Below are 568,415 nucleotides of genomic sequence, written 5' to 3' on the forward strand. Positions count from 1 at the left end.
CAATGTGAATTTTGCCCATTGCGGATAGGATCACTTTTTGGCAAATCCGCATATTAAAGCGAGACGGCTAGTCTCACCTTAATATGCAGTTACACGAGGCACCCGAGGCATTGGGATCTATCCCCTTCACCTCAGAGACATTGGGTGAATGTCTTTCAGTACTGGTTTCCATACCCAGACGGAGCAGCACTTGTGGGGTCTCCCAGGGATTGGATGATGATACCTGGGCACCTTAGCACTGCCAGTCTGGCACACTGGAATGCCAGCTAGGTGCAGCCTGACACTGCCAAGGTTCCTAGGTAGCACTGCCAGCTGGCTGGGGCACTGCCAGGGTGTCAGACTAGTGGTGCCGTGCTGAAATTGGGTTGGGGTGTACTGTGTGAGTGTTGGGGGAGTGGGTGTTGCCAGGGACTTCCTCACCATGAGTTGGGGCTGGGAGGAGTTGGTGATTGCACCGGGGTCGGTGGTTGCACTGGGGGCGTCCTGATCTCTTGCTACACCAAGGTGTTCCGGCAAGCGGAGTACCTCAGTGCAGAAACTAGGGCTATGTGCTATCTCGGCTGCGCACTCCCTGCTGAGGCCTCCTATTTAACAGTTAAATCCCATTGAATTAAATCGCGCCCTATATGTTTGACTAAACACGCTCTGCAGAAGGAAAATAATGGCAAAGGCCAGTTGAGGCTTGGCCTTGAATCCATGCCTTTCAGTCAAGGATATTCTTATCTGATGCTACAACCACATAACAAGACACTGTACCTATTGAAATGTAACAAATTTTATTATAGTGTGCTGCTGATTAATTTGGTGTTGTCACTGAGTTAAGTGAAAGCTGCACATGAAAGGCAGTGCTGCTGTTATTTATTACATAACACACACAGCAGAGATAGTTGTAGATAACAATAAGTAATGAAAGCAAGTTCCTTGAAGCTTTCATGAAGAATGCATTGCTGAATATGCTCCTTCATTATTCTGTAAAATTTTTAACTGAGCAAAATAATTTGGTCAAATTAGATTTCAGACATTTAGGGCTGAATTTACCAGCCCTGGCAAAAGAGAAACCGCCACCTGAAAGCTAACGAGGAGAACAGATCGAGGCAGTGAAACAAATCACTGCTTTAAAGCTCACGTGGGCAATACGCCTGCTGACTCAGGCAGAGGATGCAACACCTGTCAATTCCTAAAAAGAGAAAATCAGTCAGCTGGGTTTAAACCCCAGCAGATCTTTGATCTGATTCATTTATCTTTGGTATTGATTTTACTTAGTTGGCAGGTTCGTGGCGGGCAGGAATGTAAAATACAAAAAAAAGCCAAAAATTTGAAATCCCTCTGGCAGGAAATCAATTTGTAATTTTCCCCACACCACTTTCGCGGTGGGCTGATTGCAGTTTGGGCTTCCCGCTGATCCATGATGGGAACCCCGGAAGGCAGTGGCGTAGTGGTATTGTCACTGGACGAGTAAACCGGAGCCCCAGAGTAATGCTTTGGGGACTAAGGTTCGAAACACGCCACTGCAGATTGTGAAATTTGAAATAAATAAAAAATTGAAATTAAAAGTCTATTGATGACCATTGTTGATTGTCATAAAAACCCATCTGATTCATTAATGTCCTTTCGGTTAGGAAATCTGCCATCCTTATCTGGTCTGGCCTACATGCAACTCCAGACCCACAGCAATGTAGTTGACTCTTAATTGCCTCCTCAAGGACAATTAGGGATGGGCAATAAATGCTGGCACAGCCTGCCCTGCAATGCCCACATCCCATGAACAAGTAAAATATTTTTAATGTATTACCATGCTCATTAATGCTCATTAAAATCACAACTCACCAAAACCACATTCCCCTCCCATTACCTGTCATGCTAGTGGGAAATTAGGCCAGGTCTAAATCACGATCGAATAAAAGTGATGTGTAGCTGTCCACCCTCACTTTGCTCATGACTTGGGGGTGAGCGCAACATTCAAAGCCAACCTGCAATAGCGCTGCACTGGGTTCTCAAAAAGCGAGTGTGCTGTCACACTGGTAGGAATGTGTGGTTGGTCTGCTCAGGGTGGTTGTCTCAGGTTTATGGTTGGTCTGCTCACGGTGCATGCCTCCGTACTCCAGGAGGTCAGCACTCAGTGTGTGCTGCGGGACTGGAGGATCTCTTATTTATCTTCCAAATAAGGGTAAACAGTCCGGCTGATTGGAGGTGTCCAAAATGCGATTTTATTGCTAAATATTAACTTTAGTACACTTGCATAAGACGTGAATCAAAACTTAAATCCAAATAATACACAAACTTGTCAAGACATAGCCAAAGCACTAAAACATAAACATAAGAAAAATATAAAGAAATTACTTTAAAACAAAAGTAATTTAACAAATGCTTCAAGAATTCCGCAAAGCAAGAATTCAGAACAGAACAATTGATCATATGATCTTACTCTTAAGGAAATCCTTATCTAAAGTCCCTTGTTTATTTTTCATTGGTTCTGATTCTCAGCTGAGGCTTCCTGATTTGTTCAAAGAGGTAACAATCACTTAAAAGGTGATTAGTTAATTGAATGTTAGTCATTTAGTCAAGTGTTCCCCAGGCATAATCTGATACCTTCATGCGCTTCCTCACAGCTAGAGTCTTTGCGTCATGGCGAGCCATTAATTTTGCTATAGTTACTTGTTTGCTGCAGTGCTGAGGGTTGATGGGGTATCGTGAAAATGGAGATGGAGGGGGCTGGGGTATGGGGTGTGGTAGGACGACAGAGACATGGGTAACAGTGGGGAGTGGTGGGGTGGGACACTGAAATGATGGCAGGCAGAGCGGCGACCGAGAATGGTGTAGCCACCTGAGTTGGCCAACTCCCGATGTAAAATGGAGAATAGCAAAGGCTGCAAGGAAATTCAGTCTACACTGGCAGAAACCAGCAGGTGCAAGTTTACTGTGTATTAAACTCTGCAAAGGCCCAGACAGCATCGATACTAGCAGCCATTTGCATAATAATGTAGCAACCATCTACATACTAATAAGCAATCCCCGGGAACAATAGCAACATTTGGGACAAACAAAACTAAGCCAGACTCCCCGGCGCCAGCAGGAGCCAACACAAAAGAGGTTATCAGACACCTCAAGACCGCCCATTGATCAGGGAACTGCTCCAGTATTGGAAAATCGAACCAAGCGATTAGAACGAAGTCCAATCACCTAGAACCAGGTACAGGGTCCGCACCGAAAGGCGGGAAGCCCCTGGGGACTATAAAGTTGAGCCTTCAAGTTCAAATCGTTCTTCTTGACCGGGTCACCCAGCAACGCGAACCAACATTGACCGTGACCGGTTCAACTGCTGCCGAGAGATCGTAAGCCTTAAGTCAATGCTCGCTACGAGATAGGTGCTCCTAGCTATCAATCCATACCAACTTCGAATCCCGCAGACTCAGAACCCGAACAAAAGGCCATTTGTTCCTCTGACCTGGTGGGCCAGTCCGAAGTTAAGTACAGGCCTGTTAGTTGTAGAAGTAGCTTAGACGTAGAATTTGTGCTTGAGTAGCGATTACTGTGTATAATAAATGTGCTTTGATTTAAATCTTACTAATCGGTGTATTGAGTTATTGGTCATTACTCGAACTTGAACCTCGTGGCGGTATCATAAAGATACCTGGTGACTCGAGAGCAAAGGTTATAAAACAGAGCCAAGTGAAACAACCAAACGCTAGCAACATATTACTGGCGACATCTGACGGGACCCGAACTAGAAGTGGCTTAACCACTCCGGGAGAACCCAAAAATTTGAATTAGAGATCCAATTGGGAACAGAAAACCAATTCTGACCAATCCTCATAATTCGGAAGTGTCTGTATGCATGTGTAACCAACAGGACTATAAGGTAAACTGATAGATTTTTTGTTGCGCCAAAACTGTCGGGAGCTTGTACTTCGGAGATGAGCGAAAACCGTAACCGAATTTACAGCACAGCCTTCGCTCCCCTGTTCCAAATTTAAAAGAAGCATTCGGACAAGAAAGATGGCAATGCAGGCAATGCAACGCCTCATGAACCCAGAGGAATTTGCAGTCGCAGCGACCAGCAGCAGTAGAGTAGGACAATGTCCCGTATGGGAGGAAGAAATCAGGAAGTACCTCAAAGGGAAAGGAAGGCCCCTTTCGAGCGAATTCTGTAACGACGAGGAAACAGGTCCCGGGAGTATAGGACATACTGGTGGGAGAACCTGAGCGAGATTCACAAGAAGAGCTTAAGGAAAGCTCGCAAGCCGATGGCAATCGTTAGGATGCTCCGGAAAGAGATAGAAGGCATACATCGAATGAGTAAGATCGATGTTAGTGAGGTAGAAAGAGAGAATGTAGAGTTAAGGAGTAAGTTGGCAGCAAAAGACGGAGAGGTGGATGATGCCAAGTGGGCACACCAGTCTTGTCTGGCGCACTTTAGCAGCTTCCAGTCCCAATATGAAAAGGCCTATCAGGACACGCAACGTGCAGTCCTGGTACGTGAAGAAACAGAGAAGCAGGTAGAAGCATTGCAGAGGCAGTGTAGTGACCTGAAGGCAGCGTTAAGAGCACTCCATGCCGCCACCACGGAGCAAAGACAAAGCTCACTAGACCACGCAAAGTGCCGGAAGCAGATTGCAGAGCTGCAATCGCTGCTTTCAGTCCAAAAAGGATTCCAGGAAACCTTTGGAGCAAATTTAGATGAGGAAGACGGTCCTGATTGGGAAGAGTTGAATGAGACAGCGCAGAGATATGTTCAGGGAACATGTGCGCAGGGAAAGCCCCAAAAGAGAAAAGCGCCCCAACCCCCCCACAGGGCAGATACTTCAGGCTGAAATGAACCCAGTCACCACCCACTACACAGCCATAATCGGACGATACGGAATTTCTGTACACCACCCCCTTAACAGTGTCCCAATTACAGGACGCATGCGAGAAAATCACACCGTTCCTCCCCACCTCAGACCCCCACCATTTATTTGCCAGAGTAAAGCAGCAGGCGACCATATACGGCCTGGATGAGCGAGAGCATGTAAAGCTCACAGTTTTAAGTTTAGACCCTTCAGTCGTAGCAGCCCTTCCCGACCCACAGAATATAGGAGGAGGCACCCTTGCAGAAATGCATACCGCGATCCTGGATGCGATCGGGTATAACCGGGGTGACCCCGTAGATGGCCTCAACAAATGCAGGCAAAAGAAAACCGAGGACCCCACAGCATTTGCTGGACGCCTGTGGATCCACTTTGCAGCAGTTTTTGGAGACATAGACCTCGCCCATTTGTCCCCAGACAACATGGCCAAATGGACCCGCACCCTTATCTCCCAGGCCACAGAAACAGGACAAAAAGCTTGCGCAAATTATGATCCCTCAGAAGAGGCTCATAATGAAAAATGGGTAGTAAAAAGATTGTCCCATGCCTGGGAGCAATCTGTACAAAACAAATCCGCAGTTAAAAATCCCGAAGAAAAGCAGGCCGACGCAGACATAAAGGCAGTCAAAACACACCTGAACCCTGCATGGGTAAATGAAAGAAAGAACAGCCCCCCCACAAAAGTCACAGGAGTGTTACAACTGTGGACAATTGGGACACTTTGCAAGGGAATGCAATGCCCCACGAAAGCCACAGAGAGCCCAGCAGACGGGCACTCTAAGTAAAAATAAGACAGAGCCCAGACATAATGTGAGCACCCGTTCAGATCAGGCGGACCTGAACGGAACGGACTGACGGTGTTCGGGCTCCCCCAGTTGGGTCTGCGACACCCTTTGGGATAGGTCCGGATGACCGGTAGTTGCAGCGAAAATTCGGGGACAGCCTATCGAGTTTCTCTGGGACACAGGAGGGTCCCGCACCACAATAAATTCCTCCACCATGTTCCAAAAGGACACGTGGTCCACTACAGCCACTATCACCCTCAGCGGCTTTACAGGCCACTCACAGCAGGGACACATCACAGCCCCTGTACCCATTCAAATCGGCCACATCACCACCAAGAACCCCGTAGTTTTAGTCGACCCCACACAGCAGCACACATTCTGGGAATAGACTTCATGAATTCCCACAATCTATCATTTGATCCAGTCAACCAGTGTGTCTGGAAAATGGCAAAATCTGCAAGAGCCCCCGCAACGCTCACAATAGGTGAATATGCCAACAAAATTAGCGCAGTAGGCGAGTTTTGGTTTAACCCGACCACGCTTAGCACGGACAAGCAGGTTAGGGCAGTTTTACAGAAAAACAGGACAGCATTCGTGACCCACATACACGACTGTGGCCGGATGACTGGTTCCGTACAAATAACAGGACCTGACCCTAGACCCCAAAAGCAATATGGATTTCCCCAAGAGGCAGAGGGAGAAATCGCAAAAGTTATCGACAGCTTATTAGAGCAGGGCGCACTCAGATCAGTAGCCTCCACTAATAATGCCCGATTTGGCCAGTGAGAAAGCCCGATGGATCATGGCGACTGAACATCGATTACCGGGAACTCAACAAAGTCCCCCCCGCAGCAGCCCCCACGTTAGCAACAAGTCCCGAGACCATGCTCAAGCAGGGACTCAATTCCTGATACTTTACTGTTTTGGACATCAGTAATAGATTCTGGTCCATTCCATTGGCAAAGGCGTGCCAGTACAAATTTGCCTTCACCTTTAAAAACCACGTGGACATGCCTTCCACAAGGATTCCACAACTCCCCCTCCATTTTCCACTGACAGCTGGCAAATGGTTTAGCCAAATTTTCTCGCCCCGAATGTCTGGTACAGTACGTAGATGACCTACTACTGCAGACAGACACCAAGGAAGAGCACAGTGAGCTTCTGTCCGAATTCCTGGAACTCTTACATTCAATTGGTTGTAAAGTTAACCCCAAAAAGGCCCAGAGTTTGGAAGATAAGGTGATATATTTGGGTACAATTATCACACATGGTAAACGCGAGATCGAGCATAAAAGGATTGACTCGATTGCTAAATTGCCCCTTCCCCAGAACGTTTCAGCCCTCCGGTCATTTTTAGGACTGGTTGGCTACTGCCGAAACCACATTGACGGTTTTGCCAGCAAGGCAGCACCCCTCTCAGACCTCCTAAAGAAAGGAGCCCCCTGGGAATGGCTTCCGCAGCATACGGATGCTGTGGATGCGTGGAAGCAAGCACTCATAGCAGCCCCCGCACTACATGTTCCAGCCCGCTTTCCCCTTACGCTATAGACGTAGCAAGCACAGACCGCACACTTTTGGCCGTGCTCCTCCAGGAACGGCACGAACAGTAGAGGCCCGGGGCTTAGGCCTCCAGAGTTTTAGATGCTGTGGAGCAGGGATTTTCAGCCTGTGAAAGGCACCTGCTCACAGTATTCTGGGCAGTACAGTATTTTTCGTACATTACCGGACTGAACCCCATCACCATCCTCATGGAACACACCCCCATCCAACTTTTACTGGATGGACGACTCAAGGAGGGTACAGTTAGTCAGATCAGAGCAGCCAGATGGACCCTTCTTTTGCAGGGACGGGACATCACTGTTAAAAGGACAAAGACCCACACTTTTTTAGCCGATAACCTTCATAAACCCCCCATGAATGTGAAATCATCTCTCCACACCACAACACAGGCCCCTTTATTGCTAAAACACCCCCCAGAAAGATAGGCAGTTCAACCCAGAGCCCCAAGTACACAGGCACATGCGAACCCATAAGATATATGTGGATGGATCTTCCACAATATTAGAAGGGAAGCGCATAACAGGTTGCGGTATCTATGTCGAGGACGTGCAGGGATGCGCCCTAGAAGAAATAGCAATACAACTTCCAGGACACTTAGGTGCGCAGGCGGCAGAACTTGCGGCCATCACATACATAGTGGAACACCCAGATTCCTTCCCCAGCCCAGCAGACATATACTCGGACAGCCTCTATGTCTGCAAACGCCTTACAGAAATCCTACCCCTGTGGAAAGCAAAAGGATTTGTTTCCGCAGACGGAAAACACCTCCCTTCTGCCCCATTGCTCCGTCACATCTGAGAGAGAGCACAGAACATGACTTTTGGTATAGTCAAAGTTCGAAGTCACCATCGTTCCTCCCCCCCTGGAAATGTAAAAGCCGACGCACTGGCTAAGGCAGGTTCCAGGCACAGATATTTTTGGACACCCCCTGAAAGCGCACCAGTGAGTGCAGTTCAGGTCTCGCAGACTACGATCGAGGATTTAGTGCAGGCCCAGAAGCAGGACAGCAATCTCAGGGAGATTTTGAAAGGAAACTATCCAGCCCCCTATGATAGGTTTAGAAATGCACTGACCACACATGACGGTGTGGTGTTAAAAGACACCCTTTATGTGGTTCCTGAACAGGACAGGAATTAACTGATTGTTTATTCCATGACAGTTATGGACATCAGGGAATCAATCCCACTGCAGCCCACCTCAGGCAGCTCTGCTGGTGGCCGAGTTTAAAAGACGATGTAAATCACTACATTGAGAATTGTCTGACCTGCGCCCAGAATAATCCAGACAGATACGTCACAAAAACTCAACTCAGTCACACCCGACCCGTTAATGGCCCCTGGACTAACCTCCAGATTGATTTTATAGGACCATTGCCCTCTTGTAGGAATGGTTATAAATATGTACTCGTGGTGGCAGACACGTTTACCAAATGGGTGGAAGCATTCCCATCCAGAACTAACACGGCAAAGACCACAGCCAAGATTTTAACCCACCACATCTTTACAAGATGGGGACTTCCCCGCAGCATTGAATCCGACCAAGGTTCCCATTTTACGGGACGTGTCATGAAGAACGTCCTCACGATATTTGGCATTACCCAAAAATTCCACATTGCATACCACCCCCAGTGAAGTGGTATCGTGGAGCGCATGAATCGGACTCTAAAATCCACCCTCAGAAAAATGGTCCAGCAAAACAACACCACTTGGGACTCAGTCCTCCCTTTTGCACTGATGTTTTTGTGAAATACAGTTCCAACTTCTACAGGTTACACCCCACACACTCTCATGACCGGACGCCCCATGAAAGGCACAGAATTTTTATTAGGCTTAGACTTGACCAGCCCTGAAGTGACGGCCCTCACACACAAGGAAGCAGTAGAACAATTGGTGGCGAATGTTAAAATGGCTCAGCTAGCAGCCGCAGTGAAATTGGGCACAATAAAGAAACAGAGCAAGGCTTGTTTTGATAAGACAGTGCATGCAAGTGAGTTCAGTGTAGGACAGCAAGTCATGCTCTCCGTATACAACCCCAGCACATTCCTGTCACCAAAGTACTCGGGTCCGTACTCCATTGCGGACAAAGTAAGCCCTTCCGTCTACAAAATAAAGTACCCCAATGGAAAGACTGTGTGGTTCCATATTAACCAGCTGAAGGCATATGGAACACAGTCTAACCACGCACAACACGTCATGCTCGACGCAGCACACCACACCCCGCCCACAGCCAACGTAACCCTACGATCCCCCAACACGTCCAGCCCAGCCACGGACTCAACCTTGACTCCACCCCCGAAATATACACTCCGCCCCAGAATGCCCACAGACTTCAGCAACAGCGACAGCGACTGTGACTCAGACAATAGCCACAGCACACCTCCCTACTATCCCCATGCAACAGGACCGACACCCAGCGACTCTGAGCACGATTCGAGTGATCCCTTCACGATCACTTTCCCAAACAAACCCCACCACCGACCACCGACCTACAATGACGACCCCGATTCCGTCCCCACAGAACTAGACACCACCTTTTGGCACCGAGATAATTCGTGCAGATTCGACCGGAACGATGAGAGCGATCCAAAATCACACCATGCAGCCCTATCAGCCCTGATACACTCGAGAGTTTGGCATCCGGGAGAAGATGACGACCTTGAGTCTGACTCCCAAAACGAGAACCCCTTTGCGACCCTGTTTGCAACCGATAACTGAGGTGTCCAGATGATGTTTTAAAAGGAACCGCTTGGGTGAAACGGTGTTATTTCGGATGGAACCTGCAGCATGTTTTATGTTGTTTGTAGTGTTTTGTTAAATGTATGTTCGACCGGAAAAAAAAATTTCCACAGCCCCACGCCACCACCCCTCTGACGCCCACTGGCAGTCAGAGAAACTAGTTTGGCTAGACGCTAGTTCAGAGGAACTAGTTTGTCCGCAGAGACTTGTTAAGGTCCCAGACGCCAGTTCAGCGGAACTCGTCTGTCGACGGAAACACAGACCCCCGTTCATAACTGCCCTTCTGGTTCGAGGGAAGAACCAATACGGCAGGCCCCACGATGACTACATTTCTTGCCCGTTCTTGTCGGTTGCTCAGGCAGTGGAGAAACGGCATTGGGACCTGCCCTGCCTGGGAACCCCCCCCTCTGGTCAGCTATGCTCAGGTAGGGCATACACGGCATTGGTCGCAATCCTACCCGGATACTCCATCCAACTCTTACCCGTCGTGGCCCATACGCACCTCATTTTGGAAAATCTGGTTCAAAAAATTTTGTTTTGTTTCAGGTAACCCTTAGGTTGCCAACCCTCTGCTATTTACATCCTGAAACATTGGGATGGTAAACCGCACAGACTGCGAGATGGCTCACACTGGTTCATTATCTGTATGTGTGTCTGGTCCTGAAATTCGTTTTTTGGGGAAAAAAATGAGGGAGTCACACATATTGACCAATTATAAAGGGAGTAATTGGCGCTAAAGGACAGACAGGCTATCGTACGAGATATTAACACAAGGTAGTAACAGACACTATGCTTGATCACACAGAACTCCAGAAGCTCCAGGACCAGAGAAGAGAAGAGAAGAGAAGTGAAAGAAGAAGAACCATGAGGACATCCTCCGCGTGGCTCATCGTTATAATGGACATTTGGTTGCGCGTGAACGCGAACCCCCTGACTTCAACCCCCCCCCCCCCCCCAGCCGTTACTGATTCACTTCCCCACAGTAGCCAGAGCCCAGTCACAAGCGACACCACACCATCTTGGTGTGACAGGTTTATAACCTGGTACTCCCTGTCCTACGTGATAGAATCCCTATTGGTATTGGGGATACTCTGCTGCATCGTGCAGACTATTCATCTGAGAAAATGGAGAAGGAGAGCCTACCGCACTCGCACCCCGATATATAGAATAAGATCCCCTATTTTTGGATATGACCAGACCCCCAACCCCCGCGATCTATAATAAAGAGCATTCGTTTGCATTTTGTTGTAAATAAAGAAATGTTCATGAGCAATTGTACAATCCTGAGCTTGACTGCCAAGCCAGGAAAATGTGTATAAAACTGCTATGATATTGTTTGCATGGTTTAAGAAGTTAGTGTGATGAAATATTTGAGTGAGTGTAGTATATTAACGATAGTTAGAGGTTCCCATTTTTTTTGTTTTGTAATGCATGTCCCTGTTTGACATAGCGCCCCTCAGAATTGTCAGTAAAAATTTTTTGCATATTTATGGTCAGTGTAGAGGCCATCGAAGAGTGCTCGCCGGGTCAGGGAATGGAAAGCAATGCAGTTATGTGATCCTTCACGCTTCGCGTTAGGATCACAAGGAGGGTGTGTAGCCATCTGAGTTGGCCAACTCCCGATGTAAAATGGAGAAGGGATGTAAAAGGCTGCAGGGAAATTCAGCCAACACAGGCAGAAACCAGCAGGTGCAAGTTTACTGTGTATTAAACTCTGCAAAGGCCCAGACAGCATCGATACAAGCAGCCATCTGCATAATAATGTAGCAACCATCTACAGACAAAAAGCAATTCCCGGGAACAATAGCAACATTTGGGACAAACACAACTAAGCCAGACTGCCCGACGCCAGCAGGAGCCAACACAAAAGAGGTTAACGGACACCTCAAGACCGCCCATCAATCAGGGAACCGCTCCAGTATTGGAGAAATCGAACTAAGCGATTGGAACGAAGTCCAATCACCTAGAACCAGGTACGGGGTCCGCACCGAAAGGCGGGAAGCCCCTGGGGACTATAAAGTTAAGCACCCAAGTTCAAATTGTTCTTCTTGACCGGGTCACCCAGCAAAGCGAACCAACATTGACCGTGACCGGTTCAACTGCCGCCGAGAGATCGTAAGTCTTAAGTCAACGCTCGCTATGAGATAGGCGCTCCTAGCTAACAGTCCGTACCAACTTCGAATCCCGCAGACTCAGAACCCGAACGAAAGGCCATTTGTTCCCCTGACCTGGTGGGCCAGTCCGAAGTTAAGTATAGGCCTGTTAGTCGTAGAAGTAGCTTAGACGTAGAATTTGTGCATGAGTAACGATTACTGCGTATAATAAATGTGCTTTGATTTAAATCTTACTAATCGGTGTATTGAGTTATTGGTCATTACTCGAACTTGAACCTCGTGGCGGTATCATAAAGATACCTGGTGACTCGAGAGCAAAGGTTAAAAAACAGAGCCAAGTGAAACAACCAAAAGTTAGCAACAATGGGGAAGCAGAAGCCTGACATGGAAGGCAAGAACACAGATAGAGTCGGGGATGGATGAGAATCAAATTATATGAGTGGGAGGCGGGGTGGGGTGGAATGAGGGGAGGTTGTGTTAGTGTGGCACAAGATGAGGCGGTGGCATAGTGGTGTTATCGTTGGACTTGTTACCCAGAGACTCAGTGTAATGATCTGAGGATATGGGTTTGAATCCCACCAGGGCAGATGGTGAAATTTAAATTCAAAAGAAATCTGGAATTAAACTTCTAATGATCGCCATGAAACCATTGTTAATTGTTCTAAAAACTCATCTGGTCCACAAATGCCCTTTTTGTTCAGAAATCTTGTGTCCTTATCTGATCCGGCCTACAGCAATGTGTTTGAATCTTAAAAGCCCTCTGAAATGGCCTAGCAAGCCATTCAATTGTATCTAACCACTACAAAACCAATAAAAAGGAATGAAACTGGATGTACCAGCCTCCCCGAACAGGCGCCAGAATGTGGCGACTAGGGGCTTTTCACAGTAACTTCATTGAAGCCTACTCGTGACAATAAGCGATTATTATTATTATTATGGTCCACCTGGCATCGACCTCAGCACTAGAAATGACAACAGCAAACTCAGCCCTGTCGACCTTGCATAATCCTCCTTACTCACACCTGGGAACTTGTGAGCTGTCTCACAGATAGGTCACGCAACAGCCTGACATAGTCAACCTCACGGAATCATACCTTAGACAAAATGCCATAGCCGTCACCATCTATCCCACAGGCAAGACAGACTCAGGAAGGTGGCAGCAAGGTGGTACACAGTCCGGAGGGAGTTGCCATGGGAGTACTCAATATCGACTCTGGGCCCCATGAAGTCTCAAAGCACCAGGTCAAACATGGGCAAGGAAATGTCCTCCTGATTACCACATACCATCACCCCTCAGCTGAAGAATCAGTACTCCTCATGTTGAACATCACTTGGAGGAAGCACTGAGGGTGGTGTTATCCGAGTGGTCAGATGAGAACGCAATGACGTGGCTAAAAAGGGCATGTGGCGGGAGCGCAGGAGCGTGGGCAGAGCACAAATGTTGAAGTGGCTGCTAAGATACTTGCTGTCAGTAATCGGGAACCCACAGCATTTACAGGATGCTAAGGCACAAAATGTACGCTGCATAAGGGACTTTAATGCCCATCACCAAGAGCAGCTTAGAGCATCACCACAGTAGGAAATGGGTGAGTCCTAAAGGACATAGCTGCCACACTGGCTCTGTAGCAGGTGGTGAGGGAACCAACAAGAGGGAAAAACATTCCTCACCAACATGCCTATTACAAATGCATCTGTCCATGATAGTATGTGTAGAAGTGATGACCGCACAGTCCTTGTGGAGACAAAGTCTCATCTTCATATTGAGGATACCCTCCATCATGTTGTGTGGTACTACCACTGTGCAAAATGGGATAGAGTTCAAACAGATCTAGCAACTCAAGATGAGGCATCAGCAGCAGCAGAATTAAACACAATCACATATTCATGATTCAGAAGTCATTTCAAAGTTCATATGGTGACTTTGGCAGGCTTCCTCCAGAAAACCAAGATCTGGAGGGCCTTTGGGTCTCGTGCTGTGGACGAGGCACTTCCTGCTCGGCCTGTGCAGATGGAAGTAATGGGGTCACAGGCTGATCACTGTCAGAATCATCTAGATAGAGTTTCCTGCTGCTGGTCTTCCTTCCTATAAGAGCCCACGCACCCCTGCCTGACTCCCTAAGGAGAAGGGAGTCCTGGAGGGAGGTTGAGGTGACCATTCTCCTGTCGTCTGGCACTGAAGGATCCTGCCAATGCTTTTAGCGATATGGGTCTCAGTGCAAATCCGGCAGTTTCTGATGGCTGCCACCCTTCCCATGAGGAGCTCGAGGCGCTCACTTTCCGGAGCCACAACATCGGACAGAACATGAACAGACATCAATAAGGAGTAGGATCAGCAGATTCACCCACCAGGGCCATTCACCCAGGTAACTCCTGGAGTGCCCATTCGATCCCAATCTGCTCTCCCGTTGCCCCCTACATCTCCAGCTCCACAGGCCAATGAGGGTGCATATGCCCCACAGCAGAACACCCAAAGCAGGTTGGGACCCCCTAGCTCTCGGCCCTCCAGAGACACCTCCCAAAGTTATCACAGACATCATTGTGCAACAGTCACCAGTAGGGTTAGGAAATCTAAGAACTATTCAGAGCACTATGGTAGCACTGTTGTTTGCCACATACTTATCACATTCGCCAATGTAAATATAATGCCACACATTTCACATTGGCTTTTGTGTATGCCACCTCTTAATGATGGGCTGTGTTGCTATCAAACAGATGTGCTACCATGGTCCCTCCACCCACAATGCAGATGATTGCTATCTGACACCTCTCATCTATGTGCTCTGCATACATCACACAACAGTTTGTGCCCATTCACAGCTCATTCCTGAACCAGTGATACATCATCCTTCATGTATGGTTTCCTCATGGGAAAACTTGCTTCACATGCTTTACATGGTCACGCATTGCTCATTCTCACCTGTGTAATATTGAGGCTGAAGCTTTCAGCAAGGTCAAGGCCTAGAGTAGAAGGAGAGATATTGGGCAGGATTCTGGAGCTGAATTGCACCTACTTTGTGCAAAAGTGTTCCAATCATCCCTTTGAAGTGTTAAGCTGTGAAACTAACAGCACTTAACTCTGTTTGAAGTGGTTCGGGAGCTGTCAATCAAAGTTTGATGTTTATAAACATTGCAGGTGGCGTCACAGCTGACCAACTTCATCATCATAGGATTTACAGTGCAGAAGGAGGCCATTCGGCCCATCGAGTCTCCACTGGCTCTTGGAAAGAGCCCCCTACCCAAGGTCAACACCTCCACCCTATCCCCATAACCAGTAACTCCACCCAACACTAAGGGCAATTTTGGACACTAAGGGCAATTTATCGTGGCCAATCCACCTAACCTGCACATCTTTGGACTTTGGGAGGAAACCGGAGCACCCGGAGGAAACCCACACACACACGGGGAGGATGTGCAGACTCCGCACAGACAGTGACCCAAGCCGGAATCGAACCTGGGATCCTGGAGCTGTGAAGCAATTGTGCTGTCCACAATGCTACCGTGCTGCCCTTCAAAGTTACTTAAACGTGAAGGAAGGTGAATGGAGCAATGCTGACAGCTGTGTGTGTGTAAGCTGTCAATCACAGCCTAGTAAAATCAATATCAAAGATAAATGAATGAATGTCCTGCAGATCACAGATCTGAGGGGGTTTAAACACAGCTGACTGGTTATCTCTTTCCAGAAATTGACAGGTGCTGTTTCCTCTTCCTGAGCCAGCAGGTGTATTGCACAGGTGAGTGTTAAAGTAATGATTTTTTTTACTGCCTCTGCCTGGCCTGTTGTCTAGCTTCCAGACAGGAGACTCTCTTCGGTGGGGGGTGGGGGGGCCTTCCTGACAAGGGTCTCTCTTGTCAGGGCCTTCCTGACAGGGGTCTCTCAGCTGGGGTCTATCTTTATTTAGGGATCACTGAGGGGTCTCTTTATTTAGAGCGTCTCCATTGGATATCTTTATTTAGGGGGTCTGTGGGGGGGGGGGGGGGTCTTTATTTAAGGGATCTCGAGGGGGAGTTTGTTTAATTGGGGGTCTCTGGTGGGGAGACAGTGGGCAGGTCTTGCTTTCTCGGGAGAAGGAGGTGGCTCTCTGATGGATGTGGGGGAAACTCACTTGAAGACTTACCCCCCTGGCCCACCATAAGGACCACAGCATCACTTACATACTTGTCAGGACCAGCACCAACGTTTGCCCACATGATCTGCAGCCCAGACGACCGGGAACCATGCGGGCCTGGAGAATATGGTGTCAGGCCTGGGGATTGGATGCAAATAGGCCGTAATGACCCATTTACAAACTTCCACTGACGCAGGGCGCAAACCTCAATCCTGACGTCAGTGAAGGATTGGAGCATCGGAAACGGGCTAGCGCCAGCCCTAGTCCCGTTTTCACCCCGACGCTGGATTTTCTGCCACAAGGAAGTGGGTCGGTGCAGACTCGATGGGCCGAATGGCCTCCTTCTGCACTATATGTTGTATGTTCTAAGGAACTCCGCTACCAGTAGCCTGAGGCAGAGAATCCAGCCCATTGAAACAGATAGAGAAGGGCCACGTATATTGGAACTCCACGTACTCTCTATAATGTGGGCAGTGTTTCCAAGCTATGAGTCCCTCCTCAGAGCTCATGTGCACTCCTGTGTGTCAATTGTGTTTCCAAGTTTATGAATGCACATGTGGCTAGCTCAGAAATAATTGTGAGGACCTTTCCACCTCATTGTGCCTAGACCATACCCTTCTCAGACAGCTTATGATCATGTTACTAATGCTTATGTCCTTAAGAGTGTATTACCTTTCAGTTGTTCGTCCAGTCTCCACAAAACTCAATGTGCAACGTAAGGATGCAGCACTGTGCATAGCCTGATCTCAACACTCGCGGAGGTCAGTGATGGAAATTGCAAATGGTGAGATATTGCGCTCAGTGGAGCCTTAGAGCAAGCTGGTGGATTGAACCCATGCTGAGGGAAACCATTGAATAGGAACGAGGATGGAGTGAGTCTGACATGTGCTCTTTATTGTTAAGTGAAGGCAACCTTGAGGGATTCATGATGCCTGAGCCTTCTGCAGATCTCTAGGGACAGCCATTGAAATCGCACTTTTAAAATGCCTCTGGTGTGTGCCACAAATATTCGGGTAGTGGTATGAGCATTGATGTGCCTGCTCCCAAAGATGGTTGGTGGTATTCAAAAGCATGTCATTAGTCATGCCCATTGCAGGTAATCCTTGTCTCTAAGGAGTCAACTCTGGATACTGTGTTGTCCCTTGAAGGTATCTATGATTGGTGCTCTGCTTCAGAAATGGGAATCGTGGTGCTGCCAGGAAACTTGGTACAAACCTGTAGGATTTGCTTGTTGTGGTTGGACACTAGCTGCACATCTGTCGAGTGGAAGCCCTTCCTATGGAGGTATTGGAATGTTTGCTGCCAGAGAGAATGCAAAATTACATGAGTGTATTTTATAGCACCCTGCACATGTAAGAAGCGGGAAATAGCTGCAAAGCCCAATTCTCTGTTGTCTTGGCTTGTGAAGTGCATATAATTGTGGGCCTTGGCAAAAAGAGAATTTGTTACCTCCTGCATGAACTTAATGCATGAAAGCCCGAGCGATCCCACAGAAGTCTCCAGTTGAGCTCTGGAAAGAGCCACTGTCATAGACGTTCTGAATATTAATGATTTTCACAGCCAGTCACAAACAATGTCCCATAGAACCCGCGGCACCAAGCCCTGGAGAAGGTGGCAGATGTGAACCACTGGATCTACAGAGTCAATGGTGACATTGTCTCTCGCTCATCTGCTGGAAAGGCATTGTTGTGACCAATCCCCAGCTGAGCTTCTCCAGATTTGTTAACCTGGACGAGATTCCTTAATTTATTACCCTCTGTGGGAACTATTCCATCGCAAGCACCAATTTGTAAAAAATTCCAGATGTCATCCCTCAGTTTTAATAATTTCCATGTGGGATAAACCCAAATTGTTATTTTCCCGAGTGAGGAGGGATCAACTGGCTCCTCTGCTTTATTCAACGCCATGGTTGGTCGCAACAAGATTAATGCAAAAAAAAGGATCCCTTCCTTCATGGATACCTTTTGCCAGCATCAACATTTATGACTTAAAGGGAGCCAATTTAATCAGGCTTTCTGAGTGAAAGAATGGGTAAGTTTATTCATTATTGAAAGGAAGAAGATGATAAAACACATGCATAGCCATTCACACAGATTAACAATGAGGATTGAGTCCAATGTAAGTAAGTTAAAGAAATGGATACAAAACAGTCCTTGGCTTGTCTGTGAGGAGTAGATGATGAAACATTACGACCATTGTAATTTGCGATTCAAGAATCACTGACTTCTTTTGGTGAATAGCTGATTCTGAGATTCCAATATACTGCAACTTGGCTGAGATGCGGCCCTGTGTCCATTTCAGCTATGGCTTGGTTGACTTAACTTGCATCAACAATCAGAGAGAGAGAAGGTTTTCTATTTTACCAGCCTTAGAACAAGGGTGACTGCTGCTGTCCTTTTGCTTCTGTGTCATACACATATATATGTCACATTAGTCCACACCTGACCAAGCTTTGCAGATAGCTTGTATCCCAGCCTTTGTATATTCCTCACAGGTGAAACCCACAAACCCACCTGGGACAGTGCTCCCAAGGTCATTCTTGCAGATTGATACTCATTTCTCATTAGCTCCCTTTATCTCCACAGGAGATTACAATTTATTTCTACATGGCTTTTGTGCTTTTAATGCATTCTTGTCTGGAAACAAGGTGCGCTTCCATGGTCTCTCCCTTAGTATCACCCACCAACAATTCAGCCAGTAACTGAATTTACATCCTCGTTCATCTTTGACTTGTATGCCTATTCTTTAAAATCTGCAGGCCTGATGTAAAGTTCAATATTTTGGACATAATGTGGTGTTTTTCTTCCATCATCATGGCAACATGCATGTCCTGTACACCCTGGATCTTTCAAGACATCTATGAACGATGTTTCTGAGAATGTTAACCATGGCGTGTGAATGCCCCTTGCTCCTGAGCATGAATGACCTGTCTTTGGCCTGCCTGGTGCTGCCTTTGTTGTCTTCTCCACCTTCTCTTCTGGCTGCAAGCAATAATGGCAGTTGCAAATACTGCAGCAACCATCTCCCTGATGGTCCTCTCTCTGCAGCATACATGAGAGAAACACATGAGTCAGCATGAAACTCCAAAGGTTCCATTTCTTACTGTGGTGGCTCTCAGCATTACCATATAGACGGTAGTAAGGAACAATGAAACAATTATTGGCAACTTCCAAAGTTAACTTATATACAAGAACAGAATCTCGATACGGGTGGTTACACTCTGGCTCCCAAGTTCGCTCTGACCAGAACCCTACTCCCCAGGCCTGTGCTTTTCCCTCATTGGTCGGGTTCACACTCTCCCAGACGAAAGGCCCCGAGCCAGTCACGTGGACCGCGAGGGCACACCTCTAAAGAGCCATGCTACAACACTGACCATGACCGCTAACAAGTCGTTGATGGGTAAAAGGCTTGGTCATAGTGCAGGCAAATAATCACCTCCGAAATCAGGTTGTGCGCAGGATGCATTTCAACATTACCCTTCCCTTTATCATTTAGATGAGGACACCAGGCTCTTTTGCATTCAATGTTTTGTCACGATATGAGATCAGCTGTGCATCATTTCTCATCTGAGAATATTCATATCCATTAGCTCACCCTTTACTCAGCCCCCCAGTCCAATGTACTCAGCCCCCCAGTTCAATTCACTCAGCCCCCCAGTTCAATGCATCACTGGTCCTAGAGGCCCTCCCAGAACAAACCAGCCTCATGTTGCAAGATGGCGGTGTTGAGGTCTCAGAGCCAGACCTGCTTGGCCCTTCCATGTGTGAGGACGTAAATCCCTCCCAAAGCCCTGGTGAACTGGATGTTGAGGTTACCTTCTCCCCATCACTTCAAAATAAAGTTTCAGAAATATGTTTAGAGAAACATTTGGCTAAAGATGAAAAAGGAAAAACCGTTAATGCTAGAAATCTGAAGTAAAATAGAAAATGCTTGAAATACACAGCAGATCAACTCCGCATTTGAAAGATAAATGAGCATGTGTAAGAGACTTTGGGCATGATTTAACGGAAATGAAACAGAGTCCCCTGTCGAGCGTGTTTAGCCGCATGTTTCCTGGCACTGGCAGCGCGAAGAACAACCCCGCTATTAAATGGGACGGCACTTCATTTCAGGGTCTCGGCGAGGAACGCCCCGACTTACCACTGCAGGGTTCCTCAAGCCTCCACATCCCACTTCAGTGCCAGGGTGCCCAGGTGACACTGCCAGGGTGGCACTGCCAAGGTGCCAGGCTGGCATCAGAGATTCAGGGGCACAACCCTGCCCAAAGCCCAACCACCCAGGAGCCCCGAATCACCTGGGATTCAATACAACCACTTATATCTGCCCAGTTTTCAAATACCTTAAAATAAACCTGGCTCCATTCACTTTTCCCTCCTATATATTTGCCCTACTTTGAAATTTCATGAGATATTTTGTGCATTAAAGGTGCCACATAAATACAAGTTGTTAATGTGTTAAAAAGTAATAGCGACATGGAATGTCCTCAGGTTCCAATCCATCAATGTAAGTGTGAGGGAACAGTGCCTACATCTGCCATGAGCAGAGAAGGTTGATTCATGTCAGCATAGAATAGAATCATAGAATCATAGAATTTACAGTGCAGAAGGAGGCCATTCAGCCCTTACAAAGAACACCTTACTGAAGCCCACGTATCTACCCTATCCCTGGAACCCAGTAACCCCCACTTAACATTTTTTGGATACTAAGAGCAATTTAGCATGGCCAATCCACCTAACCCGCACATCTTTGGGCTATGGGAGGAAACCGGAGCACCCGTAGGAAACCCATGCAGACACGGGGAGAACGTGCAGCCGCCACACAGACAGTGACCCAGCGGGGAATCGAACCTGGTACCCTGGAGCTGTGAAGCAACTGGGCTAGCCACTATGCTACCGTGCTGCCCCAACAGGTCTGGGGTCACCCATTTTCAATAATTCCATTGGAACAAGAGTCAAATTTCAGACAATCTGGCAAAGTGCCAGGCTGTACTGTCTTTATTTAAAAAGTTCCATGCAGCATGTTTTGCAATGATGGAGGTGACCTGCCATCTGCCAGCAGCAGGGTCTTCCTGTCCCACTGCTGTCAATGGCCTCTCGTCCTAGGATTGACTCCTCCTTCTGCAACTGGATCTTCGACTTCCTGACCCACAGACCACAATCAGTCAGAATAAAGAACACCTTCTCCATGATAATCCTCAATACCGGGACCCCGTAAGCCCCTACTATACTCCTTTTACACACATGACTGTGTGGTAAAATGTGTCTCCAACTCCATCTACAAGTTTGCTGATGAAATGACTGTAGTGGGTCGGTTCTCGAACAACAATGAGTCAGAGTATATGAGGGAGATAGAGAACCTAGTGGCACGATGCAACGACAACAACTTCTCCCTCAATGTCAGCAAACCTAAGGAGCTGGTCATTGACTTCAGGAAGTGAAGTATCTATACACCTGTCTGCATGAATGGTGCCGAGGTGGCGATGGTTGACAGCTTCAAATTCCTAGGTGTGCACATCACCAACAAACTGTCCTGGTCCACCAGGATCAAGGAAGTATAACAGCGTCAATATTTCCTCAGGAAACTAAGGAAATTCAGCATATCCACATTGACTCTTACCAATTTTGACAGATGCACCATAGAAAGCATCCTATCTGGCTGCATCACAGCTTGGTATGGCAACTGCTCGGGCAAGACTGTAAGAAATTTCAGAGAGTCGTGAACACAGCCCAGTCCAGCATGAACACCCCCCCCCCCCTCCCATCCATTGACTATGTCTACACCTTCTGCTGCCTTGGGAAAGCGGGCAGCATAATCAAAGACCCCTCCCACCCAGGTTATTCTCTCTTCCAACCTCTTCTTTTTTTAAAATAAATTTAGAGTACCCAATTCATTTTTTTCCAATTAAGGGGTAATTTAGCGTGGCCAATCCACCTAGCTTGCATATCTTTTTGGGTTGTGGGGGATGTTGCTAACTTTTGGTTGGTTCAATTGGCTCTGTTTTATAACCTTTGCTCCCGAGTCGCCAGGTATCTTTATACCGCCACGAGATTCAAGTTCCAGTAATGATCAATAACTCAACGCACCAGTTAGTAAGATTCAAATCAAAGCACATTTATTATACACAGTAAATCGATTCTCATGCACAAATTCTACTTCTAAGCTACTTCTACAACGAACAGGCCTATACTTAGCTTCGGACTGGCCCACCAGGTCAGGAGAACAAATGGCCTTTCGTTCGGATTCTGAAACTGCGGGATTCAAAGCCGGTATGGACTGGTAGCTAGGAGTGCCTATCTCGTAGCGAGCGTCGACTTGAGACTTACTACAGTGATGTGGCAGCTTTGACAGTTCACTCTCAAGGGTTGGTTCGGGTTGCTGAGTGATCCTGTCAAGAAGAAGAATTTGAACTTGGGGGCATAACTTTATAGTCCCCAGGGGCTTCCCGCCTTTCGGGGCGGACCCCGTACCTGGTTCTAGGTGATTGGACTTCGTTCCAATCGCTTGGTTCGATTCCTCCAATACTGGAGCGGTTCCCTGATCGCTGGGCGGTCTTGAGGTGTCCATTAACCTCTTTTGTGTTGGCTCCTGCTGGCGCCGGGGAGTCTGGCTTAGCTTTGTTTGTCCCAAATATTGCGATTGTTCCCGGGGATTGCTTATTAGTATGTAGATGGCTGCTACATTATTATGCAGATGGCTTCTTATATCGGTGCTGTCTGGGCTTTTGCAGAGTTTAATACACAGTAAACGTGCACCTGCTGGTTTCTGCCTGTGTTGGCTGAATTTCCCTTCAGCCTTTGCTGTTCTCCATTTTACATCGGGAGTTGGCCAACTCAGGTGGCTACAGGGCGAAACCCACGCAAACACGGGGAGAATGTGCAAAATCCACATGGACAGTGACCCAGAGCCGGGATCGAACCTGGGACCTCGGCGCCGTGAGGCTGCAGTGCTAACCCACTTCACCACCATGCTGCCCTCCTTCCAATCTCTTGTATCGGACAGGAGATACAAAAGTCTGAGAACACGCACTAACAGATTCAAAAACAGTTTCTTCCCTGCTGTTACCAGACTCCTGAACTGATCTCTCCGTGCATCTTCTCTACTGAGTAGCACTACACTCTGTATGCTTCACCCGATGTCTATGTATTTACATTGTGTATATCGTATGTCCTATGTATTTTTATGTATGGAACAATCTGTCTGGACTGTACGCAGAACAATACTTTTCCCTGTACCCAAGGGCCGGATGGGATCTATCCCAGGTTACTGTGGGAGGCAAAGGGAGAAATAGGTAGGGCCTGAACAGATATCTTCACATCCTCTTTGACCACAGGCGAGGTTTCAGAGGACTGTAGAATAGCCAATATTATTCCCTTATTTAAGAAAGGAAGTAGGGATAATCCAGCAAATAGGCAGGTGAGCCTGACATCAGTGGTGGGGAAGCTTTTGGAAAAGATACTGAGGAACAGGATGTATGCACATTTGGAGGAAAATGGACTAGCTAGTGATAGGCAGCATGGTTTTGTACAGGGAAGGTCATGTCTCACCAACTTGATTGAATTTCTTGAAGAGGTGGCAAAGAAAGTTGATGAGGCTGTGGATGTAGCGGTGGAAGAGTGTTTTTCAGAATGAAGATCTGTAGCTCGTGGTGTTCCGCAGGGATCAGTGCTGCGACCTCTGTTTGTAGTATATATAAATGATCTGGAGGAAAATGTGGGTGGTCTGATTAGTAAGTTTGCGGGTGACACGAAGATTGGCGGAGTTGCTGATAGTGCCGAGAATTGTCAGAGGATACAACAGGATATAAATAGATTGGAGACTTGGTCACTGAAATGGCAGATGGAGTTTAATCCAGACAAATGCGAGGTGATGCATTTTGGAGGATCAAATCTCGTATGAATTATACAGTAAATGGCAGAACCGTTAGGAACATTAACATACAGAGGGATCTGGGCCTCCACAGTTCCCTAAAAGTGGCAACACAGGTGGCCAAGGTGATTAAGAATGCATATGGCATGCTTGCCTTCATCAGCCGGGGAATTGAGTATAGGCGTTGGGGAATCATGTCGCAGCTGCATAAAACCTTGGTTAGGCCGCATTTGGACTATTGCTTGCAGTTCTGGTTACCACATTATCAGAAGCTTTGGAGAGAGTGCAAAGAAGGTTCACCAGGATGTTGCCTGATCTTGAGGGTGTTGGCTATAAGGAGAAGTTGACTAAACTAGGATTGTTTCCACTGGAAATACGGAGGCTGAACGGAGGAGACCTGATAGAAGTCTACAAAATTATGAGAGGCATAGACAGGGTGGATAGTCACAGGATTTTTCCAAGGGTGGAAGTATCAATTACAAGGTGGCACAGGTTCAAATTTAAGGCAGATGTGCAGGGTACATTTTCCAGACAGACAGTGGTGGGTGCCTGGAACGCGCTGCCAGAGGATGTGGTAGAAACAGGCACATTAGTAACATATAAGGGGCATCTAGATTGGTACATGAATAGGGAGGAAATAGAGGGTACGGACCAAGTAAGGGCAGAACATTTTGTTTTTAGTTAGGGCATCATGATTGGCACAGGCCTGGAGAGCCGAAGGGCCTGTTCCTGTGCTGTACTTTTCTTTGCTCTTTGTTCTTCAATAAGTTTCTTCAAAAAAAAAAACAATTGATTAAGTAAATTAATTAACTGGTTAAGGGAATTTGGTGCTCATCTCAAGGAGGTACAGAGCAGCAGACCTGTGAGGGAGTCTTGGGAGCAATTACATCACAGCCAGCAGGTAAGTGATTGGCTTGTGACTGGTAATTGATTTAAAAAAAAAAAAAATTCTCTCTTTGACTTTCTCTTAGCTGTGTAGTGTAGTTCAAATTTAAATTCAGGTTTAAGTCATGGCAGGAGAGCTCAGACCCGTGTCATGCTCCTCTTGTGAGATGTGGCAATTCAGGGACCCTTCTGGTGTCCCTGACTCCTTCATCTGCAAGAAGTGTGTCCAACTGCAGCTCCTGTTAGACCGCTTGACGGCTCTGGAGCTGCGGATGGACTCACTTTGGAGCATCCGCGAGGCTGAGGAAGTTGTGGATAGCACATTCAGTGAGTTGGTCACACCGCAGATTAAAATTACTGAGGCAGATAGGGAATGGGTGACCAACAGACAGAGGAAGAGTAGGAAGGCAGTGCAGGGATCCCCTGCGGTCATCTCCCTCCAAAACAGATTTACTGTTTTGGAAACTGTTGGGGGAGATGGCTCACCAGGGGAAGGTGGCAGCAGCCAGGTTCATGGCACCGTGGCTGGCTCTGCTGCACAGAAGGGCAGGAAAAAGAATGGCAGAGCTATAGTGATAGGGGATTCAATTGTAAGGGGAATAGACAGGCGTTTCTGCGGACGCAAACGAGAATCCAGGTTGGTATGTTGCCTCCCTGGTGCAAGGGTCAAGGATGTCTCGGAGCGGCTGCAGGGCATTCTGGAGGGAGAGGGTGAACAGCCAGCTGTCGTGGTGCATATAGGCACCAACGATATATGTAAAAAACGGGATGAGGTCCTACAAGCTGAATTTAGGGAGTTAGGAGTTAAACTAAAAAGTAGGACCTCAAAGGTAGTAATCTCAGGATTGCTACCAGTGCCACGCGATAGTCAGAGTAGGAATGACAGGATAGCTAGGATGAATACGTGGCTTGAGAGATGGTGCAAGAGGGAGGGTTTCAAATTCCTGGGACTTTGGGACCGGTTCTGGGGGAGGTGGGACCTGTACAAATCGGACGGTCTGCATCTGAGTGGGACCGGAACCAATGTTCTCGGGGGTGTGTTTGCTAGTGCAGTTGGGGAGGGTTTAAACTAATGTGGCAGGGGGTGGGAACCGATGTAGGAAGTCAGTGGGGACGGAAACAAAAGGCAGGAAGGGAGAGTGTGTAAAGCATGACCAGAGAAAGCAGGGCAGAGAGCAAGGAAAGTCTACATTAAACTGCATTTATTTCAATGCAAGGGGCCTGACGGGCAAAGCGGATGAACTCAGGGCATGGATGGGCACATAGGACTGGGATATTATAGCTATGACTGAAACATGGCTAAGGGAGGGGCAGGACTGGCAGCTCAATGTTCCGGGGTACAGATGCTATAGAAAGGATAGAACAGGAGGGAAGAGAGGAGGGGGAGTGGCGTTTTTGATTAGGGAGAACATCACGGCAGTACTTAGAGGGGATATATCCGAGGGTTCGCCCACTGAGTCTATATGGGTGGAACTGAAAAATAAGAAGGGAGAGATCACCTTGATAGGACTGTACTACTGGCCCCCAAATAGTCAGCGGGAAATTGAGGAGCAAATATGTCAGGAGATTACAGATAGCTGCAAGAAAAATAGGGTGGTAATAGTAGGGGACTTTAACTTTCCCAACATTGACTGGGACAGCCATAGCATTAGGGGCTTGGATGGAGGGAAATTTGTTGAGTGTATTCAGGAAGAATTTTTCATTCAGTATGTGGATGGACCGACTAGAGAGGGGGCAAAATTTGACCTCGTCTTGGGAAATAAGGAAGGGCAAGTGACAGAAGTGTTAGTGAGGGATCACTTTGGGACAAGTGACCATAACTCCATTAGTTTTAAGATAGCTATGGAGAATGATAGGTCTGGCCCAAAAGTTAAAATTCTTAATTGGGGCAAGGCCAATTTTGATGGTATCAGACAGGAACTTTCAGAGGTAGATTGGGGGAGACTGTTGGCAGGCAAAGGGACGGCTGGTAAATGGGAGGCTTTTAAAAATGTGTTAACCAGGGTTCAGGGTAAGCACATTCCCTTTAGAGTGAAGGGCAAGGCTGGTAGAAGTAGGGAACCCTGGATGACTCGAGATATTGAGACTCTGGTCAAAAAGAAGAAGGAGGCATATGACGTACATAAACAACTGGGATCAAGTGGATCCCTTAAAGAGTATAGAGATTGTCGAAATAGAGTTAAGAGGGAAATCAGGAGGGCAAAAAGGGGACATGAAATTGCTTTGGCAAATAATGCAAAGGAGAATCCAAAGAGCTTCTACAGATACATAAAGGGAAAAAGAGTAACTAGGGACAGAGTAGGGCCTCTTAAGGATCAACAAGGACATCTATGTGCAGAGCCACAAGAGTTGGGTGAGATCCTGAATGAATATTTCTCATCGGTATTCACGGTGGAGAAAGGCATGGATGTGAGGAAACTAAGGGAAATAAATAGTGATGTCTTGAGAAGTGTGCATATTACAGAGGAGGAGGTGCTGGAAGTCTTAAAGCGCATCAAGGTAGATAAATCCCCGAGACCTGATGAAATGTATCCCAGGATGTTGTGGGAGGCTAGGGAGGAAATTGCTGGTCCCCTAACAGAGATATTTGAATCATCGGCAGCCAAAGGTGAGGTGCCTGAAGATTGGAGAGTAGCGAATGTTGTGCCCTTGTTTAAGAAGGGCAGCAGGGAAAAGCCTGGGAACTACAGACCGGTGAGCCTAACGTCTGTAGTAGGTAAGTTTCTAGAAGGTATTCTGAGAGACAGGATCTACAAGCATTTAGAGAGGCAAGGACTGATTCGGGGCAGTCAGCATGGCTTTGTGCGTGGAAAATCATGTCTCACAAATTTGATTGAGTTTTTTGAGGGGTGACCAAGAAGGTAGATGAGGGCAGTGCAGTAGACGTTGTCTACATGGACTTTAGCAAAGCCTTTGACAAGGTACTGCATGGTAGGTTGTTGCAGAAGGTTAAAGCTCACGGGATCCAGGGTGAGGTTGCCAATTGGATTCAAAATTGGCTGGACGACAGAAGACAGAGGGTGGTTGTAGAGGGTTGTTTTTCAAACTGGAGGCCTGTGACCAGTGGTGTGCCTCAGGGATCGGTGCTGGGTCCACTGTTATTTGTGATTTATATTAATGATTTGGATGAGAATTTAGGAGGCATGGTTAGTAAGTTTGCAGATGACACCAAGATTGGTGGCACAGTGGATAGTGAAGAAGGTTATCTAGGATTGCAACGGGATCTTGATCAATTAGGCCAGTGGACCGACGAATGGCAGATGGAGTTTAATTTAGATAAATGTGAGGTGATGCATTTTGGCAGATCAAATCAGGCCAGGACCTACTCAGTTAATGGTATGGCGTTGGGGAGAGTTATAGAACAAAGAGATCTAGGAGTACAGGTTCATTGCTCCTTGAAGGTGGAGTCGCCGGGGGACAGGGTGGTGAAGAAGGCATTCGGCATGCTTGGTTTCATTGGTCAGAACATTGAATACAGGAGTTGGGACGTCTTGTTGAAGTTGTACAAGACATTGGTACGGCCACACTTGGAATACTGTGTGCAGTTCTGGTCACCCTATTATAGAAAGGATATTATTAAACTAGAAAGAGTGCAGAAAAGATTTACCAGGATGTTACTGGGACTTGATGGTTCGAGTTATAAGGAGAGGCTGGATAGACTCGGACTTTTTTCCCTGGAGCGTAGGAGGCTTAGGGGTGATCTTATAGAGGTCTATAAAATAATGAGGGGCATAGATAAGGTAGATAGTCAACATCTTTTCCCAAAGGTAGGGGAGTCTAAAACTAGAGGGCATAGGTTTAAGGTGAGAGGGGAGAGATTCAGAAGGGCCCAGAGGGGCAATTTCTTCACTCAGAGGGTAGTGAGTGTCTGGAATGTGCTGCCAGAGGTAGTAGTAGAGGCGGGTACAATTGTGTCTTTTAAAAAGCATTTAGATAGTTACATGGGTAAGATGGGTATAGAGGGTTATGGGCCAAGTGCAGGCAACTGGGACTAGCGTAATGGTAAAAACTGGGCGGCATGGACTGGTTGGGCCGAAGGGCCTGTTTCCATGCTGTAAACTTCTATGATTCTATGATTCTAAGGAGCATAGAGGAAAAAATGATAAACAACAATTGCCAGAAGACCTATGGGGAAAAAAAGCATTAAAAAATTACTGTTACTGCAATGACAACCTTTAATAAGTAATGAGGAAAACATTAGCAGGACTAGTTGCCGTACATGGCAAAAAAACATCTTGAGCCATCGCAAGACTGAAAGCTGAAGCAATTATTGTCACCTCCACAATTCCGGACCAGCAACTCAGTGCCAGATATGAGTGAATAATTTGATCTGAATGGGCAAGTTAATTGTTTACCTGCTCTACTACAGGGCTTCCAAGCAGCACCCTTGGCATAATTAAAACGCCTATATGGACATAGTGAAGCTCTAATGTTTTCAATCCTGCTGCCTGATCACTGGCTCAGCAGAAAATGCGCCAAGTACTTGGCAGGCACATCTTCATTAGATTTAGAATTGTCTCAGGCATAGACTAATGTTCACATCTCAGAACTCCCAAATTCATGAAACTGTTGGTTCACAGCAGCAGGATTAATCGTCTGCATTAGAGAAACAACATGTGGGCTGGTCCTACTCAGCAAATGACGACAGGAGACACAATTTTGCCAGCTCAGCACAAAACAGAATATTCTCCCCACCGCCATCTACTCAGCCATCCGCTGATTTCCTTTGACAGAATATTCGAAACCCATGACCTCACCACGTAGGAGGGCAAGGGTACCAGATACATGGAAACATCACCACCTGCAAGATGTCCTCCAAGTTACGCATCATCCTGGCTTGGAGCTATATCGCCATGCCTTGTCACAGGGTCAAACCCCTAGATGTTCCTTCCGAACACCCCCATGGGTGTACCCATGTTGCCTAGACTGCGGCGGTTCAAGAAGGCAGCTTACCGCCACCTTTTCAAGGGCAATTAGGGATGGGTAATAAATGCTTGCTAAACCAGTGATGCCACATCCCATGTAAACATTAATAAAACTGCTTGTAAGACTTCTTTACCAGCTAGGAAAACCTAATTCCCCAAAATTCCAAAGTAGAGCACCATGAAGGGCTGGATTCTTCCACCCCGCCCACCGCAAGATCACCATGAGCGAGACGTGGACCATGTAAAGGTCCAATGGGTCTCGGGCGGGAATTTCTGGTCGCCGGGCAGGTGGGCCGTAGAATCCCGCCCAAAATAAAATGTGATAAAAATATACTTTAAAAATATTTGTTCAGGGGATTAAAAGGTTTGGAATGATAGGGTAGATTAGTATCAATAAAAAGGTCAATAACATTTGAATAGGGTCAGACAATTGGAAATTAGGGTAAATGGAATAAGCAGATACGAGGAGTTCCAATTTATTTTGTTCAAGTTTCCGTTTTAATTGTAGTTTTATACGGTTAATGTTGCAGTAATTGTAATATTCTTGTAAATATGATCCAGCCACATTATCACTCCAATATTTATGTTGTTTCTCAGATCACAGTCATGAGAGCCAGAGAGAAAATCCGTTTTTGGATAGCGAAGAGAAACAAAAATTTCTCATGAATTGCAAGTGGTTCTGGAGTTGAAAGATAAAATAGCATCACTGATTACACAAAGTCAATGCAAAGGACACTTTGGCTATATTCAATTATTTAGAACAGATGGTTATTGGTTCCAGTGTGACTGCTTCCATCCCTCAGAGACGAAATCAGCATAACAATCTCTCTGACCTTGAAACCTGCAACCTTTGTCGATAGTGTGAATGTTAACCAGATATAAAAGCCCACTTTGATCAGGCCAACCGGCTGTCAGTTCAAAATAAGATGGTCTCAGTGTTAATAATTTTTTCAATGAACATATATGTGTAAATGCTGGTATGTTTAAATTAGGGTCTTGCCAAAAGTCAAAACCATGGCAAAGGGTTTCCCAAGTCATGCCAGGTGGAAAATGGCACACTTGGGCAAGCCCCATTTCTTTTCTATCAAGGCAGAGTTTTCTGACCTTCCTGTTCGCAGGACCTTCTGGTCCCTCTAAATCCCATGGATTTGTGAATGGCTCAATGCATTTTCCAGGGCCGTAAAATTCCACCAACAAATTTCAGCTGTTAGTCCATCTTGTATTGTGTTGGAGATAAATGGTCAGAACACCGGCAGATGTGTTTTTCCACAAATAAATATAGCATGGCCCGACTTCCGGTGGCAGCCATGGAGTGAGTGGTCGCACATAAGGTGGCTCTTGCCTGAGAACTGATTCTTTGGCCCTTTCTTTTTTTAAAAACTCTTTTTATTGGCTTTTCTCATATTTATAAACAGTTACTATGTATACACATTACATTTTTGTTGCCCGCGCTAATTTACTTTATTTTACAGATGTTTGTTTTGTCCTTCATTTAACTAACTCTATGTACATTTTGTTGCCCTCTGGATCGGTCTATGATTGCCCCTCCTTCATTCCCCCCCTTTTCCCCCCTTCCTCCCCCCCACTTCCTCCCTCCCCCCATTTCCTCCCCACCTATTGGTATCAGCACCCTTCCTGTTCTCTTGTGGTTTCCCCACCTTCCTTCCGCCCCCCTCCCTCCTCCCTCGGGTTGCGCAGTCCTTTCGTTCCCCATCTATCTTTTTTTTTCCCCTCAGCTTACTCCTCGCTGCTGGCCTCAAACAGGTTTTGGAACAGGCCGACAAACTGCCCCCAAGTATCCAGGAAGCCTTCCTCTGACCCTCGGATGGCGTACTTATTCTTCTCCAGGTGGAGAAATTCCGAGAGGTCAGCGAGCCAGTCTGCAGCTGTGGGTGGTGCTGCCAATCGCCAGCCGAGCAGGATTCTCCGGCGTGCGATTAGGGAAGCACAAGCAAGTGCGTGAGCCCCCTTCCCCATGTGTAGCTCTGGCTGCTCTGATACCCCGAAGATTGCCACTATTGGCATGGCTTCACCCTCACCCCCACAACCTTGGACATTGCCTCGGAGAAGGCTGTCCAGAACCGAGCAAGCTTGGGCAAGCCCAAAACATGTGGGTGTGGTTGGCCAGGCCCCTCTGGCACTGCTCACATTTGTCCTCCACTTTGTCTGTGCACCACTTTGAACTGCATTAGGCTTAGCCTTGCTCACTGCTACGCTCCAGAGTCCCCATCCCACCTCTGTCCTTTCTGCTTGTTTCACGAGGGTGATGCAGGTGGAAAAAGCGAATGTATGGAAGAGTATGGTATTCTCCTCCAGTGGGTGATGTCGACGAGTTACCAGATGAGGAGTACACCAGATAAGGGGCATTCTTCAGGCATGGAGACATGCTTGGAGCAGGAAGTATAAAAAAAGGTGGAGGGTTCTGTGGCTTTGTTGCCCGCACAGTGGTAACAGGACAGTTGGTCGAGTTCAGTTCGGCCAAATTTAAGAAACTGAGTGTGGCCATCTAAAATGGCCGCCCGCAAAGGTTACTGGGAATTGTGGTCAGGTTGGGACACAGATGATACACAGCCCCGGTGTATTGTGCAGAGGAAAACCAGACCTGTACAGAAACTCACACCTGCTAAAGGTCAATCACCAATTTCTCCAGGACAATAGGACTGATGTGACCATCAATTCACACGAGACGGAGAGTTGAAGTGAACAGTGGTTTTAATCAGCTAGAACTGTGCCTGCCTGCGACTGCTCTGTACTGAATGCCGCCTACAGGCAGCAGATCTACATACCTCCCGAGGGGGCGGAGCCATAGGCGGAGCCCACAAGGGCATCAACATAATACAATGTAATGTAATGTAATACAATGGTGAATGGTAGCCGTAATACATTCACCACATTCACCCCCTGTTAAAAATTGAAGTCCAGCGGGGGTGAAGTGGGCTCACAGATTGAGCCTGTCCGGCACCTTGATCGTTCGCTGCGACCGCCTGAGCTCTGATTTCGCTGCGGGCACGGGTGTCGAACTTGTTGCTGCGGGCACGGGTGTTGAACTCGTCACTGCGGGCACGGGTGTTGACTCCGGGAGCGTGACTTCTGGAGCTTCATCCCTGTAGGTCGGCGATGGGGGGAGGGGGTGTAGGAGGGGGGGGCTATAGGCCATGTAGGGGCGGGGGCGGTGGGGGGGGGGGGGGGGAGTAGGTGAAGGGCGCAGGTGCCTGGTCCCGGAGGGAGACTGTATCTTGTCGGCCGCCGTGGTGTGCCTCATAGGCATACTGGGGGTTGGTGTGAAGGAGCTGGACCCTCTCGACCAGGGGGTCGGACTTATGGCTCCTCACGTGTTTTCGGAGGAGGACAGGCCCCGGTGTTGTCAGCCAGGACGGAGGCGAGACCCCGGAGGTGGATCTCCTGGGGAAAACAAATAGGCGGTCATGAGAGGTCTCGTTCGTGGCTGTGCAAAGGAGTGACCTAATGGAGTGGAGCGCGTCGGGGAGGACCTCCTGCCAGTGGGAAACTGGGAGACCCCTAGACCGTAGGGCCAGAAGGACGGCCTTCCATACCGTCGCGTTCTCCCTCTCCACCTATCCGTTTCCCCGGGGGTTGTAACTGGTATTCCTGCTCGAGGCAATGCCCTTACCGAGCAGGTACTGGCGCAGTTCGTCACTCATAAACGAGGAGCCCCGGTCACTTTGGACATAAGTGGGGAAACCGAACAGGGTGAAGATGCTATGCAGGGCCTGAATGACAGTGGCCGCAGTCATGTCGGGGCATGGGATTGCAAAGGGCAAACGGGAGTACTCACCAACGACGTTAAGAATATACGCGTTGCGATCAGTGGAGGTGAGGGTCCCTTTGAAATCGATGTTGAGGCGTTCAAAGGGCCGGGATGCCTTCACCAGGTGGGCCTTAACTGGTCGATAGAAGTGCGGCTTACACTCCGCACAGATTTGGCAGTCCCTGGTCATAGCCCTGACCTCCTCGGTGGAGTAGGGCAGGTTGCGGGCCTTGATGAAGTGGAGAAGCCGGATGACCCCCAGGTGACAGAGGTCATTGTGGATGGCCCGGAGTCGGTCACCTTGCGCGCTGGTGCATCTGCCGCGGGACAGGGCATCTGGGGGCTCGTTGAGCTTCCCTGGATGATATACAATGTCGTAGTTATAGGTGGAGAGTTCGATCCTCCACCTCAAGATTTTATCGTTCTTGATCTTGACCCGCTGTGTAATGTTGAACATGAAGGCTACCGACCGTTGGTCGGTGATGAGGGTGACTCTCCTACCAGCGAGGTAGTGCCTCCAATGTCGCACAGCTTCCACAATGGCTTGAGCTTCTTTTTCGACTGAGGAGTGTCGAATCTCGGAGGCGTTGAGGGTACAAGAAAGAAGGGCTACGGGCCTGCCTGCCTGGTTAAGGGTAGCGGCAAGAGCGACCTCTGACACGTCGCTCTCCACCTGGAAGGGGATGGGCTCGACCACCGCACGCATCGCGGCTTTGGTAATATCTGCCTTGATGCGGCTGAAGGCCAGGCGGGCCTCAGTCGTCAGGGGGAAGATGGTGGCTTTGATAAGTGGGCGTGCTTTGTCCGCATAGTTGGAGACCGATTGGGCGTAATACGAAAAGAACCTGAGGCATCTTTTCAGGTCCTTCGGGCAGTGGGGGAGGGGGAGTTGCAGGAGGGGGCGCATGCAGTCGGGATCAGGCCCTAGGACTCCGTTTTCCACGACATAGCCGAGAATGGCCAGTCGGGTTGTGCGGAAAACGCATTTCTCCTTGTTATAGGCTTGGATTGAGGGCTTGGGCGGTTTGGATAAACTTCTGAAGGTTGGCGTTGTGGTCCTGCTGATCATGGCCGCAGATGGTGACGTTGTCCAAGTATGGAAATGTGGCCCGCAGCCCGTACTGGTCCACCATTCGGTCCATCGTTCTTTGGAAGAGCGAGAACCCGTTAATGATGCCGAAGGGGACCCGAAGGAAGTGGAAGAGGCGGCCGTCTGCCTTAAAGGCCGTGTAGTGGTGATCTTCCGGGCGGATTGGTATGCGGACTTCAGATCTACCGTGGAGAACACCCGGTAGTGTGCAATCTGATTCACCATGTCCGCTATCCGGGGAAGGGCGTGCGCATCGAGTTGTGTGTACCATCCGGTTCTTTTCCCGGGTCCTGACGACCACCACTTCAGCTCTCCAGGGGCTATTACTGGCCTCGATGACCCCCTCCCTCAAGAGCTGCTGAACCTCTGACTTGATAAAAGTCCTGTCCTGTGCACTGTACCACCTGCTCCTGGTGGTGACGGGTTCACAGTCGGCGGTGAGGTTCGCGACCTTAAGAGTCGGAGGAGCGACGTTAAGAGTTGCGAGGCTACATACGGTGAGAGGGGGTAGGGGCCCGCCGAACTTCAGGGTCAGGCTCCTGAGGTTCACTGGAAGTCCAGCCCCAACAGGAGAGGAATGCAGAGGTCAGGGAGGACATATAGTTTGAAATTGGCATTCTCGGCACCCTGTATCGCGAGGTTTGCGACACAGTACCCCCGGATCTGCACCGAATGTGATCCGGAAGCGAGGGAGATTGTTTGGAATGCGGGGGAAATTTGGAGGGAACAGCGTCTTACCGTGTCTGGATGTACAAAGCTCTCCGTGCTCCCAGAGACAAACAGGCAGGGCGTTTCTTGCCCATTGACCCGGACGGTCATCATCGAGTTCCTGAGGTGCTTGGGCCGTGACTGGTCGAGGGTGACAGCACCGGGCTGCGGGTAGCCGGTGTGGTCGGAGGTGGTGAGATGGTCCCAAGATGACTTCCCCCGTCGGTCGCACGTGTCAGGCGGCGTTGGAGATGGCGGCCCCCATGAGTCGCACGTGTTGGGTAGTGTTAAAGATGGCTGGCCCCACGGACAGCACGAGGTTAATGGCGCGTCCAAAGGGGGCGGTACCGGCAGGCACGCAGCCACGCTGCGGGGTCTGCGGGCCTGTGAGTCTGAAAGTCGGGCATGTGATTTAGAAGATTTGGATCTGGCCAGACAGACTTTGGCAAAGTGTCCTTTCTTGCCGCAGTCGCTACAGGTTGCGTTCCGAGCTGGGCAATGCTGCCTGAGGTGCTGGTTCTGGCCGCAGAAATAGCAGGGCAGCCCCTTGGCTTAGGCGGGCAGCCGCGTGGCACAGGCCTGGGGCACCCTCTGATCAGGTGTCCACGAGGGGATCGCGTGGACGGAGGGGAAAGCATTGAGGCTCTGAAACGCTACTTCTAAGGAGGTGGATAGTTTTACCGTCTCTTCTAGGTCGAGGGCGCCCTTTTCGAGCAAGCGCTGTCTAACGTAGTTGGACCGGACTCCAGCCAGATAGGTGTCCCGGATGGCGCGTTCCATGTGCTGCGAGGCCGTGACGTCCTTGTAGTTGCAGTTTCTTGCGAGTGCCTTCAGGTAGCGTAGGTATTCCTCCAGCAAGTCCCCGGGGCGTTGACGACGCATGGTGAGGAGATGCCGTGCGAACACTTCGTTCACCGGCCTCACGTACTGCCTTTTCAGGATCGCGACCGCGTCTGCATACGCGGTCGCTTCCGCGATCTGCACGAAGATTCTGTGGCTCACCCGGGCGTGGAGGAGACTCAGTTTCTGTTCCTCGGTGGCGGTGGGTGAGGAGGAGGTGGCGAGGTAGGCCTCAAAACAGCGGAGCCAGTGCAAAAAAATTCCTTTGGCTTCAGCTGCCTGTGGGTCGAGTTCCAGTTGATCAGGTTTGAGGGCTGCTTCCATAGCTATATTGTAGCTGATTAAATTGATGCGACCATCAATTCACACGAGATGGAGAGTTGAAGTGAACAGTGGTTTTAATCATCTAGAACTGTACCTGCCTGCGACTGCAGTGTACTGAGTGCCACCGACAGGCAGCAGATCTGTATACAGGGGCACCAACATAATACAATGTAATGTAATGTAATACAATGGTGGGCCATTGGTGGGGCCCACAAGTGCATCAACATAATACAATGTAATGTAATGTCATGTAATACAATGGTGAATAGTAGCCGTAATACATTCACCATAGGGACACAGATTGAAACATAGCAGCAGTAACAGACTTGGGGGCACCTATTTACTTTATTTGGGAGTGCATACGTGCCTTGGACAATAGCAGCTTTGACCCGCCAGCCATTGAGGTACCTGCCCCTAACTGGCCAGAATCGATTAGGGTGATCAAAACCCTATCAATCCATTGGATCCTGAGTTGGGACCGCCCAAAAGAGCGCGAAAGACCAGGGGATAAGAAGAACTGCGCAACCAGTATTCTGTCTCTTTTGGGACTGGCCTCTGCCTCACCAACTGCAGCATATCGACCAGCCAAGTTCAAGGACCAGCGATCGCTGCCTGAGGGAAGAGCCGCAGCCGAGACGAACCTGACGACTTCCAGCCGCCACATGTGGGGATTCAGATAAAGGCCTTATCTAACCTGCACAGAGCCGGAAAGTTAAGTGAAGGTCATTTAAGTTGTTATATATAGTTTAATGTGTAGCCGCGTGTAGATTATTACGCATAGAACCAAGCCTACGTTTAATAATAAACAATAATTGAACTAATATACTGGTTGTATACCCAATACATGGAACGTACTTGTGGTTCTTATTAATAAAGATAAAAGAGCAACAAGAGGTTGGTGGTCTGGGACAGAGCCAGGCTGCACTGGAGAGGATGGCACAGTGGCTGGAAGTGCAGAATGTGTTGATCCAGACGGTGGAGGAGATGGTTGCTGGTCATAAGGATCAGATTGCTTCTTTGGAGGCTGAAATGTTATTGATGTTGGAGGGGCAGAAAAAGTTGAAGGCACAATGGTTCGTGTCAATGTCTCACAGCGCCATGGACCAGGTTCAATTCCGGCCTCGGGTGACAGTGTGGAGTTTGCACTTTCTCCCCGTGTTTGCGTGAGCTTCCTCCCGGTTCTGCGATTTCCTCCCAAAGTCCAAAGATGTGCAGGTTAGGTGGATTGACCATGCTAAATTGTCCCTTAGTTTTCAAAAGGTTAGGTGTAGTTACGGGGATAGGATGGGGGGGGGGGTGCCAAGGTAGGGTGGTCTTTCAGGGGATCAGTACAGGCTCACTGCGTCGACTGGCCTCCTTCTGCACTGTGGGGATTCTATGATAAGGTCGACGACCTGGAGCACAGCTCAAGGAGGCAGAAATGAGGATTATGGAGCTGCCCAAAGGCATTGAGGGGATGAGAACCATAGAATACATGACCAAGATGTTTGGGAAGTTGATGGGGGAGGCGTCTTCGACCGCCCTCCTGAAGTGGACCAGGCCCATCAGTAGTTGAGGAGGAAGCCAAGAGCTGGGGAGCTGTCACGGGAAAACATTGTACAGTTCCATCCGTATCTAGACAAGGAAAGGATCCTGAGTTGGACAAAAGAGACCTGTGAACATAGCTGGGAAGGCCATACTGTCTGTATCCACCAAGATCTGGCCAGGAGAAGGACTGGGTTTAACAAGGCCAAGGCTGCTCTTTTCAGAAGCGAGGTGCAGTCTGGCATGATGTACCTGGCTCGCTTGTGGGTCACGCAGGGGGAAAAGGACATTATTTGAATACGTCAGAGAAGGCGAGTAATTTTTAAAGGACGGGGGAACATTTGAGCATTTTGGGTGGGTTCACCTGCGTGGCAGAGCTGTGGAATCGGACTCAGGGGGTGAGGGTTTGTTTGTTTCCATTTGCAGCTGTTATTTTTTTAGTACTCACTTTGTACTTTTAATGTATAGTTGTAGTGTTTTGTAATATCTGCTTGTGGGGTGTAGGAATTGGGGATATTGAACATGTGTTGAGTATGGTGGGGAGTGCAGGATGGGTGGAGGAGGGGATGTGGGGATGAAGGAGTTTGGTAGTACGAGTTTGAAGTAGGGTGGGGCAGGGGGGAACTATTGGGTCTTTTTATGAATAAAGTTTGTTTCGGCCTCAGGTGGGGGTCACCCTTCCTGGAGTGCTGGTTAACGGAAGTGAAATGGGGGTGTGGCCCACGGCTGGCTATTTGGGAGAGGGTTTTAAAAAATATTTTCTTTGATTTTGACTTGGGTTGGGATAGCGAGTCTGGGGTTGTGGGGCTTTATTTGTTTGGGATGGGAGATGGAGGGGGAGGGGTGGGTTACTGACATGGAAGTTTTGTTTATGGAGTCATTGGATGGAGGGGGTGGTGGTGGTGGCGGCCATCTTGGGTGGGCCCGAGAGGTGGGCGAGACAGGTGCTTGGAGGAGTCCATTAGAATTTGGATATGGCTGATCAGGGTGGGGCGGGGGATGAGGTTGGCTTTGCTGAATTTGATTAATTACTACTGGGCGACCAATGTGGAGAATGGGTCGCGGAGGAAGGATCGGTTTGGGGACAGATGGAGGAGGCTTCATGTAGGGGGGGCAAGTTTGAGGGCACTAGTGATGGCTCCAGTTCCATTCTCGCTGGCTAAATACACTACGAGCCTGGTGGCGGTTGTCTGGTTAAGAATCTGGAACCAGTTCAGGCAACATTTTAAGCTAGAGGGCATGTTGCTGTGGGTTCTGATGTGTGCTAATCATAGATTTATTCCAGCAGAGTTGGATTTAATGTACGGGGCATGGGGGTGGGAGGGGATAGAGAGGTTTAGGGACTTGTTCGCGGAAGGTAGATTTGTAGAGTTGGGGCAGCTGGTAGAGAAGTTTCAATTGCCTAGCGGGAATGGGTTCTGGTACCTGCAGATTAGGGAATTTGTGAGGAAGGAGCTGGCCACATTTCCGTGGTTGCCGCCCCCTTCATTGCTAGAAATGATTGATCTAAGGATGAGATAGGGAGGGCAAGTTCTCTGATATCTATGGATAGTGAATGGAGAGGGAGAGGGCATTGATGGAGGAGATAAAGAGGAAGTGGGAAGAGGTGCTGGATGGTGCATTTGTGCGGGGGAGGGGGCGAACGTCTGGACTGAGGCCCTGCGAAGGATAAATTCGACCTCCTCATGTGCGAGGTTGAGTTTAATTCAATATAAAGTGGTGCACAGAGCTCATATGACAAAGTTGAGTATGAGTCATTTTTTCCAGAGGCGGAGGACAGATCTGGGCATTGTTTAAGGGGGCCGGCGAACCACACACACACCTTTTGGTTCTGCCTGAAATTGGTGGAGTTTTGGGAGTCCTTTGTGGGGAATATGTCAGAGATCTTGGGGGTGAAGGTGGAGCCCGTGGGTGGCAATATTTGAGGTTTTGGAGGATCCGGGAGTGCAGGAGGGGAGAGAGGTAGACGTTGCCTCCCTGATAGCCCGGAGGATCTTGTTAGGGTTGCGGGCCCAGAGCCGCCAAGGGCAGTGGGGTAGGTGAGTGACCTGGCGGAATTCTTGCATCTGGAGAAGATAACATTTGTCATTTGGCAGTCGGAGCAGAGGTTTCATTCAAGGCGGAGGTTGTTCATCTCTTTCTTTCAGAGTTGATAACCATCAGTGGGGGGAAGGCAAAAGGGGGGGGGATCATTTTGTTTTATTCTAATTTTATCTTACATTATAGTAATAAAGTGGGACATGTGGGTTGGTATGGTGGAGGGGTGTTTTGTCAGTGATAATTGTGTGAAGATGGTTGTAATGTGTGTTTTGTATATAAAATGAAAATACCCTGAATAAAAATATTTTTAAAAATAGCATATCCCACATAGAAAGGAAATGTTGACAACATGTATTCTCCATGAAGTGTATTGAAATAGCTTAGAATAAAGATAAAATACCTAAAAGTCTTAGCTGACTGATGCTAGGCATACCCAATTACAGAGCAGCAATCAATAAGGCTAATTGGATACTGAATTGCATTGTCCAAACAATAGAAGTCAGATGTTCTAATGATCATACATTACAATGCTCTGATCACACTGTACTTTAAATATTGTATCTGATCATTATTACTGATGGGAAGAGGTGGTGCGATCACTTTTCCCTCATCTCTCAGTTGTTGCAACAAGATGTATGTTTTAGAGAGAGAGAGTTTTAGATCTTTTGACTGCTGTAACTTTAAAGAATATACATGAAACAGGCTTTCTGGTAATTTTCAATCAAAATAAAATAAAATAAAATAGTTTATTCACACAACGCCCCAAATGCAACCACAACAAAAACACTCACTCCCACACACATGCTCACACAAACGCAGAAAAGATGGATTCTGGAGATAAAGCATGCACTTAGGTTATTAACAGAATAACAAGAAACAAATCACAGGTTTTAAATGAGTAATTTAAGATAGGGGATGTTGTGCGTCTGATAAAGTTCTTTCCCTTGGTTCCCAGAAGATAAATGGATGTTAAAACGCTCTTAATTTTCATGCAAAGCTGTGGCTGAGCTTCTATAGAAAAGAGATACATTCTCAAAGATGGGATCAGCTTTACCCCTCTCTCATTGTCTGAGTCAACTGGTTGTTATGCATACTGCACTATTTTCTGGGTTGTAGTTCCCCTTTGGGTTGCCCCCAATTGGTCCTTGAAATAATTAGACGTGTTCTCTCATGGCAGTTTTGACTATGTGACCATGTGATCAACATTTTTATTATCCATACAGATAATATGTGTTAGAATCCATCGCTATACAACAGTTGTAATTGTGTACAACAATTGCTTGTGGTGAACTGATTCTCTTTGTCCGGTTTCAAGTTCGCAGACGCTGAGTTTGGGGGACAATTGCTTTTGAGATTCTGTAAATACACACTCCTCCACTCAAGGACATTTAAATTTAAATACTTTTCGGAGACATGATCATTCCTGTCTGTAGAGAAATTCTAAACAGTCAGCTGACCCCTTGGAAAATATCTTGGGTCAAGGCAACTTGGCCACATTTCATGCTGTTCTTTTTTTGAAAGTAAAAATGCCTATTGTCTTCATACATTCAACAGCATATGACACAAGTATCATATTACCAACAATTAAGATAGATTAAAGCACTGGAGAGTGTCTACAGAAGAGCCATGATCCCCATTGGGAGGTGTCTGACATTTTATGAAAGACTGAGTAAACCTGGAATTTTTAGTCAGGAAAGGAGGTAACAGAGAGGTGATCGTAGGTGAGGTGCCTAAGGTGATTAAGGATATGGAAAAAGTAAACACAGAATATTAATTTAAATATTACTACAGGGCTATAACAGGCGGCATGGTAGCACAGTGGTTAGCACTGTTGCTTCACAGCGCCAGGGTCCCAGGTTCGGTTCCCGGCTTGGGCACTGTCTGTGCAGAGTCTGCACATTTTCCCTGTGTCTGTGTGGGTTTCCTCCAGGTGCTCCAGTTTCCTCCCACAAGTCCCAAAAGACGTGCTTGTTAGGTGAATTGGACGTTCTCCATTCTCCCTCTGTGTACCCAAACAGGCGCCGGAGTGTGGCGACTGGGGGATTTTCACAGTAACTTCATTGCAGTGTTAATGGAAGCCTACTTGTGGCAATAAAAATTATTATTATTATTAACCAGGGGACACAGGTTTAAAATAGTCAATCAAATTTTAGGTGCCATGTGAGGGTACCTTTAAGAACTGGATGTTTATGCAATGTACCTTTAAGAAAACAGTGATGTGGGTGGACTTCAGCTCAGTTCAGCCATTTTGTAGGTATATAGTTTCAGTTTAAAAAGCAGTGTGTATGTCTGTGTGTTTCCAGAGAGCTGCAAGTTTTGAAAAGAGCTGGAGGTGGCTGTGTTTTGCAGTGAGCTGGATCTCTCCCATGAAAGACTATCTCTGGATCATTTGGGGTGATTTAAACTTATAATAGTGATTTAACCTGATGTGATACTGTTTAAAGGTGTTAAGTCTCTTGGAAGTTTGAAGGAACATTTTAAGGAATTATTTACTGTTGCAATATTTTCTGAGTTATCTTTGAAGTAAGGGGTGTTAAGAGATCCAATGTTTATTTAAGATGTTAAGTTAAGTTCGTGGAATAAACAGTGTTTTGTGTTTAAAACCCCCATGTGTCCATAATTGTAATCCCACACCTAGGGAAAAGCCGTGTGCTCGGAAAAGCAACAAATCCATTAAAGGGAGAGGTTGGTTGAACTCCATGATACATTTTGGGGTTCTGAAAAGCCTCGCCCATAACATAGGACTGTAATCAGGAGATTTTCCTTCACATTAAGAGTGATCAACATTTGGGGTAAACTTCCAGGCACAACAGCGGGACCAAAACCCTGGAATTAATCAAGAAGCAAGTGGACACTACAATGAGATAACCGCAAGTGCTTGCCAGATGGATGAATTGAGATGAACCAAATGGTCTTCCACATCCATAATTGTCTTGTGTCATTCTTTCTTTTCTTGCCAATACTGTAGTCATGTAACAGCACGGTAGCATAGTGGTTAGCACAATTGCTTCACAGCTCCAGGGTCCCAGGTTCGATTCCTGGCTGGGTCACTGTCTGTGCGAAGTCTGCATATTCTCCCCGTATGTGCGTTGGTTTCCTTCGGGTACTCCGGTTTCCTCCCACAGTCCAAAGATTTGCAGGTTAGGTGGATTGGCCTTGCTAAATTGCCCTTAGTGTCCAAAATTGCCTTTAGTGTTGGTTGAGTGGGGTTACTGGGTTATGGGGATAGGGTGATGTGGGCTTGGGTAGGGTGCTCTTTCCAAGAGCTGGTGCAGACTCGATGGGCCGAATGGCCTCCTTCTGCACTGTAAATTCTATGATTCTCATCTGTGTGGGAGAGAGGTTATTATCGATCTGTGTGATTCAGGTCAAATGAAATTGGGATCTTATTGGCATAATAGTACAATTTATATAATGGTCAGTTTGTCCAAATTTACAAGGCTCCTGCCTATTTTAGGTGGCCAATATATCTGCCTGCTGGCTAAGATCTCAGGCAAAAGAGAAAGAGGCACGTTCCATGCTCAATTTCAACTGCCTAGCCATTTGGTTTCTGCCAAATGGCCAAGGTTATCACTGACCCATTAATCCAATTGCATTGATGACTGACAACTTTTAGATAGCTTTGGTGGTACAATTTATTGAAGGCTACTGACCGATAATGAAAAAGGTTACAGACAGTACTGAACAATATAAATATTAATAATGATGACTATCAAGTGAAGATATTATTACATATACCTGCTCATAGGAATGGCGTTACTGAACCTAGATTAATCCTGCATAAGATCAACAACAAAATCAACAAAACTCTTAACCATTGAATCAAATACTTACCAAAATCTGTTAGAGAAATTGCTTGTAATTTTCCATTTCATTGCACTCTTCTGAGATCCAGGCCGTGACACCGTGACAGCACAATTTCCTGAGTGATGTATCCTATAGACTCCAGAAATGATGCAGAAACTGGTAGTGAATGTAGTTTAAAAGGAGGTTGATTGATTTTCGTATTTCTATTTCCTATCTCTTGGTCTTCTGACTTCAGGACTAATCTGGTAATTAACCCCTGTGCATCTGAAAGAAGCATTCCAAAATAAAGGTCAAAGCTGATCTAGCCTGGAGCTCTTTTTACTGGCTTAATTCCAAGAAACAAAGGGTGTTATGAAGACAGGCAGTGCTCCAGTCATTTTTGTAGAAACATTTTTGTGAACATTTGTGCCAACTGCTACTATGGTCATGGGAGTCATTTGCCAGGCTTCCCCAGCATACCTTATGCTAGGATCCACACCTACTCTATGCTGAGATTGTTAGGGCTTAAATGAACCCAGAATGATACAGGGAGCTGGCAACAAACCTAAAGGTAATTGATTACCTTGTAGGAATGGCCTGATGATTTTTTTTAGGAACTGTTGAGTTGAGGCCTCTTTGATCCTCTGAGATGCAATGAACGAGGCTTCAGTTAAGGGGGCATGCCACTAATGCACCTTAACTGTGCTAATAACTATATACCTACAATTTGAAAGAGTTGATTACTTTAGGCAATCATGTATTTTTTCTCCGCCATACGTTTGTCAGTGGAACAGGTCATTTGGAATTTTAGCCTGAGTCTATAATTGCACCTGGAAGTTGAATTATCATTATCGTGGATGGGGTACACATTATTAATCAAAAAAAGTTTGTATTATGAAAACAACAGTCATCTCATCACCTAGCAGTTTTGTTTACTTGCCTTCTTAAAATCATAAAACCTGTCTGCATGACTGCTCTTCCTAGTTGAGATCACATCCAACTGTCTTGTTATTTACTTCCAGATAAATGCAAATTACTGCGGATGCTGGAATCTGAATCAAAGCCTCTCAAGCCAGCTTTAAGAAAGAGCCACCCAGACTCAAAACATTAGCTCCCTTCTCTCTCCACAGATGCTGTCAGACCTGCTGAGATTGTCTGGTATTTTCTGTCTTTATTTATTTTTCAGACCTGCCGCCTGATGAGGAAAGAGTGCTCAGTGCTGTGCCAAAAATCCTTTTCAGTATCTTCTGTCTGGCGAAACCATCCCTCTCTTTAGTAAAGCTTGCTTTCGCTGTACTTAGACGATTAGATTTCCTAAACAGTGCTTCTCAATTACTACTTGTCTGGTGGGTCACAAAGGTGAAAGATTGTTAATATAAATCATGCTTGTGCTGGAGTTCAAATTGAGTTGTTTAGCTATTGACTACAAGGCATGCTACTGTTGATCAGAAAATTTTGTGTTTCTCTATGGATGATGGTTGAAGACATTTATTGACTAATATCTGGTTAAAGGAATATGACAAGCCGTGAATAATCTCAAAATCACCTCAAATGCAATCTGAACAACCCAAATGAGCATTTGTTTTTGAACATTTCATTCAGCATTTACTTCTATGTGTGGAGAAATTCACGTTGGCCCGCAACGAGGAGAGGACTTTTATGAATCCTGAACCTACTGCCCTAATTGTCCTTCCAGGTGGTGGTGATCAAAGGTTCAATAACATGGTCAGCTTGGCATGTATCTGTTGCATTACAGTTATAAGCATCTAACAACAATTGGCAACACAGTGTGTATAGTGGAAATGAGCTGTCAGGTAGTGACAGTCTCCTGTATCAGACACATGCAAATAAAGATGCATTTATCAGAGTATTTTGGTGCATGGGGTATTGGCAGATGAAAAGTGTCTCTGGTATTGCACCAGTCTGGCATTCCTTTGTTGTTCTCCCTCCTGTCCTTCTCAGAAGCAATGGAGCTTTCATATCCAGCTGAAGAAAACATGGCAGCCAGCTCTCAAATGATTTAATAGGGAACATAACCCTCCATTCCTTCTGGCAAACCGAGGACCCGGACATTTTTCCTCTGGCCTCGGTTCTCCAGATCATCCAGGGTTTCTGACATACCACATAGCTGGTTTTCCAAGGATATGCAATTGGGCCTCAACTGAGAAGTTATATTTTCAACAGTAAGGATTTCCTCCTTCGTTTCATCGAGCCTCTTACTAGTTCTGCAGTTGAACCTCATGAGCACTGATATTCTGTGCCAACAATAAATATCAATATTCAATAATCTTTATTGTCACAAGTAAGCTTACATTAACACTGCAATGAAGTTACTGTGAAAAGCCACTAGTCGCCACATTCTGGCGCCTGTTCGGGTACACAGGGAGAATTCAGAATATGAAATTCACCGAACAGGCACGACTTTTGGGAGGAAACCAGAGTTTTTTGGGCACCCGGAGGAAGCCCACGCAGACACGGGGAAAACGTGCAGACGCCGCACAGATACTGACCCAAGGCGAGAATCTAACCTGAGACCCTGGCGTTGTGAAGCAGCAATGCTAACCACTGTGCTACCGTGCTGCCCATTTATCATCAAGCCGAGTTTATCGTCAGTGACTTGAATAATATTAGCAGTCATCAGCTGTAATGCCTTTGAGTGTGCCGGATCAAGAGCCCGCTCGAGGATCAAGTCACTATGGGGCTCCACCCCAGTTGCTTCTGACTACTCTCTTTTGTCAATTATTTTCTTAGGATTCCTGAGCATTTTGTCACCAATACTTAGCCAAAATATTCTTTTTATTTTAAATTTAGAGTACCCAATTATTTTGTTTTCCAATCAAGGGGCAATTTAGTGTTGCCAATCCACCTAACCTGCACATCTTTGTGTTGGGGTGAAACCCACTCAGACGCGGGGATAATGTGCAATCACTCCTGGATTAGGTTAGTCTGGGCTATGTCAGCATGATAAATGATTGGATTAAAGGTTGAGTAGCGCCAGAGCCAACAAAATGCTGCTATTCCCATGCTTGCATCACGTGGCCACCAGACATATTGTTCACAGTACGATTGGGGTGGGAAGGGGCAGATGCTAGGCAGTTGTGGTGGGCCAGAGGGAAATCGTGAACACCCGAAGATCAGAGCCGGGAGTGAGGTCAGAGACTGGGGACAGTGTAATTCAGGGGAGTGCTGACTATTCTTTCATTCTGTGCTGCATAGCTTTGTTCTTTTCAGAGGCAATCAGCTCTGGTGCTGGTTACACTGGCTATAAACTAAAGCTGCAAGATGGAGAGGAAGCTGGTTTCAGGTCCCTTATTTGCTAATGTTAATGGGCTAATGCCCACTGACGCAGGGAAAGATCACCATTAAACCATAAGATATAGGAGTAGAATTAGGCCAATCAGCCCCTGAAATCTGCTCCGCCATTTGATCACGGCTGTTAGATTTCTCACCCTGCCTTCTCCCCATAACCCCTGATCTCCTTATTAATCAAGAATCTATCTATCTCTGCCTTAAAGACACTCAATGAATTGGCCTCCACAACCCTCTGCGGCAATGAATTCCACAGATTCACCACCCTCTGGCTGAAGAAATTCCTCCTCATCTCTGTTTTAAAGGATCGTCCCATCAGTCTGAGGCTGTGCCCTTGGGTTTTCTCCTACTGGTAGAAACATCTTCTCCACATCCACTTTATCTAGGCCTCTCAGTATTCTATAAGTTTCAATGAGATCCCCCCTCATCCTTCTAAACTCCATCGAGTACAGACCCAGTGTCCTCAACTGTTTGTCATACGACAAGCTTTTCATTCCTGGGATCATTCTTGTTAATCTCCTCTGGGCCCCTTTCAAGGTCAGCATGGCCTTCCTTAGATACAGGGTCTAAAACTGCTCCCAATATTCTAAATGGGGTCTGACCAGAGCCTTATTCAGCCTTAGCATTACATCCCTGCATTTGTATTCTAGCCCTCTCTAAATGACAGCTAATTTGCCTTTCTGACTGCCAACTGAACCTGTATGATAATCTTAAGTGTTGGGTGGGGCTACTGGGTTATGGGGACAGGGTGGAGGTGTTGACCTTGGATAGGGTGCTCTTTCCAAGAGCCGGTGCAGACTCGATGGGCTGAATGGCCTCCTTCTGCACTGTAAATTCTATGATAATCTATGATTAAGAGAATCCTGAACTAGGACTCCTAAGTCCATTTGGGCTTCAGATTTCCAAAGCCTTCCTCCCATTTAGAAAATAGTCTAGATCTCTGTTCTTCTTACCTGAGGAGAAAGGAGCAGTGCTCCAAAAGCTAGTGATTCGAAACAAACCTGTTGGACTTTAACCTAGTGTTGTAAGACTTCTTACTGTACCCACCCCCAGTCCCACGCCGACAACTCCACATAATATCAAGCGAGAACATTATCCAATACAAAAACGTGAAGAAATAACGAGCAAAATGTCAGGTACGACATGCTTCAATAAACTGGATGCATCGCAGGGTTTTTGGATGAAGAGAGTACAAAGTATTGTACGTTTAACACTCCATTTGGGTGCTTCTGTTTTCTTCAAATGCCTTTTGGGATAATATTCACATCTGAAACCTTTCACAGGGCAATGGTGCACATTGTGGAAGGAATTCCAGGAGTTTGTGTGTATGTTGATGATATAATAGTATGGGGTTCTACAAAGAAAGAACACAACGACCGTCTCATCAGAGTGTTAAGGAGTATGGGCTAAGGTTGAACAAAGCCAAGTGTAAATTTGGCGTTCAATAAATTGCATTTCTGGGGGACAAGTTGCCTGCTCAAGGCCTACAACCCGATCAAATGAAAATGTAGGCAATAATGAATATGCCACGACCGTCAGACAAGAAAGGAGTTCTGAGGATATTAGGAATGATCAATTTTATATGCAAATTTATTCCGAAATTGTCAGCCAAGACAACGTGTCTGAGAGAAGTTATCAAGACGATGAATACTTTTGAATGGACAAATAAGCATGAGCAAGAATGGCTTACTCTGAAGACAGCTTTGACAATAGCCCCAGTGCTAGCATTTTTCGACCCGACCAAGAAAATAAAAATCTCGACTGATGCATCGAAGGATGAGTTAGTTGCAGTTTTGTTACAGCAGGAAGATAGAGAGGATTGGAAGCCTGTGCATCTAGGTCCATGACAGACTCTGAGTGTCAATACGCTCAAATTGAGAAGGAATGCCTTGCACTAGTTAATGACTTGGAAAAGTTTCATAGGTATGTGTATGGCCTACCAACACTTTTGGTAGAAATGGATCACAGACAGAAATGATGGGCAGCACGGTAGCACAAGTGGGTAGCACTGTGGCTTCACAGCGCCAGGGTCCCAGGTTCGATTCCCTGCTGGGTCACTGTCTGTGCGGAGTCTGCACGTTCTCCCCGTGTCTGCGTGGGTTTCCTCCGGGTGCTCCTGTTTCCTCCCACAGTCCAAAGACGTGCAGGATAGAAGAATTGGCCATGATAAATTGCCCTTAGTGACCAAAAAGGTTAGGATGGGTTATTGAGTTATGGGGATAGGGTGGAAGTGAGGGCTTAAGTGGGTCGGTGCAGACTCGATGGGCCGAATGGCCTCCTTCTGCACTGTATGTTCTATGACTATTGGTAGCCATTGTCTAAAAAAACTTAATTGAAATGTCACCACGCATCCAGAGAATGATGATGAAGCTCCAGAGGTATGACATTGATCTAATTTACACTCCAGGCACGCACATTGTAGTGGCAGATGTGCTATCACGAGCTACAGCTGTGCTGGAAGATAATCACATTGAAGATCAAGTGCAAGTGCATGTCAATCTGATAACAGAGATACTGCCGGTATCTGCTGAAAAATCTAAACTAATAGTAGCAGAAACCAAAAAGGATGAAGTTCTGCAGATGGTAATCAATGAGGGATAGCCAAAAGGGTCATGTTCGAAGTACTACAGCATCAGAGCAGAACTTAGTGTAGCCAATGGATTCCGACAAAGGCAACAAAGAATAATAATACCACAGTCTATGCGAGACAACATTTTACAAAACATTCATGAGGGCCACCTCGGAATTGAAAAGTGTCAAAGGAGAGCACGAGACATGGTACATTGGCCAGGGATCAACAAGGATATTAAATGGATGGTAGAGGAATATGTGACATGTCAAAAATTCCGACATAGACAAATGAAAGAACCAATGCAGATGGACGACACAGTGACACTTCCATGACAGAAAGTAGGGATAGACTTGTTTTATCTCAAAGGGAAAGAGTATTTCCTGGTCGTAGATTACATTTCCAATTTTCCTGAAGTGGCACAATTATCCAGCTCATCAGCCAGGTGTGTTATAGTGCATGCTAAAGCTATCTTTGCTTGCCATGGCATTCCACAGGTTGTCGTGAGTGACAATGGACCATATTTCAGTTGTCAGGAATGGAGGGAATTTGCCCAGAAGTACAACTTCAAGCATGTCGCATCCAGTTCTTTATATCCACAGTCAAATGGAAAGGCAGAGAAGTGTGCAAATTGTAAAACAATCACTTCAAAAACGGATGGACAGCCAGGATGATCCATATCTGGCATTGTTCAGTTAACGAGCATCACCTTTGAGCAATGGTTTGTCGCCATCACAATTACTGATGAACAGGAAGATAAGAGCAATGTTGTCATGTCTTTCAAATCAAAGGCTGAATTCTCCATTCTGGAGACGCCGTCGTAAAAACGGTGGAGTTTCACGACGGCGTGATCGGGCCCACAGGTGAAGCTATTCAAACGCTCCAAAGGGGCTAGCACGGGTGCATTGGGAAACCCATCACGATATTAACGGGCCTGCAGCCGATTCGCCAGTTCCGTGATTGACGCGACGCTGCCGCTGCACATGATGGATTCTCCCCCACCCACACACAAGCGTCGCATGCAAGATGGCCGAAAGGAGTGCAGCGCCGCGATTCCAGGACATCGAACTGGAGACCTGATGTACGATCAATTGCACAAAGACTTGAGTTGGGTACAACTGAGGCTTTATTGCTCTAAGATGTGTGGCCTCCCACAGCAGCTCGCGAAATAGCTGCAGCATGGAGGACACACACATTTATACTTCGCCTACTGGGCGGAGCCAGCAGGCAGGGACCACCAAGGTACCTGTAGTACAGGTCCTACAATACATCACCCAATAGTGGTGCAATAGTGGTTTACCACATTCACCCCTGATAAAATTGAGTCCGGCGGGGGTGGTGGAGAACTATATACAACAAATGGTTCCCTTTTATACATTTACATTTACAATATTTGATAGAGAGAATAAAAATGTCTCTTGAAGTCCAGTGGACCAGTTAGAGGTTTAACCGGTCCGAGGCCTTAATGTGCCGCTGTAAGCGAAGTAGTGGTGGCAGCTATGCCGATGCTGGTCTGATGTCCCGTGCCTTCGGGAGCATGCACCCCTTCATCCTCGGGCGTGGGCAGGGGGAGGACGGATGGTCCTGGGGGGGGGTTGCTGCTGGGAGCGCCGGGGGAGGGGAGGGTGGTGCTGGGCCAGGGCGTGTGTGTGTGTGGAACCTGCTGGTGCCAGGTCCCCGACGGAGACAATATCCTGGCGGCAGTCGGGGTACGCCACATAGGCATACTGGAGTTTTGCATGGAGCAATTGCACCCTTTCCACCAAAGGGTCCGCCTTGTGGAGTTGGACATGCCTACGGAGTAGGACGGGTCCTGGAGCTGTGAGCCAAGTTTGGAGCGACACCCAGTATGTGGACTTCCTGGGGAAGGCAAAAAGACGTTCATGGGGTGTGTTGTTAGTGGCGGTGCACAGTAGTGATCGAATGGAGTGTAGTTCATCAGGGAGGACATCCTGCCAGCGGGAGGCCAGGAGGTTCCTGGACCGTAGGGCCAGTTGGACGGCCCTCCACACCGTCCTGTTCTCCCTCTCTACCTGTCCGTTTCCCCGGGGGTTGTAGCTTGTCGTTCTGCTGGAGGCAATACCCCTGCTGATCAGGAACTGACGCAGCTCATCACTCATGAAGGAGGATCTCCTGTCACTGTGGATGTAGGCAGGGAAACCGAACAGAGCGAAGATTGTGTTGAGGGCTTTGATGACGGTGGCAGACGTCATATCGGGGCATGGGATGGCAAAGGGGAATCTGGAGTACTCATCGACCACACTGAGAAAATACGTGTTACGGTCGGTGGAGGGGAGGGGCCCTTTGAAATCCACGCTGAGGCGCTCAAAGGGGCGGGAGGCCTTCACCAGGCGCGCACGGTCTGGCCGGTAGAAGGCTTGCACTCCGCACAGACCTGGCAGTCCCTGGTGACTGTCCGTACTTCCTCGACGGAGTAGGGCAGATTGCTGGCCTTTATGAAATGGCACAACCGTGTGACTCCCGGGTGACAGAGGTTGTCGTGCAGGGCCCATAGTCGGTCTACTTGTGCGCTGGCACATGTACCTCGGGATAGGGCATCTGGGGGCTCGTTGAGCTTACCGGGGTTATACAAGATCTCGTAATTGTAGGTGGAGAGCTCGATCCTCCACCTCAAGATCTTATCATTCTTGATCTTGCCCCGATGCGTGTTGTTGAACATGAAGGCTACCGACCGTTGGTCAGTGAGGAGAGTGAATCTCCTGCCGGCCAGGTAATGCCTCCAATGCAGCACGGCTTCAAGGATAGTTTGGGCCTCTTTTTCGACGGATGAGTGCCGAATTTCTGAGGCATGAAGGGTGCGGGAAAAGAATGCCACGGGTCTGCCTGCCTGGTTTAGAGTGGCGGCAAGGGCGACGTCTGGTGCGTCGCTCTCTACTTGAAAGGGTAGTGTCTCGTCTATTGCACGCATCCCGGCCTTGGCGATATCGGCTCTGATACGGGCGAAGGCCTGTTGTGCCTCGGCCGTCAGGGGAAAATGGGTGGACTGTATGAGTGGGCGGGCCTTGTCCGCATTGTTTGGGAGCCACTGAGCGTAGTATGAAAAGAACCCCAGGCAGCGTTTGAGGGCCTTGGGGCAGTGGGGGAGGGGGAGCTCCATGAGGGGGCGCATGCGGTCGGGATCGGGCCCCAGAACTCAGTTCTGGACCACATAGCCGAGGATGGCTAAGCGGGTCGTGCTAAAGACGCACTTCTCCTTGTTGTAGGTGATGTTTAGGAGAGTGGCGGTGTGGAGAAATTTGGCAAGGTTGGCGTCGTGGTCCTGCTGATCATGGTCGCAGATGGTGATGTTGTCTAGGTACGGAAAGGTGGCCCGCAAACTGTACCGGTCGACCATTCGGTTCATTTCCCTTTGGAAGACCGAGACCCCGCTGGTGACGCCGAAGGGAACCCTGAGGAAGTGATAGAGGCGGTCGTCTGCCTCGAAGGCAGTGTATGGACGGTCCGATTTACGCATGGGGAGCTGGTGGTAGGCGGATTTGAGGTCTACCGTTGAGAAAACCCGGTACCCTGTGCAATGTGATTGACCATATCAGATATGCGTGGGAGGGGGTACGCGTCGAACTACATGTACCGATTGATGGTCTGGCTGTAGTCCATGACCATTCTGGGCTCTCCAGGGGCTGTTGCTGGCCTCAATGATGCCATCCCGAAGAAGCCGCTGGACCTCGGACCTGATGAAGGGCCTGTCCTGGGTGCTGCACCATCTGCGGCGGGTTTGCAATCCGAGGTTAGATTTGTGAAGAGGGAAGGCGGATCGACCTTTAGGGTCGCGAGGCCGCACACAGTGAGGGGTGGTAGGGGCCCGCCGAAATTCAGGGTTAGGCTCTGGAGGTCGCACTGGAGGTCCAGGCCGAGCAGTAGGGCAGCGCAGAGGTTAGGGAGGACGTAGAGGCTGAAGCTGCTGAATTCTATGCCCTGGACCGTGAGTGTGACCGTACAGTACTCCCAGATCGCCACGGAATGGGATCCGGAGGCCAGGGAGATTCTATGGTTGGCGGGGTGTACCACGAGGGAGCAGCGCCTTACCGTATCTGGGTAGATGAAGCTTTCGGTGCTCCCGGAATCCAGCAGGCAAGAGGTAACGTGTCCATTGACTTTAACGCTGGTCGATGCGGTGGCCAGGTTGTGCGGACGGTAACTGAGACGAGTCGTGGTCGGTCGTCGCTGCTGTCGGATGATGGGGAGCCCGGGTGGCACAGGTCCTGGAACGCTAGCGGTGCCCATGTGATGTGGGGGTGACAAGATGGTGGCGCCTGAAGATCTTGAAGAGGACAAAATGGCGGCGCCCATGGGCCGCACGTAGCAGGGATTGAACTAGATGGCGGCGCCCATGGGCTGCACGTGTTGCTTGGAGGGGAAGATGGCAGCGCCCACTGCCCGCGCTTGGTCTGAGGGGGAGGAGATGGCGGCGCCCACTGGCCACGCGTGGTCTGAGGGGGAGAAGATGGCGGCGGCCACTGGTCGCGCGTGGTCCGGGGAGGTGAAGATGGCGGCGCCATTGTCTGTAAACGAGGGAGGTGGGGGCGATAGCGATGACTGCACAGGCCTGGCACACTGCGGCGAAGTGCCACTTTTTACCGCAAGCCTTACAAAGGACAGCGTTGGCGGGGGTGTTTCTGCTGGCCGCAAAAGTAACATCGGGGACCCCCGGGGTTCGCTGGCTGGTGCTTGGCACAGACATATTGGCTGGGTGAGGCCCCTGCTTGGGCGGCCGTCTGTGGGGTCCACGATGCATAGGAGGGATGGGCCGCGCGGCTGGGGGTGTAGGCCTGAATGTTGCGCGAGGCGACCGTCATAGAGAGAGCTAACTTCTTTGTCTCTGCTAGGTCGAGCCTGGCCCCTTCTAACAGTAGCTGGCGTATGAGGTCCGACCCAATCCCCGTAACAAACGCGTCCCGCATAAGGAGGTTTGAATGTTCAGTGGCCGTAACGGCCTGACAGTCACAGTCCCGGACGAGTGGGATTAGGGCCCGCCAGAAGTCTTCTATGGACTCACCAGGGAGTTTAGAGCGAGTGGCGAATAAGTGCCTGGCGAAGAGCGTGTTCGTCTTCTGAGCGTAATTTTCTTTGAGAAGCGTCATCGCTTCGGTGTAGTTTGGTGCGTCCTGGATCAGCGGAAAGACGTTGGAGCTCAACCTTGAGTACAGGATCTGTATTTTCTGAGCCTCCGAGACAGGGCTGGGCTCCGAGTTGATGTACGCCTCGAAACAAGCTAGCCAGTGCTGAAAGTCCTTTTTGGCGTCGCTTGAATGCGAATCCAACTGCAGGCGATCCGGCTTGAGCAGGGGTCCATCTTTTGCAAATCTTAGAGCAATAAATTGATGCACGATCAATTGCACAAAGGCTTGAGTTGGATACAACTGAGGCTTTATTGCACTAAGATGTGTGGCCTCCCACAGCAGCTGGCAAAATGGCTGCAGCATAGAGGACACACACATTTATACTCCGCCTACTGGGCGGAGCCAGCAGGCAGGGACTACCAACGTACCTGTAGTGCAGGTTCTACCTTACATCACCTAATAGAGGTGCAACAGTGGTTTACCACAAGACCCTCCTTGACTCTGTGGAGGAGTAGAGGCTGGTGCTGTACCCCGGGCCGGGACGGAGGTCAGCAGGCGTCATTATTCTCCGTGCCTGGGCAGAGGTGGCAGTCACTGTCAGCTCCGTCAACAAGGTGGCCAGTGGAGAAAGAAATGGCACGAGCTTCTCAGGGCAGCCAGGGTGAGTACCCAGCACTGTGCCCCTGGCACCAAGCACCCTACCCCCCCCCCCACACACATGTGACCCCCCCCAGTGGGGCGGTCGCACCCCCACCCTGACCCACATGGCTGCACCCACCCATGCCAGCCACAATGGCCGGGTGTCCTGGCCACTGATGCCATCAGATATCCAACCACTGGGCTGCATGCGTCTGGCCGTCTAACACTGTTGCTGTTTGTGTTTGACCCCCAGGACAAGTCCGCACATAACCGCTGGGAGCAGGAGAAAACCGGAGGGGGACCACCAGACCTTTTTTCCCATCACCGTGGCCGAGCAGAGAGCACTAGACATTGCCGGCGGGCTGGAGGAGAGGGAGGTCGCCGACATGGAGGTCGGCAGCATGCCACTAAGTGAGACCCCCACCCCCGGTTGCGGGTCCTCACAACAAATGTGTGCCCACCCCAAACTCCCTCACCACTCACCCCTCACCCCAACCCCCCTCACCTCACCCCCCAACCACCCCACACCCTCCACACTCCAACCCCCCACACCCCGCTCACCCCACACCCCTCACCTCCTCATGCCAGCCCTCACCACCTCACGTCTCACCCCCGTCCGACTGTCTAACCATACATGCTGTCTTGTGTCTTACAGGACCAGCCGGGGATGGTGCCGGCCCATCCGGAGCCCCCTGCCTCAAGCGACTGCCCCCCAGAAATCCGAGCATCGACGGGGAGAGCAGCCGGAACACCAGCCCTCTGCCCGAGACCACCCAGGACACCACAACCCAGGAGAACCCGGAGTTCGGATCGGCTGAGGTTACTTACATTCCGTCACAGCTAGCTCCAACACCCTCCACTATCTCAGAGACTATCACCTCTGTTGGGTACGTTAGTGAGGAGGCTTCTGGGACACTCACTGGTGTGCACCACACAGTCATTCTGGTATAGCAGGTGGAGCTAGGAGCAGCCGAGGGGCCGGACGGTCGGTGCGCAGCCCGGTTCCAGCAACCAGCTGCCGCCCAGACGGGTCCCGGGCTCCTGGAACATCCAGGCCTACCCATAATGCAGGTGCAGGCAGAGACCCAGGTACTAGAGGAAGAGATGACGGCCGCCTTACAGCACCTGCAGACACAGGTGGAGGAGTCCATCCGCATGCAGGAGCAGGAAGTGGTGCCGGTCATGCGTGCCACCCAGACCAAACCGCACGGGTGGCATCTGCGTGGAGGTAATGGGGGCAACGTTGTTGGACAGGGGTCAGAATATGCAAGGCTTGGGGTATTCTGTGCAGGCAGGGGCCCATGGCCCAGGACAGGGCTGTCCACTCACAGGCAACCATGTGCCAGAGCCACCTGGAGAATGCAGCGGCACCCCTCAGCGTGGCCCAGTCACAGCCGGCCATAGCTGAGAGCATCGGCGGCATTGCCCAGGTGATGGTCCAGTCACAGCCGGAGATGGCCCACTCTCTGTGCTCCATGGCCGCTAACATACAGAGCCTTGTCGATACCAGAGCAGGCATCCTGAACTGGCAGCGTCAGGTGGCGGGGGGGCCTCGGGGGTTGGCTCCATTCGCATCCCCCTCCCATGGAGAAGCCCAGGGACCATCGGGCACCCCGAGAGAGGAGGAGGTGCTGGGGCCCGGGTCGGTGAGTCCTGCAGGGGAGGTCCCGGAAAATCGCAGTACCTCGCACTCCCCCCACTCCTGTCCCTGGTGCATCTGTTGGGCAGCGGGCAGAACAGGGCAGCACCAGGTCACCTGGGACACCCGAGCAGCAGCCGGGCCCATCCAGGCCATGTCACCCCAGGAGACGTGCGCCAGCCGGGACCCTCGTTGCAGGGCGGGAGTCACAGCAGTCCACCTCCACTCCTGCTGCACTGTCTGGGAAATCACCTAGGCGTAGTGTTATAGCCTGTAAGGCCAGGAAGTTAGACATCATTAAGTTGGCATGGGTGCAGGGCACAGTTTAGTTATCGGGGCTAGGGTCCAGGCTGTATAGTATTGTTCAGAATAAACACCTGTTAACACCGTTGGAACCTGCCTCTGTTCCCTGGCTGATGTGTGTGGGGGTGGGGCGGTCAGTGCTGGTCACTGGGGGTGACGGTTGTGGATAAGTGAGGCCCAGTGGGTGGGCTGTGCAGCACAATCCCTCCTCCTCCCCCACTGAACTGTCCTCATCACCTCGTGCCCAGCGATTCAACAGGGCCGTGTGATGGACTGGCCAGCTCGCATGCAGTGCTCACCCAGGTGGAATGTGCTACTGTGGGCGTCATCCTCCTCCAGCCCATGGACCAGACCCGCTGTCACTAGCAAACCCAGTGCCCCCGGCTCGTAGTGCCACAGGTATATATAATGGAAGGGGGTGTGCATGCAGATGCTTTGGTGCTGTGGGAGGTGAAGGTGTACGGTGGTGTGGGAGGTGAGGGTGTTCAGTGGTGTGGGAGGTGAGGCGGTGTGATATTGTGGTGTCCGTGCCCCTGGCCAACGACCCCCCACTCTCCCTAGTCTGTGAAACGTGCATCGACCAAGGCGTCCCGTGCTCGTTGGCCCTGCCGATGGCGTTGTGCGGCCTCCCGTCCATGTCCAGCCCCCTCCTTCTCCTCATCTGACGAGGCCTACCCTTCCTTCTCCTCCTCCTCCAGCACATCACCCCTCTGCTGGGCTATATTGTGGAGGACGCAGCAGACCACAACGATGCAGGAGACCCTCCTGGCCTCATACTAGAGGGCCTCTTCAGAGCAGTCCAGGCACCTAAAGCGCATCTTCAGGACACCAAAGCACCTCTCGACCACACCCCTGGTCGCACAACCGCATCATTGTAGCGGGTCTCCACATCGCTCTGTGGCCTCCGTATAGGTATCATCAGCCACGACCGCAACGGTTAACCCCTGTCGCCCAACAACCAGCCCCGCAGCCGGCGGGGACACACACACACACACACACACGTCCCTTGAACATGACGGGGATCACAGATTGTGCCAATACGAACGAGCCATGCACACTGCCCGAGAATCAGGCGCAGACGTGCAGGATCTGCATCTGGTGGTCATAGACCACCTGAATGTTCATAGAGTGGTACCTCTTCCTGTTCGTGACCAGTGGATGTTATCTGCCAGTGGCCGCAGGGTGACATGCACCACATCGATTACACCCTGCACCCGGCGCATCCCGGTGATGGCAGCAAAGCCCACTGCCTGGGCGTACTGGAGGGTGTGGTCCATAGGGTACTGTATGTACCAGTCTGCAAGGGCAGACAGGGAGTCTGTAACGGCACGGATGCCCCTGTGCGAGATGCCTGTGAAATCCCGGACAGCTCCTCACTCGCCGACTGGAATGACCCCGTTGCATAAAAGTTCAGTGCCACCGTCACCTTGACGGCCACCGAGACCGGGTGTCCTCCCCCATTCTCCTGTGGTGCCAGTTGTGGCAGATATGTCAGACAGCCTCCCTGCTCATCCGTAAAGTTCCTCAAAGGACATGCGGTCGCGGGATACGCATGCCCTCTTCTGGCGCCTCCTTGGCACCACCTCCTCCTCTTCGTCCTATCAGGCCGCCGGTCCTCCTGCCTGAGCGGCTTCCAACTGCCCCTCTGCAGCTCGCTCCTCTGCTGCAGCCTCCGCCGCCTCTCTAAGCCGCCCCCACCACAGGGCTGCATGCAGGGCAGTGGCCATCGCCACGGCAGCCAGCATTGCTGGTTAGTGACCAAACATGATTACTGCAGGGTGTGAGGGGAAAACATGATACAATGGTGCATATACCCGTTCACAACCAGGTACCATGGGCTACATGGCGGCTGCGGTTGTCACCGCTCGCCCCAGCCATGCATGTCGCCCCACCCCCGCACACCGGCCCCGTCGCTGCCCCGGTCCTTGCGCCCGTCCCTGCTGCGTGGGCCACCGTTTGATGGCACTGCCCTCACTGGGAGCTGCCGTCAGTGTGGCCCTGAGTGGTCTCCCGGTGGGTGTCGCTGGTTGAGTGGGGTGGTCGGGTGTGGGGTGAACTACCATAGGGTCGTTTCCTCGGCGTCCACCCAAGGGCCTTGGTGGGTGGCCAACAAGGTGGCCGCCATAATGGCGCTCCTTGCGTGGGCACCGCCCTGTCATGTCAGGGGCTCCCCAGCTGCTGGGCCTGTCTCCCCCCACTTCCCCCCCCCCCCCCCAGAAGGAAGCACAGCAGGTGTCCGATACAGGAGCCCGCGGTCCCCCCACGCCACCTCCTACCTGCTCTCGCAGCCGCCTCAGCCAGCACGCCGGCTTCATGATTTTTCAAAGGCGGTTAGAAACACGCCGCTGGGAAATCGGCCCATCCGGAGCGCAGAATCACTGAGGCCCCGGAGAATCGGTCATCAGGATAGATAATGAGATGCGTATTGTATCTCCGGGCTGCGCGGCAGGCGCCACTGTCGGCAGATAATGCGTGTGAAAACTTCTGTATATCCAAACCAATCCAACCTGAACAAGAATCAAGTGTACAATCTGAAGATGCACAGAGTAATGCAATTCCAACAGATGCATCTTCAGAGCCACTAGAATGTCAAGCAGATTCAGCAGATTAACAAAAGCTTAGAAGGTCACCAAGACTTTGAAAGAAGCCTGACAGGCTGCATCTGTAGTGGATACTGTAATTGTAAACAATCTGAATTCTTATGCTATGCATATCATATGTATGATAATTGGTTGAAATGATGTACATGAAAAAAAAATTAAAATCTGAAGGAAAGTGGATGTAATGATATGCATGAGCAATTCCGTATGTTAATATGATGTGGAGATGCCGGCGTTGGACTGGGGTGAGCACAGTACGAAGTCTTACAACACCAGGTTAAAGTCCAACAGGTTTGTTTCGATGTCACTAGCTTTCGGAGCGCTGCTCCTTCCTCAGGTGAATGAAGAGGTCTGTTCCAGAAACACATATATAGGCAAATTCAAAGATGCCAAACAATGCTTGGAATGCGAGCATTAGCAGGTGATTAAATCTTTACAGATCCAGAGATGGGGTAACCCCAGGTTAAAGAGGTGTGAATTGTACCAAGCCAGGACAGTTGGTAGGATTTCGCAGGCCAGATGGTGGGGGATGAATGGAATGCGACATGAATCCCAGGTCCCGGTTGAGGCCGCACTCATGTGTGCGGAACTTGGCTATAAGTTTCTGCTCGGCGATTCTGCGTTGTCGCGGGTCCTGAAGGCCACCTTGGAGAATGCTTACCCGGAGATCAGAGGCTGAATACCCTTGACTGCTGAAGTGTTCCCCGACTGGAAGGGAACATTCCTGCCTGGTGATTGTTGCGCGATGTCCGTTCATTCGTTGTCGCAGCGTCTGCATGGTCTCGCCAATGTACCACGCTTCGGGACATCCTTTCCTGCAGCGTATGAGGTAGACAACGTTGGCCGAGGCCCACGAGTATGTACCGCGTACCTGGTGGGTGGTGTTCTCACGTGTAATAGTGGTATCCATGTTGATGATCTGGCACGTCTTGCAGAGATTGCCATGGCAGGGTTGTGTGGTGTCGTGGTCACTGTTCTGAAGACTGGGTAGTTTGCTGCAAACAATGGTTCGTTTGAGGTTGCGCGGTTGTTTGAAGGCAAGTAGTGGGTGTGTGGGGATGACCTTGGCAAGATGTTCATCGTCATCAATGACGTGTTGAAGGCTGTGAAGAAGATGACGTAGTTTCTCCGCTCCGGGGAAGTACTGGACGACGAAGGGTATTCTGTCGGTTATGTCCCATGTTTGTCTTCTGAGGAGGTCGGTCCGGTTTTTCGCTGTGGCGCGTTGGAACTGTCGATCGATGAGTCGAGTGCCATATCCCGTTCGTACGAGGGCATCTTTCAACGTCTGTAGATGTCTGTTACACTCCTCCTCGTCTGAGCAGATCCTGTGTATACGGAGCGCTTGTCCATAAGGGATGGCTTCTTCAATGTGTTTAGGGTGGAAGCTGGAGAAGTGGATCATCATGAGGTTATCCGTAGGTTTGCGGTAAAGCGAAGTGCTGAGGTGACCGTCCTTGATGGAGACGAGTGTGTCCAAGAATGCAACTGATTTTGGAGAGTAGTCCATGGTGAGTCTGATGGTTGGATGGAACTTATTAATGTCATCGTGTAGTCGTTTCAGTGATTCTTCGCCGTGGGTCCAAAGGAAAAAAATGTCATCGATGTATCTGGTGTATAACATCGGTTGAAGGTCCTGTGTGGTGAGTAGGTCCTGTTCAAACCTGTTCAAACACAAGTTTGAACAGGACCTACTCACCACACAGGACCTTCAACCGATGTTATACACCAGATACATCGATGACATTTTTTTCCTTTGGACCCACGGCGAAGAATCACTGAAACGACTACACGATGACATTAATAAGTTCCATCCAACCATCAGACTCACCATGGACTACTCTCCAAAATCAGTTGCATTCTTGGACACACTCGTCTCCATCAAGGACGGTCACCTCAGCACTTCGCTTTACCGCAAACCTACGGATAACCTCATGATGATCCACTTCTCCAGCTTCCACCCTAAACACATTGAAGAAGCCATCCCTTATGGACAAGCGCTCCGTATACACAGGATCTGCTCAGACGAGGAGGAGTGTAACAGACATCTACAGACGTTGAAAGATGCCCTCGTACGAACGGGATATGGCACTCGACTCATCGATCGACAGTTCCAACGCGCCACAGCGAAAAACCGGACCGACCTCCTCAGAAGACAAACATGGGACACAACCGACAGAATACCCTTCGTCGTCCAGTACTTCCCCGGAGCGGAGAAACTACATCATCTTCTTCACAGCCTTCAACACGTCATTGATGACAATGAACATCTTGCCAAGGTCATCCCCACACCCCCACTACTTGCCTTCAAACAACCGCGCAACCTCAAACGAACCATTGTTTGCAGCAAACTACCCAGTCTTCAGAACAGTGACCACGACACCACACAACCCTGTCATGGCAATCTCTGCAAGACGTGCCAGATCATCGACATGGATACCACTATTACACGTGAGAACACCACCCACCAGGTACGCGGTACATACTCGTGGGCCTCGGCCAACGTTGTCTACCTCATACGCTGCAGGAAAGGATGTCCCGAAGCGTGGTACATTGGCGAGACCATGCAGACGCTGCGACAACGAATGAACGGACATCGCGCAACAATCACCAGGCAGGAATGTTCCCTTCCAGTCGGGGAACACTTCAGCAGTCAAGGGCATTCAGCCTCTGATCTCCGGGTAAGCGTTCTCCAAGGCGGCCTTCAGGACCCGCGACAACGCAGAATCGCCGAGCAGAAACTTATAGCCAAGTTCCGCACACATGAGTGCGGCCTCAACCGGGACCTGGGATTCATGTCGCATTACATTCATCCCCCACCATCTGGCCTGCGAAATCCTACCAACTGTCCTGGCTTGGTGCAATTCACACCTCTTTAACCTGGGGTTACCCCATCTCTGGATCTGTAAAGATTTAATCACCTGCTAATTCTCGCATTCCAAGCATTGTTTGGCATCTTTGAATTTGTCTATATATGTGTTTCTGGAACAGACCTCTTCATTCACCTGAGGAAGGAGCAGCGCTCCGAAAGCTAGTGACATCGAAACAAACCTGTTGGACTTTAACCTGATGTTGTAAGACTTCGTATGTTAATATGTTAGCCCTCCAACCAGCAGGTGGCAGTGGAACTACACCACGTGACACTGCAACCTCAAGGAGTCTGGGTGAGGAATCTGGGTGAGGAGTTGTCGGGGAAAGTTGTGTTTTGTATTAGCTCTCATATTCTAGTTGTTAACAGTTTATAGTTCATTAGTAGTATTAGTATTGTTATCTACCCACGTTATTGTAATTTAATAAATCTCAACTCGTCATGAACTAGATGTTCTTTGGTGCATTGACTCAATCATTGGAATGCACCAGAAGGTAACAAGGACTGCAAATGTTCATCGCTGATCGAGGGTTTGAATGTTTGTGGTAGGGGGAGCAATCAAGCGGGCTGCTTTGTCCTGGATGGTGTTGAGCTTCTTGAGTATTGTTGGAGCTGCACTCATCCAGGCAAGTGGAGAGTATTCCGTTACACTCCTAACTTGTGCCTTGTAGATGGTGGACAGGCTTTGAAGGGTCAGAAGGTGAGTTACCTGCCATAGGCAGCCTTTGACCTGCCCTGCTAACCACAGTATTAATATGACTAGTCCAGTTCAGTTTCTGATCGATGGTAACCCCCAGGATGTTGATAGTGAGGGACTCAGCGATGGTAATGCCATTGAATGTAAAGGGGCAGTGGTTAGCTCCTCTTTTGTAGGAGATGGTCATTACCTGGCACTTGTGTGGCGCGAATGTAATTTGCCACTTGTCAGCCCAAGCCTGGATATTGTCTATGTCTTACTGCATTTGGACATGGACAACTTCATTATCTGAGGAGTTGCGAATGGTGCTGAACATTGTGCAGTTATCCGCAAACATCCCCACTTCTGACCTTATGATGGAAGGGAGGTCATTGATGAAGCAGCTGAGATGGTTGGGTCTAGAACGCTACCCTGTGGAACTGCAGTGATGTCTTGGAGTTGAGATGAATGACCTCCAACAACCACAACATCTTCCTTTGGGCCAGGTATGACTCCAACCAGTGGAGAGTTTTCTCCTTGATTCCCATTGACTCCAGTTTAGCTAGGGCTCCTTGGTGCCATACTCGGTCAACTGCTGCCTTGATGTCAAGGGCAGCTACTCTCACCTCACCTCTGGCATTCAGCTCTTTTTTCCATGTTTCAACTAAGACTGTAATGAGGTCAGGAGCTGAGTGACTCTGGCAGAACCCAAACTCTGTTACCGTGAGCAGGTTATTGATGAATAAGTGCCGCTTGATAGCACTGCTGATGACTCCTTCCATCACTTTGTTGATGATGGAGAGTGTACTAATAGGGCGGTAATTGGCTGGGTTGGATTTGTCCTGTTTCTTGTGTACAGGACACACCTGGGCAATTTTCCACATTGCCGGGTAGATGCCAGGGTTGTAGTTTTACTGGAACAGCTTGATGATGGTTGTGGCAGGTTCTGGAGCATACGTCTTCAGCACAATTGCCGAATATTGTCAGGGCCCTTAGCCTTTGCAGTATCCTGTGCCTTCAGCCGTTTCTTTCTTTTTAATATAGAGTACCCAATTCATTTTTTATTTCCAATTAAGGGCAATTTATCGAGGCCAATCCACCTACTCTGCACATCTTTGGGTTGTGGAGGCAAAACCCACGCAGACACGGGGAGAATGTGCAAACTCCACACGGACAGTGACCCAGAGCCGGGATCGAACCTGGGACCTCGGCGCCGTGAGGCAGCAGAGCTAACCCACTGCGCCACCGTGCTGCCTCTTCAGCCGTTTCTTGATATCACATGGAGTGAATCATATTGGCTGAAGACTGACATCTGTGATGCTGGAAGCCCCCAAAGGAGACCGAGGTGGGTCATCCACTCGCCACTTCTGGCTGAAGATTGTTGCAAATGCTTCAACCTTGTCTTTTTCACATAGGTGCAGGGCTCCTCCATCATTGAGGATGGGGATATTTGTGGAGCCTCCTCCTCCAGTGAGTTGTTTAATTGTCCATCACCGTTCATGGCTGGCTGTGGCAGAACTACAGAGCTTGGATCTGATGCATTCGTTGTGGAATCACTTAGCTCTGTCTATTATTTGCTTCTTTGGCTGTTTGGCACTCAAGTCGTCCTGCGTTGTAGCTTCACCAGTTGACACCTTATTTTTTGGTATATCTGATGTTGCTCATGGCATGCTCTCCAGCACCTTTCATTGAAGGGTGCAGGAGAGCATGCCAGTCTAACCCATTTAGCATAGTCGTAGTGCCACACAACATGATGGAGAGTATCCTCAATATGAAGGCGGTACTTTGTCTCCACAAGACCTGTATGGTGGTCACTGCTTCCAATACTGTCATGGACAGATGCATCTGCAGCAGGCAAATTGGTGAGGATGAGGTCAAGTATGCTTTTCCCTCTTGTTGGTTCCCTCACCACCTGCCGCAGTGCCATTCTAGCAGCTATGTCCTTTAGGACACGGCCAGCTCAGTCTGTGGTGGTACTACTGAGCCACTCTTGGTGATGGGCATTGCAGACCCCATGCAGAGCATATTCTGAGCTCTTGCCACCCTCAATGCTTTCTGCAAGTGGTGTTCAACATGGAGGAGTACTGATTCATCAGCTGATGGTGGACGCTATGTAGTAATCAACAGGCGGTTTCCTTACCAATGTTTAACCTGAAGCCATGAGACTTCATGGGGTCCAGAGTGCGACTCCCAGGGCAACTCCCTTCCGACTGTATACCACTGTGCCGCCACCTCTGCTGGATCTGTACTGCCGGTGAGACAGGACACAGCCAGGAATGGTGATTGTGGTGTCTGGGACATTGTTTGTAAAGTATGATTCTGTGAGTATGACTATGCCAGGTTGTTACTTAACTAGTCTGTGAGACAACTCTCCCAATTTTGACAAGAGCCCCCAGGTGTTAGTAAGGAGGACTGTGCAGGTTTGGCAGGGCTGGGTTTGACGTTGTCATTTCCGGTGCCTATTTTCATGCTGGGTGCTCCATCCAGTTTCATTCCTTTTTTGTGTTTTCGTAGTGGTTGAATACAACTGCGTGGCTTCCTCGGCCATTTCAGAGGGCATTTAAGTCTCAACCACACTGCTGTGGGTCTGGAGTCACATGTGGGCCAGATCAGGTAAGGATGGCAGATTTCCTTCTCTAAAGGACACTAGTGAACCAGATGGGTTTTTACAATAATCGACAATGGTTTCATGGTCATCATAAGACTTTTATTTCCAGGGGTGGGATTCTCCATCGGCGGGCTCCTCCGCTTCACCGGCAGCACATTCACACCTGCGGATTTCCCGAAACGTGAGGGTGGCCACAATGGGAAACCCCATTGGCCGGCTGCCGGGACGGAGGATCCCGCTGCCGGCAGGGACATGCCATGCCAGAAAATGGGTTTGGCGGGACGGAGAATACCGGCCCAGATATTTTATTAAGTTTAAATTCCCTCACCAGCTGAGTTGGGATTCAAACTTGGGTCCCCAGATCATTATCCTGGGTCTCTGGATTACAAGTCCAGCGACAATACCACTATGCCACTGCTTCCCCTGCTGCACCCCGTCTATCTGTGTGGGAGTCTGGAAAAGGGTGCTCTCTCGCTGACCCACCTTGCTCTGCATCAGTGTGCCTTTCCAGTATACTATTGCGTTATCCTCAAACAACTTTCCACTGATGCAATTTTGCTTGTGGGAGCTGCAGGAGGGCGATAGTGGCAGGTTGCTTCAGATGCTGGTAACTTCATTGTACTGTTGCCTTTTTTTGTTATTTAATGTCTGGAGGCTGTGTGTTTGTCTGCTGCAGCCCCATTTGTCAGTGGTGGGTGTCAGCAAGGGGGTGCTCTCTCGCTCTTCTGCCATGCTCTGAGTCAGTGTGACTTTCCAGTTAGTCTGCTGCTGGGAGATGCTGGAGGGGGAGGGAGTAGCAGATTGATTTGGATGCTGTTGACTGCTTCGTGTTTAATGTGTATTTGGTTCCTTGTATAGCTACACTGTTATGGGTTTTTATTTGCATTGATGTTTTGTAGTGAACATGTGCATTTGTGTATGGCATTGTGCCTCTTCCTTATTGGTTCATGTTTAGTGTGCTGTGTGGACTGTTCTGTTGTTTGTTTTTATTCTTTTGTATAAAGGCATTGTTAATAAATAAAATACTACCAACTGCATTCTCGTGGATACACGTGCCATATCTCAGACAAGTGTTATTGCCTAAGATTCCAATTAAACTGTGAGGCAAGGACACTTTGCCTGAACCCTGGAGGTATCAGCACCATAGAGATAGCAGCCAACAAACAAAAACTCTAGGGCTGGGCTTCAGCACTGAGGATATCCCTGTGACCAGAGGATGAGTGTGTGGATCATGGGATGAGCACGGTCTCCCTCATGTTCCCAGCAGGGGTCTGGGGTCGAGGGGTGTCATAACCCGCACGGGACTTATGGGGTGCGAATGATTATCTTAAACCCTAGGTGCCCATACTCCTTCAGCAAAACCTGTGTCCTTGTTCTACCTCTGTTCTTGGTACCTACGTGGACCACAACAAATGGATCTTTACCCTGCCACTCCACATTCCTCTGCAGCCCAGGTGAGATATCCCAAACCTGAGCATCAGACAGGCAACACAACCTTGGGGACTCGATCCTGGTCACAGAGAACAGTGTCTATGCCCCGAACTATACTATCCCCGATTGCGACTACATTTCTTTTCTCTACCCCAACTTGAATTGCTCCCTGTACCACGGTGCTGTGATCAGTTTGCTTATCCTCCCCACAGATCCCTCTCTCATCCACATAGGGAGAAAGAATTGCAAACCTGTTGGAAAGGGACAAGGGCTGAGGCTCCTGCAACCCTACCTCCTGGATCCCTCTAACTACCTCATTCATAGTCACACCCTCCTGCCCCTGATCACTGGCCAAATTCAAGGTAGTTAATCCAAGGGGTGTGACTGCCTCCTGAAACACAGCGTCCAGATAACTGTCCCCCTCCCTGAGGTGTCGCAGCGTCCACAGTTGAAACTCCAGCTTATCAACTCTGAGTCGAAGTTCCTCAAGCAACCAACACTTGCTACAGATGTGTTCACTAGGAGCCACAATGGGGACCACCATGCAGGCACAACACATCGCCTGGCCCTGAATCTCTATTTTAGCTTTTAATTTGTCTTTTTTAAATTTCTGTCTGGTTTTTAGTCTTTACAATCTGTAAAACATTTCTCTTTTCACCTTTAACCTGAAAGCAACTTAGAATAGGTCATGTAAATTCACAGTTACTTGGCAGCCAATGAACTTACCGTTTTCCTATGACATCTCTTCTGGATTGTCTTTCAAACTCAGCCCTCTGCCCAGAGGTGTCCCTGTCAGCTCCCAGTCTTTTTAAATCTCCGCGTGATAAGTGATGAAAGTAATAAAGACTTACTGACCATACCTACTACTTACCAATCAGCTCTCTCACTTGTCGCCTCAACCGCGGCAGCAGGACAAGACCACTCAATGAAGATTTAAAAAGTAACAAAGCAAGGAGAAAAAGCACCATTTCCCGCTGTGCACCGAATTCCCACTCTGTTTCATATTCCCGATAACCACACTCACTCTGACTGTGTATCACCTCTTAAAACTATAAGACCTAGGAGTAGAATTAGGCCACTCGTCCCATCGAGTCTGCTCTGCCATTCAGTCATGGCTGACATAGCTTGTTTAATCTTTACCAAGCACGATTAGGATCAACCTACATCTGAGTTGTGTGTGCAACGTGGACACCATCTTGGACAAAATAGCACCTATGACACTGAAAACTCAGGCGCTACAGGACCAAATTTCTAACCCTTTCACTTTTAAATTTTCTGAGCTAAAGAGTTTGAATGACATTCCAGGAGCATAAACATCATCGGGGCAGCACGGTAGCATTGTGGATAGCACAATTGCTTCACAGCTCCAGGGTCCCAGGTTCAATTCTGGCTTGGGTCACAGTCTGTGCAGAATCTGCACATCCTCCCCGTGTGTGCGTGGGTTTCCTCCGGGTGCTCCGGTTTCCTCCCACAGTCCAAAGATGTGCAGGTTAGGTGGATTGGCCATGCTAAATTGCCCTTAGTGTCCAAAATTGCCCATAGTGTTGGGTGGGGTTACTGGGTTATGGGGATAGGGTGGAGGTGTGGACCTTGAGTAGGTTGCTCTTTCCAAGAGCTGGTGCAGACTCGATGGGCCGAATGGCCTCCTTCTGCACTGTAAATTCTACAAAATGAAATTCTACGAAAGAAGGTACTTATGCTTTGAAGTACAAAATTCTAACTTTCTGTGACAAATTCAATCATCAAATAATATGCAAATACAGTAACCATGAAACCTATGGTTGAGATGGATGTACTGCCATCTCTCTAAAATTAACAACGGAAGGACAGCACGGTGGCGTAGTGGGTAGCACTGCTGCCTCACAGCGCCGAGGTCCCAGGTTTGATCCCGGCTCTGGGTCACTGTCCGTGTGGAGTTTGCACATTCTCCCCGTGTTGCGTGGGTTTTGCCCCCACAACCCAAAGATGTGCAGGGTAGGTGGATTGGCCACGCTAAATTGCCCCTTAACTGGAAGAAATGAACTGGGTACTCAATTTATTTATTTTTAAATGGGAACAAACCATCCAGAAACCTGTGGCGATTTGGAATTCATGCAGTAGCGCTTCCTCATCACAATTTGCTAAAAGATTTACAGATTAATAATGGAGAATGCCATGAAACACCTCATTATTTTGGCAACAAAGTCTTCGTCATTATATTTTCAAAATTACAATGGTGTTAATTGGACATCTTAACTCACACTGATAATAGCAGCCAATTTGTGAAAGTTGTATATAAAATGATAAATAGACAGCATTAATACCGGTTGACTGAGAAAATATCCTTACAGTCAGTGCCAGTGTTCATTTATAAAGCTATCGCACTGATGGTAATTTCCTGATATTGTGCTCTTGGCAAGAGGCTCATGTAGTGAGAGGATATATTGGAAGTGTTGGGGATTGTTGTGTACAATCTGTGATTATTGGAAAACTGTGCCTGTGCTGGACTTACCAAAGTGAGTTGAAGGCGAAGTGCCCTACCAGCAACACAAAGTAAGATAGTGACATTTCCTCTCCTCAACACTCAGTATTTACTGGAGAAAACTTTGTGGTGTTCATGATAAGAACGTTTGAACATATGAGCATGAGTAGACAATAGGTCCTGTCGAGCCTGTTCTGCCATTCAATACAATCATGGCTGACCATCAGCTTCAACTCCATTTTCTCATCCATCCACAATATCCCTTGATTCCCCGAGAGAACAACAATTGGTCTTAAGTTTTACTAAGCCTTAAGTGTGTTCAGCAATGGAACATCCACAACCCCCTGGAGCAAAGAATTCTTCAGGTTTATAGCCCTTTGAGTGAAGACGTTTCTTCTCATCTCAGTCAGAAATGATCATCCCCTTATTCTGATGCAGTGCCCAGTTCTAGCTTCCCCAGCCAAAAGAAACAGTGAGCTGCATTTTACAGGGTGGTGGATTGCTTGCCCTGACATGTGTGTTATATTGATATAAAGGCACCAATTGCTCATTCTGCAAACATCTTGTGGGTTAATTAATTAATTCTAGGCAGATGTGAACAGATATTAATGGACAGAAAGCATGAAAACGCCAGGGGCTGTGTCTACTGTGTTCTCCTCCAAGCTGAAGTGAAACTGAGGCTGGATCACATGACACATTTCCCTTCATGTGATGGCATTTATCTAACCCTTAAAGGCACAATACAACATGCCCCACAGCCATTACATGATGTGGGCAAGCTAACATAATTGAGAGCGGGACTTCCGCCCTTAGTGGGAGAATTGACATCCTGTTTTCAGGAACTGCTGGCCAACCTGATGATGGATGCCCCAGAAAAGTCCTGGATTTTAGGGGGGCCATTATAAAACTGCTTGCCTACTTCTGCCCCCCCGCCCACATTCACCATATTATGACCAAGGTTATGTATTATCCAGGTCAGTTGGCTTGCTAACTGTCCTAATGGACTGTTATTTATTTACATGCGATGGATAGACTGCCGATTTTGGCACCCGCTCACCTAACCTGTAATGGGGGTCAGCTTTGGGGTGAGCAGGAAAATGCAGTGGACTAGCCACCCTACATAATTTACATGTCCCCTCCCAGACCCCCAAAATACACCTGGCGGGGGGTGGGGGGATCAAAAATCGAGCTCAACCTCTCGGTCTCTACCCTAAAAGCCCCTTCAGAATCTTAAACGTTTCAATAAAATCATCTCTCATTCTTTTAAACACCAGAGAGCATGAACTCAATTTACTCAGCCTTTCATCATGGAACAACACTCTCAGAACTCAGTCACACATTTACATTCATTAAAAATCAGGATCATACAGCATGTGAGCAAGTAGGGAAATTTGAAGGTATTTTCATATGTTTAAATGTTTTCAATAAATAGAATTTGGGAATAAACTTTGCGAATTTATTTCCCTCATTCTACTTCTCTGAAATGAATTGAGCAGGTCACCTTAAGTGGTTGATTTCTCGCTTCTCTCAATTGACCTATTGCAAAGTTGTCATTCAGCCATCTCCTAATTCTTTGGCTTTTTCATTCCACTGAACACTGATTCTCTTTCAGAACAGGTCTAGTAACATGAACAATCAATATTATCTGTCTTATCTTCAAACCTTGTGCTGACTTCAAGACTGATACCTGATTGTTTATTAATTCAAGAAATGCTTGGAATGAAACTTTGAAAGCAGCCAGGTAATAAATTTGACACTTGACAGTGAACGTTAGGCTGAGCCATTTTTCATTTAAGTATTGGGTTACTGTTGTTGGTTTTCTATCAGCATTTATTGGCTTCAACACAAAATATGAACAGGGAAGATAGAGTATCTCAAAGCATGCTGTCATTTCTATGTACAACATGAAAAATTTATAGTAAGCACTTGGAACAGAAAACAGGAAGATAAACATTATTGATTGTCGCTGCTGGAAGTGAAAGGTAGACTGATCTGAAAAGTGATACATTTATGAAACGAAGGGCAGACGTTACGGGTCCCGGGTGGGTGCATAGCTAACCTGGAAGAGTGTAAAATATCATGTGATTACATCGGGCATATATCCCGACATCATCCCACAATTGTGCTGTATTTTGGTTGGCGGGCACAGGCATAGATTGGCAGCACAGCCACCAACAATTCTGGAGCCAATTGAAGGAATTATCCGCCTTATTGCCTGGAATATTACATTGACTGTGTGATTTTTAGGTAATCGCATGGACAGAAAGGGTAAGCGGGCAATCCGTTTTTCAACTTTTATCAATCATAAATGTGATTGTGGCAGGGGCGCCTCAATCTGAAGGCCCTTTCAGATTTAGGGCATCATTCCCTCCAGTACATGAGATCTCCAATTCTCCCTCCCCACCTGGCCTACCCCACAATGCCATAATCACCTCCCACCCCCAGGGCCTCCCCTACAATCCTGCCCCCCCCCCTCCATCCCCCCACCCTCCCCCCCCCCCCCCCCCCCCCCACTCCCAAGACACCCAGGACTTAGCTTGGGAATGGCCCTGGGACATAGTTCCAGGCAAAGCCTCATCTGGCGACTGCAGTGCTGTGCCTGCATGGATTGGACAGCCTTTGGCTATTCTGATTGGCAAACAGCTCTCCAAGGTGGGACTTACTTCCAAGAAAGCCCCGCCCACAGCCAATCAGTGCTCAACATCTTTTTAAGATTCTAGTGTACATCTCAAATCCTACTTTAGTTTATGCATTGATGCTCTAATTTCCTGAGCAGTCAATTGAAACCAGTTCCCGTACACATGGCTTAGCTTAGGTTGTGTGCTGTAACCTAATAGTCAATGTACTGTGTGCATTGTTTTGGAAAGGGTGACATATTTTATATTGTGTTTGCATATGCAAAGGGACTAAACTTAGGATGGGGTACCTCACCCCACTAGCTATGCATTTGGAAAATCGTGAGTGTGCACATTCTGTACTATATGTACACAATACAGAATATATCTAATATTATTCGTCAATGAAAGGGTTATGTTTTAGCTGCATGATTTTGATACTTGTATTTTATTTACAATTTTTAAATAAAATTGCTAAGAGCATCAGTAATATTACAGATGATGGCACTGTAAACGTTAAAAAATATGCTGCATTTGCTCATTTGTACTTGGCTGTTGCTGCACATAAACAGCTAATGAGATTGTAATTGTGACATTTTAATATGCTTTGAGACAAGTACATTTTTATTTAATGCCAGATGTTATTTTAATTACTTGTTTCACACACGAGAGAATCGAATTTCAGCAAAATGAAGGATTAGAAATTTTAGATCTATATTTTTTCGTAAAGTTAAATTAAACTGGTGGTTTGGATCGCACTGAAGCACATATTTCTAAAAACACTCCCTTTTTCTAAATCTATGTGGATTTGAGTTTGTAAAACATTTTTCCAGTGACACAGCTATGCCAATTTGAGAGTAGTGGTATTGTCACTGGACTAGTAATCAAGAGATCAGGTGTAGCGATCTACCATGCGGATCTAGTGGCACTTGTGAACACTAAAACTCAGTAGAAATTTGAGTTAACACTTCTCGGGTACAAATAAGAATTGTTTTATTTGTCTCTAGTTGATTACAATTGAGAATCACTTAAATCTTATTCTCTAATAAGTCCAGCTAGCAAAAGGACTCAAAGAGAAGCAATTTGTAGACAATATAACGTTCAAATAATACAGAAACGATTTTCTTGCTTACGGCAAAACAGCTTTCATTTACTTCAAGAGTCAGAGTTGGAAAGTGAAAGTATGAAAGATAGAGAGACAGCGAGTAAGTTAGATCAAAGTATAGATGATTCATGAATGAAAAATGGCCGTATGATCTATCATGGTTATACTAAATCATATCAGTTGTTAGCCATCTATCTACACCCCTATGTAATCCTAATTGGTTTGGGTTAGAATCAAATGAGTTTAATTTGATGGTTAGCTGTCTGTCTTTAATGTGCAACATTAACTTGGAATGTTTCATAAATGAATTCTATATGTGTTATGGAATGCGATTTGGTACTGTTATCGCAAGCAGCTTGAACTAGATTCTTGCTGACTTGACTGTTAGGACAATGGCTCCTTTAGGTTACTGTACCGTTGCTATGTTGTTGTCATGGAGCTGCCCTGTCCTTGGACTGCTTAGTTTCATATTATCTTGCAAATGTATTTGTTAGCCGAATAAGAATGCTGTTTTAATCTATAATGAATTATGCTGTTTCTGTGTTCTGTTGAAGCTATGTTTTGAAATGAATTATGCTGAATATGTGTTTTGAAATGACCTGAGGTTATGAGTGAGTTTTATAATGAGTATTTAATAGACTAGGGCCTTAATGCTAAATAGCTATCTTTTACCTATCATTTTTACCTATTTTACCTATCAGGTGTGTTAGAAAATAGCTGGCTTCTACAGTTGGCCCTTTTGGTAAATCGAAAGAATAAGTGAGCTATTATCACAATATGATAAAAGACACCATTAATGCGATAGGATAAGTAAAAGCGCAACAAATAACTCATTCCTATTGTCATTGCAATTTTAAACAAAAGAGTGGATAAGCATTGCATTACAAGCATTTCAGCAAAAATTATTATAATTCTTAAAGAATCATTATTATAAAATAACAATTAATAAATTAATTAAATTTAATTCTCCCGATTCAGTATTAATATATATTAACAATATGTTAATAATACAGTCAAATAATTGATTGATCAGTAACATTTCAACAATAATATTGCATTTCTATTTCATCTAATGGTGGTGCAGTTGGGTTAGTGTGAATCATTCTGACAGTTGGTCCCCTGCGTTTAGCGAATAGTTCTTTGATGCACTTGATGCATTGGCATGTTATGTAAATGATGAATCCAGCTACACAGGAGAATAAGATTATTCTTACTGTGGACATTCCAGTGTGTCCCTACCACCCGCAAAGTTTATCCCAGAGAGGGATAACTGGGGGTGGATCAAGTTTCTTGATTTCTTTTTGGATATGTGACACGAGGTCTTTAACTTCTTTTGAGTTATCTGGAATGAAAGTGCAACACCCCCCACCAATCAGGGCGCAGGTGCCACCTTTTTCGACTAGCACATAGTCAAGTACCATTCGATTTTGTAATGCCACGGTTCGAATTGCTTTCATTTCGTCAGTGATTTTACCAAGGGCAGTGGCGATGTAATCTGCTACGTTTTGTATGATGGACGTTAGTTTACTCAATTCATTGCCCATCCTTATTTCCCAATAGAAAGGAATAATTCTAGCATAAATTGTATCTCTTAAGGTAATGGAACGTTTATTTCTTTGAGTGGCTGGTTCTGAAACATAAGGGAGACGAGGAAGATGACGGATGGCAGGTGCTAAGTATCCTAAATAGCAAGATCCTGACCAGTGTTTTGGGAGCCAGGGATATGTTCTATCATCACAAACAAAATAAGTCCCATTATAAGCAGAGTATAAGTAAATATCTTCTAAGTACCGCTGATCTGAGAATGTTTTATTATTTGTAAGATTATGTATGCCTGTTATTTTAGAGGACCGGTTTGGTTCTTTGTAATACATTTTGTGTACATTTATAAGCGGTGTTAACATCTAAATAATTATTACAAACACTATTGCCTATTTTCATCCCTTCAGAGTGATTACTAATGAGGCATATTGATCGTTTTTGTTTAATATTAGTTGGTTGGCTAATATATTGAGGATTATTGTTAGGGTTATATTTAGGTTGGTGCCATCCTGAAAAGGTGTTTAGTGGATAGCCTGCAGATTTCCATAAGCTAATAAATTTCTGTAAATAAATCTTGTACCTTCCTTTTTCACATGAATATGCTCCAGAACAGACCACTGCAGAGCGAGGGATGCTTTGATAGATGTACCATTCTGCTGTTTCTGAAGCATTAAAGGGAATAGTTAGAAAGGGAATACCCTCTCCTGAGTTAGTAGGGGTTGCAATGCATACCCAACAATTGGAAATGTTGAAACTTTTAGCGTATATCTTAGATGTGTAAAGGAATGTGTTCTTATTCAGTTCTGGTACAACATTTACAAAGCCAATCAAATAACTGAAAATGAATATCACAGTAAACATTTTACAAGATCTTAATATTTATACGCGCGCTTCACGTGTGATGCGTGAATCCAACTTTTCTTTCCTTTTAACTGTACAGCGGATTGGGTGGTGAGAAGGATTATGAATGGTCCTTCCCACTTTGATCCTACGGATTCTTTATGCAGCTTTTTGACGTAAACATCTTCACCGGGCACCAGGTCGCGCCCACCTTCTGGAGGATCTCCCCACGCAGCTAACACCTGTTGAGAAGCAGAACTAACAGCATTTGTTAGATTTTGACAATAAGCCAGCAAAGCATCACTCATTAAATGACAGTCTGCTTTCCGCAAATCAATGATTCCTGGCAGAGACATTGGTCTGCCTGTGATGATTTCAAATGGACTCAGGCTTGTTTTTCTGTTTGGTGTAGCTCTAATACTGCATAATACTATTGGCAAAGCTTGGACCCAGTTCATGCCTTCCTGGTTGTATTTAGACAGTCTTTCTTTCAAAGTTCGATTCATTCGTTCCACTTCTCCTGATGATTGTGGATGATAAGGACAGTGTAAATTCCAGTCAATGTTTAATAGTCTACAGACTTCGTTACAGACAGCACCTGTGAAGTGGGATCCATTGTCTGAGTCAATGCTAGCTAGTACTCCCCATCTGGGGATAAAGTCTTTGCATAGCACTTTGGCTGTATGGGCAGCTGTCCCTCTTCTAGCTGGAGCAGCTTCCACCCATCTGGAGAATTTATCAACTATTACAAGGACGTCATTGTATTGTTGACATTTAGGAAGGGTGATGTAATCTACCTGTATGTCCTGGAATGGGCCTGTGGGAGCAGGAGCTCTTAATTGAGGCATTGATGTTATAGGACCCAAGTTATTCTTTTGGCAGGTTATACAATGGTTTAATACTAATTGTGCGTGTTTTTTGAATCCTTTACCACACCAGCTTTTATGGAATCGATCCATCATTTGTTGAGATGATATATGTCCCCATGAATGAATTTGTTGAGCTAAGAAGGGCATCAGTGATTGTGGTGCGACTGGTTTATAAGTTTGAACTTCACTCCAAATTTCATCATCATATGGCTGAATACCTGATTCTAACCATGTCCATTTTTCTCCCATTGTACAATCATTCTGCATTTCACGTAAATCATGTAATAAGGTGGTTACTCCCAATTTGTAAATGTGACTGAATTCCTGATGCCATTTGGAGGCACAAAGGGAGGCAGCTTCCCTTGCTGCTTGGTCCACAAGAGCATTTCCTCTTGCTTCCATAGTGTCCTCATGAGTGTGGGCTTTACATTTTAGAACAGATACTTCTTTTGGTAAGGCCATAGCTTCTAGAAGGTCTCGTACTTCCTTTCCATTTCAGATAGGTGCACCTGCTGTTGTGAAAAATCCTCTTTTTCTCCACAGACGGCCAAAATCATATGCTACACCAAAACCATATCTGGAGTCAGTGTAGATGTTAGCAGTTTTATCTCTTGCCACATGACATGCTTCTGTTAGTGCTTTTAATTCGGCCTGCTGAGCTGATGTACCTGGGGGCAAACTTCCTTCAGTCAATACTTCGTAAGGGCTTGTGACTGCCCACCCAGCTTTTTTGATAACCTTGTCAATAAAAGAGGAACCATCAGTGAATAGGACTAAATCTAGGTTCTGTAGTGGCTCTTCTTCTACCAAACGTACTACTTCCATTTCCTCTATTATTTTCTCCCTCTCCTCCCTTTTGTTCCTTGAGAAGCGGGAGCAAAGATGATGGGTTTACAGGACTGGCTTTGTGAAAATGCAGGTTGGGAGCTTCCAAAACTGCTGTCCATCTAGTCCAGCTAGCTGATGTAACTTGTGACACTCTGTTCATGGATAGAAGAGAATGGACTGAGCGTGGACATTTAATGGTTAACTTTTGGTCTAGGACAAGCCCTGATGTTACCATTACAGCTCGACATGTGGCTTCCATGGCTCGGAAATAGCTGCCAAATGCTAGTGCCACATTGTCAAGTTTAAGGGAATAGTATCCAACCGGTCTTAACAGATCACCATGTTCCTGAGCTAATACTGCAGTCATGTAAGCATCTCTTTCATGAACAAACATGGTAAAAGGTTTTCCGTTGTTTGGAATACCTAAGGCTGGTGCTGAACACAGGGCCTTTCTCAAATTTAGAAATGATTGCTTCTGTTCCGAATTGAGATTAACTGGATCCTTTGATTTTCTGTTTCCTTTTAAAAGATCATTCAATGGCTGAGCTAACTGAGTGTAAGAATCAATCCAATTTCTGTTAAAATTACAGAGTCCCAAAAAGGATCTTACTTCCTGTACAGTTGAGGGTTCTTTAGCTGCTTTGATGGCAGCCATTCTGTCCTGAGTAAGTTCCTTTTTTCCTTTGGATATTTTCTGACCTAAGTAGACAACTTCTTCTTGGGAAATCTGGGCTTTGGCAAAGCTAGCTTTGTGACTATTAGTACTGAGGTGGTTCAGGACCACTCGTAGGTCTTTCTCATGATCATCTTTATTGATGGAAGCTATCAGAACATCATCTACATACTGGATAATGATGGAAGGCAGATCAAGCAGTTGCCTGAGATGATTCTGTAGAGCCATGTAGTAAACAGTTGGGCTATTGTGAAAACCTTGCTGTAGTCTCGTCCATGTGTACTGTTGTTGATTAACTGTAAAAGCAAACCATGGTTGTACTTGCTTAGCTAGTAATACTGACCAGAAACCATTTGCCATGTCAATGACTGAAAACCATTGAAGGTCAGGAGTTAAAGAGTTAAAGATTGTAGATGGATCTGCTACTGAAGGAGCTTTTCTGACAATGAATTGATTTGCTCTTCTGTAGTCAATAGTAAGGTGCCATGTGTCATTAGCCTTTTTTACAGGCCATACAGGGCTGTTTGATGAGCTGTGAATACGCACTAAAATACCCCTTTCTTCAAGTTGTTTTATTATAGGTAGAATGCCTTGAATTGAAGTTTTATTAATAGGGTATTGTTTGGTACAAGGTGGAGCGGATCCCATAAAAGTGACTGGTTCCATTTTCAAAAGGCCACAATCATTTTTATCTTTTGGCCAAATTGGATGATTTTGTATTTCATCTTTTTTGATGGGTCTAATTGACCAGGTGATTTTTCCGTTATTGAAATTAAGTGAAGAATTTAGTTGTGATAAGATGTCCATACTTAGAAGTGCTTGTGTTACCGGACCTACCCATATTGATGCCATCAGTTGATGTGGTCCAAATTCTAAAGGCAGTGGCTTAGTTTGTCGAAGAGTAATAGGATCTCCTCCTACAGCAAAGGCGTTAATGTTTCCTGCAGTTAGGGGAAAGAAAGCAGCATTCTGTTCAGTAACACAGGTAAGTTCAGCACCAGTGTCAAATAAGAAATCAATATGAATACCTCCCACTTTTAGCGAAATATATAATCCATCAGTTTTCTGTTCCAAAAGTACATGTAGAGAAATATGGAACGAATCATCAAGAGTGGGGTTCAGTAGTTTTTTGAATGATCAAACATAGAACGTCTTTGAGCTGCAGTACAGCTGGTGAATATTTAGTTCATAGCATTGTCGTTAACGTGTGCGTCCCTACGTGGGTACGGCTCGTCCCTACGTGAGAACGGCTGGGAGGGTCTAGATTCTCTGTACGCAAGTCTGGGTGTGTCTTGTTGGAACATAACCCTTGGTGCTGCTTGTCTGTGCGTGTTATGTGACTGTCCACGAGGTGGATACGTATTGTAGTGATCACTGCCTACTTCATTGTCATCTCTTGACTCGATCCGTTGTTTACGATAGCATGTTGCCATCCAATGTCCTACTTTACCACAGAAAAGACATTATGGTATTTTCTTACGTGATTTTAATGGTGCAAGGGTACATGTTTGCCCTGATGCTTCCGGTGAAATTGTAGTAATGCTGATATTCCTGCAGGCGCTGCAACAGCTGCCGCTGGAGTAGCGGGTATTGCAACAGCTGCTGCTGGAGCAGCAGGTAACACAGGTTGAATTTGAGCAATGGGCAACATAGACAGCATTTGGGCAGGTAACATAGGCAGCATTTGGGCAGGTACCACACTCTGAATTTGGGCAGGTACCACAGGCTGCATTTGGGCAGCTGCAGTGTTATAGATTGCTTGGTTATGCATACCGCGATCTATCTGAATGCATCTGGCAACTATGTCGCGATAGGCACCAGCTGTGGTCCAAGTTGGTAAAATCAAATTCAAGGCATTAGAAACTTCAGGTTTAATACCGGCTATAAAAGCCGTTTTAATTGGACCTAAAGTGCTTGTGTCCCAAGCGTCAGTTTCATTTTCGAGTGTCATTCCTGAGTATTCTATCTGGATATGTAAAAATCTTTCTTCAAAATCCTGAATATCTTCAGTGTATTTTTGAATGCAAGATGTGATTTTAGACCAATCGGTTCTCGGAGGGCTAAATTCTAATAGCCAATTCTTGACTGCTAGCCAACCAGATTCTAAATTTTGCAAATCATCTCCAAGGGCAACTTCTACCTCTTTTCCAAGAGTTGCACTGGCACGAGTGCCTATCATAATAGTCAGAATTTGTACTCCATCAAATGGGTGGAGATGGTAAATGGATTGCAATCTGTGAAGTTGATCCCATGTGGTCATACCACCCCTTTTTGGGTGTTGAAGATCTTTAGACCATCTGTCAATTTTTTCAGGGTCTGCTATATCATGAACCCAATGGTGATCAAATATGGTTTTAGTGATAACCGCACCTTCATCATCTACTGCTTTGCTTCCAACTTTAACCCGTTTGCTTTTTAAAGGGGCTAATCAAATCAATTTAGTATTTTGCATTCTAGGAAAACTTGTTCATTAGATTTTGATTTAGTCCTGACACATGATCTCGGCTGTTGAATTGGAGCTGATTGTGCAACTGGAGCTGCTTGTTGAATTGGAGCTGATTGTGCAACTGGAGCTTCTTGTTGAATTGGAGCTGATTGTGCAACTGGAGCTGCTTGTTGAATTGGAGCTGTTTGTGCAACTGTTTGAGAAACAGGAATTGTTCGTGAAATTGAATTTGGAGGTGAAACTGGATTTGGAACTGTGTTGCTTAGAGTACTTACTTAAGCATCAGAACTAACATTCACGTTTGTGCTTTGGTTTAAATTATGAGCTGCAAGACTGTCTGTCAAGATTTTGCAGTGTCCTTTAAAATTGTTCATTTCACCTTCCAAAATATATCTTTCTTCGATTAACTTGCAATTTTCAATTTCCCCTCGCTCAGTTTTTGTTTGTAACTGATGGTATTTTGACACTGTTTCAATAACTTTATGTTGCAACTCTCCATTTTGAAATGATAGTTGTTGAACTTTAAAGGATTTGTTTTCCAATAATGTTCTAATCTCATCATAATGCTCAAGTTTAGATTTTGCATCTCGTAATTCCTCAACAACTGCAGCTAGTTGATCTTTAGTGGACTTAAGGTCATGATCACTTTTATTTTTAACAGTTACTTCTTGCTGTCTGCGAAGCTGTGCCATTATTGCAAGAGACCATTTTGCATGTTCTCCACCGTGCAAGCGTGTGATTTTTCCCCATGCCCTCTTGATATTATCTAGGGACCACTGTCCTCTGGGGATATCATATTTGATTCAATTTTTCTTGAACTTTCACATAGTCCAAATTGTCTACGAATCAAAGATCCAAAATCACCCAATATATCGTCAATAGAGACATCCGGTACAGCGCTACCTCTCTTGGAAGTTGTGGGAAGTAGTTCTCCACCAGTTAAAGGTTCTGAATCTATTTTAAGATTTGTTTCTGCCATAAATTCAACCTTACACCCAATTTTTTGGTCGCCAACTGTGTGTAATCTGTATACACTACCGTAACTATTTTATGAGCCCCGTTTTATTTTAGTTTCAACGACCGGCACCCGATTGAATTAACACAATCTATAAAAATGTCCTTTCTAGGGGTCGAAGCACTGCTTGATGCGGCTTTAAGGCTTTCAATGGGTGAAAAAGATTTTTCTCACCCGAGTCTAGCCGTTTTTCTTTGGATCTTCTGTCCTTCTGGGCTTCCGTTAGCGGTATGATCGTTCATCTTCCAAAGTCCTCAGATTCTCCCCGATCATCTTCGACTCGCTCCTAAGGTTTCAAAACCTCTCCGACTTCACCCGATTTCGTCCAATCTCGTCTCAGACTCTTTCCCTTTTGCCGAACTACGCCAGTTGTAGAGATCTACCATGTGGATCTAGTGGCACTTGCGACTAAAACACTAAAACTCAGTAGAAATTTGAGTTAACACTTCTCGGGTACAAATAAGAATTGTTTTATTGACTCTAGTTGATTACAATTGAGAATCACTTAAAGCTTATTCTCGAATAAGTCCAGCTAGCAAAAGGACTCAAAGAGAAGCAATTTGTGGTCAATATAACTTTCAAATAATACAGAAATGATTTTCTTGCTTACGGCAAAACAGCTTTCATCTACTTCAAGAGTCAGAGTTGGAAAGTGAAAGTATGAAAGATAGAGAGACAGCGAGTAAGTTAGATCAAAGTATAGATGACCCATGAATGAAAAATGGCCGTATTATCTATCATGGTTATACTAAATCATATCAGTCATTAGCCATCTATCTACACCCCTATGTAATCCTAATTGGTTTGGGTTAGAATCAAATAAGTTTGATTTGACGGTTAGCTGTCTGTCTTTAATGTGCAACATTAACTTGAAATGTTTCATAAATAAATTCTTATATGTGTTATGGAATGCGATTTGGTGCCGTTATCGGAAGCGGCTTGAACTGGATTCTTGCTGACTTGACTGTAAGGACAATGGCTCCTTTAGGTTACTGTATTATTGCCATGCTGTTGTCATGGAGCTGCCCTGTCCTTCGACTGCTTAGTTTCATATTATCTTGCAAATGTATTTGTTAGCCGAATAAGAATGCTGTTTTAATCTATCATGAATTATGCTGTTTCTGTGTTCTGTTGAAGCTATGTTTTGAAATGAATTATGCTGAATATGTGTTTTGAAATGACCTGAGGTTATGAGTGAGTTTTAAAATGGGTATTTAATAGACTAGGGGCTTAATACTAAATAGCTATCTTTTACCTACCATTTTTACCTATTTTACCTATCAGGTGTGTTAGAAAATAGCTGGCTTCTACATCAGTGTAATGCTCTGGGGACTTGGGTTCAAATCCCACCAGGACAGATGGTGGAATTTGAATTCAATAAAAGAAATCTGGAATTAGAAGTCTAATGATGATCATGAAATCATTGTCAATTGTCGTAAAAACCCATCTGGTTCACTAATGACCTTTATAGAAGGAAATATGTTGCCCTTACCTGGTCTGGCCTCCATGTGACTCCATATCCAATGTGACTGACTCTTAATTGCCCTCAAGCATAGCCAATAAATGCTTGCCCAGTGTCGCCCACATCCTATGGACGAATAAAAAGTAAATATTTGAGGGTTTTATAGTTGCATACAAATTGAGCATTTTGTATTTTGAAATGAGTTCAACTTTCAAAGGTTTAAATAAATAAATTTAGAGTACCCAATTATTTTTTATTAAATTCTAGGGCAATTTAGCGTTGCCAATCCACCTACCCTGTACATCATTGGGTTGTGGGGTGACACCACGCAGACATGGGGATAATGTGTAAACTCCACACAGACAGTAACCCAGGGTCGGGATCGAACCCGGATCCTTGGCGCTGTGAGGCAGCAGTGTTAACCACTGCACCACTGTGCCGCCCCAACTTTCAAAGATTTTTATACAAAAGAGACATCCCAAGACAACTTTAATATACATAGAACATTACAGCGCAGTACAGGCCCTTTGGCCCTCGATGTTGCGCCGACCTGTGAAACCACTCGAAAGCCCATCTACATTATTCCCTTATCGTCCATATGTCTATTCAATGACCATTTGAATGCCCTTAGTGTTGGCGAGTCCACTACTGTTGCAGGCAGGGCATTTCACGCCCTTACTACTCTCTGAGTAAAGAACCTATCTCTGACATCTGTCTTATATCTATCTCCCCTCAATTTAAAGCTATGTCCCCTCGTGCTAGACATCACCATCCGAGGAAAAAGGCTCTCACTGTCCACCCTATCCAATCCTCTGATCATCTTGTATGCCTCAATTAAATCACCTCTTAACCATCTTCTCTCCAACGAAAATAGCCTCAAGTCCCTCAGCCTTTCCTCATAAGATCTTCCCTCCATACCAGGCAACATTCTGGTAAATCTCCTCTGCACCCTTTCCAATGCTTCCACATCCTTCCTATAATGCGGCGACCAGAATTGCACGCAATACTCCAAATGCGGCCGCACCAGAGTTTTGTACAGCTGCAACATGACCTCATGGCTCCGAAACTCAATCCCTCTACCAATAAACGCTAACACACCGTACGCCTCCTTAACAACCCTCTCAACCTGGGTGGCAACTTTCAGGGATCTATGTACATGGACATCGAGATCTCTCTGCTCATCCACACTGCCAAGAATCTTACCATTAGCCCAGTACTCTGCCTTGCTGTTATTCCTTCCAAAATGAATCACCTCACACTTTTCTGCATTAAACTCCATTTGCCACCTCTCAGCCCAGCGCTGCAGTTTAGTGTCATCTGCAAATTTACTCACCCATCCTTCTACACCCTCCTCCAGGTCATTTATAAAAATGACGAACAGCAGTGGCCCCAAAACAGATCCTTGTGGTACACCACTAGTAACTGGACTCCAGTCTGAACATTTCCCATCAACCACCGCCCTTTGTCTTCATCCAGCTAGCCAATTTCTGATCCAAACTGCTAAATCACCCTGAATCCCATGCCTCCGTATTTTCTGTAGTAGCCTACCGTGGGGAACCTTATCAAACATTTTACTGAAATCCATATATAACACATTAACTGCTTTACCCTCATCCACCTGTTTGGTCACCTTCTCAAAGAACTCAATAAGGTTTGTGAGGCACGACCTACCCTTCACAAAACCGTGTTGACTATCTCTAATCAAATTATTCCTTTCCAGATGATTATACATCCTATCTCCGAGAAGCCTTTCCAAGATTTTGCCCACTACAGAAGTAAGGCTCACTGGTCTATAGTTACCTGGGTTGTCTCTACTTCCCTTCTTGAACAAGGGGACAACATTTGCTATCCTCCAGTCTTCTGGCACTATTCCTAGAGACATAGATGACTTAAAGATCAAAGCCAAAGGCTCAGCAATCTCCTCCCTAGCTTCCCAGAGAATCCTAGGACAAATCCCATCCGGCCCTGGGGACTTATCTATTTTTACACTTTCCAGAATTGCTATTACCTCCTCCTTATGAACCTCAAGCCCTTCTAGCCTAGTAGCCTAAATCTCAGTATTCTCCTCGACAACATTGTCTTTTTCCTGTGTGAATACTGACGAAAAATATTAATTTAGCACCCCTCCTATCTCCTCGGACTCCAAGCACAACTTCCAACAACTGTCCTTGACTGGCCCTACTCTTACCCTAGTCATTCGTTTATTCCTGACATATCTATAGAAAGCTTTAGGGTTATCCTTGATCTTACCTACCAAAGATTCTCATGTCCCCTCCTGGCTCTTCTGAGCTCTCTCTTTAGGTCCTTCCTTGTAACTCTCAAGCGCCCTAACTGAACCTTCATGTCCCATCTTTACATAAGCCTCCTTCTTCCTCTTGACAAGTGTTTCAACTGCTTTAGTAAACCACGGTTCCCTTACTCGACCACTTCCTCCCTGCCTGACAGGTACATACTTATCAAGGACACGCAGTAGCTGTTCCTTGAACAAGCTCCACATTTCCATTGTGCCCATCCCCTGCAGTTTTCCTCTCCATCTGATGCATCCTAAGTCTTGCCTCATCGCATCATAATTGCCTTTCCCCCAGATATAAATCTTGCCCTGCGGTATATACCTATCCCTTTCCATCACTAAAGAAAACGTAATCGAATTGTGGTCACTATCACCAAAGTGCTCACCTACCTCCAAATCTAACACCTGTCCTGGTTCATTACCCAGTACCAAATCCAATATGACCTCGCCTCTCGTTGGCCTATCTACATACTGTGTCAGGAAAGCCTCCTGCACACATTGGACAAAAACAGACCCATCTGTACTCGAACTATAGCATTTCCAGTCAATATTTGGAAAGTTAAAGTCCCCCTTAACAACTACCCTGTTGCTTTCGCTCCTATCCAGAATCATCTTTGCAATCCTTTCCTCTACATCTCTGGAACTTTTCGGAGGCCTATAGAAAACCCCTAACAGGGTGACCTCCCCTTTCCTGTTTCTATCCTCAGCCCATACTACCTCAGTAGACGAGTCCTCATTAAACGCCCTTTCTGCCACCGTAATACTGTCCCTGACTAACAATGCCACCCCTCCCCCTCTTTTACCATCTTCCCTGAGCTTACTGAAATATCTAAACCCCAGCACCTGCAACAACCATTCCTGTCCCTGCTCCATCCATGTCTCTGAAATGGCCACAACATCGAAGTCCCAGGTACCAACCCATGCCGCAAGTTCACCCACCTTATTCCGGATGCTCCTAGCATTGAAGAAGACACACTTTAAACCACCTCCCTGCCTGCCGGTACACTCCTGCAACTTTGAAACCTTACTCATGACCTCACTACTCTCAACCTCCTGTATATTGGAGCTACAATTCAGGTTCCCAAGCCCCTGCTGAACTAGATTAAACCCTCCTGAAGAGCATTAGCAAATTTCCCCCCCAGAATATTGGTACCCCTCTGGTCCAGGTGTAGACCATCCTTTTTGTAGAGGTCCCACCGACCCCAGAATGAGCCCCAATTATCCAGAAATCTGAAACCCTCCCTCCTGCACCATCCCTGTAGCCACATGTTCAACTCCTCTCTCTCCCTATTCCTCATCTCGCTATCATGTGGCACGGTTAACAACCCAGAGATAATAACTCTGTTTGTCCTAGATCTAAGTTTCCACCCTAGCTCCCTGAATTCCTGCCTTACATACCTATCCCTTTTCCTACCTATGTCATTGGTACCTATGTGGACCATGGCTTGGGGCTGCTCCCCCTCCCCCTGAAAGACCCCGAAAACATGATCTGAGACATTACGCACCCTGGCACCTGGGAGGCAACACACCAACCGCGAGTCTCTCTCGTTCCCACAGAATCTCCTATCTATCCCCCTAACTATGGAGTCTCCAATGACTAATGCTCTACTCCGCTCCCACCTTCCCTTCTGAACAACAGGGACAGACACTGTGCCAGAGACCTGTACCCGATGGCATACCCCTGGTAAGTCCCCCCCCCCCACCCAACAGTATCCAAAGCGGTATACTTGTTACTAAGGGGAACGGCCACAGGGGATCCCTGTACTGACTGCTTCCTCCCAGCCCCTCTCACCGTCACCCATCTATCTTTATTCGTCAGAGTAACTACATCCCTGAAGCTTCTATCTATGACCACCTCTGACTCCCGAATGATCCGAAGTTCATCCAGAACCAGCTCCAGTTCCCTAATGCGGTTTCTGAGGAGCTGGAGATGGGTGCACTTCCCACAGATGAAATCAGCAGGGACACTGACGGCGCCACTCGCCTCAAACTTTCTGCAGGAGGAACATTGCACTACCTTCCCTGCCATCCCCTCTAGATAAAAAAAGAAAAAGAAAGAAAGAGCTTACCTCTTATTCACTCCCCTTCTCAGCAAGCGCTCACTCAGCAACCTCTGCGCGCCGCACGATAACACCTGAGGGAAAATAAAATAAAAACTACTTACCAGTCACCAGCCAATCCCTTACCTGCAGGCTGTGACTTCACGGTTCAACTTCTTTCTACTTCTCCCTGCTCTCGAGCCTTCTCTTGATCTTTACAGCAGTTGTTTTTTTTTGGTTAGAGGAGGGGGTAGGGAGGGAAACACTGAAGAAGTGTTTCGAGTTTAAGTGTCACTTGACAACAGCTCCTCCACAAACCACCTTCAAGTTAGGGTGAGAACAACAGACGCATGCAAATTGCCCCCGCAGCAGCCAATCAGCAGCTCCGCTCTACTGCCCTCTGCTGGATGCTTGGCTTCACTTGAACAGCGAGAGTCTCTTGCACAGGTACTCCTTCAAGTTAGGGTGAGCACAACAGACGTATGCAAATTGCCCCCGCAACAGCCAATCAGCAGCTCCGCTCTACTGCCCTCTGCTGGATGCTTGTCTTCACTTGAACAGTTAGGGTCTCTTGCACAGGTACTCCTTCAAATTAGGGCGAGCACAACAGATGTATGCAAATTGCCCCCGCAACAGCCAATCAGCTGCTCTGGTCTACTGCCCTCTGCTGGATCTAATACAGGCTCAATAATTTGTTCAACTGTACATTCTTAAACATATGTTTTGTAATGTTATGATACTTTGGACCAGATTTTCAACTGGGCTTAAATCTGGCATTATTGTTGAATTTTACCGAAACAACTCAATTTTAATTTCCATCAAAATCAATGGGACTGAAAATAGGAAAGAGTCTATAACAACTCTGCAATCTTGAATGCATGACTGGAGAGCAAGTTAAAAACAAAACTCTTTTTGTTCATGCAACTGCCATTGATCTTTGGCATTCAGGAAGTATTGGCGATGCCAACAGATATTTCAAAACATCAGCCATTTTGTACCATTAATTTCTGCTTGTATAAAGCACAGCTTTAGAAAAACCTCAGACGGAGTATGCAGGATATTGCAAATAATTAATCTGTGGAAATGTGTATGCAGTTCACACCATCATTAGAGGAAGAGCAGTCAGATTTTAACATCTTGGCATTGAAGAGAGAGCCATCTGCAAATTAGGGACAGATTTTGCCTTTTGCCTAGACACGGTGGCATAGTGGTTAGCACTGCTACCTAACCTCTCCAGGGACCCGGGTTCAATTCCGGCCTCGGGTGACTGTGTGGAGTTTGCACTATCTCCACTAGGATGTGCTGTTTGGTCTGACATCAGTGATGCCATCTCTTGATGGGTTTGGCTGGTGGCCAATGAGCTGTTTTGGTCTAAGCTGATATTCGATGCTGATTGGTGCTGACCATTGTGGAATGTTCCTTCCTCTGTGTGGTGGTGTTTTGCTTATAGTTTTGTTTCGAACAGAAGCTGGAGGATCACAGCTCTGGTTTCTCTCTCTCTCACCTGATGGATTGTTTCTGAAGGTCCAGAATAAAGACCTTTCACTCTACACAGCCAGTTTGAGCTGCAAGGGGCTGTTTAGCACAGGGCTAAATCGCTGGCTTTGAAAGCAGACCAAGACAGGCGAGCAGCACCGTTCGATTCCCGTAACAGCCTCCCGAACAGGTGCCGGAATGTGGCAACTAGGGGCTTTTCACAGTAACTTCATTTGAAGCCTACTTGTGACAATAAGCAATTTTCTTTCATTTCAAAGAAAATCCAGTCCAATATGATTGTTGGGCAGTTCAGTAAATGTTGCCATGATAATTGTGACATTTTCTTCGCCGTGATGAACATCTGGGCTTAAGAATTTGATTTTTTTTAGTCTCAGTGATCTACATTACTTTGGGCAAAGTAATTCAAATCAAATTTGGCAGAGGGCTATGCAGGCAACAGAATCTGTCTGATTTCCTTTCCAGGAATAAATAATAGAAATAGGTTTAGGGAGAGTCTGATAGCTGGGATGGATGCATTTCTCCCTCCCTGATTTTCCTCTCTGTGTTCCACTCAAGTGATGCTATCGAATCATAGAATCCCTACAGTACAGAAGGAGGCCATTCGTCCCATTGAGTCTACTCTTGGAAAGAGCGCCACTCCAGCCCAATCCTCCACCCTATCCCCTTAACCCAATAACCCTACCTAACCTTTTCCATACTAACAGGCAATTTATCATGGCCAATCCAACTAACCTGCACATCTTTCGACTGTGGGAGGAAACCGGAGCACCAAAAGGAATTCCATGCAGACACAGGGAGATTTACACAATCACTAAAAAAAATTAAAGGTGAAGTCCATCTTAAAGGCACCCCATTAATTGTCAAGGTACAAAAATTGGAAATAACAGAATAACAGAAATTAAAAGGAAAAACAAGGGACAGACAGGGATTAACAGTAGGAACAATTGGCACAGAACAAATTCTAACAGTCTTACCTAAACGCCAGGCACGAGGAGAATGTGGCCTCTGATGTCACGGGGCAACTATTTTTGTCCCTACTGACTCGTGCACTGATCCCCTTGACACACTGCGGGGTCCACCGCATCGGGGCCATGCTTCGGAAAACTTGCACCTCGACCCACCTGGAGGATTTTCTACTGTGAGGGTTGGCGCACAACGAGTGAACGTCCGGACCATTTGCATCTTCCTGCTAATGTGCGGAGGGTTGCGCACTGAGACCGCTGGTGGGGGTTCAGAGCAACGCAATGGGTTTGGAGCCCCTCCCACCCCTCTATGCTCCATTTTCCACCCGAGCGGGAATCATGATACTGGTGTCAGGCAATGGAGAATCCACCCTCTACAATGCAAATGCAGCCAAAGTGGTGGACACAGCAGATGACCAATATTATCTACACAATAAGTGGCCTTTTGAGCTGTGATGCCTACATCTCGGTCAATGTGTAATGCTGCAGTGCAGATGAACGCCTCGCACCCAGCTTGAGATGTACCTGCTGCCCAGTACCTTCTCATGGAGTCTAATCATTGAGCCTCCCATAAAATCAAGTTTGGATGGACAATGAAAAATACAAAAAGCCTGTTAGTGCTTGAATCTTTGAACACTGGAATCTTACCTGATACAGCAGAGAAGGAAGCGCTTCAAAAAGTCAGCCGGCAACTTTAATGCTGTTGACATTGGTATTGAAATGAACCTTAGCATGCTGCCCTTTTTATTACTGGTCCATTATTTTTGAGCTCTCTAGAGCACACACACACACCTAACCATGTGCAATTGTAAGTCAATATATTCAAGATATGCTCAAATGGGAGGCACAGTAGCACAGTGGTTAGCACTGTTGCTTCACAGCACTAAGGTCCTTGGTTCGATTCCCGCTTGGATCACTGTCTGTGCAGAGTCTGCACGTTCTCCCCGTGTCTATGTGGGTTTTTTCCGGGTGCTCCGGTTTCCTCCCACAAATCCTGAAAGACGCGCTGTTAGATGAGTTGCACATTCTGAATTCTCCCTCTGTGTACCTGCACAGGCGCCTGAGTGTTGCGTCTAGGGGACTTTCACATAACTTCATTGCAGTGTTAATGTAAGCCTAGTTGTGACAATAATAAAGATTATTATAGATTATTATAAATGTGCTGTATACAATATGAAAAGTGTAACCTTAATCTGTGCTCCAAGTCAGGTTGTGCCCTTTGCTCTTGCACACTCCTCCCTAATGCTCCCTGTGTTGCCTCAGAGAATGTGGAGGCAGGATGGTTACTACTCTGTCTAAATTAAAGTGAGGGGCTTGATAGCCTGTCTCATCATGCAGGCAGCCATTAGAAACCTCCTGAATCCCAGCAAGGGCAGTCACGGTTACTGGCACATATGCAACAAATGAGGATACTTGTGGAGGGGCTGGGGAGTGGAGGAAGATAAAGGCGCTGATTGACCCCGCTCAGTGATCTACACAGCCTGTGTCTGGCCATCAGGTGGGGTTGATGGACTTGGCTGCTGATGGGTAGCAGTTGTCCATTCCAGCGACTGCTGGGCCAACAGTGTGCTTGTTTTGTTGATGTGTAAGCAGCTCCTCATACATTTCATGGGTGTCGATGCTCATTTTCTGAACGTATTGATTCAGGCTTCTGAGGGAGGCTTGCACCCTTTCTTGACTGAGATGCTGCTCTTGTATCCACTCTGAGTGCTGTTGCATGTGTCTTTCTGTGAGATTGTCCAGTTCCTCATGGCCTGACCATCATTTGTGACATGAAGCCCATGGGGTCTCATTAAGTGGTCCAATTAACATTTTATAGTGGAGACGGCCTCACCGGGCTGAGCATCGGGAAGCTCGAGGCAGTTCCCGCTTGCTACCACGCTTAGAAACCTTCCGGTTAAATCGCGCTCTTCATTGTTTATTGTTTAGTGTAATCAATTGGAACTTTCCACACCTCACCCATGGACAGAACAGTTGGTAATGGTGCTTTTTCATTCCAAGTGCCTGCTTTAATCCATATCTTTAAGGTGATTGCTTCAGAAAAAAGTTGTAGAAAAAAACAAGGATATACAGATGATAATGTGTCAACCCCAGTGCCTCAATAGAACTTAATGTTTCAACATGTTGTTTTTCTACCAGCCCGAGGTAGAATTTAAAATTTAAAAATATACTGAGAAGGTCGGGTAAGTTCAAGAATTGTCTCAAAAATGCTGGAAAATGGAACCTCGCGAGTTAGGGGGGGATTTTAACCCTCAAGAATGATTGAATTGGGAGAGGATAAGACATTAAAATAAGTGCCGTGGGATTCTCCGTCAGTGGGATCCTCCGCTTCACTGGCAGCGCACACACGCCCACGGGTTTCTGACGGTGTGGGGGTGCCCACAATGGGAAACCACATTGGCCGGCTGTGGGAATGGAGAGTCCCGCTGCCAGAGATGGGACACCATGCCGGAAAATGGGGCTGGCAGGACGGAGAACCTCGCCGGTGATTTTAAGAGCATGACTGCAGCTAATTTCCAATGTGTCCACTTCTAGATTTAAAGGAGGTGGTTTTGGATGCTCACAAGTAACCCACCTGCCATAGTCAGAACCTTAAGTAGTACAGGCAAACAGGTAGTCCAATGATGCAATTACTATCCTTATGAGACTTTATTGCGGTGTTTTTACATTGACTTACCTTTAAATGTAACATCTCTGGCAGGGATCTCCTAGGAATTATGACACTGTCCAATGTTGAGATTGAGACATGGTTTGGGTGGATATTTAAATTTGTGTTGTTCAATCTGAATAAAATCTTGCTTATTGCAAATAGTGCTTCAGTTCCCTTTGGCAAACATTTTGCCGAGAGTTCCTATTTTGATGTGGATTTATTAATACTTTGCATTCTTTCAAACTGACAGCAACAGGCTAGAAGGAACATTGGCAGTGGCCACATGCTGTGGTGGGATCAGCACATGTAGAGGAGGAATGTGCAGAGTAGGGAGGTGCTCAAGAGATAGTTTGCAGGAGGCACTATCGATGTAACATGAACACTTGACTTCTTACATCAGGTGTGGTCCCAGATATCTGCAACCTCACAAAAGGTCTGCTACCTGCTGGCTCAGTGGCAGTGAAAATCATCACCAACCTCCACACCTTTGCCTTTGGCTCCTTCCAGGGCACCACTGTTATGACCGGTTCCCAGGCGAGGTCCGCCAATTTGTTCCTCCAGTTTCCTCAGTGGGAACTATCTTAGCACCAGCCCCAAATGTTAAATTCTGGACGGAATACCAAAATTGCTATGTTGCCAGGTGAGTAGGGATGTACTGGCTCCGTTCCTTTATTCAATCCCCTAAATTGGTCGCAATATGATTCATTTAAGAAGGATCCCATCCCTTGTAATACCTTTTCCTAGTCCCAGTGTACTTATGTTTTAAAAGGAGCTAATTTAACCAGGCTTTCTTGAGTTAAAGAAAGAGTGAATTTATTAACTACTAACACACGGGAAAACAAATTTTCAGAAACGCAACACACACACATTCACACAAATTAGAAGTGAGACATGAGTCCAAAAAGTAACAAAAAGTGAATCAGTCTTTGACTTGTCCATGTGGAGTAGATGGGCAGCATGGTAGCACAGTGGTTAGCACAGTTACTCCACAGCTCCAGGGTCCCAGGTTCGATTCCTGGCTTGGGTCACTGTCTGTGTGGAGTCTGCATGTTCTCCCCGTGTGTGTGTGGGTTTTCTCCGGGTGCTCTGGTTTCCTCTCACAGTCCAAAGATGTGCAGGTTAGGTGGATTGGCCATGCTAAATTGTCCCTGGTGTCCAATAAAGGTTAGGTGGGTTTACGGGGATAGGGTGGAGGTGTAGGGACAGGGCGGAGGTGTGGGCTTAGGTAGGGTGCTCTTTCCAAGGACCGGTGCAGACTCTATGGGCCGAAAGGCCTCCTTCTACACTGTAAATCCTATGGTGGAACGTTGTGGGTGTTACAATTCGTGGACCTGGTATCACTGAATTCAGCAGTTGAGCAGCAGGTTTCGAGATTCCAAGGTTCTGCAGTTTAACTAAGAGGAGATGTCCTGCCTCTTCTTCAGCTCTGGCCTTGCTGACTTAATTTGCTTCCAGCATATCAAGGAGGGGGGTACATAGAACATAGAACATAGAACAAGACAGCGCAGTACAGGCCCTTTGGCCCACGATGTTGCACCGAAACAAAAGCCATCTAACCTACACTATGCCATTATCATCCATATGTTTGTCCAATAAACTTTTAAATGCCCTCAATGTTGGCGAGTTCACTACTGTAGCAGGTAGGGCATTCTACGGCCTCACTACTCTTTGCGTAAAGAACCTACCTCTGACCTCTGTCCTATATCTATTACCCCTCAGTTTAAAGTTATGTCCCCTCGTGCCAGCCACTTCCATCCGCGGGAGAAGGCTCTCACTGTCCACCCTATCCAACCCCCTGATCATTTTGTATGCCTCTATTAAGTCTCCTCTTAACCTTCTTCTCTCCAACGAAAACAACCTCAAGTCCATCAGCCTTGCCTCATAAGATTTTCCCTCCATACCAGGCAACATCCTGGTAAATCTCCTCTGCACCCGCTCCAAAGCCTCCACGTCCTTCCTATAATGCGGTGACCAGAACTGTACGCAATACTCCAAATGCGGCCGTATCAGAGTTATGTACAGCTGCAACATGACCTCCCGACTCCGGAACTCAATCCCTCTACCAATAAAGGCCAACACTCCATAGGCCTTCTTCACAACCCTATCAACCTGGGTGGCAACTTTCAGGGATCTATGTACATGGACACCTAGATCCCTCTGCTCATCCACACTTTCAAGAACTTTACCATTAGCCAAATATTCCGCATTCCTGTTATTCCTTCCAAAGTGAATCACCTCACACTTCTCTACATCAAACTCCATTTGCCACCTCTCAGCCCAGCTCTGCAGCTTATCTATATCCCTCTGTAACCTGCTACATCCTTCCACACTATCGACAACACCACCGACTTTAGTATCGTCTGCAAATTTACTCACCCACCCTTCTGCGCCTTCCTCTAGGTCATTGATTAAAATGACAAACAGCAACGGCCCCAGAACAGATCCTTGTGGTACTCCACTTGTGACTGTACTCCATTCTGAACATTTCCCATCAACCACCACCCTCTGTCTTCTTTCAGCTAGCCAATTTCTGATCCACATCTCTAAATCACCCTCAATCCCCAGCCTCCGTATTTTCTGCAATAGCCTACCGTGGGGAACCTTATCAAACGCTTTGCTGAAATCCATATACACCACATCAACTGCTCTACCCTCATCTACCTGTTCAGTCACCTTCTCAAAGAACTCAATAAGGTTTGTGAGGCATGACCTACCCTTCACAAAGCCATGCTGACTATCCCTGATCATATTATTCCTATCCAGATGATTATAAATCTTGTCTCTTATAATCCCCTCCAAGACTTTACCCACTACAGACGTGAGGCTCACCGGTCTATAATTGCCGGGGTTGTCTCTGCTCCCCTTTTTGAACAAAGGGACCACATTTGCTGTCCTCCAGTCCTCTGGCACTATTCCTGTAGCCAATGATGACATAAAAATCAAAGCCAAAGGTCCAGCAATCTCTTCCCTGGCCTCCCAGAGAATCCTAGGATAAATCCCATCAGGTCCCGGGGACTTATCTATTTTCAGCCTGTCCAGAATTGCCAACACCTCTTCCCTACGTACCTTAATGCCATCTATTCTATTAGCCTGGGGCTCAGCATTCTCCTCCACAACATTATCTTTTTCCTGAGTGAATACTGACGAAAAATATTCATTTAGTATCTCGCCTATCTCTTCAGACTCCACACACAATTTCCCATCCCTGTCCTTGACTGGTCCTACTCTTTCCCTAGTCATTCGCTTATTCCTGACATACCTATAGAAAGCTTTTGGGTTTTCCTTGATCCTTCCTGCCAAATACTTCTCATGTCCCCTCCTTGCTCGTACGTTTTTCTTTACCTGCCAGAGCAACAGGGATGACTCGATTATGTTTCTGTGTCACCTGCTTTGACACCTCAGAACTAGTTCACTGATCAGGTTTTTTATCCCAGTCCTCCAATGTCTTCCTGGGAGAGTAAAATGCACAAATAGGTCTGGAACAGAACTTACCGGATATGATTCCTGCTGAGATGATAGTCAGCTTCCATTGTCTCCACAGCAGATGACAGTTCATTTTGGATTACTTCTTCCTTTTATATGTCTGTTTAAAAATATGAGGGACGGCCCAGTGTCTCTCAGGACTTAGTATAATCCACACAGGAACAACTCAGACAGTTACTGAATTGACATTCTCAGAATTTACAACCTTAGCCACCTTTGGCTTGTTTGTCCATTTTCAAAAGCACATGTCATGTTGAAAAGTTCAGTATGTCCAGACATGATTCAAGGTTCTTTCATCCATCACTGTGACACCACTGGAGACATATTTATGTTCTCTCAGTTGGCTGCACACAAGTTCATAATGCAGCCTAGGATTATCTGCAAAAGCTGAGAGTTATGTACATTTATCCTGTGATGGTGATGGCCAGCAAACAGAATGTTTTATTAATCAAAGATCCCGGGAGAGCCCCAAATCGGGGTTTGCGCCAGGCGCTGGACTGATCATGAGACACCCAGAACTAGTCCACTGATCAGGTTTGCAGCTGACTTATTATCCGAGTCCCCTATGTCTCCCTCACTGGGCATGATCCAGATAATGATATTGGCTCATTTAAATATCCTGATGCCACATTCATCCGGTACCTGGGAGTTAACAGCCGCGCCTGCGAGGCCTCAACCAGGCGTCATTTCGCATTGGTTTCACAAACATAGATCAAACGTGATGACACCTCGGGCGGTCTCAGAGACTCCAGGTGGCCAGTGATAGGGCAGGGGAGTACCTTGGCACTCTGCCGGCACTCAGATACCCTAGCAGGGCCACACAGGTACCCTAGCAGTGCCACATGGACATCCTCGGCATTGCAGCCATCATGAAACACCCCGCCAAACACGGCAGAAACCGGACCTTGAAGTTTTTCCCGTGAATTTCAACCCTGGAGTCACTATTTAGTATCTGACACCGAGGGTTTTCAGAATGATAATTGGAGTTCTGCATCCTGCAGAAGATTGTGTAGCAGAGAGGATTTCAGGCAAAGGAAGACAAAGGCTCTCATTGTTCATCCGTGCATCCATTCTAAATATCTTCTCACACCTCCAGTTTCCATTTTGTTTTATTTCTTTGTTGCCGCAATGAGATAAAGTATGGAGGTGCCCACTCTGCTTATGTCACTGTACATCACATGATGCAGAACCAGCAAGAATGTATTCCCAGATACAATACACCCCTCCCTCTTTACTTCATTAGAGCAACAACAACAATTCACATTTATACAACAGATCCCCTGATATTTAATTTCTATTTTTCAGCACAATATGACAGTTTCCGTCGTGAACTATTCCTTTTTGGTAGAATTCAACGTTCTTGAACTTGGCCATTTGCAACCTCAGAAGTGTCCTTATTCCATTCAGTAGTTGTTTCAGTATCTGTCACTCTTGGCATTGAAAAATCCTCAGAAACAGAATCTGATCTCATTACTGTCTCCGGTCTCAATTCCAAAGTATAGCTCTCTGGATCTTTTAAAGGTAGAACCTCTTGAGACGTTTCTGCAAACTCACTGTCATGTTGTTCACCCTGGGGTAACATCAAGTATATACCAAACAAAGGCGTTGGTTCAATAAAAGATTTATTGAACTCTAGCAACAAAACACACAGCTGCCTGTGGGTTGACTCTCTACTACCCGAAGTAAACTAAAGCTAACTATCTAGACCAGGCTAGCTCTGATCCACGTGTTGGAGGTGTTGAATGATTTGTACATCCTGACTATCATGATAGCTATCACCAGTGGAAAGAGGCAGAGTGCTGATGCCTCATGTGTTTTATAGGTGTAAGTCCCCCTCTGGTGTCCTGTCTTGTGATTGATCGTGTTCTGTTCTGTACATTGATTGGCTCACCTGGGTGTCTGTCACTGCCTGCTTTTACCTCATGATGTGCATGGGTGCATATTATGACATCCCCCCTTTTAAAAAAAAAAATGTTGTCGGCTGCTTAGAGCAGAAACAACATATTTACAAGAGTAACTATATACAAAACCGGTGAGAGGATGGATATGTACATGTAAGGTGTCTAGCGTGCAGAAACATAACATTGTATATGCAGGGAATTATTTATAAGTCCAATCGTTGAGGCTGTTGACGGATTCTCATGGAGCGCCTGAGAGGTGGAGGCGGAGATGATGGTGTCTTGACCGGTTGGCATGCAGCCAGGCTGGTGGCATCATGGAGCGAGGTGTCCGGTCGGGCAAAGTGACATCTGGGAAAGTGAGATCTGATGGTGGGCATGCAAGTTTGCGTAGCGCCCTTCTGTTGCGCCTTACAATCGATCCATCCGCCATGCGAGCCATGAATGACCTGGGAGCTGCCTATCGAACCACAACAACAGGAGCTGACCAGCCGCCACCAGGCAACTAAATGCGAACAGTGTCCTTCGGAGAGAGGAGCGGCAGATCCGTAGCGTGAGCATCAAATGTGATCTTTTGCCCAGTTCTGATCTGCTGCATCTTTTGCAACACTGGAAGGTGATCCAGGTCAGGTACATGAATGGCCGGGACAGATGTCCGCAGGTTACGATTCATTAGGACCTGAGCCGGAGATAACCCATTGGACAAAGGGGTTGCCCTGTATGCCAGAAGAGCGAGATTGAAGTCCGAAGCTGAGTCCGCAGCCTTACAGAGCATTTGCTTCACGACGTGGACCCCTTTTTTGACCTACCCATTAGATTGTGGGTAATACCATTCTTGACTGAAGAAACAGGGACCGTTGTCGCTCATGACCGTGAGCGGAATTCCATGCCTGGCGAATGCCTCTTTGCAGACCCGTATTACGGTCCGGGATGTTAGGTCCGATAGTTTCACTACCTCAGGGTAACTGGAGAAGTAATCAATTATCAGGACGTAGTCACGCCCGTTGACGTGAAAGAGGTCCACACCACCTTTAGACCACGGAGAGGAGACGAGCTCATGCTGGTGGAGCGTCTCTTTGGGCTGAGCAGGCAGGAACCGCTGGCATGTCACGCAGTTGAGGACCATATTTGAGATGTCCTCATTGATGCCGAGCCAATAGACAGCTTGCCGGGCCCTGCGCTTACACTTTTCAATGCCGAGGTGTCCCTCGTGTATCTGCGTGAGCACCAACCTCTGGAGGCTGCGTGGGATGACGATGCGATCCAATTTCAGAAGGATCCATCGACAACAGTTAGGTCATCCTTTACATTATATTATTGGGGGCATTACCCTTTCTGCCAGCCATTCGTGAGGTGAAGTATGACCCGCTGCAGCAGAGGGTCCTTGGCAGTATCCTCCTAAATGATGCCGAGTTGGTCATCGGATGACGGGAGGGTGCTGGCACACAGTTTCACCTGCGCCTCGATGTCGTGCCTGAAGTCTACCTGCTCACATGGTGAGGTGATGGCACGGGATAGGGCTCCCGCGATGATTAGCACCTTCCCAGGTGTGTAAGCCAGTTCAAAATCATACCTGCGGAGCCGAAGGAGAATGCGTTGTGTCATAATATACATCAGTACATTATGGTGCAATCACATACACACACTGATGGACATGCAGTAGGACCAACCAGCATACATAACACGGCAGCCAATCACCAGTGAGAGCACAAGCACTATAAAGACAGGGGACAGGAGAGTTCCCGCTCATTCTAGCAGCAGCCAGCTCAGAGCACAGAGCTCACAGCCTGCAACACAGACATTCACCATGTGCTGAGTGCCTCACCATAGCTAGTGATAGGAAAGGGTCCACAGTTAAGCTGGTATTGCTTATACCCATGTTTACAGTATGTTAGCATAGTTGAACAGTTAATAAGGTTACACCACTTCCAGCATTGTTGGCTTGTTTGTGAACCAGAACACCCAACACGACATGGTACAAGGAGTGGCTGCAATCTAGCACTTGTGAGACCTACCTGCAACTTCTCAGCATTCCGGCATCCTACAGCATGGAGAACATCAACTCGCCGCCACCGCTCCGCATCGCTGACAATCTCGGGGTAAATTGGAAGATATTTAAACAGCGCTTCCAGCTCTTCCTCGAGGCCACGGACAGGGAGAATGCATCGGACACCAGGAAGATAGCCCTTCTTCTCTCCACGGCTGAGAAACATGCCATCCACATCTTTAACTCCTGACATTCGCGGACGACGAGGACAAGACCAAGTACAAGACGGTGCTCCTCAAATTCGACACACACTTCAGTGTTGAAGTCAACGAAAGCTTCAAAAGATACCTGTTCCAGCAGCGTTTGCAGGGTAAGGACGAGCCTTTCCAATCCTATTTAACACACCTCCGCATCCTCGCGCAATCCTGCGACTATGGGCCCACCTCCGACTCCATGATACGCGACCAGAATGTTTTTGGGGTCGTGTCGGACACCCTGCGTCAGCAGCTCCTTAAAGTTAAGCAACTAACCCTAGCGACTGCCATCGAGACCTGTGTCCTGCATGGGAATGCCACCAGCCAGTACTCCTACATACAGGCAGCTGAAACGGCGCGGCAAGGGCCCCATGAGGCGGAACGGGTCCAAACGATCGAACATGTCCCGGGCTGCAGTCTGGAGGAGGATGGCCATTTCGCGCGCTTTCCGAGGCCTCCCGCGCTTGTACGTGCCAAACGAGGGGACGGTAACGTGGAGGAATGCGATGCGCAGGCTCATACCACGCAAGACCGTACCGCGCATGCGCGGTGGCACAACGAACGCAGTGACGTCACGTCGTGCGGCAACTGTGGCTCCACCCACTTAAAGTGGCAATGCCCTGCAAAATCACGACAGTGCCTACGCTGTGGCAGGCTTGGCCACTACGCTGCCACCTTGCAATGATTTAACCAGCCTCGCAGGAATGTTCGGGCAATCCAACCCACCTTCACCGAGTCCAATCCTGACTTCATGCTGACCAGTGACACCGAGGACAGGGAGCCTTTTCGAGTCGCTGTCATAACCAAGAACAGGCTGTCCCCGAATCGAAAGCACCAGCCGCTGTTGGTACACAGCGTTGATCCGGACGACGAGTGGTGTGCCACCCTGACGGTCAACCAATCCCAGATCAGATTCTGTCTGGACACTGGTGCTTCCGCCAATCTCCTCGCATTGTCAGCATTTCAAACCCTGGGGGTCAAACCAACAATTCTTCCATCCAATTGTCAACTGGTCGACTATAATGGTAACGTCATCCCTGTCACGGGGTCGTGCCAACTCTAGGTGACACACAACTCGCGAAAAGTCAGCCTACCCTTCGAGATCGTGGGCTCCTCAAAGGACTCTCTGCTATGCGCACAGGCGTGCAAGCTCCTCAACCTCGTGCAGCGCGTACATTCCCTCTGTCCAGTGGACACGTCTGACTTCCAAGATGCGAACTTCAGGGTGCAACTAAGTGCCATCATCACTCAACACCGAGATGTCTTCGAAGGCATGGGCAAACTTCCCTACACATACAAAATCCTGCTCAAACAGGACGCCACGCCTGTGGTTCATGCACCTCGCAGAGTCCCAGCACCCCTCAAGGACCGCCTCAAGTAGCAGTTGCAGGACCTACAGGACCAAGGAGTGCTTTCCAGAGTGATGGAACCAACCGACTGGGTCAGTTCCATGGTGTGTGTCAAGAAGCCTTCCGGCGAGCTCCGGATATGTATTGACCCGAAGGATTTAAATCGTAACATCATGCGGGAGCATTACCCTATCCCCAAGCGTGAGGAGATCACGTGCGTGATGGCTCGAGCCAACATATTCACCAAGCTGGATGCATCAAAGGGCTTCTGGCAGATTCAATTGGACAAGTCCAGCAGAAAGCTGTGTACGTTCAACACCCCATTTGGCAGGTACTGCTACAATAGAATGCCATTTGGAATCATATCAACATTTGAAATGTTCCACCGCATCATGGAGCCGATGATGGAGGGCTTTGAGGGTGTGCGCATCTATGTGGACGACATCATCATCTGGTCCACCACCCCGCAGGAGCATATCAGTTGCCTCTGTTGTGTTGGGTGCTCTGCTACACAGACGAACGAACACGGTTGCGGATGGTACAACTCAGTTTTATTACTAACAATATTTACAATGATAACCTGGTTACTGTGGTTCGTTCATTACCCTCTAACCCGTGGACCCAGCCCTAACACTATCTTGGAGAGGCACTCAGCACATGGTGAATGTCTGAGTTGCTTGCTGCGAGCTCTGTGCCCTGAGCTGTCTCTTGCTGGAATAAACGGGAAGTGTCGTGTTCCCCGTTTTATAGTGTGTATGCTCTGCCTGTGATTGGCTGTGGTGTTGTGCGTGTATTGATTGGTCCGTTAATCTGTCCATCACTATGTATGTATGTTTGCACCATGATGTTTACCTGAATATCATGACAGCCTCCAATGCGTTTTTAAGCGAATACGGGACCAAGGCCTGCGCCTCAACAGAGCCAAATGTTCTTTCGGCCAGACCGAACTCAAGTTTTTAGGAGTCCACATCTCCTGGTTGGGTATGCGACCGGATGCGGACAGGGTGGCAGCCATCACGGCCATGCAGAAGCCGGCGGATAAGAAGGCGGTGCTCCGGTTCTTAGGAATGGTCAACTTCCTAGGAACGTTCATCCCTAACCTCGCTTCCCACACCACGGCTCTCCGCAACCGAGTTAGGAAGACAACGGACTTCCAGGGGCTTCCTGCCCACCAGCATGAATGGGAGGAGCTCATGGTCAAGCTGACCACCGCCCTGGTATTGGCGTTTTCCGATCCTGCAAGGGAGACGAAAATATCAACGGACGCTAGCCTCTCTGGCATGGGGCGGTGCTCCTGCTACGAGATGACGCCTCGTCATGGGCCCCTGTTGCCTATGCATCACGGGCCATGACCCCCACAGAGCAGCGCTATGCGCAAATCGAGAAGGAGTGTCTAGGCCTGTTGACCGGTGTCGACAAGTTCCATGACTGCGTGTATGGCCTTCCCCAGTTCACTGTGGAGACCGACCATCGCCCGCTGGTCGGCATCATCGAAAAAGACCTCAATGACATGACCTCTTGCCTACAACGCATTCTGCTCAAGCTCCGGAGATATGATTTCCAGCTCGTGTACACACCGGGTAAGGACCTGATCATAGCCGATGCTATGTTCAGGGCAGTCACCACTCCGTCCGACCCAGAGGGGTTCGTTTGCTAAGTCGACGCCCATGTGGCCTTCACGGCCGCCAATCTGCCGGCCACGGATGAACGCCTAACCCACATTCGCCATGAGACTGCGACTGACCCCCTGCTACAACGTGTGATGCGCCACATGACTGACGGATGGCTCAAGGGATAATGCCCGCAGTTCTATAATATTCAAGGCTATCTGGCAGTCGTTGATGGCATCCTCCTCAAGCTGGGCCGCATCGTGATCCCACACAGCATGCATCACCTGGTTTTAGAGCAGCTGCACGAGGGCCATCTCGGTGTAGCGAAGTGCCGACGAAGGGCCCGAGAGGCTGTCTACTGGCCTGGCATAAATGAGGACATTGCTAACACTGTGCTCAATTGCCCCACCTGTCAGCGGTTCCAGCCGGCCCAACCACGGGAGACCCTTCAACCCCATGAGTTGGCAATATCCCCTTGGTCTAAGGTAGGCGTAGACCTGTTCCATGCGCTTGGCAGGGACTATGTTCTCACAGTTGATTATTTTTCCAGCTATCCTGAGGTTGTCCGCCTGCATGACATCACGTCATCGGCTGTTATCCGTGCCTGTAAAGAGACCTTTGCTCGTCACGGCATCCCACTCACTGTGATGTCGGACAATGGCTCCTGCTTCACGAGCAAGAAATGGTCTAACTTTGCCAGCAGGTACAACTTTGTACACGTGACGTCCAGTCCCCTGCACCCCCAGTCAAATGGCAAAGCAGAAAAGGGCGTCCACATCATAAAGAGGCTCCTCTGCAAGGCTGCTGATGCAGGATCCGACTTCTGCCTCTCCTTGCTGGCCTATCGCTCGGCCCCACTGTCCTCAGGCCTGTCACCAGCCCAGCTGCTGATGAGTTGCACCCTCAGGACCACTGTGCCATCCATTCACGTCGCAGACCTCGACCGTGCTCCGGTCCTTCAGCGGATGCAACAGTCTCGCGCGCAGCACAAGGCAGCGCATGACGCTCGAGCGACTGATCTTCCTGCTCTGGCACCAGGTGACAACGTCCGAATCCATCTTCCGGAGGGTGGCTGGTCTGCGGCTGCTGTGGTTCTTCGGCTGGTGGTGCCCCGCTCATTCCTGGTTCGTCTGCCTGATGGCTCCATTCGCCGCCGCAATCGGCGTGCCCTTCGTCTGGTTCCACGCTCGCTACGCGATCCTCCACCGGTGCCACGCCCTCCTGTTGTCCCCGACCTAGACTATGTGGAGATTCCGAATACTCTGCATCCTCCTCACTCTGCCGTGGCCCGGCCCGATCCTCAGCCGGTGGCTCCTGACCCACCCTTGAGGCGGTCAACCGAATTGTCGCCCACCTCAGAGACTTGATTTATGAGCCTTACAATGTTGGACTCAATGCTTTGTTCTTTCATCCTGTTTCAGCATTTCACTAGTTTGTTTATAGCATTCGTTATTAGTTTTGTTGTTGGTGTAACACCTTGTTTTTCTTTTTTCTGCACCAGCCACCTTCGTGTATATAGACTAGCCTCATGTACATTGTTATGTAAATACTGCACTACTAAAAAAAGGGATGTCATAATATACATCAGTACATTATGGTGCAATCACATACACACACTGATGGACATGCAGTAGGACCAACCAGCATAGATAACACCGCATAAGCGGTGAGAGCACAAGCACTATACAGACAGGGGACAGGAGAGTTCCCGCTCATTCTAGCAGCAGCCAGCTCAGAGTACAGAGCTCACAGCCTGCATCACAAACATTCACCATGTGCTGAGTGCCTCACCATAGCTCGTGATAGGAAAGGGTCCACAGTTAAGCTGGTATTGCTTATATCCACGTTTACAGTATGTTAGCATAGTTGAACAGTTAATAATATAGCGAAACACCACTTCCAGCATTGTTGGCTTGTTTGTGAACCAGAACACCCAACACGACACGCTGGAGCCCGGGTGTCATGTCATTTAAGTCCTTGTGTATAATGTGCACCAGGGGTCTGTGTTCCGTCTCCATGGTAAAGGTCGGGAGACCATACACATAATCGTGGAATTTCACAATGCCAGTGAGCAGGCCCAGGCATTCTTTCTCAATTTGAGCATATCGTTGCTCAGTGGGCATCATGGCCCTGGACGCGTAGGCCACTGGAGTCCAGTACGAGGTGTTGTCCTTCTGCAGGATCACCGCCCCAATGCCATCCTGGCTGGCATCTGTGGAGATCTTGGTCTCCCTTGCTGGGTCAAAGAAGGCTAGAACAGGAGCGGTGGTTAGCTTCTCTTTCAACTCAAGCCACTCTTCTTGCTGTGCGGGCAGCCACTAGAAAGTGGTGGACTTTTTCACAAGGTGTCTGAGGGCCGTGGTGTGTGACGCGAGATTGGGAATGAACTTCCCCAGAAAGTTCACCATCCCCAAGAAGCGGAGGACTGACTTCTTGTCCTCTGGAGTCTTCATCGTGTTAATTGCCTGGACTTTGTCTGGACTTTGGCTGCACGCCCTGTTGTGAGATCTGATCGCCCAGAAATTTAATTGACGACCTGCCAAAGGAGCATTTAGTTTTGTTGAGCTTCAGGCCATTGGCATGTATGCGCCTGAAGACCTGCTGCAGACGGGCAACATGTTCCTCTGGGGTCGTGGACCAGGTGATGACATCGTCAACATAGACCCGTACGCCGTCAATGCCCTCGAGCATTTGCTCCATTATTCAATGAAAGATTTCGGAGGCCGACACAATGCCAAATGGCATTCGGTTCTAGCAATACCTCCCGAAGGGAGTGTTAAACGTGCTTAGCTTCCGGCTGGACTCGTCCAGCTGTATCTGCCAGAAGCCCTTCGATGCGTCCAGCTTTGTAAAATATTTGGTATGCGCCATTTCAGTTGTCAGCTCCTCCCGCTTCGGGATTGGGTAGTGTTCCCTCATAATGTTGAGGGTCAGATCCTTGGGATCGATGCAAATGCGCAGTTCTCCCGAGGGCTTCTTGACGCAGACCATTGAGCTGACCCAGTCAGTTGGTTCCGTCACCTTGGATATTATCCCTTGATCCTGGAGATCCTGCAGCTGCTCCTTCAGACGGTCTTTGAGGGGCGCCGGCACCCGACGCGGCGCATGGATGACAGGCGTGGCATCGGGCCTGAGCAGAATTTTATAGCGGTAGGGCAGCGTGCCCATCCCTGTGAACACATCCGGGTACAGCAGTAGGAGCTCCTCAATGTCGGCTTGCAGAGTGTTGTTAGCTGAGGACATGGCATGTACACGCTGAACTAGCTGGAGGAGCTTGCATGCTCGGGCACCCAACAGAGAAGCCTTGCCGGGCTGGACGATCTCAAACCGCAAAGTGGCCTTGACGGCCCTGTTGGATACTTGCAGGTGACAGGACCCTAGCGCCGCGATGGCATTCCCATTGTAGTCGAGCAACTGGCAGGCCGGCGGAAGAATGGTAGGCTGCCTCCGGATGCGAGCCAGATCTGCTTTGGATATTAGGTTGGTCGAAGCACCGATGTCGAGCTTTAACCGGATGCTGCAATTGTTGACCTGTACTGTGGCACGCCACTCGTCCGCACACTCCACTTTCAGGATGGGCATGTGCGTTGGTGAAAGTTGGAAATGCATGGTGATGATGCCCACTCGATACGTGGACTCCGGGCAGTCATCCTCTGGATTGGTGATGGGATCCGGTTCCAAGTCCAGCAGCCCTTGCTGCACACTTCGAACTCGTTTTTGTTGGACCTGGTACCACTGGCCCCCTGTCGGCAGTGCAGATCTGCACAGAGCAGCATAATGGCCAAGCTTCTTGCAGTTGAGACATCGCCTGCCTCTCGCGCGGCATTGTCGCTTTAAATGGGTGGTGCCGCAGTTGGGGCACGTCATTACGTTGACGCGTGATGTTCAGCGCGTCGTCACGCCTACACAGTCCGGTCAGCCGCCGCTCGCACCTGCGTAGTGTAGTCTTCGGCTGCTTCGTTTTCCCGACCGTGGTGCGCATTTGTGGGAGCCCTGGAAAAGTGCGCGAAATGGCTGCCTTCATCGATGCTCAGGCGCCGCATTCAGGCGATGGCCTGTACACTCTCAGCCTCATGGGAGGCAAGTTGGTCCTGCTCTGCCGACCTAAGGCGGGAATAGCGACTTTTTGCCTGTTCGTGGACTCTGCACGTCTCGATGGCCACTGGCAGGGTCATATTTTTTATTTTTAGGAGCTGCTCCCGCAGGGCGTCGGAGTGGACGCCGAACACAATCTGATCCCTGATGAGGGAGTCAGCGGTGTCACCGTAGTTGCAGGATTGCGCTAGAATGCGAAGCTGAGTAAGAAAAGACTGAAAAGGCTCGTCCTTACCCTGAAGGCGCTGCTGGAATACGTAACGCTCGAAGCTTTCGTTTGTCTCGACCTCGCAGTGACTGTTGAATTTTACGAGGACAGTCTGGAACTTTGCCTTGTCCTCACCGTTGGAGAAAGTGAGCAAATTGAAGATTTGGATGGCCTGGCCCCCCGCAGTAGACAGCAGCAGGGCGATCTTTCGCGCATCGGAGGCACTTTCGCGGCCCGAGGCCTCAAGGTATAGGCTGAATTTTTGCTTGAAGGCCCGCCAGTTGGCGCCCAGGTTCCTGGAGATGCGGAGGTGCCTGGATCTTTCCATGCCACAGGAAGGCAGTTGCTGGTCTTCAGAGAATTTTCAAAGGTAAATTACTTAGAGGCAATAGCCACTTCTGGTATCATGTTGTGTTGTTCACCCTGGGGTAACAAGGATTGCACACAATGCAATTAACTGATCAAGTATACACCAAATGAAGGTGTTGGTTCAATAAAAGATTTATTGAACTCTAGCAACAAAACACACAGCTGCCTGTGGGTTGACTCTCTACTACCCTAAGTAAACTAAAGCTAACTATCAAGACCAGGCTAGCTCTGATCCACGTGTTGGAGGTGTTGAATGATTTGTACACCCTGACTATCACTATAGCTATCACCAGTGGAACGAGGCAGAGTGCTGATGCCTCGTGTGTTTTATAGGTGTAAGTCCCCCTCTGGTGTCCTGTCTTGTGATTGGCCGTGTTCTGTTCTGTACCTTGATTGGCTCACCTGGGTGTCTGTCACTGCTTGCTTTTACCTCATGATGTGCATGGGTGCATATTATGACACTCACTTCTTGCAGAAAGATCTGCAAGATGTTGCCAAACTCCTTCATCGTCCGTCTGTACTGTGTATGATATTGGAGCTGTCTTCACTAGGGTCGTAGCTGGTACCCATTTCTTGTTAGTGGTGTAATTCGTAACTAACACTCTCTCTCCCTGGTTGAATACTCACCTTTTCGTGATTTTCTCCCTCCAAACATTTTGGATGGGATTCTCCGAAATCGGCGCGATGGCCCGACGCCGGAGTCAAAAACCACACCGGCGACGGGCTGCCCGGAAGCTGTGGAATCCTCCTCCCCGGAAGGGCTAGCGCCAGCGTGATGCCAATCGCGAAGGCGTGACCCGGGAACGGGGTCACAGACTCGCACGCTGTCATTGATGCCGCGCGGCGTCGCTCCACGAAAGACGCCACCCCCGGAGTGACGGCAAAATTGCCGCCCTCCGCGTAGCGCCGAGGTTCCAGGAGCGGGACATCGAGGCGCACCTGGGCCCAGTGGAACAGAGGAGGGAGGCCCTGTACCCCGGACATGGCCACAGGGTCGCACCTAACATCAGCTGGCGCCTGTGGAGGGAGGTGGCAGAGGCCGTCTGCGCCGTGGCCGTAACAGCCAGGTCAGGCAGTCAGTGCCACAAGAAGGTCAATGACATAGTCAGGGCAGCCAGGGTGAGTACCCCCCCCACCCCCCCACCATACTCCCCCCATATCCCCCCTCCCCCAGGATGGGCGGCACAGCCCTAGCTGAAACCTACTTGGCTGCACCCACCCATGCAGGCGGCATTGGCAGGATGGGCTGTGAACCTCTGCCAACATACACACAACCGCTGGTCTGCAAATATATGTCCGCGTAACACTGTTGCCCTTTACCTCTGTCACTCCTCTCCCCCCACCCCCAGGAGAAGCGTGCCCATAACAACTGGGAGCATGAGAGGACCGGTGGGGGTCCACCTGAATTGCGCCCCCTCACAGTTCATGAAGAGAGGGGCCTGGACCTTTCAGGTGGACCCGAGGACCGGGAGGTTGCGGAAGCAGACGTCAGGGGCGCAGCACCAAGTGAGACCCCCCACTGCCTGCACCCATTCCCCCTGACATACCTTCAATTCACTAAGAGGCCGAGAGAGCGAGTGAACATAAGGCTTTATTAGTCGTGAACTTGCCGAGCCAACACTTTGGTTAGCAAAAGAAGACTGAGAGCAGAAAGTACTGCTGCCACATTTAATAAAATAAAATGGTAAACCATTGTTATTTGACACAGGTCATATGTCTTTTCTATCTATTTAACTGATGCAACGTATTTAAATTGCAGCTTCTTGATAAACTGCTTTCAAATCACTTAAGAGTTTGAACCCATATTTGGGTAATCTGTGACTTTCTGACAGAATTTTATAACCCCTAGGTCACCCTGTCACCGCTACCCTTTTAGAATTGTTTCTATTACGTTGTACTGCCTCTCCTGCTAGACTGACATTACCCACAGGGTACATGCTAAAACTATCACCGGTATTTATTTCTCAGCACATTACAAAGGCAATGCATTACTAAGATGCTAGCTTTTTATAAAATGCTTCATCAGTACAATAATTTATTTGTTCAGAGATCTCGCTGAAATGCAATCAGTGAGTTTTCAAAGTTGTGAGATAAAAATGGTTTACCAGTCCCGAAAGACAAACAGATGGTTAAGGCAGAGTGAGAGCTAATTGCGATACCTGGTGGGGGCAGGACATTCCCTTTCACCTCTGGTTCAAACCTGATGGAAGGGAATGCTATAATGATGTTGCCTGAATTGAGTTATCAGTCTTGGCCAGTTTACTTTGACGATCAAATCGGCAGCTGTGTCGCTAAAGCGTACATTACTGATAATATAGAACAATTCCTGATATGAAATCGACTTAATCTTCTATTTTGATAGAGAAAATAGAAACACAATATTAGAAAAATGGTAATGCTCTGGAAGCAATGCATGTTTTGGACTTGATTTCAATTATGCAGTAATTTAGCAAAAGGCATAGCGCCGAAAAAGCCAAACGAGGACTGTGTAGCACAGGACACTGCAGCAGTGTTCCAAATACTTCCTGGAGACATAATTAATTCCATTCCAGTGGAATGGCATACGCATATTCATTCATCACTGGAGACCAATTCTTGCAGCTTCAATTTAATCTTCACTCGATGTGTGTTCACATCAAATGTAATCCGAATCAAAAACCTGAAACAAGTCTCATAATTGCCCTAAGATTTGCACTTGAGTAGAATTGTAAAGCCTTCATACACCTTGCACCATATGTAGAGTTTGAAGTTTCTGAAGAATATATTTAAATGCATGTTGCAGAATGAAAACTTGAATTACTGCAGGGTAACAAGTGCCTGAAAATAATGCCAATGTTGAAATAATCCTCTGATTTACATAAACAGGTCCCAATGAGCTACTTAAATTGTTGTAAAAATCTGACTTGCTTAATTTTTGAGGATAGCGAAAAGCTGTGGTCTCAGAAAACCATCTGTAATTCTGAATTATAAGTACCTTTAAGCAATAGATGGTTTGGGTTAAATTGTTTGCAGTGCAGAGGGAAAGCACAAGTCACTGAATCATGTTTGTTTTCAATCAACTTGTCACTAAGTACAAAAATTAAGAAAAACATTGATTACCCATGACTTTTCTTTCACGTTAATGGGCACAACAAATCATGATTGTAGCTTAGTATTCGCAGAATGCATCACGGTAAGTTAATTTGTCTTTTGATATATCCACATTCAGGTGGCACTAAATTAACTTTGTGCATTATTCAGTGTGACCAACATTCTTAATTATAATTTTTATTATAATTTTTAATCTCATTTCATCTTTTTTGGATACGGGATTCTCCGACCCCCGGCATGACATCCCCCCCCTTTCACAAAGGATATGTGCCTACATGCTAATAAATAGAAATGTGTACTGAGTGCATCTGAGTATGTGTGTGCAATATTTACAACATGTATATGAGGCTAAACTATATACAGAGGAAGGTGTCAGGTGCAACAGAACAACGAGATTGTACCAATAACAGAACAAATGCAATCAACAAATGACGAGAGAAAACCTCTGGAACAATGAACGACAAGAAAGGAAACTCATTAGCAGTATTGTAAAACAATTCAGTGAGTCCAATGTGCTAACAGGCTCATAAGTCAAGTCTCTCAGGTGGGCGACGAATTTGGGTTGACCGCCTCAAGGGTGGGTCAGGATCCACCGGCTGAGGAATGGGCCTGGCCACGGGCGAGAGAGGAATAGGCAGAGTGGCAGGAAGCTCAACAAAGTCGACATCAGGGACAACAGGAGGCCGTGGCACCGGTGCATGATCTCGTAGCGAGCGTGGAACCAGACGAAGGGCCCGCCGATTATGGTGGCGAATGGAGCCATCAGGCATACGGACCAGGAATGAGCGGGGAGCCATGTGGCGGAGAACCTCGGCGGTTGCCGACCAGCCACCCTCCGGTAGGTGTATGCGGACGTAATCTCCAGGCGCCTGGGCAGGAAGATCAGTCGCCCGAGCGTCATGTGCCACCTTCTGCTGAGCACGCTGTTGTTGCATCCTTCGCAATACTGGAGCATGGTCGAGGTCAGGAACATGAATGGACGGCACAGTGGTCCTGAGGGTGCGACCCATCAACAGCTGGGCTGGCGAGAGGCCCGTGGACAGTGGGGCAGAGCGATAGGCCAGCAGGGCTAAACAGAAGTCATATCTGGCATCAGCAGCCTTGCAGAGGTGCTGCTTCACAATGTGGATGCCCTTTTCCGCCTTGCCTTTCGACTGAGGATGCAAGGGACTGGACGTCACGTGTGTGAAGTTGTATGAAGTGGCAAAGGAAGACCATTCTTGACTTGCAAAGCAAGGCCCGTTGTCAGACATGACAGTGAGCGGAATTCCATGGCGAGCAAAGGTTTCTTTGCATGCCCGGATGACAACTGATGACGTTGTGTCGTGCAGGCATGTGGATAACTTGAGAAGTAGTCAATAAGAATAATGTAGTCCCTGCCGAGTGCATAAAGGAGGTCCACGCCCACCTTCGACCAGGGGGACATGACCAACTCATGGGGCTGAAGGGTCTCAGGGGGATGTGCCGGCTGAAACCTCTGGCAGGTGGGGCAGTTGAGCACCATGTTGGCGATGTCGTTGCTGATCCCCGGCCAGTACACAGCCTCTCGGGCCCTCCGCCTGCACTTTTCAACTCCGAGATGGCCTTCATGCAGTTGTTCGAGTACAAGCCGGTGCATGCTGTGTGGGATCACGATCCGGTCCAACTTCAAGAGGACACCATCAATGACGGCCAAGTCGTCCCGGACGTTGTAAAATTGTGGGCACTGCCCCTTGAGCCACCCTTCCGTCATGTGGCGCATCACACGTTGTAGAAGGGGGTCAGCCGCCGTCTCACGGCGAATGTGGGCCAGACGTGCATCAGTGGCCGGCAGATTGGCCGATGTGAAGGCTACCTGTGCGTCGACCTGACAAACGAACCCCTCCGAGTCGGGCGGTGGGTTGACCGCCCTGGACAGAGCATCTGCAATGAAGAGATCCTTCCCCGGGGTGTCGACAAATTGGAAGTTGTACCTCCGGTGCTTGAGCAGAATGCGCTGGAGGCGAGGGGTCACGTTGTTGAGGTCCTTCTGAATGATGCCGACCAGGGGGCGATGGTCGGTCTCCACAGTGAACTGCGGTAGACCATATACATAGTCGTGAAACTTGTCGATGCCAGTCAACAGGCCGAGGCACTCCTTCTGAATCTGCGCATAGCGCTGTTCTGTGGGGTTCATGGCCCGCGACGCATAGGCGACCGGAGCCCATGATGCGCTGTCGTCCCGTTGCAGGAGTACCGCCCCAATGCCAGACTGGCTGGCGTCAGTTGAGATCTTTGTTTCCCGTGTGGTATCGAAAAACTCCAATACCGGGGCGGTGGTGAGCTTGACCTTAAGCTCCTCCCATTCACTTTGGTGTGCGGGCAGCCACTGGAATTCCGTTGTCTTTTTGACCAGGTGGCGAAGAGCAGTTGTGTGCAAAGCAAGGTTGGGAATAAACTTCCCCAGGAAGTTGACCATCCCGAGAAAGCGCAGCACTGCTTTCTTGTCTGACGGCTGCTGCATGGCTGCGATGGCTGCCACTTTGTCGGCATCCGGCCGCACACCCGACCGGGAGATGTGGCCCCCCAAAAACTTTAGCTCAGTCTGGCCAAAAGAGCACTTGGCTCGGTTAAGGCGCAGACCCTGATCCCCTATCCATGCAAAGACACGCTGGAGACGACTGATGTGCTCCTGTGGTGTGGTGGACCAGATGATAACGTCGTCTACGTAGACGCGCACCCCTTCGATGCCCTCCATCATCTGTTCCATGATGCGATGGAACACTTCGGAGGCCGAGATGATGCCAAATGGCATCCTATTGTAGCAGTATCTGCCAAATGGGGTGTTGAAAGTGCACAGCTTCCTGCTGGACTGATCCAATTGAATCTGCCAAAAGCCTTTTGAGGCATCAAGCTTGGTGAATATTTTTGCCCGAGCCATCTCGCTCGTGACTTCTTCTCGTTTGGGTATGGGGTAGTGTTCCCTCATAATGTTGTGATTCAAATCTTTTGGGTCGATACAGATCCGGAGCTCGCCGGAGAGCTTCTTGACGCACACCATGGAGCTGACCCATGGCGTTGGCTCCGTGACCCGGGAAAGCACTCCTTGATCCTGCAGGTCCTGCAGCTGCTGCTTGAGGCGGTCCTTGAGCGGTGCTGGGACCCTACGAGGTGCGTGAATGACCGGGGTGGCGTCCGGTTTGAGACGTATTTTGTACGTGTAGGGCAGTGTGCCCGTGCCCCCGTAAACCTCCTGGTTGTGCGCGAGGAGTGAGTTGAGCTGCGCCCTAAAGTCTGCATCCGGGAAATCGGACGTGCCTTCTGGAGACAGAGTGTGTACCCGCTGAACGAGGTGGAGGATCTTGCACGCCTGTGCGCCTAACAGAGAGTCCTTCGAGGATCCTACGATTTCAAATGATAATGTGGCTTCGTGTGAGTTGTGTGAAACATCGAGCTGGCAGGACCCCGTGGCCGGGATGAGGTTTCCATTGAAGTCAACCAGCTGACAGTGGGATGGCAGAATCGGTGGTTTAACCTTCAAGGTCTGGAAGGCTGACCATGCGAGGAGATTGGCGGAGGCACCAGGCGAAATGTGATCTGGGATCGGTTGACAGTTAGGGTGGCACACCACTCATCGCCCAGATCAATGCTGTGCACTGGCAGCGGCTGGTGGTTGTGACTTGGGGACATCCGGTTCTTGTGGATTACTGCAACGCGGAAGGCGCCCTGTCTTCGGTATCGCTGGTCTGCATACTATCTGGATATGACTCAGTGTAGGGGGGCTGAATCGCCCACACGTCCCTGCAAGGCTGGCGGAATTGTTGGGAGCTGGCAGGTTGAGCTGCTCGACAGCAGGCAGCATAGTGGCCCATCCTGCCACATCGAAGGCATTGTCATGTTTTGGCCGGACATTGCCGCTTTAAGTGGGCGGAGGCATAGTTGGCGCACGTCGTGACGTCATGGCGTTCGTTGCACCACTGCGCATGCGCGGCGTGGTCCTGCATAGAGCGCGCTTGCGCATCACGTCCCTCTGCTTCAACGTCCCCTCTTTTGGCGCGTACAAGCGCGGGAGGCCTTGGAAAGCGCGCGAAATGGCCGCCCTCGTCCGGGCCGCGGGCCGCGGGGAACTTGATCGACTGGACCCGCTCCACCTCATAGGACCCGTGCCGTGCCATTTCGGCCTCCTGGATTTGAGAGTACCGGCTTGTCCTCGCCTTCCGCGAATGCCAGGGAGTTGTAGATGTGGATGGTGTGTTGCCCCGCCGTGGAGAGGAGGAGGGCGATCTTCCTGGTGTCCGATGCATTCTTCCTGTCTGTGGCTTCTAGGAAGAGCTGGAAGCGCTGTTTAAACAGCTTCCAGTTTACGCCAAGATTTCCAGCGATTCGGAGCGGTTGCGGCGGGCTAATGTTTTCCATGGAGCAGGATGGCGGATTTCTGAAAGGGTGCAGGTAGGTCTCACAGTCGCTGGTTTGCGTCCACTACTGGTATCATGTCGTGTTGGGTGTTCTGATGCACAAATGATCCAGCACTGCTGTAGATGGTACAACTCTGTTTTATTGTCGAAACAATGGTAACAACTAACTACTGGCTTGGGTACGTGCTTCACCAGCTAACCTGTGGACCCAGCCCTTTCACTATCTTAGTGAGGCACTCAGCACATGGTGTATGTCTGAGTGGCGCGCTGTGAGCTCTGTGCTCTGAGCTATCTCCTGGTAGAATGAGCGGGATCTGTGGTGTTCCCTGTTTTATAGTGCGTGTGCTCTCACTGGTGATTGGCTGCGATGTTATGTGTGTGCTGGTTGGACCAACTGCCTGTCCATCAGTGGGTGTGTGATTGCACCATGATATGCTAAGTGGATATCGTGACAGGGGGAGGGAGGGACTGGGGGAGGGGCACGGGGGGAGGGACTGGCAGGAGTCGCACTTCTACATGTTGCCCTGGGGAGCTGGAGCAGGAGCGTGCCAGGGAGGCGGCGGAGGCTACTGCAGAGGAATGTGCCGCAGGGAGGCAGGTGGCAGACACCCAGGCTGGGGGGCCGCCCGCACGACAGGATGAGGAGGAGGAGGTGCTGGTGGTGCCACGGCGACGGAGACGTCTGATGAGGTCCCATGTACCGGCCCCGCACGTCGTACCTGGACCTCATTGACCGGGCATGCAGGAGGAGACTCCGGACGAGCCGGGAAACCGTGGCACACATCTGCCACCTGATGGCACACCTGGCACCGCGTGGCACTGGGGGAGGAAACCTTCTCCCCGTTGCCGTCAAGGTTACAGTGGCCCTGAACTTCTATGCCACGGGGTCATTCGAGGTGCCGAGTGTGGACCTGTCCGGCATCTCACAGGCATCGGTGCACCGGTACATCCGGGCAGTGACAGATGCCCGATATGTCATTGCGGACCGCTACATCCAGTTCCCTGTCCAGCGGGCCAGACAGGATGCCCGGGCAGCGGGCTTCACTGTGGCGGCCAGGATGCCCATGGTCCAGGGCGCGATCGATGTGATGCACGTCACCATGCGTCCACCTGCGGATAACAGGGCCGTGTTCACGAATGGGAAGGGGACTTATTCCATGAACATTCAGGTGGTCTGCGACCACCGCATGATGATCCTGCACATCTGCGCCCGGTACCCGGGCAGTGTACATGACTCATTCGTATTGGCGCAATCTTTCATCCCCATCATGTTTGAGGGACGCCCCCCCCCCGGCTGAGGGGCTCGTTGCTGGGCGATAGGGGTTATCCGTTCTGGTCGTGGCTGATGACGCCTATACAGAGGCCACAGACTGACGCGGAGAACCGCTACAATGATGCTCATGCAGCGACCAGGGGTGTGATAGAGAGGTGCTTTGGGCTGCTGCAGCCTGCTCAACATAGCCCAGCAGAGGGACAATGTGCTGCAGGCAGAGGAGGGGGAAGGGGAGGAGCAGCAAGACGAGGTGCAGACCTCCAGATGAGGAGGATGGGGCAATGGTCAGGGCAGATGGGCTGGACATGGACGGGAGGCTTCCCACTGTTACCGGCTGGGCCAGCGGGCACGGGACAGGCTGATAGCCGCCCGGTTCATGGACTAGGGGGCGTGGGAATTGCCGGGTATGGGCACAGACTGCACACTAAGGCACCAGCCTACCACCCTCACCCCACCCACCCAACACCAACCACCTGCACCCCACCCGCATGCACACCACCCCTCCATTGCACATCCACCTGCGGCACAACGGGCCGGGCTCACACGGTCGCCGGTGGAAGCGTGACTATTGCAGGCCATGGAGGATGATGACAACCCGCTCTGCGATGACCTCTCGGCTCTACATCGTTGGAAAATGTCTGATCCATGGCCACAGTACGTCCCTCCACCCGGACCGTCCCTGCATGCGGCCGTGACACTGCAGCGCACAGTCCCGTCCTCTGCCCGGGGGGATGGCAAGGGTGACTCGGGGGGAGGGGGGGTCACACTCACCTGAGGCCGATGTTCTACACACACTGGCGCTCACCTCACGCCACACCCCCGCACGCATCGGACAGAGCACAAAGGCAGCTTCTGTAGGTGTGAAAGTGATTTTAATAACAAACAGTTCATACACGTGCCCTAGCCCCAAAACTAATCTGTGCCCTGCACCCGTGCCAACTTACTCAGTGTCTAATTTTTTGGCTTTACGTCAAGGTGGTTCCCCATACAGTACAGCAGAACTGGAGGTGGACTCCTGTGATTCCTGCCCTGTGACTTGGGACCCCTTTGGCGGCCGTTTCCTGGGGTGGCCGTTTCCTGGGGCAGCCGGGCCTAGATGGGCCAGGCTGTGGCTCGGGCGACTGGGATGGTGAGCTGCCAGCCTGTCCTGCCCGTTGCCCAGCAGATGGACCTGGGACGGAAGGGGGGAACTCCGAGGTGTCGCGGTGTTCCGGGACCTCCCCTACAAGGAGACCTGGAATGGGCCCCAGCACCTCCTCCTCCCTCGGGGTGCCCGATGGCCCCCGGGCCTCTCCATGGGAACGGACCGAGCACCCGATGCCCCTCCGACACCTGCCGCTGCCAGTCCTGGAGGCCCGCCCTGGTATCACCAAGGGTCTGCAAGTTTGCAGCCATGGAGCCCAGGGAGTTGGCCATTCCTGTCTGTGTCTGGGCGACGCCGGCCAGCACCTGGGCAATGGCGCCGACGCCCTCAGCGATGGCCTGCAGAGACTGGGCCATTGCCTGCTGAGACTGGGCCACGGCGTTGAGCGCCTCTGCGATCTTCTGCCGGCTCTGGCTCATGGCTTCCTGTGAAAGGGCAGCCATGTCCTGGGCCTCGGAAGCCCCACAGCTTGCATACTGTGACCCATGTCTGACTCCGTCGCACCCATTGCCTCCACCGCAAATGCCACCCGTACGGTGTCAGCCTGTGTGGTACGCATAACCGGCACCACTACCTGCTCCTGCACGCGGGTGGACTCCTCCACTTTCGTCTGCAACTGCCGCAAGCCGGCCGTCACCCCGTTCGATCGTCCCTTGGTCCGTGACTGCATCGGGTCTATGGGTGGGTGTGGTAACTCTGGGAACCCGGGTCCCATCTGGGCGGCAGATGGTTGCCTGCGCCGGGCTGCCCTCCGACCGCCCGGCCCCTCTGCTGCTCCTGCCTCCACCTGCTGTACCGGGACGGCTGTGCTGTGCGCACCTGTTAGTGTCCCAGATGCCTCGTCGCTAAAGTGCCCAGCCGAGGTGAGTGTCTCTGCGATGGTGGAGGGTGTAGGAGATAGCAGTGCCGTAGTGTCATGCTCCTCATCCGACCCGAAGTCCGGGGTCCCCTGGAATGGTGATTCCTGTCCAACCGTCCCTGTATGTGGAGTCATGTGCGTCGCCCTGGGCATCGGTGTCCTGTGTGTCAGTGTCCTGTGTGTTAGGGTCCTGTGTGTCGGTGTCCTGTGTGTCGGCGTCCTGTGTGTCGGTGTCCTGTGTGCCAGTGTACTGTCCGTCAGTGTCCTGTGTGTCAGTGTCCTGTGTGTCAGTGCCCTGTGCGTCAGTGTCCTGGGTCGGCTGCGACGGGGGCCTGTTGCTGTGGCTGCCCTCCTCGTCGCTGGGTGTGGCCCGCCGGCGTCGCCGCACTCGCACTAGATGTGGGGCGGCGTCCGCCTGATGCTCCGGGTCTGTCCCTGTCTCATGGCCGCCCTGGAACATCCTGGGGGCGGCGTCCACCTGATGGGCCGGGTCTGTCCCCCCCTTCCCCCATATCCCCCCTACCCCCATTTCCCCCTCCCCCATATCCCCCCTTCCCCCATATCCCCCCTTCTCCCATATCCCCCTTCCCCCATATCCCACTTCCCCCATATCCCCCCTTTCCCGCATATCCCTCCTTCACCCATATCCCCTTCCCCCATTTCCCCCTTTCCCATATCCCCAATATCCCCCTTCCCATTATCCCCTTCCCCCATATCCCCTTCCCATTATCCCCTTCCCCCATATCCCCTTGCCCATATCACCCCTTCCACCATATTCCCCCATATCCCCCTTCCCCCATATCCCCCCTTCTCCCATATCCCCCCTTCCCCCATATCCCCCCTACCCCCATATTCCTCTATATGGGGAATGTAGGAAGGGGAAATATGGGAGAAGGGGGATATGGGGAAGGGGGATATGGGGAAGGGGGATATGGGGGAAGGGGGGATATGGGGGAAGGGGGATATGGGGGAAGGGGGATATGAGGGAAGGGGGGATAGTGGAAGAGGGATATGGGGGAAGGGGGAGATGGGGAAGGGGGATGGGAATGGGGAAGGGGATATGGGGAAGGGGGATATGGGGGAAGGGGGATGGGGATGAGGATATGGGTGAAGGGGGATATGGGGGAAGGGGGATGGGGAAGGGGATATGGGGGAAGGGGGATATGGGGGAAGGGGGATGGGGATGAGGATATGGGTGAAGGGGGATATGGGGGAAGGGGGATGGGGAAGGGGATATGGGGGAAGGGGGATATGGGGGACGGGGGATGGGGAAGGGGATATGGGGGAAGGGGGGATATGAGGGATGGGGAATATGGGGGAAGGGGGGATACGGGGGAAGGGGGATACGGGGGAAGTGGGCATATGGGAGAAGGGGGGATATGGGGGAAGGGTGATATGGGGAAGGGGGGATAGGGGAAGGGGATATGGGGAAGGGGGATATGGGGGGAGGGGGGAATGGGAAGGGGGAAAGGGGGGCAGCCAGTGAGGAGTCTCACTTGGCGCTGCGCGGCGGGGGCCATTTTGCCGGGTCTCCGGTGGGGGGGGGGTCTTTTGCGCAGTGACGCCGCGCGGCATCACTGACGGCGTGCGAATCCGTGACGGGGTTACGCCGTCGCGAATGGCGTCACGCCGCTACTAGCCCATTCGGGGCTGGAAAATGTGCGACGTATCGAGAGGCCCGCGCCGGAGTGGTTCGCTCCATTTTTGGCGCCGGTTTCGGGCTATCGCGCTGATTCACGGAGAATCCCGCCCATGAACTCATATTCTGATTTATCCTTGTTAAAGTTTGAGTGAGTAATGCGTGTGCCGTTTCTTGGTATAACTCCTTTCAATGCAATTGATCACATCAGAGAAGCTTAAATTATTGCTGAGCTGTACTGAAGGATATCAGACCAACTTGTTCCTGTGGCCTACTCCATAATATTCTGCTCTGAACAGGAAGAAAAGTGTGTCAATTGAACTGATTGCAGAAAAATAATTTGTGGTGCGGTTAAAACACCAGTTAAAACACTGGCGCAGGAAAATACGGACTTCCAAGTTTCCCATCCAAATTGTCTCTCACCAAACTATGTTACCCATCCCTACCTTCAGCTACCAGAACAAGCAGCATACCTTACTCTCCTTCAGATGGAAGGGTGGAATGCTTCCTGCAATAGAGAGATATGCAGTACATTTTATGCACTTACTTCATCATAGTTATCTTACTCCAAAGATTTATGAGAAAATAATTGGAATATGTCAGAGACAGCAGAACAATAAATCAGAACTAGTGGAGTCAATGGCCAAAGTAAAAACCCATTGCAATTGTCCTTAAAGCATTCATTGGATGTGAATGCCGCTGTCAAGGCCAACATTAATTGTACATCTCTAATTGCCCTTGAGAAGATGGTGAGTGTTATGGGCCAGGGTTTAGAGAACCCCAAAGTGTATCATGGAGGTCACCTGACCCACAACTTTAATAGATTGTCATGATGTGGAGATGCCGGCGTTGGACTGGGGTAAGCACAGTAAGAAGTCTTGCAACACCAGGTTAAAGTCCAACAGGTTTGTTTCGATATCACTAGCTTTCGGAGCGCTGCTCCTTCCTCAGGTGAATGAAGAGGTATGTTCCAGAAACATATATATAGACAAATTCAAAGATACCAGACAATGCTTGGAATGCGAGCATTAGCAGGTGATTAAAATCTTTACAGATCCAGAGATGGGGTAACCCCAGGTTATTACAGGGGGTAATCCCTGTATTCCTGCTCTCCCCCCATGTTCCTGCTCTCTCTCCCTCTGTTCCTGCTCCCTCTCACTGTGTTCCTGCTCTCTCTCCCCGTATTCCTGCTCTCTCTCCCTGTGTTCCTGCTCTCTCTCCCCATGTTCCTGCTCTCTCTCCCTATGTTCCTGCTCTCTCTCCCTGTTTTCCTGCTCTTTCTCCCTATGTTCCTGCTCTCTCGCCCCATATTCCCCAGAATAACAGCAGAATGGATTATTATTTAAATGTTAAGATGTTAAAACATGCTGCTGTGCAGAGGGACCTGGGTGTGCTGGTGCACGAGTCGCAAAATGTTGGTGTGCAGGTGCAACAGGTGATTAAGAAGGCTAATCACGTTTTGTCTTTCATTGCTAGAGGGATGGAGTTCAAGACTAGGGTGGTTATGCTGCAATTGTATAAGGTGTTGGTGAGGCCACATCTGAAGTATTGTGTTCAGTTTTGGTCTCCTTACCTGAGAAAGGACATATTGGCACTGGAGGGAGTGCAGAGGAGATTCACTAGGTTGATCCCAGAGTTGAGGGGATTATGACAAGAGGTTGAGTTGACTGGGACTGTACTCATTGGAGTTCAGAAGGATGCGGGCGGATCTTATTGAAACATATAAAATTATGAAGGGAATAGATAGGATAGATGTGGGCAGGTTGTTTCCACTGGTCGGGGAAAGCAGAACTAGGGGGCATAGCCTCAAAATAAGGGGAAGTAGATTTAGGACCGAGTATAGGAGGAACTTCTTCACCCAAAGGGTTGTGAATCTCTGGAATTCCTTGCCCAGTGGAGCAGTTGAGGCTCCTTCTTTAAACGTTTTTAAGAAAAAGATAGACACCTTTCTAAAGAATAAAGGGATTCGGGGATATGGTGTACGGGCCGGAGAGTGGAGCTGAGTCCACAAAGATCAGCCATGATCTCATTGAATGGCGGACCAGGCTCGAGGGGCCAGATGGCCTACTCCTGCTCCTAGTTCTTATATGCCTTATCTTGTATATATGTCAGGGGTGAGGGATGTGGTAGTGGGGCTCCTTTAAGGGCGTGCCCTCCCAGTCCACGTGACTGACTCGGGGCCTATCGTGCAGGAGCATACAAACTCCAAGCACTGAGAGAAAAGTGCGGAGAGTTTTGATTAGAATGAACCCGGGAGCCAGAGTGTTAAAGCCTGTATAGAGACTCTGTGCCTATATATATGTTACCCTTGGTCGTTGCCAATAACCATTTTGTTCTTCCTTAATACGGTCCACCTGGTATTGTCCCGAGCCATCATAACAACCATCTTTAAGTTTCGCTACAAGCTACACAGCATCCTGACTTGGAACTATGCCACATTCTTGCACTGTGGTGGGTCAAAACCCTTGAACTCCCACCTTAACAGCACTCTAGGTGTTCCTACATCACACAAACTGCAGCCGTTTAAGGTATCTCACTGTCATGCGAGAGTACCTTTTAGAAATGGGTGTTTATAAATGGGTATATAAATATCTGTAATGAGAGTACCTTTAAGAAATGGGTGTTTATTACTGCAGTGATGTCAGAGAGTGGGTGGAGCTGGGCTGTCTGTCAGCTTTTTACTTTTGTTTTTGAGCAGGCTGCAGGGTTTGTTTTAGTTCTGTTCTCAGTGTTGGAGCTGAAGCCAGACAGAGCAGGTGTACTGTTGATCTCTCTGCCATGAAAAGACTATCTCTTCATCATTTGGTGAATTCAAAATTATAAATGTTTTCAGTAGTGACTTTAACCTGATGTGCTTCTGATAAAATTTTTGTTTTTAAGCCCTATGGATGTTAAAAAAGAAAGCTTAAAGGTTTACTTAGTGTTGTAGTCATTGGGGGTTGAATTTGAATTAATGGTTGCTAAGATGTTCACTGTATGTTTTAAAAAGGTTAACTTGAGTTCATAGAATAAACATTGTTTTGCTTTAAAAAAGTACTTTTCCATTTCTGCTGTACCACCTGTAGAGTGGGCTGTGTGCTCCCCATACCACAATTTATTAAGAAGTCTTGCAACACCACGTTAAAGTCCAACAGGTTTGTTTCGATTGCACTAGTTTCGGAGCGCTACTCCTTCCTCAGGTGAATGAAGAGGTATGTTCCAGAAACATATATATAGACAGATTCAAAGATGCCAGACAATGCTTGGAATGCGAGCATTAGCAGGTGATTACATCTTTACAGATCCAGAGATGGGGTAACCCCAGGTTAAAGAGGTGTGAATTGTGTCAAGCCAGGACAGTTGGTAGGATTTCGCAGGCCAGATGGTGGGGGATGAATGTAATGCGACATGAATCCCAGGTCCCGGTTGAGGCCGCACTCATGTGTGCGGAACCTGGCTATAAGCTTCTGCTCGCCGATTCTGCGTTGTCGCGCGTCCTGAAGGCCGCCTTGGAGAACGCTTACCCCTAGATCAGAGGCTGAATGTCCTTGACTGCTGAAGTGTTCCCCGACTGGAAGGGAATATTCCTGCCTGGTGATTGTCACGCGACAACGAATGAAGGGACATCGCGCGACAATCACCAGAATCGCAAACTGAGAGAAAAATCAAAGTCATGCGGAAACATTGCTGAAGCAAACAGTAAGGAATTTCTCTCCCCCCTTCCCCCTTCCTTTATGAATCTAAAATTTACTCCAGCAAAGACTCAATTTCAATTCAATTCCAGGATTTTAAAGAAACCAGGTAACTTCAAATAGTCGCAACATTCATCAATCTACACCTCAAGGACAAGCAAAGGACTTGAGCATATATTTGTTTAACTTTTGTTTTCACTCAAATGTCTCTTTCGTTTGAAATCTGCATGTTTGTGTGTGTCTTTATTTTCTTGATGTGGAGATGCCGGTACCGGTTGGACTGGGGTAGCCCAGTAAGACGTTTTACAACACCAGGTTAAAGTTCAACAGGTTTATTTGGAATCACATGCTTTCTTGGGTCTAGTAACTAATAAACTCTTTCTTTGACTCAAGGAAGCCTGGTTTGACTGATCCCTTACTAAAAAGTAAATACATTTGCATTACAAAAAGACACTTATAAGGAAAATAAATTGTAAAAAAACATTTGTTGCAACTCAACTAAGTGGGCTGAATAAAGAGAAGCCAGTTCACTCCGCCTCACTCGGTCATAACAATACCAAAGCTTGGCTAAAATAAAACTCATGCAGCAACCCACAGCTGGTCAGCCAGGTATGCCACCTTCCATATAAGCTGAAGGAGGGATATGTGGAGCACTTCCTATACCTTGGTAGCCACATTTCTCAAAAGGCCTCAATTGATGTTGAGATCCAATAATGGACCAGCTGCACCAGATTAGCCTTCTACAAACTATGACAGCAAACGTTAGGAGTTCTGGAGAAATTCCATCAGCTGTGCCTCCATCACATCCCCTAGGTTCAATAGAAGGACGTCACAAATGCTGGGGTCTTTCTCGAAGCTATGTTCACAAAAGTTTAGGTAAAACTCCTGCAAAATAAATGTAGAGGGACTGGACACTGTGTCCGGATGGCCAAAAATTGTCTCCCTGCCAGGTCCTGTTTTCTCAATTCTCAAATGGTCAAAGTGAACAATGGAAGCGTTTCAAAGACAGTCTGAGATTTCCCATGAAGCACAGCAGAATTGACATTAATAATTGGAAGAAAAATCATCCTGCACTCCGGATCCCACACCTTGTGGGGTGGCCTGTTCTATGTGTCTGAAGATACGTGGGTTGAGAATCAGCCTGTTCAGTCACATGAAGGCCCATGGCATAAACCCGTGACCCTGAGCAGATGTCATCCTCGAATCAAAGAATAACTGCTGCTGCCAAGTGCCACAGAACATGAGAGAGATTTTCTTCAATGGGAAAATACAAGTTTGCCTCCTCAAGGACTGTGTGATAGAGAGGAAAGGACTTGGGCAAGTAGAATTTTCTCTTGTATTGGTTAATAGTCATGTTCTTCACGACTCAGCCAGCTCACCCAGAGTATATTCTGTGTCCTTGCTGCCTTCAGTGCTTCTTTTAAGTGTTGTTCAACATGGAGGAGCACTGATTCATCAGCTGAGGGAGAATGAAAATTAGGAATCTGCAAGATGTTTCCTTGCCCATTCTTGGCCTGATGAGATAGCATGGAGTCCAGATTCAATGCTGAGGACTCCTAGGCCACTCTTTCTTGATAATTAATCACTGTGCCTCCACTTAGGGTGACTCTGTCCTTCTAGCAGGGCAGGATGCACCTAGGAATGGTGATAGAGCAATCTGGGTCATTTATGGTAAGGTATAACTCGGTGAGTAATATTCTGTCAGGCTTTGCTGTACAGATTTGTGGAACAGGTCTTGTGAAGACTAGACTGGGTAAAGACAGCAGATTTCTCTCTCTAAAGGACATGAGTGAACCCGATTTTAACAATAACCTGATAGTTTCATAGCCACCATTACTGGCACTAGTTTTTTTTATTCCAGGAGGAAAATTTTATTCCAGGTTTATTTAAATGGACTTAATTCCCCCGCTGCCATGATAGAGTCTGTCTGCAGAGCAGTTATTCAACCTCTGGATTACAAGTCCAGTAACTATGGGCATGATTCAGTGGTCTCAATGTGCTCTAACGATAGTACGACGAGGGGGGTGAATAGCGGAAGAGACCAAAAATGAAAACCGCGTTGGGCGCCATATCATTTGCGATGCAACCAGCCCTTTCCCATCAGTGAAATCAGGATCCCTCGTCGCATGGCGAGAAATCAATAATCACCACTTAATCTGTGCGATGATGGGGGTGGGAGGGTGACCAGGGGGAGGGGGTTGCTGCCCTGGTTGGGGTGGACCGCCATGGGAAGGGGGGGGGGGGGAGGTGGTTGGAGGTATCGGCGCTCAGGAGGAGGCTCTGCTGGAGGGGGAGGGAACAACCGTTCACCTCCACACCAACCCCTAGATCACATGGACCCATTCCATGGGCAATCCTAGTCCCTGTCCGTCTTCCCCACTGACCACCCATAACCCCCACTGACTGGAGAATTGGAAATCATGCTTAAGTGAGCACTTCACACATCCCAAGTGGATTCCCGTGGGTTAGCGGGCCATGTAGCATGTGAGGCTCATTGCCTAGCTTCACAATCACACCTTGATGCATGGACACTGTGCTTGAACACTGCAGGAGGCAGCACGACAGATGCAGCAGCCAACCTCCCAGCCCTGGGCGAATAACCGTGGCCAGGGTATGGTGACATTCTATTCGGGTGTCTGGGATGCAGGGTGTGTGGTCCGGTGAGCAGGCCTCCCCGCGGCGGCGGGGTGTGTGTGGACAGGGCATGTTGGGTGGCGGATGCGTTAGCGGGGGGGGAATGAGATTGGTGGTCAGTCCCCATCACGGAACAAAGAGCCAGAGGCATCATACTGGTTGTGGCGAGCGTTTTTTAATTTGTCTCAGACAAGTGTACACCACTGCCCAACTCTCCCGATAGTGCTGCCCCAATCTCCATACACTACCCCACCCTCCCCCCAATGCATACCCCCTTCCTTACTCCTACCTACCTCCTACCTACCCCAGTGTTCTTTCAGTGATCCTCGCTGTGCTTAGCCCTTCTTGCTCTACTGCTGCATCTAGGCGTACCCCCAGGATGCACATCAGAGGTGGAAGCAGCCAGCTGCATACCGCATCCCCTTCAAAGCCCCTGGGGTCTCTGGGACCGGAAGGCACCGGCGCACTTGCCGGTGGCACATGCACAGCAATGCCACCCTGTCCCAGGTGCTGACTGCGAGACGCGGCATCGACAGAGGGGTGGAACTCGGAGGAGCTGGTGGCTACCACCGTCAATCCACAGCACGAGTCCAGGTTGTCACCCAGCGCCTCCTCCTCCCATTGGGTCTTGGGGTTCACCTCGCAACAGAGGGGCAGCTGGATTCAGCCATGGCTGCCACTGTGCCAACTGACCCCTGCCAGCCCTGGTGACTCCCCAATGTCTGGGACACGTCCCCCAGTGACTGGGCCACGATCTGCAGTGCCTTGGCAATGCCCACCTGCGGCTGAGACAAGCTCCGCAGTGCCTTGGCCATTCCCATCTGAGACCGGGACATGTCCCGCAGCACCTCACCAAGGTCCACTTGGTACTGGGATACATCATCTACCGAGGGCCTCAGCCATGGCCGTAACCGACTGCACCACGCCTTGGACACCTCCACTCACGTTTCCGACGTTGTGCCTGAGGCCCTCCCTGCGGTTGCCACCCTATCAGTGTTGGCCTATGTGCCACTTATTGCCAGCACTATCTCCTGCACCCTTAGCCTCCTGGGCTCCGCCAATCGGCTATGGACCTGCTGAAGTGACTCTGACATCTCCCTCTGAATGTTCTGGCCGCACCCTAATGTCTGCCTCAGCTCCGACTAAACCTGTTCCAGAGGCCCAGCATCTGACTGCGACCCAACTGGGTCCTGGGTTCCAGCAGACCTCCAACTTCTGTCTTACCTGGGCGATACTGCCTCCACCAGATGTGCATCTATCTGCAAGTGTGTGGTGCGCACCAGAATCTAACCCAGAAGTCTGACCACTAATATTGACCACCAAAGTGCTTGTCTCGGTGGAGGGTGGGGATGACAGGTGTGACGCATCAACTGTGGCAGCCTCGGAGCTCTCCTCCGACGTGTTCTCATGGGAGGTGGGAGGGGGTGGGAGGGGTGGGAGGGCGCCATCAGCTGGATGTCCTGATAGAGAATGAACACGTGATCAGTGGGAGGGATGGATCAGTGTGTATGGCATTACCTACTCATGTGGTTGATGCCCGGTGGATCCTCACCTCTGCGGCATGTGCTGACTTCCCTGTTGTCCGTTACTCGAAGGTGGTGAGGATTCTGAAGTCAGACATGCCACTGCCAGTCTGGCTCTCTCTCAATGGTTGTGGGGGCTGACTTCTGCGGGGACACAGAGAGGGCATTGTTAGACGCACATATGGTTCACCATGGGGGGGTTTGAAATGAAATGTTGGGGATGTGGTTCACATGGCGGTGGGAAGGCTTCGGTGGGGGGGGGGGGGGGGAGGCAGTGTCAACTCACACGTGTCTTGGGACAGTCATCTCGCTTCATGGCTGCGAGCTGAGTAGGGTTGGTTGTGCAAGTGCTGTTTAAGTGCTGCTCGACCTTGTTAGCAGGGTGTTGGCGAGCGCAGTCCTGGCAAATCAGTTGGTGAGCCTCCATTTGCGGCGTGAAGCCCATGGGGCCTCCTTAAGTGGACCAGTTAAAGTTGAATTGCATTGCCAGCCTCGCCGGACCGAGCACCTGGATGCTTGCTGTGTTCTTGCTCGCTACCACACTTCGAAGTTGTAATGAACGGTTGCTGTAACATTGTACCCTTGTCATCATGTAAGGTGATGTCCCCTTTAAGACCGGGCTTGGAACCCTGAGGAACACCGCCTCAAGCTCCGCCCATCTGGGAGCCGTATATAAGGGGCCGCCTTGTGGGCGGCGTAGCTGTTGGCACACGTCTCGGCACCAGTCTAGTTCTTAGTTTATTAAAGCCTTCTTTACCGTTTACACTCTAAGCGTCGTTATTGAGGGTATAACAGAAGTCTTTCCGGATAACCATAGAAAATATTATGCCGTCGAATCTACTGTGAATCTGATGGAGGAGGAGATGTGATTAGTAACAAATTTAAGAATAATTTGATCATTGCAACCAAAGATTGCAAGCAATTCATTATCAATCTATCATGGCATATGATTTAACTGGCAGACATCTTGATACGTAATTGAAAACAATGTGAACCAGTCCATTGTATTTCCAAATTCTGATTAAATCCTTCCATTTTTTGTTTCATCAGTGCTGCTCTCTTTCAGCTTAGTTGGCTAAAAGTTCATTCTTTGACCCTTATCAAACTCTGAAGGTGGCCACAAAATACAGATGTTGCTTCTTTTTGATCGGTTTGAATTAATAGATCATTGTACTCTTGGAATCATCTGGGGATAGTGGCACCTCACTGCCCTTTGCATTAATCATGTATTGAACCATGGATACAATTGCTGGATCTTTTATTGAATTACTTTGTTGTACCTCCAACTTCTCTGGGGCGAAATTCTCCCCCAACGGCGCGATGTCCGCCGACTGGCGCCAAAGACGGCGCCAATCAGACGGGCATCGCGCCGGCCCAAAGGTGCGGAATGCTCTGCATCTTTGGGGGCCGAGCCCCAACATTGAGGGGCTAGGCCGACGCCGGAGGGATTTCCGCCCCGCCAGCTGGCGGAAATGGCGTTTGTTGCCCCACCAGCTGGCGCGGAAATGCGGCGCATGCGCGGGAGCGTCAGCAGCCGCTGTCAGTTTCCCGGCGCATGCGCGGGAGCGTCAGCGGCCGCTGTCAGTTTCCCGCGCATGCGCAGTGGGGAGAGTCTCTTCCGCCTCTGCCATGATGGAGGCCGTAGCGGATGCGGAAGGGAAAGAGTGCCCCCACGGCACAGGCCCGCCCGCGGATCGGTGGGCCCCGATCGCGGGCCAGGCCACCGTGGGGGCACCCCCCGGGGTCAGATCGCCCCGCGCCCCCCCCCCCAGGACCCCGGAGCACGCCCACGCCGCCTGGTCCCGCCGGTAAATACCAGCTTTGATTTACGCCGGCGGGACAAACAATTTCTGGGCGGGACTTCGGCCCATCCGGGCCGGAGAATCCAGCGGGGGGTCCCGCCAACCGGCACGGCCCGATTCCCGCCCCCGCCCAATCTCCGGTACCGGAGACTTCGGCGGGGGCGGGGGCGCGATTCACGGCGGCCAATGGCCATTCTCCGACCCGGCGGGGGGTCGGAGAATGACTCCCCTGATTTCTCTTCATCAGCAAGTTCAATTCAGCAGTACCGACAGACTTCACAAGTCAACTTCAAATGTGTTGCTTAAAAGTGACCATTTGTGGAACGCTTTCAATCAGCTCATGTTAAGGTAAGGAATAGCTTTCTGAAAGCCACAGGAATTTCTTAGCTGTTCATCTTGCGCCTGTCTACCCGAGGACCTTTTTGCTGTCAATTGCTGTAATATTTTTAAATCCATTTCTGACAAACCCGAGATTGAGGGATTAGTTATATCTGTGTTTTAGTACTTTATTCTTGTGGTGCTATAAACCACTCACCACTACGGAAGAAACATTCAGATTTTGCTGCAATGTAAACAGAAAGATTTCTTGAGTGGGAATTGTCCTAAAGTTTTAGTTTCCCCAGTTCCCTAACTGTTAGCAGCTGGTGTTTAATCTAAATATTTAAAAAAGGAATAGTCAGGAAGAATTGACACAGAATGGGAAAGAATGAATGGTAGTATCGTTCACATCACTTGTCAGTAGGATCAAAGTAATGGACTGTCGTTAATTTAGTTAAGCATTGATGTTAATGCAAGCTTCAGTTTAAACAATTTAGGAAACCGAAAGGCCAAAACACAACTGGGTTGTATGCATTTGAAGAAATCATTACAGCATTACTCAATATCCAACCCCAGCAGTGCCATTCTCAAATTGACAAATTGGCATTGACAACGAAAGGAGTCTTCCTTCAACAAGTTTTCACAATAACTTCATTGCAGTGTTAATGTAAGTCTACTTGTGACAATAATAAAGATTATTATTAGAAGCGATTTTAACATTGGTAGTCAGCACTTTGGAGCTTTTCTCTCTGACACTGACGTTAATTTTCACTGATCCTTAGACTGTTTCTCTCTCTATTTTGCTGCTGCAAAACCTTAAACTTCACTTTCCTGAATTTTGAACTCAATGGCCTGTCTTACCAGCTGTTGAACAGTGTTCCACATGGACAGGCTCCGCGGGCCACAGAGAGAGGGAACTGAGTGAAACAGAGACTGGGGTGGTAACCCATCTAACCTGCACATCTTTGGACTGTGGGAGGAAACCCGAACACCCGGAGGAAACCCATACAGTTACGGGGAGAATGTGAAAACTCCACAGTCACCCAAGGCTGGAATCGAATCCAGGCCCCTGACTCTGTGAGGCAGTAGTGCTAACAACCGTGCCACCCAAATGTTACTCTGTTTTCTTTCCACAGATACTATAAGACCTGCTGACTATTACCAGCATGCCCTGTTTATGTTTTAGATTTCCAGCAGCCACAGTATTTGTTTTTGTATTATTATTTAATTCACTGGCACTTTTCTTCCAGGAATCCCCAACATGAAGAAGTTCTGCTCTTTTTGAAAGGATTTCTGTTTGTCTCCTTGGTCTTGTTCATCCTTTCTACAAAGGGATATTGTTACGCTTTCAGCTGGTGTTATTACTGATCAAGTCCGATCCGAGGGTAAAACTAGGTCTGATGGATCCTAACTTTTATTTTTTGTTTAGAAACGTGGAGATCGGTTAGTGAACAGAATATCCGAGCATGCTGATGAACTTTTAACAAAAGAATAAAACATTTTTTAAATAAGAAAATATTAACTATATTACATTACTCCTTCACCCACACCTGTACCTTTACAAATGTATACAGGCTCATAAAGATAACACAGGTTACAAAATCCATCTTGTACTCTAATGTTCTCAGCAATCACATAGTCCAGTAAACCAAGTGAAGGATGCCACCCCAAACAGATGCTATGGATCTCTCTTCAACTCCCCCCACTCTCCCCCATCCCCAAGACACTTGTCACACTGTTAGCCAACTGGCCTCACTGGAACTCCATCTTTCACACAAGGATTTCCCGTCTCAACGTTCAAAGCACTCACTTTGGAATCTTTTCCCAAACAATGCTTTCTCTCAGACACCTTCCACAAGGGTCCACCTCCAGGGTTTCCATCTCTCCTTCCACTATGCCTCTCCCCACGATCACCACGTGCATTCAAGCACACATTGCCTTCCGCACACCCTCTCAGGTATTCAGCCATACCAACAGAACGCCACTACTTCACAGGCCCAGAATAAGGATTTGGCAGTCTTCTTGGATCTCTAGCTTCTCACGGGCCTATTTTGGTTTGTTTGCTTCCTGCAGCTTTCCCACTTTAAACTAGGAACCTTCCTCTGCTTCTCACTCTTAACTTCAATGAACAGGCTTGCTCCCTGCTGTTCCCTCTCTCAGTAGACTGCTGACAACTTGATTTCTGTCTCGAGGTCCAGAACTCACTTGTCTTCCACTGTTACTTTAACATTAGAGAAACTCAACTAAGATTCTTAGATTTATTTTCCCCACAAATCTGCTAGTATGTCGACCTAGAGAGAGATCTAAATTTCTCCTTTCACCTTCACAGAATAATCATCAACTGAACTAGAAACTGTTGTTCTGCCTCTGTGGCTTCCCTTCTCTGGACACCTGTCGCTGGACAATAGTGTTGTTTTTTCATCTACTTTGTTTTTTTAACTCCTCTAAATTATTTCAAGCATCATAAAACCTCATTAAAAATGTAGGTTATACAGGCAGCTCCAGACCTGCTGCAGGATTCTCCCTTCTGGGGACTAAGTCCCCACGCCAGCGGGAAAACCGGCGCCAACCACTCCAGTGTCAAAAGCCCACGAAAGTGAGGAATTCTCCGGATTTTCGGGGTCTAGGTGGACGCCGGAGGGGTTGCCGCCGCTCCAGCCGGCGGTGATGGGCCGGCATGGGTTTGCGCATTCGCGGAACGGCCAGCGAGATCTTGCGCATGCGTGGACCAGCCGGCGTATTTCCAGGCATGCGCGGGGTTTCTCTTCTCTGCGCCGGCCCCCGGGCAATATGGCGGAGCCCTACAAGGGCCTGGTGCGGAGGAAAGAAGGTCCCCACAGAAACAGCCCGCCCGCAGGATCGGTAGGCCCCGATCAGAGGCCAGGCCACAGTGGGGCCTCCCCCCGGGATCGGATTCCCCAATGCCCCCCCGAGGATCACCCCCGGACACTTACCTGCCATGTCCCGCCGTGCGTGAGGTGAGTAATTCACGCCGGCGGGACTGACCAAAACAGGATGGCCACTCGGCCCATCCGGGCCGGGAGAATCACCGGGGGGGGGGGCTGCTGTCAACGGCCCCCGACCGGCGTGGCGAGATTCCTGCTGCCACCCAAAAAACGGCGGGGGAGAATAGGGCAGCCGGCGTCGGGGCGGCGGGGCGGGATTCGCGCCTCCCCCCGGGGATTCTCCGACCCGGCGGGGGGTTGGAGGGTCCCGGCCCAGACATCTCCAATTTAAAGTGAAACTAGACCTAGGTTTCATCTTTTAAACCACAAATATAGAATATAAATAAAGAATCTAAATTAAACTTTAAGCTGCATTTTATGCCTAACATACATAAATACAAATGCAACTTGTTTAAAACTATACATTTAAAAGAAATACATTTAGAGTCCCCAATTATTTTTATCCAATTAAAAGGCAATTTAGCGTGGCCAATCCACCTACTCTGCACATCTTGGGTTGTGGGGGTGAGATCCTCCGACGGGGAGAATGTGCAAACTCCACACGGACAGTGACCTGAGGCCAGGATCGAACCCGGGTCCTCAGTGCTGCGGGTCAGCAGTGCTAACCGCTGTGCCGCCATGCCACCCCACTTAAAACTATAAATAAAAGCAAATTACTGCAGATGCTGGAATCTGAAAAACAAACACAGAAAATACAGAACAACCTCAGCAGGTCTGACAGCATCTGTGGAGCGAGAAGGGAGCTAACGATTAGAGTCTGGATGACTCTTTGTCAAAGCTAGAGAGAACTGGAAATGGGGGCGTGGAGTGGTGGGGCTGGATAGGGAGCCAGCGATAGGTGGAAATTGACAAAGGTGTCGAGGACAGAAGACAAAACAAGTGTAAATGGGGGTGAGAATCGCTGGCCCCCTATCAGGCATACTCGCCTGAATGGCTTAATGCTTATTCTTAAACTGCGACCCCTAAAAGGACTTGTTTATTCCCACTTTGCTTCCTGTCTGCCAACCAATTCTCTATCCACGTCAATACATTGCCCCCAATACCATGAGCTTAAACTTTACTCACTAATCTCTTGTGTGGGACCTTGTCAGAAGCCTTTTGACATCCATTGGTTCACCCTTGTCCACTCTCCTGGTCACAGCCTCACAAATTCATGAAGATTTGTCAAGCATGATGTCCCTTTAGTGAATCCATGCTGACTTGGACTGATCTTTTCCCCGCTTTCCAAATGCTCAGTAATTTCATCCTTAATAATTTTCCAGCATTTTCCCCCATCATCGATGTCAGGCTAACTAGTTTATTTTTCTCTCTCCCTCCTTTTTTAAAAAGTGGGTTTCCATGATCTACTCTCCAATCCATTGGAACTCTTCCAGAGTCCATAAAATGCTGAAAAATGAATGGGTTAGTTTGACGCGCTGTCCAAACATTGAAGGCTGGCATGGAAAGACATACATTGGGGGGATCGCATGACCACATCACCCAATGGGAATGGAGCGCTGGAATCTTGGTGCAGAATGTGGGCTTTTGCAGCCAGAGTAGATCCTAGAGTGAGCAGTGATAACATTGTGAAAGGCCGTAAATACCGTTTGTAAATAAAGCATTATAATCTGTTAAACATACTGACTGGTGGCCGCCGATCCTTCCTTTACAGTTTGTATTTCCCTTTTCATGTTTTTCCTGCCCTCCACCCTATCAGAGATGAGGTCTTGTGGTGCATTGGTAACGTCCCTACCTCTGAGTCAGAAGCTCTATGTTCAAGTCTCACCCCAGGACCTGAAGACCAAGGAAGGTGTGCTCATTACGCGGCCAAACAGGTTAAGTATCAAACTGTGAAATCCTTGCAATGTGCCAATGGCAGGTGGTGAGAGTGAAAGAGACTCCTGCTCATTCATGTTTGATGCGGAGTGGCGCCCCTGAAGCTGTAAGCCTCTGGCGACAGACTAGGAACTTGTTCCAGGATAGATCTCGCTATGGAAGCAGATGTGCACCACCAGGTGTGGGAAGAGAAAGAACAAACAACAAAACTCTCTCATTGTCCTCTCCTTCTGCTATTCTTCCTTCCCACCCTTTCATGTGCTCAAAACTGATTCCATTTTGAACTTTTCTCACTTCTGATAAAAGGTTATCGACCTGAAACATGATGGGGGGAGTCTATGGCATACCCCATCAGTCTATTTGGAACATGGACAATAGAACAGGTGGCTAGCCCACCACCTTCTCACCCACCTCTGAACTGTCCCTCAGAATACAGTGAATGGGGAAGGCAGCAGCCAACCCACCTGTCCTTAGGCCTTTGGATACCCTTAGCTGGCCAATTATTGGTCACTGAAGGGCCTGTTTCTGCTTCTGCTTCAATAATACACACGGCTGGAGAAGGCGGAATGAGGAAGACCACCCTACTCTTTCACCATCTCAGGCATTAAAGCTGTAAAAAGGTGGAGTACTTCCTTTGAAGTAGGTCCCCTGTGTCCCCTCTAGATGGTAGTCCCCTTTGTGGCTCCCACCTTGGCCACTATAACGCCCCCCCGCACCAATGGTTTCCCCCCCCCCCCTCCGCTCCAGGCTCCATGATCACCCCCTGACCAAAAACGCTGGATACACCTCTGGCAACCTTGTACTTTCTCTCCAGGACTTACTTTAGTCCCAATAGTGGCCACTATTGTGTTCTGACTACTCAGGTGCTAGCCAATCAGATGGGTGGGACTTCCTTTCCCTAACGGGTAGACGTTCCGCTCTCAGCTTGTTAAGGTCACTCCCAGCTCATTATCGCTGTGGGGCAGCCTTTTTAGAAATCAGTTGGCTCAAGACGGACCTATTTAACTTGCTCTTTCTGCAGAGCAAGGTACAATTTGCACTTGTTCCGGGGGTGCCAAGGTGACTCCCCAGTGTGAGGAGGTTAAAAAGATTCAGACAAGGAACGTTGTACGTCTACCTTTTGGAATGAAGAAGGAATAGTGTGCATTACATGTCGTTAACAAAGATCATCCAGCTCACCTTTCATGAAACAACCTGAAGATGTGAGCTGCAGCACCAATTAAACAATGTTTATAACGAAGTGAGTTGTTTTATTGGCATTACAAATAATGAACACAGATTTCACTCTTCAATGTAACTTTAATAACAATACATCTCTTTGGCAAAATCTCTTTCGAATCTTAGATTACCCCTTGCACCCAATCCCAAAGACACTTCCTCTTGTGTCAGTGGGCTATCTTTCCTATGTACTTGTCGTTCAATGGATAGAACATTTTATGTAAACATAGAAAAGATCATAGCCACAATTGTCCAGTCTTCTTACTCTGTCAGTGCAATAGTAGAATCATGGCAGGCCCTAAGTACCCTTTGTCAGCCTATGTGACAGAAGTCAGGCATGTCCAAATATGGACAGCCACGTAATCCAAAGATGCAAATAACGTGATGATGTTTATTTATTTTTAAATAAATTTAGAGTACCCAATTATTTTTTTTTCCCAATTAAGGGGCAATTTGGTGTGGCCAATCCACCTAACCTGCACATCTTTGGGTTGTGGGGGTGTAACCCACGCAGACACGGGGAGAATGTGCAAACTCCATACGGACAGTGACCCACGGCCGGGTCCGCAGAGCCGCATTCACAGTGCTAACCACTGTGCCATGTGCTGCCCCTATGTGATGATGTTTATGATGTGATTCCCATCACCTGTGCTCTGGGGCAGGAAATTTGACATGTCCTGTCTCGGGACTCCCTCAGGACCTTTCTCTGTTCAGTTGTCCTAAGTTTGGTGGGAGATTGACAGAAGCCCCAGTTAGGTGTCTTTCTGCTGTTACCACCAGTTTTTTGGTCAAAGTTACAGCGACCACTTGGGAAAATCCCCAAAGACGTTTGGGTCCAGTGGTGCTATTTTCTGCAAGGATATGGTTAATGGGTAAATAGGCAGTTCTATGTGTGTCGATGGGCAGAAGGCAAATGTTGCCATTTCTCAGTGTAAAAATGTGTTTGATTCTCCATCCAGCAACATCAGCTGCCGGAAATTCTGACCTCCGTGCTCCCCTGAGACAGGTAGCCCAGCAGGACAGTAAATGACTCCATTATCCATCTTCATTATGTTTCCAACATTGCAATTGGGACTACACTTCATCAATACCTCATTAATTGTAAAGTGCTTTGGGGAGTCCTGAGGTCATGAAGGACACTGTCTCAATGCAAACCAGTCCTCTCTTCTTTCCTCCCTTCCTTCCTTCCTCCCTCCCTCAACCAGACCCTAGGAAATGGGACGCCATCAAGAGTCAGACAATGCACAGTTGAAAGGCCAACCCCATTTAAACGCCATTACCATTGCAGTAAGATTGGGCTAATTTCTAATCGAAATATAAAAGGATTCCGATAAACGGCAATCTGAAAAAAACCCTCATGTTACAGTATTCATTCTACTCCAAAATTAGTTTTAAACAATTACACTACCTCTTGTAGCAAACAATATGGTTTAATTGCTCCTGCACAGAGTAAATGCCAAAAATCAAAAGCAGATTAATTGTGAATAGTGGAAATGCTAAGATGACAGCGAGATAAAACCATGATTTTAGTTATTGTCACCTTACACATTGTCCACAAATTAGGTAGTTTAGAGAAAAAATAATATAGGTGCAACTTTAATATATAAGGGGCGGGATTCTCTCAGCCCACACCGGGTCGGAGAATCGCCGGGCCGGGTGCGATTCGCGCGACGCCGCCCCGACACCGGTCTGCCGATTCTCCGGTGATCAGAGAATCGGTGCCATTGGCGCCGGCGCGGTGTCGGGGGCCGCTCTACGCAGTCCCCCCGCCGATTCTCCGCCCGGGATGGGCCGAGTGGCCGCCTAAAAAAGCCCAAGTCCCACCGGTGCCGTTCACATCTGGAGCGAAATTCTCCCCCAACGGCGCGATGTCCGCCGACTGGCGCCATAAACGGCGCCAATCAGACAGGCATCGCGCCGGCCCAAAGGTGCGGAATGCTCCGCATCTTTGGGGGCCGAGCCCAAACATCGAGGGGCTAGGCCGGCACCGGAGGGTTTTCCGCCCCGCCAGCTGGCGGAAATGGCGTTTGTTGCCCCGCCAGCTGGCGGAAATGGCGTTTGGTGCCCCGCCAGCTGGCGCGGAAATGTGGCGCATGCGCGGGAGCGTCAGTGGCCGCCGACAGTTTCCCGCGCATGCGCAGTGGGGAGAGTCTCTTCCGCCTCCACCATGGTGGAGGCCGTAGCGGAGGCGAAAGGGAAAGAGTGCCCCCACGGCACAGGCCCGCCCGCGGATCGGTGGGCCCCGATCGCGGGCCAGGCCACCGTGGGGGCACCCGCCGGGGTCAGATCGCCCCGCACCCCCCTCCAGGACCCCGGAGCCCGCCCACGCCGCCTGGTCCCGCTGGTAAATACCAACTTTGATTTACGCCGGCGGGACAGGCAATTTCTGGGCGGGACTTCGGCCCATCCGGGCCGGAGAATTGGGCGGGGGGTCCCGCCAACCGGCGCAGCCCGAGTCCCACCCCCGCCCAATCTCCGGTACCGGAGACTTCGGCGGGGGCGGGATTCACGGTGGCCAACGGCCATTCTCCGACCCGGCGGGGGGTCGGAGAATGACGCCCCTGGTCTTACCCGGCGGGACCTCGGCATCCATCCTGTCTGGGGCGGCCTGGTTGGGGGCGGGGGGAAGGGTCCAACCCCGGAGGGGGGAGGGCCTCCACCGTGGCCTGGCCCGTGATCGGGGCCTACTGATCGGCGGGCCGACCTCTCGTGGTGGGGACCTCTTTTACTCCGCGCCGGCCCCTGTAGCCCTACGCCATGTTGCATCGGGGCTGGCGTGGAGGAGGAGGCTACCGCGCATGCACGTATTCATGCCGGTCGCAGCACACTTCCCCCCGCCCCCAACCAGGCTGCCCCAGACAGGAGATGGATGCCGAGGTCCCGCCGGGTAAGACCAGATGTGAACGGCACCGGCGGGACTTGGGCTTTTCTAGGCGGCCACTCGGCCCATCCCGGGCGGAGAATCGGCGGGGGGACTGCGTAGAGCGGCCCCCGACACCGCGCCGACCGCGCCGGCGCCAATGGCACCGATTCTCTGATCAGCAGAGAATCGGCAGACCGGTGTCGGGGCGGCGTCGAGCGAATCGCACCCGGCCCAGCGATTCTCCGATCCAGTGTGGGCTGAGAGAATCCCGCCCCTTATATATTTAATGTTGCACCTATATTATTCGGCGTGGGTCGCTCCAGTGCCGTGCTGGCCTCCTCTAGGACAGAGGATCGCTACACATACCGGTCCAATGACGCCGTTGTTAAACTCTCCAGTTTTTATGACGGCGTCAACACTCCGCCTTCAGGTGAGAGAATCCCGCCCAACATCTTTACCTCTGACGGCCTTTTACAATATTTGATTTTCTATTGCTTACCCAATATTCCACATTTTAAATTTAAACTTAGAATTCCCATTTAATCAGAGCTGCATTTTTATGTCTAAAAAATAGCGCAAGGTGTTGTTGCCTCCAGCTGGCTGCTCCTTGTAATGTTCTTTTTGCTGTGCAGATTTCAGTTTGCTTTTTTGCTTTTTTTTTGCAAAAGGTTCTCTTGCCTTTTTTGGAAACCTGTCATTTTCAAAAGATGAATTCCGAGTACTTTCTGTACCGAGCTTCACACGAAAAGGTCCCCATCAATATACTTCTCAAGGGACTGCACAGGTTCGAAACAACATGTTCTGCTGCTTTTCATGCATTTGCAAAATCTAATGATTTTAACAACCTTTCGGATCAACACATAAGTTGATGATCTGTGAATTGACACCTATTAAAATAGTGGAAAAAAATACGCATTTGGAACTTAATTTCAGGTGCTGTCATTTCAAGGCCATACAGTTACTTTATATTTCTGATAATAGATCGAGCTATAAAAATAAATTTGTGGATCAAGAGGGATATTAGTTCTGACTATTGTTGTTTTATGGTTGATTGCTTCCTACTGAAATGTAATTTTGTTTTTCTGCGTGATATTTCTCAGATGACTGAAGCTAATAAACACTAACTTTCCTTCAGTCCAATGGCATTGGGATGAAAGCAACATTAAGGATTCAGCTTCTAGGTAAAACAAATCTATCACTGGGTTGAAATGTACCTCCCAATTACTTGTGACAGTGAATAATATCAAAACTGTAATTTAATTCATGAACTATACTTGTAGCTACAGACTGCTAAATGGACATTGAGAAAGTTATCAGCTCTTGCTGCTCCTCGAAGGCCTCCTGTCATTTGACTAGCAGCACAAATAAGAAGTGACTCTGCAATTCTGTGTTTCCAATGGTCAGTAAAGTGTAAATGTCGCCACAGCCTCAGAGGATGCTCACTCCTTTTGAGAGCTGACTGCTGGTGATTTAACCCAAGGGCAGAGGGCAAGGTTGTCAAGGCCCGGCTTTCATGAATAACCCCAGCTGGTACACGAACCCACACTGTTGGCATCACTCTGCATCACAAACCAGCCATCCAGCCCCCTGAGCTAACTGAGCTAACCAACCTCCTACGGCTAGTAGGAAATGCATTGTGCGGCCTGTGATCTTCCATTTTTTAATCTGAATTGCAGCAAGTGTCAGGTTGTGGAATCATTCCTACGATGTTAAAGTGGAGGCGAGGTGAATGGAAGGTCATCAAAGTTCCAGTTTCTTTGCAATGGCCTTTTACTGCTACACTGGTCTGCCCATGGTTTAAAGTTGCTCAACTCAACTTCACCTCAACTCAACAAAGTAGCAGGGTTTGTTGCCTGCAATGTTGACATGTCGCTCTCTAATGATCTGCAACCTGATTTTCCCTTCCTTTCTTGTTGATGTCCTGTTGATGGTTAAAAGTGGTGCATCTGGAAAGACTACTTTGGTGTTATTGCCAGTAGCACAAAAGTGTCACATTGGGAATGAGCTTCATCTCCTCACATGACCATGTTACTAGGAGATTCAAGCTTGGGGAAAATCACACCCAAGCACAGTTCAGCTCTCATCTGACGCATGTAAAATTGCTAAGGGTGGAATTCTCCCATTTAAGGGCTAGGTTCCATGATGGGAACAGGAACGTGGAGTGTTTCCTGTTATGCAACCGGGTGTTTTGCACCATATTCTGTCGCAGGGCAGGCCTGAAGACGCTTGTTTTTTCACCTTATCCGGGTGCCAGGTTGAAAAGGTACCCAACTTCACTAATTCATTATTGAGGGAAGAAGATGTACCTCTTGAAAATAAAGATGGGCACACTCATGGGAAGGAAGTGGGGCATCCTGAGAAAGAGGTTGGGGGCTGGATTCTTCATTGATGGGATCCCCCGTTTTACCGGCAGCGCACTCACGTCTGCGGTTTTTCCGACGGCGTTTGGCTGCCCACAATGGGAAGCCCCTTTGGCCGGCTACCGGGGCAGAGAATCATGATGCCAGCGGGGGCGCGCCGCACCACAAAACGGGTGCAGCGGGACGGAGGATTCCGCCCTGGATCTCCAGGAACCATCTGAGGCTGGAAGATGGACCTCCCCGGGACACTGAATCGAGAAGGCCCACCTGCAAATGCTCCCCCTTACCCCCTGCTGTCGTGTTCTGGGGTACAGAGTTGCCGGCAGCCTCCATCCTGAACTACAAAGGCAGCCCCAAACGTTTCTCAGGTGAGTCCTGATATCTGTTGTTCCCAAACGTGTTTCACACCGGTGTGTTTTCCAACTGGCTCTGCGGAGAATCAGGTGGGGATGTAAGGAACTTTATCTGCATACTATTAGCTGGATGTAAATGTGTTTCATGTCAGCCTCCAGCGGGTCTCCCGATCTACCATGGCCGGCAGCAATGGAAGATCCCGTGGGAAATTCATGCCAGTGTAAAACCGACTCTTTGGCCTCCTGCCGAATTCTCCCCACTCTTGCCTGTCATTCAATACACTGATGGGGCCTGGCAGAATTCCGCTCTAGATGACAGAAAATCAAGAAACCCTCGGCTGATTGTTTCATCTCCATTCCAAGTACATTGAGATGCTTATGCTCCGACAGTATGGCATTTTTGAACTTCAACCAGGCAGCTAGGCCATAATTGTTTTTTTCTGGTTCAATACCTTTGCATGTTCTGACTAGCACACTGGGCGAAATTCTCCGGTATCGGGCGTGATGTCCGCCGACTGGCGCCCAAAACGGTGCAAATCAGTCGGGCATCGCGCCGCCCCAAAGGTGCGGAATGCTCCGCATCTTTGGGCGCCGAGCCCCAACATTAAGGGGCTAGGCCGGCGCCGGATGAATTTCCGCCCCACCAGCTGGCGGGAAAGGCCGTTGGTGCCCCGCCAGCTGGCGCGGAAATGACATCTCCGGGCGGCGCATGCGCGGGAGCGTTAGCGGCCGCTGACGGCATTCCCGCACATGCGCAGTGGAGAGAGTCTCTTCCGCCTCCGCCATGGTGGAGACCGTGGCGAAGGCGAAAGGGAAAGAGTGCCCCCATGGCACAGGCCCGCCCGCGGATCGGTGGGCCCCGATCGTGGGCCAGGCCACCATGGGGGCACCCCCCCGGGTCCAGATCGCCCCGCGACCCCCCCAGGACCTCGGAGCCCGCCTGCGCCACCTTGTCCCGCCTGTAAGGTAGGTGCTTTAATCTACGCCGGCGGGACAGGCATTTTAGCTGCGGGACTTCGGGCCATCCGGGCCGGAGAATCGCGGGGGGGGGGCCCGCCAACCGGCGCGGCGCGATTCCCGCCCCCACCGAATCTCCGGTGCCGGAGAATTCGGCAACCGGCGGGGGCGGGATTCACGCCAGCGCCCGGCGATTCTCCGGCCCGGCGGGGGGTCGGAGAATCTCGCCCACTGTGTCAAAATGGCACAGAGATCATGGTGTGAGAGGGAATGACATTGTATAATTGGGATGAGAAATGGAAAGGAGTTGGCAATCCCAGGGAGCGTGAGTCAGCACACGAACCCTGATTTTAACCTATCGAATCTCACCCAAATACTGTCCATTCCTGTTGGGTGAGGTAGTTTAAAATGGGCTAGTGTTTTAATCAGTTTGATCTTTCTTATTCGGTCACTGAATGGCACAGAAAATTGACAAATAATTGAGTGTGATACACAAAGATGAAAACATATTTAGCATTCTGTCACACTGTATCAGATCAAGCACACCCAGGTCCAGAGAGGTGCAGCTCCTTCAACACAACTGCAAATATTATGCTTCACATTCCAGCCTTAGAAAACTGGTCCTGATCCAAAGGTATGTGAAATTTCTATTTTCTAAACTGGAATTATGAGATTGGCGTTGCTATAGTAATACAAAGCAATAGAAAGAGGCATTCCCATCTGTTAGGGAGTAGAGATAGTTCAACTCATTTTTATTTATTGTGTGGATATTCAAAATAAGGTACAGTTTCAGTTTAAACTTATTTTTGTGTTTCTCTATTTGTGTGCTAAAAAGAGATTGATAAAGTCTGTTTGATTCAGTTTCACTTTAAACTTTGCCTGCGTTGTAATGAGGGTTTACAACAAATAAAGCAAATGAAAAAAACTAAGCTGTTGCTTAGAAACCAGAGCCCCATACTGAAAAAGCAGAAGAAGTTAATCAGTTATGAACCAGGTAACCCAAAGGCAAGAAGCATGCCACAGGCACTGCCAGGACAGGCAAGGCAATACAAAGGGACAAAAGACAAGTCCCCTAAAATTAAAGAACAGAGAGTCCCAAGACAATAGAATGCGACAGAGCAGAGTTCTAACGGAACAGATAATAGAAATCTGGGAAAAGGCTTCTGTTTAGTGAAGTCAAGAGCAGAGAGAGAGGCTCCCAATTAAAGATAGGGTTGCAGCATTCAGATGTGGAGACGTTGGCTAACAAGTAGCCAGATATCTGGGACAAGCAAAAGGTTGGTGATGCCTTATTAGAGTCTGTGAAGCAGTGGTGTCCTGACTACTTGAGAGATTGCATGGAAGCTTGACTGCATGCGGTGATCCAGGGCAGAGGAATCCAAAAGGAAAGGTTTAATTCTGGAGGTGGATCCTTGGAGAAATCAGCCAAGAGAAAGAATTGTTCAGGAAAGATAAAAAAGTGTGTGTCATAATATACACCAGTATATTATGGTGCAGACACACACACACACACACTGATGGACATGCAGTGGGACCAATCAGCATACACAACACCGCAGCCAATCACCAGTGAGAGCACACGCACTATAAAGACAGGGGACAGGAGAGTTCCCGCTCATTCTAGTAGCAGCCAGCTCGGAGCACAGAGCTCACAGCCTGCAACACAGACATTCACCATGTGCTGAGTGCATCACCTGGTCAGGACTAGGCAAGGGTCAACAGTTAAAGCTGGTATTGCTTTACCCACAGTTCAAGTATGTTAATATAGTTAACCTTATAATAAAATAGAGTTGCACCACTTCCAGTGTTGGTGACCTGTTTGTGATCCAGAACACCCAACACATCATGGTACAAGGAGTGGTTGCATACTAGCACGTCTGAGACCCACCTGCAACTGATCAGCATTCCGGCATCCTGAAGTATGGAGAACATCAACCCGCCGCCGCCGCTCCGCATCGCCGGCAATCTTGGGGTCAATTGGAAGATTTTTAAACAGTGCTTCCTGCTCTTCCTCGAAGCCACGGACAGGGAGAACGCCTCGGACACCAGGAAGATTGCTCTGCTCCTCTCCACGGCCGGGCAACACGCCACCCACATCTTCAACTCCCTCACATTCGCAAACGACGAGGACAAGACAAAGTACAAGACGTTCTCCTCAAATTCGATACCCACTTCAGCATAGAGGTCAATGAAAGCTTTGAAAGATAACTGTTCCAGCAGCGCTCGCAGGGTAAGGACGAGCCTTTCCAATCCTTTTTAACACACCTCCACATCCTTGCGCAGTCCTGCGGCTACGGGCCCACCTCCGACTCCATGATACGCGACCAGATCGTATTTGGTGTTCTGTCGGACCCCCTGCATCAGCGGCTCCTCAAAATTAAGCAACTCACCCTAGCGACTGCCATTGAGACCTGTGTCCTGCATGAAAATGCCACCAGCCGGTACTCCCACATACAGGCGGCTGAAACGGCGCGGCAAGGTCCCCACGAGGCGGAACGAGTCCAAACAATTGAACACCTCCAAGGCTGCAGCCTGGATGAGGGCGGCCATTTCGCGGCCTCCCACGCTTGTACGCACCAAACGATGGGACGGTGACGTGGAGGAACGTGATGCGCAGGCGCGCACCACACAGGACCGCACCGTGCATGCGCGGTGGCGCAATGAGCGTACTGACGTGCGGCAACTGTGGCTCCGCCCATTTAAAGCAGCAATGTCCTGCAAAATCGCGACAATGCCTACAATGTGGCAGACTTGGCCACTATGCTGCCTGCTGTCGAGCAGCTCAGCCTGCCAATTTGCATCGCTTCAGCCAGCCTCGCAGGAACGTTCGGGCAATTCAACCCATGTTCACCAAGTCCGATTCCGACTACCCGCAGATTAGTGGCACCGAGAACCCGAGGGAACCTTTTCGAGTCGCTGTTATAACAAAGAACAGGCTGTCCCCGAATCAAAACCACCAGCCGCTGTCGGTGCACAGCATTGATCCAGACGACGAGTGGTGTGCCACCCTGACGGTCAACCGATACCAGATACGATTCCGCCTGGACACTGGTGCTTCCGCTAATCTCCTAGCGTGGTCAGACTTTCAGACCCTTGGGGTTAAACCAACCATTCTTCCATCGACCTGCCAACTAGTGGACTACAATGGCAACGTCATTCCTGCTACCGGTTCATGCCAACTCGAAGTGACACACATCCTTCCCTTCGAGATCGTGGGCTCCTCGAAGGACTCTCTGCTAGGCCCACACGCATGCAAACTCCTAAGCCTCGTTCAACGAGGACACTCTCTCTCTCCAGAGGACACGTCTGCCTTCCAGGATGCGGACTTCAGGGCGCAACTCAATGCCATCATCGACCAGCACTGTGACATTTTCGAAGGCATGGGCACGCTTCCATAGACGTACAAAATACTGCTCAAACAAGACGCCATGCCTGTGGTTCATGCACCTCGCAGAGTCCCAGCACCCCTCAAGGACCGCCTCAAGCAGCAGCTGCAGGACCTCCAGGACCAAGGAGTGCTCTCCAGAGTGACGGAACCAACCATGGTGTGCGTAAAGAAGCCTTCCGGCGAGCTCCGGATCTGCATTGACCCAAAGGATCTGAATCGCAACATAATGAGGGAGCATTACCCTATCCCCAAGCGCGAGGAGATCACGTGCGAGATAGCTTGGGGCAACATCTTCACCAAACCTGACGCCTCAAATGATGGAGGGCATTGAGGGTGTGCGCATCTATGTTGACGACATCATCATTTGTTCCACCACCCCGCAGGAGCATATCCGTCGCCTCCAGCACGTTTTCAAACGAATACGGGACCAAGGCCTTCGCCTCAACAGAGCCAAATGTTCCTTCGGCCAGATGGAACTCAAGTTCCTAGGGGACCACATCTCCCGGTTGCGTGTGCGGCCGGATGCGGACAAGGTGGCAGCCATCACGGCCATGCAGAAGCCAGCGGATAAGAAGGCGGTCCTCCGATTTTTGGGCATGGTCAACTTCCTGGGGAAGTTCATCCCCAACCTCACCTCCCATACCACAGCTCTCCAGAACCTGGTCAGGAAGACGACAGACTTCCAATGGCTTCCCGCCCACGAGCGCGAATGGGAGGAGATTAAGACCAAGCTTCCCACGGCCCCGGTATTGGCATTATTTGGTCCCACGAAGGAAACAAAAATTTCAACGGATGCCAGCCAATGCGGCATTGGGGCGGTGCTCCTGCAATGTGATGAGGCCTCATCATGGGCCTCCGTTGCATATGCGTCACTTGCTATGGCCCCCTCGGAACAGTGCTACGCGCAGATCGAAAAGGAGTGCCTGGGCCTGTTGACAGGGGTCGACAAATTTCATGATTACGTGTACGGCCTCCCCCAATTCACTGTTGAGACCGACCCTCGCCCGCTGGTCAACATTATACAAAAAGACCTGAATGATATGACCCCTCGCCCCCAGCGCATTCTGCTCAAACACCGGCGGTACGATTTCCAGCTCCTATACACGCCGGGCAAGGACCTGATCATAGCCAACGCTCTGTCCAGGGCAGTCAACACCCTGTGTGACCCAGAGGGGTTCGTCTGCCAGGTTGACGCCCATGTGGCCTTCACGGCCTCCAATATGCCGGCCACGGATGAACACCTTATCCACATTCGCCGCGAGATTGCGGCTGACCCCCTACTACAGCGTGTCATGCGCCACATGACAGACGGGTGGCTCAAGCGCCAATGCCCGCAGTTCTACAATATCAGAGAAGATCTGGCAGTAGTTGATGGTGTCCTCCTGAAGCTGGACCACATCGTGATCCTGCACAGCATGCGCCAGCTCATTTTGGAACAGCTACACGAGGGCCATCTTGGCATGGAGCAGTGCCGACGGAGGGCCCGATAGGCTGTGTACTGCCCGGCATCAATGAGGACATCGCCAACACAGTGCTCAACTGCCCCACCTGTCAGCGGTTCCAGCCGGCGGAACCACCTGAGACCCTACAGCCCCATGAATTGGTCACATCCCCTTGGTCTAGGGTAGGCGTTGACCTGTTCCATGCGCTCGGCAGGGACTATGTTCTGATTGTAGACTATTTTTCAAACTACCCGGAGGTCGTACGCCTGCACGACATCACATCATCGTGGTCATCCATGCCTGCAAGGAGACCTTTGCTCATCACGGCATCCCACTCACTATGATGTCGGACGATGGCCCCTGCTTCGCGAGCCAGGAATGGTACAACTTTGTGCATGTGACATCCAGTCCCCTGCACCCCCTATCCAATGGCAAAGTGGAAAAGGGCGTCCACATCGTCAAATGGCTCCTCTGCAAGGCTGCCGATGCAGGATTCGACTTCTAACTCGCCTTGCTGGCCTATCGTTCGGCCCCATTCTCCACGGGCCTGTCGCCAGCCCAGCTGCTCATGGGTCCCACCCTCAGGACCATGGTGCCATCCATTCACGTCCCAGACCTCGACCACGTTCCGGTCCTTCAGCGGATGCAACAGTCTTGTGCACAACACAAGGCGGCGCATGACGCTCAGGTGACTGATCTCCCTGCTCTGGCGCCAGATGACAACATCTGCATCCATCTCCCGGAGGGTGGCTGGTCTGCAACTGCTGTGGTTCTTCGGCAGGTGTCTCCCCACTCGTTCCTGGTTCATCTGCCAGATGGCTCCATTCGCCATCGCAATCTCATTCCACGCTCGCGACGTGATCCTCCACCGGTGCCACGCCCTCCTGTTGTCCCCAACCTGGACTATGTGGAGATTCCGAATACTCTGCATCCTCCTCACTCTGCCGTGGCCCAGCCCGTTCCTCAGCCGGTGGCTCCTGACCCACCCTTGAGGCGGCCAACCAGAATTCGTCGCCCACCTCAGAGATTTGACTTATGAGTTTTACAATGTTGGACTCTTTGATCTGTTCTGTTATCCTGTTTCATCGTTCCAGTAGTTTGTACATAATGTTCATTTCGTTGTTGGTGTGACACCCTATTTCTCTGCACCAGTCACCTTCCCGTGTAAACAGATCAGCCTCATGTACATAGTCATGTAAATAACACGCACACACATAGTCAGGTACATTCACTACATGATATTTATTGTCACGCAGGCACATGGTCTTTATATAAAAGGGGGATGTCATAATATACACCAGTATATTATGGTGCAGACACACACACACTGATGGACACACAGTGGGACCAATCAGCATACACAACACCGCAGCCAATCACCAGTGAGAGCACACGCACTATAAAGACAGGGGACAGGAGAGTTCCCGCTCATTCTAGTAGCAGCCAGCTCGGAGCACAGAGCTCACAGCCTGCAACACAGACATTCACCATGTGCTGAGTGCATCACCTGGTTAGGACTAGGCAAGGGTCAACAGTAAAAGCTGGTATTGCATTTACCCACAGTTCAAGTATGTTAATATAGTTAACCTTATAATATAGAGTTGCACCATTTCCAGTGTTGGTGACCTGTTTGTGATCCAGAACACCCAACACATCAGTGTGCTCTTCGAGAGTGGAGTTTGGACACCGTTGTGTGAAAGTCGAAGTTCCAGTAATTGTTTCACAGTGTGACAAGTGTCTCGGGGGTGTTGCAAAATCCACAAGAGCTGTTTTGGGTGGCATCTGGCCCTTGGTTTCAGAGGGTGCTGATCAGGGCTGGTTTAACTCAGTGGGCTAGACAGCTGGTTTGTGATGCAGAACAAGGCCAGCAGCGCGGGTTCAATTCCCGTACCAGCTTACCCGAACAGGCGCCAGAATATGGCGAATAGGGGCTTTGAACAGTAACTTCATACAATGAAAGATTATTATTATTATCCCAGTTTGCCTATTGGTTGACATGTACTGTGTATTACTGAGAATATAAAAGATGAACTTGGCAAATTGTGTAGCTGGGGTGAAGGAGTTATGTATTGGAGTTAATCGTTTCTAGTTTGATAAGTGTTCTATTATTTTGTGAAAAGTTCATCGGCAGTTCTGTGACTCTCTGTTCATTTACTTCTCTGAGCAAAAAATAAAAGTTAGGGGGTGGATTCTCCGTTGCCCGAAGCCGATATCAAATCATAATCAGCGATTGGGCTGAGACTGAGCCAAGTCGGGGCCAGCGCCGGTTTGACGCCCATCAGCCATGCACCGCCCCCTCTGAAATGGGGTAATCGTGTCGCGCACTGCGCGCCATTGCAACGTCATTAGCGTGCCATCAGCAGGCCCTCCCACGATGCTCCACTCCCAATGGGTTGAGTTCATGACTGTACAGGGCACGTGTGATCTCAGTGGTCGGGAATCTGGTGTGGCGGCAGCAGACTGTGTCCAGCACCGCCACACTTGACCGGGATCCGTGCCGCTGGCCGGGGAGGGGCTTCCGTGAGGGCTGGGGGACTGGTGGGAGGTGGCCAGGGGGTGGCCTGTAGGGTTGGGTCTGCGCACGGTCGGCGCCAGGTTGTACGGCACGACTGCTGCAGGTCGGCGCCGTGCGCATGCGCGGCCAGGGACCCGGCCATTCTCCGCAGCCCCTCACCGATCCTGGAATCGGTGAGTGTTCGGCGCTGATTTGCCGGTCGTGAAACATCTGGGGTTGGATTGTCCAAAAATGGGGCTAAGCTCCACGCCGGCATAAAAGTGCTGCTGTTTCACGCCAGACTTTCTTTAAATAAATTGACAGCTATTCACCAACCTTGAAGCTTCTCGCAGCTTCAGCTGCGGATACGGGCCTCCTCATTTCCGGTTGCGAGTCCGCGCATGCACACAGCGGCAGCCTGCAGTCGCCGCACCGAATGCGATGGCGGACTCAGCCGGCAACCTGGACCAACAAACAAGGTCCCAACAATCTGACTCGTGCCTCTCGATCTAACCCACCCGATCGCTGCGCCGGCCTGCCATAAGGCCCCCCCCTCAGCCGCGGTGCGAGAGCCCCGACCGGCCAGACGTGGTTAGAATTACACCATCGGGAAATCGCCCAGCCGGGACCGCAGAGAGGGCCTCTGGCATTGGCCCCCCGCTTCGTGTAAATCGCGTGCGAGCGATTCTCCGGGGACCAGAAAATTGCGGTAGTGGCGCCGGGCCCGATTTCGGCGAGAAATCGGATTCTCCGCCCCTGCGCCAAACGCGATTTCGGTGCGGGGCTGCGGAGAATCCAATCCCACAGGTCCCTTGTCGGCGTCGACACCTAGCCGCTGAAATGGAGAATCCAGCCCAGGGTCTATGAAGCCAGATTCCATCCTGGGATCTGACTTGTTCAGTAGTAACATCTGCTGGGATTATAATACATTGCCTGGTTAATTCCCAGCACCATCTGACAGGTCATTTAAAAAATAAATTCCAATTAAGGGGCAATTTATTGTGGCCAATTCACCTACCCTGCACATTTCTGGATTGTGGGGTGAAACCCAAGTAGATACGGGGAGAATGTGCAAACTCCACATGGACAGTGACCCGGGGCCGGATCGAACACGGGTCCTCAGCACCATGAGGCAGCTGTGCTAACCACTGCACCACCGTGCCGCCCTCTGATAAGTCATTTAACTTTGTATTATTCTGTCCATGGGTGGAAGTGATCGTATTCAGTAATTTGCTTGTAACTGGGGAAAACAATATTTTTATCTCGTTACTTACAAGTACATCTCTTGAATTTAGTACTATTGTATATATTCACTACAAAAATTAGGAAAGCTCAACTTTGGATTGTATTCAGTTTAAAAAGGCATCTGTATTGGCTGTCAGTGAACAACAGTATGGGATGTGCAAAGTTCTGTCAATTGTTGGCATAAAGCCTATGCTCACATAACACTTAAATTTGAAAATATATATTTTTTGTTAAGTCTGCAAGGATTTTTCCAACAACGCAGTGGTCTACAAATTCAGCCAGGTGCATCCAATAACCCTCATGAAGGTGGGCAGGAGCAGATGTATAATTTAGCCAGGAGCACTTTGTCCAGCATATTGGGGAGGGAGGTTGCACTGGCAGCACTACTGAAAATGAAGAAAAATTACCTGAATAAAGGCCCTGCACTTCTTCATTTTAGGTATACTGTTGACTGCAGGTTGGTCTCTAAATAACTAAACTGTTGCCCCAGCATTCCTGCAAAGCATGGTATAGACCTTCCGCCCCTTCCTCTGTCATTTTAATCCCAAGGTGGTCATTCCCAACCAATTTTTAGCTCCTGCCTTTCCAGCAGATCCACAACCTCAGTGGAGTACTGGTGGAGGAAAATGATGATGCAACAGGAGTCAGAAAAGAAACCTAACTACCTCATGGTAAACTACAGTGAGGCATGTAGAATGATGATTGTAAAGGATATTATGGCCAATTCCTCACCCTAACCCCCTCCAACGCTCCTCCAATGTCACGTGATCTTTAATTCGCAGGCTCAATGACTTTCGGCCACAAACTCCCCTGGGCCTCAAGCCTCTGTGGTCAGAGTGGTTTGCTGTCCTTCACCTTGTCCTAATTCTTGCCCAAGTTAAAATTGAAACTCAGCTGTAAAGGAAACAGAAAGAGAGTAAGAGATAATTACAGGAAAATTGAGCCATTTTTAAAAAATGTAGGTAAGCAAATGTACATTTGAAATATTACATCTATAATATTAAAACATACTGATTTCTACTTGCACCACTAAATTGTCGAAGCAATATCAACACATAGTTTCAATTTCTTCACATTCAAGCAACTATTACTATAACTGTTACAAACACAATGTATCATGAAAGATTTTGATATGATTTTGTGTGGCTGGAGATCAATGGTGACATTCTCTGCCATAATCGATCAAATTTAAAGCTGTAGTAGATTTCACCCTGAATTTTACAAATGTAGTTGCGATGAGCGGTATCCACTAGATGGTGCTGCATTCCTAGGTATCAGCTTATAATCATTCAAACTTTTCTGTTTCTGAATAACAATAATAATCTTTATTATTGTCACAAGTAGGCATACATTAACACTGCAGTGAAGTTACTGTGAAAAGCCCCAAGTCGCCACATTCCGCCGCCTGTTCGGGTCACAGAGGGAGAATTCAGAATGTCCAGTTCACCTAACAAGCACATCTTTTGGGACTTGTGGGAGGAAACTGGAGCACCCGGAGGAAACCCACACAACCACGGGGAGAACATGCACAGACAGCGGCCCTGGCCGGGAATCGAACCTGGGACCCTGGCACTAATTAATCGATGATTAGAATCATAGAATCTCTACGGTGCAGAAAGAGGCCATTCGGCCCATTGAGTCTGCACTGACCTCTGAAAGAGCACCCTATCTAGGTGCCCCTCCCCCCATAACACCACTAACCTTACTGAGGGGCAATTTGTCATGCCCAATCCACTAACCTGTACAACTTTGCACTGTGGGAGGAAACAGAGCACCCGGAGGAAACCCACGCAACACGGGGAGAACATGCAAACTCCACACAATCATCCAAGGAAATGAACCCAGGTCCCTACCACTGTGAAGCAGCAGTACTTCCCACTGTGCTGCCGTTCTGCCTATTAGATTTTGCTTAAATTTGTCACGAAGAAATGATTGCAATACTATGGAGTGAATGTTGAAAAGAAAGGTGCATAATATCTTCTACTACTTTAAAGTGAAGTTATTTATTACATATGTACAGCACGGTAGCACAGTGGTTAGCACCAGAGTCCCAGTTTCGATTCCCGGCTTCGGTCACTGTCTGTGCGGAGTCTGCACGTTCTCCCCATGTCTGCGTGGGTTTCCTCTGGGTGCTCCACCTGGCTTCCTCCCACAAGTCCCGAATGACATGCTGTTAGGAAATTTGGACGTTCTGAATTCTCCCTCTCTGTACCTGAACAGGCGCCAGAATGTGGCGACGAGGGGATTTTCACAGTAACTTCATTGCAGTGCTAATGTAAGCCTACTTGTGACATTATTAAAGATTATTATTATTATTAGAAACAAAACAGTCATTTTATACGCAAGTCAGATCTCACAACCAGCAATGAAAGGAATGTCTAGTTAATCTGCTTGTGTTATTATTTATGGGAGGAATATTGATGAAGACACTGGAGACAATGCCATAATAATCACATCAAATTCGCAATCAATGATTTTAATATTTGTTTCGGTATATGGGCCGGATTCTGTGATTCTGAAGCTAAGTGTTGACGCCGTCGGAAACGCCGTTGCCTTTCTTGACGGCGTCAACACGGCCTCAGGGTCAGCAATAGGGGCCAGCACGGCACTGGAGCGATCCACGCTGCTCCAGCTGCTGGTCCTGGCATGAACTGGGTGCCGCGGGGTCCACGCATGCGCAGTGGCACCGGCGCCAACGTGGGCATACGCAGTGGTTCCCTCCTCTGCGCCGGCCCCGACGCAACATGGCGCAGGGCTACAGGGGCCAGCACGGAAGAAAGGGGCCCCCAGCCAGAGACGGTGGCCTGCCGATCGGTGGGCCCCGATCGTGGGCCAGGCCACATCGGAGACCCGCCCCTGGGGTTGGACCCCGCCTTTCCCCCCCACAGGCCGCCCCCGGACCCCTCCACGCTGAGGTCCCACCGGCTGAGAGCAGGTGTGAACCGTGCCGGCGGGACTCGGATTTTTTACGACGGCCGCTCGGCCCATCCTGGACCGAGCATCGGCGGAGGGCTGCGTAGAGCGGCCCCTGACCGGCAGCGCGCCAACCACGCCAGCGCCAATGGCGCTGATTCGCCACTCTGCGAAGAATCGCATGCCGGCGTCAGGGCGGCGTGGCGCGATTCATGCCGGTCGCGGGGATCCTCCGGCCCTGCCCCAAGCTGAGAGAATCCCGCCCCTTACGTTTCATACAAGGAGGAGGCAGAGGGTAGGCTGTGCAAATGAATATGTGCATCTGTCTTCACAAGAAAAGAGACAAACAACGATGTAGCAGTAAAGGGTGAGGCAATGGATTGGATAAAAACAGATAAGGAGAATGTATTTAAATGGTCGGCAATCCTCAAATTAGAGAAATCACCTGGTCCAGATGACACACAGCCTGGGCTAATGAGAGGATTACAGATGGAAATTGTTGAGGCTCGAGTCCAATCTTCCAATTTTCTTTGGATATGGGAATGCTGCCAGAGGACTGAAGGAGTACAAACATTGCACGTCTGTTCAAAAAAGCGGGAGACGGATAACCAGCTATAGAGCAACAATAGACCAGCTGACTGCCGGTGAGCGGAACCTTTAAGAAACAATGGGCCCGATTCTCCCAAAATATGACTCAGTCTCATTTCGGGCAGGAACCGCAAGGTGATTCCTGCTGGGTGGATGGGTGCGATTAAGATCACAATGAATCCCCACGTGAATCACACCGATTTGGAGACCCAGGCATCTGATTCGCCCGACCCAGGTCTCAGCTAGTCACTACAGACAAGGGAAGCTACATTTAAACAGTCCCTCAGCACTCATTCCAGTCAAGCCAGGAGGATGGCAGCGCAGAGACCTGGGGCGACATTCTCCGACCCCCCGCCAGGTCGGAGAATCACCGGGGGCTGGCGTGAATCCCGCCCCCGCCGGTTGCCGAAGTCTCCGGCACCGGATATTCGGCGGGTGCGGGAATTGCGCCGCGCCTGTGGCGGGCCCCCCCCCCCCCCGCTCGATTCTCCGGCCCGGATGGGCCGAAGTCCCGCCGATAAATTGCCTGTCCCGCCGGCGTAAATTAAATCACCTACCTTACCGGCGGGACAAGGCGGCGTGGGCGGGCTCCGGGGTCCTGGGGGGGGCGCGGGGCGATCTGACCCCGGGGATGTCCGCCGACTGGCGCCCAAAACGGCGCCAATCAGACGGGCATCGCGCCGCCCCAAAGGTGCGGAATCCTCCGCAGCTTTGGGGGCCGAGCCCCAACATTGAGGGGCTAGGCCGACGCCGGAGGGATTTCCGCCCCACCAGCTGGCGGAAACGGCCTTTGTTGCCCCGCCAGCTGGCGCGGAAATGACATGTCGGGGCAGCGCATGCGCGGGAGCGTCAGCGGCCGCTGAAAGTTTCCCGCGCATGCGCAGTGGAGGGAGTCTCTTCCGCCTCCGCCATGGTGGAGCTCGTGGCGGAGGCGGAAGGGAAAGAGTGCCCCCACGGCACAGGCCCGCCCGCGGATCGGCGGGCCCCGATCGCGGGCCAGGCCACCGTGGGGGCACCCCCCGGGGCCAGATAACCCCGCGGCCCCCCCCCCCAGGACCCCGGAGCCCGCCCACGCCACCTTGTCCCGCCGTTCAAAAGGTGGTTTAATCCACGCCGGCGGGACAGGCAATTTATCGGCGGGACTTCGGCCCATCCGGGCCGGAGAATCCAGCGGGGGGGGGGGGGGGCCTGCCAACCGACGCGGCCCGATTCCCGCCCCCGCCGAATATCCGGTACCGGAGACTTCGGCAACCGGCGGGGGCGGGATTCACGGCAGCCCCCGGCGATTCTCCAACCCGGCGGCGGGTCGGAGAATGACGCCCCTGGAGTCTACTTGAGTTGCAACCCGTGTTATCTCAACATGTTTAACATGACAGGAAGCAGTGGCAGCTGCAGTTAATATCAACAGCATGACAAGGAGGACTGGCATTAGAAGAGGATGAATGACTTCCTACGGAGAAGTTACCACCTCTCTCCTCCTAACGTCAATCCCTCCTGCCACCCCTCGATTACACCACCCACCCCAATCCACTGGCTGACATCTCGCACCCTCGCAACATCCGACCTCTCAGATTGTTCAGAAGGCCCCTGGCACTCATCATCACACCCCATTCTGCTTAGGTGTGGTGCCCACACATGCCACCTGCTAGCCCCTGACCTGCCAGGCATGCAGCTCACAATGTCCTTGTAGGAGGGAGAAGACTGGGAGGCAGGAAGAGGAGGGTGGGTGAGGGAGTCCTCACCCCCATGAGGAAAGAGCCCTGGAGATCGTGGGGATGACTGAGCAATGACTGACAATGAGGTTGGCCTGTGCCAGAGAAGTGAGGATCCACTGCATCTTCATCCAGGTGACCTGCCTCAAGTGAGTTGTTGATTTCCCAGACCTTTGTCCTCCCCGTCCACATCCCTTGTCTTGTAGGATCACCATCGGATGAGGCAGGGACATCTGGAATCACTCCCACCCCCGCCACCCGAGAGATAACCTCGGAGGACAGCTCCGAGGAGAACACCAATCACAGCTTTCATACGCACCTTCCATCATCACAGCCACAAACAAATCGGTGGACGACATCAGTGGACAGGCTCCGGGGGCACTATCTAGTGAGCACCATACAGTTGCTGATGCAAATCAGGTGGAAGTAGGAACATCAAAGGGAGCCGGCAGTCAGTGGTCTGCTGGATCACAGGACTCAGCTGGCATCCAGCCAGATGTCGAGCATCTGGACCAGGTTATCCCAGAGCTGATGCAGGTGATAGGACACAGCTGTGATATTCAAGAGGGGATGTCAGCAACATTCCAGTAGCTGCAAAGCCAATTGGAGGAGTCTCAGAGGCTTCAGGTGCAGGAGACGGTGACAGCATTGCCTGGCACCCAGGCTAATACTGCAAGGATGGCGACCACAGAGGTATAACGTCCAAGCCATGAATGGTGGTGACAAAGGCATGGCTCAGTCTGTGATGACCATAGTTGAGGGCCTTGACATCATGCCCCAGTCGATGAGGGGCGTGTCCCAGACAAAAGTAGACATTGCCGTGACGCTCCACAGCATTGCCCAGTTTCACCGCTGACGGCGTCGACACCGTGGTACAGAGAATTGGGGCCTTCCAGGACTGACAGCGCCATATGATTCAGAGGCTTCTGAGCTCACTCCAGGTGTTCCTCCGCCCCATGGAGTAACCCAGGATCCCATGAGCACCCCAAGGGAGGAAGTAGCACTGGAGCCCATCCCGGGTCCTTCCACCAAGGAGAATGAGGCATTTTTTCGTTTTTCTGACTCCCCACCCCCACCGCGCTCCCTCCCGATACTGACACAGGGCAGCGATCAACATAGCGACATTGTGACACCGGTATGTCATCCGGGGCCCTCGGTTCCAGGCCCTCCAGAGGACAACTGCCAAAGGTATCAAAGGCAACAGGGTGCAAAGGTAGCAGGTCACCTCCACCTCTGATGTGCATCCTGCTCAGATACCTAGAGATTGTTCGAGACCACGGAAGATTGAGAAGTTATGGGAAGATAAAGTAGGCACTGGTGAGGTCTGTAATCATAGTTAGGGAATTGATAATTGTCATATGAAATGTTCACCATGAAAATATGTTACACCTGGAACATGTGATGCCTCTGTAATTTAACACTTTCCAACAGCGTGGCTCTCAGATCCCCCCCCCCCCCCCCCCCCCCCCACCCCCACCCCGCCCGCAAAGAGATGCTACCAGTGAGAGCCCATGAAACCCACAGTGATGAGCATCTTGGAATGAAATCCCCATCACTTACTGGACGCATATGTTCCCCACTTCCCCCCCCAACACCCCAAATGTGGTCCCGGACACACTCAGGCTTGAGGCCGCGAGTCAGTGCTCTGTGAGCAGAAAGACAGGCGGCAGAGTTGAGCAGAACCTGAAGAGCACCACAGCTTCCCTCACAGCAAGTGGTCAACACCATCCAGCTATCAATAGTGACCCACTGACAGTGCAAATTCAGGCCCATCACCCTGGTGCATGTCATGAAGACCCTTGGAGAGGGGCGAGGGAACTGTGTTGGGGAAGGGGTACAGGGTGATTGGGGAAAGGGGAACAGGGAGATTGTGTCATGATATCCAGATTTGCATATCATGGTGCAATCACACACGCACTGATGGACAGGTAGTTGGACCAACCAACACACACACAACATCGCAGCCAATCACCAGTGAGAGCACACGCACTATAAAACAGGTAGCACCACAGTTCCCGCTCATTCTACCAGGAGATAGCTCAGAGCACAGAGCTCACAGCGCGCCACTCAGACATAGACCATGTGCTGAGTGCCTCACCAAGATAGTGATAGGGCTGGGTCCACAGGCTAGCTGGTTGATGCACAATCAATTACTCTCAAGACAAGGTGAGGCATAACTAATAGGCTTTAATCTGCAAGAACTCTTCCCCAGCAGGTTCGATACAGAAAGTGAAGGCTGCTGGGATGGCATTGGTTCTTATACTCCGCCTCACAGGGCGGAGCTATGTACATCAGCCAATGGTAGACTCCTGGGTCTAATGGTCATCCACCTCTCAGGTACCGCAATACCTGGTATCACCACATTCACCTCCTGTTAAAAAAGAGCCCAGCGGGGTGATGGCCAGCGTTATGACCAGGTGTGGAGGTAGAGAGTCAGAGCAGAGAGTCTAAATGTGAGCTGAGAGTCAGAGCAGGGGCTGAGAGTCAGAGCGGGAGCTGAGAGTCAGAGCGGGAGCTGAGAGTCAGAGCGGGAGCTGAGAGTCTGAATGGAAGCTGAGAGTCAGAGCGGGAGCTGAGAGTCAGAGCGGGTGCTGAACGTCAGAGCGGGAGCTGACAGTCAAAGCGGGAGCCGAGTGTCAGAGCGGGAACTGAGAGTCAGAGCGGGAGCAGAGAGTCAGAGCGGGAGCTGAGTGTCAGAGCGGGAGCTGAGTGTCAGAGCGGGAGCTGAGAGTCAGAATATGGGCTGAGAGTCAGAGCGGGAGCTGAGAGTCAGAGCGGGGGCTGATTGTCAGAGCGGGAGCTGAGAGTCAGAATATGGGCTGAGAGTCAGAGCGGGAGCGGAGATTCAGAGCGGGAGCTGAGAGTCTGAACAGGAGCTGAGAGTCAGAGCAGAAGCTAAGAGTCAGAGCAGGGGCTGAGAGTCAGAGCGGGAGCCGATTGTCAGAGCGGGAGCTAAGAGTCTGAACGGGAGCTGAGAGTCAGAGCGGGAGCGGAGAGTAAGAGCGGGAGCTGAGAGTCAGAGCGGGAGCTGATTGTCAGAGCGGGAGCTGGGAGTCAGAGCTGGAGTGGAGAGTTAGAGCGGGAGCGGAGAGGCAGAGTGGGAGCTGAGAGTCAGAGCTGGAGCTGAGAGTCAGAGCGGGAGCGGAGATTCAGAGCAGGAGCGGAGAGTCAAAAAAGGAGCTGAGAGTCAGAGCAGGAGCTGAGAGTCAGAGCAGGATCTGAGAGTCAGAGCGGGCTGAGATAGTCAGAGCGGGAGCTGAGAGAAAGAGCGGGAGCAGAGAGTGAGAGCGGGAGCTGAGAGTCAGAGCGGGAGCTGAGAATCAGAGTGGGAGCGGAGATTCAGAGCGGGAGCTGAGAGTCAGAGCGGGAGCTGAGAGTCAGAACGGGAGCTGTGAGTCAGAGCGGGATCTGAGAGTCAGAGCAAGGGCTGAGAGTCAGAGCGGGAGCTGAGAGTCAGAGCGGGAGCTGATTGTCAGAGTGGGAGCTGAGAGTCAGAGCGGGAGCTGAGAGTCAGAGCGGGAGCTGAGAGTCAGAGCGGGAGCTGATTGTCAGAGCGGGAGCTGAGAGTCAGAGCGGGAGCTGAGAGTCAGAGCGGGAGCTGATTGTCAGAGCGGGAGCTGAGAGTCAGTGCGGAAGCTGAGAGTCAGAGCGGGGGCTGAGAGTCAGAGCGGGAGCTGAGATTCGGAGCGGGAGCTGATAGTCAGAGCGGGAGCTGAGAGTCAGAGCGGGAGCGGAGAGTCAGAACGGGGGCTGAGAGTCAGAACGGGAGCTGAGACTCAGAACGGGAGCTGAGAGTCAGAGCAGGAGCTGAGAATCAGAGCGGGAGCTGAGAGTCAGAGCGGGATCTGAGATTCAGAGCGGGAGCTGAGAGTCAGAGCGGGAGCTGAGAGTCAGAGGGGGAGCTGAGAGTCAGAACGGGAGCTGAGAGTCAGAACGGGAGCTGAGAGTCAGAACGGGAGCTGAGAGTCAGAGCGGGAGCTGAGAGTCAGAGCAGGATCTGAGCGTCAGAGCGGGAGCTGAGCGTCAGAGCAAGGGCTGAGAGTCAGAATGCGAGCTGAGAGTCAGAGCGGGAGCTGAAAGTCTGAGCGGGAGCGGAGAGTCAGAGCGGGAGCTGTGAGTCAGAGCGGGAGCGGAGATTCAGAGCGGGAGCTGAGGGTTAGAGCGGGAGCTGAGAGTCAGAACGGGAGCTAAGAGTCAGAGCGGGAGCTGAGATTCAGAGCGGGAGCTGAGAGTCAGAGCGGGATTTGAGATTCAGAGCGGGAGCTGAGAGGCAGAGCGGGAGCTGAGAGTCAGAGGGGAAGCTGAGAGTCAGAGCGGGAGCTGAGATTCAGAGCGGGAGCTGAGAGTCAGAGCGGGAGCTGAGAGTCAGAGGGGGAGCTGAGAGTCAGAACGGGAGCTGAGAGTCAGAACGGGAGCTGAGAGTCAGAGCGGGAGCTGAGAGACAGAGCAGGAGCTGAGCGTCAGAGCAAGGGCTGAGAGTCAGAACGCGAGCTGAGAGTCAGAGCGGGAGCTGAAGGTCTGAGCGGGAGCGGAGAGTCAGAGCGGGAGCTGTGAGTCAGAGCGGGAGCGGAGATTCAGAGCGGGAGCTGAGAGTCAGAGCGGGAGCTGATTGTCAGAGCGGGAGCCGAGATTCAGAGCACGGGCTGAGAGTCAGAGCGGGAGCTGAGAGTCAGAGCGGGGGCTGAGATTCAGAGCGGGAGCTGAGAGTCAGAGCGGGATCTGAGATTCAGAGCGGGAGCTGAGAGTCAGAGCGGGAGCTGAGAGTCAGAACGGGAGCTGAGAGTAAGAGCGGGAGCTGAGAGTCAGAGCAGGATCTGAGCGTCAGAGCGGGAGCTGAGCGTCAGAGCAAGGGCTGAGAGTCAGAACGCGAGCTGAGAGTCAGAGCGGGAGCTCAAAGTCTGAGCGGGAGCGGAGAGTCAGAGCGGGAGCTGTGAGTCAGAGCGGGAGCGGAGATTCAGAGCGGGAGCTGAGGGTCAGAGCGGGAGCTGAGAGTCAGAACGGGAGCTGAGAGTCAGAGCGGGAGCTGAGAGTCAGAGCGGGAGCTGAGAGTCAGAGCGGGAGCTGAGAGTCAGAGCGGGAGCTGAGATTCAGAGCGGGAGTTAAGAGTCAGAGCGGGATCTGAGATTCAGAGCGGGAGCTGAAAGTCAGAGCGGGAGCTGAGAGTCAGAACGGGAGCTGAGAGTCAGAGCGGGAGCTGAGAGTCAGAGCAGGAGCTGAGCGTCAGAGCAAGGGCTGAGAGTCAGAACGCGAGCTGAGAGTCAGAGCGGGAGCTGAAGGTCTGAGCGGGAGCGGAGAGTCAGAGTGGGAGCTGAGAGTAAGAGCGGGAGCGGAGATTCAGAGCGGGAGCTGAGAGTCTGAACAGGAGCTGAGAGTCAGAGCAGAAGCTGAGAGTCAGAGCAGGGGCTGAGAGTCAGAGCGGGAGCCGATTGTCAGAGCGGGAGCTAAGAGTCTGAACGGGAGCTGAGAGTCAGAGCGGGAGCGGAGAGTAAGAGCGGGAGCTGAGAGTCAGAGCGGGAGCTGATTGTCAGAGCGGGAGCTGGGAGTCAGAGCTGGAGTGGAGAGTTAGAGCGGGAGCGGAGAGGCAGAGTGGGAGCTGAGAGTCAGAGCTGGAGCTGAGAGTCAGAGCGGGAGCGGAGATTCAGAGCAGGAGCGGAGAGTCAAAACAGGAGCTGAGAGTCAGAGCAGGAGCTGAGAGTCAGAGCAGGATCTGAGAGTCAGAGCGGGTTGAGATAGTCAGAGCGGGAGCTGAGAGAAAGAGCGGGAGCAGAGAGTGAGAGCGGGAGCTGAGAGTCAGAGCGGGAGCTGAGAATCAGAGTGGGAGCGGAGATTCAGAGCGGGAGCTGAGAGTCAGAGCGGGAGCTGAGAGTCAGAACGGGAGCTGTGAGTCAGAGCGGGATCTGAGAGTCAGAGCAAGGGCTGAGAGTCAGAGCGGGAGCTGAGAGTCAGAGCGGGAGCTGATTGTCAGAGTGGGAGCTGAGAGTCAGAGCGGGAGCTGAGAGTCAGAGCGGGAGCTGAGAGTCAGAGCGGGAGCTGATTGTCAGAGCGGGAGCTGAGAGTCAGAGCGGGAGCTGAGAGTCAGAGCGGGAGCTGATTGTCAGAGCGGGAGCTGAGAGTCAGTGCGGAAGCTGAGAGTCAGAGCGGGGGCTGAGAGTCAGAGCGGGAGCTGAGATTCGGAGCGGGAGCTGATAGTCAGAGCGGGAGCTGAGAGTAAGAGCGGGAGCGGAGAGTCAGAACGGGGGCTGAGAGTCAGAACGGGAGCTGAGAGTCAGAACGGGAGCTAAGAGTCAGAGCAGGAGCTGAGAATCAGAGCGGGAGCTGAGAGTCAGAGCGGGATCTGAGATTCAGAGCGGGAGCTGAGAGTCAGAGCGGGAGCTGAGAGTCAGAGGGGGAGCTGAGAGTCAGAACGGGAGCTGAGAGTCAGAACGGGAGCTGAGAGTCAGAACGGGAGCTGAGAGTCAGAGCGGGAGCTGAGAGTCAGAGCAGGATCTGAGCGTCAGAGTGGGAGCTGAGCGTCAGAGCAAGGGCTGAGAGTCAGAATGCGAGCTGAGAGTCAGAGCGGGAGCTGAAAGTCTGAGCGGGAGCGGAGAGTCAGAGCGGGAGCTGTGAGTCAGAGCGGGAGCGGAGATTCAGAGCGGGAGCTGAGGGTTAGAGCGGGAGCTGAGAGTCAGAACGGGAGCTGAGAGTCAGAGCGGGAGCTGAGATTCAGAGCGGGAGCTGAGAGTCAGAGCGGAATCTGAGATTCAGAGCGGGAGCTGAGAGTCAGAGCGGGAGCTGAGATTCAGAGCGGGAGCTGAGAGTCAGAGCGGGAGCTGAGAGTCAGAGGGGGAGCTGAGAGTCAGAACGGGAGCTGAGAGTCAGAACGGGAGCTGAGAGTCAGAGCGGAAGCTGAAAGTCAGAGCAGGAGCTGAGCGTCAGAGCAAGGGCTGAGAGTCAGAACGCGAGCTGAGAGTCAGAGCGGGAGCTGAAGGTCTGAGCGGGAGCGGAGAGTCAGAGCGGGAGCTGTGAGTCAGAGCGGGAGCGGAGATTCAGAGCGGGAGCTGAGAGTCAGAGCGGGAGCTGATTGTCAGAGCGGGAGCTGAGATTCAGAGCACGGGCTGAGAGTCAGAGCGGGAGCTGAGAGTCAGAGCGGGAGCTGAGATTCAGAGCGGGAGCTGAGAGTCAGAGCGGGATCTGAGATTCAGAGCGGGAGCTGAGAGTCAGAGCGGGAGCTGAGAGTCAGAACGGGAGCTGAGAGTAAGAGCGGGAGCTGAGAGTCAGAGCAGGATCTGAGCGTCAAAGCGGGAGCTGAGTGTCAGAGCAAGGGCTGAGAGTCAGAACGCGAGCTGAGAGTCAGTGCGGGAGCTCAAAGTCTGAGCGGGAGCGGAGAGTCAGAGCGGGAGCTGTGAGTCAGAGCGGGAGCGGAGATTCAGAGCGGGAGCTGCGGGTCAGAGCGGGAGCTGAGAGTCAGAACGGGAGCTGAGAGTCAGAGCGGGAGCTGAGAGTCAGAGCGGGAGCTGAAAGTCAGAGCGGGAGCTGAGAGTCAGAACGGGAGCTGAGAGTCAGAGCGGGAGCTGAGAGTCAGAGCAGGAGCTGAGCGTCAGAGCAAGGGCTGAGAGTCAGAACGCGAGCTGAGAGTCAGAGCGGGAGCTGAAGGTCTGAGCGGGAGCGGAGAGTCAGAGTGGGAGCTGAGAGTAAGAGCGGGAGCGGAGATTCAGAGCGGGAGCTGAGAGTCTGAACAGGAGCTGAGAGTCAGAGCAGAAGCTGAGAGTCAGAGCAGGGGCTGAGAGTCAGAGCGGGAGCCGATTGTCAGAGCGGGAGCTAAGAGTCTGAACGGGAGCTGAGAGTCAGAGCGGGAGCGGAGAGTAAGAGCGGGAGCTGAGAGTCAGAGCGGGAGCTGATTGTCAGAGCGGGAGCTGGGAGTCAGAGCTGGAGTGGAGAGTTAGAGTGGGAGCGGAGAGGCAGAGTGGGAGCTGAGAGTCAGAGCTGGAGCTGAGAGTCAGAGCGGGAGCGGAGATTCAGAGCAGGAGCGGAGAGTCAAAACAGGAGCTGAGAGTCAGAGCAGGAGCTGAGAGTCAGAGCAGGATCTGAGAGTCAGAGCGGGTTGAGATAGTCAGAGCGGGAGCTGAGAGAAAGAGCGGGAGCAGAGAGTGAGAACGGGAGCTGAGAGTCAGAGCGGGAGCTGAGAATCAGAGTGGGAGCGGAGATTCAGAGCGGGAGCTGAGAGTCAGAGCGGGAGCTGAGAGTCAGAACGGGAGCTGTGAGTCAGAGCGGGATCTGAGAGTCAGAGCAAGGGCTGAGAGTCAGAGCGGGAGCTGAGAGTCAGAGCGGGAGCTGATTGTCAGAGTGGGAGCTGAGAGTCAGAGCGGGAGCTGAGAGTCAGAGCGGGAGCTGAGAGTCAGAGCGGGAGCTGATTGTCAGAGCGGGAGCTGAGAGTCAGAGCGGGAGCTGAGAGTCAGAGCGGGAGCTGATTGTCAGAGCGGGAGCTGAGAGTCAGTGCGGAAGCTGAGAGTCAGAGCGGGGGCTGAGAGTCAGAGCGGGAGCCGATTGTCAGAGCGGGAGCTAAGAGTCTGAACGGGAGCTGAGAGTCAGAGCGGGAGCGGAGAGTAAGAGGGGGAGCTGAGAGTCAGAGCGGGAGCTGATTGTCAGAGCGGGAGCTGAAAGTCTGAGCGGGAGCGGAGAGTCAGAGCAGGAGCTGTGAGTCAGAGCGGGAGCGGAGATTCAGAGCGGGAGATGAGGGTTAGAGCGGGAGCTGAGAGTCAGAACGGGAGCTGAGAGTCAGAGCGGGAGCTGAGATTCAGAGCGGGAGCTGAGAGTCAGAGCGGGATCTGAGATTCAGAGTGGGAGCTGAGAGGCAGAGCGGGAGCTGAGAGTCAGAGGGGAAGCTGAGAGTCAGAGCGGGAGCTGAGATTCAGAGCGGGAGCTGAGAGTCAGAGCGGGAGCTGAGAGTCAGAGGGGGAGCTGAGAGTCAGAACGGGAGCTGAGAGTCAGAACGGGAGCTGAGAGTCAGAGCGGGAGCTGAGAGTCAGAGCCGGAGCTGAGCGTCAGAGCAAGGGCTGAGAGTCAGAACGCGAGCTGAGAGTCAGAGCGGGAGCTGAAGGTCTGAGCGGGAGCGGAGAGTCAGAGCGGGAGCTGTGAGTCAGAGCGGGAGCGGAGATTCAGAGCGGGAGCTGAGAGTCAGAGCGGGAGCGGAGAGTCAGAGCGGGAGCCGAGATTCAGAGCGGGAGCGGAGATTCAGAGCGGGAGCTGAGAGTCAGAGCGGGAGCTGATTGTCAGAGCGGGAGCCGAGATTCAGAGCACGGGCTGAGAGTCAGAGCGGGAGCTGAGAGTCAGAGCGGGAGCTGAGATTCAGAGCGGGAGCTGAGAGTCAGAGCTGGATCTGAGATTCAGAGCGGGAGCTGAGAGTCAGAGCGGGAGCTGAGAGTCAGAACGGGAGCTGAGAGTAAGAGCGGGAGCTGAGAGTCAGAGCAGGATCTGAGCGTCAGAGCGGGAGCTGAGCGTCAGAGCATGGGCTGAGAGTCAGAACGCGAGCTGAGAGTCAGAGCGGGAGCTCAAAGTCTGAGCGGGAGCGGAGAGTCAGAGCGGGAGCTGTGAGTCAGAGCGGGAGCGGAGATTCAGAGCGGGAGCTGAGGGTCAGAGCGGGAGCTGAGAGTCAGAGCGGGAGCTGAGAGTCAGAGCGGGAGCTGAGATTCAGAGCGGGAGCTGAGAGTCAGAGCGGGATCTGAGATTCAGAGCGGGAGCTGAGAGTCAGAGCGGGAGCTGAGAGTCAGAACGGGAGCTGAGAGTAAGAGCGGGAGCTGAGAGTCAGAGCAGGATCTGAGCGTCAGAGCGGGAGCTGAGCGTCAGAGCAATGGCTGAGAGTCAGAACGCGAGCTGAGAGTCAGAGCGGGAGCCCAAAGTCTGAGCGGGAGCGGAGAGTCAGAGCGGGAGCTGTGAGTCAGAGCGGGAGCGGAGATTCAGTGCGGGAGCTGAGGGTCAGAGCGGGAGCTGAGAGTCAGAACGGGAGCTGAGAGTCAGAGCGTGAGCTGAGAGTCAGAGCGGGAGCTGAGAGTCAGAGCGGGAGCTGAGATTCAGAGCGGGAGCTTAAAGTCAGAGCGGGAGCTGAGAGTCAGTACGGGAGCTGAGAGTCAGAGCGGGAGCTGAGAGTCAGAGCAGGAGCTGAGCGTCAGAGCAAGGGCTGAGAGTCAGAACGCGAGCTGAGAGTCAGAGCGGGAGCTGGAGGTCTGAGCGGGAGCGGAGAGTCAGAGTGGGAGCTGAGAGTAAGAGCGGGAGCGGAGATTCAGAGCGGGAGCTGAGAGTCTGAACAGGAGCTGAGATTCAGAGCGGGAGCTGAAAGTCAGAGCGGGAGCTGAGAGTCAGTACGGGAGCTGAGAGTCAGAGCGGGAGCTGAGAGTCAGAGCGGGAGCTGAGAGTCAGAGCGGGAGCTGATTGTCAGAGCGGGAGCTGAGAGTCAGAGCGGGAGCTGAGAGTCAGAGCGGGAGCTGATTGTCAGAGCGGGAGCTGAGAGTCAGTGCGGAAGCTGAGAGTCAGAGCGGGGGCTGAGAGTCAGAGCGGGAGCCGATTGTCAGAGCGGGAGCTAAGAGTCTGAACGGGAGCTGAGAGTCAGAGCGGGAGCGGAGAGTAAGAGGGGGAGCTGAGAGTCAGAGCGGGAGCTGATTGTCAGAGCGGGAGCTGAAAGTCTGAGCGGGAGCGGAGAGTCAGAGCAGGAGCTGTGAGTCAGAGCGGGAGCGGAGATTCAGAGCGGGAGCTGAGGGTTAGAGCGGGAGCTGCGAGTCAGAACGGGAGCTGAGAGTCAGAGCGGGAGCTGAGATTCAGAGCGGGAGCTGAGAGTCAGAGCGGGATCTGAGATTCAGAGCGGGAGCTGAGAGGGAGAGCGGGAGCTGATAGTCAGAGGGGAAGCTGAGAGTCAGAGCGGGAGCTGAGATTCAGAGCGGGAGCTGAGAGTCAGAGCGGGAGCTGAGAGTCAGAGGGGGAGCTGAGAGTCAGAACGGGAGCTGAGAGTCAGAACGGGAGCTGAGAGTCAGAGCGGGAGCTGAGAGTCAGAGCAGTAGCTGAGCGTCAGAGCAATGGCTGAGAGTCAGAACGCGAGCTGAGAGTCAGAGCGGGAGCTGAAGGTCTGAGCGGGAGCGGAGAGTCAGAGCGGGAGCTGTGAGTCAGAGCGGGAGCGGAGATTCAGAGCGGGAGCTGAGAGTCAGAGCGGGAGCGGAGAGTCAGAGCGGGAGCCGAGATTCAGAGCGGGAGCGGAGATTCAGAGCGGGAGCTGAGAGTCAGAGCGGGAGCTGATTGTCAGAGCGGGAGCCGAGATTCAGAGCACGGGCTGAGAGTCAGAGCGGGAGCTGAGAGTCAGAGCGGGAGCTGAGATTCAGAGCGGGAGCTGAGAGTCAGAGCGGGATCTGAGATTCAGAGCGGGAGCTGAGAGTCAGAGCGGGAGCTGAGAGTCAGAACGGGAGCTGAGAGTAAGAGCGGGAGCTGAGAGTCAGAGCAGGATCTGAGCGTCAGAGCGGGAGCTGAGCGTCAGAGCATGGGCTGAGAGTCAGAACGCGAGCTGAGAGTCAGAGCGGGAGCTCAGAGTCTGAGCGGGAGCGGAGAGTCAGAGCGGGAGCTGTGAGTCAGAGCGGGAGCGGAGATTCAGAGCGGGAGCTGAGGGTCAGAGCGGGAGCTGAGAGTCAGAGCGGGAGCTGAGAGTCAGAGCGGGAGCTGAGATTCAGAGCGGGAGCTGAGAGTCAGAGCGGGATCTGAGATTCAGAGCGGGAGCTGAGAGTCAGAGCGGGAGCTGAGAGTCAGAACGGGAGCTGAGAGTAAGAGCGGGAGCTGAGAGTCAGAGCAGGATCTGAGCGTCAGAGCGGGAGCTGAGCGTCAGAGCAATGGCTGAGAGTCAGAACGCGAGCTGAGAGTCAGAGCGGGAGCCCAAAGTCTGAGCGGGAGCGGAGAGTCAGAGCGGGAGCTGTGAGTCAGAGCGGGAGCGGAGATTCAGTGCGGGAGCTGAGGGTCAGAGCGGGAGCTGAGAGTCAGAACGGGAGCTGAGAGTCAGAGCGGGAGCTGAGAGTCAGAGCGGGAGCTGAGAGTCAGAGCGGGAGCTGAGATTCAGAGCGGGAGCTGATTGTCAGAGCGGGAGCTGGGAGTCAGAGCAGGAGTGGAGAGTTTGAGCGGGAGCGGAGAGGCAGAGTGGGAGCTGAGAGTCAGAGCTGGAGCTGAGAGTCAGAGCGGGAGCGGAGATTCAGAGCAGGAGCGGAGAGTCAAAACAGGAGCTGAGAGTCAGAGCAGGAGCTGAGAGTCAGAGCAGGATCTGAGAGTCAGAGCGGGTTGAGATAGTCAGAGCGGGAGCTGAGAGAAAGAGCGGGAGCAGAGAGTGAGAGCGGGAGCTGAGAGTCAGAGCTGGAGCTGAGAATCAGAGTGGGAGCGGAGATTCAGAGCGGGAGCTGAGAGTCAGAGCGGGAGCTGATTGTCAGAGCAAGGGCTGAGAGTCAGAGCGGGAGCTGAGAGTCAGAGCGGGAGCTGATTGTCAGAGTGGGAGCTGAGAGTCAGAGCGGGAGCTGAGAGTCAGAGCGGGAGCTGAGAGTCAGAGCGGGAGCTGATTGTCAGAGCGGGAGCTGAGAGTCAGAGCGGGAGCTGAGAGTCAGAGCGGGAGCTGATTGTCAGAACGGGAGCTGAGAGTCAGTGCGGAAGCTGAGAGTCAGAGCGGGGGCTGAGAGTCAGAGCGGGAGCTGAGATTCGGAGCGGGAGCTGATAGTCAGAGCGGGAGCTGAGAGTCAGAGCGGGAGCGGAGAGTCAGAACGGGGGCTGAGAGTCAGAACGGGAGCTGAGAGTCAGAACGGGAGCTGAGAGTCAGAGCAGGAGCTGAGAATCAGAGCGGGATCTGAGAGTCAGAGCGGGATCTGAGATTCAGAGCGGGAGCTGAGAGTCAGAGCGGGAGCTGAGAGTCAGAGGGGGAGCTGAGAGTCAGAACGGGAGCTGGGAGTCAGAACGGGAGCTGAGAGTCAGAACGGGAGCTGAGAGTCAGAGCGGGAGCTGAGAGTCAGAGCAGGATCTGAGCGTCAGAGCGGGAGCTCAGCGTCAGAGCAAGGGCTGAGAGTCAGAATGCGAGCTGAGAGTCAGAGCGGGAGCTGAAAGTCTGAGCGGGAGCGGAGAGTCAGAGCGGGAGCTGTGAGTCAGAGCGGGAGCGGAGTTTCAGAGCGGGAGCTGAGGGTTAGAGCGGGAGCTGAGAGTCAGAACGGGAGCTGAGAGTCAGAGCGGGAGCTGAGATTCAGAGCGGGAGCTGAGAGTCAGAGCGGGATCTGAGATTCAGAGCGGGAGCTGAGAGGCAGAGCGGGAGCTGAGAGTCAGAGGGGAAGCTGAGAGTCAGAGCGGGAGCTGAGATTCAGAGCGGGAGCTGAGAGTCAGAGCGGGAGCTGAGAGTCAGAGGGGGAGCTGAGAGTCAGAACGGGAGCTGAGAGTCAGAACGGGAGCTGAGAGTCAGAGCGGGAGCAGAGAGTCAGAGCAGGAGCTGAGCGTCAGAGCAAGGGCTGAGAGTCAGAACGCGAGCTGAGAGTCAGAGCGGGAGCTGAAGGTCTGAGCGGGAGCGGAGAGTCAGAGCGGGAGCTGTGAGTCAGAGCGGGAGCGGAGATTCAGAGCGGGAGCTGAGAGTCAGAGCGGGAGCTGATTGTCAGAGCGGGAGCCGAGATTCAGAGCACTGGCTGAGAGTCAGAGCGGGAGCTGTGAGTCAGAGCGGGAGCTGAGATTCAGAGCGGGAGCTGAGAGTCAGAGCGGGATCTGAGATTCAGAGCGGGAGCTGAGAGTCAGAGCGGGAGCTGAGAGTCAGAACGGGAGCTGAGAGTAAGAGCGGGAGCTGAGTGTCAGAGCAGGATCTGAGCGTCAGAGCGGGAGCTGAGCGTCAGAGCAAGGGCTGAGAGTCAGAACGCGAGCTGAGAGTCAGAGCGGGAGCTCAAAGTCTGAGCGGGAGCGGAGAGTCAGAGCGGGAGCTGTGAGTCACAGCGGGAGCGGAGATTCCGAGCGGGAGCTGAGGGTCAGAGCGGGAGCTGAGAGTCAGAACGGGAGCTGAGAGTCAGAGCGGGAGCTGAGAGTCAGAGCGGGAGCTGAGAGTCAGAGCGGGAGCTGAGAGTCAGAGCGGGAGCTGAGAGTCAGAGCGGGAGCTGAGATTCAGAGCGGGAGTTAAGAGTCAGAGCGGGATCTGAGATTCAGAGCGGGAGCTGAAAGTCAGAACGGGAGCTGAGAGTCAGAACGGGAGCTGAGAGTCAGAGCGGGAGCTGAAAGTCAGAGCAGGAGCTGAGCGTCAGAGCAAGGGCTGAGAGTCAGAACGCGAGCTGAGAGTCAGAGCGGGAGCTGAAGGTCTGAGCGGGAGCGGAGAGTCAGAGCGGGAGCTGTGAGTCAGAGCGGGAGTGGAGATTCAGAGCGGGAGCTGAGAGTCAGAGCGGGAGCTGATTGTCAGAGCGGGAGCCGAGATTCAGAGCACGGGCTGAAAGTCAGAGCGGGAGCTGGGAGTCAGAGCGGGAGCTGAGATTCAGAGCGGGAGCTGAGAGTCAGAGCGGGAGCTGTGAGTCAGAGCGGGAGCGGAGATTCAGAGCGGGAGCTGAGAGTCAGAGCGGGAGCGGAGAGTCAGAGCGGGAGCCGAGATTCAGAGCGGGAGCGGAGATTCAGAGCGGGAGCTGAGAGTCAGAGCGGGAGCTGATTGTCAGAGCGGGAGCCGAGATTCAGAGCACGGGTTGAGAGTCAGAGCGGGAACTGAGAGTCAGAGCGCGAGCTGAGATTCAGAGCGGGAGCTGAGAGTCAGAGCGGGATCTGAGATTCAGAGCGGGAGCTGAGAGTCAGAGCGGGAGCTGAGAGTCAGAACGGGAGCTGAGAGTAAGAGCGGGAGCTGAGAGTCAGAGCAGGATCTGAGCGTCAGAGCGGGAGCTGAGCGTCAGAGCAAGTGCTGAGAGTCAGAACGCGAGCTGAGAGTCAGAGCGGGAGCTCAAAGTCTGAGCGGGAGCGGGGAGTCAGAGCGGGAGCTGTGAGTCAGAGCGGGAGCGGAGATTCAGAGCGGGAGCTGAGGGTCAGAGCGGGAGCTGAGAGTCAGAACGGGAGCTGAGAGTCAGAGCGGGAGCTGAGAGTCAGAGCGGGAGCTGAGATTCAGAGCGGGAGTTAAGAGTCAGAGCGGGATCTGAGATTCAGAGCGGGTGCTGAAAGTCAGAGCGGGAGCTGAGAGTCAGAACGGGAGCTGAGAGTCAGAGCGGGAGCTGAGAGTCAGAGCAGGAGCTGAGCGTCCGAGCAAGGGCTGAGAGTCAGAACGCGAGCTGAGAGTCAGAGCGGGAGCTGAAGGTCTGAGCGGGAGCGGAGAGTCAGAGTGGGAGCTGAGAGTAAGTGCGGGAGCGGAGATTCAGAGCGGGAGCTGAGAGTCTGAACAGGAGCTGAGAGTCAGAGCAGAAGCTGAGAGTCAGAGCAGGGGCTGAGAGTCAGAGCGGGAGCCGATTGTCAGAGCGGGAGCTAAGAGTCTGAACGGGAGCTGAGAGTCAGAGCGGGAGGGGAGAGTAAGAGCGGGAGCTGAGAGTCAGAGCGGGAGCTGATTGTCAGAGCGGGAGCTGGGAGTCAGAGCTGGAGTGGAGAGTTAGAGCGGGAGCGGAGAGGCAGAGTGGGAGCTGAGAGTCAGAGCTGGAGCTGAGAGTCAGAGCAGGAGCGGAGATTCAGAGCAGGAGCGGAGAGTCAAAACAGGAGCTGAGAGTCAGAGCAGGAGCTGAGAGTCAGAGCAGGATCTGAGAGTCAGAGCGGGTTGAGATAGTCAGAGCGGGAGCTGAGAGAAAGAGCGGGAGCAGAGAGTGAGAGCGGGAGCTGGGAGTCAGAGCGGGAGCTGAGAATCAGAGTGGGAGCGGAGATTCAGAGCGGGAGCTGAGAGTCAGAGCGGGAGCTGAGAGTCAGAACGGGAGCTGTGAGTCAGAGCGGGATCTGAGAGTCAGAGCAAGGGCTGAGAGTCAGAGCGGGAGCTGAGAGTCAGAGCGGGAGCTGATTGTCAGAGTGGGAGCTGAGAGTCAGAGCGGGAGCTGAGAGTCAGAGCGGGAGCTGAGAGTCAGAGCGGGAGCTGATTGTCAGAGCGGGAGCTGAGAGTCAGAGCGGGAGCTGAGAGTCAGAGCGGGAGCTGATTGTCAGAGCGGGAGCTGAGAGTCAGTGCGGAAGCTGAGAGTCAGAGCGGGGGCTGAGAGTCAGAGCGGGAGCTGAGATTCGGAGCGGGAGCTGATAGTCAGAGCGGGAGCTGAGAGTCAGAGCGGGAGCGGAGAGTCAGAACGGGGGCTGAGAGTCAGAACGGGAGCTGAGAGTCAGAGCGGGAGCTGAGAGTCAGAGCAGGAGCAGAGAATCAGAGCGGGAGCTGAGAGTCAGAGCGGGATCTGAGATTCAGAGCGGGAGCTGAGAGTCAGAGCGGGAGCTGGGAGTCAGAGGGGGAGCTGAGAGTCAGAACGGGAGCTGAGAGTCAGAACGGGAGCTGAGAGTCAGAACGGGAGCTGAGAGTCAGAGCGGGAGCTGAGAGTCAGAGCAGGATCTGAGCGTCAGAGCGGGAGCTGAGCGTCAGAGCAAGGGCTGAGAGTCAGAATGCGAGCTGAGAGTCAGAGCGGGAGCTGAAAGTCTGAGCGGGAGCGGAGAGTCAGAGCGGGAGCTGTGAGTCAGAGCGGGAGCGGAGATTCAGAGCGGGAGCTGAGGGTTAGAGCGGGAGCTGAGAGTCAGAACGCGAGCTGAGAGTCAGAGCGGGAGCTGAGATTCAGAGCGGGAGCTGAGAGGCAGAGCGGGAGCTGAGAGTCAGAGGGGAAGCTGAGAGTCAGAGCGGGAGCTGAGATTCAGAGCGGGAGCTGAGAGTCAGAGCGGGAGCTGAAAGTCAGAGGGGGAGTTGAGAGTCAGAACGGGAGCTGAGAGTCAGAACGGGAGCTGAGAGTCAGAGCGGGAGCTGAGAGTCAGAGCAGGAGCTGAGCGTCAGAGCAAGGGCTGAGATTAAGAACGCGAGCTGAGAGTCAGAGCGGGAGCTGAAGGTCTGAGCGGGAGCGGAGAGTCAGAGCGGGAGCTGTGAGTCAGAGCGGGAGTGGAGATTCAGAGCGGGAGCTGAGAGTCAGAGCGGGAGCTGATTGTCAGAGCGGGAGCCGAGATTCAGAGCACGGGCTGAAAGTCAGAGCGGGAGCTGAGAGTCAGAGCGGGAGCTGAGATTCAGAGCGGGAGCTGAGAGTCAGAGCGGGATCTGAGATTCAGAGCGGGAGCTGAGAGTCAGAGCGGGAGCTGAGAGTCAGAACGGGAGCTGAGAGTAAGAGCGGGAGCTGAGAGTCAGAGCAGGATCTGAGTGTCAGAGCGGGAGCTGAGCGTCAGAGCAAGGGCTGAGAGTCAGAACGCGAGCTGAGAGTCAGAGCGGGAGCTCAAAGTCTGAGCGGGAGCGGAGAGTCAGAGCGGGAGCTGTGAGTCAGAGCGGGAGCGGAGATTCAGAGCGGGAGCTGAGGGTCAGAGCGGGAGCTGAGAGTCAGAACGGGAGCTGAGAGTCAGAGCGGGAGCTGAGAGTCAGAGCGGGAGCTGAGAGTCAGAGCGGGAGCTGAGAGTCAGAGCGGGAGCTGAGATTCAGAGCGGGAGCTGAGAGTCAGAGCGGGATCTGAGATTCAGAGCGGGAGCTGAAAGTCAGAGCGGGAGCTGAGAGTCAGAACGGGAGCTGAGAGTCAGAGCAGGGGCTGAGAGTCAGAACGCGAGATGAGAGTCAGAGCGGGATCTGAGATTCAGAGCGGGAGCTGAGAGTCAGAGTCGGAGCTGAGAGTCAGAACGGGAGCTGAGAGTCAGAACGGGAGCTGAGAGTCAGAGCGGGAGCTGAGAGTCAGAGCGGGAGCTGAGAGTCAGAACGGGAGCTGAGAGTCAGAACGGGAGCTGAGAGTCAGAGCGGGAGCTAAGAGTCAGAGCGGGAGCTGTGAGTCAGAGCGGGAGCGGAGATTCAGAGCGGGAGCTGAGAGTCAGAGCGGGAGCTGATTGTCAGAGCGGGAGCCGAGATTCAGAGCACGGGCTGAGAGTCAGAGCGGGAGCTGAGAGTCAGAGCGGGAGCTGAGATTCAGAGCGGGAGCTGTGAGTCAGAGCGGGATCTGAGATTCAGAGCGGGAGCTGAGAGTCAGAGCGGGAGCTGAGAGTCAGAGCGGGAGCTGAGAGTCAGAACGGGAGCTGAGAGTCAGAACGGGAGCTGAGAGTCAGAGCGGGAGCTGAGAGTCAGAGCAGGATCTGAGCGTCAGAGCGGGAGCTGAGAGTCAGAGCAAGGGCTGAGAGTCAGAACGCGAGCTGAGAGTCAGAGCGGGAGCTGAAATTCTGAGCGGGAGTGGAGAGTCAGAGCGGGAGCTGTGAGTCAGAGCGGGAGCGGAGATTCAGAGCGGGAGCTGAGGGTCAGAGCAGGAGCTGAGAGTCAGAACGGGAGCTGAGAGTCAGAGCGGGAGCTGAGAGTCAGAGCGGGAGCTGAGAGTCAGAGCGGGAGCTGAGATTCAGAGCGGGAGCTGAGAGTCTGAGCGGGATCTGAGATTCAGAGCGGGAGCTGAGAGTCAGAACGGGAGCTGAGAGTCAGAACGGGAGCTGAGAGTCAGAGCGGGAGCTGAGATTCAGAGCGGGAGCTGAGAGTCAGAGGGGGAGCTAAGAGTCAGAGCGGGAGCTGAGAGTCAGAGCGGGAGCTGATTGTCAGGGCGGGAGCTGAGAGTCAGAGCGGGAGCTGAGAGTCAGAGCGGGAGCTGATTGCCAGAGCGGGAGCTGAGAGTCAGTGCGGGAGCTGAGAGTCAGAGCAGGGGCTGAGAGTCAGAACGCGAGATGAGAGTCAGAGCGGGATCTGAGATTCAGAGCGGGAGCTGAGAGTCAGAGCGGGAGCTGAGAGTCAGAACGGGAGCTGAGAGTCAGAACGGGACCTGAGAGTGAGAGCGGGAGCTGAGAGTCAGAGCGGGAGCTGAGAGTCAGAGCAGGATCTGAGCGTCAGAGCGGGAGCTGAGCGTCAGAGCAAAGGCTGAGAGTCAGAACGCGAGCTGAGAGTCAGAGCGGGAGCTGAGAGTCAGAGTGGGAGCTGTGAGTCAGAGGGGGAGCGGAGATTCAGAGCTGGAGCTGAGGGTCAGAGCTGGAGCTGAGAGTCAGAACGGGAGCTGAGAGTCAGAGCGGGAGCTGAGAGTCTGAGCAGGGGCTGAGAGTCAGAACGGGAGCTGAGAGTCAGAGCGGGAGCTGATTGTCAGAGTGGGAGCTGAGAGTCTGTACGGGAGCTGAGAATCTGATCGGAAGCTGAGAGTCAGAGCGGGAGCTGAGAGTCAGAGCGGGAGCTGAGATTCAGAGCGGGAGCTGAGAGTCAGAGCGGGATCTGAGATTCAGAGCGGGAGCTGAGAGTCAGAGCGGGAGCTGAGAGTCAGAGGGGGAGCTGAGAGTCAGAGTGGGAGCTGAGATTCAGAGCGGGAGCTGAGAGTCAGAGCGGGATCTGAGATTCAGAGCGGGAGCTGAAAGTCAGAGCGGGAGCTGAGAGTCAGAACGGGAGCTGAGAGTCAGAGCGGGAGCTGAGATTCAGAGCGGGAGCTGAGAGTCAGAACGGGAGCTGAGAGTCAGAACGGGAGCTGGGAGTCAGAGGGGGAGCTGAGAGTCAGAGCGGGAGCTGAGAGTCAGAGCGGGAGCTGATTGTCAGAGCGGGAGCTGAGAGTCAGAGCGCCAGCTGAGAGTCAGAGCGGGAGCTGATTGTCAGAGCGGGAGCTGATTGTCAGAGCGGGAGCTGAGAGTCAGTGCGGGAGCTGAGAGTCAGAGCAGGGGCTGAGAGTCAGAACGCGAGATGAGAGTCAGAGCGGGATCTGAGATTCAGAGCGGGAGCTGAGAGTCAGAGTCGGAGCTGAGAGTCAGAACGGGAGCTGAGAGTCAGAACGGGAGCTGAGAGTCAGAGCGGGAGCTGAGAGTCAGAACGGGAGCTGAGAGTCAGAACGGGAGCTGAGAGTCAGAGCGGGAGCTAAGAGTCAGAGCGGGAGCTGTGAGTCAGAGCGGGAGGGGAGATTCAGAGCGGGAGCTGAGAGTCAGAGCGGGAGCTGATTGTCAGAGCGGGAGCCGAGATTCAGAGCACGGGCTGAGAGTCAGAGCGGGAGCTGAGAGTCAGAGCGGGAGCTGAGATTCAGAGCGGGAGCTGAGAGTCAGAGCGGGATCTGAGATTCAGAGCGGGAGCTGAGAGTCAGAGCGGGAGCTGAGAGTCAGAGCGGGAGCTGAGAGTCAGAACGGGAGCTGAGAGTCAGAACGGGAGCTGAGAGTCAGAGCGGGAGCTGAGAGTCAGAGCAGGATCTGAGCGTCAGAGCGGGAGCTGAGCGTCAGAGCAAGGGCTGAGAGTCAGAACGCGAGCCGAGAGTCAGAGCGGGAGCTGAAAGTCTGAGCGGGAGCGGAGAGTCAGAGCGGGAGCTGTGAGTCAGAGCGGGAGCGGAGATTCAGAGCGGGAGCTGAGGGTCAGAGCAGGAGCTGAGAGTCAGAACGGGAGCCGAGAGTCAGAGCGGGAGCTGAGAGTCAGAGCGGGAGCTGAGAGTCAGAGCGGGAGCTGAGATTCAGAGCGGGAGCTGAGATTCAGAGCGGGATCTGAGATTCAGAGCGGGAGCTGAGAGTCAGAGCGGGAGCTGAGAGTCAGAACGGGAGCTGAGAGTCAGAGCGGGAGCTGAGATTCAGAGCGGGAGCTGAGAGTCAGAGGGGGAGCTGAGAGTCAGAGCTGGAGCTGAGAGTCAGAACGGGAGCTGAGAGTCAGAACGGGAGCTGAGAGTCAGAACGGGAGCTGAGAGTCAGAACGGGAGCTGAGAGTCAGAGGGGAAGCTGAGAGTCAGAGGGGGAGCTGATAGTCAGAGCGGGAGCTGAGAGTCAGAGCGGGAGATGATTGTCAGAGCGGGAGCTGAGAGTCAGAGCGGGAGCTGAGAGTCAGACCGGGAGCTGATTGTCAGAGCGGGAGCTGATTGTCAGAGCGGGAGCTGAGAGTCAGTGCGGGAGATGAGAGTCAGAGCAGGGGCTGAGATTCAGAACGCGAGATGAGAGTCAGAGCGGGATCTGAGATTCAGAGCGGGAGCTGAGAGTCAGAGCGGGAGCTGAGAGTCAGAACGGGAGCTAAGAGTCAGAACGGGACCTGAGAGTCAGAGCGGGAGCTGAGAGTCAGAGCGGGAGCTGAGAGTCAGAGCAGGATCTGAGCGTCAGAGCGGGAGCTGAGCGTCAGAGCAAAGGCTGAGAGTCAGAACGCGAGCTGAGAGTCAGAGCGGGAGCTGAGAGTCAGCGTGGGAGCTGTGAGTCAGAGGGGGAGCGGAGATTCAGAGCGGGAGCTGAGGGTCAGAGCGGGAGCTGAGAGTCAGAACGGGAGCTGAGAGTCAGAGCGGGAGCTAAGATTCAGAGCGGGAGCTGAGAGCCAGAGCGGGATCTGAGATTCAGAGCGGGAGCTGAGAGTCAGAGTGGGAGCTGAGAGTCAGAACGGGAGCTGAGAGTCAGAGCGGGAGCTGAGAGTCAGAGTGGGAGCTGAGAGTCTGTACGGGAGCTGAGAATCTGATCGGAAGCTGAGAGTCAGAGCGGGAGCTGAGAGTCTGAACGGGAGCGGAGAGTCTGAGCGGAAGCTGAGAGTCAGAGCGGGAGCTGAGAGTCACAGCGGGAGCTGAGTGTCAGAGCGGGAGCTGAGAGTCAGAGCGGGAGCTGAGAGTCAGAACGCGAGCTGAGAGTAAGAGCGGGAGCTGAGAGTCAGAGCAGGATCTGAGCGTCAGAGCGGGAGCTGAGCGTCAGAGCAAGGGCTGAGAGTCAGAACGCGAGCTGAGAGTCAGAGCGGGAGCTCAAAGTCTGAGCGGGAGCGGAGAGTGAGAGCGGGAGCTGTGAGTCAGAGCGGGAGCGGAGATTCCGAGCGGGAGCTGAGGGTCAGAGCGGGAGCTGAGAGTCAGAACGGGAGCTGAGAGTCAGAGCAGGAGCTGAGAGTCAGAGCGGGAGCTGAGAGTCAGAGCGGGAGCTGAGAGTCAGAGCGGGAGCTGAGATTCAGAGCGGGAGTTAAGAGTCAGAGCGGGATCTGAGATTCAGAGCGGGAGCTGAAAGTCAGAGCGGGAGCTGAGCGTCAGAGCAAGGGCTGAGAGTCAGAACGCGAGCTGAGAGTCAGAGCGGGAGCTGAAGGTCTGAGCGGGAGCGGAGAGTCAGAGCGGGAGCTGTGAGTCAGAGCGGGAGTGGAGATTCAGAGCGGGAGCTGAGAGTCAGAGCGGGAGCTGATTGTCAGAGCGGGAGCCGAGATTCAGAGCACGGGCTGAAAGTCAGAGCGGGAGCTGAGAGTCAGAGCGGGAGCTGAGATTGAGAGCGGGTGCTGAGAGTCAGAGCGGGATCTGAGATTCAGAGCGGGAGCTGAGAGTCAGAGCGGGAGCTGAGAGTCAGAACGGGAGCTGAGAGTAAGAGCGGGAGCTGAGAGTCAGAGCAGGATCTGAGTGTCAGAGCGGGAGCTGAGCGTCAGAGCAACAGCTGATATTCAGAGCGGGAGCTGAGATTCTGAACTGGAGCTGAGAGTCAGAGCGGGAGCAGAGAGTCAGAGCAGGAGCTGAGAGTCAGAACGGGAGCTGAGCGTCAGAACGGGAGCTGAGAGTCAGAACGGGAGCTGAGAGTCAGAACGGAAGCAGAGAGTCAGAGGGGGAGCTGAGAGTCAGAGGGGGAGCTGAGAGTCAGAGCGGGAGCTGAGAGTCAGAGCGGGAGCTGATTGTCAGAGCGGGAGCTGAGAGTCAGAGCGGGAGCTGAGAGTCAGAGCGGGAGCTGATTGTCAGAGCGGGAGCTGATTGTCAGAGCGGGAGCTGAGAGTCAGTGCGGGAGCTGAGAGTCAGAGCAGGGGCTGAGAGTCAGAACGCGAGATGAGAGTCAGAGCGGGATCTGAGATTCAGAGCGGGAGCTGAGAGTCAGAGTCGGAGCTGAGAGTCAGAACGGGAGCTGAGAGTCAGAACAGAGCTGAGAGTCAGAGCGGGAGCTGAGAGTCAGAGCGGGAGCTGAGAGTCAGAACGGGAGCTGAGAGTCAGAACGGGAGCTGAGAGTCAGAGCGGGAGCTCAGAGTCAGAGCGGGAGCTGTGAGTCAGAGCGGGAGCGGAGATTCAGAGCGGGAGCTGAGAGTCAGAGCGGGAGCTGATTGTCAGAGCGGGAGCCGAGATTCAGAGCACGGGCTGAGAGTCAGAGCGGGAGCTGAGAGTCAGAGCGGGAGCTGAGATTCAGATCGGGAGCTGAGAGTCAGAGCGGGATCTGAGATTCAGAGCGGGAGCTGAGAGTCAGAGCGGAAGCTGAGAGTCAGAGCGGGAGCTGAGAGTCACAGCGGGAGCTGAGTGTCAGAGCGGGAGCTGAGAGTCAGAGCGGGAGCTGAGAGTCAGAACGCGAGCTGAGAGTAAGAGCGGGAGCTGAGAGTCAGAGCGGGAGCTGAGAGTCACAGCGGGAGCTGAGTGTCAGAACGCGAGCTGAGAGTCAGAGCGGGAGCTCAAAGTCTGAGCGGGAGCGGAGAGTGAGAGCGGGAGCTGTGAGTCAGAGCGGGAGCGGAGATTCCGAGCGGGAGCTGAGGGTCAGAGCGGGAGCTGAGAGTCAGAACGGGAGCTGAGAGTCAGAGCAGGAGCTGAGAGTCAGAGCGGGAGCTGAGAGTCAGAGCGGGAGCTGAGAGTCAGAGCGGGAGCTGAGATTCAGAGCGGGAGTTAAGAGTCAGAGCGGGATCTGAGATTCAGAGCGGGAGCTGAAAGTCAGAGCGGGAGCTGAGCGTCAGAGCAAGGGCTGAGAGTCAGAACGCGAGCTGAGAGTCAGAGCGGGAGCTGAAGGTCTGAGCGGGAGCGGAGAGTCAGAGCGGGAGCTGTGAGTCAGAGCGGGAGTGGAGATTCAGAGCGGGAGCTGAGAGTCAGAGCGGGAGCTGATTGTCAGAGCGGGAGCCGAGATTCAGAGCACGGGCTGAAAGTCAGAGCGGGAGCTGAGAGTCAGAGCGGGAGCTGAGATTGAGAGCGGGTGCTGAGAGTCAGAGCGGGATCTGAGATTCAGAGCGGGAGCTGAGAGTCAGAGCGGGAGCTGAGAGTCAGAACGGGAGCTGAGAGTAAGAGCGGGAGCTGAGAGTCAGAGCAGGATCTGAGTGTCAGAGCGGGAGCTGAGCGTCAGAGCAACAGCTGATATTCAGAGCGGGAGCTGAGATTCTGAACTGGAGCTGAGCGTCAGAGCGGGAGCAGAGAGTCAGAGCAGGAGCTGAGAGTCAGAACGGGAGCTGAGCGTCAGAACGGGAGCTGAGAGTCAGAACGGGAGCTGAGAGTCAGAACGGAAGCAGAGAGTCAGAGGGGGAGCTGAGAGTCAGAGGGGGAGCTGAGAGTCAGAGCGGGAGCTGAGAGTCAGAGCGGGAGCTGATTGTCAGAGCGGGAGCTGAGAGTCAGAGCGGGAGCTGAGAGTCAGAGCGGGAGCTGAGAGTCAGAGCAGGATCTGAGCGTCAGAGCGGGAGCTGAGCGTCAGAGCAAGGGCTGAGAGTCAGAACGCGAGCTGAGAGTCAGAGCGGGAGCTGAAAGTCTGAGCGGGAGTGGAGAGTCAGAGCGGGAGCTGTGAGTCAGAGCGGGAGCGGAGATTCAGAGCGGGAGCTGAGGGTCAGAGCAGGAGCTGAGAGTCAGAACGGGAGCTGAGAGTCAGAGCGGGAGCTGAGAGTCAGAGCGGGAGCTGAGAGTCAGAGCGGGAGCTGAGATTCAGAGCGGGAGCTGAGAGTCAGAGCGGGATCTGAGATTCAGAGCGGGAGCTGAGAGTCAGAACGGGAGCTGAGAGTCAGAACGGGAGCTGAGAGTCAGAGCGGGAGCTGAGATTCAGAGCGGGAGCTGAGAGTCAGAGGGGGAGCTAAGAGTCTGAACTGGAGCTGAGAGTCAGAGCGGGAGCAGAGAGTCAGAACTGGAGCTGAGAGTCAGAGCTGGAGCTGAGAGTCAGAACGGGAGCTGAGAGTCAGAACGGGAGCTGAGAGTCAGAACGGGAGCTGAGAGTCAGAACGGGAGCTGAGAGTCAGAGGGGGAGCTGAGAGTCAGAGGGGGAGCTGAGAGTCAGAGCGGGAGCTGAGAGTCAGAGCGGGAGCTGATTGTCAGGGCGGGAGCTGAGAGTCAGAGCGGGAGCTGAGAGTCAGAGCGGGAGCTGATTGCCAGAGCGGGAGCTGAGAGTCAGTGCGGGAGCTGAGAGTCAGAGCAGGGGCTGAGAGTCAGAACGCGAGATGAGAGTCAGAGCGGGATCTGAGATTCAGAGCGGGAGCTGAGAGTCAGAGCGGGAGCTGAGAGTCAGAACGGGAGCTGAGAGTCAGAACGGGACCTGAGAGTGAGAGCGGGAGCTGAGAGTCAGAGCGGGAGCTGAGAGTCAGAGCAGGATCTGAGCGTCAGAGCGGGAGCTGAGCGTCAGAGCAAAGGCTGAGAGTCAGAACGCGAGCTGAGAGTCAGAGCGGGAGCTGAGAGTCAGAGTGGGAGCTGTGAGTCAGAGGGGGAGCGGAGATTCAGAGCTGGAGCTGAGGGTCAGAGCTGGAGCTGAGAGTCAGAACGGGAGCTGAGATTCAGAGCGGGAGCTGAGAGTCTGAGCAGGGGCTGAGAGTCAGAACGGGAGCTGAGAGTCAGAGCGGGAACTGATTGTCAGAGTGGGAGCTGAGAGTCTGTACGGGAGCTGAGAGTCAGAACGGGAGCTGAGAGTCAGAGCTGGAGCTGAGAGTCAGAACGGGAGCTGAGAGTCAGAACGGGAGCTGAGAGTCAGAACGGGAGCTGAGAGTCAGAACGGGAGCTGAGAGTCAGAGGGGAAGCTGAGAGTCAGAGGGGGAGCTGATAGTCAGAGCGGGAGCTGAGAGTCAGAGCGGGAGATGATTGTCAGAGCGGGAGCTGAGAGTCAGAGCGGGAGCTGAGAGTCAGACCGGGAGCTGATTGTCAGAGCGGGAGCTGATTGTCAGAGCGGGAGCTGAGAGTCAGTGCGGGAGATGAGAGTCAGAGCAGGGGCTGAGATTCAGAACGCGAGATGAGAGTCAGAGCGGGATCTGAGATTCAGAGCGGGAGCTGAGAGTCAGAGCGGGAGCTGAGAGTCAGAACGGGAGCTAAGAGTATGAACGGGACCTGAGAGTCAGAGCGGGAGCTGAGAGTCAGAGCGGGAGCTGAGAGTCAGAGCAGGATCTGAGCGTCAGAGCGGGAGCTGAGCGTCAGAGCAAAGGCTGAGAGTCAGAACGCGAGCTGAGAGTCAGAGCGGGAGCTGAGAGTCAGCGTGGGAGCTGTGAGTCAGAGGGGGAGCGGAGATTCAGAGCGGGAGCTGAGGGTCAGAGCGGGAGCTGAGAGTCAGAACGGGAGCTGAGAGTCAGAGCGGGAGCTAAGATTCAGAGCGGGAGCTGAGAGCCAGAGCGGGATCTGAGATTCAGAGCGGGAGCTGAGAGTCAGAGTGGGAGCTGAGAGTCAGAACGGGAGCTGAGAGTCAGAGCGGGAGCTGAGAGTCAGAGTGGGAGCTGAGAGTCTGTACGGGAGCTGAGAATCTGATCGGAAGCTGAGAGTCAGAGCGGGAGCTGAGAGTCTGAACGGGAGCGGAGAGTCTGAGCGGAAGCTGAGAGTCAGAGCGGGAGCTGAGAGTCACAGCGGGAGCTGAGTGTCAGAGCGGGAGCTGAGAGTCAGAGCGGGAGCTGAGAGTCAGAACGCGAGCTGAGAGTAAGAGCGGGAGCTGAGAGTCAGAGCAGGATCTGAGCGTCAGAGCGGGAGCTGAGCGTCAGAGCAAGGGCTGAGAGTCAGAACGCGAGCTGAGAGTCAGAGCGGGAGCTCAAAGTCTGAGCGGGAGCGGAGAGTGAGAGCGGGAGCTGTGAGTCAGAGCGGGAGCGGAGATTCCGAGCGGGAGCTGAGGGTCAGAGCGGGAGCTGAGAGTCAGAACGGGAGCTGAGAGTCAGAGCAGGAGCTGAGAGTCAGAGCGGGAGCTGAGAGTCAGAGCGGGAGCTGAGAGTCAGAGCGGGAGCTGAGATTCAGAGCGGGAGTTAAGAGTCAGAGCGGGATCTGAGATTCAGAGCGGGAGCTGAAAGTCAGAGCGGGAGCTGAGCGTCAGAGCAAGGGCTGAGAGTCAGAACGCGAGCTGAGAGTCAGAGCGGGAGCTGAAGGTCTGAGCGGGAGCGGAGAGTCAGAGCGGGAGCTGTGAGTCAGAGCGGGAGTGGAGATTCAGAGCGGGAGCTGAGAGTCAGAGCGGGAGCTGATTGTCAGAGCGGGAGCCGAGATTCAGAGCACGGGCTGAAAGTCAGAGCGGGAGCTGAGAGTCAGAGCGGGAGCTGAGATTGAGAGCGGGTGCTGAGAGTCAGAGCGGGATCTGAGATTCAGAGCGGGAGCTGAGAGTCAGAGCGGGAGCTGAGAGTCAGAACGGGAGCTGAGAGTAAGAGCGGGAGCTGAGAGTCAGAGCAGGATCTGAGTGTCAGAGCGGGAGCTGAGCGTCAGAGCAACAGCTGATATTCAGAGCGGGAGCTGAGATTCTGAACTGGAGCTGAGAGTCAGAGCGGGAGCAGAGAGTCAGAGCAGGAGCTGAGAGTCAGAACGGGAGCTGAGCGTCAGAACGGGAGCTGAGAGTCAGAACGGGAGCTGAGAGTCAGAACGGAAGCAGAGAGTCAGAGGGGGAGCTGAGAGTCAGAGGGGGAGCTGAGAGTCAGAGCGGGAGCTGAGAGTCAGAGCGGGAGCTGATTGTCAGAGCGGGAGCTGAGAGTCAGAGCGGGAGCTGAGAGTCAGAGCGGGAGCTGATTGTCAGAGCGGGAGCTGATTGTCAGAGCGGGAGCTGAGAGTCAGTGCGGGAGCTGAGAGTCAGAGCAGGGGCTGAGAGTCAGAACGCGAGATGAGAGTCAGAGCGGGATCTGAGATTCAGAGCGGGAGCTGAGAGTCAGAGTCGGAGCTGAGAGTCAGAACGGGAGCTGAGAGTCAGAACAGAGCTGAGAGTCAGAGCGGGAGCTGAGAGTCAGAGCGGGAGCTGAGAGTCAGAACGGGAGCTGAGAGTCAGAACGGGAGCTGAGAGTCAGAGCGGGAGCTCAGAGTCAGAGCGGGAGCTGTGAGTCAGAGCGGGAGCGGAGATTCAGAGCGGGAGCTGAGAGTCAGAGCGGGAGCTGATTGTCAGAGCGGGAGCCGAGATTCAGAGCACGGGCTGAGAGTCAGAGCGGGAGCTGAGAGTCAGAGCGGGAGCTGAGATTCAGATCGGGAGCTGAGAGTCAGAGCGGGATCTGAGATTCAGAGCGGGAGCTGAGAGTCAGAGCGGGAGCTGAGAGTCAGAGCGGGAGCTGAGAGTCAGAACGGGAGCTGAGAGTCAGAACGGGAGCTGAGAGTCAGAGCGGGAGCTGAGAGTCAGAGCAGGATCTGAGCGTCAGAGCGGGAGCTGAGCGTCAGAGCAAGGGCTGAGAGTCAGAACGCGAGCTGAGAGTCAGAGCGGGAGCTGAAAGTCTGAGCGGGAGTGGAGAGTCAGAGCGGGAGCTGTGAGTCAGAGCGGGAGCGGAGATTCAGAGCGGGAGCTGAGGGTCAGAGCAGGAGCTGAGAGTCAGAACGGGAGCTGAGAGTCAGAGCGGGAGCTGAGAGTCAGAGCGGGAGCTGAGAGTCAGAGCGGGAGCTGAGATTCAGAGCGGGAGCTGAGAGTCAGAGCGGGATCTGAGATTCAGAGCGGGAGCTGAGAGTCAGAACGGGAGCTGAGAGTCAGAACGGGAGCTGAGAGTCAGAGCGGGAGCTGAGATTCAGAGCGGGAGCTGAGAGTCAGAGGGGGAGCTAAGAGTCTGAACTGGAGCTGAGAGTCAGAGCGGGAGCAGAGAGTCAGAACTGGAGCTGAGAGTCAGAGCTGGAGCTGAGAGTCAGAACGGGAGCTGAGAGTCAGAACGGGAGCTGAGAGTCAGAACGGGAGCTGAGAGTCAGAACGGGAGCTGAGAGTCAGAGGGGGAGCTGAGAGTCAGAGGGGGAGCTGAGAGTCAGAGCGGGAGCTGAGAGTCAGAGCGGGAGCTGATTGTCAGGGCGGGAGCTGAGAGTCAGAGCGGGAGCTGAGAGTCAGAGCGGGAGCTGATTGCCAGAGCGGGAGCTGAGAGTCAGTGCGGGAGCTGAGAGTCAGAGCAGGGGCTGAGAGTCAGAACGCGAGATGAGAGTCAGAGCGGGATCTGAGATTCAGAGCGGGAGCTGAGAGTCAGAGCGGGAGCTGAGAGTCAGAACGGGAGCTGAGAGTCAGAACGGGACCTGAGAGTGAGAGCGGGAGCTGAGAGTCAGAGCGGGAGCTGAGAGTCAGAGCAGGATCTGAGCGTCAGAGCGGGAGCTGAGCGTCAGAGCAAAGGCTGAGAGTCAGAACGCGAGCTGAGAGTCAGAGCGGGAGCTGAGAGTCAGAGTGGGAGCTGTGAGTCAGAGGGGGAGCGGAGATTCAGAGCTGGAGCTGAGGGTCAGAGCTGGAGCTGAGAGTCAGAACGGGAGCTGAGATTCAGAGCGGGAGCTGAGAGTCTGAGCAGGGGCTGAGAGTCAGAACGGGAGCTGAGAGTCAGAGCGGGAACTGATTGTCAGAGTGGGAGCTGAGAGTCTGTACGGGAGCTGAGAATCTGATCGGAAGCTGAGAGTCAGAGCGGGAGCTGATTGTCAGAGCGGGAGCCGAGATTCAGAGCACGGGCTGAGAGTCAGAGCGGGAGCTGAGAGTCAGAGCGGGAGCTGAGATTCAGAGCGGGAGCTGAGAGTCAGAGCGGGATCTGAGATTCAGAGCGGGAGCTGAGAGTCAGAGCGGGAGCTGAGAGTCAGAGCGGGAGCTGAGAGTCAGAACGGGAGCTGAGAGTCAGAACGGGAGCTGAGAGTCAGAGCGGGAGCAGAGAGTCAGAGCAGGATCTGAGCGTCAGAGCGGGAGCTGAGCGTCAGAGCAAGGGCTGAGAGTCAGAACGCGAGCCGAGAGTCAGAGCGGGAGCTGAAAGTCTGAGCGGGAGCGGAGAGTCAGAGCGGGAGCTGTGAGTCAGAGCGGGAGCGGAGATTCAGAGCGGGAGCTGAGGGTCAGAGCAGGAGCTGAGAGTCAGAACGGGAGCCGAGAGTCAGAGCGGGAGCTGAGAGTCAGAGCGGGAGCTGAGAGTCAGAGCGGGAGCTGAGATTCAGAGCGGGAGCTGAGATTCAGAGCGGGATCTGAGATTCAGAGCGGGAGCTGAGAGTCAGAGCGGGAGCTGAGAGTCAGAACGGGAGCTGAGAGTCAGAGCGGGAGCTGAGATTCAGAGTGGGAGCTGAGAGTCAGAGGGGGAGCTGAGAGTCAGAGCTGGAGCTGAGAGTCAGAACGGGAGCTGAGAGTCAGAACGGGAGCTGAGAGTCAGAACGGGAGCTGAGAGTCAGAGCGGGAGCTGATTGTCAGAGCGGGAGCTGAGAGTCAGTGCGGGAGATGAGAGTCAGAGCAGGGGCTGAGATTCAGAACGCGAGATGAGAGTCAGAGCGGGATCTGAGATTCAGAGCGGGAGCTGAGAGTCAGAGCGGGAGCTGAGAGTCAGAACGGGAGCTAAGAGTCAGAACGGGACCTGAGAGTCAGAGCGGGAGCTGAGAGTCAGAGCGGGAGCTGAGAGTCAGAGCAGGATCTGAGCGTCAGAGCGGGAGCTGAGCGTCAGAGCAAAGGCTGAGAGTCAGAACGCGAGCTGAGAGTCAGAGCGGGAGCTGAGAGTCAGCGTGGGAGCTGTGAGTCAGAGGGGGAGCGGAGATTCAGAGCGGGAGCTGAGGGTCAGAGCGGGAGCTGAGAGTCAGAACGGGAGCTGAGAGTCAGAGCGGGAGCTAAGATTCAGAGCGGGAGCTGAGAGCCAGAGCGGGATCTGAGATTCAGAGCGGGAGCTGAGAGTCAGAGTGGGAGCTGAGAGTCAGAACGGGAGCTGAGAGTCAGAGCGGGAGCTGAGAGTCAGAGTGGGAGCTGAGAGTCTGTACGGGAGCTGAGAATCTGATCGGAAGCTGAGATTCAGAGCGGGAGCTGAGAGTCTGAACGGGAGCGGAGAGTCTGAGCGGAAGCTGAGAGTCAGAGCGGGAGCTGAGAGTCACAGCGGGAGCTGAGTGTCAGAGCGGGAGCTGAGAGTCAGAGCGGGAGCTGAGAGTCAGAACGCGAGCTGAGAGTAAGAGCGGGAGCTGAGAGTCAGAGCAGGATCTGAGCGTCAGAGCGGGAGCTGAGCGTCAGAGCAAGGGCTGAGAGTCAGAACGCGAGCTGAGAGTCAGAGCGGGAGCTCAAAGTCTGAGCGGGAGCGGAGAGTGAGAGCGGGAGCTGTGAGTCAGAGCGGGAGCGGAGATTCCGAGCGGGAGCTGAGGGTCAGAGCGGGAGCTGAGAGTCAGAACGGGAGCTGAGAGTCAGAGCAGGAGCTGAGAGTCAGAGCGGGAGCTGAGAGTCAGAGCGGGAGCTGAGAGTCAGAGCGGGAGCTGAGATTCAGAGCGGGAGTTAAGAGTCAGAGCGGGATCTGAGATTCAGAGCGGGAGCTGAAAGTCAGAGCGGGAGCTGAGCGTCAGAGCAAGGGCTGAGAGTCAGAACGCGAGCTGAGAGTCAGAGCGGGAGCTGAAGGTCTGAGCGGGAGCGGAGAGTCAGAGCGGGAGCTGTGAGTCAGAGCGGGAGTGGAGATTCAGAGCGGGAGCTGAGAGTCAGAGCGGGAGCTGATTGTCAGAGCGGGAGCCGAGATTCAGAGCACGGGCTGAAAGTCAGAGCGGGAGCTGAGAGTCAGAGCGGGAGCTGAGATTGAGAGCGGGTGCTGAGAGTCAGAGCGGGATCTGAGATTCAGAGCGGGAGCTGAGAGTCAGAGCGGGAGCTGAGAGTCAGAACGGGAGCTGAGAGTAAGAGCGGGAGCTGAGAGTCAGAGCAGGATCTGAGTGTCAGAGCGGGAGCTGAGCGTCAGAGCAACAGCTGATATTCAGAGCGGGAGCTGAGATTCTGAACTGGAGCTGAGAGTCAGAGCGGGAGCAGAGAGTCAGAGCAGGAGCTGAGAGTCAGAACGGGAGCTGAGCGTCAGAACGGGAGCTGAGAGTCAGAACGGGAGCTGAGAGTCAGAACGGAAGCAGAGAGTCAGAGGGGGAGCTGAGAGTCAGAGGGGGAGCTGAGAGTCAGAGCGGGAGCTGAGAGTCAGAGCGGGAGCTGATTGTCAGAGCGGGAGCTGAGAGTCAGAGCGGGAGCTGAGAGTCAGAGCGGGAGCTGATTGTCAGAGCGGGAGCTGATTGTCAGAGCGGGAGCTGAGAGTCAGTGCGGGAGCTGAGAGTCAGAGCAGGGGCTGAGAGTCAGAACGCGAGATGAGAGTCAGAGCGGGATCTGAGATTCAGAGCGGGAGCTGAGAGTCAGAGTCGGAGCTGAGAGTCAGAACGGGAGCTGAGAGTCAGAACAGAGCTGAGAGTCAGAGCGGGAGCTGAGAGTCAGAGCGGGAGCTGAGAGTCAGAACGGGAGCTGAGAGTCAGAACGGGAGCTGAGAGTCAGAGCGGGAGCTCAGAGTCAGAGCGGGAGCTGTGAGTCAGAGCGGGAGCGGAGATTCAGAGCGGGAGCTGAGAGTCAGAGCGGGAGCTGATTGTCAGAGCGGGAGCCGAGATTCAGAGCACGGGCTGAGAGTCAGAGCGGGAGCTGAGAGTCAGAGCGGGAGCTGAGATTCAGATCGGGAGCTGAGAGTCAGAGCGGGATCTGAGATTCAGAGCGGGAGCTGAGAGTCAGAGCGGGAGCTGAGAGTCAGAGCGGGAGCTGAGAGTCAGAACGGGAGCTGAGAGTCAGAACGGGAGCTGAGAGTCAGAGCGGGAGCTGAGAGTCAGAGCAGGATCTGAGCGTCAGAGCGGGAGCTGAGCGTCAGAGCAAGGGCTGAGAGTCAGAACGCGAGCTGAGAGTCAGAGCGGGAGCTGAAAGTCTGAGCGGGAGTGGAGAGTCAGAGCGGGAGCTGTGAGTCAGAGCGGGAGCGGAGATTCAGAGCGGGAGCTGAGGGTCAGAGCAGGAGCTGAGAGTCAGAACGGGAGCTGAGAGTCAGAGCGGGAGCTGAGAGTCAGAGCGGGAGCTGAGAGTCAGAGCGGGAGCTGAGATTCAGAGCGGGAGCTGAGAGTCAGAGCGGGATCTGAGATTCAGAGCGGGAGCTGAGAGTCAGAACGGGAGCTGAGAGTCAGAACGGGAGCTGAGAGTCAGAGCGGGAGCTGAGATTCAGAGCGGGAGCTGAGAGTCAGAGGGGGAGCTAAGAGTCTGAACTGGAGCTGAGAGTCAGAGCGGGAGCAGAGAGTCAGAACTGGAGCTGAGAGTCAGAGCTGGAGCTGAGAGTCAGAACGGGAGCTGAGAGTCAGAACGGGAGCTGAGAGTCAGAACGGGAGCTGAGAGTCAGAACGGGAGCTGAGAGTCAGAGGGGGAGCTGAGAGTCAGAGGGGGAGCTGAGAGTCAGAGCGGGAGCTGAGAGTCAGAGCGGGAGCTGATTGTCAGGGCGGGAGCTGAGAGTCAGAGCGGGAGCTGAGAGTCAGAGCGGGAGCTGATTGCCAGAGCGGGAGCTGAGAGTCAGTGCGGGAGCTGAGAGTCAGAGCAGGGGCTGAGAGTCAGAACGCGAGATGAGAGTCAGAGCGGGATCTGAGATTCAGAGCGGGAGCTGAGAGTCAGAGCGGGAGCTGAGAGTCAGAACGGGAGCTGAGAGTCAGAACGGGACCTGAGAGTGAGAGCGGGAGCTGAGAGTCAGAGCGGGAGCTGAGAGTCAGAGCAGGATCTGAGCGTCAGAGCGGGAGCTGAGCGTCAGAGCAAAGGCTGAGAGTCAGAACGGGAGCTGAGAGTCAGAGTGGGAGCTGTGAGTCAGAGGGGGAGCGGAGATTCAGAGCTGGAGCTGAGGGTCAGAGCTGGAGCTGAGAGTCAGAACGGGAGCTGAGATTCAGAGCGGGAGCTGAGAGTCTGAGCAGGGGCTGAGAGTCAGAACGGGAGCTGAGAGTCAGAGCGGGAACTGATTGTCAGAGTGGGAGCTGAGAGTCTGTACGGGAGCTGAGAATCTGATCGGAAGCTGAGAGTCAGAGCGGGAGCTGAGAGTCAGAGCGGGAGCTGAGATTCAGAGCGGGAGCTGAGAGTCAGAGCGGGATCTGAGATTCAGAGCGGGAGCTGAGAGTCAGAGCGGGAGCTGAGAGTCAGAGGGGGAGCTGAGAGTCAGAACGGGAGCTGAGAGTCAGAACGGGAGCTGAGAGTCAGAGCGGGAGCTGAGAGTCAGAGCAGGATCTGAGCGTCAGAGCGGGAGCTGAGCGTCAGAGCAAGGGCTGAGAGTCAGAACGCGAGCTGAGATTCAGAGCGGGAGCTGAAAGTCTGAGTAGGAGCGGAGAGTCAGAGCGGGAGCTGTGAGTCAGAGCGGGAGCTGAGATTCAGAGCGGGAGCTGAGAGTCAGAGCGGGATCTGAGATTCAGAGCGGGAGCTGAGAGTCAGAACGGGAGCTGAGAGTCAGAACGGGAGCTGAGAGTCAGAGCGGGAGCTGAGATTCAGAGCGGGAGCTGAGAGTCAGAGGGGGAGCTAAGAGTCTGAACTGGAGCTGAGAGTCAGAGCGGGAGCAGAGAGTCAGAACTGGAGCTGAGAGTCAGAGCTGGAGCTGAGAGTCAGAACGGGAGCTGAGAGTCAGAACGGGAGCTGAGAGTCAGAACGGGAGCTGAGAGTCAGAACGGGAGCTGAGAGTCAGAGGGGGAGCTGAGAGTCAGAGGGGGAGCTGAGAGTCAGAGCGGGAGCTGAGAGTCAGAGCGGGAGCTGATTGTCAGGGCGGGAGCTGAGAGTCAGAGCGGGAGCTGAGAGTCAGAGCGGGAGCTGATTGCCAGAGCGGGAGCTGAGAGTCAGTGCGGGAGCTGAGAGTCAGAGCAGGGGCTGAGAGTCAGAACGCGAGATGAGAGTCAGAGCGGGATCTGAGATTCAGAGCGGGAGCTGAGAGTCAGAGCAGGAGCTGAGAGTCAGAGTGGGAGCTGTGAGTCAGAGGGGGAGCGGAGATTCAGAGCTGGAGCTGAGGGTCAGAGCTGGAGCTGAGAGTCAGAACGGGAGCTGAGATTCAGAGCGGGAGCTGAGAGTCTGAGCAGGGGCTGAGAGTCAGAACGGGAGCTGAGAGTCAGAGCGGGAACTGATTGTCAGAGTGGGAGCTGAGAGTCTGTACGGGAGCTGAGAATCTGATCGGAAGCTGAGAGTCAGAGCGGGAGCTGAGAGTCAGAGCGGGAGCTGAGATTCAGAGCGGGAGCTGAGAGTCAGAGCGGGATCTGAGATTCAGAGCGGGAGCTGAGAGTCAGAGCGGGAGCTGAGAGTCAGAGGGGGAGCTGAGAGTCAGAACGGGAGCTGAGAGTCAGAACGGGAGCTGAGAGTCAGAGCGGGAGCTGAGAGTCAGAGCAGGATCTGAGCGTCAGAGCGGGAGCTGAGCGTCAGAGCAAGGGCTGAGAGTCAGAACGCGAGCTGAGAGTCAGAGCGGGAGCTGAAAGTCTGAGTAGGAGCGGAGAGTCAGAGCGGGAGCTGTGAGTCAGAGCGGGAGCGGAGATTCAGAGCGGGAGCTGAGGGTCAGAGCGGGAGCTGAGAGTCAGAGCGGGAGCTGAGAGTCAGAGGGGGAGCTGAGAGTCAGAGCGGGAGCTGAGATTCAGAGCGGGAGCTGAGAGTCAGAGCGGGATCTGAGATTCAGAGCGGGAGCTGAAAGTCAGAGCGGGAGCTGAGAGTCAGAACGGGAGCTGAGAGTCAGAGCAGGGGCTGAGAGTCAGAACGCGAGATGAGAGTCAGAGCGGGATCTGAGATTCAGAGCGGGAGCTGAGAGTCAGAGTCGGAGCTGAGAGTCAGAACGGGAGCTGAGAGTCAGAACGGGAGCTGAGAGTCAGAGCGGGAGCTGAGAGTCAGAGCGGGAGCTGAGAGTCAGAACGGGAGCTAAGAGTCAGAACGGGAGCTGAGAGTCAGAGCGGGAGCTAAGAGTCAGAGCGGGAGCTGTGAGTCAGAGCGGGAGCGGAGATTCAGAGCAGGAGCTGAGAGTCAGAGCGGGAGCTGATTGTCAGAGCGGGAGCCGAGATTCAGAGCACGGGCTGAGAGTCAGAGCGGGAGCTGAGAGTCAGAGCGGGAGCTGAGATTCAGAGCGGGAGCTGTGAGTCAGAGCGGGATCTGAGATTCAGAGCGGGAGCTGATAGTCAGAGCGGGAGCTGAGAGTCAGAGCGGGAGCTGAGAGTCAGAACGGGAGCTGAGAGTCAGAACGGGAGCTGAGAGTCAGAGCGGGAGCTGAGAGTCAGAGCAGGATCTGAGCGTCAGAGCGGGAGCTGAGCGTCAGAGCAAGGGCTGAGAGTCAGAACGCGAGCTGAGAGTCAGAGCGGGAGCTGAAAGTCTGAGCGGGAGTGGAGAGTCAGAGCGGGAGCTGTGAGTCAGAGCGGGAGCGGAGATTCAGAGCGGGAGCTGAGGGTCAGAGCAGGAGCTGAGAGTCAGAACGGGAGCTGAGAGTCAGAGCGGGAGCTGAGAGTCAGAGTGGGAGCTGAGAGTCAGAGCGGGAGCTGAGATTCAGAGCGGGAGCTGAGAGTCAGAGCGGGATCTGAGATTCAGAGCGGGAGCTGAGAGTCAGAACGGGAGCTGAGAGTCAGAACGGGAGCTGAGAGTCAGAGCGGGAGCTGAGATTCAGAGCGGGAGCTGAGAGTCAGAGGGGGAGCTAAGAGTCTGAACTGGAGCTGAGAGTCAGAGCGGGAGCAGTGAGTCAGAGCTGGAGCTGAGAGTCAGAGCTGGAGCTGAGAGTCAGAACGGGAGCTGAGAGTCAGAATGGGAGCTGAGAGTCAGAACGGGAGCTGAGAGTCAGAACGGGAGCTGAGAGTCAGAGGGGGAGCTGAGAGTCAGAGGGGGAGCTGAGAGTCAGAGCGGGAGCTGAGAGTCAGAGCGGGAGCTGATTGTCAGGGCGGGAGCTGAGAGTCAGAGCGGGAGCTGAGAGTCAGAGCGGGAGCTGATTGCCAGAGCGGGAGCTGAGAGTCAGTGCGGGAGCTGAGAGTCAGAGCAGGGGCTGAGAGTCAGAACGCGAGATGAGAGTCAGAGCGGGATCTGAGATTCAGAGCGGGAGCTGAGAGTCAGAGCGGGAGCTGAGAGTCAGAACGGGAGCTGAGAGTCAGAACGGGACCTGAGAGTGAGAGCGGGAGCTGAGAGTCAGAGCGGGAGCTGAGAGTCAGAGCAGGATCTGAGCGTCAGAGCGGGAGCTGAGCGTCAGAGCAAAGGCTGAGAGTCAGAACGCGAGCTGAGAGTCAGAGCGGGAGCTGAGAGTCAGAGTGGGAGCTGTGAGTCAGAGGGGGAGCGGAGATTCAGAGCTGGAGCTGAGGGTCAGAGCTGGAGCTGAGAGTCAGAACGGGAGCTGAGAGTCAGAGCGGGAGCTGAGAGTCTGAGCAGGGGCTGAGAGTCAGAATGGGAGCTGAGAGTCAGAGCGGGAGCTGATTGTCAGAGTGGGAGCTGAGAGTCTGTACGGGAGCTGAGAATCTGATCGGAAGCTGAGATTCAGAGCGGGAGCTGAGAGTCAGAGCGGGAGCTGAGATTCAGAGCGGGAGCTGAGAGTCAGAGCGGGATCTGAGATTCAGAGCGGGAGCTGAGAGTCAGAGCGGGAGCTGAGAGTCAGAGGGGGAGCTGAGAGTCAGAACGGGAGCTGAGAGTCAGAACGGGAGCTGAGAGTCAGAGCAGGGGCTGAGAGTCAGAACGCGAGATGAGAGTCAGAGCGGGATCTGAGATTCAGAGCGGGAGCTGAGAGTCAGAGTCGGAGCTGAGAGTCAGAACGGGAGCTGAGAGTCAGAACGGGAGCTGAGAGTCAGAGCGGGAGCTGAGAGTCAGAGCGGGAGCTGAGAGTCAGAACGGGAGCTAACAGTCAGAACGGGAGCTGAGAGTCAGAGCGGGAGCTAAGAGTCAGAGCGGGAGCTGTGAGTCAGAGCGGGAGCGGAGATTCAGAGCGGGAGCTGAGAGTCAGAGCGGGAGCTGATTGTCAGAGCGGGAGCCGAGATTCAGAGCACGGGCTGAGAGTCAGAGCGGGAGCTGAGAGTCAGAGCGGGAGCTGAGATTCAGAGCGGGAGCTGTGAGTCAGAGCGGGATCTGAGATTCAGAGCGGGAGCTGATAGTCAGAGCGGGAGCTGAGAGTCAGAGCGGGAGCTGAGAGTCAGAACGGGAGCTGAGAGTCAGAACGGGAGCTGAGAGTCAGAGCGGGAGCTGAGAGTCAGAGCAGGATCTGAGCGTCAGAGCGGGAGCTGAGCGTCAGAGCAAGGGCTGAGAGTCAGAACGCGAGCTGAGAGTCAGAGCGGGAGCTGAAAGTCTGAGCGGGAGTGGAGAGTCAGAGCGGGAGCTGTGAGTCAGAGCGGGAGCGGAGATTCAGAGCGGGAGCTGAGGGTCAGAGCAGGAGCTGAGAGTCAGAACGGGAGCTGAGAGTCAGAGCGGGAGCTGAGAGTCAGAGTGGGAGCTGAGAGTCAGAGCGGGAGCTGAGATTCAGAGCGGGAGCTGAGAGTCAGAGCGGGATCTGAGATTCTGAGCGGGAGCTGAGAGTCAGAACGGGAGCTGAGAGTCAGAACGGGAGCTGAGAGTCAGAGCGGGAGCTGAGATTCAGAGCGGGAGCTGAGAGTCAGAGGGGGAGCTAAGAGTCTGAACTGGAGCTGAGAGTCAGAGCGGGAGCAGAGAGTCAGAGCTGGAGCTGAGAGTCAGAGCTGGAGCTGAGAGTCAGAACGGGAGCTGAGAGTCAGAACGGGAGCTGAGAGTCAGAACGGGAGCTGAGAGTCAGAACGGGAGCTGAGAGTCAGAGGGGGAGCTGAGAGTCAGAGGGGGAGCTGAGAGTCAGAGCGGGAGCTGAGAGTCAGAGCGGGAGCTGATTGTCAGGGCGGGAGCTGAGAGTCAGAGCGGGAGCTGAGAGTCAGAGCGGGAGCTGATTGCCAGAGCGGGAGCTGAGAGTCAGTGCGGGAGCTGAGAGTCAGAGCAGGGGCTGAGAGTCAGAACGCGAGATGAGAGTCAGAGCGGGATCTGAGATTCAGAGCGGGAGCTGAGAGTCAGAGCGGGAGCTGAGAGTCAGAACGGGAGCTGAGAGTCAGAACGGGACCTGAGAGTGAGAGCGGGAGCTGAGAGTCAGAGCGGGAGCTGAGAGTCAGAGCAGGATCTGAGCGTCAGAGCGGGAGCTGAGCGTCAGAGCAAAGGCTGAGAGTCAGAACGCGAGCTGAGAGTCAGAGCGGGAGCTGAGAGTCAGAGTGGGAGCTGTGAGTCAGAGGGGGAGCGGAGATTCAGAGCTGGAGCTGAGGGTCAGAGCTGGAGCTGAGAGTCAGAACGGGAGCTGAGAGTCAGAGCGGGAGCTGAGAGTCTGAGCAGGGGCTGAGAGTCAGAATGGGAGCTGAGAGTCAGAGCGGGAGCTGATTGTCAGAGTGGGAGCTGAGAGTCTGTACGGGAGCTGAGAATCTGATCGGAAGCTGAGATTCAGAGCGGGAGCTGAGAGTCAGAGCGGGAGCTGAGATTCAGAGCGGGAGCTGAGAGTCAGAGCGGGATCTGAGATTCAGAGCGGGAGCTGAGAGTCAGAGCGGGAGCTGAGAGTCAGAGGGGGAGCTGAGAGTCAGAACGGGAGCTGAGAGTCAGAACGGGAGCTGAGAGTCAGAGCGGGAGCTGAGAGTCAGAGCAGGATCTGAGCGTCAGAGCGGGAGCTGAGCGTCAGAGCAAGGGCTGAGAGTCAGAACGCGAGCTGAGAGTCAGAGCGGGAGCTGAAAGTCTGAGTAGGAGCGGAGAGTCAGAGCGGGAGCTGTGAGTCAGAGCGGGAGCGGAGATTCAGAGCGGGAGCTGAGGGTCAGAGCGGGAGCTGAGAGTCAGAACGCGAGCTGAGAGTCAGAACGGGAGCTGAGAGTCAGAGCAGGGGCTGAGAGTCAGAACGCGAGATGAGAGTCAGAGCGGGATCTGAGATTCAGAGCGGGAGCTGAGAGTCAGAGTCGGAGCTGAGAGTCAGAACGGGAGCTGAGAGTCAGAACGGGAGCTGAGAGTCAGAGCGGGAGCTGAGAGTCAGAGCGGGAGCTGAGAGTCAGAACGGGAGCTAAGAGTCAGAACGGGAGCTGAGAGTCAGAGCGGGAGCTAAGAGTCAGAGCGGGAGCTGTGAGTCAGAGCGGGAGCGGAGATTCAGAGCGGGAGCTGAGAGTCAGAGCGGGAGCTGATTGTCAGAGCGGGAGCCGAGATTCAGAGCACGGGCTGAGAGTCAGAGCGGGAGCTGAGAGTCAGAGCGGGAGCTGAGATTCAGAGCGGGAGCTGTGAGTCAGAGCGGGATCTGAGATTCAGAGCGGGAGCTGAGAGTCAGAGCGGGAGCTGAGAGTCAGAGCGGGAGCTGAGAGTCAGAACGGGAGCTGAGAGTCAGAACGGGAGCTGAGAGTCAGAGCGGGAGCTGAGAGTCAGAGCAGGATCTGAGCGTCAGAGCGGGAGCTGAGCGTCAGAGCAAGGGCTGAGAGTCAGAACGCGAGCTGAGAGTCAGAGCGGGAGCTGAAAGTCTGAGCGGGAGTGGAGAGTCAGAGCGGGAGCTGTGAGTCAGAGCGGGAGCGGAGATTCAGAGCGGGAGCTGAGGGTCAGAGCAGGAGCTGAGAGTCAGAACGGGAGCTGAGAGTCAGAGCGGGAGCTGAGAGTCAGAGTGGGAGCTGAGAGTCAGTGCGGGAGCTGAGATTCAGAGCGGGAGCTGAGAGTCAGAGCGGGATCTGAGATTCAGAGCGGGAGCTGAGAGTCAGAACGGGAGCTGAGAGTCAGAACGGGAGCTGAGAGTCAGAGCGGGAGCTGAGATTCAGAGCGGGAGCTGAGAGTCAGAGGGGGAGCTAAGAGTCTGAACTGGAGCTGAGAGTCAGAGCGGGAGCAGAGAGTCAGAGCTGGAGCTGAGAGTCAGAGCTGGAGCTGAGAGTCAGAACGGGAGCTGAGAGTCAGAACGGGAGCTGAGAGTCAGAACGGGAGCTGAGAGTCAGAACGGGAGCTGAGAGTCAGAGGGGGAGCTGAGAGTCAGAGGGGGAGCTGAGAGTCAGAGCGGGAGCTGAGAGTCAGAGCGGGAGCTGATTGTCAGGGCGGGAGCTGAGAGTCAGAGCGGGAGCTGAGAGTCAGAGCGGGAGCTGATTGCCAGAGCGGGAGCTGAGAGTCAGTGCGGGAGCTGAGAGTCAGAGCAGGGTCTGAGAGTCAGAACGCGAGATGAGAGTCAGAGCGGGATCTGAGATTCAGAGCGGGAGCTGAGAGTCAGAGCGGGAGCTGAGAGTCAGAACGGGAGCTGAGAGTCAGAACGGGACCTGAGAGTGAGAGCGGGAGCTGAGAGTCAGAGCGGGAGCTGAGAGTCAGAGCAGGATCTGAGCGTCAGAGCGGGAGCTGAGCGTCAGAGCAAAGGCTGAGAGTCAGAACGCGAGCTGAGAGTCAGAGCGGGTGCTGAGAGTCAGAGTGGGAGCTGTGAGTCAGAGGGGGAGCGGAGATTCAGAGCTGGAGCTGAGGGTCAGAGCTGGAGCTGAGAGTCAGAACGGGAGCTGAGAGTCAGAGCGGGAGCTGAGAGTCTGAGCAGGGGCTGAGAGTCAGAATGGGAGCTGAGAGTCAGAGCGGGAGCTGATTGTCAGAGTGGGAGCTGAGAGTCTGTACGGGAGCTGAGAATCTGATCGGAAGCTGAGATTCAGAGCGGGAGCTGAGAGTCAGAGCGGGAGCTGAGATTCAGAGCGGGAGCTGAGAGTCAGAGCGGGATCTGAGATTCAGAGCGGGAGCTGAGAGTCAGAGCGGGAGCTGAGAGTCAGAGGGGGAGCTGAGAGTCAGAACGGGAGCTGAGAGTCAGAACGGGAGCTGAGAGTCAGAGCGGGAGCTGAGAGTCAGAGCAGGATCTGAGCGTCAGAGCGGGAGCTGAGCGTCAGAGCAAGGGCTGAGAGTCAGAACGCGAGCTGAGAGTCAGAGCGGGAGCTGAAAGTCTGAGTAGGAGCGGAGAGTCAGAGCGGGAGCTGTGAGTCAGAGCGGGAGCGGAGATTCAGAGCGGGAGCTGAGGGTCAGAGCGGGAGCTGAGAGTCAGAGCGGGAGCTGAGAGTCAGAGGGGGAGCTGAGAGTCAGAGCGGGAGCTGAGATTCAGAGCGGGAGCTGAGAGTCAGAGCGGGATCTGAGATTCAGAGCGGGAGCTGAAAGTCAGAGCGGGAGCTGAGAGTCAGAACGGGAGCTGAGATTCAGAGCGGGAGCTGAGATTCAGAGCGGGAGCTGAGAGTCAGAACGGGAGCTGAGAGTCAGAACGGGAGCTGGGAGTCAGAGGGGGAGCTGAGAGTCAGAGCGGGAGCTGAGAGTCAGAGCGGGAGCTGAGAGTCAGAGCGCGAGCTGAGAGTCAGAGCGGGAGCTGATTGTCAGAGCGGGAGCTGATTGTCAGAGCGGGAGCTGAGAGTCAGTGCGGGAGCTGAGAGTCAGAGCAGGGGCTGAGAGTCAGAACGCGAGATGAGAGTCAGAGCGGGATCTGAGATTCAGAGCGGGAGCTGAGAGTCAGAGTCGGAGCTGAGAGTCAGAACGGGAGCTGAGAGTCAGAACGGGAGCTGAGAGTCAGAGCGGGAGCTGAGAGTCAGAGCGGGAGCTGAGAGTCAGAACGGGAGCTGAGAGTCAGAACGGGAGCTGAGAGTCAGAGCGGGAGCTAAGAGTCAGAGCGGGAGCTGTGAGTCAGAGCGGGAGCGGAGATTCAGAGCGGGAGCTGAGAGTCAGAGCGGGAGCTGATTGTCAGAGCGGGAGCCGAGATTCAGAGCACGGGCTGAGAGTCAGAGCGGGAGCTGAGAGTCAGAGCGGGAGCTGAGATTCAGAGCGGGAGCTGAGAGTCAGAGCGGGATCTGAGATTCAGAGCGGGAGCTGAGAGTCAGAGCGGGAGCTGAGAGTCAGAGCGGGAGCTGAGAGTCAGAACGGGAGCTGAGAGTCAGAACGGGAGCTGAGAGTCAGAGCGGGAGCTGAGAGTCAGAGCAGGATCTGAGCGTCAGAGCGGGAGCTGAGCGTCAGAGCAAGGGCTGAGAGTCAGAACGCGAGCCGAGAGTCAGAGCGGGAGCTGAAAGTCTGAGCGGGAGCGGAGAGTCAGAGCGGGAGCTGTGAGTCAGAGCGGGAGCGGAGATTCAGAGCGGGAGCTGAGGGTCAGAGCAGGAGCTGAGAGTCAGAACGGGAGCTGAGAGTCAGAGCGGGAGCTGAGAGTCAGAGCGGGAGCTGAGAGTCAGAGCGGGAGCTGAGATTCAGAGCGGGAGCTGAGATTCAGAGCGGGATCTGAGATTCAGAGCGGGAGCTGAGAGTCGGAGCGGGAGCTGAGAGTCAGAACGGGAGCTGAGAGTCAGAGCGGGAGCTGAGATTCAGAGCGGGAGCAGAGAGTCAGAGGGGGAGCTGAGAGTCAGAGCTGGAGCTGAGAGTCAGAACGGGAGCTGAGAGTCAGAACGGGAGCTGAGAGTCAGAACGGGAGCTGAGAGTCAGAACGGGAGCTCAGAGTCAGAGGGGGAGCTGAGAGTCAGAGGGGGAGCTGATAGTCAGAGCGGGAGCTGAGAGTCAGAGCGGGAGATGATTGTCAGAGTGGGAGCTGAGAGTCAGAGCGGGAGCTGAGATTCAGAGCGGGAGCTGAGAGTCAGAGCGGGAGCTGAGAGTCAGAACGGGAGCTGAGAGTCAGAACGTGACCTGAGAGTCAGAGCGGGAGCTGAGAGTCAGAGCGGGAGCTGAGAGTCAGAGCAGGAACTGAGCGTCAGAGCGGGAGCTGAGCGTCAGAGCAAAGGCTGAGAGTCAGAACGCGAGCTGAGAGTCAGAGCGGGAGCTGAGAGTCAGCGTGGGAGCTGTGAGTCAGAGGGGGAGCGGAGATTCAGAGCGGGAGCTGAGGGTCAGAGCGGGAGCTGAGAGTCAGAACGGGAGCTGAGAGTCAGAGCGGGAGCTGAGATTCAGAGCGGGAGCTGAGAGTCAGAGCGGGATCTGAGATTCAGAGCGGGAGCTGAGAGTCAGAGTGGGAGCTGGGAGTCAGAACGGGAGCTGAGAGTCAGAGTGGGAGCTGAGAGTCTGTACGGGAGCTGAGAATCTGATCGGAAGCTGAGAGTCAGAGCGGGAGCTGAGAGTCTGAACGGGAGCGGAGAGACTGAGCGGAAGCTGAGAGTCAGAGCGGGAGCTGAGAGTCACAGCGGGAGCTGAGTGTCAGAGCGGGAGTTGAGAGTCAGAACAAGGGCTGAGAGTCAGAGCGGGAGCTGAGAGTCAGAGCGGGAGCTGAGAGACTGAGCAGGGGCTGAGAGTCAGAACGGGAGCTGAGAGTCAGAGCGGGAGCTGATTGTCAGAGTGGGAGCTGAGAGTCTGTACGGGAGCTGAGAATCTGATCGGAAGCTGAGAGTCAGAGCGGGAGCTGAGAGTCAGAGCGGGAGCTGAGATTCAGAGCGGGAGCTGAGAGTCAGAGCGGGATCTGAGATTCAGAGCGGGAGCTGAGAGTCAGAGCGGGAGCTGAGAGTCAGAGGGGGAGCTGAGAGTCAGAACGGGAGCTGAGAGTCAGAACGGGAGCTGAGAGTCAGATCGGGAGCTGAGAGTCAGAGCAGGATCTGAGCGTCAGAGCGGGAGCTGAGCGTCAGAGCAAGGGCTGAGAGTCAGAACGCGAGCTGAGAGTCAGAGCGGGAGCTGAGAGTCAGAGCGGGAGTTGAGAGTCAGAGCGGGAGCTGAGAGTCAGAGCGGGAGCTGAGATTCAGAGCGGGAGCTGAGAGTCAGAGCGGGATCTGATGTTCAGAGCGGGAGCTGAACGTCAGAGCGGGAGCTGAGAGTTAGAACGGGAGCTGAGAGTCAGAGCGGGAGCTGAGATTCAGAGCGGGAGCAGAAAGTCAGAGCTGGAGCTGAGAGTCAGAACGGGAGCTGAGAGTCAGAACGGGAGCTGAGAGTCAGAACGGGAGCTGAGAGTCAGAACGGGAGCTGAGAGTCAGAGGGGGAGCTGAGAGTCAGAGGGGGAGCTGAGAGTCAGAGCGGGAGCTGAGAGTCAGAGCGGGAGCTGATTGTCAGAGCGGGAGCTGAGAGTCAGAGCGGGAGCTGAGAGTCAGAGCGGGAGCTGATTGTCAGAGCGGGAGCTGATTGTCAGAGCGGGAGCTGAGAGTCAGTGCGGGAGCTGAGAGTCAGAGCAGGGGCTGAGAGTCAGAACGCGAGATGAGAGTCAGAGCGGGATCTGAGATTCAGAGCGGGAGCTGAGAGTCAGAGTCGGAGCTGAGAGTCAGAACGGGAGCTGAGAGTCAGAACGGGAGCTGAGAGTCAGAGCGGGAGCTGAGAGTCAGAGCGGGAGCTGAGAGGCAGAACGGGAGCTGAGAGTCAGAACGGGAGCTGAGAGTCAGAGCGGGAGCTAAGAGTCAGAGCGGGAGCTGTGAGTCAGAGCGGGAGCGGAGATTCAGAGCGGGAGCTGAGAGTCAGAGCGGGAGCTGATTGTCAGAGCGGGAGCCGAGATTCAGAGCACGGGCTGAGATTCAGAGCGGGAGCTGAGAGTCAGAGCGGGAGCTGAGAGTCAGAGCGGGATCTGAGATTCAGAGCGGGAGCTGAGAGTCAGAACGGGAGCTGAGAGTCAGAGCGGGAGCTGAGAGTCAGAGCAGGATCTGAGCGTCAGAGCGGGAGCTGAGCGTCAGAGCAAAGGCTGAGAGCCAGAACGCGAGCTGAGAGTCAGAGCGGGAGCTGAGAGTCAGAGTGGGAGCTGTGAGTCAGAGGGGGAGCGGAGATTCAGAGCGGGAGCTGAGGGTCAGAGCGGGAGCTGAGGGTCAGAGCGGGAGCTGTGAGTCAGAGGGGGAGCGGAGATTCAGAGCGGGAGCTGAGGGTCAGAGCGGGAGCTGAGAGTCAGAACGGGAGCTGAGAGTCAGAGCGGGAGCTGAGATTCAGAGCGGGAGCTGAGAGTCAGAGCGGGATCTGAGATTCAGAGCGGGAGCTGAGAGTCAGAGTGGGAGCTGAGAGTCAGAACGGGAGCTGAGAGTCAGAGCGGGAGCTGAAAGTCAGAGTGGGAGCTGAGAGTCTGTACCGGAGCTGAGAATCTGATCAGAAGCTGAGAGTCAGAGCGGGAGCTGAGAGTCTGAGCGGGATCGGAGAGTCTGAGCGGAAGCTGAGAGTCAGAGCGGGAGCTGAGAGTCACAGCGGGAGCTGAGTGTCAGAGCGGGAGCTGAGAGTCAGAACAAGGGCAGAGAGTCAGAGCGGGAGCTGAGAGTCAGAGCGGGAGCTGAGAGTCTGAGCAGGGGCTGAGAGTCAGAACGGGAGCTGAGAGTCAGAGCGGGAGCTGATTGTCAGAGTGGGAGCTGAGAGTCTGTACGGGAGCTGAGAATCTGATCGGAAGCTGAGAGTCAGAGCGGGAGCTGAGAGTCACAGCGGGAGCTGAGAGTCAGAGCGGGAGCTGAGAGTCAGAGCAAGGGCTGAGAGTCAGAGCGGGAGCTGAGAATCAGAGCGTGAGTGGAGATTCAGAGCGGGAGCTGAGAGCCAGAGCGGGAGCTGATTGTCAGAGCGGGAGCTGAGAGTCAGAGTGGGAGCTGAGAGTCAGAACGGGAGCTGAGAGTCAGAGCGGGAGCTGAGAGCCAGAGCGGGGGCTGATTGTCAGAGCGGGAGCTGAGAGTCAGAGTGGGAGCTGTGAGTCTGAACGGGAGCTGAGAATCTGATCGGAAGCTGAGAGTCAGAGCGGGAGCTGTGAGTCACAGCGGGAGCAGAGAATCAGAGCGGGAGCTGAGAGTCAGAGCAAGGGCAGAGAGTCAGAGCGGGAGCTGAGAGTCAGAGTTGGAGCTGATTGTCAGAGCGGGAGCTGAGAGTCAGTGCGGGAGCTGAGAGTCAGAGCAGGGGCTGTGAGTCAGAGCGGGAGCTGAGATTCGGAGCGGGAATGTGGTAGTATGCATTAGGGGTCATGTGGGACTGTGAAGCCGTGATGTCATTGGCTGCCAGATCCCGGGTCCTGGTTGGACGTTGACATCTAGCTCAGCCCTGAAGGCGGAGTATAAGTACCAGGAGTCTTCCCCCGCAGGCAGTCTACTACTGAACTGCGGGGGAACAGTCACGCTTAATAAAGCCTCATCGACTACACTCTATTCGTCTCTCGGAGTCTTTGTGCGCTACAATTTATTAAACGTGACTAAAGGACTATGGAGCTCAGGATCATCTCGGAATGCCTGAGGATCAGCCCCCACGCAGTGAACGCAGTAGCAGCTTTCAAGCACTGGCAGACTTGTTTCGAGGCCTACCTCAGAACGGCCACCGGCCGGGTCACAGAAGACCAAAAACTACAGGTCCTGCACTTGAGGTTAAGCACGGAGATTTTCTCCCTCATCGAAGACGCGGAGGATTTCCAGACGGCGTTCGCAGCACTAAAAAGTCTCTATGTTCGCCCAGTAAACCAGATCTACGCTCGCTATCAACTCGCAACGAGACGGCAAAGTCCCGGAGAATCGATAGATGATTTCTACGCCGCGCTACTAATTTTGGGACGGGCTTGCAGCTGCCCGCCGGTGAACGCAAATGAACACACGGACATGTTAATGCGCGATGCTTTTGTGGCAGGTATGAACTCCTCCCAAATCCGCCAAAGACTTCTAGAAAAAGAGTCGCTAGGACTCTCAGAGGCACGGGCCCTAGCAGCCTCCCTAGACGTGGCCGCGCGAAATACCCGCGCCTACGGCCCCGACCGCGCGGCAGCCCATTGGGATCCGTACGCACCCGTCGCGACAAACCCACCCCCCCCCCCCCAGGCACCCCACAGGCTTGCGCGGTTCAAACGCCAAGTCGCACCGGGGGAGCCCGCTGCTATTTCTGCGGCCAGGCGAAACACCCCCGGCAGCGCTGCCCAGCCTGCGCAGCGATCTGTAAGAGCTGCGGGAAAAAGGGCCATTTTGCGGCTGTGTGCCGGTCCCGCGAGGTCGCCGCTGTCCCGGGGGAACAGGGAGCCCTGCACACCGTTTACGCTCCCCAACCCCCCCAGCGCCCCATGTATGACCCGCCGGCGCTACCACTTTGGGTCCCGGCCACCGCTGTCCCCAGAGAAGAGGGAGTCCTGCGTGTTCCTAACGCTCCCCAACCCCCCCAGCGCCCCATGTGCGACCCGCAGGCGCCGCCATTTTGGGTCCCGGCCACCACGAGGGGAGGAAGGGCGCCGCCATCTTGGACCACCCCAGACTTGTGCGACGCATGGGGGCGGCCATTTTGTCTACCCCCGCCGCCATCTTGTGACCCCCAGCCATGTGCGATGCATGGGGGCAGCCATCTAGTTCACCCCCGACGCCACCTTGGACGGCAACAACGGACCCCAATGTCGACGGCTCCACGGGGTTCGAAGAAGACGCTCAACCATTACAACCACGTCTGGCTTCAATGACGCTGGACCAAGCACGGCCCCGGACGCTCCAGACGACGACGACAACGGTGCTGATAAACGGGCACGAGACACCATGCCTGGTCGACTCCGGGAGCACGGAGAGCTTTATCCACCCCGACACGGTAAGACGCTGTTCTTTGACCATCCGTCCCAGCGCACAAAAGATTTCCCTAGCTGCAAGATCCCACTCCGTACAGATCAAAGGCTTCTGCATAGTTACCCTAACGGTGCAAGGGAGGGAGTTCAAAAACTACAAGCTCTACGTCCTTCCCCAACTCTGCGCCCCACATTACTGGGATTAGACTTCTAGTGCAATCTACAGAGCCTAACCTTCAAATTCGGCGGCCCAATACCCCCACTCACTATCTGCGGCCTTGCAACCCTCAAGGTGCAACCCCCATCCTTGTTTGCAAACCTCACCCCGGATTGCAAACCCGTCGCCACTAGGAGCAGACGGTACAGCGCCCAGGACCGGACCTTCATTCGGTCCGAAGTCCAGCGGCTACTAAAGGAAGGCATAATCCAGGCCAGCAATAGTCCCTGGAGAGCACAGGTGGTAGTAGTAAAGACAGGGGAGAAGCAAAGGATGGTCATAGACTATAGCCAGACCATCAACACGTACACACAACTAGACGCGTACCCTCTCCCCCGCATATCCGACATGGTCAATCGGATTGCCCAATATAAGGTCTTCTCCACCGTGGACCTCAAGTCCGCCTACCATCAGCTCCCCATCCGCCCAAGTGACCGCAAGTACACAGCCTTCGAGGCAGACGGGCGATTATACCATTTCCTAAGGGTCCCATTTGGCGTCACAAACGGGGTCTCGGTCTTCCAACGAGAGATGGACCGAATGGTTGATCAACACGGGTTACGGGCCACGTTCCCGTATCTCGACAATGTAACCATCTGCGGCCACGATCAGCAGGACCACGACGCCAACCTCCAAAAATTCCTCCAGACCGCTAAAGCCTTGAACCTCACGTACAACGAGGACAAGTGCGTTTTTAGCACAAACCGGCTAGCCATCCTGGGCTACGTAGTGCGCAATGGGATAATAGGCCCCGACCCCGAACGTATGCGCGCCCACATGGAATTTCCCCTCCCGCACTGCTCAAAAGCCCTAAAACGCTGCCTGGGGTTCTTTTCATACTACGCCCAGTGGGTCCCCCAGTACGCAGACAAGGCCCGCCCCCTAATACAGACCACGACCTTCCCTCTGTCGACAGAGGCTTGCCAGGCCTTCAGCCGCATCAAAGCGGATATCGCAAAGGCCACGATGCGCGCCATCGACGAGTCCCTCCCCTTCCAGGTCGAGAGCGACGCCTCCGACGTAGCTCTAGCGGCCACCCTTAACCAAGCGGGCAGACCCGTGGCCTTTTTCTCCCGAACCCTCCACGCTTCAGAAATCCGCCACTCCTCAGTGGAAAAGGAAGCCCAAGCCATAGTGGAAGCGGTGCGACATTGGAGGCATTACCTGGCCGGCAGGAGATTCACTCTCCTCACGGACCAACGGTTGGTAGCCTTCATGTTCGATAATGCACAGCGGGGCAAAATCAAAAACGACAAGATCTTAAGGTGGAGGATCGAGCTCTCCACCTTCAACTACGAGATCTTGTATCGTCCCGGAAAGCTGAACGAGCCGTCCGATGCCCTATCCCGTGGCACATGTGCCAACGCACAAATTAACCGCCTCCAAACCCTCCACGAGGACCTCTGCCACCCGGAGGTCACTCGGTTCTACCACTTTATTAAGTCCCGCAACCTCCCATACTCTTTAGAGGAGGTCCGTACAGTCACAAGGAACTGCCACATCTGCGCAGAGCGCAAACCGCATTTTCTCAGGCCGGATGGTGCGCACCTGATTAAGGCTTCCCGCCCCTTTGAACGCCTTAGTCTGGATTTCAAAGGACCCCTCCCCTCCACCGACCGCACCACATACTTCCTTAATGTGGTGGACGAGTACTCCCGCTTCCCATTCGCCATCCCCTGCCCTGACATGACCGCGGCCACAGTCATTAAAGCCCTGAACACCATATTCACACTGTTCGGTTGCCCCGCATACGTCCACAGCGACAGGGGGTCCTCCTTCATGAGTGACGAGCTGCGCCAGTTCCTGCTCAGCAACGGTATAGCCTCGAGTAGGACGACCAGCTACAACCCCCGGGGGAACGGGCAAGTATAGAGGGAGAACGGCACGGTCTGGAAGACCATCCTACTGGCCCTACGGTCCAGGGACCTCCCAGTTTCACGGTGGCAGGAGGTCCTCCCGGACGCCCTCCACTCCATCCGGTCACTACTGTGTATTAGCACTAACCAAACGCCTCATGAGGGCCTCCTTGTCTTCCCCAGGAAGTCCTCCTCTGGAACGTCGCTGCCGACCTGGCTGGCGGCCCCAGGACCCATCTTGCTCCGAAAACATGTGCGGGCGCACAAGTCGGACCCGTTGGTCGAAAGGGTTCACCTCCTTCACGCGAACCCGCAATACGCTTATTTGGAGTACCCCGACGGACGACAGGACACGGTCTCCCTGCGAGATCTGGCGCCCGCCGGCAACACACACACCCCCCCCGACACCAATCACCCCCTTCCTGCCACCGCCGCACCCCGCGACCGCCCCCTTCCCAGGAGGATCGGTCCTCCTCCCAGGCCCGACCAGGAGTGAAGCCCAAGCTGAAACCGTAAGGCTCCCGGTGACGGCAGCACCGGAACAAGCACCACCACCACCACCGTGGCCGAGGCGATCGACACGGATGACCAGACCGCCCGACCGACTCGTGGCGTCGATGTAACACTACAATATGTGGACTTTTAACGAGAACATTTTGTCTTATTTTCCTGACGATTACTGTAAATAGTTCGAAAAAAAACAAAACCTTGTACATACTGTAATAACATGCGAATGTTTTCCTCCCAGGACCAGCCTTGTAAACCCTTACCACCATGCGAAGCATCACCCCGCCGGGTTCATTTTTAACAAGGGTGAATGTGGTAGTATGCATTAGGGGTCATGTGGGACTGTGAAGCCGTGATGTCATTGGCTGACAGATCCCGGGTCCTGGTTGGACGTTGACCTCTAGCTCCGCCCTGAAGGCGGAGTATAAGTACCAGGAGTCCTCCCCTGCAGGCAGACTACTACTGAACTGCGGGGGAACAGTCACGCTTAATAAAGCCTCATCGACTTCAATCTATTCGTCTCTCGGAGTCTTTGTGCGCTACAGGGAGCTGATAGTCAGAGCGGGAGCTGAGAGTCAGAGTGGGAGCGGAGAGTCAGAACGGGAGCTGTGAGTCCGAGCGGGAGCTGAGGGTCAGATCGGGAACTGAGAGTCAGGACGGGAGCTGAGAGTCACAGCGGGAGCTGAGATTCAGAGCGGGAGCTGAGAGTCAGAGCGGGATCTGAGATTCAGAGCGGGAGCTGAGAGTCAGAACGGGAGCTGAGAGTCAGAACGGGAGCTGAGAGTCAGAGCGGGAGCTGAGAGTCAGAGCGGGAGCTGAGAGTCAGAGCGGGAGCTGAACGTCAGAGCGGGAGCTGAGAGTCAGAGCGGGAGCTGATAGTCAGAGCGGGAGCGGAGAGTCAGAGCGGGAGCTGCGAGTCAGAGCGGGAGCGGAGATTCAGAGCGGGAGCTGAGAGTCAGAGCGGGAGCTGATTGTCAGAGCGGGAGCGGAGATTCAGAGCACGGGCTGAGAGTCAGATCGGGAGCTGAGAGTCCGAGCGGGAGCTGAGATTCTGAACGGGAGCTGAGAGTCAGAGCACGGGCTGAGAGTCAGAGCGGGAGCTGAGAATCAGAACGGGAGCTGAGAGTCAGAGCGGGAGCTGAGATTGAGAGCGGGAGCTGAGAGTCAGAGCGGGAGCTGAGAGTCAGAGCCGGAGAGGAGATTCAGTGCGGGAGCTGAGAGACAGAGCGGGAGCTGAGGGTCAGAGCGGGAGCTGAGAGTCAGAGCGGGAGCTGAGATTGAGAGCGGGAGCTGAGAGTCAGAGCGGGATCTGAGATTCAGAGCGGGAGCTGAGATTCAGAGCGGGAGCTGAGAGTCAGAGCGGGAGCTGAGAGACAGAGCGGGAGCTGAGAGACAGAACGGGAGCTGAGAGTCAGAACGGGAGCTGAGAGTCAGAACGGGAGCTGAGAGTCTGAGCGGGAGCTGGGAGTCAGAGCGGGAGCTGAAAGTCAGAGCGTGAGCTGAGAGTCAGAGCGGGAGCTCAGAGTCAGAACGAGAGCTGAGAGTCAGAGCGGGAGCAGATAGTCTGAGCGGGAGCGGAGAGTCAGAGTGGGAGCTGTGAGTCAGAGCAGGAGCAGAGATTCAGAGCGGGAGCTGAGAGTCAGAGCGGGAGCTAATTGTCAGAGCGGGAGCGGAGATTCAGAGCATGGGCTGAGAGTCAGATCAGGAGCTGAGAGTCAGAGAGGGAGCTGAGAGTCTGAACGGGAGCTGAGAGTCAGAGCACGGGCTGAGAGTCAGAGCGGGAGCTGAGAATCAGAGCGGGAGCTGAGAGTCAGAGCAGGAGCTGAGAGTCAGAGCGGGAGCAGAGAGTCAGAGCGGGAGCTGAGAGTCAGAGCCGGAGAGGAGATTCAGTGCGGGAGCTGAGAGTCAGAACGGGAGCTGAAAGTCTGAACGGGAGCTGAGAGTCAGAGCAGGAGCTGAGAGTCAGAGCGGGAGCTGAGAGTCAGAGCGTGAGCTGATTGTCAGAGCGGGAGCGGAGATTCAGAGCATGGGCTGAGAGTCAGATCGGGAGCTGAGAGTCAGAGAGGGAGCTGAGAGTCTGAACGGGAGCTGAGAGTCAGAGCAGGGGCTGTGAGTCAGAGCGGGAGCTGAGATTCGGAGCGGGAATGTGGTAGTATGCATTAGGGGTCATGTGGGACTGTGAAGCCGTGATGTCATTGGCTGCCAGATCCCGGGTCCTGGTTGGACGTTGACATCTAGCTCAGCCCTGAAGGCGGAGTATAAGTACCAGGAGTCTTCCCCCGCAGGCAGTCTACTACTGAACTGCGGGGGAACAGTCACGCTTAATAAAGCCTCATCGACTACACTCTATTCGTCTCTCGGAGTCTTTGTGCGCTACAATTTATTAAACGTGACTAAAGGACTATGGAGCTCAGGATCATCTCGGAATGCCTGAGGATCAGCCCCCACGCAGTGAACGCAGTAGCAGCTTTCAAGCACTGGCAGACTTGTTTCGAGGCCTACCTCAGAACGGCCACCGGCCGGGTCACAGAAGACCAAAAACTACAGGTCCTGCACTTGAGGTTAAGCACGGAGATTTTCTCCCTCATCGAAGACGCGGAGGATTTCCAGACGGCGTTCGCAGCACTAAAAAGTCTCTATGTTCGCCCAGTAAACCAGATCTACGCTCGCTATCAACTCGCAACGAGACGGCAAAGTCCCGGAGAATCGATAGATGATTTCTACGCCGCGCTACTAATTTTGGGACGGGCTTGCAGCTGCCCGCCGGTGAACGCAAATGAACACACGGACATGTTAATGCGCGATGCTTTTGTGGCAGGTATGAACTCCTCCCAAATCCGCCAAAGACTTCTAGAAAAAGAGTCGCTAGGACTCTCAGAGGCACGGGCCCTAGCAGCCTCCCTAGACGTGGCCGCGCGAAATACCCGCGCCTACGGCCCCGACCGCGCGGCAGCCCATTGGGATCCGTACGCACCCGTCGCGACAAACCCACCCCCCCCCCCAGGCACCCCACAGGCTTGCGCGGTTCAAACGCCAAGTCGCACCTGGGGAGCCCGCTGCTATTTCTGCGGCCAGGCGAAACACCCCCGGCAGCGCTGCCCAGCCTGCGCAGCGATCTGTAAGAGCTGCGGGAAAAAGGGCCATTTTGCGGCTGTGTGCCGGTCCCGCGAGGTCGCCGCTGTCCCGGGGGAACAGGGAGCCCTGCACACCGTTTACGCTCCCCAACCCCCCCAGCGCCCCATGTATGACCCGCCGGCGCTACCACTTTGGGTCCCGGCCACCGCTGTCCCCAGAGAAGAGGGAGTCCTGCGTGTTCCTAACGCTCCCCAACCCCCCCAGCGCCCCATGTGCGACCCGCAGGCGCCGCCATTTTGGGTCCCGGCCACCACGAGGGGAGGAAGGGCGCCGCCATCTTGGACCACCCCAGACCTGTGCGACGCATGGGGGCGGCCATTTTGTCTACCCCCGCCGCCATCTTGTGACCCCCAGCCATGTGCGATGCATGGGGGCAGCCATCTAGTTCACCCCCGACGCCACCTTGGACGGCAACAACGGACCCCAGTGTCGACGGCTCCACGGGGTTCGAAGAAGACGCTCAACCATTACAACCACGTCTGGCTTCAATGACGCTGGACCAAGCACGGCCCCGGACGCTCCAGACGACGACGACAACGGTGCTGATAAACGGGCACGAGACACCATGCCTGGTCGACTCCGGGAGCACGGAGAGCTTTATCCACCCCGACACGGTAAGACGCTGTTCTTTGACCATCCGTCCCAGCGCACAGAACGGGAGCTGAGAGACAGAACGGGAGCTGAGAGTCAGAACGGGAGCTGAGAGTCAGAACGGGAGCAGAGAGTCTGAGCGGGAGCTGGGAGTCAGAGCGGGAGCTGAACGTCAGAGCGTGAGCTGAGAGTCAGAGCGGGAGCTCAGAGTCAGAACGAGAGCTGAGAGTCAGAGCGGGAGCAGATAGTCTGAGCGGGAGCGGAGAGTCAGAGTGGGAGCTGTGAGTCAGAGCAGGAGCAGAGATTCAGAGCGGGAGCTGAGAGTCAGAGCGGGAGCTGATTGTCAGAGCGGGAGCGGAGATTCAGAGCATGGGCTGAGAGTCAGATCGGGAGCTGAGAGTCAGAGAGGGAGCTGAGAGTCTGAACGGGAGCTGAGAGTCAGAGCACGGGCTGAGAGTCAGAGCGGGAGCTGAGAATCAGAGCGGGAGCTGAGAGTCAGAGCAGGAGCTGAGAGTCAGAGCGGGAGCAGAGAGTCAGAGCGGGAGCTGAGAGTCAGAGCCGGAGAGGAGATTCAGTGCGGGAGCTGAGAGTCAGAACGGGAGCTGAAAGTCTGAACGGGAGCTGAGAGTCAGAGCAGGAGCTGAGAGTCAGAGCGGGAGCTGAGAGTCAGAGCGTGAGCTGATTGTCAGAGCGGGAGCGGAGATTCAGAGCATGGGCTGAGAGTCAGATCGGGAGCTGAGAGTCAGAGAGGGAGCTGAGAGTCTGAACGGGAGCTGAGAGTCAGAGCACGGGCTGAGAGTCAGAGCGGGAGCTGAGAATCAGAGCGGGAGCTGAGAGTCAGAGCAGGAGCTGAGAGTCAGAGCGGGAGCAGAGAGTCAGAGCGGGAGCTGAGAGTCAGAGCCGGAGAGGAGATTCAGTGCGGGAGCTGAGAGTCAGAACGGGAGCTGAAAGTCTGAACGGGAGCTGAGAGTCAGAGCAGGAGCTGAGAGTCAGAGCGGGAGCTGAGAGTCAGAGCGTGAGCTGAGAGTCAGAGCGGGAGCTGAGAGTCAGAGCCGGAGAGGAGATTCAGTGCGGGAGCTGAGAGTCAGAGCGGGAGCTGAGGGTCAGAGCAGGAGCTGAGGGTCAGAATGGGAGCTGAGATTCAGAGCAGGAGCTGAGAGTCAGAGCGGGATCTGAGATTCAGAGCGGGAGCTGAGAGTCAGAGCGGGAGCTGAGAGTCAGAACGGGAGCTGAGAGTCAGAACGGGAGCTGAGAGTCAGAGCATGAGCTGAGAGTCTGAACGGGAGCGGGAGCTGAGAGTCAGAACGAGAGCAGAGAGTCAGAGCGGGAGCTGATAGTCTGAGCGGGAGCGGAGAGTCAGAGTGGGAGCTGTGAGTCAGTGCAGGAGCGGAGATTCAGAGCGGGAGCTGAGAGTCAGAGCGGAAGCTGATTGTCAGAGCGGGAGCGGAGATTCAGAGCACGGGCTGAGAGTCAGATCGGGAGCTGAGAGTCAGAGCAGGAGCTGAGAGTCTGAAAGGGAGCTGAGAGTCAAAGCACGGGCTGAGAGTCAGAGCGGGAGCTGAGAATCAGAGCGGGAGCTGAGAGTCAGAGCAGGAGCTGAGAGTCAGAGCGGGAGCTGAGAGTCAGAGCGGGAGCTGAGAGTCAGAGCCGGAGAGGAGATTCAGTGCGGGAGCTGAGAGTCAGAACGGGAGCTGAGAGTCTGAACGGGAGGTGAGAGTCAGAGCAGGAGCTGAGAGTCAGAGCGGGAGCTGAGAATCAGAGCGGGAGCTGAGAGTCAGAGCGGGAGCTGAGAGTCAGAGCGGGAGCTGAGAGTCAGAGCAGGAGCTGAGTGTCAGAACGGGAGCTGAGAGTCTGAACGGGAGTTGAGAGTCAGAGCACGGGCTGAGAGTCAGAGGGGGAGCTGAGAATCAGAGCGGGAACTGCGAATTTGAACGGGAGCTGAGAGTCAGAGCACGGGCTGAGAGTCTGAACGGGAGCTGAGAGTCTGAACGGGAGCTGAGAGTCAGAGCAGGGGCTGAGAGTCAGAGCGGGAACTGCGAATCTGAACGGGAGCTGAGAGTCAGAGCACGGGCTGAGAGTCTGAAGGGGAGCTGAGAGTCAGAGCGGGAGCTGAGAGTCAGAGCGGGAACTGCGAATCTGAACGGGAGCTGAGAGTCAGAGCACGGGCTGAGAGTCTGAACGGGAGCTGAGAGTCTGAACGGGAGCTGAGAGTAAGAGCAGGGGCTGAGAGTCAGAGCGGGAGCTCAGAGTCAGAGCGGGAGCTCAGAGTCAGGACGGGAGCTGAGAGTCAGAACAGGAGCTGAGAGTCAGAGCAGTGGCTGAGTGTCAGAGCATGAGCTGAGAGTCAGAGCGGGAGCTGAGAGTCAGAGCGGGAGCTGAACGTCAGAGAGGGAGCTGAGAGTCAGAGCGGGAGCTGAGAGTCAGAACGGGAGCTGAGAGTCAGAGCGAGAGGTGAGACTCAGAGCGGGAGCTGTCAGTCAGAGCGGGAGCAGAGATTCAGAGCGGGAGCTGAGAGTCAGAGGGGGAGCTGAGAGTCAGAACGGGAGCTGAGAGTCAGAGCCGGAGAGGAGATTCAGTGCGGGAGCTGAGAGTCAGAGCGGGAGCTGAGGGTCAGAGCGGGAACTGAGAGTCAGAGCGGGAGCTGAGAGTCAGAGCGGGAGCTGAGATTCAGAGCGGGAGCTGAGAGTCAGAGCGGGATCTGAGATTCAGAGCGGGAGCTGAGAGTCAGAGCGGGAGCTGAGAGTCAGAACGGGAGCTGAGAGTCAGAACGGGAGCTGAGAGTCAGAGCGGGAGCTGAGAGTCAGAGCGGGAGCTGAACGTCAGAGCGTGAGCTGAGAGTCAGAGCGGTAGCTGAGAATCAGAGCGGGAGCTGAGAGTCAGAGCGGGAGCTGATAGTCTGAGCAGGAGCGGAGAGTCAGAGTGGGAGCTGTGAGTCAGTGCGGGAGCGGAGATTCAGAGCGGGAGCTGAGAGTCAGAGCGGGAGCTGATTGTCAGAGCGGAGATTCAGAGCACGGGCTGAGAGTCAGATCGGGAGCTGAGAGTCAGAGCGGGAGCTGAGAGTCTGAACGGGAGCTGAGAGTCAGAGCACGGGCTGAGAGTCAGAGCGGGAGCTGAGAATCAGAGCGGGAGTTGAAAGTCAGAGCGGGAGCTGAGAGTCAGACCCGGAGAGGAGATTCAGTGCGGAAGCTGAGAGTCAGAACGGGAGTTGATAGTCTGAACGGAAGCTGAGAGTCAGAGCGGGAGCTGAGAGTCAGATCGGGAGCTGAGAGTCAGAGCAGGAGCTGAGAGTCAGAACGGGAGCTGAGAGTCTGAACGGGATCTGAGAGTCAGAGCAGGGGCTGAGAGTCAGAGCGGGAGCTGAGAGTCAGAGCGGGAGCTGAGAATCTGAACGGGAGCTGAGAGTCAGAGCACGGGCTGAGAGTCAGAGGGGGAGCTGAGAGTCAGAGCGGAAGCTGAGAGTCAGAGCCGGAGCTGAGAATCTGAACGGGAGCTGATTGTCAGAGCAGGAGCTGAGAGTCTGAACTGGAGCTGAGAGTCTGAACGGTAGCTGAGAGTCACAGCACGGGCTCAGAGTCAAAGGGGGAGCTGAGAGTCAGAGCGGAAGCTGAGAGTCAGAGCCGGAGCTGAGAATCTGAACGGGAGCTGAGAGTCAGAGCACGGGCTGAGAGTCTGAACGGGAGCTGAGAGTCTGAACGGGAGCTGAGAGTCATGGCAGGGGCTGAGAGTCAGAGGGGGAGCTGAGAGTCAGAGCGGGAGCTGAGAGTCAGAGCGGGAGCTGAGAGTCAGAGCGGGAGCTGAGAATCTGAACGGGAGCTGAGAGTCAGAACGGGAGCTGAGAGTCTGAACGGGAGCTGAGAGTCAGAGCACGGGCTGAGAGTCAGAGGGGGAGCTGAGAGTCAGAGCGGGAGCTGAGAGTCAGAGCGGGAGCTGAGAATTGAACGGGAGCTGAGAGTCAGAGCACGGGCTGGGAGTCAGAGGGGGAGCTGAGAGCCAGAGCGGGAGCTGAGAGTCAGAGCGGGAGCTGAGAATCTGAACGGGAGCTGAGAGTCAGAGCATGGGCTGAGAGTCTGAACGGGAGCTGAGAGTCTGAACGGGAGCTGAGAGTCAGAGCAGGGGCTGACAGTCAGAGCGGGAGCTGAGAGTCAGAGCGGGAGCTGATTGTCAGAGCGGGAGCTGAGAGTCTGAACTGGAGCTGAGAGTCTGAACGGGAGCTGAGAGTCTGAAAGGGAGCTGAGAGTCAAAGCACGGGCTGAGAGTCAGAGCGGGAGCTGAGAATCAGAGCGGGAGCTGAGAGTCAGAGCAGGAGCTGAGAGTCAGAGCGGGAGCTGAGAGTCAGAGCGGGAGCTGAGAGTCAGAGCCGGAGAGGAGATTCAGTGCGGGAGCTGAGAGTCAGAACGGGAGCTGAGAGTCTGAACGGGAGGTGAGAGTCAGAGCAGGAGCTGAGAGTCAGAGCGGGAGCTGAGAATCAGAGCGGGAGCTGAGAGTCAGAGCGGGAGCTGAGAGTCAGAGCGGGAGCTGAGAGTCAGAGCAGGAGCTGAGTGTCAGAACGGGAGCTGAGAGTCTGAACGGGAGTTGAGAGTCAGAGCACGGGCTGAGAGTCAGAGGGGGAGCTGAGAATCAGAGCGGGAACTGCGAATTTGAACGGGAGCTGAGAGTCAGAGCACGGGCTGAGAGTCTGAACGGGAGCTGAGAGTCTGAACGGGAGCTGAGAGTCAGAGCAGGGGCTGAGAGTCAGAGCGGGAACTGCGAATCTGAACGGGAGCTGAGAGTCAGAGCACGGGCTGAGAGTCTGAAGGGGAGCTGAGAGTCAGAGCGGGAGCTGAGAGTCAGAGCGGGAACTGCGAATCTGAACGGGAGCTGAGAGTCAGAGCACGGGCTGAGAGTCTGAACGGGAGCTGAGAGTCTGAACGGGAGCTGAGAGTAAGAGCAGGGGCTGAGAGTCAGAGCGGGAGCTGAGAGTCAGAGCGGGAGCTCAGAGTCAGGACGGGAGCTGAGAGTCAGAACAGGAGCTGAGAGTCAGAGCAGTGGCTGAGTGTCAGAGCGTGAGCTGAGAGTCAGAGCGGGAGCTGAGAGTCAGAGCGGGAGCTGAACGTCAGAGAGGGAGCTGAGAGTCAGAGCGGGAGCTGAGAGTCAGAACGGGAGCTGAGAGTCAGAGCGAGAGGTGAGACTCAGAGCGGGAGCTGTCAGTCAGAGCGGGAGCAGAGATTCAGAGCGGGAGCTGAGAGTCAGAGGGGGAGCTGAGAGTCAGAACGGGAGCTGAGAGTCAGAGCCGGAGAGGAGATTCAGTGCGGGAGCTGAGAGTCAGAGCGGGAGCTGAGGGTCAGAGCGGGAACTGAGAGTCAGAGCGGGAGCTGAGAGTCAGAGCGGGAGCTGAGATTCAGAGCGGGAGCTGAGAGTCAGAGCGGGATCTGAGATTCAGAGCGGGAGCTGAGAGTCAGAGCGGGAGCTGAGAGTCAGAACGGGAGCTGAGAGTCAGAACGGGAGCTGAGAGTCAGAGCGGGAGCTGAGAGTCAGAGCGGGAGCTGAACGTCAGAGCGTGAGCTGAGAGTCAGAGCGGTAGCTGAGAATCAGAGCGGGAGCTGAGAGTCAGAGCGGGAGCTGATAGTCTGAGCAGGAGCGGAGAGTCAGAGTGGGAGCTGTGAGTCAGTGCGGGAGCGGAGATTCAGAGCGGGAGCTGAGAGTCAGAGCGGGAGCTGATTGTCAGAGCGGAGATTCAGAGCACGGGCTGAGAGTCAGATCGGGAGCTGAGAGTCAGAGCGGGAGCTGAGAGTCTGAACGGGAGCTGAGAGTCAGAGCACGGGCTGAGAGTCAGAGCGGGAGCTGAGAATCAGAGCGGGAGTTGAAAGTCAGAGCGGGAGCTGAGAGTCAGACCCGGAGAGGAGATTCAGTGCGGAAGCTGAGAGTCAGAACGGGAGTTGATAGTCTGAACGGAAGCTGAGAGTCAGAGCGGGAGCTGAGAGTCAGATCGGGAGCTGAGAGTCAGAGCAGGAGCTGAGAGTCAGAACGGGAGCTGAGAGTCTGAACGGGATCTGAGAGTCAGAGCAGGGGCTGAGAGTCAGAGCGGGAGCTGAGAGTCAGAGCGGGAGCTGAGAATCTGAACGGGAGCTGAGAGTCAGAGCACGGGCTGAGAGTCAGAGGGGGAGCTGAGAGTCAGAGCGGAAGCTGAGAGTCAGAGCCGGAGCTGAGAATCTGAACGGGAGCTGATTGTCAGAGCAGGAGCTGAGAGTCTGAACTGGAGCTGAGAGTCTGAACGGTAGCTGAGAGTCACAGCACGGGCTCAGAGTCAAAGGGGGAGCTGAGAGTCAGAGCGGAAGCTGAGAGTCAGAGCCGGAGCTGAGAATCTGAACGGGAGCTGAGAGTCAGAGCACGGGCTGAGAGTCTGAACGGGAGCTGAGAGTCTGAACGGGAGCTGAGAGTCATGGCAGGGGCTGAGAGTCAGAGGGGGAGCTGAGAGTCAGAGCGGGAGCTGAGAGTCAGAGCGGGAGCTGAGAGTCAGAGCGGGAGCTGAGAATCTGAACGGGAGCTGAGAGTCAGAACGGGAGCTGAGAGTCTGAACGGGAGCTGAGAGTCAGAGCACGGGCTGAGAGTCAGAGGGGGAGCTGAGAGTCAGAGCGGGAGCTGAGAGTCAGAGCGGGAGCTGAGAATCTGAACGGGAGCTGAGAGTCAGAGCACGGGCTGGGAGTCAGAGGGGGAGCTGAGAGTCAGAGCGGGAGCTGAGAGTCAGAGCGGGAGCTGAGAATCTGAACGGGAGCTGAGAGTCAGAGCATGGGCTGAGAGTCTGAACGGGAGCTGAGAGTCTGAACGGGAGCTGAGAGTCAGAGCAGGGGCTGACAGTCAGAGCGGGAGCTGAGAGTCAGAGCGGGAGCTGATTGTCAGAGCGGGAGCTGAGAGTCTGAACTGGAGCTGAGAGTCTGAACGGGAGCTGAGAGTCAGAGCAGGGGCTGAGAGTCAGAGCGGGAGCTGAGGGTCAGAGCGGTGGCTGATTGTCAGAGCGTGAGCTGAGAGTCAGAGCGGGAGCTGAGAGTCAGAGCGGGAGCTGAAAGTCAGAGCGGGAGCTGAGAGTCAGAGCGGGAGCTGAGAGTCAGAGCGGTGGTTGATTGTCAGAGCGTGAGCTGAGAGTCAGAGCGGGAGCTGAGAGTCAGAGCGGGAGCTGAGAGTCAGAGCGGAAGCTGAGAGTCAGCGCGGGAGCTGAGAGTCAGAGCGGTGGCTGATTGTCAGAGCGTGAGCTGAGAGTCAGAGCGGGAGCTGAGAGTCAGAGCGGGAGCTGAACGTCAGAGCGGGAGCTGAGAGTCAGAGCGGGAGCTGAGAGTCAGAGCGGGAGCTGAGAGTCAGAACGGGACCTGAGAGTCAGAGCGGGAGCTGATAGTCTGAGCGGGTGCGGAGAGTCAGAGCGGGAGCTGTCAGTCAGAGCGGGAGCGGAGATTCAGAGCGGGAGCTGAGTGTCAGAGCGGGAGCTGAGAGTCAGAGCAGGAGCGGAGATTCAGAGCACGGGCTGTGTAGCGCACAAAGACTCCGAGAGACGAATAGAGTGAAGTCGATGAGGCTTTATTTAGCGTGACAGTTCAGTAGTAGACTGCCTGCGGGGGAGGACTCCAGGTACTTATACTCCGCCTTCAGGGCGGAGTTAGATGTCAATGTCCAACCAGGACCCGGGATCTGTCAGCCAATGACATCATCGCTTCACAGTCCCACATGACCCCTAATGCATACTGCCACAGGCTGAGAGTCAGATCGGGAGCTGAGATTCAGAGCGGGAGCTGAGAGTCTGAACGGGAGCTGAGAGTCAGAGCACGGGCTGAGAATCAGAGCGGGAGCTGAGAATCAGAGCGGGAGCTGAGAGTCAGAGCGGGAGCTGAGAGTCAGAGCGGGAGCTGAGAGTCAGAGCCGGAGAGGAGATTCAGTGCGGGAGCTGAGAGTCAGAACAGGAGCTGAGAGTCTGAACGGGAGCTGAGAGTCAGAGCGGGAGCTGATTGTCAGAGCGGGAGTTGAGAGTCAGAGCCGGAGCTGAGAGTCAGAGCGGGAGCTGAGAGTCTGAATGGGAGCTGAGAGTCAGAGCGGGAGCTGATTGTCAGAGCGGGAGCTGAGGGTCAGAGCGGGAGCTGAGAGTTAGAGCGGGAGCTGAGAGCCTGAACGGGAGCTGAGAGTCAGAGTAGGAGCTGAGAGTGAGAACGGGAGCTGAGAGTCTGCACGGGAGCTGAGAGTCAGAGCACGGGCTGAGAGTTAGAGGGGGAGCTGAGAGTCAGAGCGGGAGCTGAGAGTCAGAGCGGGAGCTGAGAATCTGAACGGGAGTTGAGAGTCAGAGCACGGGCTGAGAGTCAGAGCAGGGGATGTGAGTCAGAGTGGGAGCTGAGAGTCAGAGCGGGAGCTGAGAGTCAGAGCGGGAGCTCAGAGTCAGGACGGGAGCTGAGAGTCAGAACGGGAGCTGAGAGTCAGAGCGGTGGCTGATTGTCAGAGCGTGACTTGAGAGTCAGAGCGGGAGCTGAGAGTCAGAACGGGAGCTGAGACTCAGAGCGGGAGCTGAGAGTCAGAGCAGGAGCTGAGAGTCTGAACGGGAACTGATATTCAGAGCGGAGGCTGAGAGTCAGAGCGGGAGCTGAGATTCAGAGGGGGAGCTGAGAGTCAGAACGGGAGCTGAGAGTCAGAGCGGGAGCTGAGAGTCAGAGCGGGAGCTGATTGTCAGAGCGGGAGCGGAGATTCAGAGCACGGGCTGAGAGTCAGAGCGGGAGCAGAGAGTCAGAGCGGGAGCTGAGAGTCTTAACGGGAGCTGAGAGTCAGAGCGGGAGCTGAGCTTCAGAGCGGGAGCTGAGAGTCAGAGCGGGAGCTGAGAGTCAGAGTGGGAGCTGAGAGTCAGAACGGGAGCTGGGAGTCAGAACGGGAGCTGAGAGTCAGAGCGGGAGCTGAGATTCAGAGCGGGAGCTGAACATCAGAGCGGGAGCTGGGAGTCAGAGCGGGAGCTGTGAGTCAGAATGAAAAGCTGAGAGTCAGAGTGGGAGCTGATAGTCTGAGCGAGGGCGGAGAGTCAGAGCGGGAGCTGTGAGTCAGAGCTGGAGCGGAGATTAGGAGCTGGAGCTTAGAGTCAGAGCGGGAGCGGATTGTCAGAGCGGGAGCAGAGATTCAGAGCACCGGCTGAGAGTCAGATCGGGAGCTGAGAGTCAGAGCGGGAGCTGAGAGTCTGAACGGGAGCAGAGAGTCAGAGCACGGGCTGAGAGTCAGAGCGGGAGCTGAGAATCAAAGCGGGAGCTGTGAGTCAGAGCGGGAGCTGAGAGTCAGAGCGGGAGTTGAGAGTCAGAGCCGGAGAGGAGATTCAGTGTGGGAGCTGAGAGTCAGAGCGGGAGCTGAGGGTCAGAGCGGGAGCTGAGAGTCAGAACGGGAGCTGAGAGTCAGAACGGGAGCTGAGAGTCTGAACGGGAGCTGAGAGTCAGAGCAGGGGCTGAGAGTCAGAGCGGGAGCTGAGAGTCAGAACGGGAGCAGATTGTCAGAGCGGGAGCTGAGAGTCTGAACTGGAGCTGAGATTCTGAACGGGAGCTGAGAGTCAGAGCATGGGCTGAGAGTCAGAGCGGGAGCTCAGAGTCAGGACGGGAGCTGAGAGTCAGAACGGGAGCTGAGAGTCAGAGCGGTGGCTGATTGTCAGAGCGTGAGCTGATAGTCAGAGCGGGAGCTGAGAGTCAGAACAGGAGCTGAGAGTCTGAACGGGAACTGAGAGTCAGAACAGGGGCTGAGATTCAGAGGGGGAGCTGATTGTCAGAGCGGGAGCAGAGATTTAGAGCACGGGCTGAGCGTCAGAGCGGGAGCTGAGAGTCAGAGCGGGAGCTGAGAGTGTGAACGGGAGCTGAGAGTCAGAGCGGGAGCTGAGATTCAGAGCGGGAGCTGAGAGTCAGAGCGGGATCTGAGATTCAGAGCGGGAGCTGAGAGTCAGAGGGGGTGCTGAGAGTCAGAGGGGGAGCTGAGAGTCAGAACGGGAGCTGGGAGTCAGAACGGGAGCTGAGAGTCAGAGCGGGAGCTGAGATTCAGAGCGGGAGCTGAGAGTCAGAGCGGGATCTGAGATTCAGAGCGGGAGCTGAGAGTCAGAGCGGGAGCTGAGAGTCAGAGGGGGAGCTGAGAGTCAGAACGGGAGCTGGGATTCCGAACGGGAGCTGAGAGTCAGAGCGGGAGCTGAGAGTCAGAGCGGGAGCTGAACGTCAGAGATGGAGCTGAGAGTCAGAGCGGGAGCTGAGAGTCAGAACGGGAGCTGAGAGTCAGAGCGGGAGCTGATAGTCTGAGCGGGAGCGGAGAGTCAGAGCGGGAGCTGTGAGTCAGAGCGGGAGCGGAGATTCAGAGCGGGATCTGAGAGTCAGAGCGGGAGCTGATTGTCAGAGCGGGAGCAGAGATTCAGAGCACGGGCTGAGAGTCAGATCGGGAGCTGAGAGTCACAGCGGGAGCTGAGAGTCTGAACGGGAGCTGAAAGTCAGAGCACGGGCTGAGAGTCAGAGCGGAGCTGAGAATTAGAGCGGAAGCTGAGAGTCAGAGCGGGAGCTGTGAGTCAGAGGGGGTGCTGAGAGTCAGAGGGGGAGCTGAGAGTCAGAACGGGAGCTGGGAGTCAGAACGGGAGCTGAGATTCAGAGCGGGAGCTGAGAGTCAGAGCGGGAGCTGAACGTCAGAGCGGGAGCGGAGAGTCAGAGCGGGAGCTGTGAGTCAGAGAGGGAGCGGAGATTCAGAGCGGGAGCTGAAAGTCAGAGCGGGAGCTGATTGTCAGCGCGGGAGCGGTGATTCAGAGCACGGGCTGAGAGTCATATCGGGAGTTGAGAGTTAGAGCGTGAGCTCAGAGTCGTAACGGGAGCTGAGAGTCAGAGCACGGGCTGAGATTCAGAGCGGGCGCTGAGAATCAGAGCGGGAGCTGAGAGTCAGAGCGGGAGCTGAGAGTCAGAGCGGGAGCTGAGAGTCAGAGCCGGAGAGGAGATTCACTGCGGGAGCTGAGAGTCAGAGCGGGAGCTGAGGGTCAGAGCGGGAGCTGAGAGTCAGAACGGGAGCTGAGAGTCAGAGCGGGAGCTGAGATTCAGAGCGGGAACTGAGAATCTGAACGGGAGCTGAGAGTCAGAGCACGGGCTGAGAGTCTGAACGGGAGCTGAGAGTCTGAACGGGAGCTGAGAGTCAGAGCAGGGGCTGAGAGTCAGATTGGGAGCTGAGAGTCAGAGCGGGAGCTGATTGTCAGAGCGGGAGCTGAGAGTCTGAACTGGAGCTGAGAGTCTGAACGGGAGCTGAGAGTCAGAGCAGCGGCTGAGAGTCAGAGAGGGAGCTGAGAGTCAGAGCGGGAGCTCAGAGTCAGGACGGGAGCTGAGAATCAGAACGGGAGCTGAGAGTCAGAGCGGTGGCTGATTGTCAGAGCGTGAGCTAAGAGTCTGAACGGGAGCTGAGAGTCAGAGCAGGGGTTGAGAGTCAGAGCGGGAGCTGATAGTCATGCGGGAGCTGAGAGTCAGGACGGGAGCTGACAGTCAGAGTGGGAGCTGAGAGTCAGAGCAGGAGCTGAGAGTCTGAACGGGAACTGAGAGTCAGAGCAGGGGCTGAGATTCAGAGGGGGAGCTGAGAGTCAGAGCGGGAGCTGAGAGTCAGAGCGGGAGCTGAGAGTCTGAACGGGAGCTGAGAGTCAGAGCGGGAGCTGAGATTCAGAGCGGGAGCTGAGAGTCAGAGCGGGAGCTGAGAGTCAGAGGGGGAGCTGAGAGTCAGAACGGGAGCTGGGAGTCAGAACGGGAGCTGAGAGTCAGAGCGGGAGCTGAGAGTCAGAGTGGGAGCTGAACGTCAGAGATGGAGCTGAGAGTCAGAGCGGGAGCTGAGAGTCAGAACGGGAGCTGCGAGTCAGAGCGGGAGCTGTGAGTCAGAGCGGGAGCGGAGATTCAGAGCGGGATCTGAGAGTCAGAGCGGGAGCTGATTGTCAGAGCGGGAGCAGAGATTCAGAGCACGGGCTGAGAGTCAGATCGGGAGCTGAGAGTCAGAGCGGGAGCTGAGATTCTGAACGGGAGCTGAAAGTCAGAGCACGGGCTGAGAGTCAGAGCGGAGCTGAGAATTAGAGCGGGAGCTGAGAGTCAGAGCGGGAGCTGTGAGTCAGAGCGGGAGCTGAGAGTCAGAGCGAGAGCTGAGAGTCAGAGCGGGATCTGAGATTCAGTGCGGGGGCTGACAGTCAGAGCGGGAGCTGAGGGTCAGAGCGGGAGCTGAGAGTCAGAACGGGAGCTGAGAGTCAGAGCGAGAGCTGAGATTCAGAGCGTAAGCTGAGAGTCAGAGCGGGATCTGAGATTCAGAGCAGGAGCTGAGAGTCAGAGCGGGAGCTGAGAGTCAGAGCGGGAGATGAACGTCAGAGCGGGAGCTGAGAGTCAGGGCGGAAGCTGAGAGTCAGAGTGAGAGCTGAGAGTCTGAACGGGAGCTGAGAGTCAGAGCGGGAGCTGAGAGTCAGAACGGGAGCTGAGAGTCTGCAAGGGAGCTGAGAGTCAGAGTACGGGCTGAGAGTCAGAGGGGGAGCTGAGAGTCAGAGCGGGAGCTGACAGTCAGAGCGGGAGCTGAGAATCTGAACGGGAGCTGAGAGTCAGAGCACGGGCTGAGAGTCTGAACGAGCGCTGAGAATCTGAACGGGAGATGAGTGTCAGAGCAGGGACTGAGAGTCAGAGCGGGATCTGAGATTCAGAACGGGAGCTGAGAGTCAGAGGGGGAGCTGAGAGTCAGAGGGGGAGCTGAGAGTCAGAGGGGCAGCTGAGAGTCAGAGGGGGAGCTGAGAGTCAGAGGGGGAGCTGAGAGTCAGAACGGGAGCTGAGAGTCAGAGCGGGAGCTGAGAGTCAGAACGGGAGCTGGGAGTCAGAACGGGAGCTGAGAGTCAGAGCGGGAGCTGAGAGTCAGAGCGGGAGCTGAGAGTCAGAGGGGGAGCTGAGAGTCAGAACGGGAGCTGGGAGTCAGAACGGGAGCTGAGAGTCAGAGCGGGAGCTGAGAGTCAGAGTGGGAGCTGAACGTCAGAGATGGAGCTGAGAGTCAGAGCGGGAGCTGAGAGTCAGAACGGGAGCTGAGAGTCAGAGCGGGAGCTGTGAGTCAGAGCGGGAGCGGAGATTCAGAGCGGGATCTGTGAGTCAGAGCGGGAGCTGATTGTCAGAGCGGGAGCAGAGATTCAGAGCACGGGCTGAGAGTCAGATCGGGAGCTGAGAGTCAGAGCGGGAGCTGAGATTCTGAACGGGAGCTGAAAGTCAGAGCATGGGCTGAGAGTCAGAGCGGAGCTGAGAATTAGAGCGGGAGCTGAGAGTCAGAGCGGGAGCTGTGAGTCAGAGCGGGAGCTGAGAGTCAGAGCGGGAGCTGAGAGTCAGAGCGGGATCTGAGATTCAGTGCGGGAGCTGACAGTCAGAGCGGGAGCTGAGGGTCAGAGCGGGAGCTGAGAGTCAGAACGGGAGCTGAGAGTCAGAGCGGGAGCTGAGAGTCAGAGCGGGAGCTGAGATTCAGAGCGTAAGCTGAGAGTCAGAGCGGGATCTGAGATTCAGAGCAGGAGCTGAGATTCAGAGCGGGAGCGGAGATTCAGAGCGGGATCTGAGAGTCAGAGCGGGAGCTGATTGGCAGAGCGGGAGCAGAGATTCAGAGCACGGGCTGAGAGTCAGATCGGGAGCTGAGAGTCAGAGCGGGAGCTGAGATTCTGAACGGGAGCTGAAAGTCAGAGCACGGGCTGAGAGTCAGAGCGGAGCTGAGAATTAGAGCGGGAGCTGAGAGTCAGAGCGGGAGCTGTGAGTCAGAGCGGGAGCTGAGAGTCAGAGCGAGAGCTGAGAGTCAGAGCGGGATCTGAGATTCAGTGCGGGGGCTGACAGTCAGAGCGGGAGCTGAGGGTCAGAGCGGGAGCTGAGAGTCAGAACGGGAGCTGAGAGTCAGAGCGAGAGCTGAGATTCAAAGCGTAAGCTGAGAGTCAGAGCGGGATCTGAGATTCAGAGCAGGAGCTGAGAGTCAGAGCGGGAGCTGAGAGTCAGAGCGGGAGATGAACGTCAGAGCGGGAGCTGAGAGTCAGGGCGGAAGCTGAGAGTCAGAGTGAGAGCTGAGAGTCTGAACGGGAGCTGAGAGTCAGAGCGGGAGCTGAGAGTCAGAACGGGAGCTGAGAGTCTGCAAGGGAGCTGAGAGTCAGAGTACGGGCTGAGAGTCAGAGGGGGAGCTGAGAGTCAGAGCGGGAGCTGACAGTCAGAGCGGGAGCTGAGAATCTGAACGGGAGCTGAGAGTCAGAGCACGGGCTGAGAGTCTGAACGAGCGCTGAGAATCTGAACGGGAGATGAGTGTCAGAGCAGGGACTGAGAGTCAGAGCGGGATCTGAGATTCAGAACGGGAGCTGAGAGTCAGAGGGGGAGCTGAGAGTCAGAGGGGGAGCTGAGAGTCAGAGGGGCAGCTGAGAGTCAGAGGGGGAGCTGAGAGTCAGAGGGGGAGCTGAGAGTCAGAACGGGAGCTGAGAGTCAGAGCGGGAGCTGAGAGTCAGAACGGGAGCTGGGAGTCAGAACGGGAGCTGAGAGTCAGAGCGGGAGCTGAGAGTCAGAGCGGGAGTTGAGAGTCAGAGGGGGAGCTGAGAGTCAGAACGGGAGCTGGGAGTCAGAACGGGAGCTGAGAGTCAGAGCGGGAGCTGAGAGTCAGAGTGGGAGCTGAACGTCAGAGATGGAGCTGAGAGTCAGAGCGGGAGCTGAGAGTCAGAACGGGAGCTGAGAGTCAGAGCGGGAGCTGTGAGTCAGAGCGGGAGCGGAGATTCAGAGCGGGATCTGTGAGTCAGAGCGGGAGCTGATTGTCAGAGCGGGAGCAGAGATTCAGAGCACGGGCTGAGAGTCAGATCGGGAGCTGAGAGTCAGAGCGGGAGCTGAGATTCTGAACGGGAGCTGAAAGTCAGAGCATGGGCTGAGAGTCAGAGCGGAGTTGAGAATTAGAGCGGGAGCTGAGAGTCAGAGCGGGAGCTGAGAGTCAGAGCGGGATCTGAGATTCAGTGCGGGAGCTGACAGTCAGAGCGGGAGCTGAGGGTCAGAGCGGGAGCTGAGAGTCAGAACGGGAGCTGAGAGTCAGAGCGGGAGCTGAGAGTCAGAGCGGGAGCTGAGATTCAGAGCGTAAGCTGAGAGTCAGAGCGGGATCTGAGATTCAGAGCAGGAGCTGAGATTCAGAGCGGGAGCTGAGAGTCAGAGCGGGAGTTGAACGTCAGAGCGGGAGCTGAGAGTCAGGGCGGAAGCTGAGAGTCAGAGCGGGAGCTGAGAGTCTGAACGGGAGCTGAGAGTCAGAGCGGGAGCTGAGAGTCAGAACGGGAGCTGAGAGTCTGCAAGGGAGCTGAGAGTCAGAGTACGGGCTGAGAGTCAGGGGGGGAGCTGAGAGTCAGAGCGGGAGCTGAGAGTCAGAGCGGGAGCTGAGAATCTGAACGGGAGCTGAGAGTCAGAGCACGGGCTGAGAGTCTGAACGAGCGCTGAGAATCTGAACGGGAGATGAGTGTCAGAGCAGGGACTGAGAGTCAGAGCGGGATCTGAGATTCAGAACGGGAGCTGAGAGTCAGAGGGGGAGCTGAGAGTCAGAGGGGGAGCTGAGAGTCAGAGGGGGAGCTGAGAGTCAGAGGGGGAGCTGAGAGTCAGAGGGGGAGCTGAGAGTCAGAGGGGGAGCTGAGAGTCAGAGGGGGAGCTGAGAGTCAGAACGGGAGCTGAGAGTCAGAGCGGGAGCTGAGAGTCCGAACGGGAGCTGGGAGTCAGAACGGGAGCTGAGAGTCTGAGCGGGAGCTGAGAGTCAGAGCGGGAGCTGAACGTCAGAGATGGAGCTGAGAGTCAGAGCGAGAGCTGAGAGTCAGAACGGGAGCTGAGAGTCAGAGCGGGAGCTGATAGTCTGAGCGGGAGCGGAGAGTCAGAGCGGGAGCTGTGAGTCAGAGCGGGAGCGGAGATTCAGAGCGGGATCTGAGAGTCAGAGCGGGAGCTGATTGTCAGAGCGGGAGCAGAGATTCAGAGCACGGGCTGAGAGTCAGATCGGGAGCTGAGAGTCAGAGTGGGAGCTGAGTGTCTGAACGGGAGCTGAAAGTCAGAGCACGGGCTGAGAGTCAGAGCGGAGCTGAGAATTAGAGCGGGAGCTGAGAGTCAGAGCGGGAGCTGTGAGTCAGAGCGGGAGCTGAGAGTCATAGCGGGAGCTGAGAGTCAGAGCGGGATCTGAGATTCAGTGCGGCAGCTGAGAGTCAGAGCGGGAGCTGAGGGTCAGAGCGGGAGCTGAGAGTCAGAACGGGAGCTGAGAGTCAGAGCGGGAGCTGAGAGTCAGAGCGGGAGCTGAGATTCAGAGCAGGAGCTGAGAGTCAGAGCGGGAGCTGAGAGTCAGAACGGGAGCTGAGAGTCAGAACGGGAGCTGAGAGTCAGAGAGGGAGCTGAGAGTCAGAGCGGGAGCTGAGAGTAAGAGCGGGAGATTAACGTCAGAGCGGGAGCTGAGAGTCAGGGCGGAAGCTGAGAGTCAGAGCGGGAGCTGAGAGTCTGAACGGGAGCTGAGAGTCAGAGCGGGAGCTGAGAGTCAGAACGGGAGCTGAGAGTCTGCAAGGGAGCTGAGAGTCAGAGCACGGGCTGAGAGTCAGAGGGGGAGCTGAGAGTCAGAGCGGGAGCTGAGAGTCAGAGTGGGAGCTGAGAATCTGAACGGGAGCTGAGAGTCAGAGCACGGGCTGAGAGTCTGAACGGGAGCTGAGAATCTGAACGGGAGATGAGTGTCAGAGCAGGGGCTGAGAGTCAGAGCGGGATCTGAGATTCAGAACGGGAGCTGAGAGTCAGAGGGGGAGCTGAGAGTCAGAGGGGGAGCTGAGAGTCAGAGGGGGAGCTGAGAGTCAGAACGGGAGCTGAGAGTCAGAGCGGGAGCTGAGAGTCAGAGCGGGAGCGGAGAGTCAGAGCGGGAGCTGAGAGTGAGAGCGGGAGCTGATTGTCAGCGCGAGAGCGGTGATTCAGAGCACGGGCTGAGAGTCAGATCGGGAGCTGAGAGCCAGAGCGGGAGCTCAGAGTCTGAACGGGAGCTGAGAGTCAGAGCACGGGCTGAGAGTCAGAGCGGGAGCTGAGAATCAGATCGGGAGCTGAGAGTCAGAGCGGGAGCTGAGAGTCAGAGCGGGAGCTGAGAGTCAGAGCCGGAGAGGAGATTCATTGCGGGAGCTGAGAGTCAGAGCGGGAGCTGAGGGTCAGAGCGGGAGCTGAGAGTCCGAACGGGAGCTGAGAGTCAGAGCGTGAGCTGAGATTCAGAGCGGGAACTGAGAATCTGAACGGGAGCTGAGAGTCAGAGCAGGGGCTGAGAGTCAGAGCGGGAGCTGAGAGTCAGAGCGGGAGCTGATTTTCAGAGCGGGAGCTGAGAGTCTGAACTGGAGCTGAGAATCTGAACGGGAACTGAGAGTCAGAGCAGGGGCTGAGAGTCAGAGAGGGAGCAGAGAGTCAGAGCGGGAGCTCAGAGTCAGGACGGGAGCTGAGAATCAGAACGGGAGCTGAGAGTCAGAGCGGTTGCTGATTGTCAGAGCATGAGCTGAGAGTCAGAGCGGGAGCTGAGAGTCAGAGCGGGAGCTGATTGTCAGAGCGGGAGCTGAGAATCTGAACGGGAGCTGAGAGTCAGAGCACGGGCTGAGAGTCTGAACGGGAGCTGAGAGTCTGAACGGGGGCTGAGAGTCAGAGCACGGGCTGAGAGTCAGAGGGGGAGCTGAGAGTCAGAGCGGGAGCTGAGAGTCAGAGCGGGAGCTGAGAGTCAGAGCACGGGCTGAGAGTCTGAACGGGAGCTGAGAGTCTGAACGGGAGATGAGTGTCAGAGCAGGGGCTGAGAGTCAGAGCGGGAGCTGAGAGTCAGAGCGGGAGCTGATTGTCAGAGCGGGAGCTGAGAGTCTGAACTGGAGCTGAGAGTCTGAACGGGAGCTGAGAGTCAGAGCAGGGGCTGAGAGTCAGAGCGGGAGCTGAGAGTCAGAGCGGGAGCTCAGAGTCAGGACGGGAGCTGAGAGTCAGAACGGGAGCTGAGAGTCAGAGCGGTGGCTGATTGTCAGAGCGTGAGCTGAGAGTCTGAACGGGAGCTGACAGTCAGAGCAGGGGTTGAGATTCAGAGCGGGAGCTGAGATTCAGAGCGGGAGCTGAGAGTCAGAGCGGGAGCTGAGAGTCAGAACGGGAGCTGGGAGTCAGAACGGGAGCTGAGAGTCAGAGCGGGAGCTGAGAGTCAGAGCGGGAGCTGAACTTCAGAGCGGGTGCTGAGAGTCAGAGCGGGAGCTGAGAGTCAGAACGGGAGCTGAGAGTCAGAGCGGGAGCTGATAGTCTGAGCGGGAGCGGTGAGTCAGAGCGGGAGCTGTGAGCTAGAGCGGGAGCGGAGATTCAGTGCTGGAGCTGAGAGTCAGAGCGGGAACTGATTGTAAGAGCGGGAGCGGAGATTCAGAGCACGGGCTGAGAGTCAGATCGGGAGCTGAGAGTCAGAGCGGAAGCTGAGAGTCAGAACGGGGGCTGAGAGTCAGAGCGGGAGCTGAGAATCAGAGCGGGAGCTGAGAGTCAGAGCGGGAGCTGAGAGTCAGAGCGGGAGCTGAGAGTCAGAGCGGGAGCTGAGAGTCTGAACGGGAGATGAGAGTCAGAGCGGGAGCTCAGAGTCAGAACGGGAGCTGAGAGTCTGCACGGGAGCTGAGAGTCAGAGCACGGGCTGAGAGTCATAGGGGGTGCTGAGAGTCAGAGCGGGAGCTGAGAGTCAGAGCGGGAGCTGAGAATCTGAACGGGTGCTGAGAGTCAGAGCACGGGCTGAGAGTCTGAACGGGAGCTGAAAGTCTGAACGGGAGATGAGAGTCAGAGCAGGTGCTGAGAGTCAGAGCGGCAGCTGAGAGTTAGAGCGGGAGCTGATTGTCAGAGCGGGAGCTGAGAGTCTGAACTGGAGCTGAGAGTCTGAACGGGAGCTGAGAGTCAGAGCATGGGCTGAGAGTCAGAGCGTGAGCTGAGAGTCAGAGCGGGAGCTCAGAGTCAGGACGGGAGCTGAGAGTCAGAACGGGAGATGAGAGTCAGAGCGGTGGCTGATTGTCAGAGCGTGAGCTGAGAGTCTGAACGGGAGCTGAGAGTCAGAGCAGGGGTTGAGGGTCAGAGCGGGAGCTGAGAGTCAGAACGGGAGCTGAGAGTCAGAGCGGGAGCTGAGAGTCAGAGCGGGAGCTGAGAGTCAGAGCAGGAGCTGAGAGTCTGAACGGGAACTGAGAGTCAGAGCAGGGGCTGAGATTCTGAGCGGGAGCTGAGAGTCAGGGCGGGAGCGGAGATTCAGAGCACGGGCTGAGAGTCAGAGCGGGAGCTGAGAGTCAGAGCGGGAGCTGAGAGTCTGAACGGGAGCTGTGAGTCAAAGCGGGAGCTGAGATTCAGAGCGGGAGCTGAGAGTCAGAGCGGGATCTGAGATTCAGAGCGGGAGCTGAGAGTCAGAGCGGGAGCTGAGAGTCAGAGCGGGAGCTGAGAGTCAGAGGGGGAGCTGAACGTCAGAGCGTGAGCTGAGAGTCAGAACGGGAGCTGAGAGTCAGAGCGGGAGCTGAGATTCAGAGCGGGAGCTGCGATTCAGAAGGGGATCTGAGATTCATAGCGGGAGCTGAGAGTCAGAGCGGGAGCTGAAAGTCAGAGCGTGAGCTGAGAGTCAGAGCGTGAGCTGAGAGTCAGAATGGGAGCTGGGAGTCAGAGCAGGGGTTGAGAGTCAGAGCGGGAGCTGAGAGTCAGAGCGGGAGCTGATTGTAAGAGCGGGAGCGGAGATTCAGAGCACGGGCTGAGAGTCAGATCGGGAGCTGAGAGTCAGAGCGGGAGCTGAGAGTCTGAACGGGAGCTGAGAGTCAGAGCACGGGCTGAGAGTCAGAGCGGGAGCTGAGAATCAGAGCGGGAGCTGAGAGTCAGAGCGGGAGCTGAGAGTCAGAGCGGGAGTTGAGAGTCAGAGCGGGAGCTGAGAGTCAGAGCGGGAGCTGAGAGTCTGAACGGGAGCTGAGAGTCAGAGCGGGAGCTGAGAGTCAGAACGGGAGCTGAGAGTCTGCACGGGAGCTGAGAGTCAGAGCACGGGCTGAGAGTCAGAGGGGGAGCTGAGAGTCAGAGCGGGAGCTGAGAGTCAGAGCGGGAGCTGAGAATCTGAACGGGAGCTGAGAGTCAGAGCACGGGCTGAGAGTCTGAACGGGAGCTGAGAGTCTGAACGGTAGATGAGAGTCAGAGCAGGTGCTGAGAGTCAGAGCGGGAGCTGAGAGTTAGAGCGGGAGCTGATTGTCAGAGCCGGAGCTGAGAGTCTAAACTGGAGCTGAGAGTCTGAATGGGAGCTGAGAGTAAGAGTATGGGCTGAGAGTCAGAGCGGGAGCTGAGAGTCAGAGCGGGAGCTCAGAGTCAGGACGGGAGCTGAGAGTTGAACGGGAGATGAGAGTCAGAGCGGTGGCTGATTGTCAGAGCGTGAGCTGAGAGTCTGAACGGGAGCTGACAGTCAGAGCAGGGGTTGAGAGTCAGAGCGGGAGCTGAGAGTCAGAGCGGGAGCTGAGAGTCAGAGCAGGAGCTGACAGTCTGAACGGGAACTGAGAGTCAGAGCAGGGGCTGAGATTCAGAGCGGGAGCTGAGAGTCAGAGCGGGAGCGGAGATTCAGAGCACGGGCTGAGAGTCAGAGCGGGAGCTGAGAGTCAGAGTGGGAGCTGAGAGTCTGAACGGAAGCTGAGAGTCTGAACGGGAGCTGTGAGTCAAAGCGGGAGCTGAGATTCAGAGCGGGAGCTGAGAGTCAGAGCGGGATCTGAGATTCAGAGCGGGAGCTGAGAGTCAGAGCGGGAGCTGAGAGTCAGAGCGGGAGCTGAGAGTCAGAGCGGGAGCTGAGGGTCAGAGCGGGAGCTGAGAGTCAGAACGGGAGCTGAGAGTCAGAGCGGGAGCTGAGATTCAGAGCGGGAACTGAGAATCTGAACGGGAGCTGAGAGTCAGAGCACGGGCTGAGAGTCTGAACGGGAGCTGAGAGTCTGAACGGGAGCTGAGAGTCAGAGCAGGGGCTGAGAGTCAGATTGGGAGCTGAGAGTCAGAGCGGGAGCTGATTGTCAGAGCGGGAGCTGAGAGTCTGAACTGGAGCTGAGAGTCTGAACGGGAGCTGAGAGTCAGAGCAGCGGCTGAGAGTCAGAGAGGGAGCTGAGAGTCAGAGCGGGAGCTCAGAGTCAGGACGGGAGCTGAGAATCAGAACGGGAGCTGAGAGTCAGAGCGGTGGCTGATTGTCAGAGCGTGAGCTGAGAGTCTGAACGGGAGCTGAGAGTCAGAGCAGGGGTTGAGAGTCAGAGCGGGAGCTGATAGTCATGCGGGAGCTGAGAGTCAGAACGGGAGCTGACAGTCAGAGTGGGAGCTGAGAGTCAGAGCAGGAGCTGAGAGTCTGAACGGGAACTGAGAGTCAGAGCAGGGGCTGAGATTCAGAGGGGGAGCTGAGAGTCAGAGCGGGAGCTGAGAGTCAGAGCGGGAGCTGAGAGTCAGAGCGGGAGCTGAGATTCAGAGCGGGAGCTGAGAGTCAGAGCGGGAGCTGAGAGTCAGAGGGGGAGCTGAGAGTCAGAACGGGAGCTGGGAGTCAGAACGGGAGCTGAGAGTCAGAGCGGGAGCTGAGAGTCAGAGTGGGAGCTGAACGTCAGAGATGGAGCTGAGAGTCAGAGCGGGAGCTGAGAGTCAGAACGGGAGCTGAGAGTCAGAGCGGGAGCTGTGAGTCAGAGCGGGAGCGGAGATTCAGAGCGGGATCTGAGAGTCAGAGCGGGAGCTGATTGTCAGAGCGGGAGCAGAGATTCAGAGCACGGGCTGAGAGTCAGATCGGGAGCTGAGAGTCAGAGCGGGAGCTGAGATTCTGAACGGGAGCTGAAAGTCAGAGCACGGGCTGAGAGTCAGAGCGGAGCTGAGAATTAGAGCGGGAGCTGAGAGTCAGAGCGGGAGCTGTGAGTCAGAGCGGGAGCTGAGAGTCAGAGCGAGAGCTGAGAGTCAGAGCGGGATCTGAGATTCAGTGCGGGGGCTGACAGTCAGAGCGGGAGCTGAGGGTCAGAGCGGGAGCTGAGAGTCAGAACGGGAGCTGAGAGTCAGAGCGGGAGCTGAGATTCAGAGCGTATGCTGAGAGTCAGAGCGGGATCTGAGATTCAGAGCAGGAGCTGAGATTCAGAGCGGGAGCTGAGAGTCAGAGCGGGAGATGAACGTCAGAGCGGGAGCTGAGAGTCAGGGCGGAAGCTGAGAGTCAGAGTGAGAGCTGAGAGTCTGAACGGGAGCTGAGAGTCAGAGCGGGAGCTGAGAGTCAGAACGGGAGCTGAGAGTCTGCAAGGGAGCTGAGAGTCAGAGTACGGGCTGAGAGTCAGAGGGGGAGCTGAGAGTCAGAGCGGGAGCTGACAGTCAGAGCGGGAGCTGAGAATCTGAACGGGAGCTGAGAGTCAGAGCACGGGCTGAGAGTCTGAACGAGCGCTGAGAATCTGAACGGGAGATGAGTGTCAGAGCAGGGACTGAGAGTCAGAGCGGGATCTGAGATTCAGAACGGGAGCTGAGAGTCAGAGGGGGAGCTGAGAGTCAGAGGGGGAGCTGAGAGTCAGAGGGGCAGCTGAGAGTCAGAGGGGGAGCTGAGAGTCAGAGGGGGAGCTGAGAGTCAGAACGGGAGCTGAGAGTCAGAGCGGGAGCTGAGAGTCAGAACGGGAGCTGGGAGTCAGAACGGGAGCTGAGAGTCAGAGCGGGAGCTGAGAGTCAGAGCGGGAGCTGAGAGTCAGAGGGGGAGCTGAGAGTCAGAACGGGAGCTGGGAGTCAGAACGGGAGCTGAGAGTCAGAGCGGGAGCTGAGAGTCAGAGTGGGAACTGAACGTCAGAGATGGAGCTGAGAGTCAGAGCGGGAGCTGAGAGTCAGAACGGGAGCTGAGAGTCAGAGCGGGAGCTGAGAGTCAGAGCGGGAGCTGAGAGTCTGAACGGGAGCTGTGAGTCAAAGCGGGAGCTGAGATTCAGAGCGGGAGCTGAGAGTCAGAGCGGGATCTGAGATTCAGAGCGGGAGCTGAGAGTCAGAGCGGGAGCTGAGAGTCAGAGCGGGAGCTGAGAGTCAGAGGGGGAGCTGAACGTCAGAGCGTGAGCTGAGAGTCAGAGCGGGAGCTGAGAGTCAGAACGGGAGCTGAGAGTCAGAGCGGGAGCTGAGATTCAGAGCGGGAGCTGCGATTCAGAGGGTGATCTGAGATTCATAGCGGGAGCTGAGAGTCAGAGCGGGAGCTGAAAGTCAGAGCGTGAGCTGAGAGTCAGAGCGTGAGCTGAGAGTCAGAATGGGAGCTGGGAGTCAGAGCAGGGGTTGAGAGTCAGAGCGGGAGCTGAGAGTCAGAGCGGGAGCTGATTGTAAGAGCGGGAGCGGAGATTCAGAGCACGGGCTGAGAGTCAGATCGGGAGCTGAGAGTCAGAGCGGGAGCTGAGAGTCTGAACGGGAGCTGAGAGTCAGAGCACGGGCTGAGAGTCAGAGCGGGAGCTGAGAATCAGAGCGGGAGCTGAGAGTCAGAGCGGGAGCTGAGAGTCAGAGCGGGAGTTGAGAGTCAGAGCGGGAGCTGAGAGTCAGAGCGGGAGCTGAGAGTCTGAACGGGAGCTGAGAGTCAGAGCGGGAGCTGAGAGTCAGAACGGGAGCTGAGAGTCTGCACGGGAGCTGAGAGTCAGAGCACGGGCTGAGAGTCAGAGGGGGAGCTGAGAGTCAGAGCGGGAGCTGAGAGTCAGAGCGGGAGCTGAGAATCTGAACGGGAGCTGAGAGTCAGAGCACGGGCTGAGAGTCTGAACGGGAGCTGAGAGTCTGAACGGGAGATGAGAGTCAGAGCAGGTGCTGAGAGTCAGAGCGGGAGCTGAGAGTTAGAGCGGGAGCTGATTGTCAGAGCCGGAGCTGAGAGTCTAAACTGGAGCTGAGAGTCTGAATGGGAGCTGAGAGTAAGAGTATGGGCTGAGAGTCAGAGCGGGAGCTGAGAGTCAGAGCGGGAGCTCAGAGTCAGGACGGGAGCTGAGAGTTGAACGGGAGATGAGAGTCAGAGCGGTGGCTGATTGTCAGAGCGTGAGCTGAGAGTCTGAACGGGAGCTGACAGTCAGAGCAGGGGTTGAGAGTCAGAGCGGGAGCTGAGAGTCAGAGCGGGAGCTGAGAGTCAGAGCAGGAGCTGACAGTCTGAACGGGAACTGAGAGTCAGAGCAGGGGCTGAGATTCAGAGCGGGAGCTGAGAGTCAGAGCGGGAGCGGAGATTCAGAGCACGGGCTGAGAGTCAGAGCGGGAGCTGAGAGTCAGAGTGGGAGCTGAGAGTCTGAACGGAAGCTGAGAGTCTGAACGGGAGCTGTGAGTCAAAGCGGGAGCTGAGATTCAGAGCGGGAGCTGAGAGTCAGAGCGGGATCTGAGATTCAGAGCGGGAGCTGAGAGTCAGAGCGGGAGCTGAGAGTCAGAGCGGGAGCTGAGAGTCAGAGCGGGAGCTGAGGGTCAGAGCGGGAGCTGAGAGTCAGAACGGGAGCTGAGAGTCAGAGCGGGAGCTGAGATTCAGAGCGGGAACTGAGAATCTGAACGGGAGCTGAGAGTCAGAGCACGGGCTGAGAGTCTGAACGGGAGCTGAGAGTCTGAACGGGAGCTGAGAGTCAGAGCAGGGGCTGAGAGTCAGATTGGGAGCTGAGAGTCAGAGCGGGAGCTGATTGTCAGAGCGGGAGCTGAGAGTCTGAACTGGAGCTGAGAGTCTGAACGGGAGCTGAGAGTCAGAGCAGCGGCTGAGAGTCAGAGAGGGAGCTGAGAGTCAGAGCGGGAGCTCAGAGTCAGGACGGGAGCTGAGAATCAGAACGGGAGCTGAGAGTCAGAGCGGTGGCTGATTGTCAGAGCGTGAGCTGAGAGTCTGAACGGGAGCTGAGAGTCAGAGCAGGGGTTGAGAGTCAGAGCGGGAGCTGATAGTCATGCGGGAGCTGAGAGTCAGAACGGGAGCTGACAGTCAGAGTGGGAGCTGAGAGTCAGAGCAGGAGCTGAGAGTCTGAACGGGAACTGAGAGTCAGAGCGGGAGCTGAGAGTCTGAACGGGAGCTGTGAGTCAAAGCGGGAGCTGAGATTCAGAGCGGGAGCTGAGAGTCAGAGCGGGATCTGAGATTCAGAGCGGGAGCTGAGAGTCAGAGCGGGAGCTGAGAGTCAGAGCGGGAGCTGAGAGTCAGAGGGGGAGCTGAACGTCAGAGCGTGAGCTGAGAGTCAGAACGGGAGCTGAGAGTCAGAGCGGGAGCTGAGATTCAGAGCGGGAGCTGCGATTCAGAAGGGGATCTGAGATTCATAGCGGGAGCTGAGAGTCAGAGCGGGAGCTGAAAGTCAGAGCGTGAGCTGAGAGTCAGAGCGTGAGCTGAGAGTCAGAATGGGAGCTGGGAGTCAGAGCAGGGGTTGAGAGTCAGAGCGGGAGCTGAGAGTCAGAGCGGGAGCTGATTGTAAGAGCGGGAGCGGAGATTCAGAGCACGGGCTGAGAGTCAGATCGGGAGCTGAGAGTCAGAGCGGGAGCTGAGAGTCTGAACGGGAGCTGAGAGTCAGAGCACGGGCTGAGAGTCAGAGCGGGAGCTGAGAATCAGAGCGGGAGCTGAGAGTCAGAGCGGGAGCTGAGAGTCAGAGCGGGAGTTGAGAGTCAGAGCGGGAGCTGAGAGTCAGAGCGGGAGCTGAGAGTCTGAACGGGAGCTGAGAGTCAGAGCGGGAGCTGAGAGTCAGAACGGGAGCTGAGAGTCTGCACGGGAGCTGAGAGTCAGAGCACGGGCTGAGAGTCAGAGGGGGAGCTGAGAGTCAGAGCGGGAGCTGAGAGTCAGAGCGGGAGCTGAGAATCTGAACGGGAGCTGAGAGTCAGAGCACGGGCTGAGAGTCTGAACGGGAGCTGAGAGTCTGAACGGTAGATGAGAGTCAGAGCAGGTGCTGAGAGTCAGAGCGGGAGCTGAGAGTTAGAGCGGGAGCTGATTGTCAGAGCCGGAGCTGAGAGTCTAAACTGGAGCTGAGAGTCTGAATGGGAGCTGAGAGTAAGAGTATGGGCTGAGAGTCAGAGCGGGAGCTGAGAGTCAGAGCGGGAGCTCAGAGTCAGGACGGGAGCTGAGAGTTGAACGGGAGATGAGAGTCAGAGCGGTGGCTGATTGTCAGAGCGTGAGCTGAGAGTCTGAACGGGAGCTGACAGTCAGAGCAGGGGTTGAGAGTCAGAGCGGGAGCTGAGAGTCAGAGCGGGAGCTGAGAGTCAGAGCAGGAGCTGACAGTCTGAACGGGAACTGAGAGTCAGAGCAGGGGCTGAGATTCAGAGCGGGAGCTGAGAGTCAGAGCGGGAGCGGAGATTCAGAGCACGGGCTGAGAGTCAGAGCGGGAGCTGAGAGTCAGAGTGGGAGCTGAGAGTCTGAACGGAAGCTGAGAGTCTGAACGGGAGCTGTGAGTCAAAGCGGGAGCTGAGATTCAGAGCGGGAGCTGAGAGTCAGAGCGGGATCTGAGATTCAGAGCGGGAGCTGAGAGTCAGAGCGGGAGCTGAGAGTCAGAGCGGGAGCTGAGAGTCAGAGCGGGAGCTGAGGGTCAGAGCGGGAGCTGAGAGTCAGAACGGGAGCTGAGAGTCAGAGCGGGAGCTGAGATTCAGAGCGGGAACTGAGAATCTGAACGGGAGCTGAGAGTCAGAGCACGGGCTGAGAGTCTGAACGGGAGCTGAGAGTCTGAACGGGAGCTGAGAGTCAGAGCAGGGGCTGAGAGTCAGATTGGGAGCTGAGAGTCAGAGCGGGAGCTGATTGTCAGAGCGGGAGCTGAGAGTCTGAACTGGAGCTGAGAGTCTGAACGGGAGCTGAGAGTCAGAGCAGCGGCTGAGAGTCAGAGAGGGAGCTGAGAGTCAGAGCGGGAGCTCAGAGTCAGGACGGGAGCTGAGAATCAGAACGGGAGCTGAGAGTCAGAGCGGTGGCTGATTGTCAGAGCGTGAGCTGAGAGTCTGAACGGGAGCTGAGAGTCAGAGCAGGGGTTGAGAGTCAGAGCGGGAGCTGATAGTCATGCGGGAGCTGAGAGTCAGAACGGGAGCTGACAGTCAGAGTGGGAGCTGAGAGTCAGAGCAGGAGCTGAGAGTCTGAACGGGAACTGAGAGTCAGAGCAGGGGCTGAGATTCAGAGGGGGAGCTGAGAGTCAGAGCGGGAGCTGAGAGTCAGAGCGGGAGCTGAGAGTCAGAGCGGGAGCTGAGATTCAGAGCGGGAGCTGAGAGTCAGAGCGGGAGCTGAGAGTCAGAGGGGGAGCTGAGAGTCAGAACGGGAGCTGGGAGTCAGAACGGGAGCTGAGAGTCAGAGCGGGAGCTGAGAGTCAGAGTGGGAGCTGAACGTCAGAGATGGAGCTGAGAGTCAGAGCGGGAGCTGAGAGTCAGAACGGGAGCTGAGAGTCAGAGCGGGAGCTGTGAGTCAGAGCGGGAGCGGAGATTCAGAGCGGGATCTGAGAGTCAGAGCGGGAGCTGATTGTCAGAGCGGGAGCAGAGATTCAGAGCACGGGCTGAGAGTCAGATCGGGAGCTGAGAGTCAGAGCGGGAGCTGAGATTCTGAACGGGAGCTGAAAGTCAGAGCACGGGCTGAGAGTCAGAGCGGAGCTGAGAATTAGAGCGGGAGCTGAGAGTCAGAGCGGGAGCTGTGAGTCAGAGCGGGAGCTGAGAGTCAGAGCGAGAGCTGAGAGTCAGAGCGGGATCTGAGATTCAGTGCGGGGGCTGACAGTCAGAGCGGGAGCTGAGGGTCAGAGCGGGAGCTGAGAGTCAGAACGGGAGCTGAGAGTCAGAGCGGGAGCTGAGATTCAGAGCGTATGCTGAGAGTCAGAGCGGGATCTGAGATTCAGAGCAGGAGCTGAGATTCAGAGCGGGAGCTGAGAGTCAGAGCGGGAGATGAACGTCAGAGCGGGAGCTGAGAGTCAGGGCGGAAGCTGAGAGTCAGAGTGAGAGCTGAGAGTCTGAACGGGAGCTGAGAGTCAGAGCGGGAGCTGAGAGTCAGAACGGGAGCTGAGAGTCTGCAAGGGAGCTGAGAGTCAGAGTACGGGCTGAGAGTCAGAGGGGGAGCTGAGAGTCAGAGCGGGAGCTGACAGTCAGAGCGGGAGCTGAGAATCTGAACGGGAGCTGAGAGTCAGAGCACGGGCTGAGAGTCTGAACGAGCGCTGAGAATCTGAACGGGAGATGAGTGTCAGAGCAGGGACTGAGAGTCAGAGCGGGATCTGAGATTCAGAACGGGAGCTGAGAGTCAGAGGGGGAGCTGAGAGTCAGAGGGGGAGCTGAGAGTCAGAGGGGCAGCTGAGAGTCAGAGGGGGAGCTGAGAGTCAGAGGGGGAGCTGAGAGTCAGAACGGGAGCTGAGAGTCAGAGCGGGAGCTGAGAGTCAGAACGGGAGCTGGGAGTCAGAACGGGAGCTGAGAGTCAGAGCGGGAGCTGAGAGTCAGAGCGGGAGCTGAGAGTCAGAGGGGGAGCTGAGAGTCAGAACGGGAGCTGGGAGTCAGAACGGGAGCTGAGAGTCAGAGCGGGAGCTGAGAGTCAGAGTGGGAACTGAACGTCAGAGATGGAGCTGAGAGTCAGAGCGGGAGCTGAGAGTCAGAACGGGAGCTGAGAGTCAGAGCGGGAGCTGAGAGTCAGAGCGGGAGCTGAGAGTCTGAACGGGAGCTGTGAGTCAAAGCGGGAGCTGAGATTCAGAGCGGGAGCTGAGAGTCAGAGCGGGATCTGAGATTCAGAGCGGGAGCTGAGAGTCAGAGCGGGAGCTGAGAGTCAGAGCGGGAGCTGAGAGTCAGAGGGGGAGCTGAACGTCAGAGCGTGAGCTGAGAGTCAGAGCGGGAGCTGAGAGTCAGAACGGGAGCTGAGAGTCAGAGCGGGAGCTGAGATTCAGAGCGGGAGCTGCGATTCAGAGGGTGATCTGAGATTCATAGCGGGAGCTGAGAGTCAGAGCGGGAGCTGAAAGTCAGAGCGTGAGCTGAGAGTCAGAGCGTGAGCTGAGAGTCAGAATGGGAGCTGGGAGTCAGAGCAGGGGTTGAGAGTCAGAGCGGGAGCTGAGAGTCAGAGCGGGAGCTGATTGTAAGAGCGGGAGCGGAGATTCAGAGCACGGGCTGAGAGTCAGATCGGGAGCTGAGAGTCAGAGCGGGAGCTGAGAGTCTGAACGGGAGCTGAGAGTCAGAGCACGGGCTGAGAGTCAGAGCGGGAGCTGAGAATCAGAGCGGGAGCTGAGAGTCAGAGCGGGAGCTGAGAGTCAGAGCGGGAGTTGAGAGTCAGAGCGGGAGCTGAGAGTCAGAGCGGGAGCTGAGAGTCTGAACGGGAGCTGAGAGTCAGAGCGGGAGCTGAGAGTCAGAACGGGAGCTGAGAGTCTGCACGGGAGCTGAGAGTCAGAGCACGGGCTGAGAGTCAGAGGGGGAGCTGAGAGTCAGAGCGGGAGCTGAGAGTCAGAGCGGGAGCTGAGAATCTGAACGGGAGCTGAGAGTCAGAGCACGGGCTGAGAGTCTGAACGGGAGCTGAGAGTCTGAACGGGAGATGAGAGTCAGAGCAGGTGCTGAGAGTCAGAGCGGGAGCTGAGAGTTAGAGCGGGAGCTGATTGTCAGAGCCGGAGCTGAGAGTCTAAACTGGAGCTGAGAGTCTGAATGGGAGCTGAGAGTAAGAGTATGGGCTGAGAGTCAGAGCGGGAGCTGAGAGTCAGAGCGGGAGCTCAGAGTCAGGACGGGAGCTGAGAGTTGAACGGGAGATGAGAGTCAGAGCGGTGGCTGATTGTCAGAGCGTGAGCTGAGAGTCTGAACGGGAGCTGACAGTCAGAGCAGGGGTTGAGAGTCAGAGCGGGAGCTGAGAGTCAGAGCGGGAGCTGAGAGTCAGAGCAGGAGCTGACAGTCTGAACGGGAACTGAGAGTCAGAGCAGGGGCTGAGATTCAGAGCGGGAGCTGAGAGTCAGAGCGGGAGCGGAGATTCAGAGCACGGGCTGAGAGTCAGAGCGGGAGCTGAGAGTCAGAGTGGGAGCTGAGAGTCTGAACGGAAGCTGAGAGTCTGAACGGGAGCTGTGAGTCAAAGCGGGAGCTGAGATTCAGAGCGGGAGCTGAGAGTCAGAGCGGGATCTGAGATTCAGAGCGGGAGCTGAGAGTCAGAGCGGGAGCTGAGAGTCAGAGCGGGAGCTGAGAGTCAGAGCGGGAGCTGAGGGTCAGAGCGGGAGCTGAGAGTCAGAACGGGAGCTGAGAGTCAGAGCGGGAGCTGAGATTCAGAGCGGGAACTGAGAATCTGAACGGGAGCTGAGAGTCAGAGCACGGGCTGAGAGTCTGAACGGGAGCTGAGAGTCTGAACGGGAGCTGAGAGTCAGAGCAGGGGCTGAGAGTCAGATTGGGAGCTGAGAGTCAGAGCGGGAGCTGATTGTCAGAGCGGGAGCTGAGAGTCTGAACTGGAGCTGAGAGTCTGAACGGGAGCTGAGAGTCAGAGCAGCGGCTGAGAGTCAGAGAGGGAGCTGAGAGTCAGAGCGGGAGCTCAGAGTCAGGACGGGAGCTGAGAATCAGAACGGGAGCTGAGAGTCAGAGCGGTGGCTGATTGTCAGAGCGTGAGCTGAGAGTCTGAACGGGAGCTGAGAGTCAGAGCAGGGGTTGAGAGTCAGAGCGGGAGCTGATAGTCATGCGGGAGCTGAGAGTCAGAACGGGAGCTGACAGTCAGAGTGGGAGCTGAGAGTCAGAGCAGGAGCTGAGAGTCTGAACGGGAACTGAGAGTCAGAGCAGGGGCTGAGATTCAGAGGGGGAGCTGAGAGTCAGAGCGGGAGCTGAGAGTCAGAGCGGGAGCTGAGATTCAGAGCGGGAGCTGAGAGTCAGAGCGGGAGCTGAGAGTCAGAGGGGGAGCTGAGAGTCAGAACGGGAGCTGGGAGTCAGAACGGGAGCTGAGAGTCAGAGCGGGAGCTGAGAGTCAGAGTGGGAGCTGAACGTCAGAGATGGAGCTGAGAGTCAGAGCGGGAGCTGAGAGTCAGAACGGGAGCTGAGAGTCAGAGCGGGAGCTGTGAGTCAGAGCGGGAGCGGAGATTCAGAGCGGGATCTGAGAGTCAGAGCGGGAGCTGATTGTCAGAGCGGGAGCAGAGATTCAGAGCACGGGCTGAGAGTCAGATCGGGAGCTGAGAGTCAGAGCGGGAGCTGAGATTCTGAACGGGAGCTGAAAGTCAGAGCACGGGCTGAGAGTCAGAGCGGAGCTGAGAATTAGAGCGGGAGCTGAGAGTCAGAGCGGGAGCTGTGAGTCAGAGCGGGAGCTGAGAGTCAGAGCGAGAGCTGAGAGTCAGAGCGGGATCTGAGATTCAGTGCGGGGGCTGACAGTCAGAGCGGGAGCTGAGGGTCAGAGCGGGAGCTGAGAGTCAGAACGGGAGCTGAGAGTCAGAGCGGGAGCTGAGATTCAGAGCGTATGCTGAGAGTCAGAGCGGGATCTGAGATTCAGAGCAGGAGCTGAGATTCAGAGCGGGAGCTGAGAGTCAGAGCGGGAGATGAACGTCAGAGCGGGAGCTGAGAGTCAGGGCGGAAGCTGAGAGTCAGAGTGAGAGCTGAGAGTCTGAACGGGAGCTGAGAGTCAGAGCGGGAGCTGAGAGTCAGAACGGGAGCTGAGAGTCTGCAAGGGAGCTGAGAGTCAGAGTACGGGCTGAGAGTCAGAGGGGGAGCTGAGAGTCAGAGCGGGAGCTGACAGTCAGAGCGGGAGCTGAGAATCTGAACGGGAGCTGAGAGTCAGAGCACGGGCTGAGAGTCTGAACGAGCGCTGAGAATCTGAACGGGAGATGAGTGTCAGAGCAGGGACTGAGAGTCAGAGCGGGATCTGAGATTCAGAACGGGAGCTGAGAGTCAGAGGGGGAGCTGAGAGTCAGAGGGGGAGCTGAGAGTCAGAGGGGCAGCTGAGAGTCAGAGGGGGAGCTGAGAGTCAGAGGGGGAGCTGAGAGTCAGAACGGGAGCTGAGAGTCAGAGCGGGAGCTGAGAGTCAGAACAGGAGCTGGGAGTCAGAACGGGAGCTGAGAGTCAGAGCGGGAGCTGAGAGTCAGAGCGGGAGCTGAGAGTCAGAGGGGGAGCTGAGAGTCAGAACGGGAGCTGGGAGTCAGAACGGGAGCTGAGAGTCAGAGCGGGAGCTGAGAGTCAGAGTGGGAACTGAACGTCAGAGATGGAGCTGAGAGTCAGAGCGGGAGCTGAGAGTCAGAACGGGAGCTGAGAGTCAGAGCGGGAGCTGTGAGTCAGAGCGGGAGCGGAGATTCAGAGCGGGATCTGTGAGTCAGAGCGGGAGCTGATTGTCAGAGCGGGAGCAGAGATTCAGAGCACGGGCTGAGAATCAGATCGGGAGCTGAGAGTCAGAGCGGGAGCTGAGATTCTGAACGGGAGCTGAAAGTCAGAGCACGGGCTGAGAGTCAGAGCGGAGCTGAGAATTAGAGCGGGAGCTGAGAGTCAGAGCGGGAGCTGTGAGTCAGAGCGGGAGCTGAGATTCAGTGCGGGAGCTGACAGTCAGAGCGGGAGCTGAGGGTCAGAGCGGGAGCTGAGAGTCAGAACGGGAGCTGAGAGTCAGAGCGGGAGCTGAGAGTCAGAGCGGGAGCTGAGATTCAGAGCGTAAGCTGAGAGTCAGAGCGGGATCTGAGATTCAGAGCAGGAGCTGAGATTCAGAGCGGGAGCTGAGAGTCAGAGCGGGAGATGAACGTCAGAGCGGGAGCTGAGAGTCAGGGCGGAAGCTGAGAGTCAGAGCGGGAGCTGAGAGTCTGAACGGGAACTGAGAGTCAGAGCGGGAGCTGAGAGTCAGAACGGGAGCTGAGAGTCTGCAAGGGAGCTGAGAGTCAGAGTACGGGCTGAGAGTCAGAGAGGGAGCTGAGAGTCAGAGCGGGAGCTGAGAGTCAGAGCGGGAGCTGAGAATCTGAACGGGAGCTGAGAGTCAGAGCACGGGCTGAGAGTCTGAACGAGCGCTGAGAATCTGAACGGGAGATGAGTGTCAGAGCAGGGACTGAGAGTCAGAGCGGGATCTGAGATTCAGAACGGGAGCTGAGAGTCAGAGGGGGAGCTGAGAGTCAGAGGGGGAGCTGAGAGTCAGAGGGGGAGCTGAGAGTCAGAGGGGGAGCTGAGAGTCAGAGGGGGAGCTGAGAGTCAGAGGGGGAGCTGAGAGTCAGAACGGGAGCTGAGAGTCAGAGCGGGAGCTGAGAGTCAGAGCGGGAGCTGAGAGTCAGAACGGGAGCTGGGAGTCAGAACGGGAGCTGAGAGTCAGAGCGGGAGCTGAGAGTCAGAGCGGGAGCTGAACGTCAGAGATGGAGCTGAGAGTCAGAGCGGGAGCTGAGAGTCAGAACGGGAGCTGAGAGTCAGAGCGGGAGCTGATAGTCTGAGCGGGAGCGGAGAGTCAGAGCGGGAGCTGTGAGTCAGAGCGGGAGCGGAGATTCAGAGCGGGATCTGAGAGTCAGAGCGGGAGCTGATTGTCAGAGCGGGAGCAGAGATTCAGAGCACGGGCTGAGAGTCAGATCGGGAGCTGAGAGTCACAGCGGGAGCTGAGAGTCTGAACGGGAGCTGAAAGTCAGAGCACGGGCTGAGAGTCAGAGCGGAGCTGAGAATTAGAGCGGGAGCTGAGAGTCAGAGCGGGAGCTGTGAGTCAGAGCGGGAGCTGAGAGTCATAGCGGGAGCTGAGAGTCAGAGCGGGATCTGAGATTCAGTGCGGCAGCTGAGAGTCAGAGCGGGAGCTGAGGGTCAGAGCGGGAGCTGAGAGTCAGAACGGGAGCTGAGAGTCAGAGCGGGAGCTGAGAGTCAGAGCGGGAGCTGAGATTCAGAGCAGGAGCTGAGAGTCAGAGCGGGAGCTGAGAGTCAGAGCGGGAGCTGAGAGTCAGAACGGGAGCTGAGAGTCAGAACGGGAGCTGAGAGTCAGAGAGGGAGCTGAGAGTCAGAGCGGGAGCTGAGAGTCAGAGCGGGAGATGAACGTCAGAGCGGGAGCTGAGACTCAGGGCGGAAGCTGAGAGTCAGAGCGGGAGCTGAGAGTCTGAACGGGAGCTGAGAGTCAGAGCGGGAGCTGAGAGTCAGAACGGGAGCTGAGAGTCTGCAAGGGAGCTGAGAGTCAGAGCACGGGCTGAGAGTCAGAGGGGGAGCTGAGAGTCAGAGCGGGAGCTGAGAGTCAGAGTGGGAGCTGAGAATCTGAACGGGAGCTGAGAGTCAGAGCACGGGCTGAGAGTCTGAACGGGAGCTGAGAATCTGAACGGGAGATGAGTGTCAGAGCAGGGACTGAGAGTCAGAGCGGGATCTGAGATTCAGAACGGGAGCTGAGAGTCAGAGGGGGAGCTGAGAGTCAGAGGGGGAGCTGAGAGTCAGAGGGGGAGCTGAGAGTCAGAACGGGAGCTGAGAGTCAGAGCAGGAGCTGAGAGTCAGAGCGGGAGCTGAACGTCAGAGCGGGAGCGGAGAGTCAGAGCGGGAGCTGAGAGTGAGAGCGGGAGCTGATTGTCAGCGCGAGAGCGGTGATTCAGAGCACGGGCTGAGAGTCAGATCGGGAGCTGAGAGCCAGAGCGGGAGCTCAGAGTCTGAACGGGAGCTGAGAGTCAGAGCACGGGCTGAGAGTCAGAGCGGGAGCTGAGAATCAGATCGGGAGCTGAGAGTCAGAGCGGGAGCTGAGAGTCAGAGCGGGAGCTGAGAGTCAGAGCCGGAGAGGAGATTCATTGCGGGAGCTGAGAGTCAGAGCGGGAGCTGAGGGTCAGAGCGGGAGCTGAGAGTCCGAACGGGAGCTTAGAGTCAGAGCGTGAGCTGAGATTCAGAGCGGGAACTGAGAATCTGAACGGGAGCTGAGAGTCAGAGCAGGGGCTGAGAGTCAGAGCGGGAGCTGAGAGTCAGAGCGGGAGCTGATTTTCAGAGCGGGAGCTGAGAGTCTGAACTGGAGCTGAGAATCTGAACGGGAGCTGAGAGTCAGAGCAGGGGCTGAGAGTCAGAGAGGGAGCAGAGAGTCAGAGCGGGAGCTCAGAGTCAGGACGGGAGCTGAGAATCAGAACGGGAGCTGAGAGTCAGAGCGGTTGCTGATTGTCAGAGCATGAGCTGAGAGTCAGAGCGGGAGCTGAGAGTCAGAGCGGGAGCTGATTGTCAGAGCGGGAGCTGAGAATCTGAACGGGAGCTGAGAGTCAGAGCACGGGCTGAGAGTCTGAACGGGAGCTGAGAGTCTGAACGGGGGCTGAGAGTCAGAGCACGGGCTGAGAGTCAGAGGGGGAGCTGAGAGTCAGAGCGGGAGCTGAGAGTCAGAGCGGGAGCTGAGAGTCAGAGCACGGGCTGAGAGTCTGAACGGGAGCTGAGAGTCTGAACGGGAGATGAGTGTCAGAGCAGGGGCTGAGAGTCAGAGCGGGAGCTGAGAGTCAGAGCGGGAGCTGATTGTCAGAGCGGGAGCTGAGAGTCTGAACTGGAGCTGAGAGTCTGAACGGGAGCTGAGAGTCAGAGCAGGGGCTGAGAGTCAGAGCGGGAGCTGAGAATCAGAGCGGGAGCTCAGAGTCAGGACGGGAGCTGAGAGTCAGAACGGGAGCTGAGAGTCAGAGCGGTGGCTGATTGTCAGAGCGTGAGCTGAGAGTCTGAACGGGAGCTGACAGTCAGAGCAGGGGTTGAGATTCAGAGCGGGAGCTGAGATTCAGAGCGGGAGCTGAGAGTCAGAGCGGGAGCTGAGAGTCAGAACGGGAGCTGGGAGTCAGAACGGGAGCTGAGAGTCAGAGCGGGAGCTGAGAGTCAGAGCGGGAGCTGAACTTCAGAGCGGGTGCTGAGAGTCAGAGCGGGAGCTGAGAGTCAGAACGGGAGCTGAGAGTCAGAGCGGGAGCTGATAGTCTGAGCGGGAGCGGTGAGTCAGAGCGGGAGCTGTGAGCTAGAGCGGGAGCGGAGATTCAGTGCTGGAGCTGAGAGTCAGAGCGGGAACTGATTGTAAGAGCGGGAGCGGAGATTCAGAGCACGGGCTGAGAGTCAGATCGGGAGCTGAGAGTCAGAGCGGAAGCTGAGAGTCAGAACGGGGGCTGAGAGTCAGAGCGGGAGCTGAGAATCAGAGCGGGAGCTGAGAGTCAGAGCGGGAGCTGAGAGTCAGAGCGGGAGCTGAGAGTCAGAGCGGGAGCTGAGAGTCTGAACGGGAGATGAGAGTCAGAGCGGGAGCTCAGAGTCAGAACGGGAGCTGAGAGTCTGCACGGGAGCTGAGAGTCAGAGCACGGGCTGAGAGTCATAGGGGGTGCTGAGAGTCAGAGCGGGAGCTGAGAGTCAGAGCGGGAGCTGAGAATCTGAACGGGTGCTGAGAGTCAGAGCACGGGCTGAGAGTCTGAACGGGAGCTGAAAGTCTGAACGGGAGATGAGAGTCAGAGCAGGTGCTGAGAGTCAGAGCGGGAGCTGAGAGTTAGAGCGGGAGCTGATTGTCAGAGCGGGAGCTGAGAGTCTGAACTGGAGCTGAGAGTCTGAACGGGAGCTGAGAGTCAGAGCATGGGCTGAGAGTCAGAGCGTGAGCTGAGAGTCAGAACGGGAGCTCAGAGTCAGGACGGGAGCTGAGAGTCAGAACGGGAGATGAGAGTCAGAGCGGTGGCTGATTGTCAGAGCGTGAGCTGAGAGTCTGAACGGGAGCTGAGAGTCAGAGCAGGGGTTGAGAGTCAGAGCGGGAGCTGAGAGTCAGAACGGGAGCTGAGAGTCAGAGCGGGAGCTGAGAGTCAGAGCGGGAGCTGAGAGTCAGAGCAGGAGCTGAGAGTCTGAACGGGAACTGAGAGTCAGAGCAGGGGCTGAGATTCTGAGCGGGAGCTGAGAGTCAGAGCGGGAGCGGAGATTCAGAGCACGGGCTGAGAGTCAGAGCGGGAGCTGAGAGTCAGAGCGGGAGCTGAGAGTCTGAACGGGAGCTGTGAGTCAAAGCGGGAGCTGAGATTCAGAGCGGGAGCTGAGAGTCAGAGCGGGATCTGAGATTCAGAGCGGGAGCTGAGAGTCAGAGCGGGAGCTGAGAGTCAGAGCGGGAGCTGAGAGTCAGAGGGGGAGCTGAACGTCAGAGCGTGAGCTGAGAGTCAGAGCGGGAGCTGAGAGTCAGAACGGGAGCTGAGAGTCAGAGCGGGAGCTGAGATTCAGAGCGGGAGCTGCGATTCAGAGGGGGATCTGAGATTCAGAGCGGGAGCTGAGAGTCAGAGCGGGAGCTGAAAGTCAGAGCGTGAGCTGAGAGTCAGAGGGGGAGCTGAGAGTCAGAATGGGAGCTGGGAGTCAGAACGGGAGCTGAGAGTCAGAGCGGGAGCTGAGAGTCAGAGCGGGAGCTGAACGTCAGAGCGGGAGCTGAGAGTCAGAGCGGGAGCTGAGAGTCAGAACGGGAGCTGAACATCAGAGCATGAGCTGAGAGTCGGAGTGGGAGCTGAGAGTCAGAACGGGAGCTGAGAATCAGAGCGGGAGCTGATAGGCTGAGCGGGAGCGGAGAGTCAGAGTGGGATCTGTTAGTCAGAGCGGGAGCGGAGTTTCAGTGCGGGAGCTGATTGTCAGAGCGGGAGCTGATTGTCAGAGCGGGAGCGGAGATTCAGAGCACGGGCTGAGAGTCAGATCATGAGCTGAGAGTCGGAGCGGGAGCTGAGTGTCTGAACGGGAGCTGAGAGTCAGAGCGGGAGCTGATTGTCAGAGCGGGAGCTGAGAGTCTGAACTGGAGCTGAGAGTCTGAACAGGAGCTGAGAGTCAGAGCAGGGGCTGAGAGTCAGAGCGGGAGCTGAGAGTCAGAGCGGGAGCTCAGAGTCAGGACGGGAGCTGAGAGTCAAAACGGGAGCTGAGAGTCAGAGCGGTGGCTGATTGTCAGAGCGTGAGCTGAGATCTGAACGGGAGCTGACAGTCAGAGCACGGGTTGAGAGTCAGAGCGGGAGCTGAGATTCAGAGCGGGAGATGAGAGTCAGAGCGGGAGCTGAGAGTCAGAGGGGGAGCTGAGAGTCAGAACGGGAGCTGGGAGTCAGAACGGGAGCTGAGAGTCAGAGCGGGAGCTGAGAGTCAGAGCGGGAGCTGAACTTCAGAGCGGGTGCTGAGAGTCAGAGCGGGAGCTGAGCGTCAGAACGGGAGCTGAGAGTCAGAGCCTGAGCTGATAGTCTGAGCGGGAGCGGAGAGTCAGAGCGGGAGCTTTGAGTTAGAGCGGGAGCGGAGATTCAGTGCTGGAGCTGAGAGTCAGAGCGGGAGCTGATTGTAAGAGCGGGAGCGGAGATTCAGAGCACGGGCTGAGAGTCAGATCGGGAGCTGAGAGTCAGAGCGGGAGCTGAGAGTCTGAACGGGAGCTGAGAGTCAGAGCACGGGATGAGAGTCAGAGCCGGAGCTGAGAGTCAGAGCGGGAGCTGACAGTCAGAGCAGGGGTTGAGAGTCAGAGGGGGAGCTGAGATTCAGAGCGGGAGATGAGAGTCAGAGCGGGAGCTGAGAGTCAGAGGGGGAGCTGAGAGTCAGAACGGGAGCTGGGAGTCAGAACGGGAGCTGAGAGTCAGAGCGGGAGCTGAGAGTCAGAGCGGGTCCTGAACTTCAGAGCGGGTGCTGAGAGTCAGAGCGGGAGCTGAGAGCCAGAACGGGAGCTGAGAGTCAGAGCGGGAGCTGATAGTCTGAGCGGGAGCGGTGAGTCAGAGCGGGAGCTGTGAGCTAGAGCGGGAGCGGAGATTCAGTGCTGGAGCTGAGAGTCAGAGCGGGAGCTGATTGTAAGAGCGGGAGCGGAGATTTAGAGCACGGGCTGAGAGTCAGATCGGGAGCTGAGAGTCAGAGCGGGAGCTGAGAGTCTGAACGGGGGCAGAGAGTCAGAGCGGGAGCTGAGAATCAGAGCGGGAGCTGAGAGTCAGAGCGGGAGCTGAGAGTCAGAGCGGGAGTTGAGAGTCAGAGCGGGAGCTGAGAGTCAGAGCGGGAGCTGAGAGTCTGAACGGGAGCTGAGAGTCAGAGCGGGAGCTGAGAGTCAGAACGGGAGCTGAGAGTCTGCACGGGAGCTGAGAGTCAGAGCACGGGCTGAGAGTCAGAGGGGGAGCTGAGAGTCAGAGCGGGAGCTGAGAGTCAGACCGGGAGCTGAGAATCTGAACGGGAGCTGAGAGTCAGAGCACGGGCTGAGAGTCTGAACGGGAGCTGAGAGTCTGAACGGGAGATGACAGTCAGAGCAGGTGCTGAGAGTCAGAGCGGGAGCTGAGAGTTAGAGCGGGAGCTGATTGTCAGAGCCGGAGCTGAGAGTCTAAACTGGAGCTGAGAGTCTGAATGGGAGCTGAGAGTAAGAGCATGGGCTGAGAGTCAGAGCGGGAGCTGAGAGTCAGAGCGGGAGCTCAGAGTCAGGACGGGAGCTGAGAGTTGAACGGGAGATGAGAGTCAGAGCGGTGGCTGATTGTCAGAGCGTGAGCTGAGAGTCTGAACGGGAGCTGACAGTCAGAGCAGGGGTTGAGAGTCAGAGCGGGAGCTGAGAGTCAGAGCGGGAGCTGAGAGTCAGAGCAGGAGCTGAGAGTCTGAACGGGAACTGAGAGTCAGAGCAGGGGCTGAGATTCAGAGCGGGAGCTGAGAGTCAGAGCGGGAGCGGAGATTCAGAGCGGGAGCTGAGATTCAGAGCGGGAGCTGAGAGTCAGAGCGGTATCTGAGATTCAGAGCGGGAGCTGAGAGTCAGAGCGGGAGCTGAGAGTCAGAGCGGGAGCTGAGAGTCAGAGGGGGAGCTGAACGTCAGAGCGTGAGCTGAGAGTCAGAGCGGGAGCTGAGGGTCAGAACGGGTGCTGAGAGTCAGAGCGGGAGCTGAGAGTCAGAGCGGGAGCTGAGAGTCAGAGCGGGAGCTGAGAGTCAGAGGGGGAGCTGAGAGTCAGAACGGGAGCTGGGAGTCAGAACAGGAGCTGAGAGTCAGAGCGGGAGCTGAGAGTCAGAGCGGGAGCTGAACGTCAGAGCGGGAGCTGAGAGTGAGAGCGGGAGCTGCGAGTCAGAGCGGGAGCTGAACATCAGAGCATGAGCTGAGAGTCAGAGTGGGAGCTGAGAGTCAGAACGGGAGCTGAGAATCAGAGCGGGAGCTGATAGGCTGAGCGGGAGCGGAGAGTCAGAGTGGGATCTGTTAGTCAGAGCGGGAGCGGAGTTTCAGAGCGGGAGCTGATTGTCAGAGTGGGAGCTGATTGTCAGAGCGGGAGCGGAGATTCAGAGCACGGGCTGAGAGTCAGATCGTGAGCTGAGAGTCAGAGCGGGAGCTGAGAGTCTGAACGGGAGCTGAGAGTCAGAGCACGGGCTGAGAGTCAGAGCTGGAGCTGAGAATCAGAGCGGGAGCTGAGAGTCAGAGCGGGAGCTGAGAGTCAGAGCGGGAGCTGAGAGTCAGAGCGGGAGCTGAGAGTCTGAGCGGGAGCGGAGAGTCAGAGCGGGAGCTGTGAGTTAGAGCGGGAGCGGAGATTCAGTGCTGGAGCTGAGAGTCAGAGCGGGAGCTGATTGTAAGAGCGGTAGCGGAGATTCAGAGCACGTGCTGAGAGTCAGATCGGAAGCTGAGAGTCAGAGCGGGAGCTGAGAGTCTGAACGGGAGCTGAGAGTCAGAGCACGGGCTGAGAGTCAGAGCGGGAGCTGAGAATCAGAGCGGGAGCTGAGAGTCAGAGCGGGAGCTGAGAGTCAGAGCGGGAGCTGAGAGTCAGAGCGGGAGCTGAGAGTCTGAACGGGAGCTGAGAGTCAGAGCGGGAGCTCAGAGTCAGAACGGGAGCTGAGAGTCTGCACGGGAGCTGAGAGTCAGAGCACGGGCTGAGAGACAGAGGGGGAGCTGAGAGTCAGAGCGGGAGCTGAGAGTCAGAGCGGGAGCTGAGAATCTGAACGGGAGCTGAGAGTCAGAGCACGGGCTGAGAGTCTGAACGGGAGCTGAGAGTCTGAACGGGAGATGAGAGTCAGAGCAGGTGCTGAGAGTCAGAGCGGGAGCTGAGAGTTAGAGCGGGAGCTGATTGTCAGAGCGGAATCTGAGAGTCTGAACTGGAGCTGAGAGTCTGAACGGGAGCTGAGAGTCAGAGCATGGCTGAGAGTCAGAGCGGGAGCTGAGAGTCAGAGCGGGAGCTCAGAGTCAGGACGGGAGCTGAAAGTTGAACGGGAGATGAGAGTCAGAGCGGTGGCTGATTGTCAGAGCGTGAGCTGAGAGTCTGACCGGGAGCTGACAGTCAGAGCAGGGGTTGAGAGTCAGAGCGGGAGCTGAGAGTCAGAGCGGGAGCTGAGAGTCAGAGCGGGAGCTGAGAGTCAGAGGGGGAGCTGAGAGTCAGAACGGGAGCTGGGAGTCAGAACAGGAGCTGAGAGTCAGAGCGGGAGCTGAGAGTCAGAGCGGGAGCTGAACGTCAGAGCGGCAGCTGAGAGTGAGAGCGGGAGCTGCGAGTCAGAGCGGGAGCTGAACATCAGAGCATGAGCTGAGAGTCAGAGTGGGAGCTGAGAGTCAGAACGGGAGCTGAGAATCAGAGCGGGAGCTGATAGGCTGAGCGGGAGCGGAGAGTCAGAGTGGGATCTGTTAGTCAGAGCGGGAGCGGAGTTTCAGAGCGGGAGCTGATTATCAGAGTGGGAGCTGATTGTCACAGCGGGAGCGGAGATTCAGAGCACGGGCTGAGAGTCAGATCGTGAGCTGAGAGTCAGAGCGGGAGCTGAGAGTCTGAACGGGAGCTGAGAGTCAGAGCACGGGCTGAGAGTCAGAGCTGGAGCTGAGAATCAGAGCGGGAGCTGAGAGTCAGAGCGGGAGCTGAGAGTCAGAGCGGGAGCTGAGAGTCAGAGCGGGAGCTGAGAGTCTGAGCGGGAGCGGAGAGTCAGAGCGGGAGCTGTGAGTTAGAGCGGGAGCGGAGTTTCAGTGCTGGAGCTGAGAGTCAGAGCGGGAGCTGATTGTAAGAGCGGGAGCGGAGATTCAGAGCACGTGCTGAGAGTCAGATCGGGAGCTGAGAGTCAGAGCGGGAGCTGAGAGTCTGAAGCGGAGCTGAGAGTCAGAGCACGGCTGAGAGTCAGAGCGGGAGCTGAGAATCAGTGCGGGAGCTGAGAGTCAGAGCGGGAGCTGAGAGTCAGAGCGGGAGCTGAGAGTCTGAACGGGAGCTGAGAGTCTGAACGGGAGCTGAGAGTCAGAGCGGGAGCTCAGAGTCAGAACGGGAGCTGAGAGTCTGCACAGGAGCTGAGAGTCAGAGCACGGGCTGAGAGACAGAGGGGGAGCTGAGTGTCAGAGCGGGAGCTGAGAGTCAGAGCGGGAGCTGAGAATCTGAATGGGAGCTGAGAGTCAGAGCACGGGCTGAGAGTCTGAACGGGAGCTGAGAGTCTGAACGGGAGATGAGAGTAAGAGCAGGTGCTGAGAGTCAGAGCGGGAGCTGAGAGTTAGAGCGGGAGCTGATTGTCAGAGCGGGATCTGAGAGTCTGAACTGGAGCTGAGAGTCTGAACGGGAGCTGAGAGTCAGAGCATGGGCTGACAGTCAGAGCGGGACCTGAGAGTCAGAGCGGGAGCTCAGAGTCAGGACGGGAGCTGAAAGTTGAACGGGAGATGAGAGTCAGAGCGGTGGCTGATTGTCAGAGCGTGAGCTGAGAGTCTGAACGGGAGCTGACAGTCAGAGCAGGGGTTGAGAGTCAGAGCGGGAGCTGAGAGTCAGAGCGGGAGCTGATTGTAAGAGCGGGAGCGGAGATTCAGAGCACGGGCTGAGAGTCAGATCGGGAGCTGAGAGTCAGAGCGGGAGCTGAGAGTCTGAACGGGAGCTGAGAGTCAGAGCACGGGCTGAGAGTCAGAGCGGGAGCTGAGAATCAGAGCGGCAGCTGAGAGTCAGAGCGGGAGCTGAGAGTCAGAGCGTGAGTTGAGAGTCAGAGCGGGAGCTGAGAGTCAGAGCGGGAGCTGAGAGTCTGAACGGGAGCTGAGAGTCAGAGCGGGAGCTGAGAGTCAGACCGGGAGCTGAGAGTCTGCACGGGAGCTGAGAGTCAGAGCACGGGCTGAGAGTCAGAGGGGGAGCTGAGAGTCAGAGCGGGAGCTGAGAGTCAGAGCGGGAGCTGAGAATCTGAACGGGAGCTGAGAGTCAGAGCACGGGCTGAGAGTCTGAACGGGAGCTGAGAGTCTGAACGGGAGATGAGAGTCAGAGCAGGTGCTGAGAGTCAGAGCGGGAGCTGAGAGTTAGAGCGGGAGCTGATTGTCAGAGCGGGAGCTGAGAGTCTAAACTGGAGCTGAGAGTCTGAACGGGAGCTGAGAGTCAGAGCATGGGCTGAGAGTCAGAGCGGGAGCTGAGAGTCAGAGCGGGAGCTCAGAGTCAGGACGAGAGCTGAGAGTTGAACGGGAGATGAGAGTCAGAGCGGTGGCTGCTTGTCAGAGCGTGAGCTGAGAGTCTGAACGGGAGCTGACAGTCAGAGCAGGGGTTGAGAGTCAGAGCGGGAGCTGAGAGTCAGAGCGGGAGCTGAGAGTCAGAGCAGGAGCTGAGAGTCTGAACGGGTACTGAGAGTCAGAGCAGGGGCTGAGATTCAGAGCGGGAGCTGAGAGTCAGAGCGGGAGCGGAGATTCAGAGCACGGGCTGAGAGTCAGAGCGGGAGCTGATAGTCAGAGCGGGAGATGAGAGTCTGAACGGGAGCTGTGAGTCAGAGCGGGAGCTGAGATTCAGAGCGGGAGCTGAGAGTCAGAGCGGGAGCTGAGAGTCAGAGCGGGAGCTGAGAGTCAGAGCGGGAGCTGAGAGTCAGAGGGGGAGCTGAACGTCAGAGCGTGAGCTGAGAGTCAGAGCGGGAGCTGAGATTCAGAGCGGGAGCTGAGATTCAGAGGGGGATCTGAGATTCAGAGCGGGAGCTGAGAGTCAGAGTGGGAGCTGAGAGTCAGAGCGGGAGCTGAGAGTCAGAGGGGGAGCTGAGAGTCAGAACGGGAGCTGGGAGTCAGAACGGGAGCTGAGAGTCAGAGCGGGAGCTGCGAGTCAGAGCGGGAGCTGAACATCAGAGCATGAGCTGAGATTCAGAGTGGGAGCTGAGAGTCAGAACGGGAGCTGAGAATCAGAGCGGGAGCTGATAGGCTGAGCGGGAGCGGAGAGTCAGAGTGGGATCTGTTAGTCAGAGCGGGAGCGGAGTTTCAGAGCGGGAGCTGATTGTCAGAGTGGGAGCTGATTGTCAGAGCGGGAGCGGAGATTCAGAGCACGGGCTGAGAGTCAGATCGTGAGCTGAGAGTCAGAGCGGGAGCTGAGAGTCTGAACGGGAGCTGAGAGTCAGAGCACGGGCTGAGAGTCAGAGCTGGAGCTGAGAATCAGAGCGGGAGCTGAGAGTCAGAGCGGGAGCTGATAGTCAGAGCGGGAGCTGAGAGTCAGAGCCGGAGAGGAGATTCAGTGCGGGAGCTGAGAGTCAGAACGGGAGCTGAGAGTCTGAACGGAAGCTGAGAGTCAGAGCGGGAGCTGATTGTTAGAGTGGGAGCTGAGAGTCAGAGGGGGAGCTGAGAGTCAGAGCGGGAGCTGAGAGTCAGAGCGGGAGCTGAGAGTCTGAACAGGAGCTGAGAGTCAGAGCACGGGCTGAGAGTCAGAGCGGGAGCTGAGAATCAGAGCGGGAGCTGAGAGTCAGAGCGGGAGCTGAGAGTCAGAGCGGGAGCTGAGAGTCAGAGCGGGAGCTGAGAGTCTGAACGGGAGCTGAGAGTCAGAGCGGGAGCTGAGAGTCAGAACGGGAGCTGAGAGTCTGCAAGGGAGATGAGAGTCAGAGCACGGGCTGAGAGACAGAGGGGGAGCTGAGAGTCAGAGCGGGAGCTGAGAGTCAGAGCGGGAGCTGAGAATCTGAACGGGAGCTGAGAGTCAGAGCACGGGCTGAGAGTCTGAACGGGAGCTGAGAGTCTGAACGGGAGATGAGAGTCAGAGCAGGTGCTGAGAGTCAGAGCGGGAGCTGAGAGTTAGAGCGGGAGCTGATTGTCAGAGCGGGAGCTGAGAGTCTGAACTGGAGCTGAGAGTCTGAACGGGAGCTGAGAGTCAGAGCATGGGCTGAGAGTCAGAGCGGGAGCTGAGAGACAGAGCGGGAGCTCAGAGTCAGGACGGGAGCTGAGAGTTGAACGGGAGATGAGAGTCAGAGCGGTGGCTGATTGTCAGAGCATGAGCTGAGAGTCTGAACGGGAGCTGACAGTCAGAGCAGGGGTTGAGAGTCAGAGCGGGAGCTGAGAGTCAGAGCGGGAGCTGATTGTAAGAGCGGGAGCGGAGATTCAGAGCACGGGCTGAGAGTCAGATCGGGAGCTGAGAGTCAGAGCGGGAGCTGAGAGTCTGAACGGGAGCTGTGAGTCAGAGCGGGAGCTGAGATTCAGAGCGGGAGCTGAGAGTCAGAGCGGGAGCTGAGAGTCAGAGTGGGAGCTGAGAGTCAGAGCGGGAGCTGAGAGTCAGAGCGGGAGCTGAGAGTCAGAGGGGGAGCTGAGAGTCAGAACGGGAGCTGGGAGTCAGAACGGGAGCTGAGAGTCAGAGCGGGAGCTGAGAGTCAGAGCGGGTCCTGAACTTCAGAGCGGGTGCTGAGAGTCAGAGCGGGAGCTGAGAGCCAGAACGGGAGCTGAGAGTCAGAGCGGGAGCTGATAGTCTGAGCGGGAGCGGTGAGTCAGAGCGGGAGCTGTGAGCTAGAGCGGGAGCGGAGATTCAGTGCTGGAGCTGAGAGTCAGAGCGGGAGCTGATTGTAAGAGCGGGAGCGGAGATTTAGAGCACGGGCTGAGAGTCAGATCGGGAGCTGAGAGTCAGAGCGGGAGCTGAGAGTCTGAACGGGGGCAGAGAGTCAGAGCGGGAGCTGAGAATCAGAGCGGGAGCTGAGAGTCAGAGCGGGAGCTGAGAGTCAGAGCGGGAGTTGAGAGTCAGAGCGGGAGCTGAGAGTCAGAGCGGGAGCTGAGAGTCTGAACGGGAGCTGAGAGTCAGAGCGGGAGCTGAGAGTCAGAACGGGAGCTGAGAGTCTGCACGGGAGCTGAGAGTCAGAGCACGGGCTGAGAGTCAGAGGGGGAGCTGAGAGTCAGAGCGGGAGCTGAGAGTCAGACCGGGAGCTGAGAATCTGAACGGGAGCTGAGAGTCAGAGCACGGGCTGAGAGTCTGAACGGGAGCTGAGAGTCTGAACGGGAGATGACAGTCAGAGCAGGTGCTGAGAGTCAGAGCGGGAGCTGAGAGTTAGAGCGGGAGCTGATTGTCAGAGCCGGAGCTGAGAGTCTAAACTGGAGCTGAGAGTCTGAATGGGAGCTGAGAGTAAGAGCATGGGCTGAGAGTCAGAGCGGGAGCTGAGAGTCAGAGCGGGAGCTCAGAGTCAGGACGGGAGCTGAGAGTTGAACGGGAGATGAGAGTCAGAGCGGTGGCTGATTGTCAGAGCGTGAGCTGAGAGTCTGAACGGGAGCTGACAGTCAGAGCAGGGGTTGAGAGTCAGAGCGGGAGCTGAGAGTCAGAGCGGGAGCTGAGAGTCAGAGCAGGAGCTGAGAGTCTGAACGGGAACTGAGAGTCAGAGCAGGGGCTGAGATTCAGAGCGGGAGCTGAGAGTCAGAGCGGGAGCGGAGATTCAGAGCGGGAGCTGAGATTCAGAGCGGGAGCTGAGAGTCAGAGCGGTATCTGAGATTCAGAGCGGGAGCTGAGAGTCAGAGCGGGAGCTGAGAGTCAGAGCGGGAGCTGAGAGTCAGAGGGGGAGCTGAACGTCAGAGCGTGAGCTGAGAGTCAGAGCGGGAGCTGAGGGTCAGAACGGGTGCTGAGAGTCAGAGCGGGAGCTGAGAGTCAGAGCGGGAGCTGAGAGTCAGAGCGGGAGCTGAGAGTCAGAGGGGGAGCTGAGAGTCAGAACGGGAGCTGGGAGTCAGAACAGGAGCTGAGAGTCAGAGCGGGAGCTGAGAGTCAGAGCGGGAGCTGAACGTCAGAGCGGGAGCTGAGAGTGAGAGCGGGAGCTGCGAGTCAGAGCGGGAGCTGAACATCAGAGCATGAGCTGAGAGTCAGAGTGGGAGCTGAGAGTCAGAACGGGAGCTGAGAATCAGAGCGGGAGCTGATAGGCTGAGCGGGAGCGGAGAGTCAGAGTGGGATCTGTTAGTCAGAGCGGGAGCGGAGTTTCAGAGCGGGAGCTGATTGTCAGAGTGGGAGCTGATTGTCAGAGCGGGAGCGGAGATTCAGAGCACGGGCTGAGAGTCAGATCGTGAGCTGAGAGTCAGAGCGGGAGCTGAGAGTCTGAACGGGAGCTGAGAGTCAGAGCACGGGCTGAGAGTCAGAGCTGGAGCTGAGAATCAGAGCGGGAGCTGAGAGTCAGAGCGGGAGCTGAGAGTCAGAGCGGGAGCTGAGAGTCAGAGCGGGAGCTGAGAGTCTGAGCGGGAGCGGAGAGTCAGAGCGGGAGCTGTGAGTTAGAGCGGGAGCGGAGATTCAGTGCTGGAGCTGAGAGTCAGAGCGGGAGCTGATTGTAAGAGCGGTAGCGGAGATTCAGAGCACGTGCTGAGAGTCAGATCGGAAGCTGAGAGTCAGAGCGGGAGCTGAGAGTCTGAACGGGAGCTGAGAGTCAGAGCACGGGCTGAGAGTCAGAGCGGGAGCTGAGAATCAGAGCGGGAGCTGAGAGTCAGAGCGGGAGCTGAGAGTCAGAGCGGGAGCTGAGAGTCAGAGCGGGAGCTGAGAGTCTGAACGGGAGCTGAGAGTCAGAGCGGGAGCTCAGAGTCAGAACGGGAGCTGAGAGTCTGCACGGGAGCTGAGAGTCAGAGCACGGGCTGAGAGACAGAGGGGGAGCTGAGAGTCAGAGCGGGAGCTGAGAGTCAGAGCGGGAGCTGAGAATCTGAACGGGAGCTGAGAGTCAGAGCACGGGCTGAGAGTCTGAACGGGAGCTGAGAGTCTGAACGGGAGATGAGAGTCAGAGCAGGTGCTGAGAGTCAGAGCGGGAGCTGAGAGTTAGAGCGGGAGCTGATTGTCAGAGCGGAATCTGAGAGTCTGAACTGGAGCTGAGAGTCTGAACGGGAGCTGAGAGTCAGAGCATGGCTGAGAGTCAGAGCGGGAGCTGAGAGTCAGAGCGGGAGCTCAGAGTCAGGACGGGAGCTGAAAGTTGAACGGGAGATGAGAGTCAGAGCGGTGGCTGATTGTCAGAGCGTGAGCTGAGAGTCTGACCGGGAGCTGACAGTCAGAGCAGGGGTTGAGAGTCAGAGCGGGAGCTGAGAGTCAGAGCGGGAGCTGAGAGTCAGAGCGGGAGCTGAGAGTCAGAGGGGGAGCTGAGAGTCAGAACGGGAGCTGGGAGTCAGAACAGGAGCTGAGAGTCAGAGCGGGAGCTGAGAGTCAGAGCGGGAGCTGAACGTCAGAGCGGCAGCTGAGAGTGAGAGCGGGAGCTGCGAGTCAGAGCGGGAGCTGAACATCAGAGCATGAGCTGAGAGTCAGAGTGGGAGCTGAGAGTCAGAACGGGAGCTGAGAATCAGAGCGGGAGCTGATAGGCTGAGCGGGAGCGGAGAGTCAGAGTGGGATCTGTTAGTCAGAGCGGGAGCGGAGTTTCAGAGCGGGAGCTGATTATCAGAGTGGGAGCTGATTGTCACAGCGGGAGCGGAGATTCAGAGCACGGGCTGAGAGTCAGATCGTGAGCTGAGAGTCAGAGCGGGAGCTGAGAGTCTGAACGGGAGCTGAGAGTCAGAGCACGGGCTGAGAGTCAGAGCTGGAGCTGAGAATCAGAGCGGGAGCTGAGAGTCAGAGCGGGAGCTGAGAGTCAGAGCGGGAGCTGAGAGTCAGAGCGGGAGCTGAGAGTCTGAGCGGGAGCGGAGAGTCAGAGCGGGAGCTGTGAGTTAGAGCGGGAGCGGAGTTTCAGTGCTGGAGCTGAGAGTCAGAGCGGGAGCTGATTGTAAGAGCGGGAGCGGAGATTCAGAGCACGTGCTGAGAGTCAGATCGGGAGCTGAGAGTCAGAGCGGGAGCTGAGAGTCTGAAGCGGAGCTGAGAGTCAGAGCACGGCTGAGAGTCAGAGCGGGAGCTGAGAATCAGTGCGGGAGCTGAGAGTCAGAGCGGGAGCTGAGAGTCAGAGCGGGAGCTGAGAGTCTGAACGGGAGCTGAGAGTCTGAACGGGAGCTGAGAGTCAGAGCGGGAGCTCAGAGTCAGAACGGGAGCTGAGAGTCTGCACAGGAGCTGAGAGTCAGAGCACGGGCTGAGAGACAGAGGGGGAGCTGAGTGTCAGAGCGGGAGCTGAGAGTCAGAGCGGGAGCTGAGAATCTGAATGGGAGCTGAGAGTCAGAGCACGGGCTGAGAGTCTGAACGGGAGCTGAGAGTCTGAACGGGAGATGAGAGTAAGAGCAGGTGCTGAGAGTCAGAGCGGGAGCTGAGAGTTAGAGCGGGAGCTGATTGTCAGAGCGGGATCTGAGAGTCTGAACTGGAGCTGAGAGTCTGAACGGGAGCTGAGAGTCAGAGCATGGGCTGACAGTCAGAGCGGGACCTGAGAGTCAGAGCGGGAGCTCAGAGTCAGGACGGGAGCTGAAAGTTGAACGGGAGATGAGAGTCAGAGCGGTGGCTGATTGTCAGAGCGTGAGCTGAGAGTCTGAACGGGAGCTGACAGTCAGAGCAGGGGTTGAGAGTCAGAGCGGGAGCTGAGAGTCAGAGCGGGAGCTGATTGTAAGAGCGGGAGCGGAGATTCAGAGCACGGGCTGAGAGTCAGATCGGGAGCTGAGAGTCAGAGCGGGAGCTGAGAGTCTGAACGGGAGCTGAGAGTCAGAGCACGGGCTGAGAGTCAGAGCGGGAGCTGAGAATCAGAGCGGCAGCTGAGAGTCAGAGCGGGAGCTGAGAGTCAGAGCGTGAGTTGAGAGTCAGAGCGGGAGCTGAGAGTCAGAGCGGGAGCTGAGAGTCTGAACGGGAGCTGAGAGTCAGAGCGGGAGCTGAGAGTCAGACCGGGAGCTGAGAGTCTGCACGGGAGCTGAGAGTCAGAGCACGGGCTGAGAGTCAGAGGGGGAGCTGAGAGTCAGAGCGGGAGCTGAGAGTCAGAGCGGGAGCTGAGAATCTGAACGGGAGCTGAGAGTCAGAGCACGGGCTGAGAGTCTGAACGGGAGCTGAGAGTCTGAACGGGAGATGAGAGTCAGAGCAGGTGCTGAGAGTCAGAGCGGGAGCTGAGAGTTAGAGCGGGAGCTGATTGTCAGAGCGGGAGCTGAGAGTCTAAACTGGAGCTGAGAGTCTGAACGGGAGCTGAGAGTCAGAGCATGGGCTGAGAGTCAGAGCGGGAGCTGAGAGTCAGAGCGGGAGCTCAGAGTCAGGACGGGAGCTGAGAGTTGAACGGGAGATGAGAGTCAGAGCGGTGGCTGCTTGTCAGAGCGTGAGCTGAGAGTCTGAACGGGAGCTGACAGTCAGAGCAGGGGTTGAGAGTCAGAGCGGGAGCTGAGAGTCAGAGCGGGAGCTGAGAGTCAGAGCAGGAGCTGAGAGTCTGAACGGGTACTGAGAGTCAGAGCAGGGGCTGAGATTCAGAGCGGGAGCTGAGAGTCAGAGCGGGAGCGGAGATTCAGAGCACGGGCTGAGAGTCAGAGCGGGAGCTGATAGTCAGAGCGGGAGATGAGAGTCTGAACGGGAGCTGTGAGTCAGAGCGGGAGCTGAGATTCAGAGCGGGAGCTGAGAGTCAGAGCGGGAGCTGAGAGTCAGAGCGGGAGCTGAGAGTCAGAGCGGGAGCTGAGAGTCAGAGGGGGAGCTGAACGTCAGAGCGTGAGCTGAGAGTCAGAGCGGGAGCTGAGATTCAGAGCGGGAGCTGAGATTCAGAGGGGGATCTGAGATTCAGAGCGGGAGCTGAGAGTCAGAGTGGGAGCTGAGAGTCAGAGCGGGAGCTGAGAGTCAGAGGGGGAGCTGAGAGTCAGAACGGGAGCTGGGAGTCAGAACGGGAGCTGAGAGTCAGAGCGGGAGCTGCGAGTCAGAGCGGGAGCTGAACATCAGAGCATGAGCTGAGATTCAGAGTGGGAGCTGAGAGTCAGAACGGGAGCTGAGAATCAGAGCGGGAGCTGATAGGCTGAGCGGGAGCGGAGAGTCAGAGTGGGATCTGTTAGTCAGAGCGGGAGCGGAGTTTCAGAGCGGGAGCTGATTGTCAGAGTGGGAGCTGATTGTCAGAGCGGGAGCGGAGATTCAGAGCACGGGCTGAGAGTCAGATCGTGAGCTGAGAGTCAGAGCGGGAGCTGAGAGTCTGAACGGGAGCTGAGAGTCAGAGCACGGGCTGAGAGTCAGAGCTGGAGCTGAGAATCAGAGCGGGAGCTGAGAGTCAGAGCGGGAGCTGATAGTCAGAGCGGGAGCTGAGAGTCAGAGCCGGAGAGGAGATTCAGTGCGGGAGCTGAGAGTCAGAACGGGAGCTGAGAGTCTGAACGGAAGCTGAGAGTCAGAGCGGGAGCTGATTGTTAGAGTGGGAGCTGAGAGTCAGAGGGGGAGCTGAGAGTCAGAGCGGGAGCTGAGAGTCAGAGCGGGAGCTGAGAGTCTGAACAGGAGCTGAGAGTCAGAGCACGGGCTGAGAGTCAGAGCGGGAGCTGAGAATCAGAGCGGGAGCTGAGAGTCAGAGCGGGAGCTGAGAGTCAGAGCGGGAGCTGAGAGTCAGAGCGGGAGCTGAGAGTCTGAACGGGAGCTGAGAGTCAGAGCGGGAGCTGAGAGTCAGAACGGGAGCTGAGAGTCTGCAAGGGAGCTGAGAGTCAGAGCACGGGCTGAGAGACAGAGGGGGAGCTGAGAGTCAGAGCGGGAGCTGAGAGTCAGAGCGGGAGCTGAGAATCTGAACGGGAGCTGAGAGTCAGAGCACGGGCTGAGAGTCTGAACGGGAGCTGAGAGTCTGAACGGGAGATGAGAGTCAGAGCAGGTGCTGAGAGTCAGAGCGGGAGCTGAGAGTTAGAGCGGGAGCTGATTGTCAGAGCGGGAGCTGAGAGTCTGAACTGGAGCTGAGAGTCTGAACGGGAGCTGAGAGTCAGAGCATGGGCTGAGAGTCAGAGCGGGAGCTGAGAGACAGAGCGGGAGCTCAGAGTCAGGACGGGAGCTGAGAGTTGAACGGGAGATGAGAGTCAGAGCGGTGGCTGATTGTCAGAGCATGAGCTGAGAGTCTGAACGGGAGCTGACAGTCAGAGCAGGGGTTGAGAGTCAGAGCGGGAGCTGAGAGTCAGAGCGGGAGCTGATTGTAAGAGCGGGAGCGGAGATTCAGAGCACGGGCTGAGAGTCAGATCGGGAGCTGAGAGTCAGAGCGGGAGCTGAGAGTCTGAACGGGAGCTGTGAGTCAGAGCGGGAGCTGAGATTCAGAGCGGGAGCTGAGAGTCAGAGCGGGAGCTGAGAGTCAGAGTGGGAGCTGAGAGTCAGAGCGGGAGCTGAGAGTCAGAGCGGGAGCTGAGAGTCAGAGGGGGAGCTGAACGTCAGAGCGTGAGCTGAGAGTCAGAGCGGGAGCTGAGAGTCAGAACGGGTGCTGAGAGTCAGAGCGGGAGCTGAGATTCAGAGCGGGAGCTGAGATTCAGAGCGGGAGCTGAGATTCAGAGCGGGAGCTGAGAGTCAGAGCGGGAGCTGAGAGTCAGAGCGGGAGCTGAGAGTCAGAGGGGGAGCTGAGAGTCAGAACGGGAGCTGGAATGTCAGAACGGGAGCTGAGAGTCAGAGCGGGAGCTGAGAGTCAGAGCGGGGGCTGAACGTCAGAGCGGCAGCTGAGAGTCAGAGTGGGAGCTTAGAGTCAGAACGGGAGCTGAGAATCAGAGCGGGAGCTGATAGTCTGAGCGGGAGCGGAGAGTCAGAGTGGGATCTGTTAGTCAGAGCGGGAGCGGAGTTTCAGAGCGGGAGCTGATTGTCAGAGTGGGAGCTGATTGTCAGAGCGGGAACGGAGATTCAGAGCACGGGCTGAGAGTCAGATCGTGAGCTGAGAGTCAGAGCGGGAGCTGAGAGTCAGAGCGGGAGCTGAGAGTCTGAACGGGAGCTGAGAGTCAGAGCGGGAGCTGAGAGTCAGAGCGGGAGCTGAGAGTCAGAGGGGGAGCTGAACGTCAGAGCGTGAGCTGAGAGTCAGAGCGGGAGCTGAGAGTCAGAGCGGGAGCTGAGAGTCTGAACGGGAGCTGAGAGTCAGAGCGGGAGCTGAGAGTCAGAGCGGGAGCTGAGAGTCAGAGGGGGAGCTGAACGTCAGAGCGTGAGCTGAGAGTCAGAGCGGGAGCTGAGAGTCAGAGCAGGAGCTGAGAGTCTGAGCGGGAGCGGAGAGTCAGAGCGGGAGCTGTGAGTTAGAGCGGGAGCGGAGATTCAGTGCTGGAGCTGAGAGTCAGAGCGGGAGCTGATTGTAAGAGCGGGAGCGGAGATTCAGAGCACGGGCTGAGAGTCAGATCGGGAGCTGAGCGTCAGAGCGGGAGCTGAGAGTCTGAACAGGAGCTGAGAGTCAGAGCACGGGCTGAGAGTCAGAGCGGGAGCTGAGAATCAGAGCGGGAGCTGAGAGTCAGAGCGGGAGCTGAGAGTCAGAGCGGGAGCTGAGAGTCAGAGCGGGAGCTGAGAGTCTGAACGGGAGCTGAGAGTCAGAGCGGGAGCTGAGAGTCAGAACGGGAGCTGAGAGTCTGCAAGGGAGCTGAGAGTCAGAGCACGGGCTGAGAGACAGAGGGGGAGCTGAGAGTCAGAGCGGGAGCTGAGAGTCAGAGCGGGAGCTGAGAATCTGAACGGGAGCTGAGAGTCAGAGCACGGGCTGAGAGTCTGAACGGGAGCTGAGAGTCTGAACGGGAGATGAGAGTCAGAGCAGGTGCTGAGAGTCAGAGCGGGAGCTGAGAGTTAGAGCGGGAGCTGATTGTCAGAGCGGGAGCTGAGAGACTGAACTGGAGCTGAGAGTCTGAACGGGAGCTGAGAGTCAGAGCATGGGCTGAGAGTCAGAGCGGGAGCTGAGAGACAGAGCGGGAGCTCAGAGTCAGGACGGGAGCTGAGAGTTGAACGGGAGATGAGAGTCAGAGCGGTGGCTGATTGTCAGAGCATGAGCTGAGAGTCTGAACGGGAGCTGACAGTCAGAGCAGGGGTTGAGAGTCAGAGCGGGAGCTGAGAGTCAGAGCGGGAGCTGATTGTAAGAGCGGGAGCGGAGATTCAGAGCACGGGCTGAGAGTCAGATCGGGAGCTGAGAGTCAGAGCGGGAGCTGAGAGTCTGAACGGGAGCTGAGTGTCAGAGCACGGGCTGAGAGTCAGATCGGGAGCTGATAGTCAGAGCGGGAGCTGAGAGTCTGAACGGGAGCTGTGAGTCAGAGCGGGAGCTGAGATTCAGAGCGGGAGCTGAGAGACAGAGCGGGAGCTGAGAGTCAGAGTGGGAGCTGAGAGTCAGAGCGGGAGCTGAGAGTCAGAGCGGGAGCTGAGAGTCAGAGGGGGAGCTGAACGTCAGAGCGTGAGCTGAGAGTCAGAGCGGGAGCTGAGAGTCAGAACGGGTGCTGAGAGTCAGAGCGGGAGCTGAGATTCAGAGCGGGAGCTGAGATTCAGAGCGGGAGCTGAGATTCAGAGCGGGAGCTGAGAGTCAGAGCGGGAGCTGAGAGTCAGAGCGGGAGCTGAGAGTCAGAGGGGGAGCTGAGAGTCAGAACGGGAGCTGGAATGTCAGAACGGGAGCTGAGAGTCAGAGCGGGAGCTGAGAGTCAGAGCGGGGGCTGAACGTCAGAGCGGCAGCTGAGAGTCAGAGTGGGAGCTGAGAGTCAGAACGGGAGCTGAGAATCAGAGCGGGAGCTGATAGTCTGAGCGGGAGCGGAGAGTCAGAGTGGGATCTGTTAGTCAGAGCGGGAGCGGAGTTTCAGAGCGGGAGCTGATTGTCAGAGTGGGAGCTGATTGTCAGAGCGGGAGCGGAGATTCAGAGCACGGGCTGAGAGTCAGATCGTGAGCTGAGAGTCAGAGCGGGAGCTGAGAGTCTGAACGGGAGCTGAGAGTCAGAGCACGGGCTAAGAGTCAGAGCTGGAGCTGAGAATCAGAGCGGGAGCTGAGAGTCAGAGCGGGAGCTGATTGTCAGAGCGGGAGCTGAGAGTCAGAGCCGGAGAGGAGATTCAGTACGGGAGCTGAGAGTCAGAACGGGAGCTGAGAGTCTGAACAGAAGCTCAGAGTCAGAGCAGGAGCTGATTGTTACAGTGGGAGCTGAGAGTCAGAGCGGGAGCTGAGAGTCTGAACGGGAGCTGAGAGTCAGAGGTGGAGCTGAGAGTCAGAACGGGAGATGAGAGTCTGAACGGGAGCTGAGAATCTGAACGGGAGCTGAGAGTCAGAGCACGGGCTGAGTCTGAACGAAAGCTGAGAGTCTGAACGGGAGCTGAGAGTCAGAGCAGGGGCTGAGAGTCAGTGTGGGAGCTGAGAGTCAGAGCGGGAGCTGATTGTCAGAGCGGGAGCTGAGAGTCTGAACGGGAGCTGAGAGTCTGAACGGTAGCTGAGAGTCAGAGCAGGGGCTGAAAGTCAGAGCGGGAGCTGAGAGTCAGAGCGGGAGTTCAGAGTCAGGACGGGAGCTCAAAGTCAGAACTGGAGCTGAGATTCAGAGCGGTGGCTGATTGTCAGAGCGTGAGCTGAGAGTCAGAGCGGGAGCTGAGAGTCAGAGCGGGAGCTGAACGTCAGAGCGGGAGCTGAGAGTCAGAGCGGGAGCTTTGAGTCAGAGCGGGAGCTTTGAGTCAGAGCGGGAGCTGATAGTCTGAGCGGGAGCGGAGAGTCAGAGCGGGAGCTGTGGGTCAGAGCGGGAGCGGAGATTCAGAGCGGGAGCTGAGAGTCAGAGCGGGAGCTGATTCTCCGAGCGGGAGCGGAGATTCAGAGCACGGGCTGAGAGTCAGATCGGGAGCTGAGAGTCAGAGCGGGAGCTGAGTGTCTGAACGGGAGCAGAGAGTCAGAGCACGGGCTGAGAGTCAGAGCGGGAGCTGAGAGTCAGAGCGGGAGTGGATTGTCAGGGCGGGAGCTGAGAGTCAGAGCGGGAGCTGAGAGTCAGAGCGGGAGCTGAGAGTCAGTGCGGGAGCTGAGAATCAGAACGGGAGCTGAGAGTCTGAACGGGAGCTGAGAGTCAGAGCGGGAGCTGAGAGTCAGAGCGGGAGCTGAGAGTCAGAGGGGGAGCTGAACGTCAGAGCGTGAGCTGAACGTCAGAGCGTGAGCTGAGAGTCAGAGCGGGAGCTGAGAGTCAGAACGGGTGCTGAGAGTCAGAGCGGGAGCTGAGATTCAGAGCGGGAGCTGAGATTCAGAGGGGGATCTGAGATTCAGAGCGGGAGCTGAGAGTCAGAACGGGTGCTGAGAGTCAGAGCGGGAGCTGAGATTCAGAGCGGGAGCTGAGATTCAGAGGGGGATCTGAGATTCAGAGCGGGAGCTGAGAGTCAGAGTGGGAGCTGAGAGTCAGAGCGGGAGCTGAGAGTCAGAGGGGGAGCTGAGAGTCAGAACGGGAGCTGGGAGTCAGAACGGGAGCTGAGAGTCAGAGCGGGAGCTGAGAGTCAGAGCGGGAGCTGAACGTCAGAGCGGCAGCTGAGAGTGAGAGCGGGAGCTGCGAGTCAGAGCGGGAGCTGAACATCAGAGCATGAGCTGAGATTCAGAGTGGGAGCTGAGAGTCAGAACGGGAGCTGAGAATCAGAGCGGGAGCTGATAGGCTGAGCGGGAGCGGAGAGTCAGAGTGGGATCTGTTAGTCAGAGCGGGAGCGGAGTTTCAGAGCGGGAGCTGATTGTCAGAGTGGGAGCTGATTGTCAGAGCGGGAGCGGAGATTCAGAGCACGGGCTGAGAGTCAGATCGTGAGCTGAGAGTCAGAGCGGGAGCTGAGAGTCTGAACGGGAGCTGAGAGTCAGAGCACGGGCTGAGAGTCAGAGCTGGAGCTGAGAATCAGAGCGGGAGCTGAGAGTCAGAGCGGGAGCTGATAGTCAGAGCGGGAGCTGAGAGTCAGAGCCGGAGAGGAGATTCAGTGCGGGAGCTGAGAGTCAGAACGGGAGCTGAGAGTCTGAACGGAAGCTGAGAGTCAGAGCGGGAGCTGATTGTTAGAGTGGGAGCTGAGAGTCAGAGCGGGAGCTGAGAGTCTGAACGGGAGCTGAGAGTCAGAGCGGGAGCTGAGAGTCAGAGCGGGAGCTGAGAGTCTGAGCAGGAGCGGAGAGTCAGAGCGGGAGCTGTGAGTTAGAGCGGGAGCGGAGATTCAGTGCTGGAGCTGAGAGACAGAGCGGGAGCTGATTGTAAGAGCGGGAGCGGAGATTCAGAGCACGGGCTGAGAGTCAGATCGGGAGCTGAGAGTCAGAGCGGGAGCTGAGAGTCTGAACAGGAGCTGAGAGTCAGAGCACGGGCTGAGAGTCAGAGCGGGAGCTGAGAATCAGAGCGGGAGCTGAGAGTCAGAGCGGGAGCTGAGAGTCAGAGCGGGAGCTGAGAGTCAGAGCGGGAGCTGAGAGTCTGAACGGGAGCTGAGAGTCAGAGCGGGAGCTGAGAGTCAGAACGGGAGCTGAGAGTCTGTAAGGGAGCTGAGAGTCAGAGCACGGGCTGAGAGACAGAGGGGGAGCTGAGAGTCAGAGCGGGAGCTGAGAGTCAGAGCGGGAGCTGAGAATCTGAACGGGAGCTGAGAGTCAGAGCACGGGCTGAGAGTCTGAACAGGAGCTGAGAGTCTGAACGGGAGATGAGAGTCAGAGCAGGTGCTGAGAGTCAGAGCGGGAGCTGATTGTCAGAGCGGGAGCTGAGAGTCTGAACTGGAGCTGAGAGTCTGAACGGGAGCTGAGAGTCAGAGCATGGGCTGAGAGTCAGAGCGGGAGCTGAGAGTCAGAGCGGGAGCTCAGAGTCAGGACGGGAGCTGAGAGTTGAACGGGAGATGAGAGTCAGAGCGGTGGCTGATTTTCAGAGCGTGAGCTGAGAGTCTGAACGGGAGCTGACAGTCAGAGCAGGGGTTGAGAGTCAGAGCGGGAGCTGAGAGTCAGAGCGGGAGCTGATTGTAAGAGCGGGAGCGGAGATTCAGAGCACGGGCTGAGAGTCAGATCGGGAGCTGAGAGTCAGAGCGGGAGCTGAGAGTCAGAGCGGGAGCTGAGAGTCTGAACGGGAGCTGAGAGTCAGAGCGGGAGCTGAGAGTCAGACCGGGAGCTGAGAGTCTGCACGGGAGCTGAGAGTCAGAGCACGGGCTGAGAGTCAGAGGGGGAGCTGAGAGTCAGAGCGGGAGCTGAGAGTCAGAGCGGGAGCTGAGAATCTGAACGGGAGCTGAGAGTCAGAGCACGGGCTGAGAGTCTGAACGGGAGCTGAGAGTCTGAACGGGAGATGAGAGTCAGAGCAGGTGCTGAGAGTCAGAGCGGGAGCTGAGAGTTAGAGCGGGAGCTGATTGTCAGAGCGGGAGCTGAGAGTCTAAACTGGAGCTGAGAGTCTGAACGGGAGCTGAGAGTCAGAGCATGGGCTGAGAGTCAGAGCGGGAGCTGAGAGTCAGAGCGGGAGCTCAGAGTCAGGACGGGAGCTGAGAGTTGAACGGGAGATGAGAGTCAGAGCGGTGGCTGCTTGTCAGAGCGTGAGCTGAGAGTCTGAACGGGAGCTGACAGTCAGAGCAGGGGTTGAGAGTCAGAGCGGGAGCTGAGAGTCAGAGCGGGAGCTGAGAGTCAGAGCAGGAGCTGAGAGTCTGAACGGGTACTGAGAGTCAGAGCAGGGGCTGAGATTCAGAGCGGGAGCTGAGAGTCAGAGCGGGAGCGGAGATTCAGAGCACGGGCTGAGAGTCAGAGCGGGAGCTGATAGTCAGAGCGGGAGATGAGAGTCTGAACGGGAGCTGTGAGTCAGAGCGGGAGCTGAGATTCAGAGCGGGAGCTGAGAGTCAGAGCGGGAGCTGAGAGTCAGAGCGGGAGCTGAGAGTCAGAGCGGGAGCTGAGAGTCAGAGGGGGAGCTGAACGTCAGAGCGTGAGCTGAGAGTCAGAGCGGGAGCTGAGAGTCAGAACGGGTGCTGAGAGTCAGAGCGGGAGCTGAGATTCAGAGCGGGAGCTGAGATTCAGAGGGGGATCTGAGATTCAGAGCGGGAGCTGAGAGTCAGAGTGGGAGCTGAGAGTCAGAGCGGGAGCTGAGAGTCAGAGGGGGAGCTGAGAGTCAGAACGGGAGCTGGGAGTCAGAACGGGAGCTGAGAGTCAGAGCGGGAGCTGAGAGTCAGAGCGGGAGCTGAACGTCAGAGCGGCAGCTGAGAGTGAGAGCGGGAGCTGCGAGTCAGAGCGGGAGCTGAACATCAGAGCATGAGCTGAGATTCAGAGTGGGAGCTGAGAGTCAGAACGGGAGCTGAGAATCAGAGCGGGAGCTGATAGGCTGAGCGGGAGCGGAGAGTCAGAGTGGGATCTGTTAGTCAGAGCGGGAGCGGAGTTTCAGAGCGGGAGCTGATTGTCAGAGTGGGAGCTGATTGTCAGAGCGGGAGCGGAGATTCAGAGCACGGGCTGAGAGTCAGATCGTGAGCTGAGAGTCAGAGCGGGAGCTGAGAGTCTGAACGGGAGCTGAGAGTCAGAGCACGGGCTGAGAGTCAGAGCTGGAGCTGAGAATCAGAGCGGGAGCTGAGAGTCAGAGCGGGAGCTGATAGTCAGAGCGGGAGCTGAGAGTCAGAGCCGGAGAGGAGATTCAGTGCGGGAGCTGAGAGTCAGAACGGGAGCTGAGAGTCTGAACGGAAGCTGAGAGTCAGAGCGGGAGCTGATTGTTAGAGTGGGAGCTGAGAGTCAGAGGGGGAGCTGAGAGTCAGAGCGGGAGCTGAGAGTCAGAGCGGGAGCTGAGAGTCTGAACAGGAGCTGAGAGTCAGAGCACGGGCTGAGAGTCAGAGCGGGAGCTGAGAATCAGAGCGGGAGCTGAGAGTCAGAGCGGGAGCTGAGAGTCAGAGCGGGAGCTGAGAGTCAGAGCGGGAGCTGAGAGTCTGAACGGGAGCTGAGAGTCAGAGCGGGAGCTGAGAGTCAGAACGGGAGCTGAGAGTCTGCAAGGGAGCTGAGAGTCAGAGCACGGGCTGAGAGACAGAGGGGGAGCTGAGAGTCAGAGCGGGAGCTGAGAGTCAGAGCGGGAGCTGAGAATCTGAACGGGAGCTGAGAGTCAGAGCACGGGCTGAGAGTCTGAACGGGAGCTGAGAGTCTGAACGGGAGATGAGAGTCAGAGCAGGTGCTGAGAGTCAGAGCGGGAGCTGAGAGTTAGAGCGGGAGCTGATTGTCAGAGCGGGAGCTGAGAGTCTGAACTGGAGCTGAGAGTCTGAACGGGAGCTGAGAGTCAGAGCATGGGCTGAGAGTCAGAGCGGGAGCTGAGAGACAGAGCGGGAGCTCAGAGTCAGGACGGGAGCTGAGAGTTGAACGGGAGATGAGAGTCAGAGCGGTGGCTGATTGTCAGAGCATGAGCTGAGAGTCTGAACGGGAGCTGACAGTCAGAGCAGGGGTTGAGAGTCAGAGCGGGAGCTGAGAGTCAGAGCGGGAGCTGATTGTAAGAGCGGGAGCGGAGATTCAGAGCACGGGCTGAGAGTCAGATCGGGAGCTGAGAGTCAGAGCGGGAGCTGAGAGTCTGAACGGGAGCTGAGTGTCAGAGCACGGGCTGAGAGTCAGATCGGGAGCTGATAGTCAGAGCGGGAGCTGAGAGTCTGAACGGGAGCTGTGAGTCAGAGCGGGAGCTGAGATTCAGAGCGGGAGCTGAGAGTCAGAGCGGGAGCTGAGAGTCAGAGTGGGAGCTGAGAGTCAGAGCGGGAGCTGAGAGTCAGAGCGGGAGCTGAGAGTCAGAGGGGGAGCTGAACGTCAGAGCGTGAGCTGAGAGTCAGAGCGGGAGCTGAGAGTCAGAACGGGTGCTGAGAGTCAGAGCGGGAGCTGAGATTCAGAGCGGGAGCTGAGATTCAGAGCGGGAGCTGAGAGTCAGAGCGGGAGCTGAGAGTCAGAGCGGGAGCTGAGAGTCAGAGGGGGAGCTGAGAGTCAGAACGGGAGCTGGAATGTCAGAACGGGAGCTGAGAGTCAGAGCGGGAGCTGAGAGTCAGAGCGGGGGCTGAACGTCAGAGCGGCAGCTGAGAGTCAGAGTGGGAGCTTAGAGTCAGAACGGGAGCTGAGAATCAGAGCGGGAGCTGATAGTCTGAGCGGGAGCGGAGAGTCAGAGTGGGATCTGTTAGTCAGAGCGGGAGCGGAGTTTCAGAGCGGGAGCTGATTGTCAGAGTGGGAGCTGATTGTCAGAGCGGGAACGGAGATTCAGAGCACGGGCTGAGAGTCAGATCGTGAGCTGAGAGTCAGAGCGGGAGCTGAGAGTCAGAGCGGGAGCTGAGAGTCTGAACGGGAGCTGAGAGTCAGAGCGGGAGCTGAGAGTCAGAGCGGGAGCTGAGAGTCAGAGGGGGAGCTGAACGTCAGAGCGTGAGCTGAGAGTCAGAGCGGGAGCTGAGAGTCAGAGCGGGAGCTGAGAGTCTGAACGGGAGCTGAGAGTCAGAGCGGGAGCTGAGAGTCAGAGCGGGAGCTGAGAGTCAGAGGGGGAGCTGAACGTCAGAGCGTGAGCTGAGAGTCAGAGCGGGAGCTGAGAGTCAGAGCAGGAGCTGAGAGTCTGAGCGGGAGCGGAGAGTCAGAGCGGGAGCTGTGAGTTAGAGCGGGAGCGGAGATTCAGTGCTGGAGCTGAGAGTCAGAGCGGGAGCTGATTGTAAGAGCGGGAGCGGAGATTCAGAGCACGGGCTGAGAGTCAGATCGGGAGCTGAGAGTCAGAGCGGGAGCTGAGAGTCTGAACAGGAGCTGAGAGTCAGAGCACGGGCTGAGAGTCAGAGCGGGAGCTGAGAATCAGAGCGGGAGCTGAGAGTCAGAGCGGGAGCTGAGAGTCAGAGCGGGAGCTGAGAGTCAGAGCGGGAGCTGAGAGTCTGAACGGGAGCTGAGAGTCAGAGCGGGAGCTGAGAGTCAGAACGGGAGCTGAGAGTCTGCAAGGGAGCTGAGAGTCAGAGCACGGGCTGAGAGACAGAGGGGGAGCTGAGAGTCAGAGCGGGAGCTGAGAGTCAGAGCGGGAGCTGAGAATCTGAACGGGAGCTGAGAGTCAGAGCACGGGCTGAGAGTCTGAACGGGAGCTGAGAGTCTGAACGGGAGATGAGAGTCAGAGCAGGTGCTGAGAGTCAGAGCGGGAGCTGAGAGTTAGAGCGGGAGCTGATTGTCAGAGCGGGAGCTGAGAGACTGAACTGGAGCTGAGAGTCTGAACGGGAGCTGAGAGTCAGAGCATGGGCTGAGAGTCAGAGCGGGAGCTGAGAGACAGAGCGGGAGCTCAGAGTCAGGACGGGAGCTGAGAGTTGAACGGGAGATGAGAGTCAGAGCGGTGGCTGATTGTCAGAGCATGAGCTGAGAGTCTGAACGGGAGCTGACAGTCAGAGCAGGGGTTGAGAGTCAGAGCGGGAGCTGAGAGTCAGAGCGGGAGCTGATTGTAAGAGCGGGAGCGGAGATTCAGAGCACAGGCTGAGAGTCAGATCGGGAGCTGAGAGTCAGAGCGGGAGCTGAGAGTCTGAACGGGAGCTGAGTGTCAGAGCACGGGCTGAGAGTCAGATCGGGAGCTGATAGTCAGAGCGGGAGCTGAGAGTCTGAACGGGAGCTGTGAGTCAGAGCGGGAGCTGAGATTCAGAGCGGGAGCTGAGAGACAGAGCGGGAGCTGAGAGTCAGAGTGGGAGCTGAGAGTCAGAGCGGGAGCTGAGAGTCAGAGCGGGAGCTGAGAGTCAGAGGGGGAGCTGAACGTCAGAGCGTGAGCTGAGAGTCAGAGCGGGAGCTGAGAGTCAGAACGGGTGCTGAGAGTCAGAGCGGGAGCTGAGATTCAGAGCGGGAGCTGAGATTCAGAGCGGGAGCTGAGATTCAGAGCGGGAGCTGAGAGTCAGAGCGGGAGCTGAGAGTCAGAGCGGGAGCTGAGAGTCAGAGGGGGAGCTGAGAGTCAGAACGGGAGCTGGAATGTCAGAACGGGAGCTGAGAGTCAGAGCGGGAGCTGAGAGTCAGAGCGGGGGCTGAACGTCAGAGCGGCAGCTGAGAGTCAGAGTGGGAGCTGAGAGTCAGAACGGGAGCTGAGAATCAGAGCGGGAGCTGATAGTCTGAGCGGGAGCGGAGAGTCAGAGTGGGATCTGTTAGTCAGAGCGGGAGCGGAGTTTCAGAGCGGGAGCTGATTGTCAGAGTGGGAGCTGATTGTCAGAGCGGGAGCGGAGATTCAGAGCACGGGCTGAGAGTCAGATCGTGAGCTGAGAGTCAGAGCGGGAGCTGAGAGTCTGAACGGGAGCTGAGAGTCAGAGCACGGGCTAAGAGTCAGAGCTGGAGCTGAGAATCAGAGCGGGAGCTGAGAGTCAGAGCGGGAGCTGATTGTCAGAGCGGGAGCTGAGAGTCAGAGCCGGAGAGGAGATTCAGTACGGGAGCTGAGAGTCAGAACGGGAGCTGAGAGTCTGAACAGAAGCTCAGAGTCAGAGCAGGAGCTGATTGTTAGAGTGGGAGCTGAGAGTCAGAGCGGGAGCTGAGAGTCTGAACGGGAGCTGAGAGTCAGAGGTGGAGCTGAGAGTCAGAACGGGAGATGAGAGTCTGAACGGGAGCTGAGAATCTGAACGGGAGCTGAGAGTCAGAGCACGGGCTGAGTCTGAACGAAAGCTGAGAGTCTGAACGGGAGCTGAGAGTCAGAGCAGGGGCTGAGAGTCAGTGTGGGAGCTGAGAGTCAGAGCGGGAGCTGATTGTCAGAGCGGGAGCTGAGAGTCTGAACGGGAGCTGAGAGTCTGAACGGTAGCTGAGAGTCAGAGCAGGGGCTGAAAGTCAGAGCGGGAGCTGAGAGTCAGAGCGGGAGTTCAGAGTCAGGACGGGAGCTCAAAGTCAGAACTGGAGCTGAGATTCAGAGCGGTGGCTGATTGTCAGAGCGTGAGCTGAGAGTCAGAGCGGGAGCTGAGAGTCAGAGCGGGAGCTGAACGTCAGAGCGGGAGCTGAGAGTCAGAGCGGGAGCTTTGAGTCAGAGCGGGAGCTTTGAGTCAGAGCGGGAGCTGATAGTCTGAGCGGGAGCGGAGAGTCAGAGCGGGAGCTGTGGGTCAGAGCGGGAGCGGAGATTCAGAGCGGGAGCTGAGAGTCAGAGCGGGAGCTGATTCTCCGAGCGGGAGCGGAGATTCAGAGCACGGGCTGAGAGTCAGATCGGGAGCTGAGAGTCAGAGCGGGAGCTGAGTGTCTGAACGGGAGCAGAGAGTCAGAGCACGGGCTGAGAGTCAGAGCGGGAGCTGAGAGTCAGAGCGGGAGCTGATTGTAAGAGCGGGAGCGGAGATTCAGAGCACGGGCTGAGAGTCAGATCGGGAGCTGAGAGTCAGAGCGGGAGCTGAGAGTCTGAACGGGAGCTGAGTGTCAGAGCACGGGCTGAGAGTCAGATCGGGAGCTGATAGTCAGAGCGGGAGCTGAGAGTCTGAACGGGAGCTGTGAGTCAGAGCGGGAGCTGAGATTCAGAGCGGGAGCTGAGAGTCAGAGCGGGAGCTGAGAGTCAGAGTGGGAGCTGAGAGTCAGAGCGGGAGCTGAGAGTCAGAGCGGGAGCTGAGAGTCAGAGGGGGAGCTGAACGTCAGAGCGTGAGCTGAGAGTCAGAGCGGGAGCTGAGAGTCAGAACGGGTGCTGAGAGTCAGAGCGGGAGCTGAGATTCAGAGCGGGAGCTGAGATTCAGAGCGGGAGCTGAGATTCAGAGCGGGAGCTGAGAGTCAGAGCGGGAGCTGAGAGTCAGAGCGGGAGCTGAGAGTCAGAGGGGGAGCTGAGAGTCAGAACGGGAGCTGGAATGTCAGAACGGGAGCTGAGAGTCAGAGCGGGAGCTGAGAGTCAGAGCGGGGGCTGAACGTCAGAGCGGCAGCTGAGAGTCAGAGTGGGAGCTTAGAGTCAGAACGGGAGCTGAGAATCAGAGCGGGAGCTGATAGTCTGAGCGGGAGCGGAGAGTCAGAGTGGGATCTGTTAGTCAGAGCGGGAGCGGAGTTTCAGAGCGGGAGCTGATTGTCAGAGTGGGAGCTGATTGTCAGAGCGGGAACGGAGATTCAGAGCACGGGCTGAGAGTCAGATCGTGAGCTGAGAGTCAGAGCGGGAGCTGAGAGTCAGAGCGGGAGCTGAGAGTCTGAACGGGAGCTGAGAGTCAGAGCGGGAGCTGAGAGTCAGAGCGGGAGCTGAGAGTCAGAGGGGGAGCTGAACGTCAGAGCGTGAGCTGAGAGTCAGAGCGGGAGCTGAGAGTCAGAGCGGGAGCTGAGAGTCTGAACGGGAGCTGAGAGTCAGAGCGGGAGCTGAGAGTCAGAGCGGGAGCTGAGAGTCAGAGGGGGAGCTGAACGTCAGAGCGTGAGCTGAGAGTCAGAGCGGGAGCTGAGAGTCAGAGCAGGAGCTGAGAGTCTGAGCGGGAGCGGAGAGTCAGAGCGGGAGCTGTGAGTTAGAGCGGGAGCGGAGATTCAGTGCTGGAGCTGAGAGTCAGAGCGGGAGCTGATTGTAAGAGCGGGAGCGGAGATTCAGAGCACGGGCTGAGAGTCAGATCGGGAGCTGAGAGTCTGCAAGGGAGCTGAGAGTCAGAGCACGGGCTGAGAGACAGAGGGGGAGCTGAGAGTCAGAGCGGGAGCTGAGAGTCAGAGCGGGAGCTGAGAATCTGAACGGGAGCTGAGAGTCAGAGCACGGGCTGAGAGTCTGAACGGGAGCTGAGAGTCTGAACGGGAGATGAGAGTCAGAGCAGGTGCTGAGAGTCAGAGCGGGAGCTGAGAGTTAGAGCGGGAGCTGATTGTCAGAGCGGGAGCTGAGAGACTGAACTGGAGCTGAGAGTCTGAACGGGAGCTGAGAGTCAGAGCATGGGCTGAGAGTCAGAGCGGGAGCTGAGAGACAGAGCGGGAGCTCAGAGTCAGGACGGGAGCTGAGAGTTGAACGGGAGATGAGAGTCAGAGCGGTGGCTGATTGTCAGAGCATGAGCTGAGAGTCTGAACGGGAGCTGACAGTCAGAGCAGGGGTTGAGAGTCAGAGCGGGAGCTGAGAGTCAGAGCGGGAGCTGATTGTAAGAGCGGGAGCGGAGATTCAGAGCACAGGCTGAGAGTCAGATCGGGAGCTGAGAGTCAGAGCGGGAGCTGAGAGTCTGAACGGGAGCTGAGTGTCAGAGCACGGGCTGAGAGTCAGATCGGGAGCTGATAGTCAGAGCGGGAGCTGAGAGTCTGAACGGGAGCTGTGAGTCAGAGCGGGAGCTGAGATTCAGAGCGGGAGCTGAGAGACAGAGCGGGAGCTGAGAGTCAGAGTGGGAGCTGAGAGTCAGAGCGGGAGCTGAGAGTCAGAGCGGGAGCTGAGAGTCAGAGGGGGAGCTGAACGTCAGAGCGTGAGCTGAGAGTCAGAGCGGGAGCTGAGAGTCAGAACGGGTGCTGAGAGTCAGAGCGGGAGCTGAGATTCAGAGCGGGAGCTGAGATTCAGAGCGGGAGCTGAGATTCAGAGCGGGAGCTGAGAGTCAGAGCGGGAGCTGAGAGTCAGAGCGGGAGCTGAGAGTCAGAGGGGGAGCTGAGAGTCAGAACGGGAGCTGGAATGTCAGAACGGGAGCTGAGAGTCAGAGCGGGAGCTGAGAGTCAGAGCGGGGGCTGAACGTCAGAGCGGCAGCTGAGAGTCAGAGTGGGAGCTGAGAGTCAGAACGGGAGCTGAGAATCAGAGCGGGAGCTGATAGTCTGAGCGGGAGCGGAGAGTCAGAGTGGGATCTGTTAGTCAGAGCGGGAGCGGAGTTTCAGAGCGGGAGCTGATTGTCAGAGTGGGAGCTGATTGTCAGAGCGGGAGCGGAGATTCAGAGCACGGGCTGAGAGTCAGATCGTGAGCTGAGAGTCAGAGCGGGAGCTGAGAGTCTGAACGGGAGCTGAGAGTCAGAGCACGGGCTAAGAGTCAGAGCTGGAGCTGAGAATCAGAGCGGGAGCTGAGAGTCAGAGCGGGAGCTGATTGTCAGAGCGGGAGCTGAGAGTCAGAGCCGGAGAGGAGATTCAGTACGGGAGCTGAGAGTCAGAACGGGAGCTGAGAGTCTGAACAGAAGCTCAGAGTCAGAGCAGGAGCTGATTGTTAGAGTGGGAGCTGAGAGTCAGAGCGGGAGCTGAGAGTCTGAACGGGAGCTGAGAGTCAGAGGTGGAGCTGAGAGTCAGAACGGGAGATGAGAGTCTGAACGGGAGCTGAGAATCTGAACGGGAGCTGAGAGTCAGAGCACGGGCTGAGTCTGAACGAAAGCTGAGAGTCTGAACGGGAGCTGAGAGTCAGAGCAGGGGCTGAGAGTCAGTGTGGGAGCTGAGAGTCAGAGCGGGAGCTGATTGTCAGAGCGGGAGCTGAGAGTCTGAACGGGAGCTGAGAGTCTGAACGGTAGCTGAGAGTCAGAGCAGGGGCTGAAAGTCAGAGCGGGAGCTGAGAGTCAGAGCGGGAGTTCAGAGTCAGGACGGGAGCTCAAAGTCAGAACTGGAGCTGAGATTCAGAGCGGTGGCTGATTGTCAGAGCGTGAGCTGAGAGTCAGAGCGGGAGCTGAGAGTCAGAGCGGGAGCTGAACGTCAGAGCGGGAGCTGAGAGTCAGAGCGGGAGCTTTGAGTCAGAGCGGGAGCTTTGAGTCAGAGCGGGAGCTGATAGTCTGAGCGGGAGCGGAGAGTCAGAGCGGGAGCTGTGGGTCAGAGCGGGAGCGGAGATTCAGAGCGGGAGCTGAGAGTCAGAGCGGGAGCTGATTCTCCGAGCGGGAGCGGAGATTCAGAGCACGGGCTGAGAGTCAGAGCGGGAGCTGAGAGTCTGAACGGGAGCAGAGAGTCAGAGCACGGGCTGAGAGTCAGAGCGGGAGCCGGGAGTCAGAGCGGGAGTGGATTGTCAGGGCGGTAGCTGAGAGTCAGAGCGGGAGCTGAGAGTCAGAGCGGGAGCTGAGAGTCAGTGCGGGAGCTGAGAATCAGAACGGGAGCTGAGAGTCTGAACGGGAGCTGAGAGTCAGAGCGGGAGCTGATTGTCAGAGCGGGAGCTGAGAGTCAGAGCGAGAGCTGAGAGTCAGAGCGGGAGCTGAGAGTCAGAGCGGGAGCTGAGAGTCTGAACGGGAGCTGAGAGTCAGAGCGGGAGCTGAGAGTCAGAACGGGAGCTGATAGTCTGCACGGGAGCTGAGAGTCAGAGCACGGGCTGAGAGTCAGAGGGGGAGCTGAGAGTCAGAGCGGGAGCTGAGAATCTGAACCGGAGCTGAGAGTCAGAGCACGGACTGAGAGTCTGAACGGGAGCTGAGAGTCTGAACGGGAGCTGAGAGTCAGAGCGGGAGCTGAGAGTCAGAGCGGGAGCTGATTGTCAGAGCGGGAGCTGAGAGTCAGAACGGGAGCTGAGAGTAAGAGCGGTGGCTGATTGTAAGAGCGTGAGCTGAGAGTCTGAACGGGAGCTGAGAGTCAGAGCAGGGGTTGAAAGTCAGAGCGGGAGCTGAGAGTCAGAGCGGGAGCTGAGAGTCTGAATGGGAGCTGAGAGTCAGAGCGGGAGCTGATAGTCGGAGCGGGAGCAGAGAGTCTGAGTGGGAGCTGTGAGTCAGAGAGGGAGCGGAGATTCAGAGCGGGAGCTGAGAGTCAGAGCGGGAGCTGATTCTCAGAGCGGGAGCGGAGATTCAGAGCACGGGCTGAGAGTCAGATCGGGAGCTGAGAGTCAGAGCGGGAGCTGAGAGTCTGAACGGGAGCTGAGAGTCAGAGCACGGGCTGAGAGTCAGAGCGGGAGCTGAGAGTCAGAGCGGGAGCTGAGAGTCTGAACGGGAGCTGAGAGTCAGAGCGGGAGCTGAGAGTCAGAGCGGGAGCTGAGAGTCTGAGCAGGAGCGGAGAGTCAGAGCGGGAGCTGTGAGTTAGAGCGGGAGCGGAGATTCAGTGCTGGAGCTGAGAGACAGAGCGGGAGCTGATTGTAAGAGCGGGAGCGGAGATTCAGAGCACGGGCTGAGAGTCAGATCGGGAGCTGAGAGTCAGAGCGGGAGCTGAGAGTCTGAACAGGAGCTGAGAGTCAGAGCACGGGCTGAGAGTCAGAGCGGGAGCTGAGAATCAGAGCGGGAGCTGAGAGTCAGAGCGGGAGCTGAGAGTCAGAGCGGGAGCTGAGAGTCAGAGCGGGAGCTGAGAGTCTGAACGGGAGCTGAGAGTCAGAGCGGGAGCTGAGAGTCAGAACGGGAGCTGAGAGTCTGCAAGGGAGCTGAGAGTCAGAGCACGGGCTGAGAGACAGAGGGGGAGCTGAGAGTCAGAGCGGGAGCTGAGAGTCAGAGCGGGAGCTGAGAATCTGAACGGGAGCTGAGAGTCAGAGCACGGGCTGAGAGTCTGAACAGGAGCTGAGAGTCTGAACGGGAGATGAGAGTCAGAGCAGGTGCTGAGAGTCAGAGCGGGAGCTGATTGTCAGAGCGGGAGCTGAGAGTCTGAACTGGAGCTGAGAGTCTGAACGGGAGCTGAGAGTCAGAGCATGGGCTGAGAGTCAGAGCGGGAGCTGAGAGTCAGAGCGGGAGCTCAGAGTCAGGACGGGAGCTGAGAGTTGAACGGGAGATGAGAGTCAGAGCGGTGGCTGATTGTCAGAGCGTGAGCTGAGAGTCTGAACGGGAGCTGACAGTCAGAGCAGGGGTTGAGAGTCAGAGCGGGAGCTGAGAGTCAGAGCGGGAGCTGATTGTAAGAGCGGGAGCGGAGATTCAGAGCACGGGCTGAGAGTCAGATCGGGAGCTGAGAGTCAGAGCGGGAGCTGAGAGTCTGAACGGGAGCTGAGTGTCAGAGCACGGGCTGAGAGTCAGATCGGGAGCTGATAGTCAGAGCGGGAGCTGAGAGTCTGAACGGGAGCTGTGAGTCAGAGCGGGAGCTGAGATTCAGAGCGGGAGCTGAGAGTCAGAGCGGGAGCTGAGAGTCAGAGCGGGAGCTGAGAGTCAGAGCGGGAGCTGAGAGTCAGAGCGGGAGCTGAGAGTCAGAGGGGGAGCTGAACGTCAGAGCGGGAGCTGAGAGTCAGAGCGGGAGCTGAGAGTCAGAACGGGTGCTGAGAGTCAGAGCGGGAGCTGAGATTCAGAGCGGGAGCTGAGATTCAGAGCGGGAGCTGAGATTCAGAGCGGGAGCTGAGAGTCAGAGCGGGAGCTGAGAGTCAGAGCGGGAGCTGAGAGTCAGAGGGGGAGCTGAGAGTCAGAACGGGAGCTGGAATGTCAGAACGGGAGCTGAGAGTCAGAGCGGGAGCTGAGAGTCAGAGCGGGAGCTGAACGTCAGAGCGGCAGCTGAGAGTCAGAGTGGGAGCTGAGAGTCAGAACGGGAGCTGAGAATCAGAGCGGGAGCTGATAGTCTGAGCGGGAGCGGAGAGTCAGAGTGGGATCTGTTAGTCAGAGCGGGAGCGGAGTTTCAGAGCGGGAGCTGATTGTCAGAGTGGGAGCTGATTGTCAGAGCGGGAGCGGAGATTCAGAGCACGGGCTGAGAGTCAGATCGTGAGCTGAGAGTCAGAGCGGGAGCTGAGAGTCTGAACGGGAGCTGAGAGTCAGAGCACGGGCTGAGAGTCAGAGCTGGGGCTGAGAATCAGAGCGGGAGCTGAGAGTCAGAGCGGGAGCTGATTGTCAGAGCGGGAGCTGAGAGTCAGAGCCGGAGAGGAGATTCAGTACGGGAGCTGAGAGTCAGAACGGGAGCTGAGAGTCTGAACAGAAGCTGAGAGTCAGAGCGGGAGCTGATTGTTAGAGTGGGAGCTGAGAGTCAGAGCGGGAGCTGAGAGTCTGAACGGGAGCTGAGAGTCAGAGCAGAAGCTGAGAGTCAGAACGGGAGCTGAGAGTCTGAACGGGAGCTGAGAGTCTGAACGGGAGCTGAGAGTCAGAGCACGGGCTGAGAGTCAGAGGGGGAGCTGTGAGTCAGAGAGGGAGCAGAGAGTCAGAGCGGGAGCTGAGAATCTGAACGGGAGCTGAGAGTCAGAGCACGGGCTGAGTCTGAAAGAAAACTGAGAGTCTGAACGGGAGCTGAGAGTCAGAGCAGGGGCTGAGAGTCAGTGTGGGAGCTGAGAGTCAGAGCGGGAGCTGATTGTCAGAGCGGGAGCTGAGAGTCTGAACGGGAGCTGAGAGTCTGAACGGTAGCTGAGAGTCAGAGCAGGGGCTGAAAGTCAGAGCGGGAGCTGAGAGTCAGAGCGGGAGTTCAGAGTCAGGACGGGAGCTCAAAGTCAGAACTGGAGCTGAGATTCAGAGCGGTGGCTGATTGTCAGAGCGTGAGCTGAGAGTCAGAGCGGGAGCTGAGAGTCAGAGCGGGAGCTGAACGTCAGAGCGGGAGCTGAGAGTCAGAGCGGGAGCTTTGAGTCAGAGCGGGAGCTTTGAGTCAGAGCGGGAGCTGATAGTCTGAGCGGGAGCGGAGAGTCAGAGCGGGAGCTGTGGGTCAGAGCGGGAGCGGAGATTCAGAGCGGGAGCTGAGAGTCAGAGCGGGAGCTGATTCTCCGAGCGGGAGCGGAGATTCAGAGCACGGGCTGAGAGTCAGATCGGGAGCTGAGAGTCAGAGCGGGAGCTGAGAGTCTGAACGGGAGCAGAGAGTCAGAGCACGGGCTGAGAGTCAGAGCGGGAGCCGGGAGTCAGAGCGGGAGTGGATTGTCAGGGCGGTAGCTGAGAGTCAGAGCGGGAGCTGAGAGTCAGAGCGGGAGCTGAGAGTCAGTGCGGGAGCTGAGAATCAGAACGGGAGCTGAGAGTCTGAACGGGAGCTGAGAGTCAGAGCGGGAGCTGATTGTCAGAGCGGGAGCTGAGAGTCAGAGCGAGAGCTGAGAGTCAGAGCGGGAGCTGAGAGTCAGAGCGGGAGCTGAGAGTCTGAACGGGAGCTGAGAGTCAGAGCGGGAGCTGAGAGTCAGAACGGGAGCTGATAGTCTGCACGGGAGCTGAGAGTCAGAGCACGGGCTGAGAGTCAGAGGGGGAGCTGAGAGTCAGAGCGGGAGCTGAGAATCTGAACCGGAGCTGAGAGTCAGAGCACGGACTGAGAGTCTGAACGGGAGCTGAGAGTCTGAACGGGAGCTGAGAGTCAGAGCGGGAGCTGAGAGTCAGAGCGGGAGCTGATTGTCAGAGCGGGAGCTGAGAGTCAGAACGGGAGCTGAGAGTAAGAGCGGTGGCTGATTGTAAGAGCGTGAGCTGAGAGTCTGAACGGGAGCTGAGAGTCAGAGCAGGGGTTGAAAGTCAGAGCGGGAGCTGAGAGTCAGAGCGGGAGCTGAGAGTCTGAATGGGAGCTGAGAGTCAGAGCGGGAGCTGATAGTCGGAGCGGGAGCAGAGAGTCTGAGTGGGAGCTGTGAGTCAGAGAGGGAGCGGAGATTCAGAGCGGGAGCTGAGAGTCAGAGCGGGAGCTGATTCTCAGAGCGGGAGCGGAGATTCAGAGCACGGGCTGAGAGTCAGATCGGGAGCTGAGAGTCAGAGCGGGAGCTGAGAGTCTGAACGGGAGCTGAGAGTCAGAGCACGGGCTGAGAGTCAGAGCGGGAGCTGAGAGTCAGAGCGGGAGCTGAGAGTCAGAGCGGGAGCTAAGAGTCAGAGTGGGAGCTGAGAGTCTGAACGGGAGCTGAGAGTCAGAGCGGGAGCTGAGAGCCAGAACGGGAGCTGAGAGTCTGCACGGGAGCTGAGAGTCAGAGCACGGGCTGCGAGCCAGAGGGGGAGCCGAGAGTCAGAGCGGGAGCTGAGAGTCAGAGCGGGAGCAGAGAATCTGAACGGGAGCTGAGAGTCTGAGCACGGGCTGAGAGTCTGAACGGGAGCTGAGAGTCTGTACGGGAGCTCAGAGTCAGAGCGGGAGCTGATTGTCAGAGCGGGAGCTGATTGTCAGAGCGGGAGCTGATTGTCAGAGCGGGAGCTGAGAGTCAGAACAGGAGCTGAGAGTCAGAGCGGCGGCTGATTGTCAGAGCGTGAGCTGAGAGTCAGAACGGGAGGTGAGAGTCAGAGCAGGAGCTGAGAGTCAGAACGGGAGCTGAGAGTCAGAACGGGAGCTGAGCGTCAGAGCGGGAGCTGAGAGTCAGAGCAGGAGCTGAGAGTCTGAACGGGAACTGAGAGTCAGAGCAGGGGCTGAAATTCAGAGCGGGAGCTGAGAGTCAGAGCGGGAGCAGATTGTCAGAGCGGGAGCGGAGATTCAGAGCACGGTCTGAGAGTCAGAGCGGGAGCTGAGAGTCAGAGCGGGAGCTGAGAGTCTGAACGGGAGCTGAGAGTCAGAGCACGGGCTGAGAGTCAGAGCGGTAGCTGAGAATCAGAGCGAGAGCTGAGAGTCAGAGCGGGAGCTGAGAGTCAGCGCAGGAGCTGCGAGTCAGAGCCGGTGCGGAGAGTCAGAGCCGGTGCGGAGATTCAGTGCGGGAGCTGAACATCAGAGCATGAGCTGAGAGTCAGAGAGGGAGCTGAGAGTCAGAACGGGAGCTGAGAATCAGAGCGGGAGCTGATAGGCTGAGCGGGAGCGGAGAGTCAGAGTGGGATCTGTTAGTCAGAGCAGGAGCGGAGTTTCAGAGCGGGAGCTGATTGTCAGAGCGGGAGCTGATTGTCAGAGCGGGAGCGGAGATTCAGAGCACGGGCTGAGAGTCAGAGCAGGGGCTGAGAGTCAGAGCGGGAGCTGAGAGTCAGAGCGGGAGCTGAGAGTCAGAGCGTGAGCTGAGAGTCTGAACGGGAGCTGAGTGTCAGAGCACGGGCTGAGAGTCAGATCGGGAGCTGATAGTCAGAGCGGGAGCTGAGAGTCTGAACGGGAGCTGTGAGTCACAGCGGGAGCTGAGATTCAGAGCGGGAGCTGAGAGTCAGAGCGGGAGCTGAGAGTCAGAGCGGGAGCTGAGAGTCAGAGCGGGAGCTGAGAGTCAGAGGGGGAGCTGAACGTCAGAGCGTGAGCTGAGAGTCAGAGCGGGAGCTGAGAGTCAGAGCGGGAGCTGAGAGTCAGAGGGGGAGCTGAACGTCAGAGCGTGAGCTGAGAGTCAGAGCGGGAGCTGAGAGTCAGAACGGGTGCTGAGAGTCAGAGCGGGAGCTGAGATTCAGAGCGGGAGCTGAGATTCAGAGGGGGATCTGAGATTCAGAGCGGGAGCTGAGAGTCAGAGTGGGAGCTGAGAGTCAGAGCGGGAGCTGAGAGTCAGAGGGGGAGCTGAGAGTCAGAACGGGAGCTGGGAGTCAGAACGGGAGCTGAGAGTCAGAGCGGGAGCTGAGAGTCAGAGCGGGAGCTGAACGTCAGAGCGGCAGCTGAGAGTGAGAGCGGGAGCTGCGAGTCAGAGCGGGAGCTGAACATCAGAGCATGAGCTGAGAGTCAGAGTGGGAGCTGAGAGTCAGAACGGGAGCTGAGAATCAGAGCGGGAGCTGATAGTCTGAGCGGGAGCGGAGAGTCAGAGTGGGATCTGTTAGTCAGAGCGGGAGCGGAGTTTCAGAGAATGAGCTGATTGTCAGAGTGGGAGCTGATTGTCAGAGCGGGAGCGGAGATTCAGAGCACGGGCTGAGAGTCAGATCGTGAGCTGAGAGTCAGAGCGGGAGCTGAGAGTCTGAACGGGAGCTGAGAGTCAGAGCACGGGCTGAGAGTCAGAGCTGGAGCTGAGAATCAGAGCGGGAGCTGAGAGTCAGAGCGGGAGCTGATAGTCAGAGCGGGAGCTGAGAGTCAGAGCCGGAGAGGAGATTCAGTGCGGGAGCTGAGAGTCAGAACGGGAGCTGAGAGTCTGAACGGAAGCTGAGAGTCAGAGCGGGAGCTGATTGTTAGAGTGGGAGCTGAGAGTCAGAGCGGGAGCTGAGAGTCTGAACGGGAGCTGAGAGTCAGAGCAGAAGCTGAGAGTCAGAACGGGAGCTGAGAGTCTGAACGGGAGCTGAGAGTCTGAACGGGAGCTGAGAGTCAGAGCACGGGCTGAGAGTCAGAGGGGGAGCTGAGAGTCAGAGAGGGAGCAGAGAGTCAGAGCGGGAGCTGAGAATCTGAACGGGAGCTGAGAGTCAGAGCACGGGCTGAGTCTGAACGAAAGCTGAGAGTCTGAACGGGAGCTGAGAGTCAGAGCAGGGGCTGAGAGTCAGTGTGGGAGCTGAGAGTCAGAGCGGGAGCTGAGTGTCTGAACGGGAGCTGAGAGTCAGAGCGGGAGCTGATTGTCAGAGCGGGAGCTGAGAGTCTGAACTGGAGCTGAGAATCTGAACAGGAGCTGAGAGTCAGAGCAGGGGCTGAGAGTCAGAGCGGGAGCTGAGAGTCAGAGCGGGAGCTCAGAGTCAGGACGGGAGCTGAGAGTCAAAACGGGAGCTGAGAGTCAGAGCGGTGGCTGATTGTCAGAGCGTGAGCTGAGATCTGAACGGGAGCTGACAGTCAGAGCACGGGTTGAGAGTCAGAGCGGGAGCTGAGATTCAGAGCGGGAGATGAGAGTCAGAGCGGGAGCTGAGAGTCAGAGGGGGAGCTGAGAGTCAGAACGGGAGCTGGGAGTCAGAACGGGAGCTGAGAGTCAGAGCGGGAGCTGAGAGTCAGAGCGGGAGCTGAACTTCAGAGCGGGTGCTGAGAGTCAGAGCGGGAGCTGAGCGTCAGAACGGGAGCTGAGAGTCAGAGCCTGAGCTGATAGTCTGAGCGGGAGCGGAGAGTCAGAGCGGGAGCTTTGAGTTAGAGCGGGAGCGGAGATTCAGTGCTGGAGCTGAGAGTCAGAGCGGGAGCTGATTGTAAGAGCGGGAGCGGAGATTCAGAGCACGGGCTGAGAGTCAGATCGGGAGCTGAGAGTCAGAGCGGGAGCTGAGAGTCTGAACGGGAGCTGAGAGTCAGAGCACGGGATGAGAGTCAGAGCCGGAGCTGAGAGTCAGAGCGGGAGCTGACAGTCAGAGCAGGGGTTGAGAGTCAGAGGGGGAGCTGAGATTCAGAGCGGGAGATGAGAGTCAGAGCGGGAGCTGAGAGTCAGAGGGGGAGCTGAGAGTCAGAACGGGAGCTGGGAGTCAGAACGGGAGCTGAGAGTCAGAGCGGGAGCTGAGAGTCAGAGCGGGTCCTGAACTTCAGAGCGGGTGCTGAGAGTCAGAGCGGGAGCTGAGAGCCAGAACGGGAGCTGAGAGTCAGAGCGGGAGCTGATAGTCTGAGCGGGAGCGGTGAGTCAGAGCGGGAGCTGTGAGCTAGAGCGGGAGCGGAGATTCAGTGCTGGAGCTGAGAGTCAGAGCGGGAGCTGATTGTAAGAGCGGGAGCGGAGATTTAGAGCACGGGCTGAGAGTCAGATCGGGAGCTGAGAGTCAGAGCGGGAGCTGAGAGTCTGAACGGGGGCAGAGAGTCAGAGCGGGAGCTGAGAATCAGAGCGGGAGCTGAGAGTCAGAGCGGGAGCTGAGAGTCAGAGCGGGAGTTGAGAGTCAGAGCGGGAGCTGAGAGTCAGAGCGGGAGCTGAGAGTCTGAACGGGAGCTGAGAGTCAGAGCGGGAGCTGAGAGTCAGAACGGGAGCTGAGAGTCTGCACGGGAGCTGAGAGTCAGAGCACGGGCTGAGAGTCAGAGGGGGAGCTGAGAGTCAGAGCGGGAGCTGAGAGTCAGAGCGGGAGCTGAGAATCTGAACGGGAGCTGAGAGTCAGAGCACGGGCTGAGAGTCTGAACGGGAGCTGAGAGTCTGAACGGGAGATGACAGTCAGAGCAGGTGCTGAGAGTCAGAGCGGGAGCTGAGAGTTAGAGCGGGAGCTGATTGTCAGAGCCGGAGCTGAGAGTCTAAACTGGAGCTGAGAGTCTGAATGGGAGCTGAGAGTAAGAGCATGGGCTGAGAGTCAGAGCGGGAGCTGAGAGTCAGAGCGGGAGCTCAGAGTCAGGACGGGAGCTGAGAGTTGAACGGGAGATGAGAGTCAGAGCGGTGGCTGATTGTCAGAGCGTGAGCTGAGAGTCTGAACGGGAGCTGACAGTCAGAGCAGGGGTTGAGAGTCAGAGCGGGAGCTGAGAGTCAGAGCGGGAGCTGAGAGTCAGAGCAGGAGCTGAGAGTCTGAACGGGAACTGAGAGTCAGAGCAGGGGCTGAGATTCAGAGCGGGAGCTGAGAGTCAGAGCGGGAGCGGAGATTCAGAGCGGGAGCTGAGATTCAGAGCGGGAGCTGAGAGTCAGAGCGGTATCTGAGATTCAGAGCGGGAGCTGAGAGTCAGAGCGGGAGCTGAGAGTCAGAGCGGGAGCTGAGAGTCAGAGGGGGAGCTGAACGTCAGAGCGTGAGCTGAGAGTCAGAGCGGGAGCTGAGGGTCAGAACGGGTGCTGAGAGTCAGAGCGGGAGCTGAGAGTCAGAGCGGGAGCTGAGAGTCAGAGCGGGAGCTGAGAGTCAGAGGGGGAGCTGAGAGTCAGAACGGGAGCTGGGAGTCAGAACAGGAGCTGAGAGTCAGAGCGGGAGCTGAGAGTCAGAGCGGGAGCTGAACGTCAGAGCGGGAGCTGAGAGTGAGAGCGGGAGCTGCGAGTCAGAGCGGGAGCTGAACATCAGAGCATGAGCTGAGAGTCAGAGTGGGAGCTGAGAGTCAGAACGGGAGCTGAGAATCAGAGCGGGAGCTGATAGGCTGAGCGGGAGCGGAGAGTCAGAGTGGGATCTGTTAGTCAGAGCGGGAGCGGAGTTTCAGAGCGGGAGCTGATTGTCAGAGTGGGAGCTGATTGTCAGAGCGGGAGCGGAGATTCAGAGCACGGGCTGAGAGTCAGATCGTGAGCTGAGAGTCAGAGCGGGAGCTGAGAGTCTGAACGGGAGCTGAGAGTCAGAGCACGGGCTGAGAGTCAGAGCTGGAGCTGAGAACCAGAGCGGGAGCTGAGAGTCAGAGCGGGAGCTGAGAGTCAGAGCGGGAGCTGAGAGTCAGAGCGGGAGCTGAGAGTCTGAGCGGGAGCGGAGAGTCAGAGCGGGAGCTGTGAGTTAGAGCGGGAGCGGAGATTCAGTGCTGGAGCTGAGAGTCAGAGCGGGAGCTGATTGTAAGAGCGGTAGCGGAGATTCAGAGCACGTGCTGAGAGTCAGATCGGAAGCTGAGAGTCAGAGCGGGAGCTGAGAGTCTGAACGGGAGCTGAGAGTCAGAGCACGGGCTGAGAGTCAGAGCGGGAGCTGAGAATCAGAGCGGGAGCTGAGAGTCAGAGCGGGAGCTGAGAGTCAGAGCGGGAGCTGAGAGTCAGAGCGGGAGCTGAGAGTCTGAACGGGAGCTGAGAGTCAGAGCGGGAGCTCAGAGTCAGAACGGGAGCTGAGAGTCTGCACGGGAGCTGAGAGTCAGAGCACGGGCTGAGAGACAGAGGGGGAGCTGAGAGTCAGAGCGGGAGCTGAGAGTCAGAGCGGGAGCTGAGAATCTGAACGGGAGCTGAGAGTCAGAGCACGGGCTGAGAGTCTGAACGGGAGCTGAGAGTCTGAACGGGAGATGAGAGTCAGAGCAGGTGCTGAGAGTCAGAGCGGGAGCTGAGAGTTAGAGCGGGAGCTGATTGTCAGAGCGGGATCTGAGAGTCTGAACTGGAGCTGAGAGTCTGAACGGGAGCTGAGAGTCAGAGCATGGCTGAGAGTCAGAGCGGGAGCTGAGAGTCAGAGCGGGAGCTCAGAGTCAGGACGGGAGCTGAAAGTTGAACGGGAGATGAGAGTCAGAGCGGTGGCTGATTGTCAGAGCGTGAGCTGAGAGTCTGACCGGGAGCTGACAGTCAGAGCAGGGGTTGAGAGTCAGAGCGGGAGCTGAGAGTCAGAGCGGGAGCTGAGAGTCAGAGCGGGAGCTGAGAGTCAGAGGGGGAGCTGAGAGTCAGAACGGGAGCTGGGAGTCAGAACAGGAGCTGAGAGTCAGAGCGGGAGCTGAGAGTCAGAGCGGGAGCTGAACGTCAGAGCGGCAGCTGAGAGTGAGAGCGGGAGCTGCGAGTCAGAGCGGGAGCTGAACATCAGAGCATGAGCTGAGAGTCAGAGTGGGAGCTGAGAGTCAGAACGGGAGCTGAGAATCAGAGCGGGAGCTGATAGGCTGAGCGGGAGCGGAGAGTCAGAGTGGGATCTGTTAGTCAGAGCGGGAGCGGAGTTTCAGAGCGGGAGCTGATTATCAGAGTGGGAGCTGATTGTCACAGCGGGAGCGGAGATTCAGAGCACGGGCTGAGAGTCAGATCGTGAGCTGAGAGTCAGAGCGGGAGCTGAGAGTCTGAACGGGAGCTGAGAGTCAGAGCACGGGCTGAGAGTCAGAGCTGGAGCTGAGAATCAGAGCGGGAGCTGAGAGTCAGAGCGGGAGCTGAGAGTCAGAGCGGGAGCTGAGAGTCAGAGCGGGAGCTGAGAGTCTGAGCGGGAGCGGAGAGTCAGAGCGGGAGCTGTGAGTTAGAGCGGGAGCGGAGTTTCAGTGCTGGAGCTGAGAGTCAGAGCGGGAGCTGATTGTAAGAGCGGGAGCGGAGATTCAGAGCACGTGCTGAGAGTCAGATCGGGAGCTGAGAGTCAGAGCGGGAGCTGAGAGTCTGAACCGGAGCTGAGAGTCAGAGCACGGCTGAGAGTCAGAGCGGGAGCTGAGAATCAGTGCGGGAGCTGAGAGTCAGAGCGGGAGCTGAGAGTCAGAGCGGGAGCTGAGAGTCTGAACGGGAGCTGAGAGTCTGAACGGGAGCTGAGAGTCAGAGCGGGAGCTCAGAGTCAGAACGGGAGCTGAGAGTCTGCACAGGAGCTGAGAGTCAGAGCACGGGCTGAGAGACAGAGGGGGAGCTGAGTGTCAGAGCGGGAGCTGAGAGTCAGAGCGGGAGCTGAGAATCTGAACGGGAGCTGAGAGTCAGAGCACGGGCTGAGAGTCTGAACGGGAGCTGAGAGTCTGAACGGGAGATGAGAGTAAGAGCAGGTGCTGAGAGTCAGAGCGGGAGCTGAGAGTTAGAGCGGGAGCTGATTGTCAGAGCGGGATCTGAGAGTCTGAACTGGAGCTGAGAGTCTGAACGGGAGCTGAGAGTCAGAGCATGGGCTGACAGTCAGAGCGGGACCTGAGAGTCAGAGCGGGAGCTCAGAGTCAGGACGGGAGCTGAAAGTTGAACGGGAGATGAGAGTCAGAGCGGTGGCTGATTGTCAGAGCGTGAGCTGAGAGTCTGAACGGGAGCTGACAGTCAGAGCAGGGGTTGAGAGTCAGAGCGGGAGCTGAGAGTCAGAGCGGGAGCTGATTGTAAGAGCGGGAGCGGAGATTCAGAGCACGGGCTGAGAGTCAGATCGGGAGCTGAGAGTCAGAGCGGGAGCTGAGAGTCTGAACGGGAGCTGAGAGTCAGAGCACGGGCTGAGAGTCAGAGCGGGAGCTGAGAATCAGAGCGGCAGCTGAGAGTCAGAGCGGGAGCTGAGAGTCAGAGCGTGAGTTGAGAGTCAGAGCGGGAGCTGAGAGTCAGAGCGGGAGCTGAGAGTCTGAACGGGAGCTGAGAGTCAGAGCGGGAGCTGAGAGTCAGACCGGGAGCTGAGAGTCTGCACGGGAGCTGAGAGTCAGAGCACGGGCTGAGAGTCAGAGGGGGAGCTGAGAGTCAGAGCGGGAGCTGAGAGTCAGAGCGGGAGCTGAGAATCTGAACGGGAGCTGAGAGTCAGAGCACGGGCTGAGAGTCTGAACGGGAGCTGAGAGTCTGAACGGGAGATGAGAGTCAGAGCAGGTGCTGAGAGTCAGAGCGGGAGCTGAGAGTTAGAGCGGGAGCTGATTGTCAGAGCGGGAGCTGAGAGTCTAAACTGGAGCTGAGAGTCTGAACGGGAGCTGAGAGTCAGAGCATGGGCTGAGAGTCAGAGCGGGAGCTGAGAGTCAGAGCGGGAGCTCAGAGTCAGGACGGGAGCTGAGAGTTGAACGGGAGATGAGAGTCAGAGCGGTGGCTGCTTGTCAGAGCGTGAGCTGAGAGTCTGAACGGGAGCTGACAGTCAGAGCAGGGGTTGAGAGTCAGAGCGGGAGCTGAGAGTCAGAGCGGGAGCTGAGAGTCAGAGCAGGAGCTGAGAGTCTGAACGGGTACTGAGAGTCAGAGCAGGGGCTGAGATTCAGAGCGGGAGCTGAGAGTCAGAGCGGGAGCGGAGATTCAGAGCACGGGCTGAGAGTCAGAGCGGGAGCTGATAGTCAGAGCGGGAGATGAGAGTCTGAACGGGAGCTGTGAGTCAGAGCGGGAGCTGAGATTCAGAGCGGGAGCTGAGAGTCAGAGCGGGAGCTGAGAGTCAGAGCGGGAGCTGAGAGTCAGAGCGGGAGCTGAGAGTCAGAGGGGGAGCTGAACGTCAGAGCGTGAGCTGAGAGTCAGAGCGGGAGCTGAGATTCAGAGCGGGAGCTGAGATTCAGAGGGGGATCTGAGATTCAGAGCGGGAGCTGAGAGTCAGAGTGGGAGCTGAGAGTCAGAGCGGGAGCTGAGAGTCAGAGGGGGAGCTGAGAGTCAGAACGGGAGCTGGGAGTCAGAACGGGAGCTGAGAGTCAGAGCGGGAGCTGAGAGTCAGAGCGGGAGCTGAACGTCAGAGCGGCAGCTGAGAGTGAGAGCGGGAGCTGCGAGTCAGAGCGGGAGCTGAACATCAGAGCATGAGCTGAGATTCAGAGTGGGAGCTGAGAGTCAGAACGGGAGCTGAGAATCAGAGCGGGAGCTGATAGGCTGAGCGGGAGCGGAGAGTCAGAGTGGGATCTGTTAGTCAGAGCGGGAGCGGAGTTTCAGAGCGGGAGCTGATTGTCAGAGTGGGAGCTGATTGTCAGAGCGGGAGCGGAGATTCAGAGCACGGGCTGAGAGTCAGATCGTGAGCTGAGAGTCAGAGCGGGAGCTGAGAGTCTGAACGGGAGCTGAGAGTCAGAGCACGGGCTGAGAGTCAGAGCTGGAGCTGAGAATCAGAGCGGGAGCTGAGAGTCAGAGCGGGAGCTGATAGTCAGAGCGGGAGCTGAGAGTCAGAGCCGGAGAGGAGATTCAGTGCGGGAGCTGAGAGTCAGAACGGGAGCTGAGAGTCTGAACGGAAGCTGAGAGTCAGAGCGGGAGCTGATTGTTAGAGTGGGAGCTGAGAGTCAGAGGGGGAGCTGAGAGTCAGAGCGGGAGCTGAGAGTCAGAGCGGGAGCTGAGAGTCTGAACAGGAGCTGAGAGTCAGAGCACGGGCTGAGAGTCAGAGCGGGAGCTGAGAATCAGAGCGGGAGCTGAGAGTCAGAGCGGGAGCTGAGAGTCAGAGCGGGAGCTGAGAGTCAGAGCGGGAGCTGAGAGTCTGAACGGGAGCTGAGAGTCAGAGCGGGAGCTGAGAGTCAGAACGGGAGCTGAGAGTCTGCAAGGGAGCTGAGAGTCAGAGCACGGGCTGAGAGACAGAGGGGGAGCTGAGAGTCAGAGCGGGAGCTGAGAGTCAGAGCGGGAGCTGAGAATCTGAACGGGAGCTGAGAGTCAGAGCACGGGCTGAGAGTCTGAACGGGAGCTGAGAGTCTGAACGGGAGATGAGAGTCAGAGCAGGTGCTGAGAGTCAGAGCGGGAGCTGAGAGTTAGAGCGGGAGCTGATTGTCAGAGCGGGAGCTGAGAGTCTGAACTGGAGCTGAGAGTCTGAACGGGAGCTGAGAGTCAGAGCATGGGCTGAGAGTCAGAGCGGGAGCTGAGAGACAGAGCGGGAGCTCAGAGTCAGGACGGGAGCTGAGAGTTGAACGGGAGATGAGAGTCAGAGCGGTGGCTGATTGTCAGAGCATGAGCTGAGAGTCTGAACGGGAGCTGACAGTCAGAGCAGGGGTTGAGAGTCAGAGCGGGAGCTGAGAGTCAGAGCGGGAGCTGATTGTAAGAGCGGGAGCGGAGATTCAGAGCACGGGCTGAGAGTCAGATCGGGAGCTGAGAGTCAGAGCGGGAGCTGAGAGTCTGAACGGGAGCTGTGAGTCAGAGCGGGAGCTGAGATTCAGAGCGGGAGCTGAGAGTCAGAGCGGGAGCTGAGAGTCAGAGTGGGAGCTGAGAGTCAGAGCGGGAGCTGAGAGTCAGAGCGGGAGCTGAGAGTCAGAGGGGGAGCTGAACGTCAGAGCGTGAGCTGAGAGTCAGAGCGGGAGCTGAGAGTCAGAACGGGTGCTGAGAGTCAGAGCGGGAGCTGAGATTCAGAGCGGGAGCTGAGATTCAGAGCGGGAGCTGAGATTCAGAGCGGGAGCTGAGAGTCAGAGCGGGAGCTGAGAGTCAGAGCGGGAGCTGAGAGTCAGAGGGGGAGCTGAGAGTCAGAACGGGAGCTGGAATGTCAGAACGGGAGCTGAGAGTCAGAGCGGGAGCTGAGAGTCAGAGCGGGGGCTGAACGTCAGAGCGGCAGCTGAGAGTCAGAGTGGGAGCTTAGAGTCAGAACGGGAGCTGAGAATCAGAGCGGGAGCTGATAGTCTGAGCGGGAGCGGAGAGTCAGAGTGGGATCTGTTAGTCAGAGCGGGAGCGGAGTTTCAGAGCGGGAGCTGATTGTCAGAGTGGGAGCTGATTGTCAGAGCGGGAACGGAGATTCAGAGCACGGGCTGAGAGTCAGATCGTGAGCTGAGAGTCAGAGCGGGAGCTGAGAGTCAGAGCGGGAGCTGAGAGTCTGAACGGGAGCTGAGAGTCAGAGCGGGAGCTGAGAGTCAGAGCGGGAGCTGAGAGTCAGAGGGGGAGCTGAACGTCAGAGCGTGAGCTGAGAGTCAGAGCGGGAGCTGAGAGTCAGAGCGGGAGCTGAGAGTCTGAACGGGAGCTGAGAGTCAGAGCGGGAGCTGAGAGTCAGAGCGGGAGCTGAGAGTCAGAGGGGGAGCTGAACGTCAGAGCGTGAGCTGAGAGTCAGAGCGGGAGCTGAGAGTCAGAGCAGGAGCTGAGAGTCTGAGCGGGAGCGGAGAGTCAGAGCGGGAGCTGTGAGTTAGAGCGGGAGCGGAGATTCAGTGCTGGAGCTGAGAGTCAGAGCGGGAGCTGATTGTAAGAGCGGGAGCGGAGATTCAGAGCACGGGCTGAGAGTCAGATCGGGAGCTGAGAGTCAGAGCGGGAGCTGAGAGTCTGAACAGGAGCTGAGAGTCAGAGCACGGGCTGAGAGTCAGAGCGGGAGCTGAGAATCAGAGCGGGAGCTGAGAGTCAGAGCGGGAGCTGAGAGTCAGAGCGGGAGCTGAGAGTCAGAGCGGGAGCTGAGAGTCTGAACGGGAGCTGAGAGTCAGAGCGGGAGCTGAGAGTCAGAACGGGAGCTGAGAGTCTGCAAGGGAGCTGAGAGTCAGAGCACGGGCTGAGAGACAGAGGGGGAGCTGAGAGTCAGAGCGGGAGCTGAGAGTCAGAGCGGGAGCTGAGAATCTGAACGGGAGCTGAGAGTCAGAGCACGGGCTGAGAGTCTGAACGGGAGCTGAGAGTCTGAACGGGAGATGAGAGTCAGAGCAGGTGCTGAGAGTCAGAGCGGGAGCTGAGAGTTAGAGCGGGAGCTGATTGTCAGAGCGGGAGCTGAGAGACTGAACTGGAGCTGAGAGTCTGAACGGGAGCTGAGAGTCAGAGCATGGGCTGAGAGTCAGAGCGGGAGCTGAGAGACAGAGCGGGAGCTCAGAGTCAGGACGGGAGCTGAGAGTTGAACGGGAGATGAGAGTCAGAGCGGTGGCTGATTGTCAGAGCATGAGCTGAGAGTCTGAACGGGAGCTGACAGTCAGAGCAGGGGTTGAGAGTCAGAGCGGGAGCTGAGAGTCAGAGCGGGAGCTGATTGTAAGAGCGGGAGCGGAGATTCAGAGCACGGGCTGAGAGTCAGATCGGGAGCTGAGAGTCAGAGCGGGAGCTGAGAGTCTGAACGGGAGCTGAGTGTCAGAGCACGGGCTGAGAGTCAGATCGGGAGCTGATAGTCAGAGCGGGAGCTGAGAGTCTGAACGGGAGCTGTGAGTCAGAGCGGGAGCTGAGATTCAGAGCGGGAGCTGAGAGACAGAGCGGGAGCTGAGAGTCAGAGTGGGAGCTGAGAGTCAGAGCGGGAGCTGAGAGTCAGAGCGGGAGCTGAGAGTCAGAGGGGGAGCTGAACGTCAGAGCGTGAGCTGAGAGTCAGAGCGGGAGCTGAGAGTCAGAACGGGTGCTGAGAGTCAGAGCGGGAGCTGAGATTCAGAGCGGGAGCTGAGATTCAGAGCGGGAGCTGAGATTCAGAGCGGGAGCTGAGAGTCAGAGCGGGAGCTGAGAGTCAGAGCGGGAGCTGAGAGTCAGAGGGGGAGCTGAGAGTCAGAACGGGAGCTGGAATGTCAGAACGGGAGCTGAGAGTCAGAGCGGGAGCTGAGAGTCAGAGCGGGGGCTGAACGTCAGAGCGGCAGCTGAGAGTCAGAGTGGGAGCTGAGAGTCAGAACGGGAGCTGAGAATCAGAGCGGGAGCTGATAGTCTGAGCGGGAGCGGAGAGTCAGAGTGGGATCTGTTAGTCAGAGCGGGAGCGGAGTTTCAGAGCGGGAGCTGATTGTCAGAGTGGGAGCTGATTGTCAGAGCGGGAGCGGAGATTCAGAGCACGGGCTGAGAGTCAGATCGTGAGCTGAGAGTCAGAGCGGGAGCTGAGAGTCTGAACGGGAGCTGAGAGTCAGAGCACGGGCTAAGAGTCAGAGCTGGAGCTGAGAATCAGAGCGGGAGCTGAGAGTCAGAGCGGGAGCTGATTGTCAGAGCGGGAGCTGAGAGTCAGAGCCGGAGAGGAGATTCAGTACGGGAGCTGAGAGTCAGAACGGGAGCTGAGAGTCTGAAAAGAAGCTCAGAGTCAGAGCAGGAGCTGATTGTTAGAGTGGGAGCTGAGAGTCAGAGCGGGAGCTGAGAGTCTGAACGGGAGCTGAGAGTCAGAGGTGGAGCTGAGAGTCAGAACGGGAGATGAGAGTCTGAACGGGAGCTGAGAATCTGAACGGGAGCTGAGAGTCAGAGCACGGGCTGAGTCTGAACGAAAGCTGAGAGTCTGAACGGGAGCTGAGAGTCAGAGCAGGGGCTGAGAGTCAGTGTGGGAGCTGAGAGTCAGAGCGGGAGCTGATTGTCAGAGCGGGAGCTGAGAGTCTGAACGGGAGCTGAGAGTCTGAACGGTAGCTGAGAGTCAGAGCAGGGGCTGAAAGTCAGAGCGGGAGCTGAGAGTCAGAGCGGGAGTTCAGAGTCAGGACGGGAGCTCAAAGTCAGAACTGGAGCTGAGATTCAGAGCGGTGGCTGATTGTCAGAGCGTGAGCTGAGAGTCAGAGCGGGAGCTGAGAGTCAGAGCGGGAGCTGAACGTCAGAGCGGGAGCTGAGAGTCAGAGCGGGAGCTTTGAGTCAGAGCGGGAGCTTTGAGTCAGAGCGGGAGCTGATAGTCTGAGCGGGAGCGGAGAGTCAGAGCGGGAGCTGTGGGTCAGAGCGGGAGCGGAGATTCAGAGCGGGAGCTGAGAGTCAGAGCGGGAGCTGATTCTCCGAGCGGGAGCGGAGATTCAGAGCACGGGCTGAGAGTCAGATCGGGAGCTGAGAGTCAGAGCGGGAGCTGAGTCTCTGAACGGGAGCAGAGAGTCAGAGCACGGGCTGAGAGTCAGAGCGGGAGCTGAGAGTCAGAGCGGGAGTGGATTGTCAGGGCGGGAGCTGAGAGTCAGAGCGGGAGCTGAGAGTCAGAGCGGGAGCTGAGAGTCAGTGCGGGAGCTGAGAATCAGAACGGGAGCTGAGAGTCTGAACGGGAGCTGAGAGTCAGAGCGGGAGCTGAGAGTCAGAGCGGGAGCTGAGAGTCAGAGGGGGAGCTGAACGTCAGAGCGTGAGCTGAACGTCAGAGCGTGAGCTGAGAGTCAGAGCGGGAGCTGAGAGTCAGAACGGGTGCTGAGAGTCAGAGCGGGAGCTGAGATTCAGAGCGGGAGCTGAGATTCAGAGGGGGATCTGAGATTCAGAGCGGGAGCTGAGAGTCAGAACGGGTGCTGAGAGTCAGAGCGGGAGCTGAGATTCAGAGCGGGAGCTGAGATTCAGAGGGGGATCTGAGATTCAGAGCGGGAGCTGAGAGTCAGAGTGGGAGCTGAGAGTCAGAGCGGGAGCTGAGAGTCAGAGGGGGAGCTGAGAGTCAGAACGGGAGCTGGGAGTCAGAACGGGAGCTGAGAGTCAGAGCGGGAGCTGAGAGTCAGAGCGGGAGCTGAACGTCAGAGCGGCAGCTGAGAGTGAGAGCGGGAGCTGCGAGTCAGAGCGGGAGCTGAACATCAGAGCATGAGCTGAGATTCAGAGTGGGAGCTGAGAGTCAGAACGGGAGCTGAGAATCAGAGCGGGAGCTGATAGGCTGAGCGGGAGCGGAGAGTCAGAGTGGGATCTGTTAGTCAGAGCGGGAGCGGAGTTTCAGAGCGGGAGCTGATTGTCAGAGTGGGAGCTGATTGTCAGAGCGGGAGCGGAGATTCAGAGCACGGGCTGAGAGTCAGATCGTGAGCTGAGAGTCAGAGCGGGAGCTGAGAGTCTGAACGGGAGCTGAGAGTCAGAGCACGGGCTGAGAGTCAGAGCTGGAGCTGAGAATCAGATCGGGAGCTGAGAGTCAGAGCGGGAGCTGATAGTCAGAGCGGGAGCTGAGAGTCAGAGCCGGAGAGGAGATTCAGTGCGGGAGCTGAGAGTCAGAACGGGAGCTGAGAGTCTGAACGGAAGCTGAGAGTCAGAGCGGGAGCTGATTGTTAGAGTGGGAGCTGAGAGTCAGAGCGGGAGCTGAGAGTCTGAACGGGAGCTGAGAGTCAGAGCGGGAGCTGAGAGTCAGAGCGGGAGCTGAGAGTCTGAGCAGGAGCGGAGAGTCAGAGCGGGAGCTGTGAGTTAGAGCGGGAGCGGAGATTCAGTGCTGGAGCTGAGAGACAGAGCGGGAGCTGATTGTAAGAGCGGGAGCGGAGATTCAGAGCACGGGCTGAGAGTCAGATCGGGAGCTGAGAGTCAGAGCGGGAGCTGAGAGTCTGAACAGGAGCTGAGAGTCAGAGCACGGGCTGAGAGTCAGAGCGGGAGCTGAGAATCAGAGCGGGAGCTGAGAGTCAGAGCGGGAGCTGAGAGTCAGAGCGGGAGCTGAGAGTCAGAGCGGGAGCTGAGAGTCTGAACGGGAGCTGAGAGTCAGAGCGGGAGCTGAGAGTCAGAACGGGAGCTGAGAGTCTGTAAGGGAGCTGAGAGTCAGAGCACGGGCTGAGAGACAGAGGGGGAGCTGAGAGTCAGAGCGGGAGCTGAGAGTCAGAGCGGGAGCTGAGAATCTGAACGGGAGCTGAGAGTCAGAGCACGGGCTGAGAGTCTGAACAGGAGCTGAGAGTCTGAACGGGAGATGAGAGTCAGAGCAGGTGCTGAGAGTCAGAGCGGGAGCTGATTGTCAGAGCGGGAGCTGAGAGTCTGAACTGGAGCTGAGAGTCTGAACGGGAGCTGAGAGTCAGAGCATGGGCTGAGAGTCAGAGCGGGAGCTGAGAGTCAGAGCGGGAGCTCAGAGTCAGGACGGGAGCTGAGAGTTGAACGGGAGATGAGAGTCAGAGCGGTGGCTGATTGTCAGAGCGTGAGCTGAGAGTCTGAACGGGAGCTGACAGTCAGAGCAGGGGTTGAGAGTCAGAGCGGGAGCTGAGAGTCAGAGCGGGAGCTGATTGTAAGAGCGGGAGCGGAGATTCAGAGCACGGGCTGAGAGTCAGATCGGGAGCTGAGAGTCAGAGCGGGAGCTGAGAGTCAGAGCGGGAGCTGAGAGTCTGAACGGGAGCTGAGAGTCAGAGCGGGAGCTGAGAGTCAGACCGGGAGCTGAGAGTCTGCACGGGAGCTGAGAGTCAGAGCACGGGCTGAGAGTCAGAGGGGGAGCTGAGAGTCAGAGCGGGAGCTGAGAGTCAGAGCGGGAGCTGAGAATCTGAACGGGAGCTGAGAGTCAGAGCACGGGCTGAGAGTCTGAACGGGAGCTGAGAGTCTGAACGGGAGATGAGAGTCAGAGCAGGTGCTGAGAGTCAGAGCGGGAGCTGAGAGTTAGAGCGGGAGCTGATTGTCAGAGCGGGAGCTGAGAGTCTAAACTGGAGCTGAGAGTCTGAACGGGAGCTGAGAGTCAGAGCATGGGCTGAGAGTCAGAGCGGGAGCTGAGAGTCAGAGCGGGAGCTCAGAGTCAGGACGGGAGCTGAGAGTTGAACGGGAGATGAGAGTCAGAGCGGTGGCTGCTTGTCAGAGCGTGAGCTGAGAGTCTGAACGGGAGCTGACAGTCAGAGCAGGGGTTGAGAGTCAGAGCGGGAGCTGAGAGTCAGAGCGGGAGCTGAGAGTCAGAGCAGGAGCTGAGAGTCTGAACGGGTACTGAGAGTCAGAGCAGGGGCTGAGATTCAGAGCGGGAGCTGAGAGTCAGAGCGGGAGCGGAGATTCAGAGCACGGGCTGAGAGTCAGAGCGGGAGCTGATAGTCAGAGCGGGAGATGAGAGTCTGAACGGGAGCTGTGAGTCAGAGCGGGAGCTGAGATTCAGAGCGGGAGCTGAGAGTCAGAGCGGGAGCTGAGAGTCAGAGCGGGAGCTGAGAGTCAGAGCGGGAGCTGAGAGTCAGAGGGGGAGCTGAACGTCAGAGCGTGAGCTGAGAGTCAGAGCGGGAGCTGAGAGTCAGAACGGGTGCTGAGAGTCAGAGCGGGAGCTGAGATTCAGAGCGGGAGCTGAGATTCAGAGGGGGATCTGAGATTCAGAGCGGGAGCTGAGAGTCAGAGTGGGAGCTGAGAGTCAGAGCGGGAGCTGAGAGTCAGAGGGGGAGCTGAGAGTCAGAACGGGAGCTGGGAGTCAGAACGGGAGCTGAGAGTCAGAGCGGGAGCTGAGAGTCAGAGCGGGAGCTGAACGTCAGAGCGTCAGCTGAGAGTGAGAGCGGGAGCTGCGAGTCAGAGCGGGAGCTGAACATCAGAGCATGAGCTGAGATTCAGAGTGGGAGCTGAGAGTCAGAACGGGAGCTGAGAATCAGAGCGGGAGCTGATAGGCTGAGCGGGAGCGGAGAGTCAGAGTGGGATCTGTTAGTCAGAGCGGGAGCGGAGTTTCAGAGCGGGAGCTGATTGTCAGAGTGGGAGCTGATTGTCAGAGCGGGAGCGGAGATTCAGAGCACGGGCTGAGAGTCAGATCGTGAGCTGAGAGTCAGAGCGGGAGCTGAGAGTCTGAACGGGAGCTGAGAGTCAGAGCACGGGCTGAGAGTCAGAGCTGGAGCTGAGAATCAGAGCGGGAGCTGAGAGTCAGAGCGGGAGCTGATAGTCAGAGCGGGAGCTGAGAGTCAGAGCCGGAGAGGAGATTCAGTGCGGGAGCTGAGAGTCAGAACGGGAGCTGAGAGTCTGAACGGAAGCTGAGAGTCAGAGCGGGAGCTGATTGTTAGAGTGGGAGCTGAGAGTCAGAGGGGGAGCTGAGAGTCAGAGCGGGAGCTGAGAGTCAGAGCGGGAGCTGAGAGTCTGAACAGGAGCTGAGAGTCAGAGCACGGGCTGAGAGTCAGAGCGGGAGCTGAGAATCAGAGCGGGAGCTGAGAGTCAGAGCGGGAGCTGAGAGTCAGAGCGGGAGCTGAGAGTCAGAGCGGGAGCTGAGAGTCTGAACGGGAGCTGAGAGTCAGAGCGGGAGCTGAGAGTCAGAACGGGAGCTGAGAGTCTGCAAGGGAGCTGAGAGTCAGAGCACGGGCTGAGAGACAGAGGGGGAGCTGAGAGTCAGAGCGGGAGCTGAGAGTCAGAGCGGGAGCTGAGAATCTGAACGGGAGCTGAGAGTCAGAGCACGGGCTGAGAGTCTGAACGGGAGCTGAGAGTCTGAACGGGAGATGAGAGTCAGAGCAGGTGCTGAGAGTCAGAGCGGGAGCTGAGAGTTAGAGCGGGAGCTGATTGTCAGAGCGGGAGCTGAGAGTCTGAACTGGAGCTGAGAGTCTGAACGGGAGCTGAGAGTCAGAGCATGGGCTGAGAGTCAGAGCGGGAGCTGAGAGACAGAGCGGGAGCTCAGAGTCAGGACGGGAGCTGAGAGTTGAACGGGAGATGAGAGTCAGAGCGGTGGCTGATTGTCAGAGCATGAGCTGAGAGTCTGAACGGGAGCTGACAGTCAGAGCAGGGGTTGAGAGTCAGAGCGGGAGCTGAGAGTCAGAGCGGGAGCTGATTGTAAGAGCGGGAGCGGAGATTCAGAGCACGGGCTGAGAGTCAGATCGGGAGCTGAGAGTCAGAGCGGGAGCTGAGAGTCTGAACGGGAGCTGAGTGTCAGAGCACGGGCTGAGAGTCAGATCGGGAGCTGATAGTCAGAGCGGGAGCTGAGAGTCTGAACGGGAGCTGTGAGTCAGAGCGGGAGCTGAGATTCAGAGCGGGAGCTGAGAGTCAGAGCGGGAGCTGAGAGTCAGAGTGGGAGCTGAGAGTCAGAGCGGGAGCTGAGAGTCAGAGCGGGAGCTGAGAGTCAGAGGGGGAGCTGAACGTCAGAGCGTGAGCTGAGAGTCAGAGCGGGAGCTGAGAGTCAGAACGGGTGCTGAGAGTCAGAGCGGGAGCTGAGATTCAGAGCGGGAGCTGAGATTCAGAGCGGGAGCTGAGATTCAGAGCGGGAGCTGAGAGTCAGAGCGGGAGCTGAGAGTCAGAGCGGGAGCTGAGAGTCAGAGGGGGAGCTGAGAGTCAGAACGGGAGCTGGAATGTCAGAACGGGAGCTGAGAGTCAGAGCGGGAGCTGAGAGTCAGAGCGGGGGCTGAACGTCAGAGCGGCAGCTGAGAGTCAGAGTGGGAGCTTAGAGTCAGAACGGGAGCTGAGAATCAGAGCGGGAGCTGATAGTCTGAGCGGGAGCGGAGAGTCAGAGTGGGATCTGTTAGTCAGAGCGGGAGCGGAGTTTCAGAGCGGGAGCTGATTGTCAGAGTGGGAGCTGATTGTCAGAGCGGGAACGGAGATTCAGAGCACGGGCTGAGAGTCAGATCGTGAGCTGAGAGTCAGAGCGGGAGCTGAGAGTCAGAGCGGGAGCTGAGAGTCTGAACGGGAGCTGAGAGTCAGAGCGGGAGCTGAGAGTCAGAGCGGGAGCTGAGAGTCAGAGGGGGAGCTGAACGTCAGAGCGTGAGCTGAGAGTCAGAGCGGGAGCTGAGAGTCAGAGCGGGAGCTGAGAGTCTGAACGGGAGCTGAGAGTCAGAGCGGGAGCTGAGAGTCAGAGCGGGAGCTGAGAGTCAGAGGGGGAGCTGAACGTCAGAGCGTGAGCTGAGAGTCAGAGCGGGAGCTGAGAGTCAGAGCAGGAGCTGAGAGTCTGAGCGGGAGCGGAGAGTCAGAGCGGGAGCTGTGAGTTAGAGCGGGAGCGGAGATTCAGTGCTGGAGCTGAGAGTCAGAGCGGGAGCTGATTGTAAGAGCGGGAGCGGAGATTCAGAGCACGGGCTGAGAGTCAGATCGGGAGCTGAGAGTCAGAGCGGGAGCTGAGAGTCTGAACAGGAGCTGAGAGTCAGAGCACGGGCTGAGAGTCAGAGCGGGAGCTGAGAATCAGAGCGGGAGCTGAGAGTCAGAGCGGGAGCTGAGAGTCAGAGCGGGAGCTGAGAGTCAGAGCGGGAGCTGAGAGTCTGAACGGGAGCTGAGAGTCAGAGCGGGAGCTGAGAGTCAGAACGGGAGCTGAGAGTCTGCAAGGGAGCTGAGAGTCAGAGCACGGGCTGAGAGACAGAGGGGGAGCTGAGAGTCAGAGCGGGAGCTGAGAGTCAGAGCGGGAGCTGAGAATCTGAACGGGAGCTGAGAGTCAGAGCACGGGCTGAGAGTCTGAACGGGAGCTGAGAGTCTGAACGGGAGATGAGAGTCAGAGCAGGTGCTGAGAGTCAGAGCGGGAGCTGAGAGTTAGAGCGGGAGCTGATTGTCAGAGCGGGAGCTGAGAGACTGAACTGGAGCTGAGAGTCTGAACGGGAGCTGAGAGTCAGAGCATGGGCTGAGAGTCAGAGCGGGAGCTGAGAGACAGAGCGGGAGCTCAGAGTCAGGACGGGAGCTGAGAGTTGAACGGGAGATGAGAGTCAGAGCGGTGGCTGATTGTCAGAGCATGAGCTGAGAGTCTGAACGGGAGCTGACAGTCAGAGCAGGGGTTGAGAGTCAGAGCGGGAGCTGAGAGTCAGAGCGGGAGCTGATTGTAAGAGCGGGAGCGGAGATTCAGAGCACGGGCTGAGAGTCAGATCGGGAGCTGAGAGTCAGAGCGGGAGCTGAGAGTCTGAATGGGAGCTGAGTGTCAGAGCACGGGCTGAGAGTCAGATCGGGAGCTGATAGTCAGAGCGGGAGCTGAGAGTCTGAACGGGAGCTGTGAGTCAGAGCGGGAGCTGAGATTCAGAGCGGGAGCTGAGAGACAGAGCGGGAGCTGAGAGTCAGAGTGGGAGCTGAGAGTCAGAGCGGGAGCTGAGAGTCAGAGCGGGAGCTGAGAGTCAGAGGGGGAGCTGAACGTCAGAGCGTGAGCTGAGAGTCAGAGCGGGAGCTGAGAGTCAGAACGGGTGCTGAGAGTCAGAGCGGGAGCTGAGATTCAGAGCGGGAGCTGAGATTCAGAGCGGGAGCTGAGATTCAGAGCGGGAGCTGAGAGTCAGAGCGGGAGCTGAGAGTCAGAGCGGGAGCTGAGAGTCAGAGGGGGAGCTGAGAGTCAGAACGGGAGCTGGAATGTCAGAACGGGAGCTGAGAGTCAGAGCGGGAGCTGAGAGTCAGAGCGGGGGCTGAACGTCAGAGCGGCAGCTGAGAGTCAGAGTGGGAGCTGAGAGTCAGAACGGGAGCTGAGAATCAGAGCGGGAGCTGATAGTCTGAGCGGGAGCGGAGAGTCAGAGTGGGATCTGTTAGTCAGAGCGGGAGCGGAGTTTCAGAGCGGGAGCTGATTGTCAGAGTGGGAGCTGATTGTCAGAGCGGGAGCGGAGATTCAGAGCACGGGCTGAGAGTCAGATCGTGAGCTGAGAGTCAGAGCGGGAGCTGAGAGTCTGAACGGGAGCTGAGAGTCAGAGCACGGGCTAAGAGTCAGAGCTGGAGCTGAGAATCAGAGCGGGAGCTGAGAGTCAGAGCGGGAGCTGATTGTCAGAGCGGGAGCTGAGAGTCAGAGCCGGAGAGGAGATTCAGTACGGGAGCTGAGAGTCAGAACGGGAGCTGAGAGTCTGAACAGAAGCTCAGAGTCAGAGCAGGAGCTGATTGTTAGAGTGGGAGCTGAGAGTCAGAGCGGGAGCTGAGAGTCTGAACGGGAGCTGAGAGTCAGAGGTGGAGCTGAGAGTCAGAACGGGAGATGAGAGTCTGAACGGGAGCTGAGAATCTGAACGGGAGCTGAGAGTCAGAGCACGGGCTGAGTCTGAACGAAAGCTGAGAGTCTGAACGGGAGCTGAGAGTCAGAGCAGGGGCTGAGAGTCAGTGTGGGAGCTGAGAGTCAGAGCGGGAGCTGATTGTCAGAGCGGGAGCTGAGAGTCTGAACGGGAGCTGAGAGTCTGAACGGTAGCTGAGAGTCAGAGCAGGGGCTGAAAGTCAGAGCGGGAGCTGAGAGTCAGAGCGGGAGTTCAGAGTCAGGACGGGAGCTCAAAGTCAGAACTGGAGCTGAGATTCAGAGCGGTGGCTGATTGTCAGAGCGTGAGCTGAGAGTCAGAGCGGGAGCTGAGAGTCAGAGCGGGAGCTGAACGTCAGAGCGGGAGCTGAGAGTCAGAGCGGGAGCTTTGAGTCAGAGCGGGAGCTTTGAGTCAGAGCGGGAGCTGATAGTCTGAGCGGGAGCGGAGAGTCAGAGCGGGAGCTGTGGGTCAGAGCGGGAGCGGAGATTCAGAGCGGGAGCTGAGAGTCAGAGCGGGAGCTGATTCTCCGAGCGGGAGCGGAGATTCAGAGCACGGGCTGAGAGTCAGATCGGGAGCTGAGAGTCAGAGCGGGAGCTGAGTGTCTGAACGGGAGCAGAGAGTCAGAGCACGGGCTGAGAGTCAGAGCGGGAGCTGAGAGTCAGAGCGGGAGTGGATTGTCAGGGCGGGAGCTGAGAGTCAGAGCGGGAGCTGAGAGTCAGAGCGGGAGCTGAGAGTCAGTGCGGGAGCTGAGAATCAGAACGGGAGCTGAGAGTCTGAACGGGAGCTGAGAGTCAGAGCGGGAGCTGAGAGTCAGAGCGGGAGCTGAGAGTCAGAGGGGGAGCTGAACGTCAGAGCGTGAGCTGAACGTCAGAGCGTGAGCTGAGAGTCAGAGCGGGAGCTGAGAGTCAGAACGGGTGCTGAGAGTCAGAGCGGGAGCTGAGATTCAGAGCGGGAGCTGAGATTCAGAGGGGGATCTGAGATTCAGAGCGGGAGCTGAGAGTCAGAACGGGTGCTGAGAGTCAGAGCGGGAGCTGAGATTCAGAGCGGGAGCTGAGATTCAGAGGGGGATCTGAGATTCAGAGCGGGAGCTGAGAGTCAGAGTGGGAGCTGAGAGTCAGAGCGGGAGCTGAGAGTCAGAGGGGGAGCTGAGAGTCAGAACGGGAGCTGGGAGTCAGAACGGGAGCTGAGAGTCAGAGCGGGAGCTGAGAGTCAGAGCGGGAGCTGAACGTCAGAGCGGCAGCTGAGAGTGAGAGCGGGAGCTGCGAGTCAGAGCGGGAGCTGAACATCAGAGCATGAGCTGAGATTCAGAGTGGGAGCTGAGAGTCAGAACGGGAGCTGAGAATCAGAGCGGGAGCTGATAGGCTGAGCGGGAGCGGAGAGTCAGAGTGGGATCTGTTAGTCAGAGCGGGAGCGGAGTTTCAGAGCGGGAGCTGATTGTCAGAGTGGGAGCTGATTGTCAGAGCGGGAGCGGAGATTCAGAGCACGGGCTGAGAGTCAGATCGTGAGCTGAGAGTCAGAGCGGGAGCTGAGAGTCTGAACGGGAGCTGAGAGTCAGAGCACGGGCTGAGAGTCAGAGCTGGAGCTGAGAATCAGAGCGGGAGCTGAGAGTCAGAGCGGGAGCTGATAGTCAGAGCGGGAGCTGAGAGTCAGAGCCGGAGAGGAGATTCAGTGCGGGAGCTGAGAGTCAGAACGGGAGCTGAGAGTCTGAACGGAAGCTGAGAGTCAGAGCGGGAGCTGATTGTTAGAGTGGGAGCTGAGAGTCAGAGCGGGAGCTGAGAGTCTGAACGGGAGCTGAGAGTCAGAGCGGGAGCTGAGAGTCAGAGCGGGAGCTGAGAGTCTGAGCAGGAGCGGAGAGTCAGAGCGGGAGCTGTGAGTTAGAGCGGGAGCGGAGATTCAGTGCTGGAGCTGAGAGACAGAGCGGGAGCTGATTGTAAGAGCGGGAGCGGAGATTCAGAGCACGGGCTGAGAGTCAGATCGGGAGCTGAGAGTCAGAGCGGGAGCTGAGAGTCTGAACAGGAGCTGAGAGTCAGAGCACGGGCTGAGAGTCAGAGCGGGAGCTGAGAGTCAGAACGGGAGCTGAGAGTCTGCAAGGGAGCTGAGTGTCAGAGCACGGGCTGAGAGACAGAGGGGGAGCTGAGAGTCAGAGCGGGAGCTGAGAGTCAGAGCGGGAGCTGAGAATCTGAACGGGAGCTGAGAGTCAGAGCACGGGCTGAGAGTCTGAACAGGAGCTGAGAGTCTGAACGGGAGATGAGAGTCAGAGCAGGTGCTGAGAGTCAGAGCGGGAGCTGATTGTCAGAGCGGGAGCTGAGAGTCTGAACTGGAGCTGAGAGTCTGAACGGGAGCTGAGAGTCAGAGCATGGGCTGAGAGTCAGAGCGGGAGCTGAGAGTCAGAGCGGGAGCTCAGAGTCAGGACGGGAGCTGAGAGTTGAACGGGAGATGAGAGTCAGAGCGGTGGCTGATTGTCAGAGCGTGAGCTGAGAGTCTGAACGGGAGCTGACAGTCAGAGCAGGGGTTGAGAGTCAGAGCGGGAGCTGAGAGTCAGAGCGGGAGCTGATTGTAAGAGCGGGAGCGGAGATTCAGAGCACGGGCTGAGAGTCAGATCGGGAGCTGAGAGTCAGAGCGGGAGCTGAGAGTCTGAACGGGAGCTGAGTGTCAGAGCACGGGCTGAGAGTCAGATCGGGAGCTGATAGTCAGAGCGGGAGCTGAGAGTCTGAACGGGAGCTGTGAGTCAGAGCGGGAGCTGAGATTCAGAGCGGGAGCTGAGAGTCAGAGCGGGAGCTGAGAGTCAGAGCGGGAGCTGAGAGTCAGAGCGGGAGCTGAGAGTCAGAGCGGGAGCTGAGAGTCAGAGGGGGAGCTGAACGTCAGAGCGGGAGCTGAGAGTCAGAGCGGGAGCTGAGAGTCAGAACGGGTGCTGAGAGTCAGAGCGGGAGCTGAGATTCAGAGCGGGAGCTGAGATTCAGAGCGGGAGCTGAGATTCAGAGCGGGAGCTGAGAGTCAGAGCGGGAGCTGAGAGTCAGAGCGGGAGCTGAGAGTAAGAAGGGGAGCTGAGAGTCAGAACGGGAGCTGGAATGTCAGAACGGGAGCTGAGAGTCAGAGCGGGAGCTGAGAGTCAGAGCGGGAGCTGAACGTCAGAGCGGCAGCTGAGAGTCAGAGTGGGAGCTGAGAGTCAGAACGGGAGCTGAGAATCAGAGCGGGAGCTGATTGTCAGAGTGGGAGCTGATTGTCAGAGCGGGAGCGGAGATTCAGAGCACGGGCTGAGAGTCAGATCGTGAGCTGAGAGTCAGAGCGGGAGCTGAGAGTCTGAACGGGAGCTGAGAGTCAGAGCACGGGCTGAGAGTCAGAGCTGGGGCTGAGAATCAGAGCGGGAGCTGAGAGTCAGAGCGGGAGCTGATTGTCAGAGCGGGAGCTGAGAGTCAGAGCCGGAGAGGAGATTCAGTACGGGAGCTGAGAGTCAGAACGGGAGCTGAGAGTCTGAACAGAAGCTGAGAGTCAGAGCGGGAGCTGATTGTTAGAGTGGGAGCTGAGAGTCAGAGCGGGAGCTGAGAGTCTGAACGGGAGCTGAGAGTCAGAGCAGAAGCTGAGAGTCAGAACGGGAGCTGAGAGTCTGAACGGGAGCTGAGAGTCTGAACGGGAGCTGAGAGTCAGAGCACGGGCTGAGAGTCAGAGGGGGAGCTGTGAGTCAGAGAGGGAGCAGAGAGTCAGAGCGGGAGCTGAGAATCTGAACGGGAGCTGAGAGTCAGAGCACGGGCTGAGTCTGAAAGAAAACTGAGAGTCTGAACGGGAGCTGAGAGTCAGAGCAGGGGCTGAGAGTCAGTGTGGGAGCTGAGAGTCAGAGCGGGAGCTGATTGTCAGAGCGGGAGCTGAGAGTCTGAACGGGAGCTGAGAGTCTGAACGGTAGCTGAGAGTCAGAGCAGGGGCTGAAAGTCAGAGCGGGAGCTGAGAGTCAGAGCGGGAGTTCAGAGTCAGGACGGGAGCTCAAAGTCAGAACTGGAGCTGAGATTCAGAGCGGTGGCTGATTGTCAGAGCGTGAGCTGAGAGTCAGAGCGGGAGCTGAGAGTCAGAGCGGGAGCTGAACGTCAGAGCGGGAGCTGAGAGTCAGAGCGGGAGCTTTGAGTCAGAGCGGGAGCTTTGAGTCAGAGCGGGAGCTGATAGTCTGAGCGGGAGCGGAGAGTCAGAGCGGGAGCTGTGGGTCAGAGCGGGAGCGGAGATTCAGAGCGGGAGCTGAGAGTCAGAGCGGGAGCTGATTCTCCGAGCGGGAGCGGAGATTCAGAGCACGGGCTGAGAGTCAGATCGGGAGCTGAGAGTCAGAGCGGGAGCTGAGAGTCTGAACGGGAGCAGAGAGTCAGAGCACGGGCTGAGAGTCAGAGCGGGAGCCGGGAGTCAGAGCGGGAGTGGATTGTCAGGGCGGTAGCTGAGAGTCAGAGCGGGAGCTGAGAGTCAGAGCGGGAGCTGAGAGTCAGTGCGGGAGCTGAGAATCAGAACGGGAGCTGAGAGTCTGAACGGGAGCTGAGAGTCAGAGCGGGAGCTGATTGTCAGAGCGGGAGCTGAGAGTCAGAGCGAGAGCTGAGAGTCAGAGCGGGAGCTGAGAGTCAGAGCGGGAGCTGAGAGTCTGAACGGGAGCTGAGAGTCAGAGCGGGAGCTGAGAGTCAGAACGGGAGCTGATAGTCTGCACGGGAGCTGAGAGTCAGAGCACGGGCTGAGAGTCAGAGGGGGAGCTGAGAGTCAGAGCGGGAGCTGAGAATCTGAACCGGAGCTGAGAGTCAGAGCACGGACTGAGAGTCTGAACGGGAGCTGAGAGTCTGAACGGGAGCTGAGAGTCAGAGCGGGAGCTGAGAGTCAGAGCGGGAGCTGATTGTCAGAGCGGGAGCTGAGAGTCAGAACGGGAGCTGAGAGTAAGAGCGGTGGCTGATTGTAAGAGCGTGAGCTGAGAGTCTGAACGGGAGCTGAGAGTCAGAGCAGGGGTTGAAAGTCAGAGCGGGAGCTGAGAGTCAGAGCGGGAGCTGAGAGTCTGAATGGGAGCTGAGAGTCAGAGCGGGAGCTGATAGTCGGAGCGGGAGCAGAGAGTCTGAGTGGGAGCTGTGAGTCAGAGAGGGAGCGGAGATTCAGAGCGGGAGCTGAGAGTCAGAGCGGGAGCTGATTCTCAGAGCGGGAGCGGAGATTCAGAGCACGGGCTGAGAGTCAGATCGGGAGCTGAGAGTCAGAGCGGGAGCTGAGAGTCTGAACGGGAGCTGAGAGTCAGAGCACGGGCTGAGAGTCAGAGCGGGAGCTGAGAGTCAGAGCGGGAGCTGAGAGTCAGAGCGGGAGCTAAGAGTCAGAGTGGGAGCTGAGAGTCTGAACGGGAGCTGAGAGTCAGAGCGGGAGCTGAGAGCCAGAACGGGAGCTGAGAGTCTGCACGGGAGCTGAGAGTCAGAGCACGGGCTGCGAGCCAGAGGGGGAGCCGAGAGTCAGAGCGGGAGCTGAGAGTCAGAGCGGGAGCAGAGAATCTGAACGGGAGCTGAGAGTCTGAGCACGGGCTGAGAGTCTGAACGGGAGCTGAGAGTCTGTACGGGAGCTCAGAGTCAGAGCGGGAGCTGATTGTCAGAGCGGGAGCTGATTGTCAGAGCGGGAGCTGATTGTCAGAGCGGGAGCTGAGAGTCAGAACAGGAGCTGAGAGTCAGAGCGGCGGCTGATTGTCAGAGCGTGAGCTGAGAGTCAGAACGGGAGGTGAGAGTCAGAGCAGGAGCTGAGAGTCAGAACGGGAGCTGAGAGTCAGAACGGGAGCTGAGCGTCAGAGCGGGAGCTGAGAGTCAGAGCAGGAGCTGAGAGTCTGAACGGGAACTGAGAGTCAGAGCAGGGGCTGAAATTCAGAGCGGGAGCTGAGAGTCAGAGCGGGAGCAGATTGTCAGAGCGGGAGCGGAGATTCAGAGCACGGTCTGAGAGTCAGAGCGGGAGCTGAGAGTCAGAGCGGGAGCTGAGAGTCTGAACGGGAGCTGAGAGTCAGAGCACGGGCTGAGAGTCAGAGCGGTAGCTGAGAATCAGAGCGAGAGCTGAGAGTCAGAGCGGGAGCTGAGAGTCAGCGCAGGAGCTGCGAGTCAGAGCCGGTGCGGAGAGTCAGAGCCGGTGCGGAGATTCAGTGCGGGAGCTGAACATCAGAGCATGAGCTGAGAGTCAGAGAGGGAGCTGAGAGTCAGAACGGGAGCTGAGAATCAGAGCGGGAGCTGATAGGCTGAGCGGGAGCGGAGAGTCAGAGTGGGATCTGTTAGTCAGAGCAGGAGCGGAGTTTCAGAGCGGGAGCTGATTGTCAGAGCGGGAGCTGATTGTCAGAGCGGGAGCGGAGATTCAGAGCACGGGCTGAGAGTCAGAGCAGGGGCTGAGAGTCAGAGCGGGAGCTGAGAGTCAGAGCGGGAGCTGAGAGTCAGAGCGTGAGCTGAGAGTCTGAACGGGAGCTGAGTGTCAGAGCACGGGCTGAGAGTCAGATCGGGAGCTGATAGTCAGAGCGGGAGCTGAGAGTCTGAACGGGAGCTGTGAGTCACAGCGGGAGCTGAGATTCAGAGCGGGAGCTGAGAGTCAGAGCGGGAGCTGAGAGTCAGAGCGGGAGCTGAGAGTCAGAGCGGGAGCTGAGAGTCAGAGGGGGAGCTGAACGTCAGAGCGTGAGCTGAGAGTCAGAGCGGGAGCTGAGAGTCAGAGCGGGAGCTGAGAGTCAGAGGGGGAGCTGAACGTCAGAGCGTGAGCTGAGAGTCAGAGCGGGAGCTGAGAGTCAGAACGGGTGCTGAGAGTCAGAGCGGGAGCTGAGATTCAGAGCGGGAGCTGAGATTCAGAGGGGGATCTGAGATTCAGAGCGGGAGCTGAGAGTCAGAGTGGGAGCTGAGAGTCAGAGCGGGAGCTGAGAGTCAGAGGGGGAGCTGAGAGTCAGAACGGGAGCTGGGAGTCAGAACGGGAGCTGAGAGTCAGAGCGGGAGCTGAGAGTCAGAGCGGGAGCTGAACGTCAGAGCGGCAGCTGAGTGTGAGAGCGGGAGCTGCGAGTCAGAGCGGGAGCTGAACATCAGAGCATGAGCTGAGAGTCAGAGTGGGAGCTGAGAGTCAGAACGGGAGCTGAGAATCAGAGCGGGAGCTGATAGTCTGAGCGGGAGCGGAGAGTCAGAGTGGGATCTGTTAGTCAGAGCGGGAGCGGAGTTTCAGAGAATGAGCTGATTGTCAGAGTGGGAGCTGATTGTCAGAGCGGGAGCGGAGATTCAGAGCACGGGCTGAGAGTCAGATCGTGAGCTGAGAGTCAGAGCGGGAGCTGAGAGTCTGAACGGGAGCTGAGAGTCAGAGCACGGGCTGAGAGTCAGAGCTGGAGCTGAGAATCAGAGCGGGAGCTGAGAGTCAGAGCGGGAGCTGATAGTCAGAGCGGGAGCTGAGAGTCAGAGCCGGAGAGGAGATTCAGTGCGGGAGCTGAGAGTCAGAACGGGAGCTGAGAGTCTGAACGGAAGCTGAGAGTCAGAGCGGGAGCTGATTGTTAGAGTGGGAGCTGAGAGTCAGAGCGGGAGCTGAGAGTCTGAACGGGAGCTGAGAGTCAGAGCAGAAGCTGAGAGTCAGAACGGGAGCTGAGAGTCTGAACGGGAGCTGAGAGTCTGAACGGGAGCTGAGAGTCAGAGCACGGGCTGAGAGTCAGAGGGGGAGCTGAGAGTCAGAGAGGGAGCAGAGAGTCAGAGCGGGAGCTGAGAATCTGAACGGGAGCTGAGAGTCAGAGCACGGGCTGAGTCTGAACGAAAGCTGAGAGTCTGAACGGGAGCTGAGAGTCAGAGCAGGGGCTGAGAGTCAGTGTGGGAGCTGAGAGTCAGAGCGGGAGCTGATTGTCAGAGCGGGAGCTGAGAGTCTGAACGGGAGCTGAGAGTCTGAACGGTAGCTGAGAGTCAGAACTGGAGCTGAGATTCAGAGCGGTGGCTGATTGTCAGAGCGTGAGCTGAGAGTCAGAGCGGGAGCTGAGAGTCAGAGCGGGAGCTGAACGTCAGAGCGGGAGCTGAGAGTCAGAGCGGGAGCTTTGAGTCAGAGCGGGAGCTTTGAGTCAGAGCGGGAGCTGATAGTCTGAGCGGGAGCGGAGAGTCAGAGCGGGAGCTGTGGGTCAGAGCGGGAGCGGAGATTCAGAGCGGGAGCTGAGAGTCAGAGCGGGAGCTGATTCTCTTAGCGGGAGCGGAGATTCAGAGCACGGGCTGAGAGTCAGATCGTGAGCTGAGAGTCAGAGCGGGAGCTGAGAGTCTGAACGGGAGCTGAGAGTCAGAGCACGGGCTGAGAGTCAGAGCTGGAGCTGAGAATCAGAGCGGGAGCTGAGAGTCAGAGCGGGAGCTGATAGTCAGAGCGGGAGCTGAGAGTCAGAGCCGGAGAGGAGATTCAGTGCGGGAGCTGAGAGTCAGAACGGGAGCTGAGAGTCTGAACGGAAGCTGAGAGTCAGAGCGGGAGCTGATTGTTAGAGTGGGAGCTGAGAGTCAGAGCGGGAGCTGAGAGTCTGAACGGGAGCTGAGAGTCAGAGCAGAAGCTGAGAGTCAGAACGGGAGCTGAGAGTCTGAACGGGAGCTGAGAGTCTGAACGGGAGCTGAGAGTCAGAGCACGGGCTGAGAGTCAGAGGGGGAGCTGAGAGTCAGAGAGGGAGCAGAGAGTCAGAGCGGGAGCTGAGAATCTGAACGGGAGCTGAGAGTCAGAGCACGGGCTGAGTCTGAACGAAAGCTGAGAGTCTGAACGGGAGCTGAGAGTCAGAGCAGGGGCTGAGAGTCAGTGTGGGAGCTGAGAGTCAGAGCGGGAGCTGATTGTCAGAGCGGGAGCTGAGAGTCTGAACGGGAGCTGAGAGTCTGAACGGTAGCTGAGAGTCAGAACTGGAGCTGAGATTCAGAGCGGTGGCTGATTGTCAGAGCGTGAGCTGAGAGTCAGAGCGGGAGCTGAGAGTCAGAGCGGGAGCTGAACGTCAGAGCGGGAGCTGAGAGTCAGAGCGGGAGCTTTGAGTCAGAGCGGGAGCTTTGAGTCAGAGCGGGAGCTGATAGTCTGAGCGGGAGCGGAGAGTCAGAGCGGGAGCTGTGGGTCAGAGCGGGAGCGGAGATTCAGAGCGGGAGCTGAGAGTCAGAGCGGGAGCTGATTCTCTTAGCGGGAGCGGAGAGTCAGAGCACGGGCTGAGAGTCAGATCGGGAGCTGAGAGTCAGAGCGGGAGCTGAGAGTCTGAACGGGAGTAGAGAGTCAGAGCACGGGCTGAGAGTCAGAGCGGGAGCTGAGAGTCAGAGCGGGAGTGGATTGTCAGGGCGGGAGCTGAGAGTCAGAGCGGGAGCTGAGAGTCAGAGCGGGAGCTGAGAGTCAGTGCGGGAGCTGAGAATCAGAACGGGAGCTGAGAGTCTGAACGGGAGCTGAGAGTCAGAGCGGGAGCTGATTGTCAGAGCGGGAGCTGAGAGTCAGAGCGGGAGCTGAGAGTCAGAGCGGGAGCTGAGAGTCAGAACGGGAGCTGAGAGTCTGAACGGGAGCTGAGAGTCAGAGCGGGAGCTGAGAGTCAGAACGGGAGCTGATAGTCTGCACGGGAGCTGAGAGTCAGAGCACGGGCTGAGAGTCAGAGGGGGAGCTGAGAGTCAGAGCGGGAGCTGAGAATCTGAACGGGAGCTGAGAGTCAGAGCACGTGCTGAGAGTCTGAACGGGAGCTGAGAGTCTGAACGGGAGCTGAGAGTCAGAGCGGGAGCTGAGAGTCAGAGCGGGAGCTGATTATCAGAGCGGGAGCTGATTGTCAGAGCGGGAGCTGAGAGTCAGAACGGGAGCTGAGAGTAAGAACGGTGGCTGATTGTAAGAGCGTGAGCTGAGAGTCTGAACGGGAGCTGAGAGTCAGAGCAGGGGTTGAAAGTCAGAGCGGGAGCTGAGAGTCAGAGCGAGAGCTGAGAGTCTGAATGGGAGCTGAGAGTCAGAGCCGGAGCTGATAGTCGGAGCGGGAGCAGAGAGTCAGAGTGGGAGCTGTGAGTCAGAGCGGGAGCGGAGATTCAGAGCGGGAGCTGAGAGTCAGAGCGGGAGCTGATTCTCAGAGCGGGAGCGGAGATTCAGAGCACGGGCTGAGAGTCAGATCGGGAGCTGAGAGTCAGAGCGGGAGCTGAGAGTCTGAACGGGAGCTGAGAGTCAGAGCACGGGCTGAGAGTCAGAGCGGGAGCTGAGAGTCAGAGCGGGAGCTGAAAGTCAGAGCGGGAGCTGAGAGTCAGAGCGGGAGCTGAGAGTCAGAGCGGGAGCTGAGAGTCAGAGCGGGAGCTGAGAGTCTGAACGGGAGCTGAGAGTCAGAGCGGGAGCTGAGAGCCAGAACGGGAGCTGAGAGTCTGCACGGGAGCTGAGAGTCAGAGCACGGGCTGAGAGTCAGAGGGGGAGCCGAGAGTCAGAGCGGGAGGTGAGAGTCAGAGCGGGAGCAGAGAATCTGAACGGGAGCTGAGAGTCAGAGCACGGGCTGAGAGTCTGAACGGGAGCTGAGAGTCTGTACGGGAGCTGAGAGTCAGAGCGGGAGCTAAGAGTCAGAGCGGGAGCTGAGAGTCAGAACAGGAGCTGAGAGTCAGAGCGGTGGCTGATTGTCAGAGCGTGAGCTGAGAGTCTGAACGGGAGGTGAGAGTCAGAGCAGGAGCTGAGAGTCAGAACGGGAGCTGAGAGTCAGAACGGGAGCTGAGCGTCAGAGCGGGAGCTGAGAGTCAGAGCAGGAGCTGAGAGTCTGAACGGGAACTGAGAGTCAGAGCAGGGGCTGAAATTCAGAGCGAGAGCTGAGAGTCAGAGCGGGAGCAGATTGTCAGAGCGGGAGCGGAGATTCAGAGCACGGTCTGAGAGTCAGAGCGGGAGCTGAGAGTCAGAGCGGGAGCTGAGAGTCTGAACGGGAGCTGAGAGTCAGAGCACGGGCTGAGAATCAGAGCGGGAGCTGAGAGTCAGAGCGGGAGCTGAGAGTCAGAGCAGGAGCTGAGAGTCAGAGCCGGTGCGGAGAGTCAGAGCCGGTGCGGAGATTCAGTGCGGGAGCTGAACATCAGAGCATGAGCTGAGAGTCAGAGTGGGAGCTGAGAGTCAGAACGGGAGCTGAGAATCAGAGCGGGAGCTGATAGGCTGAGCGGGAGCGGAGAGTCAGAGTGGGATCTGTTAGTCAGAGCAGGAGCGGAGTTTCAGAGCGGGAGCTGATTGTCAGAGCGGGAGCTGATTGTCAGAGCGGGAGCGGAGATTCAGAGCACGGGCTGAGAGTCAGAGCAGGGGCTGAGAGTCAGAGCGGGAGCTGAGAGTCAGAGCGGGAGCTGAGAGTCAGGACGGGAGCTGAGAGTCAGAACGGGAGCTGAGAGTCAGAGCGGTGGCTGATTGTCAGAGCGTGAGCTGAGAGTCTGAACGGGAGCTGACAGTCAGAGCAGGGGTTGAGAGTCAGAGCGGGAGCTGAGATTCAGAGCGGGAGCTGAGAGTCAGAGCGGGAGCTGAGAGTCAGAGGGGGAGCTGAGAGTCAGACCGGGAGCTGGGAGTCAGAACGGGAGCTGAGAGTCAGAGCGGGAGCTGAGAGTCAGAGCGGGAGCTGAACTTCAAAGCGGGTGCTGAGAGTCAGAGCGGGAGCTGAGAGTCAGAACGGGAGCTGAGAGTCAGAACGGGAGCGGAGAGTCAGAGCGGGAGCTGTGAGTTAGAGCGGGAGCGGAGATTCAGTGCTGGAGCTGAGAGTCAGAGCGGGAGCTGATTGCAAGAGCGGGAGCGGAGATTCAGAGCATGGGCTGAGAGTCAGATCGCGAGCTGAGAGTCAGAGCGGGAGCTGAGAGTCTGAACGGGAGCTGAGAGTCAGACCACGGGCTGAGAGTCAGAGCGGGAGCTGAGAATCAGAGCGGGAGCTGAGAGTCAGAGCGGGAGCTGAGAGTCAGAGCGGGTGCTGAGAGTCAGAGCAGGAGCTGAGAGTCAGAGCAGGAGCTGAGAGTCAGAGCAGGAGCTGAGAGTCTGAACGGGAACTGAGAGTCAGAGCAGGGGCTGAAATTCAGAGCGGGAGCTGAGAGTCAGAGCGGGAGCAGATTGTCAGAGCGGGAGCGGAGATTCAGAGCACGGGCTGAAAGTCAGAGCGGGAGCTGAGAGTCAGAGCGGGAGCTAAGAGTCAGAGCGGGAGCTGAGAGTCTGAACGGGAGCTGAGAGTCAGAGCACGGGCTGAGAGTCAGAGCGGGAGCTGAGAATCAGAGCGGGAGCTGAGAGTCAGAGCGGGAGCTGAGAGTCAGAGCAGGAGCTGAGAGTCAGAGCCGGAGCGGAGATTCAGTGCGGGAGCTGAACATCAGAGCATGAGCTGAGAGTCAGAGTGGGAGCTGAGAGTCAGAACGGGAGCTGAGAATCAGAGCGGGAGCTGATAGGCTGAGCGGGAGCGGAGAGTCAGAGTGGGATCTGTTAGTCAGAGCGGGAGCGGAGTTTCAGAGCGGGAGCTGATTGTCAGAGCGGGAGCTGATTGTCAGAGCGGGAGCGGAGATTCAGAGCACGGGCTGAGAGTCAGATCGTGAGCTGAGAGTCAGAGCGGTAGCTGAGAGTCTGAACGGGAGCTGAGAGTCAGAGCGGGAGCTGATTGTCAGAGCGGGAGCTGAGAGTCTGAACTGTGGCTGAGAGTCTGAACGAGAGCTGAGAGTCAGAGCAGGGGCTGAGAGTCAGAGCGGGAGCTGAGAGTCAGAGCGGGAGCTCAGAGTCAGGACGGGAGCTGAGAGTCAGAACGGGAGCTGACAGTCAGAGCAGGGGTTGAGAGTCAGAGCGGGAGCTGAGATTCAGAGCGGGAGCTGAGAGTCAGAGCGGGAGCTGAGAGTCAGAGGGGGAGCTGAGAGTCAGAACGGGAGCTGGGAGTCAGAACGGGAGCTGAGAGTGAGAGCGGGAGCTGAGATTCAGAGCGGGAGCTGAGAGTCAGAGCGGGAGCTGAGAGTCAGAGGGGGAGCTGAGAGTCAGAACGGGAGCTGGGAGTCAGAACGGGAGCTGAGAGTGAGAGCGGGAGCTGAGAGTCAGAGCGGGAGCTGAACTTCAGAGCGGGTGCTGAGAGTCAGAGCGGGAGCTGAGAGTCAGAACGGGAGCTGAGAGTCAGAGCGGGAGCTGATAGTCTGAGCGGGAGCGGAGAGTCAGAGCAGGGGCTGAAAGTCAGAGCGGGAGCTGAGAGTCAGAGCGGGAGTTCAGAGTCAGGACGGGAGCTCAAAGTCAGAACTGGAGCTGAGATTCAGAGCGGTGGCTGATTGTCAGAGCGTGAGCTGAGAGTCAGAGCGGGAGCTGAGAGTCAGAGCGGGAGCTAAACGTCAGAGCGGGAGCTGAGAGTCAGAGCGGGAGCTGAGAGTCAGAGCGGGAGCTGATAGTCTGAGTGGGAGCGGAGAGTCAGAGCGGGAGCTGTGGGTCAGAGCGGGAGCGGAGATTCAGAGCGGGAGCTGAGAGTCAGAGCGGGAGCTGATTCTCCGAGCGGGAGCGGAGATTCAGAGCACGGGCTGAGAGTCAGATCGGGAGCTGAGAGTCAGAGCGGGAGCTGAGAGTCTGAACGGGAGCAGAGAGTCAGAGCACGGGCTGAGAGTCAGAGCGGGAGCTGAGAGTCAGAGCGGGAGTGGATTGTCAGGGCGGAAGCTGAGAGTCAGAGCGGGAGCTGAGAGTCTGAGCGGGAGCTGAGAGTCAGTGCGGGAGCGGAGGGTCAGAACGGGAGCTGAGAGTCTGAACGGGAGCTGAGAGTCAGAGCGGGAGCTGATTGTCAGAGCGGGAGCTGAGAGTCAGAGCGGGAGCTGAGAGTCAGAGCGGGAGCTGAGAGTCAGAGCGGGAGCTGAGAGTCTGAACGGGAGCTGAGAGTAAGAGCGGGAGCTGAGAGTCAGAACGGGAGCTGATAGTCTGCACGGGAGCTGAGAGTCAGAGCACGGGCTGAGAGTCAGAGGGGGAGCTGAGAGTCAGAGCGGGAGCTGAGAATCTGAACGGGAGCTGAGAGTCAGAGCACGGGCTGAGAGTCTGAACGGGAGCTGAGAGTCTGAACGGGAGCTGAGAGTCAGAGCGGGAGCTGAGAGTCAGAGCGGGAGCTGATTATCAGAGCGGGAGCTGATTGTCAGAGCGGGAGCTGAGAGTCAGAACGGGAGCGGAGAGTAAGAGCGGTGGCTGATTGTAAGAGCGTGAGCTGAGAGTCTGAACGGGAGCTGAGAGTCAGAGCAGGGGTTGAAAGTCAGAGCGGGAGCTGAGAGTCAGAGCGGGAGCTGAGAGTCTGAATGGGAGCTGAGAGTCAGAGCGGGAGCTGATAGTCGGAGCGGGAGCAGAGAGTCAGAGTGGGAGCTGTGAGTCAGAGCGGGAGCGGAGATTCAGAGCGGGAGCTGAGAGTCAGAGCGGGAGCTGATTCTCAGAGCGGGAGCGGAGATTCAGAGCACGGGCTGAGAGTCAGATCGGGAGCTGAGAGTCAGAGTGGGAGCTGAGAGTCTGAACGGGAGCTGAGAGTCAGAGCACGGGCTGAGAGTCAGAGCGGGAGCTGAGAGTCAGAGCGGGAGCTGAGAGTCAGAGCGGGAGCTGAGAGTCAGAGCGGGAGCTGAGAGTTAGAGCGGGAGCTGAGAGTCAGAGCGGGAGCTCAGAGTCTGAACGGGAGCTGAGAGTCAGAGCGGGAGCTGAGAGCCAGAACGGGAGCTGAGAGTCTGCACGGGAGCTGAGAGTCAGAGCACGGGCTGAGAGTCAGAGGGGGAGCCGAGAGTCAGAGCGGGAGCTGAGAGTCAGAGCGGGAGCAGAGAATCTGAACGGGAGCTGAGAGTCAGAGCACGGGCTGAGAGTCTGAACGGGAGCTGAGAGTCTGTACGGGAGCTCAGAGTCAGAGCGGGAGCTGAGAGTCAGAGCGGGAGCTGATTGTCAGAGCGGGAGCTGATTGTCAGAGCGGGAGCTGAGAGTCAGAACAGGAGCTGAGAGTCAGAGCGGTGGCTGATTGTCAGAGCGTGAGCTGAGAGTCTGAACGGGAGGTGAGAGTCAGAGCAGGAGCTGAGAGTCAGAACGGGAGCTGAGAGTCACAACGGGAGCTGAGCGTCAGAGCGGGAGCTGAGAGTCAGAGCAGGAGTTGAGAGTCTGAACGGGAACTGAGAGTCAGAGCAGGGGCTGAAATTCAGAGCGGGAGCTGAGAGTAAGAGCGGGAGCAGATTTTCAGAGCGGGAGCGGAGATTCAGAGCACGGGCTGAGAGTCAGATCGGGAGCTGAGAGTCAGAGCGGGAGCTGAGAGTCTGAACGGGAGCTGAGAGTCAGAGCACGGGCTGAGAGTCAGAGCGGGAGCTGAGAGTCAGAGCGGGAGCTGAGAGTCAGAGCGGGAGCTGAGAGTCAGAGCCGGAGCTGAGAGTCAGAGCGGGAGCTGAGAGTCAGAGCGGGAGCTGAGAGTCAGAGCGGGAGCTGAGAGTCTGAACGGGAGCTGAGAGTCAGAGCGGGAGCTGAGAGCCAGAACGGGAGCTGAGAGTCTGCACGGGAGCTGAGAGTCAGAGCGGGAGCTTTGAGTCAGAGCGGGAGCTTTGAGTCAGAGCGGTAGCTGATAGTCTGACCGGGAGCGGAGAGTCAGAGCGGGAGCGGAGAGTCAGAGCGGGAGCGGAGATTCAGAGCGGGAGCTGAGAGTCAGAGCGGGAGCTGATTCTCCGAGCGGGAGCGGAGATTCAGAGCACGGGCTGAGAGTCAGATCGGGAGCTGAGAGTCAGAGCGGGAGCTGAGAGTCTGAACGGGAGCAGAGAGTCAGAGCACGGGCTGAGAGTCAGAGCGGGAGCTGAGAGTCAGAGCGGGAGTGGATTGTCAGGGCGGGAGCTGAGAGTCAGAGCGGGAGCTGAGAGTCAGAGCGGGAGCTGAGAGTCAGTGCGGGAGCTGAGAATCAGAACGGGAGCTGAGAGTCTGAACGGGAGCTGAGAGTCAGAGCGGGAGCTGATTGTCAGAGCGGGAGCTGAGAGTCAGAGCGGGAGCTGAGAGTCAGAGCGGGAGCTGAGAGTCAGGGCGGGAGCTGAGAGTCTGAACGGGATCTGAGAGTCAGAGCGGGAGCTGAGAGTCAGAACGGGAGCTGATAGACTGCACGGGAGCTGAGAGTCAGAGCACGGGCTGAGAGTCAGAAGGGGAGCTGAGAGTCAGAGCGGGAGCTGAGAAACTGAACGGGAGCTGAGAGTCAGAGCACGGGCTGAGAGTCTGAACGGGAGCTGAGAGTCTGAACGGGAGCTGAGAGTCAGAGCGGGAGCTGAGAGTCAGAGCGGGAGCTGATTATCAGAGCGGGAGCTGATTGTCAGAGCGGGAGCTGAGAGTCAGAATGGGAGCTGAGAGTAAGAGCGGTGGCTGATTGTAAGAGCGTGAGCTGAGAGTCTGAACGGGAGCTGAGAGTCAGAGCAGGGGTTGAAAGTCAGAGCGGGAGCTGAGAGTCAGAGCGGGAGCTGAGAGTCTGAATGGGAGCGGAGAGTCAGAGCGGGAGCTGATAGTTGGAGCGGAAGCAGAGAGTCAGAGTGGGAGCTGTGAGTCAGAGCGGGAGCGGAGATTCAGAGCGGGAGCTGAGAGTCAGAGCGGGAGCTGATTCTCAGAGCGGGAGCGGAGATTCAGAGCGGGAGCTGAGAGTCAGAGCGGGAGCTGAGAGTCAGAGCGGGAGCTGAGAGTCTGAACGGGAGCTGAGAGTCAGAGCGGGAGCTGAGAGTCAGAACGGGAGCTGATAGTCTGCACGGGAGCTGAGAGTCAGAGCACGGGCTGAGAGTCAGAGGGGGAGCTGAGAGTCAGAGCGGGAGCTGAGAATCTGAACGGGAGCTGAGAGTCAGAGCACGGGCTGAGAGTCTGAACGGGAGCTGAGAGTCTGAACGGGAGCTGAGAGTCAGAGCGGGAGCTGAGAGTCAGAGCGGGAGCTGATTATCAGAGCGGGAGCTGATTGTCAGAGCGGGAGCTGAGAGTCAGAACGGGAGCGGAGAGTAAGAGCGGTGGCTGATTGTAAGAGCGTGAGCTGAGAGTCTGAACGGGAGCTGAGAGTCAGAGCAGGGGTTGAAAGTCAGAGCGGGAGCTGAGAGTCAGAGCGGGAGCTGAGAGTCTGAATGGGAGCTGAGAGTCAGAGCGGGAGCTGATAGTCGGAGCGGGAGCAGAGAGTCAGAGTGGGAGCTGTGAGTCAGAGCGGGAGCGGAGATTCAGAGCGGGAGCTGAGAGTCAGAGCGGGAGCTGATTCTCAGAGCGGGAGCGGAGATTCAGAGCACGGGCTGAGAGTCAGATCGGGAGCTGAGAGTCAGAGTGGGAGCTGAGAGTCTGAACGGGAGCTGAGAGTCAGAGCACGGGCTGAGAGTCAGAGCGGGAGCTGAGAGTCAGAGCGGGAGCTGAGAGTCAGAGCGGGAGCTGAGAGTCAGAGCGGGAGCTGAGAGTTAGAGCGGGAGCTGAGAGTCAGAGCGGGAGCTCAGAGTCTGAACGGGAGCTGAGAGTCAGAGCGGGAGCTGAGAGCCAGAACGGGAGCTGAGAGTCTGCACGGGAGCTGAGAGTCAGAGCACGGGCTGAGAGTCAGAGGGGGAGCCGAGAGTCAGAGCGGGAGCTGAGAGTCAGAGCGGGAGCAGAGAATCTGAACGGGAGCTGAGAGTCAGAGCACGGGCTGAGAGTCTGAACGGGAGCTGAGAGTCTGTACGGGAGCTCAGAGTCAGAGCGGGAGCTGAGAGTCAGAGCGGGAGCTGATTGTCAGAGCGGGAGCTGATTGTCAGAGCGGGAGCTGAGAGTCAGAACAGGAGCTGAGAGTCAGAGCGGTGGCTGATTGTCAGAGCGTGAGCTGAGAGTCTGAACGGGAGGTGAGAGACAGAGCAGGAGCTGAGAGTCAGAACGGGAGCTGAGAGTCACAACGGGAGCTGAGCGTCAGAGCGGGAGCTGAGAGTCAGAGCAGGAGTTGAGAGTCTGAACGGGAACTGAGAGTCAGAGCAGGGGCTGAAATTCAGAGCGGGAGCTGAGAGTAAGAGCGGGAGCAGATTTTCAGAGCGGGAGCGGAGATTCAGAGCACGGGCTGAGAGTCAGATCGGGAGCTGAGCGTCAGAGCGGGAGCTGAGAGTCTGAACGGGAGCTGAGAGTCAGAGCACGGGCTGAGAGTCAGAGCGGGAGCTGAGAGTCAGAGCGGGAGCTGAGAGTCAGAGCGGGAGCTGAGAGTCAGAGCCGGAGCTGAGAGTCAGAGCGGGAGCTGAGAGTCAGAGCGGGAGCTGAGAGTCAGAGCGGGAGCTGAGAGTCTGAACGGGAGCTGAGAGTCAGAGCGGGAGCTGAGAGCCAGAACGGGAGCTGAGAGTCTGCACGGGAGCTGAGAGTCAGAGCGGGAGCTTTGAGTCAGAGCGGGAGCTTTGAGTCAGAGCGGTAGCTGATAGTCTGACCGGGAGCGGAGAGTCAGAGCGGGAGCGGAGAGTCAGAGCGGGAGCGGAGATTCAGAGCGGGAGCTGAGAGTCAGAGCGGGAGCTGATTCTCCGAGCGGGAGCGGAGATTCAGAGCACGGGCTGAGAGTCAGATCGGGAGCTGAGAGTCAGAGCGGGAGCTGAGAGTCTGAACGGGAGCAGAGAGTCAGAGCACGGGCTGAGAGTCAGAGCGGGAGCTGAGAGTCAGAGCGGGAGTGGATTGTCAGGGCGGGAGCTGAGAGTCAGAGCGGGAGCTGAGAGTCAGAGCGGGAGCTGAGAGTCAGTGCGGGAGCTGAGAATCAGAACGGGAGCTGAGAGTCTGAACGGGAGCTGAGAGTCAGAGCGGGAGCTGATTGTCAGAGCGGGAGCTGAGAGTCAGAGCGGGAGCTGAGAGTCAGAGCGGGAGCTGAGAGTCAGGGCGGGAGCTGAGAGTCTGAACGGGATCTGAGAGTCAGAGCGGGAGCTGAGAGTCAGAACGGGAGCTGATAGACTGCACGGGAGCTGAGAGTCAGAGCACGGGCTGAGAGTCAGAAGGGGAGCTGAGAGTCAGAGCGGGAGCTGAGAAACTGAACGGGAGCTGAGAGTCAGAGCACGGGCTGAGAGTCTGAACGGGAGCTGAGAGTCTGAACGGGAGCTGAGAGTCAGAGCGGGAGCTGAGAGTCAGAGCGGGAGCTGATTATCAGAGCGGGAGCTGATTGTCAGAGCGGGAGCTGAGAGTCAGAATGGGAGCTGAGAGTAAGAGCGGTGGCTGATTGTAAGAGCGTGAGCTGAGAGTCTGAACGGGAGCTGAGAGTCAGAGCAGGGGTTGAAAGTCAGAGCGGGAGCTGAGAGTCAGAGCGGGAGCTGAGAGTCTGAATGGGAGCGGAGAGTCAGAGCGGGAGCTGATAGTTGGAGCGGAAGCAGAGAGTCAGAGTGGGAGCTGTGAGTCAGAGCGGGAGCGGAGATTCAGAGCGGGAGCTGAGAGTCAGAGCGGGAGCTGATTCTCAGAGCGGGAGCGGAGATTCAGAGCGGGAGCTGAGAGTCAGAGCGGGAGCTGAGAGTCAGAGCGGGAGCTGAGAGTCTGAACGGGAGCTGAGAGTCAGAGCGGGAGCTGAGAGTCAGAACGGGAGCTGATAGTCTGCACGGGAGCTGAGAGTCAGAGCACGGGCTGAGAGTCAGAGGGGGAGCTGAGAGTCAGAGCGGGAGCTGAGAATCTGAACGGGAGCTGAGAGTCAGAGCACGGGCTGAGAGTCTGAACGGGAGCTGAGAGTCTGAACGGGAGCTGAGAGTCAGAGCGGGAGCTGAGAGTCAGAGCGGGAGCTGATTATCAGAGCGGGAGCTGATTGTCAGAGCGGGAGCTGAGAGTCAGAACGGGAGCGGAGAGTAAGAGCGGTGGCTGATTGTAAGAGCGTGAGCTGAGAGTCTGAACGGGAGCTGAGAGTCAGAGCAGGGGTTGAAAGTCAGAGCGGGAGCTGAGAGTCAGAGCGGGAGCTGAGAGTCTGAATGGGAGCTGAGAGTCAGAGCGGGAGCTGATAGTCGGAGCGGGAGCAGAGAGTCAGAGTGGGAGCTGTGAGTCAGAGCGGGAGCGGAGATTCAGAGCGGGAGCTGAGAGTCAGAGCGGGAGCTGATTCTCAGAGCGGGAGCAGAGATTCAGAGCACGGGCTGAGAGTCAGATCGGGAGCTGAGAGTCAGAGTGGGAGCTGAGAGTCTGAACGGGAGCTGAGAGTCAGAGCACGGGCTGAGAGTCAGAGCGGGAGCTGAGAGTCAGAGCGGGAGCTGAGAGTCAGAGCGGGAGCTGAGAGTCAGAGCGGGAGCTGAGAGTCAGAGCGGGAGCTGAGAGTCAGAGCGGGAGCTGAGAGTCAGAGCGGGAGCTGAGAGTCTGAACGGGAGCTGAGAGTCAGAGCGGGAGCTGAGAGCCAGAACGGGAGCTGAGAGTCTGCACGGGAGCTGAGAGTCAGAGCACGGGCTGAGAGTCAGAGGGGGAGCCGAGAGTCAGAGCGGGAGCTGAGAGTCAGAGCGGGAGCAGAGAATCTGAACGGGAGCTGAGAGTCAGAGCACGGGCTGAGAGTCTGAACGGGAGCTGAGAGTCTGTACGGGAGCTCAGAGTCAGAGCGGGAGCTGAGAGTCAGAGCGGGAGCTGATTGTCAGAGCGGGAGCTGATTGTCAGAGCGGGAGCTGAGAGTCAGAACAGGAGCTGAGAGTCAGAGCGGTGGCTGATTGTCAGAGCGTGAGCTTAGAGTCTGAACGGGAGGTGAGAGTCAGAGCAGGAGCTGAGAGTCAGAACGGGAGCTGAGAGTCACAACGGGAGCTGAGCATCAGAGCGGGAGCTGAGAGTCAGAGCAGGAGCTGAGAGTCTGAACGGGAACTGAGAGTCAGAGCAGGGGCTGAAATTCAGAGCGGGAGCTGAGAGTCAGAGCGGGAGCAGATTTTCAGAGCGGGAGCGGAGATTCAGAGCACGGGCTGAGAGTCAGATCGGGAGCTGAGAGTCAGAGCGGGAGCTGAGAGTCTGAACGGGAGCTGAGAGTCAGAGCACGGGCTGAGAGTCAGAGCGGGAGCTGAGAGTCAGAGCGGGAGCTGAGAGTCAGAGCCGGAGCTGAGAGTCAGAGCGGGAGCTGAGAGTCAGAGCGGGAGCTGAGAGTCAGAGCGGGAGCTGAGAGTCTGAACGGGAGCTGAGAGTCAGAGCGGGAGCTGAGAGTCAGAGCGGGAGCTGAGAGCCAGAACGGGAGCTGAGAGTCTGCACGGGAGCTGAGAGTCAGAGCACGGGCTGAGAGTCAGAGGGGGAGCCGAGAGTCAGAGCGGGAGCTGAGAGTCAGAGCGGGAGCAGAGAATCTGAACGGGAGCTGAGAGTCAGAGCACGGGCTGAGAGTCTGAACGGGAGCTGAGAGTCTGTACGGGAGCTCAGAGTCAGAGCGGGAGCTGAGAGTCAGAGCGGGAGCTGATTGTCAGAGCGGGAGCTGATTGTCAGAGCGGGAGCTGATTGTCAGAGCGGGAGCTGAGAGTCAGAACAGGAGCTGAGAGTCAGAGCGGTGGCTGATTGTCAGAGCGTGAGCTGAGAGTCTGAACGGGAGGTGAGAGTCAGAGCAGGAGCTGAGAGTCAGAACGGGAGCTGAGAGTCACAACGGGAGCTGAGCGTCAGAGCGGGAGCTGAGAGTCAGAGCAGGAGCTGAGAGTCTGAACGGGAACTGAGAGTCAGAGCAGGGGCTGAAATTCAGAGCGGGAGCTGAGAGTCAGAGCGGGAGCAGATTGTCAGAGCGGGAGCGGAGATTCAGAGCACGGGCTGAGAGTCAGAGCGGGAGCTGAGAGTCAGAGCGGGAGCTGAGAGTCAGAGCGGGAGCTGAACGTCAGAGCGGGAGCTCAGAGTCAGAGCGGGAGCTGAGAGTCAGAGCGGGAGCTGATTGTCAGAGCGGGAGCTGATTGTCAGAGCGGGAGCTGAGAGTCAGAGCAGGAGCTGAGAGTCAGAACGGGAGCTGAGAGTCACAACGGGAGCTGAGCGTCAGAGCGGGAGCTGATAGTCTGAGCGGAAGCGGAGAGTCAGAGCGGGAGCTGTGGGTCAGAGCGGGAGCGGAGATTCAGAGCGGGAGCTGAGAGTAAGAGCGGGAGCTGATTCTCCGAGCGGGAGCGGAGATTCAGAGCACGGGCTGAGAGTCAGATCGGGAGCTGAGAGTCAGAGCGGGAGCTGAGAGTCTGAACGGGAGCAGAGAGTCAGAGCACGGGCTGAGAGTCAGAGCGGGAGCTGAGAGTCAGAGCGGGAGTGGATTGTCAGGGCGGGAGCTGAGAGTCAGAGCGGGAGCTGAGAGTCAGAGCGGGAGCTGAGAGTCAGTGCGGGAGCTGAGAATCAGAACGGGAGCTGAGAGTCTGAACGGGAGCTGAGAGTCAGAGCGGGAGCTGATTGTCAGAGCGGGAGCTGAGAGTCAGATCGGGAGCTGAGAGTCAGAGCGGGAGCTGAGAGTCAGGGCGGGAGCTGAGAGTCTGAACGGGAGCTGAGAGTCAGAGCGGGAGCTGAGAGTCAGAACGGGAGCTGATAGACTGCACGGGAGCTGAGAGTCAGAGCACGGGCTGAGAGTCAGAAGGGGAGCTGAGAGTCAGAGCGGGAGCTGAGAATCTGAACGGGAGCTGAGAGTCAGAGCACGGGCTGAGAGTCTGAACGGGAGCTGAGAGTCTGAACGGGAGCTGAGAGTCAGAGCGGGAGCTGAGAGTCAGAGCGGGAGCTGATTATCAGAGCGGGAGCTGATTGTCAGAGCGGGAGCTGAGAGTCAGAACGGGAGCTGAGAGTAAGAGCGGTGGCTGATTGTAAGAGCGTGAGCTGAGAGTCTGAACGGGAGCTGAGAGTCAGAGCAGGGGTTGAAAGTCAGAGCGGGAGCTGAGAGTCAGAGCGGGAGCTGAGAGTCTGAATGGGAGCTGAGAGTCAGAGCGGGAGCTGATAGTCGGAGCGGGAGCAGAGAGTCAGAGTGGGAGCTGTGAGTCAGAGCGGGAGCGGAGATTCAGAGCGGGAGCTGAGAGTCAGAGCGGGAGCTGATTATCAGAGCGGGAGCTGATTGTCAGAGCGGGAGCTGAGAGTCAGAATGGGAGCTGAGAGTAAGAGCGGTGGCTGATTGTAAGAGCGTGAGCTGAGAGTCTGAACGGGAGCTGAGAGTCAGAGCAGGGGTTGAAAGTCAGAGCGGGAGCTGAGAGTCAGAGCGGGAGCTGAGAGTCTGAATGGGAGCGGAGAGTCAGAGCGGGAGCTGATAGTTGGAGCGGAAGCAGAGAGTCAGAGTGGGAGCTGTGAGTCAGAGCGGGAGCGGAGATTCAGAGCGGGAGCTGAGAGTCAGAGCGGGAGCTGATTCTCAGAGCGGGAGCGGAGATTCAGAGCGGGAGCTGAGAGTCAGAGCGGGAGCTGAGAGTCAGAGCGGGAGCTGAGAGTCTGAACGGGAGCTGAGAGTCAGAGCGGGAGCTGAGAGTCAGAACGGGAGCTGATAGTCTGCACGGGAGCTGAGAGTCAGAGCACGGGCTGAGAGTCAGAGGGGGAGCTGAGAGTCAGAGCGGGAGCTGAGAATCTGAACGGGAGCTAAGAGTCAGAGCACGGGCTGAGAGTCTGAACGGGAGCTGAGAGTCTGAACGGGAGCTGAGAGTCAGAGCGGGAGCTGAGAGTCAGAGCGGGAGCTGATTATCAGAGCGGGAGCTGATTGTCAGAGCGGGAGCTGAGAGTCAGAACGGGAGCGGAGAGTAAGAGCGGTGGCTGATTGTAAGAGCGTGAGCTGAGAGTCTGAACGGGAGCTGAGAGTCAGAGCAGGGGTTGAAAGTCAGAGCGGGAGCTGAGAGTCAGAGCGGGAGCTGAGAGTCTGAATGGGAGCTGAGAGTCAGAGCGGGAGCTGATAGTCGGAGCGGGAGCAGAGAGTCAGAGTGGGAGCTGTGAGTCAGAGCGGGAGCGGAGATTCAGAGCGGGAGCTGAGAGTCAGAGCGGGAGCTGATTCTCAGAGCGGGAGCTGAGAGTCTGAACGGGAGCTGAGAGTCAGAGCACGGGCTGAGAGTCAGAGCGGGAGCTGAGAGTCAGAGCGGGAGCTGAGAGTCAGAGCGGGAGCTGAGAGTCAGAGCGGGAGCTGAGAGTCAGAGCGGGAGCTGAGAGTCAGAGCGGGAGCTGAGAGTCAGAGCGGGAGCTGAGAGTCTGAACGGGAGCTGAGAGTCAGAGCGGGAGCTGAGAGCCAGAACGGGAGCTGAGAGTCTGCACGGGAGCTGAGAGTCAGAGCACGGGCTGAGAGTCAGAGGGGGAGCCGAGAGTCAGAGCGGGAGCTGAGAGTCAGAGCGGGAGCAGAGAATCTGAACGGGAGCTGAGAGTCAGAGCACGGGCTGAGAGTCTGAACGGGAGCTGAGAGTCTGTACGGGAGCTCAGAGTCAGAGCGGGAGCTGAGAGTCAGAGCGGGAGCTGATTGTCAGAGCGGGAGCTGATTGTCAGAGCGGGAGCTGAGAGTCAGAACAGGAGCTGAGAGTCAGAGCGGTGGCTGATTGTCAGAGCGTGAGCTTAGAGTCTGAACGGGAGGTGAGAGTCAGAGCAGGAGCTGAGAGTCAGAACGGGAGCTGAGAGTCACAACGGGAGCTGAGCATCAGAGCGGGAGCTGAGAGTCAGAGCAGGAGCTGAGAGTCTGAACGGGAACTGAGAGTCAGAGCAGGGGCTGAAATTCAGAGCGGGAGCTGAGAGTCAGAGCGGGAGCAGATTTTCAGAGCGGGAGCGGAGATTCAGAGCACGGGCTGAGAGTCAGATCGGGAGCTGAGAGTCAGAGCGGGAGCTGAGAGTCTGAACGGGAGCTGAGAGTCAGAGCACGGGCTGAGAGTCAGAGCGGGAGCTGAGAGTCAGAGCGGGAGCTGAGAGTCAGAGCCGGAGCTGAGAGTCAGAGCGGGAGCTGAGAGTCAGAGCGGGAGCTGAGAGTCAGAGCGGGAGCTGAGAGTCTGAACGGGAGCTGAGAGTCAGAGCGGGAGCTGAGAGTCAGAGCGGGAGCTGAGAGCCAGAACGGGAGCTGAGAGTCTGCACGGGAGCTGAGAGTCAGAGCACGGGCTGAGAGTCAGAGGGGGAGCCGAGAGTCAGAGCGGGAGCTGAGAGTCAGAGCGGGAGCAGAGAATCTGAACGGGAGCTGAGAGTCAGAGCACGGGCTGAGAGTCTGAACGGGAGCTGAGAGTCTGTACGGGAGCTCAGAGTCAGAGCGGGAGCTGAGAGTCAGAGCGGGAGCTGATTGTCAGAGCGGGAGCTGATTGTCAGAGCGGGAGCTGAGAGTCAGAACAGGAGCTGAGAGTCAGAGCGGTGGCTGATTGTCAGAGCGGGAGCTGAGAGTCAGAACGGGAGCTGAGAGTCACAACGGGAGCTGAGCGTCAGAGCGGGAGCTGAGAGTCAGAGCAGGAGCTGAGAGTCTGAACGGGAACTGAGAGTCAGAGCAGGGGCTGAAATTCAGAGCGGGAGCTGAGAGTCAGAGCGGGAGCAGATTGTCAGAGCGGGAGCGGAGATTCAGAGCACGGGCTGAGAGTCAGAGCGGGAGCTGAGAGTCAGAGCGGGAGCTGAGAGTCAGAGCGGGAGCTGAACGTCAGAGCGGGAGCTCAGAGTCAGAGCGGGAGCTGAGAGTCAGAGCGGGAGCTGATTGTCAGAGCGGGAGCTGATTGTCAGAGCGGGAGCTGAGAGTCAGAGCAGGAGCTGAGAGTCAGAACGGGAGCTGAGAGTCACAACGGGAGCTGAGCGTCAGAGCGGGAGCTGATAGTCTGAGCGGAAGCGGAGAGTCAGAGCGGGAGCTGTGGGTCAGAGCGGGAGCGGAGATTCAGAGCGGGAGCTGAGAGTCAGAGCGGGAGCTGAGAGTCAGAGCGGGAGCTGAGAGTCAGAGCGGGAGCTGAGAGTCAGAGCGGGAGCTGAGAGTCTGAACGGGAGCTGAGAGTCAGAGCGGGAGCTGAGAGCCAGAACGGGAGCTGAGAGTCTGCACGGGAGCTGAGAGTCAGAGCACGGGCTGAGAGTCAGAGGGGGAGCCGAGAGTCAGAGCGGGAGCTGAGAGTCAGAGCGGGAGCAGAGAATCTGAACGGGAGCTGAGAGTCAGAGCACGGGCTGAGAGTCTGAACGGGAGCTGAGAGTCTGTACGGGAGCTCAGAGTCAGAGCGGGAGCTGAGAGTCAGAGCGGGAGCTGATTGTCAGAGCGGGAGCTGATTGTCAGAGCGGGAGCTGAGAGTCAGAACAGGAGCTGAGAGTCAGAGCGGTGGCTGATTGTCAGAGCGTGAGCTTAGAGTCTGAACGGGAGGTGAGAGTCAGAGCAGGAGCTGAGAGTCAGAACGGGAGCTGAGAGTCACAACGGGAGCTGAGCATCAGAGCGGGAGCTGAGAGTCAGAGCAGGAGCTGAGAGTCTGAACGGGAACTGAGAGTCAGAGCAGGGGCTGAAATTCAGAGCGGGAGCTGAGAGTCAGAGCGGGAGCAGATTTTCAGAGCGGGAGCGGAGATTCAGAGCACGGGCTGAGAGTCAGATCGGGAGCTGAGAGTCAGAGCGGGAGCTGAGAGTCTGAACGGGAGCTGAGAGTCAGAGCACGGGCTGAGAGTCAGAGCGGGAGCTGAGAGTCAGAGCGGGAGCTGAGAGTCAGAGCCGGAGCTGAGAGTCAGAGCGGGAGCTGAGAGTCAGAGCGGGAGCTGAGAGTCAGAGCGGGAGCTGAGAGTCTGAACGGGAGCTGAGAGTCAGAGCGGGAGCTGAGAGTCAGAGCGGGAGCTGAGAGCCAGAACGGGAGCTGAGAGTCTGCACGGGAGCTGAGAGTCAGAGCACGGGCTGAGAGTCAGAGGGGGAGCCGAGAGTCAGAGCGGGAGCTGAGAGTCAGAGCGGGAGCAGAGAATCTGAACGGGAGCTGAGAGTCAGAGCACGGGCTGAGAGTCTGAACGGGAGCTGAGAGTCTGTACGGGAGCTCAGAGTCAGAGCGGGAGCTGAGAGTCAGAGCGGGAGCTGATTGTCAGAGCGGGAGCTGATTGTCAGAGCGGGAGCTGAGAGTCAGAACAGGAGCTGAGAGTCAGAGCGGTGGCTGATTGTCAGAGCGGGAGCTGAGAGTCAGAACGGGAGCTGAGAGTCACAACGGGAGCTGAGCGTCAGAGCGGGAGCTGAGAGTCAGAGCAGGAGCTGAGAGTCTGAACGGGAACTGAGAGTCAGAGCAGGGGCTGAAATTCAGAGCGGGAGCTGAGAGTCAGAGCGGGAGCAGATTGTCAGAGCGGGAGCGGAGATTCAGAGCACGGGCTGAGAGTCAGAGCGGGAGCTGAGAGTCAGAGCGGGAGCTGAGAGTCAGAGCGGGAGCTGAACGTCAGAGCGGGAGCTCAGAGTCAGAGCGGGAGCTGAGAGTCAGAGCGGGAGCTGATTGTCAGAGCGGGAGCTGATTGTCAGAGCGGGAGCTGAGAGTCAGAGCAGGAGCTGAGAGTCAGAACGGGAGCTGAGAGTCACAACGGGAGCTGAGCGTCAGAGCGGGAGCTGATAGTCTGAGCGGAAGCGGAGAGTCAGAGCGGGAGCTGTGGGTCAGAGCGGGAGCGGAGATTCAGAGCGGGAGCTGAGAGTCAGAGCGGGAGCTGATTCTCCGAGCGGGAGCGGAGATTCAGAGCACGGGCTGAGAGTCAGATCGGGAGCTGAGAGTCAGAGCGGGAGCTGAGAGTCTGAACGGGAGCAGAGAGTCAGAGCACGGGCTGAGAGTCAGAGCGGGAGCTGAGAGTCAGAGCGGGAGTGGATTGTCAGGGCGGGAGCTGAGAGTCAGAGCGGGAACTGAGAGTCAGAGCGGGAGCTGAGAGTCAGTGCGGGAGCTGAGAATCAGAACGGGAGCTGAGAGTCTGAACGGGAGCTGAGAGTCAGAGCGGGAGCTGATTGTCAGAGCGGGAGCTGAGAGTCAGAGCGGGAGCTGAGAGTCAGAGCGGGAGCTGAGAGTCAGGGCGGGAGCTGAGAGTCTGAACGGGAGCTGAGAGTCAGAGCGGGAGCTGAGAGTCAGAACGGGAGCTGATAGACTGCACGGGAGCTGAGAGTCAGAGCACGGGCTGAGAGTCAGAAGGGGAGCTGAGAGTCAGAGCGGGAGCTGAGAATCTGAACGGGAGCTGAGAGTCAGAGCACGGGCTGAGAGTCTGAACGGGAGCTGAGAGTCTGAACGGGAGCTGAGAGTCAGAGCGGGAGCTGAGAGTCAGAGCGGGAGCTGATTATCAGAGCGGGAGCTGATTGTCAGAGCGGGAGCTGAGAGTCAGAACGGGAGCTGAGAGTAAGAGCGGTGGCTGATTGTAAGAGCGTGAGCTGAGAGTCTGAACGGGAGCTGAGAGTCAGAGCAGGGGTTGAAAGTCAGAGCGGGAGCTGAGAGTCAGAGCGGGAGCTGAGAGTCTGAATGGGAGCTGAGAGTCAGAGCGGGAGCTGATAGTCGGAGCGGGAGCAGAGAGTCAGAGTGGGAGCTGTGAGTCAGAGCGGGAGCGGAGATTCAGAGCGGGAGCTGAGAGTCAGAGCGGGAGCTGATTCTCAGAGCGGGAGCGGAGATTCAGAGCACGGGCTGAGAGTCAGATCGGGAGCTGAGAGTCAGAGCGGGAGCTGAGAGTCTGAACGGGAGCTGAGAGTCAGAGCACGGGCTGAGAGTCAGAACGGGAGCTGAGAGTCAGAGCGGGAGCTGAAAGTCAGAGCGGGAGCTGAGAGTCAGAGCGGGAGCTGAGAGTCAGAGCGGGAGCTGAGAGTCAGAGCGGGAGATGAGAGTCTGAACGGGAGCTGAGAGTCAGAGCGGGAGCTGAGAGCCAGAACGGGAGCTGAGAGTCTGCACGGGAGCTGAGAGTCAGAGCACGGGCTGAGAGTCAGAGGGGGAGCTGACAGTCAGAGCGGGAGCTGAGAGTCAGAGCGGGAGCAGAGAATGTGAACGGGAGCTGAGAGTCAGAGCACGGGCTGAGAGTCTGAACGGGAGCTGAGAGTCTGTACGGGAGCTGAGAGTCAGAGCGGGAGCTAAGAGTCAGAGCGGGAGCTGAGAGTCAGAACAGGAGCTGAGAGTCAGAGCGGTGGCTGATTGTCAGAGCGTGAGCTGAGAGTCTGAACGGGAGGTGAGAGTCAGAGCAGGAGCTGAGAGTCAGAACGGGAGCTGAGAGTCAGAACGGGAGCTGAGCGTCAGAGCAGGAGCTGAGAGTCAGAGCAGGAGCTGAGAGTCTGAACGGGAACTGAGAGTCAGAGCAGGGGCTGAAATTCAGAGCGGGAGCTGAGAGTCAGAGCGGGAGCAGATTGTCAGAGCGGGAGCGGAGATTCAGAGCACGGTCTGAGAGTCAGAGCGGGAGCTGAGAGTCAGAGCGGGAGCTGAGAGTCTGAACGGGAGCTGAGAGTCAGAGCACGGGCTGAGAGTCAGAGCGGTAGCTGAGAATCAGAGCAGGAGCTGAGAGTCAGAGCGGGAGCTGAGAGTCAGAGCAGGAGCTGAGAGTCAGAGCAGGAGCTGAGAGTCAGAGCCGGTGCGGAGAGTCAGAGCCGGTGCGGAGATTCAGTGCGGGAGCTGAACATCAGAGCATGAGCTGAGAGTCAGAGTGGGAGCTGAGAGTCAGAACGGGAGCTGAGAATCAGAGCGGGAGCTGATAGGCTGAGCCGGAGCGGAGAGTCAGAGTGGGATCTGTTAGTCAGAGCAGGAGCGGAGTTTCAGAGCGGGAGCTGATTGTCAGAGCGGGAGCTGATTGTCAGAGCGGGAGCGGAGATTCAGAGCACGGGCTGAGAGTCAGAGCACGGGCTGAGAGTCAGAGCGGGAGCTGAGAGTCAGAGCGGGAGCTGAGAGTCAGGACAGGAGCTGAGAGTCAGAACGGGAGCTGAGAGTCAGAGCGGTGGCTGATTGTCAGAGCGTGAGCTGAGAGTCTGAACGGGAGCTGACAGTCAGAGCAGGGGTTGAGAGTCAGAGCGGGAGCTGAGATTCAGAGCGGGAGCTGAGAGTCAGAGCGGGAGCTGAGAGTCAGAGGGGGAGCTGAGAGTCAGACCGGGAGCTGGGAGTCAGAACGGGAGCTGAGAGTCAGAGCGGGAGCTGAGAGTCAGAGCGGGAGCTGAATTTCAAAGCGGGTGCTGAGAGTCAGAGCGGGAGCTGAGAGTCAGAACGGGAGCTGAGAGTCAGAACGGGAGCGGAGAGTCAGAGCGGGAGCTGTGAGTTAGAGCGGGAGCGGAGATTCAGTGCTGGAGCTGAGAGTCAGAGCGGGAGCTGAGAGTCTGAACGGGAGCCGAGAGTCAGAGCACGGGCTGAGAGTCAGAGCGGGAGCTGAGAGTCAGAGCGGGAGCAGATTGTCAGAGCGGGAGCGGAGATTCAGAGCACGGGCTGAGAGTCAGAGCGGGAGCTGAGAGTCAGAGCGGGAGCTAAGAGTCAGAGCGGGAGCTGAGAGTCTGAACGGGAGCTGAGAGTCAGAGCACGGGCTGAGAGTCAGAGCGGGAGCTGAGAATCAGAGCGGGAGCTGAGAGTCAGAGCGGGAGCTGAGAGTCAGAGCAGGAGCTGAGAGTCAGAGCCGGAGCGGAGATTCAGTGCGGGAGCTGAACATCAGAGCATGAGCTGAGAGTCAGAGTGGGAGCTGAGAGTCAGAACGTGAGCTGAGAATCAGAGCGGGAGCTGATAGGCTGAGCGGGAGCGGAGAGTCAGAGTGGGATCTGTTAGTCAGGGCGGGAGCGGAGTTTCAGAGCGGGAGCTGATTGTCAGAGCGGGAGCTGATTGTCAGAGAGGGAGCGGAGATTCAGAGCACGGGCTGGGAGTCAGATCGTGAGCTGAGAGTCAGAGCGGTAGCTGAGAGTCTGAACGGGAGCTGAGAGTCAGAGCGGGAGCTGATTGTCAGAGCGGGAGCTGAGAGTCTGAACTGTGGCTGAGAGTCTGACCGGGAGCTGAGAGTCAGAGCAGGGGCTGAGAGTCAGAGCGGGAGCTGAGAGTCAGAGCGGCAGCTCAGAGTCAGGACGGGAGCTGAGAGTCAGAGCGGTGGCTGATTGTCAGAGCGTGAGCTGAGAGTCTGAACGGGAGCTGACAGTCAGAGCAGGGGTTGAGAGTCAGAGCGGGAGCTGATAGTCTGAGCGGGAGCGGAGAGTCAGAGCGGGAGCTGTGGGTCAGAGCGGGAGCGGAGATTTAGAGCGGGAGCTGAGAGTCAGAGCGGGAGCTGATTCTCCGAGTGGGAGCGGAGATTCAGAGCACGGGCTGAGAGTCAGATCGGGAGCTGAGAGTCAGAGCGGGAGCTGAGAGTCTGAACGGGAGCAGAGAGTCAGAGCACGGGCTGAGAGTCAGAGCGGGAGCTGAGAGTCAGAGCGGGAGTGGATTGTCAGGGCGGGAGCTGAGAGTCAGAGCGGGAGCTGAGAGTCAGAGCGGGAGCTGAGAGTCAGAGCGGGAGCTGAGAGTCTGAACGGGAGCTGAGAGTCAGAGCGGGAGCTGAGAGTCAGAACGGGAGCTGATAGTCTGCACGGGAGCTGAGAGTCAGAGCACGGGCTGAGAGTCAGAGGGGGAGCTGAGAGTCAGAGCGGGAGCTGAGAATCTGAACGGGAGCTGAGAGTCAGAGCACGGGCTGAGAGTCTGAACGGGAGCTGAGAGTCTGAACGGGAGCTGAGAGTCAGAGCGGGAGCTGAGAGTCAGAGCGGGAGCTGATTATCAGAGCGGGAGCTGATTGTCAGAGCGGGAGCTGAGAGTCAGAACGGGAGCTGAGAGTAAGAGCGGTGGCTGATTGTAAGAGCGTGAGCTGAGAGTCTGAACGGGAGCTGAGAGTCAGAGCAGGGGTTGAAAGTCAGAGCGGGAGCTGAGAGTCAGAGCGGGAGCTGAGAGTCAGAGCGGGAGCTGAGAGTCAGAGCGGGAGCTGAGAGTCTGAACGGGAGCTGAGAGTCAGAGCGGGAGCTGAGAGCCAGAACGGGAGCTGAGAGTCTGCACGGGAGCTGAGAGTCAGAGCACGGGCTGAGAGTCAGAGGGGGAGCCGAGAGTCAGAGCGGGAGCTGAGAGTCAGAGCGGGAGCAGAGAATCTGAACGGGAGCTGAGAGTCAGAGCACGGGCTGAGAGTCTGAACGGGAGCTGAGAGTCTGTACGGGAGCTCAGAGTCAGAGCGGGAGCTGAGAGTCAGAGCGGGAGCTGATTGTCAGAGCGGGAGCTGATTGTCAGAGCGGGAGCTGAGAGTCAGAACAGGAGCTGAGAGTCAGAGCGGTGGCTGATTGTCAGAGCGTGAGCTTAGAGTCTGAACGGGAGGTGAGAGTCAGAGCAGGAGCTGAGAGTCAGAACGGGAGCTGAGAGTCACAACGGGAGCTGAGCATCAGAGCGGGAGCTGAGAGTCAGAGCAGGAGCTGAGAGTCTGAACGGGAACTGAGAGTCAGAGCAGGGGCTGAAATTCAGAGCGGGAGCTGAGAGTCAGAGCGGGAGCAGATTTTCAGAGCGGGAGCGGAGATTCAGAGCACGGGCTGAGAGTCAGATCGGGAGCTGAGAGTCAGAGCGGGAGCTGAGAGTCTGAACGGGAGCTGAGAGTCAGAGCACGGGCTGAGAGTCAGAGCGGGAGCTGAGAGTCAGAGCGGGAGCTGAGAGTCAGAGCCGGAGCTGAGAGTCAGAGCGGGAGCTGAGAGTCAGAGCGGGAGCTGAGAGTCAGAGCGGGAGCTGAGAGTCTGAACGGGAGCTGAGAGTCAGAGCGGGAGCTGAGAGTCAGAGCGGGAGCTGAGAGCCAGAACGGGAGCTGAGAGTCTGCACGGGAGCTGAGAGTCAGAGCACGGGCTGAGAGTCAGAGGGGGAGCCGAGAGTCAGAGCGGGAGCTGAGAGTCAGAGCGGGAGCAGAGAATCTGAACGGGAGCTGAGAGTCAGAGCACGGGCTGAGAGTCTGAACGGGAGCTGAGAGTCTGTACGGGAGCTCAAAGTCAGAGCGGGAGCTGAGAGTCAGAGCGGGAGCTGATTGTCAGAGCGGGAGCTGATTGTCAGAGCGGGAGCTGAGAGTCAGAACAGGAGCTGAGAGTCAGAGCGGTGGCTGATTGTCAGAGCGTGAGCTGAGAGTCTGAACGGGAGGTGAGAGTCAGAGCAGGAGCTGAGAGTCAGAACGGGAGCTGAGAGTCACAACGGGAGCTGAGCGTCAGAGCGGGAGCTGAGAGTCAGAGCAGGAGCTGAGAGTCTGAACGGGAACTGAGAGTCAGAGCAGGGGCTGAAATTCAGAGCGGGAGCTGAGAGTCAGAGCGGGAGCAGATTGTCAGAGCGGGAGCGGAGATTCAGAGCACGGGCTGAGAGTCAGAGCGGGAGCTGAGAGTCAGAGCGGGAGCTGAGAGTCAGAGCGGGAGCTGAACGTCAGAGCGGGAGCTCAGAGTCAGAGCGGGAGCTGAGAGTCAGAGCGGGAGCTGATTGTCAGAGCGGGAGCTGATTGTCAGAGCGGGAGCTGAGAGTCAGAGCAGGAGCTGAGAGTCAGAACGGGAGCTGAGAGTCACAACGGGAGCTGAGCGTCAGAGCGGGAGCTGATAGTCTGAGCGGAAGCGGAGAGTCAGAGCGGGAGCTGTGGGTCAGAGCGGGAGCGGAGATTCAGAGCGGGAGCTGAGAGTCAGAGCGGGAGCTGATTCTCCGAGCGGGAGCGGAGATTCAGAGCACGGGCTGAGAGTCAGATCGGGAGCTGAGAGTCAGAGCGGGAGCTGAGAGTCTGAACGGGAGCAGAGAGTCAGAGCACGGGCTGAGAGTCAGAGCGGGAGCTGAGAGTCAGAGCGGGAGTGGATTGTCAGGGCGGGAGCTGAGAGTCAGAGCGGGAGCTGAGAGTCAGAGCGGGAGCTGAGAGTCAGTGCGGGAGCTGAGAATCAGAACGGGAGCTGAGAGTCTGAACGGGAGCTGAGAGTCAGAGCGGGAGCTGATTGTCAGAGCGGGAGCTGAGAGTCAGAGCGGGAGCTGAGAGTCAGAGCGGGAGCTGAGAGTCAGGGCGGGAGCTGAGAGTCTGAACGGGAGCTGAGAGTCAGAGCGGGAGCTGAGAGTCAGAACGGGAGCTGATAGACTGCACGGGAGCTGAGAGTCAGAGCACGGGCTGAGAGTCAGAAGGGGAGCTGAGAGTCAGAGCGGGAGCTGAGAATCTGAACGGGAGCTGAGAGTCAGAGCACGGGCTGAGAGTCTGAACGGGAGCTGAGAGTCTGAACGGGAGCTGAGAGTCAGAGCGGGAGCTGAGAGTCAGAGCGGGAGCTGATTATCAGAGCGGGAGCTGATTGTCAGAGCGGGAGCTGAGAGTCAGAACGGGAGCTGAGAGTAAGAGCGGTGGCTGATTGTAAGAGCGTGAGCTGAGAGTCTGAACGGGAGCTGAGAGTCAGAGCAGGGGTTGAAAGTCAGAGCGGGAGCTGAGAGTCAGAGCGGGAGCTGAGAGTCTGAATGGGAGCTGAGAGTCAGAGCGGGAGCTGATAGTCGGAGCGGGAGCAGAGAGTCAGAGTGGGAGCTGTGAGTCAGAGCGGGAGCGGAGATTCAGAGCGGGAGCTGAGAGTCAGAGCGGGAGCTGATTCTCAGAGCGGGAGCGGAGATTCAGAGCACGGGCTGAGAGTCAGATCGGGAGCTGAGAGTCAGAGCGGGAGCTGAGAGTCTGAACGGGAGCTGAGAGTCAGAGCACGGGCTGAGAGTCAGAACGGGAGCTGAGAGTCAGAGCGGGAGCTGAAAGTCAGAGCGGGAGCTGAGAGTCAGAGCGGGAGCTGAGAGTCAGAGCGGGAGCTGAGAGTCAGAGCGGGAGATGAGAGTCTGAACGGGAGCTGAGAGTCAGAGCGGGAGCTGAGAGCCAGAACGGGAGCTGAGAGTCTGCACGGGAGCTGAGAGTCAGAGCACGGGCTGAGAGTCAGAGGGGGAGCTGACAGTCAGAGCGGGAGCTGAGAGTCAGAGCGGGAGCAGAGAATGTGAACGGGAGCTGAGAGTCAGAGCACGGGCTGAGAGTCTGAACGGGAGCTGAGAGTCTGTACGGGAGCTGAGAGTCAGAGCGGGAGCTAAGAGTCAGAGCGGGAGCTGAGAGTCAGAACAGGAGCTGAGAGTCAGAGCGGTGGCTGATTGTCAGAGCGTGAGCTGAGAGTCTGAACGGGAGGTGAGAGTCAGAGCAGGAGCTGAGAGTCAGAACGGGAGCTGAGAGTCAGAACGGGAGCTGAGCGTCAGAGCAGGAGCTGAGAGTCAGAGCAGGAGCTGAGAGTCTGAACGGGAACTGAGAGTCAGAGCAGGGGCTGAAATTCAGAGCGGGAGCTGAGAGTCAGAGCGGGAGCAGATTGTCAGAGCGGGAGCGGAGATTCAGAGCACGGTCTGAGAGTCAGAGCGGGAGCTGAGAGTCAGAGCGGGAGCTGAGAGTCTGAACGGGAGCTGAGAGTCAGAGCACGGGCTGAGAGTCAGAGCGGTAGCTGAGAATCAGAGCAGGAGCTGAGAGTCAGAGCGGGAGCTGAGAGTCAGAGCAGGAGCTGAGAGTCAGAGCAGGAGCTGAGAGTCAGAGCCGGTGCGGAGAGTCAGAGCCGGTGCGGAGATTCAGTGCGGGAGCTGAACATCAGAGCATGAGCTGAGAGTCAGAGTGGGAGCTGAGAGTCAGAACGGGAGCTGAGAATCAGAGCGGGAGCTGATAGGCTGAGCCGGAGCGGAGAGTCAGAGTGGGATCTGTTAGTCAGAGCAGGAGCGGAGTTTCAGAGCGGGAGCTGATTGTCAGAGCGGGAGCTGATTGTCAGAGCGGGAGCGGAGATTCAGAGCACGGGCTGAGAGTCAGAGCACGGGCTGAGAGTCAGAGCGGGAGCTGAGAGTCAGAGCGGGAGCTGAGAGTCAGGACAGGAGCTGAGAGTCAGAACGGGAGCTGAGAGTCAGAGCGGTGGCTGATTGTCAGAGCGTGAGCTGAGAGTCTGAACGGGAGCTGACAGTCAGAGCAGGGGTTGAGAGTCAGAGCGGGAGCTGAGATTCAGAGCGGGAGCTGAGAGTCAGAGCGGGAGCTGAGAGTCAGAGGGGGAGCTGAGAGTCAGACCGGGAGCTGGGAGTCAGAACGGGAGCTGAGAGTCAGAGCGGGAGCTGAGAGTCAGAGCGGGAGCTGAATTTCAAAGCGGGTGCTGAGAGTCAGAGCGGGAGCTGAGAGTCAGAACGGGAGCTGAGAGTCAGAACGGGAGCGGAGAGTCAGAGCGGGAGCTGTGAGTTAGAGCGGGAGCGGAGATTCAGTGCTGGAGCTGAGAGTCAGAGCGGGAGCTGAGAGTCTGAACGGGAGCCGAGAGTCAGAGCACGGGCTGAGAGTCAGAGCGGGAGCTGAGAGTCAGAGCGGGAGCAGATTGTCAGAGCGGGAGCGGAGATTCAGAGCACGGGCTGAGAGTCAGAGCGGGAGCTGAGAGTCAGAGCGGGAGCTAAGAGTCAGAGCGGGAGCTGAGAGTCTGAACGGGAGCTGAGAGTCAGAGCACGGGCTGAGAGTCAGAGCGGGAGCTGAGAATCAGAGCGGGAGCTGAGAGTCAGAGCGGGAGCTGAGAGTCAGAGCAGGAGCTGAGAGTCAGAGCCGGAGCGGAGATTCAGTGCGGGAGCTGAACATCAGAGCATGAGCTGAGAGTCAGAGTGGGAGCTGAGAGTCAGAACGTGAGCTGAGAATCAGAGCGGGAGCTGATAGGCTGAGCGGGAGCGGAGAGTCAGAGTGGGATCTGTTAGTCAGAGCGGGAGCGGAGTTTCAGAGCGGGAGCTGATTGTCAGAGCGGGAGCTGATTGTCAGAGAGGGAGCGGAGATTCAGAGCACGGGCTGGGAGTCAGATCGTGAGCTGAGAGTCAGAGCGGTAGCTGAGAGTCTGAACGGGAGCTGAGAGTCAGAGCGGGAGCTGATTGTCAGAGCGGGAGCTGAGAGTCTGAACTGTGGCTGAGAGTCTGACCGGGAGCTGAGAGTCAGAGCAGGGGCTGAGAGTCAGAGCGGGAGCTGAGAGTCAGAGCGGCAGCTCAGAGTCAGGACGGGAGCTGAGAGTCAGAGCGGTGGCTGATTGTCAGAGCGTGAGCTGAGAGTCTGAACGGGAGCTGACAGTCAGAGCAGGGGTTGAGAGTCAGAGCGGGAGCTGATAGTCTGAGCGGGAGCGGAGAGTCAGAGCGGGAGCTGTGGGTCAGAGCGGGAGCGGAGATTTAGAGCGGGAGCTGAGAGTCAGAGCGGGAGCTGATTCTCCGAGTGGGAGCGGAGATTCAGAGCACGGGCTGAGAGTCAGATCGGGAGCTGAGAGTCAGAGCGGGAGCTGAGAGTCTGAACGGGAGCAGAGAGTCAGAGCACGGGCTGAGAGTCAGAGCGGGAGCTGAGAGTCAGAGCGGGAGTGGATTGTCAGGGCGGGAGCTGAGAGTCAGAGCGGGAGCTGAGAGTCAGAGCGGGAGCTGAGAGTCAGAGCGGGAGCTGAGAGTCTGAACGGGAGCTGAGAGTCAGAGCGGGAGCTGAGAGTCAGAACGGGAGCTGATAGTCTGCACGGGAGCTGAGAGTCAGAGCACGGGCTGAGAGTCAGAGGGGGAGCTGAGAGTCAGAGCGGGAGCTGAGAATCTGAACGGGAGCTGAGAGTCAGAGCACGGGCTGAGAGTCTGAACGGGAGCTGAGAGTCTGAACGGGAGCTGAGAGTCAGAGCGGGAGCTGAGAGTCAGAGCGGGAGCTGATTATCAGAGCGGGAGCTGATTGTCAGAGCGGGAGCTGAGAGTCAGAACGGGAGCTGAGAGTAAGAGCGGTGGCTGATTGTAAGAGCGTGAGCTGAGAGTCTGAACGGGAGCTGAGAGTCAGAGCAGGGGTTGAAAGTCAGAGCGGGAGCTGAGAGTCAGAGCGGGAGCTGAGAGTCTGAATGGGAGCTGAGAGTCAGAGCCGGAGCTGATAGTCGGAGCGGGAGCAGAGAGTCAGAGTGGGAGCTGTGAGTCAGAGCGGGAGCGGAGATTCAGAGCGGGAGCTGAGAGTCAGAGCGGGAGCTGATTCTCAGAGCGGGAGCGGAGATTCAGAGCACGGGCTGAGAGTCAGATCGGGAGATGAGAGTCAGAGTGGGAGCTGAGAGTCTGAACGGGAGCTGAGAGTCAGAGCACGGGCTGAGAGTCAGAGCGGGAGCTGAGAGTCAGAGCGGGAGCTGAGAGTCAGAGCGGGAGCTGAGAGTCAGAGCGGGAGCTGAGAGTCAGAGCGGGAGCTGAGAGTCAGAGCGGGAGCTGAGAGTCAGAGCGGGAGCTGAGAGTCTGAACGGGAGCTGAGAGTCAGAGCGGGAGCTGAGAGCCAGAACGGGAGCTGAGAGTCTGCACGGGAGCTGAGAGTCAGAGCACGGGCTGAGAGTCAGAGGGGGAGCCGAGAGTCAGAGCGGGAGCTGAGAGTCAGAGCGGGAGCAGAGAATCTGAACGGGAGCTGAGAGTCAGAGCTCGGGCTGAGAGTCTGAACGGGAGCTGAGAGTCTGTACGGAAGCTCAGAGTCAGAGCGGGAGCTGAGAGTCAGAGCGGGAGCTGATTGTCAGAGCTGGAGCTGATTGTCAGAGCGGGAGCTGAGAGTCAGAACAGGAGCTGAGAGCCAGAGCGGTGGCTGATTGCCAGAGCGTGAGCTTAGAGTCTGAACGGGAGGTGAGAGTCAGAGCAGGAGCTGAGAGTCAGAACGGGAGCTGAGAGTCACAACGGGAGCTGAGCGTCAGAGTGGGAGCTGAGAGTCAGAGCAGGAGCTGAGAGTCTGAACGGGAACTGAGAGTCAGAGCAGGGGCTGAAATTCAGAGCGGGAGCTGAGAGTCAGAGCGGGAGCAGATTTTCAGAGCGGGAGCGGAGATTCAGAGCACGGGCTGAGAGTCAGATCGGGAGCTGAGAGTCAGAGCGGGAGCTGAGAGTCTGAACGGGAGCTGAGAGTCTGAACGGGAGCTGAGAGTCAGAGCACGGGCTGAGAGTCAGAGCGGGAGCTGAGAGTCAGAGCGGGAGCTGAGAGTCAGAGCGGGAGCTGAGAGTCAGAGCCGGAGCTGAGAGTCAGAGCGGGAGCTGAGAGTCAGAGCGGGAGCTGAGAGTCAGAGCGGGAGCTGAGAGTCTGAACGGGAGCTGAGAGTCAGAGCGGGAGCTGAGAGCCAGAACGGGAGCTGAGAGTCTGCACGGGAGCTGAGAGTCAGAGCACGGGCTGAGAGTCAGAGGGGGAGCCGAGAGTCTGAACGGGAGCTGAGAGTCAGAGCGGGAGCTGAGAGTCAGAACGGGAGCTGATAGTCTGCACGGGAGCTGAGAGTCAGAGCACGGGCTGAGAGTCAGAGGGGGAGCTGAGAGTCAGAGCGGGAGCTGAGAATCTGAACGGGAGCTGAGAGTCAGAGCACGGGCTGAGAGTCTGAACGGGAGCTGAGAGTCTGAACGGGAGCTGAGAGTCAGAGCGGGAGCTGAGAGTCAGAGCGGGAGCTGATTATCAGAGCGGGAGCTGATTGTCAGAGCGGGAGCTGAGAGTCAGAACGGGAGCTGAGAGTAAGAGCGGTGGCTGATTGTAAGAGCGTGAGCTGAGAGTCTGAACGGGAGCTGAGAGTCAGAGCAGGGGTTGAAAGTCAGAGCGGGAGCTGAGAGTCAGAGCGGGAGCTGAGAGTCTGAATGGGAGCTGAGAGTCAGAGCCGGAGCTGATCGTCGGAGCGGGAGCAGAGAGTCAGAGTGGGAGCTGTGAGTCAGAGCGGGAGCGGAGATTCAGAGCGGGAGCTGAGAGTCAGAGCGGGAGCTGATTCTCAGAGCGGGAGCGGAGATTCAGAGCACGGGCTGAGAGTCAGATCGGGAGATGAGAGTCAGAGTGGGAGCTGAGAGTCTGAACGGGAGCTGAGAGTCAGAGCACGGGCTGAGAGTCAGAGCGGGAGCTGAGAGTCAGAGCGGGAGCTGAGAGTCAGAGCGGGAGCTGAGAGTCAGAGCGGGAGCTGAGAGTCAGAGCGGGAGCTGAGAGTCAGAGCGGGAGCTGAGAGTCAGAGCGGGAGCTGAGAGTCTGAACGGGAGCTGAGAGTCAGAGCGGGAGCTGAGAGCCAGAACGGGAGCTGAGAGTCTGCACGGGAGCTGAGAGTCAGAGCACGGGCTGAGAGTCAGAGGGGGAGCCGAGAGTCAGAGCGGGAGCTGAGAGTCAGAGCGGGAGCAGAGAATCTGAACGGGAGCTGAGAGTCAGAGCTCGGGCTGAGAGTCTGAACGGGAGCTGAGAGTCTGTACGGGAGCTCAGAGTCAGAGCGGGAGCTGAGAGTCAGAGCGGGAGCTGATTGTCAGAGCGGGAGCTGATTGTCAGAGCGGGAGCTGAGAGTCAGAACAGGAGCTGAGAGCCAGAGCGGTGGCTGATTGCCAGAGCGTGAGCTTAGAGTCTGAACGGGAGGTGAGAGTCAGAGCAGGAGCTGAGAGTCAGAACGGGAGCTGAGAGTCACAACGGGAGCTGAGCGTCAGAGTGGGAGCTGAGAGTCAGAGCAGGAGCTGAGAGTCTGAACGGGAACTGAGAGTCAGAGCAGGGGCTGAAATTCAGAGCGGGAGCTGAGAGTCAGAGCGGGAGCAGATTTTCAGAGCGGGAGCGGAGATTCAGAGCACGGGCTGAGAGTCAGATCGGGAGCTGAGAGTCAGAGCGGGAGCTGAGAGTCTGAAAGGGAGCTGAGAGTCTGAACGGGAGCTGAGAGTCAGAGCACGGGCTGAGAGTCAGAGCGGGAGCTGAGAGTCAGAGCGGGAGCTGAGAGTCAGAGCGGGAGCTGAGAGTCAGAGCCGGAGCTGAGAGTCAGAGCGGGAGCTGAGAGTCAGAGCGGGAGCTGAGAGTCAGAGCGGGAGCTGAGAGTCTGAACGGGAGCTGAGAGTCAGAGCGGGAGCTGAGAGCCAGAACGGGAGCTGAGAGTCTGCACGGGAGCTGAGAGTCAGAGCACGGGCTGAGAGTCAGAGGGGGAGCCGAGAGTCAGATCGGGAGCTGAGAGTCAGAGCGGGAGCAGAGAATCTGAACGGGAGCTGAGAGTCAGAGCACGGGCTGAGAGTCTGAACGGGAGCTGAGAGTCTGTATGGGAGCTCAGAGTCAGAGCGGGAGCTGAGAGTCAGAGCGGGAGCTGATTGTCAGAGCGGGAGCTGATTGTCAGAGCGGGAGCTGAGAGTCAGAACAGGAGCTGAGAGTCAGAGCGGTGGCTGATTGTCAGAGCGTGAGCTGAGAGACTGAACGGGAGGTGAGAGTCAGAGCAGGAGCTGAGAGTCAGAACGGGAGCTGAGAGTCACAACGGGAGCTGAGCGTCAGAGCGGGAGCTGAGAGTCAGAGCAGGAGCTGAGAGTCTGAACGGGAACTGAGAGTCAGAGCAGGGGCTGAAATTCAGAGCGGGAGCTGAGAGTCAGAGCGGGAGCAGATTGTCAGAGCGGGAGCGGAGATTCAGAGCACGGGCTGAGAGTCAGATCGGGAGCTGAGAGTCAGAGCGGGAGCTGAGAGTCTGAAAGGGAGCTGAGAGTCTGAACGGGAGCTGAGAGTCAGAGCACGGGCTGAGAGTCAGAGCGGGAGCTGAGAGTCAGAGCGGGAGCTGAGAGTCAGAGCGGGAGCTGAGAGTCAGAGCCGGAGCTGAGAGTCAGAGCGGGAGCTGAGAGTCAGAGCGGGAGCTGAGAGTCAGAGCGGGAGCTGAGAGTCTGAACGGGAGCTGAGAGTCAGAGCGGGAGCTGAGAGCCAGAACGGGAGCTGAGAGTCTGCACGGGAGCTGAGAGTCAGAGCACGGGCTGAGAGTCAGAGGGGGAGCCGAGAGTCAGATCGGGAGCTGAGAGTCAGAGCGGGAGCAGAGAATCTGAACGGGAGCTGAGAGTCAGAGCACGGGCTGAGAGTCTGAACGGGAGCTGAGAGTCTGTATGGGAGCTCAGAGTCAGAGCGGGAGCTGAGAGTCAGAGCGGGAGCTGATTGTCAGAGCGGGAGCTGATTGTCAGAGCGGGAGCTGAGAGTCAGAACAGGAGCTGAGAGTCAGAGCGGTGGCTGATTGTCAGAGCGTGAGCTGAGAGACTGAACGGGAGGTGAGAGTCAGAGCAGGAGCTGAGAGTCAGAACGGGAGCTGAGAGTCACAACGGGAGCTGAGCGTCAGAGCGGGAGCTGAGAGTCAGAGCAGGAGCTGAGAGTCTGAACGGGAACTGAGAGTCAGAGCAGGGGCTGAAATTCAGAGCGGGAGCTGAGAGTCAGAGCGGGAGCAGATTGTCAGAGCGGGAGCGGAGATTCAGAGCACGGGCTGAGAGTCAGAGCGGGAGCTGAGAGACAGAGCGGGAGCTGAGAGTCTGAACGGGAGCTGAGAGTCAGAGCACGGGCTGAGAGTCAGAGCGGGAGCTGAGAATCAGAGCGTGAGCTGAGAGTCAGAGCGGGAGCTGAGAGTCAGAGCAGGAGCTGAGAGTCAGAGCCGGTGCGGAGTGTCAGAGCCGGTGCGGAGATTCAGAACGGGAGCTGAGAGTCAGAGCGGGAGCTGAGAGTCAGAGCGGGAGCTGAACTTCAGAGCGGGTGCTGAGAGTCAGAGCGGGAGCTGAGAGTCAGAACGGGAGCTGAGAGTCAGAACGGGAGCGGAGAGTCAGAGCGGGAGCTGTGAGTTAGAGCGGGAGCGGAGATTCAGTGCTGGAGCTGAGAGTCAGAGCGGGAGCTGATTGTCAGAGCGGGAGCGGAGATTCAGAGCATGGGCTGAGAGTCAGTTCGCGAGCTGAGAGTCAGAGCGGGAGCTGAGAGTCTGAACGGGAGCTGAGAGTCAGAGCACGGGCTGAGAGTCAGAGCGGGAGCTGAGAATCAGAGCGGGAGCTGAGAGTCAGAGCGGGAGCTGAGAGTCAGAGCGGGAGCTGAGAGTCAGAGCGGGAGCTGAGATTCAGAGCAGGAGCTGAGAGTCTGAACGGGAACTGAGAGTCAGAGCAGGGGCTGAAATTCAGAGCGGGAGCTGAGAGTCGGAGCGGGAGCAGATTGTCAGAGCGGGAGCGGAGATTCAGAGCACGGGCTGAGAGTCAGAGCGGGAGCTGAGAGTCAGAGCGGGAGCTGAGAGTCAGAGCGGGAGCTGAGAGTCAGAGCGGGAGCTGAGAGTCAGAGCGGGAGCTGAGAGTCAGAGCGGGAGCTGAGAGTCAGAGCGGGAGCTGAGAGTCTGAACGGGAGCTGAGAGTCAGAGCGGGAGCTGAGAGCCAGAACGGGAGCTGAGAGTCTGCACGGGAGCTGAGAGTCAGAGCACGGGCTGAGAGTCAGAGGGGGAGCCGAGAGTCAGAGCGGGAGCTGAGAGTCAGAGCGGGAGCAGAGAATCTGAACGGGAGCTGAGAGTCAGAGCTCGGGCTGAGAGTCTGAACGGGAGCTGAGAGTCTGTACGGGAGCTCAGAGTCAGAGCGGGAGCTGAGAGTCAGAGCGGGAGCTGATTGTCAGAGCGGGAGCTGATTGTCAGAGCGGGAGCTGAGAGTCAGAACAGGAGCTGAGAGTCAGAGCGGTGGCTGATTGCCAGAGCGTGAGCTTAGAGTCTGAACGGGAGGTGAGAGTCAGAGCAGGAGCTGAGAGTCAGAACAGGAGCTGAGAGTCACAACGGGAGCTGAGCGTCAGAGCGGGAGCTGAGAGTCAGAGCAGGAGCTGAGAGTCTGAACGGGAACTGAGAGTCAGAGCAGGGGCTGAAATTCAGAGCGGGAGCTGAGAGTCAGAGCGGGAGCAGATTTTCAGAGCGGGAGCGGAGATTCAGAGCACGGGCTGAGAGTCAGATCGGGAGCTGAGAGTCAGAGCGGGAGCTGAGATTCTGAACGGGAGCTGAGAGTCAGAGCACGGGCTGAGAGTCAGAGCGGGAGCTGAGAGTCAGAGCGGGAGCTGAGAGTCAGAGCGGGAGCTGAGAGTCAGAGCCGGAGCTGAGAGTCAGAGCGGGAGCTGAGAGTCAGAGCGGGAGCTGAGAGTCAGAGCGGGAGCTGAGAGTCTGAACGGGAGCTGAGAGTCAGAGCGGGAGCTGAGAGCCAGAACGGGAGCTGAGAGTCTGCACGGGAGCTGAGAGTCAGAGCACGGGCTGAGAGTCAGAGGGGGAGCCGAGAGTCAGATCGGGAGCTGAGAGTCAGAGCGGGAGCAGAGAATCTGAACGGGAGCTGAGAGTCAGAGCACGGGCTGAGAGTCTGAACGGGAGCTGAGAGTCTGTATGGGAGCTCAGAGTCAGAGCGGGAGCTGAGAGTCAGAGCGGGAGCTGATTGTCAGAGCGGGAGCTGAGAGTCAGAACAGGAGCTGAGAGTCAGAGCGGTGGCTGATTGTCAGAGCGTGAGCTGAGAGACTGAACGGGAGGTGGGAGTCAGAGCAGGAGCTGAGAGTCAGAACGGGAGCTGAGAGTCACAACGGGAGCTGAGCGTCAGAGCGGGAGCTGAGAGTCAGAGCAGGAGCTGAGAGTCTGAACGGGAACTGAGAGTCAGAGCAGGGGCTGAAATTCAGAGCGGGAGCTGAGAGTCAGAGCGGGAGCAGATTGTCAGAGCGGGAGCGGAGATTCAGAGCACGGGCTGAGAGTCAGAGCGGGAGCTGAGAGACAGAGCGGGAGCTGAGAGTCTGAACGGGAGCTGAGAGTCAGAGCACGGGCTGAGAGTCAGAGCGGGAGCTGAGAATCAGAGCGGGAGCTGAGAGTCAGAGCGGGAGCTGAGAGTCAGAGCAGGAGCTGAGAGTCAGAGCCGGTGCGGAGTGTCAGAGCCGGTGCGGAGATTCAGAACGGGAGCTGAGAGTCAGAGCGGGAGCTGAGAGTCAGAGCGGGAGCTGAACTTCAGAGCGGGTGCTGAGAGTCAGAGCGGGAGCTGAGAGTCAGAACGGGAGCTGAGAGTCAGAACGGGAGCGGAGAGTCAGAGCGGGAGCTGTGAGTTAGAGCGGGAGCGGAGATTCAGTGCTGGAGCTGAGAGTCAGAGCGGGAGCTGATTGTAAGAGCGGGAGCGGAGATTCAGAGCATGGGCTGAGAGTCAGATCGCGAGCTGAGAGTCAGAGCGGGAGCTGAGAGTCTGAACGGGAGCTGAGAGTCAGAGCACGGGCTGAGAGTCAGAGCGGGAGCTGAGAATCAGAGCGGGAGCTGAGAGTCAGAGCGGGAGCTGAGAGTCAGAGCGGGAGCTGAGAGTCAGAGCGGGAGCTGAGAGTCAGAGCAGGAGCTGAGAGTCTGAACGGGAACTGAGAGTCAGAGCAGGGGCTGATTTTCAGAGCGGGAGCTGAGAGTCAGAGCGGGAGCAGATTGTCAGAGCGGGAGCGGAGATTCAGAGCACGGGCTGAGAGTCAGAGCGGGAGCTGAGAGTCAGAGCGGGAGCTGAGAGTCAGAGCGGGAGCTGAGAGTCTGAACGGGAGCTGAGAGTCAGAGCACGGGCTGAGAGTCAGAGCGGGAGCTGAGAATCAAAGCGGGAGCTGAGAGTCAGAGCGGGAGCTGAGAGTCAGAGCAGGAACTGAGAGTCAGAGCCGGAGCGGAGATTCAGTGCGGGAGCTGAACATCAGAGCATGAGCTGAGAGTCAGAGTGGGAGCTGAGAGTCAGAACGGGAGCTGAGAATCAGAGCGGGAGCTGATAGGCTGAGCGGGAGCGGAGAGTCAGAGTGGGATCTGTTAGTCAGAGCGGGAGCGGAGTTTCAGAGCGGGAGCTGATTGTCAGAGCGGGAGCTGATTGTCAGAGCGGGAGCGGAGATTCAGAGCACGGGCTGAGAGTCAGATCGTGAGCTGAGAGTCAGAGCGGTAGCTGAGAGTCTGAACGGGAGCTGAGAGTCAGAGCGGGAGCTGATTGTCAGAGTGGGAGCTGAGAGTCTGAACTGGAGCTGAGATTCTGAACGGGAGCTGAGAGTCAGAGCAGGGGCTGAGAGTCAGGGCGGGAGCTGAGAGTCAGAGCGGGAGCTCAGAGTCAGGACGGGAGCTGAGAGTCAGAACGGGAGCTGAGAGTCAGAGCGGTGGCTGATTGTCAGAGCGTGAGCTGAGAGTCTGAACGGGAGCTGACAGTCAGAGCAGGGGTTGAGAGTCAGAGCGGGAGCTGAGATTCAGAGCGGGAGCTGAGAGTCAGAGCGGGAGCTGGGAGTCAGAACGGGAGCTGAGAGTGAGAGCGGGAGTTGAGAGTCAGAGCGGGAGCTGAACTTCAGAGCGGGAGCTGAGAGTCAGAGCGGGAGCTGAGAGTCAGAGCGGGAGCTGAGAGTCAGAGCGGGAGCTGATAGTCTGAGCGGGAGCGGAGAGTCAGAGCAGGGGCTGAAAGTCAGAGCGGGAGCTGAGAGTCAGAGCGGGAGTTCAGGGTCAGGACGGGAGCTCAAAGTCAGAACTGGAGCTGAGATTCAGAGCGGTGGCTGATTGTCAGAGCGTGAGCTGAGAGCCAGAGCGGGAGCTGAGAGTCAGAGCGGGAGCTGAACGTCAGAGCGGGAGCTGAGAGTCAGAGCGGGAGCTGAGAGTCAGAGCGGGAGCTGAGAGTCAGTGCGGGAGCTGAGGGTCAGAACGGGAGCTGAGAGTCTGAACGGGAGCTGAGAGTCAGAGCGGGAGCTGATTGTCAGAGCGGGAGCTGAGAGTCAGAGCGGGAGCTGAGAGTCAGAGCGGGAGCTGAGAGTCAGAGCGGGAGCTGAGAGTCTGTACGGGAGCTGAGAGTCAGAGCGGGAGCTGAGAGTCAGAACGGGAGCTGATTGTCTGCACGGGAGCTGAGAGTCAGAGCACGGGCTGAGAGTCAGAGGGGGAGCTGAGAGTCAGAGCGGGAGCTGAGAATCTGAACGGGGGCTGAGAGTCAGAGCACGGGTTGAGAGTCTGAACGGGAGCTGAGAGTCTGAACGGGAGCTGAGAGTCAGAGCGGGAGCTGAGAGTCAGAGCGGGAGCTGATTATCAGAGCGGGAGCTGATTGTCAGAGCGGGAGCTGAGAGTCAGAACGGGAGCTGAGAGTAAGAGCGGTGGCTGATTGTAAGGGCGTGAGCTGAGAGTCTGAACGGGAGCTGAGAGTCAGAGCAGGGGTTGAAAGTCAGAGCGGGAGCTGAGAGTCAGAGCGGGAGCTGAGAGTCTGAATGGGAGATGAGAGTCAGAGCGGGAGCTGATAGTCGGAGCGGGAGCAGAGAGTCAGAGTGGGAGCTGTGAGTCAGAGCGGGAGCGGAGATTCAGAGCGGGAGCTGAGAGTCAGAGCGGGAGCTGATTCTCAGAGCGGGAGCGGAGATTCAGAGCACGGGCTGAGAGTCAGATCGGGAGCTGAGAGTCAGAGCGGGAGCTGAGAGTCTGAACGGGAGCTGGGAGTCAGAGCACGGGCTGAGAGTCAGAGCGGGAGCTGAGTGTCAGAGCGGGAGCTGAGAGTCAGAGCGGGAGCTGAGAGTCAGAGCGGGAGCTGAGAGTCAGAGCGGGAGCTGAGAGTCAGAGCGGGAGCTGCGAGTCAGAGCGGGAGCTGAGAGTCTGAACGGGAGCTGAGAGTCAGAGCGGGAGCTGAGAGCCAGAACGGGAGCTGAGAGTCAGAGCGGTGGCTGATTGTCAGAGCGTGAGCTGAGAGACTGAACGGGAGGTGAGAGTCAGAGCAGGAGCTGAGAGTCAGAACGGGAGCTGAGAGTCACAACGGGAGCTGAGCGTCAGAGCGGGAGCTGAGAGTCAGAGCAGGAGCTGAGAGTCTGAACGGGAACTGAGAGTCAGAGCAGGGGCTGAAATTCAGAGCGGGAGCTGAGAGTCAGAGCGGGAGCAGATTGTCAGAGCGGGAGCGGAGATTCCGAGCAAGGGCTGAGAGTCAGAGCGGGAGCTGAGAGACAGAGCGGGAGCTGAGAGTCTGAACGGGAGCTGAGAGTCAGAGCACGGGCTGAGAGTCAGAGCGGGAGCTGAGAATCAGAGCGGGAGCTGAGAGTCAGAGCGGGAGCTGAGAGTCAGAGCGGGAGCAGAGAGTCAGAGCAGGAGCTGAGAGTCAGAGCCGGTGCGGAGTGTCAGAGCCGATGCGGAGATTCAGAACGGGAGCTGAGAGTCAGAGCGGGAGCTGAGAGTCAGAGCGGGAGCTGAACTTCAGAGCGGGTGCTGAGAGTCAGAGCGGGAGCTGAGAGTCAGAACGGGAGCTGAGAGTCAGAACGGGAGCGGAGAGTCAGAGCGGGAGCTGTGAGTTAGAGCGGGAGCGGAGATTCAGTGCTGGAGCTGAGAGTCAGAGCGGGAGCTGATTGTAAGAGCGGGAGCGGAGATTCAGAGCATGGGCTGAGAGTCAGATCGCGAGCTGAGAGTCAGAGCGGGAGCTGAGAGTCTGAACGGGAGCTGAGAGTCAGAGCACAGGCTGAGAGTCAGAGCGGGAGCTGAGAATCAGAGCGGGAGCTGAGAGTCAGAGCGGGAGCTGAGAGTCAGAGCGGGAGCTGAGAGTCAGAGCGGGAGCTGAGAGTCAGAGCAGGAACTGAGAGTCAGAGCAGGAACTGAGAGTCTGAACGGGAACTGAGAGTCAGAGCAGGGGCTGAAATTCAGAGCGGGAGCTGAGAGTCAGAGCGGGAGCAGATTGTCAGAGCGGGAGCGGAGATTCAGAGCACGGGCTGAGAGTCAGAGCGGGAGCTGAGAGTCAGAGCGGGAGCTGAGAGTCAGAGCGGGAGCTGAGAGTCTGAACGGGAGCTGAGAGTCAGAGCACGGGCTGAGAGTCAGAGCGGGAGCTGAGAATCAGAGCGGGAGCTGAGAGTCAGAGCGGGAGCTGAGAGTCAGAGCAGGAGCTGAGAGTCAGAGCCGGAGCGGAGATTCAGTGCGGGAGCTGAACATCAGAGCATGAGCTGAGAGTCAGAGTGGGAGCTGAGAGTCAGAACGGGAGCTGAGAATCAGAGTGGGAGCTGATAGGCTGAGCGGGAGCGGAGAGTCAGAGTGGGATCTGTTAGTCAGAGCGGGAGCGGAGTTTCAGAGCGGGAGCTGATTGTCAGAGCGGGAGCTGATTGTCAGAGCGGGAGCGGAGATTCAGAGCACGGGCTGAGAGTCAGATCGTGAGCTGAGAGTCAGAGCGGTAGCTGAGAGTCTGAACGGGAGCTGAGAGTCAGAGCGGGAGCTGATTGTCAGAGTGGGAGCTGAGAGACTGAACTGGAGCTGAGAGTCTGAACGGGAGCTGAGAGTCAGAGCAGGGGCTGAGAGTCAGGGCGGGAGCTGAGAGTCAGAGCGGGAGCTCAGAGTCAGGACGGGAGCTGAGAGTCAGAACGGGAGCTGAGAGTCAGAGTGGTGGCTGATTGTCAGAGCGTGAGCTGAGAGTCTGAACGGGAGCTGACAGTCAGAGCAGGGGTTAAGAGTCAGAGCGGGAGCTGAGATTCAGAGCGGGAGCTGAGAGTCAGAGCGGGAGCTGAGAGTCAGAGGGGGAGCTGAGAGTCAGAACGGGAGCTGGGAGTCAGAACGGGAGCTGAGAGTGAGAGCGGGAGCTGAGAGTCAGAGCGGGAGCTGAACTTCAGAGCGGGTGCTGAGAGTCGGAGCGGGAGCTGAGAGTCAGACGGGAGCTGAGAGTCAGAGCGGGAGCTGATAGTCTGAGCGGGAGCGGAGAGTCAGAGCAGGGGCTGAAAGTCAGAGCGGGAGCTGAGAGTCAGAGCGGGAGTTCAGAGTCAGGACGGGAGCTCAAAGTCAGAACTGGAGCTGAGATTCAGAGCGGTGGCTGATTGTCAGAGCGTGAGCTGAGAGCCAGAGCGGGAGCTGAGAGTCAGAGCGGGAGCTGAACGTCAGAGCGGGAGCTGAGAGTCAGAGCGGGAGCTGAGAGTCAGAGCGGGAGCTGAGAGTTAGTGCGGGAGCTGAGGGTCAGAACGGGAGCTGAGAGTCTGAACGGGAGCTGAGAGTCAGAGCGGGAGCTGATTGTCAGAGCGGGAGCTGAGAGTCAGAGCGGGAGCTGAGAGTCAGAGCGGGAGCTGAGAGTCAGAGCGGGAGCTGAGAGTCTGAACGGGAGCTGAGAGTCAGAGCGGGAGCTGAGAGTCAGAACGGGAGCTGATAGTCTGCACGGGAGCTGAGAGTCAGAGCACGGGCTGAGAGTCAGAGGGGGAGCTGAGAGTCAGAGCGGGAGCTGAGAATCTGAACGGGAGCTGAGAGTCAGAGCACGGGCTGAGAGTCTGAACGGGAGCTGAGAGTCTGAACGGGAGCTGAGAGTCAGAGCGGGAGCTGAGAGTCAGAGCGGGAGCTGATTATCAGAGCGGGAGCTGATTGTCAGAGCGGGAGCTGAGAGTCTGAACGGGAGCTGAGAGTCAGAGCAGGGGTTGAAAGTCAGAGCGGGAGCTGAGAGTCAGAGCGGGAGCTGAGAGTCTGAATGGGAGCTGAGAGTCAGAGCGGGAGCTGATAGTCGGAGCGGGAGCAGAGAGTCAGAGTGGGAGCTGTGAGTCAGAGCGGGAGCGGAGATTCAGAGCGGGAGCTGAGAGTCAGAGCGGGAGCTGATTCTCAGAGCGGGAGCGGAGATTCAGAGCACGGGCTGAGAGTCAGATCGGGAGCTGAGAGTCAGAGCGGGAGCTGAGAGTCTGAACGGGAGCTGAGAGTCAGAGCACGGGCTGAGAGTCAGACTGGGAGCTGAGTGTCAGAGCGGGAGCTGAGAGTCAGAGCGGGAGCTGAGAGTCAGAGCGGGAGCTGAGAGTCAGAGCGGGAGCTGAGAGTCAGAGCGGGAGCTGATAGTCTGCACGGGAGCTGAGAGTCAGAGCACGGGCTGAGAGTCAGAGGGGGAGCTGAGAGTCAGAGCGGGAGCTGAGAATCTGAACGGGAGCTGAGAGTCAGAGCACGGGCTGAGAGTCTGAACGGGAGCTGAGAGTCTGAACGGGAGCTGAGAGTCAGAGCGGGAGCTGAGAGTCAGAGCGGGAGCTGATTATCAGAGCGGGAGCTGATTGTCAGAGCGGGAGCTGAGAGTCTGAACGGGAGCTGAGAGTCAGAGCACGGGCTGAGAGTCAGACTGGGAGCTGAGTGTCAGAGCGGGAGCTGAGAGTCAGAGCGGGAGCTGAGAGTCAGAGCGGGAGCTGAGAGTCAGAGCGGGAGCTGAGAGTCAGAGTGGGAGCTGAGAGTCAGAGCGGGAGCTGAGAGTCTGAACGGGAGCTGAGAGTCAGAGCGGGAGCTGAGAACCAGAACGGGAGCTGAGAGTCTGCACGGGAGCTGAGAGTCAGAGCACGGGCTGAGAGTCAGAGGGGGAGCCGAGAGTCAGAGCGGGAGCTGAGAGTCAGAGCGGGAGCAGAGAATCTGAACGGGAGCTGAGAGTCAGAGCACGGGCTGAGAGTCTGAACGGGAGCTGAGAGTCTGTACGGGAGATCAGAGTCAGAGCGGGAGCTGAGAGTCAGAGCGGGAGCTGATTGTCAGAGCGGGAGCTGATTGTCAGAGCGGGAGCTGATTGTCAGAGCGGGAGCTGAGAGTCAGAACAGGAGCTGAGAGTCAGAGCGGTGGCTGATTGTCAGAGCGTGAGCTGAGAGTCTGAACGGGAGGTGAGATTCAGAGCAGGAGCTGAGAGTCAGAACGGGAGCTGAGAGTCACAACGGGAGCGGAGCGTCAGAGCGGGAGCTGAGAGTCAGAGCAGGTGCTGAGAGTCTGAACGGGAACTGAGAGTCAGAGCAGGGGCTGAAAATTCAGAGCGGGAGCTGAGAGTCAGAGCGTTAGCAGATTGTCAGAGCGGGAGCGGAGATTCAGAGCACGGGCTGAGAGTCAGAGCGGGAGCTGAGAGTCAGAGCGGGAGCTGAGAGTCTGAACGGGAGCTAAGAGTCAGAGCACGGGCTGAGAGTCAGAGCGGGAGCTGAGAATCAGAGCGGGAGCTGAGAGTCAGAGCGGGAGCTGAGAGTCAGAGCAGGAGCTGAGAGTCAGAGCCGGTGCGGAGAGTCAGAGCCGGTGCGGAGATTCAGTGCGGGAGCTGAACATCAGAGCACGGGCTGAGAGTCAGATCGTGAGCTGAGAGTCAGAGCGGTAGCTGAGAGTCTGAACGGGAGCTGAGAGTCAGAGCGGGAGCTGATTGTCAGAGTGGGAGCTGAGAGTCTGAACTGGAGCTGGGAGTCTGAACGGGAGCTGAGAGTCAGAGCAGGGGCTGAGAGTCAGGGCGGGAGCTGAGAGTCAGAGCGGGTGGTCAGAGTCAGGACGGGAGCTGAGAGTCAGAACGGGAGCTGAGAGTCAGAGCGGTGGCTGATTGTCAGAGCGTGAGCTGAGAGTCTGAACGGGAGCTGACAGTCAGAGCAGGGGTTGAGAATCAGAGCGGGAGCTGAGATTCAGAGCGGGAGCTGAGAGTCAGAGCGGGAGCTGAGAGTCAGAGGGGGAGCTGAGAGTCAGAACGGGAGCTGGGAGTCAGAACGGGAGCTGAGAGTGAGAGCGGGAGCTGAGAGTCAGAGCGGGAGCTGTACTTCAGAGCGGGTGCTAAGAGTCAGAGCGGGAGCTGAGAGTCAGAGCGGGAGCTGAGAGTCAGAGCGGGAGCTGATTGTCTGAGCGGGAGCGGAGAGTCAGAGCAGGGGCTGAAAGTCAGAGCGGGAGCTGAGAGTCAGAGCGGGAGTTCAGAGTCAGGACGGGAGCTCAAAGTCAGAACTGGAGCTGAGATTCAGAGCGGTGGCTGATTGTCAGAGCGTGAGCTGAGAGCCAGAGCGGGAGCTGAGAGTCAGAGCGGGAGCTGAACGTCAGAGCGGGAGCTGAGAGTCAGAGCGGGAGCTGAGAGTCAGAGCGGGAGCTGAGAGTTAGTGCGGGAGCTGAGGGTCAGAACGGGAGCTGAGAGTCTGAACGGGAGCTGAGAGTCAGAGCGGGAGCTGATTGTCAGAGCGGGAGCTGAGAGTCAGAGCGGGAGCTGAGAGTCAGAGCGGGAGCTGAGAGTCAGAGCGGGAGCTGAGAGTCTGAACGGGAGCTGAGAGTCAGAGCGGGAGCTGAGAGTCAGAACGGGAGCTGATAGTCTGCACGGGAGCTGAGAGTCAGAGCACGGGCTGAGAGTCAGAGGGGGAGCTGAGAGTCAGAGCGGGAGCTGAGAATCTGAACGGGAGCTGAGAGTCAGAGCACGGGCTGAGAGTCTGAACGGGAGCTGAGAGTCTGAACGGGAGCTGAGAGTCAGAGCAGGGGCTGAGAGTCAGGGCGGGAGCTGAGAGTCAGAGCGGGTGGTCAGAGTCAGGACGGGAGCTGAGAGTCAGAACGGGAGCTGAGAGTCAGAGCGGTGGCTGATTGTCAGAGCGTGAGCTGAGAGTCTGAACGGGAGCTGACAGTCAGAGCAGGGGTTGAGAATCAGAGCGGGAGCTGAGATTCAGAGCGGGAGCTGAGAGTCAGAGCGGGAGCTGAGAGTCAGAGGGGGAGCTGAGAGTCAGAACGGGAGCTGGGAGTCAGAACGGGAGCTGAGAGTGAGAGCGGGAGCTGAGAGTCAGAGCGGGAGCTGAACTTCAGAGCGGGTGCTAAGAGTCAGAGCGGGAGCTGAGAGTCAGAGCGGGAGCTGAGAGTCAGAGCGGGAGCTGATTGTCTGAGCGGGAGCGGAGAGTCAGAGCAGGGGCTGAAAGTCAGAGCGGGAGCTGAGAGTCAGAGCGGGAGTTCAGAGTCAGGACGGGAGCTCAAAGTCAGAACTGGAGCTGAGATTCAGAGCGGTGGCTGATTGTCAGAGCGTGAGCTGAGAGCCAGAGCGGGAGCTGAGAGTCAGAGCGGGAGCTGAACGTCAGAGCGGGAGCTGAGAGTCAGAGCGGGAGCTGAGAGTCAGAGCGGGAGCTGAGAGTTAGTGCGGGAGCTGAGGGTCAGAACGGGAGCTGAGAGTCTGAACGGGAGCTGAGAGTCAGAGCGGGAGCTGATTGTCAGAGCGGGAGCTGAGAGTCAGAGCGGGAGCTGAGAGTCAGAGCGGGAGCTGAGAGTCAGAGCGGGAGCTGAGAGTCTGAACGGGAGCTGAGAGTCAGAGCGGGAGCTGAGAGTCAGAACGGGAGCTGATAGTCTGCACGGGAGCTGAGAGTCAGAGCACGGGCTGAGAGTCAGAGGGGGAGCTGAGAGTCAGAGCGGGAGCTGAGAATCTGAACGGGAGCTGAGAGTCAGAGCACGGGCTGAGAGTCTGAACGGGAGCTGAGAGTCTGAACGGGAGCTGAGAGTCAGAGCGGGAGCTGAGAGTCAGAGCGGGAGCTGATTATCAGAGCGGGAGCTGATTGTCAGAGCGGGAGCTGAGAGTCTGAACGGGAGCTGAGAGTCAGAGCAGGGGTTGAAAGTCAGAGCGGGAGCTGAGAGTCAGAGCGGGAGCTGAGAGTCTGAATGGGAGCTGAGAGTCAGAGCGGGAGCTGATAGTCGGAGCGGGAGCAGAGAGTCAGAGTGGGAGCTGTGAGTCAGAGCGGGAGCGGAGATTCAGAGCGGGAGCTGAGAGTCAGAGCGGGAGCTGATTCTCAGAGCGGGAGCGGAGATTCAGAGCACGGGCTGAGAGTCAGATCGGGAGCTGAGAGTCAGAGCGGGAGCTGAGAGTCTGAACGGGAGCTGAGAGTCAGAGCACGGGCTGAGAGTCAGACTGGGAGCTGAGTGTCAGAGCGGGAGCTGAGAGTCAGAGCGGGAGCTGAGAGTCAGAGCGGGAGCTGAGAGTCAGAGCGGGAGCTGAGAGTCAGAGCGGGAGCTGAGAGTCAGAGCGGGAGCTGAGAGTCTGAACGGGAGCTGAGAGTCAGAGCGGGAGCTGAGAACCAGAACGGGAGCTGAGAGTCTGCACGGGAGCTGAGAGTCAGAGCACGGGCTGAGAGTCAGAGGGGGAGCCGAGAGTCAGAGCGGGAGCTGAGAGTCAGAGCGGGAGCAGAGAATCTGAACGGGAAATGAGAGTCAGAGCACGGGCTGAGAGTCTGAACGGGAGCTGAGAGTCTGTACGGGAGATCAGAGTCAGAGCGGGAGCTGAGAGTCAGAGCGGGAGCTGATTGTCAGAGCGGGAGCTGATTGTCAGAGCGGGAGCTGATTGTCAGAGCGGGAGCTGAGAGTCAGAACAGGAGCTGAGAGTCAGAGCGGTGGCTGATTGTCAGAGCGTGAGCTGAGAGTCTGAACGGGAGGTGAGATTCAGAGCAGGAGCTGAGAGTCAGAACGGGAGCTGAGAGTCACAACGGGAGCGGAGCGTCAGAGCGGGAGCTGAGAGTCAGAGCAGGTGCTGAGAGTCTGAACGGGAACTGAGAGTCAGAGCAGGGGCTGAAATTCAGAGCGGGAGCTGAGAGTCAGAGCGTTAGCAGATTGTCAGAGCGGGAGCGGAGATTCAGAGCACGGGCTGAGAGTCAGAGCGGGAGCTGAGAGTCAGAGCGGGAGCTGAGAGTCTGAACGGGAGCTAAGAGTCAGAGCACGGGCTGTGAGTCAGAGCGGGAGCTGAGAATCAGAGCGGGAGCTGAGAGTCAGAGCGGGAGCTGAGAGTCAGAGCAGGAGCTGAGAGTCAGAGCCGGTGCGGAGAGTCAGAGCCGGTGCGGAGATTCAGTGCGGGAGCTGAACATCAGAGCACGGGCTGAGAGTCAGATCGTGAGCTGAGAGTCAGAGCGGTAGCTGAGAGTCTGAACGGGAGCTGAGAGTCAGAGCGGGAGCTGATTGTCAGAGTGGGAGCTGAGAGTCTGAACTGGAGCTGGGAGTCTGAACGGGAGCTGAGAGTCAGAGCAGGGGCTGAGAGTCAGGGCGGGAGCTGAGAGTCAGAGCGGGTGGTCAGAGTCAGGACGGGAGCTGAGAGTCAGAACGGGAGCTGAGAGTCAGAGCGGTGGCTGATTGTCAGAGCGTGAGCTGAGAGTCTGAACGGGAGCTGACAGTCAGAGCAGGGGTTGAGAATCAGAGCGGGAGCTGAGATTCAGAGCGGGAGCTGAGAGTCAGAGCGGGAGCTGAGAGTCAGAGGGGGAGCTGAGAGTCAGAACGGGAGCTGGGAGTCAGAACGGGAGCTGAGAGTGAGAGCGGGAGCTGAGAGTCAGAGCGGGAGCTGAACTTCAGAGCGGGTGCTAAGAGTCAGAGCGGGAGCTGAGAGTCAGAGCGGGAGCTGAGAGTCAGAGCGGGAGCTGATTGTCTGAGCGGGAGCGGAGAGTCAGAGCAGGGGCTGAAAGTCAGAGCGGGAGCTGAGAGTCAGAGCGGGAGTTCAGAGTCAGGACGGGAGCTCAAAGTCAGAACTGGAGCTGAGATTCAGAGCGGTGGCTGATTGTCAGAGCGTGAGCTGAGAGCCAGAGCGGGAGCTGAGAGTCAGAGCGGGAGCTGAACGTCAGAGCGGGAGCTGAGAGTCAGAGCGGGAGCTGAGAGTCAGAGCGGGAGCTGAGAGTCAGAGCGGGAGCTGAGGGTCAGAACGGGAGCTGAGAGTCTGAACGGGAGCTGAGAGTCAGAGCGGGAGCTGATTGTCAGAGCGGGAGCTGAGAGTCAGAGCGGGAGCTGAGAGTCAGAGCGGGAGCTGAGAGTCAGAGCGGGAGCTGAGAGTCTGAACGGGAGCTGAGAGTCAGAGCGGGAGCTGAGAGTCAGAACGGGAGCTGATAGTCTGCACGGGAGCTGAGAGTCAGAGCACGGGCTGAGAGTCAGAGGGGGAGCTGAGAGTCAGAGCGGGAGCTGAGAATCTGAACGGGAGCTGAGAGTCAGAGCACGGGCTGAGAGTCTGAACGGGAGCTGAGAGTCTGAACGGGAGCTGAGAGTCAGAGCGGGAGCTGAGAGTCAGAACGGGAGCTGATAGTCTGCACGGGAGCTGAGAGTCAGAGCACGGGCTGAGAGTCAGAGCGGGAGCTGAGAGTCAGAACGGGAGCTGAGAGTAAGAGCGGTGGCTGATTGTAAGGGCGTGAGCTGAGAGTCTGAACGGGAGCTGAGAGTCAGAGCAGGGGTTGAAAGTCAGAGCGGGAGCTGAGAGTCAGAGCGGGAGCTGAGAGTCTGAATGGGAGCTGAGAGTCAGAGCGGGAGCTGATAGTCAGAGCGGGAGCAGAGAGTCAGAGCGGGAGCAGAGAGTCAGAGTGGGAGCTGTGAGTCAGAGCGGGAGCGGAGATTCAGAGCGGGAGCTGAGAGTCAGAGCGGGAGCTGATTCTCAGAGCGGGAGCGGAGATTCAGAGCACGGGCTGAGAGTCAGATCGGGAGCTGAGAGTCAGAGCGGGAGCTGAGAGTCTGAACGGGAGCTGAGAGTCAGAGCACGGCTGAGAGTTAGAGCGGGAGCTGAGTGTCAGAGCGGGAGCTGAGAGTCAGAGCGGGAGCTGAGAGTCAGAGCGGGAGCTGAGAGTCAGAGCGGGAGCTGAGAGTCAGAGCGGGAGCTGAGAGTCAGAGCGGGAGCTGAGAGTCTGAACGGGAGCTGAGAGTCAGAGCGGGAGCTGAGAGCCAGAACGGGAGCTGAGAGTCTGCACGGGAGCTGAGAGTCAGAGCACGGGCTGAGAGTCAGAGGGGGAGCCGAGAGTCAGAGCGGGAGCTGAGAGTCAGAGCGGGAGCAGAGAATCTGAACGGGAGCTGAGAGTCAGAGCACGGGCTGAGAGTCTGAACGGGAGCTGAGAGTCTGTACGGGAGCTCAGAGTCAGAGCGGGAGCTGAGAGTCAGAGCGGGAGCTGATTGTCAGAGCGGGAGCTGATTGTCAGAGCGGGAGCTGAGAGTCAGAACAGGAGCTGAGAGTCAGAGCGGTGGCTGATTGTCAGCACGTGAGCTGAGAGTCTGAACGGGAGGTGAGATTCAGAGCAGGAGCTGAGAGTCAGAACGGGAGCTGAGAGTCACAACTGGAGCGGAGCGTCAGAGCGGGAGCTGAGAGTCAGAGCAGGTGCTGAGAGTCTGAACGGGAACTGAGAGTCAGAGCAGGGGCTGAAATTCAGAGCGGGAGCTGAGAGTCAGAGCGGGAGCAGATTGTCAGAGCGGGAGCGGAGATTCAGAGCACGGGCTGAGAGTCAGAGCGGGAGCTGAGAGTCAGAGCGGGAGCTGAGAGTCTGAACGGGAGCTAAGAGTCAGAGCACGGGCTGAAAGTCAGAGCGGGAGCTGAGAATCAGAGCGGGAGCTGAGAGTCAGAGCGGGAGCTGAGAGTCAGAGCAGGAGCTGAGAGTCAGAGCCGGTGCGGAGAGTCAGAGCGGGAGCTGAACATCAGAGCATGAGCTGAGAGTCAGAGTGGGAGCTGAGAGTCAGAACGGGAGCTGAGAATCAGAGCGGGAGCTGATAGGCTGAGCGGGAGCGGAGAGTCAGAGTGGGATCTGTTAGTCAGAGCAGGAGCGGAGTTTCAGAGCGGGAGCTGATTGTCAGAGCGGGAGCTGATTGTCAGAGCGGGAGCGGAGATTCAGAGCACGGGCTGAGAGTCAGAGCAGGGGCTGAGAGTCAGAGCGGGAGCTGAGAGTCAGAGCGGGAGCTGAGAGTCAGGACGGGAGCTGAGAGTCAGAACGGGAGCTGAGAGTCAGAGCGGTGGCTGATTGTCAGAGCGTGAGCTGAGAGTCTGAACGGGAGCTGACAGTCGGAGCAGGGGTTGACAGTCAGAGCGGGAGCTGAGATTCAGAGCGGGAGCTGAGAGTCAGAGAGGGAGCTGAGAGTCAGAGGGGGAGCTGAGAGTCAGACCGGGAGCTGGAAGTCAGAACGGGAGCTGAGAGTCAGAGCGGGAGCTGAGAGTCAGAGCGGGAGCTGAACTTCAGAGCGGGTGCTGAAAGTCAGAGTGGGAGCTGAGAGTCTGAACGGGAGCTGAGAGTCAGAACGGGAGCGGAGAGTCAGAGCGGGAGCTGTGAGTTAGAGCGGGAGCGACATTCAGTGCTGGAGCTGAGAGTGAGAGCGGGAGCTGATTGTAAGAGCGGGAGCGGAGATTCAGAGCACGGGTTGAGAGTCAGATCGCGAGCTGAGAGTCAGAGCGGGAGCTGAGAGTCTGAACGGGAGCTGAGAGTCAGAGCACGGGCTGAGAGTCAGAGCGGGAGCTGAGAATCAGAGCGGGAGCTGAGAGTCAGAGCGGGAGCTGAGAGTCAGAGCGGGAGCTGAGAGTCAGAGCGGGAGCTGAGAGTCAGAGCAGGAGCTGAGAGTCTGAACGGGAACTGAGAGTCAGAGCGGGAGCAGATTGTCAGAGCGGGAGCGGAGATTCAGAGCACGGGCTGAGAGTCAGAGCGGGAGCTGAGAGTCAGAGCGGGAGCTGAGAGTCAGAGCGGGAGCTGAGAGTCTGAACGGGAGCTGAGAGTCAGAGCACGGGCTGAGAGTCAGAGCGGGAGCTGAGAATCAGAGCGGGAGCTGAGAGTCAGAGTGGGAGCTGAGAGTCAGAGCAGGAGCTGAGAGTCAGAGCCGGAGCGGAGATTCAGTGCGGGAGCTGAACATCAGAGCATGAGCTGAGAGTCAGAGTGGGAGCTGAGAGTCAGAACGGGAGCTGAGAATCAGAGCGGGAGCTGATAGGCTGAGCGGGAGTGGGGAGTCAGAGTGGGATCTGTTAGTCAGAGCGGGAGCGGAGTTTCAGAGCGGGAGCTGATTGTCAGAGCGGGAGCTGATTGTCAGAGCGGGAGCGGAGATTCAGAGCACGGGCTGAGAGTCTGATCGTGAGCTGAGAGTCAGAGCGGTAGCTGAGAGTCTGAACGGGAGCTGAGAGTCAGAGCGGGAGCTGATTGTCAGAGCGGGAGCTGAGAGTCTGAACTGGAGCTGAGAGTCTGAACGGGAGCTGAGAGTCAGAGCAGGGGCTGAGAGTCAGAGCGGGAGCTGAGAGTCAGAGCGGGAGCTCAGAGTCAGGACGGGAGCTGAGAGTCAGAACGGGAGCTGAGAGTCAGAGCGGTGGCTGATTGTCAGAGCGTGAGCTGAGAGTCTGAACGGGAGCTGACAGTCAGAGCAGGGATTGAGAGTCAGAGCGGGAGCTGAGATTCAGAGCGGGAGCTGAGAGTCAGAGCGGGAGCTGAGAGTCAGAGGGGGAGCTGAGAGTCAGAACGGGAGCTGGGAGTCAGAACGGGAGCTGAGAGTGAGAGCGGGAGCTGAGAGTCAGAGCGGGAGCTGAACTTCAGAGCGGGTGCTGAGAGTCAGAGCGGGAGCTGAGAGTCAGAACGGGAGCTGAGAGTCAGAGCGGGACCTGATAGTCTGAGCGGGAGCGGAGAGTCAGAGCGGGAGCTGTGAGTTAGAGCGGGAGCGGAGATTCAGTGCTGGAGCTGAGAGTCAGAGCGGGAGCTGATTGTAAGAGCGGGAGCGGAGGTTCTGAGCACGGGCTGAGAGTCAGATCGTTAGCTGAGAGTCAGAGCGGGAGCTGAGAGTCTGAACGGGAGCTGAGAGTCAGAGCACGGGCTGAGAGTCAGAGCGGGAGCTGAGAATCAGAGCGGGAGCTGAGGTTCAGAGCGGGAGCTGAGAGTCTGAACGGGAGCTGAGAGTCAGAGCGGGAGCTCAGAGTCAGAACGGGAGCTGAGAGTCTGCACGGGAGCGGAGATTCAGAGCACGGGCTGAGAGTCAGATCGGGAGCAGAGAGTCAGAGTGGGAGCTGAGAGTCTGAACGGGAGCTGAGAGTCAGAGCACGGGCTGAGAGTCAGAGCGGGAGCTGAGAGTCAGAGCGGGAGCTGAGAGTCAGAGCGGGAGCTGAGAGTCTGAAAGGGAGCTGAGAGTCAGAGCGGGAGCTCAGAGTCAGAACGGGAGCTGAGAGTCTGCACGGGAGCTGAGAGTCAGAGCACGGGCTGAGAGTCAGAGGGGGAGCTGAGAGTCAGAGCGGGAGCTGAGAGTCAGAGTGGGAGCTGAGAATCTGAACGGGAGCTGAGAGTCAGAGCACGGGCTGAGAGTCTGAACGGGAGCTGAGAGTCAGAGCGGGAGCTGAGAGTTAGAGCGGGAGCTGATTGTCAGAGCGGGAGCTGAGAGTCTGAACTGGAGCTCAGAATCTGAACGGGAGCTGAGAATCAGAGCATGGGCTGAGAGTCAGAGCGGGAGTCAGAGCGGGAGCTCAGAGTCAGGACGGGAGCTCAGAGTCAGAACGGGAGATGAGAGTCAGAGCGGTGGCTGATTGTCAGAGCGTCAGCTGAGAGTCTGAACGGGAGCTGACAGTCAGAGCAGGGGTTGAGAGTCAGAGCGGGAGCTGAGAGTCAGAGCGGGAGCTGAGAGTCAGAGCGGGAGCTGAGAGTCAGAGCGGGAGCTGAGAGTCAGAGCAGGAGCTGAGAGTCTGAACGGGAACTGAGAGTCAGAGCAGGGGCTGAGATTCAGAGCGGGAGCTGAGAGTCAGAGTGGGAGCGGAGATTCAGAGCACGGGCTGAGAGTCAGAGCGGGAGCTGAGAGTCAGAACGGGAGCTGAGAATCAGAGCGGGAGCTGATAGGCTGAGCGGGAGCGGAGAGTCAGAGTGGGATCTGTTAGTCAGAGCGGGAGCGGAGTTTCAGAGCGGGAGCTGATTGTCAGAGCGGGAGCTGATTGTCAGAGCGGGAGCGGAGATTCAGAGCACGGGCTGAGAGTCAGATCGTGAGCTGAGAGTCAGAGCGGGAGCTGAGAGTCTGAACGGGAGCTGAGAGTCAGAGCACGGGGTGAGAGTCAGAGCTGGAGATGAGATTCAGTGCGGGAGCTGAGAGTCAGAACGGGAGCTGAGAGTCTGAACGGAAGCTGAGAGTCAGAGCGGTAGCTGATTGTTAGAGCAGGAGCTGAGAGTCAGAGCGGAAGCTGAGAGTCTGAACGGGAGCTGAGAGTCAGAGCAGAAGCTGAGAGTCAGAACGGGATCTGAGAGTCTGAACGGGAGCTGAGTGTCAGAGCATGGGCTGAGAGTCAGAGGGGGAGCTGAGAGTCAGAGAGGGAGCAGAGAGTCAGAGCGGGAGCTGAGAATCTGAACGGGAGCTGAGAGTCAGAGCACGGGCTGAGTCTGAACGAAAGCTGAGAGTCTGAACGAGAGCTGAGAGTCAGAGCAGGGGCTGAGAGTCAGTGTGGGAGCTGAGAGTCAGAGCGGGAGCTGATTGTCAGAGCGGGAGCTGAGAGTCTGAACGGGAGCTGAGAGTCTGAACGGTAGCTGAGAGTCAGAGCAGGGGCTGAAAGTCAGAGCGGGAGCTGAGAGTCAGAGCGGGAGCTCAGAGTCAGGACGGGAGCTCAGAGTCACAACTGGAGCTGAGATTCAGAGCGGTGGCTGATTGTCAGAGCGTGTGCTGAGAGTCAGAGCGGGAGCTGAGAGTCAGAGCGGGAGCTGAACGTCAGAGCGGGAGCTGAGAGTCAGAGCGGGAGCTGAGAGTCAGAGCGGGAGCTGAGAGTCAGAGCGGGAGCTGAACGTCAGAGCGTGAGCTCAGAGTGAGAGCGGGAGCTGCGAGTCAGAGCGGGAGCTGAACATCAGAGCGGGAGCTGAGAATCAGAGCGGGAGCTGATAGGCTGAGCGGGAGCGGAGAGTCAGAGTGGGATCTGTTAGTCAGAGCGGGAGCGGAGTTTCAGAGCGGGAGCTGATTCTCAGAGCGGGAGCTGATTGTCAGAGCGGGAGCGGAGATTCAGAGCACGGGCTGAGAGTCAGATCGTGAGCTGAGAGTCAGAGCGGGAGCTGAGAGTCTGAACGGGAGCTGAGAGTCAGAGCACGGGGTGAGAGTCAGAGCTGGAGATGAGATTCAGTGCGGAAGCTGAGAGTCAGAATGGGAGCTGAGAGTCTGAACGGAAGCTGAGAGTCAGAGCGGCAGCTGATTGTTAGAGCGGGAGCTGAGAGTCAGAGCGGGAGCTGAGAGTCTGAACGGGAGCTGAGAGTCAGAGCAGAAGCTGAGAGTCAGAACGGGATCTGAGAGTCTGAACGGGAGCTGAGAGTCAGAGCATGGGCTGAGAGTCAGAGGGGGAGCTGAGAGTCAGAGAGGGAGCAGAGAGTCAGAGCGGGAGCTGAGAATCTGAACGGGAGCTGAGAGTCAGAGCACGGGCTGAGTCTGAACGAAAGCTGAGAGTCTGAACAGGAGCTGAGAGTCAGAGCAGGGGCTGAGAGTCAGTGTGGGAGCTGAGAGTCAGAGCGGGAGCTGAGAGTCAGAGCGGGAGCTCAGAGTCAGGACGGGAGCTCAGAGTCACAACTGGAGCTGAGATTCAGAGCGGTGGCTGATTGTCAGAGCGTGAGCTGAGAGTCAGAGCGGGAGCTGAGAGTCAGAGCGGGAGCTGAACGTCAGAGCGGGAGCTGAGAGTCAGAGCGGGAGCTGAGAGTCAGAACGGGAGCTGAGAGTCAGAGCGGGAGCTGATAGTCTGAGCGGGAGCGGAGAGTCAAAGTGGGAGCTGTGGTTCAGAGCGGGAGCGGAGATTCAGAGCGGGAGCTGAGTGTCAGAGCGGGAGCTGATTCTCAGAGCGGGAGCGGAGATTCAGAGCACGGGCTGAGAGTCAGAGCGGGAGCTGAGAGTCAGAGCGGGAGTGGATTGTCAGGGCGGGAGCTGAGAGTCAGAGCGGGAGCTGAGAGTCAGCACGGGAGCTGAGAGTCAGAGCGGGAGCTGAGAGTCTGCACGGGAGCTGAGAGTCAGAGCACGGGCTGAGAGTCACAGGGGGAGCTGAGAGTCAGAGGGGGAGCTGAGAGTCAGAGCGGGAGCTGAGAATCTGAACGGGAGCTGAGAGTCAGAGCACGGGCTGAGAGTCTGAACGGGAGCTGAGAGTCTGAACGGGAGCTGAGAGTCAGAGCGGGAGCTAAGAGTCAGAGCGGGAGCTGATTATCAGAGCGGGAGCTGATTGTCAGAGCGGGAGCTGAGAGTCAGAATGGGAGCTGAGAGTCAGAGCGGTGGCTGATTGTCAGAGCGTGAGCTGAGAGTCTGAACGGGAGCTGAGTGTCAGAGCAGGGGTTGAGAGTCAGAGCGGGAGCTGAGAGTCAGAGCGGGAGCTGAGAGTCTGAACGGGAGCTGAGAGTCAGAGCAGGAGCTGATAGTCGGAGCGGGAGCTGAGAGTCAGAGCGGGAGCTGTGAGTCAGAGCGGGAGCGGAGATTCAGAGCAGGAGCTGAGAGTCAGAGCGGGAGCTGATTCTCAGAGCGGGAGCGGAGATTCAGAGCACGGGCTGAGAGTCAGAGCGGGAGCTGAGATTCAGAGCGGGAGCTGATTGTCAGAGCGGGAGCTGAGAGTCAGAGCGGGAGCTGAGAGTCAGAGCGGGAGCTGAGAGTCAGAGCGGGAGCTGATTGTCAGAGCGGGAGCTGAGAGTCAGAGCGGGAGCTGAGAGTCAGAGCGGGAGCTGAGAGTCAGAGCGGGAGCTGATTGTCAGAGCGGGAGCTGAGAGTCAGAGCGGGAGCTGATTGTCAGAGCGGGAGCTGAGAGTCTGAACGGGAGCTGAGAGTCAGAGCAGGGGCTGAGAGTCAGAGCCGGAGCTGAGAGTCAGAGCGGGAGCTGAGAGTCAGAGCGGGAGCTGAGAGTCAGAACGTGAGCTGAGAGTCAGAACGTGAGCTGAGAGTCAGAACGGGAGCTGAGAGTCGAAGCGGGAGCTGAGAGTCAGAGCGGGAGCGGAGAGTCAGAGCGGGAGCTGAGAGTCAGAGCGTGAGCTGAGAGTCAGAGCGGGAGCTGATAGACAGAGCGGGACCGGAGAGTCAGAGCGGGAGCTGAGAGTCAGAGCGGGAGCGGAGATTCAGAGCGGGAGCGGAGAGTCAGAGCGGGAGCTGATTGTCAGAGTGGGAGCGGAGAGTCAGAGCGGGAGCTGAGAGTCAGAGCGGGAGCGGAGAGTCAGAGCGGGTTCTGAGAGTCAGAGCTGGAGCTGTGAGTCAGAGCGGGAGCGGAGAGTCAGAGCGGGAGCTGATAGTCAGAGCAGGAGCTGAGAGTCAGAGCGGGAGCGGAGAGTCAGAGCGGGAGCTGAGAGTCAGAGCTGGAGCTGTGAGTCAGATCGGGAGCGGAGAGTCAGAGCGGGAGCTGAGTGTCAGAGCTGGAGCTGTGAGTCAGAGTGTGAGCTTGCAGGGATACCTCTGGCAGCGGGCTAAGTTTGAAAAAGAATCCAGGAGTGATATCATTGGAAACAATAATGAATTGGCTGATGAGTAACTGCTAATTGCATTACCGATTCTAAGTTGCTTTCCTTTAAGGAAAAAGAGAAAAAAAATTACAGGTTATAAAGACTAAAAACCAGCTGGAAAGTTAAAATAAACAAAAACAATGAAAAACTAATTAAATAACATAAAGATTCAGGGCCAGGCGATGTGTTGTATCTGCATGATGTGGAATCTGGTGGATTTCATTGTGGTTCCCAGTGGACACATCTGTAGCAAATGTTGGTTGCTTGAGGGACTTCAGCTCAAAGTTGATCAGCTGGAGTCTGAACTGTGGACGCTGCAATACCTCAGGGTGGGGGAGAGTTACCTGGACGCTGTGTTTCAGGAGGCAGTCACACCCCTTGGATTAACTACCTTGAATTCTGTCAGTGGTCAGGACAGAAGGGTGTGTCTATGTGAGGCAGGTGGAGCGATCCAGAGTGGTAGAGTTGCAGGAGCCTCAGTCATTGTCCATGTCCAACAGATTCAAGATTCTTGCTCCCTGTCTGGATGAGAAGCGGGACTGTGGGGAGGATGAGCAAACTGACCACAGCACCATGGTACAGGGAGTCATTCAAGTGGGGAAAATAAAAGAAATATAGTCATATAATCAGGGATAGTATAGTTAGGGGCATTGACACTGTTCTCTGTGACCAGGATCAAGAGTCCCCAAGGTTGTGTTGCCAACCTAGTTCTCAGGTTCCGGGTATCTCATCTAGGCTGCAGAGGAACTTGGGAGTGGGAGGGTAAAGATCCAGTTGTTGTGGTCCACATAGGTACCCATGACACAGGTAGAACAAGGATAGAGGTTCTACTGAAGGAATATGAGCAGCTAGGGACTAAATTAAAAAGCAGAGCCAAAAATGCACTAATCTCCGGATTACTACCTGAGCCACGAGCTAATTGGCACAGAGTCAATAAGATTAAAGAGTAAATGCATGCCGCAAAGGTTGGTAGGAATGGGTTTGAATTCATGGGGTATTAGCACCAGTGCTGGGGAAGGAGGGAGCTGCTCCGATGGGATCGTCTTCACCTGAATCATGCTGGGACCAGAGTTCAGGCGAATCGTATAATTAGGGCTATAGGTAAGGCTTTACATTATATGGTGGGGTGGCGGGGTCAGTTGTATAGAAAATTAGAAAATCAAAGTTAAAGGAGAAGGTAGCAGTGCAGGTTTATGATGAGGACTTTAAACTAGTTAAAGGGGTTGAGGGCTCAGGATAAAACATATAAAACAAAAAAGAGTGGCTAAGGTAAATATTGGTCCTTTAGAGGATGAGAAGGGAGATTTAATAATGGGAGATGAGGAAATGGCTGAGGAACTGAACAGGTTTTTTGGGTCGGGCTTCACAGTTGAAGACACAAATAACATGCCAGTGACTGATGGAAATGAGGCTATGACAGGTGAGGACCTTGAGAGGATTGTTATCACCAAGGAGGTAGTGATGGGCAAGCTAATGGGGCTAAAGGTAGACAAGTCTCCTGGACCTGATGGAATGCATCCCAGAGTGCTAAAAGAGATGGCTAGGGAAATTGCAAATGCACTAGTGATAATTTACCAAAATCACTAGACTCTGGGGTGGTCCCGGCGGATTGGAAATTAGCAAACGTGACACCACTGTTTAAAAAAGGAGGTAGGCAGAAAGCGGGTAATTATAAGCCAGTGAGCTTAACTTCGGTAGTAGGGAAGATGCTGGAATGTATCATCAAGGAAGAAATAGCGAGGCATCTGGATGGAAATTGTCCCATTGGGCAGACGCAGCATGGGTTCTTTTGTAAGGGCCTCAAAGAATCCAGCACGAGTTTAAGGATACAAAATAATAACGTTTATTTACTATAACAATATATATATAACAGTAGCAGTAACTTCCCTTGCTACCTTTTCCTTCCTGCTGGTTCCTGAACTGGCCAGCTTATTTATACTAGGAGTTTCTCCGCCCCCCTCATTGGGGAAGTTCATACTCCCATAGGATTGTGGGATAGTCATTAGTCCCCAGCCAATCGTAAGTAGGCAGGTTATAACATCCCTCCCCCACTAAGTCCAAGGAATCCACCGAAGACCCTGGCGAAGGAAGGCGTCAAACTCGTTTGGCCGCAGGCCGGACGCCATTTGCATGCGGCGCTGGATCAGGCGGCGTGTAACGAGACGGAGACCGGCGCTTCCATGATGAACGGCGCGGTTGTACATCCACGGCCTGTGGACCCGAGGATTCCCCCTATGATTCATCCTGTGTCTCCATCTCGGAGTCAGAGTCTGCTGCCTCCGTCATGTCAGCGTCTCTATCTCCATTCGGTCCCGTAACGACCTGCGCGGGCTTCGAGTGAGGCACCAGTGGAAGATTTTGAGGGCTACCTTCCCTTGTCTCTGGTCTTTGCGGCAGTTGAAATGAGCTCCGGGGCGGGGAATCTTTTGAGGGGATGATCTTCTGGACCGGACGTGGTCTACATGTTTTCGCTGGAGACGACCCTGGGCTTGCACTTGGTAAGGTATAGGGCCCGTTTGGCGAAAGATTACACCAGGAACCCATTGGGCACCACCAGCTAAATTCCGCACGAATACTGGGTCAGCGGGCGCAAACTGCCGAATCGGACGATGCCGAGACAATCCCTGTCCCTGCCGTTCTTGTGTGCGGCGTAATTTTGCGCCAATGTCCGGGAAGACCATACTAAGGCGGGTGCGAAGTCTTCGACCCATTAGGAGTTCTGCGGGAGCTACCCCAGTCACTGCAGGGGGGTGGTCCTGTACGTAAACAAAAAGCGAGCCAGTCTCGTGTCCATTGATCCGGAAGACTGCTTCTTTAGGCTTCTTTTGAATGTTTGCACTGCACGCTCTGCCAACCCATTTAAAGCCGGGTGGTAAGGGGCAGTGCGGTTATGGCGGATGCCATTCATCTTTGTAAACCTAGCAAACTCCTCACTCGTGAATGGAGTGCCATTATCCATGACCAGCACCTCGGGAAGGCCATGCGTACTAAATGATAAGCGCATCTTTTCAATTGTTGCACAGGACGTTGTCCCCTGCATCTTATGCACCTCGAGCCATTTGGACTGGGCGTCAATTAGTAGAAGGAACATGGATCCCTGAAAAGGGCCTGCGAAATCTGCATGTAAGCGTGCCCAAGGCCACCCTGGCCATTCCCAGTGATGTAGGGGCGCGGCCGGCGGAAGCTTCTGATGCTCCTGGCAAATGGAGCAGTTTTGGGCTACCTTCTCAATGTCGGTGTCGAGGCCTGGCCACCAGACATAACTTCGGGCCAACATTTTCATCTTGGTCACGCCCGGATGCCCATTGTGCAAGTCTGATAATATCAGCTCCTGGCCTTTTTCCGGGACAATCACACGCGTCCCCCACAAGAGGATGCCATCTTCCACGCTGAACTCTGACAGCTTGGAGGAAAATGCCCGCAACTCGCCTGGGAGATGTCTATGCTGCCCACCATACAGGACTATGTGCCGAACCTTTGACAAGACTGGCTCCGTCTGGGTCCACTCACGGATCTGTGATGCCGTGACAGGCAAGGTGTCCATAAAATTTAGGGTTGCAACCACCTCACTGGTCGTGGGGGTCGACATGGGGCCGGTCGATAAATGCAATCGGCTCAGTGCGTCGGCATTTGCTATCTGCGTACCTGGTTTGTGCTCCAGAGAATACTCATATGCAGCAAGCAACAAGGCCCAGCGCTGGATCCGTGCAGAAGCAATGGGCGGTATTGGCTTATCCTCTCTGAAGAGTCCCAGCAGGGGCTTATGATCAGTCACAATAGTGAAATGGCGGCCGTACACATACTGGTGGAAGCGTTTCACCGCAAAACCACTGCCAGGCCCTCCTTCTCGATCTGCGCGTACTTTTTCTCCGCTGCATCAATGTGCGGGAGGCGAAAGCTATCGGTCGCTCGGGCCCGTTCTCCATCTTGTGGGACAGGACAGCCCCAATACCATACGGGAATGCATCACATGTGACGAGCAAAGGCTTTCCCGGATCATAGTGAGTTAGTAACCCAGACGACGACAATTGTTGCTCTACCCGCCGGAAAGCGGTTTCTTGCGGCTGACCCCAAACCCAGGTGTGATTTTTCTTTAGCAGCAGGTGCAAGGGGGCCAGCGTAGTTGCCAGATTGGGGAGGAACTTCCCGTAATAGTTTACGAGACCGAGAAAAGAACGAAGATGCGAAGTGTCAGTCGGGGTGGGGGCATGTTGAATTGCACGCACCTTCTCTGCGACGGGGTGCAGACCCTCGCGGTCCACCCGATAACCTAGGTAGTCTACTTCTTTTGCCTGAAATACGCACTTTGTGTGACGTAAACGGACTCCAGCCTCCGAAAGGCGTCTAAGGACAGCCTCCAGATTTTCCAAATGCTCTTGCTCCGGCGTCCCTGTAATCAACACGTCATCTAGGTAGACAGCCACACGTGGTAAACCTCTCAAAATGCCCTCCATAACACGTTGAAAAATTGCGCAGGCAGAGGATACTCCAAAGGGCAACCGTGTATATTCATACAGGCCCCGGTGTGTGTTAATAGTTACATATGGTCGCGAGGCAGGGTCCAGCTCCAACTGCAGGTAGGCGTGACTCATATCTAATTTTGTGAATGAGAGTCCACCTGCAAGTTTCGCGTAGAGATCCTCTATGCGAGGCATTGGGTATCGGTCGAGTCGGGAAACTGTATTCACTGTAAGTTTATAGTCGCCACACAAGCAAACTGTGGCATCTGGCTTCATTACTGGTACAATTGGTGCTGCCCAGTCAGCAAAACGGACGGGCCTGATAATACCCAAACTCTCCAAACGAGTGAGCTCCCCTTCTACCTTCTCGAGCAAAGCGTAAGGCACTGGGCGCGCCCGGAAATAGCGCGGCGTGGCTCCTGGTTCAACTTGGATACGGGCTACGACCCCTTTTATTTTCCCCAAACCAGGCTGGAATACCTCTGGGTATCGTCCTAGCACCTCAGTCAACCCTCCAGAAACTGTTTGGAGGATGTGCTGCCATTGCAACCGCAAATGGCGCAACCAGTCCCGACTCAACAGGCTGAGCCCATGGCCACGCACTACGATAAGTGGGAAACGCCCCTCCTGGCGTCCATAGACAACAGGGGTCATTGTAGTTCCTGCAATGTCCAGTGGTTCCCCCGTGTAGGTGGCCAACCTGGCCTGTGAGTCAGTTAATGTAAGGGTCTGTATACCCTGCTTGATGCGGTCGAATGTCCTCTGGGCGATCACGGAGACCGCTTCGCCAGTATCCAACTCCATCTCCAGCGGGTGGCCATTGACCCGTACTGTCACCTGAATGGGGGCCCCACGGGGAGCTGCCACACAATGCAGCTGCAGGCAGTCATCCTCCGTCTCCACGTCCTCAGGAGTGGTCGCCGCAGGTTCATCCACATGGAAGGTACGGCCTCTGGCTGGTCCCAGTTACGGCCCCTGGGCTGGTCCCAGTTTCGGTCGGAACGACGGCGCCTCTGGTGTCCCCAGGACCGCCGTCCGCGACGGGGTCGCCGCCTACAAGTCTGACGCGGACATGGCTCCTCATCCATTGGCTCTGGAGAAGGCTCCCTTCGGAGAGGAATGTCCGATGGCCACTGGCGTCGGTCCGGTCGTTGCCTCGCCCAAGGTACCGCAGGAGTGCGGGGGGACGTTTTTGGGCGGAAAGGGTTGCGCCCCAAGGCATGCACTTCCATTCCCTGTAGCTCCTGTACTCCTCGCTCTGCGCTCTCTCTCGGGACAAGACTATTTGTATTGCCTGTTGAAAAGTCAATGTTGGCTCCGCTAACAACTTTCTCTGGGTTGCTGCATTGTTAATACCGCAAACCAAACGGTTGCGTAACATTTCTGACAAGGTCTCACCATAGTCACAGTATTCCGCAATCCCGCGTAGCCTGGATAAAAAATCGGCAAGGGATTCTCCAGGGGTCCTCTCAGCGGTATTAAACCGGCAACGCTGGACTATCGTGGACGGGGTTGGGTTAAAGTGTTGCCCCACTATATTCACAAGTTCGTCAAACGTTTTGGTGTCCGGCGCAGCTGGGTACGTAAGGCTCCTAATCACCCCAAACGTATGCGGCCCGCAGGCGGTGAGCAATATGACCACCTGGCGCTCGTTTTCAGTGATATTGTTTGCCCGGAAATAGTAACGCATCCGTTGTGTGTACTGGTTCCAGCTTTCCAGCGCAGCATCAAAAACATCCAAACGTCCGTACAGAGGCATGGTATAATAGAAAACAACTTCCAACCTGTATCCAACAAAAATCCAGGGAGGTGGCTTCAGCAGTGTAGACAGCTATTCACTTTTACCTTCGTCGCCAGTTTTGTAAGGGCCACAAAGAATCCAGCACGAGTTTTAAGGATACAAAACAATAACGTTTATTTACTATAACAATATATATATATATAACAGTAGCAGTAACTTCCCTTGCTACCTTCTCCTTCCTGCTGGTTCCTGAACTGGCCAGCTTATTTATACTAGGCGTTTCTCCGCCCCCTCATTGGGGAAGTTCATACTCCCATAGGATTGTGGGATAGTCATTAGTCCCCAGCCAATCGTAAGTAGGCACGTTATAATAGGTTCATAAAGGGCAGGTCGTGCCTAACTAATTTAGTGGAATTTTTTGAGGACATTAACAGTGCGGTAGATAACGGGGAGCCAATGGATGTGGTATATCTGGATTTCCAGAAAGCCTTTGACAAGGTGCCACACAAAAGTTTGCTGCATAAGATAAAGATGCAAGGCATTAAGGGGAAAGTAGTAGCATGGATAGAGGATTGGTCAATTAATAGAAAGCAAAGAGTGGGGATTAATGGGTGTTTCTCTGGTTGGCAATCAGTAGCTAGGGGTGTCCCTCAGGGATCAGTGTTGGGCCCACAACTGTTCACAATTTACATAGATGATTTGGAGTTGGGGACCAAGGGCAATGTGTCCAAGTTTGCAGACGACACTAAGATAAGTGGTAAAGCAAAAAGTGCAGAGGATACTGGAAGTCTGCAGATGATTATTATTTAAATGATAAAATATTAAAACATGCTGCTGTGCAGAGAGACCTTGGTGTGCTAGTGTATGAGTCGCAAAAAGTCGGTTTACAGGTGCAACAGGTGATAAAGAAGGCAAATGGAATTTTGTCCTTCATTGCTAGAGGGATGGAGTTTAAGACTAGGGAGGTTATGCTGCAATTGTATAAGATGTTAGTGAGGCCACACCTGGAGTATTGTGTTCAGTTTTGGTCTCCTTACTTGAGAAAGGACGTACTGGCACTGGAGGGTGTGCAGAGGAGATTCTCTAGGTTAATCCCAGAGCTGAAGGGGTTGGGTTACGAGGAGAGGTTGAGTAGACTGGGACTGTACTCATTGGAATTTAGAAGGATGAGGGGGGATCTTATAGAAACATATAAGATTATGAAGGGAATAGATAGGATAGATGCGGGCAGGTTGTTTCCACTGGCGGGTGAAAACAGAACTAGGGGGCATAGCCTCAAAATAAGGGGAAGTAGATTTAGGACTGAGTTTAGGAGGAACTTCTTCACCATCTATGGAATTCCTTGCCCAGTGAACCAGTAGAGGCTCCTTCATTAAATGTTTTTAAGAAAAAGATAGATCGTTTTTTGAAGAATAAAGGGATTAAGGGTTATGGTGTTCGGGCCGGAAAGTGGAGCTGAGTCCACAAAAGATCAGCCATGATTTCATTGAATGGTGGAGCAGGCTCGAGGGGCCAGATGGCCTATTCCTGCTCCTAGTTCTTATGTTCTTATGAGAGGTTAATAATGTTTCCAGAATACGTCATAGGACGGAGAGTATGGAAAGCAGCAGGAATCTAACTTCAGGCAAAGAAGATAAGGGGACAACTATGAGAAGGGGGGGGGGGGGGGGGGGGCGGGGGGGACCATCAACGCATGACTGAGGTTGTTGTACCTAAATGCATGCAGTATACGAAACAGGGTAAATGAGCTTGTAGCATACATTGAAATTGGCAGGTACGAAGTTGTGGGCATCACAGAGGCATGGCTGCAAGGGTTCAGAGCTGGGATCTAAATAGCCAAGGATACTGAAAGGACAGACCGATGAACAGAGCGGGTGGGGTTGCCTTGTTAGTAAGGAATTAAGTTAAATCGATAGCAAGAAGCGATATAGGGTCGGAAGGTGTAGAATCTGAGTTGAAGAATCGCAAAGGAAAAAAGACCTGATGGGAGATATATACAGCCCCCGAGCAGTAGTCAGGATGTGGGGCAGAAAATAAATCAGGAAATAGAAAAGGCATATAAGAAAGGCAATATTACAATAACCATGGGGTCGAGGCGGCACAGTGGCGCAGTGTTTAGCACTGCTGCCTCACGACGCTGAGGATCTGGGTTCCTTCTGTTCCATAAACTTTCTATGATCAATGACAAATTGAGAAAGATGTTAAAAAGCATATGGGATGTCTTTCTTAATAGAAGAATAGAGTATAAAAGCAAGGAAGTTACATTAAACCTGGTTCAGGTTTAGCTGGAATATTGTGTTCAGTTCTGGGAACCATACCACAGGAAGGTAGGAGGGCCTTGGAGATGTTGCAAAGAGATTTACTGTAATGGAACCATGAAAGAGGGGCTTTAGTTATGTGGAGAGATGGAAGAAACTGGGATTGTTCTCTTTGGAGCAGAAAAGAAAGTTTGCCCGGGGTGTCCAAAATCCTGAATAGCTTTAGTACAATAAATAAGAATGTATTTACATTGTTAGAAGGATTAGTAGCTGGTGGAAAAAAAGTTAAAGATGATTGGCAAGCGTACTAATGGGATATGAGGAAACCTGTTTTCCTCGTAATTCAATGCCAGAAAGAGCTGAGGAAAGTGAAGAAATAGTACCACTCGGGAAAATTAGATAAGCATTTGAAGGAAGGAAGTTAGAAAGAAGGGCTTCAAAGCTCGAGCAAGGGAATGAGATTAATTGTTTAAGTCTACCAAAGAGCCAGCACAGATACGGACTGAATCATTTATTTCTGTACTGTATCATTTTATGTTTCTATTGTAAATTAAATACCTTGCCAACTCCTTCTGAAGTTCCCTACAATCTGAAGGTTAAGTTGGAAATTCTGTGTATAGTGTTGTACAGAATGTGTTTGGTAAGATTACCCACTGCAGTTTGTGGTACAGTGCCATAGAACACTTGCATTTCAACATCTGGTTCCACATCTAGTTCACCCATTGCTCTCTACGAGCTGTTACAGGCCTCAAGCCAGTTTTTGTGACTGCTGATTGCTGACTCAAAAATATCCATGAATTGGACTCAACTAAATTAGCTGCCCGGGAAAGGTGGCATGGGAAATGCATCAAATTACATTGCTGGTCTTCTGGGGATGTCAATAAGGCTCATTGCTCTGGAGAGTAGAGGGAGTTTTACTATGTACATAGGCCATATCATAACTTACTTGTGAGTGCTCGATGTTTTAATTGGAATCGCATTATGTTTCTGAGCAGGGAGTTTCCTCAACTTGAGCATAAATCTTCATAAAAATTATTAATACTCCTGAGATAAAACATTTTCGAACATCGTGATTAAGGTGTTCGTAATTCAAAAAAACAAGGCTGTTGTGGTGTTGGGTGCTCTGGTGCACAGATGAGCCAACACAGTTGTATGTGGTACAACTCTATTTTATTTTAACTCTTATAATACAGTTCGTTCTGGATACTCTGCACGTGCTGTCTCCCTGAGTGTGTTTGGTAACAGATCTGTCCTGGTCCTACTCTGCAGCTAATACTGACCACCGGGGGTCGTGTCTGTGCTTTTATATCTTTCTGTCATTGGTTGTGGTGTTGTGTGTTCTGATTTGTCTGTTGGTGTGTCTATCATGATGTGTGTGTTTGAATATCATGACATCCCCCCTTTTTACAAAGATATGTGCCTACGTGGTTATAAATATAATTGTGTCGTGAGTGCATCTAAGAGTGTGTGTGTGTGTTGTGTACAGCGTGTGTATATGACGTAACTATTTACATGGGGCGATGTCGGGTGCGTCACACTAACAAGGTTGTACCATAACAAAACTTGGATGCGAGAGAAAAAAAACTTGAACATTGGTCTGGTCAGACGATATCTGGAACAATAAACAACAACAGGTTATAATACAGAAGTGTTTGACTTTTTGAACGTATGAACAGCGTTATAAGTCCAGTCTAATGGGTGACCGCCTCAAGAATGGGCTGGTCCTCAAGCCGGTTCAGCTGTGGAGATCTGGGGTCACACTGGTTCACCTTGGACTGTTGGAGGTGATGCTGTTGCCGAAGGCTCTACTTTACCATTTGTTGTACTTCGTGCAGTGCTTGGTTTTTTCATTCGTGCAAATATAACATTCAACATCTTTGTTAGTGGTGCCTTGGCTGTGGTTTGGTTCTGGTGGCGATGGAAGGGGCATGATCCGTGGCATCTCCACGAAGTCATCCTTGGGAACCAGTGGAGGATCCGGCGTGTGCGTACGGTTCAGTTGCGAGCGTGGAAGGCGGCGCAAAGCTCGCTGATTGCGCCTACGCACCAATCCATCCGCCCTGCATGCCAGGAACAAGGTGGAGTCTTTTTTCTTTTTATGTTTGTGGTGGACGGCATCTTGTAGCCGATGGGTCGTTGCCATCGAAGTAGCACCATCACTAATATCATGCAAGGCGATGACTGTGCCAGATGTGGAAGTTGGCCGAGACCGTGCACGCTGGTTCCGGCCACCTGCTGTGCCGGAAGGGCGACTCCGCAGAGAAACGTCGAAGCATGTCGCCTTGGAGAGAGAATTGTTGCTCGCATCAACGTCTGGTGATGGCGCGAATTGGTGTGTCCATCTTGGACCGCCGGTGCTGGTTGCCACTGCCGACCCAGTGGGACTGCCACGCGATCCATTCCCTGTCGCCGTGGCATCCGCCGTCACCCTGAGCGTGCCATCACCGAGGCCGCGACACCGCCCGTCCGGAGCAAGGTCTGGCGTGCGCAAATCAGAGTCGGCGCTTGGCTGCTCCCCATCTGGAGTCCGGTCTGCCTTCCGTCGATGCCCCCCGTCCGAAGTCCCAACAGGTTCACTGGAGGCAGCCGAGATTCCCTGAAGCTGCACTTCTGGAGTCGGAACATGCAGGAATGCACCAACCAGTGGAGAGGCTCGAGCCATCGAGGGTGGAAGCGGTGCGCCGCCACCGCAGTCGTCAGTGGTCCCACCGTGATCGTCGAGTGCCTCGGTACGCACTAGGCGAGGTCTGTCACCTTGCACCTTTTGCATGGGAAGTGGGATGCTGTCGTCACTCGTCTCACATCCCGTGGATAGATCCTCATTAGCAGCTTGCTGTTCACTAGGGTTGGATAAATTGTCAGAGTTTTCATCTGGTGGTGCACACCATGTCGGTGGACTGTCATTGTCTTGCCGTTGTCCTTCATTTGGGCTTTTCTTCTTTGGAACTTTAAATCTTCCCCCAGACATTGCAGAACCTTGTTTATTACCCCCAAATTCTCCCATATGTATGGTCTCGAATATAGGATCCAATGTTTCTATCGACATTGTACTATTTTCCAAAGAACATTCCGTTTCACTTTTCTTCTCAGGTACCTCATATGTATCTTTGTCTAATGTACATGCCTTCATGGTCTCTGGGTCTGATTTTGCTGGGACTGGCATGGTCACAGTCTCTCTTTTACTGTTCTCAATTGCCCACATTATACTCCCCATACATAACTGCTTAATCACTGGGGTTAGTGTGGTACAATGGATAATCGGGTCGACCTTATCTGCATCTTCACCATTAGTGGAAAGCACACTTGGTTCACTTGAAACTGCTGTGGGTTTTAAATTCGTTATCTGGCTACTCGATGTCGGTGTCCTCAGGATTCTTGCTTCAATGTTCTGCTCATTTATCAGTGGAGTGTGTATAGGTTCAATGCAATTAATGTTCCCCTCAAGGTTTGAAGAGTCATTACTGACTAACTGCTGGTCTCCGAAGTTGGGATTTTGCGGCGTTGTGTTGAAGGGAGACATTTGTCCCTGCTGTAGATATGATTCAGGTTGTGTTATTTCCATTACCTGAGGATCAATGTCTTGTCCATTTTTTCGATCCGTACTAAAACACTGGCAATTCTCAGTCTGCTCCTTGCAAGTTAAACATTCAATAAATTTCTTTAGCAAATCCTCAGCATCCTTCTGTGGCCGTGCAGCATTATTGATCTCTGTTCGGCTATAATGATCCTGAAGGTCAGCGCATAAACCTTTTTTCTTCGGGCTTGGACGAGGCGATTCCTTTGGCTTGTCTTCAGTTGGGCTTGAACAGTCATCAGCGCTGTGCCCTTCATTGTAGCATGAGAGACCTTCATGGTCATGCTGCTGTGTAGTGGAGCATGGTAGGCTGTTATAGCCTTCTTGCTGTTCACGTGAGCATGGCAGACTTGCATCATCTGCCGCTGGTTGGTCAGGAGAGGTTGCTAGACCCTCATGGTCTTGTTCCTGCAAGGACTGCACATTGGAGTCTTGCGTTGCTTCTATCGTGGAGGCTGTCCACGAGCTCTCTGTGGAGGCTTGTGACACTGGAGTCACTTCTTGTTCGTGCAAGGACTGCGCTCTGGAGTCTTGCGTTGCTTCTATCATGGAGGCTGTCCACGAGCTCTCTGTGGAGGCTTGTGACACTGGAGTCACTTCTTGTTCGTGCAAGGACTGCGCTCTGGAGTCTTGCGTTGCTTCTATCGTGGAGGCTGTCCACGAGCTCTCTGTGGAGGCTTGTGACACTGGAGTCACTTCTTGTCCGTGCAAGGACTGCGCTCTGGAGTCTTGCATTTCTGCAATTGTGGAGTCTGTCCACGAGCTTGCTGTGGAGGCTTGTGACACAGGAGTCACTTCTGGTTCATGCGAGGACTGCGCTCTGGAGTCTTGCATGTCTTCTTTCATAGAGTCGGGAACTTTGAGCGGGACGTGGACCACGCTCTGTGTGGCAGCAGGGCGCTCTCCGTGTGCTTGCACCGCTCCCTGCCTGTTAATGTCAGGCTGCAGCATCATCCGGTACTGATAAGTTGGAACGTCATATCTGCTGGATTGAAGATCCTCAAATCCGAAAAATGAATCCGCATCTGCGTCGGATTCAATGTAGGGGCCGCCAATGTGCAACACGAAAGGTTCGTCTGAGTCATAGTCGTATAGGACCACGGAGCTATCATTGGGCTCGCGAGGTCCGGAAACACTGTAAAGATCGTCATCGAAGTATTCGAGGTCGGAATCATCGGCTTGTGCGTAGGTAACTGCTTGTCGGAGGGTTCTTCGGAGGTCAAATTCATCTCCTGGGTCAATTTGCGGCACTGTGCTGTCATTCCAGGTGAGGGAAGGTTGTTTTACAGCTTTAACAGATTTTTGTTTTTTTGATTTGGGACGTTTCCCTTTTAAATTGGATTTGGGACGTTTCCCCTTTAAATTGGTGCAGTCTGGGGCCTCTGACATCCTGACGCTCGGTATGTAGCACGTAGGAAGCGACTGCGCATGCTCAAATCGCTGTTCCTTTACCGATGGCCGTTTTCTTGACTGCGCATGCGCAGCATCTCGCGCATGCGCAAACGATACTTCCGGTTCTGCGCACTGCTCGCGCAACTGTGCTAGCGTGATACCTTTAGCAAGATGGCCGCCGACCTCGACCCAGCCCTCTCTCAGGCCCGGGATTTCGGCCTCTGGGAATTCGGGCTCCGGGATCCCAGCCACGAGGTGAGTACTGCAGCTTTTCTTACCTTTACTTGCCGATTGGATTGCGTTTTCTTCACAGTACTTGGAGAACTTGTCCAGGACTGCCTGGTAATCGTACCTTTGCTGCCTCCTGAAGAACCTGAACCTTGTGAATATTTCTCTTGCCCTTGCACCGGCGATGGTGAGGAGAAATTCAATTTTTTCGCTATCATCCAGGTCTTGGAGTTCAGCTGCCACCAGGAACAATTCGAACCATTGCCGGAATCGCCGCCAGTTTTCGCGGAGGTCGCCGTGGCACTGGAGCGGCTGCGGAACCGGGAGCTCTATCATTTTGCCTGGGCACTGCTGGTTGTCTGTGTACACTGAGGTATGCCGGCAGGTATCGATCCACTCCTGTACCATGTGGTGTTGGGTGCTCTGGTGCACAGATGAGCCAACACAGTTGTATGTGGTACAACTCTATTTTATTTTAACTCTTATAATACAGTTCGTTCTGGAGACTCTGCACGTGCTGTCTCCCTGAGTGTGTTTGGTAACAGATCTGTCCTGGTCCTACTCTGCAGCTAATACTGACCACCGGGGGTCGTGTCTGTGCTTTTATATCTTTCTGTCATTGGTTGTGGTGTTGTGTGTTCTGATTTGTCTGTTGGTGTGTCTATCATGATGTGTGTGTTTGAATATCATGACAGCTGTTAAATGAGAAGTCCAGATTGAGTATAACCTTCATCAGGGTAGAATTGCCAGGGAAAAGATACTCGGACCTGAATTTTTAGGATGGCAGAGGCTCAATCCCCACCATCCTGAGAGTCAGCAAGTAACACTACCCCGGCGACTCCAACAGGCCTGCTGTCATTTTAATCTCTAATGAGCGTTGATTGGCAGCAGGCGGGGCTTCCATTCTCCCTTGGATGGCCAGCTGTCGGGTGTCCGCTCCTTGAGGGGAGGGCGGCCCCAGTCAGAAAGGAGTTTCCTGCCTAGGATATTGGATTTGAAATGTTTCTATTTTCCCCCATCCTATCTATCTGGTCCCCGCCGCCTAACCACTGAGGCAAGGGCAGGCACCCCTCCGAAGACCTGCTCACCGCACCATGAAATTGCTTTGATATCGGGGCGGGCAGGATCCCAGAGGGAATCCCGTCCCTGCAATCTTACACTCTCTAGCCCAGCTCAAACCCCCCCGATAGACTGTAAAACTCAGGCCAATCTATTTATCTGCCAAATTATCCTTTCAATGTGATTAATTCCTGAGAGAAGTTTCAGTCAGGCAAATAAATAAGAAACTAACAAATCATTGAGGCACTTCAACCAGAAGTTATAATTTTATCCATGTTTCCTGTTAATAATTTACAAAAGGAAGGATCTAGTTGATTTTTATTTATTGCGTCTTTCTAGTTACACCCGCAAGCTATGATACAATAGATAATAAGATTTATCACATTTCTTCATATTCAAATTGATCATTCAGCCTGAATTCTGCAGGAAAATATGAATCAAAATACCAAAGTGGTTGTGGTATTGTGGAAACATGAACAATTGGACATATGAAACGCTAGTATCATATTTAAAGTTTAGCAGTTATTCCTTGTGCTACTCAATTAACCTGACTAGATTTCCAACAATATAACAAGGGCAGTGTAGTCAGAGAACAAATGGGATAATTCATAATTCTTACATATTCTTTCAATTGTTTGAAAAAACACCATTATTAATTATCCACCTCCTTGGCCTTGAGCTATGGACCCTTGAGGACCTTTTATGATATAAGAGTAAAGCTAAGAGCCAATGGATGTTTCCCCTGCCAATTGTAGCACTAGGAAATAAAAGAAACAATTTACCTTTTATCCAGGAGCTGTGGAGACCTACATTTTCTGGGTCTGGCAAGCTGTAGTCAGATTCTTGGCTCAATTTCCAATGTAGAACAGCACTGCGTGGAATGTAACTGGTTTGAGGTAGGAATGGAGGGGGTGGGGGTGCAATTGGAGCAAAATACTGATAAGAACTACTCACTTAAAACTGGTGTCGCAAGACACTGAATAGAGACTGTCTCCCTCTTTCAAGGACAGCAGCTGAAAAATATAAAAAATGTAGTGAGAACTGCTCTTCAATCGTTTCAATCTAGCTGCCGGAAAGCCATGTAGCTTGAGAGGGCCCAAATCTGTGCACCCTATGTGTGCAGATCTGCCAGGATTGCCGCAAAGGGTCGGACTTGCATGTTCACTCTGTCTCAGCCTCTGCTCCAGACTTTTGGTCAAGGCTGAGTGGTGGGAGACGTCCAATGGATTCAGATTCAGGATACAGTAGCAGAATGAATGGGCAGCACCCGGCCGAGGGACTTGGATCCCGAACATTCTTCACTTTGGGAATCAAACAAAGAAACTCTCACTGTAAAAGATTAATGATGGACGCACAAATTTCAAGGAAGCTGATTTAAATCTTAGAAATCTACTTCCAGTGTGTAATCTCTAAAAGATTCAATAAAAATTTTGGTAATATAAATTTTGTGGGAAGCGCTGAAGTTATAATCTAGAATAGGCTTGTGCTTTCTGTTCCGTTTCAAAAAATAAGGAAAGTGAAGCAAAGACACCGACTTTACAAGTGTCTAACATTTACACTACAAATTAATTATACTCACAGCCTAATACAATTATTGAGCTTCCACAATTCAAGTAATTGAATAGCATTAAAAAAACGACAGTGGCCAATCACAGCACAAGTGTTTGATTAATGATTGTATCCCTGTACAATGTGGTTGAATAAATCAAACAGACAAAACATGTGGTTCGACTGTTTTAGCTTTCGCCTGTCCATTAGATTCACGTCAGCCTGAAGTATGAGTGATATAATCCTGCAGGTAATGATTCTGGAATTCCTTCACTTCAAAGGGTTCAAAATGCTAATGACCCAGGAGAGCTCACAGTGGATGAAAGCAGTGACATAAAACGAGCAAAGAGTCCAGAGATAGAGCATCAGAGTTGTAAATTGTAGCACTTTTAATTACAGTTGTGCGCTCAGCCAAAAGATTAGGCATGCACTATTTTCCTCCTTTGCAGCAACATTTTCTGCAGTGGCTCCTGTCAAGGTGGCATTGGGTAACTTTGCAATAACTCAGCTGCTTCTCTATTTCCAAGATTGATGTTAGTGTCATGATATTCAAACACACACATCATGATCGACAGACCAACAGACAAATCAGCACACATAACACGACAGCCAATCACAGACAAGGACAGAGACAGTATAAGAGAAGAAACACGACACCTGGTGGCCAGTAGATCTGGAGACCAGGAGAAGGACAGGACCTGATTAACATCACACAGAGGGAGTCACCACGTGCAGAGTATCAAGACAGAACTGTAAATAGCAAGTTGAAATAAAACAGCGTTGTACCAAATACAACCGTGTTGGTTCATCTGTACATCAGAACACCCAACACCACATGGTACAGGAGTGGATCGATAACTGCTGGCATACCTCAGTGTACAGAGACAACCAGCAATACCCAGGCAAGATGTACGAGTTCCCGGTTCCGCAGCCGCTCCAGTGCCACGGCGATCTCCGCCAAAACTGGCAGCGATTCCGGCAAGCGTTTGAACTCTTCCTGGTGGCAGCCGAACTTAAAGACCAGGCCGATGATGAAAAAATAGAGTTTCTCCTCACCATCGCCGGTGCAAGAGCAGAAGAAATCTTTAAAAAATTCAAGTTCTCCAAGGGGCAAAACAGGTACGATTTCCAGGCAGTCCTGGACAAATTCGCCAATTACTGTGAGGAAAACACACTCCAATCAGCAAGGAAAGGTAAGAAAAGCGGCAGTACTCACCTCGTGGCCGGGATCCCGGAGGCCAAAATCCCGGACCTGAGAGAGATTTGGGTCGAGGTCGGCGGCCATCTTGCTAAAGGTATTACACTAGCACAGTTGCGCGAGAAGTGCGCCGAACCGGAAGTTTTGTCTGCGCATGCGCAAGACTCCGCGCTTGTGCAATCAAGAAAACGGCCATCGGTAAAGGAACAGCGATCTGCGCATGCGCAATCGCTTCCTACGTGCTACGTCACGCGCGTCATGATGTCAGAGGCCCCAGACCGTACCAATTTAAAGGGGAAACGTCCCAAATCCAATTTAAAGGGGAAACGTCCCAAATCAAAAAAACAAAAATCTGTTAAAGCTGTAAAACAACCTTCATTCACCTGGAATGACAGCACTATGCCTCAAATTGAACCAGGAAATGAATTTAACCTCCGACGAACCCTGCAACAAGCAGTTACCTACGCACAAACCGATGATTCCAACCTCAAATACTTCGATACCGATCTTAACATTTTTTCTGGACCTCACGAGCCCAATGACAGCTCCATGGTCCTATACGACTATGACTCGGACAAACCTTTCGTGTTGAACATTGGCGACCCCCACATTGAATCCGACGCAGATGCGGATTCACTTTTCGGATCTGAGGATCTTCAACCCAGCAGATATGACGTCCCAACTCATCAGTGCACGATGATGCTGCAGCTGAAATTAAGAGACAGAGAGCGGTACAAGCCCACAGAGAGTGGCCTGCTGCCACACAGAGCATGGTCCACATCCCGCTCAGCATTCCCGACTCTATGAAAGAAGACATGCAAGACTCCACACCCCAGTCCTTGCATGCACAAGAAGTGACTCCAGTATCACAAGACTCCACAGCGAGCTCGTGGACAGACTCCATAATGGCAGAAACGCATGACTCCGATGCGCAGTCCTTGCAGGAACAAGACCATGAGGGTCTAGCAACTCCTCTGACCAACTAGCGGCAGACGATGCAAGTCTGCCATGCTCACGTAAACAGCAAGAAGGCTATGACAGTCTACCATGCTCCAGTGCACAGCAGGACGACCATGACGGTCTCTCATGCTACAATGAAGGGCACAGCGCTGATGACTGTTCAAGCCCAAATGAAGACAAGGCAAAGGAATCGCCTCTTCCAAGCCCGAAGAAAAGGATGATGCGCTGACCTTCAGGATCATTATAGCCGAAGAGATATTAATAATGCTGCACAGTCACAGAAGGATGCTGAGGATTTGCCAAAGAAATTACTTGTATGTCTAACTTGCAAGGAGCAGACTGAGAATTGCCATTGTTTTAGTACGGATCGAAAAAAAATGGACAAGACATTGATCCTCAGTTAATGGAAATAACACAACCTGAATCATATCTACAGCAGGGACAACTGTCTCCCTTCAACACAAAACCGCAAAGTCCCAAATTCAGAGACCAGCAGTTAGTCAGTAATGACTCTTCAAACCCTGAGGGGAATATTAATCGCATTGAACCTATGCACACTCCACTGATAAATGAGCAGAACATTGGAGCAAGAATCCTGAGGACACCGACGTCGAGTAGCCAGACAAAGCACTTAAAACCCGCAGCAGTTTCAAGTGAACCAATTGTGCTTTCCAGTGATGGTGAACATGCAGATAAGGTCGACCCGATTATCCATTGTACCACATTAACTCCAGAGAGTAAGCATTTATGTCTGGGGAGTAGAATGCGGGCAATTGAGAACAGTAAAAGAGAGACTGTGACTATGCCAGTCCCAGCAAAATCAGACCCAGAGACTATGAAGGCATGTACATTAGAAAAAGATACATATGAAGCAACTGAGAAGAAAATTGAAACGGACTGTTCTTTGGAAACTAGTACAATGACGAAAGAAACTTTGGATCCAACATTTGATGCCCTACATATGGGAGAAATTGAGGGAAATGAACAAGGTTCTGCAATGTCTGGGGGAACATTTAAAATTCCAAAGAAGAAAAGCCCAAATGAAGGACAACGGCAAGACAATGACAGTCCACCGACATGGTTTGCACCACCAGATGAAAACTCTGACAATTTACCCAACCCTAGTGAACAGCAAGCTGCTAATGAGGATCTATCCACGGTATGTGAAACGAGTGACAACAGCATCCCACTTCCCATGCAAAAGGTGCAAAGTGACAGACCTCAGCTAGTGCGTACAGAGGCACTCGACGATCACGGTGAGACCACTGGTAACTACGGTGACACCACACTACTTACACCCTCAATTGCTCGAACCTCTCCACTAGTCAATGCATTCCTGCATGTTCCGACTCCAGAAGTGCAGCTTCAAGAAATCTCCAGTGACTCCAGTGAACCTGCTAAGACTCCGGGCGGGGAGCATCAACAAAAAACAGACCAGACTCCAGATAGGGAGCAACCAAACGGCAACTCTGATTCACGTAAGCCAGACTTTACTCCAGACAGGCAGTGTCGCAACCTCAGTGATGGCACGCTCAGGGTGACAGCAGATGCCACAACGACAGGAGATGGATCACGTGACAATCACACTGAGTCAGCAATAACAAGCAGCAGCAACAGTCCAAGAGGAATACACCAATTTTCACCACAGCTATGTCCACACATTTGTTCCACACCGACAGTGCGGCCAATGACAGCTCATGCTGGACAGACCCAGTATTCAAGCCTGCAGCAGCCAGCAGTCTATGCAGCATATTCTCAAACAGGCCAGCACTACTGATTGCCCACTAATGGAATCAAGACCGAAGGAGGACTACCGCCAGCGCAATCTGCACTACAGACTGGATGCCTTAGTTACTGCCCAGGATTTGCTGCACCACAGCCTGATCAGATAGCGTTTTCCTATCAGATGCAAGGTTCTAGTTTCACACCATCACTAGACATTGATGCGAGCAGCAATTCTGTCTCCAAAGCGACATGCTTCAACGCTTCTCAGCAGAATCACCCTTCCAGCACAGCATGTGGCCAGAACCAGTATGCACAGTCTCATCCGACTTCAACATCTGGCACATTCGTCACCTTGAATGATATTGTTGATGGTACCTCTTCAATGTCAACGACCCATCAGCTACAAGATGCCATCCGACGGCACCACCACAAACATAAAAAGAAAAGGACTCCACCTCGTTCCTGGTACGCATGACGGATGGATCGGTGCGTTGGCGCAATCTGCGAGCCTTTCGCCTACTTCCACGCTCGCAACGGAACCACACACAGACGCCGCGTCCTCCGATGGTTCCTGATAGTGACTTTGTGGAGCTGCCATACACCATGCCACTTCTGTCGCCACCCATGGCCAGGCTCGCACCTCAGCCGGTGGTTCTTGACTCAACCTTGAGGCGGTCAACCCGAATTCATCGCACACCTACTAGATTGGGCCTATGAGACTGTTCACACGTTAAAGTTTAGAAACTATTGTATTGTAACATGTTACTGTTTTATCGTTCCAGATCTCGTTTGACCGGACCACACTTCAAAGTTTTTTCTTCTTGTTTTGTTATGGTACAACCTCGTTAGCATGACACACCCGACATTACCCCATGTATATAGTTACGCCACATGTACCTGCTGTAAATATCACGCACACACACATTTTTAGCTGCACTCAGGACACATTCATATTTATAACCACGTAGGCACATAATCTTGTAAAAAAGGGGGGATGTCATGATATTCAAACACACACATCATGATAGACAGACCAACAGACAAATCAGCACACACAACACGACAGCCAATCACAGACAAGGACAGAGACAGTATAAGAGAAGAAACACGACACCTGGTGGCCAGTAGATCTGGAGACCAGGAGAAGGACAGGACCTGATTAACATCACACACAGGGAGTCACCACGTGCAGAGTATCAAGACAGAACTGTAAATAGCAAGTTGAAATAAAACAGCGTTGTACCAAATACAACCGTGTTGGTTCATCTGCACCTCAGAACACCCAACACCACAGTTAGGTCTGGTATAGTGGAAATAGTTTTCCAAATATACCATTGAATTGTATACTATTTGGAATTGCAACTTCAGTATACGAATACACCAGTCATTTGTACCACAAGTTTGCAAAGTCATTATAAAAGCAAGCTAGGCACTCGGCCTTCTTTCCAGAGGGTCACTCACCTGGTGAAGGAGCTACACTGCGAAAGCTTGTGATGCCAAATAAACCTGTTGGACTTTGACCTGGTGTTGTAAGACTTTTTGAACAATTCTACAGATTACATAATTCTATTGCTGAAAAAATTAAGTACAAACTACAGTTATTTCCACAAGAGATTTTAAAAAATCAGCAGAGAAATTCAAATTAAAATCAGGCTGACAAATGGGGACATTTGAAAAGAAGTCTCAGAACACTTAACCACCAATGAGGTAATTTTAAAGTGTGGTCACTTATAGGGAAACATGGCACTCAATTTGCACACCACATTTTGTGTAGGGTAGTGGCAGTTCCGAGGAATTCTGAACTGTGGTTGTACATTCTTTGCACCTCCCTCTTCTAAAGCTATGTGCAGCAATCGCTGCCCTCTTTCCTGTAACATTGCTGATCTCTTCATGCTCCCACATTCTCTTTAATATTATGTTCCCCAATTTAGTCAACAAATTTCAAAAGCAGCAAGTATTAAATGTCTTTTGAAATTCTACAAACACAACTTCCTTGATTTCCTTCATCAAAAATACTTTCTGCCATTTCCTCGATTACAATTTGACAGACACAATTCACCATGTATAAACCCATGGAGCTCCCTATGGTTAACTCGCATCTTTCAAAATTAGCATTCATTTTATCCTCTGTTATGGCCTGAAGCTATTCACTACTGATATGATGTATTTTTGATGAAGGAAATCAAGGAAGTTGTGTTTGTAGAATTTCAAAAGACATTTAGTACTTGCTGCTTTTGAAATTTGTTGACTAAATTGGGGAACATAATATTAAAGAGAATGTGGGAGCATGAAGAAGAGATCAGCAATGTTACAGGAAAGAGGGCAGCGATTGCTGCACATAGCTTTAGAAGAGGGAGGTGCAAAGAATGTACAACCACAGTTCAGAATTCCTCGGAACTGCCACTACCCTACACAAAATAACTTGCATGAAAGGATTTTTCACTCCTCTTTTGGCAATAATGCTGGTGGAGCAGGAGCAATTCCGAGGAATTTCATGACCAGAATAAAACAATGGGAAGTTTCAGGGCTAAGAATTTTTAGAAGCAGAAATATTTATTAAATCCAATAACCTTGACCTTTTCACATAGCTCAACCCCACCTTGCATAACCCTCCATATTCTTCAGATTTTCCTTTCTTTAAGAAAGATTTTCATTGTCTGAGAAGCCAAACTGCTGTCTGTTTCAATAGTCTTCAGTGGTAACATTTGCCATTACTTGCTTCCTTCCTTACCTGAACATCCTTATGTTTAATTTGTGCCCCTTGGCATTTGAAGCTGTTTCTTCGTGGAGCTAAATACTTTTACAATCCAAACATCTTGTGACCCAGAATTTTCAGCAGTATTGGCAGCGGGGCTGTCAGAGCAGTCAGTTTAACATTGACAGCCACTTCTGGCACAATTAAATGGGGAGATCTGGACAATGCTATTCCTGATTCCCTGCTCCTCCAAGGCGTGTGCTGTTGCAGTCTTCACAGATGGGTTCATTTAGGAATCATTGAGTTTTTTGATTCATTCATGGAATGTGATCATCGCTGCAAGGCCAAGATTTACTGCCCCTCCCTCATTGCCCTCGAGTGGTGAGCTGCCTTCTTGAACTGTTGCAGTCCATCTGGTACATCCACAGCGCTTTTAGGTAGGGAGTTCCAGAAAGATGACCCATAGCCAATGAAGGAACAGGAATATAGTTACAAGTGAGAATAATGTGTGGTTTGGAGGGATATCATAACCCCCCACGAGGGCCACAGTGGATCATTGATTCATCTCCCCATGGGCTTCGTGAAGTACGTGGTTCCGTATTTACCAGGCAGAGGATGGCTCAGTAGGGATTCATTACGAGGACTTCAAATTCTGTATCCCGGATCCGGACCGGCATTTCCAATGGTCCTAGGTCGGGATCCTCGCCTTGTATGCCACAGTTGCGGCTACGTTTCTGTTCAGGAATAAACCTTTATATCATTTAGCCTGGCCTCCACGGGAATTACTACATTGGTGACGAGAATCAAGCACGGTATCTCAAGCAGCCTTTTGAGCACAGAAAACAACTCTAGCCAGAAGAAAAAATCTGGAAAATGCCCTTCTTCGGCAGACATGAGCCATACAACACAAATGTAGAAGACTGGGCCCAGTATGCTGAGCGCATGCGCTATTACTTTTGCTCCAACGGCATTGAAGATCAGAAGCAGAAGGTAATCCGCCTGACTGCATATGGGGCCCTGACATTCAGCCCCTGGAAATAAAGCCTTTCACAAGCTTGTGGACCTGGTGCTGAACCATGATGACCCAAATCAGTCAATCATCTTCCTACATTACTGTTATAATATGGCTGGGAGAACACCGGGGGAGCTCATTAAAGAATTTCTTGGTAGGTTACGGAAGTTGGCAGAATACTGAATTTGCCCATCTCTGATCGTGCTGCTACTCGATAAACTGGTGTGTGGGATTAACAACATCACAACCCAAAACAAATTGCTGGTGGAGTCCAATTTAGGCCTGAAAAAGGCCACTAAGACAGCCTTGTCCCTGGAGAATGCTGAAAAAGAGGCTCAGAACTTCGAGGAACACCAGACAGTACCACCCTACGGTAGGGAGGGAGGGTCCTCGTATAGAGAAGCCTGCATTTCCGGTGAAGGAACCCATGTGCACCGTCCATTATCAACCCAACATTCCGTGGGGGCACCCCAGCAGTCTAAGAAATGACAGGAAAATCTCAGCTGACCCAGAAAACCTCTCCGAAGGAATACAAGAGCCAAGCGCTGAACTGTTAGAAGTGCTGGAGGAGGACACAACCTCGGCAAAGCTGCCGGAATAGATGATATGTGTCCTACCCAGATAAAAAGTCAAAGTTACCTCAGGTACATACCATACAGGTATGCCACCCCTCAGAAGAAGAAAAGAAGGGGCAGCACGGTAGCGCAGTGGTTAGCATTGCTGCCTCATGGCGCCGAGGTCCCAGGTTCGATCCTGGCTCTGGGTCACAGTCTGTGAGGAGTTTGCACATTCTCCCCGTGTTTGTGTGGGTTTCGCCCCCACAACCCAAAGATGTGCAGGGTGGGTGGACTGGCCATGCTAAATTGCCCCTTAATTGGAAAAAATGAATTGGGGACTCTAAATGTTTATTTAAATGACGAGGAAAAGATGCACTAAGGTCGCCCCAATAAGGATAAGGTTGTTTGTGAACGGTCATTCCTTAGTGATTGCGGTGGATCGGGAGCTTCTGTCTTCGTCATTGTGGAAGAGAAATTATATTGCCTCTGATCTGGTATTAAGCCTAAGGGATACTATGGCCCGATTATCCAAATAAAAGGATAATTTTAGAATCCTCACATAGGTGGACGACTTGTCGGATTTGGACCACACATTGAACCACCAAGGCCCCAATGGTTTATACACAGCAGTCGGTCCAACTCCCATTCATAGAGCTGCGAGGGTCAGGATCAAGTCTCATAGGCAGGGATTGGCTCCTGAAGATCCGACTGGACTGGCTGGAATTTTTTTAATTAGAGATTAATGGATTGTATGAAGCTATTAGTAAATACCCTGGGTTCTTCCAATAGAGCCTCGGTAAAATAAATGGAACACGGGACAGAATCTATTTTAACCCTGACACCATGCAAAAATACTTCAGCGCACAGCCAGTCCCACACTCATTGCTTGAGAAGGTGGAAACTGAGATTGAGCGATTGGAAAACCTCCAAATAATATGGCGAGTGCAGTTCATGGAGTGGGCCGCACCTGTAGTTCCCCGCACCAAGTCAGTCCACCTTTGTGAGGATTCTAAAATTATTATCAGCAAGGTCTCAAGGCTGGGCCAATACCCCATGCTGCGCATGGAGGATTTGCCAATCTCCAGCTCAAACCAGATGAACCATCCCGTAAATATGTCACGATTAATACGCACGTGAGCCTATACGAATAAACATGCCTGCCCTTTGGAGTCTCGTTGTCATGTGCCATCTTTCAGGGTGTCATGAAGGACATTCTCCAAGGACTATCCAAGGTGACAGTACATCTCAGTGACATACTAATTATAGGGGCGACTGAACAAGAGCATCGAGCAAACTTGAAGGAGGTCTTGTGGCCATTTTCCAGCGCAGTCATACAGCTTAAGAGAGAGAAATGCTTATTGCAGGTAGGCAAGGTAACTTATCAAGAAAGCTAAAATGCTTTCTGGATTCAAATATTATTATGAAAAATTCATTCCGAATCTGGCTACACTGCTGTTAGCACTGCATCAGCTACCAAAGGAACACGAGTAGTGACCATGGCAGTTGCCACGGGATAAAGCATTCGCAAAAGTAAAACAACAATTACAGTCGTCAAATATATTGGCCCTCTCGCTTCCAAGCTGGAGCTAATATTGACATGCAATGCCTCTCCTTATGGAGTGGCAGCAGTACTCCTGCGTCATTGAGAAGATGGCATGGAGGAACCCATTGCCTACGTGTCCAGGTCTCTTGCGGATGCAGAGTGGTGCGACACACAAATTGTGATGGAGAGTTTTGCTGTTATTTTTGGTGCAAATAAAATTCACCAATTTGTCTGCAACTGGTACTTCATGATATTAACAGACCACAAGCCTTTATTGCACCTTTTCAAAGAAGATAAAGTGATCGCCCCATCACTTCAGCCGGGATCCAACATTGGGCCTTGTTATGGCGACCTACGAATATATTCTTAAGCACAGCCCCAAAGTCAGAATAGCCAACGCAAACGTCTTGAATCGCCTCCAGCTGCCCACATGCATGGCCCCTTTGCCAGTGTTGGAAGCGGCCATGATGTCCTTAAACCTTTTAGACACCTTGCTTGTATCTGCAAAACATTTTCAGACTTGTACACAGAAGGACCCCACATTGTCCAAGTTGTGACATATGGGGCGAAATTCTCCGGTATCGGCGCGATGTCCGCCGACCAGCGCGAAAAACGGCGCAAATCAGTCGGGCATCGCTTCGCCCCAAAGGTGCGGAATCCTCCGCATCTTCGGGGGCCGAGCCCTAACCTTGAGGGGCTAGGCCCGCGCTGGACTGATTTCCGTCCCGCCAGCTGGCGGACGTGCCCCGCCAGCTGGTGCGGAAATGACATTGCCGGGCGGCGCATGCGCGGGAGCGTTAGCGGCCGCTCACGGCATCCCCGCGCATGCGCTGTGGAGGGAGTCTCTTCCGCCTCCGCCATGGTGGAGACCGTGGCGAAGGCGGAAGGAAAAGAGTGCCCCCACAGCACAGGCCTGCCCGCGGATAGGTGGGCCCCGATCGCGGGCCAGGCCACCGTGGGGGCACCCCCCGGGGCCAGATCGCCCCGCGCCCCCCCCCCAGGACCCCGGAACCCACCCACACCGCCTTGTCCCGCCGGTAAGGTAGGTGGTTTAATCCACGCCGGCGGGACAGGCATTCTAGCAGCGGGACTTCGGCCCATCCGGGCCGGAAAATCACGGGGGGGGGGGGCCTGCCAACCGGCGCGGCGCGATTCCCCCCCCCCCCCCCGAATCTCCGGTGCCGGAGAATTCGGCAACCAGCGGGGGCGAGATTCACGCCAGCCCCCGGCAATTCTCCGTCCCGGCGGGGGGTCGGAGAATCTCGCCTGTGATTCTCAAAGTTGGGATCCAAAGATGCCCCACCGATGACATGAAGTCCTACCTCACAAAAAGAGGCAGGAAGTACAGACAGGAGAGCCAAAGAGAAACGATGATGCCAGGAGGCCTGAGAGAGCATAGAAGATAGGGGATACCGGTTAGTCTTACTTCGGTGGTCGGCAAGTTAATGGAAAAGGTCCTGAAGGATAGGATTTATGACCATTTGGAAAGATGCAGCTTAATCCAGGATAGTCGACACGGATTCGTGAAGGGTAAGTCTTACCTCACAAATTTGATTGAATTCTTTGAGGAGGTAACTAAGTGTGTAGATGAAGGTAGAGCAGTTGATGTTGTATACATGGATTTTAGTAAGGCGTTTGATAAGGTTCCCCATGGTCGGCTCATGAAGAAAATAAGGAGGTGTGGGATAGAGGGAAATTTGGCCAATTGGATAAGTAACTGGCTATCACATGGAAGACTGAGGGTGGTGGTGGTGGATGGAAAATTTTCAGACTGGAGACCAGTTACTAGCGGTGTACCACAGGGATCAGTGCTGGGTCCTCTACTATTTGTGATTTTTATCAATGACTTGGAGGAGGGGGCTGAAGGATGGGTCAGTAAATTCGCTGATGACACCAAAATTGGTGGAGTAGAGGATGAGGTGGAGGGCTGTTGTAGGCTGCAAAGAGACATTGATAGGATGCAGAGCTGTGCCGAAAAATGGCAGATGGAGTTTAACCCTGATAAGTGCGAGGTGAATCATTTTGGTAGGAAAAATGTTAATGCGGATTACAGGGTCAATGGCAGGGTTCTGAGGAATGTGGAGGAACAGAGAGATCTTGGGGTTCATGTCCACAGATCTCTGAAGGTTGCCACTCAAGTGGATAGAGCCATGAAGAAGGTCTATAGTGTGTTAGTATTTATTAACAGGGGGCTTGAGTTTAAGAACCGTGGGGTTATGCTGCAACTGTACATGACCCTGGTGAGACCACATTTGGAATAGTGTGTGCAGTTCTGATCACCTCACTATAGGAAGGATGTGGAAGCATTGGAAAGGGTGCAAAGGAGATTTACCAGGATGCTGCCTGGTTTGGAGGGTAGGGCTTATGAGGAAAGGTTGAGGGAGCTAGGACTTTTCTCTTTGGAGTGGAGGAGGATGAGAGGCGACTTAATAGAGTTTTATAAGATGATGAGGGGGATAGATAGAGAGGACGGTCAGAGGCTATTTTCTCGGGTGGATGTAGCTGTTACAAAGGGGCATAACTATAAGGTTCAGGGTGGGAGATATAGGAGGGATGTCCGAGGTAGGTTCTTTACTCAGAGAGTGGTTGGGGTGTGGAATGGACTGCCTGCTATGATAGAGGAGTCGGACACTTTAGGAACTTTCAAGCGGTTATTGGATAGGCACATGGAGCACACCAGAATGACAGGGAGTGGGATACCTTGATCTTGGTTTCGGACAAAGCTCGGCACAACATCGAGGGCCGAAGGGCCTGTTCTGTGCTGGACTATTCTGTGTTCTATGCAAATCGTTAAAAAAACGTATATGTATGAAACTTCAGGGACTACTCCAGTTGGATCCCTGGAGTCGAATTGGAGAAGACTCCTATAAAGTTAAGGTCCAAGAAAAAGTCTGAAAAAGCACCTGGATCACCTGAGGAGTAGTGACCCTGCTCCAGTTGAATCAGGTCTCCAACTCTTGCCTCTGGCGCAGGGCTCCAACCTTTGGGAGTTCCCAGGGTCGCCTCCCCTGACTGTGAAGACTTGGGGTCTGATATAGAGGCTGAAGAGACTGGTTTGCCTCCACTTCCCAGTACTGAGGACGAACCTGCATCAGTGACCCTCAGGCGCTTCACACTGCTTGAGTTGGCTCCACCTGCAACAGACTCATGGCCAAGTGCTAAAAGGCGGATGACGCTTCTTCTTCAGGGGAGAAACGGGGTTGAAATGGACTTAAAGGGATTGTCATAATATCCACGCATGTATACAATGAAGTGCAGACAGGCACTGATTGACACACAGGATGACCAGTAAGCACACAGCACAGTGCAGCCAATCACCAGACAGGACACCACCACTATAAAGCCAGAGGGCACTAGGTTTCCCGCTCTCTCGGGACCCAGCCACTGAGACAGTCAGAGTCCACGAGCTAGCACAGGCAAACGCCATGCGGTAGCTAGTAAGTCTGGCCACGCTAGTAAAAGGTCTCCAGTCAGTTCAGTATAGTGTCGACCCACAGTTAAATATGTATGTTAGTTCTATCGTTCAATAAAACCGTGTTGGATCTTCTACAGTGTTAGAGGTCTGTTACTCGCATCGCTGCATCAACTGCAGTCCACACCAAACCGACCTGCCTAACACATCATGGTACTACGGAGTGATACTGAAAATTGACGGACCTACCTCGAGTGAATCAGCAATGACCAGCAAGCAGCCATCCAGTGACATGGAAAACATCCAGCCTCCTCGGCAGCTCCGCATCTCCGGCAACCTCGGCACAAATTGGAAGCTCTTCAAGCAAAAGTTCCTCTGGTACATCGAGGCCTCCGACCTCGAAGCAGCATTGGATGCCAGGAAGATCGCGCTATTTCTCTCCACCGCGGGGGACCACGACATTCACATCTACAACTCCCTCACGTTCGCTGACGGCGAAGACAGAACAAAATTCAAAACAGTCCTGCTGAAGTTTGACAGCCGCTGCGACATTGAGGTGAATGAGAGATTTGAACGGTACGTTTTCCAGCAGAGGCTTCAGGGTAAGGATGAACCTTTTCAGTCCTTCGTGACCCATCTCCGTATCCTAGCGCAGTCATGTAACTATGACTCGACGGCTGATTCCATGATCCGGGATCAGATCGTTTTCGGGGTCCACTCCGACTCCCTTCGGCAGCAGCTCCTGAAAGTCAAACAGTTGACCCTCTCTGTCGCTATCGAGACGTGTGATGTCCATGAGCATGCTAAGAATCGCTACTCACACATCAGGGCGGCAGAAACTGCTAAGCTGGCCTCCCACGAGGCGGAACGGGTGCAGGCCATTGCACAAATGCAGGGCCTGAGCATCGAGGAGGGTGGCCGTTTTGCGCGCTTTTCCCAGGTCCCTGCGCATGCGGGCCACGACTGAGTGGATGACGAGCCCAACAACCCGACTGCGCAGGTGTGTACGTCGACCGACCGCACTGCGCATGTGCGATGGTGCATGGAATGCGCTGATGTCGGCGTCATGACGTGTCCGAATTGTGGCTCCGCCCACTGAAAGCGGCAATGTCCGGCAAAAGGACGCCGGTGTCCACAGTGTGGCAAGCTTGGCCGCTACGCAGCCCTTTGCAGATCTGCTCCACCGCTCAGCAGCCAGCGATCCCAGCTGCGGCGCAGAAGTGTCCGCTCAATACAACAAGGCATGCCAGATTCCGATCCCGACAGCCCAACGGACCCTGATGCTGAGTGCCTCAAGTCCCCATACCGGGTGGGCATCATAACTACACATGCGCTGCCTTCCACCACACCTACACAATGCCTCTCGATCTTCAGTGTGGATCCCGACGACGAGTGGTGTGCTGTCCTCACAGTTAACAAGGATCGCATCAGGTTCAAACTGGACACCGCCGCATCGCCGAACCTCATCTCGAAATCCGATCTCGACACCATCCGCGCCAAACCAAGCATTTTTCCACCGGCCTGCCAGCTCCTTGACTACAATGGCAACGCTATAGCTGCCAGTGGCTCGTGTCAACTGGGGGTATCCAATAAGGCGATCAAGGCGACGCTGCGGTTTGAAATTGTCGGGCCTGACAGAGCATCTCTGCTCGGTGCTCGTGCCTGCAAGCTCCTGAACCTGGTTCAGCGAGTCCACACCATGTCATCATCACCGGCGACGGCCTCTCCCGATGGAAACTTGCAAGCCCACATAGATGACATCATCACGCAGTACCACAGCGTGTTCGATGGAATAGACACGCTCCCATACCGATACAAAATCCTGCTCAAGCCGAACGCCACCCCTGTAATTCATGCACCTCGCCGGGTGCCGGCGCCTCTCAAGGATTGTCTGAAGAAGCAATTGCAGGACCTCCAAGACCAGGTCATCATATCAAAGGTAACAGAGATCACAGACTGGGTCTGCGCCAAGAAGCCGTCAGGGGAGCTTTGCATTTGCATTGACCCTAAGGATCTAAACCGCAACATCATGAGGGAGCATTACCCGATACTAAAACAAGAAGAGTTGACCAGTGAGATGGCTCATGCCAAATTCTTTACTAAGCTCGACGCCTCCAAGGGTTTTTGGCAAATACAATTGGACGTGTCCAGTCGCAAGTTGTGCACGTTCAACACCCCGTTTGGTCGTTACTGCTACAACCTGATGCCTTTTGGCATCATATCTGCCTCCAAAGTATTTTGTCGCATCATGGAACAGATGATGGAGGGCATCGCGGGGGTGCGAGTGTACGTTGACAATGTCATTATCTGGTCTACAACACCCCAGGAACACATCACTCGCCTCAAGCAGGTATTCCAAAGAATCCATGAACATGGTCTTCAGCTCAACAGGGCCAAGTGCTCATTTGGTCAATCGGAGATCAAATTCCTAGGTGACCACATCGCGCAGCAGGGCGTGCGGCCAGACGCCGACAAGGTCTCGGCGATCAACGCCATGAAGACCTCGGAGGACAAAAAGGCGGTCCTCCGCTTGCTCGGAATGGTCAACTTCCTTGGGAAATTCATTTCCAATATGGCATCCCACACCACGGCCCTCCGACACCTCGTCAAAAAGTCAACGGAATTCCAGTGGCTGCCCACGCATGAAGAGGAATGGCGCGAGCTGAAAGCAAAACTCATGACAGCCCCGGTCCTAGTGTTCTTCGACCCTATGGTGGTATGTATTAGGGGTAGTACGGTACCTGTGAAGCCGAGAGGCTATTGGCAGACAGTCACCGGGTACTGGTTGGATCTACCGCCTGCTGGCTCCGCCCAGAAAGGCAGAGTATAAGAGCCCGGGTTCTGTCAGCAGCCGCATTCTGTAACTGAGCTGCTGGGGAACAAGTCTTGCTTAATAAAGCCTCGATTGATTTCATCACTTCTTGACTTCAGTGAGTAATTGTTGCGCTATAATTTATTAAGCAGACTTAAAAAGACTATGGAGCTCCGGATCGCCCCGGAGTGTCTACGAATCAGCCCCCATGCAGCAAACTCGGCGGCCGTGTTAAACACTGGCTAGCATGCTTCGAACGTGTACCTTCGAACGGCCCCCGGCCGGACCACGGAAGATCATAAAATGCAGGTCCTGCATTCCAGGGTGAGCCCAGAGATCTACTCGCTCATCGAAGACGCAGAGGATTTCCCGACGGCGCTCACCATGCTGAAAGGAGTCTACATTCAGCCCATAAACCAACTCGCGACGAGACGGCAAATCCCCGGAGAATCGCTAGACGAGTTCTACAGCGCACTGTTGATATTGGGAAGGAACTGCAACTGCCCATCAGTGAGCGCAAACGAGCATTCGGAGCTCCTAATCAGGGATGCTTTTGTGGCAGGTATGACTTCTTCTCAAATTCGCCAAAAACTGTTAGAGAGGGACTCGTTAGGACTCACAGAGGCACGGGTCCTTGCGGCCTCCCTCGACATGGCCTCACAAAATGCCCGCGCCTACGGCCCCGACCGCGTGGCAGCCCCTTGGGCTCCGTGGACCCCCGTTGCGGCCGACTCCCCAGCACCCCCCACCCCCCCCCCCCCGGCAAGCCTGCGCAACTAGAGCACCAGACCATCCCGGTGAGCCCCACTGCTATTTTTGCGGGCAGGCGAAACACCCCCGGCAGTGCTGCCCGGCCCGCTCAGCTATTTGTAAGAGCTGCGGCAAAAAGGGGCATTACTCAGCGGTGTGCCAGTCCTGGGGGGTCGCCGCAATCTCCGGGGGAGAACGGGGACAGCAGACTCAACCCCCCCAACGATCATGTGCGGCCCGCGGGCGCCGCCATTTTGGGTCCCGGACACCACGTGGGGAGGATGGGCGCCGCCATCTTGTGACCCCCCGACCACGTGCGATTCATGGGGGCGGCCATTTTGTCCGCCCCCGACCGCTTGCGATCCATGGACGCCGCCATCTTGGCTGATAGCCAAGGACCCCAGCATAGACGGCTCCACGGGGTCGGAAGAAAATGCCGCGATGCAACAACCACGACTGGCTTCGGTGACCCTGGACCAATCGCGGCCCCGGATGCTCCAAACGGCAACAACAACGGTGCTGGTCAACGGGTACGAGACGCCATGCCTCATCGACTCTGGGAGCACAGAAAGTTTTATCCACCCGGATACGGTAAAACGCTGTTTTCTTTCCATTTGTCCGACCACCCAAAAGATTTCCTGGCAGCGGGATCCCATTCCGTAGAGATCAAAGGGTTCTGCATCGCCAACCTAACGGTGCAAGGGAGGGAGTTTAAGAATTATAGGCTTTATGTCCTTCCCCAACTCTGCGTTCCCACTCTATTAGGGTTAGATTTCCAATGTAACCTCCAGAGCCTAACATTCCAATTCGGCGGCCCAATACCCCCACTCACTATCTGCAGCCTCGCGACCCTCAAGGTTGAACCGCCTTCCTTGTTTGCGAACCTCACCCCGGATTGCAAACCCGTCGCCACTAGGAGCAGACGATACAGCGCCCAGGATCGGACGTTTATCCGGTCTGAAGTCCAGCAGCTGCTGAAGGAAGGCATAATCCAGGCCAGCAATAGTCCCTGGAGAGGTGGTAGTTGTGAAGACCGGGGAGAAGCAGAGGATGGTCGTAGACTATAGTCAGACCATCAATAGGTACACGCAGCTCGATGCGTACCCTCTCCCCCACATATCCGACATGGTCAATCGGATTGCACAGTACAAAGTCTTTTCCACCGTGGACCTCAAGTCCGCATACCACCAGCTCCCCATCCGCCCGAGTGACCGCAAGTTCACGGCCTTCGAGGCAGACGGGCGGTTCTACCATTTTTTAAGGATCCCATTTGGCGACACGAGCGGAGTCTCGGTCTTCCAACGGGAGATGGACCGAATGGTTGACCAGCATGGTTTGCGGGCCACGTTCCCATACCTCACCAATGTAACCATCTGCGGCCATGACCAGTAGGACCACGACGCCAACCTCCGTAAATTCCTCCAGGCCGCTAACGCCCTGAACCTATAACGAGGAAAAATGCGTTTTTAGCACCAACTGTCTGGCCATCCTGGGATACGTAGTGCGTAATGGAGTGATAGGCCCCGACCCCAAACGCATGCGCCCCCTTATGGAATTTCTCCTCCCCCACTGCTCCAAAGCCCTGAAACGCTGCCTGGGCTTCTTCTCATACTATGCCCAGTGGGTTCCCCAGTACGCAGACAAGGCCCGCCCGTTAATCCAGTCCACTACCTTCCCCCTTTGGACAGAGGCCCGCCAGGCCTTCAGCCGCATCAAAGCGGATATCGCAAAGGCCACGATGCGCGCCATCGACGAGAGCCTCCCCTTCCAAGTCGAGAGCGACGCACCCGATGTAGCTCTGGCGGCCACTCTCAACCAAGCGGGCAGACCCGTGGCCTTTTTCTCCCGGACCCTCCACGCCTCAGAAATCCGCCACTCCTCGGCCGAAAAGGAGGCCCTGGCCATAGTGGAAGCTGTGCGACATTGGAGGCATTACCTGGCCGGCAGGAGATTCACTCTCCTCACTGACCAACGGTCGGTAGCCTTTATGTTCGATAATGCACAGCGGGGCAAAATCAAGAATGACAAGATCTTGAGGTGGAGGATCGAGCTCTCCACCTATAACTATGAGATCTTGTATCGTCCCGGAAAGCTGAACGAGCCGTCCCCAGGACCCATCTCGCTAAGAAAGCATGTGCGGGCGCACAAATCGGACCCGTTGGTCGAGAGAGTTCACCTTCTCCACGCAAACCCTCAGTACGCCTACATGGCGTACCCCGACGGCCGACAGGACACGGTTTCCCTGCGGGACCTGGCGCCCGCCGGAAACACACACACACCCCCAACACCAATCACCCTCTCCCTCCCACCGGCGCACCCCACAACCGCTCCCTTCCCGGGTGGATCGGTCCTCCTCCCGTGCCCGCCCAGGAGAAACAGGGATGAACAGCGCAATGCTCCCAGAGACGACAGTGCATTTTTGTGATTTCACCAATTGGACCTCTGTAAATATTGTTTTATTTGCCATGTATCTGCACTATTGCAACCTTCCTATGTATATACGCTCGTTTAGACATCATTCTGTATATAGTCAGGTACATATATATATATATATATTTATAAGCCTCCACACCTCAGTATTTGTTAAAAAAAAAAAGTGGAGATGTCATAATATCCACGCATGTATAAAATGAAGTGCAGACAGGCAGTGATTGACACACAGGATGACCAGTAAGCACACAGCACAGTGCAGCCAATCACCAGACAGGACACCACCACTATAAAGCCAGCGGGCACTAGGTTTCCCGCTCTCTCTGGACCCAGCCACTGAGACAGTCAGAGTCCACGAGCTAGCACAGGCAAACGCCATGCGGTAGCTAGTAAGTCTGGCCACGCTAGTAAAAGGTCTCCAGTCAGTTCAGTATAGTGTCGACCCACAGTTAAATATGTATGTTAGTTCTATCGTTCAATAAAACCACGTTGGATCATCTACAGTGTTCGAGGTCTGTTACTCGCATCGCTGCATCAAGTGCAGTCCACACCAAACCGACCAGCCTAATACATCAGGGATGAGGGATGTTATAATCCCCACACAGACCACGGTGAATCGTTAATTAATCTCCCCATAGTCTCCGTGGAGTACGAGTTCACAAGTCGAGTGGAGGGGGATTCGCTCAATCGGAACTCACTATTGCGACTTTAAATTCTGTGTCCCAGACCTGGGGCGGTTTTCCCGCTGGTCCCGGGTTGGAATATTAGCCTTGTATGCCATAGGCTGCAGCTTTACTTCTGTGCAAGAATAAGCCTTTATTTCATTTAGCCTGGCCTCCACTGGAATTACTACAGAGGGAAACCCGCAGGTGTTGTTCTGTTCATTCTTCAGACTGGAAGGTGCATTCGAAAGAGCTTTGGCAAATTTCTGCATTGTATTTTGTAAATGTACTCACTACTGCCATTGTGCATTAATGGTGGAGGAATATTTAAGGTGGTGAATAAATTGCTGATCAAGTGAGCTTGTTTGTCCTTAATGCTATTGAGCTGCATGCTCTCAGACCAACTTGTGGAGAGTATTCAATCACACTCCTGAGTTGTCTTTTGCCGATGTTCAGACTTTAGTCAGAATTCATCTCAGAATTCCCAACGTTTGTCCCACTCTTGTAGCCATAGTATTTATATGACTGATCCAGTTAAGTTTCTGGTAAATTGCGACCCCTATGATTTTTATGGTGGGAGATTTAGTCATTAAAATGCTGCTGAATGTCAAGGGACGATGGATAGATTCTCTTTTATTAAAACTGGTTCTTGTCTGATAGTTGTATGATGCAAATGTTGTTTTTCATTTATTCGTTCAAGCTTGAATATTGTCCAGGTCTTGCTGCATGAGGGTTCAGACAGATGGGTCTGAGGAGTTCTTCATGGTGTTGAACGCTGCGGATATCAAAATATCTCACTCTGATCTTATATTGGAGGGAAGGTCATTGGTGAAGCGGTTGCAGGTGATTGGGTCCAGGGAATTATCCTGAGGAACTCCTGCAGCAATTTGTCATGAATATGAACATTTTATACCTTGGCCGGGATTCTCTGAAATGGCGACTAAGTGCTGACGCCAGCGTAAACACCGGAGCGTTTCACGCTGGCATCAATGGGCCCCTTGGCCCAGCGATTCACTTACCTGAAGGGGACTTGCAGGGCCCCAGAGTAGTCTGCACAGCTCTGGCTGCTGACATAGGACCCTGCACTTCCAGCCGCGGGTCCGCGCAACATGGCAGACCCACGCAGCATGTCGGCTCCCACAAAATAGGCCCCACCCACCCAGACTGCACGCGCCCGCCGATCAGTGACCCACAATCGGAACCCTGGCCGTCCTGGAGGACCCCTCTGGTGATGGATCCTCTTGCCCCCCACCAGGGCAGCCACGGCAGCCGCCACTCCGAGTGCCCGCCGGGTGGAACCATGTTGGAACCACGCCGGCAGGAACTCGGCATGCTGCCGGCAGAGAATCGCCACGGGGGCCTCTTTCAATGGCCCCCGACCAGCTCTGTGTCGACCGCGCTCACGCAACTGGTGGCGTTTTTCTGCTCCACAGAGAATCTAACACCCAATTCTCTGCCCCGCGCCGAGCGCGGATTCAGTGCGGAGGCTCGCAGAATCCCGGCCCTTATCCTCACAGTAAGGAGCAATGATAAATATCAGCCATGTTCAGTCAGGAATCATTGAATGTTTAACGGAATGCAAAGTTGGGCGGGATTTTCCGGCCCCTACGCCAGAGGGCATTGTCGTGGGCGGGATGGGAACATTTAACTTCATTTAAAAGTCATTCTCATAGACGGCAATCTTCAGGTTTATTCCTGATCATTCATTCCCATATTTGGCACAGTAGTGGCGTGTCACTGATGCGTTTGCAATCGCCTGGGACTTTGAAAACCCACAACCTCTATCCAGAAGGACAAGGGCAAAAGATGTTTTGGAACTCCATTACCAGCAAATTCCACTCAAAATCCTGGAACTCCCTCTCTAACAGCACCTTCCGTGTACTTACGCCACATGGTCTGCAGTAGTTCAAGAAGGCAGCTCACCAGCATCTTCTCAAGGACATTTAGGGATGGGCAATGAAAATGCTGGTCAAGCCAGCGATGTCCACATCCCATGAAAGAATTTTTTGAAATGTGAGATCGCTTTGGCACCATTTAGAAAATGGGTACCATGGTAGCATGATTCTAATAGAGGAATAATTGTCCAGCATTTATCATCTCCCTTATAATAACTGTCAGTAATGAACAAACCTTATCTCCTGCATCCCTTGTTACCTACTGTCCAATGTAGAATTTATTTTAAACCCTTTTAGCTTTAAAAGGATTTCCATCTCATTTATATTATAGCCATTAATCCTGTTTAGATTAAGTTGTTATGTAATCAGATTATGGTGATAGGTTTGAGTTGCATTTGTATTGAACATAGAACATATAGAACATAGAACATACAGTGCAGAAGGAGGCCATTTGGCCCATCAAGTCTGCACCGACACACTTAAGCCCTCACTTCCACCCTATCCCCGTAACCCCAATAACTCCTCCTAACCTTTTTGGTCAGTAAGGGCAATTTAGCATGCCCAATCCACCTAACCTGCACGTCTTTGGACTGTGGGAGGAAACCGGAGCACCCGGAGGAAACTCACGCAGACACGGGGAGAACGTGCAGACTCCGCACAGACAGTGACCGAGCAGGGAATCGAACCTGGGACCCTGGCGCTGTGAAGCCACAGTGCTATCCACTTGTGCTACCGTGCTGCCCAATTATTATAATTACAATTATGATTGTAATTATATTAAGTATTACTTGCTGAAAGGCAATCCATTCTATTTTATGGGGTCGCAATGTTTTTCTCTAGATTTTATTATGCTGTTAATGTACAATTCTTTCAGAGAACCACAGAAAGGTTGTCAAATACCAGATCTACATTTTCATAAGAAACTAAATTACACATGGAGAACTGAACTCAACATTAAATAATACTTAAGAGTGTCAGCTAGAAGTATTCTCACTTCAAGAGGTCGAAGGCTGCATCTTCAAGTCTGTTAAGAATGTGGGAAATTAATGAGATTAACAGGGAATTTGAGATGAAAATAAAATAACAGACAAGTAACAAGATTTGCAAGTATATAAAGGAAAATTAGGTTTGTTTTGCCCAGTAACAAGATTAGCAGGAATCTGGAGAAATTGAGGTGTGAATGACCATATCAGAAACATTCTTTACCAGAGGTCAGTGCAGCTATACAATTGATAACTTCTAAAGGCAAGGGATTTGAGAGAGGTACACAGCAGGATCCACAGAGGGGAATATTAAAGAGACTAAACAACATAATTGCGAGCACCCTTATTGGGGGAAGGCAGGCTAGTTCTCCATGCAACAGTCAGACAGGTGATTTCCATCTATGGTCCGAGCCTTGGAAGCCTATTCCATCTAATGTTTAGAGCCATGACATTTTGCAGATATTCTCCTCTAAAAGATGCATTTTTGTGCCTTCACTGAACCAGAAAGAGATGTATTCCTAAACTTGGTAACTTAAGCATTAGTGTGTGGTAAGTATTAACTGGATTTGACCTGTAAAATTACCGAAATTGGATGCTGCTTGGGAAGGGATGTATCAGTGAGTTCAGAAAATGTAAGTTTATTTTGGGAACATGAGGTAACTTCCAATAAAACAGTGTATTTAGTTATTCATATACTTAAGTATCATAGTGTATATTAGTCTTTTGCTGTGTTTTTCTTTAATTTACTTTAATAAATATTCTGCATTGTTTACACGATTGGTCAGGTTCCTCATTGGGTTGTATATTGTTCTTCACATTATTCCAAACAAATATACACCAACTAAGAAGCAGTTTTAAGTTATTCTTTGGTGTTTTGAGACATTCTCGTAGGTAACATCAGCACGGTTCTTAACAAGTTCTACCTCAGAGAGTGGAGTATTAGACTCTCGGCTGACGTTCCAGTGAAGTACTGAGGAGCGCTGCACTGCCAAAGCTGTTTGGTGGGATGTTAAGCTGAAACGCCATATGCTTTCAGTTGGGCATAAAAGATCCCATGGTCCCCAGTTCAAGTGAGAGCTGGGAAATTATTCAGAGTGCCCTAACAAACAATTATTCCTCAATTGACCATTAAGCAGATTATCAAGTCATTATCACTTGCAATCATTGTGGAGCCTTGCTGATCACAAATTGTCTGCTTTGTTTTCTACATTACACCACTGACTACACTTAAGAACTAGTTTGTTGGCAGTAAAGTGCTTTGGGACTTCCCAAGTTGTGATGCGTGATATGAATGGAAGGCCTTCCTTCTTTGTTAAATCTTTGTGGAGAGCGCATTGTGAGCTCAGCAGCTAGGGCCATTCCTTTGTCACAGACTGCAAAAATCTGGACTAATGTTACTGTCACAATATACACCAGTATATCATGGTGCAGGCACACAGTGATGGACACACAGCAAGACCAATCAACACACACAACACCGCAGCCAATCGCCAGTTAGAGCACACGCACTATAAAGACAGGGGGCATCAGAGTTCCCGCTCATTCGAGCTGCAGTTAGCTAGCAGGACAGAGTTCACAGCCTGCAACACAGACATTCACTATGTGCTGAGTGCATCGACTGGTTAGGACAAGGCAAAGGTCTTTAGTTAAAGCTAGTATCGTGTTAACCCACAGTGAGAGTATGTTAAACAGTTAATGATTCAATAAAATAGTGTTGCACTATTTCAAGTGTTGGTGACCTGTATGTGTTCCACGGATCCAGAACACCCAACACAACATTTACAAATATTGGTTACTTCGGCATATGTGGAGACTTTCCTGAATGCACTCTTAATTCATTAAAATTAGCAAACACCTAAAAACTGAATCGTACTTCAAGTCTTGTGAATGGAGCATCCTGTACTCCAAATGACATTAGCTACATTCCAGTATGCGAGGAACTCTATTTGACATTATGGGCGTAATTGTCGCACTGTGTTGCACCTGGTGGGGAGAGGTTGGGCTTCACACAGGGCAGCAAACATGCGTGAACCATCTGACCGGCAGCACCTGGCATGATTTGGTTCACACCCTTGCTGGGCATTATCCAGATAATCATATTTAAATGAGCTGTTAGGCACATTTAAATATGCGCTGCCTATTTAAGGCCACATTCTCCTGGCGCCTGGGAGTCACCGGTGAGGCCTCAACTGGACAGCGATTAATACTGGTCTCCACAAATGGAGACCAGACATGGTGGCCACTCTGGCGATTACGGAGGCCATTGGAGCCCCTTGAGTAGTTGGACATAGGACAGGGCAGTACCCTGGCACTCCCCCTGGCACCTGGGTACCCTGGCAGTGCCAAACTGTCAAGGTGCCAAGGGAACTGCCCGGGCACCAAGCTGGCAGTGCCATGGTGCCAAGTTGGCACTTACAAGGGTAGGGGAGGTGAAGCAGGGTACAAAGGGTGGGAGGGTGAAGGGGGGTATGAAGGGGTTTCATAAAGTTTGGGGGGTGTGATGGGAAAGGTCCTGAAAGGCGGGGGCCTGAAGGGAAGTTGGGGGTTGTCATGATATTCAGGTGAACATCACAGCACATACATACACACATAATGATGGACAGATCAACGGACCAATCAACACACACAACACGACAGCCAATCACGGACAAGAGCATACACAGTACAAAGCAGGGAACACGACACTTCCTGGGCACTCGAGCAGGAGAGAGTTCAGGGCACAGACCTCATTGCCAGCCACTCAGAGGCTCACCATGTGCTGAATACCAGAGTTTACTATGTTTATAGTTCAATGAAATAAAACTGCGTTGTACCATACGCAACCGTGTTGGTTCATCTGTGTGTCAGAGTACCCAACACTTCAGGGGTAACACTACAGCAGGATGTGCTCACTTGTGGGGGGGGGGGGGGGCAGTAATACCCATATCTGCGGGATGTAGCATTGTCTGTGGGTGGGGGGTGTGGAGGACGCTCAAGCTAATTTAGTGATTAGGATACCCTTTCAAAATGGTGCCCCGATCTCTGAGGAACCAGTCTCATCGGCAAGTTGAGCTCTCCACTGATGAAAAATCTTTTGTGGCCTAGACTGGGGAGTTACTCCTCAAGGCTCAAAAAAACTATTGGGCGAAATTCTCCCCAAACGGCGCGATGTCCGCCGACTGGCGCCCAAAACGGCGCCAATCAAACGGGCATTGCGCCGCCCCAAAGGTGCGGAATGCTCCGCATCTTTGGGGGCCGAGCCCCAACATTGAGGGGCTAGGCCGGCGCCGGAGGGATTTCCGCCCCGCCAGCTGGCGGAAACGGCGTTTGTTGCCCCGCCAGCTGGCGCGGAAATGACATGTCGGGGCAGCGCATGCGCGGGAGCGTCAGTGGCCGCTGACAGTTTCCCGCGCATGCGTAGTGGGGAGAGTCTCTTCCACCTTCGCCATGGTGGAGACCGTTGCGGAGGCGGAAGGGAAAGAGTGCCCCCACGGCACAGGCCCGCCCGTGGATCGGTGGGCCCCGATCGCGGGCCAGGCCACCGTTGGGGCACCCCCTGGGGTCAGATCACCCCGCGCCCCCCCCAGGACCCCGGAGCCCGCCCACGCCGCCTTGTTCCGCCGGTAAATAGGTACTCTAATTTACGCCGACGGGACAGGCAATTTCTCCGCGGGACTTCGGCCCATCCGGGCCGGAGAATCGAGCGGGGGGGCCCGCCAACCGGCGCGGCCCGATTCCCGCCCCCGCCGAATATCCGGTACCGGAGACTTCGGCAACCGGCGGGGGCTGGGTCACCCGCTGGGGGGTCGGAGAATGACGTCCATTAAGTGTGGGTGAATCCAGATCTGGATCTTACCTAAAATGCTGGGGTGAAACAGCATGCCAATCTCACCCACAATTACAGGTAATCATTACAGTGAATCGCACCCTACGTTTAATACTTTCCGAATCAGAAACATATGCTTGGCGAACCGTTGTCAAAAAAAGTATCTCCCATTTGTATCTAATTTCATGATTGCTCCATTATTTTGTTAGCTGGTCACCTAGTAGTGGAAAAGATGCAATATTTTTGATTGTCATTCAGGTGCAATGATAAATGTCGCACTATTGCTTCCAGACAGCATTTCGAGTCTGGGGCAGCCAGAGCTGTTCATATTAAGTCTATCCTCTGTTTACTGAACTACCAGGGGATCCAGAGAAATATTATTTTACAATGATTTTTGTTCGCTGAGTATAATTTGCTTTTTATGGAAATGTAGGTCTGGAATTTGACATGTTCGTTGTGGCAGTCTGAAAGAATTGACCATTTAAAGCATAATATAATACACACAAAGGTATTGTAACTCCATAAAATAGAATGCATCATCTTTCAGCAAATTATTCTTCCAATCACTTAATATAATTACCATCAATGCAAATGCAACTCAAGCCTAGTACCATAATCTGATTATATAAGAACATAATCCAAGTAGGATTAATGGCTTTAACATAAATGAGGTGGAGGTCCTTTTCAAGCTAAAGGGATTAACATAAATCCTAGAGTTAGGCAGTCGTCAACCCAAGGTAACACGAGATGCAAGAGGGAAGATTTGTTTGTTACTGACAGTTGTTGTAAGGGGGATGATGAATGCTGTCGAATTATTCCTATATTGGAATCTGGTCACTGTGGTATCCAGTTTCTAAATGGTGCCAAAGCACTTCCAGGTGACTGCAGACCCATCAGTGGCACAACAGGGCTGAGTCAAATATCGGAATGAGTGGTCAGGAGAAAACTTGAAGATTACACTGAATGACAAGAATCCAGTGAACAGCAGCTAGCACAGATTTAGAATGTAGGAGCTTGCCGGACCAAACTGCTATTGAGAAAGTGGCATTCCAGATAGATTGTAAGAACTTCAGAATCATCTTTGAAGTGTCTGGATAATGTTGTAACTAGAGTGCAGCTTCTTTCTGAGTGGATGGGGTAAGATGGGGCCTTCCATAATGACCTTCCTCAATGAGGGGCCCGATTCAACCAGAAAATTTCTATGTCCGGTTTCGGGCGTATTTAGCGGGGTGTTTCTGGGCGCCCACAACACTGAAAAAGACTCTGCTATTCAACTGCACTTTGCCATTGTTTCAGCCTCGGCGAGGAACTCCCCATCCAGGACACACTTTAGTCATTTCCTTCATTGGCAAGCTCAGCGAGTGCAGGGAGACTACTCGCAGTTCAGTCCACCATTTTTAAAGGCAGCCCCAATCTTTCGACTCCGCTCAGCGACCCTACCGCTGTCTCTGGCCCCCCCACTTCACCCAATTTACCTCTTCCGGGGTCCCCTAGCCCCTCTCACCCGAGGGGCAAGGACCCCTGGGGGCGACCCCTGGTATGCGCAAACTGGCACCTGGGCACCTTGACACTGTCAGTCTGGCAACCTGGCAGTTCCCCTAACCACCTGGCAGTGCTACCCAGGCACCCTGACAATGTCGCAGTGTTAAAGTTCCAAACTGGTAGATCAAAGGCGCCCAGGTGTCAGCAGGAGTTCCAGTGTGCCACCTGTACAGTGCTCGACCACCCAGGGATCTCCAATGGCCTAGGAGACCCTCCCAATTGCCATTACAACTAGTCCTTGTTTGTGTCGACCAGTACGAAACGGCGTGCTGGCAAGGTCTCCCAGGAGCAGTCGGCCAATCCCGGGTGCCGGCAGAATCCGGCTCATTTAAAGACCCAATGGCTCATTTAAGAATGCATAAATGGATCTCACCCAGCGAGAGCGAGATCCAGATCGCAACGTCTCGCGACATTCCGTTGAGTCTCATGAGACATTTCAAGCGTTGTGAATCTCGTGAGATCCAAAACCAAGTTGGGCACGATGAGAACACTGAATTGCACCCGAGATCTCTATTGGGATCTTCTGATTAGGATATATAAAATGTGGAAGGGCCCTTCTGCTCATCATGTCCACTCTTTTGGCACATTTCTTATTTGAACTGTGTACCACTCACTCTGAAGAAAACATTTAAACAAATATTATAGAATATTTATCCATCCCCATTTCTCTACTATTCAACCTTCCATAGATAGCATTTTCTTAATTCGCTCGAGCACAACAACAGCCTTTATCGTATAACCTCAGTCTATACGCATCAATGTAACTTCTATCCAGACCCAAAAATCAATTTGGAAGTATTACGTATCATTGTTATTGCTGGAAGTCGTTCCAGATATTTATAATTTTGGGGAAATAGTTTCTTCTGATCTCAATTGAGGGTTGCTAATTTTAAACCGACACGCACTACTTTTGCCTTTACAGACTAAAAAATTGCGATTTAAATCAATATCATTTGTATTCTCGGTAGTTACATCATATCAGGATGATATATATTGTCCGGGATTCTCCGACCCCGCGCCGGGTCGGAGAATCGCCAGAGGGGCGCGAGAACCGCGACACGCTGCCCCGACGCCGGCCCGCCGATTCTCCGGTGCCGATTCTCGGGCGCCCGCAGGATCGCCGCTGCACCGGTCGGGGCCACGACGATTCTCCGCGCCTCGACGGGCCGAGTGACCACCGAGTCCCGCCGGCGTGGGTTACGTATGGTCCCACCCGGCGGGACCTCGGAGTTCTGGCTGCGGGGGCCGTCTTGGTGGGAGAGCGGGGGGATCCAACCCCGGGGGGGGGCCTTCACGGTGGCCTGGCCCATGATCGGCAAGCGGGCCAGTTCCGTGGGGGGCATATGTTCCTCTGCGCCGGGCCCCTGTAGGGTTCCACCATATTGCCCGGGGGTCGGCACAGAGATGGGAACCCACGCGCATGCACGGACCCTTTCAGAGGGTCTGTGCACACTTGATGGGACGAATGGCTTCCTTCTGCACTGTAGGGATTCTATGATTCTTACCGTGAGGGAGAGGAGCAATGTCCTCTTCCCAAAGAATGGCAGGTGGAGATCACCCATACAGATCAGGCAGGCATGTGTGGACATTGCTGCCACTGTCAGCGGCAAAATGGGCCATGGGAAAAACCTGCAGCAAGTGCAGGAAAAGGCTCTGGTTCCCTTGAACAAATGCAGGAAAAGGCTCAATAGCCTGGTTTGCTCTGACAAGGGAAGTGCGAAGCTCAATCCTTAGGGCAGGTCTAAGAATATTTACCGTTCTGCAGCCACAACAGCTAGGGAGCCATGGGACACATGCCATGCCGGAACATTGGAGGGGTATGTGCCCAGGGCACTTACTCTCAGAAAGATTTTGAACCATAATAATATTGGTGACACGTCACCATTAAAATATGCCGCTTCCAATAAAAGTAAGCAGCTGACATTGGTCATTGAAGATGTTGTGTTATGCTGCTTCGGATAACACAGGCTGCTACTTGATGCAGTCTTAACTAACGGATGCTCCAGACTCTGAAATGAGTTCAACGTGTTTATTGAACTATTAACTCAGTTCTCAAATGAGTTTGACTCTCTGCTAATCTAACTGTAGTAACTCAGCCTAACTGTACCAGCTTGCTCTAAGCCACGTGCTGGGGTGTGATGCTGCTGATCAACCCTGGCTAACTCTCTAGATGTCTGTCTGTGGAAAGAGGCAGGGTGTGAGTGCCTCACCCCTTTTATAGTGTTTATGCCATGCCCCCTTGTGGTGATGCCACCTCTGAGTGTCCTGACTGCCCATTGGTTGTGTCCTATTCTGAGTGTTCATTGGTTGCATGTTTGCATATCATGACAGAGGACAGCAATGCCTTAACTCCCTTTCTTCAGTATTTACATGTGAAACAGGCACATAATGCCTGAGAAAGGGCCAAACATACAGAGGGGTACTCTATCAGTAGATGAGCACATCAATGGTGGGTGGAGATAGCCTGCACCATGAGGATTTCGTAGCAAAAGGGACACTCATGGTGGAGGTAGTGATTTCAGAGAGTAATGCATTTATTAAAGTGGTGCATTTACTATCCACGTCTCAAAGCATACTGGACACTGAGTTGGGAATTTGGCTTTGCAAAGCCACCTCTGCTGATCTTTTCTTGTGTCTTGCACAGGTGCAGATAACCAGCAATGAGCTGACGAAGCAGTATCACATCTTACTAATACTTCATCTACTAGCATGGATACCCACGTTTTTAAATAGGATGACACTGGATGAGGAGCACGGCATTAGTGTACAGGAAGAGATGCCAGAGGCAAAGACTCAGAAGCTGGCAGACAAACACAGCTCTGCCCAACTGAGCAATATGGGCATTGCGGTAAATGTATTTCACCTAATGCATGAGCTGTCTGTATAATGATGTGACCCATGACCTGGAAGTGATGATACGGACTACCTCCAGGTACTGTACTGGAACCCGGTGGGCTCCGCCTCTGGCTCCAGCCTCACCGGGACCATATATAGTCCGGCCACCTGGCAGGCGAGTTCATGGATATTAAAGACTAATGTTCACTCGTTCTCACGGTCTCACAGTGAATTGACGGTATAACAATTTAATATCCATAGACAGCATCATGGAAGCCGCTCTAAAGCCAGATAAGCTCGAACTTGATGCGCGCGCGTCGGAAGCCAAGGAGATCTTCGAACATTGGCTTCGCTGCTTCGTGGCCTACCTCGACTCCTCCACAACGCCTCCCACTGAAACCCTCAAGCTGCGACTCCTCCACACTCGGGTGAGCCATCGAATCTCCGTGCTGTTCGAGAAAGCGGCCACATATGAGGCGGCGGCCGGTACCCTCAAGGCACATTTTGTGAAGCCTGTAAACGAGGTGTGCGCCCGACATCTCCTCACGACTCGCCATCAACGTGCTGGGGAATCGCTAGATAAGTACCTGGAAAAACTGACCCTACTCGCGAGGATCTGCAGCTACCAGGATGTGACGGCGGAGGAACACATGAACCTACAGATCCGGGACATCTACGTGGCTGGGGTCCGATCGAACTACATCAGGCAACGCTTGCTGGAAAACGGGACCACTGACCTGCGGGACAGGGTAAAGCTAGCTACCTCATTGGAGGTGGCCTACCAGAACCTCAGTGCGTTCCCTCGTGGACGCCATCGTCGCGACCCCTGTCGGACCCGACTATATCACGGGCCTGTGCCGCGCGGCTGCCAGTCCAGCCCGGGGAACCGCAGTGCTATTTCTGCGGTCAGGGTCAACATCCCTGGCAGCGTTACCCAGCCTGCACAGCGACATGCAGCGACTGTGGGAAAAAGGGACACTTCGCCAGAGTCTGTCTGGGCCACCCTAAAGCCCAGAAATCGAACACTCACCAGGCCCGACCCGTGGACTCACAGGCCTGCAGACCCCGCAATGCGGCAGCGTGCCTGCACGGAACGCCCCCTTCAGACGCATCATCAGCCTCGTGCGACTCGTGGGGGCCGCCATCTTGCCTGCTGGCTCCAACACCGACCGCCACGTGCGACCGATGGGGGCGGCCATCTTGGCCGCCATCTTCGACCCGGCCCGACACATGCTACTCGCGGGGGCGGCCATCTTGGTCGCCATCTTCGACCCAGCCCGACACGTGCGACTCATGGGGGCCGCCACTTTGTGACAACGACACCGCCGACCACGCTGGCTACCCGCAGCTGGGCGCAGGCACCCTTGACCAGTCGTAGCCGAAGCACTTGAAAAACTCAATGATGGTCGTCCGGGTCAACGGGCACGAGACCCCCTGCCTTATCGACTCCGGAAGCACGGAGAGCTTTGTTCACCCTGACACGGTAAGGCGCTGCTCCCTTCCATATACCATGCATCCCAAACCATCTCCCTTGCCTCCGGATCCCATTCGGTCCAGATCCGGGGGTACTGTATCGCTAACCTCGCGATGCAGGGGGCTGAGTACGCCCGTTTTAAGTTGTACGTCCTCCCTCACCTCTGAGCCCCCCTCCTGCTTGGATTAGACTTCCAATGCAGTCACTAAAGCCTGACCCTACAGTTCGGTGGAACCTTACCCCCCCCTGACGGTATGGGCCACGCGACCATCAAGGTCTCCCCCCTTCGCTCTTTGTGAACCTCACTCCCAAGATATGGCTTTTATCAAGTCAGAGGTCCAGCGACTGTTGAGGGAAGGGATCATCCAGACCAACATCAGCCCCTGGAAAGTGCAAGCAGTGGTCGTCCGGACCGGGGAAAAGAACCGGATGGTTGTAGACTACAGCCAGACTATTAACCGGTTCACACAACTGGATGCGTACCCCCTCCCCCGCATAGCGGAGATGGTCAATCAGATCGCACAGTACCGTGTGTTCGCAACGGTCGATCTGAAGTCGGCCTACCACCAGCTCCCAATCCACCCGGAAGAGCGCCACTACACTGCCTTTGAAGCAGCCGGCCAACTCTTCCACTTCCTCAGGGTCCCCTTCGACGTCACTAATGGAGTCTCGGTCTTTCAGAGGGCGATGGACCGAATGGTGGACCAGTATGGTTTGCGGGCTACATACCCGTACTTGGACAATGTCACCATCTGCGGCCATGATCAGCAGGACCATGACGCCAACCTTCAGAGGTTCCTCCAGGCCGCCCATTCCCTCAACCTCACGTACAACAAAGAGAAGTGCGTTTTCCACACTGGCCATCCTCGGCTACGTTGTGGAGAATGTAGTCCTAGGGCCCAACCCCGACCGTATGCGCCCCTCATGGAACTCCCCCCTCCCCACAGCCTTAAGGCCCTCAAACGATGCCTGGGGCTGTTCTCCTACTACACCCAGTGGGTCCCCAACTATGCGGACAAAGCCCGTCCACTTATTCAAATCACCACTTTTCCCCCGGCGGTTGAGGCCCGCTCGGCCTTCAGCTGCATCAAGGCCGACATCACCAAGGCCGCTATGTGGATGAGTCCATCCCTTTTCAGGTAGAGAGCGATGTGGCAGACGTCGCACTGCCCACCACACTCAACCAGACGGGCAGGCCAGTAGCATTCTTCTCTAGGACCTTCCATGCTTCCGAAATCCGACACTCCTCGGTCGAGAAGGAAGCACAAGCCATAGTGGAAGCCGTGCGGCACTGGAGGCACTACCTAGCCGGTAGGAGGTTCACCCACGTCGAACTCTCCACCTACAATTACGATACCAAGTATCGTCCTGGGAAGCTCAGTCCCCAGATGCCCTGTCCCGCGGCACATGCGCCAGCGCGCAACATGATCGACTTCGGGCTAACCACGATGACCTCTGCCACCCAGGGTTTACCCGGCTTACCCACTTTATTAAGGCCCGCAATCTGCCCTTCTCCACCGAGGAGGTCAAGACCATGACCAGGGACTGCCAGGTCTGCGCGGAGTGCAAACCGCACTTCTACCGGCCAGACAAGGCCCACCTGCTAAAGGCCCCCCGGCCCTTTGAGCGCCTAAGTATGGTCTTCAAGGGGCCCCTCCTCTCCACCAACCGTAATATATATTTTCTAACTGTCGTCGACGAGTTCTCCCACTTCTCCTTCACAGTCCCCTGCCCCGACATGACCTCGGCCACTGTGATAAAGGCACTGCACAGCATCTTCACACTGTTCGGTTTCCCTGCTTACGTCCACAGCGACCGGGGCACATCGTTCATGAGCGATGAGCTACGTCAGTGCCTGCTCAGCAAAGGCATCGCCTTGAGCAGGACTACGAGCTATAACCCGCAGGGAAACGGGCAGGTGGAGAGGGAGAACACAACGGTATGGAAGGCCGTCCTTCTGGCCCTCCAGTCTAGAAGTATCCCGACCCCCCGCTGGCAGGAGGTCCTCCCCGATGCCCTCCACTCCATTAGATCACTCCTCTGCACAACCACAAATGAGACCCCTCACGACCGCTTGTTTCTCTTCCCTAGGAAGTCCATCTCCGGGGTCTCGCTTCCACCTTGGCTGACAACTCCGGGACCTGTCCTTCTCCGGAGGCACATGAGGAGCCATAAGACCAACCCCCGGTCGAGAGGGTCCAGCTGCTGCACGCCAACCCCCAGTACGCCTACATCGCGCACCAGGACGGACGGCACGATGCGGTCTCCCTACGAGATCTGGCGCCAGCTGGTTCCCCTGCCAACGCGCCCCCCCTCCCCGCTGCCTACAGCCACCCCCTGGGTCTCCTATCTTGGCTCGCACCGGCACTGCCGCCACCTGCTATCCCCTTGCCTACCCCCACCCCACCAACCGTCTCCGACACGCCGGACTGTGGCTCAAGCTCCAGACACGATGCCCCCGGAGTCATCATTGACAACGACCGTGCCCGCCGCATCGCCAGAGCTGAGGAGGTCTAAAAGAAAGATCCGGCATCCAGACAGACAGAATCTCTAATGACCCCATGTCACCCCCACTGGACTTGATGTTTTTAACAGGGGGTGAATGTGGTGAATGTATTTCACCTAATGCATGAGCTGTCTGTGCTGTCTGTATAATGATGTGACCCATGACCTGGAAGTGATGATATGGACTACCTCCAGGTACTGTACTGGAACCCCGGTGGGCTCCGCCTCTGGCTCTGCCCTTACCGGGGCCAAATATAGTCCGACCACCTGTGGGTGGCACTCATTTGTACAGCCATCTCTGGCAGACGAGTTCATAGATATTAAAGCCTAATGTTCACTCGTTCTCATGGTCTCACAGTGAATTGACGGTATGACAGGCATCACTTGGAGATGTACGCAGGACACTGACACACACAGAATGAACGCCACACAGCCTTGGCTAGTCAATAGCATTAGTAATGCAGAGATATTTGGAATGGGCAACCATCTTCCCTCCAGACATCTAGAGTGCCAGCCAAGGGTGAATATTTCACTGAAGGGAATCAGGGTGCCAAATCTCATTGGATGTCTTCATCATTCCTAGCCTCCATGACTCATATGACAATGGGAGTCTGCAGCAGGACCAATTGACAGAGGCTGTCCGCTTCAATGATGTAGGTGCAACAGCCTTGGAAAATGTCCTCAGGGGCATCATCACAACAAAGATGATTGCCATCTGCATGTCAGCCACAAGTCAAACCAAGTGAAGTCATTGCCTCCATCTTCTCCAAGGTCACACAGAATACACAGTGTAGGAGTGGCTGAGTGCAGAGGTCACTGGTTAAATAAATCATTGGAGAGTCTACTTGCTATAATTTGCACTGTTTTCCTTTCTGAATACAATACAAATAATGGGCGTCATTCTCCGACCCCCCGCCGGGTTGGAGAATCGCCGGGGGCTGCCGTGAATCCCGCCCCCGCCGGTTGCCGAAGTCTCCGGTACCGGATATTCGGCGGGGGCAGGAATCGGGCCGCAACGGTTGGCGGGCCCCCCCGCTGGATTCTCCGGCCCGGATGGGCCGAAGTCCCACCGAGAAATTGCCTGTCCCGCCGGCGTGGATTAAACCACCTTTTGAACGGCGGGACAAGGCGGCGTGGGCGGGCTCCAGGGTCCTGGGGGGGGGGGGCGCTGGGCGATCTGGCCCCGGGGGGTGCCCCCACGGTGGCCTGGCCCGCGATCGGGCCCCACCGATCCGCGGGCGGGCCTGTGCCATGGGGTCACTCTTTCCCTTCCGCCTCCGCCACAGTCTCCACCATGGCGAAGGCGGAAGAGACTCCCTCCACTGCGCAAGCGCGGGAAACTGTCAGCGGCCGCTGACGCTCCCGCGGATGCGCCGCCCCGAAATGTCATTTCCGCGCCAGCTGGCGGGGCAACAAAGGCCGTTTCCGCCAGCTGGCGGGGCGGAAATCCCTCCGGCGTCGGCCTAGCCCCTCAATGTTGGGGCTCGGCCCCCAAAGATGCGGAGCATTCTGCACCTTTGGGGCGGCGCGATGCCCGTCTGATTGGTGCCGTTTTGGGCGCCAGTCGGCGGACATCGCGCCGTTTGGGGAGAACTTCACCCAATGACACTCAAAGGCACATGTGCGAGATTCCTTTTTTATTGATGACCAGACGGGAATCTGGTGATGAAGGAGATCAAAGGTTCTTCAATGGTGATAACAAAGCCTCTTGGCAGATGTGCATCCTTCAATGGCACCAAGAGTTTAGATGTTACATACTGTGATTTCAATGGAGGTGTTTGCACATGGATCTCTGGGTGAGATCCCTATTATGTCCTTTATCCTGACTCAGAGGGACTCAGTTGAAATGTTCCTTAACACGATGATCCCTGACATCTATGACATCCTGGCAAGATCTTCACACTGCATTCCTGTGCAGGCGGAGCACCTCGGTGTTCTGAATCCATACCTTTCACTTCCTCCTCCATATCCTGCTCTTTTTTGTCCTCTGATGGACTGTCTCCATCCAGAGCCTCAACATCCTTAAGCTGCACACTTCTGTGCAGGACCATGTTAAGAGAGAGTGCTCAGCAGGTCACCACAATGAGTGAGGCCCAAGCTGGAGGGTATTGCAGGGCACCACCTGACCAATCCAGGTGCTGGAGCTGTATCTTCAGAAGCACCATGGCCTGCTTAATTCAAAGATTTTACTAGTAAGCAGATAGCTTTGGTTGTATCACCTCTGGGTCTCTGTGCATTGAGGAGAGGTGAACAACCATCTATTCAAGAGATTTCCCTTGTCCAATTCAATTTCGAGATGGAGTAAATATCTGTAGCAGTCTGGATTGGTAGAGGATGACGGAATCATGGCAGCTTCCAGGAAAACAACGTATACATGGGGAATCCCTTGTTGTGGTCCCGGATCGGCTGAATATTGAGGGAGTGGAAGCCCTTCCTCTTGATGCACCTCACTGGATGGTTGTTAAGTGCCGTGGGTGCACCAGACGATGCCTCACACCTGGGGAAATCAGAAACCCCTGCCCAAAGCCACATCTGTCATGAACAGGACGTAATGTTCAGCTCTGACCAAAGGGGCGTCAGTAACCTGCTTTATGAAAAGTTGTTTGCGAGATCCCACCAAAGTCCACAGCTACCGTAGGCAAAAAAAGTTCAAGACCACAGTGATTTTGATAGCTACAGGCCGGGCAAGGCAACCAGTTCTGTGAGGTCTTGCGAGCGCAAATGTCTGCAACTATTTGCCTCAGGAGTCACAGTCTCCTGCAGCATACGGCCTCAGTCATCTCCAGATAGCTCCCATTCCAGTCTCAGATCCTATGCTGAGGGTATGTCATCTCTTTTCTACCCCTCATTCATCTCCACTGTCTTCTTGATGCCTGTGGATACTTCTATCCTGTGGAGCATGTTGCTCCTCAACTCCACTGAGCCCAGGTTCTGACAGTTGTGCCCTCAGTCACTGATGTAGCCTTCCTTCTGTTTAGGCCTCCTTCTGCACTGTAAATTATATAAGGGGGCTGCCCCATTTCCTTGGCAACTTTGATCCCTGCGGTACCAGGATGGCGACAACCCTGGAACTGTCTGAGCGCTTATAGTCCACCCCCCTCCCCACCCACACCCCTTCCCCTGACCCCCATGCTGTGCTAAGGGCCCCTGTTTGCTAAAGGCCAAGTTCTCCTCTGCAGCGTTCACGCATTTATGCAGCTTGGGTAATTCCCTTGTAAGTCATGATTGGTTCCCCACTCGGTACCTGCCACCCTTCACCTGATCTGCAACCCGCCACCCCCTTCCCCCACCCCGATGAGGTTCTGATCAATGTTACTTGACTTTAGTCATGGATCGGACAGAATCATAATCCCACGCTCCCTCTGCCCTGACAACATGGCCAGTGGGGAAAACCAGCATGCCGGCCAGCACCGGTATTTTTGGCCCCTGTCCATCTCTGTTTGCACTTCTATTGGGAGCTGGAAATTCAGCTCCTAAATGTCATCAACAAACAACCTGGGGCGGGATTCTCCCTTCCAGGGATTAAGTCCCCACGCCCGCCGGAAAACGGGCGAGAATCACTCCGGACTTTTTCCTCGAAGGTCTGGGTGATTCTCTGTTTTCCAGAGGGCATGCGTCCCGCAGCTCTGACTGCCGGCGGGCCCTGCTAGCCAGATTGCGCAGCCACGCATGTGCACAGCGGCTGCAAGCGGGTCCGCGCATCTGTGTGGCGGCCCACCTCAACGCGGGCGCCGCCGACATGGTGGAGCCACACAACGGGCCCGCGCGGAGGAAGGTAGGTCCCTCCCAGGTCGCGATTACCCATAGATCGGTAGCCCACGATCGCGGGCCTGGCCACCGCTGAGGCCCCCCCCGGAGTCAGATGACCACCACCAGGACCGCCACCTCGGCCGTGGGTCCTTGCTCCCGCCGGGTGGTACCACATGTAAACTATGCTGGCGGGAGTTCGGCCGGTCGACCACGGAGAATCGCCGCGGGGGCCTGTTCCAACAGCTCCTGACCAGCGCCCGTTGACCGCGCGCGCGGGCCTGGTGGGCCCATGGAAAATCGCGGAAGCGCCGTCGTGCCGGATTCCCAGCATGAACAGCTATTCTCCGCCCCGAGCCGGGCACGATTCCGGCACGGAGGGTCGGAGAATCCTGCCCCAGGTCTCCATTTGCCTGGCTTTCCAAATCTGATGGGGCCCTGGAGATGCAGGATTCTATCATAGAATCATCATGGAATTTACAGTGCAGAAGGAAGCCATTCAGCCCATCGAATCTGCACCGGCTCTTGGAAAAAGCACCCTTCAAGCCAACACTTCCACCCTATCCCCATAACCCAGTAATCCCACCTAACATTTTTTGGATGCCAAGGGCAATTTAACATGGCCAATCCACCTAACCTGCACATCTTTGGACTGTGGGAGGAAACCGGCGCACCCGGAGGAAACCCATGCAGACTCGGGGAGAACGTGTAGACTCCGCACAGACAGTGACCCAGCCAGGAATTGAACCTGGGTCCCTGGAGCTGTGAAGCAACATGGCTAACCATTGCGCTACTGTGCCGCCCACCCCTATTTTCACCATCGATGTACCACAGTTGGTTTGAACAAGACCAGTGTGTCATTTCTCTTCTTGGAGTCTCTGAGTTGGATATGCTTCTGATGGCTCAGTTGGTAGCAATCTCACTTCAGAGTTAGATGTTTGTGGGTTCATGTCCCATTCCAGCACTCGAGTATGATGAGCACGGCAGACACTCTTGTGTGGTATTGACGGCATGCTGCACTGCTGGGGTGCTTCACTGCTAGAGGTGTTGTTTTTCAACACAACTGCATCAGTTGTAAAAAAAAATGATATGACACAATTTTGAAAAAGAACGATGGAGCTATCTCTGACGTTTGGGCCACCATCTTATACCTGAAACATCACAAAACACATTTCCTGGATATTACCATATTGCTGTACACGATTGTGAACTACATGATTTTTTTTCAATATTTGTATGTGGGCTTTGCTGGCCAGGCCAGAATTTATTACCTGTCCCTAATTGTTCTTGAGAAAGCGGTGGGAACACCCACAGTGCAATTGGGAAGGAAGTACCAGGAATTTGATCCAATGACAAAGGGAGGTGTATTGTCTTATTTGGTCTCACATGAGAATTTAATTTACTTCTTATGTGCTCAAACCATAGAGCAGATTTTCACTTTCAGCAGTGGCGGTGGATGTTCCGCAATTGATCTGCTGCTGGTTGTACATCCCATCGGACCAAGGGATTGAGAAAGGGAGGGAACCATGAAAATATAAGAATTTTAAACTGCAGGCTTCGGGATGGTTGGATTCAATGTAGATCAGATAGGTCAAGTGTGAAGGTTTCTGGGCAGCTGATAGGTAAAAGTTCAAACAGTTTGAAGGATGAGAGGCTGGTCAAAAAAAACATTGGATCAATCAAATCTGGCATTAACGCCTGATTGAGGGTTTCATTGCCAGCTATGCTTGATGTGGTTGGAGGCATTTGATACAGAAGTGGATATAAAGAGGCCTTGGGGGAGATTCTCCGACCCCCCGCCGGGTCGGGGAATCGCCGGGGGCGAGCGCGAATCCCGCCTTCGCCGGTTGCCGAATTCTCCGGTAATCGGGCCGCGCCGGTTCGCGGGCCCCCCCACGCGATTCTCCGGCCCGGATGGGCCGAAGTCCCGCCGCTAAAATGCCTGTCCCGCCGGCGTAGATTAAACCACCTACCTTACCGGCGGGACAAGGCGGCGCGGGCGGGCTCTGGGGTCCTGGGGGGGCGCGGGGCGATCTGGGGGGTGCCTCCACGGTGGCCTGGCCCGCGATCGGGGCCCACCGATCCGCGGGCGGGCCTGTGCCGTGGGGGCACTCTTTTCCTTACGCCTTCGCCACGGTCTCCACCATGGCGGAGGCGGAAGAGACTCCCTCCACTGTGCATGCGCGGGAATGCCGTCAGCTGCCGCTGACGCTCCCGCGCATGTGCCGCCCGGAGGTGTCATTTCCGCGCCAGCTGGCGGGGCATCAAAGGCCTTTCCCGCCAGCTGGCGGGGCGGAAATTCGTCCGGCGTCGGCCTAGCCCCTTAAGGTTGGGGCTCGGCCCCCAAAGATGCGGAGCATTCCGCACCTTTGGGGCGGCGCGATGCCCGACTGATTTGGGCGCCAGTCGGCGGACATTGCGCTGTTTCTGGAGAATTTCGCCCCTTGTGTCTGAGAAGCAGGTAGAATGTTACCTGGAACGGAGAGATATGATGAGTGGAGGTGGGTGAATGAGAGGGGTAGATATCATAGATTATCATAGAATTTACAGTGCAGAAGGAGGCTATTCGGCCCAGCGGGTCTGCACCGGCTCTTGGAAAGTGCACCCTACCCAAGGTCAACACCTCCACCCTATCCCCATAACCCAGTAACTTCACCCAACACGAAGGGCAATTTTGGACACTAAGGGCAATTTATCACGGCCAATCCACCTAACCTGCACATCTTTGGACTGTGGGAGGAAACCGGAGCACCCGGAGGAAACCCACGCACACACGGGGAGGATGTGCAGACTCCGCACAGACAGTGACCCAAGCCGGAATCGAACCTGGGACCCTGGAGCTGTGAAGTAATTGTGCTATCCACAATGCTACTGTGCATATTGAACTGAGAGTAAGAGCTGAAATATAAATAAGATCTGTAGCCATGGGAAATTTAGAGTAAATACAACACTGAAACCCATCAAATGCTACAGAAACCTTCCACTATGATCACACATTTACTGGTCTCATTATTTATCTTTATAATTTAGGTCTGAATATCCTGATCTATGGGGAATATCTTCATGGAAGACTGTTGCATCCTTCAAAATGCACGGGAACTAAACAGTGATACATACCGTCATGTGGCTGCTGATGAGGCAGACTCTGAAGAACACTAGCTGGCTCCATCAGTAAAGTGAAAAATTACCGATTACTTATAATAATAATCTTTATTAGTGTCACAAGTAAGCTTACATTAACACTGCAATGAAGTTACCATGAAAAGCCCCTAGTCGCCACACTACGGCACCTGTTCCGGTACGGTAGCACAATGGTTAGCACTGTTGCTACACAGTGCCAGGGACCCGGGTTCGATTCCCAACTTAGACCATTGTCTATGCGGAGTCTGCACATTCCCTCCGTGTCTGCGTGGCTTTCCTCTGGGTGCTCCAGTTTCCTCCCGAAAGACATGCTTGTTAGGTGAATTGGACATTCTGATTTCTCCCTCAGTGTATCTGAACAGGAGCCGGAGTGTGGTGACCAGGATATTTTCACAGTAAATTCATTGCTGTGTTAAAATAAGCCTAATTGTGAAACTAATAAAGATTATTATTACACTGAATGTCTTTCGGGACTTGTGGGAGGAAACCGGAGCAAGGGGAGGAAACCCACACAGACACACGGAGAACGTGCAGACTCCGTATAGACAGTGACCCAAGCCGGGAATCGAACCCGGGTCTCCGGCACTGTGAAGCAACAGTGCTAACCACTGTGCTACTGTGCACCCATGTATCAACAATAAAGCAACATGGGGATGTGTCAGTGAACAAAACAACTATTAAACCTTTTGGTTTCTGGGTCACCAGCTAATTTACTTGTGTAGTTTGGTGGCTAATTGTGCTGTAAAACACTCCTGTGAAATGCCTTTGGATATTTTATTATGTTTTAAAATAGGAATTTTTGTTGAGGTTACCTTCATAGTTTCTTATTTAAATACCCATTCCAGGCTGCTAAAATAAAGTTACTGGTGTTAAATTTGTTCACTGGCGAAATCGCCTTATGTTTTGTTGATACATAAATTTGACTATGGCCTCAGAGTTCAAAAGCTGAATTTCTTACTGAATGCCAGCTTCATTATGGCAATATCAATATTTGTTTCAGTCTCACAATGTTTGAGCTAAAATCTTGCAAAACTGGCTGGTCCAGAGAGACAGCATTTACACCGAACCTGTCAGCAGTCTAAGGGCTCATGTTGAAAAATGTGCTCGGATATTTTGTGTGAAGATCCACTGTGGTTAGTTTGCTGACAACAATGTAAGATGAGCATTCAACAAGGCTCTCGTGAGATAACGAGATTGCTATAACTCCTACTCATGTAGAACAGTGTGTGCCTCATGGGACACCATCGGAGTACATCCAGGAAGAAAACTTATTTCACTTAAAAATTATTGTTACAAGTTAAAAGGATTATGCCCTCAAGGAAATATTATTTTAAAATGTTCTGGACCTAGGCCCGTAGCTGGAGAAGTGCAGGATTGGAAAGTGTATTTGTGTTAAGGGGTAGTTATGGTGCAAAGCATTGTGCAATCATTTGAGTGAAAATGCAGTCAACTAAGAAATAATGAACGATAAACAAACCATTTAAACTAAGCAAATAGTGTTAATAAAATGAAACGATGAGACTAAGAATAATAATGCTGTTGCTGGAAAATATCATTTTACAAGTCTATCATCTGTCAAGTTGACAGGAGCTGCAATTTGATCCCTTTATTGATTCTCCACCACAGATTTTGAGTTGCTACCAAAAGCCTGAAGGTTTGCATCACAACTCCTGGAACACAAAATATTCTCGTGCTCTGGGAAAATTATCTGAAACTATTATTGGAATAATGTTTGAAAATGCAGGAAACTGCAGTTTTTAAAGATTCATGTTAAGATTTTCCTTTAATACAGATTACTGTAGGTCATGTGTGGAAAATTGAAGATAGTATTTTAGTATCCCACTTTGATTGTACTCAGGGAAGACCTGAGGTTGAAATTTCCACACAGTGAGACATATTCTAAAATACTGAAGAAAGTAGGGTAGAAATTATTAGGGTTTTGTCCACTATCTGCCATTCCTCCTAAGATATTGGTGTTGGTGCCAAAGGACTGGAAGACTAAAAGTTACACAGTTGGTCAAAAGAGAGAAGGACATACATGCAAGCATAGGCCAGTTAGCCTAAAAGCGGCGGAAGTGAAAATTAATTGGTGCTTGTAAAAATATAGCTTAATAAATGAAAGCCAACCAGCATTTGTTAAAGGGAAATCACGTTTGGCTAATTTAGTTGAGTACTGTGATGTAGCGGGGGGGGGGGGGGGGGGGGGGGGTTGGTGAGGGCATTTGGATTTTCAAATAGCTTTGATAAAGCAGCATATGATAAAACTGTTAGCAAAATTCAAGCCAATGCATTTGAAGTGGCAGTGGCTATGTGGATATGTATCAGAAACCTGTATCAGCAGGTTTGATTGTGAAGTCATGACTTTATTTTCAGGAGCTCTGAATAATGGAACATCAAAACTGTGGAGTGGGGATGGATTGGAGCACTGATGCTTGGGTGGCACAGTCCCATACTTTGGCTGACGACATTTGGAAGGCAAGCAGCAAGTTACTGTACCATAAATACTGCACCATAAACAATAAAGTTCTTCAAGCCTAAGCACCAGAAGACAATTACGTCAGGGTGAAATTAATATTGTGAAATAGCCACGACCATTGGCCAGTTTTTCATTTTGTGATATTGGGACAGATGTAAGCACCCCCCCCCCCCCCCCCCCCCCCGGCCCCACCTCCCACCCCCTGATACATACATACATACGTACAATTTACAGTGCAGAAGGAGGCCATTCGGCCCATCGAGTCTGCACCAGCTCTTGGAAAGAGCACCCTACCCAAGGTCAACACCCTATCCCCATAACCCAGTAACCCCACCCAACACTAAGGGCAATTCTGGACACTAAGGGCAATTTATCATGGCCAATCCACCTAACCTGCACATCTTTGGACTGTGGGAGGAAACCGGAGCACCCGGAGGAAACCCACGCCCACACGGGGAGGATGTGCAGACTCCGCACAGACAGTGACCCAAGCTGGAATCGAACCTGGGACCCTGGAACTGTGAAGCAATTGTGCTATCCACAATGCTACCGTGCTGCCCGTGATCCGCAACCTCCCAGACCTGCTTCTGTTAGCTATGCAAGCTATGACTGTACGTTCCTTATCTTTTCTGCACACCCATTAATACTTCTATATATATGTGTTTTTTTAACATCCCAATTGACTTGGCACCTTTCTGATTTGTTTGGCACCCTGCTAGTCTTAAAATTCAATTTGGATGCCATTTTTGGATCTTATACTTGACTAGATGCTTGTTTGCTGAAATACACAATGTACATTTCTGAAGATCTATTGCTTTGAGGTTATGTCTGCACTCTGTTACTTCTGTAGCTTCTGTTACAGTAGTTCAAGCATGCGGTCCGGTAATCATATGTTCATTCACAGGCAAGTACATATTGGCTGATCTAACATGTCGTAATGAGTACAATGTCTTTGATTGAACAGTTTGAGTCTTTTCCATTGGATTACAGCACCGAAGGCTACTCCAAAACATGTAATTTTATTATTGATGAAACAGATGACTAATATTAATAATGATAGCTTACAAATTTAAAACAGCTGTGGATTATGTATTGCTACATAAAACTGATACCAAATCTTGTCCATAAAATTTGAGGGTTACGTCCATGAATCACACAAACAGATGGCAGTTCCCAATGGCATAGCCACAGGGGAGTATGGTAAAGGAATTATGGAAACTGAAGAAGAGCATTTTGTCTGACAGGTTGACAAATGAAGTACCAAAAATATCACAATACAATAAATCATTTTTGCTGAAAGATATCAAAATAATTCTACACACTGAACATAGCAAGAGATTATAATTATCCGTTGCAGCTTTGAATCTGCAATTTTCAACTAGTACTACACATCATGAAAGGTGGTCCTGAGGTGTAAGTGAGTAGCATCCCTGCTTCCGAATCAGAAGCTCCAGGTTTGAGTCCCACCCCAGTTGATGGCCAAGGAAGATGCTTTCATCTTGTGGCCAAACAGGTATCAACCTGCAAAACCAAGACATGCTCATGGCAGGTGGTAAGCCTGGTCAGCCATGTCATGGAAAGAAAGGTCTTTCATTTCTGAGATGCTCTAACACAAGCTGATGAAATGCTTTCCTAAGCAACTGTCACTATTTCTCATCTACCATTATTATTCACAGCTCCAGACTACAACATACATTGAAAAATGCTTGTTGCCAAAGCCACCTGGGCTTCATGGGTGGAATTTTAAGGTCCCGTCGCAGTGGGGGTGGAACTGGAATATGCAGAAAGTCATTCAAAACTCCATTTACTTCGGCATGTCCAGAAGACCCGGCGGCGGGAGGGGCATAAAATGATGCCCCATGAGGGATCTGTAACACACCACCAACACTGCACATTTTAAGAGTGTACTTCACCAGCAGATTGAGCATGTTAACTGAATGCAGACGGTAGCTCAGATTTCACACTGAGAGAAATAGTCACAGTTGCTTCGGAAAGCATTTCATCACCTTGTGTTAGAGCATCTCAGGATTGAAAGAGCTTCACTGGAAAAACTGAGAAAATTTTGGCCCTATAATTGTATCAATCAAGCACGAAACTGTGGACTGAAACAACAGACATTAAAGTGATCTATTTGTTGGATGTTTTATGCAGGAGAGGCTCCCTCTTCAATAATCAAGTGCTTTGATTTAGTCTTTAATGATCAACACCCAGCTTGGAGCTAACTTAAGAATAAGGGGTGCCAACAGCTATTATCAGTTCTTTGGAAGCATTGACCTTCATAAGTGCAAAGGCTACAAGACCTGAGTATATCCTAGTGGAGAATAAGCCCACGTTCATTTTTTAAGCATTCTGGGGAAAAATGACCACGTCAGTCATTAAGAATGGGCGATTCAATTGCTTCTCAGTAAGGATCCTGAGGGATTGCTGGTAGAATCTCTGAAGTCTGAGATTAATTATTTCCTAAGTTCTGCATCCACTTTATGGGAATTGCCTGTGGCACAGTCTGAATCCAACGTGAATCACATTAATTCTCTTTCCAATCCCTTGGGAGGCACGGACAAGCAGTTCATGAACGTTTCCTGTTCGGAGGAGGATCTTTATAGTGCTACTACTATGTTGTTGACAAAATGGGAGGATGAGTCACCTCGGAAATGTATGGATGAACAGAATGCAAACTACTGTATCTGCTTTGCTCCATTATTCCCATTATTTCTGGCTGTGGGTCTGCACATGCATGCGGCGGAGGGCCGCCGATCCGCACGTGCGCGCTGCGGCCTTTTTCACGCCGGACCCCGCGCAACATGGCGGAGCCACACAGAGGGCCAGCTTGGAAGAAGATAGGCCACCCCCAAATCGCATGTGCCCGCCGATCGGTAGCCCCCAATCGCTTGCCTGTTCGACGTGGAGGGCCCCCCGGAGTCTGATCCCCCCGCCCCCCCCAATAGGATGGCCACCTGCCAGGTGGAACCAGATTGGAACCATACCGGCAGAACTCGGCGGGAACTCGGCCGGTCGAGCGCGGAGCCTCTTTCAATGGCCCCCGACCGATACACATCGGCTACGCGCGGCTGGCGCCGACTCTCCGGTCCACGGAGCGCCGCGGGTCTGAGACCCCTTTCTCCGACCCCGCGCCAAGCACGATTTCGGCGCGGAGGCTCAGGAAAGGACTTTACGAGTCAGGCCCATTTCCATTCTCACCTGATATCCACACACACAATGGCCAACAGATTTGGCTCTGAACCGTTTAGCTTGGTTTTCATTTGCATTATCTATCAAATATCTGTATATGCAACTTTTTCCAACTTCATCTTATTCCCTGATGCTTTCATCACCTCAGGAGCACTGGAATTGTTTTCCCTACCCTCCACACTCATGGGAATGTATCTTGACTGAACCCAAACAGATTGTTCTCTAGAGGCTGCTAATTGTTCTGTAAAAGTTTTATCTTCCAATCTTTGATTACAAATTACCTGGGCCAGATCCATTCTCACACCTACCAAACTGACCCACTACCAATTAATTATTTTTACTCTGGATTCCTTTCAGTTCTTTCCCATAGCTTGCCTTAATACATTATTATCACTCTTCGCTACCGACACTTAAGCCTGAATGTTTCTGTCCGTCTGTGTGCCGGATCAGTAATCTTGGAATCACGGGCGCAATTCTCCCATCGGGAGACTAAGTCCCGACGCCGGAGTGAAAACCGGACTAGACTGTTTAGACTGAGATAGGATGGAAGCACCCATAGAAGGGATAAGTCCTGCAATGTGTTGGGCATATGGACCAGCAAAATTGTAAACCTCTGCCATGATGTGGAGATGACGGCATTGGGCTGGGGTGAGCACAGTAAGAAGTCTTACAACACCAGGTTAAAGTCCAACAGGTTTGTTTCAAACACTAGCTTTCGGAGCACTGTTCTTTTTTCAGGTGAATCCTTTGAAAAGGATTCATGAATGTGCTCTTGTCTTGGAGAAAAGGAAGCCCAATGCACAGGGACACAGCCGTACAGATGGTGAAGTTTCAAATGTTACATTGCTGAAGCCAATGGAGGAGGTCATTCATTATTCTAGTTCATATATTCGGATGTATTTTTGAGTTGGCATGTGAGCAGGAGGTGAGATCTGTTCGAGGAGAGGCAGGGGGTTTTGAGAAGGGTGAGATTGAAAGGATTCACTTTCAGTGGCTGCGGGGCTTTAGAAATGGAGGATTCAGGGGCAAGCAGTGCAAGTTTATGTCCATTTTGCTCTGTACTCCTGCGGCAGTTTATGTTGGAATCATGCTATGCCCATGTGCAAAATGCAGCAGCAGCTACTTACTCTGTTTCTTTAATGCTCATGTATACTTAGTGCTGTTTTTCCTCCATCAGATGGATCATTGTTCACAGCAATCCAGGATCTAGACCCTCCACCATTAACATTGGAAGAGGAGGGGCTCTTAGATGCTGCTGCATCACATCCTTACTCCGCGCTATGCACCACCTCAGATACTGGCAACTGAGCATGGCCAATCCACCTAACCTGTACATCTTTGAACTGTGGGAGGAAACTGGAACACCCAGAAGAAACCCACGCACACATGGGGAGGATGTGCAGACTCCGCACAGACATTGAACCAAGCGAATTGAACGTGGGATCCAGGACCTTGAAGCAACAGTGCTAACCACTGTGCTACCATGCTACCCACTGTTGAATATGTTTGTACATATTGTAGCACATATTACGGGAAGCCCATTACATTTGCCTGTGCAGCTATCGGGGACTGAGAGTTCCCAGACTTCTGATGGTTGGAGGAGTGCTGGAGACCAGGAAGATGCTGAGCCCCAGGCAGATAATGAGTCTCTGGAGTCATCCATCAGATGACAAATACTAAATGTCAGTGGGAGGAATGTGGAGATCTGATGGACCTTCGAGAGGATATACCATTCCTGTTACGTACAATGGATAGTTTCAGGAAAACAGGGGAATGTGGTCACCCTCAGCTCTAAACCCATGGCATTCTGCATCGAGAGATTGGAAACTCCCATGGAAAACCAGCTTCAGCAGCTCTATTAAGTGGTTTTGAGGTTGCAGTAAGACCTGCAGGGCATTTCCAGTGTGAGAGATGGATGAGGCAGCTGTTGTCTCTGCTAGCTGCTCTTCGATCTATGGTGAGTAGGGAGGTCCAAGCAAACACCATGGGCGCAATTCTCCACTCCCACGCCGGTTGGGAGAATCGCCTGGGCCGCCAAGATTTCCGGGGACGCCAGTCCGACGCCCTCCCGCGATTCTCCCAAGCGGCGGGAACGGCCCGGTCGAGTTTCGCGGGCCGCAGGCCGGAGAATCGCCGGAGACACCCAAAATGGCGATTCTCCGGCACCCCCGCTATTCTGAGGCCCGGATGGGCCGAGCGGCCAGGCCAAAACGGCGGGTTCCCCCCGGCGCCGTCCACGCCTGGTCGCTGCAGTCGTGGGCGGTGCGTGAACGCTGGGGGTGCGGCCTGTGGGGGGGGCGAGGGGGGATCCTGCACCGGGCTTCACCTGGAATGTGGGGTCTGAAGGAGGACCTCCTTCCTTCCGCGGCCCCGCAAGATCCGTCCCCCATCTTCTTGTGGGGCGGACTTAGAGAAGACGGCAACCACGCATGCGCGGATGACGCCCGTTATGTGGTGCCGGCCGCGTCATCTATGCGGTGCCGCTTTTACGCGGGCGACACGGCCTGGCGCGTGTAGATGACGCGGCCCCGATCCTGACCCATTGTCATGGCCTGACTCGGTCGGGACCGGGGCTGTTCCGCGCCGTCATGAACCTCGACGGCGTTCATGACGGTGCGGCCCCTTCGGCGTGGGAGTGGAGAATTCCGCCCCATGGTGACAGATAAGTGGCAGCTGTTTGCATCTGGGAGCTCCTTTCAGGGTGCTCCTGTTGGTGACTGCAGCTTCTCTGCCTGTGACAGGATTGTCTGAAGACGTGGGCAGCACGGTGGCACAGTGGTTAGCATTGCTGCCTCATGGCGCCGAGGTCCCAGGTTCGATCCCGGCTCTGGGTCACTGACATGTGGAGTTTGCACATTCGCCCTGTGTTTGCATGGGTTTCGCCCCCACAACCCAAAGATGTGCAGGGTGGGTGGATTTGCCATGCAAAATTGCCCCTTAATTGGAAAAAATTAATTGGGTACTCTAAATTTAAAAAAAAAAGGATTGTCTGAAGATTCCACGATGATTGAAGAATTTCCTGCACTGTACAGAGGTTCCCCCTCCCCCAACCCTCAGACCCGCCCTGACAGTTTTCGGAAATTATTGGAAGTCAAGATCATCCAAGCCTATGGGGAATCTGAATCAGCAGCCAGCCTCCATTGCATCTGTCAGCAATGGGGTGGTACCAAGACAAGCACTCGTAAAGGCAGAAGGGCAATCATAAGTGAAATCTTTGGCTGTATTATTGTTCCAAATCACTTTATTAAATTGTTAATTCATATCATCTGTCCTTCTTGTGATGTGAGCGCAATTAGGATTGGAGGCCAGCAACTCAATCCCAGTTGAGAATGATTCTTCTTTCCTGGAACAGGCTCAGGACAAAGAAGGTGTTCGGAAGGATTTATGAGTTCTGAGCAATTCTGTAACTGATGCTTTTCAAGGATATGGAATGAGGACTTTGGCAGCCTACTGGAATTTCCTTCAAGTGAGAGTTTCCCTGGCTCGCCAAAGCTGTTATATTGCTTGCTCCTCTGTGGCCCAGTGGCTATCCAGGCTCATGTTTGGTATCAATGTTGAATTTGTTTGCAGCGATACATCTCAGTCTTTTTCCTCCATCTGATATCCCTGAGAAAGAGGCAGATTGTGCAGGGCACAGTACACAACAACAATGAGCGACCCACAACCCACTGCTATTGAAGAGATTCCCCAGACCACCCCCGTCAGTGGAACCTTGTTTTGTGCAGGTCAACCGTCTTCTCGATTATGGCCCTCGTGGATGTATGGCTTCTGTTGTATCTCTCTTTAGTGAGGTTCAAGAATGTCTTACGGATGTCATTAGCCACCTTGTCAGAGAGTATCCTTTATCCCTCACCAACCAGCCAATCAATAGTGCAGGGAAGATGAAAGGCCTTGGAAACTGAGCGTGCCGGAGATTATAAGAGTTGTGGCAACTCCCAGGATACATTGCACAAATATACTGATAGTGGACGCACACTTGCTGGACACTGAGTGTGTGGTAGTTTTCACAATTTACAAAGGTCCCTGCTTCTCCTGCGGGTACTTTGATAGCCACATGAGTGTCATGATATTCAGATAAACATCATGGTGCAAACATGCATACACATTGATGGACAGATCAACGGACCAATCAATACACACACAACACCACAGCCAATCACAGGCAAGAGCATACACACTATAAAACGGGGAACACGACAATTCCCGCTCATTCCACCAGGAGACAGCTCAGGGCACAGAGCTCATAGCAAGCCACTCAGCCATTCACCATGCGCTGAGTGCTTCTCCAAGATAGTGTTAGGGCTAGGTGCACAGGTTAGAGGGTAATGAACGAACCACAGTAACCAGTTTACAGATGTTGTTATTGTTAGTAATAAAACTGAGTTGTACCATCCGCAACCGTGTTGGTTTGTCTATGTAGCAGAGCACCCAACACGACATAGTGCCAGGATTGGAACCCAGTAACTGTGAGACCTACCTACGCATCTTAAGGAATCCGCCATCCAGCGCCATGAATACCATCAGCCCGCCGCAGCCGCTTCAAATCGCTGGAAACCTCGGCGTAAACTGGAAGCTGTTTAAACAGCGCTTCCAGTTCTTCCTAGAAGCCACAGACAGGGAGAATGCTTCGGACACCAGGAAAATCGCCCTCCTCCTCTCCACGGCAGGGCAACACGCCATCCAAATCTACAACTCCCTGGCATTCGCAGAAGGTGAGGACAAGATGAAGCACAAGACGGTCCTTCTCAAACTCGAGCAACACTTCAGCATCGAGGTAAATGAGAGTTTCGAGAGGTACCTCTTCCAGCAGCGCCTGCAGGGTAAGGTTGAGCTCTTTCAATCTTTCCTAACACACCTCCGTATCCTCGCGCAGTCCTGCGGTTACGAGGCCACCTCCGATTCCATGATTCAGGACCAGATTGTTTTAGGGTCACCTCGGGCACCCTACACCAGCAGCTCCTCAAAATTAAAAGCCTCACCCTAGCCACCACCATCGAAGCCTGCGTCCTCCATGAAAACGCGACCAGCCGCTACTCCCAATTCCGGGCGGCCGAATTGGCACGGCAGGGGTCCTACACGGCCGAATCGGCAAGGCAGGGGTCCTACGAGGCTGAGGGGGACCAGGAGATCGAGTTCCTCCCGGCCCGCGGCCCGGACGAGGGCGGCCATTTTGCGCGCTTTCCGCGGCCTCCCGTGCTTGTACGTGCCAAAAGAGACGCCGGCGCAGAGGGACGGGACGCGCATGCGCGCTCTACACAGGACCGAACTGCGCATGCGTGATGGCGCAACGAACGCCATGACGTCATGAAGTGCGGCAACTGTGGATCCGCACATTTAAAGCGGCAATGTCCGGCAAAGAACCGACAATGCCTCCGCTGTGGCAAGATGGGCCACTACGCTGCCTGCTGTCGAGCAGCTCAACTTGCCAACGCTCCCCAATTCCGACAGCCTCGCAGGGACGTGCGGACCATTCAGCCTTCATACTCCGAGTCATACCCGGACGATATACAAACCGGTGATACAGACGACCGGGAAGCCTTCCGCGTTGCGGTCATCAACAGGAACCGGATGTCTCCAAGCAGGACCCACCAGCCGATGCCAGTAAACAGTGTCAATCCGGGTGATGAATGGTGTGCCTACCCTAACGGTCAACCAATCACCAATAACATTCCGTTTGGACACTGGTGCCTCCGCCAACCTAATAGCATGGTCAGCCTTCTACGCCTTGAAGGTCAGACCACCAATTCAGCCATCCCGTTGTAAGATGGTCGACTACAACGGAAACATTATCCCGGCCATGGGATCCTGCCAGCTCCAGGTGACACACAATACATACACGGCCACACTGTCCTTCGAGATAGTTGGATCATCGAAGGACTCCCTGCTAGGCGCACAGGCATGCAAGGTTCTCCACCTCGTTCAGCGGGTACACGCTCTGTCTCCAGAAGGCACATCAGACTTCCCGGATGCAGAATTTAGGGCACAGCTCCACTCGCTCCTCGCCCACAACCAGGAGGCATTCGAGGGCATGGGCACACTGCCCTATACCTACAGAATACGGCTCAAACCGGATGCCATCCCGGTCATTCACGCACCTCGCAGGGTCCCAGCGCCACTCAAAGACCGCCTCAAGCAGCAGCTGCAGGATCTCCAGGACCAAGGGGTGCTATCCCGGGTCACGGAGCCCACGCCATGGGTCAACTCCATGGTGTGTGTTAAGAAGCCCTCTGGCGAACTCCGGATCTGCATCGACCCGAAAGACCTCAACAACAACATAATGAGGGAACACTACCCCATACTCAAACGGGAAGAGATCACGAGTGAAATGGCCCGGGCTAAAATTTTCACAAAGCTTGATGCCTCGAAGGGTTTTTGGCAGATCCAACTGGATCAGTCCAGCAGGAAGCTGTGCACCTTCAACACTCCTTTCGGCAGGTTCTGCTATAACAGAATGCCATTTGGCATCATCTCGGCATCCGAGGTCTTTCACAGGATCATGGAGCAGATGACGGAGGGCATCGAAGGGGCGCGCGTCTATGTTGACGACATCATCATCTGGTCTACCACACCACAGGAGCACATCAGTCATCTCCAGCGCGTCTTTGTGCGGATACGGGAACACGGCCTGCGCCTCAACCAAGCCAAACGTTCTTTCGGCCAAACTGAGCTAAAGTTTCTGGGGGACCACATATCCCGGTCAGGAGTGCGTCCGGATGCAGACAAGGTGAGCCCCATTACAGCCATGCCGCAGCCGGCAGACTAGAAAGCAGTGCTACGCTTTCTAGGCATGGTCAACGTCCTGGGGAAGTTCATTCCCAACCTTGCCTCCCACACAACGGCTCTTCGCCACCTAGTTAAGAAGTCTACGGAGTTCCAGTGGCTGCCCGCACACCAGAAGGAATGGGAGGAGCTCAAAATTAAGCTCACCACAGCCCCGGTATTGGCGTTCTTCGACACCTCTCGTGATACGAAGATCTCGACTGATGCCAGCCAGTCCGGCATTGGGGCGGTACTCCTGCAACGGGATGACACTGCATCATGGGCCCCGGTCGCCTATGCCTTGCGGGCCATGACCCCCACAGAACAGCGCTATGCGCAGATCGAGAAGGAGTGCCTGGGTTTGTTAACCAGCATAGACAAGTTCCACGACTACGTGTATGGTCACCCCCAGTTCACAGTGGAAACCGACCATCGCCCCCTGGTCAGCATCATACATAAGGACCTGGACGAGATGACCCCCTCGCCTCCAGCGTATCTTGCTCAAGCTCCGGAGGTACGACTTCCAGCTGGTCTACACCCCGGGAAAGGACCTCATCATTGCGGATGTCCTGTCCAGAGCAGTGAGCACACCGCCCGACTCGGAGGGGTTCATCTGTCAGGTCGAAGCGCAGGTGGCCTTCACATCGGCAAATCTGCCAGCTGATGATTCAAGTCTGGCCCGTATTCGCCGGGAGACTGCGGCTGACCCCCTTCTACAACGTGTGATGCGCCACATGACGGGAGCGTGGCTCAAAGGACAGTGCCCACAATTCTACAATGTCCGGGATGACTTGGCCGTCATTGACGGTGTCCTCCTAAAGCTGGACCGGATTGTGATTCCACACAGCACGCACAGGCTGGTCCTCGACCAAATACACGAAGGCCATCTGGGGGTCAAGAAGTACAGACAGAGGGCCCGAGAGGCGGTATACTAGCCAGGCATCAGCGATGACATTGCCAACATGGTGCTCAACTGCCCCACCTGCCAAAGGTTTCAGCCGGCGCAACCCCCTGATACGCTTCAGCCCCATGAGGTGGTGACGTCCCCCTGGGCGAAGGTGGGTGTCGACCTTTTTCATGCGCTTGGCAGGGATTATGTCATTATCATAGATTACTTTTCGAATTATCCAGAGGTCATACGCCTGCACGATTTGACATCGTCCGCTGTCATCAGGGCCTGCAAAGACACCTTCGCTCGCCACGGCATTCCGATTACTGTCATGTCGGACAATGGGCCCTGTTTTGCCAGCCAAGAATGGTCTTCTTTTGCTGCTTCGTATGGCTTCACACACGTGACGTCCACCCCTCTGCATCCCCAGTCAAATGGCAAGGCGGAAAAGGGCGTTCACATCGTCAAGCGGCTCCTCTGCAAGGCTGCTGATGCCGGATCGGATTTCTGCTTAGCCCTGCTGGCCTATCGCTCGGCCCCACTAGCCACTGGCCTCTTACCAGCCCATCTGTTGATGGGTCGTGCTCTCAGGACCACTGTGCCATCCATTCTGGTCCCTACAACCAACTATGCTCCAGTACCGCAGAGGATGCGACAGCAGCATGCTCAGCAGAAGGTGGCACATGACACTAGGGCAACTGATCTTCCTGCCCTGGTGCCTGGAGACAACGTCCGCATCCACCTACCAGAGGGCGGCTGATCGGCAACTGCCGAAGTTCTCCGACGCGTGGCTCCCCTCTCGTTCCTGGTTTGCACGCCTGATGGCTCCATTCGCAGGCGCAATCCCCGGGCTCTTCGCCTGCTTCCGCGCTCGCTACGTGATCATACACCGGTGCCACGCCCTCCTGATGTTCTTGATGTCGACTTCATGGAGCTTCCTGCCACCATGCCCATTCCTCTGTCGCCTGTGTCCAGGCCCATTCCTCAACCGGTGGAACCTGACCCACCCTTGAGGTGGTCAACCCGAATTCGGCGCCCACCTACTAGGCTGGACTTATGAGCCTGTTTGAACATTGAACTCACTGACTTATTATGCCACAATGTTAATATGTTTCTCTTTTTGTCATTGCAGGAGTTTGTTTTGATGCTTGATGTTTACACGTGTTTTGTTTATGGTACAACCTCGTTGCTATGTTGCACCTGACACCTTCCTATGTATATAGTTTAGCCTCATGTACATGTTGTAGATATTGCACACACACATTCAGCTGCACTCAGTACACATCTACATTTATTACCACATAGGCACATATTCTTGTAAAAAAGGGGGGATGTCATGATATTCAGATAAACATCATGGTGCAAACATAAATACACACTGATGGACAGATCAACAGACCAATCAATACACACACAACACCACATCCAATCACAGTCAAGAGCATACACACTATAAAACGGGGAACACGACACTTCCCGCTCATTCCAGCAGGAGACAGCTCAGGGCACAGAGCTCATAGCAAGCCACTCAGCCATTCACCATGTGCTGAGTGCTTCTCCAAGATAGTGTTAGGGCTAGGTGCACAGGTTAGAGGGTAATGAACGAACCATAGTAACCAGTTTACAGATGTTGTTATTGTTAGTAATAAAACTGAGTTGTACCATCCGCAACCGTGTTGGTTCGTCTATGTAGCAGAGCACCCAACATGACAATGAGTGCAACCAATGGCGCCCTGGCTCTTTGGAAAGCCTGCAACAACTCCAGGCACTCTTTAACTAGCTATCCTCATCTGTTCTCAAATGTGTGAAGGTATTCGCTCTCCTGAAGAGTGCGTCCGTGACAAGGTTTATGCAACTGTATCCTATGGATTGTGACACACTGCAGAGATCCCTTACAAAACCCTGGAAGGGTCCTGAAGCATAGAAATTGAGAGTGACAGTCACTTTCAGTGCCACGGGGATTGGTGTCCTGCAACACTGTTGGACACAATCTCAGGCACAATCCCCTTGAAAGGCAGATGCTTCTTCTGCATTGCACCTCCGCCATCTCCAGATAGTTGGATCTAACTCTGTATACTCCACCAGCAGGGTAACGGTGCCTCTTGTGGCCCCTTCACCCTTTCAAGTCTCACTCACCTTCAACCCCTTCAGGGTGTGCTGCTTGCTGCCGTGGAAGGATTTGCTGTTGGCTCTTTCAGCCAGCTGACTTCCTCTCCCTTCTTCTCCCCCATCTCCAACTGAGGAAGAGCCACCACCTGACATAATAATCCCCATTTTAAAAAGAATTGGCTATCTGAGATTAATAGTCAGCCTGTAAATGACTCTTGACGGAGAGAAGCCTCCTTATCTAAAAGAAAATGAGTAATATGGTTCATAGAATGATCAACAAACCCCAGACTTACACAAGAAAAGTTTACTCTTACCTCTACACTCTTTCCTCCATCCTTGGTCTTACATCATACCCAGGGATTTAGAACCCTGTGAGTTCCCTACCAGCCTGTCCAGTCCATGCGCAGACCATTAAAACAGATGGGCTGCTTACAATTGCAGTGCATTGGTAAGGGATTGGTTTAGCACAGTGGGCTAAATAGCTGGCTTGTAAAGCAGACTAAGGCCAGGAGCGCGGGATCAATTCCCGTACCGGCCTCCCCGAACAGGCGGCGGAATGTGGCGACTAGGGGCTTTTCACGGTAACTTTATTTGAAGCCTACTTGTGACAATAAGCGATTTTCATTCATTTAATTTCATTGCCTGTTGGCTGAGGGATAAATATTGACCTGAATAATTCCTTTGCTTTTATTCCAGAACAATGGCGTGATAATTTTTACATCCACCAGACAACACAGAGGAGGCCTCCAGTTTAACCTCTCATCCGAAAAGTGGATGAAATGGTGGAACAGGACATATTACATTTTCCAGATTACATGCAAATAATGTATTGATTTTTAATCATAAATAAGAATAATCTTATTTAAGAATCTGCATCCAAGCCATCTTCTTTCCTTTTTCTGCAATTAGAGGTTGGGGACAGAAATATTACGTATTAATTTTGTATTCAACAGGGAGATGGTCCTGCATCAAAAGGTAGGGGGCTGGATTCTCCGTTTTGGAGACTGAATCCCCACGCCAGTGTGAAAATAGTGGTCTTTTACACCAGGAAAACTGGCGTAAAACGACCGCTGATTCTCCGTTTTGCTGGGGGCTAGCAGGAAGGCAGCATAGAGCTCGCAGCTCTAGCTGCCGATACAGCCTGAGCACTTCCGGTCCCGTGGCCGCGCATGTGCACAGCGGAGGCCTGCAGCGGCTGCACAGTGCTCCATGGTGGACTCAGCCCGCGGACCCAGACCGCAAAAGTAGTGCCCCCCTTTGGTTGATCGCGCGCCGCGGACCACCTGCCCACAGTGCCCCCAGCCCCGAATGAAGCCCCTCCAGCCCGCGGATCGGCCCTCCCCCGACTGAGGCTACGCCAGACTGAGTCCGCAGCCGCCACGCTGAATTCACGAACGGTGTGAGCACACGTAAACCACACCGTCGGGAACTCGGTCAGTCGGGGATGGGGCGGGCCCCAGGCAATGGTCTGAGGCCGTGGATTATCGGTACTCCGCTTTTCAGGGGCGGAGAATCCAGCCCAAGATTAGAGATGATATAGCCACATTTACAATAAAAGGAGAAATAATAAATAAACTAATGCAACTAAAAAAGGATGAAATCCCTGCTTCTGATACATGGCATCTAAGATATCTAAGGTATATAAGAACATAAGAAATAGAAACCAGAGTAGGTAATTCAGCCCCACTGCTCCAACGTTCAATAAGATCGGGTCTGATCTTTTGCATTTAACTTCACTTCCACCTTTTCCCATATTCCTCAACTTCCCTAAGTATACAAAACTCCATCAATTTCTGACTTGAATATACCCAATAACTAAGCATCAGCAGTCCTCTGGGGTAGAGAATGTCAATGATTCAGTTGAATTAAGAATTTTCCTCCTCACCTCAGCCCTCAATGGCCTGCACCTTGGCTGGTTTCTCCGTCCCGCCGCGCCGGACTTCTGGTTCAGCACGCCGGCGGGATGCTCCGTTTCACCTGCTGGTCAATGGGCAGAATCCAGCCCCTTATTCAAGTTTGGAAGATGTGGCAAATCAAAGAGTAGAGACAGGGCAAAAGGGAAAGATATTAACATGGGAAAGGATAAACAGACCAGGACAGGAATGGACAGCGAGTACAAATTGTGCAGATAAAGGCAGAGGTTACAAAAATAATCAAAGGACAAAACTAAAGGCTCTGGGTGGAATTGTCAGTCGCTTCACAGCAGCAGGATTCTCCACTCCCACTGCAGTGAATGGGAGATTTGTCAGATTGTCACATTCTCCATCCTCACTAGCAGCAGTAGTGGGGCGGACTCGAAATAAAGAATCCCTGCCTCTGTATCTGAATGCACAGAGCATTTCAAAATAATCGGATGAACTGATAGCACAAACAAATAAATAAGTACTATCTGATAGCCATTACAAGCATGGTTGTGCGGTGACATAGATTGGGACCTGTATATTGAAGGGTCCATGACATTTAGGAAGGAAATGTTTGAAGGAGATCAAGGGAGAGATGTGTGGGTCCAAATATTTTAAACTTAAATAAAAACAATGACAAGGCCATGAAAGTAGAGCGAGCTAAAGTGAAGGGGCAAATTAGGCTAAGGGATAGTTCAATAGAGATGAAGTGGCAGACATTTAAGGAGGTATTTCAGAATACACAAACAAGGTGCATTCCAATGAAAAAGAAAAAATTCCAAGTTGAGGACCCACCATCTGTGGTTAACTAAAAAAGTTAAAGATAGTATAAAAAAGCATATCATTGTGCCAAAAATGGGTGGCAGGTCAGAAGATTGGACAACATATAATAAACAGCAAAGAATGACTAAAATATTAATAAGGAAAGAAAAATTAGTGTACACGAGGGAGCTAACCATAAATATAAAGACAGGTAGTAAGTGTTTTGTAGTTATTTTTAAATAAAGAATTAACAAAGTGAGCATTGTCCCTTTAGAAATTGAATGTGGGGAATTAGAGATGGCAGATAAGTTGAACAGATATTTTGCATCAATCTTCGCTATGAAAATAGAAATAACATCCCAGAAATAGCTGCCAATCAGGAAATGGGAGGAAGGGAGGAACTTGAGGAAATTACAATCACCAGGGATGTGGAACTGAACTTTATCCTTGGACTTTAAAAGAAGAAACTGATTAGATAGTTGATGTGTTTGTTTTAATTTTCCAAAATTCATTAGATTCGGGAGTGGTTCCATTAGATTCCAAAATAGTGAATGTAACTCCTTTATCCAAAAAGGGAGGAAGACAGAAAGCAGGAACCAAAAGCCAGTTAGCTTAACATCCGTTATAGGCAACATGTTAGAAGCTATTATTAAAGACGTTATGGCAAGGCACTTTGAAAAATTCAAGGTGATGAGGCAGAGTCAACATGGTTTTGTGAGAGGGAAATCATGATTGACTAATTTATTGGAGATCATTGAAGAAGCAACATGTGCTGTGGATAAAGGGAAATGTGTGGATGTACTGTACTTAGGGGCGGGATTCTCCGACTTCCCGTCGGGTAGGAGAATCGCCGGGGGGCGGCTGGGAAGTAATAGGAAACAGAGAATAAGCATAAATGAGTCATTTTCTGCTTGGCAAGATGTAATGAGTGGTGTGCTACAAGGATCAGTGCTGGGACCTCAACTTTTTACAATTTGTATAAATGGCTTGAATGAATGGATTAAAAGTATGGTTGCTAAATTTACTGATGATGCAAAAAGTACCGGATTCGCCAGGTCCGAGATTGACACTCAGGAGGCCGACAAGCTGCAGCTGCGTATAAACAATTCACTCCCCACACATACCATCCCAGCCAATAAGATGGCAGCAAGACATGCGGCAGCACAGTCATAGACACCGAATTGGAGACCCTGCTGGACGCCATGGAGGAGAGGCAGGCGACCCTATACCCCAGCCCCGGAAGAGGCTGCCAGACGGCGCCATTCGCCATGCCTGGGCGCAGGTGCCAGAGGCCATCAGCGTCATGACCAGCACCATCCTGACCGGCTAGCAGTCCAAGATGAAACTGCACCTCAGACTGGCCAGAGTGAATAAGCAGCACTGTGCCCCTGGCACCAACACCCATCCCACACACCCGCGACCACACCTCACCCCCCCCCCAGGAGAAGGCCTCCCTTAACCACCGGGAGGGGGAGGAGACTGGAGGGGGACCGCCGGATCTGCGGCCCCTCACCGTGGCAGAACAGAGGGCATTGATGTGGTTGGTGGCCCAGAGGAAAGAAAGGGTGCTGGGATGGAGATCGGCCACGGGTGAGGAAGTGAGAATGAGCTGAGCAGTGATGTGGAGAGCAGCACGGACGGCAGCCTTCGGCAAGAGACCAAGGCACCCCGGAGCTCGAGTCCGGGAATGTTGCCGATTTCCCGTCACAGCTGACTCCAACACCCTCATCCTGAAAAGGCTGCTTGGGCACTATCTGGTGCTTACCACACAGTTGCTCCGGTACATCAGGTGGAGGTAGGAACACCAAAGAGACGGAAGGTCAGAAGGCAGGTCGATCCCAGGAACTAGCTGCCTTCCAGACAGGTTTCGGGCTTCTGGAACTGACAGTCCCATCTATAGTGGAAATGCAGAGCCAGGGAATATATGAGGAGTTGTCAGCAAGCATGCAGCACCTGCAGGTGGAGTTGGAGAAATTCCAACGTGTGCAAAAGCAGGAGGTGGTGCCGACCATGCCTGTCACTCAGGCCAACACCACAAGAGTGGTGTCCACGGTGGAGGCATTGGGGGCGAGGGTTTTGGCTATGAAGCAGCAAGTCCAAGGCCTGGGGCATTCTGTGCAGGTTCTGTCTAATGTCCAGGACAGGGTTGCCAACTCACAGGCAGCCATGTGCCAGAGCCACCAGGACATTGTAACAGCGCTTCTGAACGTGACTCAGTCACAGCAGGCCATGGCTGCAAATTTCGGCCTCATTTTCCAGGCGCTGGCCGATAAGGCACAGACACTGAGGGAGGTGGCCCAGCCCCAGAAGGAGATGGCACAGTCACTGGCTGATTTGACACAGACCCAGAAGATGCTGGCACAGTCAATGGGTGATTGACTGGGCGCAGTCCCAGGTGGCGATGGTCCACTCCCTGTGCTCCACAGCCATGAGCATGCAGACCTTGGTCGCGACCAGAGTAGGCCTCCAGTACTGGCAGCGCCGGGTGGTGGGAGAGCCTCAGGGGTTAGCACTGCTCACACCCACCCCATGGAGTAGCCCGGAGGCCATCGGGCACCCTGAGGGAGGAGGAGATGAAGGAGCCCCTGCCGGTGACTCTCACAGGGGAGGTGCCGGAACGCCGCAGCACCTCTGAATGACGCCTCCTGTCCCTGGCCGATCACCTGGCCAACAGGCAGGACCGGGCGGCACCACGCCACCTGGGACACCAGAGCAGCAGCTGGGCCCATTCCGGCCCGGTCGCTCCAGAAGACGGCTGCCAACGGGGACCCAGGTCGCAGGGTAGGAATCACAGCATGCCGCCTCCACTTCTGATGTATCGTCTGGGGATCCACCTAGACGTACGTAATGTTAGGGCCCGTAAGGCCACAAAGTTAGACATATTTAAGTTGTCACAGAGCAGGGCACAATATAGTGATAGGGCCTAGGGCACAAATCTGTGTATATTTGTGCACATTAAACACCTGTTAACACTGTTACAACCTGACTCGGTGCTGTGTCAGATGGGTTTGAGTGGTGGGCTGGTCCAGGCTGGCCAGGGAAGGGGGGTATAGAGGAATGAGCGGACATCGTGTGTGGCCGGAGCTCCACACACACCCCTCCACACACTCCCAGAGCGGTCCTGGCACCTGAACCAGGAGGCAGAAGCACCACTTGATCGCACCCCTGGTCGCTGTGTGGGCGTTGTTGTAGTGGGTCTCTGTGTCGGTCTGTGGCCTCCGGATTAGCGCATCAGCCAAGACCGCAGTGGATAACCCCCATCACCCAGGAGCCAACCCCCCAGTCGGGGGAGCATCTCGAACATGTCAGGAATCGTTGAGTGCGAGGATGAAGGTGTTGTGCACACTCCCCGGGTACTGGGCACAGACGTGTATGATGCGCATCGGATGGTCACAAATCAGCTGCACGTTCATCGAGTTGAACCACTTTCGGTTTGTGTTCAGCGGCCTGTTATCCGCAGGTGCTCCTTCTGGGACATGCATTCCATTGATCACCCCCTGGAACCGGGGCATCCCGTCGATGGCGGCGAACCCCGCTGCCTGTGCAGTGTGATGGGCTCAGTCCACGATGAAATAATGTATTGATCCTCCTGGGCAAATAGGGCCTCTGTTATGGCGCAAATCCACCTGTGCACCGACCTCTGTGAGATCCCGGCAGGTCTCCACTTGCCGCCTGGAAGACCCTGTAGCGTAAACATTCAGGGTGACCGTCCCCTTGACGGATACCAGGCGCAGGTGTCCTCCCCCCCTACCCCCGCACTGCCAGGTGCACCCTGATCTGTCAGATATGTTGCACTGCCCCCACTGTGGCCCCGGTTGGCACTGCGGACCCTGCGGATCCTGCCCCCTCATGTTCCCCCCCCCCCCCCTCCACCCCCAATACCCACGCTACTGGCCCTAGCCTGGCGCTGTGGGGACTCTGGCTCTGTCGCATTCCTGCTGCTAGGGGTATGGTCGGCTGGTGCTGCCCTTGCCAGGGGTACACTCTGCGGTCGCTGTCCATCCCCCCGTAGGGGCTACAGTGGACATTGCCCTGGGAGGGCCGCCTGATGCCCAGCCGGTGGGTGGTGGGTGCGGGGATGAGGGCACCTATATGGCAGGTGTCATTTTGCAGAACTAGGGACCAAGTTGGGTGGTCAGTGGGTGCGCAGCAAGACGGCTGTCTTGACGGACCTTGACAATGGTGGTCCCTGCCTGGACTCCGACCCAATCCCGGAATACAGCCCATTCCATTCCCCCCAGGCTCTGGCAGCCTCCACCCCAGCTAGTCCGAGCCAATGCTCGGCCTTGCAGCCCACAGTCGTGCCTCTCCGTGTCCTCTTTTCTCTGTCTCCCTTATCAGCCACGTGCCAGTTTCCCGATTTTTAAAAGCACAAGTGAATTGCGCCATCGGGAATTCGGCCCATCGGAGGCAGAGAATTGCAGAGGCCCCGGGGTCGGGCCTGCTAAGATATACCATCGACTTTTACTGTCAGTGCATTCCAAAACGCATCAATGCCATTGTCGAGGAAATGGAGAATTGGAATTTGACGTGAAATCGGCACTGCCGCGATTTCGGCATCAGAACTGATTCTCCGCCCATTCGCATTTCCCGATTATGGCGTTGTCCGACGGAAATTCCCGCCTCAGAAGTTTATCCGATGAATTGTCCTCACCTCTCAAGGCATGATGGTAATTCCATCAAGCTTTGTCATAAAGTTAATTTCTAGTAAAGACATTAATATCTTAACTTGCATGCTTATGTTCTATGCACAGTAAGAAGTACTTACAACACCAGGTTAAAGTCCCAACAGGTTTGTTTTGAATCACTAGCTTTCGGAGCACTGCTCCTTCCTCAGGTGAATGAAGAGGTAGGTTCCAGAAACATATATATAGACAAAGTCAAAGATGCAAGACCAAACATTTGAATGCGAGCATTTGCAGGTAATTAAGTCTTTACAGATCCAGAGAGAGGGGTAATCCCAGGTTAAAGCAGCGTGAATTGTCTCAAGGCAGGACAATTGGTAGGATTTCGCAAGCCCAGGCCAGATGATGGGGGGTGAATGTAATGTGACATGAATCCAAGGTCTCGGGTGAGGCCGTACTCATATGTGAGGAATTTGGCGATAAGTTTTGCTCGCCGATTCTGCATTGTCACGCGCCCTGAAGGCTGCCTTGGAGAACGCTTACCCGAAGATCAGAGGCTGAATGCCCTTAAGTGCTGAAGTGTTCCCCGACTGGAAGGGAACATTCCTTCCTGGTGACTGTCGCGTGATGTCGGTTCACCCATTGTCAATGTATTGGAGGCTCAATTTGATGTCCCATGTCGACCTTCGCCTCAGCGACTGTCTGCTCTCCACCCCGCCAACCAGGTCACCTATGCTCCGCGACGGTGAGGGACCACAGGTCAGGCGCCCCCCCACCCCCACCCCCCCGCCCCCCACCCCCGTCTTCTCCCGCTCCTGACTTCTCGTGGGGGGGGGGGGGCACAGATAATGCCCAGTTTGTGACATTCGGATGCGGATAGCACAAGAAGTCCTCAGCTGATGGCCTGAGTGTGCACAGGGTACCCGACCATGGCGGGTGGTATGGCCGTTGGCATGTGGTGCAGGGTGGGATGCAGTCGGTTGCCCTCGGGTGGGGCATGGCAGGTAGCTGATGGATGTGGAGATTGTAGGACGGGGGTGGTGTCAGGCGCACAGAGATGGTGGCTCACCTGAAGGGATCATACAGCTTCACTCTGCACTGCTGTCCGGTTCTTGCAGTGGGCCCCACAGTGCTCATGGCCTCTGCCATCTCCGCCTTGTCCCAGATGACGTCAACGTGTGGCAGCCAGGGAACAGGGTGTCTCATCTCTCTTCCATGGCATCCAGCAATATTTCATGCCCTGCATGAAATTTTGGGGCCGCTCTTGGGGTGGTAGCTCCTTGGCTGGAATGAGAGTGTGCGGGGAGCGGAGTGCTCATATGCAGCAGCAACTTGACAGGCTCTCGAGTGCCATTCCTGACCCCAGCGAATCACATGGTGGTGTGTGTTGGAATTGCATTTGTTCCACGTGGAGCAAGTGCTGGCCTATTTGCATGTCCAAATTGGATCTGGCAGTCGGGAGGCATTCGGGAGGCAGAGGTAGTCACAGATAGAAGCTTCAGGGATGTAGTTACTCTGAAGAATAAAGATAGATGGGTGACGGTTAGAGGGGCTGGGAGTAAGCAGTCAGTACAGGGATCCCCTGTGGTCGTTCCCCTTAGTAACAAGTATACCGCTTTGGATACTGTTGGGGGGGGACTTACCAGGGGTAAGCCATGGGGTACAGGTCTCTGGCACAGAGTCTGTCCCTGTTGCTCAGAGGGCAAGGGGGCGAGGAGTAGAGCATTAGTCATTGTAGACTCCATAGTTAGGGGGATAGATAGGAGATTCTGTGGGAACAAGAGAGACCCACGGTTGGTGTGTTGCCTCCCAGGTGCCAGGGTGCGTGATGTCTCGGATCGTGTTTTCAGGATCCTTAAGGGGGAGGGGGAGCAGCCCCAAGTTGTGGTCCACATAGGTACCAACGACATAGGTAGGAAAAGAGATAGGGATGTAAGGCAGGAATTCAGGGAGCTAGGGTGGAAACCTAGATTTAGGACAAACAGAGTTATTATCTCTGGGTTGTTACCCGTGCCACGTGATAGCGAGATGAGGAATAGGGAAAGAGAGGAGTTGAACGCGTGGCTACAGGGATGGTGCAGGAGGGAGGGTTTCAGATTTCTGGATAATTGGGGCTCATTCTGGGGTCGGTGGGACCTCTACAAATGGGATGGTCTACACCTGGACCAGAGGGGTACCAATGTCCTGGGGGGGAAATTTGCTAATGCTCTTCGGAAGGGTTTAAACTAGTTCAGCAGGGGCTTGGGAACCTGAATTGTAGCTCCAGTATACAGGAGGTTGAGAGTAGTGAGGTCATGAGTAAGGTTTCAAAGTTGCAGGAGTGTACCGGCAGGCAGGAAGGTGGTTTAAAGTGTGTCTTCTTCAATGCCAGGAGCATCCGGAATAAGGTGGGTGAACCTGCGGCATGGGTTGGTACCTGGGACTTTGATGTTGTGGCCATTTCGGAGACATGGATAGAGCAGGGACAGGAATGGGTGTTGCAGGTGCCGGGGTTTAGATATTTCAATAAGCTCAGGGAAGGTGGTAAAAGAGGGGGAGGGGTGGCATTGTTAGTCACGGACAGTATTATGGCGGCAGAAAGGACGTTTGATGAGGACTCGTCTACTGAGGTAGTATGGGCTGAGGTTAGAAACAGGAAAGGAGAGGTCACCCTGTTAGGGGTTTTCTATAGGCCTCCGAAAATGTCCAAAGATGTAGAGGAAAGGAATGCAAAGATAGTTCTGGATAGGAGCGAAAGCAACAGGATAGTTGTTATGGGGGACTTTAACTTTCCAAATATTGAATGGAAACGCTATAGTTCGAGTACTTTAAATGGGTCCGTTTTTGTCCAATGAGTGCAGGAGGGTTTCCTGACCAAGTATGTAGATAGGCCAACGAGAGGCGAGGCCATATTGGATTTGGTACTGGGTAATAAACCAGGACAGGTGTTAGATTTGGAGGTAGGTGAGCACTTTGGTGATAGTGACCACAATTCGATTACGTTTACTTTAGTGATGGAAAGGGATAGGTATATACCACAGGGCAAGAGTTATACCTGGGGGAAAGGCAATTATGATGCGATGAGGCAAGACTTAGGATGCATCGGATGGAGAGGAAAACTGCAGGGGATGGGCACAATGGAAATGTGGAGCTTGTTCAAGGAACAGCTACTGCGTGTCCTTGATAAGTATGTACCTATCAGGCAGGGAGGAAGTGGTCGAGCGAGGGAACCGTGGTTTACTAAAGCAGTCAAAACATTTGTCAAGAGGAAGAAGGAGGCCTTTCTTTCTTTCTCTCTTCCCTTTCTCTCTCTCATCTGTCTCTGCCTTTCTTTCTCTCTCCTTTCTCTCTGCCTCTGCCTTTCTTTCTCTCTCTCTCTCTCCTCTGCCTCTCCCTTCCTTTCTTTCTTTGTCTCTCCCCTTTCGCTCATCTGTCTGCCTTTCTTTCTTTCTCTCTCCCCTTTCTCTCTCTCATCTGTCTCTGCCTTTCTTTCTCTCTCCTTTCTCTCTGCCTCTGCCTTTCTTTCTTTCTCTCTCGCTCCTCTGTCTCTGCCTTTCTTTCTCTCTGTCTCTGCCTTTCTTTCTCTCTCTCTCCTTTCTCTCTCTCTCTGCCTTTCTTTCTCTCTCCCCTTTCTCTGTCTCTCTGTTTCTGCCTTTATTTCTCTCTCCATGCCTCCTGCGGTTTTGCCTTCCTCCTTACCCCAGCCATGAGCTCTGAGTGAGGAACATTTCAGGAAACCTCTGGCGTCACGGCCCCCGCAGCCCCAGAAACTGGCTGGGGGACAGATTTCAGCACTAGCTTTCTGCCTGTGCCGTGTACCCCCTGCGCCCAGGTGTACCCCATACGCACGCACCCGCGTGCCCTGCGCACGCACCCAAGTGTAACCCCTGCGCGTGCGCCCAAGTGTGCCCCACCGCATGAGTGCCCGTGTACCCCCTACGCGCGTGCCAGAGTGCACCTCCTACACGCGCGCCCGAATGTACCGCCTACGCGTGTGCCCAAGTGTATCCCTACGCGCGCGCCAGAGTGTACCCCCTACCCGTGCGCCCGAGCGTACCCCCTACGCGCACGCCCAAGTGTACCCCCTACGTGCGCGTCCGAGTGTACCCCCTACACGTGCCTGAGTGTACCCCCTACGCGCGCGCCTGAGTGTACCCCCTGCGCGCGTGCCCGAGTGTACCCCCTGCGCTCGTAAAAAAAAAGAGGAAGAAGGAGGCTTATGTAAAGATGAGACATGAAGGTTCAGTTAGGGCACTTGAGAGCTACAAGTTAGCTAGGAAGGACCTAAAGAGAGAGCTAAGAAGAGCCAGGAGGGGACATGAGAAGTCTTTGGCAGGTTGGATCAAAGATAACCCTAAAGCTTTCTATAGATATGTCAGGAATAAAAGAATGACTAGGGTAAGAATTGAGCCAGTCAAGGACAGTAGTGGGAAGTTGTGCTTGGAGTCCGAGGAGATAGGAGAGGTGCTAAATGAATATTTTTCGTCAGTATTCACACAGGAAAAAGACAATGTTGTCGAGGAGAATGCTGAGATTCAGGCTACTAGACTAGAAGGGCTTGAGGTTCACAAGGAGGAGGTAATAGCAATTCTGGAAAGTGTGAAAATAGAAACGTTCCCTGGGCCGGATGGGATTTATCCTAGGATTCTCTGGGAAGCTAGGGAGGAGATTGCTGAGCTTTTGGCTTTGATCTTTAAGTCATCTTTGTCTAAAGGAATAGTGCCAGAAGACTGGAGGATAGCAAATGTTGTCCCCTTGTTCAAGAAGGGGAGTAGACACAATCCCGGTAACTATAGACCAGTGAGCCTTACTTCTGTTGTAGGCAAAATCTTGGAAAGGTTTATAAGAGATAGGATGTATAATCATCTGGAAAGGAATAATTTGATTAGAGATAGTCAACACGGTTTTGTGAAGGGTAGGTCATGCCTCACAAACCTTATTGAGTTCTTTGAGAAGGTGACCAAACAGGTGGATGAGGGTAAAGCAATTGATGTGGTGTATATGGATTTCAGTAAAGCGTTTGATAAGGTTCCCCATGGTAGGCTACTGCTGAAAATACGGAGGCATGGGATTCAGGGAGATTTAGCAGTTTGGATCAGAAATTGGTTAGCTGGAAGAAGACAAAGGGTGGTGGTTGATGGGAAATGTTCAGACTGGAGTCCAGTTACTAGTGATGCACCACAAGGATCTGTTTTGGGGCCACTGCTGTTTGTTATTTGCATAAATGACCTGGAGGAGGGTGTAGAAGGATAGGTGAGTAAATTTGCAGATGACACTAAAGTCGGTGTAGTTGTGGACAGTGCGGAAGGATGTTGCAAGTTACAGAGGGTCATAGATAAGCTGCAGCGCTGGGCTGAGAGGTGGCAAATGGAGTTTAATGCAGAAAAGTGTGAGGTGATTCATTTTGGAAGGAATAACAGGAACACAGAGTACTGGGCTAATGGTAAGATTCTTGGCAGTGTGGATGAGCAGATAGATCTCGGTGTCCATGTACCATCCATGTGTCATAGATCCCTGAAAGTTGCCACCCAGGGTTGTTAAGAAGGCGTACGATGTGTTAGCTTTTATTGGTAGAGGGATTGAGTTTCGGAGCCATGAGGTCATGTTGCAGCTGTACAAAACACTGGTGCGGCCGCATTTGGAGTATTGCGTGCAATTCTGGTCGCCGTATTGTAGGAAGGATGTGGAAGCATTGGAAAGGGTGCAGAGGCGATTTACCAGAATGTTGCCTGGTATGGAGGGAAAATCTTATGAGGAAAGGCTGAGGGACTTGAGGCTGTTTTCGTTAGAGAGAAGAAGGTTAAGAGGTGACTTAATTGAGGCATACAAGATGATCAGAGGATTGGATAGGGTGGACAGTGAGAGCCTTTTTCCTCGGATGGTGATGTCTAGCACGAGGGGACATAGCTTTAAATTGAGGAGAGATAGATATAAGACAGATGTCAGAGGTAGGTTCTTTACTCAGAGAGTAGTAAGGGCGTGGAATGCCCTGCCTGCAACAGTAGCGGACTCGCCAACACTAAGGGCATTCAAATGGTCATTGGATAAACATATGGGCGATAAGGGAATAGTGTAGATGAGCTTTAGAGTGGTTTCACAGGTCGGCGCAACATCGAGGGCTGAAGGGCCTGTGCTGCGCTGTAATGTTCTATGTTCTATGTCGGGACCGTGGAACATCCGCCATTTAGTATCTGGGAGAATCCAGCACAGACTCTGTTCATTAATGTCTCTGCCGTTTTCCTGTTTTCCATTATAACCACCTATCTTTGCTTGTAATAATCACCTATCTCTGCCTGTAAAAGATATACATTTAATCTTTTACCATCTGTTTCTGTGGATTTTGATCATTGATATTCCTGGTTCTCCCTATCAATGTGTTTATCATCTTTGCTGAATTCTACAGTCCTTCCAATCCTCTGGTTTACTACAATTTGGGGAATATTATGAACCTCTTCATTTAATCTACAACTATCTTCAATTTCTCTACATAGTCACAGTACAATCATTTTGCCTGTGGATTTTTATTCCTTAAGGAAACATATATTTTTATATTTTGAATATTATTAGTGAATTTCTTTAAATCTAACATTAACCTGCACATGAGTCTGTTTCTGATGGTGTCATTCAAGATATCTGCAAATTCACATTATTCAGCTAATTTCTTCAAAGTATCTAAGAATTGTGTTGGTTACGTTTATGGAACGTGAACCTCTTGGTAATGATCAAGAGTTTTGATGAGAAGTGGTCTTGCAATAACTCCACTCTTTCACCATATATTTCTGAGCCTGTTTTTTTCTGGTTACACCAGACTTCACAGGAGGTTGAAGGTTTCTCCCTCCATTGTACTCAGAAACATTGGGACTACTATGTCCACCAAAATTTTGTTTGTCCGGACAAAGTATTTGAATCTTTCAGTATATGAGCTCCAGCGCTCAGTATTTTCACCATATGGTCCCATGGTGCCAAAATCTCCTGCCATTTCACGGTGGGAAGGCTTGCATAAGTGCAAATGGACCACTAAGTTTTTAGCACTACCTCGCTTCTTTTTTCCCTTTCAAACAAGGTAACCCTGTGCTCAATCAGTTCCCTTCCGCGCTTTGCAAGGGTTGTTGCAAAATTCCCCTAGCTCTCAATTATTTGTTAGTTACTTGCTACTCACATTAGAGGGAGCACTATTCCAGAACTTGCTGGGCAGAGCACGTGGCAAGCTTCTTGTCGATTTGTTGAACAAAATTTGTTTAAATTTTGGTTCCCATGGTTGCTGCTTTTATTCTGCACCCCTCCGCTGCCAGCTTTGGTGTGGCAATGTTTTTATCTTCTTCATCCTTTTTGGATGGCTGCATAGGGATCAGCAATTTTTCTACATTTTTTTACTTCTTCCGGAGTCTCCCAAGGTGGTTCTGACTTCCTCATCACCAGTTTTCTTTGTGGTATTTTTAAAGGATAGGCTTGCAGGCGACGAAGGGTCAAGCAAACAATAGTTTTATTGGAAAGGTGTTTACTCAACAGGCTGCAAGAACAGACTGACTGTTCGCCCTTTCAAATTACCAATGATGTCATCAGTACATCTCGTAAGCAAACTCTTAAAGTCACCTTGTTCCAATTAGGTACAAGCATAAATACACAACATGTGCATTTAAACATCCAGCACTTATGTTGATTGTCAAATATTATTGTCCAACCATAACTGTTCTGCTATTTGAAGGTAACAGTTACAAAGATATTCATAAAAAGTAATGCAGAAAAACGTTTTCAACACTTGTAAATTGCAATCACAATTATTTCCCTCACCACAGTTATTTTTGTTTAATCATTGTTTTCAGATGTTCTGTAATTAAAGGATATTCATTGCTATTATTTTATGTCAGCTTCAAAGAGAATTATTATCTCTTTTAAAACAATTATGGCTATCTTGCCAAAGTTACACTAATTTGGTGACCAAGAGCGAGATTCTCCAACCCCCTGCCGGGTCGGAGAATCGCCGGGAGCTGGCATGAATCCCGCCCCGCCGGTTGCCGAATTCTCCACCACCGGATATTCGGCGGGGGCGGGAATCGAGCCGCGCCGGTTGGCGGCCCCCCCCGCAATTCTCCAGCCCGGATGGGCCGAAGTCCCGCCGCTAAAATGCCTGTCCCGCCGGCGTAGATTAAACCACCTACCTTACCGGCGGGACAAGGCGGGACGATCTGGCCCCGGGGGGTGCCCCCACGGTGGCCTGGCCCGCGATCGGGGCCCACCGATCCACGGGCGGGCCTGTGCCGTGGGGGCACTCTTTCCCTTCCGCCTTCACCACGGTCTCCACCATGGCGGAGGTGGAAGAGACTCCCTCCACTGCGCATGCGCGGGAATGCTGTCAGCGGCCGCTGACGCTCCCGCGCATGCGCCGCCCAGAGATGTCATTTCCGCGCCAGCTGGCGGGGCACCAAAGGCCTTTTCCGCCAGCTGGCGGGGCGGAAATTTGTCCGGCGCGGGCCTAGCCCCTTAAGGGTGGGGCTCGGCCCCCAAAGATGCAGAGCATTCCGCACCTTTGGGGCGGCGCGATGCCCGACTGATTTGCGCTGTTTTGGGCGCCAGTCTGCGGACATCGCGCCGTTTCCGGAGAATGTCGCCCCAAGTTTACCAATTAATGCAAAATAGAGAGTGGGAGAGAGTTTTAAGTTTATTTGGTGGGGATGATTTTGAGCCCTCCCTCCATCCATCAGGAACTCAGGGCAGGCTCAAAATCCGGAGATAAGCAAAAAATGTGATTCTCTTGGCGGGATTGGCTTTTGAAATCTTACCTCCCACCTCTGCCAATGGATTAGTGAAAATCATGCTGCGCGAGGCTGATAATCTCATTTTAATACACTAGCATGCATTAGTGAGCACTCTCTCAAGACCATCACCCCTTCACGAAATCTTGACCTGGTGCTGACATGACATCATGTCTACGTCATTTGTGTGGGTTTCCTACGGGTGCTCCGGTTTCCTCCCACAGTCCAAAGATGTGCAAGTTAGGTGGATTGGCCGTGCTAAATTGTCCTTGGTGTCTATAATTGCCCTTAGTGTTGGATGGGGTTACTGGGTTATGAGGATAGTGTGGAGGTGTGGGGTTGGGTAGAGTGCTCTTTCCTAGAGCCGGTGCAGACTCTATGGGTTGAATGGCCTCCTTCTGCACTGTAAATTCTATGATTTACACCAAGTATGGACAGGCATGAGGCAGTCGACGGGATCCCTCTGGGGGCGCAGAGATATGTACATCCACCGAAAGGGGAGGGTAGTTGAGGGATATGCCCCTGGCACAGGTTGGCACTGCCTGGTGATGTGCTAGCTTGGCAGTGCCAACCTGTGCCAGGGATAATGCCAGGGCAGGACTGTAGTGGAAGCCCCATGAGGGAGGTGCATTTTTGTATGGCAGGCGGGGGGGGAGAGGGGGGAAAGTGGACATTGAGCGGGGTGGATCTGCCGGCGATGACTGCTGGGGGTGTGGGGTGGAGGAGTATGGGGGGGAGGGGGGGTGGGGGAACCTGCCGGCGATCACTATAGGTGGAGTGATCTGGGTGATCTGCCGTTAATGACTGATGGGGCAGGGAAGAGCCTGAACACCTCCGAGATGTGGCCTGGGTGCCATTCGACTGCATCGCTGATTGGGGAATCCTTTAAAGATGGCGTCCTGCTCTGATTAAAGCCAGATCCCAGCTCTAAGACACCCACCTTTCCAGAGTGACGGCGTAAACTATCCCCACTCACAACTCTTTTTCTAAGAAGCTTAAGGTTCATTGAGAAACTACATCAGCGGGGTTCACTCCCGCTTTTCTCACCAGGACTTTCTCTGTGCCATTTCTTGCTAAGATTCTGCCTGGTATCTTTAAGTTCAAATGCATTTCATCAGGTACTGCGCGCAGCCTTTTCAGTTGCACAGTGAGTGAATGAATGTACTATCATTATTTTTTTAAAGAACTCTTATTATTGTTTATCTTGAACCACTTAGGAGACATTATTGTCAGAATTATTGATCAGGTACTAAGGCCGGAATTCTCCAATCCGAGTTCGCCCCGCCACCCCTGCCAGTGAGAAGGGAGAATTTGGCGCTTAGCTAAAATTCTATTCATTGCAGTGGGTCTGGAGAATCCTGCCGGCAAGATTGGACAGAGAATTCTGGCCGAAAGCTCAGTTCTGAAATATATCACCAGATTTTCACTTAAAAATAAGTACTCAATATTAATTTCCACATTAATAAATGCATTCATTCTTCTGTAGGACTGCAAAATATCATAAAGAAGTTTGGTAATAGGCATATGCTTGTTTTTTTGGAATTTGGCAGATACTACATCTAGAAACTGATGTTTTAGATTTTCTGGTCCAGCGAATAGAAGATGAATTGTTCCTAAGAGAGGAAAGAATCATCTGCCCTCGAAAAAGGATAAGGTTAAAAATAAATAAGCAGTAAAAATGCTTCCTTTTAGGGAGTAATGTTTGGTGTCAGCAAAACACATCCAAAGACATAACAGATTTTAAAGTTTAAAGATCAATTTAAGATGAGTGATTTCACAATGCCCCCATCTGGATTCTAAGCCCTGTCAAGCACGGCAGGTAATTTTAAACATATTGTAGGGAATTCTCATATGTAAAGGGAGTATAAGTGGTATGTGTGAAAATATGACAAAGTGGTTTATGGTGGATGGAAAACCTCCTGTTTATGACAAGACAAATCAAGCTATTTTTCACACTATAAGAGTTTGATGGATTCAATGAGTGTTTCAGGAAAAAAAACCTGATTAATCAGTGGCTTCTTATTATGAGCAAGCACCTAAAATTATTGAAAACATTTTGTTTCATTGCCATGAATCCAATTATACTTTGATAACTACTTTTCTGTCCAAATTGTAAGACATCGTATAAAAGTGCTTTATTGATACAATCCCTCTGATTAGGCCACAAACAACTGGGGCAGCACAGTGGCATAGTGGTTAGCACTGCTACCTCACAGCGCCAGGGACCCAAGTTTAATTCCGACCTTGGGTAACTGTCTAGAGTTTGGGTAACTGTGTAGAGTTTGTACCTTCTCCCCGTGTCTGCGTGGGCTTCCTCCGGGTGCTCCGGTTTCCTCCCACCGTCCAAAGATGTACAGGTTAGGTGAATTGGCCTTGCTAAGTTGGCCCTTGATGTCCAAAAAGATTAGGTGGGGATAGGGAGGGGGCGGGACCTCGGTTGGGTGCTCTTTCAGTGGGTCGGTGCAAACTCACTGGGACCAAATAGCCTCCTTCTGCACTGCAGGGATTCTAACTGGGAAACATCTACTTTTTCTAATGAAACACTCTTAATGTAGATATGTATATTGAACGTGGCAGAGGACAACTGCTGTCCAAAAATTCCAAGGATAAAGCAAAATAAACAATTCATTTTCTTTTTGGTATATGTGAAGGATATATTTGCTACAGATTATATTTACATGCATGTTTATATATCACCCCCAACTACATGAGCCCTTATCTTGTGCCTTATCCTTTTGTATGCCACCTTATCGAATGCCGCTTAGAACTACAAGTATACTACATCTACTGGTCCCCCTTTATCTACTCTACTAGTATCAGCTTGAAACAGGAATCTTAAACTGAAACAAAACCAATTGTGTAAGTTTGAAAGGAGAGCTGGCTGAACTTGATTAGGAAAATAGACGGAAAGATAGTGTAGTAAGTAAACTGTGGGAAATACTTAATGAAACAGTTCAAAATGTTCAACAAAAATATATCTCATTGAAAAGCAAAAACTGTGCAAGAAAGACCCATCTGTGGCTCATGAAGAAGGTTAAAGATAATATTAGATTAAAAGAAGAGACATTAGTTTCCCCCCCCCCCCCCCCGCCCGCCGCAAGATCGCCACTTGTGAGGCGCGGAAAATGGAAACATCCACCTCGGGCGGGATTCTCCGGTCACTGGGCGGACATGGCCGCAGAATCCCACCCAATGTTATATAATATAATTATTCTGTTAGAATACAGATGATAGCACACATCAAAGAAGGGGCCATAGTAATTCCGCTCAGTTATTTATTTTGCTAAATTCATAGCCCATGTGTTCATGTCACATTTACTGCTGACTCTTGCCAAGCTTCAGGTATCCTTGAGGTAGAGTTTCCATTTCAGGCACAGTTGGTAAATTGAGCCCAAAATGTATTCATAACTGTGCTGGTTAAGTTATAGTTCAAATTTCTGATAACATTCATTTGCATAATCACTAACTTAAAATCTTCCAATGTTCTCTTCTGAGAACCAGTGCAATACGGCAGGGTTATAAAACATAATTGTTTCTTTTCCTCCTTCCATTAAAATGTATTCCTTTGGTGTAATTAAGAGGGGTAACCCGATGTAGTTTTATTAGTGCAGATTGAGATGGGTTTTGCATCAAAACTAAGCACATTTAATAAGAATTTATAATCATCCACCTGATACCAAACACATATCACTAAACACTATGCCTAACCATTTAACAGTTTAATTGGTAAGCTAAATATTTTTGATATAAGGAAAACTTCTAATAGCTGTCTATTATCTGTCAGTTTGTGTGCCTGAGAAAATGAACACACATTTTGTGGCTGGGGTTTGACCCTGAAATATTGGGCAGGAATTTCCAGTTCCGCCAGCCGCAGGCATCATTGCAAGCAGGATGGGAACATTTGGAGAGCATTTCCAAAATTTTCTGTTTTGCCCACGGCAATGCATGCCTAGGCTTAGCTCAGTTGGCTGGACAGCTGCTTCACGATGCAGAACGAGAACAAGAGCACAGGTTCAATTCCCGTACTGGCTGAGGTGATTCATGAAGGCCCGCCCTCTCAACCGTGCCTCTTGCCTGAGGCTTGGTGATCCTCAGGGTAAATCAGCACCTGTCAGTTCCCTTCCTCAAAGAGAAAAGCAGCCTATGGTCACCTGGGACTGCAGCAACTTTACAGAGTTGGAACTGGAAAGTCCCACCATTGCGTCTTAAATCAGCAGGGGAAATTGCAGAAAATGCCATCAAAAGTAGTTTTGAGTCTGACCGAATTGCATAAAAAAATGCCATGATTGTGAGTGCTAGTTTGGTTGCTGGCACCCAGATTGGGTATGTAGTGTGGAAAATTGTACAGCTATTCGACTATAGTGTCCTTCACCTACATCATGAGAGACCAAATGAAGACTCTTGGAATTAAGAACAAGGCCTTTATTACAGTTATAACTGAGCTGGTGGCGTATGCAGCTCGCCACACCAGACAACGCAGCTTCCCACCCTGTACAGACAGTTATACTTGAAAATCAAATTAAATGAAAATCACTTATTGTCATAAGTAGGCTTCAAATGAAGTTACTGTGAAAAGCCCCTATTCGCCACATTCCAGCGCCTGTTCGGGGAGGCTGGAACAGGAATTGAACTGTGCTGCTGGCCTGCCTTGGTCTGCTTTCAAAGCCAGCGATTTATCCCTCTGCTAAACCAGCCTCTTCTCATTAAGTTACAGAAATTCACAAATACTAATCACCATTGGTCTATGTCCAATTATGTTCAATCATGACTATCGGTTAGCTTTACATCATGCATAGTACATGAGGATAATTAACTGTGGTGAACACCACTGGTCACACACTACGTGTATTACGGTACCGCCATTGTACTACAGTCATTACAGTAAACCCCGGCCTGCTGGCCCCACCCAGCAGGTTCTGTATAAAAGTGTACGCTCTCCTGCGCTGACTCCATTCTGGTTCCAGCTGCAGGAAGCTTAACATCTAGCACAATAAAGCCTCAATAGTTCACCATTTTATCTCATATTCATTAATGGTACATCAATTTATTGTGCTAGAATTTTGAAGATGAATGTCTTAATCAAGCAGGATCGCCTGGAGCTGAACCCTCACGCAGCCGACGCCACAGCCACTTTCGAGCACTGGCTAGCCTGCTTTGAAGTATATCTCGGAGCATCCACAGAAGCCCTCTCAGACCCACAGAAGCTCCAAATACTCTACGCACGGGTGAGCCCACAAGTTTTACCCCTCATTCGGGACGCTCCCACTTACACGGAAGCAATGACACTACTGGAAGGACAGTACATCAGAACTGTGAATCAGGTGTTCGCCAGGCACCTCCTGGCCACGAGACGGAAACTCCCGGGGGAGTCCCAGGCCGATTACCTGCGTGCTTTGCAGATACTTGGTAGAAACTGTAATTTCCAGGCGGTGTCGGCAGTCCAACACACGGAACTGCTGATCAGAGACGCCTATGTCATGGGCATTAAGTCCAATTACATCCGCCAGCGATTATTAGAAGGGGGTACACTCGGCCTTACAGAGACTGTACAGCTCGCTAACTCCCTAGAAGTGGCCTCCCGCAGTCTAGAGTCCTACACCTCTGACCGCACCGCATCCCTGTGGGCGTCATGGGCCCCACCATCATCCGACCCGGGTACAACGCAAGTCTGCATGGCTCGGCAGCCAGCAAACTCCGGAGGCCCCAAATGCTATTTTTGTGGCCAGAACAAGCACCCCAGACAACGCTGCCCAGCACGGAGCGTGACCTGCAGCGGATATGGCAAGAAGGGCCACTTCGTCTCCGTTTGCCAGGCTCGATCGGTCGCTGCCATTTCCAGGCCGAGCATCGCTACAACCCCCACGTGCGATCCAGGGGTGCCACTATCTTCGCCGCCACGTGCGGCCCGTGGGCACCGCCATCTTGGATGTCGTCCGCCATGTGCGCCCCGTGGGCGCCGCCATCTTCGGCGCCATCTTGGAACGCGCCCCAGGACCCCTGCTCGCCTGGCCGTTGGCGGGCCGCTGATACCTCTGCCACTGCCGATCAGCCCTCCCACCAACTTCCGCAGCTCGCCTCCATCACCCTCGATCAGTCTCGGCCTTACAACCTCGCCACCGCTACAACGACCGTACGGATCAATGGGCATGAGACGACCTGCCTCTTCAACTCCGGGAGCACGGAGAGTTTCATCCACCCTGCTACGGTAAGGCGCTGCTCTCTCCCGCTCCTCCCCGTCATCCAGAAAATCTCTCTGGCCTCCGGATCCCATTCCGTACATATCCGGGGGTGCTGCATCGTGACCCTCTCCGTAGAGGGCATAGAGTACAGTAACTTCAAACTCTACGTCCTCTCCCATCTCTGCGCTGCCCTGTTACTGGGTCTCGATTTTCAGTGCCACCTCCAGAGCCTTACTCTGAAGTTCAGCGGATCCCTGCCCCCCCTCACCGTCTGTGGCCTCACGACCCATAAGGTCGATCCGCCCTCACTCTTCGCAAACCTTACCCCGGACTGTAAACCCGTCGCCACGAGGAGCAGACGGTACAGTGCACAGGACAGGACCTTTATCAGGTCGGAAGTCCAACGGCCTCTGCGGGAGGGGGTCATTGAGGCCAGTAACAGCCGCTGAAGAGCTCAAGTGGTGGTAGTTAAGACTGGGGAGAAACACCGGATGGTCATCAATTAACCGGTATACGCAGTTCGACAGGTACCCCCTTCCACGCATATCTGACATGGTCAACCAGATTGCGCAGTATCGAGTCTTCTCCACACTTGACTTGATGTCCGCCTACCACCAGCTCCCCATCCGCCCGGAGGACCGCCAGTACACTGCATTCGAAGCAGATGGCCGCCTCTACCATTTCCTTAGGGTTCCCTTCGGCTTCACCAATGGGGGTCTCGGTCTTCCAGCGAGAGATGGACCGAATGGTTGACCAGTACGGATTGCGGGCCACGTTCCCGTATCTGGATAACGTCACCATCTGCGGCCATGACCAGCAGGACCGCAACGCGAATCTCCAGAAATTCCTCCACTCTGCTAAACTCCTTAACCTTAACTATGTTTAGGAGAAATACATTTTCCGCACTACCCGCTTAGCCATTCTTGGCTACGTTGTGGAAAATGGAGTCCTAGGGCCCGACCCTGACCGCATGCGCCCCCTCCTGGAACTCTCCCTCCCCCCCAGGGCCCCAAGGCCCTGAAACGATGCCTGGGATTCTTCTCATATTACGCCCAGTGGGTCCCTAATTATGCAGACAAGGCCCGCCCATTCAGCAAGTCCATCGTTTTCCCCCTGACGGCTGAGGCCTGCCGGGCCGTCAACCACATCAAAGTGGACATCGCCAAAGCCACGATGCACGCGGTCGACGAGTCCCTCCCCTTTCAGGTGGAGAGCGACGCATCAGACGTGGCTCTGGCCGCCACCCTGAACCAGGCGGGCAGACCCGTGGCTTTCTTCTCCCGCACCCTCCATGCCTCCGAAATTCGGCACTCCTCTGTCAAAAAGGAGACCCAAGCTATTGTGGAAGCTGTGCGACATTGGCGGCATTACCTGGCCGGCAGGAGATTCACTCTCCTCACTGACCAACGGTCGGTTGCCTTCATGTTCAATAATGCACAGCGGGGCAAGATCAAGAATGACAAGATCTTGAGGTGGAGGATCAAACTCTCTATCTATAACTACGAGAGCTTGTATCACCTGGGGAAGCTCAATGAGTCCACAGATGCCCTATCCCGCGGTACATGTGCCAGCGCACAAGTAGACAGACTTCGGGCTCTCTACAATGACCTCTGTCACCCGGGGGTCACTTGGTTCTTCCACTTTATCAAGACCCGCAACCTGCCCTACTCCATCGAGGAGGTCAGGACTGTGACCAGGGACTGCCAAGTCTGCGCGGAATGCAAACCGCACTTCTACCAGCCGGACAGAGCACATCTGGTGAACGCCCCTTTGAACGCTTCAGCATCTCAATCAAAAATCAGTCTAACTCAGCCTTGAACATATTCAATGAGCCAGCCTCCACTGCTCTCTGGAGTAGAGAATTCCAAATGCTGATGATTGTCCGAGAAATCAAATTCCTCCTCATCTCCGTCTCGCATAAAACCTTAAACTCAGCAAGCGAGGAAGCTATCACTTGACTTTGGGGAACAAATAAACACATTAGAGACCCGTTACTTTGAAACTCTGCCCCCTAGTTCTAGATTCTCCTGTGAGGGGAAACATTCGTTCAGCATCTACCCCGTAAAGCTCACTCAGAATATCCAATTAAATAAGCTCTTGTTCTTCTGAAGTCCAATGACTCCAGGCCCAACCTGCTCAACATTTCTTCAGAAGACAATCCTTTCATCACAGGGATGATAACTAGGGAACCGTCCCTGAACTGTCTCCAATGCAAGTATGCGCCTCCTAAGTAAGGAACCTAGTAATCTAGATACAGCCTCACCAGTGTTCTGTACCATAGATTATCATAGAATTTACAGTGCAGAAGGAGGCCATTCGGCCCATCGGGTCTGCACCGGCTCTTGGAAAGAGCACCCTACCCAAGGTCAACACCCCCACCTATTCCCATAACCCAGTAACCCCTCCCAACACTAAGGGCAATTTTGGACACTAAGGGCAATTTTGGACACTATGGGCAATTTAGCATGGCCAATCCACCTAACCCGCACATCTTTGGACTGTGGGAGGAAACCGGAGCACCCGGAGGAAACCCACGCACACACGGGGAGGATGTGCAGACTCCGCACAGACAGTGACCCAAGCCGGAATCGAACCTGGGACCCTGGAGCTGTGAAGCATTGTCGCAGTACCTCCCTAATTTAAACTCCATCATCAATGCAATAAGTGGGAACATTCCATTTGACTTTCTAATTATCTGCTCAACCTGCATGCTAGATTCTTGTGATTCATGTGTGATCTCTCTAATCTCTGTGTACTACAAAATTCTGCTTTTCTGTTCTCATTTTCCCACACTATATGCCATCAGCCGGAGTTTTTCCCATTCACTCAATCTATCTATATCCCTTTGCAGACTCATTCTCATAAATTGCTTTCCTACTAACCTTTTTTATTGTCAGCATATTTGGCTGCAGTGCACTTTGCCTCTTTATCCAAGTCATCAATGTAGATTATAAATAATTGATGCCCCAACACTGATCCCTGTGGCACTCCAATAGTTAATGTTTACCATTCTGAAAATGACCCATTTAGCCCAACTTTCTGTTTCCTGTTCATTAGCTAATCTTCTATTTTTATTATCAGTGACACCATGAGCTCTTGTGTCATAAGCTTTAGCGAAAAGCTTACGACACATCAAATGCCTTTTAGAAATCTAAATACACTGCATCTACTGGTGCCCCTTTATCCAACCTGCTTCTTACATCCTCAAGGAACGCTAATAAATTTGTCATACATGATTTCCCTTTCATAAAACCATGTGGTTTAGCACAGTGGTCTAAGACAGCTGGCTTGCAATGCAGAACAAGACCAGCAGCGCGGGTTCAATTCCCATTCCAGCCTTCCCGAACAGGTGCTGGAATGTGGTGACTAGGGGCTTTTCACAGTAACTTCATTGAAGCCTACTTGTGACAATAAGCGATTACCATTATTATTATGTTGACTTTGTTTGGTTGTGTTATTATTTACTAAGGCTGGGATTTTCCCGTCCTGCCACTAACGGTCATCATTGTGGGCAGATGGGAAAATGTGGAAAGTTGTGGATTTTGAAGGCTCTCCAAATTTTCCTGTCCTGCGACGATGCCTGCTGGTGTCAGGGCCGGAAAGTCCCACCCTAAATGCCCTGCGAATATTTCCTTAATAATCCTTAATAATAATCATTTTCCTAATGATAGATGTTCGGCTAACTGGTAACTTTCCTTGGATATTTCCTTGTGTGCCACCATAACTTTGGGCAAGGTGGCCAGAAACCCCGGGCGGGATTCTCTGTTGGCCGACGATGGAAATGGAAAACATGATTGGGCGGAGAATTGCACGTTAGCCGAAAATCGAGTCCGGTGCTGGGAGCCCGACGGAATTCCATACTCCAGTGCCTTGACAATGACATGAATGCTTTCCAACGTCATTAGCATATCATGAACTCTAGGTGAGCAGGGAGGGACCGTACGGCATATCTGCCAGACCATGGCGCACCTGGAACCGTGGGGGATGGGAGAGGACATCCACTCCCGATGGCCGTCAAGGTGATGGTCGCCCTGAACCTTTTCACCACGGGGTCCTTCCGGGTGCCATGTGGAGACCTGTCTGGGATCTCGCAGAGATCAGTGCACAGGTGGATCCGTGCTATCTCGGAGGCCCGATATGCCTGGTCGGCACAATATATCACTATCAATGTGGACTGAGCCCACCACGATGCTCAGGCAGCGGAGTTTGCTGTCACCGCCGGGATGCCCCAGGTTCAGTGATTGATCGATGGGACGCATATCCCACTATGAGCACCAGCGCATGAGGGGGTGGTCTTCACAAACCTAAAGGGATACCACTCCATGAACGTGCAGCTGGTGCTTGGCCATGAGATGCACGTCATGCGCATCTGCGGCTGATATTCGGGCAGTGAGCATGACGCCCTCATCCCAACACAATCAACGGCTCCTGGCCTCTTCAAGGCACACCCCTGCTGGGGGATACGCTCCTGTGCGCCAGGGCGACAGGGGTTATCAGCTGCGGTCATGGTTGATGATGCCTATCTGGAGGCTATAGACCAGGATGGGCAGGGCATGGGGCCTGGGCAAGCACAGGGGGCCATACAACATTTGTGCCACGGCGGGGATCATGGGATGCTTTAATTGCCTCCAGATTCGCCGACTAGGAGGCCTGGCCGACGGCAACGCGAACATCCCGTTTCACCCCGGAGCCTCCCCCCCCCAACCCCAGCCGACCACCCTCTCCCATGGCCACCCTTCCTGCACCAATATCCCCCCAACACCTGCAATGCCTTCTGTGATTCCTACCTGCCTCACTATGGGTGCAACCCCTGGATTGGCAGTAACAGGGACATGGGTTGGAGGATGATGATGACCTGCTCTGTGAGGAGCTCTGGTTTCCACATCATTTGACAACACCTGACTCCTGCACAAGGTCACACTTTCCACCATCCACCGGGGTGTTCCCTGCATGAGAGATGGCCATTCCATCACACGGTCACACCGAACACTTGGGAAGGCGGTGGTGGGGATGGAGTTGTGGGTGAATGGGGTAGAGAGGGATGCGGGTGGGGCCGGGTACGAGGGAGGTGCACAGTGGCTAGCCTGGGTTCCCACCTCCAAAGGCCGAACATCCTGATGCGACCATTAATTCACGCAAAACAGAGAGTAGATGTAAACTGTAGCTTTAATCGACTAGAACAATACCTGCCTGCGACTGCTCTGCTAATGAGAGCTACCTACAGGGGTGCTGCTCTTTATACCTCCCCTCAAGGGGCGGAGCCAGGGGCGGAGCCCACAAGGGCACCAATATGATACATTCTATGTAACATCGTACAATGGTCCATAGGTGGAGCCCACATGGGCAACAGCGTGATACAATGAAATACATGGTGAATGGTTAATACAATACGTTCACCACATTCACCCCCTGTTAAAAAATTGAAGTCCGGTGGGTTCACAGGTTCAGCCTGTCCGGCGCCCTGATCGTGCGCTGTGATCACCAAAGCTCTGGTATCGCAGCTGGCCCGGGTGTCAAACTCATCCGTGCGGGTATGGGTAGTGAAGTCGCCGGAGCAGGCACAGACGTGGACTCCGGGAGCGTGTCTTCTGGAGCTTCTTTCCTGTGGGTCGGTGAAGGGGGAAAGAGGGGCAGGAGGGGGTGCAGGTGCCATGTAGGGGCGGGGGCGCTGGGCAGCGTAGGTTGGGGGGGTAAGTTGGGGTGGCGGTGGTAGTGGAACCTGCAGGTGCCAGTTCCCGGAGGGAAACCGTGTCAAAACTATCAGCCGTCGGGGTGTTCTATGTATGCGTACTAGGGGTTGGTGTGAAGGAGCTGGACCTTCACAACCGGGGGGTCGGACTTATGGGGCGAAATTCTCCCCCAACGGCGGGATGCCCGCCGACTGGCGCCAAAGCCGGCGCAAATCAGGCGGGCATCGCGCCGGCAAAAAGGTGCGGAAGTCTCCGCATCTTTGGCGGCCTAGCCCCAACATTGAGGGGCTAGGCCGACGCCGGAGGGATTTCCGCCCCGCCAGCTGGCGGAAATGGCGTTTGTTGCCCCGCCAGCTGGCGCGGAAATGCGGCGCATGCGCGGGAGCGTCAGCGGCCGCTGTCAGTTTCCCCGCGCATGCGCGGGAGCGTCAGCGGCCGCCGAAAGTTTCCCGCGCATGCGCAGTGGGGAGAGTCTCTTCCGCCTCCGCCATGGTGGAGGCCGTAGCGGAGGCGGAAGGGAAAGAGTGCCCCCACGGCACAGGCCCGCCCGCGGATCGGTGGGCCCCGATCGCGGGCCAGGCCACCTTGGGGGCACCCCCCGGGGTCAGATCGCCCCGCGCCCCCCCCCAGGACCCCGCCCACGCTGCCTGGTCCCGCCGGTAAATACCAGGTTTGATTTACGTCGGCGGGACAGGCAGTTTCTGGGCGGGACTTCGGCCCATCCGGGCCGGAGAATCCAGCGGGGGGTCCCGCCAACCGGCGCGGCTGGATTCCCGCCCCCGCCCAATCTCCGGGAGCGGAGACTTCGGCGGGGGCGGGGGCGGGATTCACGGCGGCCAACGGCCATTCTCCGACCCGGCGGGGGGTCGGAGAATGACGCCCGTGGCTCCTGACATGTTTGCAGAGTAGGACGGGCCCCGGTGTCTTCAGCCAGGACAGAAGCGAGACCCCGGAGGTGGATTTCCTGGGGAAAACAAACAGGCGGTCATGAGGGGGTCTCGTTCGTGGCCGTGCAAAGGAGGGTCCTAGTGGAGTGGAGCACGTCGGGGAGGACCTCCTGCCAGTGGGATACTGGGAAATTCCTAGACCGTAGGGCCAGGACAACGGCCTTCCAGACCTTTGTGTTCTCCCTCTCCACCTGCCCGTTTCCCCGGCGGTTATAACTGGTCGTCCTGCTCGAGGCGATGCCCTGACCGCGCAGGTACTGACGCAGTTCGTCGCTCATAATCGAGGAGCCCCGGTCACTGTGGAGGTACATGGGGAGACTGAACAAGGTGAAGACACTATGCAGGGCCTTAATGACGGGTGGCCATGGTCATGTCGGGGCAGAGGATTGCAAATGGGAAGTGAGGGAACACGTCAACAACGTTGAGGAAATACGTGTTGCGGTTGGCAGAGGGGAGGGGCCATTTGAAGTCGATACTGAGGTGCTCAAAGGGCCGGGATGCCTTCACCAGATGGGCCTTATCCGGTCGGTAGAAGTGCGACTTGCACTCCGCGCAGATTTGGCAGTCCCTGGTCATGGCCCTGACCTCCTCAGTGGAGTACGGCAGGTTGCGGGCCTTGAAGTAGTGGAGAAGCCGGGTGACCCCCGGATGGCAGAGGTCATCGTGGATGGCCCGGAGTCGGTCATCTTGCGTGCTGGCACACGTGCCGTGGGACAGGGCATCTGGGGGCTCGTTGAGCTTCCCAGGACGATACACTATAATCGTAATTATAGGTGGCGAGTTCGATCCTCCACCTCAAGATCTTATCATTCTTGATCTTGCCCCGCTGTGTATTATCATACATGAAGGCTACCGACCGTTGGTCGGTGACGAGGGTAGACCTCCAACCAGCGAAGTAGTGCCTCCAGTGCTGCACAGCTTCCACGATGGCTTGGGCTTCTTTTTCGACTGAGGAGTGTTGAATTTCGGAGGCGTTGAGGGTACAGGAAAAAAAGGCTACTGGCCTGCCCGCCTGGTTAAGGGTAGCAGCGAGGGCGGGCGCGTCGCTCTCTACCTGGAAGGGGACGGACTCGTCCACCGCGTGCATTGCGGCCTTGGCAATATCTTCCTTGATGCGGCTGAAGGCCTGACGGGCCTCAGCCGCCAGTGGGAGATGGTGGCCTTCATAAGTGGGCAGGCTTTATCCACATAGTTGGGGACCCACTGGGCGTAATAGGAAAAGAACCCGAGGCACCTTTTCAGGGCCTTGGGGCAGTGGGGGAGTTGCAAAGGGGGCGCATACAGTCGGGGTCGGGTCCTAGAACTCTGTTTTCCACGGCATAGCCGAGGATGGTTAGTCTGGTGCGGAAAACGCATTTCTCCTTGAAAGTGAGGTTGAGGGCTTGGGTGGTTTGGAGAAATTTTTGGAGGTTGGAATCGTGGTCCTGTTGGTCGTGGCCGCAGATGGTGACGTTGTCCAAGTACGGAAACGTGGCCCGAAGCCCGTGTTGGTCCACCATTCGGTCCATCGTTCTTTGGCAGACCGAGACCCCGTTTGTGATGCCGAAGGGAGGAAGTGGAAGAGGCGGCCATGGAGTGGTGGTCTTCCGGGCGGATTGGGAGCTGATGGTATGCAGACTTCAGATCCACCATGGAGAACACCTGGTAGTGTGCGATCTGGTTAACCATGTCTGCGATCCGGTTAGGGGGTACACATCAAGGTGCTTATACCGGTTTATGGTCTGGCTGTAGTCTACAACCATCCGGTTCTTTTCCCCGGTCCTGCCGACCACCGCCTGAACTCTCCAGGGGCTATTGCTGACCTCGATGATCCCCTCCCGCAAAAGTCGCTGGACCTCGGACCTGATAAAAGACCTGTCCAGGATGCTGTACCGCCTGCTTCTGGTGGCGACTGGCTTACAGTCGGCGGTGAGATTTGCGAAGAGCGGGGAGGGTTGACCTTCAGGGTCGCGAGGCTACATACGGTGAGTGGAGGTAGGGGCCCACCGAACTTCAGGGTTAGGCTCCTGAGGTTGCACTGGAAGTCCAGTCTCAACAGGAGAGGAGTGCAGAGGGCGGGGAGTACATATAGTTTAAAATCGGCGTACTCGGCGCCCTGTATTGCAAGGTTTGCGGCAGTGTACCCCCGGATCTGCACCGAGTGCGATTCAGAAGCAAGGGAGATGATTTGACATGCAGAGAAGATTCGGAGCGAGCAGCGCCTTACCATGTTTGGGTGAATGAAGCTCTCTGTGCTCCCGGGGTCGAACAGGCAAGGCGTTTCGTGTCCATTGACCCGGGCGATCATCATGGAGCTCCGGAGATGTTTTGGTCGCGACTGGTCGAGGGTGACCGCGCCAAGTTGCGGGTAGCCGGCGTGGTCAGAGGTGATGGGGTGGTCCCAAGATGGCTGCCCCTGTCGGTCGCACGTGTCGGGCGGTGAGGAAGAAGGCGTCCAAGATGCCGTCTTGGGTGTTCTGGTTTACAAACAAGCCAACGATGCTGGAAGTGGTGTAGTGCTATTTTATTAACTGTTCAACTATGCTAACATACTGTAAACGTGGGTATAAGCAATACCAGCTTAACTGTGGACCCTTTCCTATCACGAGCTATGGTGAGGCACTCAGCACATGGTGAATGTCTGTGATGCAGGCTGTGAGCTCTGTGCTCTGAGCTGGCTGCTGCTAGAATGAGCGGGAACTCTCCTGTCCCCTGTCTTTATAGTGCTTGTGCTCTCACTGGTGTTATGTATGCTGGTTGGTCCTACTGCATGTCCATCAGTGTGTGTATGTGATTGCACCATAATGTACTGATGTATATTATGACACAAGATGGCGGCCCCCATGAGTCGCACGTGACAGGCTGCGTGGGAGACGGTGGCGAAGATGGTGGCCCCCGTGAGTCGCACATGTTGTGTGGGCTTGAAGATGGCTGCCCCCATGGACAACACAAGGCAGATGACGCGTCCGAAGGGGACGGAAGCGACAGGCATGCAGCCACACTGCCGTGTCTGCGGGCCTGTGAGTCTGAGAGTCGGGCCTGTGATTTTGAGGATTTGGACCTGGCCAGGCAAACTTTGGTGAAGTGTCCCTTGTTGCCGCAGTCGCTGCAGTTTGCGTTCCGGGCCGGGCATCGCTGCCTGGGGTGATGGTGCTAGCCGCAAAAATAGCAGGGTAGCCCCCTGGGTTTGGCGGGCAGCCGTGCGGCACAGGCCTGGAGTACTCTCTGGTCGGGGGTCCACGAGGGGGTCGCATGATCAGACGCGTTGAGGCTTTGGAACGCTACTTCTAGGGCAGTGGCTAGCTTTACCGTCTCTTCCAGATCGAGGGCATCTTTTTTGAGTAGGCGCTGTCTCACGTAGTTGGACCTGACTCCAGCCACGTAGGCGTCCCGGACGGCAAGGTCCATATGTTGAGAGGCCGTAACGGCCTGGTAGTTGCAACTTCGCGCATGGACATTGAGGTCGCGTAGATACTCCTCCAGCGATTCCGCGGGGCGTTGGCTGCGAATAGTGAGGAGATGCCGTGCGTACACCTCGTTCACTGGCCTTACGTATAGGCTCTTCAGCATCGCGAGGGCATCTGCGTAAGTGGAGGCTTCCTTGAGTTGTACAGAGATTCGATGGCTCACCCGGACGTGGAGGAGGCTCAGCTTCTGATCGTCGGAGACGGAAGGCGAGGAGGAGGCGGCGAGGTAGGCCTCGAAGCAGCGGAGCCAGTGCGAAAAAATCCTTTGGCCTGTGGGTCGAGTTCCAGTCGGTCATGTTTGAGGGCCGATTCCATTGTGGTGCTGTAGTCGATTAAATTGATGCGACCATCAATTCACGCAAAACAGAAAGTACATGTAAACTGTGGCCTTAATCGACTGGAACAGTGCTTGCCTGTGACTGCTCTGCTAGTGAGAGCCGCCTACAGGGCTGCTGCTCTTTATACCTCCCCTAAAGGGGCGGAGCCAAGGGCGGAGCCCACAAGGGCACCAACATGATAAATTCTATGTAATATCGTACAATGGTCCAGAGGTGGAGCCCACATGGGCAACAGCGTGATACAGTGAAATACTGATGCACGATCAATTGGACAAAGACAAGAGTTGAATACAACTGAGGCTTTATTGCTCTAAGATGTGTGGCTTCCCACAGCAGCTGACGAAATAGCTGCTGCACGGAGGACACACATATTTATACTCCGCCTACTGGGCGGAGCCAGCAGGCAGGGACTACTAGTACAGGTCCTACCATACATCACCTAATATAGATGCAACAGTGGTTTACCACAAATACATGGTGAATGGTTAATACAATACGTTCACCACACATCCCCCCCACCGCCCCCTTTGCAGCCAGCTCAGCCCATCCCATCCCGCACACCATTCTAACAGAGCACCAAGACAAGTTGATGCGTTTGTGAACAGGTGTTTATTGTGAACAGGTGAACATGTATCTACATGTTTGTGTCCTAGCCCCCATCGCTATCCTATGCTGCATTCGTGCCAACTTAACTGGTGTCTACCTTTCTGGCCTTACAGGCCCTAAGACTGCATCTAGGTAGATCCTCAGATGGTACATCGGGGAGGAGGCAGCCAGCTATGATTCCCGCCCTCTAACCTAGGTCCCCTTTGGCAGCTGTCCTCTGGTGTAACCAGGCCTGGATGGGCCCGGCAGTCTCTTGGGTATCCCACCCGTTCTACCTGCTGCCCATCGAATATGCCAGGATCAGGAGATGGGCTGTTTGAGGTGTTGTGGTGTTCCAGCACCTCCCTGTGGGAGTCACCGGCACAGGCCTCACCACCTCGCCAACATCATAAAGAATATTATTATTACCGTCTTTGGTGACTCCGGGAGCGTGCCAAAATCCTCTTCATCCTCGGGCGTGGGCAGGGGGAGGCCGGATGGTCCTAGGGGGGTTGCTGCTGGGTGCGCCGGGGGAGGGGGGTGGAGCCGGGCCGGATGGGTGTGTGTGTGTGGAACCTGCTGGTGCCAGGTCCCTGAGGGAGACAGTATCCTGGCGGCCATCGGGGTACGCCACGTAGGCATACTAGGGGTTTGCATGGAGCAACTACAGCCTCTCCACCAACGGGTCCGCCTTGTGGATTCGGACCTGCCTACGGAGAAGGACGGGTCCTGGAGCTGCGAGCCAAGTCGGGAGCGACACCCCGGAAGTGGACTTCCTGGGGAAGGCAAAGAGGCGTTCATGGGGTGTGTCGTTAGTGGTGGTGCACAGTAGTGACCGAATGGAGTGGAGTGCATCAGGGAGGACCTCCTGCCAGCGTGAGGCCGGGAGGTTCCTGGACCGTAGGACCAGTTGGACAGCCCTCCATACCGTCCCGTTCTCCCTCTCTACCTGTCCGTTTCCCCGAGGGTTGTAGCTTGTCGTCCTGCTGGAGGCGATACCCCTGCTGAGCAGGAACTGATGCAGCTCATCACTCATGAATGAGGAACCCCTGTCATTGTGGATGTAGGCGGGGATACCGACAGAGCGAAGATTGTGTTGAGGGCTTATCTTATCATTCTCGATCTTGACCCGCTGTGTGTTATTGAACATGAAGGCTACCGACCGTTGGTCAGTGAGGAGAGTGAATCTCCTGCCGGCCAGGTAATGCCTCCAAAGCTGCACAGCTTCAACGATAGCTTGGGTCTCTTTTTCGATGGATGAGTGCCGAATTTCTGAGGCATGAAGGGTGCGGGAAAAGAATGCCATGGATCTACCTGCCTGATTGAGGGTGGTGGCTAAGGCAACGTCTGATGCGTCGCTCTCCACTTGAAAGGGCAGCGTCTCATCTACTGTGTGCATCCCGGCCTTGGCGATATCGGCACTGATACAGGAGAAGGCCTGCTGAGCCTCGGCCGTCAGGGGAAAATGAGTGGACTGTATGAGTGGGCGGGCCTCGTCCGCAAAGTTTGGGACCCACTGGGCGTAGTATGAAAAGAACCCCAGGCAGCGTTTGAGGGCCTTGGGGCAGCGGGGGAGGGGGAGCTACATGAGGGGGCGCATGCAGTCAGGATCGGGCCCCAGAACTCCATTCTGGACCACATAGCCGAGGATGGCTAAGCGGTTCGTGCTGAACACGCACTTCTCCTTGTTGTAGGTGAGGCTTAGAAGAGTGGCGGTGTGGAGAAATTTGGCAAGATTGGCATCGTGGTCCTGCTGATGGTGACATTGTCTAGGTACGGAAAGGTGGCCCGCAAACCGTACCGGTCCATCTCCCTTTGGAAGACCGAGACCCCGTTGGTGACGCCAAAGGGAACCCTGAGGAAGTGATAGAGGCGATCGTCTGCCTCGAAGGCAGTGTATGGACGGTCTGCTTTACAGATGGGGAGCTGGTGGTAGGCGGACTTGAGGTCTACCGTTGAGAAGACCCGGTACTGTGCCATCTGATTGACCAAATCAGGTATGCGTGGGAGGGGGTACGCGTCGAGCTGCGTGTACCGATTGATAGTCTGGCTGTAGTCCACGACCATTCTGTGTTTCTCCCCAGTTTTAACTACTACCACTTGGGCTCTTCAGGGGCTGTTGCTGGCCTCGATGATGCCTTCCCGAAGCAGCCGCTGGACCTCGGACCTGATGAAGGTCCCCCTGGGTGCTGTACCGTCTGCTCCTGGCGGCAACGGGTTTGCAATCCGGGGTTAGATTTGCGAAGAGGGAAGGCGGATCGACCTTTAGGTCGCGAGGCCGCACACAGTGAGGGGTGGTAGGGGCCTGTTGAATTTCAGGGTTAGGCTCTGGAGGTTACACTGGAAGTCCAGGCCGAACAGTAGGGCAGCGCAGAGATTAGGGAGGACGTAGAGGCGGAAGCCGCTGAATTCTACGCCCTGGACCGTGAGTGTGACCGTACAGTACCCCCGGATCGCCACGGAATGGGATCCGGAGGCCAGTGAGAGTCTTTGATTGTCTGGGTGTACCGCGAGGGAGCAGCGCCTTACCGAATCCAGGTGGATGAAGCTTTCGGTGCTCCCGGAGTCCAGCAGGCAAGAGGACACGTGTCCATCGATTTTAACGCTGGTCGATGCGGTAGCCAGGTTGTGCGGACGAGACTGGTCGATGGTCACTGAGGCGAGTCGTGGTTGGTCTTCGCTGTTGTCGGATGATGGGTGCCCGGGGAGCATGGGTCCTGGAACGCTGGTGGTGCCCATGTGCCGTGGCAGAGACAAGATGGCGGCACCTGAAGATCTTGGGAGGACAAAATGGCGGCACTCATGGGCCGCACGTGTTGCGCGGAGGGGAAGATGGTGGCGCCCACTGGCCACGCTTGGTCTGAGGGGGAGAAGATGGCGGCGCCCACTGACCGTGCATGGCCTGAGGGGGAGAAGATGGCGGCGCCCACTGGCCGCACGTGGTCCGGGGAGGTGAAGATGGCGGCGCCCATTGTCTGTAAACAAGGGGGGTGGGGGAGATAGCGCCGACTGCGCAGGACTGGCACACCGCGGCCAAGTGCCCCTTCTTACCGCAAGCCTTACAAAGGGCAGCGCGGGCCGGGCAGCATTGGCGGGGGTGTTTCTGCTGGCGGCAAAAGTAACATCGGGGACCCCCGGGGTTCGCAGGCTGGCGCGTGGCGCAGGCGTATTGGCTGGGTAAGGCCCCCACTGGGGCACCCGTCTGTGGGGTCTATGATGAGTAGGAGGGGTGGGCCGCGTGGCTGGGGGTGTACGCCTGGATATTGCGCGAGGCGACCGTCATAGAGAGCGCTAGCTTCTTTGTCTCTGTGAGATTGAGCGTAGCCCCCTCTAGAAGTCGCTGGCGTATGAGGTCCGACCCAATCCCCGTAACAAAAGCGTCCCGCATATGGAGGCTTGAATGTTCGTGGCCGTAACGGCCTGATAGTCACAGTCCCGGACTAGGGGGATTAGGGCCCGCTAGAAGTCTTCGATGGACTCATCGGGGAGTTGAGAGTGAGTGGCGAGTACGTGCCTGGCGAAGAGTGTGTTCGTCTTCTGGGCGTAGTTTTCTTTGTGTAGCGTTATGGCTTCGGCATAGTTTGGCGCATCCTAGATCTCAACCTTGAGTACAGTATCTGTATTTTCTGAGTCTTCGAAACAGGGCTTGGCACCGAGTTGATGTACACCTCGAAACAAGCTAGCCAGTGCTGAAAGTCCTTTTGGCGTCGCTTGATTGCGGATCCAGCTGCAGGCAATCCAGCTTGATACGGAGGTCCATCTTCTGAAAATCTTAGAGCAATAAATTGATGCACGATCAATTGGACAAAGATGAGAATTGAATACAACTGAGGCTTTATTGCTATAAGGTGTGTGGCCTCCCACAGCAGCTGGCGGAATGGCTGCTGCACGGAGAACATACATACTCCGCCTACTGGGCGGAGTCAGCAGGCAGGGACTACCAACGTACCTGTAGTACAGGTCCTACCATACATCACCTAATATAGGTGCAACAGTGGTTTACCACAACTACATGGTGAATGGTTAATACAATATGTTCACCACACATCCCCCCTCCTCCTCCCACCGCTCCATTTGCAGCCAGCCCAGCCCATCCCATCCCTCACACCATTCTAACAGAGCACCAAGACAGGTTGAAGTGTTTGTGAACAGGGGCGGGATTCTCCGATATCGGCGCGATGTCCGCCGACCGTCTCCAAAAACGGTGCGAATCAGTCCGGCATCGCGCCGCCCCAAAGGTGCGGAATTCTCCGCATCTTGAGGGGCCGAGCCCTCACCTTGAGTGGCTAGGCCCACGCCGGACTGATTTCCGCCCCGCCAGCTGGCGGGAAAGGCCTTTGGTGCCCCGCCAGCTGGCGCAAAACTGACTTTGCCAGGCGGCGCATGCGTGGGAGCGTTAGTGGCCGCTCACGGCATCCCCGCGCATGCGCAGTGGAGGGGGTCTCTTCCGCCTCCGCCATGGTGGAGACCATGGCGAAGGCGGAAGGAAAACAGTGCCCCACGGTACAGGCCCGCCCGCGGATCGGTGGGCCCCGATCGCGGGCCAGGCCGGGGCCAGATCGCCCCGCGCTCCCCACAGGACCCCGGAGACCGCCCGTGTCGCCGTGTCCCGCCTTCCCAAAGGTGGTTCAATCCACGCCTGCTGGCGTGGGTTGACAGCGGCGGGACTTTGGCCCATCGCAGACCGGAGAATCGCCGGGGATTACCGCCGACCGGCGCGGCGCGATTCCCTCCCCCGCCGAATCTCCGGTGGCGGAGAATTTGCGACACGGCGGGGGCGGGATTCACGCCGGCCCCCGGCGATTCTCCAACCCAGTGGGGGGTCGGAGAATCGCGCCCCAGGTGTTTATTGTGAACAGGTGAACATGTATCTACATGTTTGTGTCCGAGCCCCCATCGCTATCCTATGCTGCATTCGTGCCAACTTAACTGGTGTCTACCTTTCTAGCCTTACAGGCCCTAACACTGCATCTAGGTAGATCCTCAGACGGTACATCAGGGGAGAAGGCAGCCTGCTATGATTCCCGCCCTCTAACCTAGGTCCCCTTTGGCAGCTGTCCTCTGGAGTAACCAGGCCTGGATGGGCCCGGCAGTCTCTTGGGTATCCCACCCGTTCTACCTGCTGCCCAACGAATATGCCAGGATCAGGAGATGGGCTGTTTGAGGTGTTGTGGTGTTCCAGCACCTCCCTGTGGGAGTCACCAGCACAGGCCTCACCACCTTGCTAACATCATGAAGAATATTATTATTACCTCCTCCTCCCTCAGGGTGCCCAATGGTCACCTCCCTCTGAGATTGTGCCCTGTACCCTTTGATTGGCTCAGGTCAGCCAACATGGGGGCAATGCCGTTGATGCCCGCAGCCATGGCCTTTTGTGACTGGACCAAGCTCTGGAGCACCGTTGCAGTGTCCAGGTGGCCCTGGTAAATAGCTGCCTGTGACTGGGCTGTCCTGCCATGTGCCTCAGCCACTGTCCACACTGAGTGCCCCAGGCCTTGGACATCCTGACCATTGGCCGATAACTTTGCCTCCAAGGCCTCCACTGCGGATGCCAGCCGTGCGGTGCTAGCCTGGTGGCAAGCAGATTTGACACCGCCTCCAGCTCCTGCAGACGGCTGGCCTCTTCCAACCGCATCTGCGAGCGCTGCATAGTTGCCATGTAGTCACAGGGCTCTGTGTCTGCATCTCCAGTATCGATTTTGATTAATCCGCTCTTTCCAGAAACCCGAAAGCCATCTGGATTGCAGCTAGACCCTGGGGCAGCGCCACTCTCTGACCGCCCACCCCTCACCCCACCTCGGAGGTTCCTACCTCCACCTGATGTACTGTTACATGTGCGTGTGGTGCACACCAGATAGTGCTCCAGGAGCCTATTCACTAAAGTACCCAATCGAGGTGAGTGCCTCTGGGATATGGAGAATGTTGGAGACAGCTGTGATGGAAAGTAGGTGTTGTCCCCGGCAGGTGCCCCGGGGTGTCGAGGGTTTGCGTTTGGGAGCTTCCATCGCTGTCCGGTGCCGCCTCTTGCCTCCACGTGTCCTGGAGTTGTGGCCGGTTGCGCGGGACATCAGAAGGGCCCACCTCACCACCAAGTAATCCTGCAAGGCACAAGAAATGACGCATGGCTGGATCGCGGGTTGGGGTGGTGGTGGAGGGATGGTGTGGTGGGTTGGGGGAGGTGATGTGGTGTGGCGGAGGTGGGATGGTGGGGTGGTGTGGAGGTGGCGGGGTGGTGGTGTGGGGGTTGTGCCACAGGGACACTCCAATTCAGCGGGACTTCACTTTGTTCCCCGATGCCGACCTCCGTCTGCCCACTCTCCAGGCCCACGGGCACCGTTCTGCAATGGTGAGAGGCCGCTGGTCCGGCGGGTCCCCTTCAGACGTCTCCCTCTCTCCGTGTAGTTTTACGTTACCTTCTCCTGGGTGGGGAAAGACAGAAAATGCAGTGTTAGGCTGTCAGACTCGGGCAGCACAGGGAGTGGGCAGCTGGTGACCTTTGTGAACAGGGCCATGGACTGCAGTATGGGTCCTGGCATGTGGTGCAGGGTGGGGTGGGAGCAGGCTGCGGTGTGAGATTCGGTCCCCCCCTCCCTGGTTTGGGGGGTGCAGTTACAGGTGTGTGGGATGGGGATTGGTGCCAGGGGTATGGCTACTTGCCTACCCTGAGGAGATCCTGCAGCTTTTTCCAGCACTGCTGGCCAGTTCTGGACCCAGGGTTCTCACAGCCTCTATCACCTGCGCCCAGGCCCCGGTGTATGACGGCAGGTGGCAGCCTCATTCCCATCTCGGGGTAAAGGATGCCCCTACAGGGTGTCCAGTAGAGCAGGGTCTCATGCTCCGCATCTGCGAAATGGGTTGCCGCACTTAGGGTTGCCATCTTGTTGGATGGTATGAGTGTGGGTGCGGGGAGTGGGATGCTTACGTGCGGATACCATTTTTCATTGGAATTGCTCTCAGTCCATTTGCCTCTGCCAGCGCCACCTGGTCACCTTAGCAGTGTCAGGGGGGCAGGCTGGGAATGCCAGGGGGTCCAGGTGGCCTCAGCAGTGCCAGGGTACCACCCTACCCATCCAATCCCCTGGGAGACCCCCAAAGTGCCATTCCATCTGGTGCCCGCTTCTGGTGACCAATACTGAACAGCGCTTATCCAAGATCTCTGAGGCAAAGGGGATTGATCCCACGTCTCATGTAACTCGGGAACCTGCCCATTTATGTGAGACTAGCTGTCTTGCTGTCCCGCCCACAATGAGCAGGATTTACATCGCAACATCTCGCAAGATCACTCCGAGGTCCCGAATCACTGACTACACTGGAGTTGCCCGAGGAGTTTGGCCTTCTGATGGGCAATTGGCCTGCATCTGGAACGCTCCAAAGCTCTGAGTTTGAGCCAGAGACTTTGGATGGTTCCAACTCACTTACCAGAATAATTACCCAAGAAAGGTTACCCAAGAAAGAAACCTGTTCCAATGCCTGGATACCTTTCCTAAAGGGCCCTGACTCACCACTGGACCCCTCCCCAACTAGGCCCCAGCCAAAGTGCCCCCCTGACCCCCTCCCAATGACCCACATGGCTGATCCCAATCTACCGTAGCCCCTGATCCACCCAGCCACCTGATTGCTTCTCGACCGTCCCCAAACTGCTAACCCTAACCACCGCTCTAAGCCCCTGACCACCTGACTGTCCCCGACTAACTTTACCCCCAACTCCCAACCATCAAACTGCCTGCCAACTACCCACTGCCCTTACCACCCAACTAACCCTCCAACTACCCCTCTAACATCCAAACGGCAGACCCAACTAACCCCCTCCACCCACTTACCTGCCGCCCTACCCCTTCAACCACCTACTTGTTCCCTAACTCCCTCCCACCCAGTTCCCTGCCACTCTACCTACTCACCCACCTACTACCCTACACCCTCACCCACCTGTGACCCTTCAGCCTCACCCTGTCACCCTAATCCCTTGCCCACCTCCTGCCACCTCACCCCCTCAGACACCTCCAGCGACTTTAGCCCCTCACCCATCTGCCACCTTCCCCCTCACCCACTTACCTTACACACCTACTTCCCATCCGTAGCTTGTCAAAGTGGCTTTGGGACCTTTAAACCTACTGGAATATATCAACCACTGCCATTGAAAAGGGGGCATTTCTTGGCTTCCCCGAACAATCTTGAACTATGAAGAAGAACTCCCAGAACAGGTACGCTCCACATTTCTGAAGTGAAGGGTTCAGAAATCTAGGTGAGAAATGTGGCGTTCCAGTGCACGGTAGGTAAAGAGGAGCTGAGTGGAAATCCAGTGTTGATTGCAATTCCTCAGAAGGTTCAGCCCAAGGCATCTTAGTGACTTAGAGTGATTCTCAAATGAATTACACTTGAGTCATCCTGAAAATCCACAATTGTCCCATATAATGCTGAGGTTCGAGGAAATTTGCATTACAACCACATTTCCACCAGGTGTCAGTAAAACACTTTGTATTTTTATATTTAGAAAAATGACAATGTTGCAGAAAATGCGGTTAGAGGCATAGAGACATAACTGGATCCAAGTGAAACCTGAGATGAAAATAAAATCTGAAATATTGAGAATCTGAAATAAAACACTGGATACTAGGAATAAATGACAGGCTAACCCAACAGCTGAAAGGAAATTATAGGTTAACATGTTGGCTGTGCAGTCATGAAGTAGTACATCTAAAATATTAACCTGCCTTTCCCTGTCACAAACTAATCAGCTTCCCATGTATTTTGAAATCTGTTTTCTGGTTTTAACACGCATATCAGGTTATTACATTGCTGTAAAGCATGATCGATGGCTATATCACCTACAAAGGAATACTTTTCATTCCCGTTGCATTTTGATGGAACATATTTTTCTTTTCTTGGAGAAGGATTTTGCATCTTATTAAAAAATCTGACAGATTTGGGGATTTCCACCGCCGACACGAATGGACCTTCATTTTGTCTAAAACAAAATCTCTACTTTATAAATTGTTATGCCTATTATGGTCAAAGGTCAAGTCATTTTATACTTTAAGTAAAACATTTACAGTCAGAGCAAACTGAAAAAACAGAATCATCATTGGGACCATATGTTAAAATGGTAAAGCATGAAACATATTAAATGTCTGGCTCTCTAGTTATAGATAATTTTAAAGTTTGAAATCATAAATAATTGTGTTTCAAAAGACCCTGGCTATTTATTGCATTACGTCTGAAAGTATTCTGTGCATGGAAATAACCAACACTCAATGGATGTACATATTCCCCCCCCCCCCCCTCCCTCCAATCAAAATGATGTAGGCTATACATGCTAAAAGCAATCAGATAGTAAATTTGTCATATTTGTTGGTTCACGACCATAATGAACATTTGCTCTCACATGGTTAAATCCCCATTAGAATTTCTGTGCTTTGATTTATTGGGAGGAACCTGCTGAGGAGAACATGCCTGTGGAGCTGATTAATGTCAGTTTCTGTCATCAGCTTCCACTTAGATTGTTGGCCAGCTCTGACGTTGCCTCCCTCAAGAAATCTGAAATATTCATGAAAAAGGTCCAACAGCTTCCCTGTGAGAGGTTTACAGAATGTGGTTCTGGCAAAAAAGAAAAGGCTAGAAGATGAATGGAAGTGAAATTTCAAATTGTGTACGGTACTTGTTTCTGCTACGGCTCTCTCTGGAGGAAAATACAAACTCTGGGACCACACCAGCAAGAGAAACAAATTAATAGCATGTTCATCGGTTTTATTACAGATGTCTCCTGTTTCCTGTGCTGGTTTCTATGCTCTCATACAGCTTGTCAGATTTGGGAAATGAATGCTTCAGTGCTAGGTCTGAAAAAGATTTTACGAAACTGGGAAAAAGCAATGGCCTCCATATCACCCACCCAGCCCTTGATTCCCATTATTACCACACAGGTAATTCGTTAGTGTTTGTATTTCTGTACTGTTCTGTACTCCACATTATCAAGCAAGACCCAGACTCAATAGCTAAAGAGTTTCTAAGTTGCAGTCAAAGCCATTTGCTGGTAACATGCTTTATTGTGGGTGAAAGAATCTTTACCTGAAAATATGGAACCTTTGCACAAAGGCAGCAACAGCCATTCTGTTTGCTATTGAGTGAAATCTTTGAAAATATATAGCTGTCCTAACTGTTGGGGAGGTCTATAACTGATAAAGTATTTTGTAAAGTAAATTCATTATACCAGTTAGTGCAGTAACTCCTGGCTTTCATTTGTTACTCATACTCCAACATCTGATAACTCATAGAGTGTATTTAGATAGCATTTAGGTGCACATAACTGTAACAAGGATTTTTCCAGTCATATAGGTTTCATCTCCTTTAAATAGATATGATTGTATGAAAAGTCATTGTAAGCAATGCAATATATTGACAGTACTCGAATCAATAACTTATAGGAACCAACTTATTGGGGCAGCACGGTAGCATTGTGGATAGCACAATTGCTTCACAGCTCCAGGGTCCCAGGTTCGATTCCGGCTTGGGTCACTGTCTGTGCGGAGTCTGCACATCCTCCCCGTGTGTGCGTGGGTTTCCTCCGGGTGCTCCGGTTTCCTCCCACAGTCCACAGATGTGCAGGTTAGGTGGATTGGCCATGATAAATTGCCCTTAGTGTCCAAAATTGCCCTTAGTGTTGGGTGGGGTTACTGGGTTATGGGGATAGGGTGGAGGTGTTGACCTTGGGTAGGGTGCTCTTTCCAAGAGCCAGTGCAGACTCGATGGGCCGAATGGCCTCCTTCTGCACTGTAAATTCTATGAGATGGGAGAGTCAGGTTAGAAACTATTATATTTGGCTTAGATATCCTATTAATTGGATTGTGTAACCAAGATAGGTGCAGTCAACATGCTTTGGAACACTTTGTGTTCGCTTCCTGTCTAAGTTAAAAAAATGTTGGGTGTTATACCAATGTTGACTTTCAATGTCATCTCTTCATAGCATTGGTAAACTCTTGTAGCATTGGTAAACCATCCAATGACTAGTTAAATACATGCTAAATCGAGTAAGCAATTAGCTTTAAATATTGATAAAACTTTGCAAATGCTGGCAAATCCAGTCAAATACACCCCCATAAACAAAATCTGAAGAGTGAATGAAAAACTGTAGATGGAGTACTTAAAAAAATGTGTCTGTTTAAAACTTCCTGTTTCCATAAATTCCAATGGCATTAACTGCACCTCATTTCACAACTCTGAGCACAGGTGTAGAAAAAAAGCAAACCTGAAGTCAACGTTGTGCAGGAATTAGATTCATTTAATTAAAAATAATAATTTTCTTGAAAAGCATATTTTTCTTTGAGCTTCTGGAGAAACAATTATGGAGCAGAACTGGAAACGTGATGAAGTTCTGAACATCTATACTGCCTCTGGTTGCTTGGGATTAAGTTCATTGTAAGTGAAAGTACCCAGAAATCCTTCAGTCATGCATTGGACTGATTCAAAGTTTTTAACAGAACTTCTCTCAGAAATAGATCGCATGTCTAAAGGCAGCTGAAGTCTGAATACAAAACCTCTCGTCATCTGCACTCCAACTGTGAGTTCTTCCATGTGACAACTGAAAGTTAGATGGTCCATGGTGCCATCTGTTTTTCTGATGAGGTGTTAAACCAACCTCGTCTTCCCATTAAGGTAATTGTGGAAGAAAATAATAGTCAGCACTTTGGGTTTTTACGAAAGGTCCTTTATTTAACACGAAGTTCGTGGGGGGATTAGATAGACCAAAGTCATTCCAAATGTCCCCCCTCTACAGAGGTAAGGCAAGCAATTTATATGTTACAGTAAGCAATATCTCGGACAAAATGCATTCTTTAGATTAGCAAAAAGACAGAAAAAACGAGCAGGCCGTGAGTTCCTCGCCTAAGAAAAATAATAATTGTCTGCTGTCAGCAAAACAGTGTGCAGCTGCTTGCTTGTTTACATTGTAAGACCTTCTGACTGTTTCATACAGAACCTCTTGACTAAAGAATAAGGCTAAATATCCATCATGCTTTGCCAAGTGCCTATTTCCATGAAATATAATCAAGCAGTCGGTTAAAAAGAATACAGAGTATTAAGGCAGCTAATCTACCAACAAAAGTCCCTTCAACAGTAATGCAAAATATCCCTTGGTACTCTTTCAGGGAGAGCAGAAACTTCTCTGGTGCTCTGGCCAATATTCCTTCCTTAGCCAACATTATCAAAATTCGATTCATCTACCCAGTAGTCAATCTTGGTGTACAAACTGGCTTCCATATTTGTCCACATAACAACATGTGTTATGTAGACATGATTACATGTTTACATAACTATATTTTAGAAAAATAATCCATTGATTGTGAAGTGCTTTGAGACTGTAGATATGAAAGTCACGAGATAACTGCAAATTGCTTACCTTCTTTCCTTTTAGACTGGTATAAACTGACTCTTGCTCCAGAAAATTGTTAGAATATAAGAACACGATAAATAGGATCTGGTGTCAGCCCTTTAACCTACTCTCCTGCTCAACATGGCAGATCTTACACCTCAACATAAATTTCCTGCACTATCCCCATATTTCTTGATTCGTTGAGCACCCAAAAATCTATCAACCTTTGTACGTAGAACTATAGGGGGCAAATTTCAGTGTCAGTGGGGACACACAACTGATGACATCAGACTGACAGCTGTAATTCAGCCCATCTGATTTTCCTCTCCATTCAATGCAAGCGTGAGCTGGCCACCCCACAGGGTGAGATGCAAATTACGGATCACGCCACTTGTCAAGGTGTTTCAGCTGTGACCGAATCCAACAGTGCCGCCTGCGGCTCTGGGTTGTGCTGTCGGGGGAGTTGCAGGGCTCAGAGGAGAGTGGATGTTGAGACTGTGTGGAGTGCAGTGAAATTATTTGCCTCACTGGGTTCTGGGACGCTGTTGCGATTGTTAGTTGACAGCGTTCATTGGTGTCCATGACGCAATCCATTGGACACTGCGGGAATACATATTTTTCGATTTTTGTCTGTGTTTTTGGTGCAGAGCCATTGTAAGTTAGCACCTGTGAGAGTGGCCTTTAGTTGACTAGAAATTGTAGCACTTAAGGTACAGAATGAACCAGAAGTTGATACACCTGCTTCAGAACAGAGGCTGACCATGCTGTAATATTGAACAGGACACAGATCAGTTCATGCTGCCATGGGGAGCAGTGTCAGTTCAAAGAGGCTGGAGAACAGCCAGCTCAGGTAATTTGAGGCAGTTGTTGGTCACAGTTCAGTTGGGATGTTGTACCATAGGGCAATCAGTTATCTGACAGACATCTGGAAGGTGAACAGTAGTTATTACTGGCTGAGTCACAAAGGAACTGGGACCATGCCTGTGTATAAATGCCAGAGGAGCATAGCCTAGCTAACATTGTGGGATGCGATCTCAGATGTTGATCAGTTCAACTGCAAAATAAGACCAAGGGGGCTGGATCTATGAGCAGATCTGAGAAAGATCTGGAATAGTGTGTTTTCTGGTGAGGATTGTACCCATGGAACTCAGATGGAGCACAACTGCTATCGGCGAGCGATTGGACTAGCTTTTTGAAGGAGAGGAGCTGAAACTCCTAATAAGGAAGATAGGGGGCAATTCAGCAACTGTGTTGTGCCTGTCATGCATCCAGCAGTAATGGGTGAATTGCACCAGAGCCACAATGGCTGATTGCAAGTCACCCAACTCGCTCTGCCCACCATGATCTGGATCTTGACCGGTGCCCGGGAGTCAACACCACACCTGCGAGATCTCAAATTGAGTGCTATTTAGTACTGGTTTCCACAAATGTGGACCTGGCGTAACATCACCTCAAACGGGGGGGGGGGGGGGGGAGAGGCCTTTCAGGCCTTTAGAGACCTTCATGTGGTTGGGGACAGAATAGTGTGGTACCCTGTCACTCCCCCAGCACCTGGGCACCTTGGCACTGCCAGCCTGGCACCTGGCAATGCCACATGGCACTGTCAGGGTGCTTCAGTGGCACTGCCAGGGTGCCAGAGGCACTGCCAGGTTGCCAATCGGGCAGTGCAAGGGTGCCCAGGAGCCAGGTTGGCACTGCCAATATTGGGACGGGGGGGGGGGGTCTTGCCAAGTGAGGTGAGGGTTCCAGAGACCTAGAGGTTTGGGCCACAAAGGGTGGGGGGCGGGGGGGGGGGGGGGGGGTCCAGAAAGTGGGGAGAGCCTGAAATGTGGAGAAATCAGGTCTGCCATTCAAAATGAGGCCCCAAATCTGCAAGGAGCCGTTCTTGCTGGCGGGAAACCTGTCTTGGTTGCTTCTGACAGTTTGTGTTCAACTTGTGGTGCATTCAACCAAAATTTGCCTGTTAATTCATGTTTATCCCTTCTAAGTTCCACATGTTAGAATATAAGATAGATAGTATTGACTGTTTGCTTTGTTGGCTCAGTTAAATTTCATCTGTTTGCTTAAACCAGTGGAATTCTTTAGTGTATCTTCACACACAGTTTTTACTCTTCACGGAATAGCGGGGAGGTAGTGACAGGATTCCTGGCTGATTATCAGTCTGGTGAAGTGCATTATGAACACACCTTCTGTGGCCAGGAAATCCTGGTGTGGGACTTAAACCTGGAGCTTCTGGACCAGAGGTATGGATGCTAAAATTGTGCTACAAGATCTCTTCACCGTGGAATCTTATGGCTTAATTCCCTTCGTAAGTACCGAAGAGAAGAGAAGAGGTTACTGGACGAGAAAGCATCCAACACCTTAAACATTCACTCCACCCACCACAGTGACAGAGTGGCAGCAGTGTGTACCATCTACAAGGTTGCCTTGCAGCAACTATCCAAGGCTCATTCTCAATGTGTAATAACTTATCTCCTTCTTGGGCAGTCCCTCAGGGTCAAGGATGACTTGCTTCTACTCTGGGGAGGTGACTGAATAGTCCAATCCTGGATTCACAGACTCGGCCACAGGTTTGGCAGGTGGTTTTGGAAGTGACTGGATTTTTTTCACTCTTTCCACTCATTGCGCTTGGCTGCTGTGTGCTCCACCATGCGACGCTTGAGGTGATTGGCGCCTTCACGGATGCTTCTTCTGTTTGTGCATTCTAAAGCAAGCGATTCCTACGTGTCGATGGGGAGGCTTATTTAGGGACGCTTTCAGAACGTCCTTGTAGCATTTCCTCTGCCCTCCTAGTGATTGCTTGCCATTGCGAGCTTGTTTCGGATGTCTTGTGTCGGGCATGCGGGCATCGCAGCTGGTCGAGCATTACCAATGCCTCGACACTGGGGATATTGGCTAAGGAGACGATGCTCACGTTGGTATGCCTATCCTCCCAGTGGATGTGCAGGATTTTGCGGAGGCAACGTTGGTGATATCTCTCCATGGATTTGAGGTGTACATTGTCCAAGTTGTTGATGCATACAGGAGGGCGGGGACCATGGCACCTCTGCAGACCATGGTGCTGCATTTGAGGTCTCGGTCTATGAATACTTTGGACTGGATTCTCCACTTCTGAGACTGCGTTGATGCGGCACATTTTCATGGACGTTCACGACAGCAAAACTGGCGCCGAACCTGTTTCAGCGACTGTGGAGGGACTAGCACCAGCGCCACATGGAACACTCTCAATTCCAATGAAAAACAGTGCGGGATTCACTGGCTCCATGATTGATACTCGGGAGGCTGACAAGCTGCAGCTGCATATACACATTACAATCCCTACACACATATCCCAGCCAACAAGATGGCACTGGATGTGCTGGAGCATGCCCATACAGCCGATGGGTCACAACTGTCACAAACTATGGTGATGTTGGACACTTTCCATACCCCCTCTCTCCCACTCAGCAGCCGGTTTCACGATTTTTAAAAGCACAAGCGAACCACGCCTTCGGGAACTCGGCCCATAGGAGGCGGAGAATCGCAGAGGCCCCAGAAAATACCAGGTCCGACCCATGAATGATATGCAAATGGTGTTCACTCTATGGGCGTTCCGGACCGCATTGATGCCGCTGTCGAGGTGACGGAGAATTGCGATTTGACAGGAAATTGGCGCTCACCGCAATTATGGTGCCAGAACCTATTCTCCGCCCAACAGCGTTTCCTGATTGCGGCATCAGCCAACAGAGAATCCCGCCCCATGTTGCTCAGGTGTCCGGAGGCTGCACTGTTGCGTTGGAGTCGATGCTGGATTTCATCATCAATGTCAGTTCACACCTAGAGGAGGCTCCCGAGGTATGGGAAATGATCCACATTGTCCAAGGACTCACTGTGGATCTTGATGGTCAGGGGCGGTTTTGTGTGACAGGAGCGGGCTGGTAGAGAACCTTTGTTTTTCAGATGTTTAGTCTGAGGCCCACTCTCTCATATGCCTCGGTGAATGTGTCAATGCTGGTTTGTGGCTCGGCCTCTAAGTGTGCGCCTGAAAGCCTTGGTTGAACAGTTACCCACTTGTCTGGTAGATGAGCTCCACTCCATTGGTGAGCTTCAGGGTTTTGGGGTGGAATGTTGCCACTAGGAAGATTGAGAAGAGCGTTGGTGCGATCACGCAACTCTGTTTGACCCCAGTTTGCAGACACGGACCAGGCGCTGTGGGCATTCTGCGGCTCTAGCTCGTTGGTGGTCGCTTGGTTAGCTGTGAGGGGCTGACTGAGTAGCTCTTTCTTCTTGGGGTCTTTGCCTCCAGTGACATTGAGTCTCCTGCGGCAGAGGTTTTTCTGCCTCTGACGGTTTGGGGCCTAGGTGATGGAGATGGTAGAGCGGATTAGTCAGCGGTCAGTCCAACAATTGTCCGCTCCAATCATGGCACGGCTGATACGGACAGCTATGCGGTCCCTTGTTCGGATGTTCATATAGTCTATTAGGTGCAAGTGCTTGGAGTGGGGGTGTTGCCATGAGATATTCTGCTTGTCCTTCTGGCACAATAGGGTGTTTGTGATGACAAGGTCATATTCTAAACATTTTGGCAGGAGTAAAACCTCTTTGGCATTTGTTTTCCTCACACCTCCCCTGCTTAACACACCTTTCCAAAGGTTTGTGTCCTTCCCGACTCACGCATTGAAGTCACCAAGGAAAATCAGCTTGTCTCCCTTTGGGATGAGGGATAACGAATGGTGGAGTAGAATGCCTCTTTTCTCTTGTCCATTGCATCTTGGGCTGGGGCGTAGGCACTGATGGTGGCAATGTGCTGTTTCTGGAACAGGGCTAGCCGCAGGCCAGTTTAGCTCAGTTGGCTGGACAGCTGGTTCATGATGCAGCATGAGGCCAACAGTGTGGATTCAATTGCCGTATCAGCTGAGGTAATTCATGAAGGCCTGCCTTCACAACCTCGCCTGAGGTGTTGTGATCTTTAGGTTGAATCACCAGTCAGCTCTCCCCCTCAAAGCGGAAAGCAGCATATGAATATCTACTACCTAATTGGCCAAGGGCAGCAGACACATGGGATCACCATCACCTGAAAGTTTTGCTCTAACTCGCACATTATCCTTGTTGGAAATTTATAGTCATTCCTTCAATATGACAGGGTCAAAATCTTTCCTTCCTGTCCTCAGCGGTTCAAAATAACAGCTCACCAACTCCTCAAGGGCAATTTGTGGAGGGCAGTAAATTATGGCCTTTTCAGGGATCTTCACATCCCATGAATGAATAAAGGAAATCTTCATCACAGTTCTGTGCCATGACAGAGCTTACTGTAGTTCCAGTGAATTTTTGAACCACTTTGGTCCGGAAGGAAGGAGAAGAATATAGAGCTGGACCAATTCTTCTCGTCTCAACTTTACAGGTTTCTAAATGTAGACAAGTTATACTCTGTCATGTGAGAGTACCTTTAAAAATGGGTGTTTATAAATGGGTGTGTATATAAATATCTGTAGTGAGAGTACCTTTAAGAAATGGGTGTTTATTACTGCAGTGATGTCAGAGAGTGGGTGGAGCTGGGCTGTCGATCAGCTTTTTACTTCCGCTTTCGGCTTTTTGCTGCAGGGTGGGTTTGGTTTCATTTTTAGTTTTGGAGAAGCTGAAATCGCAGCAGGATGCGTATGAATCTCTGCAGGCTTATGAATGTTCATTTGCTGATTTCAACGTGGTAACTGCTCTCAATCGTGAATTTAAACCTGATCTTTGTGTTAAAAGGGTCTTTTGTCTTCTGAATTTTGTTTGGGAATTGATTAAGGATTACTTAGAGTTGTATTCTTTGGGGGTTGTATTTGAATTGATGGTTGCTAAGATGTTCACTGTATGTTTTAAAAAGGTTAACTTGAGTTCATGGAATAAACATTGTTTTGCTTTAAAAAATACTTTTCCATTTCTGCAGGAGCACACCTGTAGAGTGGGCCGTGTGCTCCCCAGACCACAATCTATTAAAGGTTGTGGGTCAGGTGAACTCCATGATACACTTTGGGGTTCTCTAAACCCTGGCCCAAAACAAATTGGGGTCTCGAGGGGGATAGAAGTCTATCTATTGGATTGGCTTAGTGAACTTAAAGACAGTGAGGGGTGAGCATATTGTGGTTGATGTTCAGGTGTGGTATTCCAGTTTAAGTGGGGAGTGTGTTGTGGACAATGGCTCTTTCAGAGGCTCTGAAATTTTTGAGGGTGGAGACGGTCACACGCAGTGCCTTACGGACAGAGACTAAAAGCAGACTGTTATACTTGGCAAAAACATTGCAGTTAACATGACCTGACAAAATGCAAAAAGCTGAGGTCATTATGACGGTGGCTAAGCATTTAAAGTTGCCTGAGATACATTTTGACTCATTGGAAATGGCAAAAATTCAGTTACAAATTAAACAAATGGAACATGAGAAAGAATTAAAGCAGCTTGAATACAAAAGAGAGAGAGGGGAAAAAGAAAGAGAGAGAGATAAAGAGAACAAAGAAAAGGCGAGAGAAGAAAGGAGAAAAGAAAGAATAGCCCTAGTAGAAAAAAAGAAAGAGAAAGGGAGATACAGATTAGGAAAAAAGATAAAGAGAGAGAGTTTGAACTTCAGAAAATGGCCATGAAACATGACAGTCAGTTAAAATTGGCAGATGTAAAGGGAAACGTACAGTTGGTTGATAATGATGAGGATAGTGAGAAAGGTGGGATCTATTTAAATATGTTCAAGCATTGCCAAGGTTTGATGAGAAGGAGGTGGAAGCCTTTTTCATTTAATTTGAGGAGGTAGCTCAACAAATGAAATGGCCACAGGGCATGTGGGCATTACTGATTCAAACAAAGCTGGAAGGTAGGGTGAGTGAAGTGTTTGCATCACTACGGGAGGAGGTATCTGGGACGTATGTGGAGGTGAAAAAATCCATCTGAGGTGCATATGAACTAGTGCCTGAAGCCGACAGACAAAGGTTTAGAAATTTAAGGAAAGAATTTGGTCAAACATACATGGAGATTGAAAGGCTCAAACAGAGTAATTTTGATAGGTGGATAAGGGCTTTGAAAATAGACCAAACGTATGAAGCTCTCAGAGAAATTATACTTTTGGAGGAGTTTAAAAATTCAATTCCTTTTGTAGTGAGAACTCATGTGGAAGAGCACAAGGTTAAAACTGCGAGATTATCAGCAGAAATGGCAGATGATTATGAATTAGTTCATAAACCAAAGCCTGGATTCCGACATCAGTTTCAGCTTGTGAGGGATAAAAACTGGAGACATGAGAAATGCTCAAGTGGTAAAGGCAAAGGTCATCTGATGGGAGATAATAAGGGGAGTGTACCACAGACCAAAATAGAAATCCAGGAGGGTGGAAAAGAAATGAAAAGTTTCAAATGTTTTCACTGTAATAAAGTAGGCCATGTAAAGTCACAGTGTTGGTGGTTGAAGAAAAGCACTGGGAAGGCTGATGTGGGAAAACAGGATAAGACAGTGGGGTTGTTAAAGTGGTGAAGGAAAGCCCAAGTGAAGGGAAGGAGGTACAAAAGATTGTACAGCCTGATCAAGAGGTGATTGATCAGAAGGTGCCAGATCTCTTTAAAGAATTTATTTGTGTGGATAAAGTTTACTCATGTGTATCAGGAGGAGCAGGTAAAGAAGTCACAATTTTAAGAGATACGGGAGCTAGTGATTCTTTAATGGTAAGAGATGAGGAGTTATGTAGTTTGGGAAGAATGTTGCCAGAAAAGGTGGTAATATGTGGAATTCAGGGTGAGAGGAGTAGCTTTCCATTATATAAGGTAAGGTTGGAAAGTCCAGTGAAGAGTGGTGAAATGGTAGTAGGAGTAATAGATAAACTATCTTGTCCAGGAATACAGTTTATCTTGGGTAATGATATAGCTGGATCGCAGGTGGGAGTGATGCCTACTGTGGTTCATAAGCCAGTGGAAAATCAGTCAACTGAAGTGTTGAAGGACGAATATCCTGGGATTTTTCCGGATTGTGTAGTAACAAGGTCGCAAAGTCACAGGTTACGAGAAGAGGAGAAATCAAAGAGTGAAGATGAAGTTGAAGTGCAATTATCAGAAATGATTTTTAATCAGATGGTTGAAAAAGAACAAGAACAGGTGGAGGAGGAAGCGGATATTTTTAGTTCAGGAAAATTAGCGGAGTTACAACAGAAAGATATAGAAATAAAACGGATATATCAGAAAGCATACACGGAAGAGGAATCTGAGTGTATACCAGAGTGTTATTATTGTAAAAGTGATGTCTTGATGAGAAAATGGAGACCTTTACATATGCAGGCAGAAGTTCATCAAGTAGTATTGCCAGTAGGGTATAGAAAGGAGGTGTTGTGAGTTGCACTTGAGGTACCAGTGGGAGGTCATTTCAGAATAAGGAAAACTAAAGCTAAAATACAAAAGCATTTTTATTGGCCTGGACTACATAAAGATGTAGTTAAATTTTGTTAATCATGTCACACATGTCAAATGATAGGGAAACCTCAAGCAGTGATAAAACCAGCGTCCTTAATACCCATTCCAGCATTTGAAGAACCTTTTACAAGGGTCCTAATTGATTGCGTAGGACCGCTTCCTAAAATGAAAAGTGGGAATCAATATCTTTTGACAATAATGGATGTGTCTACTAGGTTTCCAGAGGACATTCCAGTACGTAATATTACATCTAAAAAGATTGTGGAGGAGTTACTTAAATTCTTCACTAGATATGGACTACCCACAGAAATACAATCGGATCAAGGATCAAATTTTACCTCAAGGTAATTCAAAGAAGTTATGGATAGCTTAGGAATAAAACAATTTCAATCAACTGCGTACCATCCAGAATCGCAGGGCGCGTTAGAAAGGTGGCATCAGACATTAAAGACAATGGTGAGGGGTTATTGTCACGATAATCCAGAGGAATGGGATAAAGGAATTCCATTCGTATTGTTTGCAATTAGGGATGCACCTAATGAGTCAACCAAATTCAGTCCTTTTGAACTAATTTTTGGTCATGAGGTAAGAGGACCACTTAAATTGATTAAGGAAAAATTGGTGAGTGAGAAATCAGAACTTCATTATTGGATTACGTGTCAAATTTTAGGGAAAGATTAAATAGAGCAGGTGAATTGGCCAGACAACATTTAAAAGTTGCACAAAATGTGAGGAAACGGGTAGCAGAAAAGAAATCCAAAGTTCGTAGTTCCGCCAGTGGAGATAACGTTTTAGTGTTGTTACCAGTGGTAGGTGAACCTTTAAAAGCAAGGTTTTGTGGACCTTATCAGATTGAAAGGAAATTAAGTAAGGTGAATTATGTGGTAAAAACACCAGGTAGAAGGAAGACTCACCGAGTGTGTCATGTGAATATGCTCAAAAGGTACTTTGAAAGGGAAGGAGAGAAAAAGGAGGAGGTTTTAATGATTCTAACTCAAAGTGACGAACCAAATCCAGGTGACTGTGAATTTGACAAACCTCAAATTAAATTGGAAAATGAGGATGTTCTTAAAAATTGTGATAAATTGTTGAGTTACCTTCCAGAGGAAAAACAGACTGATCTGAAAGAGATATTGATATCACGTGGGCAAGTTTGTAGAGATAAATTGGGAAGTACTAAAATGGCTATACATGATGTAGATGTGGCAAATGCTGTTCCAATCAAACAACATCCATATAGACTTAACCCTTTAAAATTGGCACAGGTTAACAAAGAGATTGAGGGTATGCTTCAAAATGGCATAATTGAAGTGGGTGCAGCCAATGGAACTCACCCATAGTGATGGTACCTAAACCAGATGATACTCAACAGTTGTGTGTGGACTATAGAAAGGTTAACGCAGTTACAAGAACTGACTCTTATCCTAGCCCACGTTTGGAGGATTGCATTAAGAAAGTGGGACAATCAGCTTTTATTTCCAAACTGGATTTACTTAAAGTTTACTGGCAGCACCTTTATCCGAAAGGGCGAAGGAGATTTCAGCTTTTGTGACTCCAGATGTTATATACCAATTCAAAGTTATGTCATTTGGCATGAAAAACGCCCCAGCCCCATTTCAACGGTTAACTAGCAAAGTTGTTTCAGGATTACCCAATTGTGCGGTATACATCAACAATCTGGTAATTTTCAGCCAGACATGGAAAGAACATTTAAAACATCTGATGGAGTTATTCGATCAACTTCAGGAGGCGGGTTTGGTGATAAACCTAGCCAAAAGTGAATTTGGAAAAGCCCAAGTCACTTTCCTTGACCATACAAACGGATAGGGTTGAATGGTCACATGGGATATGAAGACAACAGTTATTGAGGAGTTTCCGATACCTTCAAGACGAAGGGAAATAATGAGATTTCTTGGCATGAGTGGATTTGATCGAACATTTGTGCAAATGTTTTGTAATGTGATTGCTCCACTGATGGACTTGCTGAAGAAACGTCGAAAGTTTCAGTGGACAGCGGGCTTTCAACAGGCATTTGACTGCCTGAAAGCTGTGATAACCAATGCTCCTGTGTTGGAGAATTACGAGGGACTCTGTGATCATATTGAACTAAAGTATTTGATTTTAAAGAGAAATGCCGAGGCATAGAGAAATGGACTGATCGTGCAGAGACCTTCTTGTTCAAAGAGACTGTCAATCGAGAAGGATTCCAGTTGGAGGAATAAGAAAAAAAAATGGACTATATGCACAGAATATACTGCCTGTTTGCCTGTGGGTTTTTTTAAATGAAAAAGTATATTTACTGTGTGCATTTCTGAAAGGATAGTGAAAAGGTGAAAAATGAAACCATCTTGAAGTTGATGGTTTATTTTTTTTTCTTGGGGGGAGGTGTCTTGTGAGAGTACCTTTAAGAAATGGGTGTTTATAAACGGGTGTGTATATAAATATCTGTAGTGAAAGTACCTTTAATAAATGGGTGATTATTACTGTAGTGACGTCAGAGAGTGGGTGGAGTGGGCTGTCTGTCAGCTTTTTACTTTCGCTTTCGGCTTTTTGCTGCAGGGTAGGTTTAGTTTCATTTTTAGTTTTGGAGATGCTGAAATCATAGCAGGACGTGTATGAACCTCTGCAAGCTTATGAATGTTCATTTGCTGATTTTAATGTGGTAACTGCTCTCAATCGTGAATTTAAACTTGATCTTTGTGTTAAAAAGGTCTTTTGTCTTCTGTGTGTTGTTTGAGAATTGAGTTAGGATTACTTAGTGTTGTATTCTTTGGCGTTTGTATTTGAATTGATGGTTGCTATGATGTTCACTGTATGTTTTAAAAAGGTGAACTTGAGTTCATAGAATAAACATTGTTTTGCTTTAAAAAATACTTTCCCATTTCTGCTGTACCACACCTGTAGAGTGGGCCGTGTGCTCCCCATACCACAATCTAGTAAAAGTTGTGGGTCAGGTGAACTCCATGATACACTTTGGGGTTCTCTAAACCCTGGCCCATAACAGCTCAGAAGAGGATTCTCTGGCTGAAAGTTGATAACTACACACAGAAATTCAGGCAAGGCAGGGAGAGAGTGAGTTAGGCCAGCCTTCCTTCCTGATCTGTTCCCCAAACCACAGACTGGTTTCAAAAACAACAGGTCCAAAATCTGAAGCTTGTCTCCGTGATGTGACTTTCAGGAAATCACTAGCCTTTATCAGTTATTTCTCCATCGATTAAAGTAATTGCTTTTCAAAACAAGCAAACAGCTCATTCCCCTTCAGGTACATGTTGGTCAGAAAAATCTTCAGAGAAAAAGCAGGCTTGCCCCCAGTTGCCAGGAATGTGGAAATTTAACGAGATTAGATGAAAATAAAATAACAGAAGAGTAACAATACTAGCACGCACCTAAAGGAATAACAAGATGCGATTTGCCCTGTATCAAGCTTGTGATAATAATCTTTATTGTCTCAAGTGGGCTTACATTAACACTGCAATGAAGTTACTGTGAAAAGCCATTTGTCGCCACACGAAGGCGCCTGCTCAGGTACACAGAGGGAGAATTCAGAATGTCCAAATTACCTAGCAGCACGTCTTTCGGGATTGGGGGGGGGGGGAAACCTGAGCACCCGGAGGAAACCCACACAGACACAGGGAGAACATGCAGACTCCACACAAACAGTGACCCAAGCCAGGAATCGAACCTGGGGCCCTGGAGCTGTGAAGCAACAGTGCTAACCACTATGCTACCATGATTAACAGAAGTCTAGAGACATTATGGTGTGAATAGTCATATCAGAAACATGTTTACCAAAAAAAATCAGTGGGGCTATACAAATGGTAACTTCTAAAGGCAAGGAATTTGATCAAGAGAGACAGTAGAATCCACAGAGGGGACCATCAAAAAGATTAACCAGTATAATTGCTAGCACCCTCATTGGGGAAAGAGACTAGTTCTCCACCTAAAAGCCAGACAGCCAGATCCATCGATGACCTGATCCACGGAGGCAGTGGCGTAGTGGTATTGTCACTGGACTTGTAACCCAGATACCCTAGGCAATGCTCTGGGGGCCTTGGTTCAAATCCCACCATGGTAGTTGGTGGAATTTGAATTTAATAAAAATCTGGATTTAAAAGTCTAATGACGACCATTAAACCATTGTCGATTGTCGGAAAAAGAACATTTGGTTCACTCATGTCCTGTAGAGTCGGAAATCTGTCATCCTTACCTGGTCTGGCGTACATGTGACTCCAGACCCACAGCAATGGTTGACTCTTAAATGCTCTCAGGGATGGTCAATAAATGCTGGCCCAGCCAGCGACAGCTACATCCCAGGAGTGAATAAAACAAAAAGGTTTGTTTCAGCTAACATTTAGAGCCACGGCATATTGCAGTTATTCGCTAAATGATGCATTTTGTGCCTTCCCTGAACCAGGCAGAGACATTTCCCGAGACTAAGTGGTATTGTGAGGTAACTATTAACTGGACTTGACCTATTGAGTTTCTAAAATTCGATGTAGTTTGGGAAAAGGAGTTTCTCAGTGAGTTCAGGGAACTTTGGTATATTTTGGGAATAAGAGGTACCTTCCAATAAAACTGTGTGTTCAGTTATTCATATACTTAAGTGTAATAGTGTAAATTAGTCTTTTGTCGTGTGTTTTTTCTTTATTTACTTTAATAAATATTCTTTATTAATTGTTTACACAACGTCTGAACTGGTTCCTCATTGGGTTTTACTTCATCCCTCACATTATTCGAAACTAAAATACTCCATTAAGAACCAGTGTTTCAAGTTATCCTTCGGGGTTTTGAGACAGTCTCGCAGGTAACATCAGTGGGGTTCTTAACACAGTCCGAAGGTAAACCTGAGTCCCTTTTTTTAAAAGGTCAAGGTCAGCATCCAAATGTCCCGATAATGCATATTTTTTAAAGAAAGATAGTTTTGAAGCATATGATTTTCCTAACACAAGGTTGATATTGATTGCCAATCCCTAGTTATCCTAAGAAAGCGATGACCATTCATGCACTGGAGTTCTAAGTTTTTGAATCAATGACAATGAGCTATATCTCCAATTTAAACTTAAATTTAAACTGAAGTGGATGATATTGAGCTTCTTACATATTCTTGTGGCTGCACCCCATCCAGGAAAGTGAAAATAGTCCATGTTGCAAGCCCAAAAGACTGTGGTTGCTCGAATTCTGAAATAATAACTGAAAATGCTGGAAATACACAAACCAATCAGGCAACATCTGTGGAGAAAAATTAGGTTAACATTTCAGGTTTATGCCTTCTGTAGGAACTGGAAAATGTAACAATAATAAACTTTATTAGTGTCACAAGTAGGCTTACATTAACACTGCAATGAAGTTACTGTGAAAATCCCCTAGCCGCCACACTCTGGAGTCTGTTCGGGTGCACTTAGGGAGAATTCAGAATGTCCAATTCACCTAACAAGCACGCCTTTCAGGACTTGCGGGAGGAAACCGGGGCACCCGTAGGAAATCCATGCAGACACAGGGAGAACTTGCAGTCTCCGCACAAACAGTAATCCAAGCCGGGAATCAAACCCGGGTCCCTGGCGCTCTGAAGCAATAGTGCTAACCACTGTGCTACCATGATGCCCATGCTATAGATGTAACAGATTTTAAGTAAATACAGAGCCAAGGAAAAGGGTAAGGGGTGGAGAGAATAAAAGAGAAGGTTAATGAGAGAGTAGAAGGCAGGAGAGATTAGGTGACAAAAGGGACATCAGCGCAAGGCAAAATAGCAAGGTACTGGGACAAGTAGTCAAGCAAAAACTGGTATCAAAACAAAAATGAGGGCAAACGGTAGCCATTTCTGTGGCTACTCCAGCTGCATATCTGATCATTGGTAACACGCAGAATGTTCATGTACATAGCAAGGTTAGTGTCAATAAATATTCCAGGGAGATGTTTACATTTTCTTGTTGGGATTGGTTATTCCCTGGCAACGTGTCTATGGCACAAATACTACTTATTAGCCTGAGCCTTGTTACACATGGGCATGGGCTGCTTCATTGAGAAATTCTGAATGGACTGAACAGAGCAATGATTAGCAAACAGCTCTGCCTCTGACCTGATGAAGGAGAGAGATTGATTAATGAAGCAGCTGAAGAGACAGTGCTGTTGACAGTGTTGTTGGCTTTCACCATTTTAAATCAGGCACTGACATCAATGTCATAGATGTAGCAATGGTTTTAGTCAGGCAGTGTGTCATTTAGGTTGCCTGGCTGGAGCAATTCTCCAACACAGGAGAGAACATGAGTCCTTAAAGTTAAATGCTTCAAATGCCACTGGGAGCATCAACACTTAAGTTAATTGCATGCATGTTTAAAAAGAGTTCAACAGGTCCAAGTGACTCCCTGGGCACTTTTCAAAGCGGGTTTGACATGGCATTAGAGTTATTCTTCATGTGGGGCCAGTCTACAGCACTGTGAAACTATAGCCCCCATGGAGTCCTGCACCTCTTTTCCAGAATCAAATCACACATTAACTCAATATTTATGCTGCAACTTTAGCAAAAGCATTTGGCAGGATCATAATAGCTGGTGTGCAAGTGCATCCTAAATTGCAGTTGTAAGATATTTTTTGAACAATTCTCAAAAAAAGAGTCTATAAATATATTCCTTCTTTTGCATTATTTAACATCCATTTATTCATTCTAAAACTGTTAAAAAATTATTTTCAGTTACGATTGAAATGAAAAAGATTCTTCCAAGGAATCAGTGAATGTATTGAATACACAGTAAGTGGCTGCTGGGTTGAAAACCTGCCTGTGCTGATTTAGTGGTAGTAAATTAGTCATTTAGAAACTGACCTCCTCAGCGTTGTGCTGAGAAGCCAGCCAGTCGGATTTCTTCCCAATTGCTGCAAAAGGACCTCCTCGAGTAGTGCGTGTGTATTCAGCTGTGAAGCTACCTATGGATAAATAGACTCAGCTCATGTTTGAATAATGACCATGTATGTGTGGGTGAAACTGTATTCCAGCATGGAGGGCAAAGCATTGAAGTGTGCAAGGGTGGGAGTAGTGGGGGGCGGGGGGCACATGGGAAGAACATTTAAAAACAAAGCAAAGAATACTATGTAAAATGCTCTGATCAGTAATGTCATTTTGACCATATATGGTTTACTATTCAATTTGAAAGTATGAAGTGATTTTTCTTCTAAAAGACTATGATTCATTTTATGAACAAATTCCATTAGATAAGGCCATTAAAAGTCTTATAATGGTGTACTTCTTTCACACTTATCGTGGCGAAGCCTAGTCATATGTGATGTGTTGGGTGTTCTGGATCACATACAGGTCACCAACACTTGAAGTAGTGCAACACTATTTTATAAAAAGGTTAAATATTTAAACATACTTGAACTGTGGGTAAATACGATACTAGCTTTAACTAAATACCTTTGCCTTGTCCTAACCAGTTGATGCACTCAGCACATGGTGAATGTCTGTGTTGCAGGCTGTGAGCTCTGTGCTCCTAGCTAGCTGCTACTCGAATGAGCGGGAACTCTGATGCCCCCTGTCTTTATAGTGCGTGTGCTCTCACCGGTGATTGGCTGCGGTGTTGTGTATGTTGATTGGGCCCACTGTGTGTCCATCAGTGTGTGTCTGCACCATGATATACTGGTGTATATTTTGACAATATGGTCACCGTTTGGCTGAGGGCATGATAAAGAGTATGCTCCTTCAGCAAAGTCCCTGGTGGAAACCGGGCAGATTAAACAGAAACATGATCAAATGCAGATGACTGAGAAGAACTAGATTTAAAATGTATTTTACACTAGTTACACTTGAAGATCATGTGTGGAGTATCAATATAGTGGTTGTAACAAAATACATGAACACAGCAAAAAGTGAACCAAGAAATGAAATATTTAATATATGCCATTATATTTTGTTCACCCTTTAGATGTTCAGGGGAATCAACTAGAGGGGAGTAGGCTGAAGGTGAGAGAGAGAGATAGATGAGTGGAGCTGAGGGCTGCTGTGTGTGAATGCTGGGAAAGTCAGCTTGATACACTTCTGCCATATAATCTCTCTTCCCCTTCTGACATCCTAGATCCTTGGTGCACTGTCTCCAGATTGAAGGGACTCTGGTGGTGACTACCTCGGGGATATCCATCCCAGCCTGCTTTGTTGGTGGTTGTCCACTTCTTCCCATCCCTGAGATGCCACAGCAAGACCTACAGATAAGAGTGAGAATTCTCAGATCTCCTCCCCAGTCCTGATTGCTGCAGTCTCAAAGATCCAAGTACTGGTAAGCCATTCTAACCCATGGTGTGGCCCCTCAAATTCAAAATACATTGCGTGACAGAATGAGTGCATCACCCTCATTGTCCTAATTGGTCAGGAATGTGGAAGCAGGCTACTAATGCCATTGGTCCTTGACACAACCGGACCATTAGGAAATCCCAGGTTCCTGGTCTGAGATTGTCCTGCTGTTCTGGTTGGGACTAAGTCCAGGAGGTTCTACACATTGTCAGGAATCATGCACAAATAGGCTTGGACAAAATACAAGCATCTGTGGAACTATATGTGTGCATATGTCCTCACGTCAACAGAGAAGAGGAAAATGTTGGAATAATAATCAAAAATAAATTAATTATTGTTGAATTAATCAACTTTCTAATGCACAGAAGCAGCATGAAATTGTAAGAGTTTATCTAGCTACAATTCATTCTTAAATGTAGTTCCGGGAGGTAATGAATTGCTACCTCCTTTCAGATGAGACAATAAGTCAAAGCTGCATGTTGCAGGTTACATTGCACTACGATCTACTCCTGCTCATTCAAACATTTTGCTGCTATGCAAATAGAATTGTACTTCAGTACAAATTAACAAAACAGTACAAATGGTGTTTTTTTTTAATACATTTTCTGTTCAAGTGAATAGCCAAGTTCAAATTAAACGACGTTGAATTAACAGGAGCACACTGCATTCAAAGCAGAGCACAACATTCTTTTTGTCTTCTGCCCATGTTTCCTCCCTCAACCACTAATGAACCAGCCATTCATCTCATTTGCAATTTGTGGAATCCTACTTTCCATAATCCAGCTGCTGGGTTTGTACTACATCATAGCGAATGGACGTCTGAGTGATTAGTTGGATGTGAAACACTTTGAGATTTCCTGGGGATGTTTTAAGGTGCGACATGAAAATGTTTTCTTCTTTAAACTACATCCCAGAGGCTTTTGGATTTGATCCCTGGTCTACACTGATTTAGTTGATCTCAGCCAGAGCAGCAATAGTAGTGCTAAAATTGGTTTCAGTGCCCGGGGGCTAGGGAGAGTATAAATCAATCTGGATAAAATCCCACCCCTGACTGCTTTCCAAAGGTTCCTATTGTAAAGTTTCCATGTGTGGACATTAAGTGCTGATGGATTCAGGCTCAGCTGCAAAATCTTCCATGGTTGAATAGGCTGGTGATTATCTAGGATCACAAATTAGGAATGTTCCACTCGGATCAGATCCCAGAAAACTGTTATTGAAAGGGGAACTCGATGCCAACATTCCTCAACATTTTCAGAAGCGAAAAGGTGATATTGTTTGAAAGAAATGATGAAAATCTGAAATAAAAGGAAAAACACGAGAAAAGAACAGGAGAATGTTCAAAATATGGAGGTTTAAAGGCAGGATACTGTTTTAAATTGGACCCTTCATCAGAATAAAGTATCTACATGAAAAATACTGTATATTGTATCTTAATTGCTGATCACATGATAACCTGCAATAACGACATCACTCACTATATCCTTCAGTAAAGATATCATGGACTGTCAGTCTTGGTCATCACTTTACTTTCTCTGCGTTATATTACCAAAATTCATAAAATGGTGAGTTCCAATAATCCAAATGGCCTTTTTTTTTTTCATTTTTGACTTCACTTATGCTATATGGCTCCTTTATAACAAATTAAATGCCAGTGAAAGAGCTTCTCTCAATGGTCATACCTTCAATACATTTCTATTCTATTCTCCGATCTACCAATTTAACTGAGATATTAATGCAAAATAGGATAAAGATAGCAGACAAAGCATATGAAGCATTTCCCTGCTAATATCAGCAGCAGGTATTTCCAACAACAGCAACTTGCATTTATGTTGTGTCTTTAACAACATAGTATCTCAGGAAATACAACCCAAAAAATGAACAATGATCCAAAGAAAGAAAATGTAAGGTTACAGAAGTAGGGATGACTGAGGGAATGAAAGGGTTTAAGGACAATGATTGAAAATTTAAATTTGAGAGATTGTTGGCAGCCAGGTAAAATCGATTTCCAGCCTGTTACCAATGCTCAATATCCATTTTTCTCCATGTAGCCCAATATTTTATGGCCAGTTAATGCTTTGACATTTTTGTCAGTTATCCAAAAGATTATCCTTTGCCTCAGTCACAAAATAAAGTCCATGAGTACCAGATGGAAAAAGATCGTGGCAGTGGGAATGTCATTAGCACTGGAACTGCAGGGAGCAACACAGCTCAGAACATTGTATGTTTTTCTTGTTAGTTTGAAACTTTGAATATGTATCTTTTGGACTAACTCACAAATGTTAAAAAAAAACTTCAAAGTCAGGTGGAAAGTGCACTTCTGAATTTAGATACTGTTTGGAAACTTGGTCAGAGGACCCCTGATAATAAAGCATAGAAGGCTGAAAGTTTCTCCTTCAGAGAAAAGGAAGAACAGATTTCTGGGAACAAAGACATGAAAACAAAATGGACCTAGAATTAGATAAAACACTCACTTGTATGGGGTGAAATTTTCCATTCCAGAACTAAGCCCCTTGGCAGAGGTGGGAACAAGGAGAGTTTTCCACTGCAGACGCCAGTGGGCATTTGCACCATCTCGGGCCTAATTAATTGTGCAGTCAGGGGTTTGCTCATATTCGGCACAGAGGGACAGGTTGGATGCCTCGCGCCATCATATCCAGGCATCAAAGGCAGTTCATTGGTCTAGCAGTGTGGTTGTCGCTTTGGGTGTTGCAATCAGAGGGCTTGTGAGTAGCCCAGGTTCAAATCCCGGACAAGCCCTTCGCATTTATATCCTGTTGGGGCGGCATGGGGAAACAGTGGTTAGCGCTACTGCCTCACCAGGGACCTGGGTTCAATACTGGCCTTGGGTGACTGTGTGGAATTTGCACTTTCTCCCCTGTCTCCATAGGTGTGGGCAGCACGATAGCACAAGTGGATAGCACTGTGGCTTCACAGCTCCAGGGTCCCAGGTTCGATTCCTGCTTGGGTCACTGTCTGTGCAGAGTCAGCATGTTCTCCCTGTGTCTGCGTGGGTTTCCTCCGGGGGCTCCGGTTTCCACCCACAGTCCAAAGACGTGCAGGTTAGGTGGATTGGCCATGCTAAATTGTCCTTAGTGTCCCAAAGAAAAGGTTAGGAGGGGTTATTGGGTTGCGGGGATAGGGTGGAAGTGAGGGCTTAAGTGGGTTGGTGCAGACTCGATGGGCCGAATGGCCTCCTTCGGCACAGTTGTTTCTATGTTTCTATGTTTCCTCCTGGTGCTCCGGTTTCCTTCCACAGTTTGGTATCGGGGCTACAGGTATAGGGAGGGGGTAATGGGCCAGGTAGAGCACTCTTTGGGATGGTCGGTGCAGATTCGATGTGCTAAATGGCCTCCTTCTGCACTGTAGTGATTCTATGGAAAAGGCACCAAGATATAAATTTACCTGTCGTTGAAGGAGAATACCCACCTGGATGGTCCTGAACATTGAAGATCTACATAATAGAAGCTCCATCCATCCACCCACTTCTGCACATAGTGTTCCCGGGTCCACGGTCACAGGAGGCCTCCATTTTCCATTCGGATCTCCATGAGCTGCCCCAGGCCTTCTTACAGGTAAGTCTGACATTTACACACTATGCCGGTCTGCCCATGGGTTACAGATTCCTACATTTCTGCAATTTTGAAATTGCCTCGTTACAACAGTGCTGATACTTCATCAGTACTTCTTTGGGTGTCAAGTATGTTGGGATGTCCTGAGGTTTTGAAAGGTGCTCTATAAATGCAAGTCTGTCTTCCAAGTCTTTCATAGAAAAATTACCATTGTGCATGATGGAATGATGGATAAAGAGATAGCCACGAGAGCTTTAACCACAATCGATTGATGATGATGTTAAAATATTCTCATTGTTAAGTAATTTTATCGATACAATTTCTTTTACCAACTCAGAAAATACAATGTCTAGTTCCTTACATATTTTTAAATTATTTTACTGGATGTGAGCATTGTTGGCCATGCCTACATTTATTGCCCATCCCGGGTCAGGTTGGGAGTCCGGTCGGGTTGGGGGTATAGTGTTGGGTCGCTGGGGCAGGGTCAGGTCGGGAATGGTGAGGGGAGGTCGGATGCGACGGGTGGATGGGGGGGGCTGTCGCACACTGGGGAGTGGGTGGGAACCGGGTCAAGGAGGGGTCAGGTCGGATGTCATGGGGGTATCAGAGGTCATGGGTATCAGGGGAACTTAAGAGTCAGGCCCATGGGTTGTGGGGGAGGGGGGAGCACTGTGCAGCTGGGGGTTAGGGTGTGGGGAAACCCTATGATGGTGGGGGTCAGGGAGGGGGGTCGGGAATATCCAGGGGGCGATTAGTCAGGTAATGGAGGTTCGAGAGTGTGGGAGATTTTCACATCTGGGTCTCCATTTGGGTGTTTAAAATAGTTATGCTGAATTGAGAAATGCTTTTATTTCTTCTCTTTCAGAGTAACGATCGGTGTAAAACTGGTGGAGCCATCCAAATTTGGCGATTTAAATCGCTTTGTTGGATGGTTCCCAGTGCTGCACAATTGCCCGGGGAAGTTAGTGCTTCTGGAAAATTGCTGAGAACACCCTTACCTGGGAACTTCTGAGAGGGATTCCCCAGCTCATCTTTGGGGTACTCCCAATCCAACAGTGGGGAGCGAGGAGGTTACCGGCCAATAATGTATTTTTATAAACCTGGAAGTTCAAAAGAAATCATCCAATATAAGCTGCTTCTTTTATCTTGAATGTAAGCACACACGGATGCCGCTGTTGATCACCACAATGTGAGCTCCTCATGTGACATAGATGCAGACTTGTTGTTTGAAGGTGAGGAAGTAGACAGATTGTTAATTGTCATTGAATATTATTTAAACTATAAATCTTTACTGGAAAACAAAGAAACAGGGCGGGATTCTCCGACCCCCCCCCCCCCCCCCCGCCGTGTCGGAGAATCGCCGAGGGGCAGCATTAATCCCGCCGCGCCACTCCGACGCCGGCTGCCGAATTCTCCGGCGCCGGTTTTCGGGCGGGGGCGGGGATCACGCCACGCCAGTCGGGGACCGTTAGCAGCGGCCTCCCCCCGGCAATTCTCCGGGCCCCGATGGGCCGGGTGGCCACCCGTTTGCGGCCAGTCCCGCCGGCGTGAAATGGACATGGTGCATCACGGCGGGACCTGGCTTGTCGGCCGTCTAGCGGGGTCCTCCGGGGGGTGCGGGGGGATCCGGCCCCGGGTGGGCTCCCACGGTGGCTTGGCCTGCGATCGGGGCCTGCCGATCTGCGGGAAGGCCTGTGCAGTGGGGGCATTCTTTCCCTCCGCGCCGGCCTCTGTAGGGCTCCGCCATGGCCGGCACGGAGAAGAACCCTCCTGCGCTTGCGCAGGAAACACGGCAGCGGTTTTGCACATGCGCCAGAACACGCCGGTAATTCTGCGCATGTGCGGGACCATGGCGGCCCTTCGACGCCAGTTGGCGCGGTGCCAAGCCCTCCGGCGCCGGCCGAGCCCCCGGAAGTGCGGAGGATTCCGCAACTTCCTGGTGGCCCGACGCCGGAGTGGTTGGCGCCGTTCTTGGCACCGGCGTCGGGCAATCGCGCCAAGTGCGGGAGAATCCCCCCCCACAATGTTTTGGGTTTTGCAAAAGTACACAGTTGTGTCAGCACAAGCAACCTCGTCATCAAGTCTCACACTATTTACATGTTCAGTGCTGCACCAGTAACCATTACAATTTGTTACATCTAGTATTGTAATGTAAACATCAGCACATGTAAACTGGATGGCATGAAATGCAGCATGAAAAACAGTTCTCTCTAACACCAGTAAAAGCTGGTGGTGGTGGAGCTGGTATTTGGCATCCCTTTTGTTTCTGTAAACCCAGCCAAAGGATTATATAGTTTCAATGTAATCTGAAAGTGGTACAAAAGCAGCACACATACTTCCAGAGGTACCTCCACAACCATTTACTGCAATTTATCAATCAGCTTTCATAGAATTTACAATGCAGAAGGAGGCCATTCGGCCCTTTGAGTCTGCACCGGCTCTTGGAAAGAGCACCCTACCCAAGGTCAACATCTCCACCCTATCCCCACAACCCAGCAACCCCACCCAACACTAAGGGCAATTTTGGACACTAAGGGCAGTTTATCACGGCCAATCCACCTAACCTGCACATCTTTGGACTGTGGGAGGAAACCGGAGCACCCGGAGGAAACCCATGCACACACGGGGAGGACGTGCAGACTCCGCACAGAAAGTGACCCAAGCCGGAATCGAACCTGGGACCCTGGAGCTGTGAAGCAATTGTGCTATCCACAATGCTACCGTGCTGCCCTGTTTGTTTCCATCAGGGATTATGTGTCATGATAGTAAATTATTAAGAATAAAAGTGCTAATGGGCAGCATGGTGGCACTGTGGGTTAGCCCTGCAGCCTCACGGCGCTGAGGTCCCAGGTTCAATCCCGGCTCTGGGTCACTGTCCTCGTGGAGTTTGCACATTCTCTCCATGTTTGCATGGGTTTCGCCCCCACAACCCAAAAGATGTGCAGGCTAGGTGGATTGGCCACGCTAAATTGCCCCTTAATTTAAAAAAAAAGAATAAAAGTGCTAATAATAAAGAAATACGCAGGGAGATCATTTAAGCAAATCCACAGTTAAATATATCCACAGAATACATTCAGGAATTCCTTCGACCAATTGAACACAATCCAGGGGATATTTTTACACAGGGAAGCAAATCTTTTTCTGGATCAAATTTATGTGCACCAAATTGCGCAATATTTGATTCAACATGCCATTAAACCAGTGCTTACCTGACAGTTTAATACACAGTAGCTCGTGTGGGCAGCACGGTAGCACAAGTGGATAGCATTGTTGCTTCACAGCTCCAGAGTCCCGGGTTCAATTCTGGGCTTGGGTCACTGTCTGTGCGAAGTTTGCACGTTCTCCCTGTATCTGCGTGGGTTTCCTCCGGATGCTCTGGTTTCCTCCCACAAGTCCCGAAAGACGTGCTGTTAGGTCGATTGGCCATGATAAATTGCCCTTAGTGACCAAAAAGGTTGGGAGGGGTTATTGGGTTACGAGATAGGGTGGAAGTGACATGGGGACACAGTGGTTAGCACTGCTGCCTTGCCAGGGACCTGGGTTCAATTCTGGCTTTGGGTGACTGTGTGGAATTTGCACTTTCCCCCCTGTCTCCATAGGTGTGGGCAGCACGGTTGCACAAGTGGATAGCACTGTGGCTTCACAGCGCCAGAGTCCCAGGTTTGATTCCCCACTGGGTTGCTGTCTGTGTGGAGTCTGCTCGTTCTCCCTTTGTCTCCGTGGGTTTCTTCCGGGTGCTCCGGTTTCCTCCCACAGTCCAAAGACGTGCAGGTTAGGTGCATTGGCCATGCTAAATTGCCCTTACTGTCCAAAAAAAAAGGGTTAGGAAGGGTTATTGGGTTACGGATATAGGGTGGAAGTGAGGGTTTAAGTGGGTCGGTGCAGACTCGATGGGCCGAATGGCCTCCTTCTGCACTGTATGTTCTATGTAATATATAGATCAGTCAAGTACCTCTTACTATCACAGGTGTCATCTTCAGCATGATCTGTAGTTCAGAGCAGGTTGTTTCTGACAAGTGTCACTTATTACTCACAAATTTGATAATTCCCTCCAATGTAAAGCTGTCACTGAATAATGTATGTTGACAAATCATTGATGAAGACAGCTTTATTACCTGAATATTAACTTAATATTAATGGAACCTATATTAATAGCATCTCACATAAACATGTTTTAATTCAAACGTGTGACTTTTTTCCCCTGAAAATAATGTCTGAAAATGCCTTGAATCTGCCAACAAATAGCATTGTAAATCACATCTGAATTCTCAGGTGCTCTGGGTTTCATAACAGCAATGGTGCCCCTTGCTGTATTATGGTACTTATAACCTGCATTCCGTTTCCGCAGAAATTGTGTAATGCAACACTTTTCGGCACTGCCTTGGAAGTGAGTCTGTTTATCCTCACATTGCAGCCTTTCATCTGCCCATATTTTATTCACAAGCTATTTCTTTATCCCCCCTCTGGGCAATATAAATCAAAAACAGTCATATGTCCATCAAGTTATTCCCAATATACTAATGACTTGCATTAAAGTATGCACATTTAAGGAAAAAGAGGAATAATATTTACAGATATCTGAGAGTTTGTTGTATGTTTAGGTTTTTAAAACCAATCTTACCTTGTGAAGTACATTTACTTGTGTTCACTGTGAACATTTACTTAAATTTACTGTGAACAGTTTTGGTCCACTTATATAACGATATACTGGCATTGGTGGCAGACTAGAGAAGGTTTACTCGGTTGATCCTGGGTATGGAGAGATTTTCTAATGAAGAGATGTTGAGTAAGTTGGGCCTGTACTCATTGTAGTTTAGAAGAATGAGAGGCGACCGTATTGAGACATAGGGGCCGGGTTTCTCCGAATTCCCGGCCAAGTGTTGACACCGGCGTCAAAACCAGTGCGAGCAACGCTGGCGCAACTGGCCACCAGGCCTAGGCATTCACCCCTTCCTAGGAGGCTAGAATGGCACCAGAGTGCAGTGCGCTGCTCCGGCACCGAAAGCCGGCCCGCGTGGGTCCTTGCATGTGCGCCATGGCCGTGCCGGCCAGCGGGCAACATGGCAGAGCCCTACTGGGGCCCGGCGCTGAGGAATGTAGGCCCTCCCCAGAATGAGCCCGCCTGCCAATCGGTTGCCCACGATCGCAGGCTTGGCCTCCGTGGAGCCCCCCGGCCCGGAATCAGCCCCCCCCCCCCCGCCCCCCACCAGGACAGCCCCCGCAGCCAGAGTGACGAGGTCCCGTCGGGTAGGACCATACGTAAACGACGCCGGCGGGACTCGGTGGAACTCGGTGGGCACTCAGCCCATCGAGCGTGGAGAATCGCCGGGGGGGGGGCGCTTTCAACGGAGAATGGGCGGCCCGGAGTCGGAGCAGCGCGGCGCGATTCGCGCGACCCCCGGTGATTCTCTGACCCGTCGAGGGATCGGAGAATCCCGACCAGGATTCGCAGGGGGCTTGACATGGTACTTGCTGAGAGTGGGAGAGTTTAGGATCTTTAGTGGGAGAGTTTAGGATCAGAGGGTATAATCTCAGCCATGATGTGGAGATGCCGGCGTTGGACTTGGGTGAGCACAGTAAGAAATCTTACAACACCAGGTTAAAGTCCAACAGGTTTGTTTCGAATCACTAGCTTTCGGAGCGCTGCTCCTTCCTCAGGTGAATGAAGAGGTATGTTCCAGAAACATATATATAGACAAATTCAAAGATGCCAGACAATGCTTGGAATGCGAGCATTAGCAGGTAATTAAATCTTTACAGATCCAGAGATGGGGTAACCCCAGGTTAAAGAGGTGCGAATTGTGTCAAGCCAGGACAGTTGGTAGGATTTTGCAGGCCTGGGATTCATGTCGCATTACATACATCCCCCACCATCTGGCCTGCGAAATCCTACCAGTGTCCAAGCTGTTGATCTTGGGTCGGATGCTCTTTCCAAGAGCCGGTGCAGACTCGATGGGCCAAATGGCCTCCTTCTGCACTGTAAATTCTATGATAACTCTCCTGCACAAGTTTGAACAAGACCTACTCACCGCACAGGATCTTCAACCGACGTTGTACACCAGATACATCGATTACATTTTTTTCCTTTGGACCCACGGCGAAGAATCACTGAAACGACTACACGATGACATCAATAAGTTCCATCCAACCATCAGACTCACCATGGACTACTCTCCAAAATCAGTTGCATTCTTGGACACATTCGTCTCCATCAAGGACGGTCACCTCAGCACTTTGCTTTACTGCAAGCCCACGGATAACCTCACAATGCTCCATTTCTCCAGCTTCCACCCTAAACACATTAAAGAAGCCATCCCCTATGGACAAGCTCTCCGTATACACAGGATCTGCTCAGAGGAGGAGGAGCGTGACAGACATCTACAGATGTTGAAAGATGCCCTCGTACGAACGGGATATGGCACTCGACTCATCGATCGACAGTTCCAACGCGCCACAGCAAAAAACCGCACCGACCTCCTCAGAAGACAAACATGGGACACAACCGACAGAATACCCTTCGTCATCCAGTACTTTCCCGGAGCAGAGAAACTACGACATCTTCTTCACAGCCTTCAACACGTCATCGAGGAAGGTGAACATCTTGCCAAGGTCATCCCCACACCCCCACTACTTGCCTTCAAACAACCGCGCAACCTCAAACAAACCATTGTTTGCAGCAAACTACCCAGCCTTCAGAACCGTGACCACGACGCCACACAACACAGCCATGGCAATCTCTGCAAGACGTGCCAGATCATCGACATGGATACCACCATTACACGTGAGAACACCTCCCACCAGGTACGCGGTACATACTCGTGCGACTCGGCCAACGTTGTCTAGCTCATTCGCTGCAGGAAAGGATGTCCCGAAGCGTGGTACACTGGCGAGACCATGCAGACGCTGCGACAACGAATGGACGGACATCGCGCGACAATCACCAGGCAGGAATGTTCCCTTCCAGTCGGGGAATACTTCAGCAGTCAAGGGCATTCGGCCTCTGATCTCCAGGTAAGTGTTCTCCAAGGCGGCCTTCGGGACGCGCGACAACGCAGAATCGCCGAGCAGAAACTTATCGCCAAGTTCCGCACACATGAGTGCGGCCTCAACCGGGACCTGGGATTCATGTCGCATTACATTCATCCCCCACCATCTGGCCTGCGAAATCCTACCAACTGCCTTGGCTTGACACAATTCACACCTCTTTAACCTGGGGTTACCCCATCTCTGGATCTGTAAAGTTTTAATCACCTGCTAATGCTCGCATTCCAAGCATTGTTTGGCATCTTTGAATTTGTCTATATATGTGTTTCTGGAACAGACCTCTTCATTCACCTGAGGAAGGAGCAGCGCTCCGAAAGCTAGTGATTCGAAACAAACCTGTTGGACTTTAACCTGGTGTTGTAAGGCTTCTTACTATAATTTCAGAGTAAGTGGTCGCCCTCTTAAGACAGAGATGAGGAGGAATTTCTTCTCTCAGTGGGTAATGCATCTGTGGAATTCTTTACCGCAGAGGGCTGTAGAAGCTGGGCTACTCAGTATGTTCAAGGTTCAGATGTACAGATTTTTAAAGGGAATCATGGGTTATGGAGATAAGGATGGAAAGTGGAGTTGAGGATTATGATACCAGATCAGTCATGATTTCATTGAATGGCGGAGCAGGCTCGATGGACCAAATGGCCTACTTCTGCTCCTACGTCCTATGGTCTTATTGCGGTATTATATGAATATATGTCATGTAATTTGAACTAAAATTAGTACATATAGCTAGAACAATATCTGTAGCCATTCCTGTGACTTTATTTTTTGCAATTTCTGTTGGACAGGATTTGCTCAGAAGCATTCGTGTGATTGAGTAGTTTGAAAAATATTTGAGTAGTTCAAAAAAGCATAAAAAGAGAAAATCCCGAGTATGAAACGTTTGTTGGACCCTATGGTCACTCCATCTCTCACTCCATCTATTCTAGTATAATAGTGACTTCCTCCATGTGCCAACACTTAATTCCCCTTTTTACAAGCACCAAAGGATATATTCGTTACACCACCACACTCATATAGCACATGGGTTGGAGAACTGATTCCACAGCATTTTCAGCATAACTTCAACCCATAATCTGCTCAGAATCAATGAATTTATCCATAACTTCTATCCTCTAATTCTTCTGCAAAACGTTGTAACCTTTCAGTTTCCTTCTCAATAGCTACCAATGCCTTTCCAGCATCTTGTTATGCCAATTAGCTTTGAATTACCCAACATTTGGCACTCCAGCTTCTGGATTTCATTAAACTGATTCTCCCATTTTGAAAAGTGTGGTGACGGGTGGCTCCGGTGGAGCCTGTCCCACTGACCAGAATGGCAGGATCCCATGCCAGATTTTGTGCTTTGTTAAGAACACGGCTGATGGTAAATGCTGGGTTATACCAAATTCCAGAAGAGAAACTTGAAACAATTGCCCTCAACTGTATTTTGAAAGTTGATATTATGTGAAGAAAGCTTTGAAAACCAGACAGTGTGTGATGATTTAAAATAATGTAAGTGTTTATTAAACAATATAACAAACAACAATAAAGTGATCAAGAAGTACACTTACATAAACAATGGCTATACACAGTATCACTAACTTTACCCTGTCCCAAACACCTTTAATTCACTACCTTCAGAGCTAAATCCTCCAAACCTCCAGAACATCAGAAAGGTTTTTTAAAAAACTATGAACAAAATCCAAGAACACTTACCACACTAGGCAGTTGTATCACTTTGAGGTTGCTTCCGAGGTAGAACAAAAAAAATGGCTTTTAAGGTAGACTTGTGTCACAAAGATGGCTTGCTGGGATTTAAAGCAGCTATTCCTGCTGTTGGCTGAGATGTCAGACAGTGACCCTCACACATGTTGGATGCTTCTGATATACAGTTTTTCCTTTTGATCTTCCCTTATCTGAACTAAACTCTTTAGAAATCAAACTTAGTTTCCTTCATTTTAGAATGTAATTGCAAAATTCACATAATTGTCTCCACATTTGAACCTCTTACACCTTTCAAATCCTTTATCTTCTATTCACCATTGTTACCAGCTTGCCTTAGTTGGCCATCTGTGTGCAGTATTGCTAGGCTCATCAACACAGCAAAAGCACTAGTACCGTTAACACAACCAAACAGTCCCTGCCTTTAAGCAGCCTACATTTTCCAATAGTTTTTTAAAAATAACCAACAGAAAGCATTCCAATTTATTGGATTTAATTGACATTTTCATGCCATCACTATTTTTCCTGGCCATTTGGAACCTGGGGCGGGATTCTCCGACTCCCCGATGGGCCGGATAATCGCCAGGGGGCGGCGTGAATCCCGCCCCCACCGGCCGCCTAATTCTCCGACACCAGAGATTCAGCGGGGGTGGGAATCGCGCCGCGCCGGTCGGAGGGCCCCCCTCCCGGCGATTCTCCGGCCCGCGATGGGCCGAAGTCCCGCTGCTGTAATGCTTGTCTCGCCGGCGTGCATCAAACCACCTCCCTTACCGGCGGGACCAAGCGGGCTCCAGGGTCCTGGGGTGGGGGGGTGGGCAATCTGGCCCCAGGGGGTGCCCCCACAGTGGCCTGGCCCGCGATCGGGGTGCACCAATCCGCGGGCGGGCCTGTGCCATGGGGGCACTCTTTTCCTTCCGCCTCGGTCATAGCCTCCGCGATGGCCGACGTGGAGGTGACATCCCCCCCCCCCCCCGCGCATGCGCGGGGATAACGTCAGCAGCCACTGACGCTCCCGCGCATGCGCGGACATCCGCCGGCCGGCAGAGTCCCTTCTGCCCCGGCTGGCGTGGCGCCAAAGGCTTTCCACGCCAGCCGGCGGGATGGCAACCACTCCGGCGCGGACCTAGCATCTAAAGGTAATGGCTTGGTCCCGAAAGGTGCGGAGAAATCCGTACCTTTGGGGCGGCCCGACGCCGGAGTGGCTCATGCCACTCCATCCCACTGGGACCCCCCGCCCCGCCGGGTAGGGGAGAATCCCGCCTCTGATTAATTTTGTAGAGACAAGTTCCCCTCTAACTCTCCGGGTGGGTTGATAGCTGATTCGTCCACTCACCCTCAACTGATGGGTTTAAATGTCCCGGCACCATGTTTAAACACTAGTCTAGCACACTTACATCACTCGCCCCAGCCCACCTGTTTTCACCAGACCAGGGAGAAAAGGATAGCAGCCTCAAGAAGAATTCCTCAATTCATCCATCTTCCCTCTGAGTCCATCATCTGCAAGGTGCAAATGCCCCATTTGGATTGCTACCCACTGCATATGATTTTTCATCCATTCCCTTCCAGTAAATGACGGGTAAATATTTGACCCCCTTGTCTTTGAGCTTTTCATGATGTTCAGCTTCCCTCCACTTGGTCTTCCCTCTACCCTCCATTGTTGCTCTTCTTTATCCACCTCCTTGTCCCTCTTCCTGACATTATTTACCGTCACGCTTCCCCAACTCTCTTCCTTGCCCAGCCCTCCTTCCATTTTGCCCTTCTTGTCTTCATCAGGCCAACCCCACAGGACTCACCTTGGACTACAACCCAGTCAAACTTCAGATATTTGTTGCGTTGATTGGATGAGACCCATACTGGTATGTGGCACCGGGAAGAAGACCGCTGTACTCCCCAATCCAAGGTGCAGTGCTGATCTGACAAGGGAGGGTTCATGGGACCAGCAACACGGTGCTATCCATGAACATAAGAACATACAAAATAGAAGCAGAAGTAGGCCACTTGGCCCCTCGAGCCTCCTCCAGTCGTTTATTATGATCATGGCTGATCTGAAGACCAGGTTTTCATAGAGTTGGAGGGCAGGAACAGGTCTTCCCAGCAGAGCGGTTACAGCGCATCAGGAACAGCACAACACTATAGCAAAAAGTTTGTTGCACTCACCTTAAAGTCTCTAGCAAATTCTGGACCGTCTTGTGCACCCTATTCTTCAGCAATTGGGTTTGACGTTGCGTGATTCCCTGCTGATGTGACACAAGATTGAAAGGCTTAACGGGACACCGGCTGGAGCATTCATGAGATGCAAATGAATGAAAATGGCATTCACATCAATAGCCAGCAGGAAGACTGACCCGCCAATAACCTGCCATTAGGGCAATTGCACCATCATTTTATACCGGCCAGTTTCTGACTTTTTGTCTCCCGCTAAATCCTCCGCCCCTGCAGCCACTAAATCCGCAATGGCCAGGATGGGAGAATTCCGCCCTGAGTTGCCATTTGCATGTTACAGTGGCCTGTGAAAACAAATCATTATTGGTACGGTTCAAAGAAGTTCTCCAGGTGCACTGAACAATATGTCTCCTCAACCAACACTATCCAGTAAACACATTAAGCAATTGTTCACCTCACTTGCTACTTGTGCGATCTGATAGTCCACCAAGATAAAATCTTACATTTATCTATTGCTTTTAATGTATTAAAATGTTCAAGGCACTTCACAGGATCAATAGTAAGAGTAATTCAAAATAATTTATTGAGTTTATAAAACACTTTAGGATGTCCTTAGCACATGAGAAGATTCTTTAAAAATGCTAATTCTTTCCTCCTTTCTCCTAATTGGCGAAGAATAAAGTAAAATGATTTATAGCATTTTAATCTTAAATGATCAAGCCAATGCATGTTACAAATCAAAAATCTGCAGGTGAATGAACTTTGTCTCCAGTTTTAAATGTCTGACTTTCTCAATATTGAAACATTAATCCTGAGAAGTTAAAGCAGGCCTCTCAATTTTGTATTCACTTCGTAGTCGAAGAAGCTGCCATTAATTTAAGAGCTGTTCGCCTTCACAGCCAACATTTGCTTCCTTCCGTCTACTGCATCCTATTTTGACCCAAAGGTATTTGAATAAGAAAGGAATGAGTACAGGAAGAGAGGTGTCACACACAGTCTGAAAAGAATGTGTATGGATAGCTTTAGAGTATTGGTAAATGGTAATTAGCTGGAGAATTGTTATATGCTTCCTCAGGCTAGTTGTAACGAAGACAAAACACATTCTTTCAGTAAAATAATGAGAAATTTCAAACATCATGAAGAAATACTTAAAGCAAATACACTTCCCTGAAGTTGTTGCTCGAGAAGCTGGGTGATAAAAACACTTTTGAATGACCCTTGATAAATTTCGGATATTTTTAGACTAATTAGATGTAGGTTTGATCATTTAGTAGGTGAAAACAATGCCCCTTTCACCACGGTGAAAAGCTCTAAACTCATTTCAGCCTAATGGATGTAAGTGAAATGATTTTCAGCAATACCAAAGAGATTGAAGCTGATGCAAAATTGACTTTAATTCCGCACCAGTTGACCTTAAATTAACAATCTCACTCACATCCATTTATATTGCAAAACGATTTCCAATAAAAGTGGTTCTGTAATATAATCTGGTTTTTCTGGTACAAATTTATATGGCAGGGTGGATTCAGCAATGCTGGAACAAATGTTCACAAAGTAATTTTGCACATGTGCAGTAGCTTGTAAAAGATTACAATCGTGTTCACAGCTTTTCCACTCTGCTCATAGGCTGAATTGTACATTACCGTGCTGGCGGGTTCTGAGGCGTGGGTGGGGGGTGCATCATGCAAAATCCAGCAGGTGGCCTACCCGCCTTGTCCGAAATTTTACAACTTATGGGGGAGTTGTCAGGCAGGCCAATCACTGTTGGCCTTATTGAGGTCCTTATGTGGTCAAGTAATGGCCTCATCATGGTGCCATCAATATTTTACATGTGTGCGGGAGGGGCCGTGCGGAGGCGGGGGTTACTGTCTGCGGCAAGCACGAGCCGGTGTCATGCAATGCATTCTTATGCAGGCCCCCAGGACCAATAAAAGGTACCCCAATCCCAAAAATCATTCTCTCTTTAATCTTTGCCAATGGCCTCTTGAATATGGTCCCCACCCTCCTCACCGAGACCCCCAATCCGAGATTTACCTGGACTCCTCAGCATGCTGGATCCAATGTGCCAGCCATTCCTGACTGGTGCCGCTGGGATTACAGAGCCACTGGCAATTCAAGTGGCTGGCAGCTCTCCAAAAGGCAGTATTTCCTCCCAGAAAAAGATGTAGGTATTATCTCAAAGCATTTAACGATGCTCCAAGTATTAATTGCTGCAGAGATCTGTTGGGATCATAGACGTCTCCCACATCTGCCATTTAGGTGGGGGAGGGGGGACAGAAGGTGGATGCAGATGACAGCGCTCCACAAAATCCAATGCATGGACTCTTCGCCTTTCAAGGAAAATGTCATACAGGCCAAAAATAAGCCACATTACTGATCAGTACTGTTAGGCCCAATGCTGAGTTTGCCTTGACTGGAATATAATAGTATACCTAGTGCTATATATTGTGCTGATCATTTTGGTGGAATTGTACCATCTTAGCAACTGCGGTTCCATACTTCTATTTAATGTAAATGTACCAATCATATGACAAGGATTGGTGAAGTAATAATGTTGCTTCTTTGTTTGAAGATAATTTATATACAAATAATGTTAACTCGGGAGCTTTGTATATATAACTCCTACTGCATGGCAATAATGCATCACATCCTGTCGAAGGGATAATGATTGACAACATTTTAAGATGCTCCACTAAGGGCACATATAAATCACATCACAGGTTCCTCCATTTTTCGAAACTGAAGAGGCGGGATTCTCCAGTCCGCCAACCGAGTTTTCCTGGGTGGCATGCCCTCGCTGGCAGCGGAATCCTCTGTTCATGCCGCCTTCCAATAGGATTTCCAATTCTGGCCACTCTGAGAATACCACTGAAGGTTTCCCAGTAAAGAATCAAACTATTTACATGACAGCAAGGAAAGATAACATTTCTGAAGAAGCCCTCATGCAAAGCAAAGAACTTTCCAACCTCTGAAACATATTAGCGGTTTGCTTATCCATCCAAACTTAGTTATGATGACCTTGGCATGAGGCTTCTCTACTTTTTCAGAATGCTGGTTAGGGTTTCTGTGTTTGTGCTGCATCTTAGACCATGCTCTATTTGCTCGGCTTGTTCAGTGTGTCTGGTTGTGGTATTGTTCTGATGTGGCATCTGTTTTGTCGCACTGTCATTCCATTTAGTATTCGCACTTGATATGATCTTGGCTCTTGGCATATGCTGATGATTTCTGCTAGATTCGACATATCATCTGTTGGATGTTGTACTGAAACTTATTTTTTGATGTTCAGTTTGGGTAAGGTAAAGTCGCCATAGTCCCAGATGACCATACGCTGCTTTCCTCTTTGAGGAGGAGAACTGACTGGTGGTGATTTAATCTGAGCATCACCACACCTTGGGTGAGGGACAAGTTTGAGAAGGCGGGGCCTTCATGAAGAACATCAGCCGGAACGAGAATTAAACCCCTGCTGCTGGCCTTGTTCTGCATCACAAACCAGCTGCCTAGCCCACTGAGCTAAACCAGCACCCAGTTTGGGGAGCTCATTGCCGGTCATCAGGATCTTTCAGCTTCCATTGTTTTCTGATTAATACATCATGTATTCTTAGGAGCATTGATGAGCGATGACTGGGAAAGTTTGTCTGCACAATAGTAATTCTGCATTTGTTCTAAAGTACGGTGAAATGTGCAAGGTAGGAATGGATATAGGTCGTCAATTCCAACTGTGCTGCAAAGTCTGTAATCTGATAACACGTTGCGGTGTTCGATGGATTTATCCTGGTGTAAGAGTTTCCAATGGTGCACATTGCAGTCTCGACTCCTCAATACGGTCCTGACATGGCCATGGATGAAGACCAAGGGCAGGTCCTTATACGCAGGTAGGCCTCTGATCACTGGATCCACAACATAAAATATCTGGAGTGACATAGATTACTTTTTGTAATGTCAGTCATGTGTAATAGATCCAAGATATAGAATCTCTGAGCAACTGTACATGGTGAGTTTGATGGTTCATTCATCACTTGCCATGTCTGTGATACTGGCATTTCAGTGTGCAAAGTGGAAGGATGTTTGCAAATATCCTGTATTGGTATCCAATTTTGTATTTAAGGTATGCTGACACCCTGCATCTGTGGGCATATATTCTGGATGGCCACAAGGGTGACTGTTGTACCAATACATAGAGTCATAAAGTTTTATTATGATAATAATCTTTATTGTCACAAGTAGGCTTACATTACAAACAAAGAACAAAGAACAAAGAAATGTACAGCACAGGAACAGGCCCTTCGGCCCTCCAAGCCCGTGCCGACCATGCTGCCCAACTAAACTATAATCTTCTACACTTCCTGGGTCCGTATCCCTCTATTCCCATCCTATTCATGTATTTGTCAAGATGCCCCTTAAATGTCACTATCATCCCTGCTTCCACCACCACCTCCGGTAGAGTGTTCCAGGCACCCACTACCCTCTGCGTAAAAAACTTGCCTCGTACATCTACTCTAAACCTTGCCCCTCTCACCTTAAACCTATGCCCCCTAGTAATTGACCCCTCTACCCTGGGGAAAAGCCTCTGACTATCCACTCTGTCTATGCCCCTCATAATTTTGTAGACCTCTATCAGGTCGCCCCTCAACCTCCGTCGTTCCAGTGAGAACAAACCAAGTTTATTCAACCGCTCCTCATAGCTAATGCCCTCCATACCAGGCAACATTCTGGTAAATCTCTTCTGCACCCTCTCTAAAGCCTCCACATCCTTCTGGTAGTGTGGCGACCAGAATTGAACACTATACTCCAAGTGTGGCCTAACTAAGGTTCTATACAGCTGCAACATGACTTGCCAATTCTTATACTCAATGCCCCGGCCAATGAAGGCAAGCATGCCGTATGCCTTCTCCACCTGTGTTGCCCCTTTCAGTGACCTGTGGACCTGTACTCCTAGATCTCTCTGACTTTCAATACTCTTGAGGGTTCTACCGTTCACTGTATATTCCCTACCTGCATTAGACCATCCAAAATGCATTACCTCACATTTGTCCGGATTAAACTCCATCTGCCATCTCTCCGCCCAAGTCTCCAAACAATCTAAATCCTGCTGTATCCTCTGACAGTCCTCATCGCTATCCGCAATTCCACTAACCTTTGTGTCGTCTGCAAACTTACTAATCAGACCAGTTACCTTTTCCTCCAAATCATTTATATATACTACAAAGAGCAAAGGTCCCAGCACTGATCCCTGCGGAACACCACTGGTCACAGCCCTCCAATTAAAAAAGCATCCATCCATTGCTACTCTCTGCCTTCTATAACCTAGCCAGTTCTGTATCCACCTTGCCAGCTCACCCCTGATCCCGTGTGACTTCACCTTTTGTCTACCTTGCAATTAACACTGAAATGAAGTTACTATGAAAAGCCCCCAGTTGCCACATTCCGGCGCCTGTTCAGGTACACAGAGAGAGAATTCAGAATGTCCAAATTACCTAACTGCACGTCTTTCGGCACTTCCCGGAGGAAACACGCAGGGCAGCACGACAGCATAGTGGTTAGCACAATTGCTTCACAGCTCCAGGGTCCCAGGTTCGAATCGCAGCTTGGGTCACTGTCTGTGCCGGGTCTGCACATCCTCCCCGTGTGTGCGTGGGTTTCCTCCGGGCGCTCCGGTTTCCTCCCACAGTCCAAAGATGTGCAGGTTAGGTGGATTGGCCATGCTAAATTGCCCTTAGTGTCCAAAATTGCCTTAGTGTTGGGTGGGTTTACTGGGTTATGGGGATAGGGTGGAAGTGTGGGCTTGGGTAGGGTGCTCTTTCCAAGACCCGGTGCAGACTCGATGGGCCGAATGGCCTCCTTCTGCACTGAAAATTCTATGAAAAAAAAAACCCACGCAGACACGGGGAGAACATGCAGATTCCGCACAGTCAAGCGGGGAATTGAACTGTGCTGCCCAGAAAGACTGTACCGTACAGCACAGAAAGCGGCCTTTCGGCCCATCGTGTCTGTGCCGGCCATCAAACACATTCTTTGATATTCACTGTGCTGAATATCAGCTCACTTTGTGTCTTTATGGGGGTCTGGTCATCTTTATCATCTAACCATGCAGCTGGGGTGGACAGTTTGTGGATCTTCTCTTGGCACTGCCTGGTACACACTGTTGATTAGTTGGAACATTGCACCTGTCTGGCTTTTGGTTGTGGCTTCTCATGATATTGAATCACTTGATCCAGCTTTTGCTTTCTGCACTGTTGCTTCCAATGTCCTCTGGTGCCAAATGCCTGCATACAGTGTTAAAGGCTCAGCAATTTCTGTACAAGACCACATCAACCCGATTGCATACTAGGCCTGTTTTGGCAATTATGCTAATGATGGACAAATTATGTGCAGCCTGTAGACTCTGTCGACCCAGTAGTATGGCTTTCTACTTGCCACTGCATTCTGGTGCTTGGCCGATTGGAAAAAATGCACTAAAGAACGTCTAGTTCTTGATTAGTTAAAGTTTTATTGTTCAACAATAGTGTAGGTTAGATAACCATAAGAGTATTATCAAAAACTACTAACTATTTAAATTAACTAAGCTACTACAAATTGTGACTAGCACCATGAAGACTATCGCCAGACTCCCCGAGTTAACAGTGTCAAGTGGTTGTTCTCTACTGCCACCTGCTGGTTGGAGGTCTGGTCTACCACTATATACATGATTGCTTATGCATATTATCACAGAGCTCTTCAGTCCAACTGATTAAACATTTCCCAGCCAATCAATTTCATTGAAAAAGATAATTTCACTGTAAACTCACCTTGGTGACTCTGGTGAGTTGCTGACAGCTGAGGAAACAGGTTCCATGGCTGGGAAATCCAGATTTCAGTATGAAAGCATCTCACAATTGGTTTTTGCATAGCCTCAATGATCTTTTAATTGTCTAGCCAACATTTGAAAGGTGTCGCCTGCTCTCCTTCTTCCCCACCGTGGAGGAAGCTGGAAGTGGGTGCAATCGGATCAAATTCTCAACCTAATGGCGGTTTCTGAGAATTTTGTATCTTGCTCAGCCTTGCATTGGCCCGAATAGCTGAATAAATCTGCCCTTTGCCTTCAGAGGCAGCAAATCATCTCTTTTGATGGATCTTAGGTGTGCCCTCAGCCTCACTTATGTCGCTATGCCATCTCCAGAGTTGAGAAGAGAAAATGTATCTCGTGGCCTCCAATTTTACTGGACCGAATTCATGGTATTGGTGACAATATGCTATAGGGAAGGTCAGTGTTGAATCAAACCCTAATGTTGCATGATGCTCTTGAATCATTACCTCAGCTTCTCTGATTATTTCCACCATTTATGATAGTCCTGGAATCGCCAGCACTTCAACATCATGCACTTTATCCATCCCCAGGCATGATCCAAGTTTGAAAGAACAAAATTAAAGTTGCACATGCTGAGTATATGAAAATTTCATACACTTATCATGGTGCCTTAATAAAATTTCAGTGACAGCACTGCTTTTACAACCCGCCGGTTGCACTGTTTTTAACATGCTATTTCCATTTATATAACACTCCTCATGTTTAAGTATTTTAAGGGATTGCTTCTTTGAAGTGTGGGAACAACTACTATGTCAACAAAGGCAGCAGTCATTCTGCACCAGGCATGTCGCTTGAACGTGAGCTGAATAATCAAGTTGTTTTTAAATGATGTTTTTTGCAGGAGGATGAAAAATTCCTTAAACCTCATTGACTAGTGTCATGGGATCATCAGCGTAGGATTTTGATGTAAATGTTTAACTGAAGTGCTGCAGTTCGGAAGGTACTGCACTTTGTCACTCATAGTAGTCCCCAACTGGACTATAACTCAGGACCTGGTGTGAGATTCCAAAACACCACCTCACGACAGACTGATGAGAATGCTGCCAATTGAGTTTAACCAGCACTAAATTATATTTCATGTGATTGTGTTTTTCCCATCACTATTCTTAAAAGGGAAATCAGCAGTACTTCAAAATGATGATACTTTAAACAATTTTCTTTCGCCAGTGACCCATTCTGGTGTGGACAACTCCAATATCTATTATTGCATTTACTAAATGTAAGATCAGTGAGGGATTTGGTGAGATCCACTGGCTCGAATCTCCCAATTAGCTTTGCAACCCTGAGGGTGATTAAACGGCCTCGTTGAGCCCGACTCGGTGACGCGTCGAGGCTGTTACGTCTTGCAAGAGGCCTTCCGCAAGATTTGCAACGCTTGCAACATCTCCCGAGATCTGACAAGATCTAACGAGATCTCGCAAGACGTTGCAATCTGGATCTCATCCAGGGAGGGTGAGATCCAGATTAACATATTTAAATAAGCCATTAGGTTTATTTAAATATGTTGGTGCCCAAATTCTCCCGAGGCCCTGGAACAAACGCCTGTGCCTGGGAGACGTCGCCATGGTGCCGCTTAGCACTGGTCCACACAAACGTGAACCAGGCATCACAGCACTTGGGGTGGGGGGGGGGTCTCCAAGGCCATTGGAGGCCTCTGGGTTCTTGGACTCAAGGCAGAGTGGTACTCTGGCACTCCTACTGCCACATGGGCACATTGGCACTGCCAGCCAGGCACTTTGGCCCTGCCACCTGGGAACCCTGGCAGCACCCTAAAAAGGACTAGCCATTGGAATAAGATGGTGAGCTGTTTCAAGTATTGTATCGTGGTTCTAAGAGCTATCTCAAAGGTTTTTACTCAAGGAGACAGGAGGACATCTATCCCAAATGTTGATTCATAGAAGCATCTGGGGCTGAATTCTCCATCGGCGGGATCCTCCACTTTGCCGGCAGCATACTCACGCCCGGGGATTTCCCGATGGTGTGATGTGCCCACAATGGGAAACCCCATTGGCCGGCGGCTGGACGGAGGGTTCCGCTGCCGCCCCTGGTGTTTGCTGCCAATTTTACCTTGAGCACAAGTCTATGGTATCATCTGAGAATCAAATACTCTAGTCTTTTCTCAAAAACAGAAAATCTTGTGATTCCAAATGCGTTATTGTGTTCCAAAGCAAGGAGGGCAATATTGGTGCATTGAGTGGAAAATATCTGTCAGAGGATACTGTCGACAGGGCTGCATCAATGCCAAAATTCACACATTATATGTCTTGAGTTTCTCTCAATATGCCTTCCATTTTCTCATGTTACCATTACTTTAGACCTTCAACCATTTCCTGTTTTCCTGTTAACAATTTTAGAGGAATTTTTATTTCTTCGCACAGATGTGTTTCCCTCCTCCCTCCCTACTTCTGTTTGCTTTGTTCAGTTATAAATGCTTTTCACCTTTATAAGTTCATAAGAACTTTAATATGTTCCACTCCTGTCAAAATGTCCACATCTAATATGTTAACCTATCTGTTCTCTCCACAGACTTTGTCCCATTAGGCAAACGCAGCATGGGTTCGTGAAAGGCATGTTTAACTAATTTATTGGAATTTTTTGAGGACATTACGAGCATAGTGGACAACAGGGAATTGGTACATGTGGTGTATCTGGATTTCCAGAAGGCTTTCGACAAGGTGCCGCACAAAAGGCTGCTGCATAAGATAAAGGCGCATGGCGTTAGGGGTAATGTATTAGCATGGATAGAGGATTGGTTAACTGACAGAAAGCAAAGAGTGGGGATAAATGAGTGTTTTTCTGATTGGCGATCAGTGGCTGGTGGTTTGCCTCAGGGATCAGTGTTAGGTCCGCAATTGTTTACAATTTACATTGATGATCTGGAGTTGGGTACCAAGTGTAATGTGTCAAAGTTCGCAGATAACACTAAGATGAGTGGTAGAGCCAAGTGTGCAGAGGACACTTAAAGTCTGCAGAGGGATATAGTTAGTTTAAGTGGGTCAGCATGGTGGTATAGTGGTTAGCACTGCTGCCTCACAACTCCAGGGATCTGGGTTCAATTCCGGCCTTGGGTGACTGTCTGTGTGGAGTTTGCACTTTCTCTCCCTGTCTGCGTGGGTTTCCTCCGGGTACTCCAAAGAAGTCCAAAGAAGTGCAGGTTAGATGGATTGGCCATGCTAAATTACCCCTTAGTATCCAAAAGGTTATGTTGGGTTACGGGGTTACAGGGATAGGGTGGAGGCGTGGGCTTAAGTCGGGTGCTCTTTCCAAGGACCTGTGCTGACTCGATGGGCTTCTGCATTGTAAATTCTATGACAAGAGTGGGCAAGAGTCTAGCAGATGGAGTTCATAGTTGATAAATGTGAGGTCATCAATTTTGATAGGAATAACAGCAAAATGGACTCTTAGTTAAATGGTAAAGAAATTGCAGCATGCTGCTGTGCAGAGGGACCTGGGTGTCCTTGTGCATGAATCACAAAAAGTTGGTTGCAGGTGCAGCAGGTAATTAAGAAGGCAAATGGAATTTTGACCTTAAATGCTAGAGGGATGGAGTTTAAAAGCTGGGAGGTTATGTTGCAGCTGCATAGGGTGCTGGTGAGGTCACACCTGGAGTACTGTGTACAGTTTTGGTCTCCTTACTTGAGAAAGGATGTACTGGCACTGGGGGGCGTGCAGAGGAGATTCACTAGGTTGATTCTGGAGTTGAGAGAATTAGCTTATGAGGAGGGACTAAGTAGACTGGGACTATACCCATTGGAATTTAGGAGAATGAGGGGGGATCTTATAGAAACATATAAAATTATCAAGGGAATAGATAGGATAGAAGCAGGGAGGTTTTTTCCACTGGCGGTGAAACTAGAATTAGGGAGCACAGCTTCAAAATAAGGGGGAGCAGATTTAGGACTAAATTGAGGAGGAACTTCTTCGCCCTAAGGGTCGTGAATCTGTGGAATTCCCTGCCCAGTGGAGCAGTTGAGGCTACCTCGTTAAATGTGTTTAAGGCAAAGTTAGATAGATTTTTGAACAGTAAAGGAATTAAGGGTTATGGTGAGCGGAGCTGAGTCCACAAAAAGATCAGCTGTGATCTCACTGAATAATGGGGTAGGCTTAAGGAGCCAAATGGCCTACTCCTGCTCCTAGCTTTTATGTTCTGAAGTTATGTTCAGATGCTGCCTGACCTACTGAGTGTTTCCAACATTTTTGCTTCTGTTTTAACTTTTTTAACACTTTGGTTTAAAGTTTCAGAAGCACAGTTTCTATGCCTCTGTCAAATGCCCAGTTGAGCCAAACAATAAATCAAGCTAAGTCTTAATCAGAATAACATTTATTAAACAGTTTTCCACTTTCTAGAACCAGTAACCTGATGGATTGCCCTCCCTCTCCATCGCTTACTTCCCCTGAATTTGCCACAGAGCAGTTTTTGTCAATCTTTTTTTTTTTTTTAATTATTTTCGTAACAGTTCACTGGAACATTTCAAATACACGGTATACCTTTGGGAGGCATCAAAAGTCAGGAGATTAGCACAAGGCATTGTAAACCATGCGAGAATGTTTTATGTCAGGAACCAAGAAACACTGTATGAAAGAAGGGTAAATTCAGCAACAGCCATTCGAGGAAGTTTAAACGCCCTCATTTAGATACACTTTGAATTCACACCATAACTGATGCATGCATCCCTTTCGAAATCATGTTGCTGAAGTATCAACAATATCCACCAACACATCAATGTTTGGTCATGTTAGTAGGTTAGGTGTCAGTGTGTTCTCCTTATGTGACTTTTCAAACGGCAGTTTCAACAGGTTTTTTGAGTTATTTATCACATTAACGGCTGATGGATTGTTATGAAGTTAAAGGGCAGAACATAGAATGTGTGGTAAATGTTGGGCATCACCAGGGTTTCTGCACCTTGTTTAAGGGACAGAAACTAACTGGATTCACAATGCATATACGAGTGTCACTTCTCTGCTGACATGGAATTTGATGTTGCACTGGACTGTCCCACACAGATTTTCAAAATAAATGTTAACTTTGTTCTTCAGTGGTATTAATTTTATGAAGAAAAGTATGTTTTTCTGCACGATTTAGTTATTTTCCCTTACACAATTGAAGTGTCATACCAAATACTTAGGCCTTAATTTTCATCATGATGGAGAGTTTCTTTGTCATGGCAAAGATTCCAAATTGGCCATAAATCCTAAGACCCGCTCTCAAACATAGTAGCCGGGATTCTCCAATCCCGTGGCCAAGTTCTGATGGCGGCGCGAAAAACGGCTCCAACCACTCCGTCAATGGTCCCCGATATTGAGGAATGCTCCCCTTGGGGCTAGGTCGGCGCCGGAGTGCTCCCCGCAGCTCCAGCTGGCGCGGAACGGCCGGCGCGAGTTCGCGCATGCGCGCTATGGCCGGCGTAATTCCGTGCATGTGCGGAACGGCCGGCGTAATTCCGCGCATGCACGGAATGGCCAGCGTGATTGCACACACGCGTGTGGATTCCCGTTTCCGCGCCGGCCCCTGGCCAATATGGCGGATCCCTACAGGGGCCCGGCGTGCAGGAACATAGGCCCCTACGGAACCAGCCCACCCGCCGATCGGTAGGCCCTGATCGCGGGCCAGGCCACTGTGGGCCCCCCCCCCCGGGGGTTGGATCCCCCCGCCACGCTCTAGGACGCCCCCCGCAGACACACCTTCCAGGTCCCACCATGTGGGACCTGAGTCACCAACGCCGGCGGGACTCAGCTGAACTTGGTGGCCACTCGGCCCGTCGGGGCCCCGTGAATCGCCGGGGGGGGGCGCTTTCAGTGGCCCTCGAATGGCGCGGCAGCAATCCCGTGGGCGCCCGAGAATCGGCGCCGGAGAATAGGTAAGCTGGCGTCGGGGTGGCGGCCCAGCCAGTATGTTACATTTTTGCAGGGGCAGAAGTAGAGTCGGGACGGAGTTCATCCATGTGCAATTTACGGAGGCAGCTGGCCATTTATGTCACCAGCTACCCTCACCAAAGTGGAATTCTGGTAGGCCAGGAGTGTGAAATGCAAAGTGTGCACAGTTGACCAGGTAAGCGGCGGTCTGAACTTGGTGGATTCATTTGGTTTGCCAGGATACCCCTTTGGACATAGTCATGAGACACCTTTGTGAGAGTTAAGGCACCTTTCGGGATTATTTAAAATAAACATTTTACGTAAATAAACAGAATACGTTAAAAAAAAAGCATAAACTCATTGAAACTTTCAAGCTGTCAAAGAACTGTTATGTTGTCCAAGGACTGTCAAAGAACTGCTAAAGAACTGGGGAAAGGGGCATAGAAGGTATGAGGGCTGTATGGGAGGGGGTATGAGGCGCAACGTTTTGCATGGATGGGAAGTGTGAGGCATGATGTGGAGATGCCGGCGTTGGACTGGAGTGAGCACAGTACGAAGTCTTACAACACCAGGTTAAAGTCCAACAGGTTTGTTTCGATGTCACTAGCTTTCGGAGCGCTGCTCCTTCCTCAGGTGAATGAAGAGGTCTGATCCAGAAACACATATATAGACAAATTCAAAGATGCCAAACAATGCTAGGAATGCGAGCATTAGCAGGTGATTAAATCTTTACAGATCCAGAGATGGGGTAACCCCAGGTTAAAGAGGTGTGAATTGTATCAAGCCAGGACAGTTGGTAGGATTTCGCAGGCCAGATGGTGGGGGATGAATGTAATGTGACATGAATCCCAGGTCCCGGTTGAGGCCGCACTCATGTGTGCGGAACTTGGCTATAAGTTTCTGCTCGGCGATTCTGCGTTGTCGCGGGACCTCAAACGAACCATTGTTTGCAGCAAACTACCCAGTCTTCAGAACAGTGACCACGACACCACACAACCCTGTCATGGCAATCTCTGCAAGACGTGCCAGATCATCGACATGGATACCACTATTACACGTGAGAACACCACCCACCAGGTACGCGGTACATACTCGTGCGACTCGGCCAACGTTGTCTACCTCATACGCTGCAGGAAAGGATGTCCCGAAGCGTAGTACATTGGCAGCGTTCTCCAAGGCGGCCTTCAGGACCCGCGACAACGCAGAATCGCCGAGCAGAAACTTATAGCCAAGTTCCGCACACATGAGTGCGGCCTCAACCGGGACCTGGGATTCATGTCACATTACATTCATCCCCCACCATCCGGGAAGTGTGAGGGTCAAAGGACTGTTTTCTGTGTTATTATTATTTTTTACTTAATTGAACACAATGCGAGTGCACAGAGGCAAGCCTTGTGCCAGCATGCCTCCACACCACCAGCCCCAGCAATCATTCTGGGGACGAGGTGCCTGACTTCGAATCCAGACCTTCTCCACGGAATGAAAATCTGACCTGCGGGCAGCCATTTTTGAAGATCAGCAGGTTTGCAGAAAAGGGAATTCTATGAGCCAGGAGGGAAAATCGGGGCCTTGCTGTCACACAGACCGAATGCTTAGATCATAACCTAAGTGAAAAACGAACGAAAAATAAAACTCAAAGGGAAGTATTTTGTCAAACACGGATCACGCCTGTGACTTCCCCCATGGGGTTTGTAGGCAGAGGGGTATTGTGCTCTGCTGGGCCCCACAAAGGAATTTGGATTGCTTACCTGGAAGGAACCATCGCCCATCATTCCACCAACCGCCGACCTGCTACACCCTCGCAGGGAAAATGCAGAGACTTTCACATTCAAACCCACTTAAAATACCAGTGTGATCCTATTGACACCATGGGCAGGATTCTCCCAGCCCAGCGCCGGGCAGGCGAGTCCCTGCGAACGAGCCACGCTGCCCCGACGCCGGCACGCGATTCTCCGGATGGGCCAAGTGGGCGTAGGAAAAGAGGTGAGTCCCGCCGGCGCCGTTCCAACCTGCTCTGGGCCACCGGGACCTCTGCGTGTAAGGGTCAGGTGGCGGCCTGTGGGGGGGGGGGGGGTGTCCAACCCCGGGAGGGCCCCCGTTGTGGCCTGACCCGTGGTCGGGACCCACCGATCGGCGGGCCGGCCTCTGTGGCTGGGGGCCTCCTTTCCTACACGTGTGCCCCTGTAGCCCTGCGCCATGTTGCGTCAGGGCCGGCGCGTTGAAGGAGGCCACTGTGCATGCATGCGTTGGCGCCGGCGCCACTGCACATGGCCTCTTGGCGCCTGCGCAACTACGCATGTGCGGATCCAGTGGCGCACAGTTCGTGCCGGGATCTGCAGCTGGCGTGGCGCGAACCACTCCAGCGCCGTGCTGGCCCCCTTAGGGGCCAGAATTAGACGTGGGAGCGGCCCGTTCACGCCGTCGTAAAATGTGACGGCGTTTACAACGGCGTGGACACTCTGCCACGGGATTGGAGAATCCCGCCCCATATATAAATCAATTATCATTGATGCAGGAAGTTGCCAACTGAACAAAACCCAATGGCATTAATAATGAAACAGGAAATCAAGCTAATGCAAACTCTCCAAGCAGTGACTTTTAGAACTCCCTCCAGCGGTATAGTTATTGCTTGTCTATTCATGGTATAAACAGAGTAACTTGAAAGAACTTTTTGCGGTGGTTTTGTTCAAAGTTCCATAATAGGCAAAGAATGTTAAATATTTGAGCATTTAATTAGTGCAGAGTTTGTTGGTTTAGACTACGCTAATCATCACCTGATATATGTAGCATGCTGCTGACAGATATTCAATAATATTTTTTAAAATCCATGAACATGAACATTTAATATGAACTTGGGGTATTTATTGTTGTAGACAATCAATTTGTATTGGAAAGATAGCCTGGTAAAAGGCAAAGTGTTGACATTTAAATTTAAACACTGGGGTTTTGCCAAGTGCATCTTCCCTTTCATATGGCTAATTGGTGGGTATAGCATCAAAGAATAAAAATGCATAAATATTGTACATCTGTAGAAACAAACTGTTGATGAATTCTAAATACATATTAAAGCAAATTTAATTTCTTGGGCGCGATCTACCAGTCATGATACACCCGAAAGGCGGCAAAGCCGGTAGATGCCGGGAGAGCCCTCTTCCGGGAACTACCCGGCTCGCCTCGCAAGATCTAACGCTATCTTCCGAGATGTTGAACCACTATTGTTAAAATCTGCATATTAGACCGAGACAACTCATCTCACTCTGATATGCAATCCCCTGATCTCCCCGACTAAGTGCAGCCTCGGCGGGTAGCTCCCCACAGACGCCCCAAATTAAAACAGCGTCTCAATAAATAGTTTGGTGTTTCTCAGTGCTGCGAGCACCGCGAAACACCCAGATAAACGCACTCATCACAAGACTCTGTTCCAATTTGGATTGATTGCACCCCTCTTTTGGTCCTGTCGTTATGTGTGGAATTACTCCAGTTATGTGTGAACTGCTTCTGGCTAATGTGTTTGTCTGTCCTGACCTACTTAATGACGATAACAAGATGCTATAAGTGTGATTTTCACCATGCCTACTCTGCAGGGAGCTTGGGATGATGGGGAGTGGGATGGCAGACAGTTAAAATCACACACAAGATTCAACAATCAACATCCCACTCTCTTCCTGCAGGCTAGCAACCACAGGGCATACTCCCAACGTAATCCATACCACCAAGACCAACTACAAATACAACAGTTTGAGCATGTGCAACAGCACTTGACAAGATCGTGGTGAATCAAATGTCTCAGAATAAAATGGGAAGTGCTTTTCAGGCGGAGACTAAATCCAAGGTGCTTGGTGTCCAAGGAGAGGAGCCACCTGCCAGGCTCTGAAGCACCATGCAGTGACTTAGGTGCTTTTTAAAATTTCATGGCTAGGCCAGCATTGATGTCCATTCCTAGTTGCCCTTGAGAAGGTGGTAAGTCGCTGCAGTCCATGTGGTGTAGGTACACCCACTGTGCTATTAGGGAGGGATTTCCAGGAATTTGAGCCAGTGACAGTGAAGGAACGGAAATACATTTCTAAGTCAATATGATAAGTGACTTGGAGGGGAACTTCCAGGTGGTGGTGTTTCTATGTATCTGCTATCCTTGTCCTTCTCATGGGTTTTGACACTAATGCCTATGGCACACAGCTGAATTGCTGCACTGCATCTTCTAGATGGTACACATTGCTGCTCCTGTGTGTTGGTGGTAAGGGGAGTGAATGTTTGTTTAAAAGCTGCATTGATGTCAAGGGCAGTCACCCTCACCTCACCTCTGCAGAGAAAGTGGGCTGAATGGTGTCGAGCGTTGACAGTGTTGTTGGAGCTGCACTCATCCAGGCAAGTGGGGAGTATTCCATCACACTCCTGACTTCTGTCTTGTAGGTGGTGGACGGGCTTTGGGGAGGTGAGTTACTCGCCACAGGATTCCTAGTCTCTAACCTGGTCTTGTAGTCACAGTATTTCTATGCTGAGTCCAATTCAGTTTCTGGCCAATGGTCACCCCAGGATGTCAATTGTCAGGAATTCAGTGATGGTATTGCCATTGAATGTCAAGGGGAGATGATTTGATTCTCCCTTTTGGAGATGGTCATTGCACGGCACTTATAGAATTTACAGTCCAGAAGGAGGCCATTCGGCCCATGGAGTCTGCATTGGCTCTTGGAAAGTGCACCTTACTTCAGCCCATGCCTCCACCCTATCCCCGTAACCCCACCTAACCTTTTTTGGATACTACAGGCAATTTACCAATCCACCTAACCTGCACATCTTTGGACTGTGGGAGGAAACCGGAGCACCCGGAGGAAACCCACGCAGACACGGGGAGAACGTGCAGAGTCCGCACAGGCAGTGACCCAAGCCGGGAATTGAACCTGGGACCCTGGAGCTGTAAAGCAACTGTGCTACCGTACTTGTGTGGCGGGAATGTTACTTGCCACTTGTCAGCCGAAGCCTGGATATTGTCACGGTCATGCTGCCTTAGCATTGGACTGCTTCAGTGTCTGAGGAGCCATGAATGGTGCTGAACATTGTGCAATCATCAGCGAACATCCCCACCTTAGGTTGATGAAGCAGCTGAAGATGGTTGGGTCTAACGTACAGCCCTGAGGAACTTCAGCAGCGATGTCCTGGGATTGAGATGACTGACCTCCAACAACCACAACCATCTTCCTTTGTGCTGTGTATGAGTCCAACCAGTGGAGATTTCCCCCCTGATTCCCATCGTCTCCAGTTTAGCTAGGGCTCCTTGATGCCATATTTGATCAAATGTTGCCTTAATGTCAAGGGCATTCACCTCAACTCTGGAGTTCAGCTCTTTATCTATGTTTGAACCAAGGCTTTAATGAGGTCAGGAGCTGAGTGACCGTGGCGGAACCCAAACTGAGTATCCATGAACAGGTTATTGCTGAGTAGGTGCCGCTTGATAGCACTGTTGATGACCCCTTCCATCACTTTGTTGATGATTGAGAGTGGACTGACGGGGCTGTAATTGGCTGGGTTGGATTTGTCCTGCTTTTATTGTCATGGCTCATAGCCTTTGCAGTATCTAGGAATTCAGCCATTTCTTGATATCATCTATCATCGAATTGGCTAAAGACTGGCATCTGTGATGCTGGGTCCTCTGGAGGAGATTGAGATGGATTATCAACTCGGCGCTTCTGGCTGAAGATTATTGCAAATGGTTCAGCCTTGACTTTGGCACTGTTGTGCTGGGCTCCTGGAGGGGTACTGATTCATCAGCTGACGGTGGATGATCCGTGATAATCAGCAGGAGGTTTCCTTGCCCATGTGCGACCTGCGACAATGAGACTTCATGGAGTCTGGTGTCGATGTTGATAATCCCTGGGAAATTCCTGACTGAATGTATACCATTGTGCCGGCACCTCTGCTGAACCTGTCCTGCCAGTGGGACAGGACCTCCCAAAGATGGTGATAGTAGTGTCTGGGATGTTATCTGTAAGATAAGACTTCTTAAGTATAACTGTCAGGCTGCTGCTTGGCTAGTCTGTGAGGCAGCTCTCACAATTTTTGCACAACCCCCAAATCAGAGCCCCAAATCAGAGACGCCGCACATCCGAAACCCGCCAAATCATAACCCCCCCCATCAGTCACCACTGTCTGGAAGTTAAAGAGTCATACAGGCAGAAACAGTGAAAGAAAATCACTGCTTTTTGACAGGCAGTAGTGTAGAAAGCAGCAGCTGTTACTTCACAGAAAGCCAATACACATCAAAAGGATTTAAACCCCTTCAGGTCCTTTGGTCTGTGAGACTTCTATTCACTTTCAAAGAGAAAAAGCTTTTAGTAGGCTGTAATTGATAGGGTAATAGTTTCTAAACAGCCAGGTGTCTGGATTGTTTATTTTCCCCCTCCCTTCATGCTTGAATGCATCTTGACTAACTTGCTGTGAACATAACAAAACCACAATGTTTATAAACATCCAGCAATAAGACCATAAGAGATAGACCAGAATTAGGCCATTCGGCCCATCGAGTTTGCTCCACCATTCAATCATGGCTAATATGTTTCTCATCCTCATTCGCCTGCCTTTTCCCCATAACCCTTGATCTATGATTGACAGGTCACCACCACATGAAAATCAGTTAAGTACATTCTGCTGGGAAAAGGAGGAAGTGAAAGCACTTATCTCCTAGGTGTTAAAACATTAGTGGGGGGGGGGGGTTCTCTGATAGGTGGTCTCTGAAGTGGGTATTCTCTGATATGAGGGGGGGCTCTGTTATGGGGGGGGTCTCTGATATTAGGAGGGTCTCTGGTAGAACATAAAACATAGAACATACAGTGCAGAAGGAGGCCATTCGGCCCATCGAGTCTGCACCGACCCACATTAGCCCTCATTTCCACCCTATCCCCGTAACCCAATAACCCCTCCTCACCTTTTTGGACATTAAGGGCAATTCATCATGGCCAATCCACCTAACCTGCATGTCTTTGGACTGTGGGAGGAAACCGGAGCACCCGGAGGAAACTAACGCAGACGCGGGGAGAACATGCAGACTCCGCACAAACAGTGACCCAGCGGGGAATCGAACCTGGGACCCTGGCGCTGTGTAGCCACAGTGCTAGCCACTTGAGGTGGGTCTGTGATATTTAGGGTCTCTGATAAGGGGGTCTCTGATATGAGGAGGGTCTCGGACATGGGGGTCTCTGATATGAGGGGATCTGTGATGGAGGTCTCTGAGAGAGGGTAGTCTCTGAGGGATGGGCTCTCTGAGGGGGGCCTTCTGATGGATTTTGGGGTCACCTACAACATACCTACCACTTTGACCCACCGTGAGGTCCACCGCGTCATCGTACCACTGAAAAATACTTGCCCCATAACAAGCCCACGTATATTCTGTCCATGAGGGCCGGAGCATCACAGACGCATGGAGAATCAGGTTTCCAGCCCATTGATCAGATGCAAATGATCCATTAGCAGCCGCCCGGCGGCGCTGAGCATGTAGCTCACTGTCGCTGCCACTGGGGGGCCGTAGCATCGAAATGGTCTGCGATCTTGTTTCTTCTCGACGTAAGATTCTCCACCGTATCAGGAAATCCACTACCAGTGGTGGGTGGTGGAGAATCCGCCCAAGGACAGGAAGCAGGAGATGCGAGTGATTTTCTACTCGACACTTTGTTTAAACATAAGATGAGCCACAGTCATGGGAAATTTTTATAAATGCTCTCCACTTATGACTTGGTGCTTCAGGGCACTTTCAAAATGCAATTACATTTTAACTCGGCTTCCTCCATTCCCTTCACTTTAGCCAGCAAATTTCTGTCAGCCTAAAGCAACATCCCTTTGGTTTTTTTAATCCTTTGTGAAATGTGGACATTTCTGGCAAGGTCAGCATTTATTGTCCATCCCTAACGGCCCTTGAGAAGGTGGTGATGAGCTACTAAAAGGAAGTTTCAGGATTTTGGTCCAGCAACAGTGAAGGAACTTGTTCCAACTCAGTATGGCGATGGACTCTGAGATAACTTGTTCTTGCTGTTCTGAGAGCACATGCTCCTGCTGTCCTTATCCTTCTAGTTGTTAGAGGTTGGAGATTTGGAATGTGCTGTCGAAGGAGCCTTAGTGAGTTGCTACTGTGCACTTTAAAGATGTTACGGACTTCTGCCACTGTTCATCAGTGGTGGAAGGAGCGAATATTTAAGATAATCGGTGGTATGCCAATCAAGCAGGCTACTTAGGCCTAAATGGTGTTAAATTCCTTGAGTGTTGTTAGGAACTGTAATAAGGAAGGAATGTGTCAATTATACTCCTGATGCGAGGCCTGTAGATGGTGGATAAGCTTTGGCGAGAGGGAGGTGACTTGTGCTTTGAAGAATTGCCAGCCTCTGATTTGCTATTAGCCTCAGTATTTATATGGTTGGTTCAGTTCAGTTTCTGGTCAATAGTAGCACCCAAGATGCTGATGGAAGGTGATTCAGTGATGATAATGCCATTAAACATCAAGGGGAGATGGTTAGATTCTCTCTTTTTGGAGATGGTCATTGTCGGATACTTGTGTGGCACACATGTTACTTCCCGTTTGTCAAGCCAAACCTGAATGTTGTTCGGATCTTGCTTCATGTAGGCATGGGCTTTTTCCACATCTGAGGAGTCATGAATGCTGCTTAACATTGTGCAATCATCAATAAATATTCCCACTTCTGACCTTATGATTGAGCGAACATTGTCGTTAAAGCAGCTGGAGATGCTTGGATCATGGACAGTCCCTGAGGAACTCCGACAGTGATTGACTAACAACTGCAAGCCAGGAAGGCAGTGTTTCTGATACTGCCCCCTTGGGAACTCCTCTGTATTCTTTTCTCCAGTCTAAAAAGTAACTGTTCACTGTTACTCTCTGTTTTCTGTCACAAAGACAATCTCGCATCCATGCTGCCAACGTCCCTTTTATTCCATGGGCTTTAATTCTGCGAACAAGTATGTTATGTGGCTCTTTGTCAAAGTGTTAAACATCTTTAATGTCCATTGGTGCAATTCTGAAAGGATAATAAAGTGGCTAATACTGAAATCTTAATAATAATGAGAGCATGGAAACTTAAACAATTAGGAGGGCCCTTCTCCTGAATTCTGAGTTCAACCTTCACTGATCAGCACTTTAGGAAAGGATTTTACTTTTACAAGGTCTACAGAGGATAGGCAATTAATGTAAAATGAAACTGTTATAAATTGACTGGACTTGTATGGCTTCCAAGCCTCCTTCCTAACATGAATTTGAAACAGTGTGCAAAGTATGACAGTTCAGGATGATAGACAGAACCAAAAAGAGGCTACGGGCCTAATGCCTCTGAAAAGTAGGAAATTTGCTTTGTTCCAAGACATTAAGGCGTGGAGAAATAGTTTCTTTGAAGGAATTGTTTTATCTATTTATGCATTTTTATGAAATCCTGTTCTTTCTTTGAATGAATGAAAAAAGACAGTTTGAGACCTGTGGTGCATCATCCTAAAACAGACCTGACATTCAGTTTAGTCAGTTCTCGGGAGAAACACATCAAAAAAACATGTGATAGATCCAAGGTTTTAATATCTGACTGATATGGTGATCTCACTTCAATTTAATTCAGTTTGTTTCATTCCATTGGCTGGGATGTTGCCAGAATCATCACCACTTTGCCCTGCATTGTAATCTCAAGGGACCAGAAGGCAGGATCCTGCCAACAAAAGCTTTCATGCTTTATGTCTTCCTGGTATAAATTAGCCTACCTTCTCTGCTGCAATACATATGATGTGGAGATGCCGGCGTTGGACTGGGGTGAGCACAGTAAGAAGTCTGACAACACACAGGTTAAAGTCCAACAGGTTTGTTTCAAATCACTAGCTTTCGGAGCACTGCTCCTTCCTCAGGTGAATGAAGAGGTATGTTCCAGAAACATATATATAGACAAAGTCAAAGATGCATTGTCTTGTTTCTGGAACATACCTCTTCATTCACCTGAGGAAGGAGCAGTGCTCCGGAAGCTAGTGAATTGAAACAAACCCGTTATACTTTAACCTGGTGTTGTAAGACTTCTTACGCTGCATACATAGGAAGAGTACACTCAGGCAGCACTGGCAATCGTATATCCCTCATCTATAACACGGACCATGAGCAACATCCCAGTGTAAGGCTGGCTGCCTCCACAGTGTGTTCTATGTAGTCTTTGCCATTTGGCAAAATTATTCCCAAGCCTGACACTATATTGGATTTAGTGCTTAGTAATTCCTGAGAAGTTATTAGTAGTCAGTCAACTCTTGGGCTGGAGTGATCATTGAATAGTTAGATTTGGTACGGTATTAAAGGCTGGGGCCAAAAATAATAGCACAGAGGTGCATGACGTTAGGAGAGCACGTTTTGAGTTATGAGAAAAGCTCCAGGGAAGATTAAATGGGAAGTAGAATGAGAAAATAAATAGCAGAAGAAAACTGAAACATTTAAAAAACATTTTAAGCGACGTTGAATGGAAATCTATCCCTTTGAGAAGCGGCAAGACCAAGATCACAATAGCTTAATAAGAGATCAAAACAATTCAAAATGCCAAGAAAACATCTTTGCCAGTGCTCCTGTCTGAATAGAAATCTTTCAGTTCAAAATCTATCAGAGTTAAAAAAACACCTTGAATATCTCTTTGGATGTTAAAAGCTTTAAGCAATAGAATGCAGACAACAGTGTCATAAACCTTGAAGAAAAGGTTTTCCTCAATTGTTGAATAGGCAAAGGGGCCACATCATTTGGTCCAGATGAGCTTGAGTTCCCACAGTGCGCCGAGAAAGCAGATTTCAATTAGAGCAGCAGATGGAGGATTGCTACTGCTGACCAGAATATCAGGGGTTTGAACATGTGAGCCCGACTCACCCCTACTCATAGCCTTTCAGTGGTCCCAGTTGAAAGTAATAACGTTTTAATGGCTAAGTTGCAAATGATGGAAACCTGGATTAAAGGGGTGGGATGGTGGCACAATGGTTAGCGCTGCTGCCTCACAGCTCCAGGTCCCAGGTACCCTCGGGTGACTGCCTGTGTGGAGTTTGCACTTTCTCCCCGTGTCTGCATTGGTTTCCTTTGGGTGCTCTGGTTTCCTCCCACAGTCCAAAGATGTGCAGGTCAAGCGGATTGGCCATGCTAAATTGCACCTTAGTATCCAAAAAAGGTTAGGTGGGATTATTGCGTTACAGGGATAGGGTGGAAGCATGGGCTTAAGTAGGGTGCTCTTTCCAAGGGCCGGTGAAGACTCGATGGGCCGAATGGCCTCCTTTTGCAATGTAAATTCTATGATTCCGTGAAAAACAGAAAAACTGGAAACGTGCAGCAGTTTGGTCAGCTTCTGTGAAGAGGGAAAAGCAGGTTCCGATGTTTATGACGTGTATTCTTCTTCATTGCTGAAGGCTAAGCGCATCTTAGTATAGTCAGAAAACTGTGAGGGTTAAACCGTACAGAGGAGGTGATGCACGATCAATGACCACTAAAGCGAGGTTCTAGTCCAACTGAAGGCTTTAATAAGCTAGATGTTTCCCCCAGCAGCTCAGGTACAGAAAGAAGGCTGCTGGGGCGGCATGGGCTATTATACCCCGCCTTGCAGGGCAGAGCTACCATACAGCTTGACCAATAGGAAACGTACAATATCTACCAATGGTGTTCCAGCATTACCAGGTACCGTAATACCTCTACACAGACTACCACAGGAGGTTTACGAACACAAAAAAATGATATGAAATCGAAGTAGAAAAGACATGGTTGCAGCAGATCTTAAACTACAACAAAAGATGAAGTAAAACACTGAATAAAACGAATCAAACGAAGAGAAAAGTAACAGGTGAAAATCATGGACTATAACCAAATGCTTCCAACCAAATGCTGACACACGTACTCTCCTCTGGACACCTACTTCATTACTGAGAAGAATATGGAAAATTTGGCTAACGTCTGAAGTTAATTAGGTCGATGTTGATATCAGAAGGTAGCAGATTTGAGTTTCACTGGAATTGCGCAGGACAGCAAACATGGAGAGGGAGAGTCAAAGTGAAGACTCACAAACTGGTTACCCTTGACATTGACTTAAGACCAGATGATAAACAAATTGGATCAGTCGGAAGTGCCAGTGGTGTACTGGCTGAAAACACTATCTTCTCAGCACCATGACCTGAGTTCAAATGCAATCAGGATTGATAAGATGAATATTTCTGTGCTCCTTATCACTTACATGTTATCTAAAGAGAAAAAAATTCAGCTTGGACACCACAACCTGGCTTTTGGTGAATGTGGATTCAATTATTGCCTGTTTTGTACAAGTCAACATGCCGGTGTCAATATGTCAATGTTTGCAAACAGCAATAAGAAACAGAAACAAGGTTTTTGCCATCACTCCTGTTTCCAAATATTTCAGGCAAACTACTCCAAGATTTCTAACTAACCACAAAATATGATTGCCTATGAACAATAGTTGGCTGCATGAAGGGGCAAAATATCACGCGTCTTTGGGGAGTCTCGGTGAGAGGAGCTCGCCACTGTACAAAATTAGGCTATGTGCAGTCTTGGCCATGTGTTCCCTATTCAGGCCCCTTATTCAACGCCAGTCATGTTGAATAGCCATGTGTTTCTCGGCACTGTGAGGACTGTGAAAAATACAGCTTAACGCACTTGCTAGGACTTTATTCCCTTTTAGGACATTCGCACCCATAAAAAGACCAACTAGTAAAGATCACCAGCTGCCCTACTGGCGGCATGGTAGCACAGTGGTTAGCACTGTTGCTTCACAGCACCAGGGACCCAGGTTCGATTCCCGGCTCAGGTCACTGTCTGTGCGGAGTCTCCCTGTTCTCCCCGTGTCTGCGCGGGTTTCCTCCGGGTGCTCCAGTTTCCTCCCACAAATCCTGAAAGACGTGCTGTTAAGTGAATTGGACATTCTAAATTCTCCCTTAGTGTTCCTGAACAGGTGCTTGCGTGTGGCGACTAGGGGATTTTCACAGTAACTTCATTTCAGTGTTAATGTAAGCCTACTTGTGACACTAATAAAGATTATTATTATTATTACTGATTGGAATTTAGGGGCAGATAATTAGTAATGTTGAATTCTACTGCATCCTGATTCTGCTCCAGGTTCTGATCCCTCGTAAAAAAAAAACTCCTGATGTGCACTCTACCTCAGTGCTGGAGATGCTGGGCAAGATTTTAGGAGACCAATAGGGTCAAGAACGTAGCAAGGCAGGCTCAGAATATCGCCCCACCAGCTGGTGTGAAGTTTGCTGGCACCAACCTGCACCTGAACCTTTTTAAGAAGGCCAGGTATGTGGTGGGTAGCTGGTTGAAGTTAAGAGGCCTATTAAGGCCCCACTCTCATGTTCACTGGAATTTTCCAGTTAACAGATGGGTCCCATGTTGCAACTGAAACACAGCCAGTGAGAATGCGTGGACACCAGATGGCAGGCATGGGTTGGGGGGGCTGCAGTGCTTCGTCACATTCGGGACCTACACCCACGTAGGTTACCAGACCACAGCCCAAAGCTCTGGCCACTGGCTGCCCAGTGCAGGGGGCTGCCCCTCCACAATCACGGGCTGGCAGTGATCAAGGTTTTACCTGGTCTTCACTGGGCTCGTTTCAGTCTTTGTAATTTACTTTAGATACTTTAGTATTACGTGTTGCAATTCTGTTTTCAGCAACAAAATAAAATGTAAAATGTAATAAAGGCCAGTGTCATGAAATCCACATTAACATATCATGGTGCAATCACACACACACACTGACGGACAGGCAGTTGGATCAACCAATACACACACAACATCGCAGCCAATCACCAGTGAGAGCACACGCACTATAAAACAGGGAACACCATAGTTCCCGCTCATTCTACCAGGAGATAGCTCAGAGTACAGAGCTCACAGCATGCCACTCAGACATAAACCATGTGCTGAGTGCCTCACTAAGATAGTGCTAGGGCCGGGTCCACAGGTTAGCTGGTGAAGTACGAACCTCAGCCAGCAGTTAGTAGTTATTATTGTACAGAATAATAAAACAGAGTTGTACCATCTACAACCGTGTTTGTTCGTTTGTGTATCGGAACACCCAACACGACATGATACCAGGGCTGGAAACTCGCCAGCGATTGTGACACCTTCCTGCACCTCTTCAGAAACCCGCCATTCTGCGCCATGGAAACCATCAGCCCGCCGCAGCCTCTCCGGATCGCTGGAAATCTTGGCATCAACTGGAAGCTGTTTAAACAGCGCTTCCAACTCTTCCTAGAAGCCACAACAGGGAGAATGCACCAGACACCAGGAAGATCACCCTCCTCCTCTCCACGGCAGGGCAACATGCCATCCACATCTACAACTCCCTGGTATTCGCGGAAGGCGAGGACAAGACGAAGTCCAAGACGGTCCTGCTAAAATTTGAGGGATTCTTCAATGTGGAAGTTAATGAGAGCTTCGAGAGGTACCTCTTCCAGCAGCGCCTGCAGGGTAAGCTTGAGCCTTTTCAATCTTATTTGACACACATCCGTATCCTCGCGCAGTCCTGCGGCTATGAGGCCACCTCCAACTCCATGATTCGGGATCAGATAGTTTTTGGGGTCACCTCGGACACCCTATGCCAGCAGCTCCTCAAAATAAAGCGCCTCACCCTAGCCACCACCATCGAGACCTGCGTCCTCCACGAAAACGCTGCCAGCCGGTACTCCCAATTCCAGGCGGCCGAATCGGCACGGCAGGGGTCCTATGAGCCCGAGCGGGTCCAGTCGATCGAGTTCCTCCCGGCCCGCGGCCCAGACGAGGGCGGCCATTTTGCGTGCTTTCCGAAGCCTCCCGCGCTTGTACGCGCCAAAAGAGAGGACGTCGACGCAGAGGGACGGGACGCGCAGGCGCACTCTATGCAAGACCGCACTGCGCATGCGCGGTGGCGCAACGAACGCCATGATGTCACGACGTGCGTCAACTGTGGATCCGCACACTTAAAGCGGCAATGTCCGGCCAAAGCGCGACAATGCCTCCGCTGTGGCAGGATGGGCCACTACGCTGCCTGCTGCCGAGCAGCTCAACCTGCCAACTCTCCGCAATTCCGCCAGCCTCGCAGGGACGTGCGGGCCATTCAGCCTCAATACACCAAGTCATACCCTGACGAAGTGCTGACCGGTGATAACGATGACCGGGAACCCTTCCGCGTTGCAGAAATAAACAAGAACCGGATGTCCCTAAGTCGGACCGACCAACCGATGCCAGTGCACAGCGTTAATCCGGCCGATGAATGGTGCGCAACCCTAACGGTCAACCGATCACCAATCACATTCTGCTTAGACACTGGTGCCTCCGCCAATCTCCTTGCATGGTCAGCCTTCCACACCTTGAAGGTTAAACCACCGATTCTGCCATCCCACTATCAGCTGGTTGATTATAACGGAAACGTTATCCCGGCCATGGGGTCCTGCCAGCTCGAGGTTGCTTACAATTCACATACAGCCACACTGTCTTTTGAGATAGTTGGATCCTCGAAGGACTCTCTATTAGGCACACAGGCGTGCAAGGTTCTCCACCTCGTTCAGCGGGTACACACTTTGTCTCCAGAAGGCACGTCCGATTTCCCAGATGCAGACTTTAGGGCGCAGCTCCTCTCGCTCCTCGCCCACAACCAGGAGGTTTTCGAGGGCATGGGCACACTGCCCTACACCTACAAAATACGTCTCAAACCGGATGCCACCCTGGTCATTAACGCTCCTCGTAGAGTCCCAGCACCACTCAAGGACCGCCTCAAGCAGCAGCTGCAGGACCTGCAGGACCAAGGTGTGCTTTCCCGGATCACGGAGTCAACGCCATGGGTCAGCTCCATGGTGTGCGTAAAAAAGCCCTCCGGCAAGCTCCAGATCTGCATCGACCCGAAAGACCTGAACAACAACATCATGAGGGAACACTACCCCATACCCAAACGGGAAGAGATCACGAGCGAAATGGCCCGGGCTAAAATTTTCACCAAGCTTGATGCCTCAAAGGGTTTTTGGCAGATTCAACTGGATCAGTCCAGCAGGAAGCTGTGCACTTTCAACACACCCTTTGGCAGATACTGCTACAATCGGATGCCGTTTGGCATCATCTCGGCATCCGAGGTGTTTCATCGCATCATGGAACAGATGATGGAGGGCATCAAAGGGGTACGAGTCTATGTTGATGACATCATATTCTGGTCCACCACACCACAGGAACACATCAGTCGTCTCCAGCGTGTCTTTGCACGGATACGGGAACACGGCCTGCGCCTCAACCGAGCCAAGTGCTCTTTTGGCCAAACTGAGCTAAAGTTTCTGGGGGACGACATATCCCAGTCAGGGGTGCGGCCGGATGCCGACAAAGTGGCAGCTATTGCAGCCATGCCGCAGCCAGCAGACAAGAAGGCAGTGCTGCGCTTTCTCGGGATGGTCAACTTCCTGGGGAAGTTTATTCCCAACCTTGCCTCGCACACAACGGCTCTTCGCCACCTGGTCAAGAAGACAACGGAATTCCAGTGGCTGCCCGCACACCAGAAGGAATGGAAGGAGCTCAAGATCAAGCTCACCACCGCCCTGGTATTGGCGTTCTTCAACACCACTCGGGACACAAAGATCTCGACTGATGCAAGCCAGTCCGGCATTGGGGCGGTACTCCTGCAACGGGACAACACTGCATCATGGGCCCCGGTCGCCTATGCCTCATGGGACATGACCCCCACAGAACAGCGCTTTGTGCAGATTGAAAAGGAGTGCCTGGGTTTGTTGACCGGCATCGACAAATTCCACGATTATGTGTATGGTCTTCCGCAGTTCACTGTGGAGACCGACCATCGCCCGCTAGTCGGCATCATTCAGAAGGACCTCAACGATATGACCCCTCGCCTCCAGCGCATTCTGCTCAAGCTCCGGAAGTACGACTTCCAACTTGTCTACACCCCGGGAAAGGACCTCATAATCGCGGATGCCCTGTCCAATGGCAAGGCAGAAGAGGGCGTCTTTATTTGTAAGAATGTACTATTTGCAATGGGGCCTGGTTGAATCCCACCGGGTCCTCTCTCTCTGATGGTCAGTTCCTATCTGGCTGACCTCATATACAACACAGTTAATGGGAGAGCTCATACTCCTCGAGCCATGCGGGGAAAACAATCGAGCCCTCCCCGTGTGTCCCTTGCAGATTAGTACATAAATAGACCTAGAAAAGTCCACAGAGGAGGAGAATGAAGAATGTTTTATTTTACATATGTACTTGTCAGTATTGTAATTTCGTAAAGTAGCCGAATGTATATGAAATTCATTCTTTCTTATGGTGGAGTTGTTTAGCACTAAATGGCACCAAACGACTGCACCAGCGGAAATTAGGTATAAAAACTATCACTGTCCCATAATATGTTAATCATGCAAAATGACATTGCCGTAAGCAGAAGTTATTGTGGTCCATTGCATTCTATTATGCTGAATTTAGCTTACATTTAATGGTTGTATTATTGAAGACTGCTCACTGACTTAGTTGCTGGTACACGAAACATATTCGCTAATCACTTCTCTACAAATGTAGAAAGGTAATTACCTCATTTTTCAACATTGTGAAAAGCTGTCATGAAACCTGTTGAGCCCAATTAACATGGCACCATAAACAACCCGTGTTTGTGATCCAGCTGATAGCTTACTGTGGCCAATTCAAAAACAGTATGCTACTGTTTCATGTGCTCCTCACTCAAAAATGGTGGCGGTTGTTCACTAATTCAAAAACACAGATGTTAATCTTTTTTACTGCATCAACTGTGGTTCACTACAAGAATGAACAACACTGCACATTTTGTCAGGGCAGATAGACAAGAGTTAAGAATCTATTTGCTGTAAAAACGCAAGCTGAAATCTCTTTTAAAATAAAATGTCAGCGTGTCTCAATTTGCCAGCATCATGTATTGTTCGGAGGTTGTTGTTATGTTACCTATACAGTGTGGTAATACCAGGTATTGCGGTACCTGAGAGGTGGATGACCATTGGTTAGACCCAGGAGTCTACCATTGGCTCATGTACATAGCTCCGCCCTGAGAGGTAGAGTATAAGAACCAATGCCGTCCCAGCAGCCTTCACTTTCTGTATCGAAGCTGCTGGGGAAGAGTTCTAGCAGATTAAAGCCTTCAATTATGAATCACTTCGTCTTGAGAGTAATCGATTGCCGATCAATTTAATCTGCTACAACTTCAGTTGAAAGGATGGATCTTCGTATCAAACCGGAGTGCCTTCAGCTCAGCCCCCACGCGGACAACGCTGCTGCTATTTTCAAACATTGGCTGGCGTGCTTTAAGGGCTACCTCGACACGGCCGCCGACACCCCCACGGAAGGACAAAAGATGCATCTTCTACGCTCACGGGTCAGCCCTGGGATCTACCCTCTTATCGAAGAGGCGACGAATTATGCTGTCGCGATCGAGCTGCTAGAAGGACATTATATCCGCCCTGTGAACCAGGTCTACGCTTGTCACCTGCTGGCCACTAGGAGGCAAAGCCCCGAGGAAACGTTGGAAGACTTCTACCGGGCGCTGCTGGTGCTGGGCCGAAACTGTGGCTGCCCGCCAGTTTCGAGGAGCGAGCACACGGAACTTTTGATCAGGGATGCTTTTGTGGCAGATATGACCTCCCCCGATATCCGCCTAAGGCTCCTGGAAATGGACACTCTGGGACTTACAGAGGCACGGGCCCTGGCAGGGTCCATGGGCGTTGCCTATAAAAACGCGCTGTCCTTTGCACCCGATCGCACGGCGGCCCCCTGGGCTGTGTGGCACCCCATAGCGGCAGCCCCTCAGACCTTTCCCCTGACCCCTCAAGCCTGCGTGGCGAGACGGCCCGCAACGCCGCCGGTCACCGCTGTTTCTTCTGCGGGCAGGCGAATCATCCCCGCCCGCGCTGCCCGGCCCGCACCGCCACCTGCAAAGGGTGCAGCAAGAAGGGCCACTATGTGGGGGTCTGCCAGGCCCGCGCCATGGTGCGGTCTCCAGCGACTATCAGCAACCCCCCTTTCAGGCCCCGATCGCCCAGCGCTCACCGCCACCCCCCTATCCTAAGGCCACGTGCGACCCGCGGGCGCGGCCACCACGCTGGATGGGTGGGCACCGCCATTTTGTCCCTCGCCGCCGCCATCCCCGGACCCCATGTGCGACCCATGGGTGACGCCATCTTGGATGGGGCCCCAGTCCCCCAGCACAGCCAACTACATGCTGCCTGACCAGAACTCTCCATTACTGCAGCTGGCCTCGGTGACTCTGTACCTGAGTCGGCCCCGGACGCTTGCAAAAGCTACAATGACGATCTCCATCAACGGCCACGAGACGTCGTGCCTGATTGACTCTGGGAGCACGGAAAGCTTTGTTCACCCTGACACGGTAAGGCGCTGTTCTCTTGTCACCCATCCCGTAAATCAAAGGATCTCCCTGGCCTCTGGGTCATACTCGGCGGAGATAAAGGGGTTCTGCCTAGCGAACCTCACTGTCCAAGGCAGGGAATTCAACAATTTCCGTCTGTACATTCTGCCGCACCTCTGCGCAGCCACCCTCCTTGGGCTGGATTTCCAGTGCCATCTGCAAAGCCTGACTTTTAAATTCGGCGGCCCTATACCCCCCCTTACTGTCTGCGGCCTCGCGACCCTTAAGGTCGATCAGCCTTCCCTGTTTGCGAACCTCACCCCGGATTGCAAACCCATCGCCACCAGGAACAGACGGTACAGTGCCCAGGACCGGACCTTTATCAGGTCGGAGGTCCAAAGGCTGCTGGGGGAAGGGGTCATTGAAGCGAGCAACACTCCTGGAGAGCTCAAGTAGTGGTGGTAAAGAGCGGGGCGAAACATAGGATGGTCATTGACTACAGTCAGACCATCAACAGGTTTACGCAGCTGGACGCGTACCCTCTCCCCCGTATAGCCGACCTGGTAAACAGGATTGTGCAATACAAGGTCTTCTCCACGGTGGATCTCATGTCCGCCTACCACCAGCTACCCCTCCGTAATAGTGACCGCCAGTACACTGCCTTCGAAGCAGACGGGCGGCTCTATCACTTTTCAAGGGTTCCCTTTGGTGTCACGAACGGGGTCTCGGTCTTCCAGCGAGAGATGGACCGAATGGTTGACTGGTACGGCTTACGCGCAACGTTCCCGTATCTGGATAATGTCACCATCTGTGGCCATGACCAGCAGGACCATGACACCAACCTCCGCAAATTTCTCCAGACCGCGAAAATCCTTAACCTGACATACAATAAGGATAAATGCGTGTTTAGCACCGACCGTCTAGCCATTCTAGGCTACTTAGTGCGAAGTGGAGTCTTAGGCCCCGACCCTGAGCGCATGCTCCCCTCATGGAGTTCCCCCTCCCCACTGCCCCAAGGCCCTAAAGCACTGCCTCGGGTTCTTCAGCTATTATGCACAGTGGGTCCCCAATTACGCCCGACCCCTGATCCAGTCCACAACCTTCCCCCTGTCGAAGGAGGCCCGCCAGACCTTCAGCCGCATCAAAGCAGACATTGCAAAAGCCACGATGCGCACCATCGACGAGTCCCTCCCCTTCCAGGTCGAGAGCGATGCGTCCGATGTAGCTCTGGCGGCCACCCTCAACCAAGCGGGCAGGCCTGTGGCTTTCTTCTCCCATACTCCCGCAAGATAAAAAACGATAAGATCTTGCGGTGGAGGATCGAACTCTCCACCTCCAACTATGAGATCTTGTATCATCCCGAGAATCTAAACGAGCCTCCTGACGCCCTGTCCTGCGACACATGTGACCCACCCTTCAACTCCCTCATCCAAGTCATTAATGAAAATCACAAACAGCAGAGGACCCAGAACTGATCCCTGCGGTACGCCACTGGTAACTGGTATCCAGGCTGAATATTTGCCATCCGCCACAACTCTCTGACTTCTATCGGTTAGCCAGTTTGTTATCCAACTGGCCAAATTTCCCACTATCCCATGCCTCCTTGCTTTCTGCATAAGCCTACCATGGGGAACCTTATCAAATGCCTTACTAAAAGACATGTACACCACATCCACTGCTTTACCTTCATCCACATGCTTGGTCACCTCCTCAAAGAATTCAATAAGACTTGTAAGGCAAGACCTACCCCCTACAAATCCGTGCTGACTATCCCTAACCAAGCAGTGTCTTTCCAGATGCTCAGAAATCCTATCCTTCAGTACTCTTTCCATTACTTTGCCTACAATTGAAGTAAGACTAACTGGCCTGTAATTCCCAGGGTTATCCCTAGTCCCTTTTTTGAACAGGGGCACGACATTCCCCACACGCCAATCCCCTGGTACCACCCGTGTTGACAGTGAGGACGAAAAGATCATTGCCAACGGCTCTGCAATTTCATCTCTTGCTTCTCATAGAATCCTTGGATATATCCCGTCAGGCCCGGGGGACTTGTCTATCCTCAAGTTTTTCAAAATGCCCAACACATCTTCCTTCCTAACAAGTATTTCCTCGAGCTTACCAGTCTGTTTCACACTGTCCTCGCCAACAATATGGCCCCTCTCATTTGTAAATACAAAAGAAAAGTACTCGTTCAAGATCTCCCCTATCTCTTCGGACTCAATACACAATCTCCCGCTACTGTCCTTGATCGGACCTACCCTCGCTCTCGTCATTCTCATATTTCTCTCATATGTGTAAAAGGCCTTGGGGTTTTCCTTGATCCTACCCGCCAAAGATTGTTCATGCCCTCTCTTAGCTCTCCTAATCCCTTTCTTCAGTTCCCTCCTGGCTATCTTGTATCCCTCCAGCGCCCTGTCTGAACCTTGTTTCCTCAGCCTTACATAAGTCTCCTTTTTCCTCTTAACAAGGCATTCAACCACTCTTGTCAACCATGGTTCCCTCACTCGACCATCTCTTCCCTGCCTGACAGGGACATCAAGGACACGTAGTACCTGTTCCTTGAACAAGTTCCACATTTCACTTGTGTCCTTCCCTGACAGCCTATGTTCCCAACATATGCACTTTAATTCTTGTCGTATTTACCCTTCCCCCAATTGTAAACCTTGCCCTGTTACACGCACCTATCCCTCTCCATTACTAAAGTGAAAGTCACAGAATTGTGGTCACTATCTCCAAAATGCTCCCCCACTAACAAATCTATCACTTGCCCTGGTTCATTACCAAGTACCAAATCCAATATTACCTCCCCTCTGGTCGGATAATCTACATACCGTGTTAGAAAAGCTTCCTGGACACACTGCACAAACATCACCCCATCCAAACTATTTGGTCGAAAGAGTTTCCACTCAATGTTTGGGAAGTTGAAGTCACCCATGACTACTACCCTGTGACTTCTGCACCTTTCCAAAATCTGTTTCCCAATCTGTTCCTCCACATCTCTGCTAGTATTGGGGGGCCTATAGAAAACTCCTAACAAGGTGACTGCTCCTTTCCTATTTCTGACTTCAACCCATACTACCTCAGTCGGCAGATACTGCTCGAACTGCCTTTCTGCAGCTGTTATACTATCTCTAATTAACAATGCCACCCCCCCCCCCCCCCCACCTCTTTTACCACCCTCCCTAATCTTATTGAAACATCTATAACCAGGGACCTCCAACAACCATTTCTGCCCCTCTTCTATCCAGGTTTCCGTGATGGCCACCACATCATAGTCCCAAGTACTGATCCATGCCTTAAGTTCACCCACCTTATTCCTGATGCTTCTTGTGTTGAAGTATACACACTTCAACCCATCTCCGTGCCTGTAAGTACTCTCCTTTGTCAGTGTTCCCTTCCCCACTGCCTCACTACACGCTTTGTCGTCCTGAATATCGGCTACCTTAGTTGCTGGACTACAAATCCGGTTCCCATTCCCCTGCCAAATTAGTTTAAACCCTCCCGAAGAGTACTCGAAAACCTCCCTCCCAGGATATTGGTGCCCCTCTGGTTCAGATGCAACCCGTCCTGCTTGTACAGGTCCCACCTTCCCCAGAATGCGCTCCAATTATCCAAATACCTGAAGCCCTCCCTCCTACACCATTCCTGCAGCCACGTGTTCAGCTGCACTCTCTCCCTATTCCTAGCCTCGCTATCACGTGGCACCGGCAACAAACCAGAGATGACAACTCTGTCTGTCCTGGCTTTTAACTTCCAGCTTAACTCCCTAAACTCGTTTATTACCTCCACACCCCTTTTCCGACCTACGTCGTTGGTACCAATGTGCACCACGACTTCTGGCTGCTCCCCCTCCCCCTTAAGGATCCTGAAGACACGATCCGAGACATCCCTGGCCCTGGCACCCGGGATGCAACATACCTTTCGGGAGTCTCACTCGCGACCTATCTATTCCCCTAACCATTGAATCTCCTACTACTATTGCTTTTCTATTTTCCCCCCTTTCCTCCTGAGCCCCAGAGCCAGACTCAGTGCCAGAGACCTGGCCGCTAGGGCCTTCCCCCGGTAGGTCATCCCCCCCAACAGCATCCAAAACGGTATACTTGTTTTGAAGGGGAACGGCCACTAGGGATCCCTGCACTGTCTGCCTGTTTGTTTTTTTTCGCCTGACTGTAACCCAGCTATTCTTGTCCTGTACCTTGGGTGTGGTTACCTCCCTGTAACTCTTCTCTATCACCCCTCTGCCTCCCGGATGATCCGAAGTTCATCCAGCTTCAGCTCCAGTTCCCTAACACGGTCTTTGAGGAGCTAGAGTTGGGTGCACTTCCCGCAGGTATAGTCAGCGGGGACACCGGTGGTATCCCTCACCACCCACATCCTACAGAAGGAGCATGCAACTGGCCTATCCTCCATCCCCTCTTACCTTACAGAATATAGCTGCCCTGTGGACCAACTGGATCTCCGCCCTCCGACTCTGCTCCCAGTCAGCTGCACTCTCTGCAAACTTCCGGCTCCCTTCACGCTCTTTGCGGAAATGTAGGAAACAAAATGAAAGGAGCACCTTACTCCCTCCTCACCTAACTCCCTCAGTCACCAAACTCTCACTATAACTCTCACTAGCAGATTAAAGCCTTCAGTTATGAATCACTTCATCTTGAGAGTAATTGATTGCGCATCATATAGGCATTGACGGAAACTGCAAATTAACTAATTTTAGGAAAAGCTGATTTTATCAGGACTTTGAAATACCTCAAATACCCTTGAACGTTTTATCCTATTATTGTTTCACTAAAATGTTGATTTTAATTCCATAAAGTGCTGTTTTTTTACTGCAGCTGTGTTGTGTGATTATGTTATTTAGTTAATTATTTAACCAGCAAAAAGGTTACTTTAAAAAAATATATATTTTTATTCAAATTTTTTAACATATTTTCAATAATACAGAAAAAAGGAAAACAAAGAACACATAAATGAACATCTTACAACTGCATCACGAATTCCCCCAATATACAAACCCCCCATTAAGCAATAATGAACACAGTAGTAAACACAAAGTCGGGGACCAAACCGAAGCATCCACCTCACCCCTGTGGCCTCTCTACTGCCCCCAAATTTTCAAAGTCGCCGCCACCACCGGACTCATAGTGTACCATGTCGGCGGGAGCGGCAGCAGTGCTGTCAGCAGCGCTCTCAGACTCGTGCCCACACAAGACGCCATCTCCAGTCTCTTCCACACCGCCCCCTCCCCCTCCATTACCTACTTGCGTATCATCGCCACATTGGCAGCTCAGTAGTACCCACACAGATTAGACAACGCTAACCCTCCTCTGTCCCTACTCCGTTCCAGAAACACCCTTCTCACCCTCGGGGTCTTTTTCGCCTACACAAATCCCATGATGCTCCTGCTGACCCGCTTAAAAAAGCCTTAGGAATCAGGATGGGGAGGCACTGGAATACAAAAAGGAACCTCGGGAGCACTGTCATTTTCACCGACTGCACCCTACCCACCAGGGAGAGTGGCAGCATATCCCACCTTTTGAACTCCTCCTCCATCTGCTCCACCAGTCACGTCAAGTTGAGCTTGTGTAGGGCCCCCCAGCTCCTGGCCACCTGGATCCCCAGGTACTGTGTTATAACCTGCCTGCTTACCATTGGCTGGGGACTAATGATAATCCCACAATCCTGTGGGAGTATGAGCTTCCCCAATGAGGGGGGCGGAGAAACCATTAGTAAACTCCAAGTATAAATAAAGCTGGCCAGTTTAGGAACCAGTAGGAAGGAGTGTGCAGCAAGGGAAGTTGCTGCTGCTGTTATATATATATGTTATTGTAAATAAATGTTATTACTTTGTATCCTTAAAACTCGTGCTGGATTCTTCGTGGCCCTTACAAAACTGGCAACGAGGGTTAAAGTGAATAGCTTTCTACACTGCTGAAGCCACCTCCCTGGATTTTTGTTGGATACAGGTTGGAAGTTGTTTTCTATTATACCATGCCTCTGTACAGATGTTTGGATGTTTTTGATGCTGCGCTGGAAAGCTGGAACCAGTACGCACAACGGATGCGTTACTATTTCCGGGCAAACAATATCACCGCAAAGGAGCGCCAGGTGGTCATATTGCTCACCGCCTGCGGCCTGCATATGTTTGGGGTGATTAGGAGCCTTACGTACCCAGCTGCGCCGGACACCAAAACGTTTGATGAACTTGTGAATATAGTGGGGCAACATTTTAACCCAACCCCGTCCATGATAGTCCAGCGTTACCGGTTTAATACCGCTGAGAGGACCCCTGGAGAATCCCTTGCCGATTTTTTATCCAGGCTACGCAGGATTGTGGAGTACTGTGACTATGGTGAGACCTTGTCAGAAATGTTACGCGACCGTTTGGTTTGCGGTATTAACAATGCGGCCACCCATAGAAAGTTGTTAGCTGAGCCAACATTGACTTTTCAACAGGCGATTCAAACAGTATTGTCCCGAGAGAGCGCAGAACGAGGAGTGCAGGAGCTACAGGGAATGGAAGTGCATGCCTTGGGGCGCAACCCCTTCTGTCCAAAAACGTCCCCCCGCGCTCCTGCGGTACCTTGGGCGAGGCGACGTCCAGACCGATGCCAGTGGCCGTCGCACTTTCCTCCCCGAAGGGAGCCTTCTCCAGAACCAATGGATGAGGAGCCATGTCCGTGTCAAACTTGAAGGCGTAGACCCCATCGCAGACGACGGTCCTGGGGGCGCCAGAGGCGCCGTCGTTCCAACCGAAACTGGGACCAGCGCAGTGGCCGTAACTGGGACCAGCCCAGGGGCCGTACCTTCCATGTGGATGAACCTGCGGCGACTACTCCTGAGGACGTGGAGACGGAGGACGACTGCCTGCAGCTGCATTGTGTGGCAGCACCACGTGTGACCCCCATTAAGGTGACAGTACGGGTCAATGGTCACCCGCTTGAGATGGAGTTGGACACTGGCGCAGCGGTCTCCGTGATCGCCCAGAGGACATTCGACCGCATCAAGCAGGGTATACAGACCCTTACATTAACCGACTCACAGGCCAGGTTGGCCACCTACACGGGGGAACCACTGGACATTGCAGGAACTACAATGACCCCTGTTGTTTATGGGCGCCAGGAGGGGCGTTTCCCACTTATCGTGGTGCGCGGTCATGGGCCCAGCCTGTTGGGTCGGGACTGGTTGCGCCATTTGCGGTTGCAATGGCAGCACATCCCCCAAACAGTTTCTGAAGGGTTGACTGAGGTGCTAGGATGATACCCAGATGTATTCCAGCCTGGTTTGGGGAAAATAAAAGGGGCCGTAGCCCGTATCCAAGTCGAACCAGGAGCCACGCCGCGCTATTTCCGGGCGCGCCTGGTGCCTTACGCCTTGCTCGAGAAGGTAGAAGGGGAGCTCACTCATTTGGAGAGTTTGGGTATTATCAGGCCCGTCCATTTTGCTGACTGGGCAGCACCAATTGTACCTGTAATGAAGCCAGATGCCACAGTTCGCTTGTGTGGCGGCTATAAACGTACAGTGAATACGGCTTCCCGACTCGACCGATATCCAATGCCTCGCATAGAGGATCTCTACGCGAAGCTTGCAGGTGGACTCTCGTTCACAAAATTAGATATGAGTCACGCCTACCTGCAGTTGGAGCTGGACCCTGCCTCCTGACCATATGTAACGATTAATACACACCGGGGCCTATATGAATATACACGGTTGCCCTTTGGAGTATCCTCTGCCTGTGCTATTTTTCAACGTGTTATGGAGGGCATTTTGAGAGGTTTACCACGTGTTGCTGTCTACTTAGATGACGTTTTGATTACAGGGACATCGGAGCAGGAACATTTGGAAAATCTGGAGGCTGTCCTTCGACGCTTTTCGGAGGCTGGAGTCCGTTTACGTCGCACAAAGTGCGTATTTCAGGCAAAGGAAGTAGGCTACCTGGGTTATCGGGTGGACCGCAAAGATTTTCACCCCGTCGCAGAGAAGGTGCGTGCGATTCAACAGGCCCCCGCCCCGACTGACACTTCGCATCTTCGTTCTTTTCTCGGTCTCGTAAACGATTGTGGGAAGTTCCTCCCCAATCTGGCAACTACGCTGGTCCCGTTGCACCTTCTGCTAAAGATAAATCACACCTGGGTTTGGGGTCAGCCGCAAGAAACCGCTTTCCGGCGGGTAAAGCAACAATTGTTGTCGTCTGGGTTACTAACCCACTATGATCCTGGAAAGCCTTTGCTCGTCACATGTGATGCATCCCCGTATGGTATTGGGGCCGTCCTGTCCCACAAGATGGAGAACGGGGCCAAGCGACCGATAGCTTTCGCCGCCCGCACATTGACTGCAGCGGAGAAAAAGTACGCGCAGATCGAGAAGGAAGGCCTGGCAGTGGTTTTTGCGGTGAAACGCTTCCACCAGTACGTGTATGGCCGCCATTTCACTATTGTGACTGATCATCAGCCTCTGCTGGGACTTTTCAGAGAGGATATGCCAATACCGCCCATTGCTTCCGCACGGATCCAGCGCTGGGCTTTGTTGCTTGCTGCATACGAGTATTCTCTGGAGCACAAACCAGGAACGCAGATAGCAAATGCCGACGCACTGAGCCGATTGCCTTTATCGACCGGCCCCATGTCGACCCCCACGACCGGTGAGGTGGTTGCAACCCTAAATTTTATGGACACCTTGCCTGTCACGGCATCACAGATCCATGAGTGGACCCAGATGGAGCCAGTCTTGTCAAAGGTTCGTCACATAGTCCTGTATGGTGGGCGGCATAGACAGCTCCCAGGCGAGTTGCGGGCATTTTCCTCCAAGCTGTCAGAATTCAGCGTGGAAAACGGCATCCTCTTGTGGGGGACGCGTGTGATTGTCCCGGAAAAAGGCCAGGAGCTGATACTAAAATGGGCATCTAGGTGTTACCAAAATGAAAATGTTGGCCCGGAGTTATGTCTGGTGGCCAGGCCTCGACACCGACATTGAGAAGGTGGCCCAAAACTGCTCCATTTGCCAGGAGCATCAGAAGCTTCCGCCGGCCGCGCCCCTACATTACTGGGAATGGCCAGGGCGGCCTTGGGCACATTTGCATGCAGATTTCGCAGGCCCTTTTCAAGGATTCATGTTCCTTCTATTAATCGACGCCCAGTCTAAATGGCTAGAGGTGCAAAAGATGCAGGGGACAACGTCCTGCGCAACAATTGAAAAGATGCGTTTGTCCTTTCGCACGCATGGCCCCCCGAGGTGCTGGTCACGGATAACGGCACTCCATTCACAAGTGAGGAGTTTGCGAGGTTCACGAAGATGAACGGCATACGCCATATCCGCACTGCCCCTTACCACCCGGCTTCAAATGTGTTGGCAGAGTGCGCAGTGCAGACATTCAAAAGAGGACTAAAGAAGCAGTCTTCCGGATCAATGGACACGAGACTGGCTCGCTTTTTGTTTACGTATAGGACCACCCCACATGCGGTGACTGGGGTAGCTCCCGCAGAACTCCTAATGGGCCGGAGACTTCGCACCCGCCTTAGTATGGTTTTCCCGGACATTGGCGCAAAAGTACGCCGCACACAAGAACAGCAGGGACAGGGATTTTCTCGGCATCGGCCGATTCGGCAGTTTGCGCCTGGTGACCCAGTGTTCGTTCGGAATTTTGCTGGTGGTGCCCAGTGGGTTCCTGGCGTAATCTTTCACCAAACGGGCCCTATATCTTACCAGGTGCAAGCCCAGGGTCGTCTCCAGCGCAAACATGTAGACCACGTCCGGTCCAGAAGACTATCCCCTCAAAAGATTCCCCGCCCCTGGAGCTCATTTCTCCAGCCGCAGAGACCAGAGACAAGGGAAGGTAGTCCTCACAATCTTCCACTGGTGCCTCACTCAAAGCCTGCGCAGGTCGTTACAGAACCGAATGGAGAGAGAGACGCTGACATGACGGAGGCAGCAGACTCTGACTCCGAGATGGAGACACAGGACGCATCAGAGGGGGAATCCTCGTGTCCACGGGCCGTGGATGTACAACCGTTACGCCGTTCATCACGGAAGCGCCGGTCTCCGTCTCGTTACATGCCGCCTGATCCAGCGCCGCGTGCAAATGGTGTCCGGCCTGCGGCAAAATGAGTCCGACGCCCTACTTCGCCAGGGTCTTCAGTGGATTCCTTGGACTTTGGGGGGGAGGGATGTTATAACCTGCCTGCTTACCATTGGCTGGGGACTAATGACAATCCCACAATCCGGTGGGAGTATGAGCTTCCCTAATGAGGGGGGCGGAGAAACCACTAGTAAACTCCAAGTGTAAATAAAGCTGGCCAGTTTAGGAACCAGCAGGAAGAAGTGTGCAGCAAGGGAGGTTGCTGCTGCTGTTATATATATATGTTATTGGTAAGAAATGTTATTACTTTGTATCCTTAAAACTCGTGCTGGATTCTTCGTGGCCCTTACAAAATACTGAAAACTCCTTTCCGCCCTCTTCAATGGAAGCTCGTCTATCCCCCTTCCCTGGTCCCCCGAGTGTACCACGAAGAGCTCACTCTTCCCCACGTTGAGCTTATACCCGGAAAAGTCCCCAAACTCCCTGAGGATCCGCATCACCTCCGGCAGCCCCCCCCCCCCACTGGGTCCGCCACATACAGTAACAGGTCAACGGCAGACAGCGATACCCGGTGTTCCTCCCCCCCCCCGGACCAGTGTAGTCACCTGGGTTGGCCACTTCCCGACTTAAAATGGAGGTCCGCAAAGAATGCAGGGAAATTCAGCCAAGCCAGGAAAAACTAGCAGGTGCAAAGCCTCAGCACTGAAGCTCACAGCCACCTGCATACTAATGAGCGATCCCCGGGGACAATTGAAACATTTAGGTTCCCCCTAGCTGCGTTGCTCCCCCCATAGCACTCCCATAAGTCAACTGACTCTTGCTGACCCCGGCCACTCCCGCCACTCCATCGACCCCCCAGTGTGGCAGTCTCCCCCCCAACCCCCCCCCCCCCCTCCTGGCCATCAGCGGGTGCTCCTCTCCAACATCGCCATTTCCCCCCTGGCCCCGCCCCCTTCCTCCCTTAGCACGGGAAAAAGCCCGTGCTTTCCATCAAACCGGCCCCGCCCTCTCTGGGGCAGCTCCCTTTTGCGGCCTAATCCCAGCTCCCCCGCCTCGGGCCTCCCGTTTCCCCTCCCCCCCCAACGGGGCCCCGTCTTTCCAACCACCGACGCCCACATTCTCACAAAACCTCCACTTCGAACCATTTCACCCCACCCCACCCAGCATCCCAGGTAATAGTACAGAACAGAACATCCCCCAACATCCCCCAAAGCACAGTAATCACAGTAACCCCCCCCACGCCATCCCCTCACAACCGACCTTCAGTCCGTGTCAAACTTTTCGGCCTAAATAAAGGTCCACACCTCCTCCGGCATCTCAAAATAATGGTGCCAGTCCTTAAACATGACCCACAGTCGCGCCGGCTGCAGCATCCCAAATTTCACCCCCTTCCGATGCAGAACCGCCTTAGCCCGATTGTACCCGGCCCTCTTCTTGGCCACCTCCGCGCTCCAGTCCTGGTATATACGGACCTCTGCATTCTCCCACGTGCTGCTCCGCTCTTTTTGTGCCCATCTTAGGGCACACTCCCTGTCCACCAAGCGGTGGAACCGCACCAATTACGCCCGCGGCGGCTCGTTAGACTTGGGCCTCCTTGCCAGGACTCGGTGCTCCAGCTCCAGGGGCCTCGGGAAGGCTCCCACGCCCATCAACGTGTTCAGCATCGTGACCACGTATGTTCCAGCATCCGACCCCTCCACTCCCTCCGGGAGACCCAGAATCCGCAGGTTCTTCCTCCTCCACCGATTCTCCATGTCCTCGAACTTCTCCTGCCATTTCTTATGCAGCTCCTCGTACGCCTCTACCTTCACTGCCAGGCCCAATATCTCGTCCTCATTCTCCGAGGCCTTCTGCTGCACCTCCCGGATCGCCGCCCCTTGGGCCTTCTGAGTCTCGACCAGCTTGTCGATCGAAGCCTTCATCGGCTCCAGCAGCTCTGCTTTCAATTCTGTGAAGCAGCGCTTGAGAAACTCCTGCTGCTCTTGCGACCACTGCGCCCATGCTGCCTGGTCCCCACCCGCCGCCATCTTGGTTTTCCTCCCTCGCACTTTTCACTGCACCAAAATCACTTTTTTCACCGCTCCACTCCTGGTCCAATCCATACAGTGCCGGGCAAATCGTACTGTCATCTTCCCACACTGGAAACTGTCGAACAAATGTTGCTGTGGCCCCTAAAAAGAGCCCAAAAGTCAGTTTCTGACGGGAGCTGACAAACGTTCAACTTAGCTCAGCATAGCCGCAACTGGAAGTCACAAAAAGGTTACTTAACCATCAAAGTAAGACAAAGTATTTTCAACACAACTGCAACATATAGAAAGACAAATTAAAGATTCTATTTAATCCTTTTGCTTTGGTAGCGGACCCCAACTTCCCATGGTATGTGTAATGTTTCTCCCGATCAGTAATTGTAATCTTCATTATTGCATGTGCCCTGAAGCCAGGACCAAGAAAGAGCTGTGTGGGAACAGAGTAGAGAAGTAGCATAACATCTTGCTGTGGTAATTTTCTATTTCCAGTTTCAAAAATGATTGGCGCATGTGTCTGTCTACAGATAAAGGTCCTGATTCTGAGTGTATTCGACTTTTAATTCTACTATAAAAGTCAGACAGAGCAAGCATCTGGAGTCAACCAGAAAAAGAGTCCAACAAGCTCATGAGGAAAGAGGAGAGGATAGGGTTATAGTTTCATAAGAAAAGTGGTGAATTGGTTTGAAGTGTGTTAATTCTCCTATCTGTAATGTTGACCATACCAACTAATGATGAAATCACAAGTTCCCAGGATTTCAGCATATTACTTAATTACTAAGGCCCTAGAATTCAGATGCACCATTCTGCCACCAAATGTATGCTGGTTGATGAGGCTTTATTACACTGAGATGTGTGGCCTCCTACAGCAGCTGATGAAATGGCTGCTGTACTGGAAGCACACATATTTATACTCCGCCTACTGGGCGGAACCAGCAGGCAGGGATCTACCCCCGTACCTGTAGTACAGGGGCCTTACTGTAAAGCACCTATATCAACATACTATATATACAATATATACATCAGTGGTGACTACCACACTGGTGTGGAACCTTCACCATCTTGACATTTCCTAAATGGCAGAGACAGGTTATTTTACATGGAGTATGTAAACTTACTTTTAGCAGAAGGGTCAGTCCAGGCTTCTCTATGAAACTGATACCTTCTCTTTCTTGCAGAAGTGCCTTCTCTCCAGCTGATTTGAATCTCATCTTGTGTCCACATTGTTCCTTTGAAGCTCCATGCTGTTCTCTCAAAGAAACACATGCTCCTAGACACACCTTGCTGCTCCCCATCGCATAAACATACACCTCTATCCAGGACAGGCATACACAAACTCCCCAACCCTCCTTTTCCCCAGCCACTCACAATCCCCATTCCCCAACCCCACTATTTCTCCTGCTCACTCAAAAGTCACTGTCCTCAACCACCCACCATAGGGCCTGCCAGAAACTCCCCCAATCAGGCCTACCAGATCCCCACCTTCTTCTGAGGCCTGCCCAGTGCCCTATATGTGCGGGTCTACTGGACCCACCCTGGGCCTGCCTGGACATGTTCTCTCTTCGGGCCTGCTTGACTTCCCCAGGGCTGTACGGGACTCAATTTCCCCGATATTCAGATCTGGGAGTGTTTCTGCCACCAGACCTGACTTCAGACCAAACCCCGCCACCCTGAATTGGGCCTGAGTGAAGCCACTGCGGCCACTGCTCCCCAACTGGGAGAAATGATGCCCTAGGAAGTCCACTCCCCTGACGTGACACGGGAAGCCAAATTCTGGGACGATTCCAGAAAATCCAGGAGGGTTAGGACACCATGTCTTACAGATAATATATGGATGGGTAATGCAGCAGACAGCTGCGAGTATTGAAGGTGTCATATTCCAGAAATAATCCACACCATAAGAAAGCAGCAAGAAAAAGAATAAACTCTGTGAAGCTTACAGACCTTTTCTTTTCTTGAAAATTGTCAGGGCCCTGTTAAAGATTTGACATAACGCATAGTTATAAAATAATATGGTTAGGATTTGAAATATTTTTATATGCCTTGAGGTGTGCATAAATTTACAGTTGTGCAGAAATTGTACCATCTACCACGTATTTAAAAAGTCAGCACCCAAAGATAACATTTGAAATGGTTTCATAGTTCACATGGATGTGCTTAATAAAGTCTACTTTACGTGTTATATGTCAATTCGTCTTTATCATATGGAGTTTTTAATTCAGCAATTGAGTTAAAAGGAGTTAGAAATATAAAAAGCGCAACGAAAGTCTTAATGATTCACTTACATGATGAAAATGAGGGAAAAAAAGTAAATCCTTCTGCTTGACCATGAAGTCTTACCACACAAGTAGCACCAGATGAAAATATAAATGTTATTTTTCACATGTTCTCTTTTGAGAGAGTAGTAAATGCAGAAGTATCTGCGTTTTATTTCAATAGATGCTGTGTGTGCACTTCCCCACTGTGTCATCTGCAAGGTGAAACCAGCATACAACTCACAGCCTCAACTCTCCTTTGGCTTCCAGCAAACAATGCTCAGCTCATTTATATAAACTGTTCCAGATGAGCTGAGCCTCAGATCTCTGGTGATTGCAGATGCTCTTTTTTTCCCCCTGCATATTTCAGAGCATTTATTTAAAATATCAGCGAGACCACCATCAAACTGAACTAATCCCTTCAGGCTTCTTTCACCATTTTCGAAAATGTATCAAACAACGAGCCTGTAACATAATATTCTATTCATTCACCTGTGTCAAAGGATCTTGAAAGATTACTTTAATTGCGCTCCTATTATGTTGAAACATTTCTAATTGAATTGTGCGAGATGTAAGTTTGGTTACAATGGTTTTGGAGGAATTTAAAGTAAAAGGTATGAGGGCGAGGATGAGTTGAGGGGAAATTTAGAAGCACAAAATGAAAAGTCAAAGCGACAGAAGAGTAGTAGTGATTTGGGTAAAGGTTACAGAGTCCATGGACAGAGCCTCACATCGCCAGGGACCCAGGTTTGATTCCGACATCAGGTGACTGTATGGATTTTGCAAGTTCTCCCCATGTCTGCGTGGGTTGTCGAGGGTCACCTGGACTTGAAACGTCAGCTCTTTTCTCTCCCTACAGACGCTCCCAGACTTGCTGAGATTTTAGCATTTTCTTTTTTGGTTTCAGATTCCAGCATCCGCAGTAATTTGCTTTTATATGATGTAGATGTAGGTGACTCGAATGCATCCATATTGCCTGAACCCACAGAAACGAGCTCAGATAGATGTGGAACTTGTGTTCACCGGTCGTGTTAGTCGATGGGACAACCCGGTTCTATATAGACGACCTGAAGGTGACTGCACACCAAAATGGATTCCCATCCGATACCCAGGTTGGAGGACTGTATGGATAGGATAGGCAGTACCTCATGTCTTTCACAAATCAATTTGTTAAAGGAGTAATGGCAGCTTCCTTTAATGTCCAAGGCTAAACTGCCTTGTAAATCCACGGGGATTGTATCAGTTTAAAATGATGCTGTTTGGATTTTAAAAGGCACCAGCTACATTTCAGCGACTCATACATCAAGTAGTGTCTAGGGTGCCTAACTGCCTGGATGAAGTGGTAGTTTGCAGTGACACATGGAAGGAAATGCAGTTGGCTGGTTAATCAAAAGCAAGCTTACCAAAACAAAAGTCACCGACATAGGGCACGTTGTGGGACAGGGATGACTGGTACCCAAAGATAAGGGCGTGACTAGATTTTCCAGTTCCCAAACCGAAATGGGAGATCAGGAGGTTCCAAGGCATGTACACATTTTATAGAAAATTTGTACCTAATTGTAGCACAATAGCAATACCTTTGACTAATATATTGCAGACAAACAAGCAAAAAATAGTATGTTCTCCAGAATGCCAAACAGCTTTTCAGAAATTGAGGGCCATATTGGTAAGCGAACCAGTGTTTGCCACCCCTGATTTTTCCAAACCCTCTAAAATGGCCATGGATGCCAGAGATCTGGGGGTGGGGGCAATGTTACTACAGGATGATGAGTCAGGAATAGAGAGGCCAATGGGATAATTTTCAAAGAAACTAAGTCAGTGCCAAAGAAAGTGCTCCACGATTGAGAAGGAAGCCTTCGCATTGCTACGAGTCTTTCAGCATTTTGAAGTTTATGTCTGGCATGGTAATAAGCAAAGCTTAGTCTATACTGATCATAATCCTTTTGCATTTGTGGAAAAAAAACTTAAACTAGGAATGCAAGATAGTTATGTGGAAGTTTTTATTGCAGCCTTTCAACATACAAATTGTGCATTTTCTTGGAAAGGAAAATACAATTTCTGATGCATTGTCACAAGTGAAATGGCGAGCTTTACTGACCACCCTGCCGCGTGTCTTTTGGCAGGGGAGGCAGTCCCCCCCCCACCCACCCCTCCCCTCAGCGGGATCGACTAGTCTCGCCGCTGTCAACGGGATTTCCCATTGACAGCACCCCTCGCCGCCGGGAAACCCATACACCGGCGTGAGACCAGAATTTCCCGTCGACGTGAACAGCAGGTAAATCCCATCCTAAGTGTTAATAAGTGGCAGATATAAAAATTGGGGGAATTTATGTCGTGGAAAGGATGGGTGAATGGTTGTGTGTTATGTGGTCTGTGTCACGTACCTTGTGAGACATTGCAATGGAATTTGATCCCTCTGACGGGGTGGCATGTAAGAGTCTTTCCTGTTTATTTCTTTTGTTCCCATTTCTTTCATGTTTTTTTATTATTTTGTCCGTGGACACATAATCGGACTGTGCCTTTAAGCAGAAGATTCAAGATTTAAGCAGCCTACTTGTCAGGTCACTGTGTTCCCAGGTTTTCTTTTTGTGGAAAAGCCAAACTCATCGGCACCATGTAGATCTTAGCAACCAGGTTTGGAGAGAGTAAGATCGATTGATTGGCTGGCAACCAGTAGGTTGACCAGGGACATTGTTCTGCCTCAGAATGGTCATTAATTGGTTCCTGCATGATACTTTCTGAGAGAACTCGGCAGAAGTGTTTAGACCTTGAAAGTGAAAGGAACTCTCTCTCTCGTGCTTGCCGAAGTGAAAGAACTGCCCTATTATTCTAAAAGCAGTGAGTGCCCAGCACATCCTTTGCTGTGAAGCTGGAATGATGCTGAATCTGCTGAGAAGATAGGCAACCTTGCAGACAAAGCCATCTCAAGTCTAGAAGGAAGATGTATCAAAACAAAAGCTGAACTTCGGAAAGACACTAACCAGAAATCATCCCACTACAAAGATCTTTATCCTTTATTTTTATTGATATTTTCTTTCCCTTTCTACCACCCTTTCCCCTCTGTTGTTTGTGTGTGTGTGTGTGTGTGCACATATAGAGAGTAGGGGTAGTTAGGAATGGGGGTTTGGGAAAGGAGTATTTGATAGTCAGTTACATTTTCTGTCTGTTTAATTATGATACTGTATATAATAAAAGGTTGTTTGTGTTAAAGTTACAAACCTGGTTACAAACAACTTATTGGGATCAACTAAAGTCCTCGGGTATTTGAAATAAAATCTAATTTTTCCCATGTTGCGATGATTATATTGAATGGAGAAACAGGCCCTTATTTCTTATGCTGTTATGTTCCCCACCCCTTGAGTTATTGGTATTTATTCATTCTGAATGTTTATAATGGCAGTATCTGTTACATTCTAACATTACTTTACTCTTACTGGAGTACACAGTATCCAAAGTTTTATTGTGCTTGGCTAACTCAATTGTCAATTGACATAAAACACCGCTGATTTTTCACAAGAAAAATGTATGGGTAAGAAATCTGAAAGACAGCCCATAACAACAAACACAAACCTATTCTTACAACAGGACAATCCTCCATATGCA

The 568,415-nt window shown here is 52.9% G+C and overlaps 1 long non-coding RNA gene across 1 annotated transcript; it reads right to left on the reverse strand.

The window, feature by feature from the left end:
• Positions 1–149,156: 149,156 nt before the first annotated feature.
• On the reverse strand, positions 149,157–456,299 carry LOC140411675 (uncharacterized). Its single transcript, XR_011940949.1, has 3 exons — positions 456,130–456,299; positions 384,005–384,063; positions 149,157–152,496 (listed from the first exon to the last, which is right to left on the reverse strand). It is a non-coding gene; the product is annotated as an uncharacterized lncRNA (long non-coding RNA).
• Positions 456,300–568,415: the final 112,116 nt, after the last annotated feature.

This window comes from Scyliorhinus torazame, chromosome 4 (genome assembly GCF_047496885.1).
Source record: "Scyliorhinus torazame isolate Kashiwa2021f chromosome 4, sScyTor2.1, whole genome shotgun sequence".
Classification (NCBI taxonomy): Eukaryota; Metazoa; Chordata; class Chondrichthyes; order Carcharhiniformes; family Scyliorhinidae; genus Scyliorhinus; species Scyliorhinus torazame.